The sequence below is a fragment of the Pogoniulus pusillus genome, chromosome 16, assembly GCF_015220805.1.
Source record: "Pogoniulus pusillus isolate bPogPus1 chromosome 16, bPogPus1.pri, whole genome shotgun sequence".
Taxonomy (NCBI): domain Eukaryota; kingdom Metazoa; phylum Chordata; class Aves; order Piciformes; family Lybiidae; genus Pogoniulus; species Pogoniulus pusillus.
This window is the reverse complement of record NC_087279.1, coordinates 23425104-23852928: the sequence shown is the minus strand read 5'-3', so window position 1 is coordinate 23852928 and position 427825 is coordinate 23425104. Positions and strand designations below refer to the sequence as shown.

The 427825-nt window shown below is 50.0% G+C and overlaps 2 protein-coding genes and 4 long non-coding RNA genes across 10 annotated transcripts; 2 read left to right on the top strand and 4 right to left on the bottom strand.

Annotated features, from left to right (window-relative positions):
* Positions 1 to 73298: 73298 nt before the first annotated feature.
* On the bottom strand, positions 73299 to 103078 carry LOC135182646 (uncharacterized). Its single transcript, XR_010305259.1, has 3 exons — positions 103008 to 103078; positions 84136 to 84306; positions 73299 to 73565 (listed from the first exon to the last, which is right to left on the bottom strand). It is a non-coding gene; the product is annotated as an uncharacterized LOC135182646 (long non-coding RNA).
* ADAMTS9 (ADAM metallopeptidase with thrombospondin type 1 motif 9) lies at positions 102308 to 222743 on the top strand. Of its 3 annotated transcripts, none has more exons than XM_064157014.1 (40): positions 102308 to 102866; positions 102962 to 103350; positions 104503 to 104665; positions 125815 to 126101; positions 127745 to 127828; positions 127936 to 128057; positions 128463 to 128503; positions 128628 to 128733; positions 130691 to 130837; positions 131694 to 131835; positions 132052 to 132156; positions 138988 to 139133; positions 150026 to 150207; positions 150302 to 150438; positions 152073 to 152190; positions 152450 to 152545; positions 155601 to 155767; positions 155864 to 155993; positions 157750 to 157876; positions 159348 to 159558; positions 161145 to 161309; positions 162401 to 162565; positions 163313 to 163432; positions 165180 to 165284; positions 165435 to 165602; positions 165783 to 166067; positions 166717 to 166878; positions 167446 to 167622; positions 185799 to 185966; positions 193495 to 193668; positions 201584 to 201754; positions 203437 to 203631; positions 208897 to 209029; positions 209610 to 209704; positions 209864 to 209958; positions 210053 to 210186; positions 212121 to 212212; positions 215612 to 215716; positions 218276 to 218370; positions 219559 to 222743. In XM_064157014.1, the coding sequence occupies exons 1-39, from the start codon at positions 102311 to 102313 to the stop codon at positions 218363 to 218365; spliced, it is 6255 nt and encodes a 2084-aa protein (XP_064013084.1). In that variant the 5' UTR covers positions 102308 to 102310; the 3' UTR covers positions 218366 to 218370; positions 219559 to 222743. The 3 variants fall into 3 exon arrangements, with proteins under 3 accessions (XP_064013084.1, XP_064013083.1, XP_064013085.1); XM_064157013.1 differs by having other exon boundaries at positions 132049 to 132156; XM_064157015.1 differs by lacking the exons at positions 218276 to 218370; positions 219559 to 222743 and having other exon boundaries at positions 132049 to 132156; positions 210053 to 210152; positions 215612 to 215710.
* On the bottom strand, positions 180567 to 183056 carry LOC135182648 (uncharacterized). The gene is made up of 3 exons (XR_010305261.1): positions 182853 to 183056; positions 182599 to 182734; positions 180567 to 180696 (listed from the first exon to the last, which is right to left on the bottom strand). It is a non-coding gene; the product is annotated as an uncharacterized LOC135182648 (long non-coding RNA).
* On the bottom strand, positions 189338 to 193578 carry LOC135182647 (uncharacterized). Its single transcript, XR_010305260.1, has 3 exons — positions 193476 to 193578; positions 193062 to 193132; positions 189338 to 189492 (listed from the first exon to the last, which is right to left on the bottom strand). It is a non-coding gene; the product is annotated as an uncharacterized LOC135182647 (long non-coding RNA).
* A 12594-nt stretch (positions 222744 to 235337) lies between the features above and the next one.
* On the bottom strand, positions 235338 to 236890 carry LOC135182241 (uncharacterized). The gene is made up of 2 exons (XR_010305118.1): positions 236321 to 236890; positions 235338 to 235669 (listed from the first exon to the last, which is right to left on the bottom strand). It is a non-coding gene; the product is annotated as an uncharacterized LOC135182241 (long non-coding RNA).
* Positions 236891 to 237036: 146 nt separating this feature from the next.
* On the top strand, positions 237037 to 388348 carry PRICKLE2 (prickle planar cell polarity protein 2). 3 transcript variants are annotated; one of them, XM_064157010.1, is made up of 9 exons: positions 237037 to 237147; positions 237490 to 237575; positions 346481 to 346664; positions 361483 to 361596; positions 364404 to 364541; positions 365678 to 365881; positions 368025 to 368211; positions 371687 to 372550; positions 386336 to 388348. In XM_064157010.1, the coding sequence occupies exons 1-9, from the start codon at positions 237106 to 237108 to the stop codon at positions 387202 to 387204; spliced, it is 2688 nt and encodes an 895-aa protein (XP_064013080.1). In that variant the 5' UTR covers positions 237037 to 237105; the 3' UTR covers positions 387205 to 388348. The 3 variants fall into 3 exon arrangements, with proteins under 3 accessions (XP_064013080.1, XP_064013082.1, XP_064013081.1); XM_064157012.1 differs by lacking the exons at positions 237037 to 237147; positions 237490 to 237575 and adding an exon at positions 310589 to 310830; XM_064157011.1 differs by lacking the exons at positions 237037 to 237147; positions 237490 to 237575 and adding an exon at positions 335707 to 335820.
* Positions 388349 to 427825: the final 39477 nt, after the last annotated feature.

Genomic DNA, 427825 nt, shown 5'->3' with positions numbered 1-427825 from the left:
GAGTTGTGCTTGGCATTGCCTCGACTCAGCTGCAGGACCTTGCACTTGGTCTTGTGCCTGAGCTTGGCTTGTGCCCACCTCTGCAGCCTGTCCAGGTCCCTCTGGATGGATCCCTGCCCTCCAGCCTGGCTGCTGCACCACACAGCTTGGTGTTGTCAGCAAACTTGCTGAGGCTGCACTCAGTGCCTCTGTCCATGGCACCCACAAAGACGTAGAACAAGACTGGTCCCAGGACTGATCCCTGAGGGAATCCACTTGTCACTGGCCTGCACTTGGACCACTTTGAAAGGAGGCAGCGAAGAGGCAAGGAGTGGGATACACCTTGAGCACAGCTGACTCAAGTGTTACCTTTCTGCAGGGCTGAAAGAGCTAAACCAAGTCACAGAACACCTGCACTACTCGTTACGTTAGTCAATAGAGCTTTTTGTGTTGGCTTCTTTGTTTCTCTGTCTCCATTGATGTTATCGTAGGGCAATTGGCACCGCTGCAAATGTTCACAGCTGTCTACAAGATGCTGGTGAGTGGGTCGTGTCAGTCAAGCATGCTAGCACCAAGGAGATGAATTTACTTCATTCTTCAGGAAGACAGTTCTATAATGTGACCTAATAAAATGAAATCTTTCAGCAAGCTTTGGGAGAATATCCATCACTCTCGGGGGGACTCCAGCATGGGCTGGAGTGCATTGCTGTGCTTTTCACCTCCTGGAATATGCAGAGGCTGTAGCAACTGCTTACAGTCACACACAACTTTTTTCCACACAGAATTGTTCATATCTAAATAAATATTTCTATGTAGGCTGAATCTGTGAACCAGCAGTTCAAACTGGCACTGCCTCTGCCCGTGCAAAAGCAGTGCTGTGGTTTCAGGTCATGTTTGCAGGTGTGCTGAGCCAGGCAGTGGTGGGAAGGGGGCAGGTGGCCGTCAGGCTGTGGGTAATGCTCCCCATCTGTAGCCCATCAGTGGCTGCCAGCAAACCAGCTCTAACAGAGCAAGTGGGACCTTTTCAGACTGAACAGAAGATCAAGGTGCTTTGGCTGTGGGATTAAGGGGAGCTGAGCTGTTTCCTCTGAGGCAAGAGGTCAAGGAAACTGGCTGGCTCCTTTTGGCCTCAAGGTGAGCTATGGTAGATGAGGCTGGGATGTTGTCAGCAAAAAGCTCAGCACCTAGGCTACCTGGTGTCTTTCTTGCAATAAGACATTAGATCTGCACACCATAAAATCATAGAAGCAACCAGGTTGGAAGAGACCTCCAAGCTCAGCCAGCCCAACCTAGCACCCAGCCCTAGACAATCAACCAGACCATGGCACTAAGTGCCCCAGCCAGGCTTGGCTTCAACACCTCCAGGCACAGCGACTCCACCACCTCCCTGGGCAGCCCATTCCAATGCCAATCACTCTCTCTGACAACAACTTCCTCCTCACATCCAGCCTAGACCTGCCCTGACACAGCTTGAGACTGTGTCCCCTTCTTCTGTTGCTGCTTGCCTGGCAGCAGAGCCCAATCCCACCTGGCTACAGCCTCCCTTCAGGTAGCTGCAGACAGCAATGAGCTCTGCCCTGAGCCTCCTCTGCTGCAGGCTGCACACCCCCAGCTCCCTCAGCCTCTCCTCACAGGGCTGTGCTCCAGGCCCCTCCCCAGCCTTGCTGCCCTTCTCTGGACACCTTCCAGCACCTCAACATCTCTCTTGAATTGAGGGGCCCAGAACTGCACACAGCACTCCAGGTGTGGCCTGGGCAGTGCTGAGCACAGTGGAAGAATACCTATTTTAACATAAAATGTTGACAGAATTGGAAAACTCTGCTTTATTTTGTCCTTCTAAGGGGTCTTTGCAAAAGGTCTTGGGTTATACAACCCCCAAAATGTGTGCTTCTGTTTTCTTTGCTATAGGCTTTTCATAACAAAAGCAGTATAATATAGCCTGTTTAATGTAACATTGACTTAGCATAACAGACTGCCTGTTAAGGGTAGCTGGAGTGGAGTCATTGCACTCTGCATCAAGTTTCAGAATGTAGTGATCTTCTGTTATGGCCACAGAGACTTGTTTTTCAAGTGATTTATCTTAGAACACTAACCAGATTCATTCTGGTCTAGTCCTACAATCAAAAATAACTAAGCTCCCCAGAGCAGAAGCATTTGACCAGCTATGAAATGTTCACTTCTTTTAGAAGTCCAGCCCAAATGCCTCTGCAGTGCTTGTCCTAGGAGCCCCACACCCCCTTCTTAAAAGCATATTACAGGGTTGTTGTTGAAGTATTTCTCTTAAATGATGAGTATTAGTCAAAATGACAGTGCACTTGCAGCCCAGAGAGCCAAGCAGAGCCTGGGCTGCAGCAGCAGAAGTGTGGCCAGCAGGGCCAGGGAGATGATCTTCCCCCTCTGCTGTGCTCTGCTGAGACCCCACCTGCAGTACTGCATCCAGTTCTGGGGCCACTATTACAAGAGGGATGTGGAGATGCTGGAGTGTATCCAGAGCAGGGCCAGGAGGATGCTCAGAGGCTGCAGCAGCTCTGCTGTGAGCACAGGCTGAAAGAGTTGGGGCTGTGCAGTCTGGAGCAGAGGAGGCTCCCAGGTGACCTTCTTGTGGCCTTCCAGCATCTGAAGTGGGCTACAAAAAACCTGGGGAGGGACTTTATAGGCTGTCAGGGAGTGGCAGGACTGGGGGGAATGGAGCAAAGCTGGAAGTGAGGAGGAAGTTGTTGAGCAGGAGAGTGGTGAGAGGCTGGCAGGGGTTGCCCAGGGAGGTGGTTGAGGCCCCATGGCTGGAGGTGTTTAAGGCCAGGCTGGCTGAGGCTGTGGGCAGCCTGCTCTAGGGTAGGGTGTCCCTGGGCATGGCAGGGGGGTTGGAACTGCCTGATCCTTGTGGTCCCTTCCAACCCTGACTGGTTCTATGGCTCTATGATTGTAGGTGCTGGTATGCTCTCAGCACTTCTAAGCCTTTTGGAAACCAAGCAATAGAAAGCTTGGGCAGTGTGTGTGGGGTGGGAAAGTATGAAAGTGGAAAAGGAAATTGGCTCTCCAAACCCATTTCACTTTATTTTTAAATGCAAATCTGAAGAATGTCTCCTGCAAACTGGTGGCTTCCTGGATGCCATAAATCTTTCTGCATTGGCAGCCTGTCTTAATTGTTCCTAGCCTTGAGCTGAGAATGTGAGCTCTTAATAGCATTCAGTTGTGACTTTTTTTGTCCTCACAAGAGAGAGGTATGCAGTTGTGCCAGTGGCCTGTGCTCAGCAGAGATGTCTACGGGGATGGCTTTTCTAGCAGTCGTGTTTCACACACCCAGGGCTGCTTCATGACCCTCCACAGGAAGCTGTGATGATGTACTCTGTTACTGGGAGCAAGGCTGTTGTGATGGTTTGGGTGTTCCCCACCCCCCCCAACTTTGGAAATCACTCAGACTAGACTCAGCCAGCTCTGGACATTGAATGAAGCTTATATTTACAGCTAAGCACAATAGACAAGCAGATAGTTACAGTATAGACAGTTAGAGACAGAGATAGAATCATAGAATCATAGAATCAACCAGGTTGGAAGAGACCTCCAAGATCATCCAGTCCAACCTAGCACCCAGCCCTGTCCAATAGACAAGGTAAAAGGTAATGCAGAAACACAACAGCCCTCCCAGAAACCTGAGTCCCCAGGAGGGGCTCCCAACCACCCTTCCACCTTCTCCCACCCCTCTACCTTACCCCAGACGTTGTCTTGTGCTCCAAGGAAGAATGGAGGCTCAGCCAGGGGGGTTAGGAGGCAAAGTGGATTAATCAGAGAGACAGAAGGTGAGGTTAGAGAGAAAAATCCAGCTCAAAGCCCAGACTGTGCCCGAATTCCCAAATGCCTTATCTATGTTTATACTCCTGTTCTTATACCTCTCAGCAAGCCTCTGAGTGAAGTAGACATCACCACTGTTTCTCTTTCACAGCCTGTAACCTAATCCTTCTCACTGAAACATTCTAGCACGGCTTCAAACTAGCACAGCTCCTCCTATGGAGGAGTTTGTGTGGCAGTTTGAAGAGGCAGACTTCAAAACGGATGAGGTGATCTGGGAATGTGCCCTTCTCATTAGAGGTGTGACTGTTGCCTAAGCAGCTGAATCCCCACACCTGCTGTGGTTGGATTCAATCATCTCAGAGGTCACAGAATCACAGAATGCCAGGGGCTGGAAGGCACCTCCAGAGCTCATCCAGTCCAACCCCCTCTGCAGAGCAGGGTCATCCAGAGCAAATCACACAGGAATGTGTCCAGGTGGGTTTTGAATATCTCCACAGAGGGAGACTCCACAACCCCCCTGGGCAGCCTGTTCTAGGATTCTGTTACCCTCATAGGGAAAAATTTCCTCCTCATGTTTAGATGAAGCTTGCTATGTCTCAGCTCCACCCATTGCCCCTTGCCCTGGCACTGGGCATCACCCAGCAGAGCCTGGCTCCAGCCTCCTGCCACTCTCCTTCATATATATATATAACCATTGCTGAGGTCACCACTCTGCCTCCTCTTCTCCAAGCAGCACAGCCCCAGCTCACAGTATCACAGTATCACACAGTATCATCAGGGTTGGAAGAGACCTCACAGATCAAGTCCAACCCTTTAGCACAGAGCTCAAGGCCAGACCATGGCACCAAGTGCCACGTCCAGTCCTGCCTTGAACAGCTCCAGGGACGGCGACTCCACCACCTCCCCGGGCAGCCCATTCCAGTGTCCAATGACTCTCTCAGGGAAGAACTTTCTCCTCACCTCCAGCCTAAATCTCCCCTGGCACAGCCTGAGGCTGTGTCCTCTTGTTCTGGTGCTGGCCACCTGAGAGAATAGAGCAACCTCCTCCTGGCCACAACCTCCCCTGAGGTAGAATCATAGAATCAACCAGGTTGGAAGAGACCTCCAAGATCATCCAGTCCAACCTATCACCCAGCCCTATCCAATCAACCAGACCATGGCACTAAGTGCCTCATCCAGGCTTTGCTTGAAGACCCCCAGGGACGGTGCCTCCACCACCTCCCTGGGCAGCCCATTCCAATGGGAAATCACTCTCTCTGTGAAGAACTTCTTCCTAATATCCAGCCTATACCTACCCTGGCACAACTTGAGACTGTGTTGTAGACAGCAATAAGGTCTCCCCTGAGCCTCCTCTTCTCCAGGCTAACCAATCCCAGCTCTCTGGTGTGGTCTAAGCAGTGCAGAGTACAGGGGCAGAATGACCTCCGTGCTCCTGCTGGCCACACCATTCCTGATGCAGGCCAGGATGCCACTGGCTCTCTTGGCCACCTGGGCACACTGCTGGCAGGAGCCTGCTCTGGTGTAATGGCAAAGAGCTCAGGAGGAGCCCAAGAAAAGGTAAAAATTAACAAAATCAAATAGAGATACTTAAATGTTCCAACTTAAGGCTATAAACTAATTATTGAACATACAAAGCCAGAGAAAAAAGTCCCCCCGTGCAGCTGGTGAATAGTTATCGATTAGGAGTGTTATAACTTACACAGCAATGCCAGAGATGGTGTTTGTCTAGGCTGGACATTAATCTCCTGGCAGGGCAATGCTCTTGTTCTCTGTCTTCTGCAGCAGCAAGAAAATTGACCCAGTACCCTCAAAGAACATCCATATTCTGAGTTCAGTCATTTGTATTGCCAGCACAGGTAATTATTGCTTATGGTATTGATTTCTTTAAAGGTCTTTCAGTCAGAGTTAGCAGCTCTCTTGTGTTGACCTACTTACAAACTTTGGTTTTGACTCTCAGCAGCTGGCATCTGTTCTGGAGCACTCTAAATTCCTTCCTTCTCCCCTCATCCCCCACCCTCATGAGATTGAATGGGGAGGAGAAGAAGGCATGAAAAGTACTTTGCCCCCCTGCCACGGGCTTGAAGGGGGAACAGAAGGCCTTTTCCACAGGTATACTGACCCACAGAATCACAGAATCAACCAGGTGGGAAGAGGCCTCCAAGATCATCCAGTCCAAGCTAGCACCACGTGGAAGCCTGTCAGGCTGCTAGGTGGCTGGGTTTTCACCCCCAGTATAAAATGGCAATGGACACTTTGTCTGGAATCACAGAATGGTTTAGGTTGGAAGACACCTCAAAGATCATCTAATTCAAACCCCCTGCCATAGGCAGGGACATCTCCCACTACAACAAGTCACTCAAGGACTCATCCTTGAGTCCTTGAGCACCTCCAGGGAGGGAGCAGCCACAACCTCCCTGGGCAACCTGTGCCAGTGGAGGATTAATAGATAAAAGGACAAAGAGAGCAATGGGGAAGGCTTGAGGTTCCCACCTTGGCAGAGCTACTGCCAGGACAGGTCCCCACCTTGGCAGAGCTCCCGCCAGGACAGGTCCCCGCCTTGGCAGAGCTCCTGCCATGACTGAGCTCCTGTTCTGGACTGTCTCTGATTTTGGGCAGCTCCTACCTTTTGCACGGCTCTCGGTTTTTGCACCATGCCTGCTTTGGGAGGGTTCTCCCCAGTGTTGCACCATTCTGTGCACATTTGCAAGCGTGGCAAGTCCTGGGGCCCATTTGAGAGAGCTGCCAGTGGCACCCAGACCGGCTGCTCTCAGACCATGCAGCAGCCAGCTCCCTGGCTGCCATTCCCAGCTGGGCAGACCCCAGCAGTCTGGCTCCCTGCTGCCGCTACTGAGGCAACGTCGCTTCCACCAATCTCTGTCTTGTGGAAGTCTGAGTTTGGCAGCTTTGCCACCTGCCTTGGGCTTCTGCCGTTAGGATCCACTATTGGATACTGCTCGCAGTGCCAGAAGGCAGACAAGCCACAGAGGAATCCAGCAAGGGACCATCTCCAATTCCCTATCTCACCTCTGTGAGTAAAGCCTCAGGTTCATAGAATCAACCAGGTTGGAAGAGACCTCCAAGAGCATCCAGTCCAACCTAGCACCCAGCCCTATCCAGTCAACCAGATCATGGCACTAAGTGCCTCATCCAGGCTTTGCTTGAACACCTCCAGGCACAGCCACTCCACCACCTCCCTGGGCAGCCCATTCCAAAGCCAATCACTCCCTGTGAAGAACTTCCTCCTAACATCCAGCCTAGACCTCCCCTGGCACAACTTCACACTGTGTCCCCTTGTTCTATTGCTTGTTCCCTGGCAGCAGAGCCCAACCCCACCTGGCTACAACCTCCCTTCAGGTAGTTGTAGACAGCAATGAGGTCTGCCCTGAGCCTCCTCTTCTGCAGGCTGCACACCCCCAGCTCCCTCAGCCTCTCCTCACAGGGCTGTGCTCCAGGCCTCTCCCCAGCCTTGTTGCCCTTCTCTGGACACCTTCCAGCACCTCAACATCTCTCTTGAATTGAGTGGCCCAGAACTGGACACAGTACACAAGGTGTGGCCTGACGAGTGTTGAGTACAGGGGCAAATCTGTGTTCATAGCTTAGACTTTTCCATTTCTTGGCTTCCTAAATTTCTACATTTGCCCATAGCATCCTTTGAAGAGTTCCCTGTTGAACTAAGCCTGTAAATAAAGCTAAAGTAGTTCTGTATTTAGTTTGGGGGCAGGTTTTCAGGAATATAAAATCATTCTATTTCTTGTAATTCCTGACTTGGCCACATTAATTCCCTATCTCCTCAACAGCTGCCACCTGAAAATCATAGCATGGTTTAGGTTGGAAGGGACCTCAGGGATCATCCAGTTCCAATCCCCTGCCACAGGCAGGGACAGCTCCCATTAGAACAGGTCGCTCAAGGACTCATCCAATCTGGCCTTGAACACCTCCAGGGAAGTTGTGGAGCACAGAAGCACAGAATGTGGTCAAAGATCACATTGGGTGATTCTGTGCTCCACAACCTCCCTGGGGAACCTGGGTGGTGCCAGTGTCTCACCACCCTCACTGCAAAGAACCCTTTCCTAACATCCAGTTTCAATCTCCCCTCTGCCAGTTTAAACCCATTACTCCTTGTCCTGTCATTACAAGACCTTGTCAGTAGTCCCTCCCCAGCCTTCCTGTAGGTCCCCTTCAGATACTGGAAGGCCACTCCAAGGTGTCCTAGAAGCCTTCTCTTCTCCAGGCTGCACAGCCCCAACTCTCTCACCCTGTCCTCAGAGCAGAGCTGCTGCAGCCCTCTGAGCATCTTGGTGGCCTCCTCTGGACTGGCTCCAACACTTCCATGTCCTTCTCGTGCTGAGGGCTCCAGAACTGCACACACAACTCCAGGTTGTGTCTGAGGAGAGCAGAGCCAAGGGGCAGAATCCCCTCCCTTGCCCTGCTGCCCACACTGCTCTTGCTGCAGCCCAGCACAGGGTTGTGTCTGGGCTGCACTCACATTGCAGGCTCTTGTTGAGCTTTTCATCACCCAGACCCCCAGGTCCTGTTCCTCAGGGCTGCTCTCAGCCATTCCCCACCCAGCCCGGAGCTGTATCACAGTATCACAGTATCATCAGGGTTGGAAGAGACCTCACAGATCATCAAGTCCAACCCTTTACCACAGAGCTCAAGGCCAGACCATGGCACCAAGTGCCACGTCCAGTCCTGCCTTGAACAGCTCCAGGGACAACGACTCCACCACCTCCCCGGGCAGCCCATTCCAGTGTCCAATGACTCTCTCAGGGAAGAACTTTCTCCTCACCTCCAGCCTAAATCTCCCCTGGCACAGCCTGAGGCTGTGTCCTCTTGTTCTGGTGCTGGCCACCTGAGAGAAGAGAGCAACCTCCCCCTGGCCACAACCACCCCTCAGGTAGTTGTAGACAGCAATAAGGTCTGCCCTGAGCCTCCTCTTCTCCAGGCTAACCAATCCCAGCTCCCTCAGCCTCTCCTCGTAGGGCTGTGCTCAAGGCCTCTCCCCAGCCTCGTCGCCCTTCTCTGGTCACGCTTAAGCATCTCAATGCTTGGCATTGCACTGACTCAGGTGCAGGACCTTACACTTGGCCTTGTTGAGTGTCATGAGGTTGGCCTGGGCCTGCAGCCTGTCCAGGTCCTTCTTTATGGATCTCTTCCCTCTAGCAAGTCGATCGTGCCACACAGCTTGGTGCCATCTGCAAGCTAGCTGAGGGTGCATTTGACTTGCTGGGGGTGCTTCTTTATTGTCAGAGCCTATAATGACAGAAAGATTCCCCAACTCTCAAATACATTAGCTCTCCTTCTTGCAGTTTGAAGGGAGAGGGGTGAGGAAGGCAGGGTACTTGGCGTTCTCAGCCTGGCTTCTTTTATCGTTGAAAGCAGAGAAGTTTGAGTCCCCACCCCTGTGGGACTTCGTTAATACTTCTCCCAGGTGAACTTAGCCCCTCACAAAGGGTTCTTTGTATTTTTTCCTTTAACCAGCTCTTTGTTTGGGCAGATATCCAGGCCAGCAAAGAAAAAAAAAGTCAATATTCCCTGTTGAATCAGTGTTTTTCTCCTGCTGTAAGTTTCGAAATGGTTTCAGAGACAATGTGCTTACAACTGGACACAGAAATGATGTGTGCCAATCTATGTGCCTAAGGAAGAAGAACAGAAATGACAAGTGTCCTCCAAAGAGGAGAGCACAGACCTTAGGGATGGTGTGTCTTTTATTTGGCTGGTTGGTTTTTGTCTTGGGTTTTTGTTTAATTGTTTTATTTAAGGGTTAAAAAAGAGCCCCAGCTGCTTTGTTCCAGTGGATGTAGGTCTTGCAGCTGAGCAACTGCAATTCTTACTCAGAGTACCTGGTAGGATGAAAGCAGCCAGAAGTTGCTCTGGCAGGAATCACACTGCTTGTTCTGTGGGATGGACTGAGACCACCAGCAGCAGATCTGCATTTGCTCTGCCTGCAGCAGAAGTTTTTCTGCTGCTCTGAGCCACCGCATGTAGGTCACAGTAAAGAAGTTCCCCTTTGTGTTGAGCTGGAACCTCCTGTGCTGTACCTTCCATCCATTGCACCTTGTCCCATCCCAGGGAGCAGTGAGCAGAGCCTGTCCCCCCATCCTGACCCCCAGCCCTCAGATAGTTACAGACATTGATTAAATCTCCTCTTACAGACATTGATTAAATCTCCTCTCAGTCTTCTCTTCTCCAGACTAAGCAGCCCCAGGTCCCTCAGCCTCTCCTCATCAGGCAGTGCTCCAGTCCCCTCATCATCCTCATAGCCTTCCTTTGGACCCTCACCAGCAGATCCCTGCCCTTCTTCAACTGGGGAGCCCAAAACTGAAGGCAGTACTGAAGATGAGGTCTCAGCAGGGCAGAGTAGAGGTGGAGGAGAACCTCTCTCAATCTGCTGGACACACTCTTCTTAATACACCTCAGGATCCCATTGGCCCTCTTGGTCATCAGGACACATTGCTGTCCCATGGACAACTTGTTATCCACCAGCACTCCCAGGTCAGGTGCTAAAGCCTTAAGTGGCTCAGTTCTGTATATTTGTCTCCTAGTTGGGTTGTTATCCCAACGAGCCTTGTGATGGCAGAAACTTCCAGAGAAAGACTGCAAAGAGGAAGCTTTAACATGAGCTTGATGCTGGGCTCGCCAGGGTAGAGGACGTGTGTGCACCACGTAGCAGTCACTGGTACCATTTGCTCTCCCATTGCCCTGACATCTGAACGTCGATGGCTTTGGTGTAGCCACTCTCCTAATGCAGAAGGCACAGGAATTCTGCTCTCCTCGGTCTAACAGTGTGGCATTAAAGCAAGCAGAGTCACATCCAAATGTTTGCAGTGATGAATTAAGGACAGGGCAACAGCAGTTTAAATCTCAGACTAGAGGTCTATCTGCCAGGTCAGATTCCCTCCTCTGAAGCGCTTCATAAGTGGTATCCTGTGTGTGTTGCAGAGGTAATTCTTCACAGAGAGAGTGATTTGCCATTGGAATGGGCTGCCTAGGGAGGTGGTGGAGTCACCATCCCTGGAGGTGTTCAGGAAAAGACTGGATGAGGCACTTGGTGCCATGATCTGGTTGACTGGATAGGACTGGGGGATAGGTTGGACTGGATGATCTTGGATCTCTCTTCCAACCTGGTTGATTCCATGATTATTCCTTAATGCAGATATTTATCTAAATAAATTTGTTTCTCCTGTTAAACCTGTCCAGGTCCTTCTGGATGGATCCCTTCCCTCTAGCAAGTCAACTGCCACACAGCTTGGTGCCATCTGCAAGCTAGCTGAGAGTGCACTCATAACGAAGGTGCTGTTGCTAGGCTGGTTTTAAGCTCTGTGTTTGAATAGCCTATCTTCCCTGGGAAGCCTCCTGTACCTGAGCATCTGATAATGTTTTTAGGATATCTCCTTCCCCCCTTCCTTCAATGGGGAAAACATGCAGCAATCTTGGTAGACAACCATCATGCTTTGCTATTCTGGCCCTGAGCAGAGATTGTGCTAGTTTGAGGCTAGCTGGGATATTTTAGTGAGAAAATTTGGATGATAGACTGTGAAACAGAAACAATGCTGATGCCTGCTTCACTCCTAGGATTGCTGAGATGTGTTAAAACAAGACCATAAACATAAATAACACAGTGGGTCTCTGTAACAGCTGATGTCTGTGCTTTTCTCCTTGGGTTGCTGCTTCTATGCAACTAATCCTTCTGCTTCTAATCCTCCTTGCTGATCCTCACAGCTCACCTTGCACATAAAGCAAACTCTGGGATAAGGTAGAGAGGTGGAAAGAAGATGGAAGGATAGTTGAGAGCCCCTTGTGGGGACTCTGGTTTCTGGGAGGGCTGCTGTGTTTCTGTATCACTTTTAACTTGTCTATTTCTGTCTATAGCTGTAAATATAGTAACTCTCTGCTTGTATATTGTGCTAAGCTATGAATATAAAGCTTCATTCCTTAACTGCCAGCTCTGCTGAGCCTAGTCTGGATGATTTCACAAGAGTGGAGTGAGCAGCCCCCAAACCATCATAGAGACCCATCAGCGGCAGGTCTTTTGCTAAAGAGCAAAAGAAGAGGAGGGAAAAATACATTTTAAAAGGACCCAAGCAGCTTGCCTTGACTTCATCTTACCAGAATGTAAACTGAAGTGAATCTTTGATGTTACATGCACAGATGTTGTAGTCGACATATCCTGTGGCAAGCACCAAGCGAGAAGTGATGGAACTCAGGCAGGAAGCTGAGTAGACCACAGACATCTAACGCTATGGGGATGGCCCCGAGCAGAACCCTACACAAACACAACCATCTCACCCCATTGCTAATTCAAGCACTGCTTTCCAAGGTAGAGAAAACTAATGCTGATTTGCATTAGTGGTTACTGATACTAAAGTCTGATTCAGGGCCAATGGTAAACATCAGGAACAGTGTGGCCAGTAGGACAAGGGAGGTTATTCTTCCCCTGTACTCAGCGCTGGTCAGGCCACACCTTGAGTGCTGTGTCCAGTTCTGGGCCCCTCAATTCAAGAAAGATGTTGAGGTGCTGGAACATGTCCAGAGAAGGGCAACAAAGATGGTGAGGGGCCTGGAGCACAAATCCTATGAGGAGAGGCTGAGGGAGCTGGGCCTGTTTAGCCTGGAGAAGAGGAGGCTCAGGGGTGATCTTATTACTGTCTACAATTACCTGAAGGGGCATTGTAGCCAGGTGGGGGGTGGCCTCTTCTCCCAGGCAACCAGCAATAGAACAAGGGGACACAGTCTCAAGTTGTGCCAGGGTAGGTCTAGGCTGGATATTAGGAAGAAGTTCTTCACAGAGAGAGTGATTGGCATTGGAATGGGCTGCCCAGGGAGGTGGTGGAGGCACCGTCCCTGGGGGTGTTCAAGAAAAGCCTGGCTGAGGCACTTAGTGCCATGGTCTAGTTGATTGGTTAGGGCTGGGTGCTAGGTTGGACTGGATGAGCTTGGAGGTCTCTTCCAATCTGGTTGATTCTATGATTCTATGATTTCTTGCAGCCTGCCTTCATGCACTAAGCTGCGATATCCGGGCGCTCCTTGAAGAGTTACAGATCCTTGGATACCCCAAGAGCTAACATGTGTCAGTTGGTTTGGCCATGGATTTAACCATTATTTTCTTAGCTAGACACATGTTCCTTTTCACCATTTATTACACTTTCCATTCCTGGAGAATCTGTGAGCCAGGAGGATGTCTTCCACTCGTCCTGCAAGTGAGGGTTTGCAAAAATTCTGTTAAAGGCTACCTGGGCTTAATCAGGGACTCCTGGCTCCTAGATTTTGTGCTCAGTATTGAAATGGCATTTCAATGAGCCAATTGTTGTCTATTATGTTCATGTTTCAGTTTGGGGATTTGAATGGGAAGGGTTATAGAAGAGCCAGTTGTATTGTAAAGGAGTTGAAGTAGGAAACTGTACCTGGATCATTGAGGCCAATCATTGCGTGAGAAAGGAGGGGAATTGTGGATGTCTGTATTCAGTGGAATGCACCAAAGATAACCCCAAAGCCATTTCTTTATGAGCCTGCAGTGCTTTTCACTTGCTGCATGCTGACTGCATGTGTTTGCACAGTCCTCCCATGAAAATGTGTGTTCCATATTTGTGTTGTTCGTGTAATTGTCCTTTTGAATCATAGAACCACAGAGACACCCAGGTTGGAAAAGACCCTCAGGATCACCAAGTCCAGCCTATAACCCTACTCACAGGCAGACAGGATGTCAGGGGTTGGAAGGGACCCAAAGAGATCATTGAGTCCAACACCCTTCTTCACCTTAAGCCATATCCCTCAGCACCATGTCCAAGTGATATCCAGGGTTGGGGACTCCAGCACCTCCCTGGGCAGCTCATTCCAGTCCCTGACCACTCTCTCTGTGAAAAAGTTTTTCCTGATGTCCAATCTAAACCTCCCCAGCCTCGGCTTGAGGCCATTCCCCCTTGTTCTGTCTCCAATTACCTGTGAGAAGTGACCAGCAGCCTCTCCACAATGTCCCATCAGATAGTTGTAAACAGCAATGAGGTCTGCCCTCAACCTCCTCTTACTCAAACTAAACAGCCCCAGCTCCCTCAGTCGCTACTCGAGTCTCAATGGCTTTGGGAGCAGCATCTCATACCATGTTAGCAGCATCTCTCCTCCCTCAGAATGACTTCTGGGGGCAGTGTTTGATCTTACCAGCTTAAAATTCTTGGTGCAAGCACTGATGCAGCAGACTTCCATGGAAAATCTGGCTGGAGCAAACTCGTTTCAAATGTGATCATAATGTTGGCAGGTGACTTTTATTTTTCTCTCATGCTCTTCCTACTTCCTGTGTGCTTCCTTGCATACTGGCATACTGCACAATAGAGACCCAGTGTTAGACCCATGCAAGAGTAAGGTGTTGTATATAATGGATCTATCAGAGAATCATAGAATCATAGAATCAAGCAGGTTGGAAGAGACCTCCAAGCTCACCCAGCCCTATCCAGTTATCTAGACCATGGCACTAAGTGCCTCATCCAAGCTTTGCTTCAACACCTCCAGGGACGGTGACTCCACCACCTCCCTGGGCAGCCCATTCCAATGCCAATCACTCTCTCTGACAACAGCTTCCTCCTCACATCCAGCCTAGACCTCCCCTGCCACAGCTTGAGGCTGTGTCCCCTTGTTCTGTTGCTGGTTGCCTGGCAGAAGAGCCCAACCCCACCTGGCTACAGCCTCCCTTCAGGTAGTTGTAGACAGCAATGAGCTCTGCCCTGAGCCTCCTCTTCTCCAGGCTGTACACCCCCAGCTCCCTCAGCCTCTCCTCACAGGGCTGTGCTCCTCACCAGCTTTGTTGCCCTTCTCTGGACACCTTCCAGTCCCTGGACATCTCTCTTGAATGTAGTTGGGTTCAGCAACAGAACAAGGAGACACAGTGTCAACTTGTGCCAGGGGAGATCTAGGCTGGATGCTAGGAGGAAGACCTTCACAAGGAGAATGATTGGCATTGGAATGGGCTGCCCAGGGAGGTGGTGGAGTTGCTGTTCTTGGAGGTGTTCAAGCAAAGCCTGGCTGGGGCACTTAGTGCCATGGTCTGGTTGATTGGCCAGGGCTGGGGGATAGGTTGGATGATCTTGGAGGTCTCTTCCAACCTGCTTGATTCTATGATTCTATTGATTGCACCTTTAATGCAGCTTCTGTTGTCATCAACACATGCCTTTAGCTTCAGATGACTTGGTATTGACAGTGGATTACAGTGATTTCTCCAGGCTTGAGAGCTGAAAATAAAAAGCTCAGGCTGTGGTAGGAGAATGCCCAATGTATTTGGACCTAAATATTACCAAAATGTGTATAAAAAGGCAGTGTGCAACGTGTCAAGGAATGTCTCACAATAGCTGTTGCATGTTCCTAGTTAATCGTGACTATTAGCATCTCTGTGTGGGGGAATATGTTTCATATCTGTATCGCTGGGAGTGTTCCCAGTGGGACATGCTTGGGACAATGCACTGTTTCTAATCAGCTATACAAATGTTGGTGAATGGCAGCAGATTTATCATCTGAAATTATTCCCTTCAAGTTGGGGTGGTTTTTTTTTTTTTTTTTGGTTGTTTTTTTGGGGTTGTTTTTAATTGTACTACCAGGAAAGTAGGCTCCTTTTTCTTTCTTTCTTCTCTTTCTCTTTTTTAAACCCTTTATTGAAATCATCTGGATATACTCTACCTAATAAAACAGTAGTCTGTGGCTGCTGGACTTCCTGTGAGAAAGAAGAATTAATCAGATCTGCACAGGCATTATAAAGGGGAATGGAAGTCGTATCAGTTGCTGTAACATAATGGAAAATATCTTGGATCTGGGCTTCAGTGGGTGTAAGATGGTTTAAGCACAGGTCTGGTCACTGGAGCCATATCCACTTTCCCCAGCTGAAGATGGCGTGTTTGTGTTACTGTTGCTCGCAGGCTCGAGGCAAACAAGCAGAAGCACTGTACAAATGTTTCAGGAGTTATTTTATTTCCTTTGCAGTCAGCAAAAGCAATGTTTGGAAGCTGTTCTGGATGGAAATGGTTCCAAGCGGGAGGCTTGAATGCGAGCAGCCTATTGTCTGCTGCTTACCCAGAGCCTCTCGCAAGGAAAAAAGCAGCGCCTTGTGGGCACTTCAGAGATGTGTGTGTTGAGCCATCTTGGATGACTCATTGTCTGAGCTGTGCACAGCACAGCTTTGGCTTTGCTGTGCACCAGAAGCAACCTAAGAATCGCTTCCCAAGTCTGAAACTGAGGAGGCAAAGAGCTGCCATTCCGGATGTCTGATTTTGCACTGTGCAAGCAAATGATGGCTTGGCCACATGTCACTGGCCATCTGAAACTCCAGGATGCTCCACAGCGTTGGAGAGAGCTCTGTTTCTACAACCACTTGTATAATTTAGGGCTGTTTTAGCAAAACCTTTCCTTCATGCTTGTCCTGCATATGCCATTACAGTTGTCTAGTTGCTGCAGTATGTAACAGCTCACTAATCACACACTAAGTGGCATGATCAGCTCCCCGGTTGAAGAGGGACAGGGATCTGCTGGAGAGGGTCCAGAGGAGGGTTACAAGGATGATGAGGGGACAGGAGGGCATGGCTGATGAGGAGAGGCTGAGGGCCCTGGGGCTGCTTAGTCTGGAGAAGAGAAGACTGAGAGGGGATTTGATCAATGTTTATAAGTATCTGAAGGCTGCCAGGAGTGGGGGGACAGGCTCTGCTCACTGCTGCCTGGGATAGGACAAGGAGCAATGGGTGTAAGTTGCAGCAAAAGAGGTTCTGCCTCAACACAAGGGGGAACTTCTTTACTGTAGGGGTCCTCCCAGAGCACTGGCACAGGCTGCCCAGAGAGGTTGTGGAGTCTCCTTCTGTGGAGCCTTTCAAGGCCTATCTGGATGTGTTCCTGTGTGACCTGAGCTAGATAGGATTGTCCTGCTCTGGCAGGGGAGTTGGACTCGATGATCTCCTTGGGTCCCTTCCAAGCCCTAATATCCTGTGATCCTGTAAGTGGCATGGCTAATACATACCCTGTGTGCCTCTCATCCAGGGACAAATATCTATTTGCTTTTTTGTTTCTAGAGAACTTCCCCCAGGCCTCAACACTTTTTAGCTGCTCTGTCTCTTGCAGAAAAGAGGTCAGGTTTAAAATGCCTTCTTCCTCTCTCCCAAGGCCTTATTTTCAATGGCTGAGGAGGAAAGTCAGTAAAATTAGATTGCTCCATGCTTTTATGCAGGTTATTTCTTTCTTTACCACCTCTGAAGACATCTGAGTTTAAAACCCAATATTTTGCCTTTCTGAGGGCCTGCAAGTTCATTTTTAAAAGCATGAACATCACCAGGATGTCTGAGCATTCTCCTCTCCCTGTTACCTGCTGGATGAAGTGAAAACGCTTGCAAGAAGGCAAGAAATTCATAGAGTCCAAAATGATGAAGGCTGTGAAGGCTCGAGGAGACCAAGCTGCAAGGCAGACTGCTGTGGGGAAATGTGTCTGGCAGCGAGATAACAGGACTGGTGGTGTCTGTGGCCAGCTTGGTTGTGATGAATGAGCAGCTGCTGTCTCTTTGACTCACTCCTTAGCTATCTAAAGGAGTCCCAGCTAAGCAGCGCTCGCAGTGTTACACTCAGCGGTGGTTTTCTCTCTCCCACTGCGAATCCGTGGTCTGAAAGCATTTGAATTAGCTCTGTCCAGGGTAAAATTTGGGGTTGGAAGGCTCGTTTTCTATCAAAACCATATTTTTTTTTCCTGTTTGAAAGAAAAGAATTTCCAAAAGCCGTTTGGAACGTGGACCTTAAATAAGCAATAGATAATGCGGTGCTCTGTCTCCGGCCAGTGCAGCCTTCAAAGGCAAGAGCACTTTAAACCCTAGCAACCAACTGGGCTGTTCCCTCATTTGCACCTTTCTGGAGACGCATACATTAGCAGTCAGTCTGGCAACGTGGTGCGGTCATGGATTCTTGCTTTGAGCTCACTTTGCATTATTTATTCCTTGCCCAGGCCAGGCTGGCAGCTGTCCTGGGAACTGATTACTTAATTCTGTGGTTCCCAGATGGAGAGAGCAGCCTTCCTGGCAAGCAGGTCAACCAAGAGGATAAAGTTCAGGCATTTTCTGGGACTCCACTACGAGGCAGAAAACAGTGAGTAAATAAATGGCTCACCTATTTTGGATGCTGGCAGCAGGAGAATCTTCTTCTTTGAGTGTGACGACTTCAAAATGAAAAAAAAAAACCAACAAACTCTTTCCTCCACTGCAAAGCCCTGTATGAGGACATTCAGGCAACAAAATCCAGGGTAAGTAATAGAATCATAGAATAATAGAATCAAGCAGGTTGGAAAAGACCTCCAGGCTCATCCAGTTCAACCTAGCACCCAGCCCTATCCAGTCAACCAGACCATAGAATCATAGAATCGACCAGGTTGGAAGAGACCTCCAAGGTCACTCAGTCCAACCTAGCACCCAGCCCTGGCCAAGCAACCAGACCATGGCACTAAGTGCCCCAGCCAGGCTTGGCTTCAACACCTCCAGGGACGTTGTCGCCACCACCTCCCTGGGCAGCCCATGCCAATGCCAATCACTCTCTCTGGGACGAACTTCCTCCTAACATCCAGCCTGAACCTCCCCCAGCACAACTTGAGGCTGTGTCCCCTTGTTCTGTTGCTGCTTGCCTGGCAGAAGAGCCCAACCCCACCTGGCTACAGCCTCCCTTCAGGTAGCTGCAGACAGCAATGAGCTCTGCCCTGAGCCTCCTCTGCTGCAGGCTGCACACCCCCAGCTCCCTCAGCCTCTCCTCACAGGGCTGTGCTCCAGGCCCCTCCCCAGCCTTGCTGCCCTTCTCTGGACACCTTCCAGCACCTCAACATCTCCCTTGAATTGAGGAGCCCAGAACTGGACACAGCACTCCAGGTGTGGCCTGAGCAGTAAGTGCCTCATCCAGTGAGGCTGCACTCCCTTGTACTCACAACAAGGCAGCTTCAACTCCGGATAAAAAGTATCTGCCCAGAGGTGTAGTGCAGCCTTGACTCCTGCACTGTGAGCTCTGGTTCTGCTGGGTGTGCCTGTGTATCTGAGGAGGGGTAAGATGAATAAGCAGACGAAAGGAAGTGCAGAAGATTCATTCCCCCGTGAGCAGCGGAGCTCTCTTCCGACGCCTCCCCGCGCCAGTCCCCACCCAGCCTGCCCCTCAGTGCTGCTGGCCTCTGCCGCTGCCCTGCCCGGAAGGTGCCCCTCACCCTGCCCCCTCTGCAGACACTGCAGTTGTGGAATTGCATGGACATTCTTCATGGTTAAGCCAAAGGCCTTTGTGCCCCCATGTGAATTTTGCACATCATTTTTCATACTCTTGAACTCTGTCCACAAGCCTCTGCATGCCAGCAGAAATCTCTGTGGGCTTTTTTTCTGGGGGGTAGCTTTGGGGGGGGGCAGGGGGGTGTGAGGGTTTGGGGGCTTTTTTTCTTTCTTTCATTCTAATTGCACAAGGGTTTGTTTCTGATTTGCAAGGGTTAGGAGGAGAAGCAAGCTCCAGCCCAGCTGTAAGCTGTAAGCCCTGTGCATTTTTGTGTGACTTTATCCAATAGCACCCTGAGCAGTATTTACAGTGCCTTGCCTCCTGCACACGCACGAGCAAGATAAAACATTGATGTGGAAATATTAACTCTTCTATCTGACTGCAGACAAGTTCCCCAGGCTATTAGGGACAGAAAGGCAGGCAGGACCCTAAAGCTTGAGCTGCAAGACTTCTTTTATTGGTTGGTTTGTAGACCGTTGAAGACAAAGTGGGTTTGGGCACATGGATAACATCTGACCTGTAGAGACCAGAGATGACACAGCTAACATAAGGATCTCCTCCTGCTCAGGGCAGTCAGTGACCAGCAAGGAGAGCTCTGACTCTGAGCCTGACAGGAATCTGCCTTCTGCATTCTACAAGGAGACAGAGTTTTTTGAGACTACTCCTAAGCAGCCATTATGAATCTGCTCATAAGCAGGACATACTTAATGGTGGGTATAGAAAACAAAGTCATGCAGGCAAGACCCCACCTGCAGTCCTGTGTGCAGTTCTGGAGCCCCCAGCACAAGAAGGACATGGAAGTGTTGGAGCCAGTCCAGAGGAGGCCACCGAGATGCTCAGAGGACTGCAGCAGCTCTGCTATGAGGACAGGCTGAGAGAATTGGGGGCTCTGCAGCCTGAAGATGAGATGGCTTCCAGAAGACCTTATAGAGTGGCCTTCCATATCTGAAGGGGACCTGCAGGAGGGCTGAGGAAGCACTATTTACAAGGTCTTGTAATGACAGGATGAGGAGGAATGGGTTCAAACTAGATGTTAGGAAGAAGTTCTTTGCAGTGAGGGTGGTGAGACACTGGCACAGGTTGCCCAGGGACCTTTGATCACATTGGGTGATTCTGTGCTCCACAACCTCCCTGGAGGTGTTCAAAGCCAGGTTGGATGAGTCCTTAAGCAACCTGTTCTAGTGGGAGGTGTCTCTGCCTATGGCAGGAGGTTGGAACTGGATGATCCTTGAGGTCCCTTCCAACCTAAACCACTCTATTCTGTAAGTAATGAATAGAGGATTCTATCTGTGTACATCACAGTTCTTCATCAGCCAAACTCAGTTACCAGGAGCAACCACACTGAAGCAGCTGAAACAACTGAGATGTGGAAATTGCTACTGCAGGGAATGGAGGGAGATGTTTTGTGCTTGGAAAGAAGAGTTCTGGAGAGAAATATTTCATTGTGGCTTTTGGTGTGGGCTCAGGACCGAGTCCCATTCTGGCATTTGTGAAGGGCTTTTCAGTAAGATGGATCTCAGTAGAGATCCATCTTCTTTTTCCACATTGTTCCTTGGGCTTTGATCCTTTGTCCTGATCATCTAGAGATGGTGCTGTGACAAACTTCTGAGCGATTCAAGTTGCATCTTCCTTTGTACTGTAAAATACTCACATCTCTGTTTAAGGAAAAATTCCCCTTCTTACCTAATGTGCTCAGCCAGAGGCCAAGTTTGGTTCTCTGCTGTGGGTTTGGTACACAGGGTCTGCCAAAACATGCTGCTCTTTCCTCACTGTCATGGCCAGTAACTCTACTTTTGGTACTGTACTTGTCACAGTGTTTTAACCCCTCAATTCAAGAAAGATGTTGAGGTGCTGGAACATGTCCAGAGAAGGGCAACAAAGCTGGTGAGGGGCCTGGAGCACAAATCCTATGAGGAGAGGTTGAGGGAGCTGGGCCTGTTTAGCCTGGAGAAGAGGAGGCTCAGGGGTGATCTTATTACTGTCTACAACTACCTGAAGGGGCATTGTAGCCAGGTGGGGGGTGGCCTCTTCTCCCAGGCAACCAGCAATAGAACAAGGGGACACAGTCTCAAGTTGTGCCAGGGTAGGTATAGGCTGGATATTAGGAAGAAGTTCTTCCCAGAGAGAGTGATTGGCATTGGAATGGGCTGCCCAGGGAGGTGGTGGAGGCACCGTCCCTGGGGGTCTTCAAGCAAAGCCTGGATGAGGCACTTAGTGCCATGGTCTAGTTGACTGGCTAGGGCTGGGTGCTAGGTTGGACTGGATGATCATGGAGGTCTCTTCCAACCTGGTTGATTCTATGATTCTATGATTCTATTTGTGCCTTGGTCTTAGCTCTGTCCCCTGGTCTTCAGAAGAGAACATATCTATTTGCTAGCAGAGGCATTGTAGATATCCTTCACACCAGTTTGTTCCGCTTGAATGCCTTTGAAATCTTGCAGAAGAGAGAAATATCTCTGATTTTGTGTCCTTTTAGACTAGAATTAGTTTTTGCCAAGGGAGATATCCTTTCTTATCTCTATTTAATGAAGGTGGGTCTGAATTTAAACACGCAGAAGTCGAATGAACCCTAAGGATGAGGATGTGAAATGACTTGCAGCTGAGCCTTTTCATTCCCCACATTTTGTTCAACCCGTTCCAGCTCTCATATTAGTTCATTCCTCAACAGAAACGCTCCGGAACATGCAGTGTGAGTGGCTTGGGGAGGCAGTTCAGGTCTGAGAGTGATGTGGAGAAGTACTGGTAGTATATGTTTGGTTTAAAGCAGAGATCTCAGGTATGATTTCAGAGAACCACAGAAACATGCAGGCTGGCAAAGCCCCTCAGGAGCACCAAGTCCAACCTAGAACCCTACTCTGCAAGAGTCACCTTAAACCATAGCCCTAAACACCACATCCAAATCTATCTCCAGTTACCTGTGAGCAGAGCCCAGCAGCAGCCTCTCCACAGTGTCCCTTCAGGTAGCTGTAGACAGCAGTGAGGTCTGCCCTCAGCCTCCTCTGTTTCACACTACCCATCCCCAGCTCCCTCAGTCTCTCCTCATCAGATTTATTCTCCAGGCCCTTCCCCAGCTTTGTTGCCCTCCTCTGGACCTGCTCCAGCACCTCCACAGCTCTCTTGTATTGCAGTGCCCAAAGCTGAACACAACACTCGAGCTGTGGCCTCACCAGAGCTCAGCCCAAGGGGACAATCACCTCCCTGCTCCTGCTGGCCACAGCATTTCTAATCCCAGCCAGGCTGCCATTGGCCTCCTTGGCCACCTGGGCACACTGCTGGTTCACATTCAGCTCCTGTCTGTTACAACCCCCAGATTCCTCTCTGTCAGGCAGCTCTCCAGCCACACTGCCCCAGGCCTGTAGGGTTGCTTGGGGTTGGTGTGACCCAAGTACAGGACCTGGCATTTGGCCTTGTTGAAACTCATCCCATTAACATTGGCCCATTGATCTAAGCCTATCCAAGTCCCTCTGCAGAGCCTCTCTACCCTCATTCAAATCAACACTGCCACCTAACTTGGTGTCACCTGCAAACTTACATATGACACTCTCTATGCTGAATAAAGGTCATCAATAAAGATGTTAAACAGAAATGGTCTCAACACAGATCCCTGAGGAACACCACCAGTGTCTGGCTGCCAACTGGATCGAATTCCATTGACCACCACTCTCTGGACCCTCCTGTCCAGCAGTGCTTTATGCAGGAGACAGTGCTCATCCCAGCCATGAGTAGCCAAGTTGTCTACAAGAATTGAGTGTGAAACAGTATCAAAAGCTTTTCAAAAGCCTAGGAACACAACAGTGACAGCCTTTCCCTGGGTGACCTTGGCATAGAAGGAGATCAGGTTGGTCAGGCAGGACCTTCTCTTCCTTGCTGTTATCTCGTGGGGGGTCAAACAACATAAACCAAGTGAAAATGCACCATGCAACCAACCAAGGCAATGTTCTGCAGTGTGCTCTCAACCCTTGAGTCCAGTGCCCAAAAGCATTGGTATTTCACTGTTTGCCTTGGGAATATGGCAACAAAACATTCTCCACTGGAATATCTTGAATAAATTGGTGAGTGAGCTTGCCAGAGAAAGCAATTAGTGACTTGAGGGCAAGATGCCCTCCAATGCTGTGGAGCAGAACAGCCAAAAGATGATCAGCTGGTCTCCATGCAGCTGGCTCTGCACCAGCCTCCTCCTCTTCTTCAACAGAAGGTCAACTTTAGGGATGTGCCACATACGTAGCAGGCTCAGCCCACAGTGTGCAGATCCTCTCCACGAGGGAGTCATGTTATGCAAAGGTGGTGTACAGTCATCTTTGCTTCCTCTGCCTGGATTTTGCACTGTGTAGCTCAGCCTGACCTTTACCTCTGCCTCATCTTTCCTCCACTCGTTTGTTTTGTTCTCCTTGGCAATTTCCTGAGTACACTTTAATTGATTCTCCTTCTTTCTCTTCTTCAGTCTCCTGACTACTGTTCATCTATTCCTCATGTACAAACACAAACAAACAGTTGGGAAGTGGTATGGTTCCAGGTTGGAGCTCAGCTAATACTTTCATCTTCAAAGGCTGCAGCTATCTAGCTGAGGAGCTGCTAGTAGTGCCCAACTTGAGGTTCTTTTGGCACCAATGCAGATATTTCTGTCTACTGGACAGGTTCCTAGGTTTTGCTCCTTGGGGTTTTACTTCTTTACTCTTACTCCACCATTTAGGAGTCATTCAATGTGAGTCATTTTCCCTCTGTGTTGGAATGAAATAACCAGCTTCATTTGTTGGGGATTCTTTGCCTTCCAAGAAGAGGGTAAAAGCAAGGTCTGGGCGTTTCATGCAAATTCGGTGAGGGGTCATTCTCTGCACTGTTTCAAAGAGGTAATTACACTTGCAGCATATAAATCATCAGGGAGGTATAGTACTGTCCTCTCCTAATGAGGCTTTTTTGCAAATGAGTGCTGATTATTTGCTTCCTGATGGTGTAATTGTATCTGCTCTGAACTCACCATACAGGTCGCTGTGATTATGTATTTGCCCCTCCGAGGCTGCCAGATACATGCAGCGTGTTTGAGCTGACCTCTAGCAGAGGCTCTACAGTTGTGCTTTCTTTCACTTTAATCCCACTTCCAAGCAGTGTATCACTTACACAAAGTTTACTACCTGAACTACCTTGGCAGAATAGAGGAGAGTGGTGCTAGAGCACAGATTTTCCCGGGGGAGGGTATTTTGTCCAGTGGCACTGACATTGTGAGGGACTCTGCTATGTTCTAGCCAGAAGCAATGACTTGTAAGTGCTAATGACTGTGCTAGTTTGAGCCTAGCTAGAATGTTTTGGTGAGCAGAACTAGATTGCAGGCTGTGAAAGACAAACAAGGGTGATGTCTACTTCACTCATAGGCTTGCTGAGAGGTATAAGAACAAGAATCCAAGCATAGATAAGGGAGTCACACTTCTTCTTGGGGCTTTGCCTGAGCTGCATCTCTCTCTAGCCTCTCTGCTGTCTCTCTGAGTAATCCACTTTGCTTTCTAAGCCCCTGGCTGAACCTCCATTCTTCCTTGGGACTGGGGTAAGGTTGAGAGGGGTGGGAGAAGGTGGAAGGGTGGTTGGGAGCCCCTCCTGGGGACTCAGGTTTCTGGGAGGGCTGTTGTGCTTCTGCATTACCTTTTACCTTGTCTATCTCTGTCTCTAACTGTCTATACTGTAACTATCTGCTTGTCTGTTGTGCTAGCTGTAAATATAAGCTTCATTCAATTTCCAGAGCTGGCTGAGTCTAGTCTGGGTGATTTCCAAAGTGGGGGGGTGGGGAACACCCAAATCACTACATTGACACTTTAAAGGCTGAGGTCTGAACTCAATAAAATTTTGGGACCAAGCTGACAGAGATCAGTGCTGGTTGGAGCATCTCAGAAGGAGTTGGCTCCATGGTGCTAACTGGTGGCTGCTTACATCAATGAGTAATGCCAAGGGAAAAGCTGGACAGTTTGGCTCACAGTATTTCCTCCTCATACAACCAGGGGAAGCAGTGCCTTTGGGATTAGCAACACAGCACAAGAACAATACTATCTACAATTTTGGCTGCAAGGAAAATAATCTATTTGTTGGGTTGCTCTGTGGAATTAGCAGAGAAGGCAACCTCAAGTCAGGTCCCACTGAACTCATCAGCTCCATGACTGAGTAGGTCTTCTCCTCTAGCTGATGAATCCACACTGAGCAGTTCTCTATTCTGCCCACAGTAGGCTCATGATCCTCTCACACATTCCCAAACCATTTGGCTATGAAGCAAGCAGGGCAGGGATGCCTTTGGCAAAGACTGTTCTGATTTTCACTGAGGATTTGAAAAAAGAATGAAAGGAAACCTGGAGGGTATTGGTTAGGCCACTCAAGTGGAAGTGGAGATGATGTGGTGTTACTTAAATACAGAAGAAATACTGAAGTTAGGCTGGCAGATCCTGCTGTGATGGCAAGGCACTCAATTGCTACCCAAATATGGTCCCAGGGAGACTTTTCTAAAGCATTCTAGACACCAGTGTGATGGTTTGGGAGTTACCTGCCCCACACACACTTAAGAAAATCACCCAGACTAGGCTCAGCTGCTCTGGAAAATTGAATGGAGCTTTGTATTTACAGCTTAGCACAAGATGCAAGCAGACAGTTACAATATAGACAGAAATATGCAAGTTAAAAAGGTAATACAGCAACACAGCAGCCCTCCCAGAAACCTGAGTGCCCAGGAGGGGCTCCCATCCACCCTTCCACCTTCTCCCACCCCTCTCAACCTTTGCCTTATGTTCAAGGTGAGTTTGGAGGGTCGGCCAGGGGGGTTAGGGAGCAGAAGGATTAGCCAGGCAGCAAGTTAGGTTAGAGAGAGAAGTGCAGCCCAAAAGACAGAGAGCAAACTCTGCATTACCTGTGTTTATATTCTTACTTTTATCCATCTCAGCAGGCCTAGGAGTGCAGCAGACACCAGCATCATTTCCTTCTCACAGCCTGTCATCTAATTCTTCTCACCAAAATATTCTAGCCAGGCTCAAACTGGCACAACCAGAAAGACCAAGTGCATGCTGTCATTTTTAGACAGCAAACAAACTTTTTGCACTTTGTGTTCCTAAATGATTTATGAAAGCAGACTTTAGCCTCCTGGACACCTTACTTGTACATCCCTTTAATGTCACTCATCTTGAGAGAGGGCAGGAACTCAAAGCAAACATTCCTGTGCTTCCAGCTAATATCCTAAGTAGGAGACTACCCCTGCAGAGGTGTTTTTTGTTCCCAGTGCAGAAAGGGCACAGGGAAGAAGAGAACATTTGACAAAGCAAGAGGGGATGTGAAGAAAGGAACTCCTTTGTCCAGTTTGAGAATTGTTTGTTGGGTTGTTTTTCCCTCTTCAAGCCTTTCAGATGCAGGCAATTCAGAGTTCCTTAGCAGAATCCACATAAAGAGAAACATTTTGTCCATCTAAAAATAAAATATGATATCACATCATTTTTAAGTTGAGGAGCTCTGTGGTACTCATGCAAAATCTCAGTGAATATCCATTAGATATTATCATAGAACCAGTCAAGGTCTGAGGCAGCAGGCATTTGATGGCAGCCCAGAGCCTAGCAAAGGCTCCTGCTCTGCTCAGAGAGAATCACAGAATCACAGAACCATTCAGGGTTGGAAGGGACCACAAGGAGCAGCCAGTTCCAACCCCCCTGCCATGCCCAGGGACACCCTACCCTAGAGCAGGCTGCTCACAGCCTCAGCCAGCCTGGCCTGAAACACCTCCAGCCATGGGGCCTCAACCACCTCCTAGGGCAACCCATTCCAGCCTCTCACCACTCTCCTGCTCAACCACTTCCTCCTCATGCCCAAGCTGGCTCTCCCCACCTCCAGCTTTACTCCATTCCTCCCAGTCCTGTCACTCCCTGGCAGCCTCAAAAGTCCCTCCCCAGCTTTTTTGTAGCCCCCTTCAGGTATTGCAAGGCCACAAGAAGGTCACCTGGGAGCCTCCTCTTCTCCAGCCTGCACAGCCCCAACTCTTTCAGTCTGTGCTCACAGCAGAGCTGCTGCAGCCCTCTCAGCATCCTCCTGGCCCTGCTCTGGACACACTCCAGCATCTCCACATCCCTCTTGTCCCAGGGGCTCCAGAACTGGATGCAGTACTCCAGGTGGGGTCTCACCAGAGAATCCCCTCCCTGGCCCTGCTGGCCACACTTCTCCAGTCTGGTCACCTACTGTCATTGACTGATGTTTGGTACCCAGGTCTCCAGCATCAGGGTTTGCTGGAGACTCAGGGTCATGTGCTCAGGAGCATTAATCATAGAATCAATCAGGTTGGAAGGGACCTCCAAGCTCAGCCAGTCCAACCTAGCACACAGCCCTAGGCAATCAACTAGACCATGGCACTGAGTGCCTCATCCAGGCTTTTCTTGAACATCTACAGAGATGGTAACTCCACCACCTCCCTGGGCAGCACATTCCAATGGCAACCACTCTCCGTGAGTGCAAAGTTGCTTTGGTCCATCTCTAGAGTGATCCTTGTGTCTGTAGCTTCACATAGGCAAAAGCTGTAGGAGATACAGATGAGTGAGAATGGTGTTAGCCTATGCTGTGGATGATTTCATCAGTGTCATGCAAACAGGCCTTGCAATTGGAATGCTGTGCTCATGGCTCATTGGGAAATCAGGCATAATATCCCCACATTTGTGATTGGTGTTGTGATGGAAAAAAGCTCTCACCAATATATACTAGAAATTGCCTGGCTTTGCACGCAGTTCCCAAAGTCTTTTCCAACCCTTCATGCATCTCTCTTTTCCTTGCACCCAGACCATGTGGCTGTATGCAAACCAGGAAGGAAACTTTGCCATGGCCAGAGGTAGTGTGTGCAGACTTACCTGGACTTTAAAATTCTAAAATAATAATAATAATAATAAAAATAATAATAATAATCATAGTGTCACAGTATCACAGTGTCACAGTGTCACCAAGGTTGGAAGAGACCTCACAGATCATCAAGTCCAACCCTTTAGCACAGAGCTCAAGGCCAGACCATGGCACCAAGTGCCACGTCCAGTCCTGCCTTGAACAGCTCCAGGGACGGCGACTCCACCACCTCCCCGGGCAGCCCATTCCAGTGTCCAATGACTCTCTCAGGGAAGAACTTTCTCCTCACCTCCAGCCTAAATCTCCCCTGGTGCAGCCTGAGGCTGTGTCCTCTTGTTCTGGTGCTGGCCACCTGAGAGAAGAGAGCAACCTCCTCCTGGCCACAACCTCCCCTCAGGTAGTTGCAGACAGCAATAAGGTCTGCCCTGAGCCTCCTCTTCTCCAGGCTAACCAATCCCAGCTCCCTCAGCCTCTCCTCGTAGAGCTGTGCTCAAGGCCTCTCCCCAGCCTCGTTGCCCTTCTCTGGACACACTCAAGCATCTCAATGTCCCTCCTAAACTGGGGGGCCCAGAACTGAACACAGTACTCAAGGTGTGGTCTAACCAGTGCAGAGTACAGGGGCAGAATGACCTCCCTGCTCCTGCTGACCACACCATTCCTGATGCAGGCCAGGATGCCACTGGCTCTCTTGGCCACCTGGGCACACTGCTGGCTCATGTTCAGGTGGGTATCAGTCAGCACCCCCAGATCCCTCTCTGTCTGGCTGCTCTCAGCCACTCCAACCCCAGCCTGTATCTCTGCATGGGGTTGTTGTAGCCAAAGTGCAGCACCCTGCACTTGGAGCTATTGAAGCCATCCCCTTGGACTCTGCCCATCTGTGCAGGTGGTCAAGGTCCCGCTGCAGAGCCCTTCTGCCCTCCAACCCAGCCATATATATAATAATAATACCCCAAAACTGCTACAGAGCAGAAGAATTTTGCATGCTTCTAGGTGTTAGGAAGAGAATAGGGGAGGCTACACACAGGAATCTGCACTTGTCAGGCGCACACTGCAGTGTGAAGGTGTTCAAACAATTCAGAGGGTCTTATTGTGCATTCAATTATCCTGGCTCAGGAGAAATTTTTGCTAACTAAAGTGAGCTCATAATTACCCTCCAAGTATCTGTCAGTGCTCCGAGCATCACTGAAGGAGGCTTTAATGACTCCTGTGCACTGTACGCCTCTCAGCACGACAGCATGAGTTTGGCTCTGCTGCTGGTATGGTCTATCTCAGTCTGTTGGTAGGGATTGGAAACAGGAGGCAGATAAATCTTTCCTTTAAAATATGTAGCTGGAATGAAAGGAACGGAGCCAGTGGAGCACTTTGGAAGCTGCTGTTGGAACTTTTTGTATTCACCAGGGTAGAGAAAGAGGAGGTAAAAAAAAAGGGAGTGAAAAAATGGTACTTTGGGGTACATCAAGATCATTACATTCCAATCATAGACTCAGAGAATCAACCTGGTTGGAAGAGACCTCCAAGATCATCCAGTCCAACCTTGAGTGCTGTGTCCAGTTCTGAGCTCCTCCATTCAAGAGAGATGTTCAGGTGCTGGAAGGTGTTGAGAGAAGGGCAGCAAGGCTGGGGAGGGGCCTGGAGCACAAAGCCTATGAGGAGAGGCTGAGGGAGCTGGGGGTGTGCAGCCTGCAGCAGAGGAGGCTCAGGGCAGACCTCATTGATGTCTACAACTACCTGCAGGGAGGCTGTAGCCAGGTGGGGTTGGGCTCTTCTGCCAGGCAAGCAGCAACAGAAGAAGGGGACACAGTCTCAAGCTGTGGCAGGGGAGGTCTAGGCTGGATAGTAGGAGGAAGTTGTTGTCAGAGAGAGTGATTGGCATTGGAATGGGCTGCCCAGGGAGGTGGTGGAGTCACCATGCCCGGAGGTGTTGAAGCAAAGCCTGGCTGGGGCACTTAGTGCCATGGTCTGGTTGATTGGCCAGGGCTGGGTGCTAGGTTGGGCTGGATGAGCTTGGAGGTCTCTTCCAAGCTGCTTGATTCTATGAATCTATGATTCTATCACCCAGCCCTGTCCAATCAACTACACCACGGCACTAAGTGCCACATCCAGGCTTTTTTTGAACACCTCAAGGTCCATCAGTTCTTATGTATTAAGTAATGATCTTCACAAAATCTTCCTTTTCTCCTCATGTGTGTTTCTGTAGTAGTTTTGGACTTATTGGAAAAGCCCAACTGAGAAAATCAGGACAATCCCAAAAGCTCAGTGCAGAATGTATAAATAGAGGACTGTAAGAAGAATAATACTGATGAAGTTTATATCATACATTGGTTTGCTAGTTGGGATAAAAAGTGAGCTTATAAACAATTTCCTTCTTTATGTCCTTGGCTTTGTTTTTTTTTCAACTATTTGCTTCTCTCTGCTCCCCTTATCTCTGTCCTACCCTTCTCACCAGTACAAACCAACTAGGACATAATGGGAGAAGATAGGGAGAGGAGGATGAAGTCATAAAATCACAGAATCAAGCAGGTTGAAAGAGACCTCCAAGCTCAGCCAGTCCAACCTAGCACCCAGCCCTGGCCAATCAACCAGACCATGGCACTAAGTGCCTCATCCAGGCTTGGCTTCAACACCTAGTTGCTGGAAATCCTTCTGGGTTCATCCAGGGAGGTTGAGGAATGATTCAGGAGAATATTTGTGTGGGTCTTGTAGTTGTTTCTGCCTTTTAACCAACTGTAAATATTTGCAGAGGTACCTTGTACTTATGCATTGCATTCTATGTTTGTCAATGTTAGCCTGCTGCAAATATATAGCTTCTTTAGCTTCCAAGTTGTCTGAGCTGGTCTAGGGATTTTATGTGGGGTAATTTCAATCCACCAGAGTCTCCAGCTTTGCCACTTTATAAAGAGAAGGATCACACAATCACAGAATGCTTTAGGTTGGAAGGGACCTCAAGGATCATCCAGTTCCAACCCCCTGCCATAGGCAGAGACACCTCCCACTAGAACAGGTTGCTCAAGGCCTCATCCAACCTGGCCTTGAACACCTCCAGGGAGGTTGTGGAGCACAGAATCACCCAATGTGATCAAAGATCACATTGGGTGATTCTGTGCTCCACAACCTCCCTGGGCAACCTGTGCCAGTGTCTCACCACCCTCACTGCAAAGAACTTCTTCCTATCATCCAGCCTAAATCTCCCCTCTGCCAGTTTAAATCCATTACTCCTCGTCCTGTCATTGCAAAGCCTTGTAAATAATGCCTCCCCAGCCCTCCTGCATGTCCCCTTCAGATACTGGAAGGCCACTATAAGGTCTCCTAGAAGCCTTCTCCAGGCTGCAGAGCTCCAGCTCTTGTAGCCTGTCCTCATAGCAGAGCTGCTGCAGCCCTCTGAGCATTCTCATGGCCTCCTCTGGACTGGCTCCAACAGTTCCATGTCCTTCTTGTGCTGGTGGCTCCAGAACCTCACATAGAACTCCTAGCATTGGTTCTCCTGTACCCCTCCCTGCCAATGGCACAAGTCTTCTGCCACTGCCTTCTGGTTTGGCCTGAAGGCTGCTCTTAAGTCAGGCTCCACAGAGTCAAGCATCTACATTTCCTCTCCTACACTCCTGACATTGGGTGATAATCCTTTGGTTAGATTTGAAATTCCACTGGGTGATGGCACCAGGGGAGCTTTGGGGGCCACCATGCACCTCCTTTCAAAATCAGTTTATTTGCATATGTGTCCAGCAGGCAACCAGAGCTTCTTCTGGAAAGCCAAAGCCAAAAAACAAACCCCACTTAACCTCCTAGGACAGATTAACCTCCTTAACTTTTAAACAGGGAAAACAAAATAAAAAGCTTTAATACAAATAAATCCTGAACTTCACCAAACCTTGTTTACCCCTAAAACTTCTGTCTAGGCTTGCAGTTGCAGAAGCTGTGGCAGAAAGCAGAGCAGAGCCACGCAGCACGTATTTGAAAGCAATTTCCAGTGCTGAGCATCTAATAAAGGTAGCTGACAAGATAATTGCCAAATTAGACAAAGGCATTACCACCACTCACAGGCAAATGCTCTTTAATTATTTTTTGGCATCTGAGGCAAGGAAGAGAAATGCCAAGTTAATAGGCAACATGTAACCCATCTGTGTTTGTTTTGGTGCATCCTGCCTTTGTGGAAGGTCCCGACAAGAGATGTTGCCTGGGGTACAATGACCTTTGTGCACAGCGAAGAAAGCAACGCGGTTGCCACTCGCTAGGCTAACAGTGCAAAACAAGGCAGTTGCTTGTCTTCGGATTATGACCCGGTCAGCTAAAGCATGTGGGAAAAATGTGGTCAGATAGAGGCTACAAAATTGTTAACACTTTTAATTATGTTTAGATTACAGAGCATTGTACAACGAGCAGCGTCCGTCTGATTGAAAACCTTATGGGCTGCCACTCAGCGAATGGCCCCACTAATAAAGTGCCTCGTGGAATTCCTGCTTGTGTTTGTGCCTGCTGTTTGTCCAGCCACGTCTTGGGGGTTTCCTTTCTAAGCTGAGGTATGCACCTGATCCTAATCCCAGGCAACAATCACCATTTCACTCTGTTATACTCTATCTCTTAGCAATTAAAGGAAGTCTTTCTTGCTGCCGTGATCCTTGCTGGAGTGTGCATCACACACACAGTATCACAGTATCACACAGATGAAAACAAGAAAAATCTCTCTTCTTTAGGCAGTTAATGGACATTGGAATGGGCTGCCCAGGGAGGTGGTGGAGCTGCTGTCCCTGGAGGTGTTCAAGAAAAGCCTGGATGAGGCAGTTAGTGCCATGGTCTGGTTGATTGGACAGGGCTGGGTGCTAGGTTGGACTGGATGAGCTTGGAGGTCTCTTCCAACCTGCTTGATTCTATCATTCTATCATTCTATTAATAACAACTAATAAGGATGGAATAACAATTCAGCCACTTGTCTATTTTGCCTTCTCAATCCAGTTACAGAAAACCACTTCAAATTGCAGTGCTATAACACTCCTTACTAGCATCATTCTCTGATTTCATTTTGAAGATCTCTTTTTAAATGAAGGCAGCAGCCTGCTCTGTGAGAGGTGAAGGTAACACATTCTTCATTTGCAATGAATTAATAGCTCCAAGTGCAGGGTGCTGCACTTTGGCCACAACAACCCCATGCAGAGATACAGGCTGGGGTCAGAGTTGCTGGAGAGCAGCCAGACAGAGAGGGATCTGGGGGTGCTGATTGATACCCACCTGAACATGAGCCAGCAGTGTGCCCAGGTGGCCAAGAGAGCCAGTGGCATCCTGGCCTGCATCAGGAATGGTGTGGCCAGCAGGAGCAGGGAGGTCATTCTGCCCCTGTACTCTGCACTGGTTAGACCACACCTTGAGTGCTGTGTTCAGTTCTGGACCCCCCAGTTTAGGAGGGACATTGAGATGCTTGAGCGTGTCCAGAGAAGGGCAACGAGGCTGGGGAGAGGCCTTGAGCACAGCCCTACGAGGAGAGGCTGAGGGAGCTGGGATTGGTTAGCCTGGAGAAGAGGAGGCTCAGGGGTGACCTTATTGCTGTCTACAACTACCTGAGGGCTGGTTGTGGCCAGGAGGAGGTTGCTCTCTTCTCTCAGGTGGCCAGCACCAGAACAAGAGGACACAGCCTCAGGCTGCACCAGGGGAGATTTAGGCTGGAGGTGAGGAGAAAGTTCTTCCCTGAGAGAGTCATTGGACACTGGAATGGGCTGCCCGGGGAGGTGGTGGAGTCGCCGTCCCTGGAGCTGTTCAAGGCAGGACTGGATGTGGCACTTGGTGCCATGGTCTGGCCTTGAGCTCTGTGGTAAAGGGTTGGGCTTGATGATCTGTGAGGTCTCTTCCAACCTTGGTGATACTGTGATACTGTAATGCCTTGTTCAAAGCTTACTGCTTTAGATGGTGGAAACAAAGTGCTTAATGAGAACTGACTTGAATTAGAATAGGAAATATTGGATCTACACTTCTTATGCACAGGAGAGTGAGATGAATAATCCCCCCTGTGAAAGGTGTCTCTCAGGCTGTGCAGAACACCTGGGTTATGTGGCTCTCTACTTCTCCCTGCTCAATGCATTCAAGCATCCCTAGAGTACTTTGTGGAATCAAAGTACTTTGGCACCTTGACTATCTGATTTGGGAGGTTTGGTACTGAGGAAGCCATCAGCCAAGAGGGAGGAGGATTTGTTCAGCATCACCGCTTTTGTGGGCAGGGGAAGGAAACACAGCAGTAGGAGAAAGGCAGAGCAAGGAGGCATGGGGAAGAGTTTGGAGGACAGGGAATTCATCTTATGACTATGCCAGGGCCTTGAGCAGACCATGCCCCTTGTCAGTAAAGAGATTATGAGGCCATGCACATATGGAGCTTGGAGATACTCAGTGTAAACTTACCTGATACATCCCTTTACATGGCACAACCAAGCTCCTTGGGAGAATAAAAGAGGTAATCCTCTCCAGTTGCTCCACAGAGCTGGGAAGTGATGACAGATTGTAGATACCTGCTCACTGAGAGCTGATTGGAAATCCTTTCCTCCCAGAATGCAAAAGCTTGGACTTTTTCGTGGCCCAAATCTATTAGTCTGGATTTCCAAGTGAAAGCTTCCAATAAAAACAAAGACATGCCTGAGAGGTTACTGGAGAGCACTGATTTCAACGTGTGAGGTTGGGAATATACTTTGGGTGGTGGTTGTTGTTCACAAGCAATCAGAAGACTGCCCCTTTTGGGGGTTGTTTTTCACAGTATCACAGTATCACCAAGGTTGGAAGAGACCTCACAGAGCATCAAGTCCAACCCTTTACCACAGAGCTCAAGGCCAGACCATGGCACCAAGTGCCACGTCCAGTCCTGCCTTGAACAGCTCCAGGGACGGCGACTCCACCACCTCCCCGGGCAGCCCATTCCAGTGTCCAATGACTCTCTCAGGGAAGAACTTTCTCCTCACCTCCAGCCTAAATCTCCCCTGGCATAGCCTGAGGCTGTGTCCTCTTGTTCTGGTGCTGGCCACCTGAGAGAAGAGAGCAACCTCCTCCTGGCCACAACCACCCCTCAGGTAGTTGTAGACAGCAATAAGGTCTCCCCTGAGCCTCCTCTTCTCTCTTCTTTCAGACTGCTTAGCTGTTTTTCCAGCAGCACAAGGCAATCACTTCTCAGTCAGCAGCAGCATGCTCTTTGAAGATGAGAGTTTGGGATAGGCAAAAATCATGGTGGGATTCAGGTAGTTGTGATGCATGGAGGAAAGTGGAAATGCAGAGGATTTGTGTTCACCAGCCTAGCAGCAGGGAGCCCCAGAAGCCAGCAGCTCCTTCAAGCATGCACACCAGCAGCCAGCCCTCCCTGGGAGTGCAGCAGCAGGCAGGGCAGGGCAGGGCATGCAGATTCACTGCCTCCACCTGTGCTACCTGAGCGCAGCTGTTTCTATGCCACAGCATTCGTCTGACTTGGTGCAGGCATAGCAGCAGCTCGAGCTGAGCCAGCTGCTCTGGCAGTGCCTGTTACACCTTGGCAGAGTGGGACCTGGTGCTGCTGGTGCTCAGCCTTTGCCCAGCTGGATTCACTGCAGCCATCAGGCTCCATACAGGAAAGATGCCAATAACAATGTTGGGGTTTTGATGGGGGGTTCTGGTTGGTTGGTTTGGGAGGTTTTGTTTGTTTGTTTGCTAAACATATTTCTTTTTGGAGGCAGGAGACTGCCAACCAGGCCTTCTGTTTGCTCTCAGAGCCAGGCCAGTGGGGTGGCTCTGCAGTTGCAGCTGTGGATCACACATCTGCTCGTTGCCTGCGCTGGGTCAGCTCTCTGAGCAGACCTGGGAGGTTAAAGCACATGATGCAATCACAAGTTAGCTGACTACCAAAGTGCTTCTCCTGGATAGGAATTTTGAGCTTCTTAGTTACTTTTGCCATTTGCTACTCAGGTTCACTTTACACTGCCTTGGTTGGCATCAATGGGAATTCTGCCTGGGTGTTTGTCAGCGTCAGAGCAAAGCCTGCAGCTCTCAAAAGAGCAAACATCTTTCTGGGTTATGGCAGAGGGATGTGTTTGAACATTTGAGCATCATCTCCAGCACAGAACCATTCATCCTCATGTTAAGCTTTTACACTCACAAAGGCATGGCAGGGTATAAGCTGTTTTCCCAACAGTACTGACCCTTTAGAATATCTAAACATGTGCACTACTTGGGCACCCTGATACAGTGAACAATGTAATTGTAGATACCTTACCAGAACATAGGTACTGAAATTATCTCAGTCTACGAGGGCTGGCTCACAAGGTGTCAGGGCTTGGAAGGGACCCAAAGAAATCATCGAGTCCAACCCCCTTACCACAGCAGGACAATACTATCCAACACAGATCACAGAGGAACACATCCAGACAGGCCTTGAAAGGCTCCAGAGAAAGAGACTCCACAGCCTCTCTGGGCAGCCTGTGCCAGTGCTCTGGGACCCTTACAGTAAAGAAGTTCCCCCTTGTGTTGAGCTGGAGCCTCCTGTGCTGCAGCTTCCATCCATTGCTGCTTGTCCTATCCCAGGGAGCAGTGAGCAGAGCCTGCGCCCCTATTCCTGACCGCCAGCCCTCAGATATTTATAAACATCTATTAAATCCCCTCTCAGTCTTCTCTTCTCCAGACTAAAAACCCCCAAGACTAAAAATTCCCAAGCATTGTCCAGAAGGCATCGTGCCTTAGAAACCATTTTGGTTTGCATGCTCACCAATCTGAGCTGTATTGGGGCTGATGGGGAACAACAAGAGCAGGTTATCACCTCTAAACCAAACTCATTCCCATTCTTTCTCTCTGTGCTTTTAGTCAATCAAGAAGTGGAGAATTTCATAGAATCAAGCAGGTTAGAAGAGTCCTCCAAGATCATCCAGCCCAACCTAGCACCCAGCCCTGGCCAGTCAACCAGACCATGGCACTAAGTGCCCCAGACAGGCTTGGCTTCAACACCTCCAGGCACGGTGACTCCCCCACCTCCCTGGGCAGCCCATTCCAATGCCAATCACTCTCTCTGACAACAACTTCCTCCTAACATCCAGCCTAGACCTCCCCTGACACAACTTCACACTGTGCCCCCTTGTTCTGTTGCTGCTTGCCTGGCAGCAGAGCCCAACCCCACCTGGCTACAGCCTCCCTTCAGGTAGCTGTAGACAGCAATGAGCTCTGCCCTGAGCCTCCTCTTCTGCAGGCTGCACACCCCCAGCTCCCTCAGCCTCTCTTCACAGGCCCCTCAAGAGCTTTGTCTCCCTTTTCTGGACACCTTCCAGCACTTCTCCCAACCTGCTTGATTCTATGACTCTGTGATTCTCTGATTCTATATATTTTGTTTCTTACTAGCATGCACCAGTGTTGGCTTAAAACATCTTGCTTGGGCGAAATTCCTAGCAGAGAGTTTGGCTAACAAATTGTGCCTACAGTGCAGCAGCACCAAAGTAAAAGCATTTGCAGGGCAGAACAAGTGCACACGAGGTCCTACAGACAGCAGCCATCCCAGCTTCACTGGCAGCATTTGGTTTCAACACATTTGTGACTAAAGAACAGCAGAGAGCACAGCAAAAGCTGGGCTGGCATCTGTCCATGCCTTTGGAGAGAGAGCAGGCAGGAATACCTCCTTGCCCTCAGAACCCGTTTTCTATGTAGCATTCTGTGATGGTTTGGGACTTACCCCCACTCCCCCTCTTTTGAAATCACCCAGACTAGGCTCAGCCAGCTGGAAGTTAAGCAATGAAGCTTTATATGCACAGCTTAGCACAAGATACAAGCAGAGTTACAATACTTACAGCTATAAATAGAAATAGACAAGTTAAAGGTAATACAGAAACACAGCAGCCCTCCCAGAAACCTGTCCCCAGGAGTGGCTCTCAACCACCCTTCCACCTCCTTTCCACCCCTCTACCTTACCCCAGACTTTGTCTTGCATTCAAGGTGAGTTTGGAGGGTCAGCCAGAGGGTTTAGAGAGCAGAAGGATTAGCCAGGCAGCAAGTTAGGTTAGAGAGAGAAGTGCAGCCCAAAAGACCTTATCCCAGACTTTGCCTTACGTGCAGTATAAGTCTGAAAGGTCAGCAAGGGGGATTAGAAGCAGGAGGATTAGTTACACAGAAGCAGCAGCCCAGGGAGAAACACAGACACCATTTGCAACAGGGACACACTCTGTTATCTATGATTTGTCTTCTTGGTTTTACACATCTCTTATTACTGTCTACAACTACCTGAAGGGGCATTGTAGCCAGGTGGGGGGTGGCCTCTTCTCCCAGGCAACCACCAATAGAACAAGGGGACACAGTCTCAAGTTGTGCCAGGGTAGGTCTAGGCTGGATGTTAGGAAGAAGTTCTTCACAGAGAGAGTGATTGGCATTGGAATGGGCTGCCCAGGGAGGTGGTGGAGGCACCGTCCCTGGGGGTCTTCAAGCAAAGCCTGGCTGAGGCACTTAGTGCCATGCTCTGGTTGACTGGATAGGGCTGGGTGCTAGGTTGGACTGGATGATCTTGGAGGTCTCTTCCAACCTGGTTGATTCTATGATTCTATGATTCTATGATTCAGCAGGCCTATGAGTGAAGCAGACATCAGCACTGTTTCCTTTTCACAGCCTGTAACCTAATTTTTCTCACTAAAATATTCCAGCTAGCCTCAAACCAGCACACATTCATATTATTTTAAGTAGTTCCACGGTTAGCAGGTAGAGCAAAGACTGGTTGGAGCTATTTCTGAACTCTTTCTTTTTTGCTGTACCTAATAGGCATAAATATTTACTCTGTAGCTATCAGTAGAATATATTTTTCTGCAAGTCTCAATAACAAACCAACCCTTAATTAGGATACAGAGCAGCTGGTGGCGTTCACAGAAGCATTTCCCTCTGACAGATAACTCGAGGAGCAGTGAGCAGTGCCATTTTCATCTGGACCCTTTCAGAGCAGGAGGAAAATAGGAAGGGAGTTTTAAAATGCACAGGCTCACAGGATGTGAGGGGTTGGAAGGGACCCAAGGAGATCATCGAGTCCAACCCCCCTGCCAGAGCAGGACAATCCTATCTAACACAGGTCACACAGGAACACATCCAGACAGGCCTTGAAAGGCTCCAGAGAAGGAGACCCCACAACCTCTCTGGGCAGCCTGTGCCAGTGCTCTGGGACCCCTACTTACAGTAAAGAAGTTCCCCCTTGTGTTGAGCTGGAGCCTCCTGTGCTGCAGCTTCCATCCATTGCTGCTTGTCTTATCCCAGGGAGCAGTGAGCAGAGTCTGTCCCCCCCTCCTGACCCCCAGCCCTCAGATACACACTTAGCAAATCCCCTCTCAGTCTTCTCTTTTCCAGACAAAAAGGTCCCAGGTCTCTCAGCCTCTCCTCATCAGCCATGCCCTCCAGTCCCCTAATGGTATCCTCCATGCACATTCACTCCCACATTGTTTTATACTCAAGACTGTGAACAACATTTACCTGAGAGGCTTTAGGGACACTTCATGTCCAGCAGGACAAGGGAGGTTCTTCTTCCCCTGTACTCAGCACTGCTCAGGCCACACCTGGAGTGGTGTGTCCAGTTCTGGGCTCCTCCATTCAAGAGAGATGTTGAGGTGCTGGAAGGTGTTTGGAGAAGGGCAGCAAGGCTGGGGAGGGGTCTGGAGCACAAACCCTGTGAGGAGAGGCTGAGGGAGCTGGGGGTGTGCAGCCTGCAGCAGAGGAGGCTCAGGGCAGAGCTCATTGCTGTCTGCAGCTCCCTGAAGGGAGGCTGTAGCCAGGTGGGGTTGGGCTCTGCTGCCAGGCAAGCAGCGACAGAACAAGAGGACACAGTCTGAAGCTGTACCAGGGCAGGTCTAGGCTGGATGTTGTTAGGAAGTTGTTGTCAGAGAGAGTGATTGGCATTGGAATGGGCTGCCCACGGAGGTGGTGGAGTCTCTGTGCCTGGAGGTGTTGAAGCAAAGCCTGGCTGGGGCACTTAGTGCCATGGTCTGGTTGACTGGCCAGGGCTGGGTGCTAGGTTGGACTGGCTGAGCTTGGAGGTCTCTTCCAACCTGGCTGATTCTATGATTCTATGTTTCTAATAGCCTCCTGGTGGCTCAGCGGAGGCACCTCCAGCTTGTGCCCCCCTTCCCCAAGCTAAACCCTTTGCAAACACTGGAACTATGTCACCTCTCTGCAGCTTGCAGATTGTTCAGCATGAATTTCATCCCTACTCAGCTCTTTTTGACGTCTGCCTGTGCGGTGCCTGTCAAGAGTTGGAAAGACAGATTGGTGTCGAATAACTACTGTTTGGATCCAAAAGGCTTTTAATAACTGTGTTATGAGCCCTAGAAACTGCTCAGGGATTCTTTAACAGTAGTTAATGAATGTGTCTTAGGGATGAGAACAAAATAAAGCCAGGGCAGGCTGAGCTCTTCCAAATGATTTGTAATTCCTGAACACCACATCAATTCTATTCTTAACCTCATTCAGCAGCTTATAAATTGATAGGTGAATGGGGCTGATAGGGAAATCTGGCTTACAGGCAGCTGTTGTCTCATGCCTTTGAGAACAAGCAGGCTCCAATTCAAAGCAGCTGGTGCACAACTAAATGAATTCTGGTTGAAATTTATATCTATAAAGGTTGCCCATTGGGACATTTCTGTAGTGAGTCAAATATTTACTTCTGCTCTGAGACAAAATGGAACCTGCTCTGTGTTATGGATTTCTGAGTGGCTGAGGACCAAATCTCAGTTGCCCTAAACAGGTAGAGCTCTTCTCCCTTCTTTGCTTACAGATAACTTTGCTTGAGATCTCAAGCCATGGGAAAGAGGCCTTGTGGAGGAGAAGACTTTGGATGACTTTGAGGTGTTCTGTTTTGGGCTTTTTCCTTGTGGCAACAGGGTCAAACTGTAAGTAGAATACAGGCAGAAAGGATGCTCTGCTGTGGCTGGTAAAAAGCCCAATTTAAATAGTTTCCTTAATAAAAAAAAACCCTGGACTGTTGTACTGAAGTTACAGCTTTGTTTTGCTCACATTTCTGTCTCCTGTGAGCACAATGCTATTTCATTAACAGCCTAGACATTTGCATTCAGGGTCATGCCACTGCACTGGGAGCATTCCTGGCCCAACTCCTCCTCCTGGAGCAGCCAAGCTCTCTGGCTGAACTGACACCCAGTGTGAGGAGCAATAGAAACTCTTCCTCTGCCTGGGTCCAGGTGATAGAGCCTTGGGGTTTGGAAGATTTTTTGGGGGACTGTCTGGGGAGTTGTAGGGATCTTTTTAGGAAGAAAATACATTGTTTTGAATATCTCAAGGTCTTGGGTGGGGGCTTGTTGTCTGGTTGTTTTAATCAGTGCTCCCAACAGGGTCTTTTCTCAGCATTGACTTAGCCCTTGAGGAAAAGAGGCAATATTGGGCTACTTCCATCATCTCCCAAAACATCTCCACAAAGTTTCTCCAGTGTCATTTATTGCCTGCTGGAGAAGGCTCCTCTGGGAAGTGTGGCATGCAGACAGGGTAGGTGCACATCCTTTTCCACACCTCACTGCCAGTGCCCTGTATCCTGTGGGTCTCAGAGTGACAGCCCTGAGACACCTCTATAATGTCACAGTTTCAATACAAAGGTTTGAGGGGTTTTAAGGATTTTCAGCCTAACCTTTTTTCTCAGTCCTTTGTCTAGCTACTTGGTGCATGAAATAATTGATGTGGTTTAGACATCTTTTTAGGAGAAGGTTTTAAGTTCAACTTTCAAACTGTTTAGTTTGTGTATGAGAAATTTTTTCCCACTCACTTTACTTTGGGCTGTTGGCCACAGCTGAATCCTGGCCAAGCTTTTTCATGAAACATCAAGAATTTACTGAGAACATATGTTCAGGTTTTTTTTTTTCCCCCAATGGGACCACCTTTCTCCTGCAATCCAGCCTTGAAAAGAAACCTACCACTAAAATGACCTTGACATTTTGCACCCTTCCCTTGCTTACACCATTGTGTTCTCCAGGAAAGCAGCATCACTGCTGCAATCCATCCTTGAGAAGAAATTTAACCACTAAAATGACCTTGGCATTTTGCACCCTTCCCATGCTTACACCCTTGTGTTCCTCAGGAAAGGAGCACCAGTGCTGCAATCCAGCCTTGAGAAGAAATTTAACCACTAAAATGACCTTGACACTTTGCACCCTTCCCATGCTTACACCACTGTGTTCTCCAGGAAAGCAGCACCACTGCTGCAATCCAGCCTTGAGAAGAAACCTACCACTAAAATGACCTTGACACTTTGCACCCTTCCCATGCTTACACCCTTGTGTTCCTCAGGAAAGGGGCACCAGTGCTGCAATCCAGCCTTGAGAAGAAACCTACCACTAAAATGACCTTGGCATTTTGCACCCTTCCCATGCTTACACCCTTGTGTTCTCCAGGAAAGGAGCACCACTGCTGCAATCCAGCCTTGAGAAGAAACCTACCACTAAAATGACCTTGACACTTTGCACCCTTCCCATGCTTACACCCTTGTGTTCTCCAGGAAAGCAGCACCACTGCTGCAATCCAGCCTTGAGAAGAAACCTACCACTAAAATGACCTTGGCACTTTGCACCTTTCCCATACTTACACCCTTGTGTTTTCCAGGAAAGCAGCACCACTGCTGCAATCCAGCCTTGAGAAGAAACCTACCACTAAAATGACCTTGACACTTTGCACCCTTCCCATGCTTACACCCTTGTGTTCTCCAGGAAAGCAGCACCAGTGCAAGGCAAGTAAAAAGCAATTTTGCATTTGTACAACTCTTATATATAGGTCACAATTTAAACAAATAAGCAGAAGTATTGGGTGTATGCCAGGAGACAGAATAGAACTGGTTAGCTACTTGACATGCAGAAATCTTTACTGCTTCACTAGAGCTGATATTGTGTGCTGGCTTAGGAAACAAATTTCTGATCAAGGAGTCAGAAGTGGGAAGCTCAACATAGACACCTCTGCCAGGTGCCTACTTATCCCAGGCTCTCAGACATGAGTAGATGTGATCAGGCTGTGGGGATGGATGTCTTGTACTTGCCAGAATGGATCTATCCCCAGATGTAATGGTTTGGGAGTAACTTACCCCCACCCCCCCTCATGAAATCACCCAGACTAGACTCAGCTGGCTGGAAGTTAAGCAGTGAAGCTTTACAGTCACAGCTGAGCACAAGATACAAGCAGAGAGTTATAATATATCACAAATATACAGACAGAAATACACAAGCTAAAAGCAACACAGAAACACAACTTCCCTCCCAGAAACCAGAGTCCCCAGGAGGGGCTCCCAACCACCCTTCCACCTTCTTTCCACCCCTCTACCTTATCCCAGAGTTTGCCTTATGTGCAAGGTGAGTTTGGAGGATCAGCAAAGAGGGTTAGAAACAAGAGGATTACTTACACAGAAGCAGCAGCCCAGGGAGAAACACAAACTCTGACAGAGACACACACTCTCTATCTTATGTATGTGTTCTTGTTTTTGTACATCTCAGCAGGCCTATGAGTGCAGCAGACATCAGCATTGTTTCCTTTTCACAGCCTAGCACCTAATTTTTCTCATTAAAATATTCCAATTAGCCTCAGACTAGCATACCAGATCTTATTATGGGTTAAAGTACTTTCTTCAGCATAGATGGAGCACACTGAAGTCTGCACTGCCTGCTGGAAAGCTGACACCTTGCATTAGTAGGGCTCAGCAAATGATGGAGCGGGCAGGGACGCCTAGGAGCACAAAGTGGCTCAAGGGATGCTTCTGGGGCAGCTACGAGATAATGTTCCTTGTTAAAGGCACATCCAGGGGTGCTTTCTTTGGGCAGATGAGCCCCCAGGTTTGCTGTGCTGGTTTCTATGGTGGTTTGGCTGTAACCTGCCCCCCACACACTTTAGAAATTGCCCCTGCTAACTCAGATGGACTCTGGGAATATGAATGAAGCTATTTATTTACAGCAGCACAATAGACAAGCAGATAGTTACAGTATAGACAGAGACAGAAATATACAAAGGAAAAGTAATACAGAAGCACAACTCCCCTCCCAGAAACCTGAGTCCCCAGGAGGGGCTCTCAACCACCCACCCCAGCACCTCCCCCTGCCCCTCTCAACCTTACCCCAGTGCTAAAGAAGAATGGAGGTTCAGCCAAGAGGTTAAGAAGCAAAGGTGAGTGGCAGGAGAGGTTAGGGAGATGCAGCTCAGTCAGTGCCCAGCCAGAGAGTGCCACAAAATGGCCAGAGTGTTATCTAATGTTTACTTTCTTCTTCAGCAAGACTCTAAGGGCAGTAGACATCACCACTGTTTTCCTTTCACAACCTAGGGTCTAGTTCCTCTCACCAAAACATTCCACCCTGCTTCAAACTGGCACACCAGCCTACTCTGCTCGCACAGCTCAGCTAGAGAGCCGCTTCTCTGCCAGCCTCCCAAGGCCACTTTTCCACAGCTGTGCCTCCTTACCAGCTCAGTTACTCCATCCTGCTGACTCTCCTTATTTTCTCAGACTATTCAGCTCTGCCCAACTCTGCTCAATCCTCTTCAAACCCCGGCAACCCAGGAAGAATGCAGTTACTTCTCAGCCCACTGAGCTTTTTTGACTTCTCCCTCCCAAATCTTGTCCCAAGGAACCTACCCTTGCACTACACCAACTGCTCTCTCAGTTATTTACTCTGTGTAAGAGTGCTCAGCTTTAGGCAGGTTTTCCAGCGAGGGTGGAGGACTCCAGCTGCTGAGGTCTTTTATGGAGCCTTAAATTAGACAATCAAAAATCATGTGAACAACTTACTCCTCACACCTGAAACTCCAGGCTGCTGATTACTCATTGTAAAAAACACCAGTTCTTAGTTTCTGGTTCAGGCCATGCATGGTGTGGTGGTTTGGGAGCTTCACACATGCACACACACCCCCTCCCCAAGATTCACCAGACTAGCCCAGACAGCTGTAAGATGAAGTTACATATCTACAGCACAGTACATATTTATAACCTTATATAGACACAATATTTACAATCACAGACTCACAGAATCAGCCAGGCGGGAAGAGACCTCCAAGCTCAGCCAGCCCAACCTAGCACCCAGCCCTGGCCAATCAACCAGACCATGGCACTAAGTGCCCCAGCCAGGCTTGGCTTCAACACCTCCAGGGATGGTGACTCCACCACACCTCCCTGGGCAGCCCATTCCAATGCCAATCACTCTCTCTGCCAAAAACTTCCTCCTAACATCCAGCCTAGACCTCCCCTGGCACAGCTTCAGACTGTGTCCCCTTCTTCTGTTGCTGCTTGCCTGGCAGCAGAGCCCAACCCCACCTGGCTACAGCCTCCCTTCAGGTTATCTGTAGACAGCAATGAGCTCTGCCCTGAGCCTCCTCTGCTGCAGGCTGCACACCCCCAGCTCCCTCAGCCTCTCCTCACAGGGCTCTGCTCCAGGACCCTCCCCAGCCTTGCTGCCCTTCTCTCAACACCTTCCAGCACCTCAACATCTCTCTTGAATGGAGGAGCCCAGAACTGGACACAGCACTCAAGGTGTGGCCTGAGCAGTGCTGAGCCCAGGGACAGAATAGCCTCCCTTGTCCTGCTGGCCACACTGCTCCTGAGCCATGCCAGGATGCCACTATATGCAGTTATATACAAGTTAGAAGTAATACAGAAATTCAAAACCCCTCCCAAGCAGCAAGACTCCCCAGGAGGGTTCCCACTAACTCCCCCTCCTCCTTCCCATCCCTCATTATCTCAGAATCAACCAAAATACACCCTCATTTGAAAGCTTACATGATTAATTCATGGATAAGCAGGAGTGAGATGCCAGAGACAATAAAGGGGTTAGAAGGAAAATAGTAGATCAAGCTACCTAGGTTTCATGCAGAGCAGTGAAGGCAAGATGCAGGCAGGCACAAAGATGGAAGAAGTGAAGAGCCTTGTTTACATTTTGACTGTTCATGTCCCTCAGCAGAACCAGTGAGTGATACAGACATCACTATTCCTTTCTCCTCACAGCCAGTGATCTAAATTCTCTCATTAAAATACTCCAATTAGCCTCAAAAGAGCACACGTGGCTTCAGTGAGGTTCTCTTGTGCAACCACCCTCAGCACACCCTCTGGGTCCATGCACCATGACATTTGCACACCTCCCATGTGCAGGTGGTTATTACCTGCTTACTTCTCAAGAAGAAAAATAAAGGTGAGTTTCTCTGCTTGTTCTCATAGGCTGCTACCTTAATACTAGTGAAAAACAGGTTGCTGAAGAACACTCATAGAATCATTGACTCACAGAAGCGACCAGGCTGGAAGAGGCCTCCAAGATCATCCAGTCCAACCTAGCACCAGCCCTAGCCAGTCAACCAGACCATGGCACTAAGTGCCCCAGCCAGGCTTGGCTACAACACCTCCAGCCACAGCGACTCCACCACCTCCCTGGGCAGCCCATTCCAATGCCAATCACTCTCTCTGACAACAACTTCCCCCTCACATCCAGCCTAGACCTCCCCTGGCACAACTTGAGGCTGTGTGCCCTTGTTCTCTTGCTGCTTGCCTGGCAGAAGAGCCCAACCCCACCTGGCTACAGCCTCCCTTCAGGTAGCTGCAGACAGCAATGAGCTCTGCCCTGAGCCTCCTCTTCTGCAGGCTGCACACCCCCAGCTCCCTCAGCCTCTCCTCACAGGGCTGTGCTCCAGGCCCCTCCCCAGCCTTGCTGCCCTTCTCTGGACACCTTCCAGCACCTCAACATCTCTCTTGAATTGAGGAGCCCAGAACTGGACACAGCACTCAAGATGTGGCCTGACCAGAACTGACCAGTGTGGGGCCTGACCACTCATGAATGTGAAGCAGATATTTTCATGGGTTAGAGTTTTATCATGTTTGGGTAGGCATTTTGGACTGAAAGCTAGGTAGAAATGAAATTTGCCTTTAAAACAAGCAGTGCTGCTTCTTCCTGGCTGAGGCACTTAGTGCCATGGTCTCGTTGACTGGCTAGGGCTGGGTGCTAGGTTGGACTGGCTGAGCTTGGAGGTCTCTTCCAACCTGGTTGATGTTATGATTCTATGATTCCATAGCTGCTGACTGCATTTACTCTTTGCCTTGGGTTTGCAGGGGCTCTTGTGAGTGTTTTGGTTCCTAATCACCACGTGCAACTGCCCAAGAGCTGAGTTCTACAGTTCGGAGTCGCTATATTAGTTTTGCCATCTGCTCCAACTTGTCTGATTGCTGGGCAGGGTGCAGCTGTTTCCAGGTAGCCCCATTCATTGCTATCTGGACATCATTTTGTGCTTTATTGCCCATGGATTAATCCCTCTTGGGTGCTCTAAGTGAGTAGTGTAATTTTTTTCGTAGGACTCTCAACATAATATCAGCTTGAGAACTTTTCTTGTTTGGTCCTGGTGTAAAAAAAAGTGAAATCATTTTTCTATATAGTTACCAAAATACTAATCAGACCAAACAAAAAGTGCTAAACTGCTTTGATTACAAATGCCACCTAAATATTTTTAGGGTGAACCTTGTAGATTATGAGAGACTGAGGGAGTTGAGGCTGTTCAGTCTGCAGAGGAGAAGGCTCTGAGGTGACCTTATTGTGACCTCTCAGTATCTTGAGTGGGCTACAGGAAAGCTGGGGAGGGACCTTTTAGGCTCTCAGGGAGTGGTAGGACTAGAGGAGAATGGAACAAAGCTGGAAATGGGTAGATTCAGACTAAACGTTAGGAAGTTCTTCACCATGAGAGTGGTGACACCCTGGAATGGGTTGCCCAGGGAGGTGGTGGAAACCTCATGTCTGGAGACATTTAAGGTCAGGCTGAATGAGGCTCTGGACAGCCTGATCTAGTGTGAGGTGTCCCTGACCCTAGCAGGGGGGTTGGAACTGGATGATCCTTGTGGTCCCTCCCAACCCTGACTGATTCTGTGATTAGGGTTATGGGCTGGACTTGGTGATCCTGAGGCTCTTTTCCAACCTGAGGGTTTTTGCTGTTCTCCTGACAGTGTGGCAAGTGAAGCAGAATCAGGCACTGCGGTTTGAGGAGTTCGTATCTGGTATGCAGCCTGCAACAGGAATAAGAAATGCAATGATTTTGTCCACCACTTTGTTGAACATTGTCACTAACAATGACAAAAATGAAGCTCCTAGCCAAGCTGGCAGCTCATGGCTTGGACAGATAAATTCTGTGCTGGGTCAAGAACTGGCTGGATGGCAGAGCCCAGAGAGTGGTGGGGAATGGTGCCACATCCAGCTGGCAGCTGTCACTAGTGGTGTCCCTCAGTGATCAGTGCTGGGTCCTGTCCTGTTTAACATCTTTATTGATGACTTGGACGAGGGGATTGAGTCCAGAATCAGTAAGTTTGCAGGTGACACCAAGCTAGGAGCAGCTACGGAGCTGTTGGAGGGTAGGAGAGCCCTGCAGAGGGACCTGGCCAGGCTGGATGGGTGGGCAGAGGCCAATGGGATGAGATTGAACAAGGCCAAGGGCAGGGTTCTACACTTTGGCCACAACAACCCCAAGCAGCACTACAGGCTGGGGACTGAGTGGCTGAGAGCTGCCAGGCAGAGAGGGACCTGGGGGTGCTGAGAGAGAGGAGCTGAAGATGAGGCAGCAGTGCCCAGGTGGGTAACAGAGCCAATGGCATCCTGGGCTGGCTCAGGAGCAGTGTGGGCAGCAGGACAAGGGAGGTTCTTCTGCCCCTGTGCTCAGCACTGCTCAGGCCACCCCTTGAGTGCTGTGTCCAGTTCTGGGCTCCTCCATTCAAGAGAGATGTTGAGGTGCTGGAAGGTGTTGAGAGAAGGGCAGCAAGGCTGGGGGGGAGCCTGGAAAACAAACCCTATGAGGAGAGGCTGAGGGTGTGCAGCCTGCAGCAGAGGAGGCTCAGGGCAGACCTCATTGCTGTCTGCAGCTCTCTGAAGGGACATTGTAGCCAGGTGGGGTTGGGCTCTGCTGCCAGGCACCCAGCAACAGAAGAAGGGGACACAGTCTCAAGTTGTGCCAGGGGAGGTCTAGGCTGGATGTGAGGAGGATGTTGTTGTCAGAGAGAGTGATTGGCATTGGAATGGGCTGCCCAGGGAGGTGGTGGAGTCGCTGTGCCTGGAGGTGTTGAAGCCAAGCCTGGCTGGGGCACTTAGTGCCATGGTCTGGTTGATTGGCCAGGGCTGGGTGCTAGGTTGGGCTGGATGAGCTTGGAGGTCTCTTCCAAGCTGGTTGATTCTATGATTCTAAGATGACAAGAGCACATGTGCACTTAAGGGAGGGGGAGAGGGAAAGGCAGGATAATTCAATCTGTAGATTTAATTTTCATGCTCTTCTAGTCTCTAAGGACTTATGTGACTGACAGCTCTAATAGCAAAAATCTGGATTTGGAGGTCTTCCTCCACTGACCCAGTAAGCCTTTGCCAAATTATGATGGCTGCCTGATGCACAGCTTGAGTGTCAACTGAAGAAACAGAAACACCTGGGATTCAAGAGCTCAAAAAGACAGTTAAAAATTAACTACAAGGTGAAGCAGAAGGTTACAAAGAGAAAAGTCTGGAGTAGCTATAACTAATAGTATGGAGGAGCAGATATTATTGCAGTGTGCCCAGGTGGGCAGCAGAGCCAGTGGCAGCCTGGGCTGGCTCAGAAGCAGTGTGGCCAGCAGAACAAGGGAAGTTCTTCTGCCCCTGTGCTTAGCACTGTTCAGGCCACACCTTGAGTGCTGTGTCCAGTTCTGGGCTCCTCCATTCAAGAGAGACGTTGAGGTGCTGGAAGGTGTCCAGAGAAGGGCAGCAAGGCTGGGGAGGGGCCTGGAGCACAGCCCTGTGAGGAGAGGCTGAGGGAGCTGGGGGTGTGCAGCCTGCAGAAGAGGAGGCTCAGGGCAGACCTCATTGCTGTTTACAACTACCTGAAGGGAGGCTGTAGCCAGGTGGGGTTGGGCTCTTCTGCCAGGCAAGCAGCAACAGAAGAAGGGGACACAGTGTGAAGTTGTGCCAGGGGAGGTCTAGGCTGGATGTTAGGAAGAAGTTGTTGGCAGAGAGAGTGATTGGCATTGGAATGGGCTGCCCAGGGAGGTGGTGGAGTCTCTGTGCCTGGAGGTGTTGAAGCCAAGCCTGGCTGGGGCACTTAGTGCCATGGTCTGGTTGATTGGCCAGGGCTGGGTGCTAGGGTGAGCTGGCTGAGCTTGATTATCTCTTCCAGCCTCCTTGATTCTATGATTCTAGGAGTCTACTCCTGCCTCCACTGGCCACAGAGATTTCTAGTCTGGGTTCTGTTACTGGTGATACCATGGTGTTGTGATATTAGCAGTTCAAGCCTGGATCTCCTCTAAATGTCCATTCACACACTGGGCAGTTGGCAGTCTGCTTCTGAAAAGAGTAATATCCTCCTCTAGGTACAAGTGCTAGGCAAGGGGATGAACCAGGGAACAGTTTCCTGCAAGGAGGAAGGCTGTGCTGCCAGCTGGGAATTCTGCAGGGCTGATCTGCAGATCTGAGCTCCTACTTAATGCAATTTCCAGCCCATCTTTAATCGAGTTTGTGATTCCGGCTGCCTCGCATTCTTGTGTCACTCTTTATCTGCATCTCTCTTGTCTCACCCCATAAAAAGTGCTCTTTATGAAGATGTGGAGTAGCCTACTGCACAAGTGACACATCACCTCCTGAAATCTAATAGAGCTGTCATCTTCATGTCACCATTGTATCTGTTGAAGCTATCAGCTGAACATCTGTCCCTCTCTCTTTTATACACTAACCCACTCTGCCAATTCCCTCCACCCGCCCAGCTTCCTGGAAACACCACATTGTAAATGCTTTTTGAGTGGGAGGAAGGAGGGAGTGGGGCTTTTTTCATTTTTCAGTCAGCTGCATCTGATAAACCAACAATTTGTAGTGCTGGGCAACCCCAAGCATGTAAAAGCTGGTTTGGAAGCCATGCTGCAGCGTTAGAGAAAGGAGCAGAGCTCTTCATAACCCATTCAATTGGAGTCACGTCTGGCCCAACACTGGGCAAGAAACCCACCTGCTGCAATCCAGAGCAAACTGGAAATAACTCTGCAGGAGCATGGGCTTCATACAAACCAAGGCTTCTGCTTCCAAGACTGAATTACCCTCAACAGCATAAGCTGTTGTAGCTTTCAAGAGCAGACATCCAAATCCAAGCACGGCCAGTTCCAGGTGCTGGATGCTGTAACAGGAGTTGTCTCTGTTCTAATTTAAATTCCCAGAGACTCAAATAAATTTGATAGAACCAAATAACAATTTCTAGGGTGCCCTTCCCTCTTCCCCCTGCTTTCTCAAAAGAAAGGGGTTAGATGTAGATAGAGGAGAAGTTAAGCACAGCCAAATAAATGAATCTCTCTCGATTCGGAAGTTAAAAAGAAGGAAAGTTGAGCAATAACTTAAAAAGGTATCTGAGGTAGGGAAGTTACAAAGGTGTAGGGAAGGGAAAACAAGTACAAAATGTGTAAATACAGCCTGATTTTGATGGTAATGGCCATGTGGTAAAACAAAGAGAACCAGGAACAGGATGGTGATGCTGGGAAGCAGGGAGGCAGGGAGTGCAGAGAGAGAGGACAGGCAGTCCCCCTGCTTGTATGGACCTTTAGACAGGAAGGGGGAGTGAGCTAACCATCACCTGGTGGTGTGCTGACCCACCCCTGGGGAGGGGTCAAGACCACCTAGGGTCAGGTTCAAGGTCACTCCCCCATGAGGGTTAACCCTGTACAGGTGTTGAGGTTGTTAGAGACGATTGGCTCCGTTAAACTGCATAGTGAACTCTGCTGAAAGTCCTGCTCAGGTCTTGGCTTCTACAGAAGGGATTTTTGCTCTTTTAAACCAATATACAAAAAGTCTGCACCCCACCCCACCCTCTTTTCTGGTTCTGGATGTTATTAGGAAGGCCATCTGCTTGTTGTGTTTTAGGGTGCTTTGGATGTGGTGCTTAGGGATATGGTTTAAGGTGAATCTTGTAGAGGAGGCTTATAGGTTGGCCTTAGTGATCCTGGGGGGCTTTGCCAACCTGGATGACTCTGTGATTCCGACAGGATCTTTGGTTTTGGGTTGGTGTTGCCCGCAGGAAAGAAGTGCAAAAATGCTCCCGAGTCTGGACTAGTAGCAAAAAGATGGAGAAAGCAGAGACAAAATGGAGTGAGCTGGAAAAGGAGCAGACTACAGAGCATGGCCATAGGGCTTAGCAAGTCACTCTTCCCATATTCACTTGGGTAACACAACTTTGCCACCTCAAGCAGACATCGAAGCCTGGATGCGTTCCTGTGTGATCTGGTACAGGTGATGCTGCTCTGCAGGGAGGTTGGACTGGATGATTTTTCAAGGTCCCTTCCAGCTCCTGACATTCTGTGATTCATCTCCTCCTAATGAAGGAAGAGCTGAGCAGGTTGCTATTAAAATCAATTAGCTGTACACTTGCAAACACAAACCAGCCAGCTGCTCTCTCTGCTGGCCTTGTTGGGATGCTTTTTGCCTAAACAGCAGCAGGTGTTCTGGGCTGCCCTGCCAGCACTTCCAAATGGCTCAGAAATCAACTCTGATGCAAAGTAATTCATAGAATCAACCAGGTTGGAGGAGACCTCCAAGATCATCCAGTCCAACCTAGCACCCAGCCCTAGCCAGTCAACCAGACCATGGCACTAAGTGCCTCATCCAGGCTTTTCTTGAACACCTCCAGGCACAGTGCCTCCACCACCTCCCTGGGCAGCCCATGCCAATGCCAATCACTCTCTCTGACAACAACTTCCTCCTAACATCCAGCCTAGACCTCCCCTGGCACAACTCGAGACTCTGTCCCCTTGTTCTGTTGCTGGTTGCCTGGGAGAAGAGCCCAACCCCACCTGGCTACAGCCTCCCTTCAGGCAGCTGCAGGCAGCAATGAGCTCTGCCCTGAGCCTCCTCTGCTGCAGGCTGCACACCCCCAGCTCCCTCAGCCTCTCCTCACAGGGCTGTGCTCCAGGACCCTCCCCAGCCTTGCTGCCCTTCTCTGGACACCTTCCAGCACCTCAACATCTCTCTTGAATTGGGAAGCCCAGAGCTGGACACAGCACTCAAGGTGTGGCCTGAGCAGTGCTAAGCACAGGGGCAGAAGAACCTCTCTTGTCCTGCTGCCCACACTGCTCCTGAGCCAGCCCAGGATGCCATTGGCTCTGCTGCCCACCTGGGCACTGCTGCCTCCTCTTCAGCTACTCTCTCCCAGCACCCCCAGGTCCCTTTCTTCCTGGCTGCTCTCAGCCACTCTGTCCCCAGCCTGTAGTGCTGCTTGGGGTTGTTGTCGTCAAAGTGTAGAACCCTCCACTTGGCCTTGTTCAATCTCATCCCATTGGCCTCTGCCCACCCATCCAGCCTGGCCAGGTCCCTCTGCAGGGCTCTCCTACCCTCCAACAGCTCCACAGCTGCTCCCAGCTTGGTGTCATCTGCAAACTCACTGATGCTGGACTCAATCCCCTGCTCCAGATCATCAATAAAGATGTTGAACAGGACTGGGGATATGCTGTTCTTGAGACTGCTGTGGGATATGGAGTACTTAAAAGTTCATCTTGAGTCATAGTCATAGTACAGGTAGTTTATTAGCAGTGGTGGGTATTGATGTCTTGAGGAACTCACCCTGTTGCACATGCCAAAAAAGGCTGTCTCCTGGAAAAGCCAAGGCAGTTTACCTCAAGGAATACTTGGACACAGCATAAATAACTCTTGCTGCCTGTGCAGCCATGATCAAAATGGGTTAAAACTAAACTGTGTGCGTTTTCAGCCTGATTATGTGCTCCTGATAAACTCATTGCCAAAGAAGTAAAACCCTTTTGAAGATCAAAGGAACTGTTATTCGTGTGGACATGTACAACATATCTGATTACAGGTCTGGAAGTGTCTTGTAGCAGCAAATACAATCAGAAAAGAAACAGGGAGGGAAAGAAGGGGGGGTGAGGGTGGATGGATGGAGCTTAGCAGTCTCTTCTCTGGCCTTGGATACTCCCACCCAGTTTGGGGAGTATAGTAGACATTGCTGCAGCCAGCATGCTTTCAGCTCTTCCAAAGTGAATTCTCAGTCAACTGCAGAGACTTAGGGGGGCTAGTGAAACTGTCAGATGTGGTTTATTGTAGAAAGCCATCCTGACTTCAAGAGAGAAAGTAAGTTGTATGTACTCCTGCTCTTCATTTTCCACTGAAGACATGGGAAAGAAGCAGGGGAGGGGGAAGAAATGTTCCTCAGATGAGACATCACTCATCCTTACATTTCTGAGTGTTATTCATGGTTTAGACTTTGTCCTAGTACTAACATCCTTTATGGTGTAGTAATCCCAGCAACTAAGAGTGCTCAGTGCTTGTTCCTCCTCAGAGGGTGTGCTCTCAGCACCCCTCACCGGGACCATAACCCTGTCTGTCTCCAAGGTTTGGGGGACAGGGGGGATTTTTGTAGGCTCAGGACACAAAGTTCAGAGAGTCTCTGAGTGAAAAGCAGCTCTGTGCCAAGATCAGCGCTGATGGGGTGTGGAGGAGTTTGATTAAAATGCTGAAACCTAAGCTGTGTCTGCCAGAGGCTGGTACCAAACTACCATGTTTGAGAAATGCTGTAGATGGCCTCACACTGGCTGGGGCACAGCGAGGAGGAACTTGCTGCCTTATGCATCTGTCCTCTGGGGCAGACATTAGGGTGCTGATAGAGATCGAAAAGCATGAGCAAAAACACAAAGGATTTCTCCTGGACCCACCCCGACAGCAACTGCAGAAGAAGGTTTTTACAATCTAAAATGGGCCATAACTGAACTTTGCCTCCCACATCCTTCATTCCAGGCAGAAATGACTATGCCTGCCAACACCTCCAGGGATCACGGTGTAGAGGGTCTGTACAATGATCCTGGTCTCATCCAGGGTATAAAATCTTTGTGCTCTCTTTCTTCATCCACTCCCAGCTCCCTCCTTCCATACATTCCAGCAAGGGTTTTCCCAGAAGGCTTCTGTCCCATTACTGCAAGATGCTGTGACTCTTGTTTGTCTGACAGAGAAAACAGGTAGCACCTCAAAGTCTGTAAGGGAAAAGAACACCACATTCTTGAGAACTGAGAAATCACTTCTAACCTCAGACACCTAGAACAAGGGAGTCAAAAGTATCACAGAATCAACCAGGTTGGAAGAGACCTCCAAGCTCAGCCAGTCCAACCTAGCACCCAGCCCCATCCAGTCAAACAGACCATGGCACTAAGTGCCCCAGCCAGGCTTGGCTTCAACACCTCCAGGCACAGCGACTCCACCACCTCCCTGGGCAGCCCATTCCAATGCCAATCACTCTCTCTGACAACAACTTCCTCCTCACATCCAGCCTAGACCTCCCCTGGCACAACTTCACACTGTGTCCCCTTGTTCTGTTGCTGCTTGCCTGGCAGCAGAGCCCAACCCCACCTGGCTACAGACTCCCTTCAGGGAGTTGTAGACAGCAATGAGCTCTGCCCTGAGCCTCCTCTTCTGCAGGCTGCAGACCCCCAGCTCCCTCTGCCTCCCCTCATAGGGTTTGTGTTCCAGGCCTTTCACCAGCTTCATCGCCCTTCTCTGGACACAGAACCATAGAATCAGTCAGGGTTGGAAGGGACCACAAGGATCATCCAGTTCTAACCCCACTGCCATGGGCAGGGACACCTTACCCTAGATCAGACTGACCACAGCCTCAGCCAGCCTGGCCTTAAACACCTCCAGCCATGGGCCTCAACCACCTTCCTGGGCAACCTATTCCAGGCTCTCATCACTCTCATGCTGAAGAATTTCCTCCTCACATCCAGTCTGAATCTCCCCAGCTCCAGCTTTGCTTCATTCCCCCCAGTCCTGACACTCCCTGAATATCTTGAGGAGGAAGGGGGCTCACACTGAGAGACAGTAAATCACTGTATATTGCTATGTGTGGCTGCTCTATGACCTGTCCATGAAGGTTTGCAGCATTTGGAGTCCTGGATCAATGTCAGTTATGTCTTGTGAAGAAAAACCATCTCATGATTATAAGAATGCTCTGGTCTTGTATTTCCTGGGCGTGTTGGATCGTGCTGTGCTCTTGCAGAGGTCAAATGGTGCCTTTCTGATAAAGCAGAGTGGGAAATGGGGCTGGCAGATCACTTCTCTCCTGTTACTCTCACTCTCTGTGACCAAAGACTGAAGCACAATCTGTTGGCACGAGGATGACTGAACTCTGGTACACAGAGAAAGAGCTTTCCCAAATACCTGACATTTCCATCTCAACTGCACTTTACATCTGAAGTAATCTGGAGGTTTATTTTGATTAGAATCTTGAATAGTCATTTTTGATTATCAGGATGCACAGATCAGAAGTGCTACAGCGAAGCTGAGGCTGTGCAGACTGCCAAAGGTAACACACTCTCTTTGCTTACTCAGGTTTTCAGTCCTGAACTTATTTGGAGTTGAGCTGAACCTTGGAATATTTGTTTGTTTTGCAACTGTTGTCTGCCCCTCTGCTTTAGGTTTCACTTGAATTCAAGCAGGGTTGAGTGGTTTGGGGGTTTTGGTTTTTATTAAGAATACTGTGTGCATTAACCCTCTGAAACAACAAAACGCCCTCAAGGTGAATCACAAACAGGGGGCAGAGATTTGTTGTGTGCTGCCCATAGGAAACAGGTCTTTGGGTTGGCAAGTCAGCCAGGGGCAAGGGAAGGACTGGGTAGAAAAGAAGCAGCCCTGTGAATCTGAGTTTATGGTGGAAACAAGCTTCACATATTCTGTAGTGGTTAATTACTTTAAATGTGTTCTTCAAACAATACTCATTGAAATTGGTTTCACAGAATCATAGAATCAGCCAGGTTGGAAGAGACCTCCAAGATTACCCAGTCAACCTAGCACCCAGCCCTAGCTAATCAACCAGACCATGGCACTAAGTGCCTCATCCAGGCTTTGAGTCAACACCTCCAGGGACGGCGACTCCACCACCTCCCTGGGCAGCCCATTCCAATGCCAATCACTCTCTGACAACAACTTCCTAACAACATCCAGCCTAGACCTCCCCTGGCACAACTTGAGACTGTGTCCCCTTGTTCTGTTGCTGCTTGCCTGGGAGAAGAGACCAACCCCACCTGGCTACAACCTCCCTTCAGGTAGCTGTAGACAGCAATGAGGTCACCTTTGCACCTCCTCTTTTCCAGGCTAAACAACCCCAGCTCTCTCAACCTCTATTTGAAAGAAAAACCTGGCTTATCTAGAGCAATCCTTGTGAGAGCAACCCTTGTGTGAGCAACCCTCACACAAGGCAGGAACACCTACCCCTGTCTGCATCTTGGCCACCCATGGGATAGCTGGAGAGTGGTTAGGTGCTCCTATCCTCAGCTCTTTCTTTTCCAGGATGATTAAATGCCATTCTCAGTCTCTCCCCAGCCCGTCTGCTTTAGCTACAGCACATTCACGTCTTGCTTGACTGCAGTACTTCAGAGGTAGCCTTCCTATGGGAATACAAGGTAATAATCACTTCCCCTAGCATGCTGACTAAGCTGTTGCGAGTTCCCTGCAGTAGGTGATTGACCTTTCACGCACTGCTCACTCTCACTCGGTTGCTGTCCACCCAGTCCCCACCTCTCTCCTTAGATCATCTGCAGCACATGTGGCAATCCTTGCTTCAGCTGCAGCAGCTTGCATTGGGTGGTTTTGAATTTCATGAGGTTTCTCCCAGTTGCTCTCATCTGCCAGCCGAGATGCAGCCCTGACATAGCTCTGGCTGTCATATCAGTCCTTTCAACTAACTTAGTATCTTACACAAAAGTGCTGGAGGTGCACTCAAACCTGTAGGCTAAGTTCATGTGGTTAACCATGGTGAGCCCCAGTATCAAACTGTGAGGAGCTCCACTGATGATCAGCTACTAGCTGAGCATCAAGTCTCTGATCAGTAACTTTAGAGCCTGGCTGCCCACCCATTTGCTCCATGCATCTCCTTGTGTCCCGTGCATGGTCTGGTTGATTGGCTAGGGCTGGGTGCTAGGTTGGACTGGATGATCTTGGAGGTCTCTTCCAACATGGCTGATTCTGTGATTCTGTGTGATGCTGTGAAAGGTTGACTTGGGTAGAGGATAGGCAGACAAGGTCTAGGGAGATAAAATGGGAAGGCAGCAAGTTCACACCCAGAGGAGAGGTACCATGTGCTAATGGCTTTCAAAGAGAAGTGCTGCGCTCACAGGTCTTGGGGAAATCTGCTCTAGTAGTATATTTGCAGTGTTCCTGAGTCTTGGAACCCAGGTTTGTTTTCCTAAGATCTATTTGGCAAATGAATCATGCTTCCAGCAGCCAACAGTGCTGCAAATTTGATACAGCAGGGAGCCCTCTCATTAGGTAGAAGGAATTCAGACTACAGTGGTTAAATCCAAGTACTGGAGCCCCAGTCCAGTGCTGTGGAAGGCCACTCTTAAGAAGAGTTTGTTTGCCAGATGCTGACCAATGGCTGTCTTTTCCTCGACAACTAAACTCTTGTTTAGTTTTGTTCTGAGTGTTTACTCTACTGCTGGGGTTTCAATAAAAGCCTCTTGTCTTGCCATCCACCACAAGAATGGCCTCTGTGAAGCTGTCCTCCTTTTGTGCTTGTAAAGCTCTTTGAGAGGGAGTGCACTACCCATCCTGTGTTTTGCTCTTGGAAGGAAGTTAAACATACAGCATTTAAGTTATATGTGTTATTGTTAGACCGTCGGGACAAAGGGGCTGGCTGGTAGCAAGCACAAAGCAGTGTCAAAGCTATGCCTCTGTGATTCAGATTCCCAAAAGCAGATTCTGTGACTTTTCAGCAGCTCCCGCTGCACCCAGCCCAAGTGCAATGCTGAATTCAGCTCTTCCTCCGGATGTTCTGAAGAGGGGGGAGCCATGGGGGCAGAACCTGTGGGTCCCTCTCCTCTACTGGTGTTGACTAAATCATGTGAGAGGGATTAAGGAGACCAGTGAAGCATTTTAACCCTGCTCTCACTGCAAGAGCAGTGGGGGCCTGGCACGTTAATAGTTGGGCATGTGTTTCATAGAGGCTGGCATATGAGAGGAGGAGCAAGGCAGAGTTCAAGAAACAGCCCTTAATTCAGTTAGCTGTTGCTGCTGCTGATGGGGGCACGACTTGGAACTAAAGGGTTTCTGCTCCAGGGTTTCCTTTATGGGACTGTCAAGGACACATGCCCAGACAGAGAGCGTTAAGGATCCTTAGCTGGTTACTGGCGGCGGCAGCGCCGCAGTAGATTTCTGCGGTTCTCCCACAGCAGTCCCCGCTCCTCCCTGGAGCTGTCTGAAACCTCTCTGCCTTTTGATAGCGGCCCAGCTCCCCAGTTCAGTGCCTCGGCTTTGTGCAGGCACAACAGAGTCCGCGCTGGAAGGGAGATAATACTTCCTGAAGTGCTCATTTAGCCCAGCAGGAGAGAGGCGGCTGGAGCATCCACACGGGTTATTAAGCTGCACTGGAAAGAAAGAGCAAACTGCAGAGTTGTATTAGTTTATGTATTAGCAGCATTTGTAAGGTACCTGTTGCCTTAGTAACGAGGAACAATGCATGTGGCTTTGACTGAGCAAAATCACCCTCTGGTCAGGGAAATAAAAAATTCATGGCCTTCCCTCAGGAGCCAGCCCTCCTGTGCTTAAGGAGGGGAGCTTAGGAGGCAGGAGAAACTGAGCTGGTTGTTAGCACCATACAATCCTGGTTTCTGTTCTTTCACTGCTCTCGGGAACCCTGCAGAGCTGCTAACAAGCTGTGTGTATATAGAGAGCACGTAGCAATATGTTGGAGGCAGGGGGGACAGAGGGGTGCAAAGCTTATGTGACCCAAAGCACGCACGGAGCCTTTTGGTGCAGGAGGCTCGGGGTAATCCCGAGCTGTCCTTTAGGTGTCCCTGCTGCCCTCATCTCCAAAAGACCGTGCCTGGCTGTGGAGCACAGCAGTGGTGCTTCTCCTGGCCCCATCCATCCTCGTTGGGATCCGGCATGTTTCCGCAGGAGAGGAGTGGCAGGCTCCGTGCGGTAATTGCGGGTGTCGCCGTCTCCTCACTTCTCTGGCCTTGCTGTTTTGTTATCAAACAGCAATAAATGCACTGCTCTGCCCGGAAAGCTGCCGTAGACCCACTGCTGCTCTAAGGTGAAGCGGAGGAGGGAACGCACTGGGTGCCGCTGGGCCGTGTCTCCCGGGCAGCTCCGCCGTGCCGGGTGCTTGCGGCTCGGTGCCGGCCGCTGCTCCCGCCGGGATACGGCAGGCGCGTCCCGACTCGGAAGCAGGGAGCCTGCCGCAAGTGTTGGGCCCTCTGCACTTCCACATCCTTGCCATCTGATATTTCCCTGCTTGAAAAACAGCCTGCTCTAGATCACTACTGTCACAAGAGAAACACTGTGCGCTGCGTGACGGCCCGGGAGAGTGCTGCCAGGTCAACTTAAAGGCTGAGATGCGTTCAGACAAGGCTGACTTTGTGCCGGCATCAGGGCAGGCTCGCTGCACGGCTCCCAGCAGTCACCGGAGGTAAACCAGCACTTCCTACCACACGTGGCTTAGCTAGCATGGAGCTAGGCATTCTGTATGTTAGCTCATGATAATGCAGTTACTGTTCCTGCACCTGTTTGCAAAGGGAGATGAATCCATGGCAGAATTTTAGTGCCTCTCCATGAGGCAAACTGGGTCAAATCTGGGTTTGGGTTTTTTTCTGCTGCTTAGTACAGTGCATTTACTCTTCCAAATCTGAGCTGCAGCCCAAGATATATATAGATAGATACAAATAGATGTAGATAGATAGATAGTTAGGCAGTTCAGAGCCTTATTAGATATAGGTATAGATAGATGTAGATGATAGGCAGTTCAGAGCCTTATTAGATACAGATATAGATAGATATAGGTAGATGTAGATGATAGGCAGTTCAGAGCCTTATTAGATATAGATATAGATAGACATAGATAGAGATAGGTACATAGATAGAGAGAGAGAGAGAGAGAGACAGACAGACAGACAGACAGACCAGAGCCTTATTAGATACATATATAGAGAGAGAGAGAGAGACAGACAGACAGGCAGATAGGCAGTTCAGAGCCTTATTAGATAGAGATAGATAAGTAGATAGATAGATAGACAGACAGTCCAGAGCCTTACTAAATATAGAGATAGATAGATAGATAGATAGATAGACAGACAGACAGATAGATAGACAGATGGACAGTCCAGAGCCTTACTAAATACAAAGATAGATAGACAGACAGACAGACAGGCGGTTCAGAGCTTTATTAGGTATAGAGATAGATAGATAGATAGATAGATAGATAGATAGATAGATAGATAGACAGTCCAGAACCTTACTAGATATAGAGAGAGATAGATAGATAGATAGATAGATAGATAGATAGATAGATAGATAGACAGACAGACAGACAAACAGGCAGTTCAGAGCCTTATTAGATAGAGATAGAGATAGATAGATAGATAGATAGATAGATAGATAGATAGATAGATAGATAGATAGATAGATAGGCAGGCAGTTGAGAGCCTTATCTTATCATCTCCTACAGGACATTAAAGTAAACCATGAAATCTCCATCAGGGCAAAAGAAGAGGTGAGCTCCTGAGAGTTGCAAAGCAGGCAGCCAGCTGAAGTGAACCCAATTATTTGTAGCATTGCAGGTTTTTGCTGCAGGAGCACGTCACATGTGGTAGCCAGCAGCACAAAACCTACTTCACTTCACCTTGACACTTGTTTTCACAGCTGCTCTACAAATAATAAAGACCATCATCTGTTACTCCTTCACCCTCCTCTCCCCCTCTTTTTGTTGCATCAGAAGAGATTTATCTTCGTTTTCTGCTGGCTGCTGCTGTGGTTATTGCCAGTATTGCTTTAACTGTAATTTTAATTGCCTGTAGATGCTGCTCAGGTCTTCCTTCTGACACTGAAAGATTTAACAGTGAAGTTAAGCTCCAGAATCGATGGTAACGAGTCTTAGGTGGGACTATTTTATTTAACAGACTCTCATAGCCACCCCGGGTGATTTACAAAACTGACCTTCACTGACTGTCTGGGAAAAGGGAAAATTGGCAAACCCATCTTTTAGAACAAGTAATGCATCTTCCCTGCTTGGGAATCGCCCTGGCCACGATTTTACCTGCCCCAAAGCATCACCGCTCTAATGTTCAACCAGGGGATTTATTGCCTTCTGAAGAGCAAAATAAAACCAAACTTCTTCTTCAATATCCTTTAAGATGCAGCAGCAGAGATGGAAGTAGCTCATTATGTGCAGTGCAGAGCCTCTTCTTATGTCTAGTGGAGCTGACAGTATCGTTTTAAAAGTCCCAAGTAATGGCAGTCTGGATTGAACACTGTAAAAGATATGGTACGGAGCAGCCTGGCTTTGATGGAGACATGGCTGGCTAAGCTAACAGGCATTCCTTGGCTTTAACAACCCTGCTACAAAGAGTAATGATTTGTGTGGCTGTGAGTTCAATATGAAGGTTTCTGCTTTAAAAAGCAAGGCAGGAAAGAAGCAATGGCATTGACATTCTCTTCCAGCAGACAAGGTGCCACTGGGACCGCGCTGCCCGGTGAAAATGCCATCGAGACAATCTGTCTGCTCCTACCCATCACATTGTTTTCCACGCCAGTGGCTGGCAGGGCACTTCCATCCCTATGCAAAATGCAGGCTGCTGGCCGCAGTGGTATTTGCAAAGGTGAAATCAGGCAGCTGTTAGACAGGCTTGCTTGCTCCCTCTCAGTAAAAGTCGATGGGCATTTTACAGATGATGGGTTCGGGAAGTCGTTCTGAAGCGACTCCGCTCTGCTTCCTTTTGCTCTCTGGTTTGCCTGCTGGAGGTTGCTCGCTGTAGTCCGTGGTAAATGGTATAATAAAGAGTTATTGAGTGATAGGAGTGTTAAGAATGGCTGTCCACAAATCAGCATAAAACATTGCAGGTTATTTTCAGGCCCCATTACCAGGAAATGGCAGGGTTTTACACCAGATGATTAACCAGTTATGGAAGTGCACCTCGCCTTAAACTTTGATGTGACGTATCCAATGCACAGCTGTAAATGAAAGGCGACTTGGCCATTTCTGGCAAAACAGATGGATTGATATGATAAAAAGGGGGTTGTGCTTTTGTGTGGGGGTACTGCCAAGAGGAATAGGAAGAGCAGTCCCAGAAATGAGAATGCCACAATGTGCTTTTACTCCAAAACAGAGTCCTCCATTTGCCCTGTTAGAAAAATCTATCGCGGGGACTTGAGTGAAGTATTATCTAACCATCTGAGACACAGCCCTATAATTCATGGGTCATTGACACAGTAGAGAAGATCAGTTCTGTCTATTGTAGCAGCAGAGGGACTCTTAATCCATGGATTATTAACGTGGAAAATTGAAGGGGCTGTTACAGGCTTGTGGTTTATTAGACAATTGTGGATTTAGAGAGCTTTAATTTGAAGATTATGGACACAATGGAGTGCAACAGATCCCTTGACAATGTCAGTGGCAAGGCTTTTGTACAGGAGAAAGCTTCTGCCTGAATTCTGGCCTTCCCCATCCCACAGGATACTGCTTAGGGAAACACTTATGGGACTGTAATCACCTTTTGAAACTCACTTGATCAAAGCAACTCAGAAACTCAACATCACTAAGATAACTTTCCCTGAGCTATCTGGTCTGGAAATTGTTTTATTCTAGCAAGGCTTTTCTTTGCACTCACTGTGGCTGCTTTGTCTCACCAAATTTTGATGCTCTGTGTATTTAGGTGCATGGGATGTTTTGCAGTATTAGACAGCCAAATGTACATTGACCTTTGGAGAAGGGCCATGGAGTGAAACCTTGGACTTCCAATTGCAATGGCTTTAAGAAACACCCTCCCGCTCCTCATTGTCCCCTCAAAGAAGCTGTGGGAGTTTATCTCTGCTTCCTATCCACCTTCAAGGACTAAGAGATGCAAGGAAGCTGTGGATATGGAGACCCACAGTGAGCCTTGAACACAACCATAGCTCAAAAGACACTCAGCCTCTTCTGAAAGCCCACCAGGGAGAGTTTGTCTCGTGCCCCAGCGTGTGTTCTTTTTATCTTCTTCTGTTCTAGAAGCAGGGAAGGGAAACAGAAATCGTATTCCAAAAGACCACAGAAAGAGATGAAATGAAAGTGTGTAAACTCCACACACTCTAGGAACATTCTAGACTGCCTCTTCTCTGCAGTGCTAAAGTCCCAGCAGATGTCTAGCAGGTTGAAGTCACCCACAAGAACAAGGGCAAGTGATCCTGAGGCAGCCTCCAGCTGCTTAAAGAGTAATAATTCAATCTCTTCTTCCTCGTTGGGTGGTCTGAAACAGACTCCAACCAGGATGTCAGCCTTGTTGGACATCCTCCTAATTCTTAACTACAGGGACTCAACCTGATCATCCTTAATCTCTACCTCCGTGACATCCAGACCACCCCAAATATAAAGGACCAGTCCTCCACCCCTTCTCCTCTGCCTGTCTCTCCTGAAGAGTCTGTAGCCTTTAATTACTGTGTTCCAATTGTGTAACATGTCCAGAGAAGGGCAAAGAAGCTGAGGAGGGGCCTGGAGCACAGCCCTGTGAGGAGAGGCTGAGTGAGCTGGGGGTGTGCAGCCTGCAGAAGAGGAGGCTCAGGGCAGAGCTCATTGCTGTCTACAACTACCTGAAGGGAGGCTGTAGCCAGGTTGGGTTGGGCTCTTCTTTCAGGCAACCAGCAACAGAGCAAGGGGACACAGTCTCAAGCTGTGCCAGGGGAGGTCTAGGTTGGATGTTAGGAGGAAGTTGTTGTCAGAGAGAGTGATTGGCATTGGAATGGGCTGCCCAGGGAGGTGGTGGAGTTGCTGTCCCTGGAGGCATTGAAGCCAAGCCTGGCTGGGGCACTTAGTGCCATGGTCTGGTTGATTGGCCAGGGCTGGGTGCTAGGTTGGGCTGGCTGAGCTTGGAGGTCTCTTCCAACCTGGCTGATTCTGTGATTCTAACTCAGTTCAGGGCTACGCTTTGTAACTGTGATTGTATCTGAGAATAGAAGTGGTTTGCCTCCAGAGGGATGAGCCTCCATGACAGGAGGTAAAATACCTGCTGGGGAAGTCTTGTCAGTAACATGCTCCATTGCAGAGCAAAGGCATGAGCTGGACAGCCTTGAGCTTTGGTTCTCTGATTTGTTTGCAAAGAGGAGCAAGCTATGAAGGGAGCTAACCAAGCAGCTGGTTGGATGAAGGGTCCTGACGTCTTCTGTGCACATGCTCAGCTCAGGGTGTCTGTGCCTGTGTGGGTTGAATTTGTGGATCTTGCATGAATGTCTGCAGCTGTGTGTGCACTGAGGGCAGCAGGGAGGAAAGGCAAATGCTGTCTGTCCCTGGCATTTTTTGGTTTATTGCACTGTCATCTAGAAAAGCACAGTTTGGTCGTGGAACCACTTGCTGCTGGAAGCTGAAGAAGCCAAAGCATGAATGGGATCAAAAGGAACTACAGAAATCTATGGGAAAGAGGTCGTGAATAGCCTTTGTATGATGGCTCAGGTCCAGCCTCCGCACTGAGATAAACTGGGAGGATGGCAGGAGCAACAGGCTACATGCTTGTTCTCCTGTCTAGCTTCCTTCCCCAAGTTTGGTACTGCCTGGTGGTTTTACTCTGTTTCATTCAAGTGCCAGATCAAAGCTTAGAAGCTTTCCCAACAGAGAAAAGACTAAAGGGAGGAGACAATTACACAAAACAAAGCTGGAGAAAGGGAAGAGCAAGGAAGTGGGGAGCACTCCAGGCTCAAAAGAGGAGCACAGAGGTGATCTAAAACTCCCATTTCTATCCCACTGATGATGGGTGAGGAGTGACAGTCACGGTGTGATGGATTTCACAGCAGGACATCAGGCTTCAGTCAGCAAAGCTGTTTCTGCTATTTGTCCTTGCTTTGCAAGAGGGGGTGCTGGAGGAGAAAGTACTTTAGTCTCTGTCTCAAAAGAATGTCTGGGAGTAGCCTTAGGCACTAGGACAGCCTCTACCTGATGCTCCAGTGTGTGCCAAGGACTTGATTTCTTCACAGAACACCAGCAGCTGTGCAGAGTTCTAGTTTAAATCATGCAATTGGGTGAGGTGTTCCCCTACTTCGAGTGACTGTTTTACCTGAAATCAATTCCTGCTTCTCAACTATGTTTAGGCTACACAGAGAGCCTTGATTATATTTGAGAAGAAAATGTTGAATGCTCATCCTGGGAATAGTTGTTTATCACAAAGAACTATTTCTTCAGTGTGAATTTCCACTACAGGTATTTACATTTTCTTCCTGTCTCTCCTTTGCCCTATTCCATTCCCTTCCCCCCAGATTTACTTGTATTTCCCAGGGAATATACGTGGTTTAGAGTAATGCAAACCAAATGATGGATTGAGTGCATTTGCAATGGCCTTTGAAAACTGTCCCAGTGTCCAAAGGCTGCTCAGTTTTATCCCTCTAAGTGTTCTGTGCTTCATGTGCAACATATCATCTGCAGAGCCAGGAAGCTGTATGAGATACAGAAGATTCAAGCCAAGAGGATAAAATCCAAGTGATCTTTTGGCCAGCTTTTGAAATGAGTCGAATTTTCTGACCAAGATCTCCAGAAATGAACATTGAGTGGTCAAACGCAGATGGTTCATATGAAATTTTCTCTGTAGCTTCTAATTTGACATGTTCTATAAAATGGAGCAGGAGTTGGAGCACTGTGCTTCTCAGAACTGCTTGGTTTTAGAGTAGCTGTCAGAATAGATGTTGCAGTTCAGCTATTGAGTTAATACTCCAGCCTCATCTAGTCTGAACTGCAGATTGTAGAACCTACTACTCAGACTGAAGATGTCCCACAAACTGGAAGTTTTCATATTTGGATTTGTGACCTTCTGCAGCCTCAGGTCTGTAGCGAGACATCAAGGCTGAAGCTAAGAGTGTGGGCCAGGAGTCTTGCTGGTGGTGGTGCAGAATGCAGTACCAGAGATTGGACTTGTGTGTACAGACCTCTCCAAGGAGGGGTAGAGGGCTCATAGGAGGCTGGGGAGGGGCCTGGAGCACAGCCCTGTGAGGAGAGGCTGAGGGAGCTGGGGGGGTGCAGCCTGCAGCAGAGGAGGCTCAGAGCAGAGCTCATTGCTGTCTACAACCACCCGAAGGGAGGCTGTAGCCAGGTTGGGTTGGGCTCTGCTGCCAGGCAACCAGCAATAGAACAAGGGGACACAGTCTCAAGCTGTGCCAGGGCAGGTCTAGGATGGATGTTAGGAGGAAGTTGTTGTCAGAGAGAGTGATTGGCACTGGCATGGGCTGCCCAGGGTGGTGGTGGAGTCGCTGTGCTCCAGTCCCCTCATCATCCTTGTAGCCTTCTGCTAGACTCTCTATAGCAGATCCCTGTCCCTCTTCAACTGGGGAACCCAAAACTGAAGGCAGTACTCAAGATGAGGTCTCACCAGGGCTAAGTAGAGGGGAAGGAGAACTGAATGAGGCACTTAGTGCCATGGTCTGGTTGATTGGCCAGGACTGGGTGCTAGGTTGGACTGGCTGAGCTTGGAGGTCTCTTCCAACCTGTTTGATTCTATGATTCTATGATATCATGTTGTACCTAAAACCCCTCTGGCCTGCTTTACTGAGCAGGCAAATCTCCTACTCTAGCCAAAGATGTCTGATTTTTGGCAAGCACTTAACGTGCAACTCCGCGAAACAGGAGCACACATTTAATGGTGATGCACTGAACACCTGCAAGAAGCTCTGAATACTCTGGGAACTCTGAAGCCCCACACTCTGAAGCAGTGGGAATCTTCCCTTTGACTTCAGCAGATGTCTCCCAGAAGCATGCAAGAAAAAGCTTTTTTAATATTAGAAATACTTCTTAGGTAATGAAATAGGCAAAGGTCAGAGCTTTGTTTTCTCTGGAGCGCGATGCTGGGTGAACAAGAGCTGAATAACTCCCATTTGGTGTTTGCAGTCACTGATTATAGTCCCTCAAGATATTCTCACAATCACTTATTCTTTCAGTTCTGCCTAACAAAGTGGTTGCAGATTGGTAAACAGCTGGACTGAATGGAGGTGTGGGAGATAAAAGCACTGTAGAACTGACGCAGGTGAGATGTTCTCCTGGTGAGTATATGAAAGAAGGAAGGGCACTGAGTTTTGGGAGGTCCAGGCACCACCCCCTCTGTGAGAGGCTTGTGGAATGATGTCTATTTTGTCATTTCACTGCTAACATTCAGGGCAAAAGTGTATACTAGCTATAATATTTTTGTCACCAGAAGAAGCTTTCCCACTGAAGTTTAGGAAGTGGAGTGGCCTTGTTTGTCACCGACCTTCAGAGGGGCTACCTTGGTCCCATAGTTGGACCTCTCCTTCCATTGCTGTGCAAAACACTGAAACATGTCCCCAAGGTGCAGGCTGTGCTAGTTTGAGCCTAGTTGGGATATTTTAATGAGAGGGATATTTTAATGAGAGGAATTAGATGATAGGCTGTGAAAAGGAAACAATGCTGATGTCTGCTGCACTCATAGGCTTGCTGAGATGTATGAAAACTAGAACACAAATATAGCTAACAGAGCTGCTCTCTGGCTGCCTCCCTTCTCTCCCTAACCTGCTGTCTGTGTAACTAATCCCTCTGCTTCCTAACCCTCCTGGCCGAATCTCCAAACTCATCTTGAACATAAGGCAAACTCTGGGATAAGGCAGAGGGGTGGGAAGGAGGTGGAAGGGTGGAAGGGTAGTTGGGAGCCCCTCCTGGGGACTCAGGTTTCTGGGAGGGCTGTTGTGTTTCTCCATTACCTTTTTGACTTGTCCATTGCTGTCTCTAGCTGTATAGATTGCAAATCTCTGCTTGTATCTTGTGGTAAGCTGTGAATATAAAGCTTCATTCTAACATTCAGCTCAGCTGAGTCTAGTCTGGGTGATTTCATAAGAGTGGGGGGGCAGATAATACCCAAACCATCGCACAGGGGAAGAGGAGGCTCGGGGTGACCTTATTGCTGTCTACAACTACCTGAGGGGTGGTTGTGGCCAGGAGGAGGTTGCTCTCTTCTCTCAGGTGGCCAGCACCAGAACAAGAGGACACAGCCTCAGGCTGTGCCAGGGGAGATTTAGGCTGCAGGTGAGGAGAAAGTTCTTCCCTGAGAGAGTCATTGGACACTGGAATGGGCTGCCCGGGGAGGTGGTGGAGTCGCCGTCCCTGGAGCTGTTCAAGGCAGGACTGGACGTGGCACTTGGTGCCATGGTCTGGCCTTGAGCTCTGTGGTAAAGGGTTGGACTTGATGATCTGTGAGGTCTCTTCCAACCTTGGTGATACTGTGATACTGTGATGCTGTGATCATTGCCTGGACAACTTCACCAAATTACTTCTACTCAGGCAACTGCTCTGCTCTGTCTCCTGTCTTTCCTGCGTGCCAAGGTCAGGCAGACAGCCATCAGGAAACTGCTGACACAAGTTGAGAGCAAGCCTGAGCCATTTCCCTGCCTCAGCTTGGCCAGGAAGAGTGTCTCTGCTGTGGAGAGCCAAGATGGGAACTTCTTTCTTCACTTGATCAAAGCAATGGGGTTGCATCCTTTTGGAGCTGTACAGATCAGCACTGCATAACATCTCTTTCACTTAACCATCCCAGCCATTCGTTATCCATCCACACGGGACCTGGCAGTGCTTTCTATGTTTAAGGGTGGGTTTTTTTGATCAGTAGTTACATCTGTTGTTGGTCCAGAAAATGTCAGCTTTCATCTGTCCTCTCCTTTGCATAGAGCTTTTCTTTTTAAAGCAAAGCAGTAATTTCTTTAAGCAGCAAGCTGACGCAGCCCCAGCTCCTGTCACATTTCACTATGACAGTCTGGAGAGGAGAAGGCTCTGAGGTGACCTTCTTGTGGCCTTCCAGTATCTGAAGGGGGCCACAAGAAAGCTGGGGAGGGACTTTTTAGGGTGTCAGGTAGTAACAGGACTGAGTGAATGGAGCAAAAGTGGAAGTGGATAGATTCAGATTGGATGTTAGGAAGAAATTCTTCACCATGAGGGTAGTGAGAGGCTGGAACAGGCTGCCCAGGGAGGTGGTGGAAGCCTCATCTCTGGAGGCCTTTAAGGCCAGGCTGGATGTGGCTCTGAGCAACCTGATCTAGTGTGAGGGAGGCTGGAACTAGATGATCCTTGAGGTCCCTTCCAGGCTGGCAGTTCTGTGATTCTATGACTCCCCAGACCGCTCTTGGCTGGCTTTGCTGTTTGCCTCATGGTTCAGCAGGTAGCATACAAGAGGCCTATCAAATCCCTACCAGGATGTATCCTGAGGAGGAAATGGTCTATCTTTGGACTTTTTGATGGCCCTTCATATGGAAATGTTACTCAGAAAGATGTTGTGACTCTGATGGAAATAATACAGCTGCTTCTTTGCATGTAGTACATCCACGAGGAAAGAGCTTCCATGGTCACTTGTCTTGTATCAGCAGTGGCTGGTGTTTCCTCTGGGAGCTTTGAGTGCAGTGTCCTCATTCTTACTCCTGGAAAGGGATAAGAGTCACTTCTGTCCTCCAGTCCCAGCTATGCTCATGGCCCCAAACTGGGACAACATCTGAATGTGTCACTAAGTGTCCTCTAAATTTGACAGGCAGCTGAATATGGCAGCAGCAGCAAGATTAACCACTGAGAAAAGGACAAGGGAGGTTCTTCTGCCCCTGTGCTCAGCACTGCTCAGGCCACACCTGGAGTGCTGTGTTCAGTTCTGGGCTCCTCAATTCAAGAGAGATGTTGAAGTGCTGGAAGGTGACCAGAGAAGGGCAATGAAGCTGGTGAGGGGCCTGGAGCACAGCCCTGTGAGGAGAGGCTGAGGGAGCTGGGGGTGTGCAGCCTGCAGAAGAGGAGGCTCAGGGCAGAGCTCATTGCTGTCTGCAGCTCCCTGAAGGGAGATTATAGCCAGGTGGGTTTGGGCTCTGCTGCCAGGCAAGCAGCAACAGAACAAAGGCACAAAGTCTCAAGTTGTGGCAGGGGAGGTCTAGGCTGGATGTTAGGAGACAGTTGTTGTCAGAGAGAGTGATTGGCATTGGAATGGGCTGCCCAGGGAGGTGGTGGAGTCTCCATCTCTGGAGATGTTTAAGAGGAGGCTGGATGAGGCACTTAGTGCCATGGTCTGGTTGATTGGCCAGGGCTGGGTGCTAGGTTGGACTGGCTGAGCTTGGAGGTCTCTTCCAACCTGTTTCATTCTATGATTCTATGAAATTCATGTCCCCCAGTCAGGAACAAAAGTTGCTTTGTAATCTCAAGTAAATCTCCAGATCCCTCTAACTACACATAGGAAAAACATTCCCCTTACAGACGTTCTGATCTGATTTTGTGTGCTGCTATCCAGAGACCAGCCCAGCCCTGAGCTAGACAGCCAAATGAAACAAATGTCTGCAGCCTCTGCTGCCTACAGATTGGCTTCTCTTTAACTGCTCTGCTAACTCCAGCGTCAGAGCTGCGTGTCAGATGTTGAGCTTTTGTTTTGAAGACACAAAGATGAGCTTTCCATGAAGTGCTCTGCAACTGTCCTGGCAGATACACTTCCAGTATTTCCTTTGTTAGTAATTCTTGAGCAGAGAAGGAAAAAGGAGCCTGAGGGCAGAAGGTAGAGCAGGCTTTCCTGCATTAGATAAGATGACAACCTAAGGACATCTCTGGTGTGGGTCACTGTCAAGGTCCAGAGAACAGAGATTAACAATATCTCTGTCCAGTGGAGCAAGATCTGTTCTCATGGATTTCCATGATGTGGAATTAAGGTGCAAATGAGACCATAGATCACCACAGAACTATTTATTAAAGGATAAAGTTGGACAAAACAGAGGGAGAGAGATAAAGAGAAGAATGGAGAAGAAGAGAAGAAGCAGAGAAGGAGAAGAGCTGGGATCATATTACCCTCAGTGGCAGATAGGGGGGAGAGAGAGATGGGTGTGTGGCCCAGGGATGACCTTCTGTGGAGTTCCTCAGGCCTTCTTCTGGTGGTGGTGTAGCTCTGGTTGCCTGGAGGAGGTCCACACTTGGTAGTGTGGTGGAGCTGCACTTGGTGGTCTGGTGGAGGACCACGCTTGGTAGTGGTGGTCTGGTGGAGGTGCACACTTGGTAGTGTGGTGGAGCTGCACTTGGTGGTCTGGTGGAGGTGCACACTTGGTAGTGTGGTGGAGCTGCACTTGGTGGTCTGGTGGAGGTCCACACTTGGTAGTGTGGTGGAGCTGCACTTGGTGGTCTGGTGGAGGTCCACACTTGGTAGTGTGGTGGAGCTGCACTTGGTGGGCTGGTGGAGGTCCACGCTTGGTAGTGTGGAGGTGCACTTGGTGGTCTGGTGGAGGTCCACGCTTGGTAATGTGGAGCTGCACTTGGTGGTCTGGTGGAGGTGCACGCTTGGTAGTGTGGTGGAGCTGCACTTGGTGGTCTGGTGGAGGTGCACGCTTGGTAGTGTGGTGGAGCTGCACTTGGTGGTCTGGTGGAGGTCCACGCTTGGTAGTGTGGAGCTGCACTTGGTGGTCTGGTGGAGGTGCACGCTTGGTAGTGTGGTGGAGCTGCACTTGGTGGTCTGGTGGAGATCCACGCTTGGTAGTGCGGTGGAGCTGCACTTGGTGGTCTGGTGGAGGTGCACACTTGGTAGTGTGGTGGACCTGCACTTGGTGGGCTGGGGGAGGTGCACACTTGGTAGTGTGGTGGAGCTGCACTTGGTGGTCGGGTGGAGGTCCACGCTTGGTAGTGTGGTGGAGGTGCACTTGGTGTTCTGGTGGAGGTGCACACTTGGTAGTGTGGTGGAGCTGCACTTGGTGGTCTGGTGGAGGTGCACACTTGGTAGTGTGGTGGAGCTGCACTTGGTGGTCTGGTGGAGGCCCACACTTGGTAGTGTGGTGGAGCTGCACTTGGTGGTCTGGTGGAGGTCCACGCTTGGTAGTGTGGTGGAGGTGCACTTGGTGGTCTGGTGGAGGTCCACGCTTGGTAGTGTGGTGGAGCTGCACTTGGTGGTCTGGTGGAGGTGCACACTTCTGGCAGGCATTGCTCCTGTCTTTGATACAGCTTGTTTAGCTCAGTGTCCAGGTGCAGCTCCCCAGGAAATCTTCCTGTGTGCTCTCCTGCACTCGCAGGGATCCAGCGGCAGCGCCGGGGGAGGGCCTCTGCCCCCTCTCTGGCTGTACCTGTCCATAGCTCAAATACACAGAAGCCTTTGCTCTTCGGGGAAGCTGACATAGGATGCGCACATCCTGGGCATTCAGGCTGAGGTCCAGGAATTTCCAAGGCGTTGTCTGTCGATTTGCATCCCTGAGCTTTCAGCCAAGCACCTAGTCTGAGCCCGGGAGGCTCACAAAGGCAACCTTTATCTGTGTTGATTAGGGAGAGACGATGCAAGCTTTATCTGTGTTGATGAACAAGAGAGAGGATTTAGACTCTCACAGCCGTGAGCTTGTATAAACTGCAAATGCAGCTCTGCCAGATTCATATGACATGGTGTGATGTCTCCATGGTCCCACGACTGGCTGGGGCAGTGGCATGGAGGTCATAACGCTCCTCTGAGTAACGCTGCTAAACCAGTGAGCTTTCACCAGCCCCAGGCGGGTTGCAAGGTGAGGAATAGACAGGAGCTCTTAGCTCTGGGGGTTTGTGATCCCAGGTGCTGTAGCTGAACCCCACTTTCAGCTGGGGAGTGCTGCCCCAGATCTGCACAAGCTGAGTGTAAAAGAAGAAAAGCAATGGTTAAGGAGCATTAAAGGCTCCGGGTAGCTGTTGCCTGATGGGACAATAGTTCTGATAAATATTCCATAGGTCATTTGTGTCCAGTGATGCTGAGAAGCAACACATTCAGCTTTTTGTATCCTTTCCTTTATCTCCTTTTTTCAGCTGACTTGTTGGCTATAGAACCTCACTCTCCTGATCCTTCCTGATGGAGAAGGAAATTACTGGCTTTGCCATTTTCTAAATAGGAAGGACTGAGGTAGGGAAACCTGAAAAGAGATCACAGAACCATCAGGGTTGGAAAAGACCCTTGGGATCATCAAGCCCAACCATTAACCTTACTCTACAAAGTTCATCCCTAAGCCATATTCCCAAGCACAACATCTAAATGACCTTTAAACACATCCAGGGGGTGTATCAACTTTCAGATGTGATGCCCGAGGCAGGTGTTCAAGAAGCATGTGGACGTGGCACTTTGGGCCATGATAGTATCACAGTATCCCAGTATCATCAGGGTTGGAAGAGACCTCACAGATCATCAAGTCCAACCCTTTACCACAGAGCTCAAGGCCAGACCATGGCACCAAGTGCCACGTCCAGTCCTGCCTTGAACAGCTCCAGGGACGGTGACTCCACCACCTCCCCGGGCAGCCCATTCCAGTGTCCAATGACTCTCTCAGGGAAGAACTTTCTCCTCACCTCCAGCCTAAATTTCCCCTGGCACAGCCTGAGGCTGTGTCCTCTTGTTCTGGTGCTGGCCACCTGAGAGAAGAGAGCAACCTCCTCCTGGCCACAACCACCCCTCAGGTAGTTGTAGACAGCAATAAGGTCTCCCCTGAGCCTCCTCTTCTCCAGGCTAACCAATCCCAGCTCCCTCAGCCTCTCCTCGTAGGGCTGTGCTCAAGGCCTCCCCCCAGCCTCGTCGCCCTTCTCTGGACATGCTCAAGCATCTCAATGTCCCTCCTAAACTGGGGGGCCCAGAACTGAACACAGCACTCAAGGTGTGGTCTAACCAGTGCAGGGTACAGGGGCAGAATGACCTCCCTGCTCCTGCTGGCCACACCATTCCTGATGCAGGCCAGGATGCCACTGGCTCTCTTGGCCACCTGGGCACACTGCTGGCTCATGTTCAGGCAGGTATCAATCAGCACCCCCAGATCCCTCTCTGTCTGGCTGCTCTCAGCCACTCCGACCCCAGCCTGTATCTCTGCATGGGGTTGTTGTGGCCAAAGTGCAGCACCCTGCACTTGAAGCTATTGAAGCCATCCCCTTGGACTCTGCCCATCTGTCCAGGCAGTCAAGGTCCTGCTGCAGAGCCCTTCTGCCCTCCAACCCAGCCACATCTGCCCCCAGCTTGGTGTCATCTGCAAACTTGCTGATGACTGACTCCATGCCCTAGTCTTAGGTTGAAGGCTGGACTCAACAATACCAAAGCTGTATTCCAACTAAAACTATGATTCTAAGATTGGCTGTAAGTAAGCATTCAGACACTGCCCATCCCAGTCCTGGTTTGACTGGGACGGAGCCAGGGCCAGCCGTGGAGCAGAGGCTGTTAGCAGTTAGAAGCTGAAGCTGTGGAGGGCATCCGAGAAGGGCATCTGACCTACATCTGTTAAGGCAAATTAGGAGAGAAAGAGGCACACAGAGCAATCCTCAGCACTCTCCCCAGATAGCCAGCTTCCCTTGGCACCAGGCAGGAAAGAAATTCCTCTAAGTTTTCTATCTGTGTCTTTGCATACCTAAATCCCCTGAGTGTCTGGCACTGAATCATCTACCCATGGTTACAAGAGGAATTTGGAGTATCGCAGGGAACTGATCCTTCTTCAGTGACAAAAGTGATGTTTAATTGCTGCCCTTTCCATCTCCTGGGGTGCATTCTAGAGAGTTTGCCAGCTTGAGCTGGATCCATTTCACCTGCCAAATTCTTTATTGAAGAAACCTCCCAAATTCCTTTGCATCAGTGATTAATACATACAGATATGTAAAAAGGTATTGAGGAGACTGTGTGTAGATGTATCTAAAAATACACAGAGTGTGCATAGGTGTGCTTCAAAAACCTGCATAGGGGTGACCTCATTGCTGTCTACAGCTACCTGAAGGGAGGCTGTAGCCAGGTGGGGTTGGGCTCTGATGTCAGGCAACCAGAAACAGAACAAGGGGACACAGCCTCAAGCTGTGCCAGGGGAGGTCTAGGCTGGATGTTAGGAGGAAGCTGTTGGCAGAGAGAGTGATTGGCATTGGAATGGGCTGCCCAGGGATCACAGGATCAGAGGATATTAGGGGTTGGAAGGGACCCAAGGAGATCATCGAGTCCCACTCCCTGCCAGAACAGGACCACACAATCTAGCACAGATCACAGAGGAACACATCCAGACTGACCTTGAAAGTCTCCAGAGAAGGAGACTCCACAACCTCTCTGGGCAGCCTGTGCCAGTGCTCTGTGACCCTTACAGTCAAGAAGTTCCCCCTTGTGTTGAGCTGGAACCTCCTGTGCTGCAGCTTCCATCCATTGCTCCTTGTCCTGTCTCAAGGAGCAGTGAGCAGAGCCTGTCCCCCACTGCTCCTGACCCCCAGCCCTCAGATAGTTATAAACATTGATTCAATCCCCTGTCAGCCTTCTTTTCTCCAGACTAAGCAGCCCCAGGTCCCTCAGCCTCTCCTCACCAGGCAGTGCTCCAATCCCCTCATCATCCTCGTAGCCTTCTGCTGGACTCTCTCCAGCAGATCCCTGTCCCTCTTCAACTGGGGAGCCCAAAACTGAAGGCAGTACTCAAGGTGAGATCTCACCAGGGCTAAGTAGAGGGGAAGGAGAACTGGATGAGGCACTTAGTGCCATGGTCTGGTTGACTGGCCAGGGCTGGGTGCTAGGTTGGACTGGATGAGCTTGGAGGTCTCTTCCAGCCTGGTTGATTCTATGATTGATTCTATGTATGTATGCAAAAGACACTTAAAGTATCAAGAAAAACAAGAAATGAGAGATATTCTGAGGTTCCCAATTCTCCTCAAGAAGAGAATTAAGCCTGTTGCTAGTGGCTCACAAAATCCTTTGAGGTGCAAGGGCTAAGTTGTGTTGCATTCCTCCTAAAACTTAAAGACAGTCAATGAATGCCAGTAAATTCTGAGCAAAATTTGAGTTTCCTTTTTTCCAGCAAGACCTCTCCCACCAGAAGCTCAGCTGGGATGGCTTAATTGAATTTATTTTACTTAAAACAGGAACTGAGCTTTACAACCATTATTAATAAACAGTTTAATTTTTACTGCAATTTTACTGTAATTCCCAAGTGGTTGTCTAAGAAAGACACTCACCTTTCCAGCTGGTCCTCTAACCAGCTTAATCTAAAGCCAGTAGATGCTGCTTTGTCATTAATATCAAGGACTTCGATGCAGGCAAAAGCACTTTCGGGGCTCCTTTGTCACCCCAGGTGTTACTAGATCCTGTTGGAGTTGATTTGCAGAGGCCCTCAGACATGTTTGAACTTCTGAGGACTCTGCCTCTTGAGCAGCTTGTCCAAGGTGGAGGCTGCCAAGCCTGGGCCCCACCTAGAATCACAGAATCATTCTGGTTGGAAATGACCTGTTGAGACTGAGCTAAATCATTACTGTGACCAGTTCTGGTCCCCTCAATTCAAGAGAGATGTTGAAGTGCTGGAAGGTGACCAGAGAAGGGCAGCAAGGATGGGGAGGGGCCTGGAGCACAGCCCTGTGAGGAGAGGCTGAGGGAGCTGGGGGGGTGCAGCCTGCAGAAGAGGAGGCTCAGGGCAGAGCTCATTGCTGGCTACAACTACCTGAAGGGAGGCTGTAGCCAGGTGGGGTTGGGCTCTTCTGCCAGGCAAGCAGCATCAGAACAAGGGGATACAGCCTCAAGCTGTGCCAGGGGAGGTCTAGGCTGGATGTTAGGAGGAAGTTGTTGTCAGAGAGAGTGATTGGCATTGGAATGGGCTGCCCAGGGAGGTGGTGGAGTCACCATTCCTGGAGGTGTTCAAGAAAGGACTGGATGAGGCACTTGGTGCCATAGTCTGGTTGACTGGTTAGGGCTGGGTGCTAGGTTGGAGTGAATGAGCTTGGAGGTCTCTTCCAACCTGGTTGAATCTATGATTCTAAGATTCTAACTCCACAGGCAGAAAAATGAAGACACTTCTCATCTTTTTGGGCTTTTTGTTGTTGTTGGTGGTGGTTTGGTTTTTGTTATTCTCCTTGAACTCAAAAGTGGACCTGTGAGAAATAAAAGCAACTTATCTGCAGCTACCCTGGAAAATCAAATCTGCCACCAATGTAGGCAGCAACTTACTCAATGACCCTTCCTTATCCACAGCCATTTCCTAGGAAATGAAGTGGGATCTTTCAGGCAGATGGTTGGAGAAAGGAGAAGGGAGCTTGTCTGTCACTACTACCTCCAATAAAAAAGAAACCAAAACAACAGAAATAATTTTCAGACATTTCTACAGCTACATCTCTGTGAGCCTCCTGACCTCAGGAGTAAACAAATGAGTTTGTGGGAAACCATTCTACTGGAGGCTAAATACACAGATCCCAACCTGAGCCCAGAAACCAACCATGAAATTGGCCAGAGAGGCTTTGGATGAAATAAGATGCTAAATAGAAGCTAAAGTTATCTGGAAACGTCTTGGTTTGTAAAATTCACCCTGCTTTCAGAGTGACCTGCACAAGAGGGCAAAGTAGGTTAAACTTTGTTTGTAGAACTGTGCCAAAGGCATGTAGATTATTATTAGGTCATAGAATCAAGCAGGATGGAAGAGACCTCCAAGATCATCCAGTCCAACCTAGCACCCAGCCCTAGCCAAGCAACCAGACCATGGCACTAAGTGCCCCAGCCAGGCTTGGCTTCAACACCTCCAGGCATGGCAACTCCATCACCTCCCTGGGCAGCCCATTCCAATGCCAATCACTCTCTCTGGGAAGAACTTCCTCCTCACATCCAGCCTAGACCTCCCCTGGCACAACTTGAGGCTGTGTCCCCTTGTTCTGTTGCTGGGTGCCTGGCAGAAGAGCCCAACCCCACCTGGCTACAGCCTCCCTGCAGGTAGTTGTAGACAGCAATGAGGTCTGCCCTGAGCCTTCTCTTCTGCAGGCTGCACACCCCCAGCTCCCTCAGCCTCTCCTCACAGGGCTGTGCTCCAGGCCCCTCCCCATCCTTGCTGCCCTTCTCTGGATACTTTGCAGCACCTCAACATCTCTCTTGAATGGAGGAGCCCAGAACTGGACACAGCACTCCAGGTGTGGCCTGAGCAGTGCTGAGTACAGGTGAAGAATAACCTCCCTTGTCCTATTTGTACTTTTCTTCTCTGCATCTCACCTTGAACTGACTTTTATTGACAGTTCTTGTGTGCTTCAGTGGCATCTGTGAGGTGCCACTGAAGTAGGTGAGAGGCTGTGATGTGTGCACATAGGAGAAGCAATAAGTAGAGGGAGCTGGGTATTAGTATGAAATAACACAGAATACAACCAGCCTGCTCTCTCTGTGATCTGCTCTAGCTTTGCCAGGCCCCAGGAAGCTGCCTTGAGCCTCAGTGTTTGTGTGTGTGGCAGACAGTGCAGGGATGGAACGCTGCTTCTGCACTGTTTCTTCAAGCATCTCTGCCATCTCTGCTGACCAAGTCACTGCACTTTAGTGCCTGAGCCATCTGCAAGGTGACATCACCACTGGTTTGCCATTAGGTAACACTTCTCAGAAAAGGAAATTTCATCTATGGGATTATTTTTCCATGTAATTAAGGGAAATAGTATGACCAGGGCAGCTTAGCAAGGCCAGAGTTTGTTTGTACTCATGACGTCTTTGGAATCAAAGGTTAGCCATCTGCCCAGACCACTCCTTGTAGGGCTGAGGTTCCAAACTGGAAGAACTGTTACTTTACCAAATGAGCTATCTACCTTTAGTCTCTATCTCAGGCTAAACCAGAACAGCTGATTCAGCCTGTGGCCCCTCCCCAGCAGAGAAGGAGGATCAGGAAAAAGGCAGGAGACCCTGATACGGTAAAACTGATTCATTGAAGCAGCCAAACTAATGCCAATCCAATATAAAGGAAGCAAAGTTATACTTAGCCTAGTGAATGTACATTGGTCACAATAAATGGGAAAGCAGTCTTCAAAAGCAGAATGGCAGGGGAGCTTCTCCAGGGATGGAGAGAAGCAGAAGGAGAGGAAAAGGAGGCACTGAAGAGCACTAAGAGTAAATGTGATTGAGAGTTGTGTAGCGAGATGGAGGCTGTGATAAATCTGAGCTGGTGCAAGAATCTCTGAGGGCTTGGGTGTTTGCTGATTTAGCCTAGTGCCTCACTTTCTGTTAATGTTGCCTACCATTGCAAGTGAGTGCTTGTTTGTGGTTGCTTGGTTTGTTTTTCCTTTTGCTTTGTTTAATCTTTATCAACCCTGTACAAGAAAACCTTTTGGGTTGGAGAATGCTGTGAGAGGAAGATGAAGGCAGCCAGGAAGGCTGTCCCCAGCCCCTCTCATCTCAGAGGTACAAGACCTCCAAGCCACTTGACCTAGTTTAGGACTTTTTTCCCCTCTGCAGCCCTCTCCAGAGGCTGTTCCTGTGGGGCAGGGCCACTAACAGAAGCCCAGAGGACTGTGTTGGGACCAGAGACCTGCTTTGCAGAACATCCCCTTCACACATGGCTGAAAACCCGAAGCTGGGGCCACTTGCCTGAACTGGATCCTGCATTTGTGGATTTAACCTCATTTTCTGCTGCAGGCCTCCTGGTATGTAAGAAAGCAAATTCAAGCATGCCACTGTGTTCACTGAGGCAGCAAAGTTCAGGGGAGGAGGGGGAGACTTCCCCTCCTTCTGCAGTTCATGGTGTTCTTCTAAACTATTTATAAATAGGTCCACTGTAGCCAGTGTTTGCACTTGGACGGCTTCGCTGTTCTCATTTTCAAGGCTCCTCTCAGATCTGAAAGTAAAGGTCGGGTTGACTCCCCTCGTTTGAAATAAAGAGGGGAAGAAAGTTAACCCTGTAGGCAGGTGGCTCTAAGGCAGCAATTCCCAGGGCCACCAGCAAGTCCTCCCTCCCAGGCGTTTCTGAGCCTGCTCTCCCTTTGGCTCTCTTTTCACTTCCCTGCCCTCTTCATTAGCTGATGACAGTTCTGACTTCCTGCATCCTTTTAAAGAGATCCCCCTGCACATCATCTGGGATTCATGAAATGCAGAGATCTGGTAAGCTGCACAAATCACACACTGCTGGCCCACGCTTGCCAGAAGCTTTGGACAGTTTTTCAGCTGAGTTCATGCCTCACCTCCCTGCACTCTGCAGAGGAATAATCTATGGCTCCATTTTCTCCAGTAAAACTTGCACCCAGACCCAACAACCCATTTTGGGAAGGATTGTTTTTCGCTGACCAAGAGGTGTTCAGAGATAGCTGGCATCTGATCTCCTTTTAAGCCTTAAATTGCAGTAAATCCTGTATTTATTTACTCTGTGCTTCAACCAAACAGGACATTATCCTGCTTTTGAGTTAACACTTCCAGTACTTGCCTTAGCTGAGCACTGCCTCCAAAGGTGTTGATATCTGCTCTGACTGAACAAGGAGCAGCACAGAGCCACCAACTCACACATACAACAGCTAGAACACTGAGTAGGATTTCGTGGCTCATGAGACACAGAGAATCAGAGCCAGCCTGTTTAGCAGTCTTTAAGTTGTACTACATGGATATAGCAATCCTTTGCTCCTGCATGAAGCAATCAGAGAGCTGGTAAAACACTGTGAAAGAGCTTGAGGTGCTGCATGGACACAGGATGTGATGCCTCATCCCTTTTCCTGCTCTTACAGAATAGAATCATGGAATCAATCAGGTTGGGAGAGACCTCCAAGCTCAGCCAGTCCAACCTAGCACCCAGATCTACCCAATCAACCAGACCATGGCACTAAGTGCCCCAGCCAGGCTTGGCTTCAACACCTCCAGGCACAGTGCCTCCACCACCTCCCTGGGCAGCCCATTCCAATGCCAATCACTCTCTCTGCCAACAACTTCCTCCTCACACCCAGCCTAGACCTCCCCTGGCACAGCTTGAGACTCTGTCCCCTTCTTCTGTTGCTGCTTGCCTGGCAGAAGAGCCCAACCCCACCTGGCTACAGCCTCCCTTCAGGTAGTTGTAGACAGCAATGAGCTCTGCCCTGAGCCTCCTCTGCTGCAGGCTGCACACCCCCAGCTCCCTCAGCCTCTCCTCACAGGGCTGTGCTCCAGGCCCCTCCCCAGCCTTGCTGCCCTTCTCTGGACACCTTCCAGCACCTCAACATCTCTCTTGAATGGAGGAGCCCAGAACTGGACACAGCACTCAAGGTGTGGCCTGAGCAGTGCTGAGCACAGGGGCATAAGAACCTCCCTTGTCCTGCTGGCCACACTGCTCCTGAGCCAGCCCAGGATGCCATTGGCATGCCCAGGTCCCTCTCTGCCTGGATGCTCTCCAACCACTCTGTCCCCAGCCTGTAGTGCTGCTCGGGGTTGTTGTGGCAGCCAAAGTGCAGAACCCTGCACTTGGCCTTGTTCAGTCTCATCCCATTGGCCTCTGCCCACGCATCCAGCCTGGTCAGGTCCCTTTGCAGGGCTCTCCTACCCTCCAACAGCTCCACAGCTGCTCCTAGCTTGGTGCCATCTGCAATCTTACTGATGCTGGACACAATCCCCTGTCTGGATCATCAATAAAGACACAGACTGGGAGTAAGGAAAATCTCAGTGGATATTTTCTTGAGGCCCCCAGCCTGTATGCAAAGGATGAGAACAGGGCTTTGGAGTGCCAAGAGTCACTTCTGAGATGGAAAACTCTTTGTGTTGTTTAATAATTCAGAGAACCTCACTCTCCCATGTCCACAGGCACTAACTAGCAGCTTCCTGCCTCTAATGGTACACCTCCTTTGCAGTGGGTTGCTAACAAACAGAGGTTTCTAGGTGCTCTGAACACAGGGAATGTATGCAGCAGGCTGGTACCTTATGAACCTAAACAAAGAAGACTTTTAAGTCTAACTATTGCTTTATTGCCTATTTAAGACTTTTCTAGATTAAATGTTTGTATAAAAAAGTTGTGCTGTCCCAAGGCAGTGGTTTCAGTTCTGCTGTTACTAATGCAGTGTTGCACAGACCCAATGAAAAGCTCGGTATGAGCTGTCAGTGTGCTCTTGCAGCCCAGAAAGCCAACCAGATCCAGGGCTGCATCAAGAGCAGAGTGGGCAGCAGGGCAAGGGAAGTGATCCTCTCCCTCTACTACACACTGGTGAGACCCCCTCCTGGAGAACTGCATCCAGTTCTGGAGCCCCTGTTACAAGAGGGATGTGGATGTGCTGGAAGGTGTCCAGAGAAGGGCCACAAGGATGATCAGAGGCTGGAGACTTCTGCTGTGAGGGGAGACTGAGGGAGTTGGGGCTGTTCAGTCCACAGAGGAGAAGGCTCCAAGGTGACCTTATTGTGGCCTTTCAGTATCTTAAGGAGGCATAAAAAAAATCTGGGGAGGGACTTTTTAGGCTCTCAGGGAGTGATAGGACTGGGGGGAAATGGAGCAAAGCTGGAAATGGTTAGATTCAGATTGGATGTTGGAAGTTCTTCAGCATGAGGATGGTGAGACCCTGGAAGAGGTTGCCCAGGGAGGTGGTGGAAACCTCATCTCTAGAGGTGTTTCAGGCCAGACTGGATGAGGCTCTGGGCAGCCTGACCTATTGTGAGGTGTCCCTGCCATGGCCTTCTTGTGGCCTGCAGTGTCTGAAGGGGGCATACAAAAAAGTTGGGAAAGGACTTTTTAGGCTGTCAGGGAGTGCCAGGAGTGGGGGGAATGGAACAAAGCTGGAGGTGGGGAGAGTCAGGCTGGAGGTGAGGAGGAAGTTGCTGAGCAGGAGAGTGGTGAGAGGCTGGAATGGGTTGCCCAGGGAGGTGGTTGAGGCCCCATGGCTGGAGGTGTTTGAGACCAGGCTGGCTGAGGCTGTGTGCAGCCTGCTCTAGGGTAGGGTGTGCCTGGGCATGGCAGGGGGGTTGGAACTGGATGATCTCTTCCAACCCTGATTGATTCTATGGTTCTAAAAGGTCTCTATAAATGCTCTGCTCTTACTAAGCTATAAATTGAGGCCAAGATCAAAGGCTCACAGGATGTTAGGGGTTTGGAGGGATCCAAAGAGATCATCGAGTCCAAACCCCCTGTCAGAGCAGGACCATCCAATTTAGCTCAGGTCACACAAGAACACATCCAGACAGGCCTTGAGAGGCTACAAGGAAGGAGACTCCACAACCTCTTTGGTGAGCCTGTTCCAGTGCTCTGTGACCCTTACAGTAAAGAAGTTCCCCCTTGTGTTGAGATTTGGCTTCCTGTGCTGCAGCTTCCATCCATTGCTGCTTGTCCTGTCCCAGGGAGCAGTGAGCAGAGCCTGTCCCCCCCTTCCTGATGCCCAGACCTCAGATATTGATAAACATTAATTAAATCCCCTCTCAGTCTTCTCTTCTCCAGACTAAGCAGCCCCAGGTCCCTCAGCCTCTCCTCATCAGGCAGTGTTCCAGTCCCCTCATCGTCCTCGTAGCACTCCCTTAGACCCTCTCCAGCAGATCCCTGTCCCTCTTCAACTGGGGAAGATGAACTTCTCCCATTAAGTCCAAATCACTGAGACAAGGCACTCACCTTCAAAGTTATCCTTGTCGATAAGGCTAGAGATGGTCTGAGCAGCAGCAGCAGCAGCTAGTTCAGGTGCATTTTTACTGAGACTTGATAACGTGTGCAGGTGTAATTTCTTTCAGCACAGAATCACTAACAAATAATTGCTACTGCTCTCCTTGTCCAGCTGTGCCTTGTTCTGAACATGCCATGAACTCTAAGGGATGGTTCCTTTGCAAGCAGTAGCTCTTACCTTGGCAAATCAGCATTCGCCCTCTACTTAGAAATGTCATTTTCTTCCCTTATTTGTTGTGGGGAAATGGCAGGGCACTCTGGTCACAGAATTCCTTTTCTACTTTTCCTCTCTTTTGCACTCTGCAAACCTCTGCAGTTCTCTTTGGCACAGCAATTCTTGTTGTATCAGCTGTAAATATAGAATCATAGAATGGTTTAGGTTAAAAGAGACCTCAAAGATCATCCACTTCCAACCCCCTGCCATAGGTAGGGACACTTCCCACTAGAACAGGTTGCTCAAAGCCTCAGAAAGGCAGAGCTTTACCTGTCTTGAGCATACTGCTCTCCATGATGTATAATGATTGGCTTCAGGGGGGTGAGGGTATGGATGCTCAGTGTTAGATGCCAGTTTCCTGGATAGGAGACACCTATTATGGATAGGAGACAGAGTGATTGGCATTGGAATGGGCTGCCCAGGGAGGTGGGGGAGTTGCCATCCCTGGAGGTGTTCAAGCAAAGCTTGGATGAGGCACTTAGTGCCATGGTCTGGTTGACTGGCCAGGGCTGGGTGCTAGGTTGGACTGGCTGAGCTTGGAGGTCTCTTCCAACCTGGCTGATTCTATGATTCTATCCTATGATACCTTTCAGGATAAGGTACACCTGCAAAAGCTGTGCAGCCAAGAACCCTTGTGGTGTTTGTCTGCTATGCAGGCTCATAGGATGTTAGAGGTTGGAAGGGGCCCAAGGAGATCAACAAATCCAACCCCACTGCTGGAGCAGGACAATCCTATCCAACACAGATCTCAAAGGAAGACATCCAGACAGGCCTTGAGAGGCTTCAGAGAAGGAGACTCCACAACCTCTCTGGGCAGCCTGTGCCAGTGCTCTGGGACCCTTACAGTAAAGAAGTTTCCCTTTGTGTTGAGGTAGAACCTCTTTTGCTGCAACTTACACCCATTGCTCCTTGCCCTATCCCAGGGAGCAAGTGAAAAAAGCCTGTAATGTCATGTATTTGATCATCAGCAATCACTCCTGATCCTTGCAGGAGGTGATCCTGACGAGACATTGCTGGGTGTCTCCTGGAATTCCAGCACTGGTGAGCAGGCACCACCATCAGAGGTTTTAAGATGGACTTCTGCTAATTTGTTTGGGTATGCACATGAAGGCTTTGATGTGCTTTACCTTGCTCAGATGGTTTGCTTCAGAACTGCAGGCTTTTTATCCAGAAGAGTACAGCAGGTGCTCAGGGATGGGTTTCTGCACAGTGTGATTTTCACTTGCTTGCTGCCTCTGTTGAATGGCAGAGGCTTGGTTTGTGTACAGCATTGAAAAAAGGCAAACTTCCAGTTCATGAGAGCTGTCTTCTGCATTTCAACATTGTCAGAAAACAATTGATTTTAATATATTGCCACTTCAGATTTAATTTTCATAGCTCTATTTCAATTACACAGACTAGTCATATATCTATATATATATATAGAGAGAGAGAGATGTTTTTTCCCCAATGGAGACCTTAAAAGCTGAATTTGCTTTCATTTCTTCCATTTACATTGATTAAATATCACCCACTAAATAACTCCCATAGCCATTAACATATGATTTGCTCACTAGTAATTACTTTGTCATCCTTACTTCCTCAGGCTATTTTCAACTTTAAGCCACTGTTAATCCATGACCCTAGTGCTTTGGTCTCCAGGTCTGAATTATATAAGTATTATGGAACAAGGATTGAAATGAACTACTCTTGGCTTTATTGCACAATTACAGTCAGCTGATTGGCTTTTCTATTTCCACCAGCTAAAATAATAGAGTAGATTTAATTCCTTTGTGAAAGGATCATGAGAATTGTGGTTTTTTTCCCAATGTGGCAAGGCCAAATAAGAAATATTTCTAAGAGGAAAGCAATAATGGGGGGGAATAGAAACTGTCTGCTTTTCTGGGTGTTCAGGATTGCTGCCAGGTGGCCACAAAGGCAAGAGAAGCAGGAATGGACCCCTCACTCTGCAGGGGCCATTGCAGTGGTAATTCAATAAAGAGAAAAGTGCACTTTGGTCGTGGAGCCGAAATGGGAAAGTGGATGCCTTTAAAGCACCTTTTTGTGGTGTGTCTCCTCAAACTCTTTCTCCTTCCATGAGACTGCCTAAAGAGCAGAACACCTGTTGAATGTCAGGTTTCTGTTTGGGTGCAGGAGTGCGGCATCGTATGGCATGGCTGTGTCTTGGGCAGGCTGGGCAGGCTGGGCAGCTTGCTACGGCTCCAGTCCCAGGCAAGAGCTCTGATTCTCCTTTGAAATGCTACCTCTAGGCTGCCTTTGTTCAATTGCTTACTTTCATGAAAGGTTGTAATCAGAAGGCCAGGCTTTTGGAAGGGTTTGCCTCCCTTGGATGATACTGGTTTCCAAGAGGCATGTAAATAAGGGGTCACATTCTCAAAAGGGAGTCCTGCCCCACCGGCAGTGCTGTGAGAAATCTGCTTTGCAGCTCCCTGGCTGTATTTAGGGAGAAACATTGTTGACAGACTGAGTCAGTGGTCCAAATTCTCCTCCCTTTATCCATGTAACCACACGAAAGCTTGTGCCTCCTATCCACAGAGTGTGCATGAATAATTTGCTTGGCATGGGACTGGAGCTAGCTAGCACAATAACTATGCTTTTGTAGGCTCCATATGTCCCTTGTCTTGGAGCTTTTCAAGTGATACAAAACTCTGGTACTGTGACTAAAATGAGAAAAGCCTGGGCAATGACTTCAGAAGCAGTTGGGAGTGACCTAAAGCTCATGAAAGGACTCTTGGCTTCAATGGTGTTGCTCCAAACCCATGAGTGGCATCCAGACCCTATGGAGATCCTGGAATGACCCCTGCAGTCTGCAGAGAAATGTGGTTTTTAATCACTGCAAGGGAGTCCCGAGTCCTACACACTTCAAACATTCCAGAAACCCCAGAGTCTTTAGCTGTGCTTCTCAACACATGCAGCCAGCGTGCACAGACGTGGGCCATCCCTCTCCTCCTCTCTGCACCCAACAGCCTTGGTGCTGGAGAAAGTGCTGGAAGGGAAGTGTAAACTTTCTGTTTACATCTGTAAACAAGATAAGGTACAAACTTCCTTGCTTTGGCCCTCCTCTGACCTCAGCTGTGAATGGCAAGGAGCCTCCCTTCCCAGAGCTGCAGGAGCTTCCAGTTTCTGGGGCAAAGTTCCAAGGGGCAAAAGCTCTTGCGAAAGCCTCTGCGGGAATGTTCCCAGCTGCTGTGCTATTCATACACCGCCCGGGGGCTCTTGGCTGTGCCACTAGGGCCAGGCACTGCTGTGCCCACACTTGCAGGGCACTCCAGACACCGCCTGCCGCACAGGGAGGCTGGCTGCAGTTGCACCTATTCCCTGAAATTAAGAAACAAGCTCCACACACTTCTGGCAAAGGGCTTGGAGAGAGGCATGCATGCTTGGACCCAGACTGGCCAAGGGCAGGCAGCCGTGCCGCGGCGTCACACGCTCCTGTCTTCTCCTGCAGGCTCTGTGCTGGGTCCAATTAAGTGGCTGCAAAATAGTTAAGATTCACACAGTATCACAGGATCACAGTATCATCAGGGTTGGAAGAGACCTCACAGATCATCAAGTCCAACCCTTTACCACAGAGCTCAAGGCCAGACCATGGCACCAAGTGCCACGTCCAATCCTGCCTTGAACAGCTCCAGGGACGGCGACTCCACCACCTCCCCGGGCAGCCCATTCCAGTGTCCAATGACTCTCTCAGGGAAGAACTTTCTCCTCACCTCCAGCCTAAATTTCCCCTGGCACAGCCTGAGGCTGTGTCCTCTTGTTCTGGTGCTGGCCACCTGAGAGAAGAGAGCAACCTCCTCCTGGCCACAACCTCCCCTCAGGTAGTTGTAGACAGCAATAAGGTCTCCCCTGAGCCTCCTCTTCTCCAGGCTAACCAATCCCAGCTCCCTCAGCCTCTCCTCGTAGGGCTGTGCTCAAGGCCTCTCCCCAGCCTCGTTGCCCTTCTCTGGACACGCTCAAGCATCTCAATGTCCCTCCTAAACTGGGGGGCCCAGAACTGAACACAGCACTCAAGGTGTGGTCTAAGCAGTGCAGAGTCCAGGGGCAGAATGACCTCCCTGCTCCTGCTGGCCACACCATTCCTGATGCAGGCCAGGATGCCACTGGCTCTCTTGGCCACCTGGGCACACTGCTGGCTCATGCCAAGCAAACACAAGCATAATTAGATTAAAAAGCTACTGGTGCATTTTCTTATTGTTATAGATTTCAAGGGATGCAGAAAGAAAAAGATCTACTGATAAAAAAGGAGCTGCTTCCTAGGCACGGGAACCTGACTCTGTGGTGACCTGGGCAGGTGGCCTGAAGGAAGGACAGGAGAAGAGAGGTGGGGCATGAGAACAGGCTTAGGAAACAGAGCAGAAAAGCAAAAGGTACTTCTGTGCCCGAGAGCTGTAATTGTAGCCCCTGGAACTGAGAGATCTCCCAGCCCTTTCTTGCGGAAAGCTTTGGCAATCCTGGCCTGGCTGCATGTGCATGCCAGGGTTAGGGTTAGGGTTAGGGATGGTGGTGGAGCTTTTAATCAGGACTTGCCTAACTGGGATTCTCACTTCCATGCCTGCTCTGGCCACTCAGTGGAACCTAAACTATCACATTTGGCATCAATGCCAGGCCTAAGAGCAGTGCAAGGCCAAGCTTTTTAACACCTACATTGCATTTGCAACAAGTTGAACAGTGACAATTGTGTCTCCCTAGGAGGGACTCAGACTCCTCTTTTCCTGGCGCAGCTCAGCAGAAGAGCACAATGATAACATGTCTGGCACAGACCACACAACTGCAGTTCCCTGGGAGAGAAGTGCTCGAGTATGGCAGTGTTGTGGCCTTACCTTGTTCTTATCCTGTCACCACCAAACCATCACCATTGGCATGTCATGAAGTGGCCCTAGCAGGGCAGGAGTTTTTAGGTGTTTAAGCAATGCAGATGCTTCTCTTTTCCTCTTGTGCTGCACAGCAGCTTGCAAAGCAGAGGCTTGAGGACAGTTGCAAGAGAGAAGAGTCATGGAAATAGTTCTTGGTCAGAACTGTTAGTAGGCTGAACATGAGGCAGCAGTGTGCCCAGGTGGGCAGGAGAGACAATAGCATCCTGGCCTAGATCAGGAACAGTGTGGCCATCAGGACAAGGGAGGTTCTTGTGCCCCTGTGCTCAGCACTGCTCAGGCCACACCTTGAGTGCTGTGTCCAGTTCTGGGCTCCTCAATTCAAGAGAGATGTTGAGGTACTGGAGCACAGCCCTGTGAGGAGAGGCTGAGGGAGCTGGGGCTGTGCAGCCTGCAGAAGAGTAGGCTCAAGGCAGAGCTCATTGCCAAAGGGAGGTTGTAGCCAGGTGGCCAGGTGAAGGTTGGTCTCAAGTTGTGCCAGGGCAGGTCTAGGCTGGATGTAAGGAGGAAGTTGTTGTCAGAGAGAGTGATTTGCATTGGAATGGGCTGCCCAGGGAGATGGTGGAGTCACCATCCCTGGAGGTGTTGAAGCAAAGCCTGGATGAGGCACTTAGTGCCATGGTCTGGTTAACTGGACAGGGCTGGGTGCTAGGTTGGACTGGGTAATCTTGGAGGTCTCTTCCAACCTGGTTGATCCTATGATTCTATGATGCTACCACACCTACAGAGAGGTGGTGGCACTGGACCCCTTCTGATGATCTCAGTAGGAATATGTCGTGACAGATCTGGAACTGCTGACTCCTGGCCCAGAGGCCTATTTTCTATCCATAGCAGCCTTCACAAACTTCCACGCAGTCAATTGAACTCTGCTGCTCTGAACCAGATGGTTTTATATACACGTAACCAGGGCTACAAAGCTAGGTTCTGACTGTTGAGAGGGGTTGACAGAATCAAACAGGATAAGCATGTGTTTGCTTTAATGAGCCTAGTACTACATCTCCTTTTGCAGGCAGTGGCCCTTTTGTCCCTTGGGGTGGTTGGCTGATCCATGGGTGCTGGGTGATGCCAGCGTAGCTCACAAGCTGTGACAAGTCCAAGGCTTTCGGCCATGTGCCAGCACCTCCCTGCCCTGGCTGCTGTGTGAACACGAATGTCAGCCCTGTTGGTAGATTAAGTGGCTCAGATTTGGACAATTTTCTGGTTTGCATATGAGCTTTGAGTTACAAAGAGCCAGGGGCAGAAACCTGCTATGAAAGCAGTATACAGAAACAATGCTGCTGCTATGGGCAAGATTTCCTCTCCCTAGAACAAATGCTCCTCTTAGCTGGCTGGTTAGCGTGGAGTAACGCATTAACTGAGTGTGATAAGGCAGGGAAACTCTGCTATCAGCTCCATGTGCAGGGCTGTGTTTGTTCTGTAGTTAGCACAAAGGGGTCTTGGTCCCTTGGTAGGCCCTGTCATGTCAAAACAATGTCAGTTAAGTCAACAAATCCATTCATGTTACAGTAATTTCCAAGTCCTGCTTCCTCCCTTTAAAAATTCTGGATGGAAATGTTAGGGATATTTAAGAATTAAGCTGATAAAATGGGGAGAAAACATGGAAACAGCTGGCTCAGGAGCATGAGCCTGGCTCCCACTGTCAACATTCAGTGATGTTATTTACATTCCAGTGTATACAGAAAATAGAGAGGCCTGGAAAATGTGATACGTGTATCCCAACATCCATGCATCCTAGGACAGGGATATATCGACTTGATGATCTGTGAGGTCTCTTCCAACCCTGATGATACTGTGATACTGTGATATCTCCTTAGCAGAGCTGCCCTATCTGCAGGCATCACAGATGTGCTATCCATAGCTAAATCTGCTATCCATGCACACATTTAGCCTGGAGAAGAGGAGGCTCAGGGGTGACCTTACTGTTGTCTACAACTACCTGAGGGGAGGTTGTGGCCAGGAGGAGGTTGCTCTCTTCTCTCAGGTGGCCAGCACCAGAACGAGAGGACACAGCCTCAAGCTACACCAGGGGAGATTTAGGCTGGAGGTGAGGAGAAAGTTCTTCCCTGAGAGAGTCATTGGACACTGGAATGGGCTGCCCGGGGAGGTGGTGGAGTCGCCGTCCCTGGAGCTGTTCAAGGCAGGACTGGACGTGGCACTTGGTGCCATGGTCTGGCCTTGAGCCCTGTGGTACAGGACTTGATGATCTATGAGGTCTCTTCCAACCTTGGTGATACTGTAATACTGTGATCTCCTCGGGTCTGCCATGCACCTATGGGTGATGAGGACCCTTAGCAGGGTCATCCTCATTAGGAAGCTCCAAAGCCTCTAAAAACGTCTGGGAAAGGAATGTCACATCCTCAGGATGGGATCTATGGGAACTCTGTTCCTGGTGTCATTAGCCCCTGCTAGCCTAGGTAATAGTGCTCTGGTCCTTTTTGCAAACTGATCACACTTGGATTTCAAAGCAGGTTGGGTGCATAAAAGCAACATTTAGCTTACTGGCAGGTTGCTAGCTACCTCCTTCAGTCACACTGCCTATTCCTACTGACATCCTCATGGGTGCTGTCCCAGCCCATCTCTCCCTGCACCCAAAAAAATAAAGTAAGGCTCAGTTTAAAAATCTTGGCAGTTCTGAGGACTGACCCCTGCTTTTATGTGCTTAGTTGACAAAATCAGCTGCTTGCTTCACTGACCCAAAACAGATAAAAAGAAATCTCTGCTTGTGCAGTGAATGATTAATTGGTGAAAGAAAGTGCTGCAGGATAGCATCTGGGGTGGACACTGCATGATGTTAGTCTCCACGAGTCAATATACCACCTCTGGATGAGGCACTTAGTGCCATGGTCTAGTTGACTGGATAGGGCTGGGTGATAGGTTGGACTGGATGACCTTGGAGGTCTCTTCCAACCTGGTTAATTCTATGATATGATTCTATGATTCTCTAAAGTTAGAGATCCCTGCTGGCTGTCCTCAAAGGAAACAAATCCAAAGCCAAAGTGCTGCAGGATAGCATCTGGGGTGGACACTGATGATGTTAGTCTCCACGAGTCAATCTACCACCTCTAAAGTTAGAGATCCCTGCTGGCTGTCCTCAAAGGAAACAAAACCAAACCCTTCTCTCAGCACTGCCTGCATTTAGATGCAGCCTACACTATAAGTAATTACAGCTGATGATCCTGACAAAGAAATAGTCTATGGTAAATGTAAATTCACAAGATCCTTCCAGGCATACCAGCACAACTGGCTCCTAAAAATTCTTCCCAAGCCATCTGGTGCCTTATCTCTGTAGCCAAGCTGTACAGTAACTCTAAAAGGGGAATGTTGCTAGCAGGCTTTAGTCTCAGGACTGCAGGTTGCCTTGGAAGTATCACAGCAGGCTCTGAACCCATCTCCAGGCAGCTCTGGCCGTGTGAATGCTCCGCTTCATTCTATCATGACCCAAACTGACCAGCTATGGACCTTCAGGGAGATCCCTTCTGTGTGTGGTTTTGGAAGGGAGGGAAGGAGTTACAGGGAGAAACTGGAGACGCTGTGTGCTTCCAAACAGGGATTTACACTCCATTAATTCTCTCTACGGTGGTGCAGCCTGAGTGGCATGACATGAATGTGGTTACGAAGGCTGCAGCCAGCTCACAATCATTCATGTAGCTCTCCCTGCACCTGCAAGGGAAACATGTGGATTCTAGCTCTGCTCCTACACAGACTTTGCCATCAAAAGTGGTATTCAGTGAATGAGAGGGCAGGAAGGCTGGGAGAAGAGGTGGATGATGGAAACAGCTGGGAAGGAGAGGACAACTGTTTCAGCTTTGCAGATTGTCCAAAGTTTGCTCTCCTGTGATTGCATTCCACCATTTCTGAGCCTGCTGCTTTACACCTCACCTAAACTCTCTGGTTTTGAAAACACTGAATTCTTCCTGCTAAGTGCTGTATTTTGGCAGAGCTCGACACTGAAGTAACAAAGCCAGGACTACAGGCACTTGGCAGCAAAGCAGCAGTACAGGAGATGCTTCTGCTGGAGCAAGGGATCCTGCCTTGGCTGTGTCCAGCTACTCAGGGTGGGTGATGGCCATCATGAAAAACAGGCAGGTTATGGCAGGGTCTGTGCCTGAAAAAAGGGCTTGCTCACCTCTCACTTGTCCAGGGAAAGTACAACATCTGTGGGGAGAGACCAGCTCCCTTGTCAGAGTCACCTTTCTGTGCTGACTGCAGCACACGAGCATCCCTCACCCATTCCTTAGCAATGCTGCTTTCAGAGGATGTGAGGAATCTGGGTGCAAGGGGGTAGGAACACATGGGGGAGGCAGCTCCCTCCTCAGAATATCATCCACACAGCAAGTTGGAAACTTACTGGAGGTTGTATCTGCTGCATTTAAGCAACATCTCCTTCCTTTAGCACCAGGGAGCAATCCCACATGGCTGCTCTGGTCTAGTGCACCATTAATTGCATGATGGCCCCAAATGAGTCAAGCAATAGAGCTACCTTTTCCCTCTCTGTGACAGTCTGTGCTGACAATTGCAGGATCACAGATGTCAGGAGTTGGAAGGAACCTCCATAGAACATGGAGTCCAACCTCCTGCCAGAGCAGGGTCATAGAATCCAGCACAGGTTGCACAGAACCACTTCCAGACAGAGCTTGAAAGTCTCCAGAGAAGGAGACTCCACAACCTCTCTGGGGAGCCTGTTCCAGTGCTTGACCCTTAGAATCAAGAAGTTCTTCCTCATGCTGAAGTGGAACTTCCTGTGCTGTAGTTCATACCCATTGCACCTTGTCCTACCACAGGGCACAACTAAGAAGAGTCTGTCCCCTCCCTCTTGACCCCCAGCCCTCAGATATTTTATAAACATTGATTAGATCCCCTCTTAGTCTTCTCCTCACTAGATCAAACAGCCTCAGGTTCCTCAGCCTCCCTTCACAGGTCAGTGCTCCAGCCCCTTCATTAACTTCATAGCCCTCCCTTGAACTCTCTCCAGCAGATCCCTGTCCCTCCTGATCTGGGGAGCCCAAAACTGAATGCAGTATTCCAGGTGAGGTCTCAGCAGGGCAGAGTAGAGGGGGAGGAGAACCTCCCTCGATCTGCTGGACACATTCCTCTTGATGCAGCCCAGGATCCTATTGGCCATCTTGGCCACAAAGGCACATTGCTGTGCCATGGATGTTGTCCACCAGCATTCCCAGGTCCTTCTACCCAGGGCTGCTTTCCAGCAGATCACCTCCCAGCCTGTACTGCTGCAATTTATTGTTCCTTCCCAGGTGCAAGACTCTGGACTTATCCTTGTTGAACTTCATTAGGGTTCCTCTTTGCCCACCTCTCAGTCTGTCCAAGTCTTGCTGAATGGCCACACAGCCTTCAGGTGTCTCATCCAAGCCTCCCAGTTTGGTATCATCAGAAATCCTCAGCTGTCCCAGCAGCATTTTAAAAGGCTGTGGTGTTTGGTGCTGCACTTCAGGGAGCAGCACCCTAAAGTTAGTGAGAAATGTGTTTTTTTTCAAGTTGCTAATGTGGTTCTGGGTGCTCTATATGCTCATTGTGTGGGTATTAGAGAGCATGATGTGAGCTCCTAGAAATTACAGAGCCTCCAATTCTGTACCTCCCCAGGGGAGTGGGAGTTTTGTTGATGAATATTGACAGGACCTAGATTAGGCCCAACACATTCCCATTCTTTAGCCATTGACAATTTTTTTAATGGTTTTCTAATCAGTACAAACTTAACTACTGCACAAATGCAATAAAATTGCAAAGGCTTCACCCAGGGAGATGTCACTGCTTGTGACACAAAGAATCATAGAATCATAGAACCAGTCAGGGTTGGAAGGGACCACAAGGAGCAGCCAGTTCCAACCCCCCTGCCATGGCCATGGACACCCTACCCTAGAGCAGGCTGCCCACAGCTTCAGCCAGCCTGGCCTCAAACATCTCCAGCCATGGGGCCTCAACCACCTCCCTGGGCAACCCATTCCAGCCTCTCACCACTCTCCCGCTCAACAACTTCCTCCTCAGCTCCAGGCTGAACCTACCCATCTCCAGCTCTGCTCCATTCCCCCCAGTCCTGGCACTCCCTGACAGCCTAAAATATCCCTCCCCAGCTTTTTTGTAGCCCACTTCAGATCCTGGAAGGCCACAAGAAGGTCACCTGGGAGCCTCCTCTGCTCCAGCCTGCACAGCCCCAACTCTTTCAGTCTGTGCTCACAGCAGAGCTGCTGCAGCCCTCTCAGCATCCTCCTGGCCCTGCTCTGGACACTCTCCAGCATCTCCACAGCCCTCTTGTAATGGGGGCTCCAGAACTGGATGCAGTACTCCAGGTGGGGTCTCAGCAGAGCACAGCAGAGGGGGAGAATCCCCTCCCTGGCCCTGCTGGCCACACTTCTGCTGCTGCAGCCCAGGCTCTGCTTGGCTCTCTGGGCTGCAAGTGCACACTGCTGGCTCCTGCTGAGCTTCCCCTCCAGCAGCACCCCCAAATCCCTCTCCTCAGGGCTGCTCTCCAGCCTAGCACTGCCCAGCCTGCATTGGTGCTTGGCATTGCCTCGACTCAGCTGCAGGACCTTGCACTTGGTCTTGTTGAACCTCCTGAGGTTAGCTTGTGCCCACCTCTGCAGCCTGTCCGGGTCCCTCTGAATGGATTCCTGCCCTCCAGCCTGGCTGCTGCACCACACAACTTGCTGTCATCAGCAAACTTGCTAAACATAGTTTAGGGGAAAAGACCTTGGTATCTGTAAAGCTGCTTGGCTTTTCCCTGTTCTGATGGGTATTTGTATTGGTTTATCTCTGGAGGCAATCTACCATTTGAGGAAAGACTGAAAGCAACACTCCTAAACCAGAGTTGTACAGTTTAATGATCCCTGCACTGAAATATTCCACTGTGCGTTTATGCCGTGTGCAGGCTTGAGAGGGAAGGCAGAGCTGATCACAGGGGTCTCTGCCAAACTGACCCTCTTGGTCTCCTCTTCTTAAGGTGATGGTGATACCTCACAGACCTGCTTTGATCATTAGTTTGTGTGAGCAAAAGTACATAGCTTGAGGGGTAAAGGTACCTGAAGACCTTCCAGCATTCCCAGGTTGCCTTTTGGTGTGGGATTACAGAACATCTGCTCTGTTTATTCCTCCTAGTATTGCTGCTAACGTTTTGGCAAAGGCACCTGGAACACAGCACATGCTCGTTGTATCACAAGGCAGAAGTGCGTTCAGGTTCTGTTTGATTTACAGCCTGTCGAACACAAAAGATGAACCAATGCAATGCTTCGCTTGATGGTTTAATTTGCACACAAATGGGAAGGTACAGCGAGTGGTTCTCAGCTACTTTAGGACCTGCCTAGGATTGATACCTGCAGAAAAAAAGGGTAGGGGATGGGTCTGCAAGTGTTTGCCAAGCCAAAGGAATCCCCAGGCTGCAGAAAGCCCCAGAAGTTGGCTTCTGTGGAGGTGCATTTTCCACAAGAGAGATAAGAGGTGTAAGCAAAAGCAGCAGTGTGAGAATGGGCTGCGGCAATGCTGGAAGCAAGGGAGGGGCGAGCTGGAACCAGCAGTTTTAAGCTGAAAGCCTCAGGGGATCTCTGTGTCCGTCCGTGCTGACCTGAAGGCGAAAATCCCACACATTCGCAGCGTCTACGTGGGCTCCTGCTGTTCCTCCCACCCACTCCCTCGTTTCTACTCATCTATCTGTTTTCCAGAGTCAGAGAAGTTTCTAAGGCAATCCAAGAGTCAGTTTCCTTGATTTGAGTGGAGACTTTTGTTTGCCTTTCCTCTTTCACCTTCTGTTCCCAAGCGGTGGTTCCCCACCCAGGGAAGGAGCATGAATGGTGTCTGCTTGCATTTCCACTGTACCCAGCTTGTGCCTGTGGGCAGAGGGTTGGCTCCCACGGGACACAGCTCCCACTGCAATGCACTGGGTAGGAAAATATTTAAGGATGCACAGTTTGACCCAGGACCAAGCTGAAGGACATGTGGATTTTATTTGTCAGGGTGACCTCGGGTTAGTCACTTCAGTGTGCACATCTTGGTACCCAGAGGGCTGGGGTGGGACGAAAAGTTCGGTTCTGCTCTGCAGCACTCTGGCACATCATCTTACATCTCACTCTGCCATCAGTCCAGGTGGGACCAGCGTATGGGCCCACAGGGGTCAAACTGTGGCAGCAGAGATAGAAGTACTGTGCTGGCTTTACAATCGATGGCAGCTACCATTTCCCAGCCCTCTGCAGGCTGGAGGAGCAGACTCCCAACCAACCAAGTGACCCCAATGCAGGGCATGGCTCAGGGCAGGGACAGAGAGCCCCATGGAGAAAGCAGGAGCTCAAGTAGCTACTGTTGACTAATCAAATTGTGTATCTAAATCCTCTTAGCCAAGATTGAAAAGAGATGGCTTGGCACAGATAAATTTAAAAGTGAAGTATAAATCAAGACCTTGCAAGTCTCATCCCCTCCAAGCACATGTGAAAGCCTTAAAACAACTTACAAATCCAGCCTTGACACAGTTGTTGAAAACATCCTTTTATGCAAGAAAAAAAAGCTTCCTAAACGGAGAGAAAGGCAGCACAGAGCTGTACCCATGTGTACCAGCATAGGCAGATGAGCAAGAGAGAGGCTGAAATCCACCACCAAGCAGTCGGCTGTTTGAAGAGAATGAAATCTTTCACTTTCTGCCCACAAAGATTAGACACAAGGAGAAAATGTTTGCTGCTTTCAGTTATCTTGTGGCATTGAAGAGCAACCATCAAAGGAAAACAGTCTGCCTCCTGGGATAATCGCTGGGCAAGCAAGTGGATGCAGCAGATAAAGGAAGATGACGCTCACTGGGACAGGCTGAGCGGCAGGGAACAAAGGCAAGTGGCTGGGGATTGCCCTCACCTATGGGGATTGCCCTCACCTATGGGGAAAAGACAATGGTCAGGAGGGAGGGAAGCAGTGCAGAAAGCGCAGGCAATCTGTGTTGCCCAAGTGCGTTTTTGCTGCAGTGTGCGCTGGCTTCAGAACCTGAAGTTTTGCTGTGGTGATCAAGTTCTCATTTCGTGGTTTCCAGAAGCATTTGCAGCACAACTGCTGCACTATTTGCACAGGCAAGATTCCCAGTGTTTTAAGGGGATTTTTCCATGGGTAGGTATGGGCTCTTCAGGGGTTACTTTTGGCTGGGTGAGGATTTGGAATCGGCACAATTACCATATCCTAAGTATTAATAGATCCTTCCTAAGAGGAAAGTGATTTGAATTTAAGATGGTAGCTTAGTTTCTCCAAACTTCACATCATTCTATTTACTTATCCTAGAGCTTTCCTTCTGCATTTCCTAATCTCCAGCTGTAAAGGCTCAAAGGGTTGCACAGCATACAACTTTTCTATGTATCAGTGGAAATGGCACTTCAAGTAGGTGATGCCATACTCCTGGTGTATTTGAGCCTGAATTTGGCCCTGGGAGCACTTTCAGCCCATTCCCAGCTCTGCCTCATATTGAGACCTGACCAGTCCCTCCATGGGTCAGCTCCACTCTTCTGAAGGATGGAAGGGGTTTGTTTCTTGCTCACCCTCAGGTCTGTACATGCCAAGGTTTCAGATCAGTGAGAGCCCGTGTGCTGGTTTCAGGCTAAGTGGAATACTTGAATGAGATGCTCCTCTCCAAGATGGCTTCTATCCATTCAGCTGAGTGCCAAACAGAAAAGCCTAGCCCACCCAAGTCACAGGTACATGCTGCTGCTTCTCACCCCATGCCAACTCCTGAGCTCCTTTGAAACCCACCCCAGAGACAAATGAATTGATTAGCTTGCAGAAAACCAAGGAAAAAAAGCAAAGTTCTGGTAGGTCTTCCCACGTGTGTGAGCTCAACAGGAGCAAGGCTGCTCCCACCAGCACCAGCACAGTCACAAGTGGATGCTGAGGCTGGGAGCAGTGGGATGCAGGGTGGTTGTGAAATGGGAACAGTGGCTGCCCTGGGGCACTCTGCAACCCAGATAAAGCAGCAGCAGACCTGTTTCCCAACACCATCGGAGGAGATGAGTGAAGGTTGCACCCCTCTCCCCCAGGACATCGGCAGGACTAGCTCCATGTAAGCCTCCTCCCCTCTGACTCAGATCCAATGCTATGCTCAGCTTTTTGCCTCTTCCTCAGGCAACTCAGCTTGCTGTTCTTTGCTCCCCCTTTGCTGACCAGCAGCTCGATATAGCCCAACACACCCAACTGGCAGCACCAGCTCGCCCACAGCATTCCCGGAATAGGTGTCCACACCCACCTGAGCATGGGATACGACCTTCCCTTCCCCAGCCGGCACTTCTGGGGCAGTACCCCAACCTCCAGCACCCTGTATCCCTCTCCCTGTGAGGTTTTACAGTTTTGGGGCACACATGCAAGTTGTGGGAAGGTGCTGGAAAGCTGTCAGGGGATCGGTTAATGTAAAGGGTGCTCCTGGCAGCCTGGTGGAGCAGTGCTGCATCTCGGGGCATGGACACGCATGACAGCCGTGCTGTATGTCATCTATTTGATGATGAAACTGAGGAAGCCTTAAGAATCAGGCTGAGAAAACATTCCTAGAGGGTAGATGTTGAGATACTGGAACATGTCCAGAGAAGGGCAATGAAGCTGGTGAGGGGTCTGGAGCACAGCCCTGTGAGGAGAGGCTGAGGGAGCTGGGGGGGTGCAGCCTGCAGAAGAGGAGGCTCAGGGCAGAGCTCATTGCTGTCTACAGCTACCTGAAGGGAGGTTGTAGCCAGGTGGGGTTGGTCTCTTCTCCCAGGCAGCCAGCAACAGAACAAGGGGACACAGTCTCAAGTTGTGCCAGGGGAGGTCTAGGCTGGATGTTAGGAGGAAGTTGTTGGCAGAGAGAGTGATTGGCATTGGAATGGGCTGCCCAGGGAGGTGGTGGAGTCACCGTGCCTGGAGGTGTTCAAGCAAAGCCTGGATGAGGCACTTAGTGCCATGGTCTGGTTGATTGTCTGGGGCTGGGTGCTAGGTTGGACTGGATGAGCTTGGAGGTCTCTTCCAACCTGGCTGATTCTATGATTCTATTACATTTGCAATATAGCATAGTGGGCATGGTGTGTTGGTTTGATGCTTGGACTTCATGATCTTAAGAGATCTTTTCTGACTTTAATGATTCTGTGATGTTAGAAGATTCCCCTTTGCAGCCCTCCATCAGCCCAAGGCTCACTGTGACTTTTCCAACTTGAGGAGGACACAATTCAGCGTGGGACGGGTGGGGAAGCCACACTCTATCACGTGAATCAGGAAAGGCCAGGCAAGCCAGGTGCTTGTGTGGCACCCCAGCAGGCTTCCCAGACTGGAGTTTGTCTTGCTCCTTCTGAGGATTTTTCTCTTTGTGTGTGTGCATAAGCAGTCAGTTATCAGCAAGGATAGGAAGGTGTCACTGTGCTGCCCTTTGAAGCACAAAAAGCTGGTCCAGATTTGCTTGTGATCAGCTGAGTGCATGGAGACACAACCACAGCCGTATTGGAAAAGCTGCCCCTGGCAGTAGATGACACCTACTAAAATGGGTACATCACTGATCAACTACCTGAAAGAAGGTTGTAGTGAAGGAGGTACTGGTCTCTTCTCCCAGGTAACTTGCAAAGAGAGTAAACAGCCTCAAGTTGTGTTAGGGGAGGCTCAGGCTGGATATTTGGATATTAAATTCTACTGAAAGAGTGGTCAAGCACTGGAACAGACTGGTCCAGGAAGTGGTGGAGTGACCAGCCCTGAAAGCGTTCAAAAACCCCTGCAGACATGGCTCTTTGGGGCATGGTTTAGTGCACATGGTGGTACAGGGCTGACAGTGAGACTTGATGATCTTAGAGGTCTTTTCCAACATTAATGATTCCATGATCCTACACACCCATAGAGGAAGCAGTGAGGCACCTCTGCTCCCTGGAACTGGTGGAGCATCAGGTAGCTGTTGCCTATGCTTACAGCTGCCCTAAGGCTGGACACAGTGAGAAGACTCACCACTGTTGTCAGAGCCAACTGCACTGAAGGCAACTCAACTCTGGAAGCATCCCAGGTCTGCCAAGCTCCCAAAGACACTATGGGTGAGTTACCTTATTGCAAGCATCCAAGACTTAAATTAGACATGGTTTACAACTGTGGGCACAACGCTGTGCCGAGAGGTTATGTTCCATTGCACCCTACCCTGCCTTAAAGGTGTGATGCTTTGGGGTCTCCACCAATGCAGAGAGATTTCTGCACCATGCTCTGCTGTGCAGGGCTGCTGCTCAGGGTCTGCCTAGAAGCCTGAGCACAGAGTTGGACACTGGGCTTTGCAGGTGATGCTTTGCTTGCTTTGACTTTTACAGATGTACATAATTAATACTTTACTGCTAAGGCCTGAAGTTTGTAGGGCTTCACCAGTTAGTCTAGAAGAGCCAGGATGTAGTTTTGCCCAGAATTAGGCTCTGCATTGACTTTTTAATGACCCTTTCTGAGAAAATACTTCTATTTCTGTTCTTTGTCCCAAATCTGAGCAAATAAAGAAGAGAGCTTTGCAATTTTCTATGGAAGTGTAAATCTGAACTTTCCGTGTTGGGGTTTTGTTGTTTTGGGGGTTTGGTTGGTTTTGGCTCGTTTGCCTTGCCTACAGGCTCACATCTTTCCCCATTTGGAAAACAAACCAAAACACCAAAAATAAGGGTTTAGGTTTGAGGAAGGGTAGAAGACAATGTGTAATTACATTTCACTCTAAAAGCCGCCTTAAATTTTTATAGGAAGCCTCCAAGTTATACAAATAAACAAACTGAGATAAGGAAATAATCTTCCTTTCCCCTCAGGGTGCCTGAAAACAGCACACTATAAAAATAACCCTAAAGAAAAGTTGCTTTAAGTGCCTCATATCTGAGAAATGCAGAAGCAAGCAGCTGCTACAACACCGAGTGTCAGATGGGGGATGCTTCGATAGTTGGTCCGCTGCTTTGAGCTGTCTTGGGAGGGAGAGAAAAGCAAAAGGCAAAAGATCAATTATGTAAGGAAACTCGGCGCGCCTCCCGGTGAGTGACAAAGTGGCTCTTCCCCACGGGACATGGCAGATCAGGCAGCAGCCGGTGCCACCCTGCCGGGGCCACTTTGCGTTTTGCCAAGGAACTGCTGGGGAGCGGCGGCGGCGGCCGGGGATGCGGGGTGCCAGCTCGCCCCCCTCCCTCCCCCCAGCCCGCCACATCCAGCCACATCGAGGGCTTTTCTTGGCGAAAACCTGCGATTCTGGCGTTCCTCGGGAATGAAAGAAAGTGACATGTGGAAGTGGAAGGGGCGGAGGAGGGCGGGCTGTCCCTCTCCGGCAGGGCGGGCTCTCTTCTCCTGCTTGATCTATGGAGCCCGCCCCCTTAAATGGAGCGCCCCGTCCACCAGCCCGACGGGGGGAGAGGCGGAAAGCGAGGGAGAGCAGGCAGGCAGGCGGGCGGCCGGCCGGCTCCACCGTGTCCCGGCCCGTCCGTCCCGGCCCGTCCGCCTCCCGCGCATCATGCGCGGGCCCCGGCGCCCCGCGCCCCGCCGGCCCGCCCGCCCCTAACGCCGCCCGGCTCCGGCGCCTTCCCCCGGCAGCGCTCCGGGGGGCGGGGAGGGGGAAGAAAGGGGGCGAGGGGAAAGGAAAAAAAAAAAAAAAAAAGGAAAAGACAAACCCAAGGAAAGAAAAAACCCAAACAAGCAAACAAACGAAAACCCAAGCCCCACAGAGCAGAGCCACAAGAAGGGAAAGGGAGCAAAAAGAAGGAGGAAAAGAGCCCGAGGAGAGCGGGGAAGACGGCGCTCCTCTGAGGACAGCGCGCAGCACCATGCAGCTGGCGCCGCTGGCGCTGGCACTCACCACGCTCTTCATCGACGGCTTGAGGACAGGAGCGAGGAGGCAGAGGCTGCACCCCAGGCAAGGTAAAGGGGGTGCTCGGGGAGGGGGGGAGAAGGGAGGTACAGTTGGAGGGGCTCGGACTCCCGGCTCAGGGGCATGTGCTTCTATTCTCTCGCAGCCAAGCTGCTGGAGAAGCTCAGCGAGTACGAGATAGTGACTCCTACCCGGGTGAATGAGTTCGGCGAGCCCTTCCCCACCGATGTCCACTTCAGGCGGCGGCGGCGGAGCACCAGCGCTGCCCCCGACGCCTGGACGGCTGCCTCCGCCGCCTCCCCCAAGGCTCACTACAGGCTTTCTGCCTTCGGGCAGCAGTTCCTCTTCAACCTGACGGCCAGTTCGGCCTTCATCGCCCCGCTCTTCACCGTCAGCCTCCTGGGAGAGCCCGCCGCAGACCAGCGGCGCCTGTACGCCGAGGCGGCCGACGTCGACGTGAAGCACTGCTTTTACCGGGGTCACGTCAACGCCCACCCGCGGCACACCGCCGTCATCAGCCTCTGCTCCGGGATGGTGAGACCACCACGTCCCCGCTCCCGGCTCCGGCCCCGGCCCCGCCGGGCACCCAGCGGCGGCGCGCCGGGGCGGAAGCACAGAGGAGGAGCAGGGCGAGCGAGGGTGGGCAGAGGGATGGGGACGGCCCCTTACCCCCGCCCCCGCGGCTGGGGCTGGCGGCTCTGGCTCCTCCCAGTTAGGGATTTCTCCCAGTTCGGTCTTCTTGAGTCGTGTTCCGGCACCGGGACGAAGCCCGGCTCCCGCGGCGCAAGTTCTGGGGGAAAAACTGCCACCCAGTGGCACCCCGAGAGGGAGATCAGCAAGCGCAGCTCCCCGGACTTGGGCACCCTCCTGTGCCCGGAATGCCGACAAGGGTTGCGAAGGGATGATTTGGGGCTCCCCAGCTGCAGGACAGTGGCACGGCCCGCGAAGGACTGAAGGCAGCACCTCCTGCCGTCCTGCTGCCCTCCACTGCAGAGGGATACGGGGCAGAGCTGACCCATTCGGCTGGCCTAGAACCTGCCAACAGCCCGGGTTGTTCTAGGTTCTAGGTGCTCCCCAGGGGGTTTCTGCTGGCCTTCGTCTGCTCCAGGTTCTTCCCTGGGTGTGTGACTGGGTGTGCCCCCCGCCCTGTCACTGGCCGTACGTCCCAGTCTAGGGTGGCTGCAGGATGCTTTTTGTCTTGGGTGTCGTCTGTTTGCCCGCCAAAGCCCTGCGCTCGTAATCAGGTGCAGCTCGGAGCGTCGGTCCCTCCTCATGAGCAGGGGTTCACTGCCTGGATCCCTCCCACCTTACCCCTGGGTTTAAAGCCTGCCTTGCGCTGCGCTGCTCTCCCAACAGCCCACTGTGATTAGGGCTGCACTGAGGCCTCCAGTATGCTGCAGCGTCCTCTCTCTTCAGGCAGGAGTGGCTTGGTAAATGTCACTGGCATAGAGACAGAGTTCGAGAGATGTGTCCCTCTCATGCTCCCTGCCTACAGATTAGTAATTTGCTTTCTGTAAATTCCAGTGGGGTGGCTGCAGGGAGCAGCAGCCCACTGTGACAGAGCCTTCACAGGGGTCGCTGCGGTACGGGGCACTTGCACACCTCCCTCCTTAACGTGGGGTAGGCCTGTTCCGTGGTTTGTCATTGCCTAAGACTGACTGCCTGTTCCTCTCTGGTCCCTCTCAGCTAGGCACGTTCAAGTCTGATGATGGGGACTATTTTGTAGAGCCGCTGCTATCGCTTGAAGAGCAGGAGTATGAAGAAGAGCACAACAAACCACATCTAGTCTACCGGCACCGAACACCTCCAACCAACTCTTCAGGAGATAGGCAGACTTGCGACACTCCAGGTACTCCGTTTGTTACTCCATGGCTTGGCACTTAATGGAAGGGAACTAATTAGCAGTACTACCTGCTAGAGTAGGTTTGCGTGGGAGCAGAAGTGATGCAGAGATGAGGCATCCTTCCAGATCTGGTGGCATGTGCGCTGGGACCAGGCTCATGGTGCTACTGTTGTCCTGGAGAGATGTGTCATGCCTGTGCTTTCTAGTAGTCAGTTCTAAGGAAGTTGTGGTCAGGAAAACTGTTGTGGTTTTCATTTCATCCTGGCTGTAAGGCTGGCAAGAGATCCTCTGGGCTGTCTTCCCTTAAATATCCCATGAGCCTTTAAACTTCCTTTCTGAACTCTCCTATGTGTACTGCTTAACCATCCTAAGCTGATAGACTGTCTGAAATTCTGGGTTTGTCCTTTAAAGGGTATCCTTCTGTTTTGGTCTTGCTGTGCTCCAAGTCTCTCTTCTCCAAACCTGGTTCTGAGTTTCAATGTCTTATTTCTTTCTAGTTAGTGGAAATGAGAAGGCCCTAACGTCCATCCTGACAGTTCTTCCCTTATTACTCTCTTTCCTGTGGTTCATTTTGAAAGGCTTTTTTCCTTGTGGCCCTTCCTCCACTAGCACCATCTCCCTGACCTCCTCACTCCCTCTTTCTAGTCTTTGCTCATATGAAAGAAAGCAAGATTTTTATCTCCCTTTCATGTGCCTTGGTGTGCAGTAGTCTTGCTCCTACTGTCCCTATTATCTCTGGTGGCCTCCTGCTCCTCTCTGCTTCCCTGACTTCCTGGTTTTCACAACTAATCCTCACCTTTGGCAGCAAATACCTTCGTTCTCTCTGAAGAAGCTTATTCCTTTGGTCTTCTGTTTCGCCTGCTGTTTTGAACCCTAGCTTTGGCCTGCAGCTAGATCTACAGGAGCTTTAAAGCCCTAAACAGTAGACCTTGGCTGGCTTCCCTTTGATGGGCTGCAAGCTGCTCATGTGCTGCAAAGCAGGTGGAATTGCTCAGGGAGTAAAGGTAGCACTGGAGAAGCATGGTGCCAAACTTAAACTGCATTTAGCAGACGTGATTCATTTGGCACCCGTGACTGCGGATTGTGGCCATGCTATTGAGCTGTCAAGTCCGTTTGGCTTGCACTGATCATGCCAAGTCAGAACATGCTCTGGTGTTCTGTGACCAGTCAGACCTGATGTGCTAGCAACATGTGTTTCTTCCAGAGACACATGGGTACGTGTCCACATGCAAACATACCTGCTGGGGGACAATGGTACCTCTCACAAGGCTGTTGTTGTTTGTTCTTCCAAGGGTTACTGCTGGACTATGCCATTCTGGTTTCTCTCTTCCAGCTGTTTCTGCTCCCTTTGAGATCAGATGCAGGAGACTCAGAACAGTTGGAAAGAAACATGGAATCTGGCACATTGCATCAGTAGCCCTTGGAGGAACGGAGCAGCAGATCACAGGACTCATTGAATCAAAGGTAGCTGGGAGGGTTCTGACATTTGCTTTTTTCTTTTACTCTCTAGTGTTATTCTATTTGCTGTATTTTACTCACTCTATCTTAGCTTCTATTTAGGGCATTATTCTTCTGAGTCATGATTCACAAGAATAACACTTCCTCTGTGATATTACCTACATAGCATGCGTCTCTTTCTCCTCTTGAAATGTGCTTTGCTTCTTGCTTGTCTTTGTTCCCTTGCTCTTCTCATTTGCTTTGCATAGTGGAGGGAGAAGGTCTTGTGTCTCCAATACAAGTTTGTCTTCCAGATAGCTGTGACAGTCTTACTTTTTCTGTTGTCCTCTTCACCTCCACCTTTCCCTCTCTCTTTTACTGTTGTCCAAGTTTTGAAAAGGAGCAATGCTTTGGTCAGCCATGGATGGTGAACAAGTCTTGGTCATTTCACTTAAGAAGTACAGGCTATCTTGGGCTATGCTGAACCATGGTGTTCCCCTAGGGGTTGTGCTTGGTGGAGAGAAGGTATCTCACATGTCTCTGGAGCAGAGGGGAAAGTGCAAAATCTAGCAGCTCTGGTTTTGGACAGGGTACATGTGTTGCTGAGAAGAGAGGAACGGTTTTGTAACAGTTTGGGAGTTAGAGCTGTAGGGCATTGTGTGAGTCCAGTCTTTGTCAGAAGGATGTGTGAGGAGATGCATTGCATTGCAGGCTTCTGGCAGGCACTGAAATTTGCTCAAAGAGGAAATCCCTGCACGGGAAATCGTAAGCACCCACCCTGCAGTGAGCAAGGGAGCCCACGCTGCTGGGCAGTGGTGCTATTAAGAATGGCTTTCTGATAGTCTTCTTCCTGGAAATGATTAATAAGCAACATACTGGTGTGCCCTTGCCATGATGATGTAATTATAGACTCCTTGCAGTATCCAGGAAAAGTTCCCTTGTGAGCTGACTGACAGATTGAGTAAAAGCTTTCATTTCCAGCCATCTCTCTGGTGTTGCTTTTAGTTCTCAGCATCCTCAGGTCAGCTTAGAAAAACAGGTATTTGATTTTGTTAAGTTTTCATTAGCGGTTTCTGATAACGTCTTTAGGACCTCTGACATATGAGACACTCTGCAGATGTTGTGAAAAAAGGAGATGTTTCTCCTCTGAATACTGATGGATATCAAATGCAAACTGTGCTCTGCATATGGACTTCCCTAGCACCGGGGTCTCCTGGCAGCGTGCTCCAGCTGCCTGGCGTATAGCTCAGCCGCCGCAATAAAACCTCCTGACAAAGTTCTCCTTGGGGTAACAGGTTAATGCAGCTCCACTCGTAGGAAATGGTGCAATTTCTCCTCCTTCCCTTCTTTTAGCTAGTACCGTGAATCAATTTGTCATCTGGCCGAGGATCTGGCAGAGCAATTAGTGGTGTTTTACCTGAGCAGCCCTGCCGGGATGGAGACTTGGCTCGGCTGACAGCGTGATGTCACCAGGTGCAGTGCGGCTACCACCCATCGCTTGGCGACGGCGAGCTCTTCCGATCCCAGTTATTAAATATCCGCTTTTCTGGGGTGGAGGAGGAAGAGAAAAGAAATTCTTGATCCTAAAAAAAGAAAAAAAAGGAAATGGCTCATTGCAGAGCTGGAGCGTGGAGCTTTCCTGCGCCCTGTGGAGGAACAGTCTGACACTGATGATAAAAGGCGAGTAGCTGCATCCTGCAGCATCACGTGGAGGCCAGCAGCAGCTCTCCAACCCCTGCCCAGTCTAACCTCCTGCCAAGAGGAGATCAGTGAGCCCTACCCACCGGTTTCCATGTCAGACCCCAAACATTTGGTCTCGCAGAGAGATGTCCAGCTCCAGATGCCAACAGAGCAGGGCCTGTGGTTGTCACCTAACTAAACCACTTCAGGCCACCTCTCAGTCTGTCTTACTCCCCCTTTTTGCTATCTCTTCTTTCTCTCGTGTCCCCCACATTGTTTAACATTGATCTGTTTATATGTGTGTTTTGGTCGTTGGCTGCTGTGGAGCTCTCCTCTTCCAATTTTGTTGAGTTTTGTGATAGCTTTATCCAGTATTTTACTGAATCTTACACAACTTTTCTGCCTGTTGGCCACACCTTGTTCTGAGGCAGATTTGGCCTCCACGTGCCTGGTGGCACTGAGCCATGATTGCCCTGTTGCTGTGAGGAGCTGGGCTTTCTCTGCACTTCTGCATGTTCAGCAAAGTTCATTGCTCCAAACTTTGCAAATTCCTTGCAGCTTTCACCGTGACCCCAGTGCAGAACTCCTGAATGGACTCTTTTGGGCAACTCCTTTTTGTTCCCACCACATTCACTTTTCTGCTCTCCTGATCTGTGCTTCATTTCCTCGCCAGCTTCGTTAGCTGAATACCTCCCTGTTCTTTCTGTGAAGACCCACCTGTGGGTGAAATGAATAAATCAGGGACTGAATCTACAGTGAGCATTAGCTGTTCCCATGACTTGTTGCTGGTCAGCCTTGCCCATCCTGAGGCTGGTATTAAGATGTAGGCTCTAGAGCTGCATGTGAGGATCTTGCAGAAAGTCCTGGCGCCTTAATGAGAGTGCTTAAAGCAGGAATATTCACCACGGGAAGAACTCATCATGCAGAAGCTGCAGTAGCACTCTGGTGGTGCCAAACTAGTAGGAAGATGATTAGAGCTTTCTCTATTTCTGGAGGAGAGCCAAGGTCTGTAGCCAGCAAAGAGGCCTTCCAGCAATCCCTGCTGAAATGGTGAGATTTTGGAAGTAGGCTCAGATGAGTGCAGGACAGAGCAGATCTTACCTGCATGGAACTGGCTGTGTCCTACCTGCAGAGATGGGGAAGCCCAGTGACTCAGGTTGCTTCCTGAAAACAGCCAAGCATTAGCAGCACAGATGGCTGTTGGGTGCAGCCTGGAGGCTTAGCACATCCCAGTATCTGCCAGAAATGGGTGCAGAAGGGTCTGAAATTTGCAACTGGGTATTTAATTGCAAGGTGTTAAAAGTAGTTCGACTGCTTGGGAGACAGCACAGGCTCAGCAGCTCTGAGAAGGCAAGGCCCATGTGCTCATCCAGGCAAGAAGGAGAAAAGAAGCTCTGTGTGTGTAGGCTGGGTTGAGAAGGTTGCTATAAAAAGCACAAGGCAAATCAGCAGCGTGAACCAAACCTTGCTGCTAAGCTAGCGTGACACAGACGTAATCAGTAATATGTCACTGATTTTTGGGTTGCATTAATGAACAGTTTGTAATGGATTATCCTTTCATAGTATCTAACAACCCTTCCCACTGAACGTGACACCAGGGAGCCACCAGAGCAGAGCAGATCAGGGCTGCCCTGTGTTTTGAGCAAGCTCAATGACTGTGCTCTGTGTGATCATTAGTAGCAGCCTACTCAGCCCTGACAAATGGCTGTCACCTCTCTCCCAGTTGTGTGGGAAGTCATTGGTGAACCCAAGGCACAGGCAGGACGTGATCCTGCCACTGTATTTCATTGTGCTTGGGTAGAGGTGGCCAGGTTGAGGTTGCCATGGTGTGGGTTTGTTATCAGTGTTGTGCCCGGGGAGGTGACCTGGGGAAGGTGTGCTGGAGGTCTGGCACCACAGCTAAAGCCTGACTTTGTCCCTTTCCATATAAAATCATAGACTCAACCAGGTTGGAAGAGACCTCCAAGCTCATTCAGTCCAACCCAGCACCCAACCCTATCCAGCCAACCAGACCATGGCACTAAATGCCTCATCCAGGCTTTTCTTGAACACCTCCAGGGACGGTGACTCCACCACCTCCCTGGGCAGCCCATTCCAATGCCAATCTCTGTAAAGAACTTCCTCCTAACATCCAGCCTAGACCTCCCCTGGCACAGCTTGAGACTGTGTCCCCTTCTTCTATTGCTGCTTGCCTGGCAGAAGAGACCAACCCTCACCTGGGTACAGCCTCCCTTCAGGTAGCCGTAGCCAGCAATGAGCTCTGCCCTGAGCCTCCTCCATAATATGGTCTCTTGTTGGCACAGGTGGGTGATAAGCCTGAACCATGGTTTAAGGTGTTAGGTGGGGAATGGGGCCAAAAAGGCCAGAGGTGGAAAACTTTGTACTCATTCTACAGACAATTTCTATGTGCTGGATTGTTAATTTATAGCACTTTTGAGGCAGAAATTTTGAATGTCTTTTCCACAGAACTCAATGTTGGTAGTCTTGTGAGTGGTCCATGGTGAAATCCCAGAGTCTTTGCAGTAAAGCTGTTGAGTTGGAGCCCTTTTGTATTTTTGCTGTTTCGTTTGGACTCTTTGTCATGCTTCTAACTGTGACCTTAGTTTGGTTTTTCAACTCCTTCACCCAGCAGAATTTCACATATTGGGTGTTTGGTTTCCAGGCAGGTCTTCAGGCAAGTTCTGCACTTCTGGGTCTCACGTAACCGTGGGGTTGCAGAAGATCTACAGGGAGGTTTTCCTAAGCCTTTGCTTCCAGATTGAGCAATCCCTGAGCTCTTTCAAAAGTCTGTTTAAGCTGTCAGCTTTGCTTTTGGCCTCAGGCTAAAACACTGACTTGGTTCTTTCCATCAGAGAAGTTTCTCATCTTAAGGAAGTGAGTTGGAATTTATAGGCAGATAGTAATTATTCCAGGTTTCCTTCCCTTCCAAAGCCCACAAGTGAGAGAATTACGTCACGAGCCCCTTATGCTAATGTAATTAATTCTATTTCTGCCTTCCTGTTGAGGTAACAGTGCAGTAACAGCCAACCAGAACTCGATCAAATGGACCTGGGATGACAAACACAAGCTTTTCCCATAGTGAGCTGGAAAAGGGATCAGGCTGTGATGTTTGTGCTGTCACTGTGGTGTTGGCAAGTGAGATAAGGTGTGAGACTGACTTCAGTTAAAAGATGTGACTGCAGCCAGTGATACAGGTCCCGTAACTGTGGCTGTGTTAGAAAGTCTCTCAGTGTCAATTTTAAGCAAGGTGCATGCATGTTGGATCAGAATCACAGGATATTATTAGGGGTTGGAAGGGACCCAAGCAGATCATCGAGTCCAAACCCCCTGCCAGAGCAGGACAATCCTATCTAACACAGATCACAGAGGAACACATCCAGACAGGCCTGGACAGGCTCCAGAGAAGGAGACTCCACAACCTCTCTGGGCAGCCTGTGCCAGGGCTCTGGGACCCTTACAGTCAAGAAGTTCCCCCTTGTGTTGAGCTGGAACCTCCTGTGCTGCAGCTTCCATCCATTGCTCCTTGTCCTATCCCAGGAGCAGTGAGCAGAGCCTGTCCCCCACTCCTGGCAGCCCTCAGATACTTATAAACATTTCTCAAATCCCCTCTCAGTCTTCTCTTCTCCAGACTAAGCAGCCCCAGGTCCCTCAGCCTCTCCTCATCAGCCATGCCCTCCAGTCCCCTCATCATCCTTCTAGCCCTCTGCTGGACCCTCTCCAGCAGATCCCTGTCCCTCTGAAACTGAGGAGCCCAAAACTGAACACAGTATTCAAAATGAGGTCTCAGCAGGGCAGAGTAGAGGGGCAGGAGAACCTCCCTGGATCTGCTGGACACACTCTGCCTAATACAGCCCAGGATCCCATTGGCCTTCTTCACAAGGGCACATTGCTGTGCCATGGGTCACTTGTTAGCCACCAGGACTCTCAGGTCCCTCTGTCCCTCTCCACAGGGCTGCTCTCCAGCAGATCACCTCCCAGCCTGTACTGGTGCAGTTTGTTATTCCTCCCCAGGTGCAGGACTCTGCACTTGTCCTTGTGGAACCTCATCTGGTTCCTCTGTGCCCAGCTCTGTCTGCCCAGGTCTCTCTGGATGGCCTCACAGCCTTCAGCTGTCTCAGCCAAGCCTCCCAGCTTGGTGTCAGCAGCAAACTTGCTGAGCAGACTCTGTCTGTGCCCTCCTCAATGGCATTAGTGAAGATGTTGAACAGGACTGGCCCCAGCACTGATCCCTGGGGGACACCACTGGTTACAGCTCTCCAGCTGGACCTGGCACCATTGATCACCACCCTCTGACCTCTATCTTGCAACCAGTTCCTAACCTACCTCACTGCCTGCTCTTCCATCCCACACTTCCTCAGCTTGCTCACTAAAATGTCATGGGAGATGGTGTCAAAGGCCTTGGTAAGGTCAAATTAGACTACATCCACTGCTCTCTCTGAATCTACCCATTCAGTTATGGCATCATAGAATGCTCTCAGGTTAGTCAAGCATGACTGCCCCTTGGTAAATCCATGCTGACTGCTCCTCATAACCTCCTTCTCTTCCAAGTGCCTTGAGATGCCCTCCAACAGGAGCTGCTCCATCATTTTTCCAGGGATGGAGGTGAGGCTGCCTGGTCTATAGCTCCCAGGAACCTCTTTCTTGCCCTTTTTGAAGACTGGAGTGCCACTGGCTCTGCTCCAGCCCTCAGGCACCTCTCCTGTCTGCCACGAGTTGGCAAAGATGATGGAGAGTGGCAGAGTGATCACATCAGCCAGTCCTCTCAGCACCCTTGGGTGCATCTCATCAGGGCCCAGGGACTTGTTAATGTTTAATTTGTGTAACTGATCCCTAACCCAGTCTGCACTGACCAGTGGGGAGCATTCCCTCCCCCAGGCTTCCTCTCCTCCATCCAGGGTCTGGAGTACACAGGGCAGCTCAGCCTTAGGTGTAAAGACTGAAGCAAAGAAGGCATTCAGCAGCTCTGCCTTCTCTGCACCCTCAGTTCTCAGGCTGCCTCCTTGCCCAGCACTGCCCCACACCTTCCCTGGGCTTCCTTTTTCTACTGATGGATTTGAAGCAGCCTTTCTTGTTCTGTTTTACTTCCTTTGCCAGCTTCAGTTCCAAGAGGGCTTTGGCCTTTCTTGTTGCTTTCCTACAAGCCCTGACTACTTCTCTATAGTTCTCCCAAGTGACTAATCTCTTCTTCCATGAATTGTAAGATTCCTTCTTCCCTGAGAGTTCCTTCAGGAGCTCCTTATTCAACCAGGCAGGTCTCCTAGAACAGCTACCTGATTTTTCACTCAGGGGCACACAGCTGGCTTGGGCTTGGAGGAAGTGGTCTTTAAACATTAGCCAGCTTTCTTGGGCTCCTTTCCCCTCCAGAGCCTTGTCCCATGGGATTGCTGCCAGCATGGCCCTGAAGAGCACAAAGTCAGCTCTGCAGAAGCCCAGGGTTGCAATTCTACTTGTTGCTCTGATTCCACCCTTTAGAATACTAAACTCCACCATGTCATGATCACTGTCCCCAAGGCTGGTCCTGTCCTTAATGTCCTCAACCAGTGCCTCTTTATTAGTTAACACAAGGTCCAGCAGTGCAACTCTCCTTGTTGGCTCCTCCACTGCCTGCAACAGGAAGCTATCACTGATACACTGCAAGAGCCTTTTGGACTGGCTGTGTGAGCTTCCCAGCAAATATCAGGGTGAGTGAAGTCTCCCATGAGTACCAAGGAGTTAGCTCTAGAGGCTACCTCCAGCTGTCTGTAGAAGGCCTTATCAACATCTTCCTCTTGGTCTGGTGGTCTACAGTAGACCCCTACAACAATTTCATCTCCTTTTCCACATCCCCTAATTCTTACCCACAAGGTTGCAACCTGTTCTGCCCCCTGCCTTGGGCAGAGCTCAGCACATTTCAGTTGCTCTCACACATAGAAGGCAACTCCCCCACCTCATCTTGCTGGTCTGTCCTTCCTGAGCAGTCCAGAGCCATCCATGGCAACATTCCAGCCGTGGGAGCTGTCCCACCATGTCTCAGTGATGGCAATTATATCACAGTCATTCAGCCTGACACAGATCTCCAGCTTCTCCTGCTTATTCCCCATGCTCTGTGCACTGGTGTATAAGCATTTCAGGGAGGGAGTCAGTCCATTAGCTTCCACTCCTGCTGTCTCACCATTCCCAGCCCCTTCCATGGCCCCCAGCCTAGCAGTAAGCTCTGCATGTGCTGATTCCTCATTGCTTGATCCCCATGGTCCATCTCTGCAAGATTTAAAGAGTTCTTGTGTGTCCCCAGGGTGCTGCAGGGTAACAGGCTGAAGGCTCCTGTTGGCCTCCTTCCCTGATATGCCATATCTTACCTCTTCTCCAGCACACAACTCACTGTTACCTACCTCCCCCGAGCCACCAGTGGAGGTGCCAGTGGAGCTGACACATGGCCCCACAACTGTCTCAGGCTTGCTTGTAGTAAGCCTGGCTTCCAACCTAGTTTAAAGCATGATTATTGATCCCAGCCAACCCCTGCGATATAAACCTCCTTCCACTTGGAGAGAGCTGCACCCCACCTGCTGCCAGCAGCCCTGGTGTCATGTGGGGGACCCATGGTCAAAGAAGCCAAGCTCCTGATGGAAGCACCAGTCTCAAAGCCAAGCTTTGAGCATGTGAGTCCTCCTCACCCTCTCTGGGTTGGTCCCTTCAACAGGGAGGATAGAAGAGAATATTACCTGGGCTCCCAATGCCTTGACCACTTGCCCCAAGGCCCTGAAGTCTCTCTTTATAGCCTTGCATTTTTTTCTTCCAAAGTCATTGTAACATATCTGGAAGGTCAGCAATGGGTATAATCTGTGGGCCATACCAGGGAGGGAAGCCTTCTTATCACATCCTTGACCTGGGCCCCTGGTAGATACCAGACCTCTCCTTGGAGTGGGTCAGGTCTGCATATTGGGCTTTCTGCACCCTTCAAAAGAGAGTCACCTATGACAATAACTCTTCTCTTTTTTTTTTTTGATGCAAGATGGAGGGCTTAGGCTGCTTTAATTTTGGGAACTTCTCCAAGCCATATGGTTTATCTTCCTTGCTGGCCAGTTGGACCTGCAGGACATCAAACCTGTTCTGCAAAGGCACCTGGGGAGCACTGTTAATAACTGAAGCAACACTCCCACCATGATGGGTGGGAATTTATTGCCACTGCCCCTCGTTGATTTGGTAGGAGGAGTTTGGGGGGTGGGAGATGGACAAGGCAGGAGTTTCTTTACTACCTTGACCATGGACTTGTCTCCCCTCCCTGTTGTCCTTTGAGTTACTGGCTTCAATCTGACAGGGGGTGGATACAGGGGGTACTTGACCCTCGGTGTCTGATAATGGGTAATCCTGTCTCTCCACTGGGGCTGCCAGAGCCTGACACCACCTGTCTATCTCATCTTCTGCTTCTCTGTTTTCTAAGCCTGTGAACTTCATCTTTCAATATTTCAACTCCAGCTGTGCTGGTTATTGCAGAAACATACATGTTGGAAAAGACCCTCAGGATCAGCAAGTCAAACGACTTCACCCTACACCATATCCCCACATCCCTGTTGTTTGCTGTTGTTACTCTTAGCATCTGACACCCTAGTGGTGGAAGACAGAGACTGACTGAACAAATTATTGTTCACTGGTTATTATTTGGCAGGTTTGATGTGGTAAGTGACAGAGTTTAGTTATTCTCCTGGAATCAAAATGGATGTACTTATGATAGAGTCATAGAAGAGACCTCCAAGCTCGTCCAGTCCAACCTAGCACCCAGCCCTAGACAATCAACCAGACCATGGCACTAAGTGCCTCATCCAGGCTTTGCATCAACACTTCCAGGGACAGCAACTCCACCACCTCCCTGGGCAGCCCATTCCAATGCCAATCACTCTCTGGCAAGAACTTCCTCCTAACGTCCAGTCTGAACCTGCCCTGGCAGAACTTGAGGCTGTGTTCCCTTGTTCTGTTGCTGGGTGCCTGGCTGAAGAGACCAACCCCACCTGGCTACAGCTTCCCTTCAGGTAGTTGTAGACAGCAATGAGGTCTGCCCTGAGCCTCCTCTTCTCCAGGCTGCACACTCCCAGCTCCCTCAGCCTCTCCTCACAGGGCTCTGCTCCAGGCCCCTCCCCAGCCTTGCTGCCCTTCTCTGGACACCTTCCAGCACCTCAACATCTCTCTTGCACTGTCCCATCTACTTACACATCATCCATGTGGCCAGGGCAGGTGGGAGGAGTTACCAGTTTGGTATTTTCCATCTACACCCCATGGCATACACCACCAAAACCAGACAGCTGCTCTGTGTCTGCTGTTTGCACACGCCTGCTCCGTCCCTACCAGCCTCCCTCTGGCCACTTGGTAAGCAAAGATTTTTTGGCTTTCTAGTGGGATATTTTCTCTCTTGTAAGGAGTGGCAGGTCGAAGTTGTGTCATTGGCAGTCTTGCTGTTACTGGCATGGTGCCTCACAGGCATCACTAGACATGAGCATTGGATAAGGTGTTGGTGCTCTTGCAACTGTTACACATTGAAAGTCACATTAGGAACAAGCAAATGAGCACAAGACTTTGAGTGCTCAGGTGGCTTGCAGGGCAGGCAGAAAGTTCAGCAGGTGCAACCCCGAGGGCAAATAGGTTTGGTTAGCCCAGGCAGCCCAAAAGGCAGCAGCTCTGGTAGCTGAAGTGCTACCAGGGCATATCAGTGTGCCTGTGACGTATTCATCCTGGCTTGACTCGCAGCCTGGCTCAGATATGTGTCTATGCACTGTTATGTACTTCAGCAAACTGTTTTCAGGGGCATTTTGCCACAGTGTTTCAGTCGTTCTGCAGGGCAGGTTTGCTTTTCTTATTGAGCACAGTGGACATGACACTGGTACCAGCGATTTTTCATCGCTGTAACTTTCTGCTGGCCACATTTGTACCAGTTTGGTGATGCTGTTGTGCCTAGCAGGTATAAGGTGCAGTTACTGAGGGTTTTTTTGTCTGTGAGGTGATCTTGAATGATCTCCTGCCACATGCTCAGGTCACATGTTACTATCTGCTTTCTTAAAGTGGCAATTTATTGGTTTCTTCATTAATCTGCTTTTTGTCTACTGTGCAAACTTCATAGCTTTGCTGTACAACTTTTTACCTTAGGCAGAAAAAAAACCCCTCTTTAAAGCCAGAATGCATCCTCACATACATCATCAGGGGAGGAAGTGTCTAGAGTATGTGTGGTCTTTGGAGCTTGCATGGTATAAACCCAGAGGGTATTTTCTCCCTGGGGGAAGATGATTGATGCTACCTGTAAATCCATGGTTCTCAAGTGTTCTGGTTCAAGCAGCAGGAAGAAAGCAAAGTCACCTCAAAAGCTATAGGTAGGCTCAGTATCACTTTGAGCTTTGGCACCGCCCGTGATGGAGTCCCTATAGGCAAAGCCATCACTCTGCTTGCTCCAGTGTGCAGGCAGCAGTGGGTGCATGGAAGTAGGACTGATGGTTTTGATGTCAGTGATGCTTCATACCAATCTAAACTGCTCTTGACTGTATAGCATTGCTGCTGGCCTTCTCCCAGCACCTGTGCTTCAGCTGACTTCAGCACCAGGTGCTCCTGGACGTGGCCTTTTCTGAGGATCAGAACATTGCTTCAGGTGGGCATCTAGAAAGTTACATAGTGATATGTGTGTGCAGAGTTCAGAGGGGGAAGGCAAGAAAATTAACAAGCAGATGTGCCTGGATCCTAAGGGCTCATGCAAATGTTTCTTCTAGTAGCAAAGAAACAGTTTTTAGAAGCCAAATATTTTGATTGTCCTGGAGCAATTTGGGAGGGAAACTTCTGAGCACAGACTGCTTCCTAATTCAAAGGGAGGTGTGAACAACAAAGGGGATATTAAAGCTTCCCTCTTTTGTATTGCTCTAATAGCAACACTTGTGCAAGGTCTCCTTTATTATTTCATTTTCAGTGGTTCCAACCTTGAAAGATTGATCTGTCTAGTTTTGTCCAGCTCTTTCTGATGAAGGTTGAAACTCCAGCTGATCTGTCTGTTAATTGGGTTCAGATTCATTTGCATTTGAACACTTTCTGGTTTGCAGATTAGAAAAATCAGGCAAACTTCCATTTTCACTCTGAGTGCAGAATATCTTTCTTTTTGGATCCTGGCTGGCTCAGGTCCTGGGAAACCTGTACTCAGCACTGGTCAGACCACATCCAGTTCTGGGCCCCTCAATTCAAGAGAGATGCTGAGGTGCTGGAACATGTCCAGAAAAGGGCAATAAAGCTGATGAAGAGCCTGGAGCACAGCCCTGTGAAGAGAGGCTGAGGGAGCTGGGGGTGTGCAGCCTGCAGAAGAGGAGGCTCAGGGCAGAGCTCATTGCTAGCTACAGCTACCTGCAGGAAGGCTGTAGCCAGGTGGGGTTGGCCTCTTCTGCCAGGCAAGAAGCAACAGAAGAAGGGGACACAGTCTCAAGTTGTGCCATGGGAGGTCTAGGCTGGATGTGAGGAGGGAGTTGTTGTCAGAGAGAGTGATTGGCATTGGAATGGGCTGCCCAGGGAGGTGGTGGAGTCGCTGTGGCTGGAGGTGTTGAAGCAAAGCCTGGCTGGGGCACTTAGTGCTATGGTCTAGATGACTGGACAGGGCTGGGTGCTAGGTTGGACTGAATGAGCTTGGAGGTCTCTTCCAACGTGGTTGATTCTATGATTCTCTTGTAAATTTCCCAGCCAGTGTATGTCACAGATATTGCTTCTATCAGTAAAGCTTATTTTCCCTTTCTAGCTACAGCAGCAACTCCAACTGCATGGTCAAGGAGCTATCCAGAGCTCTCCTTATAGGGCTGTGTGAAACACAGCAAAACAGTTGCTGCTCTGTGCTAGTTTGAGGCTAACTGGAATATTTTAATGAGAAAAAATAGATTATAGGCTGTGAAAAGGAAACAGTGTTGATGTCTACTTCTCTCATAGGCTTGCTGAGATGTATAAAAACAAGAACACCAATAAGGATAAGACAGTGAGTGTTTGTGTCTCTGTTGCTGCCTGTGCTTTGTCCCTGGGCCTTTTGCTGTGTAACCCAACGAATTCTGCTTCAAACCCCCCTTGCTGATCCTTCCAGCTCACCTTGACCATAAAATATTCTCTGGGTTAAGGTAGAGGGGTGGAAAGAATGTGGAAGGGTGGTTGGGAGCCCCTCCTGGGTGCTCTGGTTCATGGGAGGGCTGTTGTGTTTCTGTATTACCTTTAACTTGTCTAGTTCTGTCTGTAGCTGTAAATATTGTAACTCTCTGCTTGTATCTTGTGCTAAGCTGTGCATATAAAGCTTCATTCCTTAGCTGCCAGCCAGCTGAGTCTACTCTGGGTGATTTCCTAAGAGTGGGGAGTCGGGGAACTCCCAAACCATCACACACTCCCTCGTTACACTTCTATCCCTGGCAGGGTGTTGATCTCCTCTCTCAAGTAATTAGCAATAGGACAAGAGGAAATAGCCTCAAGCTGCACCAGGGGAGGTTTTGATTGGCTATTAGGAAGAATGTCTTTACTGAGAGAGTGGTCAGGCACTAAACAGGCAATTGCACAGGGAGGTGGTGGAATGACCAACCCTAGGGGTGCTCAGGAATAAAAAGTATAGATGTGACATTTTGGGACATGGTTTGGTGTTCATGGTAGTGTTGGTTTGATGGTTGGACTTGATGGTCTTAGAGGTCTCTTCCAGACTTAATGATTCTGTGATTCTTTGAAACGTTGGGTTAAAAATCCTGAGTCATTCATTCAGAACAGGTATGGCAGTAAGCTGGTTGGAAGTGACTATGCTCCTTTTCTAGCAGGCAGAGGCTGTTAATGTCTTTATCTGAGAAACAGATTGGTTTTTCCCCTCTCTGTCCCTCCCTCTTTTCCATCTGTGGGTTTTTTCCCCTGCCATGAACCTGGAGCTGAACTGGAATGGCTTTCGTTGTCACCTGCCTTATTTAATGGTGCAAATTGCTTCCTATTCCAAGGACAAGATAATGTAGAAAGAGGGAGGATTAGAAGTGTTGGGATAAGCCATCACTCTTCATGTTTTAAGCATAACAGTAACTACTATTTCAAAAGCAGTCCCTGGCTTTGCTCTGTCACCCTTTCATGCAGGCAAAGCACTCATACAGGGCCAGTGTCTCCCTTGCCCTCCCCCCTTAGGGTAGATCCAAAGTCCATTAAGAAGCAGGAATCATCCATAAACCAGTTCAGTGGGCTCTGAACTGAGGCTTCTTGTGCAAGCAAAATTAATGGCATGGGTGGGAAGATGCCATCAGGAAGGAACATCCCTGTCACAGGACTGGATCTCCTTTTTAAGTCCTGCATAACAAAGAAGAAACCAAGCAGAAAAAAAGGAGAAACAGAACATACACTTCCAGGTCTGTCTAAAGACAGTGCAAACACCAGAGACTGTCTGAGTAAAGCAAGCAGTAAAATGGATCTTATTCCAGCAGCCTTTTAGCTGCCTCTTAAATATTAGCTGTTGACTCAGTGTATAAACATGCCTAATGATTGAATTATTGACCTGTAGTTTGCATGGTCTCAAAGTCTTTGTCTCTACTCATCTGAGTGGGTCCAGAGAAGGCCATGAAGATGCTCAGAGGGCTGCAGCAGCTCTGCTATGAGGACAGGCTACAAGACCTGGAGCTCTTCAGCCTGGAGAAGAGAAGGCTTTGAGGAGACCTTGGAGTGGCCTTTCAGTTTCTGAAAGGGGCCACAGGAAGGCTGGGGAGGGACTACTGACAAGGTCTTGTAATGACAGGATGAGGGGAAATGGGTTTGAACTGGCAAAGGGGAGATTGAAGCTTGATGTTAGGAAGAAGTTACAGTGAGGGTGGTGAGACACTGGCACAGGTTGCCCAGGGAGGTTGTGGAGCACAGAAGCACCCAGTGAGGGTGGTGAGAAGCTGGCACAGGTTGCCCAGGGAGGTTGTGGAGCACAGAAGCACCCAGTGAGGGTGGTGAGAAGCTGGCACAGGTTGCCCAGGGAGGTTGTGGAGCACAGAAGCACCCAATGTGATCTTTGATCACATTGGGTGCTTCTGTGCTCCACAACCTCCCTGGAGGTGTTCAAGGCCAGGCTGGATAAGTGACCTGTTCTAGTGGGAAGTGTCCCTTCCTATGGCAGGAGGTTGAAACTGGATGATCCTTGAGGTCCCTTCCAACCTAAACCCTTCTATGACTCTTACCCCTCCCCAAGAGTAGGAATGAGGACACTGCAGACTGATTGGAAGTTCAAAGAGAGGTTCTATCTACAAGAGCATGCAAACAAAAGGCAATCAGGTAGAATAAGTACATTCACAAGCTGGGCCACATCCATCAGACCAAGACCTATTGGGCCCAAACAGGCCTTCTGGAATCCTCTACCCCTCAGTTGGCCTGAGGGTAGAACAAAACTGCCCTCCCCAGCTGGACCTACAAGGCCTCAGTGGCTCAGTTCCCTGCCTGCCAACTTCCCCATGAACCATGAGAATCTCTGCTCTCAGGGAGGAGCAGTGGGAGCAAGAACAGCAGGGAAGAGAGCAGGGCAGAGGTCAAGTCAGGCACTATCTTTGAAGCTGTGACACCAGAAAAGGAATACAATGGCAATATTACAATGCCTTGGGATGAGCAGGTCCATCTCTCTGGGAGGGGCATCTGTTTTGTTTAAGGGGGACCTAGGATCCCTCCAGCTACTGCAGCAGCTCACAGTTCCCTGCCAGCTGATAGCCATCTGCCCCACAGACCAGGAGATAAGAAGGGACATGCTCTGCCCAGAGCAAAGGAGTGAAGGCAGAATAGGCAGGGAGGAGAAGGCTGAGAGGGACCTGAGGGTACTGGTAGAGAGTAGCTGAAGATGAGGCAGCAGTGTGCCCAGGTGGGCAGCAGAGCCAGTGGCATCCTGGGCTGGCTCAGGAGCAGTGTGGGCAGCAGGACAAGGGAGGTTCTTCTGCCCCTGTGCTCAGCACTGCTCAGGCCACCCCTGCAGTGCTGTGTCCAGTTCTGGGCTCCTCAGTTCAAGAGAGATGTTGAGGTGCTGGAAGGTGTCCAGAGAAGGGCAGCAAGGCTGGGGAGGGGCCTGGAGCAGAGCCCTGTGAGGAGAGGCTGAGGGAGCTGGGGGTGTGCAGCCTGCAGCAGAGGAGGCTCAGGGCAGAGCACATTGCTGTCTGTAGCTACCTGAAAGGAGGCTGTAGCCAGGTGGGGTTGGGCTCTTCTCCCAGGCAACCAGCAACAGAAGAAGGGGACACAGCCTCAAACTGTGCCAAGGGAGGTTTAGGCTGGATGTGAGGAGGAAGTTGTTGTCAGAGAGAGTGATTGGCACTGGAATGGGCTGCCCAGGGAGGTGGTGGAGTCGCTGTGCCTGCAGGTGTTGAAGCCAAGCCTGGCTGGGGCACTTAGTGCCATGGTCTGGTTGCTTGGCCAGGGCTGGGTGCTAGGTTGGACTGACTGAGCTTGGAGGTCTCTTCCAACCTGATTGATTTTATGATTCTGTGACTCTAAGAGGAAAGAGTATCTGCCAGGCACTGGCCTGTAAGCTGATAGCAGAAGATGGAATAGAACAACAGTATTACAACATCCTGGGATGAGCAGGTCCATTCCTCTGGGATGGGCCCAGGTCTCTATGGTTTTCTTAAGAGGGACCCTAGTACCCCTCGAACTACCACAAAAGGCAAGACTGGATAGAAATTTAAGCTCAATAAGAGCCATCAGTATGCTCTTGCAGCCCAAAAAGCCAACCAGATCCTGGGCTGCATTAAGAGCAGTGTGGGCAGCAAGGTGAGGGAAGTGATCTTCCCCCTCTACTCCATACTGCTGAGACCCCACCTGGAGTTCTGGAGCCACTGTTACAAGAGAGATATGGATGCCCAGGAAGGTATACAGAGAAGGGCTGTGAAGGTAATGAGAGAGCTGGAGCTGCTCTGCTATGAAGAGACTGAGGGAGTTGGGGCTGCAGAGGAGAAGGCTCTGAAGTGACCTTATTTTGGCCTTTCAGTATCTTAAGGGGGCCTACAAGAAAGCTGGGGAGGGACTTTTTAGGCTGTCAGGTAATGACGGGACTGGAGGGAATGGAACAAAGCTGGCGGTGGAGAGATTCAGGCTGGATGTTAGGAAGAAGTTCTTCACCATGAGGGTAGTGAGACCCTGGAATGGGTTACCCAGGGAGGTGGTGGAAGCCTCGTCCCTGGAGGTGTTTAAGGCCAGGCTGGATGTGCCTCTGAGCAATCTGATCAAGTATGAGGTGTCTCTGCCCAGGGCAGGGGAGTTGGGAGTAGGTGATTCTTGTGGTCCCTTCCAATCCTGACTGATTCTATGCTTCAGTGAAAATTATCACACCCTTTTTTGGTGTTGTGTGTGGCAGTAGGAAGCTGCCACTGCAAAATCACAGTTTTCTTATGTAAAGTGAGATTTTCACTTCTGCTTGATTAAATCACAGTGTGCTGCAGCATTCCGTGGGGACATTTCTGTTGTGGCGAGATGTCAACAGCATCAGACACATGGAGTACTGGCAGCGCCTGTAGGGAACTCCCGTTAGCACTGGTGGGGCTCTATGGATGGGTTGAGAGCAGTGCACTGCCATTAGTGGTTAATTTTTTACAGGTGACTCTGCCCCATCTCTGGGTGTAGTTACATGCAAGAAAGATGGGTGAAGATAACAGTTCCCTGCTGTCAGAGTCCAAGAATGGCTTTGCATGCAAGGCATCCCCACTAGCTTGTGCTTGGTTTTACAGTAACTAGGCTGGCAAACATCCTGTGTGTGACTTGTCTGGGTGGTGTGCTGGCCTTGTGAGTGACTTCACACCTGGAAAAAAGGTGTGTTGGTTTTTGAAGGAGTGATGTGGCTGACTTGATTGTGTGCTGGGTTGGGGAAGTTGACTGGTACTGCAGTGATGCTTAACAGTGTCACTTCATGACTGGATCTTAAGGATCTTTCTCCAACCTCAGTAATTGTGTGAGTCTATGGCACTGTGTCAGATCTCTGCAACAGAAAGGAAGGTAGATTCTCTTCTGTGCAGGGCATACATGGCTGCATTGAGCTCTGCTTCTCCTGTGTGGTCAGTCAGGCTGGGGAGTCTCAAAACCAGATCTGGTATTTCATGTGGACCCCTTTGTTTTGGGTGGTTGTTGGAGGGTTTCTTTTGAGCATGTGGTACTAGCTGCAGGATTTCAGTGCAAGCCTGGCAAATGACAGTTGATTTCTTTCAAACACTTGCTGTGTATCAGGTGCCTCTTCAAAGAATCCTTTCCTTTTTCCTCTTCTTTTGCCATCAAACCTCCCTCCGTCAGGCTGGCTGCAGGTTCCATTCAGGGTCTGTAAAGTTACAGTGGTCTTCCCACCACAGCCTTACCTTTAGCCCCACTCATTACCTGTTCAGCATCTCCCCATCCTTAACATATTTTTCCTTGAGCACTCACTTCTTTTGGAAGTTAGTTCTTTAAAAGGGACACTCAAGTGCCTGGCTGAGGGCGCAGAGAGGAGGGGAACTGGCAGAGGGGTTGAGGTTAGCACTTTCTCCTGGGCCTGGTTGTCTTCTTACCTCTAAGTTATTCATATGCATAGTCGGCTCCCTGCACCGATTGGCACTGACCACGTCAGGATAATGTCACGGTTGCCCACGAAGCCATGCCAGCATGGGAGCACAACCTTGCCAACACAAGGGCATTGATTAGTGCAGAGGAACTAGGGCAATCCAATTATAACTGCAAATGCCATTGGCTTTCTCAGATTCTTACACAAATCACTGCAGACTCTCTGCTGTATTAAGGTGGTCTGGGCTATGCTGGGGAAGGGGAGTTTGTGGTGTTTAGGTAGCGCAAAGTAAACAGGATTTCATTCTTAAATGCTCTATTGCCTATTTACACCCAAGGCAGAGAGATAAGTGTCTTTTTCCAGATAGGTAGAAGCTGGCCGACCTCCTTTGCCTGCCTTGATGTCAGAGAATGTGTTTTATATTTCTTTTTTTGGAACTTATTACAAAATATCCTAAAAGGAAACTACACAGGAAAAACAGCCAAGAAGCTTCCTATCTTTTCGATCTTGTTTCAGCGTTGAATATTCCTTTGTTCCCTAATATTATGCTTCCTCTAACCTACTCAGTGGGTCAGATAAGGAAATGTGATATTTTTCAGCACCATGACGAAGTTAAACTAAAGCTACAAAGAGCGTGAGGGCTGTAGCCTGGAGTCTTAGATGAGTAGTTCAGATCTGGCTTTATATTAAATGCAGAAGCGAACAGTCTCTCATGGATGAATCACATTCAATTAGCTACTTCCTATGATGAACTGATTAAAAATTAAATGGCATCAAATAAGACTGATTTTTTTCCTCTTACATTTAAATAATGCTATAATTACATACTAATCAGATGGTAAATCTTAATTGTACACGTTCCATATGTTTTATTTGCCTGTTCTCCCTCCTCACTTTGTCGTCTTTGTATCAGCATGGAGTATATTTTCAGGCTGCTTTTATGTTTGGCCTAATTGAATATCAAAAGCAGTATATGTGAAACTTCCTGAATTCTATTCTTTAGCCAGTGGCAGCTGTGCTATTAGATGACCTTTACCATTCCTCTAGCACAGAATAATAAAAGGAGGGGGGAAACTGAAGCCCAGCCGTGTTATTGTTAGAGACAGAAATAAATCATATATAATTGCTTGGCTATGAAGGCCAAATCCTGCCGTCCTTCATGCCTGAGTTAGAAATACAGGATTTGGACCTTTGTTTCCTGTGGTTTCCTGGCCACCTTGGACGTGCCCAGAATCCTCACTCTGCCGCTGCGGTGGCTAATTGCCATCACTGGGCTCACATCGTGTTACACTGCGCTGCAGCCCAGGCTCCGTCCCTCCTGGGACGGCTCTGCTGCAGGAAGCCTATGCGTGAATGTCTGCCTTCAAGTGCCACTGGCCTCCATAAGGTTGCTTTTGCAAAGAAGAAAAGCCTTAAATGATGTGTTCTATTAGTGGGCTTCCACAGGCTTCAGCTGTTTGGAGCAACAGTTGATTTGTTGAAGTAAAGAGGTATTTTGACATTACATGCATGTGGCATTTACTGTATCCACTCCAGAACTCACTTCATGGTTTTCTCTGCTGTTTAATCATAGATCATGACCACAGTCACAAAAAGAACAAGCAGAAACACTGGAGGAGACAGCGAGTAGAAAGCAGCATCTTGTCAGACATGGAGATGTTGAAGCATAGCCTGGAAATGAATTCACTTTCTGTGGATAGCAACAAGACTGGGACGGTCGGTGAGAAGAGGAGCCACAAGCGAACGAAGCGCTTCCTCTCCTACCCTCGCTTTGTGGAAGTGATGGTGGTGGCTGACAGCAGGATGGTTGCCTACCATGGAGCCAATCTACAGCACTATGTCTTGACGTTAATGTCAATAGTGAGTACTCAACTAAAGGGAAGGGATTCACCCACAGATCATTTTCTAGTGGTCACAAAGTTCCCTTTCTGCTCTGGTCTTAACCAGTTCACCTTGGCTAGGCATGGAGATAATGGTGAGATTAGTGTAAAGCTTGGTGAGACTTGGCTAGGGAACACTGCATTCAGGGAATCACTGAATTGCTTCTCTTGGAAAAGACCTTTAAGGTCATAGAGTCTAATCATTATCTAAGTACTGCATCTGGTACTAAAACATGTCCCTTAACACCACATCTCTGTACCTTTTAAACACCTCCAGGGACGGGTATTCAACTACCTCCTTAGGGAACCTACTCCAGTGTTTAGTAACTTTTCCAGTGAAGAAATTTCTTCTAATACCCTCTTCCTTTGCAAACCCATCATGTTTCCTAATCCTTCCCACACCTTTCCCCTCCAGCTTTCTGAACCTCAGGCAGAAGTTAAAATATCAGTGGCCCTTAAGTCCCCAAGCTGTAGTCTTCTTTTTCTTTAAGCCCATGTGAAATAGCAGCTGAAGTAGAAAACTACTTCAGAGACTATGCCTTCCAAGGGATTGATGCTGGTAGGTTATGTGGTTACCTGAATTCCCTTACTGTTGCAAGGAGCAGGTCATCTTGATCCTTAGCATAGTGCTGTAGTTGGCTTTCCAGGAGGAGGATATGCATTTTAGTAGTACCTAGTACTGGTAGTAGGATACAGTAGCGCTGTCCCCAGACAGGCAGCTTTCTAGGTAGAGAGTGACTGAAAATGAGTATCCAACATAATTATCTCACTGGACTTTCATCCTGTCTGAGGGTAGAAGTGCAGTGAATATGAGATCTAAAACTGTCTATGCCCAATTGTGGCATCTGAGAGAATGAGCTGCTTTTGAGAGTCTTGGTTGGTGGCCATTGTATCTCAGAGCAGAATGGACCCCCTTTTACAAGAGGGATGTGGAGATGCTGGAGCGTGTCCAGAGTAGGGCCACGGGGATGATCAGAGGGATGGAGCACTTATCCTATGAGGGCAGACTGAAAGAGTTGGAGCTGTTGAGTCTGGAGAAGAGGAGGCTCCCAGGTGACCTTCTTGTGGCCTTCCAGGATCTGAAGGGACCTACAAAAAAGCTGGGGAGGGACTTTTTAGACTCCTAGGGAGTGACAGGACTGGGGGGAATGGAGCAAAGCTGGAGGTGGGTAGCTTCAGGCTGGACATGAGGAGGAAGTTGTTGAGCATGAGAGTGGTGAGAGGCTGGAATGGGTTGTCCAGGGAGGTGGTTGAGGCCCTGTCCCTGGAAGTGTTTAAGGCCAGGCTGGATGAGGCTGTGGGCAGCCTGCTCTAGGGTAGGGCGTGCCTGGGCATGGCAGGGAGGTTGGAACTGGCTGATCCTTGTGGTCCCTTCCAACCCTGACTGATTCTATGTCTGTAGTTTGGTGAGACATGCTAAAGCACAAGGAAGTGTTGGGTTTCTGCAATAACAGCAAGTTTGGTTCATTCCAAAACTGTGCTTCTGGCAGGAGGTTTCTCCAAACATCAGAGTACTGAGGAGGGCTCAGGTGAAAAACCAGTTGCAAAGTGAAAAATGTGTATTTTGTCTTAATTGTTTGTTTCCTGGAATGTTAGCAATAACCTATTTCTTTTTTTAAACAGGTGGCTTCTATCTACAAAGACCCAAGCATTGGGAATTTAATTAATATTGTTATTGTGAAATTGGTGGTGATACATAATGAGCAGGTAATGGCAGTGATGTTCCTGACCTTCTGTTTCACAGTGGCATTTGTAGCAAGTTTTGTGATGAGTAATTAAAATGCCTGCTCTCTATGTGCTGTGCTGCTTATTAGGATGGTCCTGCCATATCTTACAATGCCCAGACAACACTGAAAAACTTTTGCCAGTGGCAGCAATCCCAGAACCACCCAGAAGGAAGTCACCTTCAGCATGATACGGCTGTGCTTGTTACCAGGTATGGAGAATACCCTCATCAAGATTGTGGCCAGGCGTGTGTCACCTCCTGTGAGCATTTCATGTCCACGGCCATGTGAGGTGTTTGGGTTCTGATGTGGATGTAATTTGCGATTATGGGAGCAGTTTAACTCTGAGCAGAACTGGGATAATGCATCTACCATAGCAGTAGATGACTCTGGAGAGGTTCAAAGCTGTCCAAGGTCTGCTCATGGGTTCAACACGTGATGAAACACTGACTATGGTAGGGAGTTGTTTCAGACTCTGCTGAAAAAAAATGTGGCAGACCAGCACAAGAAGGTCTGTGAAGGACCAAGGATTGCTTTTGGATGTTGTTATTGTTGTGCTTGTACCTTAACTTGCTGCTGCATTGAACATTAACGTGTCAGGTCTGTTCTGCTTTCAGACAGGATATTTGTAGAGCGCACGACAAATGCGATACTTTGGGTAAGGATAATCTTTCCTTTGTCTTTCAATAACTCCTTTTTTTTTTGTAGTGACAATGTTAGTTGCCTGTGCTGAACTGTGGATGATATTTCTTTTGTTCATAAACTTCTTTGTTCTCTCCTAGGTCTGGCAGAGCTGGGCACAGTCTGTGACCCATACAGGAGCTGTTCAATTAGTGAAGATAACGGACTGAGCACTGCTTTCACAATAGCACATGAACTTGGCCATGTGTATGTTTTATGTAAATACATTTACATTTAAATAGCCCAAGATTTATGCTAGCTGGAGCTTGCCAGCCAGGCTAGGGCTTGGTACCTGCTGAGCCTAATTATTTGAGAAGAGATAAATACACTTGGTTAGAAGATGCACCACTGAGGAGGACTAAGCAGTGGTGTGCCTGGGAGCAGGTTGGATGCTCCAGAGCCTCTCTGGAAGCAGCAAAATGAGCAGACCCACAATTGAGGAGACTGAGTGACAGCCTAAGCAACTAAGCAAGGGAGGAGAGCTAACAAAATCACTGCATCTTCTCACATCTACATGTGGCTATCAGCAGAATCTGCCCCAGTAGACATGATATCCTGGCTAAGCCATTAAGACTAGGCAGGATTTGGGCTGGAGCTGGGACTTGCCAGGAGCTTTGGAGGGGACCAAGGCAAGAGGCACAGACATGTCTCATTTGGCCTTTGGGTGTGAAGTCTTCTCCAAAAGCAGGTCCTCAGCCTGCCACAGCTCATCTTACCACCCATGCATGGTGCTGCTGGAGGCAGCACAGCAGCTCTTTGTGAATGCAGGATTTATCTAGGGCATCAAGCAGGTGGTTGGGATGTCTGTGTGAGGCTGCCCACCTCCTCAGCTACTTCAAGAGGGAAAATCCGATGCTCCTGCACATCGCTGAAAGAGATGCACCTCCTCCAGTGGAAATCTTTCAACTGATGTTGACTTTTTTTTGAGAGTGGTAGTGAGAAAAATCCATTACCCTTCAGCTGCATCTCTTAGGCAGCTGGTAAAGCCCCAAACCACCTCACGCCTGGTTTGCAATGAAGAACTGTAGGTGTGGAATGGATGAGTTCTTGGGAACAGATCTCTTATTGTTTTAAACTCCCTGTTTCTTCACGGAGTACTGGCTCAGAAGGTCTATTTTTATCCACAGTAGTATTTGTTTAAATGAGATTTCCTGACAGAAAGTCCCTAACAGTTTGGCATTCCCCGCACCTAACCTGTGGCTAATTCCTTCGCTAACGCTGCCCCAGAGCTGCCGGAGGGGTTTAGCGGCGTTCCCAAGCAGGAAATGCCTCTTTGCTCTTTTACAGGGAGCAGAGCAAAAAGGTGGTTCATTGGAGGTAATCTTAATGGGATATAAACTCTCCAGCCTTGGGACGCAGGATCACACCGGGTCATTTCCCGTTCTCCACTTCAAACAGCAAGGCACTTTAAGCCGCTCTGTCTCCGTTAGCGTGCTTGCCACATTCTTCAATATGTCATGTGCTGCAAGCTTCACGTGGGTTTCTGCTCTGCTTGATGCTTGATGGCATTTGATAAACCTACCACATAAAGTAGAGGAGCCAAATCTGTCCCCACTGCAACCCTATTCAGGCAAGACACGCAGGGTCAGCGTGGCCTATAGTACTCTGCTGCGATAGGAGGAGGCATTTTGCAGCCAGCGTGGAGTGCTGCCTATGTACACGAGGGACTGCAGGCAGCGTTGGTTGGTGGGCTCACATCATCTGTCTCCTTCAGAAATGTGCTCCCCACAAATCAACTCTTGGCTCATTGGCTCCACTTCAGAGAATTTGCTGGGTTTATGAATGTTGGGCCAAATCCCAGCCTGCTTGCAAATTCACAAGCATCAGCTGAAAAGGAAACTGCAGCTGAAATTGTATCTTACTCCAGGCTCTTTCAAGGACTCGTCTGGCTAAGTATTTGTAGTCACCGTGGGGAGAGCTTAACGGGGAGCTGTGTAGCTTCTTGCAGACAAGTGCTAGGAGCCCTATTTAGGCAATGCTCATGGGCACTTGTGAATCTCTGTGTGTGTGTGTTAATACTTTTATTCTGTAATATCTGTCAGCAAGATATCTAGGAAAAATCCATGTGTTTGCCTGTGTTTGGATCATGTCGTTCTTGCTATGCTAAATAATTGATAGTTGCCACTTAAAGTGACTCGACTTTTCACTGCTGTTTTTCTCTTAGCTTTAACATGCCACATGATGACAATCACAAGTGCAAAGAAGATGGAGGTAAAAATCAACAGCATGTCATGGCGCCAACACTGAACTTCTACACCAATCCCTGGATGTGGTCAAAATGCAGTAGGAAATACATCACTGAATTTCTGGAGTAAGGCTTTGCATATGGATGTGTTGGGCTGGTTTTGCAAGTGCAGGCATCCCGTGGGGTTCTTCAGTTAATTGGAAGTTCTAACGCTCAGCCTTCAGAGGAAATCAGAAGGATTTGTCTGTGCATGCATCCTTTACATAGAGCAGGAATGTACCCCTGGTATCCGGTCCCTGCCAGTTCAGCCTCATGATAAGCTGGCAAGGGCCAGCCTCTTTATGGGAAAGTATAAGTCTTCCCCCGTGGATACTGCTTTTAAGGAATGTATGTTCTCCTTGAACCTGAAGAGTGAGTTTTCCAAGCCCTGTGGCCCAGATATGGAGCTGTGTTTTAGGAGGCAGATTGAATCTGCCTTTCTGCTTCACAGGTCAAGATAAAGCCCTGGCACTAGTCCATGGTGGGAACAATGTTCCAGGAGCCTGCGGGTCAGTTTGATGCACAGTGATCGCCCATTTTGCTGTGATGCCTTCCTGTGTGTTGTGATGGGGAGCAGAATGAGAGCCATGATGGTGTTCTGGCAAATCCCGGAGCTGGGTCCTTCAGACGGTTCTGCACATCAGTGATTTTCCTTCTAACTCTGTGCCAGTGCTTGCTCAGCAGCTAAATGTGGGTTGTGCACACTCAGAAATGCTTTTGCCGGAGTAGATGACTGCACTGTGCTGGATGGTCATTAGCACAGCACAGGCACTGTGGTGGTACTGCACCCTCCTGTGCTCCTGTGCTTGAGCCTGGGTAGCTGTTGTAGCGCTTATATGGCAGATGTGGTGTGCGTATGCCCTAAGGCTAGCTCAGGTACACGCCGATGGGCTCTGCTCTTGTCACCTCTTGTTTAACACTCCTTCCCTGATTTCTGTTGTAGTACTGGTTATGGGGAATGCTTGCTTGATGAACCTTCATCAAGAACTTACGCATTGCCTCAGCAGCTCCCGGGGCTGATTTATGACGTCAACAAACAGTGTGAGTTGATTTTTGGGCCTGGATCTCAAGTGTGCCCCTACATGGTAAGTGGAATTTCACACCTTGGTTTTTCTTGTGTTGCCAGAGCAAAATAAGGCCTCGTGGGGTTGGATGAATGGGAGGCCCAAGAGAGAGCTATCAAGCTTTTAAGTTAATGATAAGTCTTAGAGGGATAATTTCAGAAAGGATCTTCTGTCTGCTAAGGCAGCTGGGCTGTATTTATTTAGTGTCTCTTCCTGTCTCTTCAATAACTCAAGCAGATGCAGTGTCGACGACTTTGGTGCATTAACATCGATGGTGCACACAAGGGATGTCGTACCCAGCACACGCCTTGGGCTGACGGGACAGAATGTGAGCCTGGAAAGGTCTGTAACACCTTCTGCTTCCTGCCTCATCGCTCTGCTTCCTGGGGCTCAGGCTAATCATAGCAGTCAGAATCATCCCACCCTCGTGGCCAGCTGTATGGGGCACAGCTTCAAACACACAAGGGGGGAAGCCCAAAACAGCTCTGCGTATTTTAAGCCTGATGCTCCTGGGTCAGCTCTACCCCAGGTAACGGGATTCAAGTCAACTGCTTGGCATAATGTTGTTTAAAGTAGGTATTCCTTCTGGGGTGCTTCTCTTTCTAAATTAATGCCCTTGAGTGAACTCTTGAGAACAGCTTTTGCAAAGCTTCTCTAGGCTTTTATTAGACATGTCCTCTGTGCTGTGAGCAGTTAGTAACTTTGTGTAACGCGAACTCGCCAACTGGCTGCTCTTCTTGACAACTTCAGAGTACAACAGAGAAGGAGTTGACATTTTCTGTATGGAACATTTTTGGCAGTAATTCACAGAAACTTTACATTTCATAGAATAATTCAGGGTTGGAAGGGACCACAAGGAGCAGCCAGTTCCAACGCCCCTGCCATGCCCAGGGACACCCTACCCTAGAGCAGGCTGCCCACAGCCTCACCCAGCCTGGCCTTAAACACCTCCAGGGACAGGGCTTCAACCACCTCCCTGGGCAACCCAGTCCAGGCTCTCACCGCTCTCATGCTCAACAACTTCCTCCTCACATCCAGCCTGACTCTCCCCACCTCCAGCTTTGCTCCATTCCCCGCAGTCCTGTCACTCCCTGATAGCCTAAAAAGTCCCTCCCCAGCCTTTTTTGTAGGCCCCCTTCAGATCCTGGAAGGCCACAAGAAGGTCACCTGGGAGCCTCTTCTGCTCCAGCCTGCACAGCCCCAACTCTTTCAGTCTGTTGTCATAGAAGAGGTGCTCGAACCCTCTGATCAACCCAGTGGCCCTTCTCTGGACATGCTAATCCATGTGCAATGTTAATTTCCAGCTGGCATTGTGGTTTTGACAATAAGTGTTTAGTTTTCAGTTGTTCAGATTTGTAGAGAAGTAGTTGAGGATTTTTCCTTTTTCTCTTTTATTGAGAGGCTTTGAGCACAGCCCTACGAGGAGAGGCTGAGGGAGCTGGGATTGGTTAGCCTGGAGAAGAGGAGGCTCAGGGGAGACCTTATTGCTGTCTACAACTACCTGAGGGGAGGTTGTGGCCAGGAGGAGGTTGCTCTCTTCTCTCAGGTGGCCAGCACCAGAACAAGAGGACACAGCCTCAGGCTGTGCCAGGGGAGATTTAGGCTGGAGGTGAGGAGAAAGTTCTTCCCTGAGAGAGTCATTGGACACTGGAATGGGCTGCCCGGGGAGGTGGTGGAGTCGCCGTCCCTGGAGGTGTTCAAGGCAGGACTGGACGTGGCACTTGGTGCCATGGTCTGGCCTTGAGCTCTGTGGTAAAGGGTTGGACTTGATGATCTGTGAGGTCTCTTCCAACCTTGGTGATACTGTGACACTGTGATGCTGTGAGATGCTGAAGCTTTAGAGAAAAATGCTAACTAGTTTCTGTCATTTCTGCCTGAACAAAAATATTCTCCATCTGGATCTGGTAGGAAAAAAAGAAAAAAGTGATGTTACTCTTCAAGGTGCAGCTTTAAAAATTGCTTTTGTAGCTATTAATGATCAGCAAAGTTGCCTTTAGAAAGAGTCTGTGTCGTAATTTGTAGTCTTTCAAATGTGTTTTAATAGAAATATCTGGATGCTATTTCAGGCAGAATCTCCTTGGTAATTAGTCTTTTGTTGTATGTGTCTGAGAAGTCCTTTGTTCCATGACACCAGGCAATGGGCATAATGTATTCATTTGCCTTCCTTTCTTGAGGTAAAATGCAGGCAACACCTTTGTGGAGAACATGCATTAGAGATGTGGTTCCCCGTGCTACTTTTTGGAGCCAGTGGTGCACCAATATTTCCTGGTGCACCTGCTTTTATGGAAAATCATAGAATCATGGAATGGTTTAGTTGGAAGAGACCTCAAAGCTCATCCAGTTCAAGCGCACCCCCCCCCCCCCCATCATAGGCAGGGACACCTCCCACTGGAACAGGTTGCTCAAGGCCTCTTCCAGCTTGACCTTGAACATCTCCAGGGAGGCTGTGGAGCACAGAATCACAGAACGTGATCAAAGATCACGTTCTGTGATTCTGTGCTCCACAGCCTCCCTGGGCAACCTGTGCCAGAGTCTCACCACCCTCACTGTAAAGAACTTCTTCCTAATATCCAGTTTCAGTCTCCCCTCTGCCAGTTTAAATGCCCCTTTTGTGAGAGTCAGGATAAAGCTTAGGCATCTGTGGAGTCTCTGTGACTTAAGGCTTCGTGTCTTCGACTTCTCAGTCTGCAAGCTTGAGGTCTGCTTACCACTGGAAACTAAGAAATTACTATTTTCATGAAACACCAAAAAACTAGGCTGAATTTCTATTCTGACAAACCTTCTGGTACCTTTGGATACGGCCAGAGTGATATGCAAGCAACTGCAATGAGGCAGATTAGCACTTCCTCAGTTCCTCTGTGCCATGCAAAAGACTATGTCCATCTGCATGGCTCTTAATAAAGACTGTGTAAGCAAAAAGTTTTCACTCCACAAATTCAGACAATTTGTGACCTGAACTCCTTGAATGCTGTGTCCAGTTCTGGGCTCCTCAATTGTAGAGAGATGTTGAGGTACTGGAACATGTCAAGAGAAGGACGATAAAGCTGATGAGGGGCCTGGAGCACAGCCCTGTGAGGAGAGGCTGAGGGAGCTGGGGGTGTGCAGCCTGCAGAAGAGGAGGCTCAGGGCAGAGCTCATTGCTGCCTGCAGCTACCTGCAGGGAGGCTGTAGCCAGGTGGGGTTGGGCTCTGCTGCCAGGCAAGCAGCAACAGAACATGGGGACACAGTCTCAAGTTGTGCCAGGGGATCTGGCTGGATGTCAGGGGGAAGTTGTTGTCAGAGAGAGTGATTGGCACTGGAATGGGCTGCCCAGGGAGGTGGTGGAGTTGCTGTCCCTGGAGGTGTTGAAGCCAAGCCTGGCTGAGGCACTTAGTGCCATGGTCTGGTTGATTGTTTAGGGCTGGGTGCTAGGTTGGACTGGCTGAGCTTGGAGGTCTCTTCCAGTCTGGTTGATTCTATGATTCCTCAGCTGAGAGCAGGTTGACTCTTGAGAAAAGCTGATGAAGGCCACTTGTGTTGGGGCATTTGAACTCGTTCTCACAGAAAGGCATTACAGAGTATTTCTTGTATCTGTGTTGGTCTAAATCAAGCTGAAGGTTTGGATCATCATAAGCTTTCTCTCCTCCTCAGTGTTTACTTGGGCTTGCAAAGCTCTGAGCTGTGAGACTGGAGTGCATTTCATTGGAAAAGTATTCTGATATTCCACTATTTTGGTACTCTGCTGTGGCCAGGAGCTCCATCAAGCTGCTGCTTGCTGACTAATGCTGTGCCTCAAGTCTGCGTGTTTAGAGCCTGTGGTACATGGGTTGGCAGATGGAGAGAACACCATGCTATTTTTGATGGAGATAACTTTGGAAATGAGGGAGCCTGAATAGCTAAAAAGAAAAAACAAAGCTAAAATTACTGGGATGTAGATTTAACCAGGCTCTACATTTACTCTTGAACCAACGAGGGAGTATTAACTTGTGCATATTTTGCATGTGAGGATGCTGAATATGATATTGTTAAATCCAGCAATAAGCCCAGCCCAGAGTTTGGCCTTTGGGTGGCAAGCCCCAGTGGTGATGGTTTACAGTGTTTCATGGCACCAGTGTGCTGCTAGGTGGAAAAAAGAAACCCACTGAAAGAAAATAAAGAGTGTCATAAACCTGGGCCTCTATCTCTTGTGGCTTTCAGGGTTGTTAAAGAAGAGTAAAAGAAGAGTAGCCGAATAGTACTCAGTTCTTTCTCCTGCCTTATGGCAGCAGGTAGCGTATCTGTTATGCATGCATGAAGCTTCAGAGCACTTGTCTGCCCCCTGCTAATCTATTCAGCTAAAGTCAGCCCAGGGATGGGAGCTGGATTTGGTGAATTATCTGGGGCTCCAGTGGCAATACAAAGGAAAAGAAAGTCTGTTGTAGTGTCTCCTGTCCCTTCCATTGCTCTCCTCCTCAACTGTGTGTCAAAGTTGTTTTGAATTTGGTCCAGACAAAACCTCTTTTCTTCTCTTCAGCACTCTAATCTGTATGCTCCTAGGAAGGAGAACCCTGGCAGGCTGTTTAGTTTTTCTGTTGTAACTCGACACAGAACTTACTTTTAAAATGCAAAGGCACAAAGGTTGCACAGCCAGACTGTTCACAGTGTGCTCCTAAGAAACACCAGTGCCTTGCCCTAAGATCATCCTGCTGCTTATCTAAAACAGCTGCTTCCACCCTCACCCTTAAACTGCCATCCACTCCAAACCCCCAGTTCTTAATGAAATCAAGGCATATAGGTGATTTCCTGGTTAATTCTCAACCATCAGATGGGAGACACATAGGTCATGTCACGGTCTGTTAGCTGTCTGTATTCACTAGTTAGCTATTCAGTCGTCTTTCTCTGGGTCAGTGGTGCCAAGCATGACTGTGGTTATATATTTAGCTGTGAGCATCAACACTGCTGCAAGAAGTTCTCCACTGGGACAGCACTCTTGGACTGGTGTCATGTATTTTGGTCTGTTGATAATAGCTGTCAGACTTCTTTGTCCCTTTGCAGGCCTGGCAGAGGAGTGCTCATCCTGCAGCTTTTCAACCCTTCTAAATGCCAGGAGTTGTGCATCGTGAGGATTTGTCCTGCAGCAAAGAGACAGGCATTTCAGCTTATTTTATTCCTGCCTTTGACTGTAGCAAACATTTTCCAGCCAGTTTCTCTCTGGAGAATGAAATCTTCAGACAAAAGTAAATCCAAGGCACATTGCAGCCTAGAGAGCAGGCTCAGCTCTGAGCAAATGCCAGATTCAGGGCCCACGCTATGAGCTGTTGAGCTGTGCTGCAAGCGATGCCCATAGGGCAATGTACCCAAGGTCAGCTTTCTTCATTGGCAGAGCAGCCTGGCAAGATAACCACTGTGGGCAATAGGTGTTCAAATGCTGCAGAGCCTGTGTCCCATGGGCTGGGTGCACAACCCCCAGGACAGCTTGAGTTTGCTCTCTTTTCCTGGGTGGCTTTCTCTGAGGTGCTTCATAAGGATGTCTATAAAAGGTGAGAACTCATGATGTGTCTCAACACAACCTCGTCCTGCTGTTAGTAAAAGGGATGGAAAAATGTGTTCTGTGAGTAAATTCAATCCCATTCCTATAAAGATCATTAGAGGTTTCCCTGACTGAGGAGTATCTGATGTGGAGAAATACTGCAAGAGAATATTTTAGTGATGCATTATATGCTTTCTTTTTTAAACTTTTAACTTCTTCTAATCTGTGGGCACTCAGCAATGCTTGGGCTTCCTGTAATGGCAAAGATTTGGGCATCTCCCAGCAGACAAGAGTATCTCTGGGTTTAGATCTGCTTCAGCAAGCACTGTGCAGTGAGAGGGAAGCCTTGCTCTCATGAGTCTTGTGGGCACTTTCTCCATGCACTCTGATGGAGCCAGAAGATGACTTCCCTACATCTTACCTCTCCAGAAGTCCATGTAGTTGAACTAGCAAACATACCATGAAAGAACATCATTTAATAAAAGCATCCTATCCATGAAAGCAGAGGATGGGGACCTGCCAAGATCATTTAAGCCGTTTTTCCAAACAGAAGAAAACAAGAGTTAGAGCTGGAAAACAAAAGTGTTGTCCAGGCCTTGGCAAGTCTCATGTTATGGCTGAGTGAAAAAATAAAACTCCTTTGGACTGAGGAATTCATTTTTCTGTTTTATTTGCCCTTTGAATTTGAAAGTTTCCCTTTCTTCCTACAGCTGTGGGGAGGTTTGAGATTTCCCTGTTTTTTTCCCTACTGTCTGTCTTCTCCCATGTCATGGTGTGGCTCCTGCTGCTCTCCAGGAAATCAGATAAGCAGCTTTTTGAACAGTCAGTGCCACAAGCATTGCCATGCTGTTTGGCATCAGTAAACAGGGGATATTTGTTGGTTGCTCTTGTCCTCAAGTCACCTTCCCACAAATCAATCCCATAGAGTCTGCAGCTTGCCTCCAGTTCTTCATTGAAGTGTACAGAGAGATGAAAAGTATGGGGTTGACAGACAAAAAGTGATGAAGTCAAGCTTCTTTTGATTGCAAAATCTTTGCTGTATTGTGTGTGTGCTTGAGAAGGGCAATGAAGCTGGGGAGGGGCCTGGAACACAGCCCTGTGAGGAGAGGCTGAGGGAGCTGGGGGTGTGCAGCCTGGAAGAGAAGAGGCTCAGGGCAGAGCAAACTGCTGTTTACAGCTACCTGAAGAGAGGCTGTATCCAGGTGGGGTTGGTCTCTTCTGCCAGGCAAGCAGCAACAGAAGAAGGGGACACAGTCTCAAGTTGTGCTAGGGGAGGTTTAGTCTGGATGTGAGGAGGAAGTTCTTGTCAGAGAGAGTGATTGGCATTGGAATGGGCTGCCCAGGGAGGTGGTGGAGTCACCATCCCTGGAGGTATTCAAGCAAAGCCTGAATGAGGCACTTAGTGCCATGGTCTGGTTGATTGGCCAGGGCTGAATGCTAGGTTGGACTGGCTGAGCTTGGAGGTCTCTTCCAACCTGGTTGATTCTATGATTCTATGGTCTATTTGATTGGCTAGGGCTGGGTGATAGGTTGGAGTGGATGATCCTGGAGGTCTCTTCCAGCCTGGCTGATTCTAAATAAGTAATGGCAGGTACTGGTGTCTGGGCTGGTCACCAGTGGTCAGCTCATAATGCAGCAGAAGCAGCTCAGACTCATCTCTTCCCATCTCTCTCCTGCCCATGCAGCACTGCCGGTTTGGGATGTGCGTGCCCAAAGAGCGAGAGGCACCTGTGATAGATGGAGCCTGGGGGACCTGGAGCCCTTTCGGGACCTGCTCGAGGACCTGTGGCGGTGGCATAAAGACGGCGATACGGGAATGCAACAGGCCTGAGTAAGTGCACGGAGGGGATGTGCCAGTGGATAAGATGGGGAGAAGCCCAAAGGGGTTGCCAAAATGGGCTGACTGTCCCTAGTGCATATGTGCTCAGGAACCAGCAGCTTTGCCTTGCAAGGTGAGGCAGCACAGGAACCTGGGAGGAGCCAGTCAGATGCTTGATCTGTGGGTAAAGTGCCTTAAAAAAGGAAAGGAGAAAACCAATGTCTGCGTGGGCTTATTGCCTCTGTCTTCCTGAGGAGGCACAACTGCAGTCCCACTTCCAACAGTGCTTTTCTTCCTCTAAAGTTATGGATCAGAAAGAAGGGAGAAGGGTAGGAGCCATGGGTTTGTCCATTTGTCATCATTTCACCCCTGTTTTGGCTGCTTTTGCAGCTGTTCCTACAGTTTTCTACCACTTTACTCCTGCTTTGGCTGGTTTTGCAGATTTTGGCTGCTTATGCAGCTGATCCTTTATACAGTTACATGTGAGCTGGTGCAGACTAGCTAAACCTCAGCAGAAATCTGTGTGCCATTAAAAAGTGGCACTCAAAAATGTTTGCCATCATCCTGGAATGTAAATTCCTACACCCAGTGGATTTTGCTGCGGGCTGCAAGAAGACAAATGTGTAGCCAGCAAAACATTAGTAATAGGTTGAGCAACTGGCATGAAAACAGCCTGTCTACATGAAGTGTGAACTGTGCTGTTTGTATTTAACAGCCTTCTTTCAGCCCATGAGAGGAGGAAGGGCTGGGCAGGATGCTTTCTGGACTGTCATTTGAGACAGAGACATGCAGAGGAGAGGGGTCTGCAGAACTGGTTGGACCAAAGGGTCTTAAAAGCCTTGAGCAGCCTCGTTCCACTTTCTTATTGTTGTCTTGGACAGCTCATTGCCAAAGAAATTGTCCTGAGTGATTTGCCAGTGCCACTTTCAGTATTGCTAATGGAAGAAGGGAGAACTTGTACTTGCAGCACCAGTGGTGAAGTGACAGGAGAGACTGGCTCAGCACAGCTGGACAAATGTTGAAAGAGAAGGTTGAAACTTAAGGGAGTAGGACACCAGCACATTAATTAATGTGATGCTGAGAAACACAAGCACAAACAAGTTCTCATCTTGCTGTGCTGAGTCAGCACACACCATCTGGTCTTCCAGTAGCCATAGAGACACACATGAAAAGTATCTTTCCACATGCAAAAATAGCTATGCTGCCAAACCTTGGGATGCTGTTGGTGGGATGTGTTCCCATCTTCTGGAGAGGCATCTGTTTGGACTGATAGCTTTTTCTGATCGAAAATCTCCTTTATCCTAAGGGCTAGCCAAGGGATTTTAAATTCCATCTTCTCTTCCAGCTTGTGTTTTGTACCTTGGTGTCCCACGAGGTGTATTACTTTGGCTGGGATTTGCATAAGCACCTGAATACACTCAGCACCAAGCTGCTTGTGAAATCCCCTGCACTCATTGTTGCAAGTGGGTAATTTCCAGGCCCTCTTTCAAGAGACAGGTAGCTGGCACTAGCCTCTTCACCAAGTGTTTGCAAAGTCTCTGCAGGGAGACATCTGTCCTAGCACCATAGATGGAGCTTTACACTGGCTCTGTGGTTTTGTCCCTGTAATTTGACATCGTTGCATGGGCTCCTGCTGTCGGCGTACCTGTTACCGTGGGGCTGCTGAGCTGAGGAAAGTGAATGGGACACTGCTGGGTACTTTCAAAGCACTTCAAAAACATACAGGGTTTCTCCTCTGCTGTAGAAAGCAGCAAAACCAGCACAGATACCTTGAGTAAGATCCAAAATAGTTTTTAGTAAGTCTTTCATATTCAAAGATGCTTTAGATATGATGCGTTAGACTCAAAGATGCTTTGGACATTCATTTTTCATATTCAGAGATGCTTTAGCTCTTTTAAGCTTTTCCTGTGCATAAGGATCTGGCATAGAATGCTGATAAAACATTGTGTTAAATCTGGCATTGAAAATTACATGCTCCTGTGATGGTTTGGGAGTTCCCCACCCCTCCCACTTTTATGAAAGCATCCAGACTAGACTCAGCTGGCTGGAAGTTAAGGAATGAAGCTTTATATGCACAGCTTAGCACAAGATACAAGCAGAGAGTTACAATATTTACAGCTATAGACAGAAATAGACAAGTTAAAGGTAATACAGAAACACAGCAGCCCCCCCAGAAACCAGAGTCCCCAGGTGGGGCTCCCAACCACCCTTCCACCTTCTTTCTATCCCTCTACCCTATCCCAGAGTATACCTTATGTCCAAGGTGAGGTTGGATGATTGTCAAGGGGGGTTAGAAGCAGAATTTTTTGGGTTATACATAAGGGTGCAGAGAAAAAGCACAGACTCCAAGACAGAGACACAGACACACCCTTATCTATGCTTGTGTTCTTGCTTTTATACATCTCAGCAAGCCTATGAGAGAAGTAGACATCAACACTGTTTCCTTTTCACAGCCTATAATCTATTTTTTCTCATTAAAATATTCCAGTTAGCCCTAAACTAGCACAGCCCCCCACCCTGGTACAGAAAATAAGGCTGCATCTCCTGCCTCTGTAATGTGCTCTGACATCTATGCAGATGAGTATCTTGCAGGGCTGTACGAGGAGCTGTAAGCCTCTGTGGTGGCAGCTGGCTGTGTTTTGACACTGAAGGAATGTATTAGCTAACCAGACCAGACCCTTCCCACCAAGACTGCCCTTGGGAACTGGAGGCTGGCTGATGCAGACAAAGCCCATGGCTGCGACACGTCCCGTAGAAGGTCTGTGGTGCAAGCCCTGGTTCCCAAAGCAAGGCATATAGGAAAGGCATAGTTCAGAAGTCGTCAATACCCAGAGCCCTTGTTCTGGGAATGACTTGCTGAGTGGAGCAGAGTTACCACTGGATGTAAGTCAGATCATGTCTGCATTTTCAGCCCATTTTGAGTCCAGCATCAGTAAGTTTGCAGATGACACCAAGCTAGGAGCAGGTGTTGATCTGTTGGAAGGTAGGAGAGCCCTGCAGAGGGACCTGGACAGGCTGGATGGATGGGCAGAGGCCAATGGGATGAGATTGAACAAGGCCAAGTGCAGGGTTCTGCACTTTGGCCACAACAACCCCAAGCAGCGCTATAGGCTGGGGACTGCGTGGCTGGAGAGCAGTCAGGAGGAAAGGGAGCTGGGGGTACTGATAGATAGTAAGCTGAAGATGAGGCAGCAGTGTGCCCAGGTGGGCAGCAGAGCCAATGGCATCCTGGCCTGCATCAGGAACAGTGTGGCCAGTAGGACAAGGGAGGTTCTTCTGCCCCTGTACTCAGCACTGGTCAGGCCACACCTTGAGTACTGTGTCCAGTTCTGGGCTCCTCAATTCAAGAAGGATGTTGAGGTGCTGGAACATGTCCAGAGAAGGGCAACGAAGCTGGTGAGGGGCCTGGAGCACAAATCCTATGAGGAGAGGCTGAGGGAGCTGGGGGTGTTTAGCCTGGAGAAGAGGAGGCTCAGGGGTGATCTTATTACTGTCTACAACTACCTGAAGGGGCATTGTAGCCAGGTGGGGGGTGGCATCTTCTCCCAGGTAACCAGCAACAGAACAAGGGGACACAGTCTCAAGTTGTGCCAGGGTAGGTATAGGCTGGATATTAGGAAGAAGTTCTTCACAGAGAGAGTGATTGGCATTGGAATGGGCTGCCCAGGGAGGTGGTGGAGGCACCGTCCCTGGGGGTCTTCAAGAAAAGCCTGGATGAGGCACTTAGTGCCATGGTCTGGTTGACTGGATAGGGCTGGGTGCTAGGTTGGACTGGATGATCTTGGAGGTCTCTTCCAACCTGGTTGATTCTATGATTCTATGATTAACCACCTGTGCTGATCACTGTCTGAGCTTGCCATGTGAACGTACCTGTGGATAACTGTGCTGGCCACTGGCAGCACACATATCAATCCCCTGTGCCCAGGGCTTCCTGAGATGCTGCAAAGGAGACCTCCAGCTGATATGTGTGTGCTAAAGCTTCCCAGATTTTTCTGCACACAGGCAGATGTGCAAATGGGCATACATGTCCCACAGTTAATTCTCAAGGGGCCTTTGTTGTGACAGCCTGAGTGTCCCAGGCAGAGCTGCTGCCTGTGGGGCTGAGCATGTGCAAGGCACCCTCAGAACAACACTTCTTGGTGAAGTGCCTGGACCTGGTACCCCTGGGCTGCTAAGGGTTGGGTGCTGCCTCAAGGTCTGTGAGGTTACTAACTGCAGATAATGCAATTCTTTCTGTGATGATGCACTAACCATTGTATATTTAAGACCTGCTGAGGTGAGAATGGGTATGAAACCCTGCTGTCCCCAGGCCTGTCTGCTGTGCCCTGAGAATTTCTGGTGTGCTGGGAGGAGCACAGGAAAGGGAGGAACACAGGAAAGGTAGAGTGTGTGCAGGAGCTTGTGAGGAGAGCAATGTTAGATGGAAAGCAAGTTCCCAGCAGCCAAGTGATCAAATAGGAAGAAAGGAAGCCAAGGCAGAGAAAGGAGATTTCTAGACATGCACCACTTTCCTTTCCATCTCCATGGTACATTGGTGGTTGTCTCTCAAAATATTCTGCAGTAGGAAGTGTCCTGTATTTCTTTGGCACTGGAAACTGATGTTAAATGACTTATTTTTCAGGGTCAGCTTTTTCTGTTTACTCAGACTCCATGAAAAGCAATACTGAATTTAAAACACCCTAAAACTGTCAGGGTGTTTCTGGGGGCTGTTTTGAAATGTCAGGAGTATGTCTGGTGCTCCAGCACCAAAGACTAACTGTGGGGAGATTTACTACCACTGTTATGAAGCTGACAGTTTGGAACATGATGTCCTTCAGTTTGTGCTATGTCCCTGTGTTCAGTGTTAGATCAACTTCACAGGTCATGTCTGCAGAAAAGGAAACTCAGTGGTAGTTTTAGAGTTGACAGTGTTGGAAGGGACCTCACACATCACCCACTTCCAACACCCATGCCATAGGCAGGGACACCCCACATTAGATCAGGTTGCTCAGAGCCACATCCAGCCTGGCCTTAAAGATCTGCAGGAATGGGACTTCCACCACCTCCCTGGGCAGCCTGTGCCAGTCTCATGGGGAAGAACTTCTTCCTAACATCCAATCTGAATCTACCCACTTATAGTTCTGCTCCATTACCCCTGGTCCTATCGCTATCTGACACCCTAAAAAGTCCCTGCCCATCTTTCCTGTAGCCCCCTTCAGATACTGGAAGGCCACAATAAGGTCACCTTGGGGTCTTCTCCAAACTGAACAGCCCCAACTCTCATTCTGTCTCCATAGAACAGGTGCTCCATCCCCCTGATCATCCTCATGGCTCTTCTCTGGACACACTCCAGCACATCCATTTGTTTGGGAGTTGAGGATTTTGTTAGAAATACCCATTAAAAAATAAGGCTGCTGTATGTGCTTCTTAACTAACTTAATATTTAAAAGCCTTATCTTAACTAAGTGGCTGTAGCTTGGAAGCAGTGTGGTTACCATGAAAGTGGTGCCATTGCAAAGGTTTTACACCCATGCCTAGTTGGGGGTGGAATGGTGTATTTTAGAGCCTTTGTCAAACTGCAGCAGTCCTACATGCAGTACAAATGCTTTTGAAGTGAAAATGGTGTTAACTCCCCCATGAATGATTCAGACTTGCCAAGGTCTGGAGCATGCTGCTGCCACAGCTAAGAAGTTTCCTCCTGTGCTGTGTAATGAGATGGTCAAGGTGCCCCTTTGGAGCTGGAGGTATATAACTTGCCTACATGACAATGATAGAATTGTTTGAGACTATCAAGTCCAGCTGGTAACCCAGCACTGCCAGGTCAGCACTGAGCCATGTCCCTCAGCACCAAATCTTCATGTCCTTTCAGTCTCTCCACAGAGATGGAAGTATCTCCAGCAGTGAGTCTCCCACTTGCCTGGGCAGCATGTTCCAGGGCCTCACGACCATTTCTGTGAATAAATCTGTTGTGATATCCAACCTAAATCACCTCTGAAGCAACCCAAGGCTATTTCCTATCATTCTATCACTTGATACTAGGAAGAAGAGACCAACCCCCACCTCACTGCCACCTCCTTCCAGGTAGTTGTAAAGAGCAACGAGATGTCTCTTCAGCCTCCTCTTCTTCAGACTAAACAGCCACAGTTTCTTCAGCTGCTCCTCATAAAGAACTATCTAGACCCTTCATGAGCTTCATTGCCCTTCTCTGGGCGCACTCCAGCACCTCATTGTCCTTCTTGTAGTGAGTGGCCCAAAACTGAACCCAGTATTGGTAGTATGGCCTCACCAGTGTGAATTACAGGGGCATGAGCACTGCCTCAGCCCTACTGGCCACACAGTTTTTGCCACACATGGCACGATGCTGTTGGCCTTTTTTGGCCACCTGAGCATACTGCTAGCTCGTGTCCAGCTGACTTTTCACTAACACCTCCAGCTCCTCTTCTGCCAGCAGCTTTCCAACCACTCTGCCCCAGGCCCATAGTGTTGGCTAGGATTATTGTGGCTCAAGTGCAGGACCCAGCACTTGACCTTGTTGAACCTCATCTCATTGGCCTTGGTCCATCAATCCAGACTTTCCAGATCCCTGTGCAGAGCCTTTCTACCCTCAAGCAGATCAACACTCTCACCTAACTTGGAAGTCTGCAAACTAACCAAAGGTACCAATCTGCATGATGGACTGCAGTGGTGGGAAGCCATTGATAACCACTGTGCCTCTGGGGCAGGAGCAGCTTTGTTAGCTCTGGAACCATCCCAAGTGTAACAGTGGAATAATTCCAAATTGTTTGTCCTACCAAGGTGTGGAATAGGCTGAATTGGTAGAAACCAGGTTTAAACTTGCTCCACTAGGAACTGGTGTGAAATCAACCTGTAAACAGGAACCTGCACTGGGTGCTGTGCGCTTGCTTGGGCTTTGTATCACTGCTGCTTGCTTAATTGCAAGCAGCAGAAGCCTTTGCAAAGGACACGTGCTTGTTTTCCAGATGGCATGTGAAAGCTGCCCTCAGAGCAGTTAGAGCTGATGTTATGCTATGGCTTCGGGCTGTGCCTCAAGACAAATCATACCCTTCAGCATTTAGAGTGGGACTTGAGGGGTCTGCAGCACAGCAGTGTGTGTCTTGGTGAAGAGAAGATGCTAGCAGGAAAAATCCCATGTGTGTAGCTAGTGGTGCTCTGCATCTCTCCTGTGGCTGCTGGAGGAGACAATTTCTCCTGCCAAACCTGTGATCATCCCTAGGGTGATGCTGATGGGGTGGTGAGAAGCCTGCCTACCCTTCCCTGCTTTTTGCAAGTTATCTTTTGGCAAGTGCAAGCTGTCATGTGCCTCTCTCTCTCCATTTATTTCACAGGAACTCTGCTGCATGAATCACAAATAGTTTTCAAATGTGAGAGCGGAGAATTGTTATTTGTGGGAGAAAACACACAGCTGGGCTTCCTAGATGGTTGATGTGCAGAGATGCTAAAAGCATAGTGTTCAGCTAGAGACTGTGTGTGGAGACCCTCACACGTGTGCAGGGAGGTGCTGTCTTTCTTACGCTAGGGGAACCTGGCTGCGTACAATGTGGACAGCTTACAGTGAACATCCCTGTGCTGAGTCTCCAAATGTGCAAACCAGCTTCCTTCCCAAGGAGGCTCAAAGGGAAGATGCACTTTGCCAGCATCCCTGGGGAACACACAGGCATCTTGTCCCAGGGCGAGGCAGATGTGATCCTGAGGAAAAGCACTGAGAGGCAGGAGGTGTGACTGCTGTTTAGCCTGGAGAAGAGGAGGCTCAGGGGTGATCTTATTACTGTCTACAACTACCTGAAGGGGCATTGTAGCCAGGTGGGGGGTGGCCTCTTCTGCCAGGCAACCAGCAATAGAACAAGGGGACACAGTCTCAAGTTGTGCCAGGGTAGGTCTAGGCTGGATGTTAGGAAGAAGTTCTTCACAGAGAGAGTGATTGGCATTGGAATGGGCTGCCCAGGGAGGTGTTGGAGGCACCGTCCCTGGGGGTCTTCAAGAAAAGCCTGGATGAGGCACTTAGTGCCATGCTCTGGTTGACTGGATAGGGCTGGGTGCTAGGTTGGACTGGATGATCTTGGAGGTCTCTTCCAACCTGGTTGATTCTATGATTCTATGATTCTATGACTCCAGTGCCTGCTGAGTCACTTTTCTGACCTGTACTTCTTGCTACTTGTTTGATTCAGGTTTGGGTAGAAGATGTACATTTAGTGGTTATTTTGCATCAGAGGCTGGAGGTGGGCACAGATGTCCCAGATGTTGTCTCAAGCTTCAAGAGCCAGCCTCTGCCTCTATACACATGCCTCAACAAGACATGGTCAGGACAAGGCAGTTTGGCCACTCAGGATGCTCTTGGCCTCCCCTGACTTGTTTAAAATGGTCTATTAAAAGGAGGGGCCGGGGCTAACTCAGCCAGTGGAGGCTTTCCTGTGCTAATAGCTGAATCATAGAATCATAGCATCAACCAGGTTGGAAGAGATCTCCAAGCCCATCCAGTCCAACCTAGCACCCAGCCGTGTTCAATCAACCAGACCATAGCACTAAGTGCCTCATCCAGTCTTTTCTTGACAGGGGGCAGCAACTCCACCACCTCCCTGGGCAGCCCATTCCAATGCCAATCACTCCCTCTGTCAAGAACAGGTTAACTTCATCTACCACTCGTGAGGGCCTTAGTTGGTATGATTTTTCCTTTTTGAGTAATTACAACTTTGCCCAAGTTGACCTTGGCAACATTTCAGCCAGACTGCAATGCCTTTCCTTCTGTAAGGCCAGGGAAATGCCAAACTGCTCGGGTGATACTGCAAGGTTCTATTAAGCATATTAATGGTGGGAGCCTGCAGAAGGCTCCACCACACCCTCCTGATTTCATTTGGAGTTTCAGGGGAGAGCAGCAGAAAGAGTGGGCTGTGGGTGGGCTCTTTTTAACACCTAAAGTATGGTGCATACTTTTTTATTTTATTATTACAAGTCACTGTGTGCATAGAAGCTGAACCTAGATGGGCTTACAAAATCCTACCTGAGTTCCTAGAAGAAATGTCCTTTGTCCAGGCACTCAACAGCTTGTGTCTCAAGGGTACTTTCTTTGCATCATTACCACAGCTGTAAATGAGCCTTTGTGAGAAAAGTGCTTTCTGCTGGGCTTCTCTGATGCTCTCCTTGTCCAGCTCACTCCCACACTGTTGCTGACAGTAGCTGTAGGGGGAGAGGCTTTGCTGGTCCCCAAAGTGAGCTGTTATCTGGCAAAGGCTCTGTCTACATATGAGGACAAAAATAGTTTTATGACTGCAGCCCTGAGATGGGAAATTGATAATGACAATTTCTCCTGGCTTTATGTGCTGGTTTAGATTATGTCACTCTCCACACTTTATATCAGAGTCATCCTGCTATAAGGGTCATCATGCCTGGAGGTGTTCAAGAAACGACTGGATGGGGCACTTAGTGCCATGGTCTAGTTGATTGGCTAGGGCTGGGTGCTGTGTTGGACTGGATGATTTTGGAGGTCTCTTCCAACCTGGTTGATTCTATGATTCTATGATGCTAGTTATTGATCACTTTTGGTGCTTTCTGGAATATGTGGAGATAAATTTGTTTAGAATAGTCTAGCACTGCTATTTTGGGTGAGAAATCCTGAAGGACTGAGTGCTGCCTGACCTGTCAGCCTACATAGGGAAACCCTTTCGCCTTTCTGCTGTGATGTTTAGTATTTTGCAGCCTACTAGATGCAAACTCTTAGCCACCAAATCCATAGGACGAATGGAGTTGTAGAGGGGGATGGCCTCATATGGGATATCTCACTGTGAAACTCAGTCCATAGTTAGAGAGGAAGATGTTGTTGTTCTTCTGTGGCTTCTCTCACTACTGCTGCACTTTGGCCACAACAACCCCATGCAGAGCTACAGGCTGGGGTCAGAGTGGCTGGAGAGCAGCCAGACAGAGAGGGATCTGGGGGTGCTGATTGATACCCACCTGAACATGAGCCAGCAGTGTGCCCAGGTGGCCAAGAGAGCCAGTGGCATCCTGGCCTGCATCAGGAATGGTGTGGCCAGCAGGAGCAGGGAGGTCATTCTGCCCCTGTACTCTGCACTGGTTAGACCTCACCTTGAGTGCTGTGTTCAGCTCTGGGCCCCCCAGTTTAGGAGGGACATTGAGATGCTTTAGCATGTCCAGAGAAGGGCGATGAGGCTGGGGAGAGGCCTTGAGCACAGCCCTACGAGGAGAGGCTGAGGGAGCTGGGATTGGTTAGCCTGGAGAAGAGGAGGCTCAGGGGAGACCTTATTGCTGTCTACAACTACCTGAGGGGTGGTTGTGGCCAGGAGGAGGTTGCTCTCTTCTCTCAGGTGGCCAGCACCAGAACAAGAGGACACAGCCTCAGGCTGCACCAGGGGAGATTTAGGCTGGAGGTGAGGAGAAAGTTCTTCCCTGAGAGAGTCATTGGACACTGGAATGGGCTGCCCGGGGAGGTGGTGGAGTCGCCGTCCCTGGAGCTGTTCAAGGCAGGACTGGACGTGGCACTTGGTGCCATGGTCTGGCCTTGAGCTCTGTGGTAAAGGGTTGGACTTGATGATCTGTGAGGTCTCTTCCAACCTTGGTGATACTGTGATACTGTGATACTGTGATTCATTAGAGAGCAAATACTCCCTTTCTGAGAGGTGTCCCTTCTCATGGCTGGGAGGTTGGAGTAGATGATCTCTGAGGTCACTTCCAACCTAAGCTATTCTATGGCTTTATGGTTTTTCATCTCGTTTAGCATCATGTATACGGACTTCTTCATTAGATATCTGCTTAAGCTTTCCTGCCTATCAGCCAGGGAGATGCACACAGCCAGAACCCACTAAATGCTTTGCAAATACCAACTGTGCTGAACAGGTTGCAGAGCTGCATCTCATTCCCAGCCTGAGCCCAGACAATCTCTCTTGTTTCTGCAGGCCTAAAAACGGTGGCAAATACTGTGTGGGTCGCCGCATGAAGTTCAAATCCTGCAACACAGAACCATGCTCAAAACTGAAGAAGGATTTCCGGGATGAGCAGTGTGCAGACTTTGATGGGAAGCACTTCAACATCAACGGACTGCCCACCAACGTGCGCTGGGTTCCCAAATACAGCGGCAGTAAGTGGCGGAGCGGGCATGCGGGGCAGTGCCATCACCCCGCGGAGGTGGTGCCCTTGGGATAATGTGGTTCTGGTTTTCCTCCCACCCGCAGTCCTGATGAAGGATCGGTGTAAGTTGTTCTGCCGAGTGGCAGGGAACACAGCCTACTACCAGCTGCGGGACCGTGTCATCGACGGCACGCCCTGCGGCCCGGACACCAATGACATCTGTGTGCAGGGACTCTGCCGGGTAAGTCTTTGCCTTTCTCCTTAGTGGGGGTTTTGCATGGCAGTGTGGTGCTTCTGCACCTCAGAACAGAGACACAGAACGGTTTTGATTGGAAAGGACCTTTAAAGGTCATTTAGTCCAACCCCCGAGAGTAAGCAGGGACACCTTCAACTAGAGCAGGTTGCTCAGTGCCCACTCCGACCTTACCTGAAATGTCTCCAGGGATGGGGCTTCTACCACCCATCTGGGCAACCTGGGTCACTGTCTCACCACCCTCTGTTCTAGTTTGAGGCTAATTGGAATATTTTAATGAGAAAAATTAGATTATAGGCTATGAAAGGAAAACAGTGCTGGTGTCTGCTGCATTCATATGAAAACAAGAACACAAAACATAGATAAGACAGAGCGGGAGAGTCAGAGTGTGTGTGTGTGTCGCAGGGGGTGCCCTGGGCTGCTTCTGTGTAACTAATCCTTCTGCTTCTAACCCCCCCTTGCCAATCCAACAAACTCACCTTGCACGTAAGGCAAACTCTGGGATAATGTAAAGGGGTGGAAAGAAGGTGGAAGGGTGGTTGGGAGCTCCTCCTGGGGACTCAGGTTTCTGGGAGGGCTGCTGTGTTTCTGTATTACTTTTAACTTGCCTATTTCTGTCTATAACTGTAGATATTGTAACTCTCTGCTTGTATCTTGTGCTGAGCTGTGAATATAAAGCTTCATTCCTTAACTGCCAGCCAGCTGAGTCTAGTCTAGGTGATTTCATAAGAGTGGTGGGGGGTGGGCAACTCCCAAACCATCACATCCTCATTGTAAGAAGTGTCTTCTTTACGTCTAGTCTGAATCTCCCTTCTTTTAGTTTAAAACCATCACCCCTAGTGCTATCACAACAGGCCCTGATGAAAAGACTGTCCCCATCTTTCTTCTAAGCCACTTTAACTACTGAAAGCCCACAGTACAGTCTCCCTGGAGCTTTCTCTTCTCCAGATGGAACAGTCCCAACCCTCTCAGCCTTTCTTCACAGGAGAGGTGTTCCAGGCCTCTGATCATCTTTGTAGTCTCCTCTGGACCCTCTCCAATGGGTCCATTCTGTCTTGTGCTGAGAAGCCAGCTCCAGAACAGGAGCCACACTGCTGGTGTGCTCTCTGTGCTCAGGGGCTGCCAGAGGCATCTGCAGGCTCCCTGAGCCGCAGCTGGCCTGAAGCTCGTGCCAACAGCCAGAGCTAGAGAAGAGCCATCCGTGGAGGCTGTCTGTACAGCTGCCCTGAGTTACTAAGAGCTGTGGAGGTCCGAGTCTGGATCCAAATCATGCTTCTTTCTGTGCTCTGCCCCAGTTCTGCCTGGTCAGACCCTAGAGCACATTACATTTCCTTTCATGTTGGTTTTTTTCACACTTTCTCCTGCCAGAAGTTTTCTTTACTGAAGACATCACTTGGTGCAAAAGCAGTTCTGATTTTTGTTGCTTTCTGTTTGAAAGTGGTGTGGGATGGCCACACTCTAAGTTAGCAGAAAAATGTGGGGAAGCACAACCATTTCTTTCACGGCAGCTTTTTGCTTACAGAGCTTTTTTGTGTGCCTTAATTGGGAGGTTTGTAAATGCTGTTCCAGTTTGTATTTGCTCCATCTATTTACCCCCCCCCCCCCCAATTTTTCTCTTAAAGCAAGCTGGATGTGATCATGTGCTGAATTCAAAGGCGAGAAGAGATAAATGTGGTGTTTGTGGCGGGGATAATTCTTCATGCAAAACTGTTGCAGGCACATTTAACACGGTGCATTATGGTAAGAATCTGTTGCTAAAAACTTTATAGTGAAAAATGTGGGTCTATAAAAGCCATTACCACACTTCATCTACAAAAACACTGATGCAAAGTGCTTCCAGCCACAGCGGGCTCCGGTTTATAACTATTTATGCTATCCCTAAATGAAAAGTATCATCTTGTGTAATGTGAGGTAATTTTGCTCATTTCCCTACCCCTGGTAAAAAAAGCAAATGAAATGTCTGTGTTATAGCCTTGACTGTCTGGTAAATCTTCTCCAGGTTATAACACTGTGGTCCGCATCCCAGCTGGTGCAACTAATATCGATGTGCGTCAGCACAGTTACTCAGGGAAACCAGAGGATGACAACTACCTGGGTGAGTTGCAGTCCCTGTTTCAGTGCAGAAATCTGGGGTGGTTTTTTTTCTGATTGTGGTGATATATCTCCTGGGGACTCTCTGCTAGGGAGAGTGAAGAGCTCTTTTAAGGGAGGTCTTTTGCTTATCAAGTATTTATCTCGTATGTCTGCCGTACTTCAGGCTTATGTTGTTCCTTCGTTTTGTTCATGCCATCCTTGAGGCAAAGTTTGGGAGCTTCACAGACTATAAGAAATATCTCTTTAGAGTGTCTCTGAGGCCAAAAATGACTAGAAGCATGGACTCAATAGTGGGCTTCAGAGGGAGACAAGGCACAAAGCTAGGAACCAGACAGGCTTCTAAGCTCTGTTGGAGTCTCCTCATGGTGACTCAACACATCTCTGCTGTCACTGTGCCTTGGCTGGAGAGTGACTACGTCATGCCCTGAAAGGCATGTGTACAAACAAATCCAAAAAGAAGCTATTTTCTACTCTTCTGAGAATAACAATTCCAGTTTACCTAGACTGAGTCCTTCTTGTTTCTCCTTGACAGTGATATGGGACTGTAGAAATACTGTGCACCAAAGACCTTGTTTTATTTAAACCTAACACTAACTTGGCCTTTGGCTGTTGGATGTTCATAGTCACTGTCTGTTCTTGTCCATAAGTATGTATTTAAAGGCAGAGGAAAATGTTTCTGGTGCTGTTAGACCAGTCTGCTGCATGCATATATGCTTTAGAATGACCATGTGTCACTCTTGCATCATGCAGTAATTCACCCCATAGAGAGTTCTGTTTGTGTGCAGTAGCAGAGATAACAAAAGCACAGTATGACTGATGTCACATCTGCCAGTTGAAAGTTGGCTTTGCCATTAAGTCCTCTCTGGGTCTCTCAGAGTCTCCTTGGACTGCTCATAGAGGCTGTAGCCCCATGCAGTCCCAGGAAGGTGGTTGCTTGCCCAGGTCTGTTCCTCCTCTTTGGCAGCCCCATGCTTTGCACTGCCAGCTGAGCTGCAGTAGCACAAAGTCCTATGTTTCCATCTCTGAGCAGGACATCTCAGCTCATCACACAAAATCCCTGCATTGTTGAGAGCTTTTGCAAAATGCAGGGTTTAACCCAAGTGCTCTCTGTAACTGGGTGTGCTAAAAACAGGACTAGGCTGGTGGTTCCTAGCCCATCAAGGGTAAAGGAACTCACTTGGGAAATGAGTAGAGGAAACTGCCATGCACCAAAAGGAAACTGTGCTGACAGCTTTGGCTGTTGCTCTGAAATGCCTTCCATATGGCTGGACCTTTCATTCAGACAAAAATCTGAGTGGGTCCTCTATGTCCTCACTCCCAGGCTGGGGTCATGCAAGGCTGTCTGTCCCTGCACACACATGGCTGTTCACTGACAGTTCTGTCGCATCCTTGCTGCACGTTCACAGCAAAGAAGTGAGATGGTGCAGCATGAATGCACATCAGTACTGTGAAAACTTTACAGAGGTGTGATAGTTTTCCATCCTAGGGGAGTGAGGTATGTTTCATTATTCCTCTTTCAGAGAAAAGCAATCTTCCCCATGTTGTGCCTATTAAAATTGGTTTACCCCAGAAGGAGCCCCAGAGAACTTCTCAGCTCTTCTTGGAGGGCCTTTAATCTTCTTGGGAAGCAATGAAGTCAAATCTTCTTTAATGTTGCTTTAATATTGCTGGGAAAGCATCTCTTCACATTAGGCCTGACTAGAAGCAAATGAGAAGTGTGCATGTGTCCACTTATTTCGCAGCTCACTGAGTGTGAAATCTTGGGCCCTTAGTACTGTGAACCTTGTAGTTGCTTAACAATTTAGGAGGAATTTGATGTTGTCATCAAGTCCAAGACATGTACCTACTGTTGAAGGAGATACAGTAAACGGGAAGGAATCCTTTAATGAGTTTTAGTACTGCCTAATGGCATTAAAGCCTCCAAAGTGTGGAATTTGGTTGAGTGTAACGTCTGCTTTGGGAGTTTTACTCTGTCTATGGCTGTTTGCTACCGAGCGGTGTTTTGCTTCATTATCTCTCCTCATTCGGTGTAAAAACTTCCCCTTCAGTGTTTTGGTGTTAAGTTTAGATTTTTCAGAACAGAGGCTTTGTAGTAATGTAGCTGTGATGGGTGAAATGGTGGGGAAACTAACTTAGGAAATTAGCTACATAATCGCATTAGTGTGAAGTTGTGCAGCAGACTGCTGCTTTCAGGAAACTGCTCCTCTTACAAAGCATTTAGGCTTTAAGCTTTCAGTGCTTTTCACATACCTTGAGATCTGGAATAATAAAAAGTAGGGGGGGAGGAGGGAGAAGGAGAGACAGGCAGAGATAGTGACCCAAGTCCCTGTGATTATCTACTAGCAAATGATGTTTGGGCAATTACGGTACAGATATTTACACCAGGGAAGAAGAAGGAAGCTACCCTATCCTCATGACCAGCAAAAAGAGTTGAGCAGGATTGTTTCTGTGCTATACGATGGGCTACAGACCGGGTGTGCTGCCTGCAGCAGCCAGCCCAGCGTGCACTTGGGGTGCATTTTCTGCCCTGGGTAATGGGTGAACTATTTAGCAACAATTTCAGGCACTCAGCCTTCCTTTTAATGAGTCTCTGCAGTGGCAAAAGGAGAAGGCATGATGTCTGTAAGAGCTCTCCTGCTCTCACAGTATCACAGTATCATCAGGGTTGGAAGAGACCTCATAGATCAACAAGTCCAACCCTATACCACAGAGCTCAAGGCCAGACCATGGCACCAAGTGCCACGTCCAATCTTGCCTTGAACAGCTCCAGGGACGGCGACTCCACCACCTCCCCGGGCAGCCCATTCCAGTGTCCAATGACTCTCTCAGTGAAGAACTTTCTCCTCACCTCCAGCCTAAATTTCCCCTGGCGCAGCCTGAGGCTGTGTCCTCTCATTCTGGTGCTGGCCACCTGAGAGAAGAGAGCAGCCTTTTTGTTTGAGAGTGCCAGGGAGATTTTCCTCTCACCCCTGACCACTGAGAGGACATGACTCGTGTTATTATGTACGTGTGAGTTGGTTCCACGTCTTTAGTTCTTGTTTTTTGCACCTATGCAGCCTTATCTAACAGTCAAGGAGACTTTATATTAAATGGAGACTTTGTCGTCAGTATGTTTAAAAGGGAAATCAAAGTTGGGAACGCTGTGATCGAATACAGTGGATCGGATAATGCTATCGAAAGGATTAATTCTACAGATCGGATTGAGCAAGAAATAACCCTTCAGGTGAAGTATATGTTGTGTGTTTGGAAAAGCCTGCTCAGCACTATGGTGGGCAGTGAAATCTTCTGGTTTACTCTGCTGCATCTTGTTTCCTCCCAGGTTTTGTCAGTGGGCAATTTGTACAATCCCGACGTTCGTTACACATTTAATATTCCCATTGAGGACAAGCCTCAGCAGTTCTACTGGAATGCCTATGGCCCCTGGCAGCCCTGCAGCAAGCTCTGCCAAGGTGGGTTTGTGCTAGCTTGAGGCAAATTGGGATATTTTAATGAGAGAAATTAGATGATAGGCTGTAAAAAGGAAACAATGCTGATGTCTACTGCACTCATAGGTTTGCTGAGATGTATAAAAACAAGAACACAAAACATAGATAAGACAGAGTGAGAGTGTGTGACTCAGTCTCTTGGAGTCTGTGTTTCTCCCTGGCCTGCTTCTGTGTAACTAATCCTCCTGCTTCTAACCCCCCTTGCCAATCCAACAAACTCACCTTGCATGTAAGGCAAACTCTGGGTTAAGGTAGAGGGGTGGAAAGAAGGTGGAAGGGTGGTTGGGAGCCCCTCCTGGTGACTCTGGTTTCTGGGAGGGCTGTTGTGCTTCTGTACTAATTTTAACTTGTCTATTTCTGTACATAGCTGTAAATACTGTAATTATCTACTTGTATTTTATGCTCAGCTGTGAATATAAAGCTTCATTCCTTAACTGCCAGCCAGCTGAATCTAGTCTGCCTGATTTCATAAAGAGTGGAAGGGTGGGTAACTCCCAAACCATCACAGGGTTGCATGGGAAGGTTTCACTTTGTCCTGGAACTGTCTAGGATCTGAGCAGTGCAGTCACAGTGTCACAGTATCACAGCATCACCAAGGTTGGAAGAGACCTCACAGATCATCAAGTCCAACCCTTTACCACAGACCATGGCACCAAGTGCCACGTCCAGTCCTGCCTTGAACAGCTCCAGGGACGGCGACTCCACCACCTCCCCGGGCAGCCCATTCCAGTGTCCAATGACTCTCTCAGTGAAGAACTTTCTCCTCACCTCCAGCCTAAATCTCCCCTGGCACAGCCTGAGGCTGTGTCCTCTCGTTCTGGTGCTGGCCACCATGAGAGAAGAGAGCAACCTCCCCCCGGCCACAACCACCCCTCAGGTAGCTGTAGACAGCAATAAGGTCACCCCTGAGCCTCCTCTTCTCCAGGCTAACCAATCCCAGCTCCCTCAGCCTCTCCTCGTAGGGCTGTGCTCAAGGCCTCTCCCCAGCCTCGTTGCCCTTCTCTGGACACGCTCAAGCATCTCAATGTCCATCCTAAACTGGGGGGCCCAGAACTGAACACAGCACTCAAGGTGTGGTCTAACCAGTGCAGAGTACAGGGGCAGAATGACCTCCCTGCTCCTGCTGGCCACACCATTCCTGATGCAGGCCAGGATGCCACTGGCTCTCTTGGCCACCTGGGCACACTGCTGGCTCATGTTCAGGCAGGTATCAGTCAAATCCCTTCTGGTTTGATCTCGTCATGATTTTCACATTATGAGTGTGATTATATCCTTGTAGTATCATGCAAGGCATAGCATTGCTCTGCTGCTCCTCAGTTTCAGAGCAGAGCACCTTTGCAGCCCCGTGGAAGCAGGTAAGCATTGCAACCTAGTTTGCAGGTGAAGAAGTTCAAGCGCAGAAGAGATTTTTTGGCGTTTCCTAAGGCTTCAAAAGGCATCAGCGCCTGGTTTTGAGTGAGACCTCCAGTCATTGCTGCCTGCCAGCGCTGACCCTGCTAGACACATCCTCACAGGGATGCTGCAGCTCTGTCTGCATCTATCTCTTCCGCATTAAATTCCTTCTGCTCCTCTTAGATAGTCTTAACGCCCTCCCTGTTTCTGAAAGACTTTGAAAAGCTTAATTAAGTGTCTTGTAATCACTGCTATAAAAGGAGCAGCAGAAATAAGCTATTTGATTGCTTTCCTGTGTGACTCAATGTGCCTTTTTCTTTCTGTGTAGGAGAACGGAGAAGGAAACCTGTGTGTACGAGAGAGTCAGACCAGCTCACAGTGTCAGACCAGCGATGCGATCGCATACCCCAGCCTGACCCCATCGCTGAGCCTTGTAGCACAGAATGTGAATTAAGGTGCACTTTACTCAGCTGTGTATATACATTACATCATGTATTTACCATTTGCTACGCTTTCCTTTCACCTCTCATCATGCTTCCTTTTCTCACCAGCCTGTATTAGCAAAAAGAAAAGCATTAGCAGTTGCCTTTCTCAACCAAGAGGGACTGACATCCACCAGCTGTGTTTTGAGAGGCACTTTGCTACGTTTTCACATTTCTCTTGTTGGATTAAATTAGTGCCAACTATAAAACAAAATTTATCACTCAGTCCCTGAAATTTGCATCTGCCTGAGTCAAAATGCTCAACGCTGTCATACAAACAGCCTGCAAAGAGAGTTGGGGGGGAAGATACTCAAAGAAAAGGAGTAACTAAGGCTTGGATTTATCATCATTTCCTTAAAGTGAAGTATAGGCATAAGTGTAGAGTGACTTTGGGGCTGTCTCCAAACAGCTCCTGACGACTGGAATTGATGGAGCATGGACTAAATCATCACAACCCATTTTCCTTTAAAAAAGCAATCTGTTTTCCTTTCTAGAGCTTAAATATGGTGGCATTAAATGGCTGCTGGTGAAGCACTTTGGATGGCTACATCTCCCGAGGGGTTTCTCTGGCTGTGCTAAACCTCAGGCTCTATAGGAGCTGTAGGTCAGGTTGTCTCGGTAACAGCTGTTGCCATTGCAACAGGTTGGAAACTTGAGAAGGGCAAATGCAGGAGTTTGAAAAGCAGGCAGGGATGTGAGGGCTCCCCCCGTTCAGGATCTATTGATTCCAAATCCCCTCAATCTTATTCTTCTCCTAGCTGTGCTGAATTTTTTTCTCTCAGGGTTTTGCACTCCCTGCATAGCCATGGGGTCTCCAGTACCTGCAGGAGACATCACTGCCTCCTTCTCCAAGGTCTGGAGTGCAACCAGCTTGTATTGACTCCAGGATCTCCAAAAATCGTCCTGGATCAGATCTTATGTCCAGCTTCTCTTGGCAGAGCTGGGGCCAGGGATAGGGTGAAGCAGAAGGGTATCCCTGGGTGGGTCTTTGAGGGCCACCAGCCCTTGCTGCCCATCCCAATTAGGAGACAGCAGGATGGGAAACTCTGTTGAGAGGAAACACCTCTAATCCCTGCTGACACCTCTGAGACTCGTGTATTTTGGAGCAAGTTTTTAGATGCCAAGGTGGCACTTCTGCAAGGGAATTTAGGGTAGAAAGCCTTCAAAACACTGCCCACCAGACTCCTACCCAACACCCTACATAGTCCTGCGGGGTAGTTTTGCTGCCTGTAAGAGGAGCCTGGTGACAGTTCCTTCCCTGCAAGGAGCAGTGTCAGGGTTAATTGCCTCAGATTTTTGGAAGCCACAAAACACAGTGAAATGTGACAAAGAGCCAAAGCTTCCCATCCGAGAGCATACATTCTTTATTTATGCCAACATGTTTGAGTACATTACCTGCAGAGTCCCAGAGCCCCACAGCTCATGTTCTCTCTCCTCGGCTCAGGTGGCACATAGCAAGGAAGAGCGAGTGCACAGCCCAGTGTGGGCTGGGCTACCGTACCCTGGAGATCTACTGCTCCAAGTACAGCAGGCTGGAGGGGAAGATAGAGAAGGTGGACGACCGCTTCTGCAGCAGCCAGCCCAAGCCGAGCACGAGGGAGAAGTGCACCGGAGACTGTAACGTGGGAGGGTGGCGGTACTCAGCCTGGACAGAGGTGAGGAGTGCTTGGTGCTGCACAGGGATATGGCAGGCTGTTCAGCTTGCAAACAGTGTGTGCATGTCACAGAGGGAATGACACAATTCACTTGTTACAGAGAAGCAGCAGTAGCTTTATTGGTACAAAACAGTGACTGAAGTCTGATGAGACAGTGGTTTAACAAGGTTTGATGGAGAGGTACACTTCATTATTTACTGCATAGGGTCAGACAGAACCTTCACAAAGAGAGTGATTTGCCATTGGAATGGGCTACCCAGGGAGGTGGTGGAGTTGCCATCCCTGGAGGTGTTCAAGAAAAGACTGAATGAGGCACTTAGTGCCATGGTCTGGTTGATTGGCTAGAGCTGGGTGCTAGGTTGGACTGCATGAGCTTGGAGGTCTCTTCTAAGCTGATTGATTCTATGATTCTCGTAGAGTCAGGAAGTTCAGAGTGGATTCTCTTGTTTTTCAGATGGAACTTAGGGGCAGTTACATCCATTCTCAATCTTGTATTTGATCAACAGTTCAGGCTGAAAGGATTACATCAATCAATCAATACTTTATACTCTCAACCTGAAAGAGTAACCTTGAGAGACATCCCTGCTCAAGGGGAGATCCTGGTGTGCAGTCTGCTGCCATGCAAGATAGCTCTAAGGGCCCTGGGGCTGTCCACTATTTATGGAGTAAGATAACTCACTTACAGTCATATTTACATACCAACCACCAGATGTGGCTTGAGGCAGTTGCTGACCGGCACTGTGATTTGGTGGGGACATTGCTCAAATGAGCCCTTGACAATTGTGATGTTCTCTCTCTCTCCTGTGAATCCACATAACAAGCTGCATCCATTACAACCACCAGTTATGGTTATCACTTTAGCAGGCTTACAGAAATAAAGGTCAGGTTGACAGAGGGGGTGACCACACCACTACAATGCCTAAGAGTTTGTCACAGTGATTCTCCTGCCATTGCTTTTTCTGGAGCACACTCTGGTCTAGTCCAAGTCAGCCTGGTACTCCTTATTTTCAACTGCAATTGATTTATGCTATTAAGCATCCCAAGGTCTGTCTTCTTACACAAAGTCATGCTGTCTTTCTTCTCCCATCCAAGGCAGCACCACTGCCAGGAGCTGGGGAGGACATTACCCTCAGCAGAGGACTTCTGAAATTTGTTTCCTTTACACCTTTTAGTTTCTCCAAGAACAAGAATATTCCTGAATGCAGGCCTGGCACTTAAAGAATGATGAGCCTGAGGCTTTCTAGGGAGGGAGGCTGGCTGGTTAGAGGGAATTAATCTCCCCTAAAATGAGAGCAAGCAACAGCCATTTGGGAGAACTGAGAGGCAAAACTTGTAAAAGTAATATTGGGGTTATAACCTGAAATGAATTTGTGCAGCTCCTTTCCTTGAGACCTCAAGTTTAGCAAGACTGTCTTTTTAGATGAGTATTTAAAGTAACAGCCTCTTACTTACAGCACAGATCGTTCTTGGGGAGGTTTTTGCAGTCTCTGCACAGCTCTGACTGCAAAGAAGGGGAAGGAAATCTATGGGCTCTTGGCCCATAAGAGAGTGGCAGATAGCATTTGCTCAGTGCCTCTCCTCCCCAGTGCTCCAAGACCTGTGGTGGGGGCACGCGGCGGCGGCGAGCGATGTGTGTGAACACCTACAATGATGTCCTGGATGACAGCAAGTGCAGTCAGCAGGAGAAGATGACAGTGCAGCGATGCAGTGACTTCTCGTGCCCTCAGTGGAAAACTGGTGACTGGTCTGAGGTAGGAGTTGGCCACCAGGGTGGGCTTGCCCTGCACCCTGAAGGGCTGCTCATCTCTTATGTTTGGTTTGTGCTCTGGGGCGTGGGGTCACTCTGCCTCCTGTAGAAAGTCTCCTGAAGCCTGTGCACCCAGGGGCCTGGAGACAGGCAGCTAAGGCTCTGGCCTTGTCCCTGCTGATGTAGTGGCTGTTTCTCTCCTTGCAGAGCCACACGGGTTTAATATCTCTCCAATCCTGCACTAATTTCTCCCCAGTTTATGCCCACTTTATGCCCTCATTTTCCCTTGAGGTTGTGCTTGCAAGCCCTGGCAGCTCTGGCTGTGGCTGAAGCTCAGCATTTCACTATACTGATTTCTTGCTTACACCTCTCCCTGCTGTTTCCTACCTTTACTTCTCCCGTGGCTGCTGGCATCCTCTGCAGTGCCAGGAAGCCATATCTTGGCAGGCTTTTCCCTGCAGCAGGACCAGGGATACTGGAGAACAGTTTTCAAAGGCTGTTTATCACCTTTATGGCTGAAGAGCTCTGGTTTCTGTAAATCACATTGTTGCAGGAAATTATGAAAGCAATGAACCAGGAACAGGAATTGTTCTCTGCAAACTATATGTCTTCTAGGTTAACCTACTGGCAACCCAAGCCATGTCAGAGCAGTGGAAGAGCCATTTGCAGCTTGTGGGAGCTGAGGCCCTTATTGCACACACTGGGAGCTGAACAACTTCTTTCAAGCCTTTGGCATCCTGTTGAACACAGCTGAAGCTCAGCTGGGCAGTATTGCGGCTTTGCCTTACATTCCACAGCTCCTGGAATTCAAGAGCCTTCGTGGTCTTGCTTTGCCCATGCAGAAGCATCCTGGCCTGGCTGTGATTGTTGTGCTCCAGCCACTGCTCAGGACCAGCTCCTGAGAGCAGTCCTGTCTTGTTGCAAGACACTTGAGTGATTTCAAGCACATGTGGCCATTAGCTAGGAACTGCCTCCTGCCTCCAGTTTTCACTCAGTGGTTGCAGCATGTGTCTAGATTTATTTTTCAGTACTAGGGCAGGTGCTGAGCTGGTAGCACATCCCCAGCATCACCTGACCCTGTGCTTTGCTCCTCAGTGTCTGGTCACCTGTGGAAAAGGGCACAAACACCGCCAGACCTGGTGCCAGTTTGGAGAAGATCACTTAAACGACAGATTTTGCGACCCCGAAACGAAGCCGGAGTCGGTGCAGACATGCCAGCAGCAGGAGTGTGCTTCGTGGCAAGTGGGGCCCTGGGGCCAGGTACTGCAGAGGGTCCTGACCAGTGGGACATGGGTACTGGTAGCCAAGACTGGGCACTACCCTTTCATCCAAATTCAGAGACATAACTGTGTTAATTGATTTGCACACCAAAGCAGCCCTCTGTTCGCAGAGGCAGCAATAACAGTACCTGCCCTTAGTGCTAAATTTAATCTGTGTCAGAGTAAATTGATTATGATTTTCAGAAAAGAAAGAAAGGTTTCCAAGGTTACACTCCTAAATCCATATTTAGACATGTAAATACACAGCCTAATTTCCACATTTCTCCTGGAGTGTTCTGGCACCTCCTTTTTCACAAAGCTCTTAGCTCTTGACTTAAAAAAACAGCAGCAAACCCAGACCAGTTGTCCCAGTCAGACTTACTTCCCATCAGCAGAATTATTCATTAGCTGCTTGTGCTACCGTGGGGCTGGACAGCAAGCTCTTAAGAGGGGTATGAGGCAGGTTCTACCAGACTATGAGTTACTGTGTGCAGCAAAGTAAATCATTTAAATGCTGGCACCTTCGTTCCCAGGGAAGCAAGTGAAGCATGCGAAGCTCTGGTGGGCACAGGGAGTTAAAACTTTGACCTAATTTAAAGCTGAAATGCATGAAGTGGAGAGAAACCAGAAGGGAAGCTGGGTTTTAGTTTTTGCTGCTCATGCTACATGGCTAAACAGAGGCTGGACTGATTAATACTGAAGCAGCTACTCACAGCAGTGTTTCTTTGTGCCGTCTGGCCTCTCCCAGTGCACAATGACCTGTGGCCAAGGCTACCAGATGAGAGCGGTGAAGTGTGTCGTGGGCACCTACATGTCAGTGGTGGATGACAGTGAGTGTAACGCTGCAACCAGACCAACAGATACCCAGGTAAATTATGCTGTCCTCTCTCCATCTTTTGCCAGTGTATGCGTGGAGGAGTTCAGGCTGCAGCTTCAGGGGATGCCCTGAAGCTGCCTGTGATGCAGAGCAGTGTCTCAATTTGCTGTATGGCTTTTGAGAAGGTGCAGCTCAGCACCTTTCAGTAGAAGTGTTGCCAAGATGTATTCATCAGGTTCCCACCCAGACCATGTGGTTAACCTCATACTCTGAAGCACCAGATTGCCAAAAAGCCAATGGACAACTCGCAATGATGGCATCAAGACTTTATGGAGTAAAGATTACCTTTGCTTATGGTTTATGTCCATGGAACTCCAGTCTTAGAATTGGATGCGTGAGGGACTGTCCAGATCCAGAGCTAAAGCTGCTCTCTAGGAGCCTGTGAGCTGAAAACGCAGCAGGAGTTGAATGCTGAAAGACAGTCAGAGACCAGAAGGATACTATGGGACAGTATCTGCTAGCCTCAGGGGCCAAGGTCTGGACACAGAAGACTCCTTCTTTGGCTTGCATGAGTTCTGGGATGAGTGACTGCAGTCAGGGTTCACTTGACTGCAGGGCTGTTGCTGTGTGGTACAACTGATGCCTAGGGGCCACTATTTCTTGTCTGCTGCATGTGATAACGTATAGTGTATGTGCCAGCTACAGCTCCAGATACATCCATCCTGACCAAATAAATGAAGAAATGTTGCACACCCTTTGCAATTTTGCTGAAGAGGCTTTTCATGCTATGTTCATTGGTACTTGGAAGCAAACACTAAATTCTCTTTTCAAGCAGAGAATGTGTCCAAGGTGTCTGAAGGACTTGAATAAATCAGAGCATTACCATCTGTCTGTCATCTAGGAGAGCTGAACTAAGGCCACAACATTTGGGAAGGGGCTGCTTTTCCCACGTCTGGAAAGCAATCACACAATAGTTAAGGGGTAACAAACCCACTTGTCATCAGCCCTCCTCTGGCACATCTGCAGTCCCCAGCGTAAGGAAAGTCGCAGCAATGCGGAAATCACTGCTGCCATTTGTCATGAGCTGCTGGCTCCCTCGCACTGATGATCAGTGTTCATTTCCTTCTTGGCAAGGACTGCTCATAGGCTCATGCAGTAAAGTCATGGCTATTCATCATGTCTGTCACCAGACCTCCCAGGAGATCCAGACAGGACCAGAGCCCTCCTGTTAGTCGCCATGCTAAGGCTGAGCAGAATGGCATGCTGGTCCCCAAAACCTTGCATGCTTGCTGGGTGGTGAAGGTCAGCATATGGATATAGGTGGCCTGATGGGCTGCAGGGAATCAAAGGGCTGCAATCAGCTCAGCAGCATAACCCGTATTAAGTGGGTGGCAGGTCTTGTGCTGAAGGAAGGGAGCTTTGAAGGGAGATAAAGTTGCTGCTTTGCAGATGTGTGTTTGCTCCAGAGCTCTCTTAATTAACTTTCATCTTTTGCCTCAAAACCATCTGTTTTTAATGCCTGGAGATGGCACATGATCATGGGATTTCTATTGTAGAGTTCCTAATAAGTGGAAAGTCCACTGAGGGTTGTGCTTGTGCAGCTCTTAGGGTATTGATGCCAAGTTTTGCTGCCTCACCAAGAGGATGCAAAGGAGGAAGCCTGCCAACACACAAGTGTGCAGGTCACAGATTTTCGAGACATCTGTTGCTCATAATTACATTGAAGAGAAGGTGGTTTAGCCAAAACATCCGCAAATTCTTTCATTTCCCTCTTCTCCCTCATGTATTTCGTGTACAGGACTGTGAAATAGCAGCATGTCCTCCCCATCCAAACAGTCCTGAAGCCAAAAGATCCATACCAGGCGCTCACAGGACGCAGTGGAGATTTGGATCCTGGACGCCGGTGAGTGGAGGTCGTAGTACTTTCAGGTTTATTTTACAGCAGGCCATGTGATCTTTTTAAGGGCTTTTCACACTCGGAAGCCATTGTTGCAAAGCCCTCCTAATATGTATCAGGAAACTTTCTAGTGCAGTGCTTGTTCCTCTTCCCTAGTGCTCTGCAACATGTGGGAAGGGCACCCGGATGAGATACGTCAGCTGTCGGGATGAGCAGGGCTCGGTGGCTGACGAGTCAGCTTGTTTCCACCTCCCGAAGCCCTCAGCCACGGAAATGTGCACCGTGACACCATGCGGGCAGTGGAAGGCCTTGGAGTGGAGCTCTGTAAGCATCACGCCATCTCCTGCAGGGGAGCCTTACTGCTGGAGACGTATTTCATTCATCTGTCATGCTTGGCCTTTTGTAGCAGGGGCATAAAGGTCTTGGGCTGTCTGTTCCAGCGGTAGATGTCTGCTGTTCGAAGCTGGAAACGTGACTGTGTCTCCTTATCTCACTCTCACGCAGTGCTCGGTGACCTGTGGGCAAGGTAAGGCAACGCGACAAGTGATCTGCATCAATTACAGTGACCAGCTGGTGGATAGGAGTGAGTGTGATCCAGATGACCTCCCTGCCACCGAGCAAGACTGCTCCATGTCTCCTTGTCATCCAAACAGCCATGACTACGGCAGGCCCATCCACCCTTTCCTCTATCCGGATCATCGCCTGAAGCTGCACCCTGGAGGCATCCCGAACCGAAACCGTGCCCATATACCGGGAGGCAATCAGTGGAGGGTCGGCCCCTGGGGTGCTGTAAGTGCCCTGGTTTTCTTGTTGCTGGTTTGGTTTGGTTTGGTTTCTTCCTGGGCTAATCCAGGCTTTTCTTACATTCACCGTGCAGGGACAAAAACCCCCTTCTTCCTGCTACCTGCTCTCTGCTCACGCGAGCAAGTCTTGTGGTAGGGAACAGGCATCACTTCTCAGCCTCTTGCACCTCCTATCTCCAGGTTGTCTGGGCAGAAGGCTGACAGCCTTGTTTTCTATGAGACAAAGGCCAACCTCTGCTTCTTGGCTGTCTCCTGGGACATTTACAGCTGTGCAGAGCTGTTGCCAAAGCACAGCAGAGCATTAGTGCCAGCTCCTCTCACCCCAACCAGTTTACAGTGCTTTATCACAGAAGTCCCTGAAGGGAATTAAGCACAAATGGGATGTCAAACACTGCATTAAGGCAGCAGGGATTACTCACCTGCTTAAAACTAGGCTCATGTTTATTTTCTTTGCTTAGTCAGCACCTAGGTCATTGCACTGCTGGTAGTAATAGCTGGAATTTGAAGTTAATAATGCCTGTTAGCTGTATTCAATGTCTAGCAGTGCCTTCCCATGGTGCAAGGCACCAGGAAGGAACTGGGAACACAGAATGACTCCTGGACTGAGCGAAGCTGTGGGCAATTGTGTCTTCCAGTGCTCTAGCACGTGTGCAGGGGGGTTCCAGCGGCGGGTCGTGGTGTGCCAGGATGAAAACGGATACACCGCAAATAACTGCGATGAGAAAAGCAAGCCCATGGAGCAGAGGTCGTGTGAATCTGGCCCCTGTCCTCAGTGGGCTTATGGCAACTGGGGAGAGGTGAGTGCAACATTCTCTCTGGGCTCCCTGAGCAGGGAAAGGCTTTCACTACCCCATGGCTGAAAAATGGGAGAAGAAGGGGATACTGCAGTGATATTTATTAGCAAGACTGGAGCAGCCTCTGATAAATGAGGGAACCCTTGCAACTGCTTGGTGGTGTTTTCCTTTCCATTTGTCATGGGAAAATGTTCTACACAGGCAAATGTAAATTCTACCAGAATTAAGATTTCTTCTTTTAAGAGCAGCCTGCTACAACTGAAAGCCTTTTTTCTTTAATAAAACCACTGCTCCCTTCTGAAAATTCATCTGAGATAAGCAATTAGAGACATTAACCTTTTGAATCCTATTGGAACTGTCAGTATCATTGTGGAGCAGCATGTGCAACATTGGGAGGAGAAGCTGAAGCAGCTGATCTGAGGCTCATGCATCGTTTAGGGCACATTTAGTTGGCGTGCATTGGGTGGGAACAGAAACCACCACTGAGTCTCAAGAGATGCTTTGAGTGACCGGTTGGCAGGCTTACTGCTGCCCAGACAGTGACTTGCTCTGTCCTCTGCTGACTTCCAGTGCACGAAGCCATGTGGAGCAGGGACAAGAACACGGCTGGTGGTGTGCCAGCGCCCTAATGGAGAGAGGTTTACGGATCTGAGCTGCGAAATCCTTGACAAGCCACCGGACAGAGAGCAGTGCAATGTGCAGGACTGTCCTAGAGATGCCGCCTGGAGCGCTGGTCCTTGGAGCTCGGTACGGCCATAAACTCTTTCTCTTTGTGACCCGTTTCGTGGATATCCCCTAACAACAGATTTAATTTGCTTCAAACCAAGGTGCTAATGCTTCATGCCTTAAAACTGCACTTAAAGAGGATTATTGACAATATATTCAGAGTAACACCTGTTCAGGAAGGGCTTACTTTCGGGGAGCTTGAGTCCTTTAATTTAAGAGGCACTTTCTGCTAAGTAGCCACCTTTACCCGTTTTATTGTGCTGTGCATTATGAGTCTGGATTCTGACTGAGTTCTCTGCCCATGGATTTAAACCTGGCATTTAAGCAGCACATTTCCATTGAAGTTAGTTTGTTCTGATATTTAATGGTAATGCTGCACTGTGCACCTCCTGGTTTTCCAGTCACGCGTTCTCTGCCAAAAGCAAGATGACAGGGGAAAAACACAACCCATAGTGTACTAAATTGCATCAGCTCCCAAGAAGATCCAAGTGTGTATAGATGTGTGTGCAGGTCCCTACCTGCCCACACACATAGCTGTATAGAAATATGTCTGCATTCACATCCATGCTCTGTTTCTATTCCCATGTATATATAACAGAGCGTGAAGTACTGTGCAAAGGCACCTGCTAGCTATTGCCGTGCATCTCTCTGCCTGGGGAGAGTTGTTGTGTGGCCTGATCTCCAACTGCTTGTCTAGATACTGTTAAGTCAGCAAGAGATTAGCAAGATGGTAAAAGGCCTCAAACCTTGAGAGGTTTCTAATAACAAAATAGTGTTTGGAGCAGCTGTTGTCTTGCACCGCTCCTTTGCCGCTGGAGGAGACTGCTACAGAGATGCTCTTGTCAGGGCAGAGCAGCCCTGAATCACAAGGCTGGCCAGGATGCTGGTTTGGGTGCCACACTTTGAAATTCCCCTTACCCAGAGCAGCAGAGCCCCCAGAGCCAAGAGCAGTGCTGCCTGGGGCACTTCTGGCATGCTGAAAACAACTGACCTGCCTCTTTCCGAGTAGCCTTCAAACTAATGCTGACCTTTATCGTGTATTTTCTTATAAAAACGTTTGAAGAAGATTTAAGGCAAAAAAAAAAAAAAAAAAAGAAAAGCATCTGACTCAAAAGCACTTTACAGGAAAAGAAAACCAGAGCCCTGTTTGTAATGTCTTGGACTTGCTTAACTGTCACTCTTCGCAGAGTTGCCTTGCTGGAATGTAACCGCGCTCTTGTTCCTGCGGGTGCTTGCAGCAACGCTCCCAGCAACGCTCCCCAGTGTTTCTGTCGTACCTCAGTGAGTGATGCAGTAAAACTGCTGAGCTGGTGCTTATATGGTGCTTCACCGCTACAAGGGACAGCGAGCCGAAATACTTCCTTTGAGGTGCTAATGTGTCACTTGTACGCTGATACAGCTGGTGCTAGAGGTGAGCTAGGCAGAGCTGGCCATCAGTGCCGTGGCCTCCCCGCACAATTACCAGCCGGGAGTTGCTGCCATCCTTTGTCACTCGCGCTGGACCAAGAACCAAAGGTGTGGACTGAGTTGTGTTGCATTTGGTGTCTTTCAGCATTCAGCCTCTTCAACATCTGTTCAGGAGCAGGCTCCAGGGCTACGTCTGCTCCTCCATGTTGGAAATGCAGAGTGTAGTCCTCTGTTTTGGTTTTGGGTTATTTTACTTTCCACCCAGGAGAAACTCCCTTGACTCTACTACGTCATTTTAACCTTGGTGGGTTGTCCTTGCTTGATCTCCTGGGAGCAGGCAAACAGGCAGAGGGCAGGAGCATCCTATCCTACCTGTAGCATCTCCTCTCAGCTGCCCAAAGGGCTCACAGCCCCCTGCCCTCCCACAGGCAAAGGGGCTGCAGAGCTGAGCCCCAGTCGTTGCCACAAAGTGACCTGATTTTCCAGTCTTATTACCAAGGTATCGCTTGCTTCTGAGGGAGGTAGGGGACCCCAGAGCTGTTTGAAGACTGAACTCCATCTATGGGGTCAACAGGGCTTCTTGTCCCTCCTGCAAAATACTCCACATGTATGTCTACCTCGTGCTACTACTGTAGGTAGTAACACCCAGATTGTTTTTCTTTAGCGTGGTATCACCTGGACTTGCTCTAGCTCTGTCGTCGGTTGCAAACATCATCCTGTAGCTGTACAGACTTCATCTGTCGTGATGGAGTGTCACTACCCTACCTTTTTTTGTCACTTTTGAAACAAGAGTATAGTATTAGCTGAAACTTTTCAGCGGTGTGGACTGATGTATTTATGTAAAAGTGTATTTATTTTTCCAATATTGTTATTTAATTTTATATAAATATTGCATACATCTCCAATGTTTCATGTTAATGTTGAACAGTGAAAAATTAAAGACAAGTAGAATGTACTCGTCAATGGATCTGTATAGTGATTTCTTGAGTCTTTTGCTAAGTTAAGATCCTATACTTAGTGTTGGTAACTCTTGGCTGGCTTTGCTTTGCCCTCCAATGGATCCTGTGGCTCTCAAGAATTAAACAAATGCAGTTCAAAGTGTATGGATTGTGAAGTTTGGATAACTGATTTCTTGCCAGCATCCGATTGGCTTGGCTTCACTCAAGGAACACAAACCCTATGAGGAGAGGCTGAGGGAGCTGGGGGTGTTTAGCCTAGAAAAGAGGAGGCTCAGGGGTGACCTCATTGCTGTCTACAACTACCTGAGGGTGACCTCATTGCTGTCTACAACTACCTGAAGGGAGGCTGTAGCCAGGTGGGGTTGGTCTCTACTCCCAGGCAACCACCAATAGAACAAGGGGACACAGTCTCAAGCTGTGCCAGGGGAAGTATAGGCTGGATGTGAGGAGGAAGTTGTTGTCAGAGAGAGTGTTTGGCATTGGAATGGGCTGCCCAGGGAGGTGGTGGAGTCACCATCCCTGGAGGAGTTCAAGCAAAGCCTGAATGAGGCACTTAGTGCCATGGTCTGGTTGATTGGCCAGGGCTGGGTGCTAGGTTGGACTGGCTGAGCTTGGAGGTCTCTTCCAACCTGGTTGATTCTATGATTCTATGATAAGGTTCAGTGAAATTAGCACTATAAATACAGACAAATTAAAGCAGATAAAGTCTGAGGAGTCCAACCTCAGTCCTCAGGCAAAATTCCACTGGGATTCTGTACAGTAAACAAGGGATTTTATCTGGCTGGTAAAATCCAGGGGTTTAAAGAGATAATTACATGAATAAACAGATTCTGTGTGTAAATGACAGTTTTATAAGCAGAGACTGGTGAGATGCCTCATCATTAGAATGTGTGTTCAAAGAGGGCTAAGAGGAGGTGAACGCTTTTGGTTCCTTGCTTATTTAAGAACATGTGGATAAACCCTGCAGAATTGTACACAGTGTGGTAGGCCTGACCTCTTTGTTAAAATACTGCTTTAGAAACCATGCAGAGACTGCCAGCAGGATACAGAGAGTGGGTTTGTTTCTCTTTTGAAGGCATGAACACAGATCTCCATACCTGCTCTCCAATCCAGAGAGTGCTCTCCAGAATGAGGGAGATGTTCCCAGAGGGCATCACCCATTGCTTCACTTAAAACCTGAAGCTGAGCTTGCTTCTCTCAGAGCAGATCTGACCCCTGGCAGTAATCTCTGTGAAGCTTTGAGTTTATCCTAACACCCATCTGTATCCTGCTGTGATGTGTGAATGATGCTGAGTTAACTTCTCGTGGGCTTTTCATTCTTGCCAAGGTGTAAAACAGTTCTACCTCATGGCATCCTGTCCTGGGTCAGTTGGCTGAGCCATTTGGGCTTCACTGCACTGGGACAGTCATTTGATTCTGACCTGCAGGGCTTGGAGATTTCTGTTTGGTTGTGTCTTGGGTTGTTTTATTGTTGTTTTTGTTTCCTTTTCCTAAAAAGTATTATCATTTTAAAACCAATCTGCTGTGCCAAATACTTCTCATTCTTGGCTGTCAGAAGTTCTAGCTGCTAATGCAATGCTTCTGTACAATGCCTGCAAAATAGTGATGTGCTTCCCAGGCCTGTAGGGCAAGGAAATGCTGCTGCAGAAATGCTAACGTCTTAGTCATTGAGGGTCTTTGGCCTTTGGAACAGGTTGCCCAGGGAGGTGTTCAGGACAGGTTGGATAAGGCCTTGAGTGACCTGTTCTAGTGGGAGGTGTCCCTGCCTATGGCAGGGGGTTGGAATTAGATGAGCTTTGAGGTCCCTTCCAACCTAAACCATTCTGTGATTCTATGATTTCAACAAGGAAGGATTGGAAGCTTAGCATAAACTCCACCTTTTCTTATTGTTGATGTGAACTCAGGTTTGGGTTGGGACCAGGGGATTGTGTCCCAGCATCGATAAGTTTGCAGATGACACCAAGCTGGGAGCAGCTGTGGATCTGTTGGAGGGTAGCAGAGCCCTGCAGAGGGACCTAGCCAGGCTGGCTGGGTGGGCAGAGGCCAATGGGATGAGATTTAACAAGGCCAAGTGCAGGGGTCTACACTTTGGCCACAACAACCCCAAGCAGCACTACAGGCTGGGGACAGAGTGGCTGAGAGCAGCCAGGCAGAGAGGGAGCTGGGCATGCCGATGGCATCCTGGGCTGGCTCAGGAGCAGTGTGGGCAGCAGGACAAGGGAGGTTCTTGTGCCCCTGTGCTCAGCACTGCTCAGACCCCACCTTGAGTGATGTGTCCAGTTCTGGGCTCCTGAATTGCAGAGAGATGTTGAAGTGCTGGAAGGTGTCCAGAGAAGGGCAGCAAGGCTGGGGAGGGTCCTGGAGCACAGCCCTGTGAGGAGAGGCTGAGGGAGCTGGGGGTGTGCAGCCTGCAGAAGAGAAGGCTCAGGGCAGAGCTCATTGCTGTCTACAACTACCTGAAGGGAGGTTGTGGCCAGGTGGGGTTGGGCTCTTCTGCCAGGCAACCAGCAACAGAACAAGGGGACACAGTCTCAAGCTGTGCTGGGGGAGGTCTAGGCTGGATGTGAGGAGGAAGCTGTTGGCAGAGAGAGTGATTGGCATTGGAATGGGCTGCCCAGGGAGATGGTGGAGGCACTGTCCCAGGAGGCGTTGAAGCTAAGCCTGGCTGAGGCACTTAGTGCCATGTTGTGGTTGATTGGCCAGGGCTGGGTGCTAGGTTGGACTGGATGAGCTTGGAGGTCCCTTCCAACCTGGCTGATTCTATGATTCTAAGGCTGCTCTATGGCCTTGCCTGGAAGCTGGTGGCATTGGCAGCTTTACAGGGCACTTTGATTTCGACAGTGGCAAAGGGGCTCTGGGCTCAGTGGGAAGTGGGAGGCCTGCCCAGCCAACAGCCATGGCAGGGAGCTGGCACTCAGGAATTCTTATCTTAAAATTGGTGTCAGTGGAAAGCTGAGGTTATTTGTGTTTAATTCTGTCACAGTCCCAACATGTTGTTTGCAAAATGCCTTCCCCATGAAGCTGCCTGTAAACAGGTTGTGCAACAGCAATATTCTCCATGTCCTTGTTCTGATAATATTCGTAGCAGGCAGGATGTCAGCTCTTGCTAAGGCACAAGTGATAACCAGGGGCAGATTTAGTTGCAAGAATATACAACTCTGCTGTTCTCCTCCTCTCTTCTGCAGCAAGTGAATTTGCTGTGACAGCAGCATTAGGGAGCTGCTGTATGATTCCTTACACCTGCTTTGCAATAACAAAGGCATCCTTGAAAATGAAGTGATAGACAGGCTGAACTTCCCAGGCACTCAGTGATTCATGGGGGGTTGTTTTTTTTTTTGGTTGGGATTTTTTTGTTTTTCATTCACAGGATGAGGGTTTAGGCTCTGAGTCTGTGACAGCAAGTCTGTATTTCTCTCTAGTACCAGGTATTATATAGATCTAATAAAAACAATCCTGCCCTGAGAGCCTGGGGAAGAAGGACAAATGTTGCTGCAGCAGAAGGCAGCTGTATGCACGGTCCCAGCATCTGTGATCCAGGCAGAGGGATGTGTTGAGGGACTTTCATGCCTTTAGAAAGCCAGGTAGAAATAGTTGCCTCAGTAAAGATTCAATAAAGCTGATCCAGACCAAAATGAGAATGTGGTAGCTGTTGATATCCCCCAGGCATCTGTCTGAATCTGTCTCCATCTCAGAGCTGTTTACTGTATGCTTAGATTGGCCCACCAAGGCTGCTGTCCCTCTTGGGTTCCTAGCTGTCTCCCCTTCAGGACCAGGCAGACCGACTGACTCCAAGGACTGCTGGTTTCGTGTGCTGATGAAAGGCAAGAAGTTGTCTGCTTTGGTTTCCCAGTCAGAGAAAGGCCTTTGACAATGCAGACCTCTTTGCTTTGGTTTAAAAAAGCAAACCAGACCTCTCTCAGCCCTTCCCTGTGCTCCCTGTTCTGTGTCACCTGTCCAGAGCATCCTGCCGCCAATGCCCAGCTTCAACCATCTCCCAAAACCAAGCCTCCCCGGCTGACAGCTGGGGTGGACAGAGCCTTGCCAGACATCTTACCATCCACATATTTGCTGCCTCATGCTCTTCTCAGAGCTTGTCCCAGAGGGTAAATGCAGCTGGGGGTTTTGTTTGAAGAACTCTAGCCTGATGCTGCTCTGGGGCAGTGGTGCTGGATGCTTCTGCAGCTCTTTCCTTAGTTCAGTGCCCACCATCCCTGTCAAAGCTCAGAGCCACAGCTGGTGGCTCCAAGCCACTTACAGATGGGTGAAACCAGTGGTACCCAGCTGGCTGGTAGAGGAACATCCTTTTATTCCTTTCTTGCTACTCTAAAATCTCCAATTTTTATTTTCCTTTCCATTTTGCTTGCTTCCTATCACCAGACATCTGTCAGTGCCACTTGTTTCTTCTTAAATAAGGAGAACTATACAGGTGTTGTTTTGCTGTAGGTTCTCTTGTCTCCTGTTTGTTACTGGTGGTGCTCCATGAGCAGGAAAACAGCCATCAAAGTCCATCTGCTACCCTGCAGGTGAGGGACTACCCTGCAGCACTGTGTGCTGAGAACTGAACCTGCATTTAGGTTCTTTACTAAACTGACTTCTTGCAGGACTGATATACTGCAACTTCATGCTCAGCTCTTGCAACCCACACTCACCCATTATGATGTGATCTTGTGATTAAGTCTAGTATCCTTCAGTCTAACAGAGAGATGAAGGAGCTGGCCAGCAGCATCCCCTCCATCCTTCCTAATCCATTGACTAAACACTGGGGAAATAGCAGGGTAAGGAGCTGCAGAGAATGGTCAGTCTCATCTGCTGTTGATAGCCTCTCCTGCTGCTACTGCCAGGACAGACACGAGCTAGAGTAAGTGATTAGACTTTCTTTTATCTTGAAAGCATTCCCTTCTCTCTGCCTCCAGATGAAGCACCTTTCCCCAAGGTCCTTCTCACTCAGAGCAGGTAACTGCATTGTCATTCATTGATGTTTCCTGCCTTCTGTAGTGCAGCCCATGCTTCTCTCCTAATTTACTGTAAAATAATTGAGAAGTACAGGGGCTGTTTGCTTGCCTGTGGTGTGCCTCCGTGGTTGTCTTTTTCCACCTCATCTCCACTGGATGGCCAGTTTCTAGGCTGTGCACAGCTGGCCTGAAGCTGAACAGCAAGTAGTGGGGCCACTGTTCGGTAGTGACTGGCTTCAGTCTTTGTGTCACAGGTTGCCAATCCATGCCTGCTAGCTTCGTAGTCTGCAGACCTCCTACAGAGGCTCACAGTGAGAGGAGAAACAAAGGAATGCATGAAAGGGCAGGTACTGGGAGTATTTGTCTCCCAAAGCCCTGGCATTGAGTGCAGACACTGAAGTTAGTGTTGGGCTGCAGGAGATGTGTTAAAGCAGTAACAGGCTTTCGAGGACCATCTGTGAAGTTCAGCACTTCCAAGCCCATCCCCAAGCTGAGTTTTTGCCCATGTTCCAAACTCCCACCATATATCCCAAACTGCAATAATTGCTGTGCCTCAGGTCCTGGGGATTGCAGCACTTAGAAACAAGGCTATGTGATGATGAGGGACACAAAGCACAAAGACATTTACGGTGGTTCTAACTTTCCCAGTGACTGATTTGTGCAGTCATTAGGGAGAAATGATGCAGCCAGCCTTGTTTCAAAGGCACTTAATGCTCTGGTCATGTTTTAATTTTTACTGGCTCACAGGGCAGGCAAGTGAGCCAGCAGCATGGCTGAAAACCTGTCTGATGCCCAAGACCATATGCAGGCTGACAGTATTTGATCCCTGGTGCATTGAGCCAGTATTTTTCTTTACAACACCTGAGAGCAAGAAGCAGCCCCACATTCCTGCACACACACCCCCCCCCACGGTGTGATGCACACCTGTGAAATGGGGCTGAAGTTCCTCAGAGAGCTTTTTATCTTGTGTTTCACTCCATCTGAGACAGACCAATCCTGTTCTTGAGGAGGACTTCTAAATGCTTTTATATTACAACTGTTCACTAAAAATATGAAGTGTCAGCCTAGGTTGCTTGCTGCTTCGATTGCTACTCTCTTCAAAGTGCCACAGCATGGAAAATAGGTGTCCTCATTGCCTTCCACACCCCATTCTGTCAGTGTCCTCGGGTAGCTCAGCTGTCTGCTCACTTGAGGAAATGCCATACAATGCTTTGCTCCCTGGAGGGACCTGTAGTGGCTGTTTGGGAGCCTCTGCTTCTTTGTTGTTCGAGTTGAATAGCCTGGAGTGGGACAGACTCAGCTTTTAAGGCAGCTCTGTGTGCTCACAGTCCTGCTGATTTCTGTACCTGCAGAAGTCTTTGTACAGAATGGAACAACAGGCTGGGTGAAAGAGGTGGAGAAGATGCTGCTTATGAGATGGATGTCATAGAGCAGGAGATGCATGGCTTCTCCTGCTGCAGTTACCTGGGTTTCCTTCCATATATCTTGTGAGGTTTTCCAGCTTGAGGAAATTATTATGTTGACTTCAGTGCTCAGGGCCTTAAGTCTTGGCAGGAGTTGAAGAGCCAAGTAGCATCCTTTCCTCCATGTAATATGTGCTGATGGAGCAACAGGCTTCAGGCACAGCAGCCTCTTCCCTCTGCTGCAGCAAGTTGGACTCTTTGGTTCTACACTTTGGCCACAACAACCCCAAGCAGCACTAAAGGCTGGGGACAGAATGGCTGAGAGCAGCCAGGCAGAGAGGGAGCTGGGGGTGCTGGTAGAGAGTAGTTGACGTGAGCCAGCAGTGTGCCCAGGTGGGCAGCAGAGCCAATGTCATCCTGGGCTGGCTCAGGAGCAGTGTGGGCAGCAGGACAAGGGAGGTTCTTCTGCCCCTGTGCTCAGCACTGCTCAGGCCACCCCTTGAGTGCTGTGTCCAGTTCTGGGCTCCTCCATTCAAGAGAGATGTTGAGGTACTGCAACATGTCCAGAGAAAGGCAACATGGCTGGTGAGGGGCCTGGAGCACAGCCCTATGAGGAGAGGCTGAGGGAGCTGGGGGTGTGCAGCCTGCAGCAGAGGAGGCTCAGGGCAGAGCTCATTGCTGTCTACAACTACCTGAAGGGAGGCTGTAGCCAGGTGAGGTTGGGCTCTTCTGCCAGGCAAGCAGACACAGAACAAGGGGACACAGTCTCAAGCTGTGCTGGAGGAGGTCTAGGCTGTGTGTTAGGAGGAAGTTGTTGTCAGAGAGAGTGATTGGCATTGGAATGGGCTGCCCAAGGAGGTGGTGGAGTTGCCATGCCTGGAGGTGTTCAAGTGGCACTTAGTGGCACTTAGTGCCATGTTGTGGTTGATTGGCTAGGGCTGGGTGCTAGGTTGGACTGGATGATCTTGGAAGTCTCTTCCAACCTGGTTGATTCTGTGATTCTTTACTTTGAGAAATGTCCTCTTTTTTCCTTTCTTTTTTTTTCCCCCACCTCTTACAAGACATCATCTGAGGCAGCAGGAAGATGCAGGTGTAGTGGATTGGTTTATATCTCTCTTTTGCAAATAGTCACTTGGGAACCTGTGCCTCAGCTGCAGCACTGAGCACAGAGCAGATGAGGGACAGGGACCCTGCGTGTGCTGCAGAGCCAGGGTGAGCCAGCATGGATGTTTCCCCCCATTGTGCCTGGGGCAGGGAGCAAGGGGACACCAGGGAAATCCTGCCCCTGTGTACACCAGGGGCTCTGGCTCTGGGAGGGCTCCTTGAGGAGCCACTGGGGGTTCTGGACAGTGCTCACTAACATCCTTGGACAACACCCCCCAGAATCCCATAATGTTTATGTCTTTTTTCAGTTCTCTCATTTCTGGGGAGTCAGCAGAGGTTAGGCCAAAGGAGGCTGAAGACATACTTAAAGAGGCTGGAGAGAGGTGGGGGTTGGTCTCTTCTCCCAAGTAGCAGGCAACAGGACAAGAGGAAATGAACTTGAGTTGCATCAGGGAACATTTAGATTGGATATTAGCAATTTTTTCTTCACCCAAAGTGCTGTCAAGGGCTGGAACAGGATGCCCAAGAAAGCTGTGGAGTCACCATCCCTGGTGGGGTTTAAAAAGCACATGGATGTGTTGCTGAGGGATGTGGTTTAGTGGTGACTTGGCAACATTAGAGTTAAGGTTGGACCTGATTCTCTTAAAGGTCTTTTCTAACCAAAATGATTCTGTGATCCTGGAGCACCTTTCCAATTGGAGTGTGCTGGTGTGTTTGGCTTAGGTCTCTCACCTAGTTGCCCTAACTTGAACACAGAGACCACTCTTACCTTGTAAATATACAAGAATTAGATCTATTTCCTGGCCTCATGCCAGCTACAATCACCATGAGCACACGCTCTTGGCAGCCATGTGTTAGAGTATGAACTCCCTCTTACTGCCCAGCACAGCACGGTCCCAGCCCATGCACATGGACTTCTCACCATGCCAATGCAGCCAGACCTGGGACCACACCAAAACAGATCAGTGGAAGGAAGAGAGATTCAAAGCAGCCACAAATACTTCCTAAACACCTTCTAAAACGCTGTAGCCACTGGAGAAGCCATAGCATGGAGCAGCAGCCCTGCTTTAAGCCTTAGCTCACTGAAGCCATGGGAGTTACCTGCTAAAATACTTTGCTGTTGGGAAGCTAAATGTTAGTTTGGATGCCACAGAGCCTCTGTGGCCAGATAAAATACAGAAGCTCAGGCATTTAAAGACTTCCAGGAAAGGCTCAGCTGCACAAGGAATGGTCCAGGCTTGCCTTGGTACTGCCTGATGTCCTTTGTGCTTGAGAGACTTCACAGGTACGCAGGTCACACGGCTGTGACTTCAGCATCTGACAGCAGCAGTCTTAAGTTTTATAGTAAGAGCTGATGTAGACTCAGGGTAACTAAAATGTAACTATGAGGAACTGCTCGTTGATAGAGAAGCTTTCTGACGCCCAGGAGAGCAGCCCCTGCAGGAGGAGATGTAAAGCACCTCTTGTTTTCCTGCTTTATGTCTTCCAGCATGCTTCAGCTCAGATTGTTGGAAAGGATGGATGAGGGCTCACTTATAACACTTGCTTTCTGTGTAGCCCTCAGTGTGTGGAACTCTAAACCTACAAGGATTGATTTTAATTTCCTCCCCAAAGTTGCTCCTGGCAGAATCTGATAAGGCCATTTTTAGTCTAATTCTTGGCAGCCCCCAGCCCTGCCCTCGGTAAGCTATCAGAGCATACCTATCTTTGGGAATTCATTTGGCCACCACTGCAGCTTGCATTCATTATCTCAAATACCTCCCAACTCGTTGGCTGATGCTGGGGAGGCCTGGCAAAGTGGTCTGACAGCATTTATTTGCTGAAACTTACCTCTTTTGGGGTGGAATGTCCCCAGGTTCTTCCTGGTGGTTTGCTCTTCTGCCCCATCAATGCACAAAGCTATTGAGAAGTAGAGCCCCACTCCATTTCTTCTTGGTTGCTCTCTGCTGCTGCTTTCTTTTCACCAAGATTCACTCATTGGTGCCCAGAGTTGTGGAATCCTTTCAGTGCCAGACCCAGCTCGCTCCCAGCCTTCAGCCTGGCTGCATCATGAGCTTCCAGTGAGGAAGAGCAGGTCATCTTCTCCCACAGGAGGGTCAGAACCTGGGCTCCACCAGCCAAAATTTTTCCACCATTTAAAAAAGTTTTTAGGACACATAGTCTGCATTTTTAAAGCTTTTAGGATATATTTGCTGAAGCTTTTAAAGCTCTTAGGGCATACAGTCTGAGCTTTTAAAAGCTCTTAGGGCATACAGTCTGAACTTTTAAAGCTCTTAGGGCATACAGTCTGAGCTTTTAAAAGCTCTTAGGGCATACAGTCTGAGCTTTTAAAAGCTCTTAGGGCATACAGTCTGAGCTTTTAAAGCTCTTAGGGCATACAGTCTGAGCTTTTAAAAGCTCTTAGGGTATACAGTCTGAGCTTTTAAAGCTCTTAGGGCATACAGTCTGAGCTTTTAAAGCTCTTAGGGTATACAGTCTGAGCTTTTAAAAGCTCTTAGGGTATACAGTCTGAACTTTTAAAAGCTCTTAGGGCATACAGTCTGAGCTTTTAAAAGCCTTTAGGGCATACAGTCTGAACTTTTAAAAGCTCTTAGGGCGTACAGTCTGAGCTTTTAAAAGCTTTTAGGGCATACAGTCTGAGCTTTTAAAAGCTCTTAGGGCATACAGTCTGAGCTTTTAAAAGCTCTTAGGGCGTACAGTCTGAGCTTTTAAAAGATTGAGAGCATATATTCTGGGCATTGGTGTTGTTTTGGGTCCTGTTTTTTTCCCTGTAATCAGCCTGGTGAATCAAGTAGCAGCCTTTCTAATTTAGAGATAGCTTAATCATAGACTCGTAGAATCAGCCAGCTTGGAAGAGACCTCCAAGCTCAGCCAGCCCAACCTAGCACCCAGCCCTGGCCAATCAACCAGACCATGGCACTAAGTGCCTCATCCAGTCTCTTCTTGAACATCTCCAGGGACAGCGACTCCACCACCTCCCTGGGCAGCCCATTCCAATGCCAATCACTTTCTCTGCCAGCAGCTTCCTCCTAACATCCAGCCTAGATCTCCCTTGGCACAACTTGAGACTGTGTCCCCTTGTTCTGTTGCTGCTTGCCTGGGAGAAGAGATCATCTCCACCTGGCTACAGCCTCCCTTCAGGTAGTCATAATGAACGAGCTCTCTCCTCATCTTCCAAAACATCAGTGCAGGAACTTTTGCAAGGGTCAGTTTAGAGCAATTTACTTGCACTTGGGAAAACAGACTGATCTTCATCATCATTCCTGAACTCTGGAACAGAAAACAAAGCTTTTTGTGGAAACCAAAACACAAGCTTGCCACAGTGCTGGAGCAGAGCGATGCAGCGCAGGGGAGGTTTAGTGTCGCGTTCTGACCTTTCTGGACAGAGCTGATATGGAAATGTTTTGTCATATTTGAGCTTTTCTCTTGCATTGGTTTCAACTAGGCAGGATATTTATTTGTAAACCAAAATATCATCAGTATGCCAGTCCCTGGCTCTTGGCATGGTAACAGAACTAATCATGCCATGGGCATAAACCTCTTAAATCTGTGCTCAAATGCTTTGATGCTAATGCTCTTAGGAAGGTCCTTTTGTTCTTATTCCCTGTGGTAAAGCAGCAGGTGTGAGGGTGGTGGTACTGAAGATACTAACAAGAGGAAGGGCTGAGTGTGGTGGTACTGGAGATACTAATGAGGAAGGGGTGAGTGTGGTGGTACTGGAAATACTAACAAGAGGAAGGGGTGAGTGTGGTGGTACTGGAGATACTAACAAGAGGAAGGGGTGAGTGTGGTGGTATTGAAGATACTAACAAGAGGAAGGGGTGAGTGTGGTGGTACTGGAGATACTAATGAGGAAGGGGTGAGTGTGGTGGTACTGGAGATACTAATGAGGAAGGGCTGAGTGTGGTGGTACTGGAGATACTAATGAGGAAGGGCTGAGTGTGGTGGTACTGGAGATACTAACGAGAGGAAGGGGTGAGTGTGGTGGTACTGGAGATAGTAACAAGAGGAAGGGGTGAGTGTGGTGGTACTGAAGAGACTAACAAGAGGAAGGGGTGAGTGTGGTGGTACTGGAGATACTAACAGGAGGAAGGGGTGAGTGTGGTGGTACTGGAGATACTAACAAGAGGAAGGGATGAGTGTGGTGGTACTGAAGAGACTAACAAGAGGAAGGAGTGAGTGTGGTGGTACTGGAGATACTAACAGGAGGAAGGGGTGAGTGTGGTGGTACTGGAGATACTAACAGGAGGAAGGGGTGAGTGTGGTGGTACTGGAGATACTAATGAGGAAGGGGTGAGTGTGGTGGTACTGGACATACTAACAAGAGGAAGGGGTGAGTGTGGTGGTGCTGGAGATACTAACGAGAGGAAGGGGTGAGTGTGGTGGTACTGGAGATACTAACGAGAGGAAGGGGTGAGTGTGGTGGTGCTGGAGATACTAACGAGAGGAAGGGGTGAGTGTGGTGGTACTGGAAATACTAACAAGAGGAAGGGCTGAGTGTGGTGGTACTGGAAATACTAACAAGAGGAAGGGGTGAGTGTGGTGGTATTGAAGATACTAACAAGAGGAAGGGGTGAGTGTGGTGGTACTGGAAATACTAACAAGAGGAAGGGGTGAGTGTGGTGGTACCGGAGATACTAATGAGGAAGGGGTGAGTGTGGTGGTACTGGAGATACTAACAAGAGGAAGGGGTGAGTGTGGTGGTGCTGGAGATGCTCATGAGGAAGAGGTGAGTGTGGTGGTACTGGAGATACTAACAAGAGGAAGGGGTGAGTGTGGTGGTACTGGAGATACTAACAGGAGGAAGGAGTGAGTGTGGTGGTACTGGAGATGCTCATGAGGAAGGGCTGCCAGAGGCTTTGGTGCAATGTCTCTAGCTGATTTTTTGAAACAGTACTTCCTTATCATTTTATGTGCTGCAATCATCTCAGATTTGTTTTAAGAGCCAACACAATGTGTGGCTCTCACACCATCCTCCAGGCCTGCCTGCCCTCACAGCTTTGCCCAGGGCTGCTGGTGGTTTCTCTGCCTCAAGCTAGCTGGAAGCAGCATTTCAGAGCCATTTTTCCCCACACTTGAGTGGAGGAGGGGGCAGGTTGACTATGGGCATGCCCAAGTGGATTTGATCCTCAACTCTAGAAAGCTGGATGGGGAAAAATGTCAATACAGTACCTTGGCTGCACCTTCAGGGCTGGACCCAGAGGTAATTAAAACCTGTGAAAGTCTTTCTGTGACTGCAAAGAGCCTTGGATGAGGTTGCTCTTCCACAGAGAGCCAGCTGTCCATCTCCAGGACCTGGACCTAATTTCTACAAAGGGTGTGGAAAACAAAAGAGAAGTAAGAAAGGAGTGGTTTTACCTCTGTGTGTGTGTGTGTGTGTGTGTGTGTGTGTTCAAATGTTTAAAGAGGGCAAGGTCAGAGCTTACCTCACTGTGGCACTGTTATTGATGCCATCAGCAGGCGACAGCGTCCGCAGGGATGAAGAGTCCTGCTGATGAGATTCCAAGTTTCTCCAGCATCCAAAAGAAATGCTGTGGCTGATGGCAGTAGCTAGGTGCACTGCTTCCCCAGGTCACATCACCTTGAAGTGAAGCCCACTACTGAGTTGCTTTCTGCTTGTGGGTCACATACACTTAGAATCTACATGCTAAATAAAAGTTGGGAACACCTGAGATGAATTAGAAGGCAGTTATGAAGTAGACACTTTGCAAAGGCTTTTTCAGCCTCTGATACTTGGCTACATTAGATTATTCAACCTCACTTCTCTGTCAGTGCAAAGGAGACCATAACTCAGTGCATGAAAGCAAACAGGAGGTTTAGATCTAAAAATGCTCAGCTGCCTGACTTTGATTTATATTAAAGACAGACAGAGAAATGATTCATTCCATCACCTTGGGATTTACATTTAAGTATTAACAAAACTAAGCAAATTATGCCTTAACTTCTGAGTGCAGCAAGGTAGGCATGAAGTCTTGTGTTTGGTCATGGGATGGAGAGATGAACATCAGGATCAGGCTCCCTGCCAAAGTTAAGCAGTTTGCAGCAGGAGGATAAAAATGTTGGGAATTACTAGCTCCCTGTTAGTTGTGAGATCAAATATTTATCCACCAAATTCAAGTCCCCAGAACCATGCTTGCAGTGTTGCACAATGGAAGTGTTCTCCCTTGAGCATGAGTAGTGGCCCCACTGGGTTTTTAAACCAGAGAAAAGATGGGCTAAGCTCTTCTGGCTTGGGGTGGGAGGTGAGAGAAGGGTCCAGGTCAACTCTGTGAACTAACTCTTTAGCTTTGTCTGTCTCAGCAAAGTGGCATCAACCTGCATGGAGATTGCTCACTTGGATTTTTGCTACAGTAGTTGGTGTTTAGTCCAGAGATAGGAAGTATTAGAAGTTTACAACTAGGTTTGGTAGGATTTGACATTTTGTTCTTGCTGTTTACATTTGTTGCCTGAGGAAAGGTGTAGAGAGAATGAAAAATAGAACCTCTGATGAAATGTGAAGGCTTATAAAAATAGGGTAACATTAACTCAGTCTTTCTGTCAATACTCAAGGAAAATGTGATGTTTATGACTCTGGGTAACTCATGAAAGTCATATTTTAGTACAAGGAAGAGCATTTTCTCTGTTTCTCAATGCAAGCCTGAACGCTGCTCATTGGGGTTTTTTTGTCCTACCTTGAAAGTGGAGCATGGCTCAGAACTCAACAGCAGTCAGTCCTACTGCAGGCTGGTCTGGCATCCTTACCTTCACATCCCCAGGTCCCCTGAAGCCTTCAGAAAGCCTGAGGGGGATACAGAAGGGCAGAGAAGCATCATTAATGACCCTTAAACTCTACAGATTGTGAAGGGAAACAGCCACCTTTTGCCATCCTGCAGGGGGCTTGCAGCAGGCCATCAGCCTTTTGCAGAACACCGCTGGTGCAAGCTCTTCAGCAGCGAGTTGCACCCATTTGTCTCTCTGTTGTCTGAACTTTGCCATGTGGAAGCAAGCTATGGCTCTCTCACTAGCTTCATAGATTCATACAACACCAGGTCGGAAGGGACCTCGAGGATCATCTAGTTCTTTGTGTACCTCTTCACACAACAGGGGCTAAATGAGTTGGAAGCAGTGCTGTGATTTAAAATACTCAGCAGTGCCAGTTTCTGTTCTTCTGGCTCTTCCAGAGCTGCCACATCTATCAGTTGTAGGCTTTGCTTCAAGGTCACTCAGTTGGCTGGGAAGAGCTCTCATAATGGAGTGGCTCCAAAGCAAAGGGAGGAGCCTCAACTCTGCCTGTTTGCTGCATTCTGAAAAGAAATCAGAGCGTTCTGTGTTCAGAGATGGTTGAACTGCTGTGTTTGTGCTTCAGGATTAAGCCAGGCTGCTTGTGACATAGCATGGAATGACTTACATAGCATGTAATGACTTGCATAACACGTAATGAAGGAACTGAAGCTGAGTCTCTAGGTGCATCATGCTGAGTAAGAGGCTTGTTCTACATGAAACTGTCGTATTAAATTCTTGTCCTGATTCCAGACCCCTTTGATTCCTAAATCTTTTGGAGGAGACTAATCTGAAATCAAAGTGAAGTTGGTTGGGGGTTTGCGTGCCAGGAGTGGTCACATTTGGGAAAGTTCAGTGAACCTGCAGAGGGAGGTTGAAATTAGTTGCCCCACTACAAAGCTTACAGCTAACATACCTTCTGACTTGCTTTTTGCTTTGATTCTTCAGGCTCTGCCTTGTTGCCACCTTCTGAGTTGTTTTCAAAATGCATAAATCTTAAGGATGAGCATGTCCTGGTTTCAGTCTCTTTGGTAAAAGCAATAAATCAGTCTACACTGGTAAAACAAACATGAGCTTTGACACCAAGGACATGGGAAGTCTGCATTTTTCCCTTCTGCCTTGTCCTTTGTGCAGTCATTTCCCTCTGTGAAGGTGCACATCACAATTTATTCTCCTGATTTACCAACATTTGATCTCCCTTTGTACCAAGGTAAATGGGAATGATGCCTTTCAAGTACTTCTAAGTAGATACTGAGGGCTCCTGCCCTGATCCCTGTAAGATGACTCTGCTTCTTTGAAACCATTGGAGCAATGCCAGGAATCCAGCCTGGTATCCCTGCTGAATGTCAGCTGCTTTCTCTAATTCGAACTTGGCATCCTGGGAACATTGACCAAGAGTATGATGCAATGCTAAGCGCAAGTGGGAGCGTTTCCAGTACCTCAGTTCTGCCCTTCCATATCCCTCCCTCAAGCTTTGCATAGGTTTCTGAGGACCTGAGGCTGTGCTTTCTGGTCCAGTTAAAAAAGCAGATGCCCTGGGTAGCCGTGGCCCCTGTGTAAGTGTGTAGATGGCCCTTGGTGAAAGCTGATCTGTTGTTACTTTACATTTACAGTGTTCTGTCTCCTGTGGAAGGGGCCAAAAGCACCGCAATGTGTACTGTTTGTCAAAGGAAGGCAGGCATGTAGAAGAAGATTATTGCAAGCACCTTGCTAAGCCCAACGTGCAAAAGAAATGCAGAGGGGGCAGATGTCCGAAGTGGAAAGCAGGAGATTGGGGACAGGTGAGATGTGTTCTATGCCCTTTCCCTCCCTTTGATATTTTTCCTCCTCCCAGTCGGTTAGAAGTTGCTTTTCCCATCACTTCTGTCCTCTTGAAGTTTTCAAGAGTAGTAGTTTTGGGCCAGATCCTCAGGTGGTCTAAAACAATGTAGCTTCATGGACAGCAGTGGAGCAGCACTGATTTGTATCAGCTAAAACCATGGGAACTTGCTTTTAGTCCCTATCTGAAAGCAAATTTCTTGCTGTTAGAAGAGGCATTAGTACAGAGTGCTAAAGAGGATCTACTGTTTATTCATGTTTTTAATGTGGTTCTTATTTAACTGTGTCACACCCCCGAGGAAAATCTCCCTTAGTTTTGCAAAACCTGAAATTAATTTTACTATCAGCTTCCTGGGAAAGCCTAAAGAACAATCAGAGCTGTTCATTAGAAATCATTTTCACTGCCTTTTGTTTCTTAACAAGCTCATCACTTAATTTGGCTTCATTAAAAAGTCAGACACTGATACACAGGCTGCTGGAAATCTGAAAGTGCTTGGAGCTACTGAGCATCTTGTTTGCTGAAAGCATACCTTGAGCCCTTGTTCTCCCGAAAATAATGCCTTTGTCATCACCTTGAATCTCCTGCATCACGTTTGTCACCTCTTCTCTCTCTACCTCATTAGTGTGCTAATCAGCAGAATCACAGAAAATCCCAGGCTAAATGAACTATTAACTGGTGAAACAGCATGTTCCCTCCAGAGCTGTCTCCCAGATAAAGGTGCAAACCACCAATCCTCACTGTTTGCAAGTTCCTTGAAAGATAAACCGTTACCGTGGGGGTGCTGATGGATGGGAAGCTCAACATGAGCCAAGCCCAGAGAGTCAACAAGACCCTGGGCTGCATCAAAAGAAGTGTGGGCAGCAGGTCGAGGGAGGTGATTCTCCCACTCCGATCCGCTCTGGTCAGACCCCACCTAGAGGACTGTGTCTAGTTCTGGAACCCCTAATATGAGAAAGATCTTGACATGCTGGACCATGTCCAGAGAAGGGCCACAAGGATGATCATAGAATCATAGAATCAACCAGGTTGGAAGAGACCTCCAAGATCATCCAGTCCAACCTAGCACCCAGCCCTATCCAATCAACCAGACCATGGCACTAAGTGCCTCATCCAGTCTTTTCTTGAAGACCCCCAGGGACGGTGCCTCCAGAGGGCTGGAGCTGCTCTGCTATGAAGACAGACTGAAAGAGCTGGAGCTGTTCAGTCTGGAGAAAAGAAGGCTTCCAGGAGACCTAATTGTGACTGAAGTGGGCTATAGGAAAGCTGGGGAGGGACTTTTTAGGATGTCAGGTAGTGATAGGAATGGAACAAAGCTGGAGGTGGGGAGATTCAGACTGGATGTTAGGAAGAAGTTCTTCCCCACGAGGGTGGTGAGAGACTGGCACAGGTTGCCCAGGGAGGTGGTGGAAGTCCCATCCTGGGAGTCTTTAAGGCCAGGCTGGATGTGGCTCTGAGCAACCTGTTCTACTAGTGTGAGGTGTCCCTGCCCATGGCAGGAGGGTTGGAACTGGATGATCCTTGAGGTCCCCTCCAGCCCTGATAGCTCTGTGATTCCATGACTGTACCATCTTTACAGGCACATGTGCAGCCGTTAGGACTACGACAGCACACTGTTGTTCAGTGTCAGCTACTCCAAAGGACAACAAGCCCACTGGTGTTCTCTGATTGTTTACAGACTTGTGCAGGTTTTGTGCATGCTTACCTCTGAATTCAGCAGATGGGAGTGTTTGCCATTGTGTGTGTCAGGGGCTGAGTGCATTCACCATGGAGGCTCAGTCACTGAGATCCTTCACCCAAGGTATGGCCGGGAGCATGCTGTGAAATGCTCAGTGTTGCACCCATACTGGCAATCAAGTCAATATTGTCACTGTTATTACCTGCAGGACTGAAACCTCAAGTTTCTAGAGGAAGCTAGACTGAAAAGAAGCATGAGGCCATTAGAGAGTCTTGTCGTATCCAATTCGCACCTTATTTAAAGTGACTGCTCCTGAAGGCAATTTTTTACAGCTAATAATTGTAAATACAATAATGTAATGGTCTGTTGGTCCTGTTGAAATCCACTCATGTTAATTGATAAAAGTGTTTTAAAAATTCCCAACATTCCACTGCATGCATGATGGGAGTTAATTTCGTGCAAGTGGAGAGAGAAACCCAAGTTAATAGGAGGATGAGATGATTTATGGCCCGAGGTAATCTCTTGTGACTAGGCAATTAAGGAATATTTGTATGCTAATGATACAGCTAAGAATAGGCAGAGCATTTCCAGGGGTAGCTCTTCCCATGCTGTATGTGCTCAGCCAGCCAGACATCTTGCTTGGGGAAAAAACCAAATAAAGGGGCAGAAACACTCATTCTGCAACAGCAGACTGGGCTTTATAGAGACATTGGAGAAGAGCAGCGTGGCCAGCAGGGCAAGGGAGAGGATTCTGCCCCTTGGCTCTGCTCTCCTCAGACCCCACCTGCAGTCCTGGATGCAGTTCTGGAGCCCCAACGCAAGAAGGTTGTGGAAGTGTTAGAGCCAGTCCAGAGGAGGGCCAGGAAGATGCTGAGAGGGCTGCAGCAGCTCTGCTAGGAGGACAGGCTGAGAGAGTTGGGGCTGTGCAGCCTGGAGGAGAGAAGGCTTCCAGGAGACCTTGGAGTGGCCTTCCAGTATCTGAAAGGGGCTATAGGAAGGCAGAGGAGGGACTATTGACAAGATCTTGTAATGACAGGACAAGGAGGAATGGGTTTGAACTGGCAGAGGGGAGATTGAAACTGGACGTTAGGAAAGGGTTGTTTGCAGTGAGGGTGGTGAGACACTGGCACAGGTTGCCCAGGGAGGGTGTGGAGCACAGAATCACCCAATGTGATCAAAGATCAAAGATCACATTGGGTGCTTCTATGCTCCACAACCTCCCTGAAGGTGTTCAAGGCCAGGTTGGATGAGGCCTTGAGTGACCTGTTCTAGTGGGAGGTGTCCCTTCCAACCTAAACCAATGTATGATTCTATGAAATACTGCAACGTCACTTTGCTTCCTGATCCTCCCTCACCAGTGCTGGCAGAGCTCCTTTGCTTCCAGCAGATGAAGATTTGGGCTGTCAGACGTTTGGATGTCTGGCTGGGGCTGTCCCTGCCCAGAGCTGTGCAGGGGCTTGCAAAAGATCTCACGCCTCGGAGCCGAGGTGACTTTAGGCGCAGAGCTCCTCACTAGCACTGTAAAACAAGCAGGAGTTTGGCACTCTGAAATACCCACTAGAGCAGGATCTACTCCCTCTCACCTTCCCCATCCCCCAAAGAGGAGCCATGGTCAGTTTTCTCTTCGATCTTATCAAAGGTCTAATTGCCTGCGAAAGGTAATCCCAAAGCTGAGCTGGTGTGAGCTGGCTGCCTTTTGTCCCGAGTAATAGCAGCAAATCTGTGTGAGCAGTAAGGCGAAGGCTTCCCCTGCCACTGCATCCTCCTTGGGGTCGGATCTGTTGCTGTGCCTTGTGTGGGTTTTCTTCTTTTCCTTCCGGGAAAAAGAGCGATTGAGCAAAAAAAGCCAAGATAGAAAACCACAGGAATGGTTAAACATGAGTCTCAGCTGGCTAAACTGGTGCTGCACTCCCAGCTTATTTCTCCCTGGATGTTTTGTGTTCACAGGCTAGGTAATTCTTTTCCAGACTGTTGTGAATCCACTTTCCTGCAGCAAAGCTTGTTTAATATATCCATGACAATCAGAAGAGGAGGGGGGGAAAAAAAGGCTTTCTCCAAGTTTGAAATGTGCCTGTGTCTGCACTGAAATGTCAGATTTAATGTGTTTGCATCTCCTAAGTGATACCAATTACGACCATTTACTTTTCACTTAGCAAAAAATACCAATATTTATTCTGGTATTTACATATTTCAGCTGCAGGCTGAAACTTAACCCTGTCTAAAAACACAGCTAGGGCACCGGGTAGAGCTTCTCCATAGCTGAGCTGGCACTGGTGGGTTGGTGATTGACTTTCTCAGTGGAGAAAGGAGCACACCTGGCAAAAGGTGTAGCCTCTGTAGAAAGGACAAACAGGCTGCCTGGCTTGTGACATTCCATAGGGGAATATTAAGTACAGTACAAGTTGGCTGCTCCCGGACTGTGTATCAGTGTCAGCGTTTCCCCAAGGCAGACACAGGTTGGCTGACCAGCTTTATGGATCACAGTATCACAGTATCACCAAGGTTGGAAGAGACCTCACAGATCATCAAGTCCAACCCTTTACCACAGAGCTCAAGGCCAGACCATGGCACCAAGTGCCACGTCCAATCCTGCCTTGAACAGCTCCAGGGACGGCGACTCCACCACCTCCCCGGGCAGCCCATTCCAGTGTCCAATGACTCTCTCAGGGAAGAACTTTCTCCTCACCTCCAGCCTAAATCTCCCCTGGCACAGCCTGAGGCTGTGTCCTCTTGTTCTGGTGCTGGCCACCTGAGAGAAGAGAGCAACCTCCTCCTGGCCACAACCACCCCTCAGGTAGTTGTAGACAGCAATAAGGTCTCCCCTGAGCCTCCTCTTCTCCAGGCTAACCAATCCCAGCTCCCTCAGCCTCTCCTCGTAGGGCTGTGCTCAAGGCCTCTCCCCAGCCTCGTTGCCCTTCTCTGGACACGCTCAAGCATCTCAATGTCCCTCCTAAACTGGGGGGCCCAGAACTGAACACAGGACTCAAGGTGTGGTCTAACCAGTGCAGAGTACAGGGGCAGAATGACCTCCCTGCTCCTGCTGACCACACCATTCCTGATGCAGGCCAGGATGCCACTGGCTCTCTTGGCCACCTGGGCACACTGCTGGCTCATGTTCAGGCGGGTATCAATCAGCACCCCCAGATCCCTCTCTGTCTGGCTGCTCTCCAGCCACTCCGACCCCAGCCTGTATCTCTGCATGGGGTTGCTGTGGCCAAAGTGCAGCACCCTGCACTTGGAGCTATTGAAGCCATCCCCTTGGACTCTGCCCATCTGTGCAGGCAGTCAAGGTCCTGCTGCAGAGCCCTTCTGCCCTCCAACCCAGCCACATCTGCCCCCAGCTTAGTGTCATCTGCACACTTGCTGATGACTGACTCCATGCCCTCATCCAGATCATCTGTGAAGATGTTAAAGAGGATGGGGCCCAGCACTGATCCCTGAGGGACACCACTAGTGACAGCTGCCAGCTGGATGTGGCACCATTCACCACCACTCTCTGGGTCCGGCCCTCCAGCCAGTTCCTAACCCAGCATAGGATTATAATAGGCAGGATGAAAATGGTGTAAACCCCCCCACACACACACCTTTTATTGCTCCTGTAAGAGAGCATAATGTTGTTATTCTGAAGCTAGTTGTAAATCCAGCCAGAGCTAGCTGCAGCACAGGCAGTGGAGGGAAGCACCCTACAGAAGGAGGTGCCTGGATCTGATGGGAACGCTCCCATGGCCCCTGCTCACAACTTCTGCCCAAGCCTGGTGTACTCTTGCACCTCCTCGGCTGGGCCCTCTGTTGCAGAAGCAGCGATGTGGCTGAGCCAGCCCCACCTCTGGCCACAGGGCTGGGTTCACCTGCAGCTTCATCTTCTTGTGCCGGGCCTACGTTAGTATTTCCTTTCCCCGTGCTGTGGTTGGACCACACTGTGGCTGCCCTGGGTGTCTGGCCAGCTAGTGCCCTTAGGGAGCCTGTTTGGCTGAGCAAATCCTGCCCCGTGTGCACTTCTGCAATTAGCCCGAGGAAAAAAAGCTCTTTGCTTGCTCACTCACAATGGGTTTCTGATCTCTTCCAAGGGATGATCCAGGACACTGCAACCTGATCCGTGGTCCTAGGGGTTCTCACTCCCCCACCGCGAGTCCTCCCAGCAGTTTAGCTGCGGTGCAGCATTTATCCTCATGGGCTTACATGGGGGCAGATTTTCACCCCAGGCACACACTGAAATGAGTCTACAGCTTTGCCTGGTGCCCTGCTTTGCCCCGCACAGCCACAGCTCAGCCTCCCTCTCCCCAAACCCACTTTGAGAATGAGCCTCAGCGTTCCTTGCTCTCCCTTATCATAACATACCCAGGCATGTGCTTTTTAGATGGATGATAAATACAACCCAAAAGGCAGCTTAGAGTAAGGTATAATTCCTGCTGAATGTGTTTTCCCAAGTTTGTGGCCATTACTCAGTCTAACTGTCCCCTATGGAAGGCATAGGACAAACAGCGCCGTTAGTCACAGGGAGGCAGCGCAGCATATGGGAAGCATTTGCATCACCGGTGACAGAAATGTCGCTGCTGCTTTGCGAAGTTACACAAACAAACTGCCCCCCTCCCACAAATATCTGGAGCCAAGCGAATGCTTTCAGTTAGCTTTTCTTTGGTCCTTTATGGGGCGTTCGGGTAGTAAAACAAACGGAGCTTTGCAGAGGAATTCTCTGCAGAAGAGGCAACTGCTTTCCTGTTAGGCACCGCTTAATTCCCTGCCTGGAGAATTGATTCGATTTTATGGGTATTGTAATAACAGGCTGTAAACTTTGCTTTCCTGGTTCCTGATGAATTAATAAGGTCGCTTATATTCCTAATTCAGCAAACAGCTAATCACGGTGGCATTAAAACGCATGGCTTTGATTTTTACATGCAGCCTTCTATAAATGCTAATTCTTTTTGTTCTGCCTCTATATAGTATACGTTATATGAAGATCACGGGATGTTAGGGGTTGGAAGAGACCCAAAGAGACCATCGAGTCCAACCCCTCTGCCACAGCAGGACCATACAATCTAGCTCAGGTCACAGAGGAATGCATATGGTATCTTTTAAGATCTAGCCAGGAAGAATCCATACCAGAGGGACTTTAAGTACCGCTAAAAGACTTGGGTCTGCAGTCACAACACTAAGAAATACCGTGTGAAAGAAAACAAAGCAAGCAGTTAAGAGACTTGTAGTGCAGGTAACAACTTGAAGACCTCTGAGAAAGAGACAAGTTGAGGCTTTGCTTGCAGTGCCTAGGAGCGGGGAGAAATGTGCCCGCCGTGTAAGGAAGAAAACGCAGTTATTGACTAAGAGCGTGCCCTGGGCTGTGTGCAGCTGCATGCTTAGATGCGTGCCCTGTATACGTGCCCTTACCTCTCTGCTGCTACAGGCTTGCCTCTGCTTCATTCGGGTTTGCTTTCCCTTAAATTCCGCTCCAGTGCCACCTGTGGAATTTGATGTGTGTTGAGCTATTACGTTTTTTGAGCCAAGCGCCTTCTTAAAGCAGTACTCAGAGCCTCGCCAGCTCTGGTGTGTTGTGCTGGGGTAGCTGTGCTGCTGCATCCAGACGTCCAGAGGTTTTTGCAAGAAAAATCCCGTCTGGGAAATCCTGATCCCACTGGGGCCAATAGCGAAATTCCCGCTGGCTTCAGCAGAGCAGGGGTTTCAGCCTGTGCAGGGCTTTTCCCTGGCGCAATCAGTGCTCGCATTATGAGCATCGCTATCGGTGCCGCAGGAGGACGAGCCCTGAGATCCTAACGTGGCGGAGTGCTGGGGGCTGCCACTCACCTTTTGTCCTTCTCTCCAGTGCTCCGTGTCCTGCGGCCGGGGTGTCCAGCACCGCGTCGTGCAGTGCCACAGCGGCACCCCGAAGGCAGTCGAGGAGGCAGAGTGTGACCCGGCCGGCCGGCCCCCTCCGCAGCGGGACTGCCACCTCCCCGAGTGTCCCACGCACCGCTGGGCAGCTGGCGAATGGCAGGCGGTAAGCGGGGGCGCCCCTTAGCCCTTCCCCAGGGTCACGTCACCTGTGCTCTCAAGCGTGCGGTACGGGATGAGGCCGGGAGCGGCTGCCGGAGGGCTGGGATGTGGGGACCGCCACGTGGGCTTTCCCACAAGCAGGCAGGGGCAGCGCCGGTGTGTGCTGGCTGGAAGGGCCGGCCGAGGAACACCGCCCTGGCCTTCATTTATTGCTTCCTGCTGCCCCGCGTTTGGCTGGGACCTATGCAAATAGTGAGCAGGTTTGGGGCAGGGCGGGTCTGGGTCCGTTCCCGGAGGCTGAGCCCTGCCAAGCTGCCCCAGCAGTAAGCCTGTTTGAAGGAGTAAGGGAATATTGGTAGTTCCCACTCTCCTGCCCCGTTACCCCAGCCCCTGCTGACAGCTGTCTCCGTTTGCTGAGCTCCCGGTCCATGCTGAGCAGCGCTGAGGTGAGGTCTCCCACCCGCCACAGTGCTTTATCGAGCGAGCAGGATCCATGTCCAGCAAAACCAGTCACTTAGGCTGGAGCAAAGCCTAAAGCTGCTGCTCTGATGACTTGGGAAGCAACCCTGACTCGTCTGCATTCGCAGGCTGCTGAGTGGCAGGAGGACAAGGGGACTGTGGACAGGAGGAAGGGATCCAAGCGGAGCCCTCTCATGGGCTTCCCCCAGAGTGCCGTGGCAAGCTTCAAGTGCACAGCTGGCTACGGCAGAGAGCAGTCAGGCCAGACAGCAGGATTACTGTCTTGGTCTTGTTCTGTTCCAGTTTTAGCTGTCCCTGGGTGAAAGAGTCCTGCCCCAGTTCTCCTCCACTCCTGTCCCACTGCCCCAGACTCTTCTGCACAGTGCAGGCACTGGCAGCCTTGGCAATAGGTGATGGCACTGCCAGTGTGAGGGAGCTGACTCCTGTGTCACACAGCCTGCAGAAGAGGCCACTACTCTCACGGAGAGGATGTCCTCATCGCAAAGAGAGAAGGGGACTGCTCACCATGGGAAGGGCCCTCCCCAGCAGATGCATCAGCCCCCCTTCAACACCAGTGCTAGCCCCAGTGGCAAGGCATCAGGTGCTCTGTCCTGCACACTGACTTTGGATGTACATGATCCAAGTCTGATCCTGGCCATGACACCTGCGGTGAGCTGCTCTGGGGAACAGGAGAGACACTAACTGAGGACACAGGCTTTCACTGGCAGTCAGGCTGCTTTTATACTGCTCCTGCACAGCCCACAGGGGTCTTGAGAGAGGATGAAATTGGTCAAGGTCCCTTCCCCCACCCAGAGAGTGTGAAAAGGCCATGGTATAAATGTGAAACAGGGCCTCCTGCTCTGGTAACAAAAGACAGGGAGGCACCACCAGTTTCCTGCTCAAAGCCTTGGTGTTCAGGGACATTTCCAGAGCCTGCCTTTATTGTGTCACTAAAAGAAAGAAAAACAATAAAAGAAAAAGAAAAAAAAAGAGGATGGGAAAAGCAAATTAACTGATAAGAAAGCAAGCATCTTGCACATGCAGAGGCTGCATAACTTTTCTGCTACAGCAAGAAGAAATTCAAGGATAAGGCAGTGTCTCCTTTGCTCTCTGCTTTCCTTCCCCACAACAAGCTCATTCTTGACTCGTGACTGCAAGGAGCACCCCAGGCTGGATGCAGCTGCTTGTGCAGCATTATCTAATCTCCCCCTGCACATGGTACCTCGGCCTGATGGAGGTGGTGTAACCAACTATAACTTAATTTCCTCAGTCTCAACAGCTTTAAAATGTTAGGTTTATAATCCTATGTAACGTGGCCACAAGTACAGGAGGCCAGTGGGGACCATGCCCCATTCCCACCTGCAAGAGAGGTGTGATGGAATGCAGCAGGAGACAACACTGACCTGACCACATAATGGTACCTGACAGAACCACCCCAGCCTGGAAAAAAATGTAGGAATGGCTGAGGGGGCTCCAGCAAATTCTTCACAATGAACTTTTGCTTTTACAGAGCTCATTAGATTTCTTCAGCTAATAAATTTCTAGGCAGCAAAGTAGGTCAGCAAACAGCATGCAGTTGCAGTTCTCACCCAGTGGTGTAATTACCCTGAAAAACCAAGGCTCCCACCCCATCCTTTCGTCCCCTTTCCCTTGCTTTTGCAACTTTTCAAGCCAGCAATAAGAGGTCCCTTGCCAACTCCCATCTTGCCAGGCCCTCGGTGGGAATTTATTGCTGATCTTTTCCTAAGTTTTCCAAGGCTTCCCATTCCACTGGGGAAATTTTTACCATGTTATGGAGATGATTATTTTATCCCAGGAGAGCTTTGCTAGAGGGGCTGGATAGAAGATTCCTAACCCACAGATAACCATTAATGGGAACCTGGAGGAGAGCCCTGCAGAGGGACCTGGACAGGCTGCATGGCTGGGCAGAGGCCAATGGGATGAGATTTAACAAGGCCAAGTGCAGGGTTCTGCACTTTAGCCACAACAACCCCAAGCAGCACTACAGGCTGGGGACTGAGTGGCTGAGAGCAGCCAGGCAGAGAGGGACCTGGGCATGCCAGTGTCATCCTGGCCTGCATCAGGAGCAGTGTGGGCAGCAGGACAAGGGAGGTTCTTCTGCCCCTGTGCTCAGCACTGCTCAGGCCACACCTTGAGTGCTGTGTCCAGTTCTGGGCTCCTGAATTCAGGAGAGATGTTGAGGTACTGCAACATGTCCAGAGAAAGGCAACATGGCTGGTGAGGGGCCTGGTGCACAGCCCTGTGAGGAGAGGCTGAGGGAGCTGGGGGTGTGCAGCCTGCAGCAGAGGAGGCTCAGGGCAGAGCTCATTGCTGTCTACAACTCCCTGAAAGGAGGCTGTAGCCAGGTGGGGTTGGGCTCTTCTGCCAGGAAAGCAGCAACAGAAGAAGGGGACACAGTCTCAAGTTGTGCCAGGGGAGGTCTAGGCTGGATGTTAGGAGGAAGTTGTTGTCAGAGAGAGTGATTGGCATTGGAATGGGCTGCCCAGGGAGGTGGTGGAGTTGCCGTCCCTGGAGGTGTTGAAGCCAAGCCTGGCTGGGGCACTCAGTGCCATGGTCTGGTTGGTTGGCCAGGGCTGGGTGCTAGGTTGGACTGGCTGAGCTTGGAGGTCTCTTCCAACCTGGTTGATACTATAATTCTGTGAGATGACAAATGTGACCTTGCCCCGTGGCTGACTCCAGGCAGTTCTACTGAGCACTTCTTATGTTGTTCTGATGTACCTGGTGAAAAAAAATAGTAGCACCTTCTGCCAGCCATTAGTGCTGGCTGTGTGTTATTTATAGTGAGGAGGCACAGATTGCATTAGTATTCTCTGAGCAGGGAACAGCAATGAACCCTAATTGACATGAAAGGCAGGATGTAAAATAACACCCCAGTGCTGTCTCATTCTTGATTTCTTATCTTTAAAGGGAATCTGTCGAGACAGGATGGTTTTTTTATTGTTCCTTTTTGTTGTTGCTTAGGAAAAAAGTTGGTCTTGCCAACGAAGGAATAAGGAACTTATTGGAAAGCATTTATTGCCCTGCTGGTGTAGTGCCATTAATTAGCTGTTCTCAGTGCCCACACCAGGGAGAAGAAAGTCGATAGAGAGAGCCTTGCTAATGGCAAAGTGAAACTCAGGCCAGGGTCACAAAGAAAAACGGAAAAGTGGGAGAGAGGAGAGTTGGAGTCTGTGAAGGACGATGCATGGCTCTGGAATCTGCAAAGCAATTCTTGAGTCTTTGACATTTGCCATTTGGGGGTGAAATTAGGCCATTCCTGCCTGACATGGATTGCAGTTACCCGAGGTGTGTTTGAAGTGTTTGTGACATGGGGATTCCTTTCATCTGCATGTCAGGTTTTGTTTGCTGTTTTGTTTTCTTCTTGTTGTTTTGTTGTGGGAGTTTTTTGGGAGGTGGAGTTCTCCCCTTAAGGGAAGCCATTTCCTGCACATTACATAAAATGGTTATTTTCATGCATTTTTCTCCTCGTTAATCCAGTCAGTTGAAAGTGTTAGAAGTTCATTACAGGGGCTGACTTCAAGAAAACAGGACTTTATCCAGGCAGCTGCTCTGAGGCTGATTTAGTTTGGTTCACATGTGTGTGTTATAGGATGCACTCTGAGCGCAGACTCGCTCCCAGGGGCAGAGTCTTGCTGCAGGGCTGTTTGCTCCAAGACAAGCAGAGAAAGAGCTGAGTCCTTCAAGAAGTCCCTGGGGAGCAGCTGTGTTCAGCTAGCAGGGATTGCTCTTAATACTGGGGAGAGCAATGTTTAAAAGAGAATAAACCCACAGGATCCCCTCCCTTGCAGCAGCTGCAGAGAGGCACCCCAACTCCATGCCAGAGTAGAGGATTGGGGAAGGGGTTCCCCATACCAGCCCCAGCCAAGGGTGCAATAGGATGTATTTTGGAAGGGGGTTGGCTGAGTTCTCATTCTCCAAGCAGCTTTATTTATTAAGGGCTGAGATGATGGGGGCTGGACCCTTGCTCTTCCCTTTGCCCAGTCTCTTGGCCTGGTATTGTTTGCCTGTTTGAAACAAAAAGAGACAACAATGAATGCTTTTGCAAAGCGGTGCCTCTGGGGTGGCTAATTACTGTCACTCTTTCAGAAGAGTTGCACAAGTGCTTGAAATGGTCCTCAATTTGAACTGCCAGGAAGCTACTTTGAAATCTGGGAAATGAGGCAAAAGAGACAACTATTGTCAAATGCCTGAGCTGCTTTTCCAGCTCCAGCTATCAGTAGCTGTTACAGCCTGGCCCCGCTGCTTTAGGTGAGATTTAGCTCAGTCATGAAAATGAGATTTCATACAAAGCCTATCACCATATTAAAAGGAAAAATAGTCTCTTCATGCTAACTGAACTGGCCACTTCCTACGTGAATAATGCTTTCTGACCTCGAGGTGGCTGATTGGAACATCTGCAGCGATTCTCTCTGCTTTGTGTTGTGATGGCCTCACTGTCTTCGAGCCGCGGTTAATATCTCGGTGGGATTATGTCATTTGCCAGTTATCCCTAAAACCACAAATAATCAAACTTTGATTTGCTGATGATGACAAAACACACTGAGCTGGCTCAGGTTTGTTTGGCCATGCAGCCATTATTTGCAGAGAAAAGAGAAGCAGGATGGAGTGTGCTTGAGACTGTCAATCGCTCATCAGCAAGTGATGACTTTAAATGAGATGGGCTTCTGACGTGATAGCTCTTCATAGCCATTGTCAGATGTGTTGATGGCATACAGATTGTTCAGCCTCCTCAAACTGAACATGAGCCAATGTATTTTGCAAGTATAGGGTTAAATATACATTAAGAAGAGCAGATGAAATCACAGCATCACAGGATATTAGGGGTTGGAAGGCACCAAAGGAGATCATCGAGTCCAACCCCCCTGACAGAGCAGTACCACACAATCTAGCTCAGGTCACACAGAAACACATCCAGACAGGCCTTGAAAGTCTCCAGAGAAGGAGATACCACAGTGTCTCTGGGGAGCCTGTTCCAGGGCTCTGGGACCCCTACAGTAAAGAAGTTCCCCCTTGTGTTGAGCTGGAACCTCCTGTGCTGCAGCTTCCATCCATTGCCCTTTGTCCTAGCCCAAGGAGAAAATGAGCAGAGCCTGTCCCCCACTCCTGACCCCCAGCCCTGATATATTTATAAACACTTATTAGATCCCCTCTCAGTCTTCTCTTCTCCAGACCAAACAGCCTCAGGTCCCTCAGCCTCTCCTCATCAGGCAGTGCTCCAATCCCCTAATCATCCTTGCAACCCTCCACTGGACCTTCTCCAGCAGGTTCCTGTCTCTCCTAAACTGGGGAGCCCAAACCTGAAGATTCAAGATGTGGTCTCAACAGGGCAGAGCAGACGTGGAGGAGAACCTCCCTTGATCTGCTGGACACACTCTTCTTAATATACCCCATGATCCCATTGACCTTCTTGGCCACAAGGGCACATTGCTGTGCCATGGGTAACTTCTTATCCACCAGGACTCAACGTTGTTTCTGTTCTCAGTTCTTGCAAGATGCCTCCTTTGGTGGTGAGCAGTGGAGGGCAGGGATGTTTTATCCTGTGCTGGTGAGCTTGTGCTGGATTGGCATACATGAACCTAGAGACAAAGGGAGCTTTGCACATCCATCCCTTGGCTCTACTCCATTGTGCTGCAAAGTCACTGGTTAGGAAGGCACAGGAAGGTCGGATTCATGCTGCCACTGGAAGGAATTATGTGGCAATGAAGCATCAGTGATGCTTTATGTGCATGCAATAATCCCTTTCAGATTTTACTTACATATTAGGGAGACACTAGAGAAGAGCAAACGCAGCGCAGGTTTTTTGCTCTCTGGGGACTTCACACTCCAGTGAATTCCTCCAGCCCTTGCAGGACCAGAGTTTTTCAGCACAGACCTAGAAGGAGCTTCCATTCCAAGGATTTAAAGCAAGAGAGTAAATAATGTTGAAAGCACACGAAGCCCTTGGGGCTTTCTGGCTGACTGGGGATTTTGTGATGTTGACTGTTGCCTAAGAGCTGCTAAATTATTCCTTCAGAATAAATGCTGCTGGGTAGGGCTGCCTCTCCTTCCCTGGCCCCCTCTACTTGCCTCATTTACTAAACATTTACAACCAACATAGCATTGCACTTGCTGTAGGTCTCCTGTTTTGCTGCTCCTGCCATGGAGGGATCTGTTTTTTCCAAGTTCTCCCATAATTTGCCATTTGGGTTCTGACAGCTAATTGCAGAAAAGAGGGAGGGCTGACTGTGCCCCCGTTTGACAATTAGCTGAAGCCACTAAGATCTTGCTAATTGTGGGCAGCTGGGAGAGCATGAGCTGCTTCAGGGAGGCTGGAAATGATGTTTGGAGGGTGAGACTCTAACCAGATTAAACTGGCACTGTCCTCCAAGCCTAGGTGACTTTAAGTGGTGTAGAGACAGGGATGGTCTGCTTGGATGTTTTATCCTTTTCCTTAAGGGAAGCCATTTCCTGCACGTTACATAAAATGGTTATTTTCATGCATTTTTCTCCTCGTTAATCCAGTCAGTTGAAAGTGTTAGAAGTTCATTACAGGGGCTGACTATAAGAAAACAGGACTTTATCCAGGCAGCTGCTCTGAGGCTGATTTAGTTTGGTTCACATGTGTGTGTTATAGGATGCACTCTGAGCGCAGACTCACTCCCAGGGGCAGAGTCTTGCTGCAGGGCTGTTTGCTCCAAGACAAGCAGAGAAAGAGCTGAGTCCTTCAAGAAGTCCCTGGGGAGCAGCTGTGTTCAGCTAGCAGGGATTGCTCTTAATACTGGGGAGAGCAATGTTTAAAAGAGAATAAACCCACAGGATCCCCTCCCTTGCAGCAGCTGCAGAGAGGCACCCCAACTCCATGCCAGAGTAGAGGATTGGGGAAGGGGTTCCCCATACCAGCCCCAGCCAAGGGTGCAATGAGATGTATTTTGGAAGGAGGTTGGCTGAGTTCTCATTCTCCAAGCAGCTTTATTTATTAAGGGCTGAAATGATGGGGGCTGGACCCTTGCTCTTCCCTTTGCCCAGTCTCTTGGCCTGGTATAGGGATCTAGGGTATGATGTCCCTGCCCACGGCAGGGGGTTGGAACTAGACAATCCTTGTGGTCCCTTCCAAACCTGACTGATTCTATGGTATGCCCATCCCTGCATCTCTTGGTCCCATCACAGCTGGACCCCACTTCTGCCCCATCCCAATACCTGCTGTCTCAGTTTCTCCTCTCTCTCTGTGTCTGTGATTTGGCTTCATACCTATGGAGGATGGGCACAATTTGTCACTGGATGCTCCCACAGCACCTGGCACAAATTTGCCCCCAAGCGACACTAGTGAGAGTTGCCAACACGGGGCACAGAACCATCTGCTCACTTGAGCTGCTGGGAGGAGGGCTTGCTCGCTTTGCAGGTGTGGACTCATTTGCTGAAGTCCCCCGTGGGTTGCATGAGCAGTTGTTTCTTGCAAACAGTGCATGAAGACGTGTGGGGAGGCATCCCGGTTCCGCAAGGTGGTCTGCATGGATGAGAACAAGCAGGTGCAGAGCAGCAGCTACTGCGATGCCAGCAAACGCCCCCCCGAAGTGGAGAGCTGCGGGCTGCCGCCCTGCGAGTACATCTGGATCACCGGGGAGTGGTCGGAGGTGAGTCCCCATCCCTGCCCCCGCGCAGGGACTGCACCACTTAGCACTGGGCCATGCTCTCCTCCTCCCCTTACCGCTGGCCTCTCTGAGATATTGCAGCCCGAAGCAGCAGTGGCAGGGCAGCGCTGCCTGCTTCCATTGTTGCTTTTTCATTTGTTTCTCTGTGCAATTTCCCTCCTGGAGAGAAAGCAGCAGGGCTGTGGGAGAAGAGCAGGATATTAAAGAGTAAACATCAGCACGCCCAGAGCCCTGGCTGATACCCAGAGGCGATTTTCTTCCCAAGCACATCGCATTCAGCAAGCACCTTCTTGGGTTTTGTGCCAATTTATTTCATTTCTCTACTGCTTTGGTTTTATTTCCATGCCTTCTTTGAGAGCTCTGGAGCCTCATCAGCTGGGTGAGCATCCTTGGAGAAAGGCAAGCCTGGGTGTGACCATGGGGACACATCCTTCCTCAGTGCCATCTTTGGCAGCAGCGAGGACCCGGCGTGAGCCAAGGCAGCAGGTTCACCCTCGCAACTGAGAGAGGGCTCAGCAAGGACGAGAGCTGAGTTTGGTTTGCAGCAGGTGCTGCATGCAGGAGGACCCAGGCTAATCTCAGCCCATTTCCTTCTGCAGCGAGTGAAGGATTTCTTTCCACTTAAAGGAACAGCAGAGGGAAATGACAAGGCAGCTGCTGACACAGCAGTGCTGGGAAGAAAGAGCAAGAGAAGGGAAAAAGGCAAATATGCTGGGGCTGAAGGGGAGGAGAGACAAGTGCCCTCCCAAACAGTGCAGGAGGGAGAAAGGTGGAAGATGAGAACTTCTCCATGCAGCCTGTTCTCCTGGGTGGTTTCCTGAGAGAGGGTGCCACTTAGCCTGGAGTCATGGCTGCCTCTTGCCCAGGCATCCTCTACCCACTCCCACTACCTGTGACTCCTCAGGAGCACTCAGGCCTAAAGAAGATGTGGGGGTGGGTGAGACCTCGTGGCTGAGGTGTAGCTCCACTCTCCCCAGCAGCCACTCTGCTGTTTGGTGAGGAAAGCAAAAGCACTGCTTGTCCTCTCCTTGTGAGGAAAACCTTCCCCTTCTTCCAGCTGATGCCAAGTACATGCAGTTTGAGGTCAGTCCTGACCATTTTCTTTCTCTGTACATCCCATGGCAAAAAAAAAAAAAAACCACCAAAAAAAACCCAACAACCCAAACAGCAGAGAGCTTCTGAGTTCCTGGATGAGGCACTTAGTGCCATGGTCTAGTTGATTGGATAGGGCAGGGTGATAGGTTGGACTGGATGATCTTGGAGGTCTCTTCCAACCTGGTTGATTCTATGATTCTATGATTCTGCTCCTTTCTTTGTCCTTGGGGAGAGAGAACACTTGCCCAGGAGCCAGTCTGGAGTAGAGGGTGCTGGAGCAGCTGTTGGAGCAGCACAAAAAACAACTGGGTGCTCCAAAGAAAGCTGGGTGCCAGCTTACCTGTAGCCCCTCCCAATACCTGTGGACAAGGCTCGGTGATAGCTTGGACTGGATGATCTTGGAGGTCTCTTCCAACCTGGCTGATTCTATGGTTCTATGGCTTAAATAGCTAGCAGCGACCCCTCAGGGCAGTTTGCCATGGTACAGGCTGGCAATCCTGCTTCTGCTCCTCTCTCTGGGCTGCTTTCCCAAAGCATGCTGTGCTAACAGGCGCTTCCTCTGCCCGCAGTGCTCCGTCACCTGCGGGAAGGGATACAGGCAGCGCCTGGTGTCCTGCAGCGAGATTTACACCGGGAAGGACCACTATGAGTACGGGTACCAGAACATGGTCAACTGTCCTGGCACACAGCCTCCCAACATCCAGCCCTGCTACCTCGGGGAGTGCCCTGTCTCAGCGTCCTGGCGCGTTGGCAACTGGGGAGCCGTAAGTTTGTGTGCTGGTTTGAGGCTAGCTGGAAGAGTTTAGTGAGAGAAATGAGATGCTAGGCTGTGAAAAGGAAACAGTGCTGATGTCTGCTGCACTCATAGGCCTGCTGAGGTGTGTAAAAACAAGGACACAAACACAGATAACACAGTGGGTCTCTGTCGCAGCTGGGGCCTGTGCTGCTCTCCCTGGCCTCCTCTCTGTGTAACTAATCCTTCTGCTTTCTAACCCCCCTGGCCGAACCTCCAGACTCACCTTGCATGTAAGGCAAACTCTGGGATAAGGTAGAGGGGTGGAAAGAAGGTGGAAGGGTGGTTGGGAGCCCCTCCTGGGGATTCTGGTTTCTGAGAGGGCTGTTGTGCTTCTGTATCACTTTTAACTTGCCTATTTCTGTCTATAGCTGTAGATATTGTAACTCTCTGCTTTTATCTTGTGCTAAGCTGTGCATATAAGGCTTCATTCCTTAACTGCCAGCCAGCTGAGTCTAGTCTGGCTGATTTCATAAGAGTGGGGGGACAGGCAACACCCAAACTGTCACAGTTTAGCAAACTTCTTCTCTTTTTAATCCAATGAATTGGGACCAATTTATTTTTCTTTACAATGGGGACACAGTCTGAAGGTTTGGCATTTAAGTGCTGCAAAATGAAAGCTGCAGCCCCAGTGTGTGTAGGGCTCCATGCTCCAAACTGAACTCCATCATCTGAGAGAGTCTCAGCAGCTGTAAGTGGAGTCATGAAGGTGGTTTGGACGTAGTCAGAATTGGTGGCAGTGTTGATGGTCATGCTGAGTGCTCAGTCAGAAAATGGAGTTATTGCCAGAAAGCAAGGATTTGAGAGTGTTGTGCTAGAGGGATCAATGGATAGCTGCCAAGTGCAGTTCTGGAGCCCCCAGCATAAGAAGGACATGGAACTGTTGGAGCCAGTCCAGAGGAGGGCCAAGAAGATGCTCAGAGGGCTGCAGCAGCTCTGCTATGAGGACAGGCTGAGAGAGTTGGGGCTCTGCAGCCTGGAGAAAAGAAGGCTTCCAGGAGACCTTGGAGTAGCCTTCCAGTGTCTGAAGGGACCTACAGGAGGGCTGGGGAGGGACTATTGGCAAGGTTTTGTAATGACAGGGCAAGGGGTAATGGGTTTGAACTGGCAGAGGGGAGATTGAAACTGGACGTTAGGAAAGGGTTCTTTGCAGTGAGGGTGGTGAGACACTGGCACAGGTTGCCCAGGGAGGGTGTGGAGCACAGAATCACCCAATGTGATCAAAGATCACATTGGGTGATTCTGTGCTCCACACCCTCCCTGGAGGTGTTCAAGGCCAGGTTGGATGAGGCCTTGAGTGACCTGTCCTCATGGGAGGTGTCCCTGCCTGTGGTGGGGGATTGGAACTGGCTGAGCTTTGAGGTCCCTTCCAACCTAAACCATTCTGTGATTTTAAGTGGGATTAGTCCTGCTTGGCCATGTGTATGAACAGGATTTGAGAACCACTGATAGACCAAAACATTGGTAATTGGAGCCTTAAAAGGATTTTTCCTTCATTATTTTTCCTTCCCCTGCTTCTTAAGGAAAGGACTTAGCCTTTCTGCTAAAGTCATTTGTGCTGAGCCTCTTCTGGGGCCTGAACTGCAAGATGAAATTTTAGTTAAGGTGATAACATTTCACTTTTTGGGCCTCTGACATTCTTTGAATTGTGCTGTTTTCCCCATAAATTTGATTTATTGAACCAGCTCAGGCACTTGTAGGGATTTGTCAAACCTTTACAAGGCACCAAGGGTCAAGTCAAGCAAAAGGGTAGTGGAAGTTGTTGCAAAGCCATTTGAAACCTAAGTTCCTCCTGCCCCATAGGAAGCTTCAGATCCTCCCTGAGAGTCAGAAAAGAGGAGCTGGAGCGTGGAGATCAGCCTCAGTGGATTGGTATTTCTCCCTCCACGAGTTTCAGTGTGAAATGCCTAACTCGTTAATACGACGTCATTGTGAGGAGTATCTCTTTCAGAGAGCAAGACCTTTGTCCTCATTTTGGGCTCTAAATGTCCATCTCAGTGACTACCAAATGCCACCACCCTTCTCAGCTCTGGTTCTCAAAGGGATTGGACGTAAAATACCTTTGTCTTCAGGCAAAGAAAGCCCTGCCCAGCTCCCTAGTTAAGGTTTCTGGATTTGGATCCAATAAAGAATAAAGACCAAGCTCTGGATACCATGAGCTGTTGAAGGCCATCTCCTTTCTGCTGCACTCCTTTAGACTTAGTAATTCCAGAGCACTGGAAGCTTCTGCACCTTTGCTTCTTGAATTACAGAGTGGGAGATTAACAGCTGGAGAGCAGAGATGTGCCTGGCACTGCTGGGTGGCAGCTGGCTGGGCATGACCCAGCAGTGTGCCCAGCTGGCATGGAAGGCCAGTGGCATACTGGCTTGTATCAGGAACAGTGTGGCCAGCAGCAGTGGGGATATCATTCTGCCCCTTACTGGCACTGGGGAGGCTTCACTTTAAGCAATATGTGCAGCTCTGGGCCCACGCTGCAAGAAGGATGTTCAGGTGTTGGAGCAGGTCCAGAGGGTAGCAACAAGACTGGGGAGGGGGCTGGAGAGAGACTTGTGTGGTGAGAGGCTGAGGGAGCTGGAAGTGTTCAGCCTGGAAAAGAAGAGACTCAGGGGGGCCTTATCAGGCTCTGCAATTACCTGATGGGAGTTGTAGTCAGGTGGGGGTCAGGCTCTTCTCCCAGGCAACTTGTGATGGCACAAGAGGGCATGTCCTGAAGCTGCACCAGGGGAGAGTTAAGTTGGCTATTAGGAAGCAATTCCTCATGGAAAGGATGATTAGGCACTGGGATGGACTGCCCAGGGAGGTGGTGGAGTCACCATCCCTGGAGGTATCACACAGTATCACAGTATCACAGTATCATTAGGATTGAAAGAGACCTCACAGATCATCAAGTCCAACCCTTTACCACAGAGCTCAAGGCCAGACCATGGCACCAAGTCCCATGTCCAGTCCTGCCTTGAACAGCTCCAGGGACGGCGACTCCACCACCTCCCCGGGCAGCCCATTCCAGTGTCCAATGACTCTCTCAGGGAAGAACTTTCTCCTCACCTCCAGCCTAAATCTCCCCTGGTGCAGCCTGAGGCTGTGTCCTCTCGTTCTGGTGCTGGCCACCTGAGAGAAGACAGCAACCTCCTCCTGGCCACAACCACCCCTCAGGTAGTTGCAGACAGCAATAAGGTCTGCCCTGAGCCTCCTCTTCTCCAGGCTAACCAATCCCAGCTCCCTCAGCCTCTCCTCGTAGGGCTGTGCTCGAGGCCTCTCCCCAGCCTCGTTGCCCTTCTCTGGACACGCTCAAGCATCTCAATGTCCCTCCTAAACTGGGGGGCCCAGAACTGAACACAGCACTCAAGGTGTGGTCTAACCAGTGCAGAGTACAGGGGCAGAATGACCTCCCTGCTCCTGCTGGCCACACCATGCCTGATGCAGGCCAGGATGCCACTGGCTCTCTTGGCCACCTGGGCACACTGCTGGCTCATGTTCAGGCAGGTATCAATCAGCACCCCCAGATCCCTCTCTGTTTGGCTGCTGTCCAGCCACTCCAACCCCAGCTTAAGAAAAGGTTGAATGTGGCATGTGTTGGAGTGATTTAGCTGATGTGGAGGTGTTAGGTCATAGGCTAGACCTATTCCAGCCTCAATAATTGTATGATTCTTTAATTTCTAAACAGATGAACATCATCATTTTCTTTGCAGCCTAATCTGTTACCTGAAGAAAGAGATGATTCTTCACATCTCAAATACTAAAAGGACAAGTTGCCCAAAAGACAAGCAGCACAAACAAGCTGCTGCTGGCTAGCTCCAGTAACTGGTGCAATTTCAGCCTTAAAATTGCCCTTGATTTGGGCTTTTTGAGCATGACCCAGCTTTTGTGCAGATGTAGCCATTCTTCCAGGGGATGGATGGACAGGCAATTTGTAGACTGTGGCTGTTTCAGTGCAGTTTGGGTTGAAAACAACAACCTGTGTCATATTTGCTCAGAGGCCTCTGTCAGCTCCAAGCAATGTCTCCCAGCCCCCAGGGGAGGATGTCGACCACTCAGGCTTTATGATGAACATTAGAATCATAGGATGGTCTGGGTTGGAAGGGACTTCCAGAGGTCATCATGTCAAGGTCAGCATAGGTCAGCACTGTGCACTTGCAGCCTGGAGGGCCAACCAGAGCCTGGGCTGCAGCATGAGAAGTGTGGCCAGCAGGGCCAGGGAGGTGATTCTCCCCCTCTGCTCTGCTCTGCTCTGCTCTGCTCTGCTCTGCTGAGACCCCACCTGGAGTACTGCATCCAGCTCTGGAGCCCCTGGGACAAGAAGGATGTGGAGATGCTGGAGTGTGTCCAGAGAAGGGCCAGGAGGATGCCCAGAGGCTGCAGCAGCTCTGCTGTGAGCACAGACTGAAAGAGTTGGGGCTGTGCAGGCTGCAGAAGAGGAGGCTCCCAGGTGACCTTCTTGTGGCCTTCCAGGATCTGAAGTTGGCTACAAAAAAGCTGGGGAGGGACTTTTTAGGCTATGAGTTAGTGACAGGACTGGGGGGAATGGAGCAAAGCTGGAGATGGGTAGGTTTAGCCTGGATGTGTGGAGGAAGTTGTTCAGTATGGGAGTAGTGAGAGGCTGGAATGGGTTGCCCAGGGAGGTGGTTGAGGCCCCATGGCTGGAGGTGTTTCAGGCCAGGCTGGGTGAGGCTGTGGGCAGCCTGCTCTAGGGTAGGGTGTCCCTGCCCATGGCAGGGAGGGTGGAACTAGATGATCCTTGTGGTCCCCCTGACTGATTCTGTGACCTAGTCCAACTCCCTCTGCAGTAAGCAGGAGCATCCTCAACTAGATCAGGATGCCCAGAGGCTTGTTCAGCCTCACCCTGAATATCTCCAGGGATGGAGCCTCAGCTGCCTCCCTGAGCAATCTGTTCCAGTGCTTCACTACCCTCTTTGTTCCATTACTCTCTTCTTAGTGTGAAAAATAAACAATTTCATGTGAGCATGTAGCTCACCTTAACCAAGACTGCCTCATCCTGCAGAGTGTTGCAGTGCTCAGTGAAGTTCAGTTGTCTCCTGGAAACAATTAGCGACCATGATAATAATGAAGGGATTAATAATAGTAAGGATTACTTGTCCAATTAACATAAAGCCTGTGTTTGAACACTTTGCAGGGCTGGGCTTTTGCTGCTGTCTCTTGCTAGATGGGGAACAAGCTGCCTCTGTTCTTCTGCAGCCCAGAAAGCCTTGAGATAAAACACAAACCTCTGTCTTGCAGTGCTCTGTCACCTGTGGAATCGGCGTCATGCACCGCTCGGTGCAGTGTCTGACCAACGACGACCAGGTCAGCAGTTTGTGCCGTGTGGATCTGAAACCTGAAGAGAGGAGGACATGCCATAATGTCCATGACTGTAAGTCTGAGGATTTGCACCTTCCTTTGCCTCTTTTGTGGCTTTGGCATCATTTCCCAGCAAACTCCTAGAGAGGAGCAGCATCTCCAAGCATCAGGAGCCATCCGGCTAAGTGCTAAGGCACCTCAGGGAAACCTCTTAGAATCATAGAGTCATAGAATCATAGAATCAACCAGGTTGGAAGAGACCTGCAAGCTGAGCCAGTCCAACCTAGCACCCAGCCCTATCCAGTCACCTAGACCATGGCACTGTGTGCCTCATCCAGGCTTTGACACCTCTAGGGGTGGCAACTGCACCACCTCCCTGGGCAGCCCATTCCAATGCCAATCACTCTCTCTGCCAACAACTTCCTCCTAACATCCAGCCAGCCTAGACTTCCCCTGGCACAACTTGAGACTGTGTCCCCTCGTTCTATTGCTGGTTGCCTGGGAGAAGAGACCAACCCCCACCTGGCTACAGCCTCCCTTCAGGCAGTAAATATAAATGAGGTAGTTTGAAGCCTTGGGTGCCTCACAGTGCTACAAGAGAAATTCTGATGTGCAGTTGCTGAGTGACTAGAAGCCTTTCTGGTTTGTTTCAGGTGAATTACCAAGGAGCTGCAGAGATGTTAAGAATCTCAAAGGTGTTGCTGAAGATGGTGAATATTTCCTTCAAGTCAAAGGGAAGATGTTAAAGGTGCAGTTCAGCAACAGATTGATAGCTGATGCTTTCCCCGAAGGCATGAGAAGATCTTGCATGTGCTCTTCATTTCCACTCTTGCCTTTGCTGCCTTCAGTTTTCTCATCAACCTCCTTGCACACGATGCCTGACAAAGTCCTGGCTTCTCTCTCTCAGGTGTATTGCTCTGGAATGCAGACTGACAGCCCAAAGGAGTACATAACCCTTGTAAACGGGGATGCAGAGAACTTTTCAGAAGTGTATGGACACAGGTAAGGAATCCTTCCATCCTGAGCTTTGCAGTGGTGCTGTTTTGCATGCCAATATTTTCCAGTCATGAGCAGCAAAGGTTTTCTTTTGATTTAGACTGCATAACCCGACTGAGTGTCCGTATAACGGGAGCAGACGAGAAGACTGCCAGTGTAGGAAAGACTACACAGCAGCTGGGTTTTCCACCTTCAGCAAAGTAAGGCTGGACCTGAACACTATGCAAATAATAAGTGAGTAAAAACAGGGCCTTGCCATTGAAAACAATAAAAATGTCTGTTTTACACAAATGTAGCTGTAACTACAAAGAAGCAGTAGCACTCTAGTGAGCAACACTCCTGAGCTCTCCTGTTTAAAGCTGCTTTTAAACTTGGCTATCCCTTTGTTGCGTTGCACATAGACTCATAGACTGGTCAGGGATGGAAGTGACCTCAAGGGTCATCCAGTCCCATCCACCCTGCCATAGGCAGGGACACCTCACACTAAATCAGATTGCCCAGAGCCTCATCCAGCCTGGCCTTAAACACCTCCAGGGATGGGACTTCCATCACCTCCCTGGGTAACCTGTTCCAGTGTCTCATCACCCTCGTGTTGAAGAACTTCTTCCTAACATCCAATCTGGATCTCCCCACTTCTACTTTTGCTCCATTCCCCCCAGCCCTACCACCACCTGACACCCTAAAAAGTCCCTCTCCAGCTTCCTTGTAGCCCACCTCAGTAGGCCACAATAAGATCTCCTTGAAGCTGCCTTCCTCTAGTCTGAACAGCCCCAACTCTCTCAGTCTGTCTCCATAGGAGAGCAGCTCCAGCCCTCTGATCATCCTCATGGTTCTTCTCTGGACACATTCTAGCACTTTCCTGTCATAGGAGCTCCGTGCAGTACTGGATGCAGTACTTACAGACTGCAGCTGCTGTACATCAGAGATGCTTATGATATTTCCCTGTAATATGGGAAACTATTAAGACAGTCAGTGATGCTGCACAGAGCGAGTATCTGTGTGCTGCTGCCACTTCTTGAAGAGTTTTGTTTGATTTGGCCTATTTTCAGACTGGAGGCAGGCAGAAAGCTTAACTAACCAGGGAGAAGCTCTGTGTGAAATGTCTAACACAAATGGCGCCGGGAGATTGCAGTGCAAGGGACTCACTGGCGTGGGGATGCTGCTCCCTCTGGGACAGCGTGGCAGGGTGGCAGAGGAAGCTCTCTGCAGAATCAGACCATGGGAAAATAACTTGCACTGAGAGTGATGGAGCTGGGGCCGTGCATTTGTAAGGGAAGAGGAAGGGGCTGTAGCTGTGCAGTATAAGTAGCACCTGTTAGCGGGAGCCCCTGGGAGCCATCCAGCTGCCAGAGAGCCAGCAGCATCCCTTAGTGTTATGGTTTCAGTCCTCTTGACCCCAGGGATGCTATCACTTTCCAGCGAACGTTTTAAAAATAGGACATAGTGTTGGAGGTTGATTCAGTAAAGAGCAAAGGTTTTATTTTAGCCAATCAAAAGCCTTCCTTGTAAAACGACTCTTCAACTGATAGGGGCTTTTTATCGCTTAATTTTCCAGCCGTGAGACCTCCCAGTCTATCAATCTGTAAAAAGCTACTAATAGTCTGTAAAAAGCCCCTAGGTAAAGATCTCAAAGGAACCACCCTCCTGGAACGTGATTCCCTTTGAATTTCAAAAGGAGCTGGGCACCTACCTCTGTCAGACAGGAGCTATCTCACATCCCCATCTAAATGAGTCTCAGTTACTTCAGATCCCTCCAACTGCCTTTTGAAACCTCAACCTCTGGGCTGGGGCGGGCAGGGGAGCACAGAGATTGTTTGCCTTTGTTTAAAGGGAAGGTTTAGGAGATCTCGCGGCCTTGCTGGGAGCGGGGAATTTTCTGATAGAGACATAAAACCCAGGTCACGGGTTCGAGTTTCGTGGCGATTTATACCTGGGTCCAAAGTCACCGATGGGGTTAAAGCGGGCTGTGAGCATCCCGTCCAATGCAGTGCTCACACGGCGGGGGCGAACGGGGGATTGCCTATGAGCAGTTCAGCAGGCAAGGTGATTAATGCACGAACCCAGCTTTGATAAGCTTAAACATTAGCCAAGAAAAGCATGTTCACATTGATTTTGTCTCTTTTCCCTGCATCTTTCTCTCCCTGTTGTTCACCAACTCTGCTCCGCAGCGACCGACTTGCAGTTCGCCCGGACGCTTGAGGGCCGGCCGGTGCCCTACGCCACTGCTGGCGACTGCTACAGCGCAGCCAAGTGCCCGCAGGTACGAGACGACAGCGCTTCGCAGGCATCGCTGCATGGGTTCTTTCCCGGCCCTCTGTCCCTTACTGCTGACCGCATCCTAGCCCCAGGGATAGGAAACTTTCCCCATCGCCTGTTTAGCCTGGAGAGGAGGAGGCTCAGGAGTGATCTTATTACTGTCTACAACTACCTGAAGGGGCATTGTAGCCAGGTGGGGGGTGGCCTCTTCTGCCAGGCAACCAGCAATAGAACAAGGGGACACAGTCTCAAGTTGTGCCAGGGTAGGTATAGGCTGGATATTAGGAAGAAGTTCTTCACAGAGAGAGTGATTGGCATTGGAATGGGCTGCCCAGGGAGGTGGTGGAGGCACCGTCCTTGGGGGTCTTCAAGAAAAGACTGGATGAGGAACTTAGTGCCATGGTCTGGTTGATTGGATAGGGCTGGGTGCTAGGTTGGACTGGATGATCTTGGAGGTCTCTTCCAACCTGGTTGATTCTATGATTCTATGATTCTATGATTCTATCTCCCCAGGGCTTCGGTAGAGGAGAAAAGGCAGTGGAAATAAGAAGGAGCAGGGGTTTTGTGTGCGGCTGAAGGCAGGGGAACCAGTGCAGGGCAGTGGAAATGCTGGGGAGGGAGAGCAGTAGCAGATCAGGCCATCAGAATGTCCTGGGACCCTGCTTCTGTGTTCTTCGATCTCATATCCCCTGAAACTCCTGTTTGCAGGAGCACAAGACAGGTAAGATAGCCCCTCTGGGTGGAGGAGGCAGCAGGCAGGTAGTGGGACTCCTGCCACGCCTGAGGAGAGGGCATTTGTGGAACAGGAACAGGTCAGCCTGCCTGTCAGACCACAGTGGTACCTGCCAGCTGCTGTCCTACCCACTCCATGCCTCGTTTATTTTCGCAGCAGCCTCCACTCTGCTTTGGAGCTCACTCCACCTCGGGGCTGGGAAAACACTGACAGAATGAGGGTAGTGCCTTTGCATCAGGGGAAATCCAGCCTGTCCCAGCAGTGCAAGGTGCCCAGCAATGGAAGCAGAGAGATGTGCACAGACATCAATCAGCTCTGGGGGGTGATTTAGGATATCTAGTCCAGTTGCTAGAAAGTCTTTAGAAGACAAATGAACACTTTGCTACAGGTGGTTTGCTCCTCAGCCCCACTGCAACTATCTTTTGAGGAGCTGGAGGGTGATAAGTGGTATGTTTGTATGGCCCAAGGTGTTGGGTGGGCATTATGTGCAAAGGGTGTTAAGCAGGGAGGCACAGTCATAGGCAGCAGAGAGCAAACTGCTCCATCTCCTTCCCTCCCTGCTTTTGGAGCTGATGCTTTTCTGCACAGCTCAGCAGCTTAGGGATTGACTTCTTACCTCAGGAGGACTCATGAATGTTAATATCCATCCACCTGACCCAGACAGTTTGCTCCTCACAGAAAATCAGCATTCCCAAGGCAGCAAAGCTAACAGCCACCTGGTACCGCATAGCCATGCTGGGCTGCCAGTCAGCCTGGGGATATGGCCGAAAGATCCCTCCTTGGGTCCAGAAATGGTCAGGGCTGGGGTCTACTACGAAGGGAAGGGGAAGGATGGACATAGCCTTTAATTTTCCATCCATTTTGTGCATTTTGAGACAGGGTGGAATGAAGTGCAGGATGATTTTAAGAAAGAAATAGATGGAAGAGTTTTGATTTTGCTGAAGTCTGAGGGGAAAAAATCCGAGTGGAAAATAAGGACAAGTGTGCCCTCTCCAGTTGAGGAGGGAGCAGTGAAAGCAGCTGCAGCAGGTCCCTGGGGTACCTTCCCCATCAGCTGCTGGAGCACGTTCAGGTTCCGCAGTTTGCCATGGAAAAGCCAAGAATGCCCTCAGCTGGCAGACTGCGAAAGAGCACTGAGAAGCTGGAAGAGTGAAATCCAACCCAAGCCAAAGCTCCTCCTTCCTCCCCTGCAGCCACCCGGGAGAAGGAAAATCCTAACCTGAGCAGTGATTCCTGCAGTGTGTGCTGCTGGCGAAGGGATGGAGTGTACCCTCAGCAAGTTTGCCAATGACACAAACCTGGCAGGGGTGGCTGCCACATCAGAAGGCTGTGCTGCCATCCCCTGAGACCCAGGCAGGCTGGAAAACTGGGCAGAGAGTGAGCTCGTGAAATTCAGCAGGGGCAAACACAGGGCCCTGCAACTGGGGAGGAATAACTCCATGAATCAGCACCGGTTAGGGGCTGACCTGCAGGTCTGTGCAGAAAGACCCGGGAGTCCTGGTGGACAGCAGGATGACCATGAGCCAGCAACCTGCCCCTGTGGCCAAGAATGCCAATGGCATCCTGGCATGCATCAGGAAGAGTGTGGCAAGCAAATCGAGGGAGGTGCTTCTCACCCTGCACGGGGCTCTGGTGAAGCCTGATCTGCAGTACTGTGTTTGGTTCTGGGGTTCCCAGTTCAAAAAGGACAGGGAACTGCTTGAGAGGGTACAGGAAAGGCCTAGAAAGATTGTTAGGGGACTGAAATATCTGTCTTACAAAGAAAGATTGAGGGACTTGGGGCTTTTTAGCCTAGAAAAGACTGGGGGGTGGAAACTTAGCAATAAATACTTAAAGGGTGAGTGTCAGGAGGGTGAACGTCAGGAGCATGAGGGGAGTGTTTTTCAGGGCAAGTGGTAGCAGGCACAAACTTGAACAAAGGAAGTTCCATCTAAACAGGAGGAAGAACTTCTTTACTTTGAGGGTGTTGGATCTCTGGGACCGGCAGCTCAGAAAGGTGGTGGAGTCTCCACCTCTGAAGTCATTCAGAACCTGCCTGGGTGCTGTCCTGTGCAGCCTGCTCTCAGTGAGCCTGCTCTGGCAGGAGTTTGGACTAGATGATCTCTGGAAGGCTTCAAGGAGACCTTGGAGTGGCCTTCCAGTATCTGAAGGTACAGGAAGATTGGGGAGAGACTATTGATGAGGTCGTGTAATGACAGGACAAGGGGTAATGGGTTTGAACTGGCAGAGGGGAGATTCAAACTGGATGTTAGGAAAGGGTTCTTTGCAGTGAGGGTGGTGAGACACTGGCACAGGTTGCCCAGGGAGGTTGTGGAGCACAGAATCACAGAGTGTAGCCAGGTGGGGTTGCTCTCTTCCCCTAGGCCACCAGCAACAGAACAAGGGGACACAGTCTCCAGTTGTGCCAGGGCAGGTCTAGGCTGGATGTTGTTAGGAAGTTATTGGCAGAGAGAGTGATTGGCATTGGAATAGGCGGCCCAGGGAGGTGGTGGAGTTGCCATCCCTGGAGGTGTTGAAGCCAAGCCTGGCTGGGGCACTTAGTACCATGGTCTGGTTGCTTGGCCAGGGCTGGGTGCTAGGTTGGGCTGGATGGGCTTGCAGGTCTCTTCCAGCCTGGTTATCTCTATGACTCTATTTTGGAATAACCAGGCTCATCTGCTTGCTTTTTAGGGTCGCTTCAGCATAGACCTTTATGGGACAGGCCTGTCCTTAACAGGAACAGCCAAGTGGCTCTCACAAGGGAATTACGCCGTGTCAGAGATCCAAAAGTCCCCAGTAAGTAATTTCAGTTGTGGTCACATTTGCTCATGAGAAGCATTGAGCTTGCCTGCATGGCAACGTTTTCCAAGTCAAGACCAAGGAAAACCTAACACCTGACATTAAAATGTTGCCCACAGCTGTATGGGGTGGGGGAGAGGCTGGTGGGCTGAACTTGATTTGAGTTCTCACAGCTAATTAATGAGCCTGATTAACCATGAAGCTGAAAACATGGTGTGCTGTGCAACAGACTTATCCTTAATTAGTTGTCTGAGATGTCTGGTGTGAAACTTGAATCAGAAGGCAGGCAGGACAGGCTTGAAGGGTGGGGCTTGGCCACCTGGATGGAGTCCAGGTACCAAGCAAGAGCCCTGTGTAGGGATTGTTCCCAGAATGTGGCTAATACAGAGTAGAAGATGTGGACCTTCTGGCTTGGCTGGGTTTATCTCCTTGGGAGACCCCTGGTCACCTGGGCTCTGCTGGGCTGGAGCTGTCCCACAACACACTGCATCCTGGGACACTGTCCCCTGTGGCTGCCCATGACTCTTGCTGAGCTGAGGCCTTCAGGAAAGCCAGGCAGGCTTCAGAATCACTCCACAGCCAACACTGAATGCATATGGCTTAATTTGCCTGCCTGGTAATGCCTCCATCAGTCTGTGTCTCTGCACTATTGCTTCTGTGTCCTGTTCTGCAATTGGAGAAAGCCAGGATCACCTGTAAGGTTGTTGCTTCATGTGAGTCACACCGACTGCCCCTCTTAAAATTCTCCAAAGGAGGTCACTGTAGCCATGGAGCAAAAAGCAGTTTGTAAAATAGCCTCTCCTCTGCTGCTTTCTCTCTCCCTGGCTCAGGGAGACCCTTAACCCCGTGGTCCTCATCCGTGCTACTACTGCTCTTACAGCACAATTAAATGCTACTGGTCTGACCATGGTGCAGCAAAATGTCCTCCAGTGCAAGTGGAAGAGAGCCAGTGCAGCCCTTATATGTCTGTTCTGACAGATGCTTGGTTCCTCTTCTCCCCTTCAGAAAGGAGAAGCCTGGGCAGCTGACTGTGAGGCTGCAAAGAGAAGACACCACCATGGCTGGCAGAACTAAAACAAACTTTAAGGGTCGGGGGGGTCTAAGGGACAACTCCTACCTCCATCACTCAGTGACATCTGTCAAGTGCTGTTCCAGGGGTATAATTGCCTGCAAAAGCAGAAGAAAGGTGTCATGAGAAGAGATGTTAGCAGCCTGCTGTAGTCACAGATCAATAGTGTCAAGGGCAGGATGGAGCTTGTTTAAAAAGAAAGGCTTCGTGCAAGCTTTTTGTGCTCTCAAGATCAATTTTCTGGTAATTGAGGGTTGAATTCTCCTCAAGGACTGTCTGTCCATTGTAATGACCAAGAGGAAAAAGACTCTGCCAAAAGTGGGATGAGGAGAGCCAGATGAGGTATTCATCTCTTGACTCAAGACCAGACAACACGTGGAGATTGGGCTTGACCTGCAGCAACTCCACATTTTGCTTTGTCTCTTCGGGCTGTGGCGATGCAGAGCTGAGGAGATTTGGCACCTTAGCAAGTGGCATAGCCTCACCCTGTTGCTTTCCCTCATCTTGGTTTTGGAGCTACTCCAGGCCTTTCCAATCCAAATGGATATTCCTTGGTATAGACCTTCCTGTGCCCTTCCCATGCTCAGGCACAGCTGAGAAGCTGTTATGTCTAGATGTGGTTTTGCTCTTGCACGAGTCAGGTTTTCCACTCATTACAGTCACTGGCTCTAGGGCAAATTGGAGAAAGCAGATACCCTTGAGATGTGCCTCCAAATGCTCTTCTCCTTGGGCATCTGTCAGAGTAATAAATCAAAGCTACCCTCTCTTACTTGTGCTCACCATCTGATCTGGTAGCAGGAAGGAGAATTACATTTGCATCTATTTAAATGTCGTGGTCATTCCGTGGACCCATTTTCCTTCCAAGACTCTTCCTATTAAAACCTCTGGCTGGAATAACCCAGATCTGGCCCTTCTGCTGCATGGAGTCCCCAAGCCTTTATGTGAGAGATTATTTCTCATCTTGAATACTGTGTTCAGTTTTGGGCTTCCCAGTTTCAGAGAGGCAGGGATCTGCTGGAGAGGGCCCAGTGGAGGGCTAGGAGGATGATGAGGGGACAAGAGAGCATGGCTGATGAGGAGAGGCTGAGGGACCTGGGGCTGCTTAGTCTGGAGAAGAGAAGACTGAGAGGGGATTTGATAAATGTTTATAAGTATCTGAAGGCTGCCAGGAGGGGGGGACAGGCTCTGCTCACTGCTCCCTGGGATAGGACAAGGAGCAATGGGTGTAAGCTGCAGCAAAAGAGGTCCTGCCTCAACACAAGGGGGAACTTCCTTACTGTAAGGGTCCCAGAGCACTGGCACAGGCTGCCCAGAGAGGTTGTGGAGTCTTCTTCTCTGGAGCCTTTCCAGGCCTGTCTGGATGTGTTCCTGTGTGACCTGTGTTAGGATTGTCCTGCTCTGGCAGGGGGGTTGGACTCAATGATCTGCTTGGGTCCCTTCCAACCCCTGACATCCTCTGAGCCTGTGATTTCTGATTCTGCCTGCAGGATGGTACCAAAGTAGTAGGGAAATGCGGTGGTTACTGTGGGAAGTGCACTCCGTCATCTGGAACGGGCCTCGACGTTCAGGTGTTATAACCATGGTGAGTTCCCAGCTGCTTCCGCACAGAGGGAGGTCTCCCTGAAAGCATCCCAAAGCAGCAGCTCAGGACAGGCTTGCACCAGCACTCATGCACTGCCTGCATCAGTGACAGCTGCCTGATGCCTGGTGCCAGCACAAGGGGCAATGGGTGGAAGCTGAGCCATAGGAAGCTGCATGGAAACATGAGGAGGAGTTTATTCCCTGCGAGGGTGACAGAAGACTGGCACAGGCTGCCCAGGGGGGTTGTGGAGTCTCCCTCTCTGGAGATATTCAAGACCCACCTGGATGCATTCCTGCTATAGGTGAGGCCCCGAGGGCCAAGCAGGGCCTGCAGCACCAGAAGTGTGGCCAGCAGGGCCAGGGAGGTGATTCTCCCCCTCTGCTCTGCTCTGGTGAGACCCCACCTGGAGTACTGCATCCAGTTCTGGAGCCCCTGGGACAAGAAGGATGTGGAGATGCTGGAGTGTGTCCAGAGAAGGGCAAGGAGGATGCTCAGAGGGCTGCAGCAGCTCTGCTGTGAGCACAGACTGAAAGAGTTGGGGCTGTGCAGGCTGGAGCAGAGGAGGCTCCCAGGTGACCTTGTGGCCTTCCAGGGTCTGAAGGGGGCTACAAAAAAGCTGAGGAGGGACTTTTTAGGCTGTCAAGGAGTGACAGGACTGGGGGGAATGGAGCAGAGCTGGAGGTGGGAAGAGTCAGGCTGGAGGTGAGGAGGAAGTTGTTGAGCAGGAGAGTGGTGAGAGGCTGGAATGGGTTGCCCAGGGAGGTGGTTGAGGCCCCATGGCTGGAGGTGTTTAAGGCCAGGCTGGCTGAGGCTGTGTGCAGCCTGCTCTAGGGTAGGGTGTCCCTGGGCATGGCAGGGGGGTTGGAACTGGCTGCTCCTTGTGGTCCCTTCCAACCCTGCCTGATTCTATCATTCTATGATGCTGCTCTGGCAGAGGGGTTGGACTGGATGAGCTTTGGAAGCCCCTTCCAGCCCCTGACACTCTGTGACTCTGCGATACCCGCCCCGTGCAGCATCCAGAGAGCAACAGAATCCATGCTCCCAGTCCTCCCTTCCCCCAGCAACGCTCACTGCCGCACCTCTGCCACCTGGGAACACACTGCCCCGCTCACTGCCCCCCCTTGTGGCGGGTCTCAGAGGTGCAGACGCGGATCTGACCGTCCTGTGTGCCTTGCCTGTGTCCTGCAGGTGCTGTGGGAGCAGCCAGCGCAGATGAGCCGGATGAAGGATAGCGATGCAATACCTCTGCCTTCCACTTTTGTGTCTGTTTATGTCTGTATATAGATCGCATATTCTTAATGTACAGTATAATATTTATGTTTGGAATTATTTATTTTGATTTAATATTTTTGTACTTAAAATCATTATATTAAGGCTGCTTTTACCATTGGTTTTGTTTTGTGTTGGGGGTTTTATATTGTCGGATCCTGCAGTCAAACCACTGCATTTGGCCTACTCTACATTATATGTAGCATTATGACAAGTGATACTTTATTGTCACTGTATTCAGTTGTTTACTTTCAATCAGTAATTTTTCCTTCAGTCAAGGCCTGCTTTGGCCCTCCACGGTGCTACCCAATCTGCAGCAGAGGGGTATTTTTGGCGTTTCAATCTGTCTTTATGTGAGGCAAACAGACAAGATGTGCTTCAGTTTTATTTTTAGGGATCAGGCCGGCAGCACTCAAGGAAAACCACGACAATGAATACAGTGCTAGTTGCATTAGCAATCTTTATCTTCTAGGTATGGTTTGAATTGCACGTGACCTCTGTGGCCAGTGTCCAAAGCACTGGTTTGGTGCTAACATGGTGTTTATTAATGCTCTGTAGCGTTAGTTAATCCAGTGCCTTTAGCAGCGTCAAAGGGAAGAACGCAGATTCAAACGAATCCAGTTCCACCTCAGGTCTAGGAAGATGCCTGCAGATGGATCTTCAGCTCGAGCCTCTGTCTCGCAGGGCTCAGAAGTGAACTCACTTTTTCTTAGAAAACAAACATACCTTTGTCTGCTGATTGTGCCTCTCTGCTTCCTGCCTCCAGCTGGAAGCAGGGCATTAACTCATCCCAGACAGGCTGATCGGGCCATATGTTTCCCTGGGGCTGTGTGCTGAGAAGTGATGCTGTTTCACGTGGACATTGTCACAAAATCCTACCAGAAGCATCCCTGCCACATTATCTGCTCACAGAGCCAGGGAGGACCCCAGGGTCCATGGCAGGGGGTGGGCACAGCATGCCCAGCCAAGCCGCCCCTTCCTTTTGGCTGGGGGTCTCCACTGCAGGCACCTGCAGCGTTTCCCCAGCTTCCTACTCACTCCCAGACCATCTGCAAAGGGAGGCTTCAGCACCGGCTCTGCCTCGTTTCAGTAAGATCACTCTGTACTTGCAGATAACTCTGCCCCCCCTTCGAAAACAAGCTGCTCTACGCCTACTTCTGTGTTGCTTCAGATCTTCCTGGTAAGGCATCTGCACTCCTTGCCTAGCTGCCAGCCCATGTACAACCAGACCTTTAGCAGCAGCTTTCTTTTATATATACATGGAGGAGACATCTCCCATGGGTGTGTGATGGCTCCCACCTGTACAGAGCCCGCCACTTGTGCCACGCCACGCTTTGGCAGGGCTTTGGAGCACGGCCAAGGGCGCTGATGTGACCAGGTTATTTTTTTCTAGTCTATGACTATGTCCCTTAGCTCTTTCTGCACCGTTTTACTTAGCGATAGGAAGATGCTGCTGCCCTGTTGCCTTCTATCTCGGGGCAGCCAGGAGCACAACGTACACGGAAAGGAAGCTTTTCAGCACAAAATTGCCAGCAGTTTGGAAGATCAGAGAGGCTTACCTGCTGCTCCAGAAAACCCTCCCGATTTCAGATGCAAACAATTAACAAATGTAACCTCAGGATCTTTTGCAGAGCTCCCTAAAGGAGGTGTGATTGGTCTGTTATGAAGCAGTTGGATCGATAGTGATAAGCAGTCAGGTCCCTGGACTCATAACCCGTGCGTGTGTTCAGCCTTTGGAGTGAAACCTGTCAGCCTGGCAGCACGTTCACATCAGCCAGGAGACACCTACCAGGGAGCAGGGCTGTGGCACAGCCCAGCAGCTCAAGAACTGGTGCTCTTCACTTAGTCCATGTGTGCCTCTGCTGCTGCTACTAATATTCAGACAAAGAGGAAAGAATGAGACTCTAACCCTAACATTCATAGAATCATTCAGACTGAGAGGAAAGAATGAGACTCTTACACTAATATTCATAGAATCATTCAGACTAAGAGGAAAGAATGAGACTCTTACACTAATATTCATAGAATCATTCAGACTAAGAGGAAAGAATGAGACTCTTACACTAATATTCATAGAATCATTCAGACTAAGAGGAAAGAATGAGACTCTTACACTAATATTCATAGAATCATTCAGACTAAGAGGAAAGAATGAGACTCTAACCCTAATATTCAGACTAAGAGGAAAGATTGAGACTCTTACCCATGATTTAGGGGTTTTTCACTTCATAGCACATAAGCAGCTAGGATTGTATTTTGGAAGGACTAATTATTCACCTATGGTGTATGTCTATGCATAACAATAAATTCTGCTTTCCTGAGAAAAATGCCAAAAATACAATTTCAAAGGTGAACAAAAAGTGGGAAAGGTAAAAGGGAAAGGGGAAAAGGTAAAAGGAAAAAGGAAAGGGTAAAAGGAAAAAGGAAAAAGGGAAAGGGGAAAAGGGAAAGAGAAAGAAGAAAAAAGGGAAAGAGTAGTAATGGAATAGTGACTTTTTAATTGTGATTGCTTATGCATAACTTCTGTAGGGGGAAAAGGGACAATTGCACTATGGATTGTAGAAAGAGTCAGTGGTGCTTAGGAAGTACAAGCTTCTATTTGAGCTAATGAAGTGAATGGCTGTTTAGAAAAAGAAACAGAATTTTGACTTGTACACATTCATTCCTACCAAGTAGTTTCATAGCAGCTATTAACAGAGCAAGAGAAACCTGAAAGTAAATAAATAAGGGAATTAAACAAACTATAAGGGGGGAAAAAAGGGATAGAGCACTGATCCTGTGGTTCGTTAATGGCCTTCATTAAATAGGACCAGATCTGAGGACCAGAGGCAGTAGCTATTCAGGAAACAACTCTGGGTTTGGGGTGGGTTGTTTTTTTAATGTCAATGCCATTATTTTTCTACAGACTGGGCGTTATTTTGCAAGCACTTTCCTGTACAGTGTCTCTTTTCTTTCTGCTTTCACTCAAAAAGGAAATGAAAGGGCCCATAAGACATGGCTGTATGGGTCTCTCTGCATTTGCCATCGTATTTCAGTGCCTGTGTACTATTATAGAGGCAAAATACTTTGTACAAGAGGGAATAATACATTGAATGGTAAACATGCCTTCCTGTGCTGGTGTTTCTTTCTGAGATGTGGGTTCCTCGATGGAGTGTCCCATCTGCAAGCAATGAGGGAAGGTGTGATGGTTTGGGTGTTCCCTGCCTCCCCACACTTAAAAAAATCACCCAAACTAGACTCAGCAGCTCTGGAAATGGAATGGAGCTTTATAGTCACAGCTTAGCACAAGATACAAGCAGAGAGTTACAATATCTACAGCTATAGACAGAAATAGACAAGTTAAAAGTAATGCAGAAACACAGCAGCCCTCCCAGAAACCAGAGTCCCCAGGAGGGGCTCCCAACCACCCTTCCACCTTCTTTCCACCCCTCTGCCTTACTTCAGACTTTGCCTTACGTTCAAGGTAAGTTTGGAGGGTTGGCCAGGGGGGTTAGGAAGCAGAAAGATTAGGCACACAGACAGCAGGTTAGAGAGAGAGAGAAGTGCAGCCCCAAAGCCCAAAAGGGCAACTCTGTTATCTATGTTTGTGTTCTTGTTCCTATACATCTCAGCAAGCCTATGAGCGCAGCAGACATCAGCACTGTTTCCTTTTCACAGCCTAGCATCTAATTCCTCTCACCAAAATATCCCAGCTGGGCTCAAGTGCAGGGTGCTGCACTTTGGCTACAACAGCCCCATGCAGAGATACAGGCTGGGGTCAGAGGGACTGGAGAGCAGCCAGACAGAGAGGGATCTGGGGCTACTGATTGATACCCACCTGAACATGAGCCAGCAGTGTGCCCAGGTGGCCAAGAGAGCCAGTGGCATCCTGGCCTGCATCAGGAATGGTGTGGCCAGCAGGAGCAGGGAGGTCATTCTGCCCCTGTACTCTGCACTGCTTAGACCACACCTTGAGTACTGTGTTCAGTTCTGGGCTCCCTCAATTTAGAAGGGACATTGAGATGCTTGAGCGTGTCCAGAGAAGGGCGACGAGGCTGGGGAGAGGCCTTGAGCACAGCCCTACGAGGAGAGGCTGAGGGAGCTGGGATTGGTTAGCCTGGAGAAGAGGAGGCTCAGGGCAGACCTTATTGCTGTCTACAACTACCTGAGGGGAGGTTGTGGCCAGGAGGAGGTTGCTCTCTTCTCTCAGGTGGCCAGCACCAGAACGAGAGGACACAGCCTCAGGCTGTGCCAGGGGAAATTTAGGCTGGAGGTGAGGAGAAAGTTCTTCACTGAGAGAGTCATTGGACACTGGAATGGGCTGCCCGGGGAGGTGGTGGAGTCGCCGTCCCTGGAGCTGTTCAAGGCAGGATTGGACGTGGCACTTGGTGCCATGGTCTAGCCTTGAGCTCTGTGGTAAAGGGTTGGACTTGATGCTCTGTGAGGTCTCTTCCAACCCTGATGATACTATGATACTGTGATACTGTGTAAACTAGCACAGAAGGTGATGATGTTGTTAATGATGAGACTTGCCCCAACCCTGTGCTGGAGTCCAGGAGCCAGCAACTGTCCTGGAGAAAGCTCATGGCCATCCATTCGTGTCCTGCCAGTCAGATAGAATCACAGAATCATAGAATCAAGCAGGTTGGAAAAGACCTCCAAGATCATCCAGTCCAACCTAGCACCCAGCCCTGTCTGATGATCCCAAGTTTCTGTCCAGGGGAGGACTGCCCCAAGGCACAGAATATACATGAGCACAACTCAGAGGTGCCCCAAGCACTACTCAGAGGTGCCTAGTGACTGGCTTTTGCCAGTGGGGAAAACACCTTGCCATGGGACAGTTCATTTTGCAAAGGGTTTTGAAGCTGGGATAATGTAACAGGGCCACAGGATTAGCAGTGCTATTTAAATAACTGGGAGGGGGAGGGGGGAATTAACTACTCTAAGTTTGAAAATGTAATGCTGCATATACAAGAAAATTCAGGTAGAGGAAATTTGTGTTAAAATGAAACAGATGGGGACTGGCTCCCAGGAGGTCAACCATGTAACAAACTGCAGCCAGAGTCTTCCACTGTCTCTGCCCCAGAGGCTGCAGGTAAGAGTGAAGGAGTTGGATATTTCTGTCCCAGAGGCTGCAGGTAAGAGTGAAGGAGTTGGATATTTCTGCCCCAGAGGCTGCAGGTAAGAGTGAAGGAGTTGGATATTTCTGCCCCAGAGGCTGCAGGTAAGAGTGAAGGAGTTGGATATTTCTGCCCCAGAGGCTGCAGGTAAGAGTGAAGGAGTTGGATACTTCTGCCCCAGAGGCTGCAGGTAAGAGTGAAGGAGTTGGATATTTCTGACCCAGAGGCTGCAGGTGAGAGTGAAGGAGTTGGATACTTCTGCCCCAGAGGCTGCAGGTAAGAGTGAAGGAGTTGGATATTTCTGCCCCAGAGGCTGCAGGTGAGAGTGAAGGAGTTGGATACTTCTGCCCCAGAGGCTGCAGGTAAGAGTGAAGGAGTTGGATATTTCTGCCCCAGAGGCTGCAGGTAAGAGTGAAGGAGTTGGATATTTCTGCCCTAGAGGCTGCAGGTAAGAGTGATGGAGTTGGATATTTCTGTCCCAGAGGCTGCAGGTAAGAGTGAAGGAGTTGGATATTTCTGTCCCAGAGGCTGCAGGTAAGAGTGAAGGAGTTGGATATTTCTGCCCCAGAGGCTGCAGGTGAGAGTGAAGGAGTTGGATATTTCTGCCCTGCCTTGTATGCTCCTCTTGCTTTGTCTCAGAAAATGCATCAGGTGTCTTAGTGCTGGCAGCTCCAGCCTTGTTCAGCCTCAGTGTTCTCAATGCAAAAGGAGAGTGAACAGCTTTCCTATGCTGTCTGAAACACTGTCAGAGGCAAAAACCAGGACAGGCAGCATTTGTTTAGATGCCCAATATCTTAAAGTTATCTTCCTTTTCTATCATTTATCCTTAATAAATTATTACAAGGATTTAAAACATGTGCACAGGCCCTGATTCACAGGATCACAGGGTGTTAGGGGTTGGAAAGGACCTCCATAGATCATTGAGTCCAACCCCTCTGCCAGAGCAGGACCAGAAGGTCTAGCTCAGGTCAAACAGGAACACATCCAGAGCTGGAAAGTCTCCAGAGAAGAAAACTCCATAACCTCTCTGGGCAACCTGTGCCAGTGCTCTGTGATCCTTAGAGTAAAGAAGTTCTTCCTCATGTTGAGGTGGAAGCTCCTGTGCTGTAGTTTATAGCCACTGCCCCTTGTCCTATCATAGGGTGCAACTGAGAAATCTGTCCCCTCCCTCTCGACCCCCAGCCCTCAGATATTTGCAAACATTGATTAGATCCCATGTCTAACCTTCCAGCCCTCTATAATGAGAAGGTCATTTTAACATTCTGGATGCTTAGGTCTAGTTATTCAGGCACTGGAATGAGCTGGCCATGGAAGTGGTTGAGTCGCCAACTCTGGATGTGTTTAAGAGTCACTGGGATGTGGTGCTTGGGGATACACCTTGGGGTGCACCTTGTAGAGTAGGAATATTGGTTGGGCTTGGTGATCCTGAGGGGCTGAATGCTTCTGTGACTCTGTGACTCTATGAAAATCACAGTGCTCTTCTATTAAAGCACATTGCCTCAGTCTCTCTGTACAGCCTATCAGGCCTCCAGAGACAGAGGTGACTGCTTCACCATTTCAATATCTCTTCTACCCCAGTGACATCTTCCCTCTGTAGAAAAACAAAATGCATTTTGGCTGTGGAAAATGCACATCTCGAGGAGCTAGCCTTAAATTAGGACATTGGCTAGAAAACCTTCTGCATAGCCATGCTTTGAAAATCACACTGACAAATGGGGAGAGGCAGAAAAGACCACGGAGAGCAGTTTGGGCTTGAATTTTCCACTGAAGCCCACCCAGACCAGTGGATCTTTCCAACACTACTCCTTTTCCAAAACAGATGATCAAGGGCTGACTTAGAGAAAGTATTTCTGCCAGGGGAGCAGTGCTGAGGCGAGGCAGTTCTCCCATCTAATAGGCAAGGACACAGAAATTCAACCCAGCCCAAGTCACCAACAGCTGAAGCAGCTCAGCACTCGCGGTAAGTTCTCCCACTGCCTGAACTCCTCAGATCAAGAACTCCTCGTATCAGGTCCCTTTAAGAAACACATGTGCATTCTTATGTGTCCAGTTCTGGGCTCCTCAATTCAAGAGAGATGTTGAGGTGCTGGAAGGTGTCCAGAGAAGGGCAGCAAGGCTGGGGAGGGGCCTGCAGCAGAGCCCTGTGAGGAGAGGCTGAGGGAGCTGGGGGTGTGCAGCCTGCAGAAGAGGAGGCTCAGGGCAGACCTCGTTGCTGGCTACAACTCCCTGAAGGGAGGCTGTAACCAGGTGGGGTTGGGCTCTTCTGACAGGCAAGCAGCAACAGAAGAAGGGAACAGTCTGAAGTTGTGCCAGGGGAGGTCTAGGCTGGATGTTGTTAGGAAGTTGTTGGCAGAGAGAGTGATTGGCATTGGAATGGGCTGCCCAGGGAGGAGGTGGAGTCACCATCCCTGGAAGTGCTCAAAGAAAGCCTGGCTGGGGCACTTAGTGCCATGGTCTGGTTGATTGGCTGGGGCTGGGTGCTAGGTTGGGCTGGCTGAGCTTGGAGGTCTCTTCCAACCTGGCTGATTCTATGATTCTGTGCTTCATCCAGTGGTCACTAACTGTGCTAGCTGCTGGTTAATGGGAGGAGATGAGTCTTTCTGCAGTATAAATTCCTGGAGGCAGCTCTCCAGGTTGCACTGTGCAGGAGGAAGGAGCTGATGGCCAAAAGTGGTGCCTGTCAGTCTCACTGCAGTATTTTCCAAGTGTCTTTGCCTGAGCTGGAGCAATCCAGGCAATCGGAATTGTAGCCTTCCAGGAGCAGATTTAGTTGACAAGTTTCTGACCTCTCTTTGCAACAGTGAAATGAAGAATGCTAAGAAGTTATTTCTGGCCTTCCCAGAAGAGTCTGAGTTTCCACTTCAAAGCTGGATTAATTTTGTAGCAAACATAAGGCAGAGTTTCTGAAAAGTCAAAATGAGAGGAGAGCAACGTTTTGACCCAGCCCATGTGTTTTTTATACTTTATTTCCTGAGGTGGGGAGATTATTTGTTTGTTCCAATTGAAATAATCAACAAACCTGTGAAGTTCGTGCATGAAATTACTCCTGCCACTCTCCAGTTATAAATGGAACCTCTGAAGAGTTTGGAGACATGACTGTAAGTACAGAGAGATCTAATACAGATACCAGTTGAAGGTGAGGGAAGGCAGAGACACATTCCTCCTCTGTGAAGCTGATTCAGGTCCTTTAAGGCAGAGGCTGGATATGAAGTGCAGTGACTGGGGCCATGCACATCAATCCATTTCCACCAGGAAAACCTCAGTTCTGCTGGGACCACAGAGCCCAAATGGTTTCCACGTTACATCTCCTTGCAGACTTGGGTACATGCCCAGCTTTAGTGTTCCTGCTCAATCTGAGCTGTCAGCAGTGATATCAAGCTGCAGATACTTAAACATTTGTTGGTAGTCAATGTCTCCATCTCTAAAAGCATGAGGAGAAGAGCCAGAAGCCTGGAATAATCCCTGAATACAAACCTCTTTGTATGCAGGGCAGAGGATGCTGGAGGAGGTAGGGCTCTGTCTGCCCTTAAATCCATTACTTGGCTCCCTTCATATGCTTATAATTTCTTCACCTTTCTTTAATCTGTGACTACATTTCAGATGGGCAATTAAATTAATCAGGTCTTTGCTGCATTGTGTCCTTTACTAATCCATCCTTGCTGGTGTGCTGACCTTTCTCTTTGAAGCTATTCAGTGCTTGCTGCCTGCCCTCCTCCATCCCCTCGCAGAACGTACTGTTTTCTGTGAAATGCTTTAATTGCTCCGGCTCAGAGTAGCAGGCATGTGGAGATGGCTCCCTGCAAACACACTGGCAAGAGCAAACCTGTCCGGTTTAGCTGCTGTGGCTGGCAAACGCAGACGGGGGCTTGTTTGCTCCCATGCCTCTAGTCCCTGCGGCAGGAGTGAGTGAAGCTGCCGGTAGTCAAGGACGCAAGTAGGTACCAGATGCTGCCAGCGGCTGGAGCTCTGTCCTCATGCATGGCTTCGGCTGTCGGGATGAAGCTGTCTCAGCTGCAGGTCACTGCTTCGGCCAGACTTTCGGAGCAGAGGCCAGATTTGCGGTGTTGGGAGCAGGCAGCTCTGCACTTGCCTCTGAGGCTGGTGCCTTGCTGGAGCTTAGTGGGAGCAGGCACTGGGGCGATGGAGCCCTGGTTGAGAAAATGCAGCCTCAGATACAAAGTACCTGCGTTGGCTGAACTGGCAAATAAGCCAGCTGTGAAATAACGAACCTCACATGGCATGTGCCAAGCTGATGAAAGGAGGCACAGCTCAGCAGCTGCCATAGAGGTTTGCATCCTGGCAGCAGCAGGAACAACATGGTGAGTCTTGCCCGGGGAGTGCAGAAGCCTTTCTTCCCGTCTGTGCTGGAGCTCAGCTGATGAGAGACTTTGCTCTCTTCCTCTCTACTTCACTGGCCTCTTCCCAGGGGATTACTAAGCATACCAGGTCTCTTCAAATCTACATATCTCAGGGGGCAATCCACCCAGATCAGTGACACAGACGATCCAAGGAAACCTCAGCCTAAGGCATTACAGCAGATGTCTCTGCCGACTCTCACTTGAGCTGTCGTCCCCAGCCAGGTGGGGCAAATGGAGGAATGACGTCCTGCAGATGGATGTTTTTAGAGATATTCCTAAATTTTGCTGACTTAATGGCACTAAGTGGCATGTGCTGAAGTCCTTCCAACAGCTCCTGTCCACATTTACTACAGCTTCATCCCGCTCTAGGTGGAAAATGGAGGGGGTGTGCCTTGTACTGGTGCGTGGCTCACCTGGAACAACCTCTAAGTGCTACATGCCCGCCCTGGGAGAGGCTGCCTTCCTTAGATGCCCCAGATAATCTGGGTATATCCTCCTCTTCATCAGCTTTCCTCCACCTTGTGCAAGTAGTATGTGAAGCTTTGCAGATATGACTTGCATTCAGATTTCACTAATAGAGTCATAGAATCAACCAGGTTGGAAGAGACCTCCAGGATCATCCAGCCCAACCTAGCACCCAGCCCTAACCAATCAACCAGACCATGGCACTAAGTGCCCCAGCCAGGCTTGGCTTCAACACCTCCAGGCACAGCAACTCCATCACCTCCCTGGGCAGCCCATTCCAATGCCAATCACTCTCTCTGACAACAACTTCCTAACAACATCCAGCCTAGACCTCCCCTGGCACAACTTGAGACTGTGTCCCCTTCTTCTGGTGCTGCTTGCCTGGCAGCAGAGCCCAACCCCACCTGGCTACAGCCTCCCTTCAGGTAGTTGTAGACAGCAATGAGCCCTGACCTGAGCCTCCTCTTCTGCAGGCTGCACACCCCCAGCTCCCTCAGCCTCTCCTCACAGGGCTGTGCTCCAGGACCCTCCCCAGCCTTGCTGCCCTTCTCTCAACACCTTCCAGAACCTCAACATCTCTCTTGAATTGAGGAGCCCAGAACTGGATACAGCACTCAAGGTATGGCCTGAGCAGTGCTGAGCACAGAGGCAGAAGAACCTCCCTTGTCCTGCTGGCCACACTGCTCCTGATTTGATCATTCCTAGTGGCCTGGTCCTTTCAAGACCCTAAATGTACAGAAGCATTTCACTTGAGGGGGATCAAAAGCTTTAGACAGCAGGGAGGTCATGGGCTGTTTGCCTTGGCCAAAGAGATGGTATCTCCAGCAAGTAAAAACAGCACAAATGTAAAAGCTTGGTGAAGAGAAACCATCTAGGGCACCTCTGCGACCACAGATGTAGTTTCCCACATTTCCCCTCTGAGCAGCTACCTAACTTCTGCCTGATTCTAGCTCCCTCCTGTTAAGAAATCTCACTCTATTTATCAGCAAGTTTCAATCATGTAAGACAAGAAGAAAAAGGCTATTTTCCTTTCCCCTAATCAGAAGAGACACTAAAGCAGCTCTTAAATGAAGGGACCTTTCCCCCTGCAGGATGGCAAGGACCGAACAGAACCCTGCGATGCTTCCAGCGTCACTGCGAGCAGAGGGCAGAGTAGCTCCGCTCCTGACAGCTGACCTCCTGCCTCGGCTGCTGACCCTTGCGAGCTACCCCAAAGAGATTTGCTTTCTCTCATCTTCAGGAACGGCCCTGAAGAGTAAGCATGACAGGAGCGGCAATTTACAGCATAAAGCAAGTAATTCTGTTGGGCTGCAAGAGAGCTCAAGGGAGCGAGAGAGGGCCACAGAAAATTACTTGTTGCTATAGCGCACGGAGGGTTTGTGCAAAGCGGCAGAGCCCCACTTGATTGCTTTGTTTAGCCTCAAATTGCAAAGCATTAAGGAACAGCATGAACCGGGGCCATCCACCACCCACCTCTCCTCAAAGAGAGGGGAGGGAGAGCTGTGCCTGGGGAGCCTTGAGCTTGACAGGGAAGAAATCCAGTTCTGGGGAAAAGCTGCAGCGTTGTCATTTCAGGCAGCGAGTCACAGCCTGCAAGGGCGAGGAGGGGGCTGGAAGAGGAGCAGGAGGGAGGGGAGCGCGGCGGCAGCCAGGATGCGCTCAGTGCGCAGCACAACCCCTGCCCCAGCACTTTGCTGCACCGGCGCCAGAGCCTGAGGAGCCTGAGGCCCGCCCAGCACCCCAGGAGCACACAGCCTGCCCAGTTGGAAGGGTGCTGGGCCCTTTTTTGAAGGGTTTAACTCTGTGCACCTACTTGGCTCCGCGTTCCATAGCAGGTGCTCCTCTCCACGGAGTGGGACTGGGCTGCAAGTTTTCATCGGTGCGGGCTCCAACTCCCAAATGCTATTTACAATGAAATTGAAGACTGCCTTCAAAATTAACAATAGATGGCTATAAATCTTACTCAGTTACCTAGCAACAAACACAATAAAATCCTAAGGTTAAAAGGAGAAGGGTTATTTGGAGATACCTCGGGGAGCACATAATGGCCGTTTGCATTCCTGGGTGGGAGGACCAACAAAAAAAAGATTCCTGGGATATTTACAAATGACTGTGTTGATGAAGGGGGGGTAAAAAAAAAAGGTGAAATTACTCAGTATGGTTTTAATCAAAATACCTCAGAACTGATAAATCTAATAACAACCACCAAAAAAAAAACCCAGTAGTCAAAGGACCGTGATGAAGAGCACTCAGAAAACGCATGGCAATCCACGGCAGCGATGGGAGGGCTTTGTTAAGCTGCTTAAGCCCACTCTGTGACCGCCTGTGACATCTGAAGTGCGTGTGCCACGGGGCTGGCAGTGTAAGGAAGGCTCAAAGTGAATCTGACCAATCTGTGCCTGATGGAATATGCCCTAGGAAAAAAAAAAACCTACGCAGTGCAAAAAAAAATGTAGAAGCCAAGTAACAGAGCATGATTCATCCCGGCCTGGGCTCCTGTTGTGCACGGCACAGACTGAAACTCCATATCCCCACCTCAAACTGGGCTTTCAGCCTTCTCTGCCTGCGGTAATTGCAAACCTTGAAGTGGAAACACTGAATTGTTTCCTTGCTAAAAGACCGTCACAGGGGCATGTTTACCCAGGAAGGAGGAGGCTTGGTAGAACTATGCAGTTCCCAGGACACTTTTTCAGCAGCTGCGGCACTTGGAGGCGTTTTTTAAGCCCTCCTTTTGTTGTTGAAAGGCTTCAGACAATAAGTGCCTAATAACAGTCAGACATTTATTACCTTCAGGGTACTAGATGGAGACAGGGTTCACGATGAGCTGTAATTCACCTGCACAGGCTGCCGGCAGGAGGAACCACGAGGGAGCTGACTTGGTCTGTAGCAGCCAAATTCACCTTGACGCTGCAGAAGATGGGAGAAATGTATGTGTCCAGCAGACAAAAGGAGAGCTGCTTTCTGCCTTGCTCCAGTGTTTTCAGCCGGTGCTGCTTCTGCCTTGGTGATGATGGTCAGGCCAGGGCCCAACTGTAGGAGGTACAGGGGTGTCAGAATACACAGAGCGATGCCAAGGGTTTTCTGTGGGGATTTTGGAGGTGATTTTCTAACACAAAGCATGGATTGCAGTGTAGGAACAGAGCTGGGGGCACGTTCCTGGACAGACTAGCAAACTGAAATTTTCCTGGCTCCCTACACAGAAGTGTCATGTCTGCCAGATAACTCCCATCCAAAAGTGCTAAACCAAAGCTGGACACACAGACTTCATGGTCTTTGCTGGCAAAAGTGGTTCCCATATTTCCCATCTGTGTGCCCAGGTGGCCAAGAGAGCCAGTGGCATCCTGGCCTGCATCAGGAATGGTGTGGTCAGCAGGAGCAGGGAGGTCATTCTGCCCCTGTACTCTGCACTGGTTAGACCACACCTTGAGTGCTGTATTCAGTTCTGGGCCCCCCAGTTTAGAAGGGACATTGAGATGCTTGAGTGTGTCCAGAGAAGGGCAACGAGGCTGGGGAGAGGCCTTGAGCACAGCCCTACGAGGAGAGGCTGAGGGAGCTGGGATTGGTTAGCCTGGAGAAGAGGAGGCTCAGGGCAGACCTTATTGCTGTCTACAACTACCTGAGGGGTGGTTGTGGCCAGGAGGAGGTTGCTCTCTTCTCTCAGGTGGCCAGCACCAGAACGAGAGGACACAGCCTCAGGCTGTGCCAGGGGAAATTTAGGCTGGAGGTGAGGAGAAAGTTCTTCCCTGAGAGAGTCATTGGACACTGGAATGGGCTGCCCGGGGAGGTGGTGGAGTCGCCGTCCCTGGAGCTGTTCAAGGCAGGACTGGACGTGGCACTTGGTGCCATGGTCTGGCCTTGAGCTCTGTGCTAAAGGGTTGGACTTGATGATCTGTGAGGTCTCTTCCAACCTTGGTGATACTGTGATACTGTGATCTCCTGGTTGCAGCTACTGCTGTGGACCTGCAGCTTCTTGTCCTAGCTGGTTAGTTTTGCCCACTGGGCTTGGGCATATGTAACTTCCTTGCTGCTGATGCTGCTGCTGCTGCTGAAACTGGTGTCTCAAAGGAGATGGAGGTCAATGGGGAAGCAGAGCCCAAATGGCATCTTCTTTACTCCAGGTGCAGCAGTGGGACACACTGCAAGGCAAGATTGCCATGTACCCTGGGACTGGGCCAGCTCTGCAGCAACATGGGTTTCTTCTTTTCACCTTCTGCTGCCACAAGCTCCATTTGCCTGAAGAAGTGTGTTTATCTGCCCAGGAGACACAGCACAAAATGTGTGTTGAACTAAGATGCTTTGCAGGAGTTGTGCCAGAGCTACTGAGCCTGGGTACAGCCTGGGTACACTGCAGCCACTGCTGTTCTTGCCCTGCATCCAGGGCTTCTTTCCCTCGTGGGTCTCATGACAGCCCCTGCAACACCCAGCTTGTGACTGAAAGGTAACGCAGGAGCTGCACTTACCTTCCCCTGAGCTCTCTGGTTGTAATCATAATTATTTCTGCAGTATCAGGTACAACAGGGAGCAAGAAAAGAAGAGCAGCCCTGTTATTTCGCTCTTCTTAGTCAGACAGAACTTCACAAAGGGCAAGGGGTCCATCTTACAGTGCATGAGTAGAGCAAACTGGGTTTTAACCTGGCTTAGTCATGAGAAGGGTTGGAAGAAGTGTCATCTCCAGGCAGGCTTGGTTAAACAGAAATGGGAAGGGAAGATGATGTACAGAACAATTTAAGTGACAGCAGAAACAATAATTTGTCAGACAAACTGTCTGATATATATTATTCATGTGTCTCTCTCTGAGCCTATTTGACAGCAGTATCTGACACCTTCCACCTCCAAGCTGAGTCTGTCTCCTCTCAGGAGAAAGATCTACATGTTTATAAAAACAAAAATACAAAAACCTCTTTCAAATGTACCTTCTGATGCAGCACAGGTAGGGTTGGATCTGTGTTCCTGTCCCCTGCCTGCCCAGCCATGCCAGGATGTGTGCATCATCCCCTTTGAACACGGTGAGAACAAGGGAGTGGGAGTTTATTTCCTGAGAGATCTTTACTCCTGGCAGCTTTTCTGGGGGAGGAAAGAGAAGATCAGCATTCAGGCCAGTGAGATAATGTCTTCCCTCCCTTTCCCAAATACATCCTAGAGACGATGTTCTGGCCCGGCTGTTTCCTCGGGTAGATGCAGCATCTGAACATCCACCACATGTGGATCAGGTCCTCCTGCCTAGCCTTCCATTTGTCCCGGATGTCCTGGGCCAGAGGGAAAGTGCTGTCTCCATGTGATATTTAGGTGCAAGGAGTCCCTAAGGACTTGACTCTGCTGGGGTCTTTGACACCTGGGTATTTTCATGGCTCTAGGTATACATGATTTCCCCAGATCCCCCTCCCACTGCACCAGAGCAGATGCAGTGAGGAACCCTCTTATCTGCACCTTCCTCACTCCCAGGCTGAGCCCTCATTTTCCCTCTCCTTTTGAACACACTGGTGCAAGCCTCAGAGCCTTTCCTGCTTTTTGCCTGTGTATTGAGAAGCCGCCCACCAGCATCTGCAGTATCTGCTGAAACGAGGCTGGAAGATACAAAGCCATATAGGGTGGCAGGCAAGTTTGGTGGCTCCGTGAACAGCTTGGAATGGAGGGAGGGGACCAACCTGCCGTGTTCTAAGAAGTGATTTAGGACCTGCCTCTTCATCAGAACCCTGGAGACGTGATTCAGCACGGCCCCACCTTCACAGAATTTCCCCTCCAACTTTGACTTACTTTTGCTGTTTTAAACTCATAGCAGATGTCCTCACCAGCCCTGTTATTGAGGGCACACAGCATTGCTTGCAACAGCAAAGCAATTAAAGAGGATTTGCAGGTCACCTTTAAAGCATTTCCCACAGCACGTTGAATCTTGTTATAAGTCCTTGTATCCAATAATGCTTTTTATTTTGGCAGCTCTAATTGGAGGTTTAAATATTCCAAATCCTACGAAAGACACCCAAAGCACTGGAGATTTTTAGGTTCTCTTGCATGATTCTTGTTCCAGGAAATCCTGCTGGCCTTCAGGAGAGAGAACATGAAGAAAAGATTGCCCCTTCCCTTGAGAATCCAGAACACGTTCATAGACCACTGCATGGAAACAGGGAGAAAGAAAACAAGGAGGAAAATGATAACGATGAGGAAATTTATCAGAAGGGAGCAATGGAGGGAAGATGGAGGGGTTTGGAAGGGTAAAAAGAGCAGCTGCAGAAAACCAGAGAAGGGTGGGCTCTCAGTATTCTCCCACTGACATGCAGAAAGCCCACCAAAAATACCCAACATTTCTCCATAACAGAATTCCCTCTTTGCTTTTTGGTGGGATTTTTTTCATGGGATGTGGGCTGGGGATGTTTGTTTTTAAGAAAGCCCAACATTTGTGGGAGGAAAGAATGAAAAATCTCCCTGAAACTTTCTTTCTCTGAGGGTCTTGGAAAGACAACCACACAGCTCCCAGCCTCATTTCAGTCTCCCGGAGAGGAAGACACAGGTGAACATTTGACAAAACCAGGAACTGATTAAAGGAAAAGAACCTATCAAAGAGTTACATTTTTAGCCAGCTGTGAGGCAGCAGGGCAGAGGAACAGTGAGGCAGGGAAGGAGGGGAAGGAGATGACAGGATCTGCGAACAACCGCTGGTGAGGCTGTGAAATGCTAATGGTGAGGCTGCTGCATCTGCACCGGGGACAAGTTTCTGAGGAGCCCTGTGCTCCATGAAGTGCGTTTATTGCTCCCCCTTTTCACCATGCTCTGCCTTGGTCCAGATGCGCTGTGTGATTGCGGATCCCAGGGGGACAGGCTAGCTGCTTCCAGTGGGGATCCCTTTGTAGCACATGGCAAGTGCAGGCTGATGGGTGAGCTGCCCCAAAGCTCCCAGCCCTCCTGGCCCACATTGTAGCTCTAGGAGGACCATGAGCGCCGCGAGTGTAACAAGTGTGCTGTGTCCTGGCCTAGCCCCTCAGGCTGCAAATATATTTCACATGACTGTAAGTTTCTCCCGCACTCTGCTCGTGTTTGTGGATTAAATCTCTTCTCCGTGAGGAGAGCAGAAGTCCAGCAGGAACCCAGGCTGTTTGCTGCCTGCCTTTGCCTGTGCCAATAAACACACACACACCCCCACAACGCGCTCAGAGCTGTAAATTCGGTGCGTGCTTCTTCACCCGGGCAGCATCCCCTCTCTTCTCTTCTGGAACTCGGGTTTTCTATTAACACTCGTGCTCTGGAGCGTTACGAGCGCACCGCACAGCCGGGCGGAGCCGCCCAGCTGCGGCGGGACAGCAGCCAGCGCCGTGAAGGGCGCGGAGAGGGTCCTTAACTCCGAGCGGAGCGGCGGCAGGAGCGGCTGCCCCGCGGCCGAGGGGGACCAGCCGTGCGCTCCCGGGGCGGTGCCTGCCGTGCCGCGGGGCGGGGTGAAGGGGCGGGAGCGCGGCGGAGGGGCGGCCGCCGAGGGGGGGGCGGGCCAGGGCGGCTGCTGCCGCGCACTCGGGCTGGGCTGCGCTGGGCTCCGCGGAGCGCGGCTCGGCGCTACCATGTTCGGCCGCGGCTCCCGCAAGCGGCTCTCCGGCCGGTCGGTGAGTGCCAGGGCGGAGGGGTTCTCCCTTCCCCCCCCTTTCCCTGTCCCATCCCGCAGAGCGCGAACCCGGCCCCAACCTGTGGCTCTGCCCCGCTGCCCGCTCCGGCTGCGCTCCCGCTGCGGTGCCTGTTTTGCCCCCCCCCACGCACACCTCCCAGACACTTTCTCCGGGAGTGTGTCCTCCCATCACCTGCCCCGTCTGCCAGCTGCGTGGGTGCTCCTTTCGCCACAAATACCCGCTTGCCCCGGGCGTGCCCCCCACCCTGTGCCCCCGGCACGCCGCTGTCCCTCCTGCCCCCTAGCTGGGGTGGCCGCGGCTGATCTCTGCGATTTGTTGCAGCTGACGGCGTCGGCGGAGCCTGAGCGGGGCCAGCCCTGCAACACCTGCGGGGACCAATGTCCCGGCTTCGCCCTGCACAAGTGGAGGTAAGGCCCGGTGACACCCCCGTCCCGTCGCCCCATCCCCACGTCTTATACTCCATCCCATTGCCACATCCCCCGAGGGCAGCGGGACCCCGGTGGCTCTCCCTCGGCAGAGGTTTGTGGCTCCCTCCCAACTGTGCATCCAGAGTGCGAACGTGGCTTTTTGGTGGAGGAGCACTTGTGTTAATCTTCAAGGCGTTGTCCACACGGGCTGGTGGTTCTGGAGTCACGGGTGGGTTTGTCCGCGACGCCGAGCAGCACGCAGGTGTGCCCTTGCCTGCCGCTGGTGCGGGGCGCAGCAGGATCCAGATCTAGGACTGGGGTAACTGGTTTGCTAATTACCACCTGGCAGCTGCTCAGCTCCCGGCCGCGGTCAGGGGCTCGTCCTGCTGCCCTAGGTTGTGCCAGGGGCTGAAAACTCCCTTGCCTAGCAGGAACAGCCTGGGGTGGGGTGGGAAGGGGGAGCTGGTGCTAGGGGGCTTCCGAGTGGTTGACTGCTGGGTGAAACTCCTGCCTTCCGCTGTGACTCCGTAGGGGGATTTAGCCCCTCCTGCTGATGCCAAGCAGAGATTTAGCTGTCGAGGTGAATGGGGGGTGTGTAGGCATGAACAAATACTTTTGGCTATTTCTGTTGTATCCCTTCACTAAATCTACAGTGCTGGTGCCTAGGAGGCATCACTAGCTCTGGCCTTGCCCTGGATCAGCCCAATCTCCCTTCTCTGCCTTGTGCTGCCTGGAAATGAGTTCCTGCTGATGGGTGACCTGGGACTTGGTGATATTAAATCTGGGCTGCAGGCTTTGGGACTTGGTGCACGGACTTAGTAGGCCAGGGAGCCCTTATTGACCTTTAAACCTTATTTCATAAGGTATACCCTTTTCTCCAGCATCTGCTGTGCTCTGCCCTACTTCTCAGAGCTCTGTCTCAGCAGATTAAAGCCTAGGTTCAGAGCAAGAAGGGGAATTGATGTATTGCCGTTGAGTTGTATCTTAATCTTCATCCATCCTAATCATTATTCACAGTGGCATTTGCTCCAAGGTGTGGTGGGACGGAGTCCACAGGCTAAAGCTTGCCCCAGGGGACATGCAGCAGCATATAGGGCTCCCTGTGGTCCTCCAGCTTGGGCCTTCACAGGCACTGGTGGCGCATCCAAGTGTGCACTGTCCCACATCAGACATTTGGAAGATGAAAGTGTCCCTTCTTCCTAGGCTGCAGGAGCTGTGGTCTTCCAATACTCTTCAAATTCTAATAGGTTTGTAAGGTCATCTTTGAGTTACCTTCTTTTCAGGGCTTACAAATGCTCTCCTGAGCTGTCCTAGCTTTTCTCATGTTGTAACAGAGTTGCTTTATAATGCCTAAAAGTATTAAGGAGAACTTTCAAATGTAGGGTAAGGAAAAAAGCCTCATTCATCAAAACTTTCTCCAAGGACTGCTCCAAGGACTTATGAGGTGCTGTGTTTTGTGTTTCATTATCTCAGAGGGTGGAACTATATAGTGGCTCTTAATGAATTGAATTTTGCTATCATCCCATTGGAGGCCAAGCAACTCAGTAACAGAGGCACTCAGCTACTTGGGGTCTATCAGACAAGAGTGGTGTGGTGGCTCTGTCCAGGTTGTGCCCTCTGCACCAGCACACCAAGCTCCTGCAAAATCCCAAATACAGAAGAAGATGGAGCAGGAGACTCCAAGGCCAGCCCATTACTGGTTTGTAGCTGTTCTTTTCTGAGTGACCCTGGACATGGACAAGGATTTAGGTTAAAAGTGTGTGGAATGTTCCAACAGCTTTCTCTTAGGAATGAAAAGGTTACCTGCCCTGGGGTGGGGACATTTTGGGTAGGGGGGGATCAGGAGGTTTGCATCCCACAAAGTGGGCAGACAATCCTCACTTAGACCTTACACCAAGTTCCTTTACGCTGGGAACAGGACAAGCCCACCTGTGCACATTGACATTTAACTGCCTTGATAGAAGTGTAATTAGGCAATTAAAAAAAGGCAACCTATTTCCAGCACACAGTAAAGAGGAACAGAGAAGAAGCATGTGCCTTTTTTGCTATGCAGTGGTCTCTCAAGGCCAGGACCTTGTAAGCAGGCAAATTCTAAAGGGTAATTTGGTAGGTGGCAAACAGGCTGAGGAGCCTGTGCCCTCTGCACAGGAGGTGACACAGCCAGCTCCTGCTGGGGATGCTTGCTGAAACCTCAACCTGCAGAGCAAGATTGGAGTAAAACAAGGGTTTGCAAGGAGATCCACAGATGAAGGATACAAACTCAGATCAATTATCCACTAGAGATTTGTAAGCTGCCTTATAATCCTTTAATAGCAGAGTTCTGCTGATAAGTGTAAACGGGACTTTTTGCTGCAAAGATCTGAAGTGGTGATAGGCTTTAGGGAGAAGGGAAATAATTTATAAGCCTGCAGGCACTGAGACCATTGCTGATGCAGGCATTGTTGTATACCTAATTATGCAGGACTGTATTCTCTACTTACCTGTGATTTTAGGTGTGATCCATGCAGCTGCTCCATCAAGCAGGCAAATCGCTTTGTTAGCTGCCAAAGATTTCTGTGCCCGTAGGTTCCCTTAAAAGCCACTTTTCTCGGATGGGGAGATGTCTGAATTTATCATTCCTGGAAGCACATGCATGCTTCCTGAGCCAGGGAAACCGCTCAGAAATCGAGTTCTGCAGAACTCTTTTAGGATAAAACCAGCCTCAGCGCTGCAGACGATGTGCGAAGAGGAGATGAAAGGGGATTGCTGAATCGTTAACAAATGTCCCCGTGTTTAGAGTTTGGTTTTGAATCTTTTCATTTCCCCTGAAATTGTAATCTCCAATTCAAGGTAGTGAGGGAATCATCCTGTGAAAGTGGTGGTGCATTTAATACCATCTTGGTGGGAGCAAGGACTTGAAAGCACCCTGGGTTACAGACGTGATTAAGCTGGAGCCCACTCCCTGTGTCGTACTCCTTGTAAGCTGTCAGACCTCCTGCGTGCCACAGAGCTCTGCCTCTTGTTGTAAGGCAGAAATTCAATTTTCAGTTTTAAATCACTTAACCCCAAAGAGAAGGAGCCTAAGTGGTTTGTCTGAAAAGACTGAAGGTTGAGCTGCACCATCCTTGGGCGTGAAGTCTGCGAGGACCCGGCTCTCGAACTGTAACTGCTGTAACCCCTAGCTGCCTTGTAGCCCCAACAGCAAAATGACTCCTGGTAGGTTGTCAGTGAAGTACGTAAGGATTGAAAAGTTCATCTGTGTAGGCTGTGATCCGGAGGGTGGAAATGGGGTGTACATAACCGAATCCTCATTAATACAGGTCGATACTTGAAAGGTGGCTTTGTGTAGGGAAAAAGTGAAATCAAAGTCAATAAAAATCTCCTGCCTCCTTAGGAGAGGGGGATGCTGTTTCCTAATCAGATCTGCATTACATTAAACTGTGTGCCATTCAGCTTGTTAACAAGCTTTGGCATTAAATAAAGCTGTCAGTGGAGTTTGGTGAATGAATAGCCATTAGGAGTGTCTTTTGCATAATGTCTTGCAGAGAAAAGCCTTCGAGGGAGGTGGTCTAGGAGCAGGGAAAAGGGAATTTATAACTTAGTCCTAGTGCAATTAGTGGGAATATGCAAACCTTAAAGGTGACAAATGGTTGGCAGCTCCAGGAAGGCAGCGAGTGGCTTTTGCTGCTGCTAAGCCTACTGTGGAGGACTAATTTGGGATTTACTCTGAGCGAAGTAAAATTACAGCCTTAGTATGGCATTTAAAACAGCGGCTCCTTTGCATCGGGAGATTGACAGGTGTTTAGCACACAGAGGCATGCCTTGTTTGCTCCTTCCAAAAGCTTTGCAAAAAATGATACTCTGGCAGTTCAACAGGCCTTACTCCTCCAAAACCACCAGCCTAAAACCGTAGGTGCAGGGCAACTGAAATCTCGGGCTGGTATTTGAGCTCTGGTTTGAGGAGTTGGGGGATGCACCACCTGGTTTGCTAAGCCTGCAGAGGCAGTGGCATGCGGCTGATTTCAGAGGGAAGGCATTCAGATGCTGTGGCAGATAAGATAATCTTAAAAATAGTGTCTGAAACCCTTTGGAGAAGTCTGTGTTGCCATAGTTATTCTCCTGGTTTGCAGAAGCATTTAAGTAACAGTAATAAACATGACATAAAGACAAAGACTGGCTTACCGAAGTCTCCGTTTCAGCATGAGATTGAGTTTTGCATGTTTTCTTGGAGCCTCTTTTTTTCTTGCCCCTCGAAATCACATTTTGGTGGGAAAGAGATCTGCTTCTCTTCATGTGTTGCTGTCACACATCAGGGTCTCAGTATCAGCAGTATGTGTTTGTACAGCCTGTAATGCTGGGCCCTGCCGTCTCGGACGGCAATTTGTGTGGCTGTATTACTGACTAAATACTCAGTAATGGCCAATATTAGCAAGTGAAGTTTTGATGATGCAATTGTTTTCAGTCTTTATCTCATTAACTCACTGTAGCCAGTCCCACAGAAGTTTGATCACACCTGGCCTCATCAAATCTGGAAGCATCTGCAAGGACAAGCTTCCCATCTTCTCAGGAGACCACGTGGAGATCTGAGATGATACAGGAACAGCCCAAAGGGGTATAGCTGAGCACATAAAGAACCTATGGCTAAGCAAAAAGAGATGTGCATTGTGAGAGGATGACCTGGTGTATAAGCAGTTGGCCAGAAGAGCAGAGATGTTTGAGGTTGCTGGGTGATGGTGGATAGGACGCTTTGCAGCTCCCATCTCTGCCTTGTTGACTGTAGGCAGGGAGTTGCTAGTGGCAGTGGATGTTTGTTTTCTTTCTGTGTCGTCCAGTGCTCGGTGCTCTGGACATCATCTGCCTGTGCACGGCAAGCAAGGAGACACTGTATGTGCTTGCAGCCTCAGACAGCGTTTGCCTGATGCAGGAGGGACACCCGAGCAGGCTCGTGTAGGTGCCCCACAGCATGTTTGGGTCTCTGTTTTGATTCTGACTGCCTCATCCAGGGAGCAGAAACAATAATATTGGTAACACAGCACATGAGTGAATAGCACCAAATTCTGTAGCATTTGTTTCTGCTTTCTAGAAAGAAAAGGGGGGGGGGGGGGGGGGAAGAGTACAGATTATTGCTTCCATATGTTTTCAGCATTTTTGGTAGGTTATGTATCTTTCTCAGACACTCCCAGCTTTCCCCTTTCATGAATAACATGCTTTGTGCCTCTCTCCTTTAGGATTCAGATATTCCACACTTCCCTGCGTGTTTGTTTGAAAGGCTTTGGAGATGTGAGAATAACAATGCCTTATCTCGAATGGGAATGTGCTTGTGCTTGCATTGCTGCCCTGGCCAGCTCTGCCCAGTGGGGTTTAGCAGATTTTGCATTTTGCAGTGGAGCACCTACTGAAACAGGCAAAAATCTGCTGGTGTGGTCTGTCTGGCACCGTCTCACTGCTCTGGAGGCAGATCCCTGAGGGAGCAAACAGGGAACCTGTGCCTGACCCCAGGGCTGAGGGGGTTTAGGTTGGAAGGAACCTCAAAGCTCATCCAGTTCCAACCCCCAGCCACAGGCAGGAGATACCTCATCCAACCTGGCCTTGAACACCTCCCTGGGCAATCTCTGCCAGTGTCTCACCACCCTCACTATAAAAAATCCTTTCCTAACATCTAATTTGAACCTCCCCTCTTCCAGTTCAAACCCATTCCTCCTCACCCTGTCACTACAAGACCTTGTCAATATCCCTCCCCTGGTTCAAAAGGATGCTGTTGTCCTGGTGGAGGGAATGCACCAGAAAATACCAAAGGTTGGACCTGCCTGCTGATTTTGAAGCCCTTCATGAAAGGGTCCCGTGTTGCTAGCTTGTTTTTAAGGAGGTGTTTTGTTATTTGGGGGCTTTTTGGGGGTCTGTTACATTTTGTTTTCAGTTCAGAAAGGAGAAAGCATTCCCTGCCAGGTTACTCATTGACAAACTTCTCCAGCCTCTGTGCCCAGGTTCCTTTGGGGCGGGCGGCTGCTGTGTGCGGTGAACTTGAGCTCGGGGTGATGCTGGAGTGTGCACTTTGCTTAGCACAAATGACTTCACTTGTCCTATTTACTTAGCATTTGTGTGAGCGTTTGGGGGGGAGGGGAACCCGAGGTCTGCTTTTTCATTGCATTCTCAACCCCTGTGGCAGCAGTGGAAGGGAGGAGGTTGCTGCTGCCTCCCACAGCGTCTCCGCTGAGGGGCTGGTGAGCCATCAGGTTGAGCGTTTGGGTGGGTTCGAGAGTAGGGATCAGCTTCATCCTGCCCCGGGACAATCCATCTTTACATAAATGTCGAGCACGCAGTTGCATTCAAGGAACTCCCAACCATTCTTCCTTTTATTGTTTTGGCCTCTTTCTTCCACATCTTCATGCCCTGCTGCTGAAACAGCACTTAGAGCAGCCGAGACTGATAAGGTATCCTGTTTGTGTTGGCTGGGAGGCATGATGGCCACTTTAGCAGAGCATTACAATGTCGGAGGCAGTGTTGTGCCTGGCGAAGAGCCGAAAATAAATTCTTTAATTCTTTTTTTCGTGTGTGCAGTGTACAAAAGAGCAGGTGAGGTATGTGCTTGTTTCCGGGCAAGCCCGGGGAGTCTGCGTTTGAAGTCCTTTACAAGCCACTCAGGATTGTATTGCAAGAACTCAAAGGAGTTGGAGACACTTCTTGATTAAATTTCAGCTGAACACAGAGCCCTAGTCTGCAGCTGCTGTAACTGGAGTTGTTCTGCAGCCAGGCTCTGCCCTGCTCCGTTGCAGCTGAGCTGCCAGCAAAGGCCACAAAAAAAGCAGAGTTTCTCCTAGAGAAGGGGCAGGGTGGGTACGATTTCTGCTCTGATGCAGCCTTGTGCCGTTCTGGTTCTGTGAATGAGCTGAACGTTCTCCCCCTCTACTCCACTCTGCTGAGACCTCACCTGGAGTACTGCGTCCAGTTCTGGAGCCCCCATTACAAGAAGGATGTGGAGATGCTGGAGTGTGTCCAGAGCAGGGTCACTGGGATGCTCAGAGGGCTGCAGCAGGTCTGCTGTGAGCACAGACTGAAAGAGTTGGGGCTGTGCAGGCTGGAGAAGAGGAGGCTCCCAGGTGACCTTCTTGTGGCCTTCCAGGATGTGAAAGGGGCTACAAAAAAGCTGGGGAGAGACTTTTTAAGCAATCAGGGAGTGAAAAGACTAAGGGGAATGGAGCAAAGCTGGAGGTGGAGCGATTCAGACTGGATGTGAGCAGGAAGTTGTTGAGCATGAGAGTGGTGAGAGCCTGGACTGGGTTGCCCAGGGAGGTGGTTGAGGCCACATGGCTGGAGGTGTTTCAGGCCAGGCTGGCTGAGGCTGTGGGCAGCCTGCTCTAGGGTAGGGTGTCCCTGTCTGTGATGGTTTGGGTGTTCCATGCCTCCCCCCCCACCACCACTTTGGAAATCACCCAGACTAGACTCAGCCAGCTCTGGAAATTGGTTGAAGCTTATATTTACAGCTAGCACAATATACAAGCAGATAGTTACAGTATAGACAGTTAGAGACAGAGATAGATAAGGTAAAAGGTAATGCAGAAACACAGCAGCCCTCCCAGAAACCTGAGTCCCCAGGAAGGGCTCCCACCCACCCTTCCACCTTCTCCCATCCCTCTCAACCTTACCCTAGATGTTGCCGTGTGTCCAAGGAATCATAGAATCAACCAGGTTGGAAGAGACCTCGGAGATCATCCAGTCCAACCTAGCACCTAGCCCTGTCCAGTCAACTAAACCATGGCACTAAGTGCCTCATTCAGTCTTTTCTTGAAGACCTCCAGGGACGGTGACTCCACCACCTCCCTGGGAAGAATGGAGGGTTGGCCAGGGGGGTTAGGAAGCAGGTGGATTAGTCAGAGAGATGGAAGGTGAGGTTAAAGAGATGCTGCCCAGAGAGAGAGCAACCACTTTGTGTTTGGTTTCTAGCTCTTATACCTCTCAGCAAGCCTAGGAGTGAGGTAGACATCACCCCTGTTTCCCTTTCACAGCCTGTCATCTCGTTCTTCTCACCAAAACGTTCTAGCTAGCTTCAAACTAGCACACTGCCCATGGCAGCGTGGTTGGAACTGGATGGTCCTTGTGGTCCCTTCCAACCCTGACTGATTCTAGGATTCTCTAATAAGCAGTTGCGGGTTTGGGCTGGGGACTTTGTTCTGTGTCTGGAGTGATTGTGAATGGCACCGATGGTGGAGGGGGTAGAGTGGATGAGCCCCAAATTCTTACTTTACCTGATATTTTACTCCTAGACTAAACAAATCCTTTTAAACGTTGGTTGGATTTTGCTGCGCTGAGGTTTGCAGGGAAGTGGCTACAGCTGCTTTTCGGTATGCAGAGAGTGAAATGTTATCTGCCTGGTGAGGTTTGCCATCCCGAAGGCAGAGAGGCTTTCCCAGTGCACTAGCCACGGGGCTGTGCCGCTGGATAGAGGCTCAGCTTCCCCTCGTGGGGACGAGACGGACCTGCAAAACCTGAAAGGAGATGCATTGGCTTGCAGTGGAGGTCTCCTTCAAGCTGAGAGCCGTCGGCGCTGGAGGCTGTGGTTACGGCTTTGGGTGCCACGTAAGGCATGATGTAGGGGGATATGGTGAACTGATTTAACGGCTTGGTGCTGCTAGATGCATAGGTCCTGAGCAGACCCTCTACACCCAGGTTAATGGGTTAGATTGGTCACTGAAGCTGCTGGTGAGAAGGAGGGGATGGGAAATGAAGGGTCACCTAGGTCTGTGGCATGCAAAGCTGGGCTGCCATCCTTGCCTTCAGCACCCCCATCTGCTAGTGGAGTTTTGCTGCCCTGCCTCAGCCCTCTCACTCCTCCTTGCCGGCCCTACAGAGGTGTATAGAGTCAGCTTTTCATGCAGGATGTGTCCCACCGACCCTCGGAGAGCCCCACTGGTGCTGCCTGCAGCTGTGATCGCCCACCTGAGAAAATTCCTACTCCTTTAATAGAGGGTTAGCAACAGGCATGTGGTGTGGTACAGAAAGGAGCTCCTAGCCACCAGTTTGGAAAGAAGGCTGGGCTGGCTGGCTGGATGCTGGTACCTGAGATGTCAGCAGAGAGTTGTTATTCACTGCCTTCCTTGGTCCTTTCTGTTGTAGAAGGCTGTTCAGCGCTTTCAAGAGGTTTTTCTCAGGTTTTGTTCCCATTCTGTTTGCCTTTAAGAAGTCAATCTGCAGGCTTTTATTTTTTTTTTCCAAGCCCTTCTTCCCCCTCACCCAGTAATCCATCCTTGTTACACCAGTGAGTCACTCTTCAAATAATCAATTGCGTTTTCATTGTCTGGCTTGTAAGTCTATCACCGAGCTTAAGGAGGGCTGATAGCATCAGCTGAGACCTTTGGCAGATGGTTTTGCAATTCATGATGCTCATTTGGATATTTGCTTTTTCCTCCAATGAATAATCTGCCAGCCGTGGCCCGGCTGGAGGCTCTTTTCCTGAGCAGGCAGTATCTCTGCGGTCACTATCTAATGTCGGAGGAATTTGGAACATTAGCAGAATTGTCTGATGCAAGGAAAAGTAGTTTCAAGGGTAAGCCTCACGAGCCTGACTGTAGAGAGGGTTTTGATTTGGTTGTTGGTGCTTTTTCATTGTGGGCTCTCCTATGTCTTCATGGGCTCCAGGCTTCGCCAGTCCAGCCCTGGGGATGGTCAGAGCCTTGCCGAGGTCCATCGATGCTGTGGCTGAGGGGTGTGTGTAAACTTCGGGGTACTCCTCTCTGCTGCTGGAGGGGACGTTTCTTCCCTCGCCTGGGGCTTTTTGCTCTCTGCAGGGCCTCGATGCTAGAGCTTAGCCCTTGGAGAGCTAAGCGGCACCGTTGTGATTCTTAGAGCAGAGGGAGGCACTTGGTGCTTGCCCGTCGCAGCGAGTCTGTCATCCCGACCGACGGCCCGCTTGTGGATGCCGCCGCTGCGCTGAGAGCAGGCAGAATGGCTGCTCTGGCTGATAAGGGGAGTGTATCAATGTGATTATTGAAATCCCCTCCACAGCCTGCGGATGGGTGGAGGCGAGGCCCTCTCCCTGCCAGGGGTTTCTCTTGCGCTGGAGCCCGTTGGGGAGAGAAGGATCTAGCTCCAGCTCCTGGCAGCTGAAAAGGGAGCTGCTTGGCTACAGCTGTGAGCAATTAGTAAAAAGATGTCTTTTTTTCCTCCCCTCCTTCCCCCCTCCACTCTTTTTTCCTCCTCCTCTTCTCCTTGAAACCAAGCCACGGGCCCCCGGAGAGCCCAGAGGAAAGCCCGGAGCAGCTTGGGTTTTAGATGCTCTGGGGCCAGCTTGGAGGCGGCTGGTGCTTGATGCAGGTCTAAGGATCCAACCCAGCCTTGCAGGAAGTGTACTGCAGCCAAGGAGCCAGATATTATTTAGATCAAGCCAACAAAAAAAAATATTTCCATGGCAGCAGTAACCATAGGAAACCTCCCCAGCGTGTCTTGAGTGGTTCCTGTTTCCTTGTCTTCAGCTGTTTGCTTTGCATGCAGAGCAGCACTGCAAGAGCTCCATAGCTGTGCTGCTACCTGGAGTGACCGATGAGCCTTGGCTGCTTGTCCTCAGGGGCTCAGCTGCTGCTGTACTCTGGGATGCATTGCTGCTCCTGCTTTTCTCTTGCACTCTAGTTGGTAAAAAGATGCTTTAGAGGCTTCTTTCGATGCTGTAAAGTCTCAAAGCCACCTTTTTAAACTTGTGTCAGCACACAAATGCGTGTTTGATCCTTAAATACCCAAGGCATGAAAGTGAATTGGCTCCCAGGGTCCAATTCTTCTTCCTTTCTATAGAGTCTTAGAAAGATGCTTTTATATTCCCTCTGGCTCAACTAGCGATGCTTGGCCTTCAACCAAGATGGGGAATCTGGGACAAGAATCCCTGACAATAGCAAGATGAAAAGTTGTAAGAAATGCCATCATTTTGTTGGGGGAGGAAAAAAAGTGCTGGTAAAGGATTTCATTCTGCAGATTAGCTGGAGTGTTTGAGCCGCTTCGTGTGGGCACGTTGACAGGAGGGCGCTAGAGGAGGTTTGTTTTCTTAGGTACTACCTTCTTGAGGAAATCCAGGCCATGAAGTGAATACAAATGCTGGGAATGGAGAGGTTCTGCCATGAGTCACTGAAAGAAATGGAGAACCAGTTGTGCCAGTGTGGCTGTGCCAGGCAGCAGCCAGCTCATCCAGTGACAAGGACAGGGTGCCTGTGTGAGAGTACCCTCAGGGCCTGGACATCACTGGAGGCTGCACCCATGGGTACTCTGACCCCACTTGCCCCCCTTCTCCCCTCCGTGGGCAGTGTGGAGGTGTGCCCACGGAGCTTTGCAGAACAGATGGGCCCTGCTTGCAGAGCCGAGGTGTTGCACAGAGACAGGTTAAAAAAAGATGTCTCCTTCTGTGGGAGCGCGAAGCAGAGGGGAGGGAAATACGTCAGGATGCCAATAACTGGGATTTGGATGTTTGCACACCATGTGGCACTGCTCCATCCTCAGCAAGCCCTTGGGTGCTTGTCGTGGCAGGCTTTGCTCCACAGGTGAAGATGTAGATGGTCTTTGAGCCATCTACCTTTGGTGGAGGTGGACCCCCTTACAGAGGTGCTCTTGGGCTGCTTGTGGCATAGCCTGCGCTGGCTCTTTGCAGGTGGTTAATTCCTGCTCATGCAAACCCCACGACTGCCTAAGTTGGGCTTTTGCTTAACGTTACATAATGCTGGAAGAAGTGGCAGTGAGAGGGAGGGACAGGGGTGACTGCAGGATCACAGAATCATCAGGGCTGGAAAAGACCTGAGGTCATCAAGTCCAGCCTATAACCTACCACCACCGCATCAGCTAAACCATGCCACATCCAATCTTCTCTTAAACACCTCCAGGGATGGTGACTCCACCACCTCCCTGGGCAGTCCATCCCAGTGCCTAATCATCCTTTCCAGGAGGAATTGCTTCCTAATAACCAACCTAAACCTCCCCTGGTGCAACTTCAGGCCATGCCCTCTTGTCCTATCACAAGTTGCCTGGGAAAAGAGCCTGACCCCCCACCCTGACTACAACTTCCTTTTAGGTAGCTGTAGAGAGGTCCCCTCTAAGGCTCCTCCAGGCTGAATGCTCTCAGCACCCTCAGCCTCTCACCACACAACTTTCCCTCCAGCCCCGTCCCCAGTCTTGTTGCTATCATCTGGACCTGCTCCAACACCTGAACATCCTTCTTGCAGTGAGGGCCCAGAACTGCAGACAGTGCTTGAGATGAGGCCTCCCCAGTGCCAGTACAGGGGCAGAATGACATCCCCACTGCTGCTGGCCACACTGGTCCTGATACAAGCCAATATGCCACTGGCCTTCCATGCCAGTTGGGCACACTACTGACTCACGCCCAGCCAGCCCCTCTCTGCCAGGCTGCTCTCCAGCCACTCATCTCCCAGTCTGTATCCCTGCATGGGGTTGTGGCCAAAGTGTGGGGCCCCGCACTTGGTCCTGTTGAGTCTCAGCCCATTGACCCAGCGTGGCCAGGTCCCTCTGCAGCATCTTCCTACCCTCCAGGAGACTGGCTCCCTCCCAGCTTGGTGTCATCTGCAAATGTAAGGAGAGCAGACTCAGTCCCCTCATCTAGGTCATTGATAAAGATGTTGAATAGGACAGCACTGATCCTGGGCACGCTGCTGCTCACTGGACACCAGCTGGATGTGACACCATTCGCAGCAGCTGTCTGTGCCTGCCCACCCAGCCAGCGTTTAACCCAGCGCAGACTGCACCTGCCCCAGCCATGGGCTGCCAGCTTTGCCAGGAGGATGCTGGGGGAGACTCTGTCAAAAGCTTTGCTGGAGTCTAGGTAGAGCACACCCACAGCCTTGCCCTCATCTACCAGGCAGGTCACCCAGTCATGGAATGCAATCAGGTTGGTTAGGCAGGACCTTCCTTTCCTGAACACATGTTCACAGGCTCACAGGATGTCAGGGGTTGGAAGGGACCCAAAGAGATCGAGTCCAACACCCTGCCAGAACAGGACCATACAATCTAGCTCAGGTCACACAGGAACACATCCAGACAGGCCTGGAAAGGCTCCAGAGGAGACTCCACAGCCTCTCTGGGACTCCTGCAGTGCTCTGGGACCCTTACAGTAAAGAAGTTGCCCCTTGTGTTGAGCTGGAACCTCCTGTGCTGCAGCTTCCATCCATTGCTGCTTGTCCTATCCCAGGGAGCAGTGAGCAGAGTCTGTCTCTCTCCTGATCCCCAGCTCTCAGATGTTTATAAACATTGATTAAATCCCCTCTCTGCCTTCTCATCAGGCAGTGCTCCAGTCCCCTGTTCATCCTTGTAGCTCTCCTCTGGACTTCTCCAGGATATCTCTGTCCCTCTTAAACTGGAGAGCCTGAAATATTGGCTTGGTTTTCTTGTACATGCCTGTTTCTTCTCACCAGCCAAAAAAATGGCAGTGTTTATCTTGGAGCTGTGCTTGTGCAGTATTAATTCTGCATTTGGTACCATATCTCACTGGTGAGGCCACATCTGGAGTGCTGTGTTCAGTTCTGGGCCCACCAGTTCAAGAAGGACACAGAACTGCTTGAGAGAGTCCAGCACAGAGCCACTAAGATGCTGAAGGGAATGGAACATCTCTGTTACAAGGAGAGCCTGAGGGAGCTGGGGCTGTGCTGCTTGGAGAGGAGGAGATGAGAGGTGACCTTACCAGTGTTTACAGAGATGTAAGGGTGAGTGCCAGGCTCTGCTGGGTGATGCCCAGTGCCAGGACAAGGGGCAATGGGTGGAAGCTGAGGCATAGCAAGTTTCATGTAAATATGAGGAGGAATTTCTCCCTGTGAAGGTGACAGGAGACTGGAACAGGCTGCTCAGGGGGGTTGTGGAGTCTTCCTCTTTGGAGAGGAAGCTGCCTGTTTGTGTTCCTGTGTGATTTGCTCTGGGTGATCCTGCTCTGGCAGGGGAGTTCAACTGGATGAGATCTGGAGGTCCCTTCCAGCCCCTGATAATCTGTGACTCCATGAAAAAGGGCAGATGCTGGAAATGTGGCCCCTTTGAATGTCAGGTTTGAGAGGAGCTGGGATGTGGGAATGAAAACTCACATTCTGCAGTGGGGTCTGTGCAGCCTAGCCTGTGTTTTTAATCTGAAGTGCATCATTTCCGACAAGGTGTAGTGGCTTCACCTACATACACTCGACCATGTTTCAATATTATCTTCCAGGAGCAGGAACAATGCTGCTTTACAAAAGAAAAATGATTTCCTGTTGCTGTGTGATAGTTTCAGCTTGTACCTGTAATAGATGTGTGATTTGCTCAAGTGTGAAGCTATCAGATAAATGCCTGGATAATAAAGCTACGTTGCTGGGTCTGATTCTCCTTTGCTGTTTTTCAGTTGTATAAATAAAACATTTTCCCTCTGTACCTTGTGCAGGTCCAGCCCAGCCTCTTTACTTTCTGCTGATGCAACCTATAGGAGACAGAAATCTTTCAGCCTGACAGGAGGAATCTGGTGGCATTAATATTGCATGTTATGCTGCAAGTGATCAAATGCAGGAGTAATAGCTGTTTTGGCTGGAGTAAAGGTGAAAGTGTTTTATAAAGCTGAGCCTTTCTGAAGAAAGGCCAAGGGCAGAGTTCTACACTTGAGCCACAACAACCCCAAGCAGTGCTACAGGCTGGGGACAGAGTGGCTGAGAGCAGCCAGGCAGAGAGGCACCTGGGGATGCTGGTAGAGAGTAGCTGAAGATGAGGCAGCAGTGTGCCCAGGTGGGCAGCAGAGCCAATGGCAGCCTGGGCTGACTCAGGAGCAGTGTGACCAGCAGGACAAGGGGGAGGTTCTTCTGCCCCTGTGCTCAGCACTGCTCAGGCCACCCCTGGAGTGCTGTGTCCAGTTCTGGGCTCCTGAATTCAGGAGAGATGTTGAGGTGCTGGAAGGTGTTTGGAGAAGGGCAGCAAGGCTGGGGAGGGTCCTGGAGCAGAGCCCTGTGAGGAGAGGCTGAGGGAGCTGGGGGAGTGCAGCCTGCAGGAGAGGAGGCTCAGGGCAGAGCTCATTGCTGTCTACAACTACCTGCAGGGAGGCTGTAGCCAGGTGGGGTTGGGCTCTTCTGCTAGGTACCCAGCACCAGAAGGGGACACAGTCTGAAGTTGTGCCAGGGGAGGTCTAGGCTGGATGTTGTTAGGAAGTTGTTGTCAGAGAGAGTGATTGGCATTGGAATGGGCTGCCCAGGGAGGTGGTGGAGTCACTGTCCCAGGAGGCAAAGCCTGGCTGGGGCACTTAGTGCCACAGCCTGGTTGATTGTCTAGGGCTGGGTGCTAGGTTGGGCTGGCTGAGCTTGGTGGGTTCGATGACAGCAGCATTTGCGTGCGTGGCCAGCAGAGGGCGCTCGGCACCCCCGCGCCGGGCAGCTGCGGCTGGCAGGGAGGAAGGTCCCTGCGCTCCAGCGGCTCTTCTGCCTGGTGCGGGTGTTTGCGCCTGGCCGTGCGTGTGAGGGTCTGTGTGGAAAGACACAGGGTGGCAGCGACGTAAAAATAATCCCAGAGCATAATATAAAACTGAAGCGTTCCTGGTGGTGGCTGGAGTTGGATGAAGCGCATCTTGTGTGGATTAGTGCTCAGCCTGGTGTTGCGCTGAGCTTTGGAGGGGAGGGCAGCGTGCTGAGAGAGGAGAATGGAGGGGCCCCGGTTAGCAGAGGGTTGCAGTCTTCATCTTCTTTGCTGAGACACAGAGGCTGTAAGACGTGACATTGGGAACTATGCCAAGTCAAGGAAAGGTCTTCAAAGGACCTTTCACAGAATGTCAGGGGCTGGAAATGACCTCCAAAGCTCATCCAGTCCAACCTCTCTGCTAGAGCAGGATTTCCTAGAGCAGATCACACAGGAACACATCCAGGCAGGGTTTGGATATCTCCAGAGAAGGAGACTTCACAACCTCTCTGGGCAGTCTTCTGTCACCCTCACAGGGAAAAAATTCCTCCTCATGTTTCCATGCAGCTTCCTATGCCTCATCTTCCACCCACTGCCTCTTGCCCTGGCACTGGGTATCACCCAGCAGAGCCTGGCTCCAGCCTTCTGGCACTCATATTGATAACCATTGATTCCACCTAGCTCAGTGTTATTCATCAGCTTTCTAGAAAAGCAGCAGCACATCAAGGGGCTGGGAAGCTTTGTGCTGAAGCTTGCAGTGCTGTGATCCCTCTCTGAGCAGCACCAAAGCTGGTGGAGTTCCAGGGCTCTTAGTGGGTTCTTATCCTCGTCTTAGAAGTTACTGTCTCTTTAAGTGGTGAGTTCAGTGGATGGAGCCGGGAGCAGCCCCAGTCCCAGGGGCAAAGCAGCAGGGCTGGTCACTGGCTGGGGAATCATTATGTGAGAGATGCAGCCCCTGCTTGCTAGCATGGGACACCATCCTGTAAATACAGAGTCGTGTGCTGCGTTGTGCAGAGCCAGGCGTGGAGACGAGGACCTCACCTTCTGTAATGAGGGTTTTTTCTTTCCCCTGTAGCTAATTGCAGAGGCACTACCAAGACATGTTTCTCATTGAGCACTTAATGTACCTTGGATTCCTTTTAGGAGAGAATAAAGAGAAGGTTTGGCCTAGATGGTCTGTAAAGATCTTCTCCAACCCAAACTCCTTAATGATTCAAAGTCCATGCTCAGCCTTTGGCCTTGTGGTGACACTAAAAATATGCAGGGCAGCTGGATTTTGTGCTACCCTTTGGGCAATGTGTCTCCTGGCTCTGATGGTTTGGGAGTGCCCCACCCCCCCACTCTTATGAAATCAGCCAGACTAGACTCAGCTGGCTGGCAGTTAAGGAATGAAGCTTTATATGCACAGCTTAGCACAAGATACAAGCAGACAGTTACAATATATTGCAGCTGTATGCAGAAACATACGAGTTAAAAGTGACACAGAAACACAACAGCCCTTCCAGAAACCAGAGTCCCCAGGAGGGGCTCCCAACCACCCTTCCACCTTCTTTCCATCCCTCTACCTTATCCCAGAGTTTGCCTTGTATGCAAGGTGAGTTTGGGGGATCGATGAGGGGGGTTAGAAGCAGAAGGATTAGTTACACAGAAGCAGCCCAGGGAGAAACACAGACTCAGAGAGCGAGCGACGCACACACTGCCTTACCTATTGTGCTAGTTTGAGCCTAGCTGGAATGTTTTGTTGAGCAGAACTAGATTGCAGGCTGTGAAAGGAAAACAGGCTGATGTCTACCTTGCTCATAGGCTTGCTGAGATGTATAAGAACAAGAATCCAAACAGATAAGGCACTACTTCTGCTGGGGAGCTCCAAGCTGCATTTCTCTCTAGCCTCTCTGCCATCTCTCTGATTAATCCACTTTGCTTCCTAACCTCCTGGCTGAACCTCCATTCTTCCTTGGGACTGGGGTAAGGTTGAGAGGTGGGGGAGAAGGTGGAAGGGTGGTTGGGAGCCCCTCCTGGGGACTCAGGTTTCTGGGAGGGCTGCTGTGTTTCTGTATTACCTTTTACCTTGTCTATCTCTGTCTCTAACTGTCTATACTGTAACTATCTGCTTGTCTGTTGTGCTAGCTGTAAATATAAGCTTCATCCAATTTCCAGAGCTGGCTGAGTCTAGTCTGGGTGACTTCCAAAGTGTGGGTGGGCAGGAAACACCCAAACCATCACACCTATGTTTGTGTTCTTGTTTTTATACTCTCAGCAAGCCTATGAGTGCAGCAGACATCAGCATTGTTTCCTTTTCACAGCCTAGCATCTAATTTCTCTCACTAAAATACTCCAGCTAGCCTCAAACCAGCACACTGGCAAAACCATGAGCTGCCTTGTTGAATTTCCAGACTTTCAGTCATTAATTCAAGAGGAATTCAGATTTCCTCTGTCTGCCCCCCCAGCAAGCTGCTTGGATTGGGCTTTAATCTAAATCTCTCAAGGAAATACTCCTGCAAGGGTCTGGAAGTGTCAACGCTGCTGTGTGAAATGTGGGGCTGGCTAAGCAGAGGGAGAGGGCATGTGGTTCAAGATAACCAGTTTATGCAAAGCACACAGCTGGCTGGGGTTTGCTGCTGGGTTATCTGTGGGTTGTAACCATCAGAGAAATATGGAAATGGTGGAGGGGGATTTATAATAATGGGCACTAATTAAGATGAAATGGATTTGGGTGGTAGGGAGTAATCCAAGCTTACAATACTAAGGATTTCTGAAATGGCCCCTGCTATTTGGGAGGGCAGCAGTGCTCCTTGTTACAGGGCTTAAAGCAGCCTCCCCACGGGATTGTTGCAGGCAGCGTTTACCCTTGCCTGGTTGTTTCACAAGAGCTTGCTACAGCTAAGAACCTGAAATATGTGAATAGTTTCAAGGGTACAAGCTGACCTGCATGCTGCAAAGCACCTTTTCACTAGGATAAAAATGCTGTTATACCCATGTGCCTGCTTAATTGCTTTTCTGGAGGTCTTGCTGAAGCAGAGCTGTGGGAAGGGATGGTTTGTCCTGTTAGGAAGAAAATACTTACAGTGAGGGTGGTGAGACACTGGCACAGGTTACCCAGGGAGGTTGTGGAGCACAGAATGTGATAGAAGAGCAGCAGCTCTGCAATGAGGACAGGCTGAGAGAGTTGGGGCTCTGCAGCCTGAAGAGGAGATGGCTTCCAGGAGACCTTGGAGTGGCCTCCCAGTATCTGAAGGGGGCTACAGGAAGGCTGGGGAGGGACTATTGACAAGTCTTGTAATGACAGGGCAAGGGGTAATGGGTTTAAACTGGCAGAGGGGAGATTCAAACTAGATGTTAGGAAAGGGTTCTTCGCAGTGAGGGTGGTGAGACACTGGCACAGGTTGCCCAGGGAGGTTGTGGAGCACAGAATCACCCAATCTGATCACAGATTCTGTGCTCCACAACCTCCCTGGAGGTGTTCAATGCCAGGTTGGATGAGTCCTTGAGCGACCTGTTCTAGTGGGAAGTTCCAACACCTATGGCAGGGGGTTGGAACTGGATGACCTTTGAGGTCCCTTCCAACCTAAACCATTCTGTGGCCATTCCTGTAGTACACAGGAGAACAGCCCAGCACTGGTGCCACCAGCTGGACGTCCTTGTGCAGGGCTGATGCACTGGGAGGTACTGGGGAAATGCTACTGGGAATGAGCTCTTGCAGCTTTGGTGCAAGATGCAACACCATAGCCTGAACTGCAGGACAAACTATTCTTCCTCTGTACTCAACACTGCTCAGGCCACCCCTTGAGTGCTGTGTCTAGTTCTGGGCCTCTCCATTCAAGAGAGATGTTGAGGTGCTGGAAGGTGTTTGGAGAAGGGCAGCAAGGCTGGGGAGGGGCCTGGAGCACAAACCCTATGAGGAGAGGCTGAGGGAGCTGGGGGTGGGCAGCCTGCAGAAGAGGAGGCTCAGAGCAGAGCTCATTGCTGTCTACAGCTACCTGAGGGGAGACTGTAGCCAGGTGGGGTTGGGCTCTTCTGTCAGGCAGCCAGCAACAGAACAAGGGGACACAGCCTCAAGCTGTGCCAGGGGAGGTCTAGGCTGGATGTGAGGACCAAGTTGTTGTCAGAGAGAGTGATTGGCATTGGAATGGGCTGCCCAGGGAGGTGGTGGAGTCGCTGTCCCTGGAGGTGTTGAAGCCAAGCCTGGCTGGGGCACTTAGTGCCATGGTCTGGTTGGTTGGGCAGGGCTGGGTGCTAGGTTGGACTGGCTGAGCTTGGAGGTCTCTTCCAACCTGGCTGATTCTATGATTCTATGACCTTGGTTGTGCCCCAGTGGGTCCATATTTCTGGGCAGGAGTAGATTAGCAGAACTGGACACATTATTGCTCATGCTACTTGACTTTCTTTCTGTTGCAAGGCTCCACAGGTATTTGTGCAGTTCTGACCATGCTGCAGAGCACTGGACTTTGCACACAGTGCTTCAGGCACCTGACTTCTTCAGCAGTGATGGTTGGGAAATGTTTTGCAGGAGTTTGTCATTGTTAAAGGAGATTTAGCAGTGTGTAGCTCAAAAGGCTGCACTTATGGGCAGCCCAGCCTTGTGCTGGAGACCAGTGAGCCTCAGGGCTCGTCTTGGCCAATGTCAACAGAAATGAAACACTTAAATACACAGTTAAAATATGTTGTTATGTTAGCATGTGGACCTCCGTGCAAGATTGCTCTTTAACTGTGGCCATTAAGGACCCCCGAGGAAGAGATGCAGGAGGCTGGTAAAAAAAAAAATCCCAGTCTTAACTGCTTGTTTGCTGCCAAGTAGATTTTGGGCTGGAGTGTGAAAGGCTTGGGGGGTGTTTATATCGACTTTGTGATTCCAAAACCTTGCAGGCAGTAAGAAGAAACGGGCCAAAAGGATGCTGCTTGCTTCCCTCCAGGGGATGAAACGCAGCTGCCCTGTCTGCTGGCTTTTCTCTCCCGTGCCCAAGCGTGGTGGCAGGGGAGGTTGTTCCCCGTGGCTAGCACATGGCTGCGGCTCAGCTCGGCCCTCTTCCTGGGATTTTCCAGCTGATCCAGGAGCTTGAATAGTTCATAAAAGGAGCAAGTAGCCAAATGGACCAATAAAAGGAGCTTGTGGAAAGACCCAATATATTTTATGAAGAAAGAATGGATCCTCTAACGTGAGGGCTGTGTCTTGTAAAGTTGTGCGGGGCTGCTGGTGCTGTTGAGCGCTGGCTTTCTGCTCCCGCTGCTTGCTCTGACTACACCTGGGAACTAGCTGAACTTTCTGTTTGGCCTGAGCTCTTCCAAGTTCAGGGTGAAATCCTCACCCTGAGGAAGTTGCTGGGAGACATGCCATGGATTTCCCAGAGACCTGGAAAATGATCTTCTGTCTGAGACCTGTGATGAGAGTCTTTAAAATACAGACTGGCCTTTGCAGAGTGTTTTAGGCAAGGTGAAATACAGCTTTACATCTTCTTAATGGTCTCTTCAGTGGCAACAGCTGCACCTAGAAGGTCAGAATCTGGCTTGACTTTGGTTCTTGCTGGGAAAAACGTTTGTGTGATCCAGGAAAAGTTAAGCCATTTAGAAGTGAGCAATGGATGAGCTTGCAGTGGTGGAACAGTGCGTGAGCTCGCAGCATTTCTAACCATGGGAACCCACCGAGGGAAATTTCAGCCCAGCACAGAGGGCAAGCAGAAGTCTCGATCAGTGATTTAAATCCCTCTCAAGCTGTTGAAGAGGGCTGCGGAGCAGAGAGCTCAGGTGGATTTCAGGCACCATTCATAGCTGCAGAAACCTCTTGTCCCTGAAGGCTGTAGGACGGGGAAGCAGTAGATGAGACACAGCATCCCTGTACACTGAACCCCTTCATGTCACTGAAGGGACCAGCAGGGAGTTGCAGGAGAGAATAAATCGTGGGTCTTGTTACTGATTCAACATTTTATGTGTCTGTGCAGAGAAGTAGCTGCAGCTTTGACCTTGGCACTTCCCAGCCTGTGAGGTTTGCAGCTAAATCTTTTTAGTATTCGCCTCATGCAGTTTGAGCTTATTCTGATGGACTACAGAGATGTGGTGGTGTCGAAGTTAGGCTGGGATTTCTTAGCTGATAAAATGTTGATATCATTCTTCTATCTTGGCCCCAAAGGGCAGAGCTGCAGAGCTCAGCTAGTCTTATGAGATCTGTGTCTGGCAGGTTCTGAGAACGGTTTCTGCTGCCCTCAGACTTTAAAATGTGGCAAATTCCTGATTCCCAACCTGTAATTAAAATTTGGCTTCCAATCCAATCTCTCAGCTCCTAAATACTGAACAGAAACAAATTCTGGACTGTACCCCCCCTGTGAAGTGACCGCAGAGACAATGCATGCCAGTTCATGGCCTTTCACCGAGCCAGGGCTGGGCTGACCCTGACTGCAATCGGCTCCGAGGGAAGGATCCAGATTTTACAGAAGGGCTGTTACCTTTCCCAGTTAAGGTCAAGAGGGCTTACCTTTGGAGGCAGCTTGGTCATTCCCAGCCCTGGGGAGTTGGCTGTGCTGAGCTCTCCCACTTGCTGGGGCTGTTCAGCTCCTGTTTGGCTTTACAGAAGTCTTGACAGTGTCGCCTTTCCTGCAGAGGGATGCTCAAAACCCCTAGGCTGCGGGGCTGGATGAAGCAGTGTGCTGCCTGCCATGCATTTGCCTACTAAGCCCCTTCCTGTGAGCTTTCTCTGAGGTGAAGGTTGTTTTTTACTGCTGGAGTTTGGCTGCCACTCTCACTTTCCCCATGGCCACCTTTGGAGGCGAACAATGGTTGGGTTTGGCAGGAGCTGTTTTATTCCTTGCCTGTGAACGTCCTGATCTCAGCTGTCTGCGGTCTGTGTGAGGCTCCGTATTAGAGCTGCTTTGATGTCTGCACTGATACATCTTAAGGCATCTTAGAATGATTTTATGCAGTAGCCCTGAGGTGCTTGCACAGAAAAAGGTGCTTTAGATGTGTAAATTTTGTTTGAGGACAGATTTTCCTCTGCTGCTTTCTCTGAATTCAGGACAAGGCAGTAAAAATGTAGCATTTAATTAAAGTTCCTTAAGATTTGGAAGTGAATTGCTATAAACATAAAAGACATAATCAAATGCCTACCTAATCCTCACCTTAAAGGCATATTAAATGCAGAAAGAATATAATGTGCTGGAGACTAGGATTGAAAAGTGATGAGGATTTGGAGGCAGATCTTTTATAGCTGGAGCAGCTAAATTATTTTACTTCAGGCTTAGAGATTTAAATATATACATTTGATAGATAAACATGAAGCAGCCCAATTCTCAGTTGCATCGTTCTACTACTAAGTCACTGTAGCTACAGATCCACACAGCCTTGCAATGCCTGATGCAATGCAGCGTCCTGTGCTGACTGTGGGTGCCCAGCCCTTGGTTCATCACAGAGCAGGGAACTCTCTGAGTCAGATAGGTCTTTAGAGAAGAGCACCTGGAAAATGTGTGCTGTTTGAATGGAACAGGGTGGAGAAGGAGATGTGGTGGTGAGTGGGAGCTCTGATTCCTTAGCTACCTTCTGCCATCTCCAGCTTCAGTTGAAAAAAAATAAATTTGAAATAGTGTTTTCTCCTGAAAAACTCAGACAGCAGGAACCTAAAGCTGCTATCTCTCTGGAGCTCTATGGAAATAAAATCAGGGTGCCTCAGAGCTGCCTGGCTCCATCACCATCTCAGCACTGTCATAGAGTCAACCAGGGTGGAAGAGACCTCCAAGCTCATCCAGTCCAACCTAGCACCCAGCCCTATCCAGTCAACCAGACCATGGCACTAAGTGCCTCATCCAGTCTTCTCTTGAACACATCATAGAATCATAGAACATTCCTCCCATACCCCAGCAGCCAGGCATCCTGAAGTGCCATTTTCCCCCATGGAACTGCTGGGCCCTCCCACTGCCTTCCAGCAGTGTGTTACCAACCGGACCATGCAGTGGCTTCATTTAGCATTCAGTGATATGTGGATCTGGCTTTGGGTAGAAACCAGGCTTTGTTCTGTGGTTTAGCTGTGATCCCTGTTATTTATATGATCTGTATGGGCATTGTCTTGTAATGACAGGACAAGGGGAAATGGGTTTAAACTGGCAGAGGGGAGGTTCAAACTAGATGTTAGGAAAGGGTTCTTTGCAGTGAGGGTGATGAGACACTGGCACAGGTTGCCCAGGGAGGTTGTGGAGTACAGAATCACCCAATGTGATCAAAAATCTTTGCAGTGAGGGTGGTGAGACACTGGCACAGGTTGCCCAGGGAGGTTGTGGAGCACAGAATCACCCAATGTGATCAAAGATCTTTGCAGTGAGGGTGGTGAGACACTGGCACAGGTTGCCCAGGGAGGTTGTGGAGCACAGAATCACCCAATGTGATCAAAGATCTTTGCAGTGAGGGTGGTGAGACACTGGCACAGGTTGCCCAGGGAGGTTGTGGAGCACAGAATCACCCAATCACATTGGGTGATTCTGTGTTCCACAACCTCCCTGGAGGCTGGATGAGGCCTTGAGTGACCTATTCTAGTGGGAGGGGTCCTTGCCTATGGCAGGGAGTTGGAACTGGATGATCCTTGAGGTCCCTTCCAACCTAAACCATCCTGCGATTCTATACTCTCTTGGTTCAGAAAGAACAGTGAGGAGTCACCAGAAAACCCAGGGATCTGCATCTCAGAGTGCTTTGATGGAACAGAAACAGTAGGGCTTTGCTTTCTTTGGAATCAAGGCTTGGAGATGTGGGATGGGGAAAGGGATGACATGGACACCAAGGTGGTGGGGGTGATACCTAGAGGAGCAGAGCTGGTCATAGAGGATTCCCTTTGCTGGTAGAATCAGGGAACCAGCAAAAACTTAACTTATCCTCTAAATGGCAAGAGGAGGAAAAGAGCCTGGGCTAAAGGGAAGAAGATGAAGTACCTGGTGGCAGAGCTATAAGGTGCCCAGTTAAGGGTAAAATTAGTCCCGTGTCTTCTACTGCAGGGCCCCATGGAAACGAGGAGGGCTTTCTTTTTCTGTTGAATTGGGCTCTGAGCCAGGTGAAAGAAAACATTTTCCCAACACCAAATGGAAAAACGCAAGGCAGACATCTTAAATGAACTGTTAAAGGAATAGAGCTGTGAAAAGAATATGTTTGCTGTGTGCTAGGGTTATGCATTTAGCAGATTTTTTACTGTATGTGACCTTTGCAGTTTGTAGACAGAGAAGTGTACTGCAGAAACTCAAACTGTACTCGTGGCTGAAGGCAAACATTGGGATGTCATTGCCATTCCTGGCCTGGGCTTTGCTGTAGGAGGAATGGACAACATCTTTCTGTCCTCTCCCAAAACCTTGCTGCGTTTTTTCCTTTCCCCTCTAGCCCTCTCTGTGCTCCTCCTGCAGCTCATTGGCAGCTCTTCTTGTGCTTTAAAATAAGCCAGGCTAAAAAGTGTGATTTGCTTTTCAGTGATTTTTGATTACACCCACGTCCTATATTTGTTGCCGTTGAAATCGCCTGTGTTAGCTTCAGATGTGTTTCTTCTGAGCAAGGGAAAAACTTGACTCTGTTGCTAACTGTTGCTAAGGGAAAGGAAGATATTTATTCATCAGGGCACTTCTTCAGCGCTGCAAGGCTGGTAGTCATGGAGGAGGAGTGTAAGGAAAAGAAACGGTTATGTGTTTAAGCCCTCTCTCTTGTTATTGTTGGGCTCTCGCCATATCTACTGATGGTCAGCAGATGTCTTTGTTTCCCACTCCCAGCATTGTGCATCTAGGATTAGAGGTGCAGCTTGGGTGATGGTGCAGTGCAGCTGGTCCCTGAGCCTGTTGTGAAACCCAGAGGATCCCCGGAAGGATCTCCAGGGCTTCAATGAGTCCTCTGTGCCATAGGTTTTACGAGGCTCCTGTGCTTTGTAGATACATTTCCCCACAGCCCCTCTAAGGAGCCTTTGTAGTCCTTGGCTTCAGTCTGTTCTTTTTTACAATCCCCATCAAATCAGCACCACCAAGAGCCAAAAATGATGCACGTGGCTGCATTCCCTCCCCGGGCCGCTGCCACTGGGGGCCGTGGGGCAGTGCTGTTCGCTGGCTGTCGCCAGGGCAAGAGGTTTTCCTTTCAGCTGTCATAGCAACAAGAAAATATTGCTTTGAATTGAGAGAAAATTAAAAATTAAATGTGTCTCTTTCCTAGTAAGCAAATTGCTCACTCGTGAGAAGTCTCAATCACTTTGGTCGGGGTAGATATCTTTGTAAGCACCTCTGTGGGCTTCCAAAGTGGAATTTGCAAGTGCCTTGTGCCACACAGTGTCCTGCTGGGTTTCTGGAGAGCATCCTCTGAATGTGAGCTTTGTTTAATGTTAGGCTGAGGTTGAAGAACTTCCTTGGCAAAACTTCCTTAGTGCTCTTCACTTGCTAGAGCTCGAGGGGCAAAAACAGGTCAGACTAGTGTCTAGATGCAGAAAGGATGACTCCTCAAATGTAGCATTTCTATTCTTTCTCTTAAAAAATATAGGTGAGCAAAGAGTAATTTGGTGGTTTGTGGGGTGCTCTGGTTCTTGGCATGTGAAGCTGAGAACAACCTGAGAGCAGAGGAGAGGTGAGTCAGGTGAATGGGAGGGTTTGTGGCTGGGAAGAGGAGTACAATGTGAACGTCTCTCTGATACTCTCTCACACTTATTTCCAGCTTGGGGACTTTCTCAGCCAAGAGTGATTTCTAGGTATTAGGTGGCCCCAGGTGCCTCTCTGTCCCGTGAGTTGCCAGTTCTCCTTTTGAGCCCTCACAATCTTTTGGCATCCACAGCAGCACTTACTGCAGCTTGGTGCCCATGCGTGGGATTGCTTTGAACCAGGTAGTGCGTGGAAGCTCAAGCAACTCCTACCTCTTTCCCTGTGGCAGATTTACTACAGCCAAACTGGTTCTCTCATCAGGTTATCTGTCAGATTCCTAATTGCTAAGGAAAAGGCTTTTTTGATTGAAGGTAAAGTGAAAAGAGGAAAATATTTTTCTTGGCAACCGTGTAAAACTCATGGATGTGGTGGGGCCTTTGGCTGCACAAACAGCTCTGGCCTGACGTCTGGCACTGCAGCACCACACTGCGAGGGCTGCACAAGTCCATGCTGTGGTGCTTCAAAATGATCTCCCAAAATCTTGTGGCACCTGGAGCTTCTTCAGGCAACAAAGCTGGTGAAAGGTCTGGAGCACAAACCCTATGAGGAGAGGCTGAGGGAGCTGGGGGTGTGCAGCCTGCAGAAGAGGAGGCTCAGAGCAGAGCTCATTGCTGTCTACAACTACCTGAAGGGAGGCTGTAGCCAGGTGGAGTTGGGCTCTGCTGCCAGGCAAGCAGCAACAGAAGAAGGGGACACAGTCTCAAGTTGTGCCAAGGGAGGTCTAGGCTGGATGTCAGGAGGAAGTTGTTGGTAGAGGGAGTGATTGGCATTGGAATGGGCTGCCCAGGCAGGTGGTGGAGTCGCTGTTGCTGGAGGTGTTCAAACAATGCCTGCATGGGGCACTTAGTGCCATGGTCTGGTTGACTGGATAGGGCTGGGTGCTAGGTTGGACTGGATGATCTTGGAGGTCTCTTCCAACCTGTCTGATTCTATGATTCTATGATATGGGGTTCCCAAAGACTAGCTGTGAGTAAGTAGGGCTGCTCCATCAGCCCCTGTCCCTTGAGCTGCTAGCCCAGCTGGCTTTGGCACTGAGTTGCCAGAAGCAGGAAGAGAGGAAAAAGCCACCCAGAAAATAATCAGTTCCAAAATTTATAGAAGGGACTTGTGGGTTTTTGGTGTCCAGGTTTTGGTTCAGAAGTGGTGTCTCTTTGTAATGAGGATTTGTATTCCTTTCCTTCTACTGGGAGTCAGTCCCTGGAAACACAGAGCTGCGCTGCAGGAGGTGCTGCCTCCCCTTGCCCAGCCCAGAGAAGCCTTCATCCCTCTGTCCCATGCGTGTGCCACAATGTCTCTGGGAAAAGAGGACAGAAGAAAATGACTTGTTTGAAATAATCAGCACTGAAATTATAACAGGAAAATTTGCTTCTTTCCCCATGGAAATCCATGTGCAAAGCCATTTCCAGCCAGCCTCCTTCTTAAGCACTCAGTATTGATCTGTGAAATCAAATCGGGCTCAGGCGACGCCGTCGTTGTCTGCCACAGGCTGACGGAGCAGGTCGATGCCAGCATCGATTTCCCGTGGCATGTGGCTTTGCTGGAGTTCATGGCAGGCTGCAAGCACTGTGACACCACAGCTCTGCCTGCACCTTTGGTAAAATCGTGGAGTCATATCATAGCATGGTTTAGGGACCTCAGAGCTCATCCAGTTCCAGCTCCCTGCCATAGGCAGGGACACCTCCCACTAGAAAAAGGTCAGTCAAGGCTTCATCCCACCTAGCCTTGAACGCCTCCAGGGAGGTTGTGGAGCACAGAATCACCCAATGTGATCTTTGATCACATTGGGTGATTCTGTGCTCCACAACCTCCCTGGGCAACCTGTGCCAGTGTCTCACCACCCTCACTGCAAAGATCTTTGATCACATTGGGTGCTTCTGTGCTCCACAACCTCCCTGGGCAACCTGTGCCAGTGTCTCACCACCCTCACTGCAAAGATCTTTGATCACATTGGATGATTCTGTGCTCCACAACCTCCCTGGGCAACCTATGCCAGTGTCTCACCACCCTCACTGCAAAGATCCCTTTCCTAACATCTAGTTTGAACCTCCCCTCTGCCAGTTTAAACCCATTACCCCTCATCCTGTCATTACAAGACCTTGTCAGTAGTCCTTCCCCAGCCTTCCTGTAGGTCCCCTTAGAATCATAAAATCAACCATATTGGAAGAGACCTCCGAGCTCATCCAGCCCAACCTAGCACCCAGCCCTGTCCAATTAACTAGATAATGGCACTAAGTGCCTCATCCAGGCTTTGCTTCAACACCTCCAGGGACAGCGACTTCACCACCTCCCTGGGCAGCCCATTCCAATGCCAATCCCTTTCTCTGGCAAACAACTTCCTCCTAACATCCAGCCTAGACCTCCCCTGGCACAGCTTGAGGCTGCGTCTCCTTCTTCTGTTGCTGCTTGCCTGGCAGAAGAGCCCAACCCACCTGGCTACAGCCCCCCTTCAGGTAGTTGTAGAGAGCAATGAGCTCTGCCCTGAGCCTCCTCTTCTGCAGGCTGCACACCCTCAACTCCCTCAGTCTTCTCTTCTCCAGGCTGCAGAGCCCCAACTCTCTCAGCCTGTCCTCATAGCAGAGCTGCTGCAGCCCTCTGAGCGTCTTCGTGGCCTCCTCTGGACTCACTCCAACAGTTCAGTGTCCTCCTCCTCTACCCCAAACTGAGGTTTTCATCGGTGGCTGTGAGGACCTACATCCTTGACAGATGGGCAGCTGCTCACAGGCAGCAATGCTGCCAGGTGCTTGCCTCTCCACGCCGGCAGGCGCCTGCTGGGCATTTCCATGTGTGTTCCTCCTCAGTACTGCAGGCGTGTGTGCAGAGCAGTGCTAGTGCTCTGCTGGGCATTATTCTGTTGCTAGGCTGACTTTTTTCTCCTGTATTTGAAAGAGCAGCATGGAATTACATATATAAACGCCAACATCTGTTGCAGAAGCCTGGCCCAGGCAAACAACTGCTTCAAAAGGGCAGCACAGATACTGCTGTGATTCACTTTCTTGCTTGCCAGAGTCACATCATACCCACAGTGCTTTATTGCAGCGGCGCTAGGTGTGTCCTCTTCCTTTTTACACCCACATCGAGTTCTTAAAATAAGAGCACAGTTAAAGGAAAAAAAAAGCTTGAGTTTATTTTCCTGTGGAGTCCGTGGGGCCTGGAAGTTGCTATTAGAGGTGAAGTCATCACAGAGGAGGCTGTACCCTAGGGGAAGGGTGTGGGCAGTGCTGTTCTTGCAGAGCAGAGCAAAGGTGGTGGTGGTGTCCGGCGATACAGGTGCCAGAGGGAAGGCTGGGCAAGTGCCCAACTGCTTCTTGCCCGAATCCATACATCTGGCCAGGCAGTTTTGATGTGCATCCCTCCTCTGGTGCAGTGACACCAGCAGCAAAGCGGATCTGCCCTGAGTGCTGCCAAGCTCCACCACATCTGCAGCGCCATCCTTTCGCTGGCTCGGGGTGCCCAGACCGCAGCGACAGCTGGAGTGGAGCTATGCCTTTTTTTATTTCACATAAAAGGGGGTTGGATCCTTGTTACCCTGGAAACCAGCAGCCCTGATCACAAGGAGTTTGATTCACTGGATGTAAAAAAAAGCTAGAACTCTGCTTTTTCCCTTGGAAAAAAAAAAAAAAACAAACAAAAAAAAAAACAAAGAATAGGAAATAAAAGAGCTACATCATAAAATGATAACCTCCTACCTGACGTGAGGTTAATCTTGGCTGGGTGCTGTCGGAATGGAGCCTCAGCAATACATAAAGCAACAGTACTCTGACTACCCCGGTGAGGCAGGCTGGGGTCAGCGGCACCACCCTTGGCTGCCCAGTACTCCTGCCGAGCCGTGGCTACCTTCAGGCCAACATGGAAAACGAATCAAAGTCCTTGCATTCTGTATGTTTTTCTTTTCTTTTTTCTTCTCTCTCTCTCTCTCTGTGTTTTTTTTTCCCGTGGCATCACGTGCAGCACAAAGAGAGGAGATAAAACCAGAGGGCAGAGGTGAAAATATCTCCTGCCGGGAACTGCGGATTGCAGCCAGGGAAAGAGCTCAGCCCCGCTCAGTGCAGGAAGGGCTCAGCTCTGCGCGGAGCTCATGAATAGCCCCATTGAGCAGCTGCTGGGCTGGAAGTTAAGCTGTGGCTTAAGCGTTTCGCCAGATCTGCTGGAATTTGCTTGTTTTGCAGACAGCGGTGAAGCAGCATCACCGTTTGCATCAAAACAGGATGCGAGTCAGCGTGTAAATATCGCGTAAAGAATGCACCGTGTGTGCAAAGCGGCCTCTGCTCAGAGCTCATCCTCCCCTCTGCTCCGTCCTTTGAGGGCAAGCAGCTGAGAACCGCAAAACCCGGGGAGTGTTTTCTGTCCTGGCTTTCTGGCTGTGTCCTCTTTAAGCAGAGGGTGAGGGAAGCGTCCCCTGCGGGTCAGAGCATCACTTGTATTTGGGTCAGGAGGGTGACTGGGCGGGCAGGGATTTGTGCGCGGAGTTGATTGCTTCGTTCCGTTTTTAGAAGGTGCTTACCGCCGGTGAAACTCAGCCTCGTCTTGTAACACAGATGCTGAAACCCTGGCCTGGAAACACAGCTAAGAGGGGAGCACTCCAGGCTTGCTAAAGCCCTCTTTCAAATAAACACGTGAGAGTGTGGCTTTCTGCTTTAGTGGGGAGGAAACACAGCTGATATTTTAGAGCAGATCCCACTGCATTCCGCAGAGTGGCCTTTCACGGCAAGATTAAAACACTTAGGGCTGTGTCCCTCGGTCCGTGAATAGCAGGGACTGTCGGAGGGGTCTTTTGGAGTAACTTCATCCATGCTTGCAACAAGGGCTTTTTCCAGCCTGGGGTGTGGTTGCTTGTGTGTTGGGAGCTTGTGTTCCACCTCAGAACTGCTGGCATGTTCGTATCGTATGGCCTCGTGGAAGGAGCGAGGCATTGGGGTGTGTTTGCAGTTGAAATTGGGGATTTTAAAGGTTGTTTCCAACTTAAATGATTCTATGATTCCTGGACTGCATCAAGAGAAGTGTGGCCAGCAGGTCGAGGGAAGTGATCCTCCCCCTCTGCTCCACACTGGTGAGACTCCACTTGGAGTACTGCATCCAGTTCTGGAGCCCCTGTTACAAGAGGGCTATGGATGTGCTGGAAGGTGTCCAGAGAAGGGCCATGAGGATGATCAGAGGACTGGAGACCTCTGCTGTGAAGAGAGACTGAGGGAGTTGAGGCTGTTGAGTTTGGAGAGGAGAAGGCTCCAAGGTGACCTCATTGTGGCCTTTCAGTATCTTGAGGGGGCCTACAAGAAAGCTGAGGAGGGACATTTTAGGATGTCAGGTTGTGATAGGACTGGGGGGAATGGAACAAAGCTGGAAATTGAGGTTAGGAAGACACTCTTCCCCATGAAGGTGGTGAGACCCTGGAAGGGGTTGCACAGGGAGGTGGTGGAAGCCTCATCCCTGGAGGTGTTTAGAGCCAGACTGGATGAGGCTCTGGACAGCCTGACTGAGTGTGAGGTGTCCCTGCCTCTGGCAGGGGCATTGGAACTGGCTGATGCTTGTGGTCCCTTTCCAACGCTGACTGATCCTGTGAGTCTTTGAGTCTATGACTGCCACCCTTGATTGGGTCAGTGTCTGCATCACATATATGACAAACCAAGCTGTGAAGAATTGGAGAGTAGCCCACAGCAGCCCTGCCTGGGCTGCTGTGTGAGTCTGTCTCCTCTCTGTCTCTCCATGAGTGGCATGTTGCTGAGGCACAGGCATCCCTCCATCTGGGTTGGACACATCAATCTCTCATCAGGATGCTCTTCTAGAGGGACAAGTGGCTCCAGGCAACCAGGCAGAGGGTCTGCTTCAATGTGGAAATGGCTTTCCATCAGTGTCCAGGCCATGGAGTTTGATGCACTTCACTTTTGCAGGGCTGGTCAGTGTCATGGACACTCTTTTAAGGCCTGAAGGAACAATTTGGAAGAAGGGAAGCAAGTGATGTTCCCATTTGCTGGGTGCCTGCACCTTGCATGCATACAAATGGGAGCATGAATCTAGAATCATGGAGTTCTAGAATCATTTCAGTTGGAAAGGACCTCTAAGGTCATTGAGTCCAACTATTGACTTAACACCACTGTGGCCATTAAACCTTGTCCCAGAATGCCATGGCCACGTGTTTTTTAAATACCTTTAGGGACAGTGACTCCATCACTTCCCTGGGCAGCCTGTTCCAATGCCTGACCACTCTTTCAGTACAGTAATCATAGAACCATAGAATGGTTTAGGTTGGAAGGGACCTCAAAGCTCAGCCAGTTCCAACCCCCTGCCATAGGCAGGGACACCTCCCACTGGAACAGGCTGACCAAGGCCTCATCCCACCTGGCCTTGAACACCTCCAGGGAGGTTGTGGAGCACAGAATCACCCAATCACATTGGGTGATTCTGTGCTCCACAACCTCCCTGGGCAACCTGTGCCAGTGTCTCACCACCCTCACTGCAAAGAACTCTTTCCTAACATCCAGTTTCAATCTCCCCTCTGCCAGTTTAAACCATTTCCCCCTTGTCTTGTCATTACAAGACCTTATCAATAGTTCCTTCACAGCCTTCCTTTAAGTAGTCCCTCCCCAGCCTTCCTGTACCCCCCTTCAGATACTGGAAAGCCACTCCAAGGTCACCTGGAAGCCTTCTCTGCCTGAGGGCCCCAACTTTCTCAGCCTGTCCTCACAGCAGAGCTGCTGCAGCTCTCTGAGCATCTTCGTGGCCCTCCTCTGGACTGGCTCCAACAGTTCCATGTCTTTCTTGTGTTGGGGGCTCCAGAACTGTACACAGCAGCTCCAGAACTGTACTCAGAAGCTCCAGAACTGCACATAATAGCTCCAGTACTGTACACAGCAGCTCCAGAACTGTACTCAGAAGCTCCAGAACTGCACACAGCAGCTGCAGAACTGTACACAGTAATCTTCCCTAATATCCAGTCTAGGGATTGGATGAGCGTTTGCAGAGTGAGCATCCCCAGGGAGCCATGGAGCCCCCAGGGCTGGTCATTCTGCAAACGGTGTCTAGTTAATAGTGTCCTGTTCTCTGCCATTATGTGGCAAATTGTGTGCTTAAAGTTGCATACTCAGGTGGTTTATCAAAGGAAGCAGAAGCTGCTCCCGTGCTTGGTATTAGGTGTGTGTTTAAGTAGCTGCAAAAGCAGCTAACCCCAGCCAGGATTGCAAGTGGGCTGAAAAAAAATTGTTCTTCCTTTTAAATGCCTCGAGACTTCGACAAGGCATCCATCTCTGGTTTTAAAACAGTGTGCCAACAGCTGACAGCTGTGACCAGGTAAGAGTTACAGTGTTTGGGCTAGAATTTATGAAACCACAAATTACCTTTTGCCTATTGCAAGTGAAACCAGCACCAGCGATCTTGAAGTGATACAAAGGCAGCACAGTACCTTTTTTCATTTAGCAGTCACCACGTGGCTGATAATATGTTTTTTAACATATATAAACCCCCCCCTCCCCCCTTACAATGTTTGGAATGCATAAATATAGATTGGGTATAAAAGTTACAAACCCCATTAGGCAAGGATAGCATTTAAACATGTATTTTACGTGGTTTCCTTAGGCTCAGTTTGCCATATGTTAAAACAAACTTCAGCAATGGCAACAATTCTTGCTTGAGATTATGTCTTAATAAAATAGTATGTGGGTGGTAAATACAAGCAGATGCATTTCTGGTCAGGAATCAGGGTTCAGCTATTTCATAGCACCATAGAATGGTTTAGGTTGGAAGGGACCTCAAAGCTCGTCCAGTTCCAACCCCCTGCCATAGGCAGGGACACCTCCCACTAAAACAGGTCACTCAAGGCCTCAATTTCATATGAACACCCCCCTGAGCAGCTTCCACCTGCATCCCATGGGTTAGAATGTGGCCCTATGTTCATAGAGTCAACCAGGTTGGAAGAGACCTCCAAGATCATCCAGTCCAACCTAGCACCCAGCCCTAGCCAGTCAACCAGACCGTGGCACTAAGTGCCTCATCCAGTCTTCTCTTGAACACCCCCAGGGATGGCAACTCCACCACCTCCCTGGGTAGCCCATTCCAATGCCAATCACTCTCTCTGCCAGAAACTTCCTCCTAACATCCAGCTTGTACTTCCCCTGGCACAGCTTGAGACTGTGTCCCCTTGTTCTATTGCTGGTTGCCTGGCAGAAGAGACCAACCCCCACCTGGCTACCAGAGCCAGTGGGGCATCTCCAGTGGGGCATCTCCAGTGGGGCTGTGCTGCTGCAAGACTGCATGTCCTCTCCTACATGTGGGGCTGATGGACCGTAGGGTGAGCTGGGCAGTTGGTGCACCAGGAGTGTGGTGCAGGGCTGCTCCTCTGAGAGCATCTGTAGAGGTCCTGCATCTCCTGAAACCCTTGGTAGCTGTGGTACAGGCTAGCAGGCAGACCTGCAGAGCTTGGAGCAGGGCACAGGCTGTCACACTGAGCCAGGACTAGATACAAGCCCTGGAGGCAGCTGACTCTCTTCTCAGGGAGGTGGTTGAGCCACCAATCCTGGATGTGTTTAAGGGTCTTTCAGATGTGGTGCTTAGGGATATGGTTCAGAGTGAATCTTGATTAGTAGGGTTATAGGTAGGACTTGGTGATCCTGAGGGGCTTTGCCAACCTATATGTTTCTGTGGTTCATGGTATGACATGGCCCTGGATTAGAATAGAGAGGATGCCAGGCAGGCTGGGTGCTTCAGGCTTTTTTCCATCTGCTAGCATGAGGTCAAGAGCTTGTACTATGGAGACAGCAGAGGAAGCTGTTCCCATCCATGCACATGCAGCCTTGTGGTGTGGATGGCTGGTGGTGACCAAAGGAGCTCAACCTTGTGGTGTGGATGGCTGGTGGGGACCAGAGGAGCTCAGCCTTGTGGTGTGGATGACTGGTGGAGACTGAAGGAGCTTAGCCTTATGGTGTGGATGGCTGGTGGAGACCGAAGGAGCTCAGCCTTGTGGTGTGGATGGCTGGTGGAGACCAAAGGAGTTCAGCCTTGTGGTGTGGATGGCTGGTGGTGACCAGAGGAGCTCAGCCTTGTGGTGTGGATGACTGGTGGAGACTGAAGGAGCTTAGCCTTATGGTGTGGATGGCTGGTGGAGACCGAAGGAGCTCAGCCTTGTGGTGTGGATGGCTGGTGGAGACTGAAGGAGCTCAGCCTTGTGGTATGGATGGCTGGTGGAGACTGAAGGAGCTCAACCTTGTGGTGTGGATGGCTGGTGGTGACCAAAGGAGCTCAGCCTTGTGGTGTGGATGGCTGGTGGAGACCAAAGGAGCTCAGCCTTGTGGTGTGGATGGCTGGTGGAGACCAAAGGAGCTTAGCCTTGTGATGTGGATGGCTGGTGGAGACCGAAGTAGCTTCACATGTCTGAATCTGGCACTGGGTGGGGGAGAGATACCGACAGGACAAGAAAGTCAGGGGCTAATTCACTTTCCACACACTGCCAAGAAACTCCAAACCAGCCCCAGCCCCTGCCCCTCCTCTGGTAGCACAAGCAAGTTTCCAAGCTCTGAGTGGCTCAGGGTTTTGCCATCCATGGGGGGGCCGCACTCTAACGTGTTTGTGCCATGTTTGCCATAGTGGCTGTATGTGCCCATGGGTGCCTGAGCTCCTCACAGCTCAAAGCACCAGAGTTGTCTTGAGACTTGCACGTGGAGGTGGGGTTGGAAGCACAGAGAGTTATCTGGGGAGACAGCAGCCTTAGGACTCTGGCATGCAACCACGCTGACTTTGTAGCAGGTGGCAGTTGATGTTTTTCAGCTGGCAGTCTGTGGGGGCTGGGTGATGGTGGGGTGCTGGCAGGTCAGCCTGGTGCCCAGCACGCTGTGATCACTGCTTTACACACTCTGTTTGCCTTTGGCTCTGTGAGCCTGAGCCACTCTCTGCTCGATTTAATAATCTCTCACTTTTCTGTTCAACACTGTCCTGGGTTAGGGTGGATCCCTCCCCAGGTAGAGTAAACTCACTGCCACATGAACTTTTGGAAAGAAGAAATGGAATTGTATTTCTTAGAGTTTAAGCTACAGATAACAGTATAAGGAGAAATAAACTACCACAGAAATATAAGAACCTCAAGGAAGAGGGGGGTGGGGGTCAAAGCGGCAGCGAAGCAGCAAAAGCAGCAGCAGGCAAAACAGCAGTGGGGGGAGATGGCAGCAGGCAGCAGAAGCAGCAAGGGGAAGGTCCAAGCTGTGCTCCCAGACATAAAGCTCTTGATGCTTCAATGAAATGGTATTAACTTATCCATTGTTGCCATTCTGTGGCTTATCCCTACAGTGTTCACCTCTCCACTCAGAGCTTCTGCTTCTAAGCTTCTCTGTTTGGAATTTTGTTTTCTCTCTGAGCTAGAAATGAGCTCAAACAGCCACAAAGGCTCTAGAGGAAACTGTTTCAGCATTATTTATTTATTTTTGAGCAGGGTAAAAAAAAACACTCGAGGTCAGTTGCACATTGGATTGTGCTAAGGGCTTCTGGAAATGGCTTTGAATGACAGTGTGACCGTGATGATGAATGCTGGGAAGTTCATCTCTTAACCCAATGCTGATGGACCTCTCCCTGTAAGCAGGACTAGTCAGTGAGTACTTGAGTGCCCTGTCCAGTTCTGAGCTCCTCAATTCAAGAGAGATGTTGAAGTGCTGTAAGATGTTCACAGAAGGGCAACGAAGCTGTTGAGGGGCCTGGAGCACAAACCCTATGAGGAGAGGCTGAGGGAGCTGGGGGTGTGCAGCCTGCAGCAGAGGAGGCTCAGGGCAGAGCTCATTGCTGTCTACAGCTACCTAAAGGGAGGCTGTAGCCAGGTGGGGTTGGGCTCTTCTGCCAGGCAAGCAGCAACAGAAAAAGGGGACAGTGTGAAGTTGTGCCAGGGGAGGTTCAGGCTGGATGTGAGGAGGAAGTTGTTGTCAGAGAGAGTGATTGGCATTGGAATGGGCTGCCCAGGGAGGTGGTGGAGTTGCTGTCCCTGGAGGTGTTGAAGCCAAGCCTGGCTGGGGCACTTAGTGCCATGGTCTGGTTGACTGGACAGGGCTGGGTGCTAGGTTGGACTGGATGATCTTTGAGGTCTCTTCCAACCTGGTTGATTCTATGATTGTATGATTTCAAAGGCATTGTTCCATGTTGTGTTACTCTGGTCACTTCAGCTAACACAGTGGAGGCTAAGGCTGTGCTGCCATGATGTGCCCATGTATGTTTGTGTTGCTTTTAAACTGCTTTGCCTTGGTGAATTGAGGAGAAGATGCAGGGGACATCCTTTGGATCTGACATTCAGGCTCTCAGCTTGTTCTGCACTTGAATAAATAAGGTTTTCCATTTTGACAATGCTTTGCCCCTGAGTCAGGGATCTGCAGTAAATTGCATTTTCACCTGTGAGCTCCTGCTTCTTTCTCCCTGTCCTGGTACTGATGTGGTAAGGTAAATGCAACCATCAATGAACAACTAAGTCTGCTTTAAAGACAGACAGTAAGTGAGGTCTTGATGTCACTGTCACCAGTCTAAGGTCCAGGAAGAGGACTGGCTCTACATGGGGTTGCTTTGGGGTTTATCCCATTGCCTCCCCTGGTGGAGGGCAGGGGCTCTGTCTCCTCGTCAGCCCCATCCCTGTGCTATTTATCTTCACTGCTGTTCATTCTTAACTTTGCATTTCTTCAGGACTTTGCTCCAGCAGCCTGTTTTAATTGGTGAGGCTGCAGTGTTGTTGTGCTAAACTCAAGACAGATGGTGCTTAAACAGGGACCACACACAGAGACCTGCAGCAACGGTGCTGGCCAGGCTGGCCAAGCAGGGTCCTGTGTGGATACCGGCAGGTGGGATCCAGCACTGAGGCTGGGACTCTCTGCAGGGCTGCCCAAAGCGTGAGGTGGGGAGGGGCAAAGGAGCCATGCTGCATGCAAGGGGAAGCATCACCCCTCCAGCTTGCCCATCTCTGTTCTTGTGGCACAGAGCTTTCCCTAGTCCCTTTGCCAGGGCCAGCCTGACCATCCCAATGGGGTGCCTGTCACCAAAAAAGCCCCTTTTGCTGGAAGGGTGGGATGAGAAGGGCCCTGCAGAGTGATGGCTGGAGCAGTTCCTTCTCTTTTGCAGGCAGCATGGGGAGCAGGGACAGAGCTAGACAAAGGCTCCCGAAGGAGATGATAGAATGCCTTGTTAATAAGCATTGTGGCTGGACACAGTTAGCTCAGCACACCAGTTGCCATAGTGTCTGGCACATGCTGGCACTAGTGCTGGGTTAGCTCTCTGCCCAAACACTCAGTTCATTTCATCACCTGGAACCAAGACAATGGAGATGTCCCCAATCCTGATCCCTAAGGAGCTTGTGGCTTCCTCAGCATGAGGAGGAGGAGAGTGCTGGGAGTTGAGGTGGGTAAGGAGGCTGAGGAGAGGGCACAAGGATGGTTCTCCATCAGGAGACCCTGAACCATGTGTTCTGCTGCAGCACCTGCTCCAGGCTCCCCTGGGGCTTTGTGCTGAGGTGCAGATGCCCTCCCTTCAGCCCGTGCACCAGCTGTTGGAGATGTAGGGCAGAGCATTCTGAAGTGATGATCTTGCAACCAAAACCACATCTTGGTGACCTCATACTGTGAGTGAGAGGCTGTGATTCACAGGAGCCCTTTGATGAGATTAGAGATTACCCAACTGAATTTCTTGAGACCTGAAAAAGGAAGAAGCTGCTGCTGATCAGACCTGTCCTCTCCTGTCCAGCCCTGCGAGCGGGCAGTACATCTGGTGGTCAGTGGTTTGGTGAGCTGCCAGGAGAGCCAATCAAATGTGCTGACCATGTGAAAGCACAGTGTTTGTGCAAAGCCTTTCTTGTCTCCCACATGGAAACTGATCTGCAAGTAGAAACAAGGAACCTGGGAATGCTTCTGCAATTAGAAACTCATCTGTCTGTGACTCTGGTGGGTTAAAGCAGCTTCAAACCTACCTTAGAGTAAATGGTGAGGTAACAAATTCTGGGATGCTGGCATCTGGATTAAGGGTGATTATCATAGGATTTAAGAGAATTAACATGGCAATAGCATAAAAAATAAAGCCTGGGAAACAGTGAGAAGCACAACAGGAGAAGACCTGTCCTGTCTGTCTTCCCAAGAGCTGTGTGCTCATGAGTGCTTGGTCTTGTCTAGTCAAAGCAGCTTGAGAAGTGGGGTGGGTCTGACAGACAGCTGTGAACCTCTGGTACACAGTGTGATGGGAAAGGCAGAATGAGATGTCTCAGGATGTTAGTGCATCCCAGTACTAATTAAATATGACCCTGGTTTGCTGGCTGTGCTCAGCCAGGATGCTATTACATGTATTTTGATGAGGCATTTTATCTAGAAGTGCTTTTTGTCTGGAGGACCCTTTAGGTTGATTTTCCACATCAACTTAGTTTTGTGATTGCACCACGTTTACTGATTCAGGCTCCTGATAAGGTCTGAATGTTCTAACTGTGAGGCAGCTTCTGGGAGACTGCATTGAATAAATACAATACAGAGGAGCAGATACAGGCAATTAATTAGCTTGCACCCAGCCTCATTAATGAAGGGAATCAAGGAGTGTTCATCCAGGGAGTTACAGCTTGCCTGGGTCTGCCCAGGGGTAGGTAGACAAAGGTTACCTGGTGTCCATCAGCTGCAAGTCTGCTCGCCAGGGAGATGAAAAGCACAAAGTGGAACTGATTTTCAAAGCTGAAGTCTGGAATCTCTAACTAGGAAATAGAACTAAGGAGGAAAACTGAAAATAAAACAGCTCTTCATTGAAATACTCAACAAAAAGAAGTGGTAAGAGATGAATAGTGAAAAAGTTTTGAGTTAGTAGTGAAGTAAACAAAGTCTACTCTCTGTTTACTTCACTAATAACAGAGTGAGGATTTGAAATAATTAACCATTTTTCCTATGGATTTTAATTTTGGGTGTTTTTTTTTTCTGTCCCAAACCTGTATCCTGTATCCTATTGGTGTCCTGGAGGCAGGGAATGAATGTGGCCAAGTCAGGAATTATAAAAATAGAGTAACTTTATTTTCCTGAAACCTGGCCCAAACTAGATGCAGAGCTAGTTTAGCTTTATTTACAGATTCAGTTTGATCAGGAATTACTGCAATAGGATGCTATAGGCAAATGCAGAGATTTAGGAAGTCAGGAAGTGGCAAAGGCTAAGCTACAAACACAGCTTTGCCCCACTATCAGTCAGGCTGAGCAGAGAATTAAGGGAACAGCAGGCTTTACTCATGGAGGTGAGATAGGCATTTGGCAGTGATTCCTTGCTGGATTGCTCTGCAGGAGCAGCCTTCTGAGGCTGCAGCCAATATGCAGTAGCTTAGATCAACGCAGCAGAAGCCCTTAGGCGAGTGGCAAAAGCTGCCAAACTCAGAAATGTCTTGAGCACTTCTTCCACAAGTGGGATGATTGTGGGATGGTGCTGCCTCAGCAGTGGCAGGGGAGAGCCAAACTCCTGAATAGCAGCCAGGAGGTCGGCTGCAGTATGGTCTGAGAGTAGCCAGCCTGGGTGCTGCTGGCAGCTCTCTCAAAGGACCCCAGGGCTTGCCAAGCCTGCAAATGTGCACAGAATGGTGCGAAAGTGGGGAAAGCCACCCAAAAGGAGGGACACTCTAAAGGCAAGAGCTATGCAAAAAGGTAGGAGTCATCCAAAAGCAGGGACGGTCTGAAATGGGAATTCTGTCAAGGCAGGAACCTGTCTTGCCGTCACTCCGTCAAGGCAGGAGCTCTGTCAAGGCAGGAACTCTGTCAAGGCAGGAGCTCTGTCAAGGCAGGAACTCTTTCACCTTCTCCCTTGCTCTATTTAAGCTTTTCTAGACAAAGTGTCCATTTACCATTTTATGCTGGGCACAAAACCCAGCCAAGCACCTGCCCAATTCCAGCGCGGGCTGCCACTCGGGACAGCAGACATGCAGAATGGCAGCTTTTGCTGTCCCCCCCCTCGAGCCCACAGGGCAGAGAGGGGAAAGCAGTTTTTGCACCTTCTATCCCATTCAAACCCACGGGGTGGGGAGGAAGAAGAAAGGCATTAGGAGTACTCTGGAACAACCAGGGAAAACCATTTTACTGGGGCATACTTCTGCACAAGTCTGTTGCCGTAATAATTTTAGCTGCCATTTCACTTGACTCTTCTTTCAGGGCTTTGTCTAACTCTGTGAAGAAATGGCAGCACAAAGCAAAAAAACATCCCAACTTGGCCACAATCTGACTTTTCCAGTCAGTAGAATGTGTCTTTTTAGAACTGCTTGGGACCTGCAGAAAATGGCTTTGTATTTTCAGGTGGCTTCTGGTGCAGAGTGAGCCTTGGCTGGCATCAGGAGGTGCTTAGAGCTCCAGCAGCTCCCTGAGAGCAGACTGGGGTTCCCCCTAATTTATAACCTACCAAACCTTCCCATGGTTCTCTGATTTTTCTGCCAAGATGTGGGTGTAAAGCTTTGCAGGCCTTCGACTGAAAAGAGGTTGTAGCCAGTGGGGGTTGATCTTTTCTCCCAGACAACCAGTGACAGAAGAAGAGGACACAGCCTCAAGCTGTGCCAGGGCAGGTTCAGGCTGGATCTTAGGAAGAAGTTCTTCACAGCAAAACTGATTGGCATTGGAAAGGGCTGCCTGGGGAGCTGGTGGAGTCACCATCCCTGGAGCTGTTTAAAAGGAGACTGGATGAGGTGCTTAGCACCATGACTTGGTGGATTAGAAGGTGTTAGGTGTTAGGTTGAACTCGATGATCTTGAAGGTCTTTTCCAACCTGGCTGATTCTGTGATTCTGTGTGACTGGGCTTTGCACTTTGTGCCTGCCATTGATAGACAATACTTACATAAATAAGAGGGTGGAATATTGCTTGCAGCCCTCCTTTGGTGTAAAAAAGCTCTCCAGCAATAAACTCTTCATATCAAAGAGGGAAATAAATGAAATGGATGAGCAGACAGCTGGGTTTGGCAAGCAGATGTGAGAGACAGAATAAATTTCAAATCCTGGAGTTCTAATAATAAGTAAAAGAGTTTTTGCACTGTTCTGTGTCCTGGTTTCCCTCTGGTCCAGCATCCAGGGAGGAGGGATGCAGGGACTTTGTCACCTGCCTCATAGGAACTGTGCTAGTTTGAGGAAAACTCAAATATTTTACTGAGAAGAATTAGATGATAAGCTGTGAAAAGAAGACAGTGCTGATGTCTGCTGCACTCACAGGCTTGCTGAGATGTATAAAAACAAGAGCACAAATACAGGTAAGACAGTGTCTGTGTGTGCCTCTCTTGGTGCCTGTGCTTTCTCCCTGGACCTTTGCTGTGTAACCCAAATAATTCTGCTTCTAACCCCCTTCTTGATCCCCCAAACTCACCTTGAATGTAAGGCAAAGTCTGGGATAAGGCAGAGGGGTGGGAAGGAGGTGGAAGGGTGGTTGGGAGCCCTTCCTGGAGACTCAGGTTTCTGGGAGGGCTGTTGTGTTTCTGTATGACTTTTAACTTGCCTATTTCTGTCTGTAGCTGTAGATATTGTAACTCTCTGCTTGTATCTTGTGCATATAAAGCTTCATTCCTTAACTGCCAGCCAGCTGAGTCTAGTCTGGCTGCTTTCACAAGAGTGGTGGGGCCAAACCATCACAGGAACTCAGAGGAGAGAGGAGCTTCTGGTGGCAATTCCAGCCCATGGTGAACATCTCTGTATACAAAGAAGCAAGAGAGTTTGTCAGCAGCTTTGGGACCAATGTATGGAGGGTAGCTGAGCAAGTTTTTAACAACATTTACAAAGGTTCCTGCAGCACACAAGTGCCAGTTTGCACTGGAATGCTGTGCTAATGTGATTTATTACTGACCTCCTTATTAAATGGCCTTTCTAAATGCTTTTTTATTAATCCCAAGCATTTATTTGGCCCCTTTCAAACAGCAGAGGAAAGAGCCAAGTCTGACAGCTTGGTGGTTTGATGTATTTATGGAGATGTGTGTACTCTGATTATCAACCCCTCCAGCTCTACAATGGGTTTGTGTTGGAATGGTGCAGCTACTGGAATTTGAAATACTGAACATAAGCCATGGGCAGGAGAGAGTGCAGGAGCTCAGAAGTACTGAGTTGAGATAAAATAGAAGGTTGGAATGAGCTTAGAGAATGGTGTAACAAATAGAAACAGATGTAAGGCTGCAGCCTGTGGTTTTCACCTATCTCTGCTGACTTGGATTGCTTAGACACAATGTACATGTTGCTGAGAGAATGAGTGTCCATGCTAATTAGTGTGTGATTTCTAACACAGGTACATGTAACCCATTACAGTTTAGTACAATCTGTAGCCTTCTGATGAGAGGTATAAAAAACACAGGTTTGGAATGCAATAAATGGATTGGAATTGCTTGCAACAGGCATCTCCCTGTCTCTTCTGATGCCTGTAGCATTCAGCCTGTGGCACCCAGACGAGACTCAGCCAGCTCTGGAAATTGAATGAAGCTTATTATTTACAGCTTAGCAGAATGTACAAGCTGCTAAAATTTCTCAAGTTGATGCAAACTCTGATCTTGACCTTGACTGGAAACACCGAGGTGAACTGTTCTTAGCTCGGTGGGCCCATGGTTCGTCTGGACATCAAGGCAGAGATGCAGGGTACCGATGGGCACGTGACAGGTCAGTTGAGTCACTCATGGGCACTATCACCCAAGTCATCCATGACTGTGGCATTTGTGCTGCTATGCCACCCATGGCAGATCATCTCGGGAAGGATATCTCATAGCCACAGCCAACAGGAGGCGTGTCCACAAGCTAACCTTACCAAGAGGACTTGCCAGGTGTTTGTCCACTCCACTCGCTGTTGTGAGTGGTCCCAGCTGCTTGGCAGACTTGACTCCTACCTGCAGGGCATTGGCACCAATGCTACGGCATCTCACCAGCCAGCTTAGGATTTACAGTATCACACAGTATCACAATATCAACAAGGTTGGAAGAGACCTCACAGATCATCAAGTCCAACCCTTTAGCACAGAGCTCAAGGCCAGACCATGGCACCAAGTGCCACGTCCAGTCCTGCCTTGAACAGCTCCAGGGACGGCGACTCCACCACCTCCCCGGGCAGCCCATTCCAGTGTCCAATGACTCTCTCAGTGAAGAACTTTCTCCTCACCTCCAGCCTAAATCTCCCCTGGCACAGCCTGAGGCTGTGTCCTCTTGTTCTGGTGCTGGCCACCTGAGAGAAGAGAGCAACCTCCTCCTGGCCACAACCACCCCTCAGGTAGTTGTAGACAGCAATAAGGTCTGCCCTGAGCCTCCTCTTCTCCAGGCTAACCAATGCTCTCCTGATTTCCTTGAGTATTCCTTTCTAACCTCCCTGACCTCTCTGAGGGGATCATTGGAATCCTGGATGTCATCCTTCTCCTCTTCCTCTTGTTCATCTGGTTGTCCCTGGCCTAGAAACAGAACTTTCCTAAGAGCACTCTTAAACTCATCAGAACCATCCTCTTTCTTGGCAGCCAACCTCACAGCCCTCCCAGAAACCTGAGTCCCCAGGAGGGGCTCCCAACCACACCTTCACCTTCCCCCTACCCCTCTCAACCTTACCCCAGTCCCAAGGAAGAATGGAGGTTCGGGCAGGGGGTTAGGAAGCAAAGTGGATTGGTCAAAAAAGTGGAGGATGAGGTCAGAGAGTGAGATGCAGCTCAGAGCTCGCCAGCAGCAGAAGTGATTATCAATGTTTTTATTCCTTGTTCCTATACATCTCAGCAAGCCTATGAGTGCAGTAGACATCAGCATTGTTTTCCTTTCACAGCCTGGCATCTAGTCCTTCTCACCAGAACATTCTAACGAGGCTCAAACTAGCGCAGCTCTGAAGAGGGCTTTAGGTACGGCATGTGGAAGCACTATAAAGGTTGAAACAACTTTGCTGTTGTTTTCCTTGCTGTCTGAGCTCCAGCCTCGCAGCCTGTCCTAACCCCCCAGAAGCATTCAGCAGGGCAAAAGCAAGGAGTGGCAGTTCCCATTGAAAATCTCCTCTTCAAAGATAGAAAAGCCCATTCTGTGCTGATAACATGATTCATGTTAAAAAAAAATAAATGAAGGATCTCATATACAAATTAAAGGAAGACAGAGATAAAATCTCCTGGGAAAACTGTGAGCAACAGATGGCCACTTGGACCAGGGAAGCCCTTCTCCTGCTGTACTGAGTGCTGGTTAGGCCACACCTTCAGTACTGTGTCCAGTTCTAGGCCCCTCCATTCAAGAGAGATGTTGAGGGGCTGGAAGGTGTCCAGAGAAGGGCAGCAAAGCTGGGGAGGGGCCTGGAGCACAGCCCTGTGAGGAGAGGCTGAGGGAGCTGGGGGTGTGCAGCCTGCAGAAGAGGAGGCTCAGGGCAGAGCTCATTGCTGTCTGCAGCTGCCTGAAGGGAGGCTGTAGCCAGGTGGGGTTGGTCTCAGCTGCCAGGCAAGCAGCACCAGAGCAAGGGGACACAGCCTCAAGTTGTGTCAGGGCAGATTCAGGCTGGATGTTAGGAAGTTGTTGTCAGAGAGAGTGATTGGCATTGGAATGGGCTGCCCAGGGAGGTGGTGAAGTCACCATCCCTGGAGATGTTTAAGAGGAGACTGGCTGGGGCACTTAGTGCCATGGTCTGGTTGATTAGGAGGTGTTAGTTGATAGACTGGATTAGATGATCTCAGAGGTCTTTTGCAACCTGGTTAATTCTGTGATTCTGTGTATTGCAGATGTGCTATCTGTATATATATAAATTTCTTTTTATTCTATTTTATCTGGAACAAGAGCTTTTCACAGTCTTTGTTTACTATTGGTGTGGTCTCATCTGGAAACCATTCCTTCAGACGTGCATCCTACACAATAGATCACTATTTTGCTGCTTAATATTAGTGCAGTTCCCCTGAGCATTGGCTGTATCCAGGCTCTGGATGTGTTTCTTCTCATCTATATTGCTTCATTAATACTGCACAAACTGACCCCACAGCTGTGCAGCTGCTTTTGTGTGGTTGGTGTCATCTCTTGCAGCCAAACAAGAAAGTGGGTGCCAGGGGGCTGAGGTCACAAACCTCAGCATGCAACATGCTTATGTGGGACCATTAGCACCATTGGCCAATTAAAGTTGGACTCCCATTTGCTAACTGTGCTGGTTTGAGGCTATTTGGGATATATTAATGAGAGAATCGTAGAATCAACCAGGTTGGAAGAGACCTCCAAGCTCAGCCAGCCCAACCTAGCACCCAGCCCTAGCCAAGCAACCAGACCATGGCACTAAGTGCCCCATGCAGGCTTTGCTTGAACACCTCCAGCAACAGTGACTCCACCACCTCCCTGGGCAGCCCATTCCAATGCCAATCACTCTCTCTGCCAACAACTTCCTCCTGACATCCAGCCTAGACCTCCCCCAGCACAACTTGAGACTGTGTCCCCTTGGGGCTGTTCAGTCTGGAGAATCGGAGGCTCCCAGGTGACCTTCTTGTGGCCTTCCAGGACCTGAAGTGGGCTACAAAAAAGCTGGGGAGGGACTTTTTAGGTTATGATGGAGTGACAGGACTGGGGGGAATGGAGCAAAGCTGGAGATAGGGAGATTCAGCCTGGACATGAGGAGGAAGGGTGGTTGTGGCCAGGAGGAGGTTGCTCTCTTCTCTCAGGTGGCCAGCACCAGAACAAGAGGACACAGCCTCAGGCTGCGCCAGGGGAAATTTAGGCTTGAGGTGAGGAGAAAGTTCTTCCCTGAGAGAGTCATTGGGCACTGGAATGGGCTGCCCGGGGAGGTGGTGGAGTTGTTGTCCCTGGGGCAGTTCAAGGCAAGGTTGGATGTGGCACTTGGTGCCATGGTCTAGCCTTGGGCACTGTGGTAAAGGGTTGGACTTGATGATCTGTGAGGTCTCTTCCAACCTTGGTGATACTGTGATACTGTGAAGTTGTGGAGCATGAGAGTGGTGAGAGGCTGGAATGGGTTGCCCAGGAGGGTGGTTGAGGCCCCATGGCTGGAGGTGTTTAAGGCCAGGCTGGCTGAGGCTGTGGGCAGCCTGCTCTAGGGTAGGGTGTCCCTGGGCATGGCAGGGGGTTTGGAACTAGATGATCCTCGTGGTCCCTTCCAGCCCTGACTGATTCTGTGATTCCATGATTCAGGAGGTGGTTTGTCCACCATGTGGTTGGTTGGCCACGTGGCAAAGCAGGAGCAGCTGGAACAGGGCAGTGGTGTCAGGCAAAGCAGGCCAGAGAGAAAGAAACAGGAGGTTCCTCTGCTTTTGTAGGGGTCCAAAACAGTAAGTGGCAGTAGGCTAACCGTTGCACCTGGGGTCAGGTTCAGACCACCCCCAGGAAAGGTTAACCCTTATCAGAGATGAATACAGAGAGGTTGTATTTAAAACTGTGCAAGGGAAGATTCGGTGTACATGCACCCTTAACACCTAATGCAGATAGAGGTTACATGGGAATGCCCCCAAAACCCTTCCCCCCAAGCAAAACGAATCCACCAAAGCCCAGTGCTCATTTACTCCCATCCCCCATTGTCTCTCAGTTGGGCCCCAAGCAGGCCAAAATTCACTGTGGTGGTGGCCTTAAATGCTGCAGCCTACAGGGTACCAGGCAAGGGTCCCTCTGGAGAGCTGGAAAGGCAGGGAGAAAAGAGAGCGAATTGACCTTGCTGCTGAAAGTGTTTGCAGGATTAGGGGATTTGAATAACAACACTGTGCTATCCAGGGGATTGAGTCCAGCATCAGTGAGTTTGCAGATGACACCAAGCTAGGAGCAGGTGTGGAGCTGTTGGAGGGTAGGAGAGCCCTGCAGAGGGACCTGGCCAGGCTGGATGGGTGGGCAGAGGCCAATGGGATGGGATTGAACAAGGACAAGGGCAGGGTTCTGCACTTTAGCCACAACAACCCCAAGCAGCACTACAGGCTGGGGCCAGAGTGGCTGAGAGCAGCCAGGCAGAGAGGGAGCTGGGGGTGCTGGCAGAGAGTAGCTGAGGATGAGGCAGCAGTGCCCAGGTGGGCAGAAGAGCCAATGGCATCCTGGGCTGGCTCAGGAGCAGTGTGGGCAGCAGGACAAGGGAGGTTCTTGTGCCCCTGTGCTCAGCACTGCTCAAGACAGTTTTTGTGCCTTCTTTTCCTCCACACTCAAACCTGTGCAGGGCGCAGGGGAGAAGAAAGGACTTTGGAGTGCTCTGGAACAACCATTGGCTCTTGTTACCACCAGTGCAGAACACTTCCATTCTCTTTGCTTGTCTGGAAAGAGTGATGTGCACCCAAGAAACCATGGATACAAGGAACAATAATGGCAGCACTAAATGGCCTGCTCTAAACCAAGCAGACTCTTGTGGTTATATCTGAGCACTAGAAGAAACTGTGTAATGAGTTTTAGGGGGGGTTCTTCCTTTGTCATTTGCTTCAAACAGATTCCCTGCATTAAGAGCCTTCCATGGAGCCTGAGGTATTTACAAACGTGATGGTGCCACTTTAGTCTTGCAGGAAGACTTTTAGTTCTGATACTTAAATCACCTGAGACAGTTACACCAGGAAGATTGAAAGCAGCATGCAGAAGCTTGGCTGTCAAGCAGTGCTCTGTAGGGCTGTCAATGTGTGCCATTGATATCCATTGGCCATTTGGACATCCAGAATATTATTTTATATATATATATTTAATGTTAATATATATAATGTGTATTTTGACTTATAGAATCACAGAATGGTTTAGGTTAAAGGGATCCCAAAGATTGTCTAGTTCCAGCCCCTCACCACAGGCAGGGACATCTCCCACTAGAACAGATCACTCATCCAACCTGTCCTTGAACACCTCCAGGGAGGTTGTGGAGCACAGAAGCACCCAATGTGATCTTTGATCACATTGGGTGCTTCTGTGCTCCACAACCTCCCTGGGCAACCTATGCCAGTGTCCCACCATCCTCAACCTGTGCCAGTGTCTCACCACCCTCACTGGGGTCTAGTTCCAGACCCCACTATAGGCAGGGGCACCTCCCACTAGAACAGGTCACTCATCCAACCTGTCCTTGGACACCTCCCTGGGCAACCTGTGCCAATGTCTCCCCACCCTCACTGCAAAGAACTTCTTCCTAACATCCAGTTCAAATCTCCCCTCTTCCAATTTAAACCCGCTGCTCCTCATCCTCTCATTACAAGACCTTGTCAATACTCCTTCCCCAGCCCTCCTGTAGCCCCCTTCAGATACTGGAAGGCCACTCCAAGGTCTCCTTGAAGCCTTCTGTTCTCCAGGCTGAGGAGCCCCAACTCTCGTAGCCTGTCCTCATGGCAGAGCTGCTGCAGCCCTCCGAGCATCCTTGTAGCCCTTCTCTGGACTGGCTGCATTGTGGTTGTGATGTTGACTGCTCAGAGTACCTGGGGGTAAAAAAAGAGATGAAGCATCCTGCTAATGAGATTTTCACTTGCTGAAACCCCCTCTCTAGGACACTTTGGGGTTCTGTACATGTGATTTGGTTTATTCTTATTGATATCTAAACTGCCCAGAGTATTATGGTTAATCTTTTTGTGGAGGAGGGGGAAAAAAAAGACTGGTGTTGAGTCTCTGTCTAAAGCCAATAAAGGAAAAGCCACTTGAGGTACACTGAAAAGCTCTTCCAGCCTTGGTTTTAAGAAGCATCAGTGATAAGAGATTCTGCTGTGGCATTAGTTTGCAAAGCAGCATCACACTGGCGGTGGATGGAGTCTGTCTGCCCTGTATGCCTGCCTCCACACCTTGCAGCTGCCACGGTGCTGCTGGTCACACCTGCCAGCACTTCAGGATGATTTCACCCCCATTTCTAACAGCTCCAAAGCAAACTGTCCGCCAGCTTCAGCCTCGCACCTCCCCAAGGTGTTAGCAGGGATCGCATCCGCTCGCCTGTCGGCTGTGGTGCATGTGGGGCAGGCTGCAGATGTAGTCTCCCTGGAGTTCAGCCAAGGCCTTTGACACTCTGCCATAGCAAACTTCTGGCCAAGCTGGCAGCCTGTGGCTTGGGGTAGGAACTGGCTGGAAGGCTGGGCCCACAGGGTGGTGGTGAATGGTGCCACATCCAGTTGGCAGCTGTCACTAGTGGTGTGCCCCAGGGATCAGTGCTGGGCACAGTCCTGTTCAGTATCTTCACTGATGATCTGCATGAGGGGATTGAGTCCAGCATCAGTGAGTTTGCAGACAACACCAAGTTGGGAGCAGGTGTGAGTCTCTTAGAGGACAGGAGGGCACTGCAGAGGGACCTGGACAGGCTGGACAGATGGGCACAGTCCAATGACAGGAGTTTTAACAAGGCCAAGTGCCAGGTTCTGCAATTCAGCTGCAACAACCCCCAGCAGTGCTACAGACTGGGGACAGAGTGGCTGGGAGCAGCCAGGCAGAAAGGGGCCTAGAGGGACTGGTTGACAGCTGAAGATGAGGCAGCAGTGTGCCCAGGTGGGCAGCAGAGCCAATGGCATTCTGGGCTGGCTCAGGAGCAGTGTGGGCAGCAGGACAAGGGAGGTTCTTGTGCCCCTGTGCTCAGCACTGCTCAGGCCACCCCTTGAGTGCTGTGTCCAGTTCTGGGCTCCTCCATTCAAGAGAGATGTTGAGGTGCTGGAAGGTGCCCAGAGAAGGGCAACGAAGCTGGGGAGGGGCCTGGAACACAAAGCCTATGAGAAGAGGCTGAGGGAGCTGGGGGTGTGCAGCCTGCAGAAGAGGAGGCTCAGGGCAGAGCTCATTGCTGTCTGCAACTACTTGAAGGGAGGCTGTAGCCAGGTGGGGTTGGGCTCTTCTGCCAGGCACCCAGTGACAGAACATGAGGACACAGCTTCAAGTTGTGCCAGGGCAGATTCAGGCTGGATGTTAGGAAGTTCTTCACAGAGAGAGTGATTGGCATTAGAATGGGATGCCCAGGGAGGTGGTGAAGTCACCATCCCTGGAGATGGGGATTTGAAAGGAGACTGGATGAGGCAATTAGTGTCATGGTTTAATTAATTAGAAGGTGTTAGGTGCTGGGTTGGACTTGATATCAGAGGTCTTTTCCAACCTGGTTAATTCTGTGATTCTGTGATAATTGCACCTCACTGGGGCATTGCATGGGTTTGAGGTGCTGGTGAAGCTGATAGCTGAGGCTTTGACATTGGGTCAGCAGACCTCTAAGCTCTAGCTGGGAACTCTGGAGAAAACAATACAGTTTTGGAGCACAATCAGCACAGTCATGGTGGCAGAGTATGTTTCTGGTGGAGATGTGGTGATTCCAGTCAATTCACTGCAGGTTATATCCTGGAAGGAGCAGAATTATTTCCTTTGCCAGAAAACCTAGCATGCAGACAGCACAGAATCATAGAATCAACCAGGTTGAAAGAGACCTCCAAGCTCAGCCAGCCCAACCTAGCACCCAGCCCTGGCCAATCAACCAGACCATGGCACTAAGTGCCCCAGCCAGGCTTGGCTTCAACCCCTCCAGCCACAGCGACTCCACCACCTCCCTGGGCAGCCCATTCCAATGCCAATCACTCTCTCTGACAACAACTTCCTCCTAACATCCAGCCCAGACCTCCTCCAGCACAAGTTCAGACTCTGTCCTCTTGTTCTGTCGCTGTTTGCCTGGCAGCAGAGCCCAACCCCACCTGGCTACAGCCTCCCTTCAGGCAGCTGCAGACAGCAATGAGCTCTGCCCTGAGCCTCCTCTGCTGCAGGCTGCACACCCCCAGCTCCCTCAGCCTCTCCTCACAGGGCTGTGCTCCAGGCCCCTCCCCAGCCTTGCTGCCCTTCTCTCAATGCCTTCCAGCGCCTCAACATCTCTCTTGACTTGAGGAGCCCAGAACTGGACACAGCACTCAAGGTGTGGCCTGAGCAGTGCTGAGTACAGCATGTGGTATCCTCCAATAAAACACAACAATGAATGTTAGGGGAATGTTACAAGTATTTTAATGATGTTTCCCAGGTGCATTTGTCCATGTCCTGCTTTTAGTTACATATAATGGACCTGTAAAAGCAAAGACACTCAACAAAACCATACATGAGCAGCTCAGGGCTTTCTAACAGCAAAGGACAGAGCTGCTCTGAGGTTTCCCAAAACAAAACTGCTAAGCCAATTCATGAGTCTTTGCTTTCAGTTAAAATTTTGCATCTCAACCAGCTGAGCACTGTTGCCCTGGGGAGAAAACACTGCCCTGGTTTTGGGTGTGATGAACAAGGTCTTGATTTATCCCTTGGGGGGCGTTTTTCCAACATGGTACCACATGGGAGCACCAGTGGGAGCACAGCAGCTGAGCTGTAGTGGCCATCTGCATCCTTGCCACATATTGGTGGTGTAGTGAAAGCTTGCTCCTCTCTTCTCTCCTCCTCTCCTCTCCTCTCTCCTCCTCTCCTCTCCTCTCTCCTCCTCTCCTCTCTCCTCCTCTCCCCTCCTCTCCTCTCCCCTCCCCTCCCCTCCTCTCCCCTCCCCTCTCCTCCCCTCCCCTCCCCTCCCCTCCCCTCCCCTCCCCTCCCCTCCCCTCCCCTCCCCTCCCCTCCCCTCCCCTCCCCTCCCCTCCCCTCCCCTCCCCTCCCCTCCCCTCCCCTCCCCTCCCCTCCCCTCTCTTTTGTATTGTGCTATTCTTCACCCCCCCTTCATTTAATAAGACTGTTTCCACTTGATCATTTCCCAGAAAAGAGTTGTTAAAGCAAAATCTCCCCTTGGTTCTGCAGCACTGTGTGATCAGTCTGTCTACTAGGTCCTCTCTCATCAGCTGAGGTGCTGGATCAATGCTCTGGACCAAAGCATCTGTACTTTTTTGTAAAGTGGCTATTAAGACTCTCATTTTCAGGTCAAAAGATACCATATTTAATTCAGTGTTTAGTTTTCAGTGACCCAGAGAGCTCACAGAGTTTTGGAAGGCTCAGGCCTCCTGTAAGCTGTCGTTCTCTTTTGGCATCCAGATGTTAATTGCAGATTAGCCAAGCAGAGATGCTGATCAGCCTGTTCCCACCCATAAATGCTTGTGAAGGATGAATAAGTGTCTTGACTGGAGCCTCCAGTGTATGTGAACCCATATACCTCTGCAACTGACGTGCAAATCCCCATGTCACCATGATACATTTGCAATGTATTTAACATATGTGCCGCAGGAGCTGGAAATCAGGGAATCAAAGTGCGGTTCAGAGCGCAGACGTTGTTGGTCCAGCTTCATTTATCATCCTCATCTGTATGGTTTGTGGTTTTGGCTGTTGGGCAGATGATGGTGGGTTTGTGGATGGTGCTGTTTGGGTGTTTGGTTGCAGTGCAGCTGTCTGGGGCAACAATAGGAACGTTACAGTACTTCCTAACGTTGTTATTCTGCTGTTCACGTTTCTGGCCTGTTGGAAGCAGAATGCTCTTTTGCACATGATTTTTTACATTGCAGACAACTGTGGTCCAAGAGTATCTGGTCTTACTGAGATGTTTCTTAATGGGAAACATCTCTGTTAGAATAGATACACTCCAATCTTCATAATTGCATGCTCAGTAACTACCAAGTGCATACTCCTTTCAGCAGATGGATCTCTGCCATTTCCACCCATTTGCTTTGGCTTGTGTTTAATAGGATCATTTGTTTGGTCACAAGGCTTGGGAGGATTTCAGCAAGCCAAATTTGCAAGAAGAAATAAGGGAATAATACATTTTGCAGAAGTTTGTGTGCTGTGTTTAAGGTAGAGGAATCACTAACTGTTATTTCAGACATCACACAACCCAGGCTGTTACACCTCAGTGCGTGGCAATGTGATGCCGCAGCTGATTTCTTCCACTGCCTCTTGCTGCGTGCATGACCATAGCCAAGGTCCAAGATGTGCACAGTTATTCACCTTTGGGGCATGAAGCTGGGCTAAGGGACCTTGCATGAACCCTTCTTGGGTTTTTTGTGCTTAGTCCATTGAAATAGTGACTTTATATCTTATGTGCATGTAGTTTAGTAACGGGCTACCAGTTTTATGCCATTCCCTGCTCTTGCGAAGAGATTTGCAAGGTGTTAACCATTCATCAGAGACTTACTGTTGAATTCTGTGGTTGTTCAAAGTTCCCAGCTGCTGTTGGCTTGGAATCTTCCTGATACATATTGCAAAAATCACTCTCCTCTACAGTAATCATTGTAGCAGAGAATATCTTGGCCATGACTGCTTTCTGACACCATCCATTACTCCTTGGGTTTGTGCATTGCTGAACAAACGTTTTGGCTGTCTGCTGGTACCTCGAGTGCTGCTTTGCACACAGGTGAGCAGAGTCATTTAAAAATGCTTAAATGTACTAAGCACAAAGCATGGAAATTGAGTCTTTGGCTATACTGTCCTTATACATCACAGCCTTCTGTTGTGCTTTTAAAAGGCAACTGTGGAATTCACAGTCAGGCTGTCGATAAAGATGCCCAGCAGTATCCTGCAGTGGCTGTGGCGATTCATTTGGAGTGTCTCTCTGGGTTTCACATGGTTTGATAAACATGCTCAGTCTATCATCCCTCCCTCTCTGTTTCCTGCAGTGATAATGGATTGTAGAACCCTTAATAAGCAAATGCAGGCCGATCCATCAAATAACCAAGTTGAAAGACATCGTGTCTTTCTCGGCAGACAGATGCAAGATATTAGAGCTGCGAGTCACAGACCTGCACCAATTTAATAGGGAGTTTCTCATCGTTCCCAGGGCCTTTGCCTGGAGTTGTAAAATAAATTATCTTGAGCACTTTTAATATTTCATGAAACCTTGCACAGCGATGGCATTCTGGGCAGATGAATACAAGGGCTGTAAAATTCACATGGGCCATATGTTGTCTGAGCACCAAATGGGCCGCCTGGGATCCTTAACATCAGTATCATTTTACTGTTGGCTTCAGCAGTGATTCATGACATGTTCAGCCCTGATGAGAGCCTCCATGGTGCAAGTGATGCTCCTTTGGTGTGTGGTTGCTCTGTGCAACTGGTTATTTGGCTAGGTTCATGACAAAATGCCACAGGTGGTGTTTCCTGGCTCTTTCAGGCAGTGTAAGCTCTGCATGGTGTCAGGGTACCGCTCTGGGTTGCAGATGTGGCCAAAGCCACCATCTCCTCCCCATGGTATCTACAGACCAGGATCTGCAGCAGGCTGTAGCCTCACTGCTGTGCCAAAAGGTCTCCTTCACTCTGGGTTACAAAGCCAGGCTCGGTTACACCTGGGTGGTGCTCTGGTGCAGACCTGTGCTCTTTGACAATGCTCCTTCTATGCTAATGAGCTGCCTTGGGTTTCTGTATTAAGCCACCTGGACTGTTTTCTCATCCTGCTTTCAGCCTCCCCAGGCTCTTCTCATCTAAGTAACCCTGATTAAAAGCAGCAGGTGTAATGATCTTGCCTTGGTCTTCCTGATTCTAGAGTTTATTTGGAAAGTGTTGTACCCTGTCAGCACTATCAGGTGCTGCATGTAAACTGACAGTGTTAAACATAGCAGTACTTCTGGTAATCCTCTGCAATCACAGAATTGTAGAATCAAGCAGGTTGGAAGAGATCTCCAAGCTCAGCCAGTCCAACCTAGCACCCAGCCCTGGCCAGTCAATCAGACCATGGCACTAAGTGCCCCAGCCAGGCTTGGCTTCAACACCTCCAGGGACAGTGACTCCACCACCTCCCTGGGCAGCCCATTCCAATGCCAATCACTCTCTCTGTGAAGAACTTCCTAACATCCAGCCTGACTCTGCCTCAGCACAACTTGAAGCTGTGTCATCATGTTCTGTTGCTGCTTGCCTGAGAGAAGAGCCCAACCCCACCTGGCTACAGCCTCCCTTCAGACAGCTGTAGAGAGCAATGAGCTCTGCCCTGAGCCTCCTCTTCTGCAGGCTGCACACCCCCAGCTCCCTCAGCCTCTCCTCACAGGGCTGTGCTCCAGGCCCGTCCCCAGCCTTGCTGCCCTTCTCTCAACACCTTCCAGCACCTCAACATCTCTCTTGAATGGAGGAGCCCAGATCTGGACGCAGCACTCAAGGCGTGTCCTGAGCAGTGCTGAGCACAGGGGCAGAAGAACCTCCCTTGTCCTGCTGCCCACACTGCTCCTGAGCCAGCCCAGGATGCCATTGGCTCTGCTGCCCACCTGGGCACACTTATGGCTCATGTTCAGCTACTCTCTACCAGCATCCCCAGGTCCCTCTCTGCCTGGCAGCTCTCAGCCGCTCTGTCCCCAGCCTGTAGCAATGCTTGGAGTTGTTGTGGCCAAAGTGTAGAACCCTGCACTGTGCAAAACTCTTTAGAAAGGGCTCTGCCAGCTGAGGTCAGGTTTGGTTTGGCAGTGGTTGTTGCTGGGTTTTGGAGTGAGATGATTGTTGTTTTACTATAGTTTCATTGTGTTAATTTTTATTCCTTGAAAACTTGCCTGTATCAGGTCCACACTGTGCCATCATAGCTATGGGCATTGCTTGCTATCTGGCTCTGCATTTTCATAGCAACATAAAATGTTTTGAGTTGGAAGAGACCTTTAAATGTCATCTAGTCTAACCTCCCAGTTTGCCCTGCCTCTGCTCAGATTGTGCAGCTGTTCGTTTACCTCACACCCATCCATCACTTGTTGAGTCTCAGCCTGTCTCAGTCAGGCTAGTTTTTGGAAGGGGGATGCTTTGAGGAGCTACCCAGGTGTTTCAGTGTGCTGGGCTCCCCTGCAGCACCTTCATCCTGCATCCTGCAGCAGTAAGTCCTATATGCTGGGTGTGGTGGTTTGGGTGTTCTCTGCCCCCCGCCCTCCCACTTTGGAAGTTACCAAGACTAGGCTCAGCCAGCTCTGGAAATTGAATGAAGCTTATATTTACAGCTAGCACAAGATACAAGCAGATAGTTACAGTATAGACAGTTAGAGACAGAAATAGACAAGGTAAAAGGTAATGCAGAAACACAGCAGCCCTCCCAGAAACCTGAGTCCCCAGGAGGGGCTCCCAACCACCCTTCCACCTTCTCCCCCTCCTCTCAACCTTACCCCAGTCCCAAGGAAGAATGGAGGTTCAGCCAGGGGGGTTAGGAAGCACAGTGGATTAATCAGAGAGATGGCAGAGAGGCTACAGAGAGAAATGCAGCTTGGAGCTCCCCAGCTGAAGAAGTGCCTTATCTGTGTTTGGATTCTTGTTCTTGTATCTCTCAGCAAGCCTATGAGTGAAGCAGACATCATCCTGTTTGTTTTCTTTTCACAGCCTGTAACCTCATCCTTCTCACCAAAACATCCTAGCTAGCTTCAAACTAGCACGCTGGGATAACCTGTTGCTGCAGCTGGCAGGAAAATGATGGCATGGTTTGGGCTTGGTTGCTCACTGGAGAGCCAAACTCACTCCAAAGAGGGATTTGGGAAAGCAGACACCTTTTGTACTGGCACAGCTTCAGGAGTTCATTGACAAGGCACTGTCAGGTCACAGGGGTGTTTTAGAAGCACAGAATCTTTTGGGTTGGAAAGGTCTTTTAAAGGTCATCTAAGCCAATCACCCCTGCACTGCTTATAATTACCTTAATGCACTTTTAATCTGGAGGTTATTCTGCTGCTCACAGGATGGTGTTAAAAATCCTGTCCCATGGGCTTTCCTGTGTGTTGGCTTTTAGTGCCCTTAACAGCAAGCGCAACACTCTGTGCAGTTTTCTTTCCTGCTGTTTAACCAAACAGTCTCATGTTCTTCCTGAGGAACAAATATTGATTTGTTAAATACTCAGGTTTCAGCTTTTCAGGCAGCTGCTTGTTCTCTGAAGGTGCAGTCTTGTGCTGCACAACAAAGAAAGAAGCTAATCTAGTTTTTATTAGGAAAGGGCAACTCATGTTTTTGTAGGAATACAGACACAGGACACAAATCTAGAGGCCAGGAGAAGTACAGCTGCGTTGGACAGCATTTTCTACCCTTTGCACTCCGATTTCACAGCACTGTAGATACCCAGGGAAGGTCCAAGCAAAGCCCAAGCCCTGGCAGGTGTGTGTATTTGAGGAGAAATAAAGCCCAGCAAACTGGATTGGCATTGTTAGCTTACAGCCTGCTTCGTGGATGCCTCTTGAGGGAAGTCAGAAGTCTCTGAAAGCCAACTAATCAAGGCAATCCATGAGCAATTAAAAGTGTGCAGGTGTCCATGCTGCAGAGTGGGTTGCAGGCATTAATGAGCAAAGCATTAAGAAGCAAAGAGGAGAAAATCACTGGGACTGTGGTTCAAGCAGAAATCAGCCTAAGTGTGTGGATGAGAGCATCACCACCCGCTGCCTAACATGCCTGCAGCTCAGTGCCTCTTGGTTGAGGGGAGAGAGGTGTGAGGCCAGTGCTAGGGGTGGTGTGGGCACTCCACAGGGCTCCTTGGCCCTCGATGGGGTCAAGACTCATCTGGGGTTTTACTCATCTGTGATGGTTTGAGAGTTATGCACCTCCCCCCCTCCCACTCTTATGAAGTCACTCAGACTAGACTCAGCTGGCTGGCAGTTAAGGAGTGAAGCTTTATATGCACAGCTTAGCACAAGATACAAGCAGAGAGTTACAATATCTACAGCTACAGACAGAAATAGACAAGGTGAAGGTAATACAGAAAGAAACACAACTCCCCTCCCAGAAACCAGAGTCCCCAGGAGGGGCTCCCAATCACCCTTCCACCTCCTTTTCAGCCCTCTACCTTATCCTAGAGTTTTGCCTTACATGGAAGGTGAGTTTGGAGGTTCAGCCAGGGGTAGTAGAAGTAGGAGGATTAGTGACAGAGAAGCAGCCCAGGGAGAAAGCGCAGGCTCCAACAGAGACACACACACACTGTCTTATCTATGTTTGTGTTCCTGGTTTTATACATCTCAGCAAGCCTACGAGTGCAGCAGCCATCAGCATTGTTTCCTTCTCACAGCCTGTAATCTAATTTATCTCAATTAAATATTCCCATTTGCCTCAAACTAGTGCATCATCCTCTGGCTACCCTTGTCCCCTGGGCATCCTTTCTTCACAGAGGCTGCCTTGGCAGTGAGCCCCTCCTCATCAGGCCTTCTTGGTCTCCTTCTCGGTCCAAGAGGGGAAGATAGAAGGCAAAGACAGACAGGTCAAAGGCAGGGTTAGGCTTTGTGATGGTGCTGCCATGTGTCCGATGCATCATCGCCAGCCCTGTGCTGGAGTGAACAGAGTGCTCAGGAGGGCTGAGGCATGCTCACGCTCTGGCTCTGCTAGTGACAGTGGGTATTGCTTTAAATAGGTTTTCTGGATGCAATTTCCCCTCTTCCCTGTCCCTTGGGGAATTTGGCATGTCTGAGGCAGACAAGCAGGTTTCCTAGGAGAGAGACAGCGCAGCGCTCCCGCTCCCCGTCCCGGTCCCTGGTGGCATGTCAGCAGCTACCTCAGCCCCTCACACAGCACCGTGACATCCGCCCTGGTGTCATCTACCTGCGGAGCTGGGAGCCTCAGGAGCCTACAAGAGTATGTGTGGGGGGAAGATGGAGCAGTGAAAAGGGCCAAACCTACAGGGGTGTGATGGTTTGGGTGTTCCCCACCTCCCCACACACTTTAGAAATCACCCAGACTAGTCTCAGCCGGCTCTGGGAATATAAATGAAGCTATTTATTTACAGCAGCACAATATACAAGCAGATAGTTACAGTATAGACAGTTAGAGACAGAGATAGACAAGGTAAAAGGTAATACAGAAACACAACTCCCCTCCCAGAAACCTGAGTCCCCAGGAGGGGCTCTCAACCACCCCTGCACCTTCCCCCTGCCCCTCTCAACCTTACCCCAGTCCTAAAGAAGAATAGAGGTTCAGCCAAGAGGTTAAGAAGCAAAGGTGAGTGGAAGGTGAGGTTAGGGAGATGCAGCTCAGTCAGAAGCCCAGCCAGAAAGCGAGACAAAATGGCCAGAGTGTTATCTATTATTTTCCTTTCTTCTTCAGCAAGACTCTAAGGGCAGTAGACATCACCACTGTTTTACTTTCACAGCCTAGGGTCTAGTTCTTCTCACCAAAACATTCTACCCTGCTTCAAACTAGCACAATGGGCCAAGCGAGGCCCCAGTCAGGACCCTGACACAGATCCCAGCCAAAGATGTATGGCAAGGGCACTGGGAGGAAACTCTCCAGCAAGCAATTTGCTTGCAGGGAGGAGAGGAGGATGAAAAGCCATCTGTGGGTCGGGCGGCCTTGACCACCACCACAGCTGTTGGCATTTGTTCCCCCAATCCAGAGACACCAGCCTGGGTTTTCTGGTGGTATCACAGAGATGAGGCCACCTGGGGGTTAATCCTAGGCAGCCTTCTCTCTTTCAGCAAAGGAGAGCACACCCTAGCAGTGGGGTGTTTTTAATAGCAGTTGGCCAGTCCAAGAAAGTGATGCCAGAAAACCCATCTTTCACTGACAATATGATTAATTCCCTCTTAAGGGGGGGGAAGAAAAAACCAGCTTTGAGTATTTTTGTCCTTTTTCTCTCTTGCAGTTACCTAAAGATGGTCTGTGACAGTAAAGAACCTGTGATTAATTGCAGCAAAAGAAATATAATAGACACCTTTTCTTGGCATCATCTGGATTTTCTGTGATTTTCCTGTTATCTCGTTGGCTTAATGCAGAAAAAAACATCTCTGAGGCTGCTGCAAGGGATGTTAAGTTCCTTTTCCTTATTACAGATTGATCTTTGATATCTGCTTCTTTCTGAGAGCTCTTTTATTCCCCTAAGTGATACAAAACCTTCGGCTGCTTTCCATAGATTGCATTTAAGTAGTTCAATACTTTTTGGAGTCCATATGGGAACATTTAATGATTTAATGATTGCCATATTTTGAAGGCTAAGTGATAGGAAAAATCAAATATGTATTTTTAATACCTGTCCATTTCAGATAAACCAATATTTATTGCTAATAAGGCAGAGAAATGGTCCCTTTTTTTGTTGTTGTTGCTGTTGTTTATATCCTCTAGAGTGTGAACATTTTCCCATCTGTGGTTTCCAGTAAAATGGATTTTCAATCTCTCTGAAATTTCTGCCCAAGCTCCAGCAATATTTGCTTAAGAGTAATCAGAGCATTACCCAAATCTCTGTTCAAAGCAAGAGTGACCTTACCAATGGCAAGCAATAATTGGATTATTTTCAGAGATGTGGGAAGATTCCCTGTAACAACAAAAGAAGAAATACCAGATGATAACACCGCTTGTCTGCAGCACTGTAAGCTGCAGCACTTCCCATACCATAGTTTAATAGCTTTGCATATTATGAATACTGAGTAAGAAAGATAGAGAGCTGGGGGATAGGCACTGCCTTGCAGTTTGGAGTGATGCACATGCTTGTGGGGGATGTTGTTGTTGTTGTTGTGATGTTTGTCAGGATGCAATGTCTACGTATATGTATGAAACCTGAAGCCAGGGCAGTGCTCCTCTTCCTGCAAGCTGAGTTGCAGTGAGCACTGACCTCACCTTGATGGTACAAGTAAGTGCACAGCCCAGAAGGTCCTGACTGGGTGGTGTGGTGAGGCTGTATGTGTCCTGCTGTGCGAGTTTGAGGCTAGCTGGAATATTTTGGTGGGAAGAATTAGACGATAGGCTGCGAGAAGGAAACGATGCTGATGCCTACTGCACTCATAGGCTTGCTGAGATGTATAAAAACAGGAACACAAGCACAGATAACACAGCGGGTCTCTGTCACAGCTGGGGCCTGGACTTTTCTCCCTGGCCTGCTTTCTAACCCTCCCTGACCAATCCCCCAAACTCACCTTGCACATAAAGCAAAACTCTGAGATAAGGCAGAGGGTGGAAAGGAGGTGGAAGGGTGGCTGGGAGCCTGTCCTGGGGACTCTGGTTTCTGGGAGGGGAGTTGTGTATTACCTTTGTGTGTTACCTTTAACTTGTCTATTTTTGTCTATAACCTTATAGATTGTAACTGCTTGTATATTGTGCTAAGCTGTGAATATAAAGCTTCATTCCTTAACTGCCAGCTGGATGAGTCTAGTCTGGATGAGGATGATTTCATAAGAGTGGGGGGTGGGGAACTCTCAAACTGTCACACCTGGGTCTAAGCTGCCCACAGCTTGGCTGCAGTTGGGTGCCTCCACTGTGCTATGGCTTTGGTAAAGCCAACTTCTCATTGTGAATTTCTCCTTCTCTGGCAAGATCCAGTACTCACCTGGATATGATCCCGTGCAACATGCTGTGGGTGAGTCTTCTTTAGCAGAGAGATTGTGTAAGATGATCTCCACACACCCTTTCCAATCCCCCCTTTCTGTGTTGCTGTGGTTTCACAAGCAGCCAGCAAAGCCCATGGCCAGGGACTGTGCTGGGGGTGAAGGAGCAGCATCCCCATGCAGCCCAGGGCAGATGCCAGCAGGGTTTCTCCCAGAGAGGCTGAGCTGCTGTGAAGACAAATTGGAAACCATTTGGAGGAGTAAATCCATACCAGCACAGTACTGGTCCAGCCTGATTGCCTCTCTCTCTGCTTTTAATTGTAATGAATTATAGGGCTTGGCACAGCAGGGTGCTGAGCCTCTTGGCTGAAACTGGTGTAATTCACATAAGTGTTTACACAAAAGCCAAGTAAATGTTAAGCTTCCTACAGCTTTCAGTGTCCATGAGCCCCTGTTTGTACTGCGCCCGAGAGCGGCGGGAGCGAAGCAGCGCATGGCAGTGCGGCTGAGCCTGTGTGACCTGCACGTGGAGTCAGATGGAATCGTAGCATCAGCCAGGCAGGAGGAGGCCTCCAAGCTCAGCCAGTCCAACCCAGCACCCAGCCCTAGCCAGTCAACCAGACCATGGCACTAAGTGCCCCAGCCAGGCTTTGCTTCAACACCTCCAGGCACAGTGACTCCACCACCTCCCTGGGCAGCCCATTCCAATGCCAATCACTCTCTCTGACAACAACTTCCTCCTAACATCCACCCTAGACCTCCCCTGGCACAGCCTGAGACTCTGTCCCCTTCTTCTGTTGCTGGGTACCTGACAGCAGAGCCCAACCCCACCTGGCTACAGCCTCCCTTCAGGTAGCTGCAGACAGCAATGAGCTCTGCCCTGAGCCTCCTCTTCTGCAGGCTGCACACCCCCAGCTCCCTCAGCCTCTCCTCATAGGGTTTGTGTTCCAGGCCCTTCACCAGCCTTGTTGCCCTTCTCTGGACACCTTCCAGCACCTCAACATCCCTCCTGAATTGAGGAGCCCAGAACTGGACACAGCACTCAAGGTGTGGCCTGAGCAGTGCTGAGTCCAGGGGCAGAATAACCTCCCCTGTCCTACTGGCCACACTGTTCCTGGTCCATGTCACCTTTAGCTTTCACTGGAATGGGGTTTGCAGTGACCTTATTTCCCCTCTCCCCCCAAAACAAAGAGAATTCTGCATAGCTTCAGTGTCTTAGGAGACTTTCAAGGGCACAGAGGAGTTTCTGCCTTTTGAGCACTATAAAAGACTTGTGCTATCAAGGCTACCAGCATCCTTTGAAGTTGTGCCCCCCACCCCCACCGTGTGCCCACATGATGACTCTAATTACTTTAAATGAGCCTTCTGCATCACAGGCTGCTGTGTAATTCAAACCAGCACTGCTCACCAGATGGGATCCCTCCCAGGATAGACCTCGACCCTGTCTGCCCCATGATAGTGACAGAGAGCACATCACAGACGCGGGCTGAGGTGTGCGTGCTGAGCTCCGACGGCACCTGGCTGTGGAGCGGAGGTCCCTTAGCCTGCCTGTGTGCTACCATGCTGACAGGTGGCCTTTGGCACGTAACACAAGTTCTGGTCATGCCACCAACAGGACTTTTGGCTTTCCCCTTGACTCGAGAGGTGCTGAAATTTGGGACCCTGCACTGCAGCTGAACCCTCGTAGTGCTGAGGCCCAATGTGTTTTGAAACAAGCAAAGCGAAGCAGGCTGTGAAGGGCTTTGCATTCAGCCTGCTCCCCGGGCACCATGCAGCCAGGAGATCTCTGTACCTGCATGTAGTTTTATTTTTAGAAAGCATGTTAAGGAGCATAACGACCTCATTACTGTGCCAGTTGCAGCCCTGCTTGTTTAAGAGTGTTTAATTGTTTTCATTCCCTGTGCACAGCTGTTTCAGCGGATAGGGCAAAAGCAGGAGAGGAAGGGAGTTTGTGTGACTGGGAAGAATTAGAGTCACAGAATCACAGAACTTTAGAGGTTGGAAGGGACCTCCGGAGATCATCGAGTCCAACCTCCCTGCCAAGGCAGGATTCCCTGGGGTAGTTTGCACTGGAGTGCATCCAGGTTGCATCCAGGACGCTGAAGCAGAAAGTTAAGTGCTTGCCTTGAAACATTCCTGTAAGATCCTCTCCCCAAAGCGTTCCAATACGCAAGGAACCTGCTGTGTTTTCACAGTATCAGTATCATCAGGGTTGGAAGAGACCTCACAGATCATCAAGTCCAACCCTTTACCACAGAGCTCAAGGCTAGACCATGGCACCAAGTGCCACGTCCAACCTTGCCTTGAAGTGCCCCAGGGACGGCGACTCCACCACATCCCTGGGCAGCCCATTCCAGTGGCCAATGAGCCCTTTCCTCCGAAGAGAGGAGGCTTCTTTTCCCATTGCCTTCTAAGGAGCCACAGGTTTTTTTCCCCCTCTTTTAGGCCCTTCTCTTGAAAAGGAGAAAGACCAAAACCTAGTGTTTGAAAGGCTCCCAAGCTCCCACTTCATCAGATGGTGCTGGAGGCTGGGGAGTGAGGAAGAAGTGTTAGTGCTGTGGTATGGGGAACATTGACCCTTCACAGCTGCTCCATGGGGTCTTCTCTCAGGCTTTTTTATCTTGAGTATTTGTGGTCTCCTTACTACTCCTGTGCAAGGCATAACATATAAAAAGAGGTAAAAGAGATGGGAAAGGAGGAAAATAAAACCTAGGACTTCTGTTTCTCTGGCAGTGCTTCTCTAAGGAGCTCTGGTTAGTCTGCAGCAGTGGAAAAAGCTGCAGAAGATGTAAGTAACCTTCAGGATTATGCTAAAGCCAAGCTGCAGTCCCAGGGGGAAAAAACTGCATGGGGCTTGCTCATTTCATAGTGATCAACCAGAATTCCTCTGGGGCTGCTTATATTTTAATGAACAAGATCAGTTGTCTTGAAGAGAAATGGTGATTTTGGTATCTACAAATACCCTTTGTTTGGAAAGCTTCTGGCTCAGGTTGGGGGTAGCACCTCTGATTGGGCTTGTTCATCCTGTTTCTGCGATCAAATTGAGTCTTGTGACACACTAAAATGATCAAAAGCAGCGCGTTGGTTTGCAACAGAATGATGAACCAAGGCTGCACCTTGTGGTGCAGGCTGTGTTGAGATAAAAGCACTGAATGGTTTTTAGGTTCCCCTATGTTTATATTCAGTGCCAGAGGTAGCTGGGCCATTTTGCAGTGTGTATGCTCTGCAGCCAGGCTTCCTCTGAAAAACAAAACCATGGCATCTTCGGAAATCTGTGCAGGATCTCACTCTGCTGGCCTTCATTTTAGACTGTTGAGTTTATCATAGAGTCATAGAATCAACCAGGTTGGAAGAGACCTCCAAGCTGAGCCAGTCCAACCTAGCACTCAGCCCTAGCCAGTCAACCAGACCATGGCACTAAGTGCCCCAGCCAGGCTTGGCTTCAACACCTCCAGGCACAGTGACTCCACCACCTCCCTGGGCAGCCCATTCCAATGCCACTCTCTCTGCCAACAACTTCTTCCTAACATCCACCCTAGACCTCCCCTGGCACAGCTTGAGGCTGTGTCCCATTCTTCTGTGTCTGGTTGCCTGGGAGAAGAGCCCAACCCCCCCTGGCTACAGCCTCCCTTCAGGATGTTGTAGACAGCAATGAGCTCTGCCCTGAGCCTTCTCTTCTGCAAGCTGCACACCCCCAGCTCCCTCAGCCTCTCCTCACAGGGCTGTGCTCCAGGCCCCTCCCCAGCTTCGTTGCCCTTCCCTGGACACTTTCCAGTACTTCAACATCTCTCTTGAATTGAAGGGCCCAGAACTGGACACAGCACTCAAGGTGTGGCCTGACCAGTTCTGAGTACAGGGGCAGAAGAGCCTCCCTTGTCCTGCTGCCCACACTGCTCCTGATCCAGCCCAGGATGCCATTGGCTCTGCTGCCCACCTGGGCACACTGCTGCCTCATCTTCAGCCTACTATCTGCCAGCACCCCCAGGTTCCTCTCTGCCTGGCAGCTCTCAGCCACTCTGGCCCCAGCCTGTAGTGCTGCTTGGAGTTGTTGTGCAGAACCCTGCCCTTGACCTTGTTCAATCTCATCCCATTGGCCTCTATCCACCCATCCAGCCTGGCCAGGTCCCTCTGCAGGGCTCTCCTACCTTCCAACACATCACCACCTGCTCCTAGCTTGGTGTCATTTCCTCCCCCCCCCTTCAAGGAGCATGGGGGGGAAAAAGGGTTTGTTGTGTGCTGTATTTAATCAATTGCAGCAAGAAAAAAAAACCTGTCACAGCATAGTTCATCTTTGCAAGCCAATTTTTGTTTCCATTTTAGTCCCAGGCAAACCCTGCTCTGGTAAAATGGACTCATTTATCGTGCAGCTCTGACGGCCTCGGGATGATGGCTGCTGGCAGGCATTGGCTGGTCTGTGGGAGCAGTCCCCATGTGGATTTTTGGTTTATGGGGTTTCAATGTTGAGGAGTGTGTGCTTAATCGTTGTAGAAATGCCAGGAGCTGGGGATCTGAGGATGCTTGGAAATAAGGGAAAAGTGCACAGCCTCCCCACTGCAGCTTCCAAATCCAAGATGTATTGCAGAAGCCTGAGACTGCTGGCAGGGTTTTAGGGTGCTCAAACATCCTGAGACAGTTCTTATCCTTCCTATTCACCCTCCCTCCTCTCCATCCACGGTGGAGGTGAGAGGTGCTCATCTCTTTCATGGTGCACCCAGGTGTGAGTATGTAGTTGCTGGTCCCACGCTTGAGGGGGACCTGTGGTCCCTCCCTGTTTAGCTCCTGCTCCATTCCTCAGGCAGTCTCTGTGGAGCAGAATGCCTGAGGCAATGAAGGTGAAGTGAAGGGAAATTTCCACCGTGACTCATGGCAAAGGACCAATAGGTCTAGCAACAAGCTCAGAGCACAGCCAGGGTTATGCTTCCCAGCAGACAAAGCCACAGCTGAAGTTTCTGCTACGGGGAAGCCTGCTGACTGCGACTCCACAACATTTAACATTTAAAGAAGACTTGAAGAGTCTTCATGATTCATCGATCTGGGTCTTGGTAACATCTGAGTCGTTTAGAGAATGCTTCAGTGGCTGCAGTGGTCACACGTGCAAAGCAGCTAGCAAAGTGCCTGCTTGGCAGGAGCCTGAGTGCTGGGGATCCTTGCCTGCATACATTCTGAGCAGACAGGCATGAAAATCCAAGCCCTGAGTGTGACGTTAATAAAGATGCCTGGCTTTGTCCAGGAGAGCCCCTGGCATGGTGGGGATGCTCTGATTTACAGCTGTGCAAGGCTCCTCGAGGTGGGGCTCACGTTACTCGGGAACAAATCCCAGTAAGTGCCAGCCGTAGACCTCTCTGGGGTACTCCAGCAGCCCTTCATTCGAGAAACAGTTTCTGTCACTCTGGGTCCAGTCACAGGCAGAGAAATGGCTGAGGGAGAAATAAGTGATGTGCCCTAAGCTGCGGGAAGGGAGCAGGGGTATTGTTCATAATCTGATGTGTTAAAACCATAATCTTTCAGGTCTGTTTCTGAGCCATCCTGGCTGTCTCATGCATCTCCAGGTTTTCACATGCCTGTGAGCTCCTCTGGCAAAACCAAAACAAACAAAAACCCCAACAACCTGGAAAAAGAAAGGTTGGGAAGGGGGCAGGGAAGGGATGTGATGCCAAGTGGAACAGCTCTGTCTTACCCGCCTCGAAGAGAAATCATCTGAGCGCTGAAGGAGACAGGCTCCATTGCACAGATTAATGTGCAGTGTTTGAAAGCAGCCAAGAACATTCTATACACACACATCCCCCCCCAGGGCTGGAAGGAGCTGGGGGGTTCATCTCTGCAGAAGCCATTCCTTGCCCTAAGAGGGCATTTACAAACCAAAAAGGAGAGTGCACAGGTCTCCGGGAGCGCTCAGGCAGTTTAATTGGCTGAACATAGTGTTTTACAGCAGGGATTAATATGGATGTTTCCTAATAACGTGTCACCTTGTCAGGAGCTCCAGGGTCGTGACTGCAAGGCTGCACTGTGCTGGCAACTGAAGTTCCCACCTTTTCTTCTGGTTTTTTGTTTTTACAATAGCTCCTCTTAGTCGATATTGCAAGGAAGATGTTGAGTCTCTTCTTGCCACGGAACTAGTGAAGAAACTGGAATGGTCTGCAGAGCTTGGCACTGATGGCTGCAGCGTGGGTTGGCTCACAGGGCCACGCCAGCTTTGACCTGGGCACGGGCATGTGCAGTGTATGAGCACAAACATGAGTCCAAAGCCAAGCAAATCCTGCCGGGAAGCAAATAAAAGATGTGATTTAGCTGTGAGCAAGATGGCTGGAAAGAGCCTGAGACCATTAGCATTTTTACAAGTGTTTTACAGTGGGCCTGACTGCCTTTTATCTCCTCTGTGGGCCTCTTCTGAGTGACCACCAGCACGGGGATGCCTGCAGGGAGAAGGCTGCTTTCCTCTGCCCTGCTCCCAGGCAGCTGAGGTGATGTCTGCCACCGTTGTGTTGAGGATTATTTTGCTTTTTTTCCCTGGTTTTGTCCTTTTTCCTTCTTTTTCTCACCTTCCTACCCACCCTTCCCCCACCCCTCCCCCAGGTAATTTCAGAGAGGGCTCTGGGGAGCCCACCTACTTGATCAGCAGATGTAATTGCCACCAGCCCTAATGGGATGCACTCAGAAGAAGGTTTCTCTAATTTCCCCATGCTCCTGCCTGCCCTTACCCCCCTCCAGCAGTGATTGCCTCCACAGCTTTATAATCAGCATCTCCCCACCACAGAGGAGAGGTTCCTCTGCCTGGAGACACCGCCAGGCAGGGCGATGAGGCTGGAGCCTGCCCCTCTCTCTATAAAGTCGTTAGCAGCACAAAAGCGAGCAGCAAGCGTGCAGCTGATAAAAGTCTCAGGCAGGCTTTTGCTCCTGTAATAACCATCTTTTATGCATAGATAATTTTGATAGAGTTGCACTTCCGACGCCTGCTGTCATCGGGGCGGCGTGAGCTGACCTGTTAATCACGGGAGGAATTAATGGGAATTACAGCCGGCGGAGGCCCCTCTCTGAAGAGCTGGTGCAGGGCGTACCACTGGAGGGGAGTTTAAAACCGAAGCCGTGTGTGTTGTCCTTAGAGCTGCATAGAGTGGCAGCCTGTCAGCTCCCAGGGGAGAGACGAGGTGTGGAGGAGATAAAGTCCAGGAGCGTAAACACCAGATTAACAGCCTAATTCTGAGGAGCGTGAGCACATGTGCGTTTTCAGTGCATCCACTTGGTAATTAATGGAGGCTTTTAATTTAGCTGGGGGGAGGGGAAGCAGTGGGGGACCAGGGCCACCAGGGTTTGCAGCCGTCATGATGACTGTAGCTGAAGGGAGACCCAAGTGAGATGCTCCTGCGTCACCTCTCTTGATGGCGCTGCTGCGGAGTGAGTTAGTTTAGCACCACTGACTTGAGGAGAACTAAAATAAAAGGATCTCTGCTGATGCTTTAAATCACCTGAGGTCCTGGCTGTCTCCAGATATTACCAAACAGCTACCAGATCCTTCATAAGTGTTTCCTCCGAGCTTCCTTCTTAGGATAAGTTTCCTTTTCAAATGCTCTATATCCACGTAGCCTGCAGAGATTAAAAGAGTAGCTGAGCTCATCTGTACGGGAGACCCATAAAGTCCTGAAATGTGCTTTATATTGGTGCTTCTCACAGGAAGGCTTGATTGCCTGCTCTTAAATATCCAAAATGTGTCTCTGCGTGCCTGAGCATGCATATGCAAGAGATCTCTGAGGAGCAGTCAGAGGAGCTGCTCAGAGAGCCTGCCCTCAGAAGTTTATGAAGAATAACATGGCAAGTAGCACTGAAATGCTGCTGTCGTTTGTGCATTCAAAACGCAGTCTGGGGTTTGGAGCAAAGGACAGCGTGTTCCTGGGAAGAGAATGACGACTGAATGAGTCATTTCTTCTTCAACAACAAGAGGGAGATAAACGGTGTTTGGTCAGGAGCATGTGTGCACTTCAGGAGCTTTGTAAGTCAGTTCACCGGTGGTTTGGACTAGCCAATACAGAGGAAGGGCAAGTTCCCTCTAGAATGAGCAACTGCTTTGTGCTCTGGGAAATGCAACAAAGTCATCCTCTTCCAGGACAACTGCACAGCAAAGCCCTGAGCAAAGGCAATGTCCTTACCCGGCACAGGCACTGCTGAGACCGCGGTACCCCTGTGCCGTGCCAGCCAAGGAGAAATTGTCTCTCTGCATTGGCTCACTCCAGCAGCGGTGTGATGCCCCCACTTGCCTGCTGAGCAGCCATGGTCCTGCAAGAACGCGGGGAGCAGCACAGCTGGAGAAGGAGACCAGTCTGCAAAGAAGGGCTCTTTTAGTGAGACAGCCAAGCAAGTACCGAGGGCTGGCTGTCCTGGCTGGGGGCACTGGCCCATGACAGCCGTGACGCTGCGGTATGGTGCAAAGGCCAGCAACTCGAGTTAGGACCTGAAACCTGCACACCCGAGCTGCAGAGGCTATTGGCTACACAGACACAACCCTAACCTGTATCATTACAAACCAGGGGATGAAGACCTCCGTACAGAACACATACGCAGGAAAGCATTTCTTGTCGGGACCTTCAGGCTGCCATCAGGAAGGAAAACATATCACACTGCTCTCCACTGTTGCTGTCTCTGGCTTAGCAGAGACTTGCCCTGGGTGGCACACGAGTGGCTCTAACTCTTGTTCGTTACAGGGAAGCTCAAAAGGTCACGGTTAGCTGTGCAAGGTCTAGCGGTGAGGTGCTCCTGCTCACCTACTGAACAACCCAGGGAAAAGAAAGCTTTTGCTCAGACTTGCAGGGGAGGGTGGGGAGAATGTATTTTGGGTAGTCTGTCAGTCAGCTTGACACTAATTGGTTGCAGTAAGTAATCGTTCTCCATGTAAATTAGACTCCAATTTCCTCTGTAGTCTGTCTGTTTGCTGTGTGGGCTTCGGTCTAATTAGGCTCTCGCATGGCAAACCTGGTTTGTAAGCTGCTTTTGTTCCCCTAGCGCCAGGCTCAGCCCTCCCCGAGGCTGCCTGTGCTCTTCCAGTCCTGCTCCCAAGTGGGATGGTTCTTAGATCAACACTGCCAAGTTCAAAATAAGTTCTTCTTTTAATGTGTGTTTTGATTATTTCTATATTTAAAGCTTGGGATGGTGGTGGGGTTAAAATGCAAAAGGGCTCATTAGATTCACAATGAGAGTACTCCTCAGAAACACTTCTTGGAAGCCCTGCTTGCTCATACATGAATCCCAATGCAAGAAGGACATGGAACTGTTAGAGCAAGTCCAGAGGAGGGCCACAAAGATGCTCAGAGGGCTGCAGCAGTCCAGCTGTAAGGACAGGCTACAAGAGTTGAGGCTCTGCAGCCTGGAGAAGAGAAGACCTTACAGGAGTGGCCTTCCAGTACCTGAAGGGAGCCTACAGGAAGGCTGGGGAGGGACTATTGACAAGGTCTTGTAATGACAGGACAAGGGGGAATGGGTTTAAAGTGGCAGAGGGAAGATTCAAACTAGATGTTAGGAAGTTCTTTCCAGTGAGGGTGGTCTCACAACCTCCCTGGAGGTGTTCAAGGCCAGGTGGGATGAGGCCTTGAGCAACCTATTCTAGTGGGAGGTGTCGCTGCCTATGGCAGGGGGTTGGAACTGGATGATCCTTGAGGTCCCTTCCAACCTAAACCATTCTGTGATTCTATTCTATGAATCGCCTGCCTCTGCAAAGGCCTTGAGCAGCCTGTCCAGATCCTGCTGGCTTCCTACCAGGACACCTGGAGCACATACTGCTTGCTCCAGCCCCCTTAGAGGTAGTTCTGTGTGTGTGTGTGTGTCCATTCAGAGCTCATGCAAATGCCAGCCCATGTTCTGGAGCTGCTCCAGGTTGCACATCTGTAACAGAGTGCAGAAATGTGCAGTTGCCTGAGAGGCTTTTCTCCCCTGTCATTCCTTGTTTGCAAATGAAGATTTTGAAGCCATAGAATCATAGAATCAGTCATGGTTGGAAGGGACCACAAGGATCATCTAGTTCCAACTCTCCTGCCATGGGCAGGGATTCCCTACCCTAGAGCAGGCTGCCTGCAGTGTAGCTCAGCCGGTAGTCTCCACCTTAACCCAAGCACTGCCAGCAAACATTGTGGTTGAGCATCTAGATATGTGTGCTGCAGAGAAAACCATTTCTCTATGGCAAATGTCTGCACCAGGCTGCAAAGGGAGGAAAACCACATGTGTCAACTGGCCAGGCTGTTTACCAGCAGTGCTTCATGATCCAGTGGTTACCTTTGTGAGACTCGGTGTAACTTCAGGGAACATGTGCTACACCTTCCTATTAAACCTCCTCTGTGTGATAAAGCCCTGACCCAGTGTAACTTCAGGGAACATGTGCTAACCCTTCCTATAAAACCTCTTCTGTGTGTGACAAAGCCCTGATCCAGGTGTGTCCATGGTACTGTTCTGATCAATATGGCTTTTACTGGCACCTCACTGATTTTCAATCTGGGCTGAGGGAGCTGGGGGTGTGCAGCCTGCAGAAAAGGAGGCTCAGAGGTGACCTCATTGTTGTCTACAACTACCTGAAGGGAGGCTGTAGCCAGGTGGGGTTGGGCTCTGCTGCCAGGCAAGCAGCAACACAACAAGGGGACACAGTGTGAAGTTGTGGCAGGGGAGGTCTAGGGTGGATGTTAGGAGGAAGTTGTTGGCAGAGAGAGTGATTGGCATTGGAATGGGCTGCCCAGGGAGGTGGTGGAGTCGCTGTGCCTGGAGGTGTTGAAGCCAAGCTTGGCTGGGACACTTAGTGCCATGGTCTGGTCGATTGGTTAGGGCTGGGTGCTAGGTTGGGCTGGCTGAGCTTGGAGGTCTCTTCCAACCTGGTTGATTCTATGACACGTGCTGGAGCTGCTGGCTTCCTCCAGTGCACTCTGAAGGATGTGGTCCCTTGAATTGATAGATAAGAAACTCTTTAGGGAGAGAGAGAGGTGAAGCAAATTGAGTGTGGGTTTTTTTTATTGCTTCTCCCGATGTGATTTATATATTGGCAAGACAACTTTGCCTTCATGCTGCTAGTTGAAACTGGAAGGGATGTTGGCCCCGTGGAGAGCTAAATTTGGGTGGAGAGGCAGGATTGGATTAGGGTTTACAGTTTTCACCAATAAGCTGGAAGTGCGGTGGGCGTCACTCCGCCGGCTGGGTCGGCAGCTGGGAGCCTTCCCTCCCCAAATGACCGCAGCCTCGGCGGCGTGCAGGCAGCTCCTGGTTCAGCCGCTGCCGGAGGATGCACTACGGTCCCCAGCTCCACAGACGTTTACCTCGCTGCTGTCCGTCCATCTTTCCCTGCTTTCCCGTCCTTCCCTCTGCCCTTGTCCATCCTGCGATGGGGGTTTTCCAGCGCATGGAGTGAACGCCTGTTTAGCCTAGGTGAGTAGTCGCGTCCGATTTATAGCATCAGTAAGTGTAAGCCGCTTTAATGCTGTGCAAATGTTTGCTTTGGGAAGCGATTTTCTTTTCCAGCTCTGCTCCCTGCTGCCTTCCCAAGCGCCAGTTCTCACTACAGGCTGAGCCCTGCCAGCCCATCTGGAGCAGGGATGCGCTGTATCCCCTGCTAATATCTCCTCCAGAGGACACCATGAAACTTTTCCTTGATGCGAATGTGACTTCTCTCGGCAGCCCCCGAGACGCTCTTGCTTCTTCACTCTGCTCAAAACCCCCTGAAGAGTAAAACCCTGCGGGAGCCTGGAGCTTATCTGGGCTCTGGGTTTCCCAACGTACCGTGTGTCTTCTCAGCTGTTGCAAGGATTTACTCAGAGTGACAAAATGCAAATTTTGAACCTGTGGCAGCTGTGTTTAATACGGAGGATAAAGGCTTGGTTTTAAGCTTTGGGATGTCGAAGTTTGTTTGTCTTTGTTCACATGAATTCAGGGGAAAAGATGTCCAATTCCTTTGAGGCAAAACAAAGGCTTCTAAGTACTTCAGGTTTGCTGAGTGCAATTGCTTTTGGATACTTTAGGCATTAAGAGGATCGAAGGCTGAGTTAGTGGCAAACAAGACTGGTTGGGAAAAGGGATTCCTGCCTGCTGGGGAAGGCACAGCCTGCCAGACGCCTTCTCTGGGCTGTCGTTCTGAGGCTGTTTGCTGGGCAGGGGTGTTTAACAGCACCCTCTGTTTGCTTTGCTTAGGCAGGGCAAATTATTTGTGTGCTTTAGGATTCTTTCACTCTTCAGCAGATGTTTTATCTGTGCAACTGGTGGAGTAATTAGAGCGAGCGATGCGGTGCTGGTGTGCAAGCATCCCCTTGGGGGGCAGGGGGAGAGAAAGCAAAGTCCATCTCAGGAGCAGCTGCTGAGGAGCAAAGTCAGCACAGGATGCCAAAAGCAAAATGCATGTGGGCCAACATATTTCACTTTATTTCTGCACAGGAGTTGTTCAAACCTCTGCTGAAAACGGGCAGGGGCTGCATCCCAGGGCAGGAGATGGTGCCGTTTCTTACAGCGATTTCTCTCAAGGTGTGAATCCTTCACTGGGGATTTTTGCACTGATGCCTCGGGGATGATTAAATGTTCTGTCTGCAGGAAATTGCCAGGGGATTTGAGTGTTTTCCTCAGTGGCTGTGGCACCAGCAGTGGGATGGTGTGCAACCTCCTCCCCCAGTGTAGACTGGGATGCCTGAAGGTTTTAAGGGCTCCGGTTGCACAAGCGTATCTTTGCCCTGCTCCCACTTAAACAATGGCAATGTCTCTAATGACCTTGATTAAGTTACTGGTTAATTCCTTAATTAGCTACTTGATCTACTTACACCCTAGGAGAGTCTATTTGTTCACCCAGAGGACAAAAGAAGCGGAAAACAAACAAACAAAACCCCCCAAAACACAAGTCTTTGGTTTTTTCTGCTTTCAAAGGGCTATTTTTCCCCTCTCCAAGAGGCAGCTGTGATCATGATGTGGGTCAATAAAGAAGCCTAAACGAGCTGACTACCCCAGTGCTGCTCGATCAGGGATCTGGGGGACAGTCACTGCGTGAGCATGCTGACGAGGGGACTGTGCCATCAGTGCTGGAATATCCTGATGGTCACCACCTGGTCCTTCTCCAGAAGAGATTCCTTGAGGGGCTGGAAGTGAGCTGCTTCCAGAGACTGAGTAACACAGCACCATCACCTTATTCATGGATGTGCTGCCCTGTAAATCCAACCATTTCAGGCTGGCCGTGGAAGTAGTGCCAGTGTTTGTGGACACAACACCAGGAGATGGATGTTGGTGCTTCCCAAAGGCTGGCTCTCCTGGTGACAGTGAATTTTACATGAGATGCCACAGATGTACATTTACTTGTGGCACCAGCGTTATGCAGTCAAACAAAATACAGTATCACAGTATCATCAGGGTTGGAAGAGACCTCACAGATCATCAAGTCCAACCCTTTACCACAGAGCTCAAGGCCAGACCATGGCACCAAGTGCCACGTCCAATCTTGCCTTGAACAGCCCCAGGGACGGCGACTCCACCACCTCCCCGGGCAGCCCATTCCAGTGTCCAATGACTCTCTCAGGGAAGAACTTTCTCCTCACCTCCAGCCTAAATCTCCCCTGGCACAGCCTGAGGCTGTGTCCTCTTGTTCTGGTGCTGGCCACCTGAGAGAAGAGAGCAACCTCCTCCTGGCCACAACCACCCCTCAGGTAGTTGTAGACAGCAATAAGGTCTCCCCTGAGCCTCCTCTTCTCCAGGCTAACCAATCCCAGCTCCCTCAGCCTCTCCTCGTAGGGCTGTGCTCAAGAACTCTCCCCAGCCTCGTTGCCCTTCTCTGGACATGACATGCTCAAGCATCTCAATGTCCCTTCTAAACTGGGGGGCCCAGAACTGAACACAGCACTCAAGGTGTGGTCTAACCAGTGCAGAGTACAGGGGCAGAATGACCTCCCTGCTCCTGCTGGCCACACCATTCCTGATGCAGGCCAGGATGCCACTGGCTCTCTTGGCCACCTGGGCACACTGCTGAACATTCTGTGTGCATTAAGTGGGCCAGTGATGAGGCAGTGTCTCAAGGCCAGTTCTAGAGAAGAAAATACATATTTTTTAAAGCTATCAGCCTTTAATTTCCCCATGCATTAGGATATGGCATTGTGTTGACCACTCAGTGTCTCTGCGTGGCACTGCAAAAGCAGCCTCGCCAGCTGACACCAACTCCTCTCCACTATTGCTCACACACCACCATTCGTTGCCCTCTCTCCTGTGTCTTGGAGCAGGGAGACTCAAATTTCTCACTTTGGAGATGCCTTGTGATAGATGCAGCAGCAGCTCATGCTTCAGACAAGCTTATTTGTTCATGCTTTTGTACTGTTTATTACTCTTAATGATATTCCCTTTGTTAGCCTTAGCTTCACACCCTGCCTGATGCAGAACTCGCTGAAACAAGTGTTGCATAATGAGCCTGCTTCCATCTATAAATGGGAGAGGCAGAAGCTGGGACTCTCCCAGCTAGAACAGAAATAAATGCTTGCCCTCCAGTTACATTTTAGCATCCGTGCCAAAAAATTATGTATTTGGGAGGATTTACCAAAGAGTTCTAACATACACAAGCTTTATTCCTTCCAGTCCTCTTTATTTTTAGCAGTTTGGTGTGAATTTGGATTGTAGGAATTCCCTCTCTCAGAGGAAACCTTTCCCGTGGCCCACATGAAAGCCTGAGAGCATTGTTCCATGATGCAGAGCCCTGAGCAGCAGCACGGGCATGTCTCCAGCACAAGTGCTTCCTCCATCCAGGACATGGGCTCCAAAAACCCTGTGCTGCCTTTGGTAGAAGACACAAACACTGCACTTGGTGCTTCCGGCCCCGCTGCTGCCTCGGCTGCCTCTGGGTGCTTGACCACAGGCTCAGAGGATTTTAGGGGTTGGAAGGGACCCAAGCAGATCATCGAGTCCAACCCCTCTGCCAGAGCAGGACAATCCTATCTAACACAGATCACAGAGGAACACATCCAGACAGGCCTGGAAAGGCTCCAGAGAAGGAGACTCCACAACCTCTCTGGGCAGCCTGTGCCAGTGCTCTGGGACCCTTACAGTAAAGAAGTTTCCCCTTGTGTTGAGGCAGAACCTCTTTTGCTGCAACTTACACCCATTGCTGCTTGTCCTATCCCAGGGAGCAGTGAGCAGAGCCTGTCCATTCCCCCCATCGTGGACAGCCCTCAGATATTTATGAACATTTATCAAATCCCCTCTCAGTCTTCTCTTCTCCAGACTAAGCAGCCCCAGGTCCCTCAGCCTCTCCTCATCAGCCATGCCCTCCTGTCCCCTCATCATCCTCGAAGCCCTCCGCTGGACCCTCTCCAGCAGATCCCTGTCCCTCTTCAACTGGGGAGCCCAAAACTGAACACAGTATTCAAGAAGAGGTCTCAGCAGGGCAGAGTAGAGAGGGAGGAGAACCTCCCTTGCCCTGCTGGACACACTCTTCTTAATGCATCCCAGGATCCCATTGGCCTTCTTGGCCAGAAGGGCACATTGCTGTGCCATGGGTAACTTGTTAGCCACTAGGACCCCCCAGGACCTTCCTCTTGTGGTCTTGGGTGATCCCAGGAGAATTGCAGCTTTCACTTTAGTTCACCAAAGAACTTCTCAGCTAAGGGTTGGTGTGAAGGATTTGAATGTATGAATTCAGTAGCCCAGAGAATAGTATCCTCCTATTTCTATATCGTGACTCCTAAATGATTAGCATGAGGTTGTACATGCAAGCACCATGGGCCAGGTGGGCAGCTGAGCTTTGGACACCTCAGATGAGCATCACAGGTGTTTTAATGCCAGAGCAGCAACGGCGATGCCTCTGGCTGATCCATGTTCCTTTCTACATCAGTCCTGGATTGCTTGTGTAACCTCAGACAGACCATGGACATCCTCCAAGTTGCAGACAGGGCAGAGCAGCAGAGTTCCTGATGCAGCTGTTTGGGAATTGGTGTCGGAGCAGAGCAGACCCTCAGGTACCTGTATCCAGATGGTACATGCACATTCCTGTGGTGCCAAGGACCTCCAACTGCAATGGAAAAAGCCAATCCAAGCAGAGATATTTTCTTTATGAGCACAGATATTTATTGCTGGCTTGTTCTCTCCGCTTTGCTATCTCTGCAGATCCTGGGAGGGGGTAGCTGGGATGAAATATTTGCTCTGACAGGGTTAGATTTCCCTTTACATTCCTTGGACACTTTTTTGTTTGGGTTTTGCCCCATTGCTTTGCTTTATGCAGCGATGTTTCCAGCAGCTCAATCGCGTAGGCATGGCTCAAACTCTGGGTGTTTTGTACAAAGATAAAGAAAGAATGAAAGGTGTGGGGCTGGGTAACGAGGTCGCTCCTTAATCACAGCGAGACTCGCAGGAAAATGTGCATTAAATATTTATGGGATGGCATTCATTAACATTTTCAGTGTGTTGGCACTGGGCAGCGCAGGGAAACTAAACTGTCGAGAGAATTGGAGTCTGTTACAGAGCCACAGAGCTGGAGAGAGACACAGCAGAGGAGCGGCATGGACGTTTGCTCTCTTTCCCTCTCTCTGCTCTGCTGGTTTGAGGCTAACTGGAATATTTTAATGAGAAAAAATAGATTATAAGCTGTAAAACAAGAAAACCAGTGCTGATGTCTGCTTCATTCATAGGCTTGCAGAGATGTATCAAAACAAGAACACAAACCATAGATAAGACAGTGTCAGTGCGTGTATGTCTCTGTCACAGTTGGTGCCCTGGGGGGCTTCTGTATAACTAATTCTTCTGTTTCCCAACCCCCCTGGCTGATCTTCGAAGCTCCCCTTGCATGCGAGGCAAACTCTGGGATAAGGTAGAGGGGTGGGAAGAAGGTGGAAGGGTGGTGGGGAGCCCCTCCTGGGGACTCTGGTTTCTGGGAGGGGAGTTGTGCTTCTGCATTACTTTTAACCTATATATTTCTATCTGTAGCTGTATAGAATGTAAATCTCTGCTTGTGTATTGTGCTAAGCTGTGAATATAAAGCTTCATTCCTTTATTGCCAGCTGGCTGAGTCTAGTCTGAGTGATTTCATAAGTGGGGGGGGAGGGGTGGCAGGTAACTCCCAAACCATCACAACTACTTTTGGAGCTGCAGCAGTAAGCAGGATTTCTGTAGTTTCACTTACAGCTCTGAAAATGCTCTTGGTAAATGTTTTGGGTCTGATTTTTCTGACGGCTGTGTGAGTGCAAGTGGCTGACACTGAACCCCTGAGTTGCAAGCAGGCAATTAGAGAGATAAGCCTAAGTGACTTCATGGTTTTCTTTTGGATTGCTCAGGTCTGAGTTGCTGTAAAGGGCTGGGATTAGCAGAGATTGAGTTCTCGGCTGTGGCTGGGGGCTTGTGTCCAACAGCTGCTGTAGGTACTGAGTTATGGAGTGAGTTATCTGTGGGCGTGAAATGGTGCCTGGAAGATTAGAACTGGTGATAAAATGGTATTAATGCTCATTTTGTTACAGTGAGGAAGGGATCAAATTGCTCTGGTGCTATAAATCTAAAGCACTTCCTACAGCTGTTAAGTGAAGCTATTTAAATGATTGAAATATGTTTATTAGTCAGCTCTTGGCATCCTCAGGTAGGGGACCGCAACAAAGGACATCAGATTTCCCTCCACAGTAAGAGGAAGGTCTGAAGTTTCAGAAGCCTGATCATTTAAATATTCTTTTGAGAAGGGTCTTGTGCTGAACTTTTGGATGCCTTACTCTAGCCCAAGACTGGCCCTGAGAATCATAGAATCAACCAGGTTGGAAGAGACCTCCAAGATCATCCAGTCCAACCTAGCACCCAGCCCTGGCCAGTCAACCAGACCATGGCACTAAGTGTCTCATCCAGGCTTTTCTTGAACACCTCCAGGGACAGTGCCTCCACCACCTCCCTGGGCAGCCCATTCCAATGCCAATCACTCTCTCTGTGAAGAACTCCCTCCTAACATCCAGCCTATACCTACCCTGGCACAACTTGAGACTGTGTCCCCTTGTTCTATTGCTGGTTGCCTGGGAGAAGAGTACAATGTCCCTTCAGGTAGTTGTAGACAGTAATAAGATCACCCCTGAGCCTCCTCTTCTCCAGGCTGCACACCCCCAGCTCCCTCAGCCTCTCCTCATAGGCTTTGTGTTCCAGGCCCCTCACCAGCTTTGTTGCCCTTCTCTGGACATGTTCCAGCACCTCAACATCTCTCTTGAATTGAGGGGCTCAGAACTGGACACAGCACTCAAGGTGTGGCCTGACCAGTGCTGAGTACAGGGGAAGAATAACCTCCCTTGTCCTACTGGCCACACTGCTCCTGATGCAGGCCAGGATGCCATTGGCTCTCTTGGCCACCTGGGCACACTGCTGGCTCATCTTCAGCTTACTATCTATCAGTACCCCCAGGTCCCTTTCCTTCTGGCTGCTCTCAGCCACTCTGTCCCCAGCCTATAGCGCTGCTTGGGGTTGTTGTGGCCGAAGTGCAGAATCCTGCACTTGGCCTTGTTCAGTCTCATCCCATTGGCCTCTGCCCACCCATCCAGCCTGGCCAGGTCCCTCTGCAGGGCTCTCCTACCTTCCAACAGATCAACACCTGCTCCTAGCTTGGTGTCATCTGCAAACTTACTGATGCTGGACTCAATCCCCTCGTCCAGGTCATCAATAAAGATATTGAACAGGACTGTGCCCAGCACTGATCCCTGGGAAACACCACCAGTGACAGCTGCCAACCGGATGTGGCACCATTCACCACCACTCTCTGGGCTCTGCCATCCAGCCAGTTCTTGATCCAGCACAGAGTGAATCTGTCCAAGCCATGACCTGCCAGCTTGGCTAGGAGCTTCGTGAGCGTATGCCAGAGGTTGTTCTGGCTGCACAAGTCTGCCCAATCTGGCCTTTGGGTCCAAAGGTCTGTAGTGCTGGCCCCATGCAATGCCCTTAGCCACAGGAAGCAGTGTGTCCAGCTTAGGCTACACCTGTGGGCACGTCCCTTAGAGAGAGAAAGTTTTGTCTTGCTGTTACTGCTGGTGGGAGAGAGTTTTGTCCCACTTCTTAAAGAGGGTGAAAAGGACGTAGAGAGGTCTAAGAAGACTACCTCCTTCACCCGAGTGCCTGCTGGATAGAATAAATGCTAATCTTGACTAATTAGCTAATAGACTTACTGCAATCCATCTAGGCACTTGAAAGCCCCGTTAATTTTCACTGGCACCTTGCAGGAGAGCTGCAAGTGAAAGTGCCTGACCATGCCCATGCCTTCTGCTCTCTGATACCTTCTCCCCGCCGTGGGTGAGAGGCAGGTGTCTCTTGCCAGGCACACAGCACCACGCCACAGCCTCTGGTGTGGCATGTTTTGGCACATCACATAAAGCCATGCCTCGTAGCACCCCACTTAGGCGGCTTTGATTAACTGGCCGCTTATCTTTCGTCTGCATCACCAGCAGTTAATGCATGCTGATGGGGAAGGGAGCTGCATGGGAGCTATCAAGGCTGGTCCACATGGTGAACTGGGTCCTAGCCAGGTTGCTGGGGAGGATCAGTCGCAACAAACAGCTCCTTGAGCCTCTGTTTGTTTTGCAGTGCTGCTTGTCAGAGAAGTACAAATGTGTTTCTTTGCACTGGGAAATGAAAGGTATCTGTCCTGGCTCTGCATGTCAGTTTTTAACCCTTCTGTGCAGTGTTCATTGACACCTTGGTTCCAGCTCATCAGGACCTGTTTGTGGTTACTCCTGAGCTCTCCAGCACAGGCTGATTTGCACTCCTTCCACTGAGGGGTTAAATTTCCTCCATTTAATCGTTTCCTGCTGTCCAAGCTTGTTGTTATTTGTTGTCTCTGTGATTTAATTAAGTGTGTAGGAAGCAGTCTTTTGCATGAGGAGTTCAAAGTTCACACCTCCAAATATTTTCACAGCAGACACTTTCTCAGTGTCTAACACCCACTAAAAATCAGTGGGAGCTGAATTCTGAACCACTGCTAAAATAGAATCATAGAATCAACCAGGTTGGAAGAGACCTCCAAGATCATCCAGTCCAACCTAGCAGCCAGCCCTGTCCAATCAACTAGACCATGGCACTAAGTGCCTCATCCAGGCTTTCTTGAACACCTCCAGGGATGGCAACTCCACCACCTCACTTATCCTGAGAATCCAGCTGCTTCCCTTGGCCACCTCTGTTAGACCAAGGACTGGCAGAAAGCAAACAAGCAGAGCAATCCCTTCTGAGTGGTGACGTGCCCTGTGCCAGGCTCCTCTTCAGGTGACATGGGTCAAACTGGTGAGCTGTGGCAAGCCTGGACAGATGGGCAGAGTCCAATGGGATGGGGTTCAATAGCTCCAAGTGCAGGGTGCTGCACTTTGGCCACAACAACCCCATGCAGAGATACAGGCTGGGGTCGGAGTGGCTGGAGAGCAGCCAGACAGAGAGGGATCTGGGGGTGCTGATTGATACCCGCCTGAACATGAGCCAGCAGTGTGCCCAGGTGGCCAAGAGAGCCAGTGGCATCCTGGCCTGCATCAGGAATGGTGTGGCCAGCAGGAGCAGGGAGGTCATTCTGCCCCTGTACTCTGCATTGGTTAGACCACACCTTGAGTGCTGTGTTCAGTTCTGGGCCCCCCAGTTTAGGAGGGACATTGAGATGCTTGAGCGTGTCCAGAGAAGGGCGACGAGGCTGGGGAGAGGCCTTGAGCACAGCCCTACGAGGAGAGGCTGAGGGAGCTGGGATTGGTTAGCCTGGAGAAGAGGAGGCTCAGGGGAGACCTTATTGCTGTCTACAACTACCTGAGGGGTGGTTGTGGCCAGGAGGAGGTTGCTCTCTTCTCTCAGGTGGCCAGCACCAGAACAAGAGGACACAGCCTCAGGCTGCACCAGGGGAGATTTAGGCTGCAGGTGAGGAGAAAGTTCTTCCCTGAGAGAGTCATTGGACACTGGAATGGGCTGCCCGGGGAGGTGGTGGAGTCGCCGTCCCTGGAGCTGTTCAAGGCAGGACTGGACGTGGCACTTGGTGCCGTGGTCTGGCCTTGGGCTCTGTGGTAAAGGGTTGGACTTGATGATCTGTGAGGTCTCTTCCAACCTTGATGATACTGTGATACTGTGATATTTTGATCTCCAACTAGTGTCAAATGAGATTTGACCCTGGTAATTCCTCTACCATTTAAATGTTACCAAACCAACTAAGCATTGATATAAAAACCAACTGTGCTCCAGTTTCAGCACTGTATCTGTTTCCCAGAGCTTTAAAATACTATGCTGTTAAGAAGTCTCCTCTTGTAAACCAGAGCTGCTTTGTATTTTGGTGAGCTGCAGAGCAGTTTTTTTCCTTGCTGCATGTGTACTACCAGCTTTCTGCAGACCTGGCATGGACAGGGACAAGTCTGTTTCATCTGAGTTTATGTTAGCAGTGCTTCAGAGAAGGGTGTTGGACATGTGCCCATCAGAGGAGGGTGGATGTGCACCACAGTAAACTATTTCTGTCACATTTTGCCACGTTTGTTTCTGAGGCTTTAGTGACTTTATGAAGTTGAGTACAGCAGATCTGTCTCAAAGTACTGGGGACAGGTTTTTCTCCAAAGCCACGTGCAAAATCTAAACCCAGTGCCATGACCCTTCTGTAAGCACAGGGTGCTGCTTTCTCAGGTGAAGGTAGAAAGGAAAGCAGAAAAGTGAACCTCCAGCAAGTTTGCTGATGACACCAGGCTGTGTCCTGGGACCTGGACAGGCTGCAGAGGTGGGCACAAGCCAACCTCATGAGGTTCAACAAGACCAAGTGCAAGGTTCTGTAGCTGGGTCGAGGCAATGCCAAGCATAAATCCAGGCTGGGCAGTGAGTGGCTGGAGAGAAGCCCTGAGGAGAGGGACTTGGGGGTGCTGCTGGATGAGAAGCTCAACAGCAGCCAGCAGTGTGCACTTGCAGCCCAGAGAGCCAAGCAGAGCCTGGGCTGCAGCAGGAGAAGTGTGGCTATCAGGGCCAGGGAGGGGATTCTCCCCCTCTACTCCACTCTGGTGAGACTCCATCTGGAGTACTGCATCCAGTTCTGGAGCACCTCTGCTGTGAGGATAGCCCCCAGAGTTGGGGCTGTTCAGTCTGGAGAAGAGGAGGCTCCAAGGCGACCTTCTTGTGGCCTTCCAGGATTTAAAGGGACCTACAAAAGAGATGGGGAGGGTCTAGGGAATGGAGCAAAGCTGGAGGTGGGGAGACTCAGGCTGGATGTGAGAAGGATGTTCTTCATCATGAGAGTGGTGAGATGCTGGAATGTGTTGCCCAGGGAGGTGGTTGAGGCCCCATGGCTGGAGGCGTTTAAGGCCAGGCTGGCTGAGGCTGTGGGCAGCCTGCTTTAGGGTAGGGTGTCCCTGGGCATGGCAGGGAGGGTGGCACTGGATGATGCTTGTGGTCCCTTCCAACCCTGACTGATTCTAGGATGCTACTAAAGTGCTCTCCTATGTGATTAGGAGGAATGAAACCTTTGATGCAGTCAAACCTCTTTCCAAAGCAATGCTGTTCAGAGTACAGCAAGCATCAGAATCCTCCTCGGCCGCAGTTGGTGCTGGTGTTTCCAGCAGCCGCTCAGGGAGGGGAAGGCAGCTGTTGAGCTGTGATTGCTGCTTATTACACTAATTATAATGGTCTCCTCGGTAGCATGAGCTTCCCTTCTCCTTCCCCCATCTGCCTGTTTGGCCATCCACGGTTGCTCATCTCTTTGAGATACGTGTTTGAAGTGCTCAGTGCCACAGGGAGCCTGACTGTGCTCCCCCTCCGCTTCCCCACACAGGTACAAGGGAATAATTGAGGTTTGCACAGGGAAGGAATTTTCAGGGCTGAGCTGTTTGCTCTGAAATAAGGCCACAGAAATGTGAGGTGTTGCCCTAGTTCTGTAACATCACATTTCCAAGGTTTTCAGCCAGCTGAGCCGCTGTGTTCTGTAGCATTCCAGCCTCTTTGGGATGAAGGGAAGAGGATGACATCCAGCACTTGCTTTGTTGCCTTTCCCCTCTCCATTTAGTTTTTTGCCCTGTGTCAACACCATCAGGTCTGCAACTACCTGAAGGGAGGCTGTAGCCAGGTGGGGTTGGGCTCTGCTGCCAGGCAAGCAGCAACAGAACGAGGGGACACAGTGTGAAGTTGTGCCAGGGCAGGTCTAGGCTGGATGTTAGGAGGAAGTTGTTGGCAGAGTGCTTGACATTGGAATGGGCTGCCCAGGGAGGTGGTGGAGTTGCCATGCCTGGAGGTGTTGAAGCCAAGCCTGGCTGGGGCACTTAGTGCCATGGTCTGGTTGCTTGGCCAGGGCTGGGTGCTAGGTTGGGCTGGATGAACTTGGAGATCTCTTCCAACCTGGTTGATTCTATGATTCTATCAGTCTACATACTGGTCAGAGCAATCCCCTCCAGTCCAAGCATGCTGCAGGAAGGTTCCCAGCTCTAACACAAACATCCACTGTTTCCCAGAAATATCCCTATGTGGGAGTCTGGCCAAATGCTGCCTCCAGTACCACCTCTGGCAGCACCTGAGCTGATGCCCAACTTGCTGTTATTTTGTGACAAGGGGAAGCTGCAAAAGAAACGCTCAGCAGGCAGCAAGCACTGCTCTTTTGGATGCCCACCTGGGTTTTATTTCAGTGAGGAGGGGTTACTCACTGTCACAGGGCACTTGCTTTGAAGAGCAACCTGCTCCAGAGCAGCCAGCAAAATGCTTTCTGAGCCACAAAACAATGGGACTCAGTAAATCTCTAGCAACAACAATCACTTATAAAAGGATGATGTATTTAGTTGACTCATGTTTAGCAAACAGTATCACAGTATCATCAGGGTTGGAAGAGACCTCACAGATCATCAAGTCCAACCCTTCACCACAGAGCTCAAGGCTAGACCATGGCACCAAGTGCCACGAAACATGTCTCCTTTGAAGATAATGCTGCATGCAGCACAGCAATGTAGGGGGGAAAAGGGAAGAAATGGCCTGTGTTTTTCAGCATGTTCATCAAGCAATGGCATTGATAGTGCTGGTGTGTCCCCCATTAATTGTGAGTGGTTTGGTTCCTCCATCACTTCTGGTGCTCAAGCTCTGGGCAGGATGACTCATAGAATCAACCAGGTTAGAAGAGACCTCCAAGACCATCCAGTCCAACCTATCCATTCAGTGCAACCTATCCAACTAAGATCATCCAGTCCAGCCCTGTCCAATCAACTAGACCACGGCACTAAGTGCCCCAGCCAGGCTTTGCTTGAACACCTTCAGGGACAACAATTCCACTACCCTCCTGGGCAGCCCATTCCAATCACTCTCTCTGGGAAGAACTTCCTCTTATCATCCAGCCTAGAGCTCCCCTGGCACAACTTGAGACTGTGTCCTCTTGTTCTCATGGGTACACACAAGCTGGAAGCACCACACCTGAAGCTGATGGAGGGCAGCAGCAGCCAACATCTCCATGAGTGCAGGACACCCCTGAAGTCCCCTGGCTGGAGACATCTGTGAGCTATGCCTGAATGTGGCTATGACAGGACCAAGCAGCATCTCTTTGAAGGGCGCTTTGCACCTTCACTGGAAGCTGCCACTGGGTGCATGGAGCTGGAGCATGTGTAGTGAGAAAGGATGCTCTGGGGACCCTGCCTGCACGGGACAGGGGGGTTGGCACTAGATGATGCTTCTGGTCCCTTCCAACCCTGACTGATTCTATGATTCTACTGAAGTGCTCTCCTGGGTGTCTTGTGAGGAAGGGAGCCAGCACTGGAGTCTGGGATCACACCTCTGACAGGGAGATGGTCACTTCTGGTCACCTCTGTCCTGGTCAAGTCTTAAACCCTCTCCACGAGTTCTGATCTCCCCTGTCTCTATGGCTGCGTATCACAGTATCACCAAGGTTGGAAGAGACCTCACAGATCATCAAGTCCAACCCTTTACCACAGAGCTCAAGGCCAGACCATGGCACCAAAGTGCCACGTCCAGTCCTGCCTTGAACAGCTCCAGGGACGGCGACTCCACCACCTCCCCGGGCAGCCCATTCCAGTGTCCAATGACTCTCTCAGGGAAGAACTTTCTCCTCACCTCCAGCCTAAATCTCCCCTGGTGCAGCCTGAGGCTGTGTCCTCTTGTTCTGGTGCTGGCCACCTGAGAGAAGAGAGCAACCTCCTCCTGGCCACAACCACCCCTCAGGTAGTTGTAGACAGCAATAAGGTCTGCCCTGAGCCTCCTCTTCTCCAGGCTAACCAATCCCAGCTCCCTCAGCCTCTCCTCGTAGGAGAGGCTTTCCTTGCAGCCCAGGGAAGGCTAAAGGCAGGGGCACGCACCGCGCTGAAGCAGGCAGGCTCAGAGGATGACAGGTTGTGCGAGGAAGGGCTGCGGGTTGCCAGCTGCGCTCTCGCCGCCGCTGATGAGGGCTGTGATTGATGCTGCGCTCGGAGCAGGCAGCCGGTGACGTGTGCTGACCTTTCCCTGACGGGCTGAGAGAGGCTCTAATGATCTTGATGGGGCTGGAGATTTGTATATTGGGTTTGATGTACGAGGCTTGACTGTGGCAGGGAGAAGGGGGACCGGGGTATGACTGACAGCCCTTTCCCATTAAGGCTGGTGAGGCACAGTGATTTCATTCGCTGTGAGTGGTTTGCTGAGTTAGAATCAGAGTCATTTTGGTTGGAAAAAAGACTTTTAAGATCCAGTCAAATTACATTAAATTTTGCTGTTAACTATCTTTCTTTATATAGCTTTAAAAAAAAGAAGAAGTAATTTGCAGGCCAGGAGGCTTAGCACTAAAAGGCTGTTCAAATTACACACTTAATTAATATTTAGTGAATTTTTACCCTGATATTAATGCTCAGGCTCCTTAGGCAGATAAAACAATGCAGAGTAGCTTCTGTCTGGGGTTGTTTGGTTCTTTTTGTAACTCAGTTATGTGAAATCTCAAACCCTTGACTTCTTGCAGGCAGCATTAAAACCTTTTAATTTCCATGAGTCGAGCTGTGTATAAATCAAACCCTGGTTGGCACATCTCATGGGTGCTTGTGGCAAGAGTAATGAATTTCATGGTTTGTTATGAGCTACTAAAACCAACACAAACACAGAAAGCCTGTTGTAATCTCAGCGTATCATTCAAGGAAGCAATTTATTCCTAAGTATGAGCAAATGTCAAGCCATGATAACAAATTGTTATTACTAATTAAAACAAAGGGGCAAACAGCAAAATCTCTCGGCATTTGTGTGCACTGCCAAGCTGTCTTGGGGACAGTGGAGCTCCATCCAACTTCAGCCAGTGGGACAGCTGAGCTGAAACCTTGACATAGCTATGGCTATGGCCATAACAATGTGTGTGCATTGACCCACTCTGTGCCATAGTTGAGGCCATTGCCATAGCAGTGTGTGTGCATTGACCCACTCTGTGCCATAGCTATGGCTACTGCCATATCAATGTGTGTGCATTGACCCACTCTGTGCCATAGCTGAGGCCATTGCCATAGCAATGTGTGTGCATTGACCCACTCTGTGCCATAGCTGAGGCCATTGCCATAGCAATGTGTGTGCATTGACCCACTCTGTGCCGTAGCTATGGCAATTACCATAGCAATGTGTGTGCATTGACCCACTCTGTGCCGTAGCTATGGCAATTACCATAGCAATGTGTGTGCATTGACCCACTCTGTGCCATAGCTATGGCAGTTACCATAGCAGTGTGTGTGCATTGACCCACTCTGTGCCATAGCTATGGCTACTGCCATAGCAGTGTGTGTGCATTGACCCACTCTGTGCCATAGCTATGGCAATTACCATAGCAGTGTGTGTGCATTGACCCACTCTGTGCCATAGCTATGGCAATTACCGTAGCAATGTGTGTGCATTGACCCACTCTGTGCCATAGCTATGGCTACTGCCATAGCAATGTGTGTGCATTGACCCACTCTGTGCCATAGCTATGGCTACTGCCATAGCAGTGTGTGTGCATTGACCCACTCTGTGCCATAGCTATGGCTACTGCCATAGCAGTGTGTGTGCATTGACCCACTCTGTGCACTCTTGGCAGGGCACTGGGCTGGGAGCCTAAGAGGATGGGGTTGTGTGGTGTTTTGGCCCAGGTTCCCTTAGGGGAGTTCTCCAGGAGGACCAGAGAGGACCAAGAGGTGGACCCTAGAAATCATGTTGTTATTGAATCCCATAACCCTGCTCTCAATTTATATCTGGGCAGCAGAGCCAAATCTCTCAGGGGTGATCTTATTACTGTCTACAACTACCTGAAAGGGCATTGTAGCCAGGTGGGGTATAGGCTGGATATTAGGAAGAAGTTGTGCCAGGGTAGGTATAGGCTGGATATTAGGAAGAAGTTCTTCACAGAGAGAGTGATTTCCCATTGGAATGGGCTGCCCAGGGAGGTGGTGGAGGCACTGTCCCTGGGGGTCTTCAAGAAAAGCCTGGATGAGGCACTTAGTGCCATGGTCTGGTTGATTGGACAGGGCTGGGTGCTAGGTTGGACTGGATGATCTTGGAGGTCTCTTCCAACCTGGTTGATTCTATGATTCTATGATTCTCTCTTTTCCCTCCCCTTCCATCATCTCTCTGGAGGGAGTTTTTGGATTGTAGATGTCTTGTGGTGGGTGGAGTGTGGGGTGGAGTGAAACACGTGCCAGTCCAGCTACGTGCACTAGCTGGTTTTAAATCATCCAGGTCTGCTTCATGATCTCAGGGATGAAATAAGAATTTACTTTGCCACCTTTCTTCCCACTGCTTCTCTGAGCAGTCAGAGGCCAGGTGTGCTTCTGACCACAGCTGACCTCCCTGTGTTTGTGAATACAGTGGGAATGTTAAGACTCAAAGCCATCATGGAAACCTCTTTCTGCTCATGACTGAACATGCACCATTCCCCCCATGTGTTAGGGGAGCATCAAGTGGGCCTAAAACTGCACTGGATTTACCATTTCCTTATGTATTTAACAGAGTGTGGAAGCACAGAATAGAATCAACCAGGTTGGAAGAGAGCTCCAAGCTCAGCCAGTCCAACCTAGCACCCAGCCCTGGCCAATCAACCAGACCATGGCACTAAGTGCCCCAGCCAGGCTTGGCTTCAACATCTTCAGGGACGGCAACTCCACCACCTCCCTGGGCAGCCCATTCCAATGCCAATCACTCTCTCTGCCAGGAACTTCCTCCTAACAGCCAGCCTAGACCTGCCCCAGCACAACTTGAGACTGTGTCCCCTTCTTCTGTTGCTGGGTGCCTGAGAGAAGAGCCCAACCCCACCTGGCTACAACCTCCCTTCAGGTAGTTGTAGACAGCAATGAGGTCTGTCCTGAGCCTCCTCTGCTGCAGGCTGCACACCCCCAGCTCCCTCAGCCTCTCCTCACAGGGCTGTGCTCCAGGACCCTCCCCAGCCTTGCTGCCCTTCTCTGGACACCTTCCAGCACCTCAACATCTCTCTTGAATGGAGGAGCCCAGAACTGGACACAGCACTCAAGGGGTGGCCTGAGCAGTGCTGAGCACAGAGGCGGAAGAACCTCCCTGGTCCTGCTGGCCACACTGCTCCTGAGCCAGCCCAGGATGCCATTGCAAAGAGGTCTCTTCTCCCAGCTGGCAAAGGGCAGGCAGCCATGTCTTTCCTGGATGAGAGCAGAAGCATGGCCCTCTTAAACCACTGGTGCTTTCTCAGGAGATTGGACAGCAGTTTGTGCAGCTCAGGGACCTGCCTGAGGTGCCTAGCTCAGAGCAGGCACTTGTGCAGTGCCCGAGTAGGGTGTGGAAAGAACTGAAGTCATAAAATCACAGAATGTTGTGCATTGGAAGGGACCTTTAAAGCTCATCTAGTCCAGTCCTCCTGTGATAAGCATGGACCTCTTCAAATAGATCAGATTGCTCATAGCTGCATCCAACCAGACCTTGAATGCTTCCAGGAATCTACCACTGGGCAATCTGTGCCAGTGTCTTACCACCCTCATGTTGGTAAAAAAAAGTTAAATTTCCTTACATGTAGTCTAAATCTCCCCACTTTAGGTTTAAAACCATCACCCCTCATCCTGTCACAACAGGCCCTGCTGAAGTGACTCTTCCATCTTTCTTACAGGCCCTGTCCAGCCCTGCTGGCAGTCAGAGTAAGTGTGCACAGTCTGATTTAGGGATGTAAAACCCAGGCTTCTCTCACTTAGCCAGGATCCTGGGCTGGCTGCAGACTCGCCTCTGATCACAGAGATGGTTGAGCATCGTGGAACAGGCTGCCCAGGGGAGTTGTGGAGTCTCCCCCACTGGAGAAATTCAAAACCCACCTGGATGCATTCCTGTGTGATCTGCTCTAGGTGCTCCTGCTCTGCAGGGGGGTTGGGCTGGATGAGCTTTGGAGGTCCCTTCCAGCCCCTGACATTCTGTGATCTATGCCCCGTTCCTGGGGGATGCACAGCTTTTGGTGGGGTGACAACTGGTTGTTGCGTGCCTGCTGCAGAGAGGAGCTCAGCGAGCGAGAGCAAGGAGTCCTCAGGGCACAGCCACTGACCCGAAACTCTCTGTTAGACAGGTCTGAAACCAAAATATAAAACAGAAGTCATCAAACATGACAGCAGCTCTGACAGCATCGGGCAGCAGTGAGGGAGTCCTGAGCGGCTGCCAAGGCGCATGTTAATGCAGACGTGCGGGGTTCCTCGGTTATGCCAGAAATGCATCCTCTGTTCTCTGTACATGGAAAATGGCTTTGTTGCTGATCAAAGATTTAGATCTTTGGAAAACATACCACTAGCTGAGCTGAAGATGTGTGCATTTCCTTTGTTGCATGCTTTCAGTGAATGCTTTATTGTTTGTGGAAAGGCCCCGAGAAAAATACGTCGTTAAAAAAGAAAGAACTGCGTTGAGTTGAGTTAGCTTAAATCACAGTGCAGTGCTTTAATGAGGCAGTCACAGACATCACTCAGGGACATGACCAAAAAGTCTTCAGATGAGAAGACTGTGGGGCTGGCAAAGGGAAGAGAAAGGTGTGAGCACCCAGGCTGTTGCTCACGTTCAGTTACAAACTTCATTTCTATATATTGGAGTGAAAAAGCATTGTAGGGTCAGGTTAAAGCCAGAGGCTATGAGAAGCTGTATTAGTCTCAAGTTGTGCCAGGGGAAGTCTAGGCTGGATGTTAGAAGGAAGTTGTTGCCAGAGAGAGTGATTGGCATTGGAATGGGCTGCCCAGGGAGGTAGTGAGGTGGTGGAGTCACCATCCCTGGAGGTGTTCAGGCAAAGTCTGGATGAGGCACTTAGTGCCATGGTCTGGTTGATTGGCTAGGGCTGGGTGCTAGGTTGGACTGGCTGAGCTTGGAGGTCTCTTCCAACCTGGTTGATTCTATCTTAAGCTTTCTAAAGCTTCTTGCATTAAGGTGATTTAAGGGGAAAAAAAGAGCTCCATCGATTGACTGATGGCTGTTGGTGGTGTACTCTGCCTGTTGCACCAGGGGGTGTGGTGCTGCTCAGCAAGATGGGGCTGTTTGGTGGAGGTCTTTTTTGGGGTAACTTGCCATGAGGGGGACAGGGTGCAGGCCAGCAATGCTCGGCAGCATGCCAGGACCTCCCATGGCATCATCCCTGCATTTGTGTGCTTGGGTACTGCCAGAGGACATGGACGGCACAGGATGCGCTCACAGCCACAGCCGGCGCAGCAGAGGATGCTGGTGAAGGTCAGGCCTGTCTCGCTGGCCAAAATGGTAGGACAAACAAAAATCTGCCTCTCCAATCAGCCATGGTGTCTGTGGACTGTACCTGCCCTTCTGTGTCAGCTGCTGCTGGGCTCAGCAGTGTTTAAAAACTTAATTCCTCCTTGCAGAGCTGCAGCATGGATTCTGCTCATGGCTGTGCCCCAAATGAGCGGAACGCAGCAGCGGTGACAGCAGGAGGAGCAGGTCTGTGCAGTGTGACAGCAGCTGTGTGAGGGTACAAATGGCAGCCTCCAGGAAAAGTGAAGAAGGCCAAGCTCAGGGGATTAATGATCAGTGTCTGATGTTGGTCTCTCTGTCCCTCCCTCCATTCTATTTTCCTTTGAGATAAGACAACCTTGCTTCTGGCTTTGAGAGGTACAGGGTGGGTCTGCTGCCTTGCTTAAAACAAATGAATAAAGAAAGACATAAGAAAAAAATGGGATCAAAACCTCACTTAAAGTCTTGACTGGGACTACCTGACTCCCAAAATATAAGGAACTTTTTGCATACCTTGGGCATGGCCCTGTTTGCCTCCTTAAGAGCCAGGCATTTGGTCAGGAGCAGTGGGATGGACTCTGGCACACAGGACCCTTTCCCCTCCCTGCTCGCTGCTAACAGCTTTTTGCAATCACTGTGCCTTTCCCCTCTGGTGTTTGCAAAGCTGCTCCTTCTCCAGCCTACTACTTTGCTGCCTATCACTGCCCCGTGGCCATGCTCGGGTTCTGGCTGTCCCCCAGCTCAGAGACCACACTGGGCACAGTCCATCTTTGTACTGGGATGGGAGCCCTGGCTTGGTGAGCAGAGATTTCTGTGCAAATTACAGGGATGAGCGTGGGAACAGAGGGAAAACAAATCCACCGTGAGTGTCCAATTCTGCATTTCTGCGGGCAGAAAGAGCAGTGGGAAAGTAATCTGGGGTTGAGTCTGGCAACATGAGCTAGGATGGGCTTGGCAACGGGGGGGGACCTGCCATCCCATGAATCCTGGGCAGAATGGTGATTTGTATCACAGTATCACCAAGGTTGGAAGAGACCTCTGAGATCATCAAGTCCTTTACTACAGAGCTCAAGGCTAGACCATGGCACCAAGTGCCACGTCCAATCCTGCCTTGAACAGCTCCAGGGACGGCGACTCCACCACCTCCCCGGGCAGCCCATTCCAGTGTCCAATGACTCTCTCAGGGAAGAACTTTCTCCTCACCTCCAGCCTAAATTTCCCCTGGTGTAGCTTGAGGCTGTGTCCTCATGTTCTGGTGCTGGCCACCTGAGAGAAGAGAGCAACCTCCCCCTGGCCACAACCTCCCCTCAGGTAGTTGTAGACTACCCTGCGTGGCACAGGGTATAGCCTTCATCCCTTGGGGTAGCATTTTGGGGCAGAGGAGGCTGGAGCCTCTATGGCATCTCAAGGTATCAGCACTGTGCTTTGCCCTGGCATACTGCACCAGAGGCTGCCCACTAAATAATTCAGAAAGGCAACTTGAGCTGGCATTCATCAGCTTAGTAGCCCAGTGACCTTGAGGATGCCAGTCTGCTGTCATGCTGGGCTGTAGCTCATTGTCGCTGAGGGAGTCAACAACGTCACATGGAGCACTATTGATTGACAGCCAATCGATATATCAAGGTGGTGGAACACAGCACTGGGAAACGTGAGCTCTGGCAGCCATTTGTTCCATTAGCCATGGGATGGGTCTGTGCAAATGGCAGGAAGTTTAAAGTGGACTGGGCTTGGGTCTTTGCCTTTAAAACCAGCAGTAAAAGGCAGGAAGATGAGGCTAATTTTACAAGCAGAGTTGTCCATCTTGCACCTCTGCACCTAAGTGGGAGCTTCCTGCTCTTGATCTTTATTTCAGTAGCTGAGGTTTTACTTCTGGTCGTTTGCTTCATTACTGCCAATTGTCAGCATCCGTCCTCATAATGATGCAAGTCCTTCACGTGACCTTTGATAATGTGCTCCACCAGCTCAGTGTTCTTCTTGCTGCTTAATGAAACACCCATTTCACCTGCATAATGTGTGGAATCTGTCAAGAAATCTCATGTGCCTTCTGGAGTTATTCTAACACATGACCTTTTCACAAGCCTTGCAGTGGGTAACGGTGATACGGAGCAATTGCCAACGAACCGGCAGCTTTCAAAGCAGGAAGGCTCATTTCCACTTTCCTCAGACAGTTGTCTCCAAACGTGGCAGCTTCTAATCTGATTTCTTGTCTCAGAAGAGCCTGGTTTTGTGGGTATTTAGGTTTGCAAGTATTGGAACAAGAAGTCTGCCAGGAGCGATGACGATTATACATGCTGTTTGGAGACAGAGAGCTCTTCCGCTCGTAGCTAGATGTGCCGCCAAGATGTTATGAGTGCTGCTCCTACTGATCTCTTACATCAGCTCATGATTCTCACTCCCACTGTATCTTTGTGGAGAGACTTAAAAGTCTGCCATTTCTGGTGTAATCCCCCCCCTGGAGGTGTTCAGAGCCAGGTTGGATGAGGCCTTGAGCAACTTGTTCTAGAAAGAGGTGTCCCTGCCTATGGCCGAGGGTTGGAACTGGATGTTCCTTGAGGTCCCATCCAACCTAAAGCATCCTATGACTCTATGATGATCCAGTTGGCCAAGACAGCAGAGTAGAACATTAGGAAAAAGTTTTTCACAGAGAGAGTCGTCAGGCACTGGAATGAGCTGCCCAAGGAGGTGGTTGAGTCACCCACCCTGGATACATTTAAGGGTCGTTTGGATGTGGTGCTTAGGGATATGGCAATAGAACAAGGGGACACAGTCTCAAGCTGTGCCAGGGGAAGTGCTGGCTGAATGTTAGGAGGAAGTTCCTGGCAGAGAGAGTGATTGGCATTGGAATGGGCTGCCCAGGGAGGTGGTGGAGTTGCCATCCCTGGAGGTGTTCAAGAAAAGCCTGGCTGAGGCACTTAGTGCCATGGTCTAGTTGACTGGCTAGGGCTGGGTACTAGGTTGTACTGGGTGATCTTGGAGGTCTGTTCCAACCTGATTGATTCTGTGATTCTGTTAATCTTGTAGAATAGGGCTATAGGTTGGACTTGATGATCCTGAGGGGCTCTGCCAACATGGATGTTTCTGTGATTCACCTTTGCTGTGGGATGCTTGGTTGAGTGGACACAACACCACCATCCACACTGTGGTGGGATCACATCAGGCCACTGCCAGGTGATCAAAGCTGCTGTAGATGGAGTTGCACAAGAGCACTTTGTACAAGAAGTGTGTTGAACAGTGGGGCTTGTGCCCTACTAAGCTATCCTCGGAGTATGGGGCTGGCTGGCAGTCCTGTTCAAGTGGCACTGAGCACTAATAGACACTTTGCTCCAAAGAGTCTATCTAAAGGGCCTTTGCTCCTTAAAAGTTAATGCAGATAAAGCCAGGCAATTTTAATCATGCTTGGTGAAAATTAGTACCTCCAGACCCTGCCTTGTGGAGCTGTGTGGATTCTCTGTGCTGGTTGTAGCCCCTAGTCACTGCTAGGTACTTTCAGCAGTGCATTTCCAGGGAAGATCATTACAGTAAACATGGATAATTTCTGCTCTACAGCATTTCTGCTCAACATTACCATTTTATAGGCAAGCTTCTTTTAGTTGTTATTTTTTTTTCCCAGTTCAGTTTTATCTCTTTTCCTTTCTATTGTAATTAACACGTTCTGAATTTAAGAGGGAAAATAGATAATCTTGGGACTGTGAGATGTTAACCATGCAGAGGCAAACCAACAGCCTACTTGAAGTGCCAGTGCAAGTTGGAAGGGGCAAAATGAGCCAGTTTAGGAAGCTGAAGGGTCAAGGGAGATTTTTTTTTCTTTCCCAAGAAGTTTTGTTCCTCTGTGTAAGTAAAGGAATTAGAGGACACCCTCCTTGGCACTGTGGCTAACCCCAGCAGAAGTGGAGATGATACTGCACTTTCCTCCCTTAAAAGGAAGGTCTGACACAGCTGGATGCACCAGCAGGGCCAGTGCTTAACTCTTGAACTTTCTTTAGAGTACCAAAAAAACATAGGGGAAGAAAGTAATAATAATAATTAAAAATTAGGAACAGTAAATGCTGAAATATTTAATGAACAGCCTTAAATATTTTCTTTTGTCTGAAACGATTTGAGCCAGATGAGGTCTCTGCACGTTGTCAGTCCATCCCGCTTGGCTGGGCTAAGCTGGGGAGGCTCCAGGCAGGGGTGCTGGGCTGGTTTGTCCCAGCTAAAGATCTCACCCTTGAGATTCTGAGTTTTAATTCCATATAATAAAACCTAATTTATGTGCCTTAATAATAATAATTTAGGGCATTAGAGACTGTGGGAAGACTTGCAGCTGTAGTTTCTGCATCCTTCTGTCTTCTGTAAACATAGCCGATGTTGCCAAAATCAAGGGCTCTGAACTGCAGAGCCAGGCCCCAAAAGGAGCATCCTACAAAAGCACTGCATCTTGGGCAAGTTTTGTTTGCTTTCTGTGTTTTTCTGAGCCCACAGGAAGAATGCTTTAGAACTTCACTCGCTCTTTGCCAAAGCTAAAAAGTACCTTCTCCTTGAATTGGAGATTCATTTGCGACCATCTAATTCCTAAGCAACAGGCTTGAAGAGCCACAGAAGAGATTTGGCAGTGTATCTGCTTCTCTTCATTTTCTTTTCTGAGAGGGGGAGGACACGAGGGAAGGAGGTTTCAGCATCCCGTTGTGGTGGCCTGTGCCTGGGGCTCGCAGATCTCACATGAGATACGCACGAAAGGTGCAAATTGCGCATCTCTCGGGTCCGCGTGAAGAAAGAGCGCATTAAAACGCGCGGTAACCAAAATGCCATGCTCATAACTTCTCTTTCCCAGAATATCTAGCCCTGTCGGTGCACAAACACGCTGCTTCGAAAAACCAGTGGGGAATCGCAGCAAATGACTGCAGAAAATAATTAAGAGGGCAGTGAAAGCCAGGAGAAAAATGATACGTTGCTCAGAGCCAGCGGATCGTTGCTTTAATAGCCTGCGCACCTAAGAAGTGGTGCCTTAAGTTTGACAGCAAGTTGAGATTCGGTCAGCTTCAAATAAGATGATAGTTGGGGAAGGATAATTAGTGTCTTCACACCATTCAATTTGGGTTGCTGGTACTGAGCCAAGTCTTTGAAATGCGCACATGAGAGCCGGTGAGGATTCTTCCCCCCCTCCCTTCCCCTAAGCAGCCTGCAGGATTTATTGATTTCAGCGAGCAGACTGATTTCCATGTAAATAAACGGGAGGGCGGCCGGGCCGCGGGGTACGGTCCGGATGCGGTGACTTTGGCTTGCTGACATCATTGCTTATTAGCATGCAGGAGAGGAGAGCAATGCAACAGCAGAGCCCCGCGTCGCTCCCGCGCCGGCAGTTATTCTCCACGGGCTGCATCTCTCCTCGTTAATGCCTTGTGCTCAGAGAGCAGATTGGACATCCTCTTGCCGCTTCGAAGGGTCATTTAGTAAAAGGCAGGCTGGAGGCGGGGAGCCGCTGGATTAATTTCTGTTGGGAGCAGAGAGGGGGGACACCCTCCGGAGCTGGATTGCAGAGCAAGGCGACTGAAGGGGCCGCCGGAGCCGCGGGGCAGGAGCGGCACGTTTTGCCCCGGCGGCTGTGCTCGGCAGGCTGGCCGCGGCCGCTGCCCGCCCGCTCTGAACGGCTCCGACAAAAGCCCGTGTGGCGGCAGCGTGCCGGGGCAGCGGCAGCGTGCCGGGGCAGCGGCTGCGCCGGGAGAACACGGGATGCTTTATGGCACTGCGGTGCTTGGGCTGCTCCTAGCAGAAGCCCAGCTGGCGCAACTAGGACAGCTCAACAACCCGCTGGATTGTTTCCTCCTGCGCTGTTGCCGTTGGTGGGAACAGGTAAGAAACTGCCTTTTGGCAGCGACTTCGAAGTTGTCATGGCTTTTTAGGAGGGATAGAAAGTAGCAGAGAGGAGGAGGAGGAAGAGGAAGAATAAGCAGCATCTGTGGCTACACGTAGCTGCGTGCTAACTTTGCTCAGTGTGCTGGTGGCCATCTGTGAGAGGACTGTGCTTTTCTCCCAGCCTTTGCTGTGCTCCTTGTTTATGGACGTAAAAGGTTAGTTCTTAAATTGCATTTCTGCAGCTGCAGGAGGTCAGGGAGACGTGCTTGTGCCATCCGAGTAGGGTTTTCAGTTTAAAAACCATTTGGGAGGGCTCAGCTGGCTCGAGATAGGAATAAGCATTAAAATATCTTCGTCTCTCGGTGTTAATTTTATTGCTTTGGCAACTGCAGCCTCTGGAAGCCCGTATTCTCAGGGTGTTTTCTAAGCAGACTGCATGCGGGCTGGTATTGTGGATGAGGACATTACTGTTCAGATGTTTATTGTGGTTGTTTTGCCTTCCTGAGGATAGAGAGTTGTAAAGTAGTAATCTTTTTACGCCCTCCTTTTTCATGCCCGAATGCCTAACTATAAACCAACCTAGAACTGCAACCTGGGGGTTGTGTTTTTCAGGGTTGTGTTTTTCAGGTCGTGTTTTCAAGTGAAATTTCCTTTCTCTCTTATTCCTTGAAGGAGCATTTTAAGCAGATGTGACACAGACATGACCTGTGACCGTGGAAAGGTTTTAATCCAGTTACCCTTTGTTTTGTAGTCGTGATTCCTTGGCAGTGCTTAAACACTGATTAAATCTTTTCGAGCTGTTGAGGATTAGCACTGGACAGAGTAATGCCAAAATAATTATCAGCACCAGAGGTGGTGTCATCCTTACAGTTTTAGCTCTCTTACCATGTAACTTGTCTGACTTCTTTTTATTCAGCATTTATTTCACCTACTGTGAGAGCACTTCCACCGTCTCGCATCGCTGCCCTGTATTTATCAGGTGCCAGCTTGAGCCCACCATAAAGATTTAGAAAGTAAAACGATCTGCAGATAACCAGATTATATTTTACTTCGTGCTCTAATCTTCCCTTGTAGCCTGATTTCTCCCAGCCAGATTCAGCTTAACAAAATGACCCAGCCTTGTGCACTTGCTGTTTCAGGCTGGCTCGGGCTTAGCCAGCACATCCAGAGATCAGGTTGGCAGTGATTGCTTTCACAAGCTGGTCGGTATTGCCTCTCTCAGGGGATGTCATCTAAGCCTTAACTTTGGAAATTATTGCAATTTCCAGCCTAGTTCATCTTGCTTCTGAGGATTTTGCCTGTGAGCTGTTTTTTTTTTCTTCCTTGAGGGACGTACAGCCTGGGAGATGCTGGGATTGCAGTGTGTTTACTGCTTCCCCTGATTTCTGCTTGTCATGCTGCAAATGCAAACTGATGAAGTCCCTTAAAATAGCATTTACAGCCCCGGGGCAGATCACCGGGAACCGATTGGCTTAGTCTGTCTGTCTGTGACCGGTGCTGGAGAGATGAGCTACAAGCCTGGAACAGGGTGGGGGGAAAAGATGGGCAGGAAGATAAATTTTGCAAGTGAAGAGACAAGGATTTTGCAAACTTGAGAAGACAGTGAGGACCCACATGCTGGATGGAGCCAAGCTTCTTTGTGGAGAGATGATTTTGTGTCTGGAGAGCAAGCCTGAATTTTGCTAGAATTCCAGGCTTGGAGGCAAATTTCTTCCTTCAGTTAAGCAGAGAAAGAAACCTCCTGTGATACAGTTCCATGTCTTTTTAGGCTGAAAAACCACTGAATGGTGTAATTAAAATCTGACAAGATAACCTATGGTGTAGGACAGGGGCTTTGCAGCACGGGGATGTGTTAGCTCTCAGGTGGGTAGCACTGTTGGCAAGGATCCTGCTGCTGCTCTTGCTCCTCTGCTCCATCCCTGCCACCTCAGGGCCTTGGGGTTGTTCTGTCACAGGGGGACACAACCCCTCTTGGGTGTCCACAGCTTCTGTGTCTGTCCATCCTGTGGCTTTCCCTGCCTCCCAAAGTCATGAAGTCAGCATTGTTTGCCCACCAGCTTCAGGGTTGTTGTTGCTGTTGTTCTCAGACTGGAAACTAGCGGTTTGCATTTCTTCTCCGTGACCAGGGTGAAAAACGTGGTTGTTATTGTGTCTCTATGCTGAGAGATGGACCTCGAAGGAGAAAAAAATCCCAACCCTGACATGAATATGTTGGGATGAGTGGTAAGCCTGTGAGTTGGCAGGCTGCCTCCATCCTCTTGGATGAGACAGAGCAGCCTGTTGGACGTCTTTTCTCCTGGTAGCATGACTGGGCAACAGGCTGGGGCTCATGGTGGCTTAGTTTTCCCCTCTCTCTCTTTTCCCTTTGCCTGATCTTCATCTGACAGAGGTATAGCACCTCTGGGCACAGTCTGACCTCCAGTCTAACCTCTGTTATGAAAGAAAAGGCAAAATGGTTGCATCTTCTGCAAAATATCCTGATAGCTCCAGAGTCCTTCTGAAACCTGACAAGTAATTAACATACCTTAATTTAAACATCTCATCTTTATGCATCAGAATTTCTATGGTTCCTGTCAGAGGTTGCAGCTCACAGGAGCAGCCTGGCAGAGTGGTTCAGGTCAGGAGAGTGTTTAAGCCCCCTGGGGCTCTTACATGGCTCCTGAGGAGAAACCAGAGCTTGAGTGGGGACCTGTGTTCGCTGCAGAGCATTGAGATGCACCTGAGCTCCCAAGCATGACCTGTAATGCACCCCAGCTTCCCCACTGTGATTTAGCCACAGGTTGGAAAAGATGATCATACTTGAATTCATCCTGGTGTATAGCTGAGAGAGGTGCTGCTGAGAGGGCTGACTTGAGTTTTGGGATGTGGTTCTGGTTATTTGTTTACCTAAGAGAGTAACCATGGCAGCCCAGACGAGGAGTTTGGGTTTTGGTCCACTGTGTGGTATTTTGTCCTAATTTCTTTGTCTCCTCTGGGAGGAGCAGAGCCTTGTGCACAGACAGTTGCTGTCTGCCATGCCACACGCTCCCTGAGACCACAGACAGCAAAATGAAAGCAGCCTGGAGGCTGCCCCAAGCTGTGCCACAGGGAAGCAGTGGTTTGAGGACAGGGAGGTGGGGATCCACAGGCAAATGTTCCACCTGCTTCTCAGACATTGGTGGTCCTGATTGACTCTGAAGGCAGACCAACTGGAAAATCCTCAGAGACTGCTTTTGCTCATGGTTGGCTGCAACCAGCGATACTGAGAATAGTTTTTTTGGGGTTCTTTAAGTTCTTTTTCTTCGTTAAGCAAGAATAACTTTTGCAATGGCAAAAGATTTTTACAGAGCCTTAAAAATAAAATCTAGCCTCAGACTGAGCATGGACAACATCAGCCACAAAGGAGAATTTTTCCAGGAGTGGAAATGTGGCTTGTAATAAAAAGCTTCAATGCCACCCTGGATACCTTCACATTTGCTGCTTTTGGCACTGTGGAGGTCAGAAGGGATTAAAACTAAAGCAACACTGAAAATTTGTCTCCAGAAAATCAAGTGAGTTGAGAAGATAGATGAGGAATAAGGAGAAGACTCTGACCTGTGAGTTTTTCCCCTCTCTGTTTCCTCCCACTGCAGACTTTCTCAAGCTGTGCAGCTGCACATGCTCCTCTATTGCCACTGCGACTGGGGGGAGCTGCATCTACAGGAGTAGTTTGGTTGCTGGATTACTTCTCCCCTCATTGGTTTCCTGGCATTAATGCCTGGTCTGTTGCTGATCTTAAACCAGTTGTTCATACAGCATTTTGGGTCAAGAAAGCATTGCCCTTCTTTGGCTGTCCTTACAGGCCACCACAGGCACCTCATGCTCAGACTTTGCATTACTGCTGCTGTCCGTGCTTGTGTCCGATTCACCTCCTTTAGTCTCCTACACCCCATATGGGCAGATAAAAGCTTTCTCTAAGTTTCCTTTTCAGCCTAGGTAGCACAGCCTTTGCAGTTCATTTCTGTGGTGAGTGTTTTTCCATCTGAAGTGGCTGAGAGAGCCATGAAGTCGTAGATATCTCTTGTCTATAGAGGTGCCACTTTGTCATTGAGCTCCATAGGACCCAGGGTTCTGAGAAGTGGTTGGCTGAGGCTACTGGGAGTGTTTGGTTCAAAATGCAGTGTTAGAGAAGCAGGAAGAGCTCCAACTGTTTTTGAGCACAACAGCTTGGGGCTCCCCTGATGAAGCTGATGTCCAGCAAGTCAACGGGGAAGCCACGGCTGGTTGCCGCCTTTCCCATTCGTGGAATGGGAGAGCAGTGCCCACGCTGGAGAAGAGCTGCTGGGCTCCCCCTAAGGCAGAGAAGGGCTAGGATAATCTTCTAGTTTAGATAAATGTTTGCCCTGCTTGTGGGGTCTGGAAAAATGGGTCTGTGTAACTGGAGCTCACTGAGGCTGGGAAGATGCCTCATTAGCTCTCAAATGAAGGGAGGACGTAACAGGCAGGGATATTAAGACGCCCTTGTTAAGAGACTCAGGGGTCAGATGAGCTGCCCCAGTTCCTCATTCCCTCCCGTTTCTGAGGAGTTCTGTGATTTACTGACTGGCAAGTGACCCAAAAGCCTCATTGCCATCAGAATGATGGCACAATGCTGGAGAAAAATCAGACTGTCGTGTACATCTTAAGCCAGGCAGGAAGGGAATTGCCCCTTGGCACTTACACACCCCATCCAAGCTGAGCAGACAATTGCTTTTTGAGGGATCCCAAGTCTTGCATGTTAATGTGTGCACAAATCAATGCAAATCCTTTATTAGGGAGTGCAGAAGAGGCATTGCGTGGCCCAGCACGGGCTGTGGTATTCCTGCTCTTCTCATTGTCTGGAGATGGAGCTGCTCCTCGACACAGCCCATTTATTTCCATCCCAGAAGAAACAAGTGAGAAACAGAGATAAGCAGCGCCAGGGGAGGGGGTGGGTTTGATACAGCCTGTTTACTGAGTTCCTCCTTTGTCCAGGGGGAGCTATAACATTTCTGCCACGGTTCTAAACTCTGCTGCTGCCAGGAGGGGGTTGGATTCTCGTGCTGCCCCTTCTCAGAATATCTCTGATGTCCAGCCTAGGCAGGCTTGTCTTGGACAGTGTTTGCTACCCCAGATTCTGCGTGACCACCCAGCTGAGCTAGCAGCTGTGGCTGGAAAGAAAGATCACTGCGGCCAGGAGCTTTTCCTGCAGGCAGGGATCTACAGCTCCCTCCATCTCAGTCCTGCCTGTGCCACCCCAGACCTCAACACATGCAGGCCGTTTACTGGAGCATCCCAGCTCAGCCAGCTGCTTTGCTTGGAGCCATTTGCAGGACATGCTTTGCCGTGGCTTCAGGCTGCTCCTGTTCCTTCTCCCCTGGCTTTTCCTCTCTGCTTATGCTTCCCCAGTTCGGAGCTGTTGCTGGTTTTTTGCAGCAGGGAGACCTCGGCTTAGTTCAGAAAGATGAGGGCATGCTCACAGCTCTTTCCAGAGCCTCTTGCACAGCAGTGGTGTTTTCAGCATGGTTTAACTTATTGTTGGTGCCGTTACTATGATGAAAGGGCTGCAGGAGGCTCCAGTGATGGCAGAGGATGTGCTTTGCTAACCACAGCATACAGCAAGAGACTGCCTTGTCCCAAAGACCTCACAGGTCAGTTGGCTCGTTTTGAACTGTATGTAAGCAGACCTGGCCTTTGGAAGCTTGCTTCTGCTTCCCAAGTGAGAGGGGCCTGGGAGCCAAGTGCTCCACTTGGCGTGTTGAGCTCTGTGTGCTTCAGGTTCCACTTGTGTGCCTGTTTGCATCCACAGGGAGAAGAGGGCAGTTCTGGGGTGGTGGATCCAGTTTGCAAATGGAAGGAGATGGAACCAGGGATCAGGGATCAAAGCCCCCTTTGAGGGGAGCAGCCACTGTGCCAAGAGCACCACGTAAAAACAGCCCTTGCGGATAAAAATGTGTCTGTCTTGGCCGCAGCAAGCACTGGCCTGCAGGAAAACAAATTTTTCAGTCTGTTTTTGAGCCATTGCTGCTCTGTACCATGTGAAGTCAATTCAAGACAGGCTCCTTTCCAGCTAAATCTGACACCAGGAAATGTTCTTCTTCTCCCCATTTACTTTCCGCTGTCCTGGCCCCACTGCAGGGCAGCGCTGTGCACAGCTCCGTGCCAAGCAGCCCTGCCGGCTGCTCCCCAGCCCGTGCCTCCCAAGGCAGCACGGCTGCCGGCCGACTCCCTCCTCTGTCACAGGCTAGAGCTGCTTAGCAGCTCGTTTATTTATGCTCTGTACCTGAAGCTGGTCATGCTGCCCTCTCTCTTTACACAGCATCACTGGATTTCTCCTCAGCAGCCCTCAGCTCCTGGAGTCAAGTGATGCTCCAGGATCGCAAGGTGTTAGGGCTTGGAAGGGACCTCCATAGTTCATGGAGTGCAACCCCAATGTCTTCACAGAATCATAGAATCAAGCAGGTTGGCAGAGACCTCCAAGCTCACCCAGTCCAACCTAGCACCCAGCCCTAGCCAATTAACCAGACCATGGCACTAAGTGCCCCAGCCAGGCTTGGCTTCAACACTTCTAGGGACGGCCACTCCACCACCTCCCTGGGCAGCCCATTCCAGTGCCAATCACTCTCTCTGCCAACAACTTCCTCCTAACATCCAGCCTGAACCTGCCCTGACACAACTTCAGACTGTGTCCCCTTGCTCTGTTGCTGCTTGCCTGGCAGAAGAGCCCAACCCCACCTGGCTACAGCCTCCCTCAAGGCAGCTGCAGACAGCAGTGAGCTCTGCCCTGAGCCTCCTCTTCTGCAGGCTGCACCCCCCCAGCTCCCTCAGCCTCTCCTCACAGGGCTGTGCTCCAGGCCCCTCACCAGCCTTGCTGCCCTTCTCTGGACACCTTCCAGCAACAGCAACCCTGTGTCCTTCCTGGTGCTGTAGACATTTCTTAATGTCTACAGCAAGTACTTTCCTGCAAAGAACTTGCAGACCCTTCTCTGGAATGAGAGCAAGAAGGAAAGGCTCAGAAATGGAAACAGGATTTCCAGAAACTGATTGGTGTTAGTTTCTTCTTGCTTAGGAAAGCAAACCTGCCCACGCTCACCTAGTGTCCTGTGCACAGGCAGGAGAAATCGTTATGGTGATGCTTTGCTGATAGTTGGGTGATGATTGTGTCTGGCCAGAGCCAAGCTAATGGGTTTCCTTTGGTAGGATGTGCCACCCAGCCTGGGTTGCAGCACCCTTTATATGGCTGGGAATGCAGCACGCCAATGTGTGAAGCATCTCCAGGCTCTGCTGCTGTTTGCATATTAATGACTAATGAGCTGTTGCTGGTGAGAGCAGGCTGCTGGCCATGGTCCCATTCCACTCCCAACACCCACCAGCCCTGTGCCATAGCACTGGCACCCGTGGCACCATGTCACTGCGGTCGTAGCACACGTGGTCGAGCATTGGCACATGTATCGTCTCGCTTCATCCCGCTCTGCCTTGAGCACACTGAGGGGATGCTGCCTTTTCAATTTCATCTCACATTTGAAATGTACATTTTTATATTAAGTTTTTACTACAGGGAATTATTTTTAATTATAGTGAGCTGGAGAATGATAAAATAAAGTTGAATACGTGAGACCTATGTGAAGAAGTCGTAGAAACCATATCATAGGAGGGGAAGGACACTCCTAGGACACCGGGTATTGTTCCCATGAAACAACATATCCTAATGCAAAGAAAATAATTGTAATTAAAGCTGTTAATCTTCTAGTTTTAATGAGGGGAAAGGAACTGAATATCTCAGGGGCAAGATCTTGACGTTTTCACAGTTTGTCCAGGGAGGCAGTAGAAACCCCATGCCTGAAAATGCTTGGTTTTTAATGGTGCACAGTCTTTACAGAGCCCGTTGTACTGGCCTGGGGACATCACTAATGAGCAGGGAGGCTACCTGTGTCTTTCACATCCTTGGCTTTTATGACCAGGAGAAGCCATCCACCAGCAATACCTGCTTGCGGGGACAGGGCGTGAGTGAGGGTGGGTGAAAGCTCCCTGACTTGGTCCTCACATTCCTGGCTGTATGTGGTGTGAGCTGCTGGATGGCAATCACATGGAGTGATCTGAGAGGTCTAATTGACCACAGTCTTCTTGATTAACTCTTCAGCATTGTTAAGGTCCTTACAATGACCTGATTTGTCTCACTTAGTAAAAGCCCAGAGCATCCTCCTGCCATCCTCACGGTGTTGGAGGGGATGTGTGTAGAGCAGGGAGAAGTGCAGTGCTGTGTGGGCTGGCTTTATTCCCTACTGCAGCACTTGTGCTCCTCTTATTGCCACTAGCCAAGCAGAGACTGTAGAGTTTGTCTCCCTTTAAAACTTGTGACTGAGATCCTGAGAACGAAAATTTGGCCAAGAAGTCCTAAACTGCGTTAGAATAAATATCTCCAATGCCGAATCCAGGCCTCTGGAGCTATTCATTGAGCCAGCAGTGTGCCCAGGTGGCCAAGAGAGCCAGTGGCATCCTGGCCTGCATCAGGAATGGTGTGGCCAGCAGGAGCAGGGAGGTCATTCTGCCCCTGTACTCTGCACTGGTTAGACCACACCTGGAGTCCTGTGTTCAGTTCTGGGCCCCCCAGTTTAGGAGGGACATTGAGATGCTTGAGCGTGTCCAGAGAAGGGCGACGAGGCTGGGGAGAGGCCTTGAGCACAGCCCTACGAGGAGAGGCTGAGGGAGCTGGGATTGGTTAGCCTGGAGAAGAGGAGGCTCAGGGGTGACCTTATTGCTGTCTACAACTACCTGAGGGGTGGTTGTGGCCAGGAGGAGGTTGCTCTCTTCTCTCAGGTGGCCAGCACCAGAACAAGAGGACACAGCCTCAGGCTGCACCAGGGGAGATTTAGGCTGGAGGTGAGGAGAAAGTTCTTCACTGAGAGAGTCATTGGACACTGGAATGGGCTGCCCGGGGAGGTGGTGGAGTCGCCGTCCCTGGAGCTGTTCAAGGCAGGACTGGACGTGGCACTTGGTGCCATGGTCTGGCCTTGAGCTCTGTGGTAAAGGGTTGGACTTGATGATCTGTGAGGTCTCTTCCAATCCTGATGATACTGTGATTATCCTTAGCATCTCGTTGCATATCGAGCTGCTTCTAACCATCCTGTGGCAAAGAAAGCAGCAGCCTTGCTGAGCTGCCCTTCCACAGTAGCTGATGAATTAAAGTGTTCAGATGAAATGGTGCCATGGTTATGTTTTAAGGTGAGAGCCAGCGGCGATGCCGAGACTCTCCGACTGGACACAAACCAGACGCCAGGGGCGTGGGGGGGTCGCTGTGTGGCTTAGATCTGATGAAAGGCAGGAAATGGGAAAATCTGGCAAATCTCCCTGGCTTGGCTTAAGGGAGCCTCTTGACTTTTGCAAGAGTGCTGTTTTTCGTGCTGTAGTGGCCAAGTGGAAATGTAGCCTCCGATCTGGATCCGAGCACTGGTGTGCTTTGCTGCCTTGTAGGCAATGGCGAAACAGAGGGAAAGGTGTTTGGGAATTAAAGCTCCTGATGTTTACCTGCCCCTGCCCTCTACGTTTCCTTGCTTTACCTCACAGCAGGGAAAGGTCCAGGGTGGAAACAGTCACTTTACCTTTTGTGTGGCGGCTTTTTATTTCGGAGATGTCTTCCCTCTGCTGCCTTCTCATTCCTCAGAAGTCAGTGGTGTTTCATTAGCACAAACTCACTCAGAATCCTGTGTTGCTATAAAAAAGAGTTAGTATAAAACAGACACCACTGACCCATATTGTGGAAGAGCTTTGCATGTGCAGAAACAGAAACCGATCTATCCACGGTCCCTTTAACCTCCTTTTATGAGGCTGGGGGATCTTTTCAAGCCAGCTTAGTCCTTCACAGTAACCTCTGATGAAGCAATGTGATAACCCAGCAGCCCTGCAGATAAATGCTTGAGTTCAAGCCCACGAAGAAAATCTGCCATGGACTGTCAGCTGCAGGAGCAGACTCAGAAACTCTTAGCATTTCTTTTGGATTTGAAGTGAATCAAGCTGGTAGATGTTAAATTGCAAACTGTGGGCTGATCTCTCAGTTTTTATGTTCCCCCCTGCCTCAATCCAGCTCTCTAGCAGTGAGCTGAGCCATGGTACACGCCACCGAGCCAGTTAAGATGCCGCTGTAGTGCGACTGGGGTTTTTTGTAGCCTCCCTTAATTTAGTTTAGCTTTTTATGCTCAGACTATAATCAATTTTTATGCCACTCTAATAAGCAGATCTATGCTATCAGCATGCTAAAGGGACTTGTCACTCGCAGCTTCCCAGTCAATCCACCATTTTCTGTATTAGCCAAGTGCTCAGCTGCCCTGAACTCGATAACTGCTCAGCAATTAGCGGCTGGCACTCCGATCCGCGCCGGGCGGGCGCACGGCCCTTGCCTGGGCTGGCCCTTGGAAATGCTCTGCACGGTGCCGTAAAGGGACGAGCAATTACATCTCCCCAAACACTGGGCAGCCTGACTCACTTTGATTGCCAAGGGTTGTTACAGCAAATATGGACTTTTTAGTTCCTCCTTGTGAAGGAGACGTGTCAGAAAATGCCTGGACATAAAAGCGGGTTGAGTTTAGTATCTGCCAGCCAGAGACTGTCTGGAATCACTTTGTTTACTTCTATGAAGTGTAACTCACCAGGGCATCTCCTCTTGTCCTCTCTCCTCACCTTGCAGGAAGATTTGCCTTCACTGTAAGTGTTCCCAGGAAGAGCACATCGTAACAGTTATGCCTCTGGAGATGGAGAAGACTGTCACCAAGCTCATGTTTGACTTCCAGAGGAATTCCACTTCTGACGACGATTCAGGCTGTGCCTTGGAAGAGTACGCGTGGGTACCCCCTGGCCTGAAGCCTGAGCAGGTAACGGTGACACCACCCACTTACCAGAGATGGATTGGTTCAATATGCTCTTTGGGAATTGTTGCCCTGGTTTTTCTTCTAGGGACAGCAGCACTTGCTGCCTGTGGCAGTTTCTGGCTGTGTTACGGAGACTTGCAGAGACAAGTCTGCTCTGAATGCACAAGTGAAACAAAAGAGAGATGCGATCCTTGTAGGGCTTGTGGTTTTCTGCATCTGACATTGGTAACTGGGGTGGGGGGTGGGGAACAAAATGGGGTTGTGATTGTGCAAAGGAATAGATACAGACCTGCCAACTACTGTTTCATGGGGGAAAAAAACTGCTGGGTCGCCAGTGTTACTTGAGGACTTGATGTTCACAGCATCACAGAAACATCCAGGTCAGCAAAGCCCCTCAGGATCACCGAGTCCAACCTAGAACCCTACTCTACAAGATTCACCTTAAAGCAAGAAGCACATCCAAACAACCCTCAAGCACATCCAGGATTGGTGACTCCACCACCTTCCTGGGCAGTCACTCCAGTCCCTGACTACTCTGAGAAAAAACTTTTTCCTAATATCTCATCTAAACCTACCCAGTCTCAGCCTGGGGCCATTCCTCCTTGCTCTGTCTCCAACTACCTGTGGGACCAGCACCAGCCTCTCCACAATGTCCCTTCAGGTAGTGGTAGTCAGTTTGTGTTCTGCCATCCTGGACCAATCCGCGCTATGTCCCAGGCAGGCAACCAAAGCTGGTAGGTGACGCTGAAAAACAGTCTGTGGGGTTGGGTTTTTCAAGCACAATGTTTGTGCCTTACTTAGAGGGAATTGATCAAATGAAGTTCAGGTCTCTTGGTACAGGAGTTGAGCAGGATGGATTAGCCCTCTGTGTGCGGGCTGTGCGGCTCCTGTTCCTCGCGGCTCACACGATAGGTTTGGTTGTTATGCTGAGCTACATGTTCGACTCGGAACTTAATTGGCAGAGGAGATTGCAAAATGAGCTTAGCTTTGATAATTGCTATGGCAATCATTTTAAACTGTGTAAGGAGGCTGGAGAGGGTGGAAAGCTTTCATTCTTGCTGTTGTGTTTGCTGTCCTTAAATACTGTGTTTTCCTGAGCTTTTATTCAGAAGGGCTTAGGCATTTCCTGGAATATTTTGGCACCACTTCTGTAGGCTGTAAATATTATCTGTCTGATTAGAGAAAATCCATTTGTTTGGTGCTTCCTTCTTGTCTTTACAAGCCTTGCTCAGTGCTTGCTTGAAATTCCACAGTACCCTGTGTTTCATTTGGTGCCATCCAACCATGCAAATCAGGCAGCAGCCTTGTTTTCTGTCACTTTCCTTATGTCAGAGGCTTCTTTTGTGCTTCCTGGGAAGTACAAGACACACTGCATGGACAGATGCAGATGGTGCTGAAGTAGCTCCACTGGTTCTTCATGCTGTGGAGACATGAACCAGTTGGGTTTCAGGAGTCCTGTTGGAGGACCATACCCAGGCTGGTGCCACCTGCTCTCAGCACTACCTTCTGTCCAGGCACGTCAGTGGCTTGTGGAGCCCAAACTGGTCCATGTTCTTTGGATGGAAACACAGATACTTAGTGACAGTTGGCACCTGACCAGGTAGACATGGTCTCTGATGAGTACAGCATGGCACGGGCAGCCCCTGAAACCCAATTCCAGCACTGCAGTGACATACTCCAAAAGACCTGGATGTCTCTTTGATCCCTCAGGTGGCTTTTAAGAAATAGCATGCCATCAGGGAATTTGGGATGCTCAGGAGGAAATGAAAGTCCATTAGCTCGAGCAGCGGGTGCTGGTATCTCTTATGTTGCCCACATTGATACATTTTTAGGTTCTTCAAGCATCTGTTCCTTGCAGAGCTGACAGTGCTCCATGGTATGAACACCTGATTTCTAATTCCACACCTCTGTCTGCTGTGCTGGGCCTTTCAGCAGATTTGCCACTTCAGACCCATCTCTAATCACCGTGGAGATGAAGAGCAGCCATAAGCGGAGCCAGAGGCAGGCACTGAAATCCTTCTGGCATAGCTCAGCTGCCAGCCCTTTTGGGGCATTTCATGCAGCAGATGAGCCCCTGTGGAGACAAAAGCAAGGTGTGATTCCTCTGGGCTGTGAAGGAGTCACAGTGCAGGGCTGGGGGTTATTCCTGGGTGAAAAGCAGCATCATAGAATCAACCAGGTTGGAAGAGACATCCAAGATCATCCAGGCCAACCTAGCACCCAGCCCTATCCACCGAGTGCCTCATCCAGTCTTTTCTTGAACACCTCAAGGGATGGTGCCTCCACCACCTCCCTGGGCAGCCCATTCCAATGCCAATCACTCTCTCTGTGAAGAACTTCCTCCTAACATCCAGCCTAGACCTACCCCAGCACAATTTGAGACTGTGTCCCCTTGTTCTATTGCTGGTTGCCTGGGAGAAGAGCCCAACCCCAGCTGGCTACAATGTCCCTTCAGGACTCCTTTCTCCAGGAGTTAACAGTGTGGCCAGGGTGTCATGGGGCTGGGAGGTTCCTCAGGGCACAGGAGAGTGTAATTTATCTCCCAGGAGGGTAGGAAGAACCTCTGCAGCTACTTGCTGCAGCTGTGCAAGGCTGCAGACAGACTTGTGGCTTTCTGGTGGATGAGTCAGGTGTGTGCACACGGTGTGGAGCCTCTGGAAGGTTCTGTCTGCTGTGGAGCAGCTGGTGGGCTCTGCTCGGGCTGAAGAGGCTGCTGGCAGGCTGGGCTGAACACACAGATTTGCAGGCAGTGATTTCTTTTTTCCCCCCCAGCCTTCAACTGGTGTATTTCTTTGACATGAAAGAGATGAAATGAAGCAACTTTTTGTGCAATATTCTACTTTATTAAAATCTCTCTGCAGCATATGAGCTGGGGAGGTAAGTGGTCCCCTGGAAGACAAATGCAGTCTCCTTATTATACTTGGACGACAGCCTTCCTGCCTCCCTGTTCTTGGGAGACAGTGCTCACGTCTCACTCAGCACAGCAATTTACAGGATTGCAGGGGGGAAGCTGGCCAGCAAACATGACATCAGTTTTTTGGCAGTTGCCAATGGTCACTTCAGAATTTGGAAAGTCCCTTCAATCCTTAGCTTAAGTTACTGTGTATAATCTTAAGGGGAGTTGATTTGAGCCTTCAAGGTGTTGCTGGATTCCTGAGCACTAAATCCAGTATCAGCCTGTTGGTGCTACAGTGTCAGCTATGTGAAAATCGTGATGGTTACTTCATGCCCACTGCTAAGGAGGAACAAAGTGTTTGCAGACAGTGATCTTGGAATCGACCAGGTTGAAGAGACTTCCAAGCTCCTCTAGTCCAACCTAGCACCCAGCCCTAGCCAGCCAACCAGACCATGGCACTAAGTGCCCCATACAGGTTTTGCTTCAACACCTCCAGGGGCAGTGACTCCACCACCTCCCTGGGCAGCCCATTCCAATGCCAATCACTCTCTCTGACAACAACTTCCTCCTCTCAGCCAGCCTAGACCTCCCCTGCCACGACTTCACACTGTGTCCCCTTCTTCTATTGCTGGTTGCCTGGCAGAAGAGCCCAACCCCACCTGGCTACAGCCTCTCTTGAGGTAGTTGTAGACAGCAATGAGCTCTGCCCTGAGCCTCCTCTTCTGCAGGCTGCACACTCCCAGCTCCCTCAGCCTCTCCTCACAGGGCTGTGCTCCAGGCCTGTCCCCAGCCTTGCTGCCCTTCTCTGGACACCTTCCAGCACCTCAACATCTCTCTTGAATGGAGGAGCCCAGAACTGGAGACAGCACTCAAGGTCTGGCCTGAGCAGTGCTGAGCACAGGGGCAGAACAACCTCCTTTGTCCTGCTGGCCACACTGCTCCTGAGCCAGCCCAGGATGCCATTGTCTCTGCTGCCCACCTGGGCACATTTCTGGCTCATGTTCAACTACTCTCTACCCGCACCCCCAGGTCCCTCTCTGCCTGGCTGCTCTCAGCCACTCTATCCCCTTGCATTGCAAGTTATCCCTTATATTATGGCTTGACAGTGTGCAGGACTACAAAGTGCTTTACATAACCACCATAAATATTACAGATCTCTCAACATGCTTAAAACACAAGGATGGAGATAATAGTATAAAAATGGAAAACTGGCTAAAAATCAGTGATGCCTCTGCTCAAGAAAGAGGGGTATCAACTGAAAGCAGCCTGGAGATGCTGTTGAGGAGCCTAGAGGAGCTTGGTTTGTTCAGCCTAGCCTATCAAAGGGTTATGATCACTCCCTATGCATTAAGGGAGGAAGAGCAGTTATTCGAGCTCCAACTTTGGCAGAAGAACAGAGATATCAACTGGCTCCAAATGCATTCAGGCAGGAAATTGGAAGAGATTTTGAACCATCCGAGGTGTAAGGCTGTGCGGCATCCTGCCAGCAGGGAGAGTGACGGCTAAAAACCCGAGGCTGAGCTCGGTGAATTAGGATGTGATTAGAAGGTGTGCTTTCTTGTAACAGCAGTCAGCCATGCAGGATGGCCAAGGGCTGCTACAGCTTCTAATCCCACTTGGATTGGGCCTCAAACAGAAGTTGGTTTATGGCAGGAGAAGGCCTTCTCCTCTGGATGGGAATGGAAGAGGTGGTGAGGCAGAAGCTCAGGATGTGGGCTCTGAGAAACTCTCTTTTTCCTCCCTGCCTGCTGCTGGGTGGATAAAGAAAGAAGTGTGAGAGTCTCGAAAGGGACAGACACCAACAGAAACGTGTCCTCAGCAAAGCAAAAGCCCAGCCCAAGCCTGGCTGCAGAGATGGGGGAAGGCAGTTTCAGGAGCCAGTTTGTCTGCTGGGGCTGGCAGGCTGACAGCTGATCCTCCTTGCACTGACAGAAGTTGGAGGGCAGATGCTTAAAAATAAGTGCTTTAGTGATGTGTTTTTCAGATTTGTAGGCAAGGCATGTGTAAATGGTTGTGAATGGCATTCTGGAGTTCCCTGGGCCTGTGGCTTGTAGAAATCCAAAGGGGTTGTAGCATGCCAGCTTGAATTTCTGAATGCAAGGGATTTTTGAGCATTTCTGACTTCCTGGTGCCTCAGTAATAGGAGCAGCTGGCTATGGGCACAGATTTCCAGTCCAACAAAAGATAGAACTCCACTTCAGCTGCAGAGTGGCTTGCTCTATGGCTTCAGCATGCCAACATTCAGGACCCCTCTATGTGCCATAAGGACTTAATTCCATCTTGCTGTCAGCACTCTGAGTTTCTTAAAAAGGTATGAAAATCTTGTCTGAGCTAAAATTAGTCCTGTGAAGGTTCAGAGGACCATTTTCCTCTAAGGCAGCACCTCAAGGGCTTTGAGGTGGTGTGAACCTGTAGCTGTCACATAGAATTTATTCAGGGGCTAATGTGTGTCTAGAGGTCTCTTCTAACCTGGCTACGATTCTTGCCAGGCTGGATGAGTGGGCAGAGGTCAATGGGATGAGATTGAACAAGACCAAGTGCAGGGTTCTACACTTTGGCCACAACAACTCCAAGCAGCACTACAGGCTGGGGACAGAGTGGCTGAGAGCAGCCAGGCAGAGAGGGACCTGGGGGTGCTGGTAGAGAGGAGCTGAAGATGAGGCAGCAGTGTGCCCAGGTGGGCAGCAGAGCCAATGTCATCCTGGGCGGGCTCAGGAGCAGTGTGGGCAGCAGGACAAGGGAGGTTCTTCTGCCCCTGTGCTCAGCACTGCTCAGGACACCCCTGCACCTGCATCCAGTTCTGGGCTCCTCAATTCAAGAAAGATGTTGAGGTGCTGGAAGGTGCCCAGAGAAGGGCAGCAAGGCTGGGGAGGGGCCTGGAGCAGAGCCCTGTGAGGAGAGGCTGAGGGAGCTGGGGGTGTGCAGCTTGCAGAAGAGGAGGCTCAGGGCAGAGCTCATTGCTGTCTGCAGCTGCCTGCAGGGAGGCTGTAGCCAGGTGGGGTTGGTCTCTTCTGCCAGGCAAGCAGCAACAGAACAAGGGGACACAGTGTGAAGTTGTGCCGGGGGAGGTCTAGGCTGGATGTTAGGAGGAAGTTGTTGTCAGAGAGAGTGATTGGCATTGGAATGGGCTGTCCCTGGAGGTGTTGAAGCCAAGCCTGGCTGGGGCACTTAGTGCCATGGTCTGATTGCTTGGCCAGGGCTGGGTGCTAGGTTGGCCTGGACAATCTTGGAGGTCTCTTCACCCTGGTTGATTCCATGATTCTATGTGTTGATTCCTCTTCTGGATCTTTTGCAAGGGCTTGAGTTCTTAAACCTCCAAACTTCATCAGTTGCTGTTCAGGTCACAAGATGAGGAAAGGAGACCAGACAGGAATATGCATTTAAACCTTACCTAAAGATACCTACATCCACCACCACCACCCTGGTGTGGTAGTACTGGCCCAGTACAGCATCTGGACCAGTCACCTGCGGGGAATGTGGCCTCCCTTGTGCCTATGTGTCATGGTCCAGTATATTTTACTTTCTCGTCCTTTCTTGGGCCCTCTAAGTTCAGCAAACTGTTTCTCTCCTCAAGAGACTAAAGTCTTACATGCAGCAAGGAAGGAGCAAGACAGACCAAAGCAATCCTTTTGGGTGCAGATAAGCTAATTTATGGCCAGGTAGAGTGTGCTAGTTTGAAACTAGCTAAAATGTTTTGGTGAGAAGAACTAGATTACAGGCTGTGAAAAGGAAAACAGAATGATGTCTACTTCACTCATAGGCTTACTGAGAGATACAAGAAGAATCCAAACATAGATAACCTACTCCTGCTTGGGAGCTCTGAGCTGCATCTCTCTCTCTAACCTCACCCTCTGTTTCTCTGACTAATCCACTTTGCTTCCTAACCCCCTGGTCAAACCTCCATTATTCTTGGGACTGGGGTAAGGTTGAGAGGCGTAGGGGCAAGGTGAAGGAGTGGTTGAGAGCTCCTCCTGGGGACTCAAGTTTCTGGGAGGGCTGCTGTGTTTCTGCATTACCTTTTACCTTCTCTATCTCTGTATATAACTGTATGTACTGTAGATATCTGCTTGTATATTGAGCTAAGCTGTAAATATAAGCTTCATTCAATTTCCAGAGCTGGCTGAGTCTAGTCTGGGTGCTTTCCAAAGTGTGTGGGGGGCAGGGAACACCCAAACCATCACATAGAGGAAGAACAAAAGGTCCCATGAGGAACTCTACCTTCCTTGGTAGATCCTGATCCTGAGAGCCAAGCATAGTGAATGGGAAACTGAGTGTGCTGAAGAGGATCTGTAACATGCATCTGTGGGTGCTGGAAGCTGCAGCTACCTCTGGCTCTGCTGCCTTGCTTGTGTGCATGCTGTAATGTTTTACCCAAAAGCTGTGCTTCAGCACATTTTGAAAAGCTCTCCAGTTTCACTTGGAGGTAGCAGTAAGTCCATCACCTCCCTGGTGAACTCTGCCGGTATCTAGATAGCCTGGCAGTTAGTGGCTTTTGTTTCAAGGCTGAAGCTGTCTAAACCCAGCCTTCAGTCATCAGACCGTGCTGGGCAAAGCAGCAACCCTGCACACAAAATGCTTTTTCTGTGTGAAGCCAGAGCTGCGTGAGCTGGGGGAGCTGGGGCAGGTGAGGAGATGGTGGAGCTATTCCCTTTGCCCTGGAGTAGAGTGGAGGGATAAGTTGTGTGTGCATCCCATGCTGCAAGACCAGGTGTCTTTTGTATTCTGACATGTTTGTCTAACGGTGGTAAGTTGATGAAAGCTGTTAAAATTGTCTAGTCCTTGAACAATCTTACTACCAGGAGGGAGTCAGTGTCTTCTGGTGGGTTGTGGAAACAAAGCCTTTCACCTGACATGGTTCTCTCAGAATCATGGCATCAGTCAGGGTTGGAAGGGGCCACAAGGATCATCTAGTTCCAACCCCCCTGCCATGGGCCAGGGACACCTCACACTAGATCAGGATCTCCAGAGCCTCATCCAGCCTGGCCTTAAACACTTCCAGGGATGAGGCTTCCACCACCTCCCTAGGCAACCCGTTCCAGGGTCTCACCACCCTCATGCTGAAGAACTTCTTCCTAACATCCAGTCTGAATCTACCTGTTTCTAGCTTTGTTCTGTTCCCTCCCAGTCCTATGGCCACCTGACATCCTAAAGAGTCCCTCCCCAGCTTTGTGGTGGGCAGCAGAGAGAAGAGGCAGGGGAAGAACAGAGACTAGGAAACAAGAGAGCAGAACCCTGGACTACAGAACACAAACTTGTCCTTGAGCTTTATTCCAGCATGCACTTGCACCTCTTCCTTATTGCAGCCCTATTCTAACATGCAGCCCTGCGGCTTAGAACTACAAAAGCATTTTAAATGGCTCACCCAGGGGGATTATCAGGTATGATCAATGTTCATCATAATTGCTGCCCCTCCAGGAGAACCTGGGCGCTGTGAGAGCTGCTGTGCCACTCAGTATCTCCCAGCACGAAGACCGCTCTCAGATTCTCTTGAAAAGGCTGTGTCTGGTTCCTTTTAATCCAAATTCGATTGCTGCTTAAGAGAGGAGAGCCATGGCATGTGCTCCCAGCAGCCTGATGCACGGCCTCCATTCAGAGCCTCTGCTTTGATGCCAGCAGGAAGCAATGTTTCCACGGGATCTCTTGCAGACCAAGAACTGCTCCAAAGGCTTGGCAGGGACGGATGTCGCTTTCAGCTGGGGAGCAGCAGCGCCTCGGCTGCCATGAGCTGCAGGAGGGGAGCACGTGGAGGGAGCCACAGAGCGTGCCAGAACAAATAGCACGTTGGAAAAATCCTTCTCCCTTTGTCCCTGCGCCTTGGGAGCGGGGTCCCGGGAGCGGGGTCCCGGGAGCGGGGTCCCGGGAGCGGGCCGAGCGGTGCGGGCTGCCAGCCCGGGCGGCGCTGGAGCCGCGTCGGTCGCACGCCAGCAGGCAGGCAGGCATGCCGCGGGGGCTGGCAGCTGTCTGCTCCCGGCTAGGCTGCAGCTCCTGGGGCGCTCCGCTGCCCTGCTGGGGTGTGTGCCGGGCTGCAGCCCCAGGCTCGGCAGACCTGACCCGCCCTTGCCGCTGCTCTCCTCTCCGCTGCGGAGCATCTGGCCTTGCTGCACGGATTGTTTTGCTTCAAGACATAAGTAAGGGCTTTGTACCCTAGTGGTGACTGGAAAGCAGGACGTGCCAGACGCGGGCCGGAGCACACTGAACCCCTTTTCCAGTTTGAACGGCTCACAGGATGTTAGGGGCTGGAAGGGACCCAAGCAGATCATCGAGGCCAACGCCCCTGCCAGAGCAGGACATTGCTATCTAACACAGATCACGGAGGGACACATCCAGACACTTCCACACGTGTATGAGCCTACATGTGTGAGTGCTCGCAGTGTTTTGCAGACACAGCCAGAGGGTTGTTTGTCTGTGGCTTGGTTTGGACTTTTTTCCCCTTTGTTTTCCCAAGGGAGGCCAGCAGGGATGGAATACTGAAGACACCAGGTTTGTTTCTCTGACAATTTGAAGTGCTCAGTGTAAAAGAGTATTTAATGCCTGAGATGCCGTTGAAAAAGCCAGCGCTGGGGAAGAGCAGGCAGGCTGCAGGAGCAGCTCCACTCGCCTGGGCCAGCAGAGGCTTGTCAGCACAGAATCATAGGATCAACCAGGCAGGAAGAGACCTCCAAGCTCAGCCAGTCCAATCTAGTACCCAGCCCTAGCAAATCACTAGACCATGGCACTAAGTGCCCCAGCCAGACTTGGCTTCAACACCTTCAGGGACAGTGACTCCACCACCTCCCTGGGCAGCCCATTCCAATGCCAATCACTCTCTCTGCCAGGAACTTCCTCCTAACACACAGCCTGGACCTCCTCCAGCACGGCTTGAGATTGTGTCCCCTTGTTCTGTTGCTGCTTGCCTGGCAGAAGAGCCCAACCCCACCTGGCTACAACCTCCCTTCAGGTAGTTGCAGACAGCAATGAGGTCTGCCCTGAGCCTCCTCTTCTACAGGCTGCACACCCCCAGCTCCCTCAGCCTCTCCTCACAGGGCTGTGTTCCAGGCTCCCCCCCAGCCTTGCTGCCCTTCTCTGGACACCTTCCAGCACCTCAACATCTCTCTTGAATGGAGGAGCCCAGAACTGGACACAGCACTCAAGGTGTGTCCTGAGCAGTGCTGAGCACAGGGACAGAAGAACCTCCCTTGTCCTACTGGCCACACTGTGGCCTCCTCCAGACACAGCAAGGTCAGTGACAGGGTTGCAAGTGAGTGTCCACACACACGTGCACCAGTGGCCGCTCCTCCTGGTGACATTGTACATCCTTGGGTGGCATGAGCTGGGCAGATGGGGCTGTGGGACCACTGACATGGTCCCAAGGAAAATGGACACAGAGGGTGTCAGAGGATGTCAGCACACTTGGATCCTGAGCATGCATGTCTCTCTGTGACAGTTTTTTGTGCCTTACCTGAGTAGTGCCTGACCCAACAAGGTCCCCTTTTTGGGGCCCTCTGTGCTCAGGCACCTTGCTGCCCACAGGCCAGCATGTACTGCTCTCACAGAGCTCTTTGCAGAAGTCTTGGAGCAACTTTTGCAGTTTGTTTGCTTTCATGAGAGCCAGGCAGGATTGCCCAGCTGGATATGCTGGAGTTGTTCTGGCTGAGCAAGTCAGCACCCATCAGCTGAGCCACGTCAGGACACCACCATGTGCTCCTTTGTAGTCCATCCCAGCTGTACAGTCATCCCAAACAGCCCGGTTTGGTGGGTGCTTTCAGATAGGGGCGTTGCACTTGGGGTGACTGCAACTCAATGTATCTCCACCTCCTTTAATTCAGAGAGCTCATCAGTGTTTGCAAGCTTTTCCTTCGAGGAGGAGGTGTAAGACTGCAGCTTCTCCCAGCAGTCCCAGGGCCGAGCACAGACAAATGTGCTCGTGTGGGCTTCGTCTTTGGTCACCCCCGGGAGTGCTGGGAGAAGCTGCAGCCCTGCCTTTATTTAGTGCGGCTGGATAGGTTTGTAAACTGTCAAAGCTAAACTAGAAACACACCCCAAGCCCAGGGAGACTGCAGAACACAAAGGCATTTGTAAACTAATGTAATTACTTTCCTCAGTGCCTTTGAATAAAGTTGGCTGCACTTTAAAGGCTTTTTCCTACCCTTGTTTTACAATTACGTCCTTCCCTTTCTTCTGGTTTCTTTCTTTTCTTAATTTCTCTCTTCCCCTCCCTCCACCCTCCCCTTTTAGCTTCAAGCAGCTGTTAATTTCCAAAATGTGTATCAGTTTTTGTTAGCAAACCTTACTATTAGGACGTTTGCTTTTTGAAGGTGAGAACAGCGCCCTGGGAAGATGGCTATCTGCTGCTGCCTGTCCAAGCACCTGGGAGACCTCCTCGGGACAGGACAGGGCTTGCCCAGCTGGCCAACATGCCACACCACCCAGCACCCACGGCCAGCCTGGATTCCAGCTCCCTGGCCAGTCTCATCTCCGTGGCATGGGGGCCTCATGACATTGTCTGAAGCCTGACTTTAATTCAGCCTGATGCTTTCCAGATTCCTCTGGGCTTTCTCCCATCCAGATGTGAGCAGCGGTCACAGTGAAGAGGGACAAGTGGGGAAGCCAAGGATGAAACCTATTACAGCCCCACATATCTCCTGTGTGCTGAAGGTCCTGGTTGGTTAGGAGAGTCATGGCCAGAGCTGATGTGTTGTGAGGGGACACACAGCAGGCTGTGGAGCTGCTGTCTTGTTCTGCGGCAGAAGTATTTGATACTAAACCAGTTAAAGATAGGGCACAGTTTAGAAGGGAAATGTTATCTGCCCTGGGTCGCTGCCCCGGGCTGTTTTCCTTGTCTGGAGGCAGCTCATGTTGCAGAGCCCATGAGGTCAGTGAGGAGCTGTTCTCCGTGCTCGGTGGGGTCTGAATCAGGCATGTTGGGCACAGTGGCCCCGCAAGGCTGGCTGGCTGCGGAGGCTTGTGCCTGCTGCAAACCAGAGCCCAACAGAGGAGTTCTTCTCCAGGAAAGAGTGACCTTTCATGTGAAAACAAAGTGCAGGCTGAGCAGTTTCAGTTCTTCAGCAAGTTAACATTTTCTAGAGGCCTTTTCCCTGAAATGCCAGATTGATTTGAGAATCCTCCCTTTCCTTCTTTGTTCTTCCTTATTCTTGAGCACCACAACCAGGCTGTGCCAGCTTAGCTGCCACCACACACCCTCGAGGTCAGAAATGCTGCCAGCTGAGCACAGAGGCAGGGTTTGCTGGCAGCCTGTGACTCCATCCTTCCCTGGTCTGGCCATCCCATCCAGGGAGCTGGGTGCATTCCATGGGACATGAGCAATGGATGAGAGGGCTTATTTGATGAATGTCACCAGGGAAGGTGTATCCTGTGCTTCATCTGAGCTCAGCTTTATCTGTACTCTTGGGATAGGAGTTGTGCCACAGGTAAAAGGATCTTTGTTCAGATTTGTCACCAGGAAGGTCAGTGGATGTAAAGGCAGTGCTGGAAGAAGCTATCAACAGGCATAAAGAAAGGATTTTCTCCCCAAGAGATGTCCTGTTGGGCAAGGACTGGCAGCTGCCTCTGCTCCATCTCCTCCACAGGCACCCCTGCAGAAGGTCCCCTCAGCTGATGTGAATCCAAAGCCAACCCTTTTGAGTTATTTCAGGCAACAGAACACAGGTTGGAGCCTGCTATATTTATTTGGTTTTGTTTTTCAAGCTAAGCTGCCCATCCCTGCAGAGCTATGTTGCTGGTGTGATGGGAACCAGTTCCTGCAGACCTGCTGATTCTAGATGGAAAACTTCCTAGTGGAAGCTGGAGCAGAGCTGGGCACGTACATCCCGCTGCATCAGGCTCCAGGAAGGCAGAGCCCAGGCTGCTGATGGAAGAACTCCCATCCCAGCTTGTCACCCAAGATGAGCACCTCACAGCTCATTCCTTCAGGCACTGGAGCAGCCTGATGAAATTTGGCAACTCTTCAAATAATTTAAAAGGAAAAAAATTTAAAGTCATTTCTGATCTCAGCCAGCTTCAAGGACTCAGTGGGCAAAAACTCATCATTGCAAGAAATAGAAACACAAACTAATGAAGCAGAGTGCAGGGGAAAGCCAGCAGCCTGTGTGTGCCTGGGAATTTGGCAGAGGAAGTCAGCAGGCACCTGTAGGGACGAGAAGAATGGTAGCCTGCCAGCCTGGCGAAAGGTATGGAAGCCGAGGCCTCACTGGGAGGTTTCCAGCTGCATGCCCTGCTGAGGACTAGCTGCATCAAGTCAGGGAGCTCATTTGAGGTCATTACGCTGCAAACAGTCCTTCCCAGTGCATGTACTTCCTACCTTGTGTAGCATGTCCTAAGAATTTAAGTGGTTTTGATGTGCTTTGATGTCCCTGGATGAAGGATGCTCTATAAATGCAAAGTATCCTGATGTATGGAGTTTGTTTTCTTTTTAACACAACAAACTGCTTAGCAGCCTCTTACTTTGACAGCTTCCATAGCTGATGGGTCTGTTTCTGCTGTGCCTTAGCAAAACAAATTGAGGGTGTTGCAGTGACTTATGCTTAGCATGTTCCTCAGCTTCATGACCTGAGCAGTTCCTTCGTCATCAGCACTGCAGAGTTAGAGGCAGACATCTAAAAGTCTCCCTTTCCACGAAGCCTGAGGATGGAGAAGGATGGATGTTAGGATTGGTTTGGAGTGGGGCCATAAATGAGAGGAGAAGTGATTGCAGCTCTGCTCTTCAGGTTGCTCTGACTGAGATCAGAGAGTGAGCTGAATGCAGACTGATTTTTCCTGAATAATGCCAGATTTGGAAGTCTGTTCTGGAACATAAAATGATTTCTTCCTGTTGAAGGCAACTCCTTGTATGAGCAACCTCCAGCACCCCACGTGTGAGCTCCCCTGCCAGCCAGCTGTGTGTGACCTGCCTCTGCGTCCCCATCCCCCACAGCAGCTTGTGATCCTGCAGATGCCGTGGGCTTCTCTGGGGAAAGGCAGCCCAGATGGTGCTTTCTAGGCCAAAGCCCAAAATGTACAAGGGAAAAAAACCTGCTTGGAAGCCACTGCAAAGCAAGTGTGGTTCAGGATACGACCTGCGAAAGCTGCAGGCGGCGTGGCTGCGCTGACACTGACTGCTGTGGTGCCTGAGCGCCGCGGGGGCGTCTCAGGGGGTTGCGGCACGCACCGGGTGAACAGTTCGCATCTCCCTAGCCGAGCGCAGGGTTAAGGAGGCTTCCAGCCCTCTGCGCCTGCCTGAAGATCCAGAGGCATCCAGGGCTGCACAGGCTTCTGATCCCACTTGAACTTTCCCATACCTTTACCTTCTCCTGGTTCTTCCCAAGCTGTTTAATCTCCCCATTGCCATTTTAGAGCTGATCCATGGCCAGTGAGTCCCATCCTGGTGCCTGGCCCAGCCCTTGAGTTCAGATCCCAGGTGTGGCAGTGAGAGGAGAGATGCTGGGGTTCAGGGTGTGCTTCCTCTGTGAGCTGCCACCGGGCTCCTGCCTTTTTAATAGCTGATTTTAATTGTACACTCTGAGACAAAAGATAAAAAGTGAGCCTTCCAACAGATTTTATCTGCTGTTTATTTCCCCCAATTCCTACAGGAAAAAGCCCAGAGGGTTTTGATGGAGGTGGAGGCTGAGATAGCCAGCAACACAGAGGCTGCCGGGGCGCAGGCTTTTTAGCCTTCCCTGCCAAGGCAGGTGCTGACACATCCCCGCAGCCATGCTAGCGCTATGGAGGCTGACGGAGCGAACGGTAACGAGCCTGCTGCCTCGCCGGGCTGCCTGCCCTCTTTCTCCGTGGGGAAAAGACACCAAACCCCAAGCGCTGCCTGCCTGCGCTTCCTGCCTCAGAATCACTGGGAAGAGACCCAGCGCCCACTGGCTGGGGGCTGGCTGCTGGATGGGCACGGGGGCACGTGCTTGGCCAGAGAGCCCCACTGCAGCCCCTCTCTCTCCACAGGTGCACCAGTACTACAGCTGCCTGCCCGAGGACAAGGTCCCCTATGTCAACAGCCCGGGAGAAAAATCTCGCATAAAGCAGCTCTTGCACCAGCTGCCACCACACGACAATGAGGTCAGTAACCAAAACGTGTCTTCAGACACCTCTCAGGGCTGCAGGTGGGGAAGGGATCCCTCCTGGGGCTGCTCCTGTCGGAAATGTGGTGGATCCTTCCTCAGTCCTTTCTGCTTTTCACACAGATCTAGATGGAGTTTGGCTTTGTTGCTATTTAAGTGCCGTATTTGCTCCCCGCACGGATTGTGTGGGAGGTGGGGAAGGAGTTGCTTATTTCTGAAAGTTGTTTTTTTTTCTTAAATCATCCTTCTTCATTTCTCTGAAATAAAATCACTTTCTCAGCCCTCAGAGGCCAAAGCTGCATTGAAAGTTGCATTAAAAAAATGCCGTTGAGACCGGCTGGAGCCGGTTGCAAAAACCTTTTCCCAAGTGCTGCTTCCAGCTCACCTCGGGAGTGGGAGTGCATGTGCCAAGAAGGGGTTTCACCCAGGCTGAGCCTCACAAGCTGGGAGAGCCTGGAAAGCTGGCGGCTGAGTCAAGACCAGGCAGAGCACACAAACCTCCTTACATCTGAAGAAAGACAGCAAAAGGGGTCCCGTCTTTGGCACCCTGCTCTCGCAGCGAGAGCCCTGGCTTCTGGTAGCCCACAGCATTTCCCTCTGTAAGCAAAGCAGTGTGATTTTCCAGCTGCTGTCTGAAGAAGCCACCCTGGGAAATACATGCAGGTAACTTCCTTTGATCTGGGCCAGATTTTAACGAGTTTGCCTTCGTGTGGCTGGGTGCCACGGGCACAGCGTGGTGTTACCGGCGCTGGGGGAGCTGCAGGGGCTTCTTCCCATACGCCCTGGGGTGCAGACCTGCCTGCCTGTCTTTCCTGGCAGCCTCTGAAAACCCGCAGCCTCTGACAGCTGAAGAACACCCAAAGAGGTGCACATGAGTGCTGCTGCTGCTGCTGCTGCAAACCGGCAGCTTTTGTGTCCGGTTTCCCTTTGTGCTCACTTTTGCTTCTTTGAAAATCCAGGGTGTGTTGGCTGCTCATGTGAGTAGTCCTGCTCAGCTCCATGAGCCTGCTCTCCAAAGAATGGGAGGCCAGCTTGGTGTGACAGTTTGGGAGTTACCCACCCCCCACTGTTACGAAGTCACCCAGACTAGACTCAGCCAGCTGGAAGTTAAGAAATGAAGCTTTGCATTCACAGCTTAGCACAAGATACAAGCAGAGAGTTACAATATTTACAGCTATAGACAGAAATATACAAGTTAAAAGTAATACAGAAGCACAACTCCCCTCCCAGAAACCAGAGTCCCCAGGAGAGGCTCCCAACCACCCTTCCACCTTCTTTCCACCCCTCTACCTTATCCCAGAGTATGTCTTACATGCAAGGTGAGGTTGGAGGATCAGCAAGTAGCATAGAAGCAGAAGGATTAGTTGAGTTACACAGCTCCAAGCAGAAGGGAAACACAGACTCCGAGAGACAGAGACACACACTCTGTCTTTTCTGTTTGTATCTTTGTTTTTATACATCTCAGCAAGCCTATGAGTGAAGCAGGCATCAGCATTGTTTGCTTTTCACAGCTTATCATCTAACTTTTCTCACTAAGATATTCCAGTTAGCCTCTGTGCTGGTTTGAGACTAACTGAAATATTTTACTGAGAGAAATTAAACCCTTAGCTGTGAGAAGAAAGAAAAAACCCAACATGTGCCCTGTATCCCCATTCTTCTGCTGAGAAATGCAACTAGTCAAAACGTAGCCACGACAGGCACTTCACACACACTGCTCAGCTCTGAGTTCAGGCTGTGCCTTCTTTCTGGCAGTCTGGTCTCTGGCTGACTCTGCCTTTAATTCTCTAATGCACCTAACCCCTTTTTCCTCTGACCTCCTAGTCTCTTTTTGACATCTCACCTCAGATCTCCAGATTTATCACAGGAGATATCCATGGGTTGATCTGGTGATTTCTGAAGAGAGGGAAAGAAGGAGGGGGAAGGGGGTTTGGGTCGGAAGCCCTCCTGGGGACTTTGATTGTCTCTGGGAGGGATATTGTGTTACTGTGTTGCTTTTAATTTGTATATAACTGTATCTATCGGTGTATATCTGCCTATATGTTGTGCTAAGCTTCATTCCTTAATTTCCAGCTCAGCTGAGTCTAGTCTGGGTGATCTCCTGAGAGTGGAGGGGCAGGTAACACCCAAACCATCACAGCCTCAAACGGCACACTTGGGCACTGGTGCTGCATGTAGCCACCTTGGCTCTTCAGCCATATTCTGCAGTGCAATGCAGTCACCAGAGACCTGAACGTGTAGGGTGAAAATAGCCAGGGAAGCCTCAGGGTTTTATAAGCTTCAGGGAAACATCATCCTTCACTGATTGTATCCTTTCATTTCACTTATTTCTTTAGCACCTTCCAATGTGGAGGTTTTGCGCATGTGCAAACTTGACCCTACACCAAAACAGCAATTGGAGTTCCTAAATGGCTGGAACTTCATTATTTACACAGGGAAGATAGGCTGCACTCATGAAATCAATGCCAGTGAAACCTTTTGGAGCTGCTGTGAGATCTCTGCCATAAGGAGAGAACAGGAAAACCATCATTCTGATTGCTGGGTCTGAGTGGTACTACCCAGAGGACCCAACTTACAAGACTTTCCTACAAGCTTAGCACTTAAAGAGCAACCTTCCTTCTGCCCTTTCTGCTCAGCCTTGCCTCTTGAAGTTTTGGGTGCAGCCCAGGCAGCTGTGTTGACAGCCACCCTGTGCCCAGGATGGAATTGGTTTGTGTAACCCCTGTGCAGAAGTTTGCAGAGCCTGTGGGACCGCAGCTCACCAGCCAGGGACAGCTCCAACGCTGAGCCTCGCCTTGTGTTTTTCAGGTCCGCTACTGCAACTCCTTAGATGAGGAGGAGAAGAGAGAGCTCAAACTCTTCAGCAACCAAAGGAAGAGGGAAAACTTAGGGAGAGGCAATGTCCGGCCCTTCCCTGTGACCATGACAGGAGCCATCTGCGAGCAGGTAGGTAGCAGCTGATGAACTGGCTGCTGGGGTGGATTTTAAACAACAGAGTTAATCAAAGCTCACAAGAGCAACACCCACCCTGTGCCCACTGCAAGCTACAAGCTCTGGGGTCTGTCAAGACATGAAAAGCTCAACATGAGCCTGCAGTGTGAGTATAGCCCAGACAGCCAACCACGTGCTGGGCTGCAGCAAGAGCAGTGTGGCCACCTGGAGTCCTGTGTGCAATTCTGGAGCCCCCAGCACAAGAAGGACATGGAACTGTTTGAGCCAGTCCAGAGGAGGCCACAAATATGATCAGAGAGCTGCAGCAGCTCTGCTCTGAGGACAGGCTGAGAGTTGAGACTCTTCATCCTGAAGGAGAGAAGGCTTCCAGGAGACCTTGGAGTGGCCTTCCAGTATCTGAAGGGGGCTACAGGAGGGATGGCGAGGGACTATTGACAAGGTCTTGTAAAGACAGGACAAAGGGCAATGGGTTTGAGCTGGCAGAGGGGAGATTCAAACTGGATGTTAGGAAAGGGTTCTTTGCAGTGAGGGTGGTGAGACACTGGCACAGGTTGCCCAGGGAGGTTGTGGCTTCTCCCTCCCTGGAGATGTTCAAGACCAGGTTGGATGAGTCCTTGAGCGACCTGTTCTAGTGGGAGGTGTCCCTGCCTATGGCAGGGGGTTGGAACTGGATGAGCCTTGAGGTCCCTTCCAACCTAAAGCATTCCATGATTCTATGTGCAGCCAGCACCCCACAGTATTTACAGTATCACAGTATCACCAAGGTTGGAAGAGACCTCATAGATCATCAAGTCCAACCCTTTACCACAGAGCTCAAGGCTAGACCATGGCACCAAGTGCCACATCCAATCCTGCCTTGAACAGCTTCAGGGATGGTGACTCCACCACCTCCCCGGGCAGCCCATTCCAATATTCCAATATTTGATGTGGAGCAATCATGCTGGCTCCGGGCTTCGTGCAGAGGGAGATCTGTTGATATTCCCCATAGAATGGGGATGGAAAGAGGTTAAGAGAGACCAGAAAGGAGCCATGAATCAGCACCATCCTCTGCCGTGGCAGTGAAAGCAGCTGGCTGGCGATGGGCAGCAGCTGGCTCAGCAGCCCTCGCTAAACACCGGCTTCTCTGACAGTGCGGCGGCCAGATCAACGGAGGGGACATGGCTGTCTTCGCCTCGCGAGCAGGGCACGGCGTCTGCTGGCACCCTCCCTGCTTCATCTGCAGCGTCTGCAACGAGCTGCTGGTCGACCTGATCTACTTCTACCAAGACGGAAAGATCTACTGTGGCAGGCACCACGCCGAGTGCCTCAAGCCCCGCTGCGCAGCCTGTGATGAGGTAAGAGCCAGCTCACCCCTGCCTTGTCCACCTGAAAACGATATCCTGTCCCTGTCATGGGTGCTACCCATGGGAATGGCATGAGGATACCCCTTGCCTACTGAAGGGTATTGCACTTCCATCTGCTCTGGCAGCAGTGGGCGCGTTAGCATGAGGAGCCTCTGCATGGAGGCTTGTACACGAAGTGCGGTGGTTTGGCTTTGCCAAGGGTTCATGCAAGCTCTTCTTGAGTTTCAGGTGAACAGCTTGGGGATTTTTTGTCACAGTCTACTTAGGGCTGTTCTAACAGAGCTCTCAATTTTTGTGCTGGGAGCCATGGGGGAGGCTTTCTATGAACATTTCCAGTAAGAAGGATGTGGAGATGCTGGAGCATGTCCAGAGAAGGGCCACGAGGCTGCAGCAACTCTCCGATGACGGCAGACAGAGACAGTTGGGGCTGTTCAGTCTGGAGGAGACTCCCAGGTGACCTTCTTGTGGCCTTCCAGCATCTGAAGGAGGCTACAAAAAAGCTGGGAAGGGACTTTTTAGGCTCTCAGGGAGTGACAGGACTGGGGGGAATGGAGCAAAGCTGGAGGTGGGTAGGTTTGGCCTGGACATGAGGAGGAAGTTGTTGAGCATGAGAGTGAGAGCCTGGAACGGGTTTCCTAGGGAGGTGGTTGAGGCCCCATGGCTGGAGGTGTTTGAGGCCAGTCTGGATGAGGCTGTGGGCAGCCTGCTCAAGGGTAGGGTGTCCCAGGGCATGGCAGAGGGGTTGGAACTGGCTGATCGTTGTGGTCCCTTCCAACCCTGACTGATTCTGTGATTCTAAGATCACATCCTTACGCTGTGTGGTTTTAGCCTAGCTCTGTGTGATGGTTCTCCCTTCTCCTGTATTACCCCCAGAAGAAGTCTCTGGTAGGATGAGTGCTGTGTTTCCTTCAAGAGGATAGTGCTGGAGTACAGACCAAGTTGAGATAGGCTTTAAGAGAGGCAATTAATGGACTGGAGGCAGCTGAACAAATGGAATTCAAAACTAATATAGAAAACCATCGAGAGTCACCTCTGAGCATTTTTCAAGTGTCAATCTCTGTTTAAAAGGCTGGTGAGGGAAATTGTTCTGGCTTTTAGAGTCATGAGAGCCATAGCATGGAAAACCATCTGTCCTTTAAAACACTGTGTCCCATCTCTGCCAGCATGTAATGGTAAATATCCAAGGCTATATGCTCTTCAAGTATAAAGAACATTGACCTATGTAGCCAATTGAATTTGTAACGTTGCCAGGATAAAAACAACTCCTCCTTATTCCCCTGCCCCTGTTGCCTTGTGGCTTAGGCTGGGTAGTTATTTTTCATGTACTTTATAGACTTGCAAGTGAGTCTTTCATTCAGCTCCTTCTTTAACACACATGCTTCTTCCCCTGAAACATCCAGTGCTAATTGTGAGAAAGAGTAGCTCCAAGGTTAGTGGAGCTGCAGGGGAAAAGCTTTTAATGTGACCTGTGCCAGGACGGAGAGCCAGGCTGCTGCTTGCTCCTGCAGCTTGGCTTTGGGAGTGGAGATGTCGTGGGGGTGGGTAGTAGAGACAGCAAGAAAGTGTCTGCTAGAACCATTTTAGATGGTTCTTTCACCAACCCACTCTTAGTAAGTGTTCTGTGCCTCAGTTTCCCTGCTGGTGTAATAACTGCTGTGATCTTTCTAAGCAAAGGGGTTGGGGTAGAGGCGATGGTGAGGAGCTAGGTAGCTCCATCTCTTCTTCCCTCTAGAGAGCTGCCACTTCTGCTTGTGCTTTCGCTCACCCCTAGTACTGAGGCCCTGATTCAGAGAGGGCTAAATGTGTTTTAGTAAGTAGCTGCTCTGTTCCTCAGAAGTCCTGCAGATCGATAGGTTGTATGTAAGTGTGTTTATTACCCTGATCGACCCCTCAGGCTGATGGATGGGCTCATGAGCATGTTACTGTGAGCTCTGCCTTAACGCTTTGTAGTCTGTGCCTGCCTTGGTCCTTTGTATGGATTTCCTTAAGGAGCCACAAGCCAGACACAGGAGTTTGCCATGCAGGATGGAGGGATTAGCTGCAAAATTTGCAAGTTGTATAGGCAGGAGACATGAAGGTTGCTGACAGCCTCCCAGGTCCCCTCTCTGCTCCACGTTTGTGTTTGCCTCCCTAGATCATTTTTGCTGATGAGTGCACCGAGGCCGAAGGACGACACTGGCACATGAAGCACTTCTGTTGCTTTGAATGTGAGACAGTACTGGGGGGTCAGAGGTACATCATGAAGGACGGCAGGCCCTACTGCTGCAGCTGCTTCGAGTCCCTCTACGCCGAATACTGTGACACCTGTGCCCAGCACATAGGTATGTGCCACTGCCCCTTAGCCCTGGGGCGAGCGCTGTCCGGGAGGGCAGCAGGACAGACCTGCTCTCGAAAGGCTTTTTCTGGCAACAGGAGTCTTTGACAAAGACTTGGGGCTACAAGAGAGCCTGGCTGTGGCTGGGGTCTGCCACAGCCATACAGCATCCAAAGAGGCTCATGCCCCTCACGTTTTGCAAAGGAGCCAGCACGGTAATGTTTGGTTAAAGCACTGCTTGTCCCTTTGTGTCATCAGAGAGGGAAGGACTAGCAAGAGAGAAACCTCAGGAGCTGCTGCAGCTAATGAAAGCTTTCTCTGGCCTACATAACACATGTATTTTTCCCTTGAATCTCATTCTCCTGTAAACAGAGTCACAGATTCATCCCGACCAAGGCTGCCGAAAAATCCTTATGAGTTAATGAGGTACTGACAGGAAAAATGCCTGTTCATTACCCATCACTATTGCTTTTGCTTGCCTTTTTTAATTGACCTGCAGATAGATGTTCTCAGGCAGAAAGTTATGATGCCTCAGAGTCAATGTCAGCAGTGATGTAAAAGGTGTTTTATTCTAGGGGGCTGGCTGTGGCCCCAGCGCCCAGGCTGGGAGGCTGCCTCGCTGCTCTCCCCATCCCCTTTGCCACTTGGCTGAGCATTTCCACGTGCTCACTGGTGGGCAGGGAGCCCTTTCTTTGTCCGTGGAGGTGAGCTCACATGTTCAAATATTTCATAGGCTGCAGGGAAAGAAGGGAAACCAACCATTTTGCTCTAGTGCAGTGTCCAGATGGCAAGAGGGGGGAGGAAGCTCAGGGCTTCAGCAAAGCACTTGGAGAATGTGTTTGCTGTGACCTGCAGCACATCCTTCCCAAAAGCTCAGCTGCGGAACAGTGAAGAAGCAGCTGTTAAGGCTTCTTGTGTGCTCCTTTTTCCTCCTGCTTCCCCCATCTGCTGTCCTCCCCTCTCTCCATCCATCCTGGTCAGGGTTTTGTGGCAAAATGCCTGTTTTGGTGTATTGCTGCACGTTTCTCTCGGAAGAGAGACTGCAGCCATTTTGCTGGAAGTTGCTCGCAGTAGACACTGAGCACTGCATGTGAGAGCCACATAAATCAGAGGTAAAGGTATGCTTGAGACTTGTAAGGCTTGTGTTGGGTAGCTGAGGCTTGGGATAAGGAATCTGTGCTCTTCCTCTGCAGGATGGCTTGGGAGGTCTTGGAAAAGGAGCTGATAAAACCCAGCCACCATCTTGTGTCTCTTTTGTCCGCAAACACAGCACTCCAGTCGATATAGAAAAACATTTCACTCATTATAAGGGAAGGGAAAACTCCCTCAAACAATTACACTCAAGCAAAGGTGGCTTGGAATAAGCCAGGCCATTGACATACCATTCCCTTGTAAAGTACCCTGCAGCATTCTCCCCCCACCGGCGGCACGGCTGTGGCACTGTGCAGGCACATGCAGCACACACGCGTGGTGCTGCACCCTGCCGTGCCAGCCAGCCCCCCAGTTTCTCAGGCAGTGGGACCATGAATTTAAGTGACTGAAGGTTACAGCTGAAGCTTCAGGAACTTCACTTGCAGCTCAGACCAAGAACGATGTGCAGCAGCAGGTTTGTGCTCCCTGGGATTTGACTGGTGGGGCAGAATCTCTGCCTCAGTTTCTTAATCCAGGAGACCCTGGTGGGCCTGACCTGGGAGATCACAAAATCATGGAATTGTTTTGGTTGGAAGAGACCTTTAAGATCATCAAATCCAACCAATAGGCTACCCCTGCCAGGTCACTGCTAAACCGTGTCCCTCAGCACCATACCTCAGTTCCTGCAGCAGCGGTGAGCCCACCACTTCCCCGGACAGCCTGCTGCTCCACAGCACTGCAGTCCTTTCTGTGAAGAAATCTTTCCTAATCTCCAGCCTAACCCTCCCCTGGCACAGCTTGAGGTCATCTCCTCTTGTTCTCTCACTTGTTACTTGGGAGAACCTACCCTACTGCCACCTCCTTTCAGGTAGTCGTAGCCAGGAAGGTCTCCCCTCAGGCTCCTTTTCTGTAGGCTAAACAATCCCACTTCCCTCAGCCGCTCCTCTCAAGCTTTGTGCTCTAGATCCTTCACCAGCTTGGTTGCCCTTCTTTGGACACGCTCCAGCACCTCAATGTCCTTCTTGCAGTGAGGGACCCAAAATGCAACCCAGTAGAATCATAGAATCAACCAGGTTGGAAGAGACCTCCAAGATCATCCAGTCCAACCTAGCACCCAGCCCTGGCCAATCAACCAGACCATGGCACTAAGTGCCTCATCCAGTCTTTTCTTGAAGACCCCCAGGGACGGTGCCTCCACCACCTCCCTGGGCAGCCCATTCCAATGCCAATCACTCTCTCTGTGAAGAACTTCTTCCTAACATCCAGCCTATACCTACCCTGGCACAGCTTGAGGCTGTGTACCCTTGTTCTATTGCTGGTTGCCTGGGAGAAGAGGCCACCCCCCACCTGGCTACAATGTCCCTTCAGGTAGTTGTAGACAGTAATAAGATCACCCCTGAGCCTCCTCTTCTCCAGGCTAAACAGGCCCAGCTCCCTCAGCCTCTCCTCATAGGATTTGTGCTCCAGGCCCCTCACCAGCTTTGTTGCCCTTCTCTGGACATGTTCCAGCACCTCAATATCTTTCTTGAATTGAGGGCCCAGAACTGGACACAGTACTCAAGGTGTGGCCTGAGCAGTGCTGAGTACAGGGGAAGAATAACCTCCCTTGTCCTGCTGGCCACACTGCTCCTGATGCAGGCCAGGATGCCAGTATTCAAGGTACAACTTCACTAGTGCTGAGTACAGGGAGAGAGTCACTTCCCTGCTCCTGCTGATACAAGCCAGGATGCTGTTGGACTTCTTGGCCACCCGGGCACATGCTTGGCTCACATTGAGCTGGCTGCTGGCCACCACCCCCAGGTCCTTTTCTGCTGGGCAGACGTAAGAGGGTGCAAGGTGAGGGTGTGCACTCAGATCCCTGGGGCCAGCTCTTTCCACTCAGTTTTGGAGAAGAGGCCCCAGTAGCCAAAATAAAGTTGGGATGAGGCCACGGTGGCAGCGAAGGATAGGGATGTCCTCTGCTCTGTTACAGACATGGCTGAGGCAACACAGATTCCTCAGTGTGGCTCAGTTGGAGGCTTTTTGGTTTGTTGTTTTTTTTTTTAATAGGCAGCATGTTATTGCTTTGACTTCAAGGACTTTATGGTGCACTTCTTGCATTCCTTTACTTTATGGTCGGAAATATCCCCATTTAATTTGAAATAGCTGGAGGCTTGCTTCTGCTGCCTTTCCCCACACTGAGTGACTCCAGAGTGAAGGGCTGCAGCCTGCAAGCAATTAGAAATGGGCTGAACTTCCTGCATCGGAGAAAGCCTGCAGAAGGGCTTTTGAGAGTGGGCCAGCTGCATGTCACTGGCGGGGGCTGCGTGCCACGGACGTGGCAACTGACGCTGCCTGTCTTGCCCCTCAAGGTATCGACCAGGGCCAGATGACGTACGACGGCCAGCACTGGCACGCCACCGAGACCTGCTTCTGCTGCGCGCAGTGCAAGAAGTCCTTGCTGGGGCGACCCTTCCTGCCCAAGCAGGGGCAGATCTTCTGCTCCAGGGCCTGCAGCGTCGGCGATGACCCCAACGGCTCCGACTCCTCCGACTCGGCCTTCCAGAGCGCGCGAGCCAAGGAGTCGCGCCGCAGCGCCAAGATCGGCAAGAACAAGGGGAAGGGCGAGGAAGGGGCGCGCAGCCCATGCAGCCAGCTGCAGGTCACCTCCAACCGCCTCTCCACTGACGTGGACCCACTGTCCCTGCAGATGGACTTGCTGAGCCTGGCTGGCCAGACACCGAGCCTCAACAGGGAGCACTTGTGGAGGAGCCGGGATGAACTCTATCACTATGGGAACAAAATGGAGCAAAGTCAGTCCCAAAGCCCTTTGCAGCTCCTCAGTCAATGCAACATAAGGACCAACTATAACCCCAGCCAGGTCCCGAGCTCGCAGTCGGATTTATGGGCAAAACATTTCAGCAACCCGAAGAGGAGCTCCTCTCTGGCGATGAAGAGCCACAGCGGCAGCTTCATCCAGGACTGCAGAGAGGACTACTATTCGGGGAGGCTTCGCTCGCAGGAGAGCTACAGCGACATGTCCAACCAGAGCTTCCCAGAGACCAGAGGAAGTCTCAACGTCCCCAAGTATGAAGAAGAAGAGGAGGGCGGGATGCCAACGCCACAGTGCCGCACCCGTCACCCCATCAACGCCCTGAAGTTCTCAGAGGACCTGACGCCCACCGAGCAGACTCCCCGTGGCTCCATGGAGTCCCTTGCACTCTCCAATGCGACAGGTAAGTCACTCCAGCTCCTGTCACCCTGTGGCCACCCAGGACCCCCTCTGTGCAGCGAGGTCCCTGGTGCCCCAGATAAGTGCCAAGGCTGGTGTCTTCCCATCATGGGGCTGCTTGACATCTTGGGGACTGCTGCTTGGGCCATGGGCTTGCCTGCCTGGCCCCAGCTTGTCTGGTAGCCCTGCTTGCATGTTTACCAAGGCTTTATAATGTCTGGCCCTTCTGTGTAGCTCAAAACGAGTGCTTTCAAGCTCTTTAATCCTCCGGTTTGTGAAGCACGGGACAAAAATCAAGGCCAGCTGTTATTGCAGTGGCAGATTCCAGCCTTCAGTGCTTGAAGGGCTGCTGTCAGCTGCCCTTGCAGGCTGAAAGTATTGTTAAACGCTTTGAAATGGTCCCTGTTAACCCCTTTTGCATGTTACATAGCCCTCAAGCGTATGACTAGCTCAGATAAATTGCCCCCTCCCTTCCTCTGTGCACGGCTCTTTTTGTCCACTTCCCCAGTCCTCTGGTAGCAACTGCAGGGAAAGATCCTATCAGGCTGAGCCCTTTACTCGTGAGCTCCTCCCCAGGCAATGTTCTTCGGTCCTCTCACCCCAGATGTGTTTGGTTTTCATTGTGTGGCTGCAGGGATGGATGTGCATGCTTGGATATGTCTGTGACAGGGCTGTGGTCTGCCACTGGGCACTGGGGAGACTCAGCCCTGGTGCACACCATCCTCTGTAGCCTGCTGTAGCTTGCATTACTGGGCACCTGTGCTCAGCTGGCACAGCTGTCGCTTGCTCCCCAGTCCCTCAGCAGAAAAGAGAAGGCTGAGCCTGGTTTGCTCCCCAGAAACAGCCTTGTGTTTTCTTTGCTGCTCCCCTGGCTTTCCTCTCCTTCAGCCAGGCACTGCTTGGATTTGGGCAAGTGCCACATCTGCCCCCTGCAAAATGGAGCCCGTTGGTCTTGCTGTCGCCACAAGCAGCTTGTGGGGTGTTTGGTAACCAGTCCCAAGGGCCCCCCATGAGATGCTGGCTCTGCTCTGCCTGGATGGACAAGTTTGCTCTGCTACATGCCGCTCCTGGGTTTCGGTGTGTTTGTTTGGGGAAGCTGCCAGCCCTGTGTCAAGATGTGAACTGCTCTCTGTGTTCAGCCAGGACCTCCCTAACTGGTGAATGGTAGAGCAGGGAGGAGAAAAGAAGCTAATGAGCTGGAGAGTTTTGCTCCAACAGCCTCAGAAATACACAGAGGGAAAACTGACGTAAAATGGTAAGGGAGTTGGGAATTGCTCTGTGAAACAAGGTTTCCCTGGGCAGAACTTCGTGTTTCCAAACCCATTCACATTCCTGAAGGCTTGTGTTGTGTAAATCCCGTTAGTACAAAGAGTCTTGAGCAACACCGGGTTCGGGTGAGCAAGCCCCGAGTGTTGGAGGGGTTGTTGCATGCTTTGGAGCTGAAGTGTATGGGGGATACAGGTCAAGAGACTGGAAACGTGGCAAGGCCTTCCTAGTAGAGTGAAAGTCATTCTGCCTTTCATGCTGGAAAGCCTCTTTTAAAATGCTGGGAGGGAGACCTTCCCAAAGCATCCATCCTCTGTAGGTAGCCGAAGTAGGTGTTTCCTGGGGGGCAGTGCCTGTCTGAACCGCATACTTCTTTCCTGCTTTCTGGAGCAGATGCTCAGCGTGATGGGGCTTGCAATGGCTCCAAGCACTTCCTCTGCAGACTGAGGTGATAACATTTTTATTAATGTGTGAGATTCTAATAATTTTCTGTGCTCTGGGACCTGGCTGAGCACAAGCTGGGGGCACTGCAGCACTAGCAGGCAGCTCCCAAGGGCTGTGTGCACGATTATGGAGGGCACAATTATCATACCATTTAATTGGTAGCATTTTGAGGACAGGAATATTCGGTGACCTGGCCATCATCTGCTCTCATCACCCCTGCAAAGCTTCCCCCCACCACACCTTGAGGGCTGAGCTCACCCCATGCCCTCCTCCCCCAAATATCCCAGCTCTGCTTTGCAAGAAACTCCTGAGCATTCACATATGAGGTCTCTTTGGGCTACTCACACTGCACTGTTGCTCCACCTTATAAAGTGAAATAATTAACACTGCATCCATCCAACATTTTATGGCATCACTGAAAATGTTCTCTTTTTTTATAGGGAGCTGAAGGGCAAACAGTCCCTGACCTGCAGAGCACATGTTGAAAGCTGGTCCCTCCCTGGCAGCAGATTTTGCTGTGATGTTTCTATTAGGACTTAACTACTAATTAGCCAGAGATATCAGTAAAAGTGGATAAAGCTTGGGGTGTGCAGCAGCAGTCCCTGTCCTCTGGCTAAGAGGCTTCCTCCTGTGAACAGCTATTGTCCCTGCAATGGTTGTTATGCATTCAGTGCTGGACCAGGGGGTCTCCCACTGAGTGGGTCAATATCTCTGTGACCCCAAGCGCCCTGCAAGACATAAGGTTTTCACCTTACTAAGCAGGCTCTTCTTAATCACTTTAAACCCAGTTCCTTATGGGTTATTGGAGGGGTGTGACACCTTGTCAATCCTGGGGACTTCCCTCATGGTGCTGGGTTGTCTCACCACGGGTAGCAGTGCACTAGCAGGCACCTGAATCGTAGAGGTGGCTGTGACCCTCCTTGTGCTCGGGGTCAGGGTTTGAATTGGATGGAAGTGTCTCTGCTGTCTTCTGGTTTGCGCTTGTGTAATTGCTGCAAATGCTGATGTGATTTAAAGATGTGCTCTGGCACAAGGCACAGTTTCCTGCTGGTGGAGGGAATTTCTCCTTTCCTCCTCCTGCATTTGTTTGACAAATCCCTTTTCTGCCACCAACTGAAGGCAGTGACTCTGTGGCTTTGCTGTGGGTTTGTGTTTTCTTAGCACCTGAATGGCAGCTTTAGAAATCAGGCTGTGGTCTGAGTGCTACAGGCTGCAGCCCCCTGGCTGCACCACAAAGTCAGACTAACTGAAACAACAAATACACCCAGAAAGCCTTTCCTCCAGAAAATGCTGCCCTTACAGTGCTCCACTTCCAGCACTGGACTTACTGGCTTCCTGATATGTCTGCTACTGCTTTTGAAGTTCATTGATTCTAAGACATATGAAATGTGCTTCAGAGGTGTCAGAGTGTGACTTCATGTCTAAGGGAGAGACAAATGCATTGAGAGATACTAAATAGAGCAAAGGGAACTGCAGGTTGCCAGTCCATACCAACGGAGTGTTTTGAATGAGCTTATCAAGCTCGAGGAGGGAAGATTGAGACTGGAGATGAGGAAGAAATTCTTCCCAGTGAGGAGACACTGGAAAAGGTTGCTCAAGACAGGCCTGGATGCCCCCTTCCTCGAAGTGTTCAGGTCCAGGTTGGATGAGGTCTCGAACAATCTGGTCTGGCAGAAGGTGTCCCTGCCCATGGCATGGGGGTTGGGACTGGATGATCTTAAAGATCTCTTCCAACCCAACTCACTCTGTGTTCTGTGATTCTGTGATACCCTCCAAATCTCCAGTGGGATGAGATTGAACAAGGCCAAGGGCAGGGTCCTACACTTTGGCAAGAACAACTCCAAGCAGTGCTACAGGCTGGGGACAGAGTGGCTGAGAGCAGCCAGGCAGAGAGGGACCTGGGGGGATACTGGTAGAGAGTAGCTGAAGATGAGGCAGCAGTGTGCCCAGGTGGGCAGCAGAGCCAATGGCATCCTGGCCTGGCTCAGGAGCAGTGTGGGCAGCAGGACAAGGGAGGTTCTTGTGCCCCTGTGCTCAGCACTGCTCAGGCCACACCTTGAGTGCTGTGTCCAGTTCTGGGCTCCTCCATTCAAGAGAGATGTTGAGGTGCTGGAAGGTGTCCAGTGAAGGGCAGCAAGGCTGGGGAGGGGCCTGGAGCACAGCCCTGTGAGGAGAGGCTGAGGGAGCTGGGGGTGTGCAGCCTGCAGAAGAGGAGGCTGAGGGCAGAGCTCATTGCTGTCTGCAGCTCCCTGAAGGGAGGCTGTAGCCAGGTGGGGTTGGTCCCTTCTGCCAGGCAAGCAGCAACAGAACAAGGGGACACAGTGTGAAGTTGTGGCAGGGGAGGTCTAGGCTGTGTGTTAGGAGGAAGCTGTTGTCAGAGAGAGTGATTGGCATTGGAATGGGCTGCCCAGGGAGGTGGTGGAGTCGCTGTGCCTGGAGGTGTTGAAGTGAAGCCTGGCTGGGGCACTTAGTGCCATGGTCTGGTTGACTGTCCAGGGCTGGGTGCTAGGTTGGACTGGCTGATCTTGGAGGTCTCTTCCAACTTGGTTGATTCTGTGATTCCATGAACTTCTTGGAGACTGGGTTCTCCTCCTGCCCAGTGTGGCCATCAGAAGAAAAAGCAAAGATCTCCCAGCACATTTTCCAAGCAAACTCATTTTTTATGATTTTATATTATCTTCTTATATTTTATTTCCTTTGGCTGCTTTTTTCATTCCTTTTTTTTTTTTTAATGACATTGGTAACACTAAACTGTGGGTGCTGGAGCAGTGGTTTGGTAACACTCTGAACTGTGGATGCTGTAGCAGTGCTTTGGTAACACTCTAAACTGTGGATGCTGTAGCAGCGGTTTGGTAACACTCTAAACTGTGGATGCTGTAGCAGTGGTTTGGTAACACTCTAAACTGTGGATGCTGTAGCAGTGCTTTGGTAACACTCTAAACTGTGGATGCTGTAGCAGCGGTTTGGTAACACTCTAAACTGTGGATGCTGTAGCAGCGGTTTGGTAACACTCTAAACTGTGGATGCTGGGGCAGTGCTTTGGTAACACTCTAAACTGTGGATGCTGTAGCAGTGCTTTGGTAACACTCTAAACTGTGGATGCTGGAGCAGTGCTTTGGTAACACTCTAAACCGTGGCTGCTGTAGCAGTGCTTTGGTAACACTCTAAACTGTGGATGCTGTAGCAGCGGTTTGGTAACACTCTAAACTGTGGATGCTGTAGCAATGGTTTGGTAACACTCTAAACTGTGGATGCTGTAGCAGCGGTTTGGTAACACTCTAAACTGTGGATGCTGTAGCAGCGGTTTGGTAACACTCTAAACTGTGGATGCTGTAGCAATGGTTTGGTAACACTCTAAACTGTGGATGCTGTAGCAGCGGTTTGGTAACACTCTAAACTGTGGATGCTGTAGCAATGGTTTGTTAACACTCTAAACTGTGGATGCTGTAGCAATGGTTTGGTAACACTCTAAACTGTGGATGCTGTAGCAGTGCTTTGGTAACACTCTAAACTGTGGATGCTGTAGCAGCGGTTTGGTAACACTCTAAACTGTGGATGCTGTAGCAATGGTTTGGTAACACTCTAAACTGTGGATGCTGTAGCAGCGGTTTGGTAACACTCTAAACTGTGGATGCTGTAGCAGCGGTTTGGTAACACTCTAAACTGTGGATGCTGGGGCAGTGCTTTGGTAACACTCTAAACTGTGGATGCTGTAGCAGTGCTTTGGTAACACTCTAAACTGTGGATGCTGTAGCAGTGCTTTGGTAACACTCTAAACTGTGGATGCTGTAGCAGCGGTTTGGTAACACTCTAAACTGTGGATGCTGTAGCAATGGTTTGTTAACACTCTAAACTGTGGATGCTGTAGCAGCGGTTTGGTAACACTCTAAACTGTGGATGCTGTAGCAATGGTTTGGTAACACTCTAAACTGTGGATGCTGTAGCAATGGTTTGGTAACACTCTAAACTGTGGATGCTGTAGCAGTGCTTTGGTAACACTCTAAACTGTGGATGCTGGAGCAGTGGTTTGGTAACACTCTAAACTGTGGATGCTGGAGCTATGTTTACCTCATGGCTCCATTCATTAAGCAATCAGAACAATGCTGAGAGTTAGTTTGTCAAGGAAGCTTTACTCATGAGGAGGAACCTGATCTTCTCAGAGGTTAATCACTTCCCCAAAGATGCTTGGTCCATCCAGCCCTGCTCCCAGTGCTTGTGCTCTGCCTGGCTCTCCTTGTGCTCCCACTGCCCTCTGCAAAAGTTTTGCAGGGGCTGTATGTGCCCATTGGCTGAATTAGCAATCAAGAGCTGATCTCTGCTGATTCCAAGCAGTCATTTCTACAAAAAGCCAGCTGGTCAAATAACCACTTGAGAAAGTACCCGAGGGCTGAATGTTATTCCCTGGGAACAGTCTTTTTGTGTGCAGCTTGCAGAGGGCAGGAGTGCTTTGGAGCAGAAGTCATGTTGAGCAGTGACACTGTTGTATTGAAAAGGAGAAATAGAATTTAAGTATTCCTTGAGAGAAAAGGAGTCTTGGTGAGGGTAAGAGCCTCATCTGTCACAGGCATTAATCCAGGGAATGAGAGGTGGCAAACTGGCAGGATGGAATGCAATTTCATGTGTATGACACACATTTCTCCTGTCATTTGGGTGCTGGTTATACCCAAAGGCCCCATCCAGCTTGGTTTTCCAGGACTAAACAGCAACTGGGATATACCCAGAAAGCACAGGGGAAAAAAACTCTTTGGAATGTGTGTATGAGTCAGTCCTGATCCTCTTGTGTCTGGGTTGCAGTCACCTGATGGTATTATCTGTTTCTAGTGCCCTTTTCTTTCTCTGCCCAAGGAGGAGCTGGAAGGGTGGGGAGATGAAGAAAGAACCCTGTTTGTCAAGGCCAAGGTGGTATTTTCCAGAGAAGCATCCTATAGCCCAGGCCCTCCCATGCTGAGGGCTCACATCCTATAGCCCAGGCCCTCCCATGCTGAGGGCTGAGGAACAGCTCCTGAACACCCTCAGAGGTGACAGTGAGGGGTTCAGAGTCTGGTGGCTGGCGTTGTCTCCATGTCCTCAGTGGCACTACGTCCTGTGGCTGCTCCTCAGCCTTCTGACTAGACACTGCAAGCAGTGGTGATGCCATTGGGGGAGCTGCAGGGGTGCTTCTAGGTTCAAATGCAACCCCTTTCCCTGGCAGCACCCGTGTAGGGATGCTGGCAACCAAGGGACTGACTGGTTGGGAAATACCCCCTGACTCCCTCGGGATGGCACTGGGGGCACACTTTGGGAGGCTGCCAGCATCATGACCCAGTTGGCCAAGTGCTGTTTTCCCCTGAACTGTTTACTTTCCATGATTTCCACTTACGTAAGAGTTCTGCTTTATTTCTACACACCCCGAGGCCACTCCAAAGTGGGATGAGGCTGAGCTATAAACAAAACTCTGGGCAGGCTGTTTCTCCATAAGTTCCTTTTTAGTTCTCCAGGTTGAACTTGAAATAAACCCTTTCTCAGGAGTGGTGAGGACATGCCTGCCTGGTGCTGTGGGAGAGAGAAATCTCTGACACAAAGGGACTGGACATGAGAGATGCTGCACTGTCCTGTCCTGTGCCTCCACAGCTGCCACTTAAACATTGGCTCTTAGAGAATCATGGAATCATTTTGATTTGAAGAGAACATTAAGATCACTGAGTCAGAACAAAAACCCAGCACTGCCAAGTCCACCACTAACTATGTCCCTAAGTACCACATCTACACAACCTTCTAAATGCCTCCAGGCATGGTGACTCCACCACTTCCCTGGGCAGTCTGTCCCAGGGCTTTGCAACCTTTTTAGTGAAGGCATTTCTCCTAACAGAATCATAGAATCAGAGAGGTTGGAAGAGACTTCCAAGATCATCCCAACCTAATACTCAACCTAAACCACCCCTGGCACAACTTGAGGCCATTTCCTCACACAGCGCCTCAGTGTCTTTCTTGTATTGAAGGGGTCAAAACTGAACCTGGTATTGGAGGTGTGGTCAGCGATGATTACAGGAGCGTTCTCACCTCCTAGTCCTGATGGCCACACTTAATGCTGATACAAGCCAGGATGCAGTTGGCACACTGCTGGCTCCTAGTCAGCCAGATGGTGACCAGCACCCCAGGCCCTTTTTCACTGGGCAGCTTTCCAGCCACTCTTCCCCAGGCCTGCAGTGCTGCCTGTCTGGGCTGAGTGCAGGAATAGACACCAACTCGAGGCTCAGGTGGTGAGGATCCGTGATGCACAGCTACGTGCACACTGCGCTCAGTGTAAAGGCAAGAAACAAGCATCAGCACAGGCGTGGTTGTTTGCCGTGTCCTAACCCCAAGCGTTCTGTGCCTCCGTGCCGGGGTGAATCAGGCGATGCTGTCTGTGGCGCGATGCTGGCCGCAGCGGAGCCTCACCTCATGTCTGCGCAGCTTCACAGGGAGTTTGCTTTAATGGGGGCTGGGAGCCGTTTCTCCTCACGGGGGGGCTCCACTCCAGCCTCACGCCAGCGTAGCTGCTCTCTGTGGCCCCTCTGCTGTCGTTTGCCAAGTGGTTTAATAATTCATAATTAATGTAACTTGCAGCCCTGCTCCAGCAAAGCACACGGAGAGATGTCAGTGCCTCCAGGTGCTTTGTCGTGGCAGGGTCGTAGCCGTGATGCTCAGGAGGAATATCTCCGTGCTGTCACTTTGTGTACTTGGTTCTTATCTCCCTTTGCAGTGGTTTATGTGATAAAGACAGTTCTTAGTAGGGGTGGGGAAGAACTTCAGAATCACAGGCTCACAGGATGTTAGGGGTTGGAAGGGACCCAAGCAGATCATCGAGCCCAACCCCCCTGCCAGAGCAGGACAAACCTATCTAACACAGATCACAGAGGAACACATCCAGACAGGCCTGGAAAGGCTCCAGAGAAGGAGACCCCACAACCTCTCTGGGGAGTCTGTTCCAGTGCTCTGGGACCCTTACAGTAAAGAAGCTCCCCCTTGTGTTGAGGCAGAACCTCTTTTGCTGCAACTTACACCCATTGCTGCTTGTCCTGTCCCAGGGAGCAGTGAGCAGAGCCTGTCCCCCACCTCCTGGCAGCCCTCAGATACTTATAAACATTTATCAAATCCCCTCTCAGTCTTCTCCAGACTAAAAAGCCCCAGGGCCCTCAGCCTGGATAGTACAGGATGTTGGTAGCAAACCTGAACGTTAACCAGAAACCTGCTTTGTGTCCCTGGCACTAACCAGCTCGAGGTTTGTATCAGAACGTCTGCAGATGAGCTGCAGCTTTCCCTTGTGTCCATCTGAAAGCATTCCCGTGGCTCGGGGGTGAAATATATTGAGGCTGGCAGCTTCAGGCAGCGGAGAATGGCAGCGAAATTACCTGCTGCGTCCACATGTCCCACAGTCCTGGCTCCAGGCTGGCCATGGCACAGGTCATGCCCACAGCAGTGGGTGCCATTGCCCCTCTTCTGGTGCAGAAGTCTCTGCAGCAGCCACCAACAGATGCGCTTGGTGTCTCAGAGCATCATCTGGCAGAATGCTGGTGGGGTCAGCACATCACCGCTCTGCCTTTGTGCCCTTGGTGATGTGTAACAGCCATCCTTTGCCACAGGATGGGCTCCTTCCCCTCTGGATGGCCTCGGGAAACAGATTCTCAGGTTTCCTTGTTAGAAAAAAAATCACTGCTGCGTGGTGAGGTCTCCGCTCACACTCTTTCTTCCAGGTTAGAAGTCACTTGGGTTATTAGCTGCATTCCCAGATGAAACACTTCATTAGGAAGGAGCTGCAGTGGCTGTAAATAAATACTGGTAACTCAAGAAAATTGGGTCTCAATGTACTGGTGTAGCTCTGAAGTGGCAGGGACCGCAGGAGAGGAGGGCTGATGCCAGCTTCACCGCTGGAGAGCTCGGAGCCACGGTGCCTGTGCCTGGACATTCACTGCCTTTGGGTGCCTGGGAAACCCTTCAGTGCTGGAGCCTGTGATTGCACAGGAAGAGTTTTCTTTTCCAGCTGAAATTTTCCTTGCAGGCCTGGAGAATGATGTACTCTTCACATTTTTTACTGTGTTTGAAAGCTGCTATTATATCCCCATCAACCTTCTCTTCTCTAGACTAAACAACCCCTCTGCTCTTTCAAACTTTATTCCTAGGTTCTATTTTCTAGATGAATTTTTTTAGGCAGTTAGTTATTTCTGTCCTCTGAACTCACTGCAGTCAGACTGGAGGCCTCCTGGCTTCTTCCCACTATGCATCGCTGAGGCTTTGTGGCTCTGCAGAATGGAGCAGGATCACTTAGGGAGCTTTGAAACACTAATCTGGGCCTAACTCCCACTCCTGATGCTTTTCACTTTGCAGCGGTGTAAATGTAAAGTTAATCCTGGAGGTACATTTGTGTTTTGCACAGGTTAGAAGTTACATCCTCAACCTGGTAACTAGTTTGGTCACCCCAAGTGCCATGCAGAGCTTCTAATGCCTTCAGTGATGCTGTAAAAGCACAGCTTTGCTCCTCAGTAGGTGGAAGCAATCCTTCTTTGCCACCATGAGCACATAAAACCGAGTTTTCCTGATTCCCTACCACACAGCTTGTTGGTTCATTTGCTAATGTGGCCCCCAAGAAAAGACTTGTGCACATGCAGTCTGCTAGATCTTCCTGAGAAGAGGCGTTTAAACCTCAGCAAGGAGCATTTCCCACTGTTGTTTGGAGAAATTAAGGCACTGGGTCTTGGGGCGGCTCTGCTGCAGCCTCCTGAGCACAAGCTCCATCCCTCCCTGAGCTTCATGTGCTGGTGGTGTACGTGCTCTGTGCTGGATTCCTCTTACAACTGACATTTTCCCAGGGATTCAAGATCTTAAAACGTGTGTGCTTAATTATAATCAGGCTGTCTGGATGAACAGCCAGAAACGTCCCCTGGACCTAATAATGGCTGATTAAAAGTTGTGCTGCGAGCGTGAGCCGCGCATGTACCACAGGCTCCTCAGTGCCGGCTAGGGAAAAAGACAGAGCTACTCACAGTGTCTGCCCGAGGTGTGTGTCCAAGGGTCTGGAAACACCCGTTCTGCAGAAACTACATCTGTGAAGCACTGGCTCTTCCTTTCCAAACGCCTCTCTCCAGGCACTTGGGAGGAGGATTTGGTTCTCACTGGACGCAGGACAAGAGGAGGAGGGCGCCGGGACCTGTGGGTAGCATCTGATGCGGCTGGCTGTGCACCGGGAGCACAGCAGCAGCTCGCCCCATGGCCCTGCAAGGCAGGGCAAGGTCTGCCCCTTTGAAAGGATGCTGCCACAGCCAGGCTGCTGGCACTGCAGAAGCATCCCCTGGTGTTTGGAGCTCCGCTCATGCACAGCACCGTCGTGCTCTTGTTGCAGAGCTGCGCTGGCTCTTGATGAAGGGTTGCGTAAATGTCACCGAGGGCTCATTTTCCTTGGCGTCGGCTATCGCCTGACAGGTCTGATTAAGGCCACGTTCGGCTGTCAGCGGCCGTGATTCACGTTCGGGTCAGCTCCCCTGGCAATCCCATTGTTATTCCTGCTTTTCAGGAGGTCTTTGTGCGTGTTACCGAGCTGCGTTTTCCTCTTGGCGGCTGCTGGGCTCTTCTGCAGTGGCACAGAGGGCACAGGGGGAGCAGTACCTGGGTGTGACAGGCGACATCCCTGGGAACAAAGGCAGAAAACGATGGCTGTAGAAGGGAGGCGGTGTGCACGCACGGCAATTGCTCGATCCCGTGGCAGAAGCAGGGAGCAGAGGCGGGCAGGTCCTTGGAGGGGATGGGGAGCCTGCATAGGACTGTTCCCAAAGGATGGATGGTAGGGTTGAGTTAGCTTGCTCAAGGTCACCGTGGCCCAGGGAAAAAGGCATGAAGCTGATTTGAAAAGTGCATCCTTTTCAAAACGAAACGTGGCTTTGACTTTTATTTTAACCCAGACCCTCCCTTTTACTACAGTGTTCAGGGATAACTTTCGCTTTGGCTTCCTCTGTAACCTGAAGCTCCTGAAACAGCCCCATTAACAGCAGCAAGACAAAGGAGCAGAGACAAATGTCTGCCCTGGCTGGGACTCAGGGAGCAAAGCCAAATCATGCAAGTGGCTTCTGCTCGAGTGCTAAAGCTCTCCCTGGTGTCACTGAGGGGAGGGCTTGGGAAACCTTGCCCATCTTTGCAGAATCTGTTGATCTTTATAAGACTGAGTCCAAAGAACGCCTGAAGCAGCTCATGAGCAGGGTCGGTGAGAGCAGCCCTTGTTCTTGTTCAGGTTTGGCAGGCAGCAGCTGACGCTGAAGGAGCTGAGCTCTTGCTGAAATGTAAGCAGCTTTTATTAAGGGAAAAGAGAAGTTTATTCTTGAATTGTGGGCTGGGCTGTTGGCTTTCTAAATTCATTGACAAAGCCATAAATTCTGGGTGATTGCATAAGGGCCGTGCGTCATGTTGGAGATCCTGCTGATGGTGCACAGCTCTCCGCGCTTGGGCTGCACTGGGAGGTTGTCGGAGAGGGACGGGGAGAGGAGTGCCAAAGCAAACGCTCTGCATTTGATTTGGGATGAAATGGATTTCCTCTGAGTAGCTTGTGAAATGTTGGCCTGAGCTGGCAGTGCACACACTGACTGCTGCTGGTTGCCAAGCCAACGTGGGGGGAGTCAGAAAATAGATAGAAAACCCCCAGCAAACAGCCCAAGGACTGGGGCGACGTGGGGGGTGCATTGAGGTTCTTGTTGATGGGCAGGTGCCGCACACACCCCACTTCTCTGCTGCCAGGGGAAGCTTCCTGGGGTGGAAGAGAGCACTTTGCTTGAGCTCAGGGCTGGTTGGCACATGGGAGACACCCAATGGGCCACCTTCATGAGCAGGGCAGCCTGTCAAGCTGGAGCTGGTGTTCCCGGCTCCTGTCCATGTGCAGCCCCTGGGTTTTATCTCCAGAGGCAGCCTGATCCTCCTGCTGGCCCACTGCTTACAGTGAGCTCCAGCGCACTCCCTGGAGCTTGGGTGTTCCCTTGCCTTCAATACCTGACTGCATGCACACAGCCAAGGCTGCCCTGTCAGTCCTCCTACGGGTGTGTCGTGGGTTTTTGTCTAAGAGCCTGACAGACCAACGTTAGTTTACTTCAGTCTTTTTCCAGGGATGAAGGGCAGTCAAATAATACATCTCTCACTGAACTGGAGAAGAAAATACAGAGAGGTTGTACCTTAAAACATGCAGGAAATGATAAGGCATACGTGAAACCTCAACCCCTAATACAGATACAAGCTACATAAGAATTCCCCAAAACCTTCCCCCCAGCCAAACCAAAACCACCAAAACCTTGCTGCTCATTTTCTCCCATCCCCCACTGTCTCCAAGTTTAAGCCCCCAGTGGGACTGATTCACTGTGGCTCATGGCCTTGAAGGCCACAGCCTACCACAGGGTACTCCTATACAGGTACTTAGTTACCCAGATAAGGATCCCTCTGGAGAGCTCCAAAGGCAGGGAGAAAAGAGAGCAAAGCGACTTTGCCGCTTACTTGTAGAGTGTTTGCAGGATTGTGAGGTTGAATAACATAATTGTGATGTCCAGGGGCAACCAGTTTGGATCTTTTCAGGAAGTCTGGGATAACCTGGAGCCCCTCAAACCACAACAGGGAGACCCGCACGATGGCGACATGCCTGAAGCAGTCAGTGGCCCATCTTCAGTTGCCCCTGACGTTGTTCAGTCCCTCGAAATACGTTGTCATTGTACGAGTTGTGGGTGCAGGATCATGGCACCCTCAGCATGCAGGAGGCCTCGGGTTACCTCTGATGCATGATTTCCCCCTGGCACCACCAGTTATTCCTATCAAGTTGCAGACAGTGTAGGCATATGGGAAGGAAGTTGTGAAAAGCAGCTTGGAGTCCAACTCAAAACACCTTAAATTGGTGTCACTTCCCCACAGGAGGAACTGCCTGCTCTCAGAAAAAAATACCACCTTCTTGAGAGGGCTCTTCAGGACAGCGTTTAAAGCATTGGGTTATTTTTTAACACAGAAGTCTTGCACGGATTGCAACCTTCTCCCTGCAGCTCTGCTGGGAGAAAATTCTCCTTTTTAACTCTCTTTTGTCTCCCTTTCCCTTTTTCCCGCAAAGGCCTCTCAGCAGATGGCGGAGCCAAGCGCCAGGAGCACCTCTCCAGGTTCTCGATGCCTGACCTGAGCAAAGACTCAGGCATGAACGTCTCAGAGAAGATGAGCAACATGGGGACGCTGAACTCCTCCATGCAGTTCCGAAGCGCCGAGTCCGTCCGCAGCCTGCTCTCGGCGCAGCAGTACCAGGACATGGAGCCAAACCTTCACAACCTGGCCAGCCCCCTCGGGTACCGAGAGCGACCGTCGCATGGGCGCATGCACCAGAGCTTTGACTACGGGAGCGGGGTGCCCGGGGGCAATCTGGGGGTGCAGGAGGTCTCGAGGCATGCCCCCATGAGCGAGCGCACGCGCCGGCGAACTAACCTGCGAGACGACGACCGGCACTACCGCCCGCACCGGCCCCGGCGCTCCCGCCGCTCCCGCTCGGATAACGCCTTGCACCTGGCCAGCGAGCAGTGCTACCGCCTGAAGGAGAGACCCTCAATGCGAGCCAGGGAGGACTACGACCAGTTTATGCACCAGAGGAGCTGCAGAGAGACGATGGAGCAGGGTCCCCGCAGGGATGTCTACGGCCACTGTCCCCGGACAGTGTCGGATCTCGCCTTGCAGAACCACTTGGGCGAGCGATGGGGCCCCTACTTCGCCGAGTACGACTGGTGCTCGACCTGCTCCTCCTCTTCGGAGTCTGACAACGAGGGATATTTCCTTGGGGAGCCAATTCCCCAACCTGCACGCCTGCGGTACGTGACCAGCGAGGAGCTCCTGCACAAGTACGGCTCCTACAGCATGCCCAAGTCTTCCACGCTGAGTGCCAGGGGACAGTTGCACAGCCGGAAAAGACAGAAGAGCAAAAACTGTGTCATATCCTAATAGCATCCTTGCCAGGCACCTTGGGAGAATGGCAGTGACCCCACGAACTTGCACTGGTTTAGATCATGTAAGCGCTTTTGTTGCAACAGACAGGAAAACAAAAGAGACCTGAAGGGTAGGGATTTGCAAGGAGGTTGCAGACTGGCTTCTATAAAGAGTCATGATCCTGGGCACGGTGAATACGTTTTGCACATCTTCCTTTGGAGAAGAGAATGATAACAAACAGAGAGTTCACTTTAGCCTGTACTATTTACCCAGTAGTTTTCCCTCTTTCCCCTCCCTTTTGCCTTCTGCCTCCCTTTTGCGTTGCGTCTGTCCGTGCGTTTGGGGTCGTTGACTCTCGGCATCGGTTTGCTGGTAGCTTTTTGCTTTCCGCCGCGTTGTTGTCTCCCGTTAGCCATGCTGGTAGGTGGTTTGTCTCTGAGACGGGGTAGGAGCCTAAGTTATTTCCATGGTCGTTGTAAATGCAATGTAAATGAGAGTTTGGAGAAAATATTTTTGTATTTTGTAATAATCAGAGGAATTTCTATATCTTAGGAGTCACTGGGAAAACGCATGCACAGCCAGAGTTGTTGTCAGCCAGAGCTAACCAAACACCACTCTTAGACACACACAACCCCCCCTCCAACACACACCCCTTTTCCATTTAACCATCCAATCCCTTATGTGTATCAATGAGAGTTTCAGTTGTGATTTGTTTTGGGGGGGGGGGGAGGGGGTGTTTAACCCTTTCTCCTCTTCGTTTGTTTTGATCCTAGTAAATAAAGAGAACATTTTCTGATCCATTGAATCTTGGAAGAGGCCTCGGTGGCACTTTGAAGCCTGTGCTTTCCAGGCCTGCTCCATCAGTCAGATACAAGAATCCTGACAGCTGCAAAAGGGACTTGATTTTATTTTTTTCTTTCCCTTTTATTTCCTCCCTTTTTTTTTCCCCCCATTATTAAGTAGGAAAGAACAGAACTACCAAATGCCTGCAACAGTTGTAAATGACCAAAGCCAGAGAAGGGATTTCACACCTCTGTAGAGAATGCTGAAGTTACTCAACGTTGAACTATTATTTGGAGTAAATAAAAGTGTTAATGGTGCAATTGTGTGATGTCAGCATGACGTTGTTTTGAATATAGACTTGTCTTATGGTGCTCTAGTCTCCTGGGTTATGTTAACTGCTGTTCATTACCAAGTGGAAGTCTCAGTATTGCCTACTGCCTAACATGTAAGAGAATGACTGCAGCCTGCTCCCCACAGGTCTCATCCTGCCCTGGCGAGATACCTTCATCCCCACGAGGGGTCTGTCCCCTGGGAGGGCTCAGCCCCACAGCATCCTCGCCGTGGCACAGCACTCTGAAGCAGGGCTCAGCTGTATTGTGCTGTGGTGGATGTGAGTGTTCTCTGTATGCTCTAAATCTCTGGGTACTGCCACGGTGGCAGGTGCACGGGGGGATCCCAGGCCGATGCTGGTAGTCCCGGTGCTTCCCGGGGAGGAGCAGGTTTACAACAGGAGCTCTTGGCACCCGAAGATGCAGGTTGACGCCTGGGGGCGTTAAGATAAAGCTAGGCTTTGAGCCGCAGTAGGGCTGAGAGGCTGAACCAGCCGCATCACCCTCGCCCCATGTGCTGCCTGCATCTCGGGGTGCCCCAGCCCCTCTGCCAAGCCAACCCCTGCCCTGCAGCCTGTGCCTGGAGGGAGGGTCTCACTGCAGGGCTGGCACCAGCACCCCAGGGTGTGCCCAGGATCAATCCTGCTGCCCACTCGAAGCAACAGACAGAGAAAAATCTTGAAGCTGAGTGTCTCCATACCACAGACTATTGCTAGGAGTTTTTCTGTTGTTTGTAAAGGACAATGTGATGATTATTATCCCTTTAGAAACGAAAAATAAAACAAAAAAAATTTACACTTAAGTATATTTTAAAAAAAAAAAAAAAAAAGATTGTTTTTTTTTCCCCCACTCAGAATAAATGGAAGTATTTATCCCAAGGGAAGAGTCTCATGTGTATGTTTTTTTGCTCTTAAGGAATGTTAGTTCATTGTCAGTAGAGAACTTGGTTTTCATTTAGCTGATCAAGCAGTTAAAGCACAAGAACCAGCTCAGCCCTGAGAGGGTTTCAGTGGGCAGGGATCGCTGATGCAGGAGTATCTCTGCACACTGTGCCCCTTCCCCAGGGCTGGTCACCTGCATCCATATTTTTGTGTTGAAAAAGACAAGTCTAGCCAGTCACTAGTGCTGTTCCCCAAGCATCAGTGCTGGGCCCAGTGCTGTTCAATGTCTTTATTGGTGATCTGGACCAGGGGATTGAGTCCAGCATCAGTGAGTTTGCGCAGATGACACCAAGCTAGGAGCAGGTGTGGAGCTGTTGGAGGGTAGGAGAGGCCTGCAGAGGGACCTGGCCAGGCTGGATGGGTGGGCAGAGGCCAATGGGATGAGATTAAACAAGGCCAAGTGCAGGGTCCTGCACTTTGGCCACAACAACCCCAAGCAGCACTACAGGCTGGGGCCAGAGTGGCTGAGAGCAGCCAGGCAGAGAGGGAGCTGGGGGTACTGGTAGAGAGTAGCTGAAGCTGAGGCAGCAGTGCCCAGGTGGGCAGCAGAGCCAATGGCATCCTGGGCTGGCTCAGGAGCAGTGTGGGCAGCAGGACAAGGGAGGTTCTTCTGCCCCTGTGCTCAGCACTGCTCAGGCCACCCCTGGAGTGCTGTGTCCAGTTCTGGGCTCCTCCATTCAAGAGAGATGTTGAGGTGCTGGAAGGTGCCCAGAAAAGGGCAGCAAGGCTGGGGAGGGGCCTGGAGCACAGCCCTGTGAGGAGAGGCTGAGGGAGCTGGGGGTGTGCAGCCTGCAGAAGAGGAGGCTCAGGGCAGAGCTCATTGCTGTCTGCAGCTCCCTGAAGGGAGGTGTAGCCAGGTGGGGTTGGGCTCTGCTGCCAGGCAAGCAGCAACAGAGCAAGGGGACACAGTGTGAAGTTGTGGCAGGGGAGGTCTAGGCTGGATGTGAGGAGGAAGTTGTTGTCAGAGAGAGTGATTGGCATTGGAATGGGCTGCCCAGGGAGGTGGTGGAGTCGCCGTTTCTGGAGGTGTTGAAGCAAAATCTGGCTGGGGCACTTAGTGCCACAGTCTGATAATTGGCCAGGGCTGGGTGCTAGGTTGGACTGGCTGAGCTTGGAGGTCTCTTCCAACCTGGTTGATTCTATGATTCTCCTTGATGTCAGTCAGTGCAGTTCAGCCAAAACCTCCAGCAGGCCTCATGCTTACACGGGGGGAGCCTGCAGCCTGTAATTGATAAATGACAGCCTTTGCCTTAGCATGTTTTCCAAAACAGGGTATGAGCATTGCTTTCAGTGGCAACTGTGACACTATAACTACAGGTTACTATATAGCTGGCATTTAATATGTACAATTTACTTCATTGTCAGTGGTTAAAAGCACAATGAGTGTTGTCTGTCAGCTCCAGTACAGCTGAGCTGCTCTTCGTACAGCAGGAGCCTGAACTGCTCAGCAAACGGCCAACAACTGATCCCAGCCTTTCCCCTTGCCCTGCTGCTGCTGCCTCTCCCCAGGGGTAGCCTAAGGAGCTTTGCTGCCTCCTGCCAGCAGAACAGGAGCACCTTTTCCCATGCGATTTTGTACCAGAATCCAGGGCCTGGTGCCTCCATACATGGGATGGGTTTGCTGCTGGAAGCAGCTCTTCTAAACCCAGAGGTGCTGTTGTATCTCTCTGTATCCACGCAGGCCATCGATGTGCAACCCAGGAAGCAGAGCAGAGGGGCAGCAAACTGGGGAGAGAAGAGTATCTTGGGTGATGCTCCACTCCACTGAGCCCTTCACTGGCATAACAGGAGGGTCTGCATTTTGTAGGAAGGATGGTGCTGATAAATTCTGAGTTGGTACAGTCTTCAGCAGTGAAAGTGGAAACAGCTTCCACAGGATCACAGCTCACAGGATGTCAGGGCTTGGAAGGGACCCAAAGAGATCATCGAGCCCAACCCCCTGCCAGAGCAGGACAATCCTATCTAATACAGATCACAGATGAACACATCCAGACAGGCCTTGAAAGGCTCCAGAGAAGGAGACTCCCCAACCTCTCTGGGCAGCCTGTGCCAGGGCTCTGGGACCCTTACAGTAAAGAAGTTCCCCCTTGTGTTGAGCTGGAACCTCCTTGTGCTGCAGCTTCCAACCCTATGAGTTGCAGAAGTCCACACACTTTGAGACACACACATTTAAACATGCTGCTTGTTTTTTTTCCCCCTTCAGCCCATTTGGAGTATGATTAACCATTTCTGACAAACCCACTGAGCCCGGGTGATGCAGCTCCATGTCTGTCAGACTTTGCTCCGTGGCCATCTGGCCCCACAGCTTTGCCTCTCTGTGCCCGCTGCGCACGGGTGCCAGTGCCTGTGGGAGCAGGGGCTGCCTACAGGCATTTGCTTCCACAGCTCCAATAAGGGGGGAGAGGTGACAGCACCTGAAGCTCAGGATGGATGTCAGTAGGTCCAGTTTCCCTAGGTGGGGAACGGGGCACAGTGCTGGGGTAGCTGTCTGGACGAGGGAGTGGGAAGGGTTTTGCTGAGCCCCCAGGCAGCTGTGTTTCCAGAGGCAGCCTGGCACACTGTGGGTGTTGCTTATCAAATGTGATCAGGTCTAACACTGCCACAATATTTTAAAAGTCCATTTTTTAAATTCTTTCCTTCCCCATTTTTCTTCCCCAAAGAAGTCCTTGTGACCCCAGGGCACGGGCTGGCTTCAGCAGTGTCCTACCCATCCAGCATAGCTGTGCAGTGCTGGGCATGGCCAGGGCATTAGGCCTTCTCTGGGGTTGGGTTCGGAGCATGCAGCACGCCCCTCATGCTGGTCCCGAGTGGGCAGCCACACAACCCCTCAGCAGCTGTCACCTCGCTGCAAAGCCAACGTCTGCACTGCACACTTGGCTGCAGCCCAGGCACCAGCAGAAGCGTAGCATCCTTCATGTCTGTTCTCCCCAGCAGGGCTCCTACAACACCCAAAATGCCCTGACATGGGCAGCATAGAATCATAGAAGCAACCAGGCAGGAAGAGACCTCCAAGCTCAGCCAGCCCAACCTAGCACCCAGCCCTGGCCAATCAACCAGACCATGGCACTAAGTGCCTCAGCCAGGCTTGGCTTCAACACCTCCAGGGACAGTGACTCCACCACCTCCCTGGGCAGCCCATTCCAATGCCAGTCACTCTCTCTGCCAACAACTTCCTCCTTATATCCAACCTAGACCTCCCCCAGCACAGCTTGAGACTGTGTCCCCTTGTTCTGTTGCTGCTTGCCTGGCAGAAGAGCCCAACCCCACCTGGCTACAGCCTCCCTTCAGGTAGTTGCAGACAGCAATGAGGTCTGCCCTGAGCCTCCTCTTCTGCAGGCTGCACCCCCCCAGCTCCCTCAGCCTCTCCTCACAGGGCTGTGCTCCAGGCCCCTCCCCAGCTTCATTGCCCTTCTCTGGACACCTTCCAGCACCTCAACATCTCTCTTGAATTGAGGAGCCCAGAACTGGACACAGCACTCAAGGTGTGGCCTGAGCAGTGCTGAGCACAGGGCAGAATAACCTCCTGGCCACACTGCTCCTGAGCCAGGCCATTGGCTCTCCTGGGCACACTGCTGGCTCGTGTTCAACCTGCTATCTACCAGTACCCTCTGTGTTCCTTTGGGAAGCCTTCCCCATTTTCCACAGCTTTGTCAGTATTTTGCAATGCTGAACTAAATATCCATTAATAAATAAATGCAAAGCTTTTATGACTGGGTAGGGACTGCTGGGTGTTGCCATTTCATTTTTTTAAGACAGCAAGACACTGCTGTCATCCCTTCTGGTGCCAAGAATGCATCTCTGGACCCCTGAGGAGAGGGGGGAGGGAGGAAGGAGAAAATTCAAATGATTCAAGCCTGCTGCTTCTGCCCATTGACACTGACTCCAGCACTGCCTCCAGTCACCAAACAGCATCAGCAGCGTCTGCCTCCATCTTCACCTGGGAGGAGCAGAGGAAGGCAGTTTGATGGCACACTGCCCCTTACCTCAGGGACCAAAGAGCCCTTATCTACAGCTCCACCTTTCTGCTGCTTCTCTTCTCATTAACAACTGAGCAAATTACCAGCTTCTGTGCTTCAGATGAACCCAGTCACTTGCTAAAGCAGTCTCAGGAGAGTTTTCCCCTTGTAAAAGCAAATATTTATATCTGCTGCTCTCTTGGAGGCTCTGGATATGATCAACTCTTAAGGCAAGATTTATCTGAAAGAGCTGATTTATTAAAATGGATAAACAAAGCCCTGTGAAGCAAGTCAGATCAGTCTAAATAAAGCATTCAGCTCTGAGGAGCACACATCAGATCACAGCATCTACATGCATATATGTATGTGTGTGTATATAGATAGAGCTATAGATATACACACACAGTTCAGACACTCAGCGAGGCAGCCCCACAGGCTGGCATCCCAGACACACATCACCCCCAGCTGAAAGCCAGCCCCAAGCCAGGCTCTGTGTACATTAGGCAATGTATATGTTAGCATGTGCCTGAAACCCAGCCCAGCTCCTGCCCCAGCTGCAGAGATCCCTCCTGTGATGGTTTGGGTGTTCCCTGCTGCCCCCCCCCCCCCCCCCCCCAACTTTGGAAATCACCAGATTAGACTCAGCCTGCTCTGGACAACACTCAGCATTGCTCTTGCCTCTGCTTTTGCTCTGCCCTGGCTGCTCACTGATGCCCTGCACATGAAGAGGCTGAAGGGTACCAAGCAGGATATGCTGCACTCAGATGGGCTCATTGTACCACTTTGTGATGGTTTGGGTGTTCCCCATCCCACCTCAAACTTTGGAAATCACCCAGACTAGACTCAGCAGCTCTGGACATTGAATGAAGCTTATATTTACAGCTAGCACAATAGACAAGCAGATAGTTACAGTATAGACAGTTAGAGACAGAGATAGACAAGGTAAAAGGTAATACAGAAACACAACAGCCCTCCCAGAAACCTGAGTCCCCAGGAGGGGCTCCCAACTGCCCTTTCACCTTCTCCCCCCACTCTGCCTTACCCCAGTCCCAAGGAAGAATGGAGGTTCAGCCAGAGGGTTAGGAAGCAAAGTGGATTAGTCAGAGAGATGGCAGAGAGGCTCGAGAGAAATGTGGCTCAGAGCTCCCAAGCAGAAGTGCCTTATCTATGTTTGGATTCTTGTTCTTATACATCTCAGCAAGCCTCTCAGGGAAGTAGACATCACCCTTGTTTCTCTTTCACAGCCTGCAATCTAGTTCTTCTCACCAAAACATTCTAGCTAGCTTCAAACTAGCACATCTCCATCTCTGGATGTCCTTGCAGGTCTCTTCCAACCTGGCTGATTCTATGAGTCTGTGATCTTCCAGCCCTGCTTCTTCTCCATGCCTCACTTTGCCCATCTCCAAACCAAAACCACAAGGATGGATATATCCACAAGGAGCTTTGAAACCTCAGATGAAGGAGGCTGTTAAAACAGTTTTAATGTAAACGAGACTCTGACTTAGGGTTGGAATCCGCTTCATTGGCACCGGGCTGTGAGCACACTCAGACCCCCACCCCAGACATACCTTGTTTCTGTCAACACAAACCTTGAGTGCTGCATCCAGTTCTGGGCTCCTCAAGAGAGATGTTGAGGTGCTGGAAGGTGTCCAGAGAAGGGCAGCAAGGCTGGGGAGGGGCCTGGAGCACAGCCCTGTGAGGAGAGGCTGAGGGAGCTGGGGGTGTGCAGCCTGCAGCAGAGGAGGCTCAGGGCAGAGCTCATTGCTGTCTGCAGCTGCCTGCAGGGAGGCTGTAGCCAGGTGGGGTTGGGCTCTGCTGCCAGGCAAGCAGCAACAGAAGAAGGGGACACAGCCTCAAGTTGTGCTGGGGCAGGTCTAGGCTGGATGTGAGGAGGAAGTTCCTGGCAGAGAGAGTGATTGGCATTGGAATGGGCTGCCCAGGGAGGTGGTGGAGTTGCCAGCCCAACCTAGCACCCAGCCCTAGCCAATCAACCAGACCATGGCACTAAGTGCCTCATCCAGGCTTGGCTTCAACACCTCCAAGGGCGGCGACTGAGCAGTGTCGAGTTGAGAGGCAGAATAATCTTCCTCATCCTACTGGCCAAACTGTTCCTGATCCAGCCCAGGATGCCATTGGCTCTCTTGGCTACCTGGGCACTGCTGCCTCATCTTCAGACTACTCTCTACCAGCACCCCCATCTCCCTCTCTGCCTGGCTGCTCTCAGCCACTGTGTATCATAGTATCATAGTATCATAGTATCATCAGGGTTGGAAGAGACCTCACAGATCATCGAGTCCAACCCTTTACCACAGAGCTCAAGGCTAGACCATGGCACCAAGTGCCACGTCCAACCTTGCCTTAAAGTGCCCCTGCTCCCAGCCTGTAGCATTGCTTGGGGTTGTTGTGGCCAAAGTGCAGAACCCTGCACTTGGCCTTGTTCAATCTCATCCCATTGGCCTCTGCCCACCCATCCAGCCTGTCTAGGTCCCACTGCAGGGCTCTCCTACCTTCCAACAGATTCACACCTGACTTCACCACCTGCCCCAGCTCAGGGGGTGCAGGGCTTTGCTCAGAGGAAGGAACTCTTTGCATATTTATGAACATCATCGTTCATATGGCAAAAGATTCAACGAGAGCAAGTTGCTTTCGGGTGCAGGGAGAGCTGGAGTAAATGAGCATCGCTCCCCACGGAGGCTTTATGCAGCCCCAGAGCTCTCTGCCTTTAATGCTCCCCACCTTGTTAACAGCCGGGAGTGTATCAGGAGAGCCTGTCTGGTGTGGAAGAAGGGGAAAATTCTCCCAGTACCACTTTCACAGTTTGGAGATTCAAACGAACGTTGACGAGAATGTCATCATTGCTGAGCATCCACTGGGCTCAGGGAGACAAAGTCCTTTGATTCGTCTCCAGTGTCAGGATTTGCAAGTGCAAGAAATCTCCAAGTGCTTGTCCCTGTTTGTATGCAAATGGTGTTGCAACGTTCCTTAGACCTGATTTTTTCAGTTCCACCACTCACAGCATCTGTCAGCCTCGTCATAAAAGAAGTGCTTTGATTCTTTCAGGTCAAAACAACCCCAAATTATTACTAGAATGTTGAGGCAGTTTAAAGATATGAAAACTGCATCTGGGTCGAGGCAATGCCAAGCACAAATCCAGGCTGGGCAGTGAGTGGCTGGAGAGCAGCCCTGAAGAGAGGGACTTGGGGATACTGGTGAATGAGAAGCTCAACAGGAGCCAGCAGTGTGCACTTGCAGCCCAGAAAGCCAAGCAGAGCCTGGGCTGCAGCAGCAGCAGTGTGGCCAGCAGGGCCAGGGAGGGGATTCTCCCCCTCTGCTGTGCTCTGCTGAGACCCCACCTGGAGTACTGCATCCAGTTCTGGAGCCTCCATTACAAGAGGGCTGTGGAGATGCTGGAGAGTGTCCAGAGCAGGGCCAGGAGGATGCTCAGAGGGCTGCAGCAGCTCTGCTGTGAGCACAGACTGAAAGAGTTGGGGCTGTGCAGGCTGGAGCAGAGGAGGCTCCCAGGTGACCTTCTTGTGGCCTGCCAGGATCTGAAGGGACCTACAAAAGAGCTGGGGAGGGACTTTTGTTGAGCAGGAGAGTGGTGAGAGGCTGGAATGGGTTGCCCAGGGAGGTGGCTGAGGCCCCATGACTGGAGGTGTTTAAGGCCAGGCTGGCTGAGGCTGTGGCCAACCTGCTCTAGGATAAGAGGTCCCTGGGCATGGCAGAGGGATTGGAACTGGCTGATCCTTGTGGTCCCCTCTGACCCTGACTGAGGCTATGATTTTATGATTCTAAAACTAAAATGAGAATTGTTCAAAGCCATTTTCCCTTCCAGTGAAGTTTTAATTTGTATTTTCCTTCCACAGGTTTGTTTTTTCCCCCACAGGTGACAAGATTTTAAAATCAATCATGGAATCAGGTTGTTGTAGACAGCAATGAGGTCACCCCTGAGTCTTCAAAGACTTCAATGCAAAATTCCAGCCCTCTCTAACTGGGCAGGGAGCAGTACTGGTTTCCATCACATGTACAGGAGAAAATTGGGATAAGCAATAAAATAAGCTTAAAAATGTGCAAAAATAATACTAAGTGCCATGGTCTGGTTGGTTGGCCAGGGCTGGGTGCTAGGTTGGGCTGGACGAGCTTGGAGGTCTCTTCCAACCTGCTTGATTGGTTCTATGATGGTATGATTCTAAGCAAGGTGTTATGCCAAAGCTTAGGGGCAGTGAGAGCAGCTCCCATATCAAACACTTGCAGGGATGTTTTGCCAAGTGCTCAGGCACAAGGTCCTCTCCAGGAGGTTAATTCTTCGCTCCAGAGAGAAGAGTGTGCCATTGTCCCTGCACACATGGACTCCAGAGGTCTGAGCTTTCTTCCATGATGTTGTCCACAGGAACACTTCTCCCTTGCTGTGGCCTGGACTCATCTTTTGGCAGGAAAAGCAGAGCATCCTCCACGTGACTCAGGCTGGCTGGCAAAGGAACCCACTGCTTAGCAAGCCCAGATGGGCTTACTCGAGGCAACCTTTCTCAGCAGTGCGATTTCTGCTTCCTCCTGAGAATGACTTTTTAAACAACCTGCTGCAGAGCTCAGAATGTTGCCTCTGTCTCTGGGAGTGGGCTTTCACTCTGCTCTTGGCAGAGAAGGCAAAAAGTTCTCTCAATAAGTCCCTCCTCACCCATTTCTCACCCATGACACAGCCCAAGACTGAAAAGCTTTAGCACAACCACCGCCCAAAAGTGCACCTCCAGCTCGGTGCTCTGCACTCAGCCAAGGGGTAGGACAGTGGCCAGCAGGTTAGGGCAGGTGATTTGCCTCTTCTACTCTGCCCTGGTGAGACCCTACCTGGAGTACTATATCCAGCTCTGGAGCTTTCAGCCCAAGAAGGATGTGGAGATGTGCAGGCAGGTCCAGAAGAGTCAAAAACTGTCTGAGGGCTGCAACAGCTCCCCATGAGGACAGGCTGAGAGAACTGATTCTGCTCAGCCCAGGGAATAGAAGGCCACAGAAGAGACCTTCTTGCAGCTTCTCAGTACTTGGAGGAGGCTTTTAGAAAGGATGGAGACACTCCTTTTAGCAGGAGCTGTTGTGACAGGACAAAGTGTGATGGGTTTAAACTAGAAGAGGATAGGTTAAACTTAATATAAGGATGAAATAGTCTATGATGGGGGTGATGAAATGCTGGCCCAGGTTGCCCAGAGAGGTGGTAGAAGCCCCATCCTTGGAGACATTCAGGGTCAGTTTGGATGGGGCTCTGAGCAACCTGATCTAGTTGAAGATGTCCTTGCTCATTGCAGTTGGACCATATGACCTTTAAATGTCCCCTCCAATCCAAAACATTCCAGGATTGTCTGGGATGTGCCAGCACTGCGTGGGATGTGCCAGCAGGTTCCCTGCTGTTTGCATCAAAGCAAGGTTCAAGTCCCTGGGTTTGCTGGCAATCAAAAAGCTGATATAAGGGTCTGGCCTGGGACCAGTGTCCATCCATGAGCTGGTGGGAAGCTGTCTGCTGGCACTCCTGCCTTGTGGCCCAGGAATAGCCAGGTGGGGTGAGCACACCAGCACAGCACTGGTGTGTGCCCACTTGGGTCCTCTCCCCACAGAGTCAGCCACAAGCACTTCTGTGGGAATGGGGAGACTATCCTGAGGACTCTGATCTGCTGCTTTGGGCAGCCTTGGGATCTGAAGGCCTTCCAGAGGAGCCACATCTCTGTCCTCTATCAGTTACAGCAAGTTTCCATTCCAATGGTGCCCCTCCATTGACCATTACTCACTGCAAAAGCCAAACCAAGCTGTCATAGAATCATGGCATCATAGAATTGTCAGGGCTGAAAGGGACCTCAAGGATCATTCCAAACCCCCCCTGAACAGCTTTAGCACAACCACTGACCAAAAGTGCACCTCCAGCTCGGTGCTCTGCACTCAGCCAAGGGGTAGGACTGTGGCCAGCAGGTTAGGGCAGGTGATTTGCCTCTTCTACTCTGCCCTGGTGAGACCCTACCTGGAGTACTATATCCAGCTCTGGAGCTTTCAGCCCAAGAAGGATGTGGAGATGTGCAGGCAGGTCCAGAAGATGGGCAAAGACATCTCACACTAGATCAGGCTGTTCAGAGCCACATCCAGCCTGGCCTTAAAGACCCCCAGGGGTGGGACTTCCACCACCTCCCTGGGCAACCTGTTCCAGTATCTCACCACCTCCATGGTGGAGAACTTCACAGGATATTAGGGATTGGAAGGAGATCATTGAGTCCAGCCACCCCTGCCAGAGCAGGACCACACAATCTAGCACAGATCACAGAGGAATGCATACAGGCAGGCCTTGAAAGTCTCCAGGGAAGGAGACTTCACAACCTCTCCGGGGAGCCTGTTCCAGTGCTTCTTCCTAACATCCAACCTGAATCTACCCACTTCTAGCTTTGCTCCATTCTCTCTAGTCCTATCACTACCTGACACTCTAGAAAGTCCCTCCCCAGCTTTCCTGTAGCCCCCTTCAGATATTGGAAGGCCACAATAAGGTCTCCTTGGAGCCTTCTCTTCTCCAGACTGAGCAGCCCCAACTCTTTCAGCCTGTTCTCGCAGGAGAGCAGCTCCAGCCCTCTGCTCATGCTCTGCAGTGAGCATCTCCAGCACAGAAAGCAGGCAGATTTTCATTTACAGAGGCACAAGTCTCTCCCTCTCCTGTGCACACACACACACACACACACACACACTGAGTTCTGCAGCACAGCCTCCATCATTAATACGAGGAACCATGTGGAAAGAACATATTAGAATAACAGCATGAATATATCCCTTGAGCTCTGAATGATAAGGCAGTAATCAAGTTTCACTGATGTGGAGCAAGATTCCACAAGGCTCTTCCCTAAAGATAAGCAGGTCCCAGGACCAGTGTGATGCCTTCACCCCACCAGCATGCATGGGCTGCCAGAGGAGTGGTTTCTCCACAAGCCACAACATTAAACTAGAGACAGAATACCCAGATCTAAATCAGCTACCAGTATATTTTTTGTCTAGTAGCCCAGATAACCACATTGCCTTCATTTTCATACCACATTATTTATTCATAGAGCCTTGGGAAGGAAGAGCCTCATGAGGAGTGGGAGTGAGCTGCACACCCGCGAGCGAGTGCGCTCCTCTCGGCCATGCATTAGCATCACCTCCCCAGCCAAGGGCTGAGCAGATCCCTCACTGCCCAGCAGCACCCCAGCACACTGCCCACCTGCAGAACACAGGCTCCTCCTCCTCCTCCTCCTCCTCCTCCTCCTCCTCCTCCTCCTCCTCCTCCTCCTCCTCCTCCTCCTCCCACCTGTGGGGACAGTTTCTCAATACAACCTTAACCCATGTCCAGATTGATAGAGTCATAGAATCAACCAGGTTGGAAGAGACCTCCAAGCTCAGCCAGTCCAACCTAGCACCCAGCCCTGGCCAATCAACCAGACCATGGCACTAAGTGCCCCAGCCAGGCTTGGCTTCAACACCTCCAGGCACAGTGACTCCACCACCTCCCTGGGCAGCCCATTCCAATGCCAATCACTCTCTCTGACAACAACTTCCTCCTAACATCCAGCCTAGACCTTCCCCAGCACAACTTGAGTCTATGTCCCCTTGTTCTGTTGCTGGGTGCCTGAGAGGAGACCAACCCCACCTGGCTACAGCCTCCCTTCAGGTAGTTGTAGACAGCAATGAGGTCTGCCCTGAGCCTCCTCTGCTGCAGGCTGCACACCCCCAGCTCCCTCAGCCTCTCCTCATAGATTGCAATTCCCTGCATTTCAGGCTTTCAGTAGCCTGAAGTTCTGAGGTTTATGGTAGGCTGAACCATAGAATCACAGAAGCAGAATCATAGAATCACAGAAGCAGAATCATAGAATCACAGAATCAACTCCTCTGGCAGAACCTGAGACTGTTTCCCCTTGTTCTGTTGCTGCTTGCCTGGCAGCAGAGCCCAACCCCACCTGGCTACAGCCTCCCTGCAGGGAGTTGTAGACAGCAATGAGCTCTGCCCTGAGCCTCCTCTGCTGCAGGCTGCACATCCCCAGCTCCCTCAGCCTCTCCTCACAGGGCTGTGCTCCAGGCCCCTTCCCAGCCTTGCTGCCCTTCTCTGGACACCTTCCAGCACCTCAACATCTCTCTTGAATTGAGGAGCCCAGAACTGGACACAGCACTCAAGGTGTGGCCTGAGCAGTGCTGGCACACTGCTGCCTCATCTTCAGCTGCTCTCTACCAGCACCCCCAGGGTCCCTCTCTGCCTGGCTGCTCTCAGCCACTCAGTCCCCAGCCTGTAGTGCTGCTTGAGGTTGTTGTGGTCAAAGTGCAGAACCCTGCACTTGGCCTTGTTTAACCTCATCCCATTGGCCTCTGCCCACCCATCCAGCCTGGCCAGGTCCCTCTGCAGGCCTCTCCTACCCTCCAACAGATCCACACTGCTCCTAGCTGAACCATCTGTCCTGATAAATGCCATCTGCACAAGCAAGTTGAAGCTTTGGGATGGGCAAGAACTTCCACGGGAATGTGAATGCTCAGTTCTGTGTGTGCAAAGTCACTGCAAATGTGGCCCACCCCACCCAGGCAAGGCAAGCAAGTAGGATGAATTGACTCCTGCACTCAGGATATCTTGTACTGGGCCCCCAAGTCCAAGAGGGACATAAAACTGCTTGAGGGAGTCCAGCACAGAGCCACAAAGATGATAAGGGGAATGGAACTTCTCTCTTATGAGGAGAGCCTGAGAGAGGTGGGGATGTGCTGCTTGGGGAAGAGGAGACTGAGAGGTGACCTCAGCCATGTTGTTAACTCTGTAAAGGTGAGTGCCAGGAGGCTGGAGCCAGGCTCTGCTGGGTGACAGCACAAGGGGCATGGGTGGAAGCTGAGGCATAGGACATGCCACTGAAACATGAGGAGGAATTTTTAACCTGTGAGGGTGACAGCACTGGAACAGGCTGCCCGGGGGGTTGTGGAGTCTTTGTCTCTGGAGATATTCAAAACCCACCCAGATGTGTTCCTGTGTGATCTGTTCCAGGTGATCCTGCTCTGCAGGGGAGTTGGACTGGATGAGCTTTGGAGGTCCCTTCCAGCCCCTGACATTCCATGGTTCTGTGGTGATATAATGTCTTGGTACTAGACAACTTTGTCCTCCTAAGTTAACCATGTGAAGTGGGTAGATGGTAGAAAGTAGAGCTGGACAAGTGCTGGTGGTGAGCACCAACTCTGCCTGGAAAAAGTGGGGGGGAAGCACAACTCTTTCCTGTGCCTTCCCCCACACTGCCAGGGTCAGCCACCCAGCTCTGAACACAAGGGAGGAACTGTGAACACCCCTCCAGCTGCTCTGGGACAGCTGAAATGTGCTGTTTAATGCCAAGGTCATTCGGTCCTTGCCTCCAACTTTCAGCTAGAAGTGTACTGATTCCTAAAAGGCTTAGGCAAGAAGAGGAAAGAGCATTCTGAGTTCTTGCAAAAAAAGACAAGGAAATACAAGCTCCTGTGAGATTTTTACCTGTTTCACCCCATAACTTCAATCCCATAATTAGGTCTCCTGACACTTCATTCGATGCTCTGCCCCATTTATCTGGAGCTCTCTGACCCTGTTTCCATACCTGGAAATACTTTTTTTCCATTACTGGTCTCAAAAGAGGATAGATAAAGGATTCTTGACCTTCACTCAGGTGACTGATACCTGTAAAAACTGCTCTAAGTTTGGATTTTGAGGGAGATGATCATGTGCCATATATATATATATATATATATGTCTCCTACTTTATAGACACCCTACATATCCATTATATCCTACTTTATAGACACCCTGTAAAGTAGGATATCTATAAAGTAGGAGAGATAGAAGGTAGGTAGACAGATGGATAGATAGATAGATAGATAGATAGATAGATAGATAGATAGATAGATAGATAGATAGATAGATAGATAGAGTAACCATAGAATAATAGAATCAACCAGGTTGGAAGAGACCTCCAAGCTCAGCCACTCCAACCTCTTCCCCCAGCCCTGGCCAATCAACCAGACCATGGCACTAAGTGCCCCAGCCAGGCTTGGCTTCAACACCTCCAGGCACAGCAACTCCACCACCTCCCTGGGCAGCCCATTCCAATGCCAATCACTCTCTCTGACAACAACTTCCTCCTAACATGCAGCCTGAACCTGCCCTGGCACAGCTTCAGACTCTGTCTCCTTGTTCTGTTGCTGGTTGCCTGGCAGAAGAGACCAACCCCACCTGGCTACAGCCTCCCTTCAGGTAGCTGCAGACAGCAATGAGCTCTGCCCTGAGCCTCCTCTGCTGCAAGCTGCACACCCCCAGCTCCCTCAGCCTCTCCTCACAGGGCTGTACTCCAGGACCCCCCCCAACCTTGCTGTCCTTCTCTCAACACCTTCCAGCACCTCAACATCTCTCTTGAATGGAGGAGCCCAGAACTGGACACAGCACTCAAGGGGTGGCCTGAGCAGTGCTGAGCACAGGGGCAGAAGAACCTCCCTTGTCCTGCTGCCCACACTGCTCCTGAGCCAGCCCAGGATGCCATTGGCTCTGCTGCCCACCTGGGCACACTGCTGCCTCATCTTCAGCTACTCTCTACAGAACAGCTACACCTCAGTCAGTGTCCTGGTTGTCCCTCCCAAAATTGAACTGTGAGAGGAAAGGGCTCCCCACCCTCTAGAGCAGATCAAGGCAAAAGAAGTTTGATTTTCTGGGACAAACCTAAGCACACAAAATGTGGGTGCCCTGCCAGGGCAGGGAGGATTTATGCTCATCTTGCATTTCCATCAAGGTCAGCACTATTGGCAGTGAAGAGCCTTCCTGCCTGGGAAATGGTACCTGCTTCCAGTCAGCTCCAAGCAGTGAAACCATGTTCCCAAATGCCAAATCTAAGAATAGATGAGCTGCATGTCAACAGCATCACCTTTTTATCTGATGGATGTTGATTAAATGAAGACAGAATAACTGTTGCATAAAAGGAAGCCACCTGGTGCCAACCAGCAACCCTGACTCTGCCACAGATAAATGTGTTCCCAGCTGATTTCTGCTAATACTGTACTGCCAGTCACACTGAGCTTGCCAAATGCTGAAGACCAGATTTGCCAGAGCTTCAGCACAGCCTCAGAAAGTGCTACCTCCTCTGATGGGCATCTAAACACCCAGCAATGGCTATAGCTCTCCTGGAATAGCTGCCAGCCAACCTGCATCTGCAGAAGACCCCACTCAGGATATTTGTGACAGAGCTTTGGCATAGTGTCCTCCTGCCAGCTCATCTCCATTTGCAGATGGAGGTCTCATGCTCTCCTTTTCCAATCATTTCACCACCCTGGAGCATGGGTCCTTACCAAGCTATCCAGCACCACCTGGTCCACACTGACTTCAACAAGCATCTCTCCGAGCAGCGGCTGATGAGTGTAGGGCTGTTGTTCCCTCCTGCTCAAGTGTCAGGCTGTGCAGCCACGTCCCCAAGGAGGGACGAGCCAGCAGTAACAGCCAGAGCGGTTCACCTGCCTGGTACCCAGCCTGGGCATCTCCATGGCAACTCCAGTGCACCTCCATCCTGCGCTCCTGATGGCTCCTAAGAAACTGCTGTGCTCACAAGCAGCAGCTGCAATCAAGTTTTGTCTCCATCATCTCCAAGAAGCCAAGAGGATAATGCAGAAGAAATTAGTAAGAGGCACCAAACCTGCTTTGGATGGTGTCATTGCCACCACAACTCCTGCAGATTAGACTCAGCCTGCTCTGGACAACACTCAGCATTGCTCTTGTCTCTGCTTTTGCTCTGCCCTGGCTGCTCACTGATGCCCTGCACATGAAGAGGTTGAAGGGTACCAAGCAGGATATGCTGCACTCAGATGGGCTCATTGTACCACTTTGTGATGGTTTGGGTGTTCCCCACCCCACCTCAAACTTTGGAAATCACCCAGACTAGACTCAGCCAGCTCTGAAAATTGAATGAAGCTTATATTTACAGCTAGCACAATAGACAAGCAGATAGTTACAGTATAGACAGTTAGAGACAGAAATAGACAAGGTAAAAGGTAATGCAGAAACACAGCAGCCCTCCCAGAAACCTGAGTCCCCAGGAGGGGCTCCCAACTGCCCTTTCACCTTCTCCCCCCACTCTGCCTTACCCCAGTCCCAAGGAAGAATGGAGGTTCAGCCAGGGGGGTAGGAAGCACAGTGGATTAGTCAAAGAAAGGGCAGGGGGGGATGAAGTTAGAGATGCAGCTTAGCCAGCTCCCCAGCAGAAGTGAGACTCCCCTATCTATGTTTGCATTTTTGCTTTCATACATCTCAGCAAGCCTATGAGTGCAGTAGACATCACCATTGTTTCCCTTTCACAGCCTGTAATCTGGTTCTTCTCACCAAAACATTCTAGCTAGCTTCAAACTAGCACACACTTCTAGGTTTCACCAGCAGGATGTGAAAGACCTTGAATGACAGCATGAAAAATCCCACACTGTTAACCTAGTGCACCCTCTGATGGTGTGTAAAGCGTTAACCCTGCTGGGGGAGTGGTCTTGACCCTGACCCCAGGTCCTTATGAGTCCCCCCAGGGCTGGGTCCAAGCCTTACTCCAGGTGTAGTGCTTAGCCCACTCCCACTTCCTGCCTAGCCCCCTATAAAAACAGAGGAATCTTTGTTCTCTCTTGCCCTGCCTCCCTGCTGACAGCATCACCTTCCTGTCCCTGCTGCTCTTTGTTTTACCATGTAGCCATCAGTCCACGAGGTGGCCAAAATCCATTGCCATTAATCTGGTTGTATATATATATATATTGTATCTTTTTTTCTCTTCCCTATACCTCTTCCCTAGAATCATAGAATCAACCAGGTTGGAAGAGACCTCCAAGCTCAGCCAGTCCAACCTAGTGCCCATCCCTAGCCAGTCATCTAGACCATGGCACTAAGTGCCTCATCCAGGCTTTGCTTGAACCACCACTGGCACCAGGTGTCAGCTGGCTATGGCACCATTCACCACCACTCTCTGGGCCCTGCCTTCCAGCCACTTCTTGACCCATATCAGAGTGAATCTGTCCAAGCCACAAGCTGCCAGCTTTGCCAGGAGCCTGGTGAGGCAGATGGTGTCAAAGGCCCTGCTGAAGTCCAGGTTGACTCCATCCACAGCCTGCCCCAGATTCACCAGGCAGAGAACCTGATCATAAAAGGAGATCAGGTTGGTGAGACAGGACCTGCCCTTCCTAAACCCATGCTGGCTGGGCCTGATCCCTTGGCCATCCTGCAGGTGCTGTGTGATGGCACTCCCCAGCCTCAAATACCTTTTCCTTATTGTTAAAGTTTTCTCTTTTCACTTCCAAAGCAAAATGAGGCTATTTATTTGGGTGTGGTTTACCTTTTCCTCTCTACATCTAATCCCTTTTCTTTGCAAAAAGCAGGGGGAGAGGGAAAGGCATCCTACAGTTATTGGTTCTATTAACCATATTTGAGTCTCTGGGAAATGTAAACAAGGACCCAGACACTGTGGCATACTGGAGGGAGAAGCATCTGAAAACCTGCTGGAGAGTTTTTGCACCACAACACTAAAATCAGCTTCATTATAACACATATGAGGGTCCCAACCTTGTCTTCTAGGTCAAAGACTCACTCCTGCCCACAGCAGCTTCAAATCTCCAACCTTCAGCTTTCTCAAAGTCTCTTCTGCCAGGCAAGCAGCAACAGAACAAGTGGGCAGTCTCAAGTTGTGCCAGGGGAGGTCTGGGCTGGATGTTAGGAAGAAGTTCTTCACAGAGAGAGTGATTGGCATTGGAATGGGCTGCCCAGAGTGGAGTCACTGTCCCTGGAGGTACTCAAGCGAAGCCTGGCTGAGGCACTTAGTGCCATGGTCTGGTTGACTGGATAGGGCTGGGTGCTAGGTTGGCCTGGATGATCTTGGAGGTCTCTTCCAACCTGGTTGAATCTATGGTTCTATGATTTGCGTGTGGGTAACCATGAGAAAGTAACCTCTGAGGGATTTTGTCTTTTGGGTTAAGTGACAACTGTTTTGTTTCGTTTTTCCATCACAAGCTGTTAGGCAGAGACCCCTGAGGGCCACACAGCTGTGGGAGAGGTTTGCACTCTGACTTTGCAGACTTATGGCAGGGATACTCCTAGAATCATAGACCCCTTTGGGTCAGCAGGAACCTCCAAAGGTCACCTAGTCCAAACCCTCCTGCAGTAAGCAGGGACATCTTCAAATAGATCAGGTCACTCAGAGTCACATCCAACCTGACCTTGAGTGTTTCTAGGGATGGGGCTTCTACCACCTCTCTGGGCAGCCTGGGTCAGTGTCTCAGCACTTTCAGCATGGAAAAATACCTTCCTTATACCCAGTCTGCCACCAGCAGACCCCTGCAGGAACAGGTGATGTCTCACCTCACTGCTGGGGTGCATCCCTGCAGATCGATGGGCAACATTTATCCATCCTTCACCATTCAAGAACCAGAAGGCATTTCTGTCTCACAGCTCACATCCTACTCACCCCTAAGCATTGCTGCCACAGTGGGAGTTCTCCTGCTCCAGCTGCACACACCAGGATTCCCAGGAAAGCAAATGACATCAGTTTTAGGGTTAATGTGTTTGCATTCATACTGCAAGCCCTACTGTCACATCTCTAACTCATTTTCCAACAGCTTCGAGCAAATTTCACACTGCTGGAAAAACGTCAGGGGTTTCATCCGATACGTGTGGTACTTACTGATGCCACTAGGGAGAGAGGTGATCCTATCTGCCACTTCCCATCGTGTTTCCTGCAAGAGTGAGAACACATCCAGAGAATTCATTTGGTTTTGCTAGACTTGGTTTATGCAAATGAACACAAAGCAGCCCTCTGAAGAGCAGAGACAAATAACTTTGCACCTAAGAGACCCAGAGAAGAGCTTAAGTGACCAAAAGCTTATCTGCTTTCTCCAGTTGTATTTGATGGTCTGAGGGCTTTGCTGACAAGTCTGGCCACAGTGGTACTTTAACTGCACCAGAAAGCAGGCCATGAAGCCTAGGACCAGCTTCCTGCAAAGCTTGTGCTTGGCAGTACATGGGTTAAGAATGGAACTAAAGAGAGCAGGGAAAAAAGGTAGATGAATGAAAACTGTAGTGCATCAATACTGGGATTTTCATAGGATCATAGGATGTTAGGGGTTGGAAGGGACCCAAAGAGATCATCCAGTCCAACCCCACTGCCAGAGCAGGACAAACCTATCTAACACAGATCACACAGGAACACATCCAGACAGGCCTGGAAAGGCTCCAGAGAAGGAGACCCCACAACCTCTCTGGGCAGCCTGTGCCAGTGCTCTGTCACCCTTACAGCCAAGAAGTTTCCCCTTGTGTTGAAATTTCCTCCAATGAGTGCATTCCTTGGAATATCATCAGGAGAAGACTCCTGCAAATATGCAAGACATCCAGAGAGAGCTTTCACCTGAATCATAGAATCACAACACCTTAGAGGCTGGAAGGGATCTCCAGAGATCATCAAGCCCAATCCCCCTGCCAAGCAGGATGCCCTAGTGTAGTTCACCCAGGAACACTCACGTGGGTTTGGAAAGGCTCCAGAGAAGAAGGCTCCACAACCTCTCTGGGCAGCCTGTGCCAGTGCTCTGTCACCCTCACTGTAAAGAAGTTTCTCCTCATGCTGAGGTGAAATGTCTGTGTTCCAGTTTGCAGCTGTTGCTCCCTGCCCTATTGTTGGGGACCGGAACAGAGATTGCCCCAGGCGCCTGACACCCACCCCTCAGATGTCTATGAAGCAGAGAGGTCAGTGCAAATCTTGTACCACAAGACAGAACAAGCAGAAGGAAGCAAGCAGCAATATTCCTCCTGGTGTGGGACGATTTGAAAGCCAGGATTTAAAACCAGGTGGCTGTGAGACTGGAACTCAGTGGCTTGCAGAGCTGTGGTGAGGCTGGGGCCACTGCAGGGTCCTGGCAAGGCAGTGGCAGATCTGGTGGCAGATCATGGTTGCCTGCTTGGAGCCAGCCGACAGAGCCACGCAGAAGGGATTTGTGCCACACAAAACCAGCTGAGGGAGCTCAGTGTGCCCAGTGACCGAGAGATCAAGGAAGTGCTGTGGGCTGCAGCTGGGGATGCTCACTGCACCCCGGGATGCTCACCCTGCACCTGGGTTTTCACCGCTCCAGATCCTGGGCAGAAAAGAAGGGAAAGAAAGAAAAGAGAGAAAGGAGAGGGAAGAGGGAAGAGGGAAGAGGGGAGAGGGGAGAGGGGAGGGAAGGGGAGGGGAGGGGAGGGGAGGGGAGGGGAGGGGAGGGGGAGGGGAGGGGAGGGGAGGGGAGGGGAGGGGAGGGGAGGGGAGGGGAGGGGAGGGGAGGGGAGGGGAGGGGAGGGGAGGGGAGGGGAGGGGAGGGGAGGGGAAGAGAGGAGAGGAGAGGAGAGGAGAGGAGAGGAGAGGAGAGGAGAGGAGAGGAGAGGAGAGGAGAGGAGAGGAGAGGAGAGGAGAGGAGAGGAGAGGAGAGGAGAGGAGAGGAGAGGAGAGGAGAGGAGAGGAGAGGAGAGGAGAGGAGAGGAGAGGAGAGGAGAGGAGAGGAGAGGAGAGGAGAGGAGAGGAGAGGAGAGGAGAGGAGAGGAGAGGAGAGGAGAGGAGAGGAGAGGAGAGGAGAGGAGAGGAGAGGAGAGGAGAGGAGAGGAGAGGAGAGGAGAGGAGAGGAGAGGAGAGGAGAGGAGAGGAGAGGAGAGGAGAGGAGAGGAGAGGAGAGGAGAGGAGAGGAGAGGAGAGGAGAGGAGAGGAGAGGAGAGGAGAGGAGAGGAGAGGAGAGGAGAGGAGAGGAAAGGAAAGGAAAGGAAAGGAAAGGAAAGGAAAGGAAAGGAAAGGAAAGGAAAGGAAAGGAAAGGAAAGGAAAGGAAAGGAAAGGAAAGGAAAGGAAAGGAAAGGAAAGGAAAGGAAAGGAAAGGAAAGGGCAAGGCTCAAGTTCATCCCTTTGCTGAATCAAGTCCTTTTGTCTACCAGGAATGAAAATCCTCCATTTTAAAGCTTGGGATACAGTGAGCAGATAAAAACAAACCCTGGGTATGTGAATTTTGGTGCTAACCTGATACTATTTGCAGATCCCAGGTAGGGCAGAAGCTAGGGCTGGGGCTCCAGTGCCTGTGGCAGAGAAGACCACTCATGGCAAATGCCAGCCTGGCCACTTGCAGTACTCATCTCACTGCCAGGAGCCCTCTTGGGGCTGAGGATTAAACTCAGCCGTTATTAATGCATGACATTCTGCTAATACCCTGGTGTCAGTCAATATTATTGACTGCAGTAAATTTTGCACTGAGCCCACTACTATAATTTCATTTTGCCCAGACCATAATAACAACAAAAACAACAACAAAAGCATGCTGCATGAAAGCAATATTCCAAAGGCTTCCTTTTGGAAAGGCTCTCAGAAATAGGACTTGAAGTGTTGGTGGCAAGGACTATGCTTAATTAGATTCATGTCTGAGAAGTCCCCAGCTGTTCCAGGGGCAAACAGAAATAGCTGAGATTTCTTCCAGCTCTGTGGAGACACAGAGATTGCCTTTCCTCCCTGCTGCCCCCCGCCGCAGAGCTTTGCACGTACAGCTGTTAGCTGGTGCAGCTTCAGACAGTACAGGATGCCACACGATCGCTGAGCACACAGCCAATGTGCCAGCATCTGGGTTCGTGGTTATTTCCTCCCTGACCGCTTCAGCATCTGAAAAAGTCTTTGCTTTGCTCTATTTTCTTTTCCTTCTTTTCCTTCTTCATTTTTCTGTTTTCTTGTAATAATTTTTATTTAGGGTTTTTTTTATTTCTCTTTTTCTTTTCCTTTTTATTTTTATTTTTCCTTTTTCATTTTCCTCTGTCTTTTCTTTTTATTTTCTTTCTTTCTTTTCTTTTTATTTTCTTTCTTTCTTTTCTTTTTTCTTTTTCTTTTTCTTTTTCTTTTTCTTTTTCTTTTTCTTTTTCTTTTTCTTTTTCTTTTTCTTTTTCTTTTTCTTTTTCTTTTTCTTTTTCTTTTTTCTTTTTCTTTTTCTTTTTTCTTTTTCCTTTTCCTCTTCCTCTTCCTCTTCCTTTTCATTTTATTTTTCCTTTTCCTTTTCCTTTTATTTGCTTCTTCTTCACTCTTTTTTATTTTCTTTTTTTCTTTTCCTTTTCCTCTTCTTCTTCCTTTTCATTGTCTTTTTCCTTTTCCTCTTCCTCTTCCTCATCCTCTCCTTTTTCTTTTTCTTTTTCTTTTTCTTTTTTCTTTTTCTTTTTCCTCTTCCTCTTCCTCTTCCTCTTCCTCTTCCTCTTCCTCTTCCTTTTCCTTTTCCTTTTCATTTTCTTTTTCCTTTTCCTTTTATTTGCTTCTTCTTCACTCTTTTTTCTTTTCTTTTTTTTCTTTTCCTTTTCCTCTTCTTCTTCCTTTTCATTGTCTTTTTCCTTTTCCCCTTCCTCTTCCTCATCCTCTACTTTTTTTTTCTTTTTCTTTTTCTTTTTCTTTGTCTTTTTCTTTTTCTTTTTCTTTTCCTTTTTCTTTTTCTTTTTCTTTTTCTTTTTCTTTTTCTTTTTCTTTTTCTTTTTCTTTTTCTTTTTCTTTTTCTTTTTCTTTTTCTTATTTTTTTTCTTTTTCTTTTTTGTTTTCCTTTTATTATTTTCCTTTTTTTTTCTTTTTCTTTTTCATTTTCTTTTTCTTTTTCTTTTATTTTTCTTTTCTTTTATCTTTCTTTTATTTTTCTTTTTATTTTCCTTTTCCTCTTCCTTTTCTTTTTCTTTCTCTTTCTCTTTTTCTTTTCCTTTTCCTTTTCCTTTCTCTTTCTATTTTCCTTTCTCTTTTTTTTCTATTTCCCTTTTTCTTTTCCTTTTTATTTTTCTTTCTTTTTCCTTTTTCTTTTCTTCTTTCTCTTCCTGTGACAGGCTTTCTGGGAGTTGGCCATAACGTGCATTCATGATGAAATGAAAATACCCCATGTGCTCAGGATGGGGAAAAGAAATCCCTGGCTTTCAAGACAGCTTTGTGAGCTTATTAAAACCAAGAGTGCTCGCTCTGCATGTCATCCTGCCAAATGAAAAATTCCCTTCTCTCCTCCCAGGCTTGTAAGCTGCTTTGTGTGCTCAAGACATCTCTTTCCAGTGCCCAGGATATTTTCATGGTTTGTCTAACTTGGAAGAAAAATATCAGCTGCCTGGTAACGACAGAAGGGGACCACTGAGCAGCCACTCCTCGGCTCCATCATCATGGAAAAGGGATGCTGGGGAAGCCACGAGCAACACCTTCCAGCTCCAGACCTTGGGAGCAGTTCCCTGTGCTGCAGGGAATGGTTGTACCCAAACCATGCATCTGGGGAGAAACTGAAACAGGAACTATTTGTCAAAACCACAGCAGGTCATGAACACCACACACCAAGAAGAAGTGAGCTGAGACCATTCCCAGAATCCACATCCCTGGGGCACTGAGACAAGTTCAGGCACAGTTCCAGCTCCGGCCACGATTCCCAAGCCTGTTTCAGCAGCCAGGCCACTTTCTCCTTCTCTTTCTTGCTGCCCATCACTAGGCCCATCCTTGTTTTTAGGGGGTCCCACTCCTGGCTACTGCTTTGAGACAAAGCTGTGGTGCATGGTAGAGTTGGTCCCAATCTGCCTCTTTTCCTCCAACATAAGCCTGCAGTGTGAGTGCAGCCCAGACACAACCCTGTGCTGGGCTGCAGCAAGAGCAATGTGGGCAGCAGGGCAGGGGAGGGGATTCTGCCCCTTGGCTCTGCTCTCCTCACACCCCACCTGCAATCCTGGGTGCAGTTCTGGAGCCCCAACACAAGCAGGACATGGAAGTGTTGGAGCCAGTCCAGAGGAGGCCACCAAGATGCTGAGAGGGCTGCAGAAGCTCTGCTATGAGGACAGGCTGAGAGAGTTGGGGCTGTGCAGCTGGGAGAAGAGAAGGCTTCAAGGAGACCTTGTAGTGGCCTTCCAGTATCTGAAGGGGGCTACAGGAGGGATGGGGAGGGACTATTGACAAGGTCTTGTAATGAGAGGATGAGGAGGAATGGGTTTGAACTGGCAGAGGGGAGATTCAAACTGGATGTTAGGAAAGGGTTGTTTGCAGTGAGGGTGGTGAGACACTGGCACAGGTTGCCCAGGGAGGTTGTGGAGCACAGAAGCACAGTGTGTGATCTTTGATCACATTGGGTGCTTCTGTGCTCCACAATCTCCCTGCAGGTGTTCAAGGTCAGGTTGGATGAGTCCTTGAGTGACCTGTTCTAGTGGGAGGTGTCCCTGCCTAAGGCAGGGGGTTGGAACTGGCTGAGCTTTGAGGTCCCTTCCAACCTAAACCATTCTATGATTCTATAAATTTGTTCTACCCCCCCTTGGACATCCTCATAGTCCATTCCACTAACAGGACTGGCCTCTCCTTTGATTTCTCTGCCACCACTTCCCCATAGCCAGCCCACCACCCAACCAGACCCAGGAAGAGGTGCAGATGGGCACTGTGAAGATGAGGCAGCTTGGAGGAACCCAGCTGGGCATCTCAGCACAGCTGGCTGCCACACTGCCAAGTACAGCCCTAAGACATGGCATCTTGTAAACACAGTTTGTCCCAAGCTGTTGGGACTGGAAATCCTGCAGGGCATAAGGAGGGGATGGAAAGCCAGAAGGGCTTTGGCAGGGTGGCTGGACTCAGTGACCTCTGGAGGTCCCTTCCAACCTCTCCTGTTCTGTGATTCTGTGACAGGAGAGGAGCAAACACCAACAGCCCCCAGGAAAGCAAAGTTAACTTCTTAGTGCTGCAGCTCCCCACAGCATTGCCAGGTAGGGATGGTCTCTTCTGCCAGGCAAGCAGCAATAGAACAAGGAGACACAGTCCCAAGTTGTGCCAGGGGAGGTCTAGGCTGGATGTGAGGAGGAAATTGGTGGCAGAGTGATTGGCATTGGAATGGGCTGCCCAGGGAGGTGGTGGAGTCGCTGTCCCTGGAGGTGTTCAATCAAAGCCTGGATGGGGCACTTAGTGCCATGGTCTGGTTGATTGGCTAGGGCTGGGTGCTAGGTTGGGCTAGATAAGCTTGGAGGTCTCTTCCAACTTGGCTGATTCTATGATTCTATGATTCTAGTTGTATCATGATGGAAATTAAAAGATCTGCTCTGAATACCTTGTTTTGATTTGAGTTCAGAGACACTTTTGGAGCTGACAACCCTCCTGACTGCAGCCTGTGAGAGAGACTGATTTTAAACTTACAGGAAAGACTTATTTCAGTGCAGGGCTGAGAATCCACTGTCTCAGGGCTCGCAGGCATTGTGAGCTGTGAGTGAGAGCCAGAGCAAATATTGCTCTGGGATTCCACTTCCATCCAGCATGTTTCAGATTACACTTGAAGTGGATTCAGGAGAGGAAGCTGGGAGTGGCAGGAGGGAAGGACTTGAGTAGGTAAAAATGAAAGGAGGCAGCACATGGAAAAATGGAAGGAAATGGTCAACTAAGGGGGAAAATGACACACAGAAAGGGTGAGGAGGTGCTGGAAGGGTTGAGAGCAGATTATACAGGCAGCTCAGAGTTGTATGTACCAGGTAGAATAGGATATACATAAGGATAATTTATCAAAGGATTGCTGCTGAACACTTCAGGAATGGCTGTGACTCACTAGAGGCTGGATGGAGAGAACAGGAAAAGGGGAAGGAGCAGCAGGAGAAGACCAAGAAGGTGCTAGAAATGTTAAAAGATGCTGAAATAGCCAATATGTGGGGCAAAGTATTCTATACATGGTCCCAAACTGTCAAACTCACAACTCTGTCATGTTTGGAGAGCTCTGCAGTGTGAGAGAAGCATCTGAGCACTGTGCTCCAGGAGGAAGGATGTAGCTAGGCCAAGGCTGTGCTCAGGGGAGCTGGTGCTGGGGTGCAGCAGGGCAGAAGCCAGCCAGAGCTCAGGGTCTGCACAGCTGGCACCCCCACACAGCCCAAGCCTGCTCTTTTAACTTTCTTCTTTTATTCTAGTATGCAGCAAACCTGGCTTCACTGCACTGAGGGAATGATAGAATCAGTCAGGGTTGGAAGGGACCACAAGGAGCAGCCAGTTCCAACCCCCCCCTGCCATGCCCAGGGACACCCTACCCTAGAGCAGGCTGCACACAGCCTCAGCCAGCCTGGCCTTAAACACCTCCAGCCATGGGGCCTCAACCACCTCCCTGGGCAACCCATTCCAGCCTCTCACCACTCTCCTGCTCAACCACTTCCTCCTCACCTCCAGGCTGAACCTATCCACCTCCAGCTTTCCTCCATTCCCCCCAGTCCTGGCACTCCCTGACAGCCTCAAAAGTCCCTCCTCAGCTTTTTTGTGAGCCCCCTTCAGATCCTGGAAGGCCACAAGAAGGTCACCTCAAAGCCTCCTATTCTGAGAGGCTGCACAGCCCCAATTCTTCCAGTCTGTCCTCATAGCAAAGCTGCTGCAGCCCTCTGAGCATCCTTCTGGCCCTGCTTTGGACACTCTCCAGCATCTCCACAGCCCTCTTGTCCCAGGGGCTCCAGAACTGGATGCAGTACTCCAGGTGGGGTCTCAGCAGAGCAGAGCAATGCCTGTATAGTGCCAGTAGGACACTCAGAAGACATGAGATAAACCACCAGAATTCATAGAATCATAGAATGGGCTGGGTTGGAAGGGACCTCCAAAGGAAAGGGTTTGAACTGGCAGAGGGGAGATTGAAATTGGATGTTAGGAAGAAGTTCTTTGCAGTGAGGGTGGTGAGACACTGGCACAGGTTGCCCAGGGAGGTTGTGGAGCACAGAAGCACCCAATGTGATCTTTGATCTTTGATCACATTGGGTGCTTCTGTGCTCCACAACCTCCCTGGAGGTGTTCAAGGCCAGGTTGGATGAGTCCTTGAGCAGCCTGTTCTAGTGGGATGTGTCCCTGCCTGTGGCAGGGAGTTGGAATTGGCTGATCCTTGAGGTCCCTTCCAACCTAACCCATTCTATGATTCTATACCTAAAGAGAGAGAAGCTCTAAATACACACTACAGAGAAAACAATGCTGAAAAAAAGAAAACCAGCACAAACCAAATACTTCCTGCACCAAACTGAAGAAAAGAGAGTTTCTCAGAGATTAACTTGACTGCAGTCCAAGGCCCTGAGCAGGGAAGCAAGTTGTTTGATTAGTTGGACCAGTGTCTAAATGGCATCTGACCAAAGAACGGCTACAACCAGAAAACACACAGCAAGGGTGAGATCCAGCCACCCAACAGCAGACTGGACAGGTGCCAAAGAGCTGAAAATGCATGAAACAGGCTGTTCAGCATGTCTGCAGGGAGCCCTGCTGGTGGGCACGATGTGGGGGTGCAGCCAGTGGGGAGGTATTCTGCAATTAACAGTAGGCATTTGACGACCACAAACCAGGACACCTTTGTCTCTGCTCAAGAGAGCAGCAAACTGCATTGCACAAAGTGCCTTTTCTTTGCTGTGAGGAACACCTCCCCACACCAGGCAGACAAGGGCAAGTGCAGGGTTATTATTCCAGCCAAAAGTGCTGCTGGGCTGATGCACTCGAGCTGCATGTGCAGGGCTGCCAGCTGGGAAGGCAGAGCAGCATGGTGCAACCTCTGTGAGATGGTGCTGGGAATAGCAAGGCAGGATTCAGCGTGGACAAGGAGGAAAATAGATGAGATGTGAAAGTACTGCCATGCAGGTCACACTAGGAGAACAGGAAAGGGTAACTTCTGCACTTAGAGCTTTGAGCCACAACAGGCAAAAGTGTTACCTAGAAGATGCAAGAAGCAGAATGGCTGTGGCTCACCAGCACATGCTGCTGCCTGGGGCCAGCATAATCCCACTCCATTTCTTAATGCCACACTGGAATAAGCAGTGAATGAACAGGAATAATCCTGTGACAACAAATGGTGTCTGTGCAAGAGGTGTCTGTCAAGTGGTTTGTCTCAGCAGGCAGGATGAAAAGAGTCTGGTTCAAGGGCGAGTACCTGAGAAGTGCTTGCTCGGCTTTGGGTTTGTGTCAGATGGGGAGAGAACTCTAGAGTTTCCATACCATGTGAAATATAGTGACCAGAAACTCAAGCTACAGCCAAAAGGAGGTAACAGCCAGAGAACCACCTCGTTTACCAGGGGAAATGTCTGCTACCTGCAAGCAGAAGGAACAGGTCCAGAGAGCAAGAGATGAGGAGGGGAAAGGCAGAGGAGAGGTGAAAAGGAAACAGAGGTGAAATGAGAGAACAATAACCCCATCTAGAATCATAGAATCATAGAATCAGCCAGGTTGGAAGAGGCCTCCAAGATCATCCAGTCCAACCTAGCACCCAGCCCTATCCAGTCATCTAGACCATGGCACCAAGTGCCCCATCCAGGCTTTTCTAGATCACCTCCAGGGATGGTGACCTAAGAGATGATTCTAACCAGCTACAAAAGGAGAGCTACATTCAGCCCCAGGTGCTGAGCAGAATGCTGTGGAGATGGCTGCCTAACTGCCATGGCAGCAAGGGCTGGGCACTGCAACCAGCCAGGGCTTCACAGGGCACTAACCAGGTATTGTCAAAGTACCATTGAAGCACAGGTTTCCTCACCTCTGAGTGGTAAGAACACAGAAAGACACCAAAAGGAACTAGTGGCTCATGTTTTTTCACTCAGTGATGTCAGATCACAGGTGAAGGAGATGAAATACACAACAAAAAAGTTACCCACGTTGCCATAATGCCACCACCAACAGCAGCATTTTCAAAGGGTTAAGCCATACTTCCCTTGCCTAAGACCTCTCTCTCTGACCTGGCTGGGGCACTTAGTGCCATGGTCTGGTTGATTGGATAGGGCTTGCTGATAGGTTGGACTGGATGAGCTTGGAGGTTTCTTGCAGCCTGGTTGATTCTATGAGACATAATGGTGAGACAAGACAAGAAAGAGGTGAGTTTTCCTCACCTCTACCAGATGAAGGATATTCCTGTTCTGGGAAAGCAGGCTTAGCCTTCCAGATAAAAGAAAGGAACATAGAGCAGATATTCATTGCAGCTGAGGTCTCTGCTTCCCCTGTGCAAATCAGGTTCCATCAGCCAAGAAGCACCCTTTCTGCACACATCAAAACTGACATAACCCCCCTAAAGCAGCAGCCCAGCTATTCTCACCCAACTGACATAACCCCCCTACAGCAGCAGCCCAGCTACTCTCACCCAACTGACATAACCCCCCTACAGCAGCAGCCCAGCTACTCTCACCCAACTGACATAACCCCCCTAAAGCAGCAGCCCAGCTACTCTCACCCAACCGACATAACCCCCCTAAAGCAGCAGCCCAGCTACTCTCACCCAACTGACATAACCCCCCTACAGCAGCAGCCCAGCTACTCTCACCCAACTGACATAACCCCCCTAAAGCAGCAGCCCAGCTACTCTCACCCAACTGACATAACCCCACTACAGCAGCAGCCCAGCTACTCTCACCCAACTGACATACCCCCCTAAAGCAGCAGTCCAGCTACTCTCACCCAACTGACATAACCCCCCTAAAGCAGCAGTCCAGCTACTCTCACCCAACTGACATAACCCCCCCTAAAGCAGCAGCCCAGCTACTCTCACCCAAACTGACATAACCCCCCTAAAGCAGCAGTCCAGCTACTCTCACCCAACTGACATAACCCCCCCTAAAGCAGCAGCCCAGCTACTCTCACCCAACTGACATAACCCCCCCTAAAGCAGCAGCCCAGCTACTCTCACCCAACTGACATAACCCCACTACAGCAGCAGCCCAGCTACTCTCACCCAACTGACATACCCCCCCTACAGCAGCAGCCCAGCTACTCTCACCCAACTGACATAACCCCCCTACAGCAGCAGCCCAGCTACTCTCACCCAACTGACATAACCCCCCTACAGCAGCAGCCCAGCTACTCTCACCCAACTGACATAACCCCCCTACAGCAGCAGCCCAGCTACTCTCACCCAAACTGAAGTTTCCCAGGCTGGCAGCTTGTCCATTAGTAAAGGTCCAACGCTGAGGGTGAGCGGTGCCAGGGCAGCACAGCACTGTGAGCACACACCCTCACATCCCACTTGCTCTGGGACACACAGAGCACTCAGGAGCAGGAAACAAGAGCACTGCCTTCAGTGACATTTATGTTCAAGCCAATATGCATTTGGAAGGTGCTCTCCAGGTCCATCAACAGTCTGCACCAATGGCCAGAACTAAATCCCCGCGTGTTTTAGACAAGTACCTTGCCCTGTGAACTTAGCAGGATTTCAGACAGCTCCCACTCCATCACTGTGTTTGTTTTAAAAGTATATGAATATTAATTAAGTATTAAATCCTCACACTGATGTTTGCATCAAACACCACTTCCCTTGATTAATAAACGCTTGCTACGAGATCTCAACAGAAGTTGTGCAGCGCTTCTCTGCCAAGCGTTTTTCTTTGCTTGATGTGAAAATGACTTCTCGTTGTAAAGGCAGAGTTAAAAACAAGTAAATGAGGCTGAGTGTTTGAAAAGAAGCTGTGGAAAATACATCAATATTGGTAATTACAGCAGCAGCTGCTGCTCTGTCAGCAGGCAGGGACGAAGGCTGCTTTCCCACGGATACTGTACCCCTTCTCCCCACTTCCCTCCAAGCCCACCAGGGCAACACCCCCAGCTCTTCCTTCCTATGTGCCTCACATCTTCTTCCTTCCTATGTGCCTCACATCTAGGCATTTCCCATGCCTCCACGAACCCTGTGATGGGCACACAGCAGATCTCACTGCTGGCCACGTTCCCTGAACACCAGCTAAGCAAAAGGCGCTGCTAGCCTGGGGCACTTAAGTATAGGCACCGCAGTGCAGGGCTGTGTGGGTTAGCCAGAATGTCTGATCCTTGCCAGTTTGGATCTGCCCTACCTCACTTGAAGGAGTTTGACATCACTGAGAGCTCCTGACACCTATCAAATTCAGTTCAAGTTGACCCAGGGGTCCAAAGGCATTAGAGCACAGAAGCACAGGCTGATGGGCAGAGGATATAATCGCATGAGACTGCTGCCTTAGAAGAAGAGGCTTAAAAGAATCATCAAAGGACAGAAGTCAGCAAGACACTGCAAGGAAATCTGACTAGGACTGAGCTGAGGAGAAGGAAAATGGAGTAACTCCCCAGAGGACTCAAAGACTTCCAAATCCTTGCTCTCCATTTCAGATTGCCTCAGTGAACTGATACCTATCGTATCAACCTGCCAGCAACCTGAGGATTTAACCAAGCCTTTGCTACCAGCACATGCAAACCCCAATGAATTCCAAAGAGATGCTTTATGTAAAGATCACATTATAGGTACCACAATCAATATCCAGATTACAGCAGGGCTGTTGCAAGGGAGAAGATAAAATTGGAGACATGAAAAAACCCTCTGGTTTGGACAGAGACTGGGCCAGAATAATCAGCACTTCTTAAAGTCTTAGAAACACAGTGAAAGAGCTGAAGTGTGTGTAATTACCAGTAAGAGGCATTGTAGCAAAGCAGATAAAGCTAATTATACAGTACAAGAGCATTTTCAGTCGATGTGGTAGTAATCACAGTCAACAGAGAAGTGCCCAACAGAAGGAACCACGTACAATGAAAGCAATCATGTGGTGAAAGTGCACAGCAGAAATTACCTAAAAAGCAAAGGCAGACACAGACACACAGCTGGAGCTGACAAATATCAATGGGGATTGGTGCATTTCCACCTGCAACAGGACACCTTAGAAAGCAGCAGAGCTTACCCCATGGATGGTATCCCCCCACAAGTGTCACAGCAGCACAGAGGACTTATCAGTGTTTGTGCTACATGTGGGGAAGCAAGAGCCAGAGCCCGCACCAGTGCATGTCAATATTCACACCTGGGTGCTGCTGCTGTTTATGAAACAATTACACCAGTGAGTTGGGCTGGAGTACTCATTTTTTGAAAGGAAGGCTGTGCTTATGAGCAAAGACACAGCAAACAGACCTCACGCTGCAATTCAGCCTCGCAGGCTGCCATTGCGCACCCAGCGTTCAACGTCTGCATCCAGCAGTCTGCATCGAAAGCAGGCAGGGAAACAGGACCTGAACCAAAAGCTTCAAGCACAAATTGTCTGTGCCTGTGTCTCTCTCTCTCTGTGTGTATGTGTGTGTGTGTGTGTGTGTGTGTCCAAGCAGCGCTACAGGCTGGGGAAGGGTGGCTGAGAGCAGCCAGGCTGAAAAGGACCTGAGTGTGCTTGTAGAGAGCAGCTGAAGATGAGGCAGCAGTGCCCAGGTGGGCAGCAGAGCCAATGGCATCCTGGGCTGGCTCAGGAGCAGTGTGGGCAGCAGAACCAGGGACGTCCTTCTGCCCCTGAGCTCAGCACTGCTCAAGCCACAGCTTGAGTGCTGTGTCCAGTTCTGGGCTCCTCCATTCAAGAGAGATGTTGAGGTGCTGGAAGGTGTTGAGAGAAGGGCAGCAAGGCTGGGGAGGGGCCTGGAGCACAGCCCTGTGAGGAGAGGCTGAGGGAGCTGGGGGGGTGCAGCCTGCAGCAGAGGAGGCTCAGGGCAGAGCTCATTGCTGTCTACAACTACCTGCAGGGAGGCTGTAGCCAGGTGGGGTTGGGCTCTTCTGCCAGGCAAGCAGCAACAGAACAAGGGGACACAGCCTCAAGCTGTGCCAGGGGAGGTCTAGGCTGGATGTTAGGAGGAAGTTCCTGGCAGAGAGAGTGATTGGCATCAGAATGGGCTGCCCAGGGAGGTGGTGGAGTTGTCATCCCTGGAGGTGTTGAAGCCAAGCCTGGCTGAGGCACTTAGTGCCATGGTCTGGTTGATTGGCTGGGGCTGGGTGCTAGGTTGGCCTGGCTGAGCTTGGAGGTCTCTTCCAACCTGGCTGATTCTATGGTTCTACTGTCCACACATCACCACAAACATCTCGGTTTGATCATGGGGCAGACATGGTGCAGAGCTTTGCCTCCTCAGGCCAGGGGTGCTCTCTCCCATTCCCTGTTACAGCCATTTCACCAGAGCTGCCTCTCCCTGTATGTTTTCACGGCACCAAACACAAGGCTCCTCACCTGCTCAGAAACATCTTTCCTCCAAATATCTCCTGAAGTTGTAGCACTAAGTCAACACAGCCTCAGGCATCAGCATGCCATCACCCTCCCCTGTGCCAGGGCTGCTGCAGCTATGAAGGCAGAGGCTTCCTCACCACCCCATCCCCACCTGCCAGTTCGATTTCTCACAGCCATTAGATATTAATGGACTCTCAGATCTCTAATTAATGATGTGGTCTCATCCTGTCTTCCCAGGTAATAAACTCCCCCTAAGGTCTCTGCTTCTTGGAACACCCTGATAAAGATTTTAATGCTGTAAAAGACTTCATTTGAGGACTGTGTGCAATGTTGTCTGTCAAAGCATCCTGACAGGGTGGAATGCATTGATTTGAAAACAAGCAGATAAACAAATAAAGGACACTGACTGCTGGGAAACAGCTACTTGGCTGGCCAGAGGCAATTAGTAACACAGAGAGGGTGACAAAATAACTTCAAGGCAATAAAGAGATGTAAATTCACACTCCAAGGGCATCTTCGAAGTGTTCTTGCACTTATGCCAGGACCTGCCTAATGCCAGCCAGGCAGTAGAGCTGTGCTGGCAGAGGGCTTGACCCTGTGCCTTTCCCTCCTTCCTCATACAGGCTGTGGTTTCTGAGAGCCAGACTCACAGAGATGAGAGCCATATCTATGTCAACAAGACTCACAGAGAGGAGAGCCATGTCTATGCCAACAACGACTCAGGAAAACAGATAACTTCTAGGAGCTTATTTGGAAGAACTCTGTGCCTAACACCTGTAGGTTTGCAAAGTGCAGCTGTGAGTGTTGCTGTCAACACTTCCACTACTGAAGGATGGAGAATGAAGCCAGAGGTGTCTCAAGTGCCATCTTTCCCAAAATTAAGTTAAAACAGCCCTGCAAATGAAACGAATGCATTGGCCTTGAAGGTGTCTGAAGATCACAGCAAGCTAAGAAAGCATAATTGGTGTGAGTGAGGTGAGCCTGCAGCTCACGGTGTGAAGGCTGTGCACAGAGATCTTCATTACAGCATGGACAAGACAAACAGCTTCCAAGACCCTTCATATCTTTTGTGATGCCAAAGCAAAGACATTCAGCAATACTTGGGTCTAATCCAAGACCCTGGCACGGACCCAGATCTGCTAGCAGAGGATGATCACAGTGCCAGGGCAGTCCTTGTCTCTGAAGCCCAGGAAAGCCAGCTGGTGCAACAGTGGTGGACACTGTCCCTGGAGGTGCTCAAGCAAAGCCTGGATGGGGCACTTAGTGCCATGGTCTGGTCGATTGGACAGGGCTGGGTGCTAGGTTGGACTGGATGAGCTTGGAGGTCTCTTCCAACCTGGTTGATTCTATTCTATAATCCAAATTTAATTCCAAACAGGAGCTCTTTGGAGCAGAAAGCAGAGCAATTCTGTCCCCTGAGGCGATGTGAGCTTCTCCTTTTGCAGGTAGAGAGGGAGCCTCACACCCAGAGGGGCTGGATGAGCAGAGGCAGCAGTGACTGCTGGGGTCCCTGGCTGCACTGACCACACTTGTGAGCAAAATGCCCAAATCCTGACACTGCCACAAGGAGATGCTCCCTGCAGGCAGCAAGCCAGTGCCTGCCTGAACATCAGGCAGTGGCTGGTGAGTGGGACATGTAGATTTCAACTATGCCCATGCTTGTAGTTTTCAGCTGGCATTTAGTGACTGTGGAGCTTCACTCTGTAGGTTGGGCAAACTAAAACCCCAAACAAACCAGGAGCAGCAAGGCAAGCACATAGAAGGCAGAGAGTCAGCACAGTTACTGCTCTGGAACACTGTCACCTTGTGGTAGCTCAGCCCCAGCCAGACACGCTGCAGCTGATGGGCACCACTAGACACTGGAGTAGTCTGGGCACGGCTGAGGGTGAAGGACTGGCCAGGACACAACAGGGAGCAGCTGCACAGAGGGCACGAGGAGCTGCCCTGCCTTGGGTAGCATTTACTAACAGTTGTAACTGAGGAAGGCACAGATCTGTGCCTGCACTTCAGCTCTGTCTGTGGCCCCCCACAGCTAGAGAAAGGGTAAGAGGGAGGGTGGCACTACATGGGCTGCCCATGATGGCAAAGGATCTGGAGAACACAGGTCTTCTGAAAAGGGGCTGAGGGAAATGGCCTTGTTTAGCCTGGAGAAAAGGAGGCTCAGGGAGACCTTCTCGCTCCACAACTACCTGGAAGGAGGTTGGAGGCAGGTGGGGGTTGTTCTCTTCATGTAATAAGCATTTGAACAAGAGGGAACAGCCCTGAGTTGCACCAGGAGGGGCTTAGGTTGGACTTTAGGATTGCTAAAGTCGGGAAGAGGTTGCTTAGGTCACCATTCCTGGGGGCAGTTAAAAAACTCGCAGATGTGGCACTTAGGGACACAGTTTAGTGGTGACTTGGCAGTGGTGAGTTATTGTTTGGCCTCAGTGATCTTAAAGATGTTTGTGTGCCCCCGTGGTGAGCTGTGACTGTATGGGGTACTGACCATGCCAGAGACCTCCACCCAGGAAGTGCACAGAGGCAGCAAACCTCTTCATGTGTATGAGCATCACTGGGGGGAGGGCAACGTCCTCACCATCCTCTGTAATGCCTAGGGAGTGGGAAGCCCCTGTCACAGGGAGGAAAATCACTGTGTCTGTTCCCCTTAGACACCAAAGTGCTACCATATCCCTTGATTTAGTGAGTGGATGGCAGATCCCCACTCCCTGTGAGAGGAGCCTACCCACCAGCTGCAGAACAGGCAAATACTACTACACCAAACTGGAAACTCAGTGGCAAATGTTGCTGTTTTCAACCTTAACTGCCCAGCTAAGGGGGCTGGCAAACCTGTCCTCCTCCAGATCACCACCAAGCAGAAGATACCTCCTTGGAAGCCCTGAATCATAGAATCATAGAATGGTTTGGGTTGGAAGGCACCTCAAGCATCATCCAGTTCCAACCCCCTGCCATAGGCAGGGACACCTCCCACTAGAACAGGTCACTCAAGGCCTCATCCAACCTGGCCTTGAACACCTCCAGGGAGGGAGCAGCCACAACATCCCTGGGCAGCCTGTGCCAGTGTCTCACCACCCTCACTGCAAAGAACCCTTTCCTAACATCCAGTTGGAATCTCCCCTCTGCCAGTTTAAACCCATTCCCCCTTGTCCTATCATTACAGGACCTTGTCAATAGTCCCTCACCATCCCTCCTGTAGCCCCCTTCAGATACTGGAAGGCCACTCCAAGGTCTCCTCAAAGCCTTCTCTTCTCCAGGCTGCAGAGCCCAAACTCTCTCAGCCTGATCTCATAGCAGAACTGCTGCAGCCCTCTCAGTATCTTGGTGGCCTCCTCTGGACTGGCTCAAACATTTCCATGTCCTGCTTGTGCTGGGGCTCCAGAACTGCCGCCAGGACTGCAGGTGGGGTGTGAGGAGAGCAGAGCCAAGGGGCAGAATCCCCTCCCTTGCCCTGTGCCCACACTGCTCTTGCTGCAGCCCAGCACAGGGTTGTGTCTGGGCTGCACTCACACTGCAGGCTCCTGTTGAGCTTTTCATCATCCCAGACCCCCAGGTCCTGTTCCTCAGGGCTGCTCTCAGTCATTCCCCACCCAGCCTGGAGTTGTGCTTGGGACTGCACCCACCCAGGTGCCGGACCTTACACTTGGCCTTGTCGAATGCCATGAGGTTGGCCTGGGCACAACTCTCCAGCCTGCCCAGGTCCCTCTGGATGGATCTCTGCCCTCTAGCAAGTTGACTGTGCCACACAGCTTGGTGCCATCTGCACACTTGCTGAGGGTGCACTGATTCCTCTGTCCACGGCACTGACAAAGACGTTACACAGCACTGGTGCCAGCACTGACCCCTGAGGGGGCCACTTGGCACTGGTCTCCAGGTGGACATTGTGCCCTTGATCACTACTCTCTGCCTGCCACCATCCAGCCAATTCCTTATCCAGCAGTGCTCCACCCATCTAGTCTGTGTGTTTCCAGTTTGGTGACCAGGATGCCATGTGGGACACAGCCCAATGCCTGACTCAGGTCCAGGTAGATGATGTCAGTTGTCCCTCCCTTGTCCACTGCTGCTGTGACTTCATCATAAATATGCACTAAATTTGTCAGGCAGGTTATCCTGCCCCTGTGCTCAGCACTGCTCAGGCCACACCTTGAGTGCTGTGCCCAGTTCTGGCCTCCTCCATTCAAGAGAGATGTTGAGGTGCTGGAAGGTGTCCAGAGAAGGGCAGCAAGGCTGGGGACAGGTCTGGAGCACAGCCCTGTGAGGAGAGGCTGAGGGAGCTGGGGGGGTGCAGCCTGCAGAAGAGGAGGCTCAGGGCAGACCTCATTGCTGTCTGCAGCTCCCTGAAGGGAGGCTGTAGCCAGGTGGGGTTGGGCTCTTCTGCCAGGCAAGCAGCAACAGAACAAGGGGACACAATCTCAAGCCATGCTGGAGGAGGTCTAGGCTGTGTGTTAGGAGGAAGTTGTTGTCAGAGAGAGTGATTGGCATTGGAATGGGCTGCCCAGGGAGGTGGTGGAGTCACCGTTTCTAGAGGTGTTCAAGGAAAGCCTGGATGAGGCACTTAGTGCCATGGTCTGGTTGACTGTCTAGGGCTAAGTGCTAGGTTGGTCTGGCTGATCTTGGAGGTCTCTTCCACTTTGGTTGATTCTATGATTCTATGATAATAACCCCCCCCCAGTATTTATTCATCTGGATCTCTCTGAAGGCAGCAAGACCACATGAGAACTGCACTCACCACAGGCTCTCTTTCTGCATAGAAATATTTGAGATAGAAATACTCTGCCTGAATCTCCTGCCATTCACATGCACACAGCTCCAAGCTACTGCTGAAATACACACACACATATGAAAATACAGACAAATGTTTACAGACAATAAATGCTTGGGGGGGTGGGGGGGGGGGTTAATTAAGTAGTGTTATATACACTGACAAAGCAAGACACAGCACTTCAGCAACAGCTAAACCCAGGAAAATGAAACCTCATCTCCTTTACTCTTCTCACACCTTGCAATTTAGCTTGGGGCCAATTAAAATGTGGAAACTGCAGAAATGGGAAAGTGAAAAACTTTTTCTCCCACAGTACATCATGAAAGAGTGGCTTTTGCTGCCCCAGTGAACCATGGCAGAGTGTGGGTACTTCCGTGGGCAGAGATATAACAGTTATGAATGACATGACTTTTGGAAGGGAGACAGGTCACAGGGCATTAGGGGTTGGAAGCGACCCAAGTTGATCATCGAGTCCAGAGAGCAGGACCACACAATCTAGCTCAGGGCACACAGGAACACATCCAGACAGGCCTTGAAAGCCTCCAGAGAAAGAGACTCCACAACCTCTCTGGGCAGCCTGTGCCAGTGCTCTGGGACCCTTACAGTAAAGAAGTTCCCCCTTGTGTTGAGCTGGAACCTTCTGTGCTGCAACTTACACCCAGGGAGCAGTGAGCAGAGCCTGTCCTCCCCCTCCTGACCCCCAGCCCTCAGGTAGTTATAGACATTGATTAAATCCCCTCTCAGTCTTCTCTTTTCCAGACTAAGCAGCCCCAGGTCCCTCAGCCTCTCCTCATCAGGCAGTGCTCCAGTCACCTCATCATCCTTGTAGCCCTTTGCTGGACTCTCTCCAGCAAATCCCTGCCTCTTAAACTGAGGAGCCTAAAACTGAATGCAGTTCAGATCTCCAGCTGTGGCTGCAAACTAATCTTTATCAGGGATTAGGAAAAAAAGCTAAGGTGCCAGCCAGGTTATC

Coding starts and splice junctions, on each gene's coding strand:
- ADAMTS9 (XM_064157013.1), top strand. CDS start 102,311: ATGGAGCCCGCCCCCTTAAATGGAGCGCCCCGTCCACCAGCCCGACGG. Junction 203,632..208,896: donor GCGTTGGCAACTGGGGAGCC/GTAAGTTTGTGT, acceptor TCTGTCTTGCAG/TGCTCTGTCACCTGTGGAAT. Junction 209,030..209,609: donor ATGCCATAATGTCCATGACT/GTAAGTCTGAGG, acceptor GGTTTGTTTCAG/GTGAATTACCAAGGAGCTGC.
- PRICKLE2 (XM_064157010.1), top strand. CDS start 237,106: ATGTTCGGCCGCGGCTCCCGCAAGCGGCTCTCCGGCCGGTCG. Junction 364,542..365,677: donor CAGGAGCCATCTGCGAGCAG/GTAGGTAGCAGC, acceptor CTTCTCTGACAG/TGCGGCGGCCAGATCAACGG. Junction 365,882..368,024: donor GCTGCGCAGCCTGTGATGAG/GTAAGAGCCAGC, acceptor TTGCCTCCCTAG/ATCATTTTTGCTGATGAGTG.